General features: G+C 42.1%; 3 protein-coding genes and 1 long non-coding RNA gene across 12 annotated transcripts; 2 read left to right on the forward strand and 2 right to left on the reverse strand.

Moving 5' to 3' along the window:
* Positions 1–58,400: 58,400 nt before the first annotated feature.
* PIK3C2G (phosphatidylinositol-4-phosphate 3-kinase catalytic subunit type 2 gamma) lies at positions 58,401–363,935 on the forward strand. 2 transcript variants are annotated; one of them, XM_065567969.1, is made up of 33 exons: positions 58,401–58,528; positions 66,796–67,593; positions 70,767–70,849; positions 76,844–77,001; positions 78,546–78,657; positions 89,180–89,282; positions 98,008–98,078; positions 102,495–102,558; positions 111,735–111,857; positions 119,218–119,251; positions 126,846–127,041; positions 130,126–130,248; positions 140,503–140,634; positions 148,513–148,627; positions 150,648–150,778; positions 154,525–154,713; positions 174,209–174,302; positions 175,899–175,993; positions 214,232–214,412; positions 221,425–221,532; positions 229,157–229,249; positions 232,416–232,545; positions 233,946–234,082; positions 236,864–237,033; positions 269,137–269,293; positions 279,279–279,388; positions 297,289–297,481; positions 298,034–298,155; positions 303,559–303,667; positions 312,326–312,401; positions 322,881–322,975; positions 345,566–345,691; positions 362,952–363,935. In XM_065567969.1, the coding sequence occupies exons 2-33, from the start codon at positions 66,892–66,894 to the stop codon at positions 363,102–363,104; spliced, it is 4,485 nt and encodes a 1,494-aa protein (XP_065424041.1). In that variant the 5' UTR covers positions 58,401–58,528; positions 66,796–66,891; the 3' UTR covers positions 363,105–363,935. The 2 variants fall into 2 exon arrangements, with proteins under 2 accessions (XP_065424041.1, XP_065424044.1); XM_065567972.1 differs by lacking the exon at positions 58,401–58,528 and adding an exon at positions 65,582–65,716.
* Positions 363,936–368,237: 4,302 nt separating this feature from the next.
* Positions 368,238–500,362, reverse strand: PLCZ1 (phospholipase C zeta 1). Its single transcript, XM_065567977.1, has 13 exons — positions 500,241–500,362; positions 498,214–498,335; positions 494,135–494,369; positions 455,563–455,764; positions 452,886–453,030; positions 449,750–449,902; positions 435,855–436,085; positions 423,336–423,492; positions 419,165–419,281; positions 384,579–384,751; positions 374,329–374,461; positions 371,160–371,309; positions 368,238–368,388 (listed from the first exon to the last, which is right to left on the reverse strand). Exons 1-13 carry the CDS (start codon positions 500,251–500,253, stop codon positions 368,306–368,308), a joined length of 1,914 nt encoding a protein of 637 aa, XP_065424049.1. The 5' UTR covers positions 500,254–500,362; the 3' UTR covers positions 368,238–368,305.
* A 120-nt stretch (positions 500,363–500,482) lies between these two features.
* On the forward strand, positions 500,483–503,627 carry CAPZA3 (capping actin protein of muscle Z-line subunit alpha 3). The gene is made up of 2 exons (XM_065567982.1): positions 500,483–500,622; positions 502,563–503,627. The coding sequence occupies exon 2, from the start codon at positions 502,589–502,591 to the stop codon at positions 503,480–503,482; it is 894 nt and encodes a 297-aa protein (XP_065424054.1). The 5' UTR covers positions 500,483–500,622; positions 502,563–502,588; the 3' UTR covers positions 503,483–503,627.
* A 59,383-nt stretch (positions 503,628–563,010) lies between these two features.
* LOC135975716 (uncharacterized) lies at positions 563,011–574,184 on the reverse strand. 8 transcript variants are annotated; one of them, XR_010592722.1, is made up of 5 exons: positions 574,052–574,184; positions 573,566–573,694; positions 569,437–569,626; positions 566,913–567,024; positions 563,011–563,117 (listed from the first exon to the last, which is right to left on the reverse strand). It is a non-coding gene; the product is annotated as an uncharacterized LOC135975716 (long non-coding RNA). The 8 variants fall into 8 exon arrangements; XR_010592724.1 differs by lacking the exon at positions 563,011–563,117 and adding an exon at positions 563,186–565,473 and having other exon boundaries at positions 566,913–567,110; XR_010592720.1 differs by lacking the exon at positions 563,011–563,117 and adding an exon at positions 563,209–566,720 and having other exon boundaries at positions 566,913–567,110.
* Between the last annotated feature and the right edge of the window lie 2,532 nt (positions 574,185–576,716).

Consider the following 576,716-nt stretch of genomic DNA (forward strand, 5'->3'; position numbering starts at 1 on the left):
ATATATTCCTAGATGGGAGGGAGCTTCAGGGGTGCCTGTCTGGGAAAGGGGGCCTAGTACAGAAAATGTTAAGAACAACTACATTTACTGATGAGATCCTAGCCCAATTCTGCAGTGCCTGGATCCAGTGTATTTACTCTACATGTAACTTTTTTTTTCTCCTTTGGAAATTCCTAAGTTTTTTCTGTTGCACAGAGGAAGAGTGATGCCTTCTTGTGAGTTTGGGGTGGGTTTTAGAGGTGGAGCCATGTTGTGGGACTAGATGGCTCAGATGGTGATGACATCTGGAGACATTCATCTTTAGATTGCTATTTTTGACACAGTCCTGAAAGTCTCTGCCCTTTGTTAGTTTTTAATGTTGCAGTAGCACTAGTGGCCTCAGCCATGGTACTACTGTAGTATTGTATAAATGTATGGTAAATGAGAGTCCCTGTCCCAATGAGCTTACAGTTTAAAAGTCAAGACATAACGTGTAGATGAGACTAAAGAATGGGGAGGGGAGGGGAGACAGGGTAACAAAGCTAATAGGATGTTTAGAATAGACTTAGCCATGTGTGATGTTCTTAGCCAACTGGTAGCAACAATCCCAGTTTGCTCAGTAGTCTGAGCAATGGACTGTTCAGTGATGCTATTCAGTGGTCTGTGTGAAATGAGTTAGTAGTCCCATTCCAGTTCCCAGGAGGCAAATAGCCAAAACAAAAACAAACTCCTTAGCGCTAATAGTCATCTTGCTGACAGTCTTGCCTCAGAAGCTAAGAAGTAACTGGGCATGGAAACTTGAATTATTATTTCCTCAGTAGAGGAGGTTCCTCTTGGTAAAGGTTGAAAGATATGTCTGGAAGAGTTTTCAGAAAGCTTGGGCTGCTGGTGCCCATGTAGTGTGTCTTTTGTGGGTAAACTTGATCTCTGCAGCCGTGAGGCTGACATAATTCAGCAGCACTAATCTTATCCAAAATGTTTTTAAAACACCCCAAAACCCACACATACTTTATGGAAAAGTCAGTCCAGCAATATTTCACATGACAAGGTAGCTAAGAGGAAAATCAACTATGGACTTGGTAAAAAACAAGGAAAGAAGAGGGAGGAAAGCATGGAGAAGAGAGGGATAGAAAGAGAAGAGAGAAGGGGACTGAATAATGAATACCCAAGACCCAATTGTGTGCTGTGATCTTACCACAGTACCAATAAGTGAGAATCTTTTCCTTTTAAACTTTTGACAATTGATATGATTTCATCAAACATCAGTATTTTAAAGATGATTATGTGGTCACGAGGTGAGTTTGGGTAACATTTTGCATGGAGCAGTTTTTTAATAGAAACAACTTTTGCCAAAAAGACTTTCCAAAACAGAAAGATAGAGGTGTGTGTTTCCACAGGGGGAAAATGGGGTATGGTGGGTTTTAGCCATAGTTTGAGGTCCAGGGAAGTTATGTTGAATTCTTGGGACTCACATCTGCCTTCCAAAGTGTGTCCAATTAGCTCCAACGAAAGGTGCTCCATGCATGTTCTTCAAGGACTGAATTCTGCCTACAGTTATGTCCATGCAATCTCTGCAAAGTCAATAGGAGTTGGTCAGATGTAAGTGAGAGTAGAATATAGCTGTCAGCGTTGACTTAGGTTGCCCTTCTGGGTTAAAAAACAAAACGCAGACATGGGCCTAAACGGAAACCACGGGTCCACATTCAAATTGTAGTCTTGCAGCTAGGGTGACCAGATGTTCTGATCTTTATAGGGACAGTCCTGATATTTGGGGCTTTGTGTTATATAGGTGCCTATTTACCCCCCACCCCCATCCTGATTTTTCATACTTGCTGTCTGGTCACCCTACTTGCAACTCTGCTCTGATGCTATAATGGGCCAAATCCAAACAGCTTGAAATTTGGGAACTTTTTAGAATTTGGATACATATTTTGAACTCTCAGGTCTAAGAGTAATTGAATCAAATTGACAAGTGTGTGTGTAACATTGGAGTTTTGGTGTGAGACTGTACAGAGAAATTAAATTTAGATTCAGAGTTGGGCTCCTTTTCAGTGCAAAAAACCACACATCCCCCAAAACCCCGCTACTAACTAAGCAGGAAACATTAGCGTGGTGATATTTTAGGAAGCTTTGTAAAGATGTGCAAGGAAATGTAGAAACAAATCAAAATGAAATGTAGCGGTTGGGGGTGGAATATGGATCCAAAAATTTTCAAACTTTACAAAAGGCTGGGTTTCTGGTCAATTTGAAATTGGGTTTATTCTTATTTTTTCCAAACCAGTTGGTATATTTTGTTGGCCTATGCCTGAAAAGGACATTCATGCAGTCCCAGGACATGTACAACTCCTGAAATGAGAAACAACATTTAAGCATTGAAATGGAAATTAGGAATGTTTTAATCTGGTTGCACAAAAAATACTAATACTTGTAGAGAGTATGTCTGATGAAATGTGGAATTCCTAAATGAATCCTAACTTTCCAAACATTAAAATGATGTCAGTTGATACTGGTAGGCCAACTCTAAGTAGTAGTAATAACAATCACTTTATTTATTGGGTTCCCATCCATCATTAATGTCCTGCTAGATGGCTCCCCAAAGACATAATTTGAAATTAATGTCCTGCTAGGAGCCTCATAAAAGAAATAAACCATTAGGCATATAACTGCCTTTATATTTTATGCTTTTCTCTATTGAGGTAGATTACAGTAAAAGGGCCAATTTTGCATCTTCATTGAAGTTAATGGAGTTTCACCCACTTACACCAGGTCTGAAACTGGTCCAAAATGTGTTAACATTTTGTTATTATTTTGTTCTGCCAAGTGGTGCAGGAGCATCCATCATTGACTTGCAAGGTGACCCAACTGGATCAGTTAGGATAGAGAGAATACTATTTCCCCCCCCCCTCAAATTTCTGCTCATTGCAAAATCCGCTTACTGTAAAATGTCATGTTTGGAGGCTTTTTTTCTCCCTTCTCATCTTTTGACTAAATTGCCAGTTCTCCTGCTCATTCTTTTCATCTTTTATGTCATTCATTAAAATATTACATTTTATGCCCAGTATTGTTCACACTCTACAAGGTTTTTATCACTTAGATAAAAGCAATCTACTTGATGCACAGCTGGTGTCCAGTATGATCTGATTGCTTCTGTGATAGGTCTCAGATACCTAATGCCATGTAGCACCCTTCTATGCTTTTTCAAATAACTAAATTAAATTACTTGCAGATGAACTCATTTTATAGCTGAGAAGGTTTTCAGTTCATTTAGGGCCAGATTTTGCCATCTTTACTCACATTCAGTAGTAGCTTACTCTTAGTTCTGTTGATTACTTGAGAAGTAAGGTACTACTCGTGAGTAAGGGTAGCTACTTTTTCCACATATATCCTGTGTCCTTGACTTATTTTGGGTATGACATCAGCCATGTTTCTGCTCCCCAAAACTTCTGTTTAGGAATGCTACTGCTTTTTAAATGACCATGGGGATAAAGAGGGTAGGAAGAGATGATTGGTAATCTCTTGATTCCTTTTAGAAACCCTGACTTTTTTATTGGGGGGGGGGGGGGTTAGATGTAACAAATGCAGGCATTATTATTTATAAAATAATGGTTTAATGAACTTTACTGCCTTTTATGAACAGTTTTAAAAGTGTTCACCACACAATAATTATTGTTGCATTGTATATAACACCGTTCCTTCCACAGTGCTTTGTAAGCTATCCAAGAATGGCAGCCAATCACCAAGGAAATATAGCTGCCTCTTGGTTGGAAAGTAGCACTTGTTTAACAGAGTACAGTAATGTTAGAGAACACTTTAGGATAGGAAGTAAAAAGTGCTGTATTCAAGTGCAAGTACAGGGGAATTTAAGGCTCTGATCCTGCAAAAACTTAAGCATAGGGTTGTCTTCAATGGAGTTATTTCCATGCTTAAAGGTAAGCGCTTATGTAAATGTTTGCAACAGTAGGGCTGTTGTTATTGGAATGGAAAAGGAGGTGTCCAAGCAACAAACTCTAAGATGCGGTTTGACACTATGGAAAATGTGTGACAACCTTTGTTCTAGTCTAAATTTCGACAAAAGCCTGATCAGGCTGTGACTCTACTAGATCTTATGGGAAGAGACAAGTATGCTCAGTACTTGAAGAGGAGGCCTAAAGGAACAAGGAAGAGGTGTGACAGGGTGCTCTTAGCAGCTACAAATAGAGCCCTTTGGAGGCCAGTACCCTGGTCACTTAGATCACCCAGGGCACCAGGAGTAGTTACAGTAGGAGGGAGCTTGATTGGTTTTGGAAGGGTAGAAAGGATCACTCCTACCTGTAGGGAGCCTGATGAGCTAATGAAGTAATTAGCTCACCCACTGGTGAACCCAGGGAAGAAAGCAAACAGTATAAAAGGCTGACTCAGGGAGCAGGAAGGGGCCTCTGTCCACCTGCTACTATTCTGTGTTGTACTTGGAGCTTAAGGAAGAAACAATAATAAATATAATTTCTGGTGGATTGTTTGTGCTGTATAGTTCACTGAAAGAGCTAATCAGCCTGGGTTTGCAGGAGCTGATGGGAGACACCTCCTGTGAATGGGTATTAATATTTCTGAAGTTTCACTCCTGATTCACAGGGGTAAATGGCAACAAAATACTGGGCAACACTGTGATGTGAGGCTAAATTTACGCCTAAGCAGGCACAACTTCATTTTTTTTTTTCTTTCAAAGCATGAAACATTTGAGGTCAAACATTCTATGTCTGTTTTTATTAGCAGGTTTTCTACTAAGGTGTTTGCACCCACTACTCTTCCATGCATTTCTTTCTTTTAAAAGTTCTTTCCTCTCCCCGCCCCACCCCAGCATACCTTCCTATAGCCTAAATTTATACTAATATGAACACTTTAAGCAATATTTACCCCAAACTTCTCTTACCCCTAATGCACATATTGAGACCACTTTTAGCAGCTTCCCTTGGATGGAAGCCACCTTATTCCTGCTGAAAGAAATCCAAAGCCACCCCCTATGCAAAATATAGGCAGACACTGAATTAGCAACTCTACCTTTCAGTTGACATTAAACAAAAAATAGATAAAATAAAAATCAAATCTACAGGCACGCACCTTTGTGGAAGTCCTAATGTAACTATCTGCATCCTATGCAGATGATAAGGAGAAGTATATTTTCCCTATCTTCCCCTCTGTTGGGGCCTGTTATCCTACTATGGTGCTAGATAGGCACACATCTCTGAAACAACTCAGGGCTTTTTGTTTAAGAAATTCTTCTCAAAAGTTACCAGCCTTCTTCCAGATGGCATTATTCATGGGTGGCAGTAGTCAGCTGGCACCAAATAAACCCATCCTAGTCCACTCCTACTTATAAATATATTACCCAGCTGGCTCTAGTCCCATTATAAACAAGCAGCCACAAATCCTAGGCTAATAGGCTTCATCAAATCCTAGTTAAAGGCAGTCCTAGTCTGACTGTAACTGAGCCAAAATCATCAGGTTCTCTGGGGCCATGGGAAATATAATTCCATTTAGGTTTGATTTATTCTACAGAACTCTTTTATAATCTGTATATTATAACCAGAATTGCTTCACCCTGTAGGTGATGCTCAGTGGGGAAGAACGAATGGGCTTGGAACTCTTTTATAGAGCCTTTATTCCTCTCTCTCCAAGTGCTGGCTGACTGTGTCCACTCCTAATTAAAGGCATGTGCTGGTTCAAAGGGATTAGAAAACAGATCTCATGACCAGCAGTGGGTTACTCAGGTTAGTTTGTTTGTAGTTTATTTCTTAACTTGTCCATGCACATACATCATGATGTAAAGTGGATCCTAGTATATTATGCTACAAGATTCTGGCTCTTTTCTACTCAGTCGTAAATCAGCCTAATTATTGCATCCCTGGGTCTCCTGAGGCTTGTCTACACCAGCCTTGTGCTATTATTAGCATTGGTGCAACTGCACTGTATCTGAAAAGGGATATGAGATTTTGCAAGGTAGATAAACATGTCACCCAGGACAACAGCTAAGCTTCATTCCAAAGTCTGTGCAATTAATTTGTCATTGTAAACCCTGTTTGTTATTGACGATGAGGTATCTCCCATGATTGAATTCTTTGCACTTCACTGTTAACAGCATCTGTGTCTGCCTTCTGTCCTCTGTTCTGTCAAAAAAAAAAAAAAAGTATATGTGCACATGTAAATATTTTTTTCCCTTTCTCTGAAAATAAATATCAGATGCCCCCTGAACAGTAGGGAACCCAATTGAAAAACATACTGCTCAACCCCTTTTCCACAATAAAATTCTGTTTAAAAAAAAAAAAAAAGAACCTAAGAATGGCCATACTTGTTCAGACCAATGGTCCAACTAGCCCAGTAGCCTGTCTTTCAACAGTGGCTGGTTCCAGATGTTTCAGAGGGAATGAACAGAACAGGGCAATTTATTGAGTGATCCATCCCCTGCTGTTCAGTCCCAGCTTCTAGCAGTCAGATGTTTAGGGACACCTGAGCATGAGATTGTGTTCCTGACTATCTTGGCTAATAGCCATTGGTAGACCTATCCTCCCATAAATGTATCTAATTCTTTTTTTAACCCAGTTATACTTTTTGGCCTTGACAGCATCCCCTGGAGTTCCATGGATTTAAACTGAACTCTGTAAAGATGATTAACGGATCTGTAACCACCCAGCTATTGCCAGTAGCATTTGATATTGCACCTTCTGGGGGTTACTATTTTGCTATTTAAATAGAGTGATATATAGGCAAGTGTACTTCCCCCTGCGCAAAAGGTAATATTACTGACAATTCTGCTATAACTTTCAGCTTGTTAACATAAAATTCTACTACTAAATCTCTCAGGGTAAACTATGCAGAGATACAAAAGCCCTAAGGTATTAAGTGATTTTGATATAAATTCCAATTTTATTTTATGACCATTTTACAGCTGCTGGTAGATATGTTCTCTCGTAAACTATATTTTTCCAGGTTTTAGGCAAATGTTACCCTTTTTTTTTTCTGTAGGGTTTCAGACAATAAGTTTATTGTGACAGGTTTGCAGCATTTTCTTCATACTGCACATTCATAAGAGGGAATCTTAATGTGACTAAACTAGCAGAAGACCCATAAAGAAGATGTGATTATATTTTAAGTTTCCATAAAAAAGTTACATTCAATTTACACATTTGGATTTTGTCTGACAGTCACAAGAAATAGACTTCAAGAGTGTAAAGCTCTATAAACCAGGACAATGAAATGGCTATGTTGTGTGGGCTGCTTACCCAGAGCAAGCTTCTCCATGCGAATGGATAACTTCTTTTTGCTGGTATAAATGGTGAAGAGAACAAAACTAGATAAGTTATCAAGTTGGTGTCCAATCTTGCATCCCTTACTCATGTGAGTGGTGCTGTTACCCAGGGTTTTCAGAACCCAAAGCAGTGGTTACTTAACTGTTTCTCTCCAGGCAGAGACAGGAATAAATCAATGGGGGCACAGCTCATCCATCTGATATATAATTGATACAAACCAGAGTGCTTTCACATAAAACTACATTTTGATTAGATCTTAAGTGGATGCACACACACATACTGTCACAGTAGGTTAGAACATTTCAAAACATTTATATTTACCTGAAGTTAAGAAATGGTTTCAAGGGATCAGCAGCCAGACTTCCGGGGGGACCAACCTTCCATCTAGCCACTGAGGAACTTAGCTGTCAGATCATTGCTCAAAGAAAGCTTCCTCGGACTTCTCAAAAGCAAATTCTTGAACTCTTTCCTCTCCCTACAGAGGGCACATTGGTGTATCTTCAGCTGCAGGCCTGGCCCTCCTCACTTAAGTAATCATTGAATCACTGTATATGCTGCTGCTTCCCTATCATATAGAGACACCCTTTTCTCCATACCTTGCTGGCACTAAAGCCCCTAAAAGTATGTTAGACCTTGTCTTGACACATACAGAGGAACTTAATCACAGAACTAAAAATTGATGCTAACAAGCGATCATGACTTAATCACATTTATATTGTGCAAACAGAATGAAGTCCAGATCAGTGATATATAGATGTATATTTAGTGCTTTAAAAGAGCCAGTTTCACAAAGCTGAAAACAATTCTGAACCAAATCAGCTGCGAGGAAGAATTTAATATGGAAAAATTTGACTAATAGGGAATTGTTTAAGAATGTGCCCCAAAAGTCACAATCCCACAACTGCAGAAGAAGACTGTATTGGTTTTAAAAAGACCTGGTTTAGAGGGGAAGTGAAAGAAACTGTAAATTAAAAAAAAACTATACAACAAACGTAAAGAAAAAGGAAGCTGATAGTAATGAATATAAATCAGAAGCTAGGAATTGTAGACAATTGGCAAGGGCAGCAAAGAGACACAAGGAGAAATCTATGGCTGGCGGAGTTAGGGACAATAAGAAGGAGTTTTAATGATATTAGGAACAAAAGAATCCTAACAATGGTATTTGTCCATTACTAGATCTGAATGGTAGAATTATCAGTAACAATGCAGAAAAGGGAGAATTGGTCAATAAATATTTCTGTTCTGTAGTCATATGATAACACCCTTTCCATTCCATTTGTGTATCAGGAGGATTTTACACAGCAGCTAGTAAAGTTAGATATTTTTAAATCATCCAGTCCAGATAACTCTTGCATCCAAGAGTGTTAAAAGAGCTGGCAGTGGAGCTTGCTGGACTGTTCCTGTTAATTTTCAAAAAGTCTCGGAAAACTGGGGAAGTTCTAGAAGACTGGAAGAAATCTAATGTGCCTATATTTAAAAAGTGTAAACAGGATGACTCAGGTAATTATAGACCTGACAGTCTGACATTGATCCTGGGCAAGATAATGGAGTGTCTGATATGATTAATAAATAATTAAAGTGGGGTAGTATAATTAAAATATTGGGTCTGGTGTATGGAAAATAGATTCTGTCAAACTAACTTGGTGTCTTTTTTGATGAGATTACAAGTTTGGTTGGTAAAGGTAATAGTGTTGATATAATATTGTTAGACTTGTGTAAGGCATTTGACTTGGTACCACAGGATATTTTGATTTAAAAAGCTAAAATTCTATAAAGTGAACGTGGCACTCATTAAATGGATTAAAGGTTGGCTAGCTGATGAAATCATAAATAGGAACTCATCATCAAATGGGTGTTTTTCCAGTGGGGTCCTGCAGGGATCTGTTTTTATCCCTATGCCGTGTAACACTTTAATGTCCTGGAAGAAAACATAAAATCATCTCTGGTAAAGTTTGTAGATGACACAAAAATTGGCAGAGTGGTAAATAATGGAGAGGACAGGTTACTGACACAGTGTGATCTGGATCCCTTGGTAAGCTGTCTCAAGCAAACAGTATGTGTTTCAAAACAGCTAAATGTAAATGTGTACATCTAGGAACAAAGAATGTAGGCCATAGTTACAGGATGGGGGACTCTGTCCTGGGAAGCAGTGACTCTGGAAAAAGATGTGGGGGTCCTGGTGGATAATTAGCTGTACATGAGATCCCAATTTGTCAGTGTGGTTAAAAGGGCTAATTCAATGGTTAGATGCATGAACAGGGGAATCTTGAGTAGGAATAGAGAGGTTATTTTACCTCTCTGTTTGCCACTAGTGTGACTGCTGCAGGAATACTGTGTCCAATTCTAGTACCTCTGGCATTAGTCCATCACTAGATGGAAATGGTAGAATTCAAGAACAATGTTGATAAATTGGAGAGGGTTTTAATGTCATGAGAATGATTAAAGGATTAGAAAACATGCTATATGGGGTAGATTTAAAGAGCTCAACCTATTTAGTTTAACAAAGAGAAGATTAAGAGGTGATTCGATTAGTCTACAAGTACCTATATGGGGAACAAATATTTAATAGTGGGCTCTTCAACATAGCAGAGACAGATATAACACAGTTCAATGACTGGAAGCTGAAGCCGTACAAATTCAGACTAATAAATAATTTTAAACAAGGACAGTAGTTAACCATTTGAACAATTTATCAGGGGCTAGTGAAACCACTGCAAACCCAGGTGTGGACACTCTTATTCCAGTCTGAGTGCCTTATTTTGGTTATAATTTAAATCTGTTAATAATGGTTTGAGATAAACTGAAATAAACCACTCTTAAAATGGAATAAGTGTGTCCACATATGGGGTTGCAGTGATTTAATTAAACTGGTTTAAATTCTCACCTGAATGTTAAACTGGTACAAAACTCCATATGGCTAAACCTGACTATTATTATTATTTTGTATCTGGGTAGCTTCTACTCTGTATTGCTTATATATTTTCCCTGTGTCCTCAGTAATCAAGCAGATATCCTTTATTAACCGTGTCTCTTGGTTCCTAGCAGAACTGACTTTTGTAGCAGGACACCTGGGGTAGGTGCTATACTCTGGCTTGGAATCTGATTCACTGGTTCTAGTGCAGCAAGAAAGCTAGAGAACAGCCCTTTTTAAAATCTCTATTTTTCTTGCAGCTGTGACTACTTCTGGGGCAAGTAGAAGGTTTGCTGGGACAGCTGATTTGCTTTGCTTACTATAGACAGTGGTTAGGGAATAACACTGGTGCCATGTGTTATTACATTTCAGAATGTCATCCTAATTAATTAAAAAGTTCCTAAAGGGAAGGGCCTTTTGTTTCCCACTAGGTCACTGTGATGGTTGGGGGAAGGTCTAGCCTCAGGGACTGAATAGCATACAGCTTTTATAAAGAGGCCCAAAACTTTTGAATTCTGTTGAGGCACTTACTTGCCTCTCCATGAAAGTTGTAGGCATATCAATGACTCGCTGTACTTGTAAATGTGGCTGTTTAAACCTTTTATGTTAATTTTGTCATTTTGTTAATTTATAGCATTACAGTTTACAGGCAATACTTTAATCCCTGCTTCCTGAGTGACACACAATTAAATTACCACTTACTCAGTCACGAATCTCTTAGAAGCATGAAGTGTTTTTTTTCCACCACTTGGCCTTTGATATTATTACAGAGCAGGCCTTTGGTTCTGATGCTGGCAGAAAACTATCCTTGTATGAATGAAACATGACTGCTGAATCAAGCAAAAAATCATTCTTAAAAATGAAACTTGAGTTGAGGGCATATTGATACTCTCTCATGGAATTCTGTGTATCAAACTTGACTTTCTGGGATTGGATGACTCAGAGTATTGGTTATGTGATTAAAAAAATGTCTCCACGTTGTCTCTTCCAATCCATATAGGTTCTTATACCACCCTCATCACTGTAGTATCTGAGCACCTTCCAGGGTCAATCAGTATTGACCAAATATCATTACTATATAGTAACCTTTCATTGGTTTGTATGAATGTCCTCAGATATAATAATGGTTTCCACATCAGCACAGTCACCACAGCAATTAAGCCTCTTGTTAACAGTTTCAGCAGAGAGGACAGAGATCCAGGATTCAACCTAGCAAAGCATTCCTTCTGTTGTAATTTTTTCTGCGGATAAACAGAGGGCTTTTGTTTCTAGTGGTACAAATATGGCACCTATCTGTAGGATTAAAACCATGTTGTTATAAAAGTAAAGGTTCATTTAAGTTAATGGCAAAGCAGCAGCTTTTAAGATTATCACTTACAAGGTTATTCACATCGTGCTACTTTCTGACTATTTTCGCTTAACCTTAAAGAGAAAAGGCATTTTTAAAGTTTTGTAAAATCTCCTAAAAGCAACCAAGTATTTTTAAATAAGACCTTTTAACTTTAAAAAGTTATCATAATGGTAGAAGAGAAAAAACATAGAGTTTATATAATGCCTACAAAGACTAAAAAAGGAATTTAGTACAGATGAACAGAAAATGGTGAATATTTTCTGCAAAAGTTTGAAAGGCAAAATTTTCATTCAAATTTTTTTTTCTTGAAAATTTGCTGGTCTTTCAGCCAAAACCAACTGAAAAATATTCAGTTTTTCAAAAAGCAAAAGTTGGTTTGGTAACATTTGTGATTTTCACTGAAATATTGGAACTCACAATGAAGTGGGAAATACTTTTTATGGTTTGTTTGTTTTTTTAAACAAGGCCATATTTCATCAAGAAAAAAAGCCTTTTTGGAGAAATTTTGACTAGCTTTAAAATGGAATGACATGTCTGAAAAAGACAGGAGGTGATGCACTGAAATACTGAAACAGCTGTATCTAAAGATGACAGGACCCTCGTACCGCAGAGGCAAAAGTCTCAAATGAACTTGCAGGTATCATACTTTCAAAGACATTCTTAGCTTTATTCTTTGGGGCCCAGACTTTCCATGAAAGTGAACAGAATATTTTTACCAGCTACAATGCCAGGTTGCACATGGTCCCTTGTTTCTTGTTAGTTTATAAGTACCATATCCCAACAGGGGTTTTATTCAAATGCCCCTTGATATGTGAACATTTTTGAATAGGTGGATGTGAGTGACTTAGATTTCCATTACTTCAATTTTGTGTATTACACACATTTTACCCAAAACTTAGTTTATTCTTTGGTGCATCTGTGGCACCTTGCCGTGGGGAAGGGGAAGGCATCTGCCACTGCCTCACCTTTATTATTTTCTAAAATTGTGATTGTCCTCTGCTCCAGGGCCGGCTCCAGGGTTTTTTGCTGCCCCAAGTGGCGGGGGAAAAAAAAAGCCGCGCAGCTCTACCGTGCCGCTTCATTCTTTGGTGGCACTTCAGCGGCGGGTCCTTCCATCCGAGACGGACTGATGGACCCGCCGCTGAATTGCCGCCGAAGAGCCGGACGTGCCGCCCCTCTCTGTTGGCACTCCAAGCACCTGCTTGCTGCGCTGGTGCCTGGAGCTGGCCCTGCTCTGCTCTGTTATAATATTTGGAACCACGATCTGTCTTAAACAATAAGTATTTACTAGGGAACACACAGTGCTTAATTTGTAATAAAAGAGATTCTGGGACTCAAGCAATTAGGTGTCAGGGCTCAAACAATTTTTTTACATTCATAAATAAAGCAACAAGCCCAGAGGTGCTGGAGCTATGAACTGCCAAGCCTAAAGGAGCCCTGGCATGAATTAAGCACAGGGAACACCACAATGAGCTTCTCTTGCTTGTTCCAGATCCACCCTCCACTTTCTCCATCACCCAGAAGCCACATCCTTGGTATTTGAATGACATAACTGCAAGCAAATATCATTACAAGCTTCATTCTTGATCTGTGTGCCATCTACAGGTCAGGTTTGGTAGTGCTTTGAGTAAACATTGACAGTGGGATCTGAGAAGTCATGTGCATTCATAGACAGTACCTACTCTGGATATGATTTTTGTAATTCAGACTCACCCCTGATGTAAACCTTTCCAGAGAAGTTTACAGACAACTAATGTTTGAATCTTGCTAGGTTGTAGGACAACACTAGGAACCATTTGTGAATAATGAAGCACTGCTTCTTTGAAATCAGCATGCACATTCTTGAAAACCAGCCAAATGAAAATCCAGAGTAGATAATGCTTTCCCATTTTATCATCTACAATGTATCTGGTCTTAACCCCAAAGTGAAGTTGAGAAAACAGCATCATTTCAGACATTTAAAAACTAGACTGGCCAAAGCTTAAAAATTATACAGTAGAGCACAGACCTGCACTGGTAGGAAGAATGATGAAATACCATAAGAGGGCTTTTCCTCCTCTCCTCCCCCCTTACTTGTATGATGCCCGTTGTTTACTTTTTCCATGCCAGTCAATTTCACTTTGTAGTCCACATCACTCTCTAGTTCTCATGTGCTAGCATAACGCTGTTGTTTGGATTACCCAAACTACTAAAGAATATTTACATTGATTTTTTTGGTTTTTAAATTATTTATTTTTATTCCTATTTGAATTTGTAACCCCTTTATTTTCTAAAAAACTAAAACCTTGTGCCTGATCTACAGTACTTGTGCCAGTGTTGCCTCTTTCCTATTACTGTATTAAATTATCTAATACAGTATACAGCTGTCATTGTAATATGCTTGAAGTATAACCCATTGGCCTGTTACTTGAACTACCACACTATCTTGCACCTTGATACAATGAATGAGCTGTAAAAGATTAACATTACTGTACTGTATTAGATGAACCTGGTGCAATACCTATGAGAGACAATGAACAAGATAAACATGACTGGGTTCATTAATATGTATAAACTAAATATTTGTTAACATTAAGTCTCACTATGATCACGTTTCAAACTAAATTGTATCGTTATCAGTTCTTACCGGTACAGATAATACCAAGTCAGGTTATTATTTTCAGCCCATCAGAAACAGGACAATGGGAAATAGAAAAGGAAAATTTAAAACTGGATAAGTTTGTACTGTAACTAGCTGACTATGTCACTTGGGAACAAATCTGTCTGCTTATATAGACATAGATATTTAATACTGTGGAGAAGGAATAGTTATTTAAATTGATAGTATATGCAATAAAATAATTTCTTGATATTTTTTTTATTATCTTTGTCACAAAATATGGTGAGATGAGATTCATCGTTTGTATAAAATGATGAGGTTAGTGCCTTTCTGCAGTTAAGATCAGCTGAGGATCTGGCCCGTGGTGTCTTAATGTCATGTACTGCAACAAATGCACCTACCAAATAGTGGTAATTACTCTTTGTAGAATTTTAATAAATAAATAGCACTTTTTCATTTTGGTAGAAAATGCTGAAATGTGAATCTTCAAAAACAATTTCTGACTTTCATTATGGATAGTAAATATCATAATTAGAGCTAGCCAAAATTTTTCCAACAAAGTTATTGTTGATGTTAAACTGTTTTTTCTGATGTCATGCAAATTTCTGCTGAAAGTTTCTGCTTTTCTCAGAAACTTTTGACTTTTTTTCTTTAATTGAAAACCCAAAAATGGCTTTATTCAGCTGGATAGTCAACATTTTCCTGGGGGGGGGGGGGGAGGGAGCCCATTTTATGACCACTCTAGGCACAATTATGTTAACAGTTACTATACTTTATTATTTATATGAATCCCAAGAAACTTATTTTATTGATATTGACTACCAAAAGTAGTGAGATAAAGGCTAAAATTACTAGATGAGGACTAGATGGTTTTGGGAACCTGCAATGGGATGAAATAATTTTACACACTGAGACCTACTAGTTTGAACCAATCTGAAGTCCATATTGACTTGCATTTGTTCCCATTTGAAGACATTTCAATGTTCTATCTTAAATGAGTGAATAGTTCTAGCCCAGTCTGATTGACAAGTGTCTACATGATGTAAGCCATTACAAGCTGCATCTATGACAGAGAAGCCAAGACTTCAATGAGCATTAATAAGGATCTCCCCTCTTCTACTAAATCCTCATTCCATGTTAGAACTCAGGTATATTGGTAGCACATTTGCCAACTTTCATATGGTAAATAAGCACCCCGATTTTCACAATAAGCCAAAAATCAAGCTAATCCTCTTTCAAAACAAGGACAAAACAAGCCAATCCCTAAGAACTCCAACACTCTATGTGACTATATCCCCCCGGCGTGTAGTCTGGGACTGTGGTGGGCCCACTGTGCACCCCTGACTGTCTCCCCACTTTTCCCTGCTTCCACTTGCCCCTGTTTGCCAGGAGCTGATAAAAAAAAAAAGAAGCAACAAGCTACAAACCAAACAAGACTACAAGCCAAAAACCAGCCAACAAGCAACTCACAAGCTAATTAAGCCAAAAACAAGCCCAATTTATGTGTTTTTCCCCCCCACCCACACAGGTTTGGCATGTCTGATTGGTAGTGCAGTTCACAGAAGCTTGTGTGGTTGCTGTTTTGGTTGTAGTGGTAGTACCTGTTCTGTGCATTGAAAAAAGAATTGACTCTCCAAGACAGTTAGTTCAGCACATTTGATTAGCACAATATTAATTAAAATTCAAATAAACAGAACCTCCCAGGAAAATTATATAAATCCATATTGATTTGAAAAACATACATTCTTGATGCAGACAAAAGCCTGTGGAAGCAGAAGAAAATCACTGTTTGTGAATTGGTGAAAAAGCTTATTCTTATTGTATTTTTTGAGCAACCTAAATTCAATTTTCATAATGTTGCTTTTTAATTTGCTGTACTAAAGAAGAAGTATATGGCATATTCTTCCTCCATGTACACCATTGTCTGGGAATTAATTTGGTTCACAGCATTGTATTTATACACACACACACACACACACACAGAGCGCAAAAATTATTGTTTGGCTCCTCCCATTATGCCTTTGATGACTTGGGCCAGCTTTTAGCTAATTGAAATGGTTGCTATTCATCTTTGAAGCTGTTGAGGGATGCAAGCAAGTACAAACTAACCATATTAAAACTGTGGGGTTTGCCCATTGTTTGTGAACATGTGAATCACTTAAACTTGGAGCAGCACATCTCCTATTGGGTGAAGAGAGTGAAGTGTTAGAAAGAAAAGAGAAATGGAAAAATGAAGTGTTCAGATAGTCTAACATGTCCTAGAAACTTCTCGAGGAAATTCTTATGTTCTCTCCTGCTTAGGATAGAAAATTGTAAGACTTCTTTTTAATTCCCAGTTCACAGCAGCGGAATACCAGGTAGTTATTTCTAGCATCTGTTTGTCATAAAATAGGGTATACCCTGAAGACACACTCCTCATAAACACTGAATGCCGGAAATACTGTTCATATTAAATTGGACCACATGAATAATACAGAAGTCATGAATTTAAATTATTACTGGCATTTGGAGAAAATGGCTGTATTTCAGCCATTAAATAACAACTTTGCTTTATTTCTGGAAACAAAGTTAAGTTGTAAATCAGATTGATGCCATGGCTCTGAGGTATTCCTGAGTCTCAGGCCATTCAAAGGTATCTCAGCAGTACTGTACTGCACTATATTTGTTTCCTCAAAAGTGTTCAGCTTACTTTTGCATGATATTGAGAAGGCTTTTTCCTCCACCTCCACCCCTCCTTTAAACTTTGCATTGTTTTACTTCATGCTGAATGGGGGCAGGATTGAATCTGTTGGTAGTTGATGTATTATGAACCTGAACCAGATAGGTAAGTAGGTCTTTTCATGTCCTACAGTTTTTATCAGATCCATAATTTAAAGGTAGGAGCCTGTTGTATATTGAGCAGTAGTGATGGTGGAGAGTTGGAAAAAATAAAAATTTAAGCAGAGATTCTACATCAGTTGAGCCCATCATTGCTTGATATTCTGCTGGAGGGTTTGTGGCTGGAGTTCTGTGGAAGCACAGAGCAGTGGGAGGATGGTGCAGTAGTTTAGGCACTAGCCTGGGGCTCCATTTCCCTGCTCCACCACAGATGTCCTGTTTGACCTTGGACAAGTCACTTAAGTCTCTCTGGGCCCCTGTTCCTCATCTGTAAAGTAGGGGTAACACACTTCTAGAGATATTGTTGAGAATAAATACATTAAAGATTGTAAGGTTCTCTGATACCATGGTGATGGGTGCCATATAGGTACCAAAGACAGAGTAGTCTCCAGCACATGGGGTATTTGTACCTTAGTAATTTACAGGCACTGGTAGCAATTTTTAGTCTTTCGAAAACATATACAGGATTTCAAATGGGACTTGTGCTCACAAATTCCTTAGGTTCTTTTTACTCTCTTTAAATTTTTTATTTCAAAAGCCTTTTACAGACATTATCTAATTAATCCTTATGAACTTGATCCTGCAAAATTCTGGAATACCTTCTGAGAGGTGCTGAGACCTCTCAACTTCCAGTGAAATTTAACAAGTTGCTGCTTATAACAACATTTATTGGGTGAAATCCTGACCTCATTGAAATCAATGGGCAAACTCACCTTGACTTCAATAGGCTCATACTGTCCCTTGTTATTTCCACCCTTAAAGCTACAGGGATTTCTCCCACAAAATCATTTCATATTCTATTCTGCCAAGGCCATGGTTGCAATAGTGACTAAGGCCTTGTCTTCACTGCTAAGAAAAGGTTTGTTTTTTACCTCAGGGTAGCTAATGTGCATGAGCTATATCGCGGTAAAAACACTATGAAGACAAGGCATGTTAATTTTCCCACAAGAAAAACTAGGCATGGTGAGCACTATTCCCTTGCCTGTGGTTCACCTTGCCTAGTTTACTTCATGGTAAAATTAAAGTGCCTTGTCTTCGCTGTGTTTTTACCTCAATATAACTCACGCACATTGGTTACTTCCCAGGCAAACCACACCTCTTCTAGCAGTAACATCAAGGCCTGAGAAGATAAAGATTGCAGCAAAAGCATTGTATAAGGCTGCCACCTGGCATTCCTTAAGTACTTTAGAGACAAGGCTTTACATACTAGTGTGTTGGGAAAATTTCTTAGCATTTTATAGTGTTAATAGTTACAAAACCTACCCTTTGCCCTTAGCTTTCTTGTGCCACTTTTCAATTCACCTTCCCTTCACAAAAATGAACATTTTAATAAGCACATACAATAAAATACCAGTTGCTAATGGTAATTACGCTAAGAACATAGCCATTTTTATCACAGCTGTTACGAAATTATATTTTTAATAATACAAAATCTCTAATGCCTTAGTAATTTCAACCTGTATTTCCATTATTTGTTCATGAAAGCTGGCTCTGTATTAGTAATGTTACTAGGAGATGTTACTGGGCTTTAAACATTTATTGTCATGTTAGCAACATGTTAGTTTTTTTTCTTTGTGCTTATGTCCTAAAAAGGCTGGCAGAGCACTGGCAATCCATGTACTAATGATTTATCTGGGTTTCTGCCAAGAGAACGGTAATAGCCATATACAGAACACCTGAAGCCTAATGGCCAAATTATCCCTGGTGTAACTTTTAGCTAAGTGGAGTTGCACCAAAGAATATTTTTCCACAATGTCTACACTGTTGCAACCCATTATATTTTAAAGGTAAATGCATACGCTGTTGGTTGAGACAGTCACTCATACTGGGTGCCACAGGACATGTAGCTCTTGGGTTCTGTCTTAATGGGCAAAAAGTGTGTGTGTTTCTGTCATGTTAGCTCAATTGACTTTTCTTAATATGATTGAAAAGCCCTTCCTGCACTAGACAGGAACCCAGGCTACAACTCAGACAGCTAACACATGCTTCAAATGCATTGGCCTGCAATGAGGGTTTTTAGTCATGTTCAGCTCGTTCAAATGAACAAGCGCGATTGTGAAATACACCATGTTGCCCGTGAAGATAGGGCTGTGGTGTGCTTATCCTTCCATTTGTCCTCTTGAACTCCAGTCAATTTGATACAGAACCACCACTGCAAAGTTTGGTGTTAGTTTGTACAGTTATTTAACAAAAATCAAAGAGCTCCATTAATAACACCAAAGACTGGTTTTATCAGTTAATCGTACAAACCTGGCTTCCCTTTATGATATTCACACTTTTATTTGAGGACACAGTTATTTCTGAGACCTCATTTTCACTCTGAACTATGTGTGGGCCCAGTATCTTATATTTGGTAGACTAAGATAGCACCTAAAATTAGATGCTTAAGTCCATAACGAGATCCTAGAATAAATGGCCTGATTTCCAAAAGTGCTGAGCACCTAGAAGCTCTCATTGACTCCACTGGGAGTTATTGGGTGCTCAGCACCTTTGAAAATCAGCACACTTATTTAGATTCCTAAATACGTATTTTTACGACCCTAAATGTAGGCACCATTTTTGAAAAATCTGGCCACAGGGCCTTTTCTCCTAAAAGGGATCTCAAATCACATTATAAACTATAGATTTAGGGTCAGATTTTCAAAATTGCTCAGCACTGAAAACTTCCCATTTAGGCATCTAAATGAAGTGGTCAGACTTTCAAAAGTGCTTGAAACCCAACAGATTCCATTGGTCTCAGTGGGAGCTGTTGGGTGCTCAGCACTTTTGGAAATCAAGGCACAGTTAGAATAGGGCACAGTTTGTATCTTTGGCATAAGAGGCATTCTGGCTTAAGTAAGGTGGAATTGCTTCCATCAAGCATCCACAAGGCACTGCTCCAGTTGCATTGATACACCTTTAAGCGGAAGAAATTTGCATGGCCCATCTTCTGCTGGCCAGGTCTATTAACTGATGGAGCATACGTACAGACCCCGCTATGCCCATATTCTATCAGATTTCATCCCTGTAGCATGCTCCTTACTGTGCTAAGAATATAGCTGCCAACTCACTCTTAAGTATCATGGCAAGATGTCCTCACTTGCACACACACGTGTGGCAAGATATACACATCCCATCCCACATACACATCATAGGTATGTTACACTGCAGTTAAAGAAGCTGTATGGGTTGTAACTTTGCAAAATTAGACCCCATTTTTCTCCCCCCGCACCCCCCAGTGCTGAGTGCTACTGTTTAGTACTTACTGTATGTTGAATTGTCTTGTTAGAATTGATAAGGCAACCCCCATCTTTTCATGTACTCTGTGTGCGTATATATATATCTTCTTACTCTATTTTCCACTCCATGCATCTGATGAAGTGGGTTTTAGCCCACGAAAGCTTATGCCCAAATACATTTGTTAGTTTCTAAGGTGCCACAAGGACTCCTCTTGCTGATACAGACTAACACGGCTACCACTCTGAAACCTATTTTTAACCTGGTGTCACATATGTTGTTCCTGGCAGACAGAAGTGTTTTGTAGGAAGGATGGTGTGTGGTATTTTATGCTAGCTTATGGACTAAGTCATACTCACAGTGGCAATACTTACGAGAGTAAGGATTCACAAGATTTAGCCCACTGTTTGAACCAAACTTTTTTAGCTCTTGTCCTAGTGAAAATGTATATATATGAGGTGAGCAAAAGACCCAATATAATCGATCAGGCACAGTGAATAAAATTAGGGGTTTTCAAATATTAACTTGATTCTAAATTTGTTGACTTCTTTTCTCCCATGTGACAGACAAATTGTTGTGAAATTAACTTTATCCTTATTCTTGTAAAGAACTCTGAAATTCTGGATGAGTTAAGCTTGTAGAGTTTGATGTTTTACAAAGGTCTTACATTCTTTGAGAGGTTCACAAAATTAGTTTGAGATCACAGGTTAGTCTTTCAGCTTTAAGCCAATTTTTTTCTGAAGAAATGACTGAATTTTTTGTTTAAATGTGTTTTCTAGCTAATATGGAGCTTGTTCTGTGTTTTAGGACTACCAGAATCCCCTCCCCCACCCTTCCTAGAAACTAGTTGGTCTCAAGTTTGTGTCCTCTATACAAGGTTGTTTTTTTTTCCTACTAGAAGCTGTCTCCCATTTCCCTGCCCATAGTCTGTCTGGATTTTTCTCACTCTGCTCTTATTTTTAACTTTATTTGTATTATATTACTTTCTTTTTTACGTCTCTAAGTACACGACAAAGCCATTACTGTTTAAATCCAAGTCAAGGTTCTGATCCCACTATGTTCAAGTGTGTTCCAAATCAGCTAAAGTAAGTTTGCACATTTCTAGTTGACATACAGTTGTCTTTAATGTGCATACCTGTGGCTAAGGGGCTATATCCTCATTACTGCAACTCAGATATGGCTTGGACTTGAGAATCAAAATAGCTACTGTGACTGTAAAAGATAAATTGGTCTAGTGAACCCTTGCTACAATTCTTCTGTCTCTAAAACACTGCCACATCCTCAGCTTGTGTAAACTGGCATAACTCTATTGGCAGTGGAGCTACTCCGACTTACACCAGCTGAGGATATGATCCACAGACTCTTAAATAGCTTTTGCAAGACAGCTGTTTTTCTGCTGAATAGCTGAGAAAGTTTGAAAGTATCTGCCATGCTGGCTTCCACACTTGGAAGAAGAGTTGCATAATGTGAAAGGTGCCTGCTGGTGGAATCTCTCAGGCAGCAGGTGGGAGAGCTACAGGAGGAGGTGGCTAGGTTGAGGAGCATCCGAATCCATGAGCAATTCCTGGACAGTGTCCATGTGGAGACAGCTGAGGTAGCTGTCCCAGTACACAGGACTGCTGATACACCACTGGTGGAGGAGGAGATGGCTCAACTGGCAGCTGGTTACCTCTGGCAGCAGGCAGTGCTCCGCCCCTGCTCCGAACCCTCCCGCCATGATAATAGGTAGCCGTTATGCTCTTCTTGATACAGGAAAGAAGGAATCACCCCCTACAGTAAAGGAGGAGAAGCCTCGTACCCCTAAGGCTGGGAGGTCTGCTGCCACCACTGTGAATAGGAAACGTAGGGTAGTGGTGGTCGGAGACTCTCTGCTGAGGGGGACGGAGGCGCCCATCTGTCGCCCTGACATTTCATCTCGGGAGGTATGCTGCCTGCCGGGAGCCCGTATCCGAAATGTTACAGAGGCATTGTCGAGGATTATCCAGCCCACTGACTACTACCCCATGCTACTCGTCCATGTGGGCACAAATGATACTGCACGGTGTGACACTGAGCGGATCAAGAGTGACTACAGGGCTCTGGGAGTACGGATGAAGGAGTTTGGAGCGCAGGTGGTATTCTCTTTGATTCTTCCTGTCAAAGGTAGGGGCCCGGGCAGAGACAGATGCATCATGGAGGTGAATGCGTGGCTGCGAAGATGGTGTCGCCAGGAGGGCTTTGGCTTCCTAGACCACGGGATGCTATTCGAGGAAGGACTGCTAGGCAGAGATGGCGTTCACCTTTCGAGGAGGGGAAAGACCCTATTTGGACACAGACTGGCTAATCTAGTGAGGAGGGCTTTGTCAAAGTTAGAATCAGGACTTACAATTTTGTTAAGACCACTTTGTTTATTAGCACAGCGCTCTGCTAATACAATTAGATAGTGTGAGCCACCATGCAAGATTCAAACAGTCTTATTTATACAGATAAAAAGGTGCAAACTAAACAAAAGGACAGAGAGAGCAAAACTGTAAAATATGCATGGAGCACAATATGCATATCCTGCTTCCTTGTTAACTCTTATCAATCTAAGACTAATGCTTCACCAATTGCCCTTAAGTGGCAAGTTAAGCAGTTAATGTCTGCTTTCCTGCACACCTGGCATTGCAGCATTTCTAATTTCTACTTAAAGGTACATACAGCATTCTTTAATTTCTTCTATTTCTTTAGTATAATTCATTTCACTTTCACAATCCCTCCTTTTGGTCAAGCTTACGCAAAGACCAACAATTACTGGGTTCCACATATTAATAGTTTTTTATCTCTACGTTCATCAGCGATATTTAACATCATTATATTAGCACTCTGTTTTGGGGTAGTCACCTGAGTGGCATACCTTACACAATTCTGGATACAACAGGAGATTAACTGAAAACATACAAAAATCATTAGGATTTTACACAGGATAGTCAGGGCTTCCTGAAACAACCAGTTTCCTATGCCAGAGAAATTGAATAGGTTACTTAGCCACTTTCATAAAGAACTTGGCTCTTTATGGGGAAGAGATGCAATTTGTTTTAAGTGACTAGCGCGATCTATTATCTCATTGGTGTTGTCAGGTATGAACACACAACATTCTTTTCCAATGAGAGCACATGTCCCTCCTTTGGCCGCCAGCACTATGTTTAGTGCCTGACGGTTTTGGAGGGCCATCTGTCGGATCGCCCCTGTTTCTTTGGCCAGGGTCTTTAAACTTTTTTCGGTTTTATTTGCCATTATTTTAACTACTGCTTGTAACCTTAGGAGCCTTTTTGCATGGTGTATTACTCCCCCAAGTGGGATAAGGGAACTGCCAATGGCCTTTTCCCAGGTCAAGGGGCTTATGTTATTTACATACCATTGGGCATCTGATAAGTCCCTTCTTCTTCGCCTGAAATTACGCAGGCGTTCTCGTGGGAAGGACCCCAGCACTTGGAATTGTGGGAAGAGTCGAGCGGGATAACAGATACCTGACCAGTTAGCTGGTAACACAGTATAAGCTTTGGTCCCACAAACCCAGTGATGGCCTATTAAGGCTGGGAAGGGTCGGTTGCACCCATTTGTCACATAGGTGCCTACAAAGGAGGAGTAATATCCTCCGAAGGGCACAGGGTAATTTTTCTTACGAGGAGTGGTGTTATTTGCATGGCATTGGAAGATTGTATTGTTTTTACTAAGATTACTGTAGGGGGAACATGAAATTGATTTTTCTGTTTGATTCCAGGTTGAGAAAAAATTCATATTCCCATACCCAGCCCGCCACTTTTTAGTTTTGTTCGAATAATTCCATACACCATTTGCCACAATATGCTGAAGGCAACGACTTTTTCCCAGATCCAGCCCTGTCCCATTACACACCCAACACCAATGACCTTTTCCCTCCACCACACTTATCCATTTAGATACGTTTATCCCCACTGCTTCCCAAGTGTCATTGCTGTTCCATATTTTGTTAAACGGACGAAGTCCCCCAGTGAGCTCTGGGGAATTGAGTGGGATTGCCAGGACAGGAACACCAGCTTGAGAGTGAGCTGGGATGTGGCTGCAGACCCAGCAATTAGAAATATTAAGAGTCTGAGCTATCCACACTTGCTGCTGGATAAAAGAATTGTCATTGTGGGCTCCCCAAGCCTTAAGACACCAGCAGCCAAGGAACAGGCGCCACCAGAGGTGCATTGTTGGAGGCAAGGCCCTTCTGGTTCTGACAACCTCAACTGAGGGAACCGTAGTTACGGTTTTACGTCCACCAGGCAGCAGGCGCTAGGCTCACTACTGCTCCTTCTTGGGCCTTGCTTTAGGTCGTCGTCTGCTTCTGGCAACCCTTACGAGAGCGTAGATTGTAAGGTATTGCAGGCTGTTCCTCTACGTCTTCTTCCGGAGTCAAAATTGACTCTGCGCAGTCCTGAGGTGATGATTGGTTCACCGGGGAGGGTGTCTTCTTACACTGCGAAGCATGTATCCACGCTGCAATGCCAGATAGTTTAACAGCTGTCTGGGTAGTAAGCAGTACCTGATGAGGACCCTTCCACCGGGGTTCCAAGGCGTGTTTTCGATGATGGTGCCGTACGTAGACCCAGTTACCTGGCTCGAGGTTGTGGCAAGCGTCAGAGGTGGGTTCTGTTGGCCAGGCGGCTCGAACCTGTGAATGGAAGTGACTTACAGCTTGCATTAATCCCTTGCAATATTGAAGGAGCGTACTGTGAGTTAAGTTCAAGTCTGGGACTGGAGTAATGGTAGCCATAGCTCGCATGGGCCGTCCCATAACAATTTCAAAGGGACTCAATTTATGCCTTTGGGATGGAGTGGATCGCATTTTCATAAGGGCTAGTGGTAAAGCTGCTGTCCAGCCTAACCCTGTGGAGTTACAAATCTTAGCAAGCTTATTTTTAAGTACACCATTTCGCCTTTCCACAGCACCTGCACTTTGTGGATGGTAGGGACAGTGCAGCAGGTGTGTGATATGTAATATACGATCCAGGTGTTGAACAATTTGTCCGGTAAAATGTGTACCCCGGTCACTGGACAGAGTGGCAGGAATTCCCTTGGCAGGCATAATATGATTTAACAAACATTTAGCAACAGACAGTGAATCAGCCTTGCGACAAGGAAAGGCTTTAATCCAACCAGAAAATAAACATACCATAACCAAAATAAATTCATATCGTTGACACTTAGGCATTTGTACAAAATCAAGTTGCCAATGCAAGAATGGTGCCTGGGGCAGGCCCCGGAACCCCTGAGCCACTTTTACAGGTTTACCAATATTGTGGCTTTGGCAAGTGGTACAGGCAGCACAGTGGCGGGCTGCAAAGGAGCTGAAATGCGGGGCCCACCATCCTGCCTTAGTTACAGCAGAGACCATCCCCTCCTTTCCGACATGCGAAACACCGTGTAGCAGGTCGGCCAGCGACGGATAGAGTGAAAAGGGGGCCACAAAGGCACCAGTAGGCGAACGCCAAAGGGAATGAGGATATAGAGAGCAACGGGACGGCGGTGGTATAGAAACAGAAAGGGAACCTAGAAATGCATCTGGGGAAGGTTCTATGGCAGCAGCATGTTTAGCAGAGGCGTTAGCAAATGCGTTACCCTTAGCAACATCAGTATCTGCCATTGAGTGGCCAGGGCACTTAACAATAGCTAGGGCAGACGGAAGTAAAACTGCATACAAGAGGGCAGCGATGTAGGGGCCATTTTTAATAGGGGTACCGGCAGAAGTAAGGAAACCCCTAGCTTGCCAGAGGGTGCCAAAGTCATGTACAACCCCAAAAGCATAGCGGGAGTTAGTGTAAATAGTGGCGGAGCGTTCCTTTGCCAAAAAGCAGGCACGGGTGAGGGCAACCAATTTGGCAACTTGTGCTGAGGTTACAGAAGGTAAAGGCGCAGCTTTTAGGGTTTTAGCGAGTGACACTACAGCGTACCCTGCAAGGAGACGACCTTGGTTGTCTTGAAAACAGGAACCATCAGTAAACAAAACAAGGTCAGAGTTAGGGAGAGGGGCATTAGAGAGATCAGGGCGCGGGACGGTGACAGCAGAAACAGTTGCAAGGCAGTTGTGGGGATTACCGTCATTAGACAAAGGAAGGAGAGTGGCAGGGTTTAACTGAGAACAACGCTTTACAGTAATATACGAAGCTGACAGCAGTAAAAGTTTATACCTAGTAAGGCGAGCGGAGGAGAGGTGGCCTGTGTTACGTTGTAACAGCAGGGTTTTCACAGAGTGAGGGACCATGAGGGTAAGGGGAGAGCGAAGGACAAGGGATTCGGATATTTTAACTAGGCGCGCTGCAGCAGTCACAGCACGCAGACAGGGGGGTAAGCCTTGGGCCACAGGGTCCAAAGTGGCAGAGAAGTAAGCCACTGGGCGGTTTTTGCCTCCGTGCACCTGAGTGAGAACTCCAAGTGCACACCCAGATTGTTTATGGCAGAAAAGGGTAAAGGGCTTAGAGTAGTCAGGCAGCCCTAAAGCGGGGGCAGAAGCCAAACCCTGTTTGAGGGAAACAAAGGCAGAGTTTGCTTCAGGGGGCCATGGCATGGGGTCAGGCACAGAGAGTTGAGTGAGTTCCTGGAGAGGTTTTGCAAGGGAGGCATACTGGGGAATCCATTGCCTGCAAAATCCAGCCATGCCCAAAAACTTTCGGACCTGGCGTGGGGAGCGGGGTCGGGGAAAGCTAAGGATAGCCTGGACGCGGGCGGGAGAAAGTGTACGGGAACCCTGGGAGAGGAGAAAACCAAGGTATGTGACAGAGGCTTGACAGAGCTGTAGTTTTGAGCGAGAAGCCTTGTGACCTTTTTTTGCTAGGGCAGTAAGGAGCACTAAAGAATCAGTTTTTGAGGCAGATAATGAGGGGGAACAGAGGAGTAGATTATTTACATATTGGACTAGAGTGGACCCGGATGGGAAAACAAGGTTAGCTAGGTCTCGGGCTAGTGCCTGGGAAAAGTAAGATGGGCTTTTAGTATACCCCTGGGGAAGCGTAGTCCATGTATATTGCTGTCCCTTGTAAGAAAAGGCAAAGAGGTACTGGGAGTCAGGGTGAACCGGAACAGAAAAGAAAGCAGAACACAAATTAACAACAGTAAAATGAGTTGCCTCTGGTGGGATAGAAGCCAGAATCGTTGCTGGGTTAGGGACAACAGGAAAGGCAGGTATGACAATACGATTAATGGCTCGAAGGTCCTGAACAAATCGCCATGATTTGCCATCAGCTTTTCGAACCGGGAGGATAGGGGTGTTACAGGGACTGGAGCAGGGAACAATAATGCCTTGCTCCCGCAGGGCGGTCATGACCGGAGCAATGCCAGCCTCGGCTTCGGGGTTTAAAGGGTATTGAGACAGGCGAGGCAGAGGTTTGGAGGAGTCAACAGTAATGCAGACGGGGTCAGTATTTAGGTGGCCCACCTCAGAGGGATGGGTTGGCCACAGAGAGGATGGGACCTGCGAAATTAGGTGTTTAAGGGACGGGACCAGTGTGCAGCAAGGGACTGGGGTGGAAAGGGGGGTTTCAGACAGCAGGGTGGCCACAGAATCACTCAGAGAGGACTGGGGAATTTGCAAATAGACACCATCCGGGGAACAGTATATGGTGCAGCCAAGTTTACATAACAGATCCCGACCCAAAAGGTTTACTGGAGTGGAGTCAGAGAGAAGAAAGGCATGATCTGCAGATAGGGGACCAACCTGGACCGGTAGAGGTTTTGAAAGGGGATAAGGGGTTGGGATTCCCGAAATGCCCACAGCAGACACAGTTTTTCCGGAGCAGGGAACCGCAGGCAGGTCAGTAGTACGAACTGCAGAGAGCGAAGCTCCCGTATTAACAAGGAAAGGGAGAGACAAATTATTGATAGTTAACACACACTCACCCGTGGGAGTGAGAGGTAGTAAAGGAGCTAAAATTTTCTGAGGTTCCCTGGCATCCCGTTATTGCTGTGGGACAAAGTAAGGCTGGGGACTGACTGGCTGTGCCGGCAGGGGGTCTAGCTGGTTATTTATAGAGTTATTAGGCCTGCTCGGACATTTGTTCTTTCAATGTCCGGGCTGCTTACAGTAATTACAAACATCCCCATAACCCGAAAATCCAGTTCCTCGGCCCCTCCCTCGACCACGTCCCCGTCCCTGGTATTTTCCCCGTCCCCGGTACTGTTTGCCCTGTCCTGAATAATGCTGTATTTGCAGGGCCATTAACTGTTGAGCTGATTGTTCCTTCTTTCCTTTTAAAGTACGTTGGCAGTGCTCTGCCACTGTTTGCAATTTGTCCATGGTTTCGGTCTCCCACCCAACACTTATTCGTTTTAGCATATTACCAACAGCAGGTAGGAGACCATTAACAAACGCATTAGCCAGGGCGCCCTGTCCATTTTTATCCGGTTGCTGTATACCAGAATGTTGCAGAAAAATGTCAGTTAACCGGGAGCGATAGTCACCCGGGTTTTTTTCCTGTTGTTGCTTACAGCCGTTTATGGCCGTCCAGTTAGTTTTAGGAGTCCATACCTGAGGGATGGCTTCAAATAGATTTTTAGCTCGCTCCTTACACCTTTTCCGGTATTCAGCATTAGGACCAGTGTCTGGTAAAGTAGAGTGGCGGTTAGCTGCGAGCCAATTTGCTGCTGTGAGCCATTTTTCATGCTCACCAGGGGTAAGTAGCTTGCACAGCTGCAGAAGGTCTGCCTCAGAGGGTTCATAGGTGTCACATACTAACAAAAATTCCTTTGCGAATTTGGTAGGATTTTCCCGGGGCTTTGGAAAGCCTTTTACAACTGAAAGGAGTTCTGTACGAGTCCAGGGTTTATAGCTCCAAGTGGGACCCCCGTCTTGGCCCCCAGTATGCAGGATTCGGAGGGGAGCCTGGATATTTTTAAGGCCCAAGCGTAAGCTTTTACGGGGCAGAGCGGGATTAGAGGAATGGGCCTGGGTGGTATCGGACGATTCAGATGGGTCTGAACTGGAGATCTCTGGAAATTGTTCCTGAGCTGGGGAATCTGGTGACAGTTGTTCCTGAGCTGGGGAATCTGGTGACAGTCTATTGATCCGACGCAAGGCTGCCAAGCCAATTAATGCGTCTTCCTTATTATTATCCCCAGAATCTAACAAGGAGTTTTCTTCATCTTTTTTCACAGAGAGACAGGAGTATGAAGGGGGATCTGCTCGGAGAACGGGAAAAAGGGGAGCGCTCAGTCTGGTGGTGGGAGAGGAGGTTTTTAATAAAGCTTTTAACTTATCATTTGAATCTTTGAGAGAGGCGAGTTTCGATTCTGTCCACCTACGATTTGCCTCTTCCCACCACTGCATGAAACAATCAACCTCTCCTCTGGCCAATTTAGTTTTAGATTGGCCGAGTTTGTCTTTTAAGACGTCTACTCGGTCCTTGTTCCAAGATTCTAACAGTGGCCACTGAGTTTTGGGATTTCCCTGAGTTAGCCTAGACCATTTTTCCAGAAATTTACAGGAGTCCGGACCCTTCCTAAAATACATAAAATGAGCCGGCGTTCCTTTAGGGAACTGTCCCGACTTAGACGTCTGGTTACCCATACAGGAGGACTTTACACACACACCAATCACACAAGAAGGAAATTCGGGTTCGTCAGAGCGATGCCCGGTGCAACACACAAAAGGAGCCCACAGGCTACTGCCTCAATCGCCCTTGCTTTTACACCAAGGGTTTTACCCAAGGTGCGGTGCGGCTGCGATTGTGCAGATTTCACTCACTCAGACCGTGGGGACAGGAACCCCTTGGTCGGCCGATCCCCGGACGGAGATGGCACCCAGACTCAAACACTCCACAGGAGGACAGATAGACACAGAGACAGGACAGTCCTCAGTCCGGACAAAACACAGAAATAATTACCTGACCAGATTCCTGATGCCAGATCCTGGGATCCCTACCAGAACAGAGTGGGAACCAACAGGTTCAATGGCGTAGACCTCACTGTGGTTGTGTGCCCTTCCGTTCAGGAGGAGGACCGCTCGGGCCAAATGCCCAGGTGCCGGCTACCACGGTCGTCCTACAAAAACGGTCAGAAATCACACAGCCCCAGTGAAGACGGTTGCCATCTCGGTGGAACCTCCAAATTGTCAAAGTTAGAATCAGGACTCACAATTTTGTCAAGACCACTCTGTTTATTAGCACAGCGCTCTGCTAATACAATCAGATAGTGTGAGCCACCATGCAAGATTCAAACAGTCTTATTTATACAGATAAAAAGGTGCAAACTAAACAAAAGGACAGAGAGAGCAAAACTGTAAAATATGCATGGAGCACAATATGCATATCCTGCTTCCTTGTTAACTCTTATCAATCTAAGACTAATGCTTCACCAATTGCCCTTAAGTGGCAAGTTAAGCAGTTAATGTCTGCTTTCCTGCACACCTGGCATTGCAGCATTTCTAATTTCTACTTAAAGGTACATACAGCATTCTTTAATTTCTTCTATTTCTTTAGTATAATTCATTTCACTTTCACAGCTTTAAACTAGGTTTGACGGGGACAGGTGAGCAAAGCCCACAGATAAGTGGGGAACATGGAGACCTGGGAGATGGGTCAGAAATGAGAGGGAGTGTGGGCTATATTGGCAGAGAGAAAGGAGAGTCAGGACAAAACTGGGAGGAAAGATCAAACCAGTATCTTAGATGCCTATATACAAATGCGAGAAGTATGGGTAATAAGCAGGAAGAACTGGAAGTGCTAATAAATAAATACAACTATGACATTGTTGGCATCACTGAAACTTGGTGGGATAATACACATAATTGGAATGTTGGTGTGGATGGGTACAGCTTGCTCAGGAAGGATAGGCAGGGGAAAAAGGGAGGAGGTGTTGCCTTATATATTAAAAATGTATACACTTGGACTGAGGTAGAGATGGACATAGGAGATGAAAGTGTTGAGAGTCTCTGGGTTAGGCTAAAAGGGGTAAAAAACAAGGGTGATGTCATGCTAGGAGTCTACTACAGGCCACCTAACCAGGTGGAAGAGGTGGATGAGGCTTTTTTTAAGCAACTAACAAAATCATCCAAAGCCCAAGATTTGGTGGTGATGGGGGACTTCAACTGTCCGGATATATGTTGGGAAAATAACACAGCTGGGCACAGACTATCCAACAAATTCTTGGACTGCATTGCAGACAACTTTTTATTTCAGAAGGTTGAAAAAGCTACTGGGGGGAAGCTGTTCTAGACTTGATTTTAACAAATAGGGAGGAACTCGTTGAGAATTTGAAAGTAGAAGGCAGCTTGGGTGAAAGTGATCATGAAATCATAGAGTTTGCAATTCTAAGGAAGGGTAGAAGGGAGAACAGCAAAATAGAGACAATGGATTTCAGGAAGGTGGATTTTGGTAAGCTCAGAGAGCTGATAGGTAAGGTTCCATGGGAATCAAGACTGAGGGGAAAAACAACTGAGGAGAGTTGTCAGTTTTTCAAAGGGACACTATTAAGGGCCCAAAAGCAAGCTATTCCGCTGGTTAGGAAAGATAGAAAATGTGGCAAAAGACAACCTTTTCTTAACCACGAGATCTTGACTGATCTAAAAAATAAAAAGGAGTCATATAAAAAATTGAAACTAGGACAGATTACAAAGGATGAATATAGGCAAACAACACAGAAATGCAGGGGCAAGATTAGAAAGGCAAAGGCACAAAATGAGCTCAAACTAGCTACAGGAATAAAGGGAAACAAGACGACTTTTTATCAATACATTAGAAGCAAGAGGAAGACCAAAGACAGGGTAGGCCCACTGCTTAGTGAAGAGGGAGAAACAGTAACAGGAAACTTGGTAATGGCAGAGATGCTTAATCACTTCTTTGTTACGGTCTTCACCGAGAAGTCTGAAGGAATGCCTAATATAGTGAATGCTAATGGGAAGGTGGTAGGTTTAGCAGATAAAATAGAAAAAGAACAAGTTAAAAATCACTTAGAAAAGTTAGATGCCTGCAAGTCACCAGGGCCTGATGAAATGCATCCTAGAATACTCAAGGAGCTAATAGAGGAGGTATCTGAGCTTCTAGCTATTATCTTTGGAAAATCATGGGAGACGGGCGAGATTCCAGAAGACTGGAAAAGGGCAAATATAGTGCCCATCTATAAAAAGGGAAATAAAAACAACCCAGGAAACTACAGACCAGTTAGTTTAACTTCGGTGCCAGGGAAGATAATGGAGCAAGTAATTAAGGAAATCATCTGTAAACACTTGGAAGGTGGTAAGGTGATAGGGAACAGCCAGCATGGATTTGTAAAGAACAAATCATGTCAAACCAATCTGATAGCTTTCTTCGATAGGAGAACAAGTCTTGTGGATAAGGGAGAAGCTGTGGATGTGGTATACCTAGACTTTTAATAAGGCATTTGATACGGTCTCGCATGATATTCTTATTGATAAACTAGGCAAATACAATTTAGATGGGGCTACTATAAGGTGGGTGCATAACTGACTGGATAACCGTACTCGGAGAGTTGTTATTAATGGTTCCCAATCCTGCTGGAAAGGCATAACAAGTGGGGTTCCGCAGGGGTCTGTTTTGGGACCGGCTCTGTTCAATATCTTCATCAACAACTTAGATATTGGCATAGAAAGTACGCTTATTAAGTTTGCGGATGATACCAAACTGGGAGGGATTGCAACTGCTTTGGAGGACAGGGTCATAATTCAAAATGATCTGGACAAATTAGAGAAATGGTCTGAGTTAAACAGGATGAAGTTTAACAAAGACAAATGCAAAGTGCTCTACTTAGGAAGAAAAAATCAGTTTCACACATACAGAATGGGAAGAGACTGTCTAGGAAGGAGTACGGCAGAAAGGGATCTAGGGGTTATAGTGGACCACAAGCTAAATATGAGTCAACAGTGTGATGCTGTTGCAAAAAAAGCAAACATGATTCTGGGATGTATTAACAGGTATGTTGTGAGCAAGACACGAGAAGTCATTCTTCTGCTCTACTCTGCTCTGGTTAGGCCTCAGCTGGAGTATTGTGTCCAGTTCTGGGCACCACATTTCAAGAAAGATGTGGAGAAATTGGAAAGGGTCCAGAGAAGAGCAACAAGAATGATTAAAGGTCTTGAGAACATGACCTATGAAGGAAGGCTGAAGGAATTGGGTTTGTTTAGTTTGGAAAAGAGAAGACTGAGAGGGGACATGATAGTAGTTTTCAGGTATCTAAAAGGGTGTCATGAGGAGGAGGGAGAAAACTTGTTCATCTTAGCCTCTAAGGATAGAACAAGAAGCAATGGGCTTAAACTGCAGCAAGGGAGGTCTAGGTTGGACATTAGGAAAAAGTTCCTAACTGTCAGGGTGGTTAAACACTGGAATAAATTGCCTAGGGAGGTTGTGGAATCTCCATCTCTGGAGATATTTAAGAGTAGGTTAGATAAATGTCTATCAGGGATGGTCTAGACAGTATTTGGTCCTGCCATGCGGGCAGGGGACTGGACTCGATGACCTCTCGAGGTCCCTTCCAGTCCTAGAATCTCTGAATAATGTGTTCACTGAATAGCACCATACATTTTAGTCTATTCCCCGCTACAGAGTAACTTCCTTGGGCTGATCAGCAGTAGAGGCATAATTGTTTTCTTTCCCAATAATTTAATCAAAGCATATGTAATTACATTGGAACCAATACATGTTTTCTTTAAACAATGGCTTTTGCATGACACTTTCCATCAGAAGTTAACTTAGTGCTATAAGATTCATTTAGAGCCGGATCCATTGACTTCAGTAGATTGTGGAGCAGGCCCAAAGGAAATCCTGCCCAGAGTTACAACCAGATGGGCTGAGTGCTGGGCACTTCCAAAGTAAAAAAATATCTTCTCCCAGGTCATGAAGCTGCCCCAGAGATGCTTCATGACCACGGTAGTAACCTCCATGGTGGTTGTTCCCTTCTCCCTCATCCACAAGGAGGAATGGCTGGTAAACCTGCATGTGTACAGATTCACTGAGCACATCCATATCGTACGGTCAAATCTCACTCAACAGTGGCATGAAAGTAGTCTTCACAGGCTTTGGGCTCTTTGGTTGAGAAGGATGCACATTTGTCTTATGGGTTCCAGGTATTCTGCCCATAGCTCTCTAAAACAGAATTACATTGGTTCTCCAGCAAATATAGCTCTCTCTGTAGCTATGAAGGAGAGGATTTGCTGAATATATGTGCTTTATAATACGTAAAGACATTGTCATGTTTGCTGAACTTTCGATTTACCCTGGAAGAGTGGGACTAAAACATGATCCGAGTGTAGGGCTGAATCAGAAGAAGGGAGGCTACCACAGGGTCAGAATAACCATCGACAGGAGGTGCTAGAGAAGAGACAGCTGCTATGCTATGCCCAGCCATGAGGGGGCACACCAGTGGTGAGTCAACCCTTCTAGAAGGAGACTTGCCATGCTTCTGAAAGAAACCAGTTCTGAGTTTCAAGGTATGATTTTATTTGCCAGAAGTTTTTATTGCAGACCTTAGACCCGAACAATTTTTTTTTCTTTATTTGAGAAATACAACAACAAAAAGTCATTAGGGAGCACAGCATATTTCATTGTACACCAAGCTGAGATGTTAGTTCTCGTAAAAACAACAAGTTCTCTAGATGGCTTTACTGTCAGAAGTTTTCACATGTTTGAGAAGTTTTAAGAAGGATGAATAGAAAATGAATAATGAAAGCATTCTTCTTTTATCATTTTAATCGACTCCTCTTGGGTACATCAGTAAGACGTTCCAAGGTTCCTCTTCCCCCCCACGCCCCCCAGCCCTTCAAATCCATGTATTCCATACTGACTGGCATAAGTTATAAAGAGTGATACTACAAAGAGACCTAGAAATATATAAAAGTCCCTGTGCCTTCCCTGAATATGTTAAAATAGTCAACAAAAACATGGTAATTTCCACTGTAGTTCATTTGATCTAATATTAAATTAGCTGCTCTTGGGATATCTTTATGCAGTCAAAACATATTTGTGTGCTCACATTTTTCTGTGGAGTTAATTATGAGTTATGGAATTGAATGGATTGGTTTCAAGTAGAGATTGGTCATGACCAGAACGTTTTACTCAAGCCATCATGTCCTTTGATATTTTTGGACCGATTATGACCTGGAATGTGTTTTGTTTGTTTGTTTGTTTATTTTTTTGTTTGCTTTTTCAGAACAAGAATCACCCTTGGATTCAGTGTTGCATCTATTTCCCCCAGTAATAGAGAACAAAAGAAATCCCACCATTTCCCCATAACTTTGATGGTACGGGTAAATTAGAAGCCAGATCCCAAGTTTTCAGTTTTAAAAAATCAAAATACATCCTCCTTGTTCCATCTCCAGTTTTAAGCAGAACAGAAATCCCTTCTTTTTCCACTCCAGTGAATAAGATGAACCTATTCAAAAGGAACATTTAGAAGTTATGGGTAACAGTCATATGTGTATATTTACCTTTTAATTAAAAATAAAGGTTAGATCCTGCAAGCTTTGCATGGTCAGATCCCTGGACCCACACAAAGCCTTGCTTAAGACAATGGTGTCTACCCACATGGAACATGTGTAAAATCAGAGCCTAAATTTCATATAACAGTTAGTCAGGCATAGTCTGCTATGGTCCAAAGAGGTTGGTGCAGGCTAGGGAATTGAATGTACACTGTGGATCTTTTTTTTTTTTTTTTTTTTTTTTTTTTTCTATTTAAAAAAAAAAATCTGATTCTAAAAACAAAACAAAACAAAACTCTTGAGTCCATTAACTCCATCCCATGTCATTCTAACAGAAACTGCTTTGGATTAGCTAGCAATTGAGAATCCCATAGGAATGGGTTAGCTCGTATACATGCTACCCAAGATAAAACAAAATTGTCACATATTTTGCTTAAGGTGTGGGAGGAAAAAAATCAAATCAAATAGCATTTTACAAGTGCATGTAATAACTTGAATTTAAAGCAAGTTATGTATTATTCAAGCAATTCTAATCATGGTACAGTAAATTTTTCATGAAGGTTAAGAAAAAACTGACAGAAATATCATTTAAACTGAGTGGTTTTGATGCTGCACTTGAAAGTGGGGATTTAATAGAACTTTTTTAATATGACGAGCCTCAGATAACATCACATTTGGCAAAGTGCTTTATTGGTTTTTGGATTAGAGGTTTTTTCATAGGTTTTTTCCCCCCCTTCAAACTAATAAAATTCATGTAGCTGTCAGCTTGGATTTGATCCCTATTTTGTTTTGCCTCAACAGTGTAATCTCAATCAATTTAACTTATTTTTATGCCCCATTTATAGGGTATAAAGATGACAAATCACTTGTGTGTCAATGCTGGGATTTTATCAAAAGTCTGAATGAGCATTAGGGCTGGGGATGGTGGGGAAAGTTGAGGGTCAAATCAGGTTCAGAGCACTGAAGTTCTGGGCCACCTTCTCTCATGCCAAATAGTACTTTACTCTGGCAGCATCCCCACTCCAATCAATTGAGCTACTTTCAGAGTAAGTTACTACTTATCCAGAGTAATGGTGGCAGAACTGGAGAGGGTGAGAAAAAAGGCCACCTGGTGCCATGGCCTGGGTATCAGGAGACTAGGTTCTATTCCCCCCTGTTCTGTGAGATGTTTTGCTTATCTTTTCACCTCTCTGTGCCTCTCTCCCCACCCATGCTTTATATGTGTTCCCTGCTTAGACTGTAAGCTCTTCAGAGCAGGAACTGCCTCTTATTATGCATATGTACTGTGTCTACATGGCCCTGATCTTAGTTGGGGCCTCTGATTGTTTCTGTGATACAGATAATAATAATTCATAGTAAGTGGACTCTTGTAGCTGAGAAGTACAAAGCTATTTTCCCCGGGGCCCCTAGCTTTCTCTTTTGAATTTTACTTCTAATCTTTTCATTAAAAAATCATCCTGGGGCACTAATGGTATGTTTACACTGCAATAAGACACCTGTGGCTAGCCCAGCACAGCTTACTTAAGATCACGGGTTCAGGCTATGGGGCCATAAAATTGCAGCGCAGACGTCCAGGCTCAGGCTGGAGCACAGTTTCTGGGACCCTCCCACCTGAAGGCATCTCAGAGCCAGGGCTCCAGCCTGAGCCCAAACATCAACATTTCAATTTTATAGCCTCCCAGCTCAAGTCACCTGAGCCCAAGTAGCTGACCCAGGCCAGCCACAGCTGTTTTATTGCAGGGTAGACATACCCTAACTTTCTAGTGGTATGGCCAGATCCTTTGTACTTCTGAGATGCTTCTGCAATGTAAGAAGAGTTGGTGCAAGAGGGGGAGATTAATTAAATACAAGAGTCCTTTGGCATTATTTGCTGCTGAGGTTGATATTTCTGGGAAAGAAGTTGCAGGCAGTCATTTTGCAACTGCGGTTTCTCAATCCCTAAATTGTGACAAGCAGCCAGGAATATGTTAGAAGGAGATTTATCCTCTGAAGTTCCACCTCATGCAGCCTTTGAGATGATTAAGGAATTAGAAGGAAGGATTAATGTTAAATTTGAGGCCTAAGAACATCTTTTGTCTAAGATGGAGGTTAAGATACCAACCATTGGGGAGGAATTACAAACTGAACATTGGAATTAAACTGCTCTAAATGAGCAGGTTGAAAGGGCTAAGTATTTGTCTGTAGCTTTGGTAAAAGAGTGATTCTGAACAGAAGACTAGAAGTGACAGCAATTCACATTACAATGATGAACTTGAGGTTATTTGGCATGAAAGCCAAGGAGTGGACATTATTGAAATGAGGGATATAGTTTGAAGGTTGCTTGAACTTTAAGTATGATACACTTTAAGTATGATCTGCTATTGATAATGGGAAAAGTTTTTAAGAATACAGTAAAACTTCTTCCTCCCCTAAATGGAATATATTTGGCAAAGCCCTTCATGAGGTATTCAAAGCAATTACTAGTTTTATTTCTTCTGGAGATCATGCAAAAGTGTTGACATAAAAGAGGTATATAAGAAAACTAGGTTTCAACATGAGCAGTTAGTATATATAATCTTAAATCTTTCACCCCCAAACTCAGATGAGGAGGTAAAATTTAAATATTTGAAAAGTATAACTGTATCTGACCTTTCCTGAAGAAGCCATTTTCATTGAATCATAGAATAGTAGGACTGGAAGGAACTTCAAGAGGTCTTCTGGTTCAGTCACGTGCATTCAAGGCAGGACTAACTATAATCTAGATATTCCCTGATAGGTGTTTGTCTAATCTGCTCTTAAAAATCTCCAATGGTGGAGATTCCACAACGTCCCTAGGCAATTTATTCCAGTGCTTAACCACCCTGATAATTAAGTTTTTCCTACCTAAATGTCCTAATGTCCAACCTAAACCACCCTTGCTGCAATTTAAGCTCATTGCTTCTTGTCCTATCCTCAGAGGTTAACGAGAACAAATTTTCTCTCTCCTCCTCGTAACAACTTTTTATGTACTTGAAAACTGTTATGATGTCCCCTCTCCGTCTTCTCTTCTCCAGATTAAACAAACCCATTGTTTTCAATCTTCCCTCATAGGTCATGTTTTCTACACCTTTAATCCTTTTTCTTGCTTTTCTCTGGATGATCTCCAATTTGTCCACATCTTTCCTGAAATGTGGCTCCCAGAACTGGACACAATACTCCAAATGAGGCCTAATCAGCGCAGAGTAGAGCGGAAAAAATATTTCTTGTGTCTTGCTTACAGCACTCCTGCTAATATATATGAGAACACTGTTTGCTTTTTTTGCAATAATGTTATACCATTGACTCATATTTAGCTTGTGATCCACTATGACCCCCAGATCCCTTTCTGCAGTACTCCTTCCTAGGCAGTCATTTTCCATTTTATATGTGTGCAACTGATTGTTCTTTCCTAAGTGGAGTACTTTCCATGTTTCCTTATTGAATTTCATCCTATTTACTTCAGACCATTTCTTCAGTTTGTCCAGATCATTTAGAATTATAATTCTAGCCTCCAAAGCACTTGCAACCCCTCCCAGCTTGGTATTGTCCACAAACTTTATAAGTGTATTCTCTATGCCATTATCTAAATTACTGATGAAGATATTGAACAGAACTGGACCCAGGACTGATTCCTGTGGGACCCCACTTGATATGCCCTTCCATGTTCACTGTGAACCACTGATAACTACTCTTTGGAAATGGTTTTCCAATCAGTTATATACCCACCTTATAGTAGCTTCATCTAGCTTCATCATTGTCTTTCTGGATGGGATTAGTTCATTAAATGTATATATTTTAAAGCCAAAAGAATCTTATTTGAAAGAAGATGCAAATTTAGCCTGGTTCAATAGCCTAAGGAAGAAGTGAATGCACTTTTGATAGAAAAGACAATAATAATTTTTTTGCTGAATTTTGAAGAGTGTTTTAAAATTTGTGAAGATTTGCCCTACTTTACCCTGAATTTATTTTCTGAATTTTGGGGGGGATTATTTCTCAGACTGATTGATTGAATTTGTTATAGCTTTTAGTTAGACATTCAGATATTGGTACCACATCCTCATTCTTTAAAACAAACTTCCTTCTAGGAATCCAGTGGTGACCTCTTCTTTGATCCCTGTATCCGAGTACTTGACATTAAGTCCTGCATACAGTGCCCTATTTCTTTTCTTTGGATTGCTGGAATTTGTGATATTTATATGGGCTCTGTTTACTTCATTTTTTTTAAATGTCCAAAATCTATAAAAGTAATGTTACTTAAGTAACATATTAAGGATTTCTTGCTAATATTAGGAACAGAGGGTCCTGTGGCACCTTTGAGACTAACAGAAGTACTGGGAGCATAAGCTTTCGTGGGTAAGAACCTCACTTCTTCAGATGCACTTGCATCTGAAGAAGTGAGGTTCTTACCCACGAAAGCTTATGCTCCCAGTACTTCTGTTAGTCTCAAAGGTGCCACAGGACCCTCTGTTGCTTTTTACAGATTCAGACTAACACGGCTACCCCTCTGATACTTGCTAATATTACTCACTGAATTCATAAGATTTCTATAGAATTCTAAATATTATTGTGCATTTATACTAAAGTATCATCCAGAAGCCCCAGTCAGGCCCAGGGGCCAACTAGAAGTTGGATATACACAAGATTACAGCTCCATTGTGTTAGATTTTATACAAACACGCCATAAAATGACCCTTGCCCCCAAACAGATAACAAGTTAATAAACAGTTTAATTCCAACTTTGTTTAAGCAATGTTTTCATTAAAACCAGCAGCACAGATGCTGGAACTAGAGGCCCTGGGGGTGCTGCCGCACCCCCTGGCTTGAAATAGAAATAACTCAATACAGGGTTTCTGCCTTCAGCACTCCCACTATAAAAATTGTTCCAGCACCACTGACCAGCGGTATCCAAAATTTTAGCTAGCATGTGAGCTTATAATATATATTTTTGAGCTATTGCATATTTCACTTCACTGAACATATCTAGTGACTCTCACAAAGATGCTTGGTCAGAAGCCAAGACACTCCTGATAAATTTAGAGGGCCATAAAGCAATATTGTCAGATTTCAAGAAAGCTAACAAAAGAGGAGTAAAATAGCCAGGAATAATAATAAATTTCAGGGTCCACAAGACAGCGACTTGGGATTCATCCCCAAACATTCCTTATACGTGAGTTAAAAAATAATATTTTGTGTCCGTGTACAGAGAGATCTTGGCAAACCAGTAAAGTGCCCGAACCACTACTGCTTATTGCTAAAAGTAGCCAAGCTAGCAGGTCGTAAATGGGTCTATGCATGATGGAGTCAGGAGGGGAGAGGGTTTGGGTGCCACATAAAGGACAGCTTGACTCCGCATCCTTCCTGATGAGATCTCTGTTCAAATTGCTGAGATATGCTTTTTAGAAAAACAGGAAGCTTGTCTATATGTGCCCTCAGGAATGTGTCTGTCAGGGCCTCAAGGCATGCAAACTCTGAAAAAAAAAATCAGGCTAATTGATGATCAGAAGAAACCTCTTGCTTAACCTTTGAAATTGCTTGCTTAACAAGTTTTCTTTGAGTAATGTGTTATTGTAATACTAATTAATAAATAAGGGAAGAAAGTTTTGTGTAGTTGGACTCTTCAGAGACTCTCCCTTTGGACACATCTTGTGGTCCCCACCGACAGATGGAAGATTGGTCATCGGAAGACTTGAGAGCCACACCCAACTTTGGTAATTATTGAGGGTTAGGGGTGTTTTACTAACCTGTTGCAGACATGTGTAGGTGGTGCTTGAGACTAAAGTATAGCTTTAAGTGAAAGCACTTTTGTGTTGTCCTGTTTCTGCCAGCCATCTATCGGTCGGACAGCCGTGTCTTTCTTGATTTATTTCCTGACACCACCTCGCACAGAGTAAAGTTACCAAGAGCTTTGGGTTGAAAGAACCCCAAGTAGCATCAGGGTGGGGGGGGGACAAAACAAACATAGCATATGGGAACAGTAGTGAGACCAGCCAGTTAAGATGAATTAACTGGAATTAAATTATTGTAGTGCAACAGAAATCTTTCAGAAGAGTACAAATATATAATACTGAGTTTGTTTTTCCATAGGTCCTTTGTTACCATTTTGGGGCAAGGATGCTTTCAAACCTTAGTATATTAAGTTGACCCCCAGGACTTACCACACAGGAGGTTGCTATGTGGCAAGCTGGTGCACTGTAGATTCATACCCTGGTTTGCCATGCAGTAAGTTATCATGTAGACAAGCTCCGAGTCCTCACAATGATCATAATACTTTTGCAAATGAAGAACTTGGAGAGCTACAGCTTAAAGTTGCAATATATTTGATATTATTTGAAAACACAGGTACATATAATGCAGTTTGGCCAAATAAATACATCAAACTTTTTTTATTCTAGTAACTAGACTTCTGCAAACTCTTTGACTGAAATTGCAAGAATATGTTAAATTGGCTGTGCTTTGTGTTTGAATTGTAGATCAGACCAAGCTGTAAGGATGGCTGGGAAACAAGATTTATGTTTTGTGAAAAAGTTCAAGGTTTCAATGTTTCTTCCATTGAGATGCAGAACAAAATCAAGACATTTTTTTTTTTTATTGATTGATTGAGAGTGACTGAGCGCATGCCAACCACAGGCCCCGAATAGCCAATAGCTCAGCAGTTAGGACACTTACCTGGTATTTAAGAGACCTAAATAAGTCACTGCTCTGTCGCCCTTTCTGGTTTTCACCAGAAAATCCACCCTGGAGCCAAGAACTTCCAGACAAAGGGTCAGTCAAAACCAGTAAGTGTCCACAAAAAAACTTGTTTGATGAATCAGCATTTTCTGTGCGCACCAAAAAAAAAAGTTCTCAATGAGCTGGACTCAGTTGCGACTTGTTCAAATTTTCTTTGTGTCCACAAATAGTTTATAGACTTTCTGGAACATTTCTCCCCCTCCATCTGATCATCCACTAACTTTATCAGACTGCTGTTCATGGAGTGTTTAAAGTTTGAGCATACCACAAGCTGTTTTTCTTTGGAGGGAGAGAGAGAGACAGACATATACACACTCTCCAACCCTGCTCTACTTGAAAATGCAGGAAAAATAATTTCTCTTCACTCCTGGGTCTGCTAGACTCTGGTAGGCAGTTATATGGTACATATAACTGTGGAGAGGGATAGCTTAGTGGTTTAAGCTTTGCCCTGCTAAACCCAGGGTTGTGAGTTCAATCCTTGAGGGGGCCATTTAGGGATCTGGGGCAAAATTGGTATTTGGTCCTGTTAGTGAAGGCAGTGGGCTGGACTCAATGACCTTTCAAGGTCCCTTCTAGTTCTATGAGATAGGTATATCTCCATTTCTTTACCATTAACGTATGTAGTTCTCATAGTTATTGTAGACTAGCTTGCTTTTATTTTATATTTTAACTAGAAAATCATATCCTAGTTTTAGATCCCTGAGATCAGAGCACCCTTCTGAGTCAGAAGTGAGGCCTGACCTCTCTCTGCACATGAGTCTGTGCCAGAAATACAGTGACTCTATCACCTCATTTCCCCCCCCTTTTGTGAAATCCTCTGAGATAATGGGAACTGTCTCCCTATTTTAAACTTGGGTTCATAATACAACCCAGTTTTAAAAGAAGACGCTTGGTTCCCTGAACTTTGAGTTCTTTTGTTCCATCTATCCCCTTTCCAGTTCTGGTAGATGAACATCAGACCCAGCTTGGATAGGCAGAAAGAAATTTGGCCAGGGAGAAACCAGACATGAATTTCTTTAACTTTGATGCCTATGAACTGGATCTCTCTCACAAATCCATGAATCTATTTTGATCTCCCTTGCGGGAGATTGGAAATATTTTAAATCTCATATGAAAGCTCATTCTTATGAGATTTCTAATTCTATTTGGTACAGTCAAGGGGTTCAGACAGTCCAATAAGTCATCCAAACATTTTTGGTATGTACTTGAACAGAATCTGATCTCTGAATCTTTGGAAAGGCCAAAGTGGAAACAATTTTATGAAATTTTTCCCATACTTCAGCAGTTCAGATGAAATGGAGAATGAATTCAAACTGTCCTTCGTTATAGTTCTTGCAAATCAAAAAGCCATCTGAGAAAGCGTTGCAAAATCAACCTCCCACCTCTTTGGTCTGTCTGTAGTAACTATTAATAAGTTGTGATGAAAAAAGAAATAGGGAGAAAGACATGGAACTTTTAAAGGAATTTGTTTTAAAAAATAGCAAGCTAAAATCATGCTTTTGAAAGTTTTAGTGCAATAGTTCATTTAAAGTAATATGAAGGACACAAAAATGTTACAGTAACATCAAGGCAATGTGGTTTGGTGTCTGGGGCACCTATTTGGAGAAATGGGTTGCTCAGTTTCTCATCTGTAGAACAGGGATAATGATACTGACCTCCTTTGTAAAGCACTTTGAGATCTACTGACGAAAAGTGCTATATAAGAGCTCTAGGTAGTATTATTATTTGGGGTCATGGGAAAAGAAAGCAGCTTTGAAACAGATTAAAAGACTGGGTAATAATTTATGATCAATAACCAGATTGTATTATGCCGTGCTTCACCTTTCAGATTCTCCATCAGTGCTCTTGCTAAAGATGGTGTTCTCTTCCTAGACGCTTATTCAGCAAACTAACATAATTTTTTATCTCCAAAGATGTGAGGCTACTTTTACATAGATATAGCAAAGCAGTGTGGTGTTGTCTGGTGCTTAGGCAGGAGGCTGGATCTGAGGATTCCTAGGTTCTCGTCCAGCATTGCTGCTGACTCATTGTGTGCTCCCCCATGTCTCTCATGCATCTGATGAAGTGGGTATTCACCCACGAAAGCTTATGCTCCAATACATCTGTTAGTCTAGAAGGTGCCACAGGACTCTTTGTTGCTTTTTATGTCTCCTTGTACTTATCTAGGGATTGTGAATATTTGTTTAGCTCACTGGGTGTAGTGTATGGTCAAAGTAATAATTGTATAGGCCTTTTAACTACTACTTTTTTATGAAAGATGCCGAGAAGTGTAAAGAGTTATTGTTAAGTGTCCTCATCCTAAATGTTATTTAAAAACTGACCTGGAGTTACCAGAGTGGTCCTGAAAGAGAAAAAGAGAAGGGAAGGGGGATGCAGGGTTGGTTGTTTTGTTCCTGGGTGTTTTTGTCTCCAGACATGAGCTGCTCTTCACCTTTAGTTGGTTTTAAAATGCACTCATGGTCTTAGAAATCTGCAGGAATTAAAAACAGAGGGGATCTGAGCCACAAAGTTTGGATCTGGATCCAAAAGTCAACAGAGTTCAAAGACCTTACATCCAATATTAGGATTTTGGGGCCATCTCTACCTAAAATAAAAATCATAATTTCTTCTCCTGGATGGGTGAGTATCCACAAGCATTTCTTTAAATAGAGAAGGGGTCACCTTATATGAATGCTTTTATGAATAAAACTATTAAACTGGGTCATTTACTATAGGCATATAAGTTACTGGCCCATTTCATGATTGGACTGGATTTTCTAGTTGGTCATTTTGTCTCTCCAGGAATATGTTGCTTTTATTTAAAACTTTTACCAGAGCACAGCTCTGCAAAATATATAAGGAGTGTCTTAAACTCTCACATCTCTGTTCGTTTTAATTGTTTTTCAGTAGGAATGGACTAACCAGCTTAAAGAATAATAATAGCCACCCTCCACTATCCTGCCATTAGAATTCATCCAAAACTTGGAAAGAACCTTTTTTGAGTTTCAAAAGAAGTTCAGGTCTCTTTACATTTGTACATGTAGCTATATTTCCTGATTCCAGCTGGAGAGGGGAAGTGCTAAAGTACTGCAAGAATGACTAGTCTCATTACAGAAAATGAGGAAAATGGCAGAAACGCTAAATGACTTTTTTGTTTGTTTTCACCAAAACGTTTAGTAGCGATTGGGCGTCTCACTTAATGTATGCCAGTGAAAATGAGATAGGATCATTGACTAAAATAAGGAAATAACAAGTTAAATATGAGCCAATGGAGTAACACTGTTGCAAAAAAAGCAATCATTCTGGAATGTATTAGCAGGGGTGTTGTAAGCAAGACACAAGTAATTCTTCTGCTCAAATTCATGCTGATTGGGCCTCAACTGGAGTATTGTGTCCAGTTCTGGATGCCACATTTCAGGAAAGATGTGGGCCTTGGTATTTATGTATATTTTTAGAAAGCTGATCTCTCTTTTTAATTACTTTGACTCTTGTGCATGTTACTGAGGGTAGTATGAGCTATTTTACCACTTGGTCCCCAATCCAGCAGTCCATCACTATTCATCAAAACACTTAAGCATATACTCAGTTTTAGGAATATGCTTAAGCATTGTTGACATCAGAAGTAATAACAGGGATATACTTAAACATGTGCTTTGTTGAACGGGGCCTGAGTTCTGTTCTACTTCTATTTCACTTGGTTTATTGAGATTTTTTTAAAGTTATTGTCAGTTTCTTGTGACAGTTGGAAGGGGTAAATGGGAAACAAAGTACAGTATAATTTAAAGCAGTAAGGTGCTCTTTAATATAGTTGATTTGAGTTCATATCTCAAGTTAGGAACTGATATAATGATTATATTCAGGCCTAATAAACTTAGCCCCTGATCCTGCAAACATTTAAACATGTGTGTGATTTTACTAATCTGAGTAGTCCCACTGAAATCAATGAGACTACCTATGCAAGTAGATGCCCTTATGATTGAAATGAGGTCCTTTTATTTGCATTTTATAATTCAGCTAGTCATTATGTATTCTAACTGCTGCTCCCTAGTAACTGTACTGGTCAGTGGAGACAAGTGAGATGTTGTGTACACAAAGCAATAATAATTAATAATAATGCAGTATTCTGCACTTACTTATATAACACTTTTTTTTCTTGGGTCAAGTTCAGTGTTTAACAAAACTGGTGTGTAAACCTTATTAACATTTCACGAGTAGGGTTCCTTAGTCTCAGAGAAATTGAAATGACTTGCTCAAAGCCACACAAATCAATGGCAGAGTTGAGAATAAAATTAGTTTAGTCTGGTCCCTAGTTCCAGGCTCAGTCCACTAGACTACAGCTGTTGATATAGGTGCACCAAGAGCCTGTTTACCGCAGCAGAGTAGATCCTTGCAGTATTGGATTCAAGACCGCTTGAGCTGAGTAGCTGCTGCAACTGCTTTTCTGTTCACCTCAGCACAGTCCATTGCGTGATGCTTGGTGTGCGTCACAGAAGGTCGGTGAGCAGGCCTCTTTCCTAAAGTTTGAATTTAAAATCAACTAGTCCTTGAGTTGTATTCCCTCCTTCTCTGTGGGGGATAAGTTAGATAACTGGCTTTTCAGTAACTCGTTTTCCTATACTGGTAACTATATTGGTTTTCCTGTTTGGCAGGACTTTTTGTCTGCCGCTTTTCTGGTTCACCAGTCTTTTGCCACTAGAAAAATATTGTATCTTTGTTCTGGTCATGTTTTAGCAAACATCAGTTCTGGCATGTGGAGGTTAATTGGACAAATCCTGGACCTTGCACAAAACCTGAGAAAATTGGCTTTGCCACAAGTGTTTTCTGTGGGGACAGTGGAGCACAAGCAGCTTTAATAACAGCATCTGTGTCTTCTTCTAGTGACAGCCCCTCAGTATCTGGCTTACATAATCCCCTACTGGCCGTGTCTCCAGTATTGCACATCCCTGTTGTTTCCCTTCTGCATCCCCCTGTGCAGTGGCAGAGTTAAAGTTGCAAAGCCCCTTTGCAGCTTCCCTGTGGTTGCGGGGCCTCATACAGCAGAACCATGCCAGTTCCGCCCTTGAAACCTTCCATTACCTCCTACTCTCTCCAGGATTTGGCCTAATGACTGAGCCAGTCTCTTTCAGAACTGAAATACTGGTTTCAGATCAGAGCATCATCCTTACTTTGTAAACATTAAAGAGATGTTGTTTAGATATTAAACATTAAAGTCTATGGGGTGGTTAAATTGGTATTAATATAGCATATAAACTAGTTTATTAAAAGTCTTTTACACTGGATTCCCACAACTGGCAGTGTCATGAGTCACCAAGATGGCTGTCACCATCAGGACTCAGGAGACTGAGAGTTAGCAATTGTGATGAATAAAAAATGTACAGTAGTCATGTTAAAACACACACCACTAATTCTCACAGTGATTAATTAACACTGTAAATCCAGTGATCTTTTCCCCTCTTCACAGCAAAGATGTAAGAACAAAGTTTTGAAATGAGGACCCTGCTGACTAAGACTTTATTGCTTTTCCAAAACAGCCTTCTGAACATTTAATATAATAGAATACAATATGATCAACCCAGCAATTAAAACTAGATTATGGGAATAATTGAACAAACTATACTTTATGATGCACTCTCCTACTTGCTTTTGAATTGTGGCTGTATTTTCAAAAGGGTCCCATTTTAGGCACCTAAATGAGGGCCACATTTTAGAAAGAGCTTAATAGCCCTGCAGTGTCCTCATCACACTTCTGGCCTGGCTAATTAATGTGGTGCTTAAATGGGAGCTGAGCTGTTTTGAAAACCTGGCCCTGAGTGTGCAGAGCCGCACTTGGATTAGCTGATCTGGCCTTTCTGGTTGTATCATTTATGTTCAGTTCTCAGAGTGCACAGCTGGGTTCTCATCATTGAAAAATAGTTTAAAAAAAACCCTTCTGCCAGTTGTAAAGTGCGAATGGGATAGTTAATAAGGGAGGAAAAATAATAAAGGGAGGCTTGGGGCGGGAAAGAGGGCATTCTGAGCAGGGCCGGCTCCAGCATTTCTGCCGCCCCAAGCAAAAAAAAAAAAAAAAACCGCGATGGGCAGCAGTTCAGCAGCAGGTCCTTCGCTCCTAGAGGGAGTGAGGGACCTGCCGCCCCCGAATTGCCGCAGGTGCCGCCCCTCTCCCTGGGTCGCCCCAAGCACCTGCTTGTTAAGCTGGTGCCTGGAGCCGGCCCTGATTCTGAGACAAAGGACAAGGGTTTAGGAGAAGGCAGTGACAGTTGTAAACTCTTCTCTCCTGACCACAAGTGCCAGGTTATTTATTTTTTTAAAGCCACAGCTTTTTTACCAACAAGGTTATTCAATATATGTTCTTACTAGAGCTGGTGAGAAAATGAAATTTCTGTTCCATGGTAAATTCCAACATTTAAGATTTTGTTTTGTTCTCAGTCCGAACCAAAAAGCTAAAATTTATTTTATTTGGAATGAAAATTCCAAAAAGTTTCTGTCTGAGACCATCAAAACAGAATGATTTGACATTATCAAACCAAAATGTTTTAATATGATAAAAATGTTTTCCTACTTTAATATGTTAAATATAAAATATTAAATATATTATAAAAATCTAAAGAACATAAATCAACATGAGAAAATCAAATAAAACATTTTATTGAAATGAGAAATTCAAGATGATTCCTTTTGACTTTTTCCCTCATAGAAAATTTTATCAAAATCGATACTTTCCTGCGAAAGGGCTCAATTTTGACAAAACTCCATTTTTTAGCAGAAAACGTTCACATTGAAAAGTTTGCAATCAGCTCTAATTCTTTTCCATCACCATGATATCTGGGCACCTAACCCATTACAGGATGTTCATGAGTAAACTACTGCTGCTCTTCTTGAGTGGCTGAAGAAATGAAGTCCGGCATTCTGATGTTTTGCATCAGTAGGCTATTGCTGTCCCCATTGTTAAAGCTTTATTGCTACATTAGCATGATTCTACTATATTTTTATAGGCAGTACAAAGTTTATACAAATTGGTAGGAGTATTTTGCAGAATGTAAATTTTCAGATTACTGCATTGAGCAAACTCATCTTCTTTTGAATAAAATTGTAACTAGTTTACAGAGATGGGTCCACACCAAAACCTCATCAAATGAAATATCCCTGCACCATGGATGGGAGAAATTGGGGATCCAAACCCATATCAATCTATAAATTATGTGGATGAAGCCTATCTACTAAGTGAACCAAACAAAATGTAGCGTGTGAACCAACATCCTGGATCCATATATCCTTTGAGTCCACTCTGGCTTTACAACTGTAGTAATCTTTGTGTTCCCTGTACAACAATTTAAAACCTCACAAACTGAATAAACAATTTAAATAAGGCCAACTCAAAATCAACAACAGCTAGGATGAAATTACCAGGGCTATCTACTTACATGCTTTAAGGCATAAAACATTCATAATCTTTGGTCAAGGAGAAATTCCCATGTGCCTGTATTGTTTGCATCATGGGTGAATTGAGAGTCTTTGGAAGCATCCAGCATTGGCCAATACCAGAAACAAAGTACCAAACTATATGGACTGTTGCCTTGTTTCTTTGTGTCACTTCTTACTTTGTGTCTACAATCAATTCATATCAGTAGCTGTGTTGTTTTCACTATAGTATTGACTGTCACAGGGTAGCTGGCCCTTCCAAAGAGAGAGGGGTCTCACCCACCTGTGACACAGCTGATTTGTCTCCCTAGGTGGAGAGAATGAATCAAGTCAAAAGACAGGTGGTCATATGATTAAACAAGGTATCTGAGGTAGAAGAACAGAGGCCTGTGAACAGCCAGAGAGGGAACTGCAGAGAGAGAGAGAGTCTCCTGCAGTGGTCCCTGAAGAAGGCAATTGGGGCTTGGTAGAAAGACTCAGCTGGAAGTTTTGTTTTCCTTTTGTGGAGAACGCAAAGAAGGAATGCCAGCTCATATGTCTTATCCCAAGGTTTAGAGAACAGAGAAAGAGACAGTACTCACAGAGGAAGGTCTGTATCCCATTTAAGGCTGAGGTGGAAGACCTTTTTGTGTAAATATAATCAGACCCCAAGAAGGGCTGTCATTGGACTTGGGAATGTTTCTTTTTGAGTTATTCAAGAACAAAGAGGGAAAACTGAGGCAGGGTGCTGCAGAGAGGACATGTAGGATGCGGCTGATCCTGTTACATTGACCTTCTTTCTGATTGGTTAAACATAGGTGCTGGCCATAGTTGTCCTTATAAAGCAAAGTGAAGGTATGAAGCAAAAAAAGAATAAAGGGATAGAAATGCTATGATGCAGTCAAAGAGGTAAAGTAAGGTCATCATGAATATTAGAACAATGAGGCAGAAGAGGGAAATTCAGCTAGCCCGGAGAGAGCCTAAAGGCATTGCAAGACAACTTGTAACAGTTATTCTGAACACAAACTAGTCTTCAGATTTTTAATTTTCTGGAAATCTGAGCCACTAAATGCAGGTCCCAAGCCACCACGTAATTGGGAATAAAAGTATCCCCAGAAGTGGAGTAGTCCTTTTCTATTCTGTTTCACTGCTCCATCTCCTTTACTTTGCTTATTCTCTTTCGTATTCCATTTCCATTATGTGTAGTTTGCTGTTTGCTACTTTTGTATGTTTCCTGCTTCTGTGGCATCTTTCTCTCTCCTTTTTTTTATTCTTTTTTTCCTCCACTATGTCTCTGCCAAGGTTGTCATCTTCCCACTTTCTTTCTTTCTTTCTTTCTTTCTTTCTTTCTTTCTTTCTTTCTTTCTTTCTTTCTTTCTCTGTCCTCCACTTCCTTCTTTACTTATTTTCTGTTTTTTCCACTTCTTGTTTCTTTTTCCTTCATCCACACTCTGAGTCACATTTCTTCTCTACTGCCTTTTCTCTTTCCTCTTCCTAGTCTCCTTTTTCTCTTCCAACTATGGTAGAAATATTCGAGAGATCAACTGTGTCTTGATGTATTTTTTAGTAGTAAAGAGATCAAGCTACAACATTCAGACTAGTAAAATAAAGTTCTTGGATGGAATTAGACAAATTTCCCAAATGATTCTCCTCTTTGAGTCTGGGACATAAGATATTAAAAATCTTCTAACACTATCTTGAAAAATGCCTTTCTGGTTGTTGTATCAATCTTCAACAGAAAATAAGACCACAATGTCAGCACCCAAGTCTGCTTTTAAGGATAATATGTTTTGGCAATTTGACTCAAATTATACCAGGTTAAGCTTATTTTATTTATTTGTTTTATGGTAGTAGTAAGAGTTCCCAAAAGAGATTGAGAATTTATTGTATTAGGCTCTTGTAAAACCAAGTAAAAACTCTCTGCCCCAAAGAATTTACAATATAAATAGACAAGACAAAGGGAAGGGAGGGGAAACAGAAGCACAGAGATGGGAAATGACTTGTTCAAGGTCACACAGCAGGTCAGTAGCAAAGCAGGGAGGAGAACTTGGGTCTTTAGACTCTGAGTCCAGTGCCCATTGGACCATGCTCCCTCTCTGTGAGATGAAAACACTTCTCTTCATATATAATCCTCTTTCCTCCCCCACTTTGTGCTGCTCTCATGCAGTCTTTATCCTTCACTGTTAAAAACATCACATATAGAATGTCACAAAAAGCAATTGCTAGGGATTAGAACTACTGTCTTGAGTAGCTTCTTCAAGTGCCTACAAACTTAAAAGGGATACAAAACAGCTTTAGTTTTTACAGAAAGCTTAATCTTTTCTATCAAGAATAGATTTTAATAAAGAAGATAGCATTGCTTTAGGGCTAACCCCTTCAAAGACATAATATCCTTAAATAACATTCTTTTAGAAATATTCTCAGCTATTTCAATCTTGTGATGGAATATCCCACTTTTGATTAGAGCTCCACCTAAAGCTTTACTACCGAGCTCAGCCAGAACAGTGACTAATTTATCCATTAGAGGCTTACATTCTGTGTCAGATTTTTCTGCATCAAGCTCCCATGTAGGCCTTTGGGGTGAAATCCTGGCCCCACTGAAGTCAATGACAAAAAAGGCCCCATTGACTAAAACCGGACTCAGATTTCACCCTTGATGTCTGAGAGTCAGTTTTAAATTCTAAATTCTTCATATTCTGGAAAATTGAGTTCACATGAATAGCATCTACTACAGACTAGGCCCAAGAAACAGCCCCAGGAGCGGTTACATAATGAGTTTTTGTCTTTTGGCAAGTGGGAAAGCAAGGGCTGTTTAACACCCACACTCCTCCCCAGCTATGGAAAGAATATTATCCTCTATTCATTTCTACAGCTCACATCCATAAGCGACTCCTGTTTTGAGCATCACCAGTCTCTTTCAACAAGAAGTGATTAGAGGTAAGTCATTTCTCCAGTGGTCCAGCCTCCCACAAATATTTCAGTGACTACTTAGAACTCACTGGGAAAGCTCAACAATAAGAGACCGAAATAAATCGAGTGGAGTTTGGTAAATCAAAAGAGACAAAACCCAATAAAAAGGGTAACCAGTTCAAGTAAAGAGACCAATGAAGAAAGCCCTGGAATGAAGGACAGTTTCAAGACCAGCAATGTTGAACAACTGGCTATTTTGCAGTCATCTTATTGATATGGTGACTTGAGCTTTTTTGCTTTCAATTAGGCAACGCACTGCCTAGGATTCCAACTTTGTTTGGTGTGTTTTTATATTTATATAAAAATTGGTGCAGATTGAGTTTTATCTGGGTGTAGGCTACTCAATTAGAGGACTGGAGAAAAACAACTGGTGTATTAAATAGAAAACAAATAGTGATTGACCCATGACTCCTGCATGCCTCAACATTGTTGTCAGTGTTCTGCCAACCAGACCTTCCAGATGTTATTGAGGGTGAGAGATCTGGACATCCGCAAGCCTGTAAGTTCCCTGAGCTTGCTTGAGTGGAACAAAGTTGTCATAAACTCAGCTGAACTGCCTGCTTCAGGAGTGGACTTTGGAGTGGGTATGGAGGTAGTAGGGCTTGTGTGAAAGAAGGGAGGGAAGAAATGGAAGCTATTTTTTGTGGCTCTTGTCCCTCAATTGAAAATAGTCAGGAGGGGAATTCTCGTGAGCGTTTCAAGGGTTAAAGGAATTGCATTGTGCACAGGCCTTCTGGTTGTCTTGGTTTAAACATTAAAGGACAGGTAACAGGAGAGAGACTTGTATGCCTGCTTTATATATTGGAGAAATTGTTCATTCATGTGAAATGTTGACCTCTGTCATCCTGCCAAACTGACTGGGCCCAAGGGTGAGCTGCTGCTCAAGCGTTGGTTGCAAAAGTTAATGCTGCCAGGGGAGTACTTTGAAAGGACGCTGTCAAGGTTGCTGTACCCAAAATCTGACCTACCTTTTTTTCCCTTCCCCTTACATATATTTGAAAAGTTCATGTCATTCTTTTCTGAGTCTCTTTTTCTCCAAAAGAAAATGCTTCAATTGCTATCTGATAAGGGGCTAGGAGGAGAGTCTATGAGATTCTAGTATTCAGAGCATGGAAATACAAATGCTATGAAGGGGAAAATTCTGGAATGGTACTTAAAGGAGGTGGATACATTTTGTTAGTAAATTATTAAAAATGGTAGTTTCATTTCAATTTTAATCTATCAACTGGAGTCCACAACTAACTTCAAAAAGAGGTGGTGAAATCACTATTTTAATAGCATCATAGCTGTGCATGGTGGGTCTTAGACAGAAATGAAGGTACTGGCCTTACTCTAAACGGATCCCTCCCTCTAAACCGCAACTTGGCTTGATGACCTTTTATTATAAATTGGTTATTATATTACTATTATTTCTGTACTATGCTGGTACCCAAAGATCTCAATCAGGATCAGAGCCTTGCTATACTGGGTGCTGTACAAACACACAGGTAGACACAGTCCCTGACCCAAAGCATTTGCAATCCAATTAGAAATGAAATGTGACAAGTTAATGTAATCGGTGAAAAAAAGGGTGGGAGAAAAAGAGTAAAGGAAATAAGATCATATGGTTAGCGAATTAGCTATTTTTAAGTTGATTTCCATTGGTTCCAATCAAAATCTGAAAATGAAAGCCCTGAACTTTCTGAGGATTGCATATCACTGGGTAGAATCCTGCAAAAACTCAGAGGGGTCCCAGAAAAAGTGTTATGGGATCACATTGTAGCGTAATGCATATGCTCAAGAGGGCCAAGTTAAACTTGCATGGTCAATCTTAACATTGGCATTTCCAGACTTTCATACACTGCATCATCTTCCATGTAGAACTGAGGTAGTTCTCCTGGCTCCTCTTGTACAGAACATGGGCACCACAGAGACTCTTTAATCTCCAAGGCTAGAGTAAGGACCACAGAGGAAAGCTTTGGAGTGGTCAAAGAAAAGGGACGATTCTTTACCACTCACAGCCTGAGTAGTCAGACTATATGCTGGTGCTGAGAATGGGATTTCACGGTAATATCCTTGAGAGAGGCATCACATTCTAGTAGAGAGCATACTAATGATGTTGCCTGTTAAAAATCGTACCCTTAAACCCCCAAAATATTAACAATCTTTTTTTAGTCTACCTTACGATTCTCTACCTAGCAATGCTGCTTCATATCCAGCAAAGGAGAATGAGAAATCAAAGCATCACCAAAGAAGTTGTTCTAGTTAACGGACACTCTGCCTGCTGCCAACAAGGATTTAGTGTTTATCTCTATTACAACCGTCTGAAGCTAATTGTATAGTTGTGGTAATAGTGCCCTCCAGAGGAATTTTGAAGGAATTAGTTTGAGTAGCTAACACAAAAGATGGTATGAATGTTGATGCGAAAGCAAAATGGAATACAGTATAAAAGTAAAAATAGTTGACCCTTTAAAAAAAAGGTGCTGTCTTAAAGGCTTACAAATACAATTGTATCAGAGAGCCTAGGTATAATAGGTTTCAGAGTAGCAGCCGTGTTAGTCTGTATCCGCAAAAAGAACAGGAGTACTTGTGGCACCTTAGATACTAACAAATTTATTAGAGCATAAGCTTTCGTGTACTACAGCCCAGCATCCGAAGAAGTGGGCTGTAGTCCACGAAAGCTTATGCTCTAATAAATTTGTTAGTCTCTAAGGTGCCACAAGTACTCCTGTTCTTTTTAGGTATAATAGGTTGCCCCATAACAAGGTTATAGACATGAGGGCTGCAAAACTCCAACTGAAATGAAAAATTAGAGTACCACAGTGGAGAATCAAGCCATTGGTTCTAATTTGTAGTGAGACTGGATTTAACCATGTTTTGTAACAGGCTACAGTCTCTGTCTAGCCATGGTTGTGCTTGTGAACTTACCCCCTGTCTACAATTGTGAAGAGCGGTAAATGCAAATATTTACCCCAAAAGAAGCTTATTTTGGTGCCAAAGATAAAACCACACTTACTATTTCACTTACTGTATCTCCATAATGTGGTTGCAAATTATTAAACCTTTTGATTTGTTACATCTTTGCAATGACTGTTACTACCACTTTAAGATTTTTCATTTGTTAACTAAATCCTATGCATTGATACTGGGGCTGTGCACATTAGCTGTGTCATTATCAGCTAGCAAAACAACATCTGTATCTCATGTCATCCGAAGTTTGCTGCAGACTTTTCTTCCAGAGAAAGTGATGGTTTGTAGTAATGCACTGTGACACTAGCCCTGGAAGGGCACATGTTATTGCAGCTCATGTGGCATCTTATTTTAGATCATATAGGAGACACACTCAGTGCATCAATATGATAAGAGACCTTAAAGGCAGAGTTTCAAACAGACTGTACAATTTCCTTGCTTTGGAGGCTCGGGATGGCTAGGGATGGCTGAATTGGTTTGGTTAAAATTTAGACTCAATCTGAATCTTCACCAAAAATGCAAATCAAATCCAAATTGCATGAGATTGTGGGGAACTCTGTATTCATTTATTAGGGAATTGGAGCAAGAAGGATGTGACATTCACAGTAGGTTTCTCTGTAACAGTAGCATAGCCCACAGTCTAAAATTTCTGCAAAGTACATGTTTCTCGATTTGTGTGCAACTCTTCTCTTGCAGGGACACGGATAACACATAGCCTAGTGAGGCCCATGTGAGAAGAGAATAAAACTGGGGACAGGGAAACAACCAAACTCTACATTTTACTAGTCTCCCACTTTCTCCTGTAGCTGTGGGTAAAGCAGTAGGCAGCTCTTTGAACCCCTCCTGCCTTTGAGGCAACCCTTAATACAGCCATCCCTGGGAACAGCTGATTGATACAGGAGTGTAAGTTCAACCAGTCATCTTTGCTCCTATAGTCCATTGGGTGCACAAACAAGAGCAGCATTAATGTATGCCCATATTCTGATGAGCATTAGCCTTAGTATAGCTCCCACTCTCATCATTCCTGCCTAGGATAAGAATAATCTGTGCAGATGCCCCTGCTGCGGAAGGTAATGTCTGCCCATAAAAATGTAGGCCATTTCCCCTGACTGCTAAATCCCATCACATAATACCCTTCCACGACTTAGAGCCTGTGAGATAGCCCTTCAGTAAAATTTTGGGGACCCAGAAGTTGGGGGTCCGTAGCTCCTTCCTGTTGGATGTCATAAGATGTCAGAGATACAGTGTGATACCTGGGGAAATACATTCACATCATGGAATTTCTTTTTCTCTCACATTTTCTTTTAGTTTTTTAACCTAAAAGATTTTCCATCCAAAATCTTCTGCTAGGGGAATATTAAAACTGCATGACCAAGCCCTCAAAATTCAGGAAATAAAAAGCTAAGATTGCAAGTCAAACCTTAACTTGCTCCTTAACTGTGTGTATAACAACAGTCTTTAATTACAGGATCACACAGTTTCTGAAATGGGAAGACACAAGTTTTGCTACACTTTGTTTCACATAATAGCTGGTAGTACCAGGTATTACTTTGTTTATTCCAGGCAAACAATCCCTTAAAGTCATTTATTTGAAAAAGTGAACAGTAAATCGTTCTTGCATCTTATACAGCAGGTAACATTTAGTAAGAAGTAATTGTGAACAGTTGCTGGCATGAATAACGTAATCTAAATATGCAGCTAAATTAACTTTGTATTTAGATGGCTGAGTTCCTAATCACACCTAAAGATCTCTGAGGTCCTAAATTTTAAAGAAATTTCATACATGGCTGCTGACTAAATTTTTAAAATAAGGGGCATAAAGAGATTTTACAAGAAACAACAACTCTAAGTTATGTGGGGTAATTATGACAATGAAATTAACATAAATATACAAGAATGGAGAAAAATACAAGACACTAGATGTGTTAGGTTATAGAAAAAAATGTATGATCTGTTGTATTATGTGGGAAATATATAATCACGTAACTAAATGTGAATTCAGAATAGGACAGGGTTAACTGTGTGCAAGTAAGCTTAACCTCTGGAAGTAGGAGGCTTTTGATGTTAAGCTTGAAAGTTTATTGAAGTATTTTCTTTGACTGATAAAAACAATGGAATCACCTCTCCTGGCAGGTTTACATTGGTATAATTTCACTGACTTCAGAGGCACTGCTCTCGATTTACCTCTGTGGAACTGAGCAGAATCAGATCCAACATTTTATCAGAAAAGTGTGTGTGCACCTTTATGATACTTTTCAATAACTGATCCTGCATGTCAGGTGAACCTAAGCTCTACTCCATGCAGAACCTAATGGGAGAGGTCAAAAGTAGCTTTGCATCTCCCCACTTCTGGAGCCACTCTGGCTGCATCCAAGGCCCTGGCACAGGATAGAACACTCTCAAGGCTCCCCTAAATTATAACCAACTGCCTATGTCCCAGCAGCCTGATCTGGCAGCTGGGAATAACCAAGAGCAGTGGTGCTCTTGCCAAGCTCCCTATGTTGGAGGTTGAGAGGGTGGCAGAGAGCTCTACGCTATATAGCGTAGAGCTGGGGAAATTCCTCAGAGACCAGCTTTACCGCCCCTTGCACCAGCAGGCCCAACACAAAGGGGTTGTAGGACAAGGATGAAGAGGAGCCATTAAGTCCTGTGTGGAAAAAAGTCTGCAGCAGTTGCTATGGAGCTTCTCTTTACAGTGTGCTGGTATCACAAAATCATGGTTTTGTATTTGTACAGTACCCGATAAGAGGAATTTACCGAAGGTCAACAAATCCCATTGAGTACTGTAGAATGACATAGCTGAATTTCACAGGAAGCCATTGAGCAGACACACTGTAATGAGTGATCTGGAAAGAACAGCATAAGAAAACAGAGTAGAAAACTGCATGAGGTAAGAAATGAAAATTAAAGCAGATTGGAATTTGAGATAGACCGGAACCAGAGCTCTGGATCCAAACATCCCTGAACTTTGGGAATGTTTGGCTCTTGATCTGAACCTTGTTGCTTGATCTCTTCCTGAAACGTATGATCTTAAATAGTGGATTACTTACATTTAGTTAAAGCTAAATTTGCTTCTCTTGTATGCCACTGTTGTGTTAACTGCATATTTAAGGATGTTTGTGGTGATTTTCTGCTTTGCATTTCAGTGTTTACTTTCTCAACAAGCTGATCTTTTAAAGCTGTAGTCATTTTTACCAGAAAAACAACTTTGTATATAAGGGCTACTATCCCTTTTTAAGAGATCAAGGTACATAGATGTGAAAACAAAAGAAGACATTAAAATCCATTATTCTTCATATTCAGTCATGACTAATTCAGCAATCCTGTGCATGCGGAGTATGCCCTTGAAAAGCCATACGGCTCAAAAATAATAGGTGCCTTTGGTGACTTACTCTGTATTTAGGGCACTGTGTGAAAGAAATATCTGGAACATTTTTCCTCATAAAGTGAAATGTACCAATTCTGTTTCTTTGTCAGTGTCATGGAAAAATGAAGGTTGTGGCTCTTCACTAGAGTGATTGAGAGTGAAAAGCAGCTCTCGGAAGTCAAAGCTCCCTTTTTCCCCTTCATGCAAAATGCTCTTATTGACTTCAGTGGGTGATGAGTCACTCCGTCAATGACGCACCATAATATTGTATTTGTTTGTCCTTGTATTTTTCTTGTTATTAGTTATTTCCAGTAATGCCCACTCTCTTCTGAGCCCTTACCAAAGAGTGAAGAAAGCATGATCTCTGCCCTAAGAAGCTCACAATCTAAACAGCCACTAGAATAGGGGGAAGAATACAACATGACCAGAATGATGAAGGTGGCAATTGGCCACTTCTTGGTAATATAACTTTGTGTGTCCACCAGCAAATAAAACCCCTGTTTCGTCTATGTGAGTTTGCCAATACATAGTAACTGCTCCACATGCAGTGATACTTAGGGTATGTCTACACTGTAATAGAACACCAATGGCTGGCCGATGTCAGCTGACATGGGCGCTCAGGACTCTGGCTGTGGGGCTATTAAATTGCAGTGTAAATGTCTGGGCTCAGGCTGAAGCTTGTGGTGGCGGAGGGTCCCAGATCCCAGACATTTACACTGCAATTTAATAATAATGTCTACATTGCAGTTTTATCACCTCGCAGCCCAAGTCCCACAAGCAAATGACATGGGCCAACCACAGGTGTTTTTACTGCAATGTAGACATACTCTTAGAGATACTGATCCAAGAGAAGTGGTATCGCATCACCTACAAAGCAGTGTCTCAGCTCTTTCATAAAGGTTGGTCTTCAGACAGGGGACACATCTGAGAAGGGCCAGTGCAAACACATGATGGCATTCCTGGTAGCCAAAGGCCCAAATGACAAATTACCCACTGTACCTGTGATAGTGTTGTCTGGATCATGTTCCTGGCATCAGAGTTTTGACCCAGTGACAGTAGGTGGCACTAAAGAACAGCAACGTGTATAATCTGTTGTGAAGTGGAACAGATGTTTATTCCTCAGCTCTGAGCTTAGTTAGATTTCTGGCACCACAGATTGTAGAAATTCTCCAGTGCACTTTCTCTGTGAACATCTTACACTTGGAGTCCTTTCCACAGTCTTAATCTATGCAGATGTCCTGCTTTCAAAGAGTGGAAGTTACCGCGGGGCCCAGCTTTTGGGGAAGCATTACTGAATGGGATAAATTTGGAGAATATGCCTGTATTTCATTTTAGGGTGTAAACAAAGCATTTATCAGCTCTTCACTTGCAGCTGGGATTTTGTCACATTTACAATTAACACCAAATAGGAAAAGCTAAATCAAAGGAACGATTCTCTTTGTTTGACTTCGTTTCCTGACATCCCAGCCCAGTTTGACTCCTGGTGTCTGACTTGTGATCCCGATCTCTGGTTTGTCTCCTGCCTCTGACCTTTTGGTATCCTGATCTGGCCTGACTCTGGTTACTGATTTGTAGTTCTGCTCTCAAGTTTGTCTCCTGGTTCTGATCTCCTGGTAAACTGACCCAGCCTACTCTTGACTCCCATCCCGTGACTATGGACTCTTCACCACTGACCACGGCTCTGGCGGGCCATGACACACCACCACATAATGTCAAGTTCTGTGACAACAGCCTCCAAAATTGGTGATCTTTCTTTTCTTTAACCACTGGTAATATATACAACACAAATGCCAGAAAACAGTTTGTGGTGTGCATAGGGTAGTTCAAGGCTTTGGGAACATTAGTTATTATATGTACTACCTAGCTCCTAAAGAATAAATTTTGCCCTTCAATAAATTCTTTCAACTCCCATTGATTTCAGTGACAGCAACAAATACAGGGCAGAGTTTCCCCACATTTATCAAATTCTTATTCCATTCAGTTGCTATCAGATATAAGATATCTATAATTAATTATTAACCTTAAGCATTTTATCCTATTGTGTTCAAGGATACTGCAAGACTTTTTCTAACTGAAATGCTGTTTAGTTTTTACTAACACACTCGCTCTCTGCAAAGATACTTTCGTTCATGTAAGAATCATGGAGTTGATTAAGCTCTTGGTTTTATGTGAATTCTGGATAGGTTCCTAAACCAAATAGTCTGGACCTTCAAAGTGCAGGTCTGCAACATGGAGTGTGGAGGCATATAGTCACTCTGGGAACCCCCTGAGGGGAGTATGGATGGAACAGCCTCTGATACTCCCATTTTATGGAGAACAGCCTGGGCTCCCCTGCGTGAGACCAAATATTCTGGCTAGTGTGCAGGGCTGCATGGTTGGGTTATGACTCACCTTGTACCCCTTTGAGGAAGCTAGCACCATTGTCAGCACTAGCCTTGAACTGTTCTTGTAATTCCTGAGTGCAGGGGACTATGTTAGTGATAAACCCACAGTTTATTCTCTCCTCCACTGCAACCCCTTTACAGCAACTCAGCAAATACTGAGGCTGCAAAGCTCTGGCTTAACCAGTCCTTGGGAAATACCCCAGCAGAGGGGAGGTTACCCAATTAGCCCTGCCCCACCTGCACCCTGGACAGCAGGAAGCCACCTTAGAGAGAGGCTGCGTGCTACCCCGGAATTGTGCACCTCATGTTATCGCCTCCCAAAATTCTCACAGCCTTCTTCTTGTGCCAAGCAACCTCTCTTCCCTGTGTAGCATTTCAGTGTGTGTAATAACGGGGATGTATGTTACCCTAAAAGTTGTGTGTGATCTTACTGAAGGTGGAGACTAGTGAAATTTCCAAATCTTATTTCAGTATAGAACAATTTCAAATCCTTTCAGTTAGGAAGGAATTGTCTTTTGTCTATAGTATATTTAACAGTGTAAGTTAATTCACCAGTACCTTTAAAATTAGAGTTGCCCAAATAATGTGAAAGACAACAGACAAAAGTACATCCCATTTCTCCTTATTATCATTTGAAAATTCCCTGGAGGAAGAAATGGGAAAGAGTCATCAACAAACTAAACTTGTTAAACAGGAATGAACGCTCACGCCTCCTTGAAATTGAAACCATGTAGTTCATCTAAGTATGTCTGTGAAGTACAAAGAAATAAGACGTCGTATGTGCTTCCAAACAACTAAGCATTTCAGGTAAGAGGCTGTAACAAATATATGTATAGGTTAGCAAAATGCCTAACATTGCATTCCCGTGTTCAAGCAAAATTGGAGGATTGAGCCCGAAATGCATGAGTTTCCGACGTATATAATAATTCTGCCATCAGCTCTTCAGAGTAAGCAAAGTATCTGAATGTTTGGAAAGTGCTTAGCACATTGTGGACATTACACAGTGCTGCAACTCTTGTGATATTTTTTGATCACCAATTCCATGATATTTGATGTGGGGAGCGTTTCTTCTTAAAATCCCAGTTAATGGAGCAGGCAATTATGTGAGAACCTCAGCTTTCATCTTAAAAGAAAAAGGAAGCTTCTAGTTCTCATGGTTGCACAGCTTAAAAAACCATGAACCATAGAAACTCAAAAAACAGAAGGTGAATAAAATGAATGTCAAACTTCTTCTTTAAAAAAATCTTCGGGGGCGGGGACTGGCTCAAACTTCTTAAACATTTGGCATTGTCAATCCTGTTACTGTAATACAAATTATACCAACAATAATGAAGAACCTGTCCTACTTATCAATGGAACTTGGGACAAGGATTTGAGTGAGAGTAGGTGTAGGCCAAATACTGAGCCTGACCCTCCCAGAAACTGAGCACTTCCTGAAAGGCACAGAGAGGACCTCAATAGGACCCAGGATATGGCAAGCTGAAATTCCAGTCTAAATGACTAATTATAACTACTTGTCTACAGTTGTCTACTCTATCAATACGGTGTGTGTGTGTGTGTGTGTGTGTGTGTGTATACAGCATTTATACCTAATGTGTTAATGACACATAATGAATTGTCTGTGCTTGTTGCAGTAGAGTAGAGGTTTGTCAGGTAGATGATTCCCTACCTGATATGGCAGCATCTCTAGTGCAGGGTTTTTCAGACTCCATCATCCTCATGTTGGCTCTAACTTAAATAAGATTGCAATGATCCCAAGGGGACGGTCTGCCCAATGAGAACAGCAGGAATGCAGAAGTGCCTACACCCTCTCCAAACTCTAGCACAACACTTACACTTGTTCCAACATTGCAGAATGTGTTAGCATGACCAGGGCCGGCTCCAGGCACCAGAGAAGGAAGCAGGTGCTTGGGGCGGCCAATGGAAAGGGGCAGCACGTCCGGGTCTTCGGTGGCAATTCAGCGGCGGTTCCCTCAGTCCCTCTCTTCCTCTTTGAGCTGCCGCTGAAGTGCCGCCGAAGAGGAAGAGAGGGATTGAAGGACTCGCTGCTGAATTGCCGCCGAAGAATGAAGTGGCACAATTGAGCTGCTGCCGAAGTGCTGCCGATCGCGCTGGAGCCGGCCCTGAGCATGACACCTCCTGAGCAGCACAAAAAGGCTAAAATGAGGAAGATATGTATATAGATAGATATTTATCTATCTATATCTCTGTATGAGAGGGAGAATACATGATGCAGGGTATGGATATAAAAACTTTATTGCATGGGATATGGGTAGCTACATTGTGCTTGAGAGACAAAGCCATGGAGGAGTTATGCAGATCATTGCAAGGATATGCCATTAAACATTTATGCCACAGCACATCATCATTTAAGTTGTTCGTACTTCTGAGAAAAAATGGAAATGTTTGGAAATACTTGAGAGCTTAAAAAAAAAGTATTTGTAGTATTTTTTGTTCCCCCAGTACACTTCAAAGTAAGTATATTCTGGGAGGGAGGGAATGGGAAAAGTGAGAAATTATATTTAATTTAAAAATTTTCATTAAATTTTCTGGTTGAAAAAAATCAAAATAGAAATTTTCAATTTTGGGGGGAATTATTTTGATCTTAACATTTTTTTCCCTTTCTCTTTTCCTTTCTCTCTCTCTCTCCCTCTCCCCCCCCTTTCAAAAAAGCAGAGGGAAGGAGGTGTGTAAAATGAAAGGAGGAGGAAAAGACTTTTTTTCCATCTGAAAAAGGTGGATTTTAAAAAGTGGTTTCCCCTCCTCCACAACTTCAAAGGGTTTTTTTTAATCAAAAACTTCAACCAGCTCTGTCACAGAGATCACTTTCCTACAGTAACTGCTCTATTGCTTAGTAACACGTTTGATAAAATGTGTATAGGTAATTCAATTGTCAAATCCTAATCAGGCTACAAATTAAATTCTGGTGAATAAGAGGTATAAAATACATGTATAATTAATTGATATTACGTGAACCTTTGTCTATTTGATTTGTTTACTATTTGATTACTAGCATAATGTCTGCTACATGGGTGCAAAGAGGTAACTCAATCCTGCGTGTAGGTTGCACATCTGCAGGAACCTAAAGTCAATGTCTTTAGACAGCCCCAGTCACAGGTTCTTAACTGAAAATACAGGTGTCAAGGCCTTTTCTTGTTTTCTTTCTGTCCGGGGGGAGCGGGAGTTAGCGAGGGGCACAAACACCCCCCAGCTTAGGACTGAGCCAGGGCCCTTCAGGTGAGAAATTTTTAAACAAAACTTGGAAACTGTCAAAATCCTCAAACCTGATGCAGAGACAAGGTCTGCAGGGAAACAGGTAACATGTTCCCACAGAAGACTGAGGAGATACTACCGGACCTACCTAAGCCTATCATTCCTCTCAAGACATAGGGCATGTCTACACTACAATCTTAAGTCGACCTATGTTGGATGTCCACACTACCCTCCTTCTGTCGGTGGTGCGCGTCCTCACCAGGAGCACCCCACGGACCGAAGAGGGGCGCTGTGGGGGGCTGAGAGCCAGGGCTCTCAGCTCCACGCAGTTCCCTGCCGGGAGCCCAGCTGCCTCCTGGGGCTTCTCACCTCCAGTGATGAGATCCACACCTAGAATCCGGTCAGCTGCCGTGCTCCTGGCAGGAGGCGGGGAGCCAGGAGTCTGGAGAGCAGCAGGGCTCCCAGCGGGGAGTGGGGAGCCCAGCCAACAGCCGATGTAAGAAACTCAGTGTCTGCACAGACACTGCGTCACCCTAATTACACCGATAGAAGCCCTACGCTTCTCATGGAGATGGAGTTATTATGCTGGTGTAGTAAGGCACTTACACCGACAGGAGCAAGGCTATACACATTGACATAGTTAGGTCAACATAAGCTGTCTTATGTCATCCTAACTCTGTAATGTACATCAAGCCTTAAGTAAGACAATGTGCATGTAGGTCTTTTTGTTATGTTAATCCCTTTCTTTCTGATTGCTATAATCAGATAGATAGACACTTTTTTTTTTGAAGACGCTGTTTGGTGTTCTTGCATTTACCCACTATGCACAGCTCCTGAAGAGAAATCTGTAGCAGAGGCCAAGTCCAGTTGGACCTGCTGTGGAAACATGATTGGTAAATGGGTGCTGTAGCCAAGAGACCCACTCTAAAAATGGGGTGACTTGCAGGATTCCAGTCTGAGAGAAGTGCGTATGCTGGGCCTGTCCCTTGAGAGGGGCGCCCAAGGAAAGACCGAGGGTCAAAGCTACAGCTAACCCTGGAGCTGCGACAGCAGGTCTTGGAAATTTCCATATCACAACATCCAATTTTCATTCTCCTTTTCCTTCTGATTATGGGTGAGTAGTCTGAGTCAAGATAGAGTTTCATCAAAATAATAATAAAAAAGTTATGTTGAATACTTCTACTATAATATAGATTTTCAGTGCATAGCATTATCATCTAAGCTAATGCATTACAGATTTTAGCAGCATATTGAAAAAACTATTTGTGGTTTTCAGCCTCAGCAATTTACAAGAGAGATTTTCATTCCAATAGTATTTCTATTCTGAAAGGAAGGGTATAAATAGTCATTAAATTATTAAATCAAATGGGTTTTATTTCTTCTATTTGAAAAAGTAGGGAACACAATTGTGTATGGCTTGTGGTGGCCGCACTCTGAAGTTATGAACGCACACTGCTTTTGCTGTTGTGCCCCCTCCAATCCCAGGACTCAATATTTGCATAGCCAATTTAACCGCACATCTTTTTATGAACACATGTACATGCTTATAAGTCAATATGTTTACTGGTCTTGTTTCCGATCTCACTCTAATGAAATGTCATATGTGGGGGGGAAAGGCTAAATTGGCTCACTATTTGCCTTGATTTATATGAGAAACTCCAAATTGTGCCTAGTGACTACAGAAGAGTATGGTACTGTGTCCATTGACTTGCAGTATGACCTTGGCCAAGTCAATTAACCTCTTTGTGCCTCAAAATACACCTCTATAAAATGGATATTATAAGGGGAGGTTTTCAAAGGCACAAAAGAGAATTAGATAGCTAACTCTCTTTTGTACCTTTGAAAAAATCTCCCCCCATATTGACCAACATCACAGGGTTATTGTGAGATAGCTTTGAGATCCTTGGATAAAATGTACTATTCAACTGTAAAAATAATAAGGAATTTAAAATAATTTATTTGGAAACTGCAGAAATGGTCATCTTTGGTTTTAATGACCACACATATTATTCAACAGTCCAGAAACCAAGGACCATTCTCCATCTGTTTCATATGGTGGGTTTCACTCCAGGTACCAGATAAGAGAGAGGATCTTATACCCTATGGAAAGAACTCTAAAATGAATGCCATTTACATGTACAGCTTACAGTGCATTAAATTCATTTTAGCTAGTTTTATTTTGTTTTGTTCCAGTGAATATAAAGCTCAAATTCTGCAGTGTTACTCATTGTGACTTTGAAACTGTGGCAAATCTCCCGAGTGGTGTTAAGATTGATGGCCTGAAGAAGCATGGCGTACTTTTGGAAAATGCCTTTGACGCAAGATGAGTTACAAGAAGGACAATCTGAGGACCAAGCGTCTTACTCTATGTATCATTTTAATCCTGATAGCCAGGTCAGTCTAGGACTTGACCAAATAGTTGGTGAAGGCAGCAGTGAAATACCCTTTTATGGTCCAGCATATTCACACGACCCCAAAGAAAATGAGTTTTTCTTGGATGCAGCAGAAGAACATTTATACAGAATAAATCCACCTCAAATTCCTCATAGGGATCTTTACTTTGGAAGCCCCACCTCTCACTGGCAGCAAGTCAGGTTGCCACCAACAATTGGCTTCAGACCTTCTTTGCTATCCGGATGTAGTGACCTCTCTGAGAATTCCTACCCCACATACCCCATTGGAACACTTTATGACTATGGTCCATATGGAAGAAATAACTTGAGTCCAACTGCAGATGAATTTGGGTCAGATGTGGAGAAAGAGAATACAAATCTGAATGTCTGTATAGGCTTTGAACATATAGACTATCAATATCCCGTTTTCTCAGACAACAATGCAAGCAGACAAGGAATGCAAGATAAAAGGAGAAATGACAGTAAATCTTTCCTTGTGAGCACTGGGGAAACATACTTAACAAACCCTCCTAGAGAATTGACCACAGGACCTGTCTGGCCCAGCATCTCTGCAAACAGCTCTGCAGACAGCACAGAGGTATGCGACAAATTTGTATGGTTGAAAGACTTAAAGATCTTGGTTTTGACTGTCGTCTGCCTTACATCTTGTGTACTCACCCACACCTGTATGAAGTGGATGAGAAATGGCTCTCATTCTTCACATGTCAATGGGCTTTGGATCAGGCCCATTGAAGCCAACTGAAAGAATCCCATTGATTTTAATGGGCTTTTGGAGCAGGTTCTAAATAACTACACATGAGGCGAGGCAGTGGGTAATCAGGCAGCAAATATTATTTTTTCTTGGCACTCAGTTTTTCCTGTAGTACTTTTATATGTTAAAGAGGAAGCTACCTTTATAAACAAACAGTACATTGATTCTTCTTGATGATTAGTTGGGAGGAAAGCTTCTAAATTTTACTTTCTTTGTAAAATCTCCTTGTATAAAATAATCTGTCTTTTCAGTCAGAAGAGAACCAAGCAGCCCATAAGAAATTACTTTAGAAGGGAAAGGAGACTAATAAGAAATGTATGTTGGCCAGATCTGGCCCCTATCTTACTTGTGGCTTACCGAACTTACACTTAAACGTGTGGACATATCTCTCCCCTCTGCCCATTAAAAAAGACTGCTTCATTGTTTAACATAATGGAACCAGTTTCTCTACTGATGTAATTGGTTTAACTCCACTGACTCTAATGAAACTAGGCCAATTTGGACTAGCTAAGGATCTGGTTTGTGGTCCAAAATGCTCCAATGGTGTATGTTACAGTCGTGCGCTTTTGGATCACTGACCTTGTTTGGATCATTGGACTGTTACTACTGTAGAGCAAATGGTAGAGCAGAGTATTGTAGGGTGGGCTCCCCCCAGCTTTTTTACCGAGGTAACAAAAAATCTATAATAGCAGGGCATTATGCTGAATCTGTTTTGCTGTGTGGCCAAATTTACTATCTCTATCCCTGTTCAAGCTGACTTGTCCTAATCCTGAGATTTGGCACAATGGCTATTTTGACCCCAATCTGCTTCTTTTATGTATGTGTATTTTTTAAATAAATATCTTTTACTGTAACTGAACAGGTCTTCAGAAGTCAGATCTCTTGATACTCTCTGGCTCTTGCTGTCTTTTTGAACCAAGTTTTTTCTCTTTCTCTTGCCTTCCTTCAAGTGTTCAGTGCTCCATTCAGGGATACTGGGGCGGGGGCGAAGGGGGGGGGGGAAACAGGGTCTTAATTTTCTTGTCTTCCAGGTCTCCATTTCCCTTTCTGATGTTGTCCCTCCTCACCCTCCTCTCTTCACCCTTTCCTTTCCACAACCTGACACATTTCCCTTCCTCATAATGGTGATTCCCACCCATCTCTTGACCTTACTCAAAGCAGAAGGTGATGAACACCTTGCAGGATCAGACCTTGGGGAGTAAAATTGACTTTTATTATAGACCTCAGTCAAGACTCCAGTTCAGACCACTTCACAAAAGCTAAGAATCACACCAAGGTCTGGAGTTTGTGGTTTGTGCCTCTCTCTGGTGTTTACAGGCTAAAGAAAATCTATTCCTCCTCAGACAGTAAGACTGTGGTTGACTGCATAGGGATTTGATGGTGGATTTTAAAAGGGTGAATTAACCATTTCTAATTAATTTGGTGCCTTTCCTCGTGGAGGTCCACAAAGCACATTGCAAACAGTATTTGCAGCTAGGAGCAGTGATACTAGGAAAGTCCATCTTTGCCCTTGCATTCTCAGAGTTGAACATGCTCATTCACTCTGTGAGAACAGTGCATATGCGTTCTGGACACATGTAGGTGGTATGAGAGGACAGAGCATTCTAATTGGGGATGACTCTTCAGAGATATCAGCTGTTGAATTCTGCACTCAGCATGTGCAAACTGAGTTTTTTCTAAGGCTTCTAACTTGGCCAAATGTGGGCAGATTTCCATGGGAACAGCAAAAGATCATCTCCCTGCCACATTTCAAGTCTCTGCCCCAAAGCATGCAGTTGCACGTGCTTCTTAAAGAAACAGTCTTGAGAATTTTTTAACATGGACAAAATGTATTTTTCCCTAATTCATTTTTGGAAACAACTGAACCATTTTGGCTGAAACTTTTTTGGGGAACAAAAGCAGTGAGGCACAAAGACGGCATGGAAAACTTCAGCCTCAGTTTTTAAAGTCTGGCAAAGTTATGTATGATGCAAACCTGCAGCCAGACCAGGGCTGCTCACATAGCTGCCATGACTCCCCCTTCCAACAGAGCCTGCAGTAACTCATGGCTCAGGGATGCTGCAGCAACTCAGCTACAGTGACTTATCCCTTAAGCTGACCCTGCAGTGAGACAGCACTCAGGTTTGCTGCAGCAGCCTATACCCAGTCAGGGCCCAGGTCATATGACCCCCAGGCACAGGTATTTCACTGACCCGGCCAGAGCTTCAAATTAGTCTGTGCAACAGCAGTACTCAGCCAGGAACCTTTATGCTTCTGCACAATGTTAGACTTCCTAGGCTTCCAGCCTTTCCTTGATCCAGTTGCTGTTCCTGCCCCAACCTTGACCTAGACTTGTTCATGGCCACTCCAGCCTTGTCCATGCCCTACTCCAACTATACTCCAGCCCTATTACTGACATGCTCCAGCCCTGCACCTGCTTCCTGACCCCCAGACTCTGACTTCCAGCTGGCTTCGACCTTTGGCTTGCATCTGGACTCCGATTAGGATCCTATTTGGCTTGTTTACGGACTCTGACCTCATTCTGACCCACAGCCTGTCCCTAGCCCTTAGTTTCAGCCCTGCCCTCAGCTCAGTCTTGATTCGACCCTTGTACCTGTTCTGGACTATGGCTCTAATCACCAGTTCTGACCGCTGCGAACCCAGAGCCTGACAGGCTGAAGTCACTGACCCTAGAGAAACTTTTAAAACCTTGATGTTCCATACAGAAGACTACAAATCATAATATTTTACAAATAGAAAAAGAAAATTAAACTATGGACTGCTGAGCAACATAGTGCATTGAATTTGCTGAGTTACCAATGAAACCGTTTGATACTCCAGTGGATGATTTATGCTTACTAGAGTCCCATCTAAATAAATGAAATTGTGCTGAGGTGTGAGGATTTAGCCCTCATGGAACCTATTGCAAGATCAGGCTGCTGAACTCACTAGATGATTCAGTTTTCCTTATGTAAGTAAAGTGAGCTTTATTTCTTCGGGTTTAATTTGGGTATTTTTAGCTTGCAGGTTGGTCTATCCAGCTGGTTGAAGCAGATCAAGGGAGTAATGAAAGTATTGCCTCCTTTTGCAATGGAGTGCAGAAGTAAGTAATGAAAAAACGTTATTCAACCAACTATGACATTTATCTCGCTAATATTAATTGGATGATTATTTCTACATTTCTGAACAATACCATAATTTCAATGTCTTTAAATATGGAAAAACTCTTAATTTTGGTTTAGAGATTAATATGAATGAGAAAGTGTACTAGAAAAAATATTTTCTCTCCTTGCCACCCTCTTTATTACTAAGAAGTAAGTTGACCTCTTCAAAGCTGATGTTTTTCAGTGTATTGAACATAAAAGATGTTTCATGCCACTTCTTTGACCAGCTCTAATGCCTCTGGGGTTTGGGGCAGGAAACTGAAAGTTGGCTGGGAGCTGGTCCTGATACCGGAGAAGTGTTTTTTTGCTGCCCTCATGAAAACTCTGTTTTGGCCAAGTTTTAAAGTTTTGGATAATTACCATCTGCACATGGATAGTAGAGCAGAATTGGCACTTGTCCCTTAATAATTTTCTAAACAGTTCATCTGCACTGCATATATTGCCATACCTGCAGTTAGGTGCCTGCCTGCTCACCTACTTTCCTTCAGCAAAATACCCTCTGGCCTAAGTAAAGGTGCACTGGGCTGGGAGCCTGAATGTCATGAGTTCAGATTTCATCTGTTCCATTGATAAGCCCTGATTGTTGAGCATAAGCCATTCATTAATGTCTGAGCACTCCTCTCCCAAAGCTGGGGATAAAACCTCAGAATCCTGATACCTAACATTCCACTTTTGTCTAGAAAACAACTGTGTAACTCACTGACAAACTGTGTTACATTCCACTCCAGTGGCTGTTCCACTTAGAGGATAATAGGCTATTACTGCTACCAGGTACTACCTTAGTGTTCCAACCCTGCTGAGCGATAGAGTTGGGCTGTTACCATCCCATATGATAGAATTTCTTTTCTTCTTTCTTTCAGTTTTCTTTTTAAAAAACTAGAAATTTCATTTTTTTAAAAACAAGAACATTAAGAAATACAAGATTGAAAGTTGCCCATACAACCTCAGTTGAGTCCCAATATTTGTATTTATTATGATAAAGTCTTTAATAACATGGTCACATACTATTTCCCCCCCAAAGACCCATTTTAGGTATTTAAATATATATTATAATCCATTTACATTTAGATATTGAGTCAGTTTTTTGCAAGGCCTGTCAAGACCTGTCTGCATAAAAATGTCTTTCTAATTCATCTTAATGGCTCTGAAATTAGCTGGATATATTTTTAGCTCCATGGGGGGGTTGTACATCCCCCAAACATGCTGCATCAGAGATTTCTCTGTTTCCCTTTTTTCATAGTGCATCAGTCTGACTCCAAGCCCCATTCTAATAGCACCAGATTCATAAAGGCCTATTCCACGTGACATACTTTCCTGTCAGATACTCAGATTGTTCTGTCCAAACATTGTACATTTAACTTTCCACTCCAATTACAGGAAAAGCCTCCTATTGATTTTCTGAATTAATGAGTTTATTTACAGCGTTAGGAAGGTTAATAGAAATAAAACTGTTTCTACTTGGCCATAGCTTGTTTTGTGTGTGTCAGTGGCAAACCCTTTCTTTTTGTTTTATCAAAATAAGAACGCATCCTCAGGAGATAATGTCACGCCAAGGAAAAGACCAAGAAAAATCTCAAATAGATTTGCACACAACTAACCCATTCAGTCTTAGGCCTTGGCTACACTTACCCGCAAGTCCGACGGCTGGAAATCGAACTTCTGGGTTCGACTTATCGCGTCTAGTCTGGACGCGATAAGTCGAACCCGGAAGTGCTCGCCGTCGACTGCGGTACTCCAGCTCGCCGAGAGGAGTACCGCGGAGTCGACGGGGGAGCCTGCCTGCCGAGTGTGGACCAAGGTAAGTTTGAACTAATTCGAACTAAGGTACTTCGAACTTCAGCTACGTTATTCACGTAGCTGAAGTTGCGTACCTTAGTTCGAATTAGGGGGGGTAGTGTAGACCAAGCCTTATTGAGCTTCCCCCAAGTCCCTAAAGAATCTTAGGCTTGGTCTACACTACCCCCCCTAATTCGAACTAAGGTACGCAACTTCAGCTACGTGAATAACGTAGCTGAAGTTCGAAGTACCTTAGTTCGAATTAGTTCAAACTTACCTTGGTCCACACTCGGCAGGCAGGCTCCCCCGTCGACTCCGCGGTACTCCTCTCGGCGAGCTGGAGTACCGCAGTCGACGGCGAGCACTTCCGGGTTCGACTTATCGCGTCCAGACTAGACGCGATAAGTCGAACCCAGAAGTTCGATTTCCAGCCGTCGGACTTGCGGGTAAGTGTAGCCAAGGCCTTAGTAACTGTCAGGTTTTATAAATCAGAGGCAAGATATATAATTCAAACTCTACATCATGCAAACTTACAGCTCCAGCTAGTAACTCAAGTAGAAACTCATTATATTTTTCTCCAGGTAATATTTGTACAGGTGGCAACCCATAATTGAAACATTGCATTGTACACATATCAACTTGAAAGCCGTTTCCATAATCTCTTGACCAGGTTTCTTGGTACAATTATGGAACAGGCTTTAGCAAATGTTCTTCCACGGATAGTTTCAGAATCCTTTTTCAAATGAGTTTGACACTAGTGAAAGATACCAGATTGACAGTCTCAAGGTTCACTGCTATGAGTGTTGAATTTCTTCAACTCCTACTGACTTCATCAGGAGCGGAGTATACACTGCACCTCAGAGGAATGCTTAGCATCTTTCAGGATCAAACCCCTGGAAATGATAGTCCTCTATGCACAGCATGGGCAGCAAGCAATACAGATTTTTCCCAGGCTGCCAAGCCTCTGTACCTCAGCCCTGACTTGGGAGTTGAGAGGATAATTAAGTCTCCAGCATTCAATCTTTGTCATCTATACGGAGATAGCTTCAAGGGTGAAGCTTATGAGAGTGGAAACTGTGATGTGTACATGATCCACAAACGAAGCTACACAGGCAACTACTTTCATATAGTCACCAAAATGGCCTTTTTATAGAATAATGACTTCTGTTTCTAGTATAAATCTAGCACATGTACTGTAGGTAGTGTCACTTTCCATTATACCACTGAGCTACCATATTCACTAGCTTTTCATTATAAGTAATACACTACTTCATTGTAGAATTTTCTTTGGAAACCTAGAAATGTGTATGCAATAAAAGCAGAGTTCATACTGGTGTTTAAATGAGTGAGGAACCAGCTCTGAGACGTAATATTAGAAATAACCTTATAATGAAGAGATTTATACAGAGAACTATGCCACAAAATGTACTGTAATCAGAAACCATATAAAATGCTACCAAATCAAGATACAGCTTGCTGCTTAAACACAAAAGAATGCAATGTGCTTACTAAAGAATATTTGATTTTAGTTACTAAAATGCAGGTCAATTAGTGAAATGTGAAACCTAAATTGGTAGGCTATGTACTCCTATCTGATGCAGTATAGTGTATTTGCAGGTTCAATCTCAGCTGAGAACCATGATGTCTCTAGGTTTCAATGGCATGCCAAAGGGGACTTGAAATTGACCTCTGGTAATTGGAAGAAGAGGCAGTATATAATGCACTTACTTAGTATCAGATTTCCCTTTAGTGACTTGACTTGGTGACTAGAACAGGTTTCCTATAAGCATCTACAGGAGTTTCCTTAAACTTAAATAAGCGAAGCCTATATTTTTGGTGATGAAGGTTCCAGGTTAGATCCTAGAGCTGGTTGAAAACAGAGAATTTTTTGTGTGTCAGATTTTGCACAGAAAATGTTTTGACTAGCTGTATTCAGTCTTTGCTGAGGCCTTAGTATTTGTGAGTTTATGTGCCCAAAGCTAGTTACACTGTCTCCTTAGAAATCTGTCATTAAGAAATTTGCTTTAATAGAACAAGACGAGAGTGAATATGTAAGAGCAAAATCTATGGAACTTGGAAATTGTAAAGAGAATAATAACACAAAATTCTGTTTACAGTGGTAAGGCTTCTTACCAAAAGGTTTACCCTGTGATCAAACCTAATAAAAGATCATGATGGCAGAGTCCTCAGTAAGGGTGATGATATTAAATGCAGGTGGAGAGATCATGATGCCAATCTATATGCCTCACCAGAGCCACCTATGATACAGGACAACAGAAAAGAGAGAATGAGCCATTAACCCTGTGGGACTAAGTGGTGTGTGCTATTATGAAAATGAAGACTGGGAAACACCAAAGGTAGACAAGAATTGTTAAAAAGCGATTGGCAAATGTGGTACTGATTATATATGGAAAACATATAATGATGTACAGATGAGTGGATATTGGCCAGGAGGATGGACAAAAGGGAATTTCTATGCCCTTACCAAAGAAGGGAGGCATAATAGAGTGTAGTAACGATTGTACATCTCCTTGATGTTGCATGCAGGCAAAATGCTGCTCTATATAATCCAGGATCACATGCAATAAAAAATAGAAGCAGGAATGCCACCACAAAAAGCTGGTTTCTGAAAGGGCCAAGTCACATATGATCAAATAGTGAATATCCATAGTCTCATTGAAAAATGCAGAGAATATAATCACCCATTGATTATGTGCTTAATTGGCTACTCAAAAGTTGACACCATCCAACATGACAGTTTGTATCTTTGGCAGACAAAGCATCTTATTGAATTTATTACAAGTCTTTACCACCACCAGCAGACTGCAGTGCAAACAGCAGTAGGCAATGGTGAGTGGTTTTCCACTGGGCAAGGTGTGAGGCAACCGTTTATTTAGTCTCCAAGCCTCTAACATATGTATACAGGATTTATTATGAGATGAGCCTTGGATGGTTTGGACAGAGTGGAAGGAGCTGGGATTTCCATTAGTGAACATCTCTTAGCTAACCTCAGGTATGTTGATGACATGATGCTCTTTTCTACAACCACCAATGCAATGGATGTTGGACTCTATGAAAATAGTTTGTGTGGAATATGGTCTATTCCTGTATGCGATGAAAACAAAGTGCTTATACCTTGACATGATTAACAAAAATGAAATGCAAGTGGGCATCAGGATTAACAGACAAGCTGTAGAGGCAGTAGATGAATTTAATTATCTGGGATTATATATATCCAACCAAGGATGCTGTTCTAAGGAAATCAGTAGAAGACTGGGGATGATTCACACAGTTATGGTGTCCCTTAAGAAACTGGAAACATGGCATCTCAAAATGTATGAAGTTGTGACTTATAAAAAGCCTAATTTTTTTTCCATAGTGATTTATAGATGTGACTCTTGGGAAGTTAATGCTGCTGACAAGAAGAAAATTGCAGCTTTTGAAATGTGGTGCTGGTGAAGACTTTCTTGCATATCCTGCAGATAGGCATTCATCTTTTTTTCTATGTTAGAAATATTGTTGGAGAGAAGCAGACCCTGATATCAGAAATCACAGTCGCAAATGTATATACTTTGGTCCCATTAGGTACAGAGATGGAAGGGGAAGGAGGGAATCATAGTAGACGGCAACCAGTGAGGAGATGGATGAATGGTGTGTGGCAAATCACTGGAAGGTCACCTTGCTGAGTGCTTGAAATTTCGCAATGGATTGAGAAGGCTTCCAAAAATTCTGCTATGATGTCACCATTATTCGGACATGAATAAATGGGTTTACTTAGTTTAACAGAATACACTCATTGCACCATGGTGAAATTATTTTGATCACAATACAGTGATGTCTCTGGCTAAACTCCCTTTGACTTTAGTGGGATTAGGATTAGACCCACACAGTGATTCTGTTCATAATATTGCATACTGTAATCAATGGCAATTTTACCAATGGTTCTCTTATGTAATAAAACATGAAATGGGCAGCGGTTATCTCACCGAGATGTCTGACAGAAGTAGATTTGTTCATAGCATCAATGTACCCTTCATCAGCATATAATTTTTTTTTCTTAATATCTAACTATACTACTGTTTTTGGCATATTGAGGTAGTTTTGTCTCAAGTTACAGGAGAGCTGAAATATATAAATGTATCATATGTTCTCTCCAGAATCAGAGATGCATATCCTGCTTTTGATTTGACGACAAATACTGGGAAGATTTGGAGTGTCACAACAACATTATCAGATGAGATCCTTTGTAAATCAAAATTCAAAGTTAGCATTTTGACAAACTGTTCATCTCCTCCACTGCATCTTACACCATGTGGTAAGTGCTTTGGGTTTCTTTAGCCTTCCAGAATTCAGTTCTTCAGTTCTACTAAAATACACAATTTTTTTTGTCATCTTGCGAGGTACTTGGTACCATTCCATTTTAATTTTTTTTTTTTTTGGAGCGGGGGCCTGGGTGGGATTGAAAGTGCCAATTGTTTTTTGTTTTGTTTTTTCCACGAGAAATATAAAAGAAAATGACAATTTTGCATGAAAAACAATTGGCATTTATTGGTCTGATCTAAATGTAAGTAGTTTAAATATTTTTGGCCCAGATTCACCAATATCATCTGGCTTCTTTGTGCTACTTTAGTTTAACGGGTTGGTTAAACCAGGCTCACAGCTGCCTTGTATCACTAAGGCAGTACAAAGCAGCCAGTGCGTAAATGTGAATCTGGCCATTTTTATTTTTAGGGCCTTCAGTTTGATTGTGAGCATTTAATTTTTGTGTCTGCTCTCCGAGAGGTCACTAAAACACAAATGGTTTTAACACCTTAAACTTTAAAATGAACGTTTTAATTTTTTTTAGCAGTAAAGAAATAGCATGAATGAAGAATTGAAATGAAAATCAACCTCTGCTTGGTGATTCGGATTGTTAGCTGTGAGCAATCAGATTGTCACAGAAGTTTGGAAGGAATTATTTACCCTATGTGCTGCATTGCACAATTGACTAGGTATATTGTGGGTGATCTTTGCCTTCATTCTGAAGAATCAGATACTGGCCATTGTTAAAGGGAGTGTATCAGACTTGAGACACCAATGATCTAGTCTGGTAGGGCAAGTCCTTTATGCCTATAAAGGCAAATTTAGTTAGTTATATTGTGATTTGCTTCCCAGAATTCACAATCCAACTATACACACATCTTTTTTGATTTTGGATCAGATCCTCAAAAATAGGTGGGGAAAAAGAAAATTGCTGTGATGGAAAGTGGCCTAAAAATTTGGAGCAGAGTTATGGAGGAATGTAACTACTAGAGTAGATTTATTGTGAGCTAATTGCACATATCTTCATATCATTGCTGTGCCCAGCTACTATTACGTATGGCTACATGAAATGGATGTGGCTGGTTGCAGTGACAAACAAATCTCTGGCATATCCTTGGGTCTTGTGCAGGCACAGAGCCTTAGTTATGCCCTCTTTTTTTGCTTTAGGTTATATTCACATTTGAGAAAAGCACACATAATTTCAATAGGGAAAAACTGAGTTTATAGATTTCAGTGTGAATAACTAGCTTTTTGGTTCTGCCATCTCTGATTCAGAATTGATAAGTTTATAATTCTAGATTCCTGTTTCTTTCAAAACCGGGGTGAGTTCAGTGTGTTGCTGGGATTGTATAAATGACAACCAGATCCTCCTCAGAGCAGGTGAAGCCAGAAAAAAATAATTAAATAAGGTGTGGTTCATTCTAATTCCTCTAGATGGAGCTATACTGCAGCAGAAGTTAGCAGTCACACTGTGACTCCCATTTTCTCTGCTCAACAATATAGCCAGCAACTCTCTACCAAGCTGCTATTAATTTTTCTTCTTATCTTTGTTTACAGCTAGCTGTATTGTCCGTAACTTCGTTGTAGAGATTCTCCATTGCACAAATCAATATCCATCCCAAGAAGAGTGTTTTCTAAGTGTTTATGGGTCTGATGAATTTTTGCAAAAGTAAGTATCGCATTAAGAGATGGTATTAGATCATATAAGCTATGCACCTGAATACTGAAGTACTACATTTGTAAACAAAGCAGATCCAAAGGGAGAGATGCAAAAACAAGGTCATGTCACAAATCTTAGCTCCCACCTTCCTCAAGCCTTGGAAGGTATTTCAACCATGGAGTTTGGTTCATGCCTATCCCAAATTGTGCTTATACTGTGGGGTACTGAGAAGGGAATGTGGTGTAGAGAAAAAAGCATGGGACAGGGAGTTAGGTACTCCTGAACTTGAATCTCAGCTCTTCTATTTACTCCCCGCATGATCTTGTACAAGTTATTTCACCTCTCTGTCTGCCTCAGTTTCTTCATCAGCATCTCTTTTTTTTCCAATGCCAAGGTTGTGTTGGGCTGAGCTGTCTGTTTCTCCATCCATAAAATGGGGATAACATTACCAACTTCTTATTGCAGGGACGTTATGAGGATGAGTTAATTAATGTTTGTGTAGCTCTTCAAAGATGTATACTACTGAATACATGAGAAGTGTGATTATGAAAAGTTGCCTAGTGGGATGGTGTTTCTTTCCATCAGTGTGGAGTAAGTGAAGACACCCAGATGTCACTAAATGTCAGGTTGTGAAGAGAGAACATACATGGCAGAAAGATTTCAGAGTAGCAGCCGTGTTAGTCTGTATCCGGAAAAAGATGCTCAAATAAATTTGTTAGTCTCTAAGGTGCCACAAGTACTCCTGTTCTTATCCAAAAAGGCCCCCTTCTGCCATATCACTAGCCAGGAACTTTTGAACTTAGAAACTGCTTGAAGTTGGATGATGATATACACATGTACTGTAGTTGTGAGGGAGAAACCTATAAAAACTACTACTAACTGATTTTTCATGTCTGTGATGAATTATATTTTGCAACTCAGGGTGTAGGGTTTAGTCATTTAGACCTTACCGTGCTTGACTCTCCAATTGCTTACACCTGCATAAAACAAGACAGTACTGTTACGCTGGTGTAAAACTGGAACAAGTGAGAGGCAAATCAAGCCCATTACCTCCATTACTTGATCACTCTGTTGCATAAGAGAGACTGGGCTTGTTTAGAAGAGAAAAAAAAGCTCTCTCATTTCAAACTAATTACTAACTAAATGAAAATAACAAGTAATTGTACTGAGGATGAGCTCACTGTGTCTCAGTACAGTGTACAGTACGTTCTAAACAGTTTATTTTCACTTTTGGAAGAACTCATCAATAGGGAACCGCTAAATTCCTGCATTTGCAGAATCTCTGCACGTCTCATTAGCAGTGAAACAAGGTCAATAATGTTGTCAGCTGCTCGCTTTGCTCCTTCAGTGTAGTGCAAAAGGCATTGAGCTGCAGTTCTGGCCTCAACTGCTGTAATTCTATGCTATGCTGTGCTTTCAACTTCCGCTTTTTCCTGGCTCTTCCTGATCATCGTCAGTGTCCTCTAAACGAGATCTTGAAACCCTAAGCCAAACTCATCCCTAGGGCAACTTAATGTGACGCCTGTGGGGTTACTTGAAGGATCAATTTGGCCCTGTATCTGAGATGTCTGTGACTGTGAGCTGCTCTTTCCCCACTCCCTTGTTGTTAATATAGATGTAAAATGAGAAGTGCTCATGCAAAATTCTTCTTAGAATACACGTCAGTGCTGAATTCCAGAATAAGCTCTCCAGATCATGTTTGCAGTGCTCTTTGTAGCTGTGTTAGTCCCAGGATATTGGAGAAACAAAGGGGGTGAGGGAATATCTTTTATTGGACCAACTTCTGTTTGTGAAAGAAGCAAGCTGTTGAGCTACACCAGTGGTTTTCAAGCTTTTTTTTTTTTTCATTTGTGGATCCCTAAAAGATTTTGAGTGTAGGTACGGACCCTTTTGGAAATCTTAGACATAGTCTGCGGACCCCCAGGGATCCATGGACCACAGGTTGAAAACCACTGAGCCACACAGGGCTCTTCTTCAGGTCTGGAAAAAGTATTTAGAATGTCACAGCTAAATACAAGGCAGACCAGATTGTATAGCATAAGTAGTTAACACATACTCTTAAGAGACCATTCAAGGTGAAGTGGTCCATTAACTGATCTGCACAAAAAGAAAAAAAAAAGAGAAAGGGAGTGAGGGGGCTTAGGGGGCTACAGATTGTTGTAATAAGCCATAAATATAGCATCTTTATTAAGACCATGCTTTTTAGGGTCTACCAAAGTTGTGAATTTAAGCTCCCATGTCTGTCTTTTGAAGATCTTGTGCAGGCAGTAGGTGTTTTTTGTCTTTATTTTTCTGTGAGAGTTCATTTGAGAGTGTAGTAATTGTCTCATTTCACTCATATAGTTATTGTTGGGGCATTTAGTGCACTGAATGAGGTACACCTTGTATTGATAAGCATGTGTAGGATCCATAGATCTTGAAAGGTGTGTTGGGGACAGGGTATTGAACAGTATAGCAGTGGAGATATGCTTGCAGGGTTTGCAGCTATTGTTATGGCAGAGTCTAGTGCCACTTTGATGTGTCCTGGTCTGTGGGGAGCTTGATTCTGATGATAAACTTGGTAAGGTTATTTGAAGGCCAGAAGGGGGGGGAGCAGGAAATATTTATTTCAGAATGTGGTCCCCACAAAGTATGGGTAGCAATTGTTTGATGATACCCCATATGGGTTCCAGTGTGGGGTGACAAGTAGGGGTATGTCGTTGGAGGATTTTTTTTTAAATCTGTATTGAGACAAGATCTCTCAAGGAATTTGGTGGCCCATTTAATAATTTTTAGCTACTTCTTTGGTGGAGTGTCCTTGGTTGGTGAAGGAGGTTTTAAGTATGCTAAGGTGTATATCCTGGATTTTCTCCTTGGAGCATATTCTGCGATATCTGAGTGCCTGGCTGTAGATAATAGATTTCTTTGTGTGTTTGAGGTGGTTACTGGACTTCAGTGTGGTGATCTGTGGGTTTCTTGAATACAGTTGTCTATAGCATTCCTTTGATGAAGTGTCCTAGAGAAAGTTTGATGGATGCGGGGTGGTGGTTGTTAAAGTTGTGGTGGAAAGATATAAGGGCATTTAGGTCATCTGACCAGAGGCTGAAAATATCACTGATGTACCTTGGGGATATCATTAGCTATGGGTGAGGATGTGAAAAGGATGTTTGGGGTGGATATCTGAGTGTTGTCTTGTAGATATTTGAGATAGGCAGCTATGCCATCATTGTGAGGAATGTTGGTGAATAGGGAGGTGAAATGGATGGTATTCTGAGGGGCATTGTTAAAGTTGCTGAGTTTCTGCAGGATGTCAGTTGTGTCCTGGAGGAAACGAGCCCTTTGTGTGGTGAGTGGCCCTTTGAGGATGGTTTTTATGAGTCCTGATAGTCCTTCAGTAAGAGTCCCAAGGCCATATATGATAAGTCTACCTGGGTTCCCTTGTTTGTGTATCTTGGGAAGCATGTAGAAGGTCCCTGAGTGGGTTCATGGGGGAATGAGGTCGTAGAGTTTCTCTTGGAGTTGTTTGGGGAAGGATTTGACAATACACTTAAATTCTTGGGTGAATTGTAGTGTGGAGTCTTGTTTGTGTTTTCTGTAATAGGTCGAGTTTTCTGTAAGAGTTGTCAATTGAGCGCATTAACATAGTCATCATGGAAACCTTGTAGCAGTAAAGAGAATTGTGTGCTGCTGTTTCTTTCTTTGTCATTACAGTTCAGTAGAACCTAAACATAAAGCCAACCCACAAAAGAGTTCATATAATGCACATGCCTTACACCATGGTGTTCGTGAGCCAGATGGCATCATGAAGTTCTGTAAGAGGTTTCCATTTGTTATCAGATTGAATTGTATTATAGAGCAGCTGATTCCCCATGTAGCAGAATCTGAAATACTTGATGATGCCTGGAATCAATTAGCTTTAAGTGAATGGAAGTGTTGGGGGAAAAGAGAGAATACGTACTACTGTGTTAGCTAGGAATAGCATGGCACATGGCATTGCCGAGTAATGAAGATGAAACAATTTATTATTCCCCCTTTGTGTGTGTCCATTATCTACCGATGTTCCCCTTGGCTTTTTCTTATGAACCACAGTGGAAACCTGGATTTCAAACATCCCCAATAGTTCAGGGAATTTTATACTGAGGATTTAGGTTTATCCCATAGGTAATTGGTGAAATTCTGATTTGGAACCATGCTCCAATTCTGGTCTTTAACTTAGATCTCCCTAGGTCAAAAATTGTGAGTTGTCACAGGCTATGCAATTTTTTTTCCTTCTTGCATTTCTCTTGTCAACAAATCTGTCTTGCACCATCTCTAGAGCATTATTAGGATTAATCTTAGTTTGTCCCTGCCTCTTCTCTCATATTTAGTTATTTCTTTCCCTCAGCCCATCTTGATGTACTGCAATTTCCCCTTCTATGATCTTAATGTGTTTCTATATGTCAAGGCTAGGCACCAGCTCCGTGGGTGCTCCGGGGCTGGAGCACCCACATGGAAAAAATGGTGAGTGCTCAGCACCCACCAGCGGCCCTGCCGATCAGCTCCTCCCCTTCCCTCCAGCACCTCCCACCCGTTGCGATCAGCTGTTCAGCGGCAGGCAGGAGGCAAAGCAAGGGCAAGGCACGCTTGGTGGAGGGGTTGGAATGGGGCAGAAAGAGGCGGGCAGGGGTGGAGCAGGGGCAGGAAGAGGAGGGGCAGGAAGAAGTGGGGGAGGGTGGGGCCTTGGGAGAAGGGGTGGAGTGGGAGCGGGACCTGGGGCAGAGTGGGGGTTGAGCACCTCCAGGGAAATGACAGTCGGCACCTGTGCATCTAGAACCCAGAACTCTCCAGTTCAAAGAAGTGGGAAATACTGTTCTACATTCACTAGCTTTCCTGTACATTTCCAAATATTATTCACTTTTGTGCTTCTGGTTTTCAAAATTCTGCTTAGACTTGATCTCCCTTCCCTCTCTGAGTATGTGTATGTTGGACCTGCAATGTGTAATTTCCAGCTTGAGTAGATATACAAGTGCTTGCTCTAATTGAGCTAGAGCACTAAAAATAGAAGTGTATCCACAATGGCCTGAGAAGCAGGAGGGGCTACATGCCCACATACCTGCCCACGGTAAGGATTGTACTCTGGTCACCTAGCTCGATCCCACCGCTTGCGTCACTGCAGCTACACTATTTCTCGCATGCTAGATCTATCTCTGCATTACACCTTCCAGCTCACCTGTAGACATACCCTGAATCTCCTAACTACCTGTTCAATTCATTCCATCAAACTTGACCTCTTCTTTGTTTCTACCTTTTTATTTCTTGCCCTGTCCATTTCTGCTAGCTGAAGATCTTCCCTGTCCAAACCACCTGTATTATACCCTTTGTTTAAATCTTCCCTTCAGACTGTCCTTTGCTTTTTTTCCTCTTTGGCTTGTGAATAGATGCCTCGCAAAGTGGTTTTATGATGTCCTTTATGAAAGATGCCGTATAAAAATAAATTATATTGGGGGTTAAGCAGCTTGTGTTGAATAATTCATGACTCCCACTGCCAGCCGCAAACCCAAAGCAGCTCTTGTTATGTGCCAGTAATGAATCAATCTTCCTTGCAAACTTTCTGCCTCTAGAGCTACAGGCCGCTTGCTCAGAGCATTCCAAAGTGCCTAGTAAAACATACCACATTGCTATATAAAAAGATGTTTATTTTTTGTTTGTTTGTTTATTGATCTGGCTGTTGTCAATAAGAAGAACTGACTGCAATGCACAACCAGCAAATGAACATAGTCCAGCAGTTTTTATAAATGTTACTTTAAAGTTTCCTGTCTTTTGAAGGCAGGAGGGTTTAAGTTTGCCTTTAGTAGGTTGCTGAATTCTGTCTTCATTCTCCTATAGTGTATTTGTGTGTAATTATCTTGCTCCTAAATTCAGCGGTCACAGTAAACAGAAATGTAGAATAGAAATGAGCATTTCCGGTCTATAATTTACACTCTCACGCTTGCTTGTGACCTTATTGATGACCCTTATTTATTTATTTATTTATCTTTTTTTTTTTTTTTTTTGCCTTGTTAATTCCAGTCTCTGAGAATCAAGACCTGAATAGAAACTGGTTTTCCCTTCAAGTGAAGTCTAAACTATTAATTATAGGAAGGACAGAGGTATATTTGTGTAGATTGGGATCATTAGAAGCCTGCATTTTGAGGTGAATATGTTCTTCATAAAAATAAGCCTCCATTTTCTCTTGTCACTGCAAATTAACCTTCTCATACAGTGATGCTGCTTCAGTGAGGATTTTGGGGTTTTTTTTGTTTTTTTAAATAAAATTTAAGAGATTGCCTAAGGATTCAGAAGTAACGCAGAAAGAATTTTATATGATTGAAAATGAATGGTGTTGCTGGGGATGCTGAACTGGGAGTCAGGAGACCTGGACTCTATTTCTGGGTCTGCCACTGACCTGCTTTGTCACCTAGGGCAAGTCACTTTACTTGTTTGTGACTCTTTCCTCTGTCTCTGTCTTGCCTATTTAGACTGTAAGCTCTCAAGGGCTTGAGCTGTGTCTCATTAAATGTTTGTACAATGCCTAGCAAAATGGGACCCCCGATCCCAGTTGATGTCTGTAGGTGGTAATTGTAATACAAATAAGATGAAAGGGGATTTTCCAGTATGTGTCGTGTTTATTATAATGTTGTGCTTCTTGTACAATTCAAAACACTGTAAAAATACTAACTAATCCACATGACATCCCTTTAAGATGACTGTTTAATTTTTATCTCCATTTTATAGGTGGGATAACAGCTGCACAGAGGGCCAGGTTTTGTGGGGTGCTGCAGCCCCTTTATACTGTTCCAGGATTGGACCCTTGATAGTCTGTCAGTCCATGATAAACTTGTGATAAATAGGAGCTGAATACTACATCATCTATTTTATGGACAGCTACATCTATTTTTTCTTATGACCTAAACTAGATTTCTAACTTGATTACGTTTTCCTCAAAAGTCATTAACCTGCTCCATCTATTCATTCATGCTCCAATATCTGCATGAATAAAAGGCTCCTCTCCAAACATTTGTGCAAAACAAAATCCATTCACACTAATATTTGCAGAAAGGAAAACTAGAAAATTATAGGAACATGGTCAAGAGATTCAAGATTGATAAATATGTTATGTATAATTTTTGCGATTGTTCCACTAGTTGTAATAAGAGGGGAGGTGCAGAAGTCAATGGTGGAATGCCAGGGGAAAAGTGGGTGTGAAGGTATTTGAAGGAGGAGTATGAGGATGTGCGGCCTATAGGAAAAGGACTGTCATTACAGACTTGGGGCTGGTAAAGGGATAATGAAGACAAGAGTAGATGGTGACAAGGGAGCAGTGAGGCAAGACGCATGGGCAGAGCATCAGGGCTTGATGGGAAGTGACAAGAGAGGTGTAGGAGTAGGTACAGCCATTCAGAACCCCAATGGTGAGGATGAGGAATTTGAACATTGTGTGGAAAGAGAGAGGGAGGCAGTAAGGGGGCGCTGACGACAGCAGTACAGATATTTTATTATTTCAATATGATAGCTAGTGCTTTTGCACTCTAACTTTCTTACTTCTAAATCTATACTGTATGCTTTAACATTAAGGAATCTTGCAAATGTACAGAAGCACTGTCAAAGGACCTTGCTCTAGGTATTTATTTCGTCAGATGGAAATAGATTTCTCCTTCTGTGACCTTCAATGTGTCTGTCACAAAATGCCACTTCTGCAATTTTACCTTTTGTGCCTGGAAATGGGGAGCTTGTTCTTTTTCCTAATTACACTGTGGGATAGGTGTAGAGCATTTACTCATAGAAGTCAGAAATCCCCAGAAATTTGAATCCTTTGTAATTATCTCCGACAGCCATGTACTGTGCTAGTTAATGATTTAAAATTAACCTTTGTTTTCTATTCAACACCCCCTTGTGAGACGCAATAGTTCCTAGTATGCTATGTGCACATTCTATAAGCCCCTATTTCTGTCATAGGTTCATAGGGCCTGTGTTTTAATAAATCTGATTTTAGCCCCTCCCAATAGAACGCTCTTAGATATGGATACACCCACTTTCCATCTGAATTTCATGCCTTCCCTGATGGTTGGTAAATCTGAAAAGAACCTTCTCATTGGCTGGCTGGCCCTTTGAGGCAAGCTAGGCTTAGCCTTGTCCATGGTTTAGCAGCTACCCCTTAGCCTCACTGATGAGCTGGCAACATAGGACTAATTAGTGACCACAGCTGGGTGTAATAGGGGTTTAATTAGAAAGACTAACCCCAGCTGTGGAGGTGAAACAGGCAGAGCACTCTTTAAATAGAGCTGGGATCCCAGCAGAAGGGGGAAGAGTTTGGAGGGAGGAAGAAGAGGAGTGCCCCACTGGGAAGAGGCTGAGGTACTTACTGGGCTTAGAGTAGATTTTGGGTAGGAGAGCTCAAGTTAGGGCCTGCAACAAGAGAAAGAGACCCACAAGGAGTAGAGTAAACTTCGGTGGGGGAGGCCCAAGATAAGGGCAGGAGGATCCCCAGAAGTAAACTGCTGAAGTCCATGGTGAAAGGAAGCAGTAGGAGAATCCTGCTGGGAAGAAGTAAGATGAAAGAAGCTCTGCAGGGGCCAGGAGAAGGGGCCAAGAAGCAGTGGAGTCTGAGAGGGGCAGCAGAACTAGTGATTTGGATATTTGATTTAGACCAGGGGTCAGCAATGTTTGGCACACGGCTCGTCAGGGTAAGCACCCTGGCGGGCCGGGCCAGTTTATTTACCTGCTGACGTGGCAGGTTTGGCTGATCGCGGCCCCCACTGGCCGCGGTTCACCGTCCCGGGCCAATGGGGGCGGCGGGAAGCGGCGTGGGCGAGCGATGTGCCAAAAGTTGCGGACCCCTGATTTAGACTTTAAGTTGGACTTTTAGTTATTTGGGATGGGGAATGAAATGTTATATGACTTAGCCGGAGGGCCAAGCCACAGAAGACCCAGAGAGGGAGTGGGGAGAAGCTAATGGGCAGGGACTGGCCATCGCAGCCAAGGAAGTGGCCACCAGGGGCAGACAAGAGGCAAAGTCCTCTGCAATGCTCAGTCCAGGCATGAGAGAGCACTCCAGAAGTAGGGATCTGCACTACAAACCTGTTTCTCCTACTTGACCCAGGGAGCTCTGGAACAACTTGCCATGCTGAAAAGCAATATAAATATGGATAAATCCTCTTTGCTATCATGTTCAGGAGCTTGAATGAGGTAACATGAACCTGACAGAACATGCACTGGAGATGTAACTGATGGGGCATGTTAACTTGTTCCAATAATCTGTCATTGCAGAAAATCAATACCATTAAACCCCAAAGTTTTTGAATTTGAAGAAATGTTCTGGCTTTTAACTGGGAATTACTGGTGCATTATTTCACCTGATTTTTTTTAAATGATAGCCAATGGAACAATGTTAACGTCACATAAAATTAGAAATACCAGGCCAGACCCTTAGCCCAGGGGAAGTCTCCTTTGCATTGATCCAACAAGGCTAAAAGGACTGAAAGCTACTCTAAAGCTACTCTAAAGAAACACAGGGGGACTGGGGATTCTCCTGACAGGGGAATCCCCCTGCTAGCATGAAGATTATTGGAGCACTCTAGGTGGAGCCAGAGTACCCTGCACTATGGGCAGACCTGTCCCTAGTGAACCATTCCAGTTAATATAAGGTAGAATAGCCCTGTGGCTGCTTGGGCCCCTGGCTGGTCCTATGATTAGAGGAGGTCGAAAACTGACTTATAGCCACCTTCACCTTCTCCTTGTCAGCTGCACAATTTGAGCTTTGGAACTTGTGAGGATCAGGCCCCATGCTCATTTATGTATATGATTTGCAAATATAGATTATCTTTTCTACCCAGCCTTTAAAAAACAGTTAAATACAGCTACAGTTTTTTCATCCAGTATGTTCTATTTAGTTATGTATCAAGACATAGAAATATACAAATTATCTACTATTGCGCTGGCCAATATGGTCTCATTATTTTCCTCACAACCCCCTTTACTGTCTGTACCCATCTGTTGCCTCTTGTCCTAGATAGTAAACGTCTTGGGGCAGGAGCCATTTTTAATTCTATTTGTACAGTGCCTAGCACAATGGGATCCTGATCCATTACTAGGGCTTCTAGCCAATATTATAAATAAATAATAATACTACATTATGTCCTAGGTGCTTTGAATATAACCCATAGTAATTTGAGGTTTATGTACAAACAGGTTCTAAAGAGAGAGTATGGCTTTGAGTGTGGAAAGATCTTTTTATTTCCATCTTTCTTCATTGTCCTTCCTTTACAGAACTTGCATGTTTTAAATCAGAGCTTCAACTCTACTGATGAGTCTATTAATTATTTCCATCCAGCCCTTAAAAACAAGTCATGGTCAAAACCTCACAATCCTTTATAGATGCAAGACACTGTGTTTGTGTAATACAACCTTGTTTTGGATGCTTAGCGGGAGTTGCTGGAGCCTGGTGGAAAGTGTGTGAGAGAAGAAATAGGAGCTGGGGAGTAATGATTTTTTTTCTATTTCTCTCCCTTCTTCCCTACCACCTTCCAAATTGCAGTGATTATGCTTTGGGCAGTCATGAGAGTCTTCGCAAGGCAACCACCTCCATTCAGCTTCGTCTACAGAAAGGCACCAGCTATCAGCAAAGTTTGGCTAGAACGGTGTGTCATTTTTTTTCTCGTTTTTTTTTTTAATATGCCTAAGGAAGTGAAATCTCTCCAATCCTTTCATGTAACCATCTGCATTGATAATCAGAAAGGGCTTGTTTGCTTTCTTGAGTGTACTTTCAAATGTAGTTCATCATTAATGTAACATATTCAGAGTCTTTCTGCTTCTCTCCTCTAGTTAGGCTTTCTTTAGCCTTTTGGTAATCCTAGAGAATACCTGAACATGAGAAGAGCAAATGTTACCTTTGTTAGAAGAAATCAACTTTATTGGAGTTGAACTATAGTCATGATATCAGTTTGTCATTTTTTTTTTCTGGCTGGTCCTTGTCCATTTTTGAAACATATTAAGGGTAAAAATCCATCACAAGATAAATCAGATCCAGTATTTAAGTATTTGATTGTGTGCGCGTGAGAGAAAGAGAATGTATTTCTCTTGAAGAAATAGTCTTATCGCACTTTAAATCTGAAGAGATTCTCATTCCGATTATTTGTGATTCAACTACCTAGGAATGGATTATTGAGCTTTAATGATACTGATCCAGGCTGCTAGACATGAATTTTATTCCCTGTGAGAAATCTTGAATTCCTTCCAAACCAAACTTCACACTACAAAGGAGACCTTGATGTTTTAGGTGATTTTGACTGGAGATGGGTTGCCTTTATCCACAGATAGGATATCTGCCTAAAGGAGGTAATTGGAACTACTGGCCCAAATCTGTGAAAATTTGGATCAGACAACAGATTTCTAATATAAAAAATAGGGTTTCTTTTCTTTCCAGTTCTGATATGTGTCCCCTCTAAGATTTGTCAGGTTCTGTGTGATTATCAGTTGCAATATTAAAAAAAAGAAAAAAAAAGCTGTGAGGCAAAATATAAAATGTTTTAAAATATATTTTCTTTTGACTTCTTTACCTTTTAACAGATAAAAGCACAGGAGACAATGCTATCATGTACAGCAGAGGTTCAAATTATTTACACTTTGCATTATCAGAGTATGCAAAAGTTGTTGTTGTTGTTTTTTTTTTTGCAAGCAATTGAAAATACTGTATCTGTAATTGAGAGTCCATTCATAGCAGAAGGACTGATGGTTCAGGAGACAGGAAATATATGATAGAGAGGCTTTCATCACCAAGTCACCATTTAAAATTTGGCTCAGATCAGTGGTGACCAAAAATAATTACCGTCTCACTGATGTCAGGTGATCTGTAGAAAATGAATTGATGGTTTGTGAAGCTTTTATGGAGTGGGGTAAGCAGCGTGCACACACACACACAATCCCTTCTGCTGTGCTGTAGCAGATGTCCGGGGTCTTGCAGTTTGGCTTCCTGTTGTAGGAGGAATCAGTGACACCGAGTCAGGGTATATTTAGAGCAGATTGCTTTATTTATACCTCCTGGGACAGAGGTGGTCACAAATATGCAGACAGTTCCTTCTTTCAGAGATCTCAGCTCAATCACCAATGCCTGGCTCCCACGAAGCTACCCTGCCCCAAGAACTGACTCTGTTTAAAAAGACTAAGGGTATGTCTACGCTACCCCCCAGATCGGCGGGCAGCGATCGATCCAGCGGGGATCGATTTATCGTGTCTAGTCTAGACGCGATAAATTGACCCCCGAGCACTCTCCCGTCGACTCCTGTACTCCAGTGCCGCGAAAGGCTCAGGCAGAGTTGATGGCGGAGCAGCAGCAGTCGACTCACCGCAGTGAAGACACCACGGTAAATCAATCTAAGTATGTCGACTTCAGCTACGTTATTCATGTAGCTGAAGTTGTGTAACTTAGATCCATCCCCTCCCGTAGTGTAGACAAGGGCTCCAACATAGAGCAAACTTCCTTGGACTAGCCATAGCTCCCCAAGAGAATCTACTTTACAAACCTAACAATATATTTTCTTCGAAGGCTAAAAACATGTTTGCACACTAATAAAAAGAAAAACATGTAAGACTCTATGTAAGAGCACCATCTAGTGCTCCTGCTATAACAATACTTACCTATTGCACAGAAGATTTGAGACTTAAGTCACTTTTCTAAAGTGCTCTGGGATCCTGAATTATGGTGAGCTGCCTGGAAAGAGGGTAGGTGTGGAAAATCTGTCATTTTAAAGCCACTAGGTAATTAAATACTGCCCTTTGAAATAAATAGTAGCATAGTCATGGAGTTGCGGAAGTGAAGGTTATGTGTAATCTGACGCAAGTTATTCAGAAATACACTGCATGTGTGATTCTTATTGCTTAATTACAAAATTGGCAATCATAGAAATGAAATTGTTGACTAAAAATTCCAAATCGTTCTAGTGAAAAATCCACTGGCCTTCCCACCTTGATTCATTTAAATGTCAACAGAGAGGGAAATGGTTCCAGAGGATATCTTCCTTAGGAAAATACAAAGAAGGGTGATAGTGTTTTTTGTAGATATGGGATAATACTTGGACAGCATGACCACTTGACCAGTACTACTTACATACAGGTAGGCATATGGCAATACCAAATCTGTGCCCAGCCACCACATACCTATTCATTTTCAACTGACATATCAGTCTAAACGCAGAATTGTACCTATAGCTTATGGCTCATAAATGTATTTCTTGAGGGCTACACTTCCTATGGTGACAGGCAGATTCTTCTTCTCATTTGTCAGGTCTTTAACTCGTTCCTAGGTGCCCAAGCCTAGATGCCCAGCTGAGTTAGTGATCATATTGTGTGTTCAGCAGGTTGTCTTTGAGAGGTGATGGGAACAGTGCACTGCAAGTAGGAGGGTGCAACAGATCCAGCATTGTGCGTTCATATTTCACATTGTTAGCTAATCATTTGCAGTCCAGAGATGTTGTGACATTAGACTCCTCAGACCAAATTCACAGCTAATATAAATGCATGCAACTCCAGGGATAAATTTGCTCTATTTTGTTTACCTTGCAACAAATAGGTGCTCTGATGTCCCATAATTTTAGTAGTAACCACTTGAGGGAAAGAGTTTAGATTCATATTGAGGCCTATGTCATAATACAGGAAGAAGATCCTTCTACCCACTTTCTGAAGATTCATGCATCTGGTGAAGAGCTCTTAAAAATCGGTTCTCCCCCTCCCCCCAAAGCTTTATCAAGCCTATTTAAGTGAAAGGAAGCCAATAAGACACACAGACAAGCAGGAAATCTTAAGAGCAGCAGACAGGGGAAAAGGAAAGTTTTGTTTAGCACAATGAGAAGTGAGTATGCGTGAGTGTGAACTGACAAGTTTATTTGTAAATCAAGGATGCTATAATCCCTCAGAGGGCCAGTAATAATATTCAAAATTGTTTAGTAAATGCAGCCAAAGACTTTTCTTTTTGTAAAGGTGCATTTTTTTCCTTGCATAGGAAGTTGGTATTCTATTATGATGTATTCAGAAGGAAAGAGGAAATTGTCTTGAGCCAAGGAGTGAAAAAGCAGGAAATGTGGCCTCAGATTTTCACTTGAAATCATAGGGGTTTTTTTCAGCCAGTGGATGACCTTTAATTTGGTTTTGTTTTTTGAGAGATTAGTTTTATCAGGCACAACTCTCTTGAATGAAAGCCTTTAGTACCTGAATTTTCTAGATGTTAGATTCTCATTAGACTTCCAAATAAAGCCTGTGTAGAGACCACAGAGTTAACGATTATGCTGTAAAAATATTGAGGCCTAATTATATTGCCTCACAGGACAAAAATTCCCATTGATGTCAGTGGGAATTTTGCATGTGAAATAGCAACAAATTCATCATCTTGTAGCGTATGCTACACTTTGAGGTCTTGAGAATGGCAAATATTTTATGTGGGTGGGGAAGGTACAGTATTTTCCTCACAAAATGATGAACCAATTTAGAATAGTGGTAAAATACTCCAGGGGATGGGACGCTGTATTTGTTCTTTGATCTTGTGTTTCACAACTTAGGATATTAAAAAGTATTGTTTGAGCAGTGGCTCCAAAATGCATCCACGTAAACTGTAATGGATGAAAAACTTACCCCTTGTTGGGGTTTGGTTTTATTTATGTAAAGATCTCCGAATGAGACAGGACAAAATCTAGTCCAAGCCTCCACCACAAGTTTAGTTGCCTTCGGAGTTTCTCTCTGAGGAGTGCTCAGCCCACACCTGCTATTCCCTCTCTCTAGCAAGCCCTTCCCGTGTACCTGGCATCTGGAGGTGGGGGGGCGGGATGGAGTCCAGCAGGATCGAATCCTCACCTGCTATATAGGGATTTTCAGGCAAATGCTACCAACCCTGGAGATCAGTTTTGCTAAAGTGGAATGTACCAGCATCAATGCTGATAACATTGTAGTAGAAGTGTTATGTTAATGCATGTGTAGTTACAATAAACATGTTAACAAATTGAGAAAAATGAAGTCATTGGTACCTGATGGTAAGAGATGCATTTTTTGTTTCCCAAAATATTTTTTGCGTGTTTAAGAAACTTTTAGTGATCTAATGATATGGAAGTATTGTCCTATGTTGAATCAGCCCTCATCCTGCAGCAGAGCAAAAATCTTTGTTCCATTAATATGCAAAAGCCTGCTCCTTTGCTGTTCTAATTTGACAGGTCTAAATTAGGCTTAATATACTGCAGTGCACTACATAGACCAAGAACACAGTAAGTGCAGCTCTTGGCATTTAACACTGCAGAAATAGTTACAACTACCAGGTAGAATTATTACTAACAAACAAAGTAATCTTTAAGCTTTGATATTTTAAGCAGTTCATAACAGTCTTGGAAGATAAATTAGTAGTGATCAGGATGTTAGAAAATATTTGTTGTCTCAAGGCATTCGCTAAACTATCAATAATGTACAGTAGGGAGTCACCAGATAGGCTCACTTTTTACAATACATTCAAGTAAATTATATATTGATCCGTACTTGATGATAACTGACATGAATGTGAGAGATCCAGGCCCCAGTTACTAATGGCAGCTGAGAACATTAACAGCTGTAGAGCTAGCATAAGTCACAGAACCAAAGGTCTCCTCCAGCCCTAGGGAATCCTTGCAACAATGGACTCACATAAGAAAAGAATAGGTTCTGCTTGCAGGCAGAAATGTTAACCAGTGCAGCAGGCTCAGAGGAAGCTATAATTAAACAGACACAGCCTTACTGTATTGCATGCTATTAAGTTTCTTCTCGTATGACCCATCCGGTGGTGAGTTGGGCCCTTCCTCAGACATACTGCGCACCCTCATATCTAGGGCCTCACCAAATTCATGCACATTTTGGTCAATTTCATGGACATAGGATTTTAAAAATCATAAATTTCACGATTTCAGCTATTTAACCATGACATTTCACGGTGTTGTCACTGTAGAAGTCCTTATCCAAAAAGGAGTTTTTTGGGGGGGGTTGCTGTACTGCTACCCTTACTTCTGCACTGCTGCTGGCGGCAATGCTGCCTTCAGAGCTGGGCAACTGCCGGCCAGGAGCTCAGCTCTGAAGGCAGAGCCGCCACCAGCAGCAGCGCAGAAGTGAGGATGGCATGGTATGGTATTGCCACCTTTGCTTCTGCGCTGCTGCCTTCAGAGCTGGGCGGCCGGAGAATGGCAGCTGCTGACTGAGGGCCCAGCTCTGCAGGCCGCAGCACAGAAGTAAGGGTGGCAATACCATACCACGCCACCCTTACTTCTGCACTGCTGCTGGTGGCGGCTCTGCCTTCAGAGCTGAGCTCCTGGCCAGCAGCTGCTGCTCTCCAGCTGCCCAGCTCTGAAGGCAGTGTTGCCACCAGCAGCAGTGCAGAAGTAAGGGTAGCAGTATTGCAAGCTCCCCTACAATAATCTTGCGACTCCCTCCCCCACAACTCCATTTTGGGTCAGGACCCTACAATTACAACACTGTGAAACTTCAGATTTAAATAGCTAAATTCATGAAATTTACAATTTTTAAAATCCTATGTCTGTGAAATTGACCAAAATGGACCATGAATTTGCTAGGGACCTACCTATATAGCGTGTTTTGAATGCCAGGGTCACAGTGGTATGCCCATGGTTGGACTGCCACTTTTGGTCCCAGAGAACCAGCACAGTGTGGTGGGACCGACCACATCATATTGGAAACCTGAAATGATGACCAGTGGTTGCAGAAATTCACAACGAGGAAGGATCTTCCTCGAGTTAGGCAAGAAGCTTGCACCCACCCTCCAGCACCACACCCCTCAATTTCAGAAACCTGTACCAGTACAGAAGTGGGTGTCTATTGCCCTTTGGAAGCTGGCAACACCCGACTGCTACCAATCAGTTGCCAACCACTTTGGGGTTGAGAAATCAACTGACGGGGTGGTGGTTCTACAGGTTTACCAGGCTATTAGAACTGAGATCCACCCACAGGTGGTTGCCATTACCTAAGTCCTTGAAATTGGGTTTTCAGAGGGGTTTTCTGAACTGTGCAGGGGTCATTGATGGAACGCACTTCCCTATACTTTGCCCTTTGAAAGGGGCCAGTAAACGCATGAACCACAAAGGCTACTATTCACTGGTTCTCCAAGGCTTAGAGGACCATAGGGGTCAGTTCATGAACACAAATGTTAGGCATACAAGAAAGGTCCATGATGTCAGAGTGCTCAGGAGATCGAGGTTGTGCTGCAGAGGGAAATAAGGGAATTTATTCCCCCCAAAATGAGGTGAGACTATACAGTGTTTTTGTGCCAGCACTGATTTTAGGGGACCCTGCATATCTTCTCATACTGTGGCTCATGGAGCCTTACCCCAAAACTGCCAACCCAAGAAAAAGGGAATTCACCTACAGGCTGAGTAGCTGCAGAATGGTGGTGGAGTGCATCTTTGAGCATTTGAAAGCACATTGGTGAAGCCCCTGGACCCATCTGGTTGCCAACATGGTTCTGATTATTGTGGCATGCTATGCTTTACATAACTTATGTGAGGCTAAAGGGGACTACTTTGAGTGGACAGAGGACACAACTGCTTTCCAAAGTTTGTATAGGCAACCTGATTTCAACCATGTGCACGCTGCTCTTGATTCCCAGCAGGCCTGGGAAATTTGTGGTGCTAGAAGCTTGCATATAATGGAACAGAGGGGAGCCAGAAGGTGAATTGAGACTGTGCCACAGTCTATTGTGCTGAGGTCAGAATCGTAATGCTGTGGTGCTGCTTGACAAGCTCAGTAGAGCATTTCCATGTACTTCTATTGCGAGATACTTCAGTGGGTTTTGATCCCCTGCAGTTAACAGGGTGAGGATGGACCCTCATTGTTAACAACTTTGGTTGTGGTTTTGTGCAGTGGAGATTGTTAACGCACTTTAATGCCATCATTGAGCAATGTTTTTGGTTTATGTTAACTGCTCTGTTTTGGGTTGGTTTGTTGGCGGGGGAGGGGTGGGGGGAGGAGAGGAGCTTTACGCATTGGTACAGTAATTATACAGGCTTTGGGAGGGACTTACACATTCCTTCCTTACAATTCTGTCTGATATCATATCTCTGAGCTCTTATCAAGTGCTATGCATGATTGCTCACATGGCATGACTACTCCCATGTTTGCCAGTGATAACTGTTCGGTTGGGGAGCCATAAAGCACTGGGTGTCAGGTATCTTCACTGTTACTTTTGTTTCTTTTGTATTCTTGCTTAATTATCATCAAAGACATAAAGATGTTTCAGTTAACTTGCCTCCTGGTTTCCATTGTGGTACTATGGACAGCAACAGTTATTTCACAGCATACTTCAGGGCCCTATAGTCAGCAGAGATCTGGACTCAGCAGTGAGTCAGAGCTGTCTGTGCAGAACATAGACAATAGCTGCTTGCTGGCTGCATGTTGGGAACTACTTTGCTTGAAAGGCAGAGATTCAAGAATTCAAGCATCAAAGGAAGGTGGGAGGCCATTCATGGGGCTGGAAGAAAGAGTAACTCTGATGGGTAGTGGGGTGGCCTGATCAGCAGAATGTGTCCAGGTAAAGATGGTGGGGAAAAGTCTCTCTCTAGGGAGGTTGCAAAAGTATGGTGGATTTTGACCCTGTTTATCAGTAAATATGGCTCCCATCCCATATGTCACCCATATGACTATGATCCCCAATGTATTCCCTAAAAGGAGGAGGAAGCAGATGGTGTGTGCGTGGGGGTGTGGGGTGGGAGCGTGAAATGTCTTCTACTTGGTGTAGCATGCAGGAGTGGCTTTTCCTGGGAGAATATCTTCTCCCTATACTGCTGGTTGAGGATACGGGCTTGGATTTCTCCTCTGTCAAATAGGCAAGAACCTGGAGTAACCAAAATATAATCTTAATGTGAAAGATGGGCACCAAACACAATTTCAGATCGAAATATCCTGAAGCTTGGGTGTGCTTGAAATCTATGACAAGCTAGGAATTTTTTCAAGTGGCTCCTATTTTTTTTTTAAACTCATGCAAGAAACCATAACCTTGACCCAAACTCTTCCTCAATCTGGGGGTGTTAAAAATCCAGAACTGGATTGGAATGTTCTGGCCTCAGCCCTTCTCTGTTTGCAATCAAGTCTTTATTTTAAAATGCTCAAAAATGATGAGGATTTTACTCAAGATGAGCTTCTTACTTTCCAAGGTCAGGTTGGTGGTGTGACCAGCTTCAAAAATTTATCTAAGGGCTCAAGAACATGTAGGCAAGGAGAGGAAGGTTTTCATCAGTATTGGACCAAAAATAATGAAAGAACATACTGACATTATGAAGCACCAAACAAATTTGTACCATTTAGTTGCTTCATGCCAGCAATTATATAACACTTTATATGTTCTTTTCTCTTCAGCTTGAAGATGACCAAAGACAGTTTAATGTGAACCAGCTGCTACAATATACATATATTTGGAAGGTGTCCAGGTAAGAATGTTAGTAGCTGCGCTTAATAACCGTATATATTTGCTATCAGCACCTAGATGCCTTGGGGCTGTGATTTCATCAACACTTATAAGCTAAGCAGAGCCAGGCTTTGGTTTGTACATGGATGGGAGAACTACCAAGATAACATAGGGTGCAGCATGAACCATTGCTGGCCTTTCAATAAATGCCACTTCTTCCAATGAGTCAGTATTGAGCCAATGTTGCATCACTGTGTTAGTGGTCATGATGCTATTGGGGGTGCTTCTGACAGTAATTACTGAAGTCAGTAGATATTGATTTTTGTCATGTGACAGAAACCCTGAGCCAGGCCATGTGACTGGACCAACAATTAAAGCATTTCTGTGCATCAGATTCTTATCACAGTACTGTCTTCGAGATGAAAAGAGAAGCTGATGTCTTGTGCTCCTCTGTTCATTAGAAGTCATGCAGAGCCAGGTTGTTTTAACCCTTGTGCTCTGGCTAAATTCTGTCTAAGGTTGGAGATTGCAGCAAGTGAAGTAAAATGAGCTCAACAGGTTTCCCTCCCCCCCACTTCTGGCCTCACTGGTTGTTTGGCAGAATGGTCTGCTTTATTGAACTATATTTTCTCCCGTCCCTTAATGTTGAGCATGTATGTGACATTTTCATTATAGATTCTATCATAAATAAAAGAAACTGTATTTTCTCCAGTTTGCAATAAAATGGCTTTCTGTGCACCTTATAATGTCAGTATAGTTGGCTATAGTGCTCTCTGCCATCTATAGCATTTTTTACAAGCACAATGAGTGTTAACTGTGTAGTTAAACCCTGTTACACCTAGCCTTGTTAAAATAGCAACTCACTACAAATCCATGAGAATGGTGTTATGTAGAGAAAAATTATCATCATACAACATTTATAGCAGTGTTTGGCTCTTAAAATTCTCTTTTTATGAACAGGAGAACTTGAAAATTACAGCTGGGAGGAAAACATTCACGCCCCCCCACCCCCCCACACACACTTTTTTCCAAAGTTCCCTGGATTGAAGGAGCTGTAATTTTCTCGTGCTGCTGCTCATAAAGAGAGACTTTTCAGAGCCAAATACCAATATAAATACTGTGGTAATGGCTTCACTCTTCATAACATAGTCTTTGTAACCAGGTGCTATTTTAACAAAGGTAGTTATAATAGGGTTCGATATAGCTCTAGGGCTGATGTGTCAAGGACACCCAGATCTCTCATAGAAGATTAGGGTTGAAAGAGACTACAGAAGGTCATTTAGTCCAACCCCCTGTTCAAAGCAGGACCAACCCCAACTAAATCATCCCTGCTAGATCTTTGTCAAGCCGGGCCTTAAAACCTCTAAGGATGGAGATTCCACCAGCTCCCTAGGTAACCCATTCCAGTGCTTCACCACCCTCCTAGTGAAATAGTTTTTCCTAATATTCAACCTAGACCTCCCCCACTGCAACTTGAGACCATTGCCGCTTGTTCTGTCATCTGCCACCACTGAGAACAGCCTAGCTCCATCCTCTTTGGAACCCCCCTTCAGGTATTTGAAGGCTGCTATCAAATCCCCCCTCACTCTTCTCTTCTGCAGACTAAATAAGCCCAGTTCTCTCAGCCGCTCCTCATAAATTATGTGCCCCAACTCCCTAATTAGTTTTGTTGCCCTTCGCTGGACTCTCTCCAAGTTGTTCACATCCTTTCTGTAGTGGGGGACCCAAAACTGGATGCAATACTCCAGACGTGGCCTCACCATTGTTGAATAGAGGGGAATAATCACTTCCCTCAATCTGCTGGCAATGCTCCTACTAATGCAGCCCAATAGCTTCTCATCCACTGTAATCCCCAGGTCCTTTTCTGCAGAACTGCTGCTTAGCCATCAGGTCCCCAGCCTGTAGCAGTGCATGGGATTCTTCCATCCTAAGTGCAGAACTCAGCACTTGTCCTTGTTGAACTTCATCAGATTTCTTTTGGCCCAATCCTCCAATTTCTCTAGGTCACTCTGGACCCTATCCCTACCCTCAAGCGTAACTACCTCGCCCCCCATCTTAGTGTCATCCGCAAACTTGCTGAGGATGCAATCCATCCCATCACCCATCAATGAAGATGTTGAACAAAACTGGCCCCAGGACCAACCCCTGGGGCACTCCGCTTGATACCGGCTGCCAACTAGACATTGAGCTGTTGATCACTACCCATTGAGCCTGATGATCTAGCCAGCTTTCTATCCACCTTGTAGTCCATTCACCCAATCCATACTTTTTTTAACTTGCCGGCAAGAATACTGTGGGAGACTGTATCAAAAGCTTTTCTAAAATCAAGATATATCACGTCCACTGCTTTCCCCATATCCACAGAGCTAACTCTCCCTCCACTTTCACTGAGCAACTTTTGAAGGAGTGAGGAATATTTAGCTCTTATATAATAATAGTTAAATCTGGTAGTGTTTTTCATCCATATCGCTCAAAGTGCTTTATAAAGGAAGTTAAACATCACATTTCCCATTTTACAGATGGGAAAATGAGGCACAGAGAGGCAGGGCTGGCTCTGGCTTTTTTGCCGCCACAGGCAAAAAAGCCTCCCGCCGCCCCGCCCCCCCACCCCCCGGCGGGGAGTGCGGCAGGAGAGGGCGCCAAGCCCGTCTGCGGCCCTGCTCTTCCCGGTCGGCCGGAGCGCCAGGGGGAGGGCGGCGAGCCCGCCGCGGCTCCACTCTCCCCGGCGGCCAGAGCGCTGGGGGCAGGGTGGCGAGCCCACAGCAGCCCCGCTCTCCCCAGCCGGCCGGAGCTCCGGGAGGAGGGCAGAGAGCCTGGCCGCGGCCCCGCTCTCCCCGGCCGGCCGGAACGCCGGGGGAGGGTGGCCCTGCTCTCCCCTGCTGGCCGGAGTGCCGGGGGAGGGCGGCCCCACTCTTCCCGGCTGGCCGGAGCGCCGGGGGGAGAGCAGCGAGCCCGGCCGCGGCCCCGCTCTCCCTGGCCGGCCGGAGCGCTGGGGGAGGGCAGCGAGCCCACCGCGGCTCCACTCTCCCCGGTGGCCGGAGCGCTGGGGGGAGGGTGGCGAGCCCGGCCAGGGCCCCGCTCTCCCCGACCAGCCAGAGCGCCGGGGGAGGGCGGTGAGCCCACAGCGGCCCCGCTCTCCCCAGCCGGCCGGAGTGCCGGGGGAGGGCGGCCCTGCTCTTCCCGGCCGGCCTGAGTGCCAGGGGGAGGGCAGTGAGCCCGGCCATGGCCCCGCTCTCCCTGGCCAGCCAGAGCGCAGTGAAATTGTATTCACTTAAACCAGGGCTAATTTTTGCCCATATTTCTCAACATCAAGATGCCGTTAAATACAACATGCTGGTTAACCTGATGGGTGTAGTTAGATACAGTTTTTTATTAGCATATTAATAAATGGTCTTTTGGAAAGGAAACTTGGCAGCACTCCACAAGAAGTTCAGCTGTCAGGAAATTAAAAAATGGAATGCTGTAGTGTATGTAGTATATTACTCTGCATTATCATGTACAAGTTTGAATAGAAATCAACATCTGAGAGTGATTCTCACGTTTTGCTGCCTTATGTTGCAAAACTGTTTGTTGTATATTACCTGATGTGCTAATGTTATTGGATCCCTGGATATATGTTGGTTCTAACATGATATATACATGAGCAAAATAAATTACAGGATCGAGGCAGGAGCAGACTCAGGGGATAGAGATTTACACTAGGTTAATGTGGGTTACATCAGTTTCCCAAGTCCAGACTGAATGGAGTAGAAAAGTAAAGCTACAACATAAATGTTAGAAAGTAAGATAAATAATTGAAATTGAAATAATTTGAAAAAATTAAATGTATAAATATTAGAAATATAAGTAATTATTTAAATTTATTATTTCAACACTGTCCCTTTTTAAAAATGTACTTTTCTACACTGACGATCTGGTTCAGAGTTTATAAAATTCAGAATTATTTCGAGTTGTTTTGCAGACATAGGGCTTGATGATCCATAAATTTCCACCCTATTTTGTGACCTAGACAGCAAAGCACTTAAATCCATCTCTATTCAAAAAAGCATTTAAGCACACACTTAACTTTAAACACACACAGTCAATGGGACTTAAGCGACTGCCTAAAGCTAAGCATATGCTTAAGTGGCTTGCAGAATTGGGGACTTATGTTTGCACAAAGTAGATTTAAAATGTTACCATTCCAATCTGGTGGCATTTTATACCTACTTTTTAGAAGGGTAAGTGACTACATAAGAGTAGTTAAGTGTCAGGTCCAATATTCTTTGAAATCTACATAAGCACTTGTCTTGATTCTGAATTCATATTTACACCAATGTAAAATCACCGTGGCCAATGAAGTTATTCCTGATTTATAGTGTGAGGTAAAAATAATGCCCACTTTCTTTTTCTACCTACCATTAACTGAATGTTGATTTATTTATTTTTTAATTTCCAGGAAGAACCTTGTTACATTTATTATGAAATATGGAGGTCAAGTGGAATATCTATTGCAAAATGAGGTATTTGTTCTCCGCCTGTTTTGCCAGAAAAGCATTAGCTTACTTGTGAAAAGTCTCTAATTATTAGATTAACCTGCCTGAAACTGAATTAAAGAGGACTCTTATTTAAAGCTGTTTAACCTGTTTTGGAAAGGGCGTGGAAATTTTAAACTAAAATTAATGACATCTAAATTATGATAAATGCTACAAGATTAAAACATTCATGGTAACGATTTCCTAGTGTTGGGGAACAACAAAAGGATCCAAGGCTCATTTTGAGTTAGCACCCAAATATTTGGATCTAGTTTTATTATAATCACTTGAGTCTGCAAAATTTGCCCCTCCCCCCCAATTCTGCAAACACTTAAACATGTATTTCAGTGGTACTATCACATGCATAAAGTCAGGCATGAGTTTAAGAGTTTTCAGGATCAGGTTTAAACATAAAACTTGAGGGGGGTCCAATTGAACTGTAAATGCCACCAGAAAAGATTAATTTTACCCTTTCACTCCCAACCGTAGGCAGAATCTAACCCCAAAATGAAGATGAATGCTTAAATGACAGATAATCTGGGAGGGAATGAAGAAGACAAATAATAGGTTGAGCTGAGATTCTGGAGGTGGTGCAGACTCATCTTATTTTTGGTTAAACTAGTTCTTCCTTCTTTCATTTATGATTTGGGAAATGAAAGAAAGCACAAGACCTTGTTAGATCACAGAATATACTCATGCAGCAGCTTGGAGCTATTACAGTTTGATGCAGTAGAGTTTAACTAGTTGTGTTAAAGTAAGGAATTCTCTTGCAAAAGGTTATGCGCCAGAAAAAAACCCAAAACAAAAAACCACAACCAAACATCTCCATCCTGTTTCAGGGTACTAATCCCCCGCCACCCCAGATTTCAGTTTTTCAAGATTTTTTTGTGCAGTAGATATTTCCATTTTGAATTATGAAAAATTACCAAAAATTCCTGCAAAAAAATTTACCTTTTTTGTGAAAATCCTTGAGACTTTTCTTTTGCGGGACCCCATCATCTGTTCAGTTACAGCCTGGGCTGTGTTTTAGCACAAGGGGATATGTGCAATGCAGCCCCATAATGGCATTCCAAGTCTTGGTGACCATGGGACATAGATCAGCAATTCAGGACCAAAACTACACAGCAATTTTAAACTAAGGCCCTGATCCTGAAAACACATAGGCATTTGCTTAACTTGACACATGTGAGCAGTGTTCCTTTGAACTCAGTGGAACTACTTATGTTTGCGAAGTTAGGCACATGTCTAAGTGTTTACAGGACTGTGGTCTGAGACCCCAATACTGCAGCCTCTTAGACTTTTATTTATGTGAGAAGTTCCATTGAGCTCAGTTATACATGTGTGCTTGCAGTATTGGGACCAAAGCAAAAAAGGTTCTAAACTGGAAAGGAGCTGTGCAAAACATTAATCACACAATTAACTGCACTCCAAGCTACATATCCTGCAATATATACCACATAGGCAAACCTCTGCACCTATATAAAATCCCTGGGACATCCCTTCTCTTAAGATTTTCACCTGGAGTTCCTGGCAATCAAAGGCTAATCAAACCTAAAGACTAATCTGGACATCACGCAGTCATTTGTTGCAGTCTACAAATATTTGTAGTTTATCCTAGCGTAAACTCATTCTTAAATTTTAGCATGAGTTAGTTAACAGATGTTAAAAATACACCCATTTTTTTTGCAGTGTTGATATGGCCATAGAGTTTACCTCAGGATCAGGGCCTAAGTTTGTGCCTTGTTGAGTTCACAATCCTTTCCTGAACCTACAGTGGTGTTGTCTTTATTCTTCACTGTATTGCACCAGTTTTATGCCAGTTGTAACTCCACTGTAACACAGCAGAGAATTGAGATGTGTGTGAAATTTTCCATGCACATAAAAACTATTATTATTAGAATTAATTGTTATGGTAGTTGTCCTGAAAAAGTTATGAAGTGGTCATGGAATCTGCCTGTTTAGCTTGCAGCAGTGTAGGAAGTTAGGAGGGTAAGTCCCTCCATGTTCAGTAGAGCACTTAACTTTAAGCCAGTGGGACTTAACCACATGCTTAATGTTAAGCAAGTACCTAAGTGCTTTGCTGAACTCAGATCTTAGTCTGTCCTCCAGCTCTGGTTTTAAGGTGGGAGATCTCCAGGTCCTTAGTAAATTTGTTTCAGCCATTTACATACCCACATCTTCAAACCCCATAAGTCATGGGTATTTGTTGAAAAACTTAAAAGACATGGAATCCATGAGTGAGATCCATGGCAGAACTGTAGCCCTCGCTATTATTAATGTACAGTAAATGCCCTACAAGCTAGATGGTGGTTGCTGCTATTACAAAATGAAAATCAGAGATAAAAGTATGACATTTTTGGCACAAGAGATACAGTTTGACCAAACATGTATGGAGCATTTCCACAGAATTAATGCCCTGAATGTTAGCCATTCTAATCGCCCCAATCATCTCTTGTAAGCCTGTAAAGAAACTTTTGTTTAACTTTTCATAAAGGGGATGTTCCACAGTGGGATGGTGTTTTAATTATAAAAATAATTTAAACATCAAAATATCCTCCAAAAGATATAGTGTTAAATAGTAGTATTTAAATATTTTCAGTAAATAAAACATGTACATTATGTTGACTTTAATTCCTCCTGAATTTTAGGACATTCAGAACAAAAACCTCCCAAAATAGCTATAGAAAAATAAGTCTTTCTCTGTTCAGTCCATTAAGGCTAAATCAATGTGATATATCTATATCTGGAAAGGGAAGACTCTCCAGGTATTAAATGTCTGTCTGGAAAGAGAGATGATGAGAGAAAAATCTATCATCAGTCATATCTAGTTTAAAATATTTTTCATATCTTTGTCCTTTAAGGCAATAAGATCAATGCCTTGGGAGTACCAAGTCCATAAACCATACCTAATTATAACATTTCTTGCTTCACACTTAACGGCACATTATATCATGGAAATGCAAATACTCTTCAAAACTTTCCAACATGCCTTTTTATAGGAATCCACAATGTATTCTGAAAACGTTAAAGAAGATATTTTTCCTCCACAGGAAGCATAGCCATCACCCTATTCATGGATTAGCCTTGTGTGTCTGCAATGATAATGTATTACTCTGAAAACTCCTGTGTGTGCGTGTGTCTGTAGAGATAAAGTCCCTTGTGTTACAAATCCATATCCACATGTGGAAAAGAAAAATAGTAATATTCTCCAGGTCCGTACAATAAAAAAGCCCACATAATCCTCTGGCTTTGTCATTGTTAAGGTGGTGACAAAGCTGTCCCATTTTAGCAGCTCCCGCCAGTATAGTTATGTGTACCCTGTACATACAGAGAGGAAAATCTGCAAGCATTTAATTTAAAAATCAACATGATGGTGGGAGGGGAAAGGAGGAAGAAAGGAAAATGCAATAATTTATAAAGGGACAGGTTAGAAAGTGATGGATCAATTTAAGACTGAAAGAAGCTCCAAAGTTTATTAGAGAACACAAACAACCACAATCAATCTCCTTCCCCTTCAATCCTTTTAAAAAGTGTTTTCGTTTTATTTTTCAAAATTCTGTGAGTGTGCCTAATATATCCCTGCTCTAATTAAGTCAGTGGAGTTAGGATACAGTTATCCCAATATATTTATTTATTTCTATTAATGATAGATATTAACCTTCTTGTTACAGTTCAGTTACAGACTTTCAGCTTAGAAATAAAAAAGTTCATCTTAGGGGCAGTTTTTCTCTTTCAGTCATAGAAATGGATGAGTTACAAAAATAACTTTATCAGCACATTAACACACTGTAGCTCACTGAAAGGAATGTTATCAGTGCCGAGGCATAGAGAATATTTTAGGAGGAGAGTTTTTGCTTGCTCAGGGAATGTATTTCAGTCTTTAAGGTAGTCAGTAGTACAAATAAAGAAGGAATCCATGGAAATTATTTTAAATATTCTCCCCAATATAGAGTATGTAGTATTTACAGAGATCCCCTTTTAGATTCCTGGAGTCATGGAGTTTAAAGCCAGAAGGGATGACCAGATCATCTAGTCTGACTGCCTGAATATCACAGGCCACCAACACCACACAGCACTAAAGCCAACAACCAATATTAGACCACCATATTACAGCCCACAGGAGACTAGACTGTTGTGTGCCACAGACAGAGAGTAGGAAGGAGCACCAGTGCCCGAAGCCCCCACAATGGCAAGTAAATGACTATCTGAAATATACCCAGGTAATCCTGGCAAATGACCCGCACCACAAACTGCAGAGGAAGGCAAAATAAACACGTACGGTCACTGCCTATCTGACCTGGTGGAAAATTCCTTCCCAGCCCCACATATGGTGATGAGTTAGATCCACAGCATGTGGGCAAGAACTAGGCAATCAAGCTCCTGAGAGAGAGACTGATGGCACCAACCCCAGAGCCCTGCTCCCCCTTCAAGTGCCCCATCTCCAGCCATGGCCATCCCTGATGCTTCAGAGGAAGGACATAAAACAAACAAAATGAGAATACACTGAGGGAGGGGAAATCCCTTCCTGACCCTGCAGGGGGCTGGTTGTAATCCTGAACAATGAGCTTTTAGGAACAAAACATGTTAACTAGAAGTGAGCCCCAGGGCTGCTGAGCCCTGTGCCTGACCATTACAAGCAACCCCATCATAAAATCACGTTAATAAATTTGTCCAGCTCTCTCCGCAAGTTGTTTTGCCCTCCCACCTCCTACTGGGAGGCTATTCCTGAATCTCACCCCTCTGATGGTTAGAAACATTCTTCGCATTTCCAGCCAGAATTTGTTCATGACCTGTTTATACCCATTTGTTCTTGTGCCATCATTGCCTCTTAGCTTTAAATAGCTCTTCACCATCCTTGGTATTTATCCCGGATGTATTTGTATAGAGCAACCATATCCCCTCTGTCTTCTTTTTGCAATAGTAAACAAGTCAAGCTCTTCCAATCTCCTGTTAAACTAGTTCCTCTATTCCCTGGATCATCCTAATAGCTCTTCGCTGCACCTGTCTCAGTTTAAATTTATCTTTCTTGAACATGGATGACCAGATTTGCACACTGTATTCAAAATGACGTCTTACCAATGCCTTGTAAAATGGCATTAATATTTTTCTCTCTCTCCTGGAAATGACTTGCCTCGCTCTTCCTAGGATCGCCTTTGTCTTTTTCACAGCCTCATCACATAGGTGGTTCATAGTAATCCTGTGATCAACCCACACCCCCTGATAATAATTTCTATTATCTTTAAAAATTCAGCTCTCTTCTCAAAGAGAGAGAGATTGTGCCAAACTCATCTTTTAACTTTGGTAAACCCTCATTGCATTATGTCCTCCTTTTTGTTTATCCCATTAATTTAATTGTTTCCTTCATATTTTGTTCTAAAGCCTTGCATACGACTGAGATTTAGACTAATAAGTTTTTAATTGCCCAAATCACTTTCCTTTTCTTAAGTATAGGTTCAACATTAGCTATTCTCCAGTCATATGATATTAATACATCTGAATATACAGCCGTATTAAAAATCCTTATTCCCAGACCAGCAATTTCATGTGTTCGTTCTTTCAGTATTCTGGGATGTAAATTATTCCTTTATCCCGATTTGAGTGTATTAAACTCTTACATTTTTGTTTCACCTCAGATGAAATACGTTTTTTATTTCTAGACACTCATTCCCATGAGCCATATTGCCTTCCTGCACATGTTCTATATTATCCTTATTGAAAACAGAGGCAATTTATTTATTTAGTTTTTGTGCCATACCTAGATTATCTTTAATCTTCTTCCCATCCACACTGCATAGTGGTCCAACCTCATCCTTCCTTATTCTCTCTCTATTTATTAAACTACTGAACCTCTTGTTATTTATTTTAATTTCCTTGGCGAGATCTATTTCATCTTAACTTTTTGCAGTTCTCATTTTATTCCTACATTTTCTAATCTCCACAATGTAGTTTTCTTTGCTGATCTGCCCCCTTTTCCATTCCCTCTAGGCTCTCTGCTTACTCCTAATAACCTTTTTGCGGAGGTTATTCATCTATCTGTGTATGGAGCCTTTCCCTACAAGTTTTTCCCCCTTGCTTGTGATGCAAATTTTTTTCACTTTTGATTTGAAGAAATTCCAAGACTCCTCCACATTTAAGTTCCTGAGCTCTTTAGTGCAGTTGACTTCAACTAATGCCTTTCATTTCCCAAAGTCTGCCCCTTTGAAGTAAAAAAATCATAGTTGATGACCTGGTTTTGATTATCCTTCCATTTAATTTAAACTGAATCAACTCATCATCACTTGATTCAAGATTACTTCCTATGACCTTCTATGATGTGTTCACAACTTAACAAAACCAAGTCTAAAATAAATTACATCATTTCTTGTTGATTCAGTGGCAATTTGAAGGAAACTGACATCTATCACTTCCAGGAATAAATAATTAGTAGCATTTATTCTTCAATCTATATCCAATATGTTAGTCTCCCATTATAACAAAATTTCCAATAGTACTGATCTTTCTAATAATATTTGAAGAGATTTTGACCCAAACAGGTTTTCACTGATGTACAACACTATCCTATCAACTTTACCTTTATTCCTATCGGTCCTAAGCAGCACATACCCTTCAGTACCTGTATTCCAGTTATGAGTGCTTTTCACCAGGTTTCTGAAATCCCTGTAATACCTGGTTTGACCTCCTCATGGACTTTAAGGTCAGAAGGGACCATCATCATCATCTAGTCTGACCTCCAGCACTTTGCAGATCACAGAACCTTACCCACCCACTCCTATAATAGACCCCTAATCTCTAGCTGATTTTCTGAAGTCCTCAAATCATGGTTTAAAGACTTCAAGTTACAGAGAAGTCACCATTTACACTAGTTTAAACCTGCAAGTGACCTGTGCCCCATGCTGCAGAGGAAGGTGAAAAATCCCCAGGGTCTCTGCCAATCTGACCCAGGGGAAAATTCCTTCCCAACCCCAAATATGGTGATCAGTTACAGCATGTGGGAAAGACCCTGAGCATGTGGGAAAGACCCTGCCCCAGTAGTTCCAGTTCCTCCATTTAATTTACACTTCTCACATTAGTGTACAAACATTTCCATTGTTTCTCTAGTACCTCACCCAGTTTTCTATTTGGATTAGATATAATCCTTTCACTAACTGTAACAACTACTTGTCTACCACTCCACTCAATATTTGTAATTTTTTCTCTGTGCTGTCAATACTTACGTTGTGATGTTTCATTGTCCTTTATTATATCTTAATTTAGCTGATTTTCTTCCTCCTGTGTATTGAAACCCAGTCGTGAAGATTTCATGAGTCTCTCCCAACCTTCTCCTCTCATCTCCTAGTTAAAAGCCCTTCTTATCTATCATGCCAGCCTTGGTCCCAAAAGTTTAATACTCAAGTGGAGTCCATCAGTTGAGAAGAGTCTCTTCTTTCTGTTACTATCTTCCAATGGTCAATCATCCCAAAACCTTCTTCATAGAACCAATCCTTGAGCCATCTGTTGATTATCATTATCTTGTCATGCCTTCACCCTCCTTCTCTAGGGACCAGAAGAATTCAGCTGAAAATCACCTGAGGTTTCCTCCTCTTTAAGCACCTTACCCAGCTGAGTATACTCATCCTTGAGTCATTCTAGGGGGAATCTAGCAATGTAATTCGTCCCAACATGCAGCACAATCCGTGGACTTATCCATGTTATCATCAGCTTCACGTCCACACCTAGTATCCTTGGTCCTGGCAGACCGCATACTCTCCTCTGGATCTGGTCTGGTGAGAGACCTGTTGATTCTTCTGAGTATGGAGTCCCCAACCACATAGACCTGTCTCATCCTGGTGTTGGAATAAATCTGTCTTGTGTTCTGTGTCACAGTCCCCTATACATCATCCTCACTTTTCCTTAAACTCCAGTTTCTGGTTTTCTCTGTCATCTCTACCTCTCTTCTTCCTTGCCACTGTATCTTCTACCTGTCTCCTCATTCCCTAGGGCAGCAAACCTGTTACCCAACTCAATTTCATCACCACTAGCTGAATCTCTACCTTGTCCTCATGGTCACATTCTTCCATGGATCACTCTGCTCTTCTTGCAGTCCATCCTCCAGAAACTTTTGTTTGGAAGGTGTCCGCAAATCTTGAGTTGTCTGTACCACCTCCTCTCTCCTGTTCTGTATTATGCCTTCAAATTCCCAACTGAATTCCATCAACTCCAGCAGCATCTCTAATCTCTCTAATCTCTGCCATGAGTTCTATCAGGTGACATTTCATGCATAAGTAGCTTCCATCAGATACCCACTCAAGGATGATATACTCTTTTGGGTCACAAATTCTTAAATACACATCATATATCTGGAACAACTCAGTTTATGTAAAAGACAGTGTAATTTGGCCAATGGGCTTGTAAAATACAATATTTTAAAAGTCTGGACTTTATCTTCATGAACATTTAATAGATTGGAAATATAATTTTTTTGGAGAAAAATAGGTTGCAAAATACTCAATGTACTATCCATGTGTCAGAAGTAGTTATTCTAAGGAGTCAGTACTTCTAGAAAGGAGGAACATGGCCCTGCAGAATGGCCCACTGATATGAGTAGGAGATAAAAAGTGATGAGAACTCTGAGGGTTCCTGAAAAGCTTTTGAAGTTTCCAAGTTATCTGGTTCAAGATCCCACAGAACTTGTTTGTTCAGAATTTGTGTTTTTTTTTTTTTTTTTATGAAACCCAGCTAAACCACCATGTTTTGCCTTAAAATCAATTTTAGAGGCTAAATTGGTCACAGTTTTCAATCAAAACAAGGAATTAGTCCAAGAAGCTTAGCTTGGATAGGTCAAAAGGTTCTTAGACCTCCACAAAACCTTTGGTGAAACTGGCCTGACTCTTTCAGGTATGTAACCAAACACCGAAGCAGGTGATACCTAGCTTGTTAAAGATTTCATTAGGAAAGTTTCACCCTGCTCTATAGGAATCATGTAAGGCATATAGAGTTTCGCGCCTGCTGTCTTGAAGACTTTGCTACTCCTCGGTGGTCTGCAAAATTCCTGGGTTTATGTATGATGTCTTGTCTTTTGTGCCAGACTTATTTTTGGATGCACCCACTGACTTCAGTTTTACTTAGTGATAAGCTTTTTGTGAGGTATTTCTATTAAATGGGTTTTTTCTCCTTGCTGTCAACAGCATAAAGTGGATAAAGTGATTGAAGAAGCTAAAGCAATCTGCAGCGTTCTCTGTTCTGTGGAAACCAGGGCTATTACTGATGCAGTCAAGAAACTCCATTCAGTGCCACTGGGAAAAACACAGGTAAAGGATGCACTGAAACCTTTACAAGGTTGGCCTGAAGTGCTGATGTCCTATTCCCTCTTGGACACCATAACTTAAGTAGGTATCATTCATTTCTTCATTGATCATGATGAAGGGTCAAGGTACTGCCTTGCTACTTATTTTCTCAGAGATGAATATTAGGAAGAAGCAGCTTAAAAAGAGAAAAGATTGTGAGCAATGAAACGTATGACTAGAAAGCAATAAAAGATTGGTCTTGTGGGTAAGGTACTGAACTTGGAAATAGGAGAGATGGATTATGTTCCCAGCTCTGCCATAGACTTCTTGTGTGACCTTGGACAAGTCATGTAGGATTAGGTTAGCGGAGGTTCTGAGCACTCAAAGCTCCATTTTAAGTCAGCATCTGGGGAACGCAGGTACTCTGCACTACTGAAAATCAGGCCATTAATCACTGTGAGTTAGTCATGCTAATGTTTTCTCACATTAATGAAATTTCTACTTCAGCGTTTTAAGAAGTTTAAGTTTTCCTCTGTCTTCCCATAAGTGGTCTCTATCCTGCTGTCCTTACTCATTGACTTGAGTTTTCATGTGGAAGGGACTGCAAGATTGGACCCATTCTTGCTGGTTTGCCCAGATCTTAGTTTCATCCACAATCTATCATTTTATCTCCTGCACAGTACACTTAGTTAAATAACCAAATATCAGAACAAAGTTTTAGCCCATAAATCTTGTGATGTATATAAGAACAATCTTCTTAAGGCGGGGGGGGGGGGGGGGGAAATGGGTTAGAAGAAGAGTGTGGAGAGACACTAATCTACCCAAAAAGAATTTGTACGAATAGGCCTGCTGTCTGGGTTGTGAATACCATGATGATACTCCAAAGCTGTGATTGGGGAAAGCTAATTTAGTTGTTTTGTAGCATTTCACATAGCATGACAGTGATACATGGCACAGATTTTTATGGCATATTACACACATCCGGTTAGTCATTTAAACCTGTGTTCTTCACACTTTCAAACCCCAATAAAATCATCATTCTCTCCAAGTATTTTTATCTGAGTAAACCTGAGTCTGAGGTGTGAAATGGACTTGCCAAAGGGTACATAGTGAGTTAGTAGAAGAACTGGAATTTGAACTCAGAAAATCTTATTTCCTAGCCGTATGTTCAGTCCTCCTAGACTATGCCATAAGAGTGGATAGCTCAATTTTCTCACAGTAAATGAGACCAATTGGTTTCCTTTAATTTCTTCCCTAGCATTTCTTCTGCTTCATTGTTCGTTGTTGTTAAGTCTAGTTTATATAGCACTCCAAATATGTTTGGTGCTTCATTGATAAGTGTTTAAATCGCTGTCATGTGGAGCTTCCAATCTAAATGGGTCTGTGAAATACCATACATCCTCTGGTGTGGTGTTAATTTAAATACAAATATTCACAAGAATATTCTTCTGGTATTTCAGGTGACAAATGCAGTAGAGAAATAAATAAAAGAAACTACATCCGTTTATGACAAGACTTATTGCCTTTCATCTGTAGAGTCCATCTACCATTTCTGGGGACAGAGTTAAAAATCTTCCACACGAACAGAGTATTTTCTTCAGTGCCATGCTCTTAATAAACAGATGGCCGAAGAACCCAGTTCTTTGGCATGGGGAAAAGGCTAATTATGGGATAAATGTTCCTTTAGAAATGAACTAAAAAGTATAAAAAGGAAGGCGGCCGAGACTGATTCTTTCAAATTGGTACTGCGTTGGGAAATGGATTTCCCCCCAGGCGAAGGGAGATTCCACTTTCCCTTTATTTCATCAGCACCCTTGAACCCAAATCCTAAGAAGCAACCTACATCCAGTTTCGGTCAGGCTTGCCTAACTTGCCAGAATCAGTTTTCAGACATTCCATTTGAAATCAGAGACAGAAATATCCAAATCATGGCCTGCTTTGGACACCTCTAATCAGAAAACTGCATCCTAAATGCAGCAGTGAACTGGGGAGTGTGTGTGTGCGGGGGGGGGGGGGGGGCTATGATTGCAGTCTTCTTACATGAGTCTTAAATTTCTGTTAATGAATAAAATCCATTGAGAAAGCTTGGGCTCTGCTTTTCTTCGGGGTCAGTGTTCCAGGTCCTATAAAACTGTAAACTGGATTGTTTGGCGATTCAGCACTTAAGTGAGATAAGCCAAATCCTAATCTGATCTGTTCTGTAGCGAGAACTCCAGTTCACATGTTCCTGTAGTGGGTTTCTCTTGTACTCCCAGCACTGGCTCAGTTCATTGCTCTGCCAGAGACATCCTCTGTAATGTTAACCAAGTAACACAGTCTCTCTGTGCCCAAGTTTCCTATACTGAAAATAGGCACAGTAATAATAATAATGCTTTTTCTGTCCTGTCTAGTTAAATTGTGAGCTCTTCAGGACAAGAGCTGCCTCTTATTATTTGCATGCAAAGCACCTATCACAATGGAAACCTGGTCTCAGCTAGGATCTCTAGGTGCCACTGTAAAGCAAGTAATAAATGATGATGGTGGTGGCCTCCTCTGAACATTAAAAAGAAAGTATCGTGGATTCTTTTCTGATAAAATACTTTCTCCCCAGCCCTGAATAGAACATCTAGATAGATACAAACTTTACAAAGAAGTAGCTTCATGTTGGTGAGATTTCTCTTCTATCAACATTTCCTTCAGGCTTGGTTAGCTGACCTAGCTCACGTTCCCTTGAAGCCTTCTTTTGAAGGCTGTCCATGACCTTGAGTGACACCCCCTCCCTCCTTCATGAGACAGAGCTGATTAACAACTGACTTCAAAAAGTCAGCTACCAAATGGTTCCCGTGCCAGCAAATGCCTTTGCTGCTTCTTGTTTCCTACTTTTTTCAGAAACAAGTGCTAGAACAGTTGATTAGATTTGGGCAGCCCCTCAAAAGTTCAGGTTTTCTGCAAAAACAGCTGCTTCTCATCCAGAGGCAGCTGAATTATAAATGTAATAAAAGCAGACAAATATTTTCCTGTATGCATAGAAACTCAAGTTCAACTCAGTTTTCTAGTATAATCTCATATATCTATATCTCTGTATGTATGTATAATATGTATATATGTGCAGGTATGGATAAATGATGAGCCAGATCTTCAGGAGGTATAACTTAGCTCATCATATCTATCACTATATTTAGACTGAATCAGTATTCAGCAGTTTGATATTTGATGATGGGTCAGTTCCTCTAGTCCTTATTCAAGCAAAACTCACATTGAAGTCATGAGTAGGAGTTTTGGCCCCATAAAAATACAGTGCAGTTTTTTTTGGCTACTGATGACACATTTTTTCCCCTTGATTCTTAGGGATATATGGACCACTTACTTATTAAGAACTATTAATTAAGAACTCAATAATAGTGGGGGATTTCAATTATCCCCATATTGACTGGGAACATGTCACCTCAGGACGAAATGCAGAGACAAAATTTCTCGATACTTTAAATGACTGCTTCTTGGAGCAGCTGGTATGGGAACCCACAAGGGGAGAGGCAACTCTCGATTTAATCCTGAGTAGCGCACAGGTGCTGGTCCAAGAGGTAACTATAACAGGACCACTTGGAAATAGTGACCATAATATAATAACATTTAACATCCTTGTGGTGGGAAGAACATCTCAACAACCCAACATTTTGGCATTCAATTTCAGAAAGAGGAACTATGCAAAAATGAGGGGATTACTTAAACAGAAATTAAAAGGTATAGTGACTAAAGTGAAATCCCTGCAAGCTGCATGGACGCTTTTCAAAGACACCATAATAGAGGACCAACTTAAATGTATACCCCAAATTAAAAAACACAGTAAAAGAACTAAAGAGCCACCGTGGCTTAACAATCATGTAAAAGAAGTGGTGAGAGATAAAAAGGCATCTTTTAAAAAGTGGAAGTCAAATCCTAGTGAGGTAAATAGAAAGGAGCATAAACACTGCCAAATTAAGTGTAAAAATGTAATAAGAAAAGCCAAAGAGGAGTTTGAAGAACAGTTAGCCAAAAACTCAAATGGTAATAACAAAATGTTTTTTAAGTACATCAGAAGCAGGAAGCTTGCTAAACAACCAGTGGGGCCCCTGGATCATTAAGATACAAAAGGAGCGCTTAAAGACGATAAAGACACTGCAGAGAACCTAAATGGATTCTTTGCTTCAGTCTTCACGGCTGAGGATGTTAGGGAGATTCCCAAACCTGAGCCAGCTTTTGTAGGTGACAAATCTGAGGAATTGTCACAGATTGAAGTGTCACTAGAGGAGATTTTGGAATTAATTGATACACTTAACAGTGACAAGTCACCGGGACCAGATGGCATTCACCCAAGAGTTCTGAAAGAACTCAAATGTGAAGTTGTGGAACTATTAACTATGGTTTGTAACCTGTCCTTTAAATTGGCTTCTGTACCCAATGACTGGAAGATAGCTAATGTAACGCCAATATTTAAAAAGGGCTCTAGAGGTGATCCTGGCAATTACAGACCAGTAAGTCTAACATCAGTACCAGGCAAATTAGTTGAAACAATAGTAAAGAATAAAATTGTCAGACACATAGAAGAACACAAATTGTTGGGCAAAAGTCAACATGGTTTCTGTAAAGGGAAATCGTGTCTTACTAATCTATTAGAGTTCTTTGAAGGGGTCAACAAACATGTGGACAAGGGGGATCCAATGGACATAATGTACTTAGATTTCCAGAAAGCCTTTGACAAGATCCCTCACCAAAGGCTCTTACATAAATTAAGTTGTCATGGGATAAAAGGGAAGGTCCTTTCATGGATTGAGAACTGGTTAAAAGACAGGGAACAAAGGGTAGGAATAAATGGTAAATTCTCAGAATGGAGAGGGGTAACTAGTGGTGTTCCCCAAGGGTCAGTCCTAGGACCAATCCTATTCAACTTATTCATAAATGATCTGGAGAAAGGGGTAAAAAGTGAGATGGCAAAGTTTGCAGATGACACTAAACTGCTCAAGATAGTTAAGACCAAAGTAGACTGTTAAGGACTTCAAAAAGATCTCACAAAACTAAGTGATTGGGCAACAAAATGGCAAATGAAATTTAATGTGGATAAATGTAAAGTAATGCACATTGGAAAAAATAACCCCAACTATATACACAATATGATGGGGGCTAATATAGCTACAACGAATTAGGAAAAAGATCTTGGAGTCATCGTGGATAGTTCTCTGAAGACGTTCACGCAGTGTGCAGTGGTGGTCAAAAAAGCAAACAGGATGTTAGGAATCATTAAAAAGGGGATAGAGAATAAGACGGAGAGTATCTTATTGCCCTTATATAAATCGATGGTACGCCCACATCTTGAATACTGTGTACAGATGTGGTCTCCTCATCTCAAAAAAGATATACTGGCATTAGAAAAGATTCAGAGAAGGGCAACTAAAATGATGAGGGGTTTGGAACAGGTCCCATATGAGGAGAGATTAAAGAGGCTAGGACTTTTCAGCTTGGAAAAGAGAAGACTAAGGGGGGATATGATAGAGGTAAATAAAATCATGAGTGATGTGGAAAAAGTAAATAAGGAAAAGTTATTTACTTGTTCCCATAATACAAGAACTAGGGGCCACCAAATGAAATTAATGGGCAGCAGGTTTAAAATAAATAAAAGGAAGTTCTTCTTCCCACAGCGCACAGTCAACTTGTGGAACTCCTTGCCTGAGGAGGTTGTGAAGGCTAGCACTATAACAGCGTTTAAAAGAGAACTGGATAAATTCATGGAGGTTAAGTCAATTAATGGCTATTAGCCAGGATGGGTAAGGAATGGTGTCCTTAGCCTGTTTGTCAGAGGGTGGAGATGGATGGCTGGAGACAGATCACTTGATCATTACCTGTTAGGTTCACTCCCTCTGGGGCACCTGGCATTGGCCACTGTTAGTAGACAGGATACTGGGCTAGATGGACCTTTGGTCTGACCCAGTACAGCCGTTCTTATGTTCTTATCTAATATGTCTGGTTTAGGTGTTTCTGTAGTACCCATCAACATAGCTGCCAAAGTAGTGTAGGTTTCCTGCGGGGTTCCATGGGTATATGTCCCTGTCTACTGAAAGCCTGAAATCAGGATGCATAACTGGTTCAAAGTTCCAGTCTATTGGCGAGTCTTGGGTGCTCCTGGTCGTCTTCGGCGCCAGTGAACTTTCCCCAACAAACCCCTCCAGTGCCATCTTCTGCCGCTCTCTGCAAAGCCACACAGAGCGACCACCTCCCCACTTAACTAGCTACAGCCTCCCTCCTTGTCCTCAATGCAGAGTCCCAAGCTCCAGTACTCACAGCCCCATGCAGCTCTGGGCAGCCGTGTTACTTGGTCCACCTCTGGCCTGTCCTTCTCGGGCAATTCCTCCCTGGCACAGTGCTCCTCCTGGCTCCTGTCCTGGGCTGTCCCCGATCGGCCCTGTCTGTCTCAGGCCTCGGGCAGGTTCTCTCTGCTTCACTTTTCCAGGGCCTCTGGCTGCCTCTCCCTCTCCTTGGAGCTCCAGTGCTGCCCCCTGGAGTTTCCCTCCTTTTTTCTTACTCTCCCCCTCCCCCTTAGGAAAAAGATTTAAAGGGCCATGCTCTCTAAACCCCAAAGGGGTTACATCTATGTTTCAGCTTTATACTTCAGCAATGCATTTATAGCATCTTGGTCAATATTAACATATGAATGGTGCTTATTGCAAGTGAGGACTTGGTGGTGCAGCTGGTTAAAATTAAATTTTAAAGAATCGTCTATTAAATTATTTATGCACATAAATAATTGGTCTGATCTTTCAGAGGTTCTGAGCACCAGGCAGCTCCCAGTGAAGGAAGTGGGCGATGTTGCCTGCTCATCACTTGTAGAAAATCAAGCTTCCGATCTAGCTATCTCGCTAGGAATTGGAAGCCTAAATTTTAGGCACCCTGTTTGCAAAAGTTAATGGGGCTCTGACATCTGTCTACATAGAATAACTTATAGAAATAGACAAGGCACACTCAGGGTGGGGGAGAGAAGATATTGTGATCCCCTAGGCTTTAGAGCCCAAGCGCCAGCCTGAGCCACAGAGGCTACACAGCTATTGTTGTGCAAGCCCCACAAGGCCGAATCTGTCTCCCTAGGCTCTGAGACTCACTGCTGTGGGCTGTGTAGCTGTACCCTAAGTGACTTGCCTAAGATCATACAGGAAGCTTGTGGTACGAATAGAAACCAAACCCTGATCTCCTGAGTCAAATTCCTGTACGTTTCTCTCATGATCTATACTTCTCCCTTTTGCCCCAACACCAGTTTACCTACACGCAGTTCCCATAGGAAATCTCTGTGCCTGACCAATGCCATCTCTCACAGCAATAAAAGCTGGTGTTCTGTCTTTTCTGCATTATAAATATTCATGATTTTTTCTTGTCTTTTTAGAATTCACTTCAAAACGTAGAAACTCCAGTCAGAGGTAAAGACATTTATTTTACACATTAATACAAACAATAAACAATTAGCAAAATGCGCATTCTTCAATTTGAATTAATGTTAAAGAATTCATTTCTTAATTTATAGTGTAAACCATTTTCTGTAAGTAAAGCAAATGCAAGTGTTTCAAAGTCTATATAGATCATTATATTGTCTCCAATTCATTTTAGAGATAAAATAGTCATTTTTTTCTCAGATTAGAAAATCTAGTCAGTTATAGTGGGCATTTTAAAAGGCAAAGTGGATTGAGCCCCTTTTAGAGGTTGTCCTTAATCTCCCTTCTCCTGCTGGAAAGAAAGAAATGAAGCACCACGGTGAAGGTGCAAATTTAGGTTTGTCTGTAACATTTCTGTCCCTCTTTATAAACTCTGGTGCTGTTATGCTAGTAATATAATTTAAGTGATTTAGTAAAATGGTAATGGGGGCAAACAACCATCCATCTTTAGTCCCCCTAGTTCAAATCAGACCAGACTAGTAGGGACTGAAAATTGTTACTGCCTGATTGGTGTTTGATGTCTTATGTGAATTAACTAAATGGTCTCAGTTTATTTACTCAGACTGATGTCCATGTTGCAAATATATATAAAAATTTGTATCAATCACTCTTCGTTGCAGTATGATCTGAGTTTCTGAGAACTGAATGGATGCAAAGAATGTAAAAGCCCTTCATGTTTAGGGTTTGTTTATACATGAAAGTTGATCCAGAATAAGAGAAACTGTGAATTTAAAGCAGATTGACTATTCCAGATTAGCTCTGTCTATTTTATTCCAAATTAGCTCAATCTGCTTCCAAAATGGATTAACATAATTCAAAATAAGGCACTCCATGGATGGACACTCTTGTTCCTGAATAAATCAGGAATAGCTATTCAGGAAAAGTTTTCTGTATAGACAAGTTTTTAGAGATGGTTCTGGTCAGGGCTGAGGTATGGTGACCAGATCAATGGCAGGATAGCTTGTAGCTCTAACCAACTGTACCTGTATTCTGGATTTTAGACTCCAGGTTGGTCATTCCAGCATTTTTCAAATTCATTACAAATAAATAAATTAAATAATAACACAGTTGTATAAAGAGCACCTACATCCTCACCTGCAGGAAAGAGCAAAGTGTCCTTGTGCATAGCAGAGAGGTGAGCATGCAAGTACCATGAACAGGAGGCACCTATGGTCTGTGGAATTCCTCCCCCTTGGAAGAAGTTTTTTATCCCATGAGCTTTGTTCAACTCTAGTTATGGCAACAATTTGCTAAACATGAGAGGAATTAATAGTTGCTAATTACCATCTATCCCTCATACACCTTATGCATCTTCTTCCGCACTCTCTTTAAAACACCCTCATGGAAAGAATTTAAACCATTCCTCTTTATAAGGCTATATGCAAGCTTGGGTTTTACTGAATCAGCACTTTCCTCAAAGAAAATCTGTTTGATGTATTGAAGAGCATTATAGATCTCTAACAGATTTTTGCCTATCTGCTGGTCTACACCCTTTTATTTATGCCAGAAAAGTGTCAGTCTTTTTCAGTTGAAGGCTTTTGTATTTGTTCTGGCTACACACTTAATTTCATAAGCATTGCTGAATCCATTCTGCAATGTACCCTTAGGAACTGCACATTACTGATTGCAGTGAGATCCTGTCAGAACTTGTTGGCATCTTAGTATTCAAACAGGTTAAATCCTGGTGATGCTGTTTGCATTGTATTTTTAAGCTATTTTTATTAAACTTTTTTCTGTTATTAATTTTAACTTGTGATGGGGAAAGATGATCATTTCTAGACTTCCCACTTGTCTGCACAACAGCATGTTCCCATAAAATAGAGAATACGATTATTCAAGTCAATAAAGATTTGACATTGTGGGTTTATTATGATCCAGGTTATAGACAGACAGACCGAGAAGCAAGTTTATACAAAACTCATCCTGTTTGTCTTCTGTGAAGCTGTAATGGATTAATGGTTTGTACAGTATTAGAGTATGGAGCCTTCTAATGAAATTACTACCTGAGTTCATATCTGACAGAATAAGCAGCCTTAATATTTGGTCAGTACTTTGTCGGAGGCATTCCTGAAGACTATCTGTGCACCATAAAGGGGAGTTGTTCAAGTGACTATCTTTCCTCTGTGCTGCTAGAGATGCCATCTTTTGGAGGGAATGTAAAATAGATATCCTCACTGCTTGAGGATTACTGACGTTCTCATGGCACTGCTAAAGATGTAAAGTTTGACTAATTCTTTTTGGAATTTGACAATTATTTCTAGAACTGATTAGAAAATCTTAAGTATTTTCCACAAACATTTTTAAAAGAAACAATACATTTGCTTTATTCAAATTTTCTGTGGAAATTTTCCATTCTTTTAATGAAAAACTGAAAAACCTTTTTTTACCACACCCATTTTTGCCTATTTTTTTTCTTGGTTAAACGAAGTTGAGAAAAAATTATTTTGGATTGAACAATACATTTTGTTTTGATTTTGAGCCTTTTTCACATTGTTGCATTTTTAAATTGAAGGCCATTTCTAAACAAAAAGTCACTTTGATCCAAACAATCACATCTTGGTTTTTCTAAAATGTTTAAACAAAATGGTTCAACTTTCTCTCTTTGTTCATTTTGAAGAAAAAAAAATTTGGTAAAACCAATACAAACTCAAAACATTTTCGGTGTCACTGAATCTGCAAATTTTGTAGAAAAAAAGTTGTGTGAAAAAATATTGCCCACTTCTAAACAGAATATTTTTAGTTTTCAGGGGTTTTCTGTATCATACCCTTTTAATTTCCTACCTTTTGTGATCACTTCAGTGTTCTAAGTAGTACTACAACTTTAATTGTGTCTTAATGAAGTTCTTTGGTTTAGGAATTGTATTCAGGGGGCTTGCTCTTTTTCTTAAAATAGCTAGGTAGATGCAGTTTTAATACTGTGTTCTCCATATTAGCTGTCAGGCGTCACAAGAATGTTAAGCTTTTCTTGTCTGAGATTCCATTCAGCCATTGAAACAATGTTCATGCACTAACTGGAGGGAATGTGTATACAGGAGTACAGAGGGCATATTTAACATGTATTGAGCTGACATAATCTACAACAACAACAACAAAATGCTCACCCTGACAGAAGGCCTAAGACTAAAACAATACATAAAATTATAATATTGGAGCAGAAAGAAAGAAAGCAATCTGGTATATGCTAACTTATTTTATTCTTTGTTTTCCAAAGTCTAGAAAGTATATGCTGCAGGTGTAAAAGTCAACACTTTCAGTTACTAAATTGCTTACTTAATTTTGCTTACTGGAGGAGGAATTCTCTCTGTAAAGAGAGTATGTGCAAGGATTAATGTGTTTTGTGGAGAGCATTGCAGAAGCTGAATTTCATCATGTATGGTCTCAGTCCATTTCCCAGTGGGCATGTCCACATCACAGTGGTGGAGAACTTAAACTAAATCATTTCAGACTAGAAATTGCGTGCAAATTTTTAACAGTGAGGGTAATAATTAACCAGTTGAACAATTTATCTTGGGATGAAATGGTTTCCACCATCACCTGAAGTCTTTAAATCAAGTTTGGATGTCGGCTTTAGACCAGACAGAAGTTATGAATATGCAGGAATTACTGGGTCACATTTTCAGCCTGTGTTATGCCATGTTAAAACTAGCTGAGCATAATGGTCTTTTCTGGCATTAAACTCCATGAATCACAAAAAGCAACTGGAGTAGTTGGCTTCATGAACAAATAGTGACATGGTACACCAAAGCTTATGTAACACCTGACTATATAACAAAGATTTTGCCCAGCCATTGTGAGTAATGGACGCTTACAAACCTGCCAAGATATTTGTGTCTCTAGTTTTGTTAATTGAGGTCCTGCTTAATGAATGAAGAGTGGAAAGAAACGGCTCTATCTGTCTTAGAAGCTGCAAAGGGATTTTAAATTGAGGTCCCATAGTAAATAAATCAGAGATGAGTGGGCTTTGGCAGTGCTGTAGCTAGCCATTTTAGCTCCCGGGGCAAGCAAGCACATTTGCACCCCCTACTGTTTTTTCCCTGCCCCATTTTTCCACTCCTGCAGGTTTGCACCCCACTCGGCCCTCTCTGGTTACAGCCCTAGGCTTTGATGTCAAGAAAAAAAGTGTACCTGCTACTTTCAGGAGTTAAAAATGAACATCCATCTATTTATACACTGGACTGAATATTACTTTAGGAAGATTCTTGCACTTTACCTCAAAATATATTAAGACACTAAGTAATCACAGTAGAAGATGCACCAGGGGCCATTCTTTTATTTGTTTGGAGCACTCTGCATTCAGTTTAATCTGTAAAGGGACTTATCAGATCTACTCTTCTGCAAAATTAGGTTAGTGCACAGTATAATCTGGTCTATAATAGCCTTGTGAAGTTCTATTCATCAGCTTGCTTGGTGTAGGTAATTTTTCTGTCATGTAAAATATCAATTTTTTTCACATTCATCACCACAATCATAGTAAGAGTGCATTTTGTGCTTGTACTAGTAAGTTTTCATGGTGATATAGCAAGGCTAGTGTATGTATACATATTGTTCCATCAATGTGACATATTTTAGCTCCAAAGTATGAAGTTTGATCCATCGTCATTCCTTCCGCAGCCACAATATACCTAAGAATATAAACGGATAATTCCATTATCTGGAAGCTCATCCATGTGTCTTCTGATTCTTGTCATTTAAAAAAAGCTTTTCTATTCTGGTTTGGTTAATGTATTCTCATATTATCTTGTTCTGTACATATAATCTGAAACATTGTCCTACAGCTTTCAACATGTGATTATGTAAGAAACACTGGAGGCCAAAGGGCATGTTTCAACAAACTGAGGGTTGTAGTTGGCATTTTAAAATGCTTCTGAGCTATGTTTCACTGTCTTTTACAAAGAGATGAGAAAAACCTTCTGCAAATTGTAGTTATTATTGGCTTTATCTTGCAGCCATTGACCTCAGTGGGACTGCCTGCAGATAGGAAGGGACTGTCTGTACATACATTCCACTTTGGACAAGTGAAAAGACCTTGACTTCACTAAATAATTGCCTCCAGACAGCTCTTGACTGTATGTTCACAAACTCTCACTCAAATTAATCCATTTTGGATCAGATGCATTTATGTATACTATTTTGGCACAAGAGAGCACCTTCTTTGTATTTCTAAATATGCCCCTTTCTCATCAAACCTGTGTTGGAGCTCCTAGGACATGTAGATGTGGTTGAATGTAATTCTGTAGAGCACCGAAGAACACAATGAAAGGCTTAGTATGGAAATTACAAAATTGTTTACAGGAGTGACAGGGACATGAGAGTGGCTTTGAGGATAGGAAAAGGGCCCAGTAAAAGGTGCAGGCAATACAAAAGGAGGATAGATGGAGAAGAGAAATAGTAAAACGAATGAATAGGAAAATGGAGAGCAGACGAGAAAAAGAGCAGAGAGAAGTATAAACAAAAATAGATTGAAGAGGATTGAGAGTTTTGTTAGCCTATCAAACTATACATTTACTCGTTATTCAGATCCAGAAGAGGCATTCACAACACCATAAGAGGCAGTGTTGTAGCCATTCTTTTCTGGAGCTATGATTTGGAGGCATATTTCCGGGAATGAAAGGCAAAACAAGTTGACACCTCCCACATGTAGACAATATATAGGTCCCGGTTCAGCTTAGCATTGACTCATTAACTTCAGTGGGACTTAAGCAGCTGCTTAAATTCAGGCACCTACTTAAGTGCTTTGTTGAATCAGAACCATAGATGGCAAAATACACTCTAACCCATTCATCTGTGCACACTTGTGATTGGACATGCATTGAGATTAATAGAATATAATGAAAAAGTAGTCCAGTTAAACTGTATCCTCTAGTTTCGATGTATGGATAGTCTGAGACAAGAAGGGTGCAATAATTTTGGAGGTACCGCACCTGTGAATGATAGAATTTAGTATATTTTGTATGATATTTATGGATATTTTAGGGTTGATTGCATCTTTCTTACTTGCTATTCATATCAGGTCTCCATGATCCATTTTGCAACTCTCATACAACAACTTGAATTGTAACGTACAGTCTACATGTTATTTTAGAGACCCCATCTCTGTAATTTTCAGGTCCTGTATGATCAAATGGTCACAGTTATGCTAAGATAAGATCATAGTGGCATGCTTTTAAAATATAGTCAGATAAATTACTGCAGCTGAAATGAGCTTGGGCAATGTAACAATTCACCTAAACATTTCCAGATTTCAAACTCTTAATGGGATAGGGAAAGAATCAAATATTAATTATAGTATGTGGCATGTTTATCCTATAAGATTTTTTTAAATCTTACAAAAATTTACAGAAAGGTTTAGAAATGTATATGAATCTGAATAATATCTGCACGTGCACTAGCTAGAATAAAAGGGATATTGATCCTCTCGCTTCAGGGAAGAAAATTAACTTCGGTTAAGCAGACATTTCCCCTGTGCTACAGTATTAAGCAAGTAGATACGTTATGGATGCTTGGGTCTTCCTCTGCATCATCCACTATTGGCCACTCCTGGAGACAAGTACTGTATAGCAATAGGTGGACTAGCTGTTAGTCTTGGCTACCCACATACCTTGGGAAGTAAGGAGGGTTGTGAGGGGAAAGGCAAGGGCAACTGTTGTGTATTTGGTTGTCGTGGTAATAGAATTGTGTTGCTATGGCAACTGAGTTAGATTATTAAGGGATAGCCCAGCCTGTTTTGGCTGGCTGTTGGTTAGTTCTGTGTGTAGCAATAAATGGCTGCTCCAAGGTTTACAGCTCTCTGTGTCTCCAGTGATTTCTTCCTAAAACTGTTGCCTCCGAAGATATAACAGCAACCCTAGAGTATTTTAAAACATTCTGGCACTAGATTAACCAAGAATACCCAGCACATTGCACTCTGGCTGTCTCCCTTCCTTCATGACATGCCCCCTACACCAAGAAAACTGACATAAAGCCTTTCACACCAGCTCTATTCCAGTCCTGCTTGGGGCTCCAACTTGCACTGGGATTCAGGCTGCCCCAAGAAATATGGAGAATACAAATGTGGCTAAAAGTCAGTGGGCATAGAAGCAGAACAACAGAGAATTGGAGCCATTATCTATTTTATGTCTGAATACAAGTGTATTATAGATTAATAAATTACTATACATGTCCTACAATATACATTGCAAAATCACATAGTATTAACATTTAACTTGCACTAGTTCTCAACTCTTATTAACTATGTTGCCAGGTCCCCTGAACTAAATAGTTGCTTAGCTGCAGAAAACATGATAAATATCCCCACAGAGTGGGAATTAAGAGACTGAAATGATGTATCTGAAGTGCCCTGACTTTAAAAAATCTTCCTTTGTAAATGCCTTAGTCTGAAGATATTGTAGTAAAGGACTATTGATATACCAGAAAATGAGCTAAGATGGCTTTCAGGAACACAGATGGCTAATTGGCTTCACTTGGTAGATTGTCATTTTAATTAAATTTTAATAGGCGGAATTTCAAAGCCATAATTGATGTCTTATGATAAATATGCTTCTTTACCAATGACCTATTGCTAACCTTTATTTCCCCCCCCCAGTCTTGATAGAGAATGCTGTGACAGAGCTGTCTGCAGCCATCTCCCATCTCATCCATGTTTTCAGCAGCAGCTTTCACACAGATTTTCAGCCTGCAAAAATACTTAGAAGCCCTTCATGTGCAGATGTCGACCTAGATCCCCACTTTAGCTTCACTGTTTATGCAGCCCACAACATCCCAGCAGCCTGGCTGAAAAGGTAGGAGGTGCCAGCCCTTCTCTTAAGAAGGGCTTCTTTCCCTCGCGTGTGTTACAGCTAGTTGCAATGCATGGCTGCTGCATGTCAATAAAGATGGTAGGGGAGCATAGGTGGAGGACTCAGGAAGCAACCTAGGCATCTGCACCAGACAAGTGTGGGAGGACAATGGTAGGGTGGGTAGCTGCCCTGGCAGGTGTGTGTTAGCGAGAGACCTGCCAAGAGAGAGGGTTGTGGATGAAGGGGGAGAGGGGTTTGCTACCTCCCCACAGAGAGGGGTGTGGCAGGATTCATGTGGGCCCTGCATAATGAGTGGCTCCTGGTTCCAGGCCATCTTGCTGAGTCAATGGAGCTGCACCTGCTTACAGCAGGTCTGAATTTGACCTTAACAATGGCATTCATGGTAGATGTATTTAAACCATGATTACCGGGCTACACCTATGCAGGGACAATTTTTGTTTACAGATGATGGTTAAATACATTTGTAGTTTTATAGGCCTGAGTGTATCTGGTACATTAAGCACCACAGAGAAAAACAGAAGGAGACCACTTTAATAAAAGAAAAAAACGAATATAAATAATCTCTGCCACATTATTTATTTGTTCAATTAGTGTCTCTTCAAATGGCTGGTTTTCCTACTTTATTGTAAAGTGAACACTTTCCCCTCACCACACCAAGGCAATCAAGAGAGGGTCATATGACTGCAATCTGGCAGCGTTATTGTTATAGGGGGACATGCTGTTTTCCAGATTTTTATTAATGTTTTTCCCATGCACCCACTTTCCCCTGAATTGCAGATGACTAATTAAAACACAATGGGATCATTTGCATTAGAACATTAGCAAAGGAATGTACTATACAGCATTTAGCTATAATTAGCAGTTTAATAAAAATTTCAGAAAATTTGCATTACTGAAGATAATAGATACAGAAGCATAATCACCGCTCTGATTCTGCAGATGGTTGTACTGTTCCCAGTGCATTTTATTTTAAGGATTTACCACTAAGATGTGAAATTATACGTGGCCTAGAGGCCACTGATCATTGAGCTCCATCTCAATATACAGACATATGAGAAAATGAGAATAATTTTTCTTTCTAAATCTCCCTCTCAGATCTTTCCAACATTCAGTTGCTAAAATAGCCTTCCTTTCCTACCACTGCAGCTCTGTAACCTACCTTTCTCTGGTGCCTTTACTGGCTCCCTGCCTCTTTTCACATTCAAATTTCTCACTCTTTCTTCTAAGGCACTGCACAATTCTGACCCTCACATCTCAGCTCTTGTTTCGGCCTGTTTGCAATTTTGTACAGCTATGTTCCTGCTGTTCTTCTCATCTTGTTGCTTCCTTTGTTTGCCTGTCCCATGTCTTCCCCTCTTCCAGCTGCTCCCTCCTCCCCTCACTTCCTACAACAACTTTCCTTGTTCTAGTAAAGAACAAGCTTCACTTCTGTCCTTCTCCTTAAAACTCACTTCTGCTGGCTGGATTCCTGTCACTGGCTTCCACCTCTGTGCTATTGATTCCTCATTCCTAGCCTTACTTTCTTCTTCAAATAGATAATGTACAGAACCTTACAAGTTTCAGAGTAGCAGCCGTGTTAGTCTGTATCCGCAAAAAGAAGAACAGGAGTACTTGTGGCACCTTAGAGACTAACAAATTTATTAGAGCATAAGCTTTCGTGGACTACAGCCCACTGCATCCAAAGAAGTGGGCTGTAGTCCACGAAAGCTTATGCTCTAATAAATTTGTTAGTCTCTAAGGTGCCACAAGTACTCCTGTTCTTCTTTTTGCAGAACCTTACAAGTTACAGAACAACATAATGATACAAATTATATATGATTTATTGTCATCCCTTCCCCCTCTTATCCTCTAATTTTATCTGTGCTTTCCATGTTGTCTACCTAATTTAAACTCTGATCCTGCAAAGACTTTAGCATGTGCTAAACTTCATGCACTGTAAGCGATCCTATTGACTTAAATTAAACTATTCACAGCATTTAAAGTTAAGTATACGACTTTCCAGGAAGGAGGCCTTAGAGCTTAAGTTCTTTGGGGGTAGGGACTGTATTTATAAAGCATTCTTACAGTGTTCTATTGCAATTTAAATAATAACAATCCAGGACTCTGTCTTGTCAGTGTTTATCTTTTGTTTCATAATTTTACAATTGCATTTATTAATTGTAGGACTAAAGTATAAATGTCATTGTTGTCATATTTAAAACCAGATGCAATTCCTATTAGTTATAATTAAGTATTGCATTCTTTTTCTTCATGGAGTTCTCTCTGCTGACTCCTCATCTTTGTCTGCCTCAGCTGAATAGAAACATGTATAATATAATAATTAATATTCTTGGAAAAAATCAACACTGATTCTTTTATAAAGAAGGCAAATATAGGAACCTCGAGTCACCAAACCCCTTCAGATTTGCTGTTCAAATCTGACTTCCTAGCTCTACACTATGCCTATAGTTCTTGTTCAGAATCTCGGAAGAAGACCATGTTTTGCAAGAAGATGGAAACCTTTCAAGAAGAGCAGATATTCTCATACTGCACCATTTTGAGCTCATATTGCATATGATTTCAATGATGATGAATCTGAAACCAAACCACAGCCCTGAAATTGTTTTGAACCCAAAACTTCAACCGTAATCTAAACTAAACCAGATGAGTGTCCAACGCTGTCACTGACCAGCATAATAATAAATACACATACAGTAGTAATTGCACATCTCTGTAAGCATTATCGTCTCTTTACAGATGTGGAACCTGGGGCACAAAGAGGTTTACTGTTGCCCAATGTTACATAATGGAGGTCTGATCCTATGCACCTTAAAGTCAATGGCAAAACTCTCATTGATTACAGTGGTAATGGATCAGGCTCAGTCAGTAACATGGCTGGGAACAGAACGTAAGAATCCTGACCAACACTCCTCTACTCTAACAATAAAAACAATAATATGTTTTTATTAAAACACTAGCATAAGCCTCAAGGATGAGCCTTTCAGCATTCTGACTAGCTAACCCCAAATTTCTTCCATAAGGTATGTTTAATTATAATTAATATTTTACATTTCTTTTTCTTTGTAGCTACAAACTCTTCTCTTTTTCCTGTTCTTTAACTTATGCTGGGAAGAAAATATGTCAAGTGAAGAACTGCAAAAATATACCAGTTAAAAAGTCTTTTTTTTTCCTGGCAAACTGGAATGAGAAGTAAGTAAGTTTTAATCTTCATTTGAAGGATGCTAGTCTGCCTCATTTTACACAACCAATATTAGATTCTAAAAAATGGAGGGGGTAAAGGCATCTTCACAGGTAGTAATAATGTTCTAAATACGCCAGTATGGTAATATAAAGCTAAGTGCAATGGATAAAAGTTGATACCTGGACATATTCTCTAATCTTTCATTATCCTGCATTTAGGGCACCAATTGTGGGCCAAAAGGACCCTCTGTGCATGGATGTTCCTTTTTCTGCAAGTAGAATCTCCACGGATTCTAGTGATCAGTAAGTGAAGGGGTGGGGAGCAAGGAGTGGACAAGCCAGGAGAAGGAGGGAGATGGGTCACGCTGGGAGCCTGGCTTATGGGGACCCTTCTGGGACTGAGCATAAATTAAAGGGAAATGTAAATGCAGCCCCAGGCTGTATTTGTGGTGGTCAGTAATCCCTCTGTATCCAAGGTGCTTGAAAGAGATTCTTTTTATTCAGTGAGACAGTTTCCAACTGCCTCTGCCTATGAGAGCATAGGTCTCTGCAGTGCTCCTCCCTGAGACTTTCTGCCTGGAAAGCTAAACCACTTAAAGGTACAGTTCCCAATACTACAAATTTCACTTTCCAGCACAGGGATGTCCATGCTGGGGAACCACCTTTAAAGGGGTGGGGGAGAGGGGGGAGGAAGAGCTTTGGGACAAAAGTCAGCCAGGAGTCCTTGGTGTAACAGATACAAGGGATCTGCGCTGCAAGGGAACAGGGAGTGAGCTTCAGTTTTATACAGAAACATAAGGCCTCTGCAGTGATGGCCCTTCCTCTTCCCCCCTCCCCATCTCCCTCCCTGAGAGGATCCATGGGGTTTGCGGGCTGGACCCTCAGTTTCTTCAGTTTCTTCAGTCCATCTCTGCAATGGAAGAAAGAAGGACATTCAGGGAGTTTCCTGGTTGCTGTGTAAGTGTGTTCATACAGGGACAAGTTTTCACTAGTGTCTGCCTTCTGATAATCATGTGCAGCTCCCATTGAAGCTGAAGGACAGTTTTTAACTTCTTGACCTGAAAAATTAAACATAACTTTGTCATTAAATAATCTTTTTTAAAAAATCATTCCCTCCTGTACAGCCTTTTCTCTTTATTATTACAACTGTCTGTGTACAATGATAGCAGTTAAAAAGTCAACAGTTACCTTACTGTGGTATGTGAGAGAATGTGGTCTGATAGGGTTAAGTCCAAGTTTCTGCCTACCCTTGTGCAGGTGCTCAGGAGAAAGTAATGATGTTGGGCACACAGGCTAATCAGTAGAAAAGCATAAACCCCATAGAAGTAGCTGTTTTGGAGGACAGAAGGGGAAGTCATTTGGAGCAACACAGATTCCACACTCAGTTACTATAGAGCTGAGATGGTAATGCAGAGTAGGGTTTTTCTTCGTATTTCTCATGTCAGGCCCTCTAATTTTGTTGCTGTAATTATCCTATTGGATAACAAAATCTTTAGTAGGAGTGTGGGCAGCCTGACTGGCTTACGTTTTGTATTTTATATCAGCTAAACCTTTTCAGCAGTTTACATCTTATTACCTATTGAAAATGATGTCTAAGACACTACCATATAGCGAATGTTGGCAAATGTTGACCTTTCAATGGTGACCACTGAAGTTATACATTTAAGTAAAGTTTGGTTTGACAAACGCAATCATCTGACATGGGTTATGTAATTACAATTGTGTTGTGTGATTTTTGTCTCTTGCTTGATTTTTGGTGTTGAATATTTTATTGTTGTTCAGGGCTGAAGGAGAGAACTACAGTGCTCACTGTTTGAATCTTTACAATGCTGCTTAACGTAGGTAATTGTTCTCTTTATGGTGTACAATTCTTTTTCTGTATTTATTTTCAATGGTTGTCACCATTTGAGTACCATTTTCTTTTTAAGCTCATTGCTTATCTGGAATACAAAGGAAACGATTTGCTGATGTGAGTCTAAGGATCAGATATATGTGAAAGGAAGAAAAGAATAAAATAGAGTTGTTCCTTTATTAAAAGAAAGCTGATTCTGATTTGCATTGTGGCCTTCCAGAGATTTCTGATAAGCAGCAGTTCATTTTCAGTCAGTTCAAAAAAAGTAAGGAGGAATGTACAGCTAGGGAAGTATCAGGTGAATATGTGTCTTATGGGTATTCTTGGCTGCCTAAGAAGTGGTCACCTTTCTAATATGCGTCCCAGGAAATCTGTATTTATAGGAGAAGATTATAGGAGTTCTGTAGGGAAGTATGTAATCTGGGTCTTTCAGGGTACACAGCAATAGACTGACTCTGAGGGTACGTCTACACAGTAAAGAAAAACCCCATGGTTGGCCAGGCCAGCTGGCTCAGGCTGCGGAGCTGTTTCACTGCTGTTTGGATATCTGGACTCAAGCTGGAGCCCCGGCTTGAAGACCCTGCAGGGTGGGAGGGTCCCAGAGCTCAGTCTCCAGCCTGAGCTTGGAAGTCTACACAGCAGTGAAACAGCTCCACAACCCAAGCCCTGCAAGCCTGAGTCAGCTGGCCTGGGCCAGCTGCGAGTTTTTCTTTGCTGTGTAGACATATCCTTAGGGCACGTCTACAGTGGCAAAGTTATAATGCCGGCAGTTACAGCGCTGCTCAGAGAGTGCTGAAGGGAAACCGCTGTTGTGTGTTCACACTGTCAGCTGCCTGCGCGATAGCGTGTTCACACTTGCAGCACTTGCAGCGGTATTTGGAGCGTTGCACTCTGGGAAGCTATCCCACAGAGAACCTCTTTCTTTTCTGCCTCTAAGACTTGTGGGAAGGCGGAGAGGGTTGCGGGGCATCCTGGGTCCTGTCCCAATGACCCGTGATGCATTGCTTCGCATCCCAGAAATCCCCATGCTTCTGTCCGCATTTGGCGCCATCTTTCAGCGGTTTATATATTGCGTGCCCTGCCTCTTTGGGCTGCAGGAATGGATCCTGAACTGCTGACCAGTATGCTGCTCGCTCTGACCAACACAAAGACAAGAAGAGTGCGACATTGATCTCTCCATGCATAGAAGCTACAACATGGGATTGCTTGTGGCATTCACGGAGGTGCTGACCACAGTGGAATGCCGATTCTGGGCTCGGGAAACAAGCACTGAGTGGTGGAATCACATCATGATGCATGTCTGGGATGATGAGCAGTGGCTGCGGAACTTTCAGATGAGGAAAGCCACATTCATTGGACTGTGTGATGAGCTCGCCCCAGCCCTGTGGCGCAAGGACACGAGAATGAAAGTTACCCTGTCGCTGGAGAAGCGTGTGGCGATTGCATTGTGGAAGCTGGCTACTCCAGCTACTGATTGGTCGCTAATCAGTTCGGAGTGGGAAAGTCGACTGTTGGACTCGTGTTGATGGAAGCATGCAGGACCATTAATCACATCCTGCTCCAAAAGACTGTGACTCTGGGCAATGTGCGTGAGATTATGGATGGCTTTGTGGAAATGGGCTTCCCTCACTGCAGAGGGTGATAGATAGCACGCACATTCCAATTCTGGCACCAGACCACCTAGCCACCGAGTACATTAATCGCAAAGGGTATTTCTCAATGATTCTCTGATGCTTGTGGATCACCGTGGGCATTTCACAGACATTAACACAGGCTGGTCTGGAAAGGTGCATGACGCACGTGTGTTTCAGAACACCGGCCTGTTCAAGAAGCTGCAAGCAGGATTTTCTTCCCGGACCAGAAGCTCACCGTAGGGGAAGTCAAAATGCCCATTGTGATCCTGGGAGATCCTGCCTACCCCTTAATGCCATGGCTTATGAAACCATACACAAGGCAACTTGACAGAAGCAAGGAGCAGTTCAACAACAGGCTGAACAAGGACAGAATGACTGTTGAGTGTGCTTTTGGCCATTTAAAAGCCCTCTGGCAGTGACTTTATTGGAAGCTGGACCTGGCTGATGACAATATTCCTATGCTTATAGCCGCGTGCTGTACGCGCCATAATATTTGGGAAGGGAAGGGTGAAAGCTTCACTCAGGGCTGATATATATGAAGTTATATAGAATAGAATAGCTCATGAAAGAGGTAGTGTACCATTCATTTTCTGTTGGGATATATTTCCTTTGCTGCCTTATACGTAGTGCTAATTTCACTCTTACTTATTTATGTGCTGGTTTTTAATTGGCCTTTTCTTTTTAAAAGGAGACATGAGTGACAATGGGGCCGTTAGGAAGAGATGCTAAAAAGTCACTTGGATTTATGTCCAGCAACAGCTCAATCAGCTGATGGAGGAATTTTGTGCTGACAGCTAATTGGATATAGCTGACACCAATGAGGCTCATTACTTTAGATTAGAAAGGATTGAGTTATCAATATGGGCAAGAGAGATGGCAATGGAGGGAAAGATTTTGCTGAGTAGAGGCCCAGACAAGGAGTTCCTAAGGAAGGTGTGTGTATATATATGGTTTGTATTTTGGAGTTCTCTAAACATAGGGAGGGGAGGGCAGCTCAAGACTTAGACACTTGACAGATATTTTGGCTAAACCAGAAACCCTAACGGAGGTTTTTTGTGTTTGAACCTGAGCTGCTTGTGAAGTCTCACTTTCTTTGCTTGTTGCCTCCCTCTTTCCCACCTTTTGTCTGGAATGTCTGTTCAGATTTTAATTTCTTTGAGGCAAAACCTAATATAATAGGGCTCCAGTTTTCATTATGGTCTTTGGGTGCTACTGTTGTATACATTTTAATTATCCTGTGCACTGAATGAGACAGGGATCCTGTTTTTTAAAAAATAGTATGTGATCATGTAATTAGAGACTGCACCATAATGAATGTACACAGGCAAACGTCATTCTGGCATTTCCGATTTTTTGAGTGATTGTCTTAACAACCTTAATGTTTGCAGTGTTGTGGCAGTGTGGGTAAGGAAATATATTTTACTCAACCACATAGAGCTGTTTTTCGGGTCTCCAGTGTAAGCTCGAAAGCGTCTCTCTTTCACCAACAGAAGTTGGTCCAGTAAAAGATTGTGTCAGCCACCTTCAACCTTAATAATGTTCTTTTAATTTAGCTTTTTGTGTTTAACTTCCTAGGTTTTTAAAAAACAAACTAAATAAAAATAATTTCATCATGTTGATACTCACATGAATTATAAGTAGCACTGGAGCCTTTAGAGCCACTACACAGACCTCTGCACTTAATGGTGTAACTGATAGCAATAGTAGGTTGTCATCCTTTATATGGATTGGCATTATATGGGTATGAGACATACTTTGCCAGTGGGTTTCACAGATATTTGCTGACACCATAGGAACGGTGAGACTTTGAAATCTTGATTTCCATTCCAGGCTCTGGAGGAGTGTGTCCTCTAGTGGGCACAGATTCTTCTGTTTGTTTTCCCCTTCTGTCCCATCTCCACCAACCTGTCCCTGTCAGTCCGGTCTCTTCCCTAGTCCTGGCTACTTGCCTTAGTCTACTTGCCCAGGCAGTCCTAATCACCCTTTTCACTGCAGCTGTTAGATCTGTCTCTTTTCCTCCCCTGCCACAATTCGCCCACCACAATCACCACTGGTTGCTAATCCTAGTCTTCGTCCAGCTGGTCCTAATTTCCTCCCCTTCCCACAGCTCCTTATTTGATCTCATTGTTCCTACCAGCCAATTGTCTCCCACTCCCATTTCTCACTGGCTCTGTCTTCTCACTGAGCTTGTAATCCTAGTACCCTTGTCCAACCATTCTCAGATCCCCTTTATCTCCCATTCACATTTTCTCTCCTTGATTCCTTGTCCCAATCTACTCTTTTCCCTCCCCCTGATCTCCATTTGACTCAGACAGCTTCTTTCTCCGTGCTGCCTGAGTGCCACCCAGATAATCACTGAGAGCACAGAAGAAACACAGTGAGAGCAGCTATTACAAGGGAAAGTCATTCTGGGCCTATATACCCCTAGACTGGGCTTGGGCGATGATTCTGCAACCTCATAATGTGAATGGAACCCATTGAAGTCAGGATCTAAGGCCTCGGACTGTAAATTCTTCATAGGGCCTTGTGATCTGCTTGCACAGTTTATCTGTTTTATGGTGGTTTATGTATATGAACAACAAGATGCAATCTACTCCTAGACCGTCTGAATTGAAAGTAATGTCAAATGTCACATTTCCTCCTAGGTCTAGAATAAGGCTTCGTATTTGGCCTATACCTTCTAAAGTTTGAGCTATGATCTCAAATAGTCAGAGTTGAACTCCTTTCAAATTACTAGCAGTTGAAGGTTGCAGCATGTAATGGTGACAAGGCAAGCAGTGACTTGGGCCCTTTTACAATCCCTCTCAAGTGCACCTCTCAGGTGACAGGCTTTGCTTTCTTCATCTCTTGCAAGGGTAGAGCCCTGCAGTTCAACCACTTTTAGACTGGATCTCTGGATTTCAGAACTCCCCCACCCCTCTTTCTAGGGTTACCATATTTCCACAAACAAAAAAGAGGACACTGGGGGCGGGGGGGAAGCCCCGCCCTAGCCCCGCCCCATCCACTCCCTCCCACTTCCCACCCCCTGACTGCTCCCCTCAGAACCCCAACCCCCCCTGCTTCTTGTCCCCTGACTGTCCCCTGCTGAGAACCCCCTACCCTAACTGTCCCCCCCCAGGACCCTACCTGTTCCCTGACTGCCCTGACCCTTATCCACTCGCATGGGTGGCAGGGTTGTAGAAATTTTGGTGGTGCCCAGAACCCCCCACCCCACCTGCCTAAGGCTCTGGGAGGGGGGTTGGGTGGGGGGAGGAGGTCTGGGGTGCAGGTCCTGGGCTGGGGATTAGGGTGCAGGAGGGGTGCAGGTTCTGGGATAGAGTTTGGGTGCTGGGTGCAGGCTCCGGGCTGGGGCAGGGGGTGGGTGTGCAGGAGGGGGTGAGGGGTGCAGGCTCTGGGATGGAGTTTGGGGGTGAGAGGCGGTGCAAAGGGAGGGGGTGCAGGCTTTAGGAGGAAGTTTGAGGGCAGGAGGGGGTGTGTGGGAAGAGGGAGGGGGATTGGGAGGGAGTTTGGAGATAGGAGGGGATGCAGGGGTGAGGGCTATGGGTCTGGGGATGAGGGGTTCATGATGCAGGAGGGGGCTCAGGGATGGAGCAGAGGATTAGGGTGTGTGGGGATGAAGGCTGGGGGGTTTGGGGTGTTGGAGAGGCTCAGGGCTAGGGTGGAAGGGCAGGGTAAGGGCAGCCTGTCTTCCCATTAGTGGATGGGGGCACTAGGACCCGGGGGCAGCAGACAGCAGTTGTCTGCGTGTACTGCCAGAGCCAGCACAGCAGACAAGGGAGAGGCAGACAGGGACGGGGGGGACCCACGGAGGGGGGGATGCACGGAGGGGGGGTGGCAGGTGGAGGCTGGGGACCCATCCAACACTCCCCCACTCCCTGACTGCCCCCCCCCACTCCTCTTACCATTCTGGCTCCACGTGGGTCGGTTTGTGTGTTGCACAGGACTACAGAGAGAGGGAGGGGGGAGCAGGGGAGGGCTCTGGCTGCTGGAGGCCAATGGGAGTGGGTCAATCGGCCTAGCCGCCCAATCAGCAGCCACACTCTGCATGGAAGGGAGGGAGGGAGGCGAGGGAGAAAAAAACCCCGGACATTTTAACCTTGTTACCAATTCCTCCTGGACGGCTATTTAGAGACGCAAAAGCCGGACATGTCCGGGGAAATACGGACGGATGGTAACCCTACCCTCTTTCCCAACTGTGTTAACACAACAGGCCCAACTGCATTTGGCATCTGCAAGAAACTTTTCTCCAGAAGACTTTGACAAACAGATGACTGGAATGACTCAAAACAGCTTCTTCAAAACAAATGTATTGTTTATTCACCCAGAGGTACATTGAAATCAAAGAATAGAGTAAAACAACAGAAGTCCTACATGCCTTGACTTATAATTTCCCTGGCAGCTTGAGCAAGCCTCATTAACACAGGCCCATCCCATAGGGCCTGTGTATTGGTTCCTCTGAGTGTCCCCTCAAGCAGTGGCTAATGGCTGCATTCCCTCTCCCTCTCTAGAGAGGACGTTTTTAACTGTTCAGTGTCCCAGTGATCTTAGACTCTGAACCTTGGCAAACCAGCTGTATAATTTGCATGGAGTCTGGAAATAGCATCTTCCTAATTAATAGCCTACCCAATGTTATCTTAACACCCTGGAAGTTGTTTATGCAGAGGTGATTTATCTCTGACCGTTGTTTTGTTTCCTATTTGTTGTTCTTAATAGTCCCCTTTTATTTAATCTTCATCATCAGACAGAATAATATCAAGCAGGTAAACTGAAGTACACAGAATATTTATAAGTAATACAGTTATCTCCCATGTTCTGTACACACCCTATATCACTGGAAATTTTCCAGATAGACAATAAGGTCTTGGATTTGACCTATGGCTTCAGTCTCATGATGATCTAGCCGTTCTTAAAGTCTGCACTTAATATAGCTTAATATAGCCTACTTTTAGTAGTGCTATGTATTTTGTCATGACAAAGTCCAAGTGAAGCCTCCAGCAAAAGAGAAGTAGAGAATCCGTATCTTGTAATATGAGGAATATTTTTTCCACTTGGTTACAAGACTAATGAGGCTTCCTGGCATTAGCAAAGATGTTTGCCCGGTTTATGAGTAATCTTTTATCTCCTGTATAATAAAGTGCAGGGCTTTTTTTCCCACCTTGCATCAGATCTTTTAAGATGTTTAAGGTTGAGTACCCATGTTTTAGGGTCACTTTGTTCAGGATGAATGGAATTGATGGGCTGTAAATGAAAAGACACGAAATAACTGATTTGGAGATGTGTGAAATAGACTGCTTTCCCAATCACTATTTTAAATTCACTAAGCTTTGGAAGAAAGAACAAAATATAGTGCATTGTCTGAAAACTGTAAATAGGGACATTTGGGGAGACAGGGGGATGCATCTTAATTTCTTTGGCGTGAGACTGCTCTTTAAACTGAATGAGTGGAATATAGATGTTTTGCTTTATTAAAAGGAGGGTGTGTGGGGGGGGGAGGAGGGAAGTCAGTTGTTCAAGTATACCTTCAGTCAAGTTATGCCAGATTTATAACAATGTAACTGACAGTGGACTTTTACCCTAAGTATAAGTTCCACATAACCCCTCCACCTTACCCCTGCTAGTTCTAATCCTAATGTTTTCCAGACTGTTAAATTATTTCAGTGGAGCTTCCTAGATTTGTTTCCAGAATGACAATACACATTTTTGAGAACACCTACAACTACATCATTTCATTAAACAGTCTAGAATGCTGAAAAAATTCACTCTGTTTAATTTAGATTTATATCCTAAGTTTTTAATATTGAAGCGGGTTCAGATCTTCATTTTCTAAAATGCTTGTATTACCGCTGCAAAATAGTTCTTTTAACCCTGGATTCTGAATATTGATTTTGTTTGCGTAGAAAATGTAATTAATCTCAATATCTGTTTGCAAAATCTGGCTTTGCACCAAATGTTCTCAGTGAAAATAAAAGACGTGCTTTTGAATATGAACGTTCACTTCAGGAAAAATAAAGTAATACCTTGTAGGTCTCTGAACTAATGACTCAAATGTTTTTACACAGGTATGAAAAAAATATCAATTATTAGGATTTGTGCGAATTAAAATTGTAAACCAGTTTATAAAACCTACGTAACTAATTTAATCGATCAATCTACTTGTTAATGGGCAATACAAACCTGAAATGGACACTAGTTTCTACAACTTTACTTTCTTAAAAAATTGACATGCATTGGATTTAAAACCGCATCAGCCTTTAAACTATGTTTGAAAAAAAATTACACATTGATTATACATGCATAAATTAGAGAATGGCATCATATCTTAGAATTTGTTAAGATACACACACACTCACTCACTCACTCACTCACTCACTCTCCCATTGACTTCAATAGGATTTGTGCATATATGCCTGAGGGGAGAATTTAGCCCATTACCACTAGTTTATAATCCATTTTTCATTCAGTGTTTATTCTAATGTACTTTCGTATTAACGGGATGGCCTTTGCTTGCAACAACCAAACTAGTCCTGCCCTTCTCTTCTCTAGTGTTTGATCATTTGGATGGACAAGATTTTATATGCCTTTTCTCATGTAATGTGACCTCAGGTTAACTGTTGGCAATGCTTATAATAGATCTGTCAGATGCATTTTCCCTCAAGGAATTGCAGTTTATTGCTTAGTAAGGTGTGTTGTGGGATACAGTAAAACTTGAAAAGCAGTAACTGCAAATAACAATGTTAAAGTATGTTAGATTTCTTAAAATTGTGATTTTTCTTTCAGAATCAACTTTCCTCTACAAATAAAATCTCTTCCTAATGAAACAATATTGATAGTAAAACTATTTGGCGTAAATTGTGTGTCTAAAAATACAGAAATACTGGCTTGGACATGTTTCCCCTTGTATCAAAAACAGTAAGTACATTTTTGTATGATAGTGTTTTTTTTTAAATAGGGTTCTTTAATTAAGTGCTATACTCTGCATGATAGGGAGGTCTGAAAGGAATATACAAACAAATGAACACTAATTTGAGCAGCTAAACAGAACGTTATTGCAATAAGGACTGAAACAGTCACTTTCAATAATTCTTCCACCTTTCCATTCAGAGCTCTTTCAAGTCTTGATTTTCCTGAACCCCTTTGGATTGGGCTTCTCTGACTGTCCACTGGGTTACCCTAGAAAATGCCCCTCATGCTGAAGGGCCTTGTTGCCTTCCCCTACCCTCACTAAACTACCCTCTCATTCAGACTATTTTCTTTCTGGATCTGCTTTCCTGTTCCCTCGCCCCCCGACCCTTTCCATACACTTACTTCTCATATTTCCCAGAATGGTGCTGCTAGTGGGACTACAGTGAACAGTTTCTCTGTTCCCTCCCCATAGTTTAGAAACTTCCCTCACATTTTAACTTTCCCTTTTTACCCAACACTCAGTTTAACATTATTTTAAAGATGCTTGTCGGTTATGAATACCTCTGTAACTCTATGTAAATAAAGACCTAGGGTGAAATATTCAAAAGTGAGTATGTTGTATTTTATCTTTGACTTGGGCTAAGGCCAGCTTTTTAACGATATTTGTACTCTGATTTTAAGACCAGAAGAGACCATCATGATCATCTGTCTGACCACCTGCACATTGCAGGCCACAGAATCTCACCCACCCACTCCTGTAATAGACCCCTAATCTCTAGCTGAGTTACTGAAGTCCTCAAATCATGGTTTAAAGACCTCAAGTTACAGAGAATTCATCATTTACACTAGTTTAAATCTGCAAGTGACCCATGCTGCAGAGGAAGGTAAAAATCCCCCAGGGTCTCTGCCGTGAACCCTCTCCTGGAGCTAGGTGCCTAATCCAGGTCAGACCTTTCTCACAAAAAATGAGAAGAAAGAGGTGGAGCCCCTCCTTATACACAATAACCCAGTGGTTAGAGAACTCACCCAGGTTCCGATGTCCACTCTGCCTGATTCAGAGCATGAATTTGAATCCAGAGTGCCCACCTTCTGGGTAACTGCCTTACTCACTGGGCTACAGAGTCATTTTCACTCTCCGGCCCAATGACTATATAAGTACACCTCTACCTCGATATAAGACTGTCCTCGGGAGCCAAAATATCTTAATGTGTTATAGGTGAAACGGCATTATATTGAACTTGCTTTGATCCACTGGAGTGTGCAGCCCCGCCCCCCTGGAGCACTGCTTTACCGCATTATATCAGAATTCGTGTTATATCGGGTTGTGTTATATCGGGGTAGAGGTGTATTTCATACAAAGTGCAACCCACCCCAAAATACCCTCGCACCTGGGGGTTAGGGTGCTCTACTGGGAGGTGGGAGACCTGGTCGGTGTAGATTAGGGATGTTCTGAGCACGCCTACCAGATCAGGCTCTGCAGGCAAGATGGCGGGGGGACAACTAGCTTGTGAATTCTCCAGGGACTTAGGTGTAAGTTCGGAGCTGAGCAGCTTGGCAGTGTCAGGACTTAGGCAGTTTTCTGAGTGCCCAGCAGCAGAAATTTAGGCACCATGGGGAATTTAGGTGCCGACTGGGTTAGGCAGCAGCTGAGCAGTGGTGCCAGTGGCACCCAAATGTTGGAATTAGGTGCTAAAGTGGCAGTTAGACACTCTTAAGAACTAATTCCTATTGACTTTGAAAGAATGTTAGGCCCCTAAGTAACTTGGGTGCTCTTGAAAATTTTACCTCTCTATTAAAAATATGGCCTTATTGTTTCATGGTGCTACATAACTAGGGCTCTACCAAATTCATGGCCATGAAAAACACATCACAGGCCATGAATGCTGGTCTCCCCCCTGTGAAATCTGGCCTTTTGTGTGCTTTTACCCTATACTATACAGATTTCACGGGGGAGACCAGCATTTCTCAAATTGGGGTTCCTGAGAAACCCCAATTGCCAACCTTACTTCTGTGCTGCCTTCAGAGCTGGGAGGTCGGAAGGCGGCGGCTGTTGGCTGGGCGCCCAACTGTGAAGGTAGCGCCCCGCCAGCAGCAGCGCAGAAGTAAGGGTGGCAATACCACACCATGACATCCTTACTTCTGCGCTGCTGCTGGTGGCGGCTCTGTCTTCAGAGCTGGGCTCCCGGCCAGCAGCCGCTGCTCTCCAGCTGCCCAGCTGTGAAGGCGGCGCTGCACCAGTAGCAGTGCAGAAGTAAGGGGAGCAGTAGTGTAACCCCCTATCCCCCACACAATAACCTTGTGACTCCCCCACAACTCCTTTTTGGGTTATTACAATACCGTGAAATTTCAGATTTAAATAGCTGAAATCAGAAAATTTACTATTTTTAAAATCCTATGACCATGAAATTGACCAAAATGGACCCTGAATTTGGTAGGGCCCTATACATAACCAGTATACATAAGTAAGGAAATACAAGAATACTTTCCATTACAGCTATTTCAGTATGTTATAGATCCTAGCTCAAATGACCCATCAAAGGAGAAATTAAAGCTAGGTGTAGGAGGAGGAATACTTTAGAATCTGTGTGTTCGACATTCACCAATCTGTTAGCTATGTCATTTACTATTAGGAGAAACTACTAATATAGAGAAGTATAGGTGCTTTTCCCTCCTCTAGCCAACCACAGCTCCACAAAATTGGTTACTTACTATGATTTGAATTGATAGCCCAATTTAAAACCAAAAGTACCCTTGAAATTCAGTCAGAAAAGTGAAACTTTAAAATATCTGAACACTCAATCAGTCTGCTTTACTGTTCCATTAGAGCCATACCTGAATATTTTGTAGTTGGAGTAAAATACAGTCTCTGAAAGGTCAAATACCTACAAAGTAACAGAAATAAGTTTTTGGGGAATTATGCCACTTTGACACACATGATTCTGACAAAGGAATCTGATTGGCTAATCGGAAGGGTTCCAGTCCAGGAAATTAAGGGACGATAATTGCAGTGTGTGTTGAGCTGCTTCTCCTTACTATTTTTCCCCATTCAAAACATCGATCATTTAATCTTTAATTTTTGTTCATAAATTTTATGCAGAAAATTTTAACAGTCCTGTAATACAGAAATATAGACATACGATAAGCAAGAATAGTGATAAACTATGGGCTAAATTCTACTCTCATCTTCACTGATGTGACTCTACAGTGACTCTAATGATTTCAGTGGAGTAAGTTTTGAATCACAGTGGTATAAATGAGTACTTAGAAACACACACCAGTGATGCATTGCCCCAGGTTACTGGGAGTGTCTCATATGAACTCAATGAGACTAGATATTAAAGAGTTCCAATGAGCGTTTCATAGTATGCTACAGTGCAGAATTAAGGTTGTTTGGGTGCCCTGACTCTGCATTTCTATACCTTAATGTGTTTGGATTTCTTTTTAAGTTTAAAGTCAACTATGAATTTCTTTGGGTTTATAATAGACGGTTTGGGGATAATTGCAACATTTCTATCATGTATTTTATCTTTAATCATTGATATGTCTTTTCAACCTAACTCCATTTTAACTAGGTTTTCATCTGGAAATATAAATAATAAAACTGCTAATCATGGCCCCAGACTTTTCTAACCAATAACCCTAATATTCATGCTGCTTGCCCTTCTATGACAATTGGCAGTATATGGAATATAATTACCAAAAGGGAACTGGATGGTGGAGTTAAAGAGCACTTGTTAAACTCGAGAAGCTGTTCAGTAAGTATTTGCAATGACAGTGCCAAGTCTCCTCCTTGCACATCAGGAAAATCTGTTTGTCTCTTGAGTTAAATAGTTTAGAGTTCCAAACCTAATTAAGGCATCAGAAATCCATCATTTTGGGCAATTTGGGAGAGGTAATGTCTCCCACAGTGCTCATTGCTCTGAGTTCACCACTTCTAACAACACAGCTTATTTTGAAGTGGTATTTTCAAATCAGAGAGAGCAGGCAACATCATTTTCTTTTGCTGGTCTCAGCAAGCGAAGTCCCCCATGTGACTTCAGGGCACAAGGTTGAACTTGTAACTTAATGGAGCTTGAGCTGTCCTTAAGCTCTGTCTTGTCTTGTAACGCAATGAGCCTGGGAGTTTACTTCAGGTCCTGTTATAAACAAGAGTAGGAAATCTGTTGAAGGTATTCTCACTTGTCATTGGTCTGTGTAAATAAATAAATAGATATATAGCACAGTTTGTTCACATTCCATCCATATTCTATTGTTAAAGAAACTTTCTCATACAGATAGTGAGACAATAGATAGACAATGTTAGTGAAGTTGTTGGCTATCAACGCTCTAGTTGTTGGCCCTTTCCTTTTCAGAATCATCCCACCGTGCTATACCACCTGCTCTTCCTGCCATTTGCATCATTCTTCTATGTATAAAGAAATTCCCAGTTATTGCTGTCCTGTCTCCAGACTTTGTTCTAGGGACCTGCAATCCATGTAACTGCACCATAATTCTGTGGGGGCTCCAGGGGAAACTGGGCTTTAAATGATGTGTAGTTTCTGTATTCTTGTGGAGCCCTCTTCCCCAGGTTACAGGGTGTTTCATATGACTTTGGGCTTGTCCTTCTTTAAAGAGTTTGACTTAGTGATGTAAACACACTGATTCAGTGCAACCAAATAAAGTAATACAGTAATTTGTGTCATTCATTCGTGTGTGTGGAATGAATGAATGACACAAATTACTGTATTACTTTATTTGGTTGCACTGAATCAGTGCGTTTACATCACTAAGTGTGTGGGGGGGGAGAGGGAGAGAGAGAGAGACAGAGATTTTTTGTATGTGTGTCATAAATACTACATATTTATCCAACCACATACACTGGTTCCTTTTTTTCCAATTCTACACTATTCAAGCAGCCTTGCCGCTCTATATATTGTAATCACTATCTCCTGATCAAACAAAAATATCTCCTCCTCTGCTTCCTCTCTACTTTATGCTTCTGTTATTCTGCTTTGTGTTCCTCCTACCTTGCTGACCAGTTCTTTAGCTTCTCATTTGCTACCATATCATCCTTTCTCACCTCCCATTCTTCTCCCTAATGCATGCACCCACATCTGGCAAAATTCAGCGTTTGATCTACAGATAGGTCAGGGCCAGAAAGTTCTGATTTAGATTCCGATCTTAGCTCCGCAGGCCTATCTGCGTTCTTTCCTTGATCCACTCTTCTCCTTTCATACTGTCTCTGGGTGATTTTATTGACTCCCATGGTTTTAACTGCCACTTATATGCAGATGATTCCCAGATATTTAACCTTGAATTCTGCCTTCTTTCCAATCTCACATCTTCCACTGTGTCTCAGAAATCTCTTTTTAGATGCCCCCTGCTATCTCATAATCAGCCACTCCAAATCAAAACTATTACGTTTCTTCTCTGTGGGCTGGTCATGTTTTGTAATCTCCTCTTCTTTTATCCCTTCGCGAGCTTCTTGGCTTCTTACTACATCAAGTTCAAGCTTCTTGTTGCTTCCTTCAGCACCAGGTATAAACTTGCCCTACTTACTCTGCTCTTGCTTCCTCCTATTCACCTTCATGTTGCTCTCAGTTTTCTCCTTACTGCTCTATCTTCTCATTTCCTCTACTGCCCCTGGCATTTAAAACAGTCCCCAGCTCTCATTCATCAGGCGCCTGCATGCTCATTCTTCAAAAATCTCCTTAAAAAAACATTTTTTATCAAATCTTCCCTACTTTGTTTTCCTACCTTGTTGCCCCATCCTCCTTTGCCCTCACAGTTGCCCCATTCCTGGTCTTATCTCTCTCAAAGGTTTCCAGGTCAGGAACCACAGCTCTATGGATTTTTTTAAAGTACCTTTGTAGTGCAATATAAATGATTAGTGATAATAAAAGGGGGTGAGGGTAGTTTCGCCACCAGGTCCATTCAACCCTTGGCTGTTCATCTGAGACTGTTAACAATAGTACCAATTAATGCTGATTACGGTGAGTTGTTGTGATCTGAACACCTGCCCTTTAGCAAAGAGCTGAAGAGCAGTGACTCATTTCATAAAGTTCACCCAAGTAAACCTCAGCTGGAAACACCTTTCAGTCACTATTGATCTGATTCGAATTCAAACTAGTGGCCTAAAGGTGAACAGCTTCATATTTCACAACTAGTTTTCCCCTAATATCCTGTTGTTCACATCAGTGTTCTTTGTTCCCCATACACCTGCAGCTGCAAAACAAACTTTTGAAAATCATTTGTCTTTGATCCTCATGAATTTTGCTCTCTCAATGAAATAGTGTTTGCACTAACAATACCAAATATCTTCAGAAGTAAAAAAACAAACCATACTTTTACTCTGAATGGTGGCTGCAAAGATGACATTGCAGGGTTCCCATGTTTCTTGTCTCAATGACTCTATAGCAATTTAGTTCAGTTTGCAATTCAGAATATTCCTTTTTTTTGTCAGCGCTGCAAACTTTCACTGGGATCAGAAAACCCATCTGTGTTCTTATATCCTCACCACTGCTAAAGATTCTGTGTTCTGAACTCAAGTATCTATTTTGTTGATGCTCTAGTAGGCAGAAAGGAATTTAGTTCATTCTCCCACAGCTGTATTGATTGTGCAGTGCTAATAGTAGTGAAAATTTGCCTGTCACTAAAAATAATTATTTAGGAGTAGAAAAAATGTTGAATATGTCTTTTTATACATAATTTTGATTTCTGATCTTAACCCAAACAGCCACTAAGATGTGAGTACATTAAAAGGCAAAACAGATACACTATATCTTAATTCAAGTGCGTGGATTAATTATGATTAGGACTTGCACCTATGTCTTTCCAAATGTACTCAGGCACTGCTGAATGAATTATATTGACCTGCAGTTTTCTTATCTGAAGACAGTGTGCGTGCATGTTTCTGATCAGACTTTTGTTTGTGAATGTCGTGCTCAGACAGGTGCTAGAGGCCATAACCTTCTCTTTATCCACTGAACAGATTGAGTGAGGAAGCTTGCACTATCTCCTTCCTCCTAGAGGGACCATTTCTATGGGTGCCTCAGTCCTCCTGCCCCTTCAGTCCTCCAGACTGATACTACTAAATAGGGTGCTTAACTATGGCCAGTTGTGGTGGTGGATATTTTCTATCCATCTTAGATACCTATATGCCCCCCTTACCATAGCATCTGTGCACCTCAAAGTAGTTATTCTCCCAACATCCCTGTAAGGTAGGGAAGTAGTATTAGCCCCATTTTACAGATGGGGAACTGAAGGACAAAGAGACTGTGACTACCCAAGATCAAACAGGAAGTCTGTGTTGGAGCACAGAACTGAACTGGTGTCTTCTGTATTGCCCCAACCAGTGGACCAGGACTGACAATTTACCAAACTCGTTTCTTAACGGCTACTGAGGGCAGCAACTTTCAGACATTACTGACCTAGACCAGATTTGAACTACCAGACTAGGGTTTGTGGCCTGTCCCATTCATAGAGTCATAGAATCCAAGCCCAGAAAAGACCATTGTGATGGTCTAGTCTGGCCTCCTGTGTAACATGTATCATAAAACTTCCCCAAAGGAATTCCTAGAGAGCATACCATGTTTTAAAAATTGTCGTGATGGAGAATCCGCTATGACTCTTGGTAAATTGTTCCAGTGATTAATTACTCTCACTATTAAAAATGTATGCTTTATTTCCAGTCTGAATTTATCTAGTTTGAACTTCCAGTTGTTGGATTATGTTATACTCTTTTCTGATAGATTGGAGAGCCTGTTATTAAATATTTGTTACCCATGTAGATACTTATTCCCCGAGTCATTGATTTCAATGTTTCTGATATAATTTCAATCAAGCCTGTCTGGTTTATCTCCACTACTGATGCGGTATTATGTCTACGTATATTGAAATTTGCAGAAAGTTCATTCATGGAACCATGCTGTTTAGTATGGCATTGTACAGTGAGCCTCCAACAACCATGATAGCTCCAGGCATTTGTGACACTAGTCTGCCAGCGCTAGTAACACTGCAGGTAAGGATTGCTTTTTGAGAAAGCAAAGCAAGGACTTGTCGTCAAATAACTTGCAGTAAATGATTGATTACACGGTTCTTCCTGATCCCACAGTTTAAAAGTCATAAGAGACCTCTGCTTGTATGCTATCAGCCTTTTTAATTGTGGGGGAGTAAAATTCTACATAACAGCAATTATACACCAACTTGCTAAATCAGATACAGGCTGTGGGGGTTAGGCACTGAGTAGATTACTTTTTCTTCCATGTTCCTTGACACAAATTGCTGACCTGGTACCCTACTCACAGCTGCGTTTCTGTCCCACTTGTATCCAGTATACCACTGAATTACTTATCTTTATACACATCGCAGGCAACTAACAATTAACTGAGTCTGCAGAAAGGTCTGTGGGGAAGGAGCTACAAAGTGCATCTGTATTTATACCACTCTTAATCCATGACCAAATGCCATGCTGCCACTGATGTCACTGTGAGCTCTGCGTGTAGACCAAGGGCAGTATATGGCCTCCAAATATTGAAAAGACATTTTCTCTGTCCCCAGTGTTGTCCTGTTCGCAGATTGAACTGGTAATTTTAAAGGCACAACCAATTGCTTTTCGTATTCAAAAACCAAATGATCGTTATTAGCAAATGAAGCACAAAGGCAAGTAATGTGAATAAATGAGGCTGGCCGAAAAATGCCCTATTTTTTAATAAGTAAGTGAACAAGAGTTTCTAGTTGGAATAATACAGTCAAAGACAGCTCCTTAAAATAGCTTTCTCTGTATTAATAATAAAAGGAAGGTGAGGCAGTAGAGGGCTACTAATTTAAAATCTGTCTCTCCGCTCTAAGAAACAGCAGAAAAGAATTTCCCACTCCCCTCCCATACTCAATTATGCCTGTAAATATGACAGTAGGAGACACTGAACATACAGGAAAAGCTGCCTTAAAAAGCTCTTTTGATGTGACTGGTGTGTGCTCTAATTCCCAGGAGTACTGTATTCTGAGAGTCCATTTATTGGTGGTGATTTTTTGTTAATAGTTTGTGAGAATGAGTATGCACATATATATGGGTTAGAGAGACTGCTTTTCTGGTCCTGCTGTGAATGTCTCTTAATACATTATGATGTAATTTCTATGATACGCAAATTGAACTGGATTAAAAAACTGAATTTTCATCTAACCCGCCACTCAAACCCAAAACACTTTTGAGCTTCGAAAAAGTTTGGTTAGCAGCTTTCCCCCCATTTTATTACATTAAATAATGAAACGGCACTTCCCAGACCAAGCTGGAAGTGAAAGTGATGAAAAATCATGAGAGGCTGTTCTTGAGCCCTTAACAGGCCAATCAGAAACAAGGAATTACCAGAAACAGCCTGCTCTACTGAATTTTCCAGCCTACTATTGCAAAACCAAGAACTTCAGATACATATCAAAACTTGGGGATGCTGTTGATTCAAATTGAATAGAACCTCCCCAAAAAAACCCCATTTTTGAGGTTTTTTCCCCATAACTTAATGAAGCTAAAAATGGGCCTGTGCCAACTCCTGTCTCCTTCCCTCAGAATGAAGACCTCCCAACTCTGGGGAAATTAATATCCAGATCTGAACTTTGCAGCTTGGTCCCTGTCTCTTAGAATCCAACTCAATATGCAGACTCTGAACCCCTCCTCCCCCACACTATTCTGGAGAATTGCTGATCTGGATTGAAACTTTGCAGCTCAGGCCCATCTCTAGTTTAAAAACAGGGAGGGAGAAGCCTCTGACCTGGAGTCCCATGCAGACCTAATGAGCTCAGATACACTGGGTAAAAGCCTGGTCCTATTAAATTTAAAGGCAAAACTCTCATTGACTTAAATGGGGCCAGGATTGTCACCCAATAGTTTTGAGTAAAATTCATTCATACAATAAACGCCCCTTTGCAATTATTCTGTCTCCCTTTCCCCCTTATTGTTCACATTTCCTCTACATATTTAGGACACGCAGATATCTGAGAAACCTTTTATACAAATTTATATGTAAGACATCTATTTTTTTTTATAGGTTGACTTTCCAGAAACTCATTTGGAGTTTATTAAACCTGAGCCTGAAGAGAAAAGAGATGACCTTGAAGAGCCAGCTAAAGAGTGCTTGAAGCATGTAGCAAGACTTTCACAGAAACAGTCTCTCTTGCTGTAAGTGCACCCAAGTCTTCCTGCCTACGTCTGGCATGCTGTGCATAACGCCATCAATCACTCTTAAATGTGTTCAATTCTTGAAAAGCTAAATTTCCCACCTATATAGCCTGATTTCATTCATTTGATGAAGTAATACTTCTAGATGAGAGGAAAAGGTGGCAATGAAGCTAAAACAAGCCCCCTGAAGGTGAGAATGCCTTTCTATAGCTTAGAACACTTTGTCTCTATTCTTTTATCTTTTCTGGTTTCCTTGGCACTAGACACAAACTGCTGATTTGAAGCGCAAACATTTGTCTCGAGCTATATAATTTCCAATAATAATAGTATTAGCAATTTTAAAAAATGGGCTGGATAAAAACCAACACCAGTAAATAATAATGATAAACCCATACTATTAGGCCATCGTACTCACCAAGTGGCATACAAGCATTAGAAAGGAAATCTGTATCATGTTCCTCAGTAAACAAGGAAACAATTATGCAGAATTTAGCTTTCACAGCAGGCGTATAAAGAATAAGTAAAACAAAACATGTTGTATCATCAACTCAGGCAGATTGGTAACCCTAGACATATGTAGGTTATATTATCAAGTAGCATTATGTACTGTCTAAAATAACAATTATAGCGAGAACCACAGTGGGGTTAGTGGTATCAATGCTTGCATTATACAAGTCACTAATGCTTGTTCATTAATCCTTCACCACAGGCTAAAGATGTCATAGTAATGTAATAAATAAATATAAAGTCTCTTTTTAAACTTCCCAATAATGTTTTGTTATACACATGTAAAGGAGGAAGTTTTCTTTACTAATTTTATTTTTTGGGGGAAAAGATATTTATTGAATTATACATTTCTGTTGGCTACAATAAACTGCTAGTATATTTAATGTTACTGTCTTTTCTCATTTCTAAAGAGGCAGGATGTGATTTAAGTTTCTTTGCTTTCAGTCACTGAGGGCTGTTAAGCAGGATTGGGGCTGGTCAGTTCTTGGAGGAGAGTCTTTTAAGGAAAACATAGTTGCTGTGAGAAGTGACATCGGTGGTTCAGTAGGCAATCATTACTTCCAACTTAGTACAGAACCAAAACTATTTCAGTATGGTGCTCAGGGTTGTCAACTTCTGGAGGGGACATTCTTTTGATAAGATTTATAAGTGAGATCATGAACACTCATGACGAGACACAATCAGAAGGGTCATTTTAAATGGTCCATTTCTCTCTCTCTCTCTCTCTCTCACACACACACTCTCTCTCTCTCTCTCTCTCACTCACACACACTCACACCCCTTATAGCTTCATTTCTATATATTTTTTTAAAACCGGTACTAATTTTTTAAAAGTTTTTTAAAAGCTTTAACTGTTTGGTTTTTTTTCTTTTTTGGTTCCATTAATAAAAGTTCAAAGGTGGTTTTTTTTTGGTTTTTTTTTGTTTTTACGGTGGTTGTTGCAATCAGAGTAAGCCAGACCACGCTTAACTGCTTAATGTTGTAATCGTGAAGAAGGGTTGGTTAACATCTTATCCCTTGTGGGGCCCAAGAAATCTCCTTATCAACACAACAATCCTCGGATGCTATATATGTGCAAAGTATTATTGTCACCTAGACTGAACATCTTTTCAGATATAAACTTGTATTATGACGGATAAACCTAAAACCTTTACCCCGATCAAATCTTTAAAGTCAGCCATTAAACAAGACAGTAACCCAGCAAAACAACATAGGAAAGAGAAGAGTGCCCTGTCACTGAAGAGGAATGGGGTAGATACAAGAAAGCATTGGTATTTTATCTAGCCATTTTTAAGCTTTAGCTGATTTAATCTGAACAGACTGTCATGTTCAGGAGATGCTGTTGGGAAACTAGAAAATCTCTTAAAGTCAACATGCAAGAGGTATCCTCTAATTGCACTGTCTCACTGAATGCTGTCGGAGGGTAAAGGAACACATGACAGACCATCAAAAAGCTAAAGCTTTATCTCCTCTGCAGTGTGTGTTTCGCGCACACTCCCTGCACACAAACACAAGGATTGCTGGCTGCTATTATTGTGAGCACTCTGTGAATTGTTGAGCTACACTAAGGAGATCATGGATCATGCTGCCACTACTTGTATCTGAAGCTTAAAATAAATTTTGTTTATTATAATAATTTGCTTAAAACTACTACTACTAAAAAATGACAGTAGGTAAAATGTCTCTTTCGTGGCCCATGTCACTATAATATCTGAGCATCTCACACAATTATGAATTTATTCTCCTCACACCCCTCTGAGGTAAGGAAAGCAAATCGTCTTTCCTCACAACACTAAACCCCATGTTTATTGTTTGTACTGCCATCACCTATTCCAAATGCCTGGCAAATTCAAAACTGATTGAAGGAAACCTTTTTTCACATAATGCACAATTAACCTAAGGAACTCATTGCCATGAGATATTACCAAAGCCAAAAACTCATCAGGATTCAGAAAGGGATAAGCTATTTATTTGGCTAAGAAAAAGTTGTTCTAGCAAATCATGGGGGGAAGTGTTTAGAAATGGATGCAAGCATTCATGTTTCAGGGCTTGATTCAACTTCCAACTATTGGGAGTGAGTAGAAAATTTCCCTGAAGGCAGGTTATCCCATTACTATCTACAGCAGGGATTTTTGAACCTTCCTCTGATACCTTTGATGCTGGTTACTGTCCAAGACGGGATGCTGGACAAGATAGATGAAATCATGGGTCTGATCTAATGTGGCAGCTCCTATGTTCTTTCAGAGCCTTAGCGATATTTATAATGTTAATTATGAATGTTGTCTATTTGTAATTTATTGTACATTTTTAAGGCTTGTTTTTAGAGCTTGAATTTAAACCAGAATTGCCTGTTTACATTAGCAATTCTATCTTGATGAAGTTTTTGTTTGTTTGTGACGATACTGAACCCTAAGATTTAATGACGCTATTTGTTTTATGAACCAAGAAAAGGCATATGAATTGTTGGCGCATTGAAGGACATACGGTACACATTAACCTGGTGTTCTTTTCATTGGCTTACTGATTTCTGCAATATTGGGGGATGCCAAGGCATTTGATTAATAGGACATTTGCCCCTCTCTGTGAGGTAGGTGGCACTACACCCATTCTGCAGATGAGTAAAATGATGCACAGCAGGCCAGAGTGGTTCCTTGAAAGAGGCTTGGAAAGTGAAAGGAACTTTCTTCCTACCTTTCCTCTTTGCACACCCTGTTCAAGGACCAAGAACAAGCGTGTGTGTGTGTGTGAGAGAGAGAGAGAGAGAGAGAGAGAGTAAAAAGGCCACATGTTTTCTAAGTCTCATATCCTAGAATGTATATGAATGTTCTTACCTGAGTTGGTGGGGAGCAGGGGAGTGAAAGTTGACTAGCTGTGTTATAATCAGTAGTTGTCACCACAGTTAATTAGAGATGCTATAGACTATGACAGTAATTGCTCTGGCCAAAACTGCACGCACTGAAAAACAACTGTAGAGAAAAAGAGAGCGAGCACGCAAGCTTGGCAAAGTGAAATATCTGTATGTGCATCTCTTTTGAGAGTTCATCTTTATATGTCCCAAGGCTGACTGATCAAGATTATAAATATCACTTCTTCTTAAGAGCTGATGCACAGAAAATGATATCCCATCCCAAGGAGAACAAGTAGCTAGAAAGCAGTGCCCTCTCTTTACAATAGTTTGCTGCTACATAGGGCTCTAGGTGGTTTTAATTTCAAACTGAATTTCTAATCTTCTCTTCCAGGTTGTTGGAGCAAGAGAGAAGATTTTTATGGTTTTATCGTTCCTACTGCAATAATGAAAACTGTTCCCTTTCTTTGGTACTGGGCAGTGCCCCCAGTTGGGATCGAAAGAGCATATCAGAAATGTACACGGTGTTGAGGGAATGGAGCTTTTCTAACCCTTTGGAGGCACTTGGGCTTCTAACTTTCAGGTAAGAGAAAATTAACAAAGTCAGAAAATAAGAATAAACAGACTCCGAGTCTGCTGATTGATTCAGCACTTTGAGTTGCTCAGTATAATACCAAGCTTTGGTTCATTGACTGTCTGCTTTCAGCTTTGCCTCTGTATCAAAATGAAGATGTAATTGGAACTCTTGAGCTGACCTTCAGTTGAAGGCGCTGGCCCTGCCTTCTTGGCTGAGAAGTTCGCTATTTTCCAGGATAATGAAAAGCATATTTCATTCTATATGATGGATTCATTCAGTTTCTAGTAACAGGTGATCAGTCAGATACTTAGCACTTATACAGCACTTTGCATCTTAACACTGCTGTACAGACATAAAGTGAGTAATGGAGATGGGGTTAAACTATGCTCCTAGATAAGGGGTGGGCAAACTACGGCCTGAGGGCCACATCTGGCCCTTCAGACGTTTTAATCCGGCCCTTGAGCTCCCACCGGGGAGCAGGGTCCAGGGCTTGCCCTGCTCCAGCCGGGGACTCAGGTCGGGGTCTTGCCCCGCTCTGCACGTGCTGTGGCTCTGCACGGCTCCTGGAAGCAGAGGCATGTCCCCCCTCCGGCTTCCATGCATAGGGGCAGCCAGGAATCTCCGCACGCTACCCCGTCCCCAAGTGCCGCCCCTGCAGCTCCCATTGGCCTGGAACCATGGCCAATGGGAGCTGCAGGGGCGATGCCTACAGACAGGGCAGCGCACAGAGCCACCTGGCTACCCCTGTGTGTAGGAGCCAGAGGGGGGACCATGCCTCTGCTTCCAGGAGCTGCTTGAGGCAAGTGCCACCTGCACCCCCTGATCCGCTTCTCGCCCTCCCAACCCCTCAGTCGCAGCCCGGAGCACCCTCCGGCACCCCCAGCCCCACTCCAGAGCCCACACCCCAGCTGGAGCCCTCCCCCTCTCCCCCTCCCTGCACCCAACCCCCAATTTCGTGAGCATTCATGGCCTGCCATACAATTTCCATAGCAGATTAGCCCTCGGGCCAAAACGTTTGCCCACCCCTGTCCTAGATCAAGATGCTACCTCAAAGTGTACATCTAGAACTGACCTTTGCTACTGGCCCCTCTTTCCGTAATAGAAACATCACAAACTTTGGGGCAATTGAGAACTGGCTTCTAATGTTGCACTCTCATTGACTTTCAGTGAGAGCTGGATGCCTTTTGTGCATCAGAAAGTGTCTCTGCTGTTGAGGGTATCTTTTAACCTGCGACATACATAATCTCCAACGAAAAGAACCCGTCTCAGCAAATGTATTTTCTCAAGTTATTTTGGGGGATGGGGGTTGTTTTAAGAAATCTGCATGTGAAAATGTCACATAATTGGACAAAATGAGGGTGCAAATGATGCATTGTCAAGCCCTTGCTTGTCTGGGTGTTGAGCTTTCTATGATTAAACCTGCAAATCCTGCTTTGCAAACTGACTTACTAGCTATAAACCATGTCTTTATAAAAGAAATTAAAAGGAGAGGTTTTGGAGACTTCACCTAATCCCTTTGCCCAGTGAGTAAGGACTTCATACCCTCATTACTCATTTTCAAAAACAGATACTTAAATATATATATTTAAAAATAACCACAGATGATCATTGCCTTCCAGCATTATTCTTATCCCCCCTTCTCTGGTTTAGGTTTAAATCCAAAGTATTAAGCTTCCCCACATACATACGAACATCTCCTATGGAAATTTAATGGGAGTTCTGCATGCAAAGATCTTAAAGGATTAGGTCCTTAGTGCATGGAAAGCCTTTTGGAACATTTCTGATTGTGCTCAGGCAGTGTATGTGTGCATACCATGTTTGCCATCATTGCAATATTTTTATGCTTTCATGACTTACCAGAGCACCCTTTTATTTCATGTTGGAACAAATACAACGACAAGCACCACACTGATGTTCTCTCTCTAGACTGGCAAAAGTCTTAATGGTGATTTAGGGGACACGCCAAGCTTCAAAAACAGAACCTGTTAACTAGTTCTGGCTACACCTGCAGTTGGCATTTCTGGAGACAAAGGGCTCAATTCTTCCTTGAAGCTCCAGCTCTGCACTGGGTGTGGTATGCAGTTTTATAGCACCATCAGGTGCTCCAATTGCCTGGTGACTCACATTGCCTGAAAGCCTTTCACAGAGCACAGTTGCTATGCCACACTTTTATGATATGTCTTCGCTGCAGTCCTGATGTGTGGTTGCAGCAAATAGAGGCACACCCGAGCTAACTTTGATCTAGCTAGATGAAAGCTAGCTTGAGTAACAATAATATGTTAGCTGTTGCAGCACAGTTGGCAGTACAGTCTATCCTCCTGAGTACAATCCCACCCAGAACCCTGGGTACATACTCGACCATGTCATAGCCACTGCTGCTGTGACTACATTGTTGTTGTTACTCAAGCTAGCTTTTGTATAGCTAGATCAAAACTAGTCTAGGTATTCCTATAGGAGCCACAATCGCACCTTCCAACTGCAGCACATCCTTGCAAGGTGCAATATACGTGCCACTCTGAGTCTGTCCCGCTCTGCAGGTTGGCATGGAAAGGTGGGCTGAGGTCATAACTCGGACTCCTCCAATGCAGCCTGTGGAATGGCTGGCCAAGACTAAATACTTGTGCTTGGGATTTGAGGGGGAAGGTTCCCCTAATTACAACCTTCACAGGAGACGTGCGCACTCTGGTTTATATTTTACAAACATGTTAACAAAAGAGACCGGGGATCTCAATAGAGGTCTCCTTTTCTTTAAATATTCTGACTTTAAATATTTAATGTCCCTAGCATGTTGCATGTGTGTTTAAGACCAGCTGGGAAGCTGTCTTTGGGGACTAGGCGGAGTACACTGCTCTCTAAATGTCCATTTTAAAAGGACCAGTTTCAGAGATGGCTGAACTGCTGGAGGGGGGTGGGGGTTCAGCTGGCTGGCATTGTGATGTCTTGTTTTTAACCTATTAAATAATTATCAGTTAAGTAGCAGCAGTGGCTGTATTGCTAACTTAGTTTCACATTCGCACTCTGATCTTCAATCAGTTTGGACTGTAAGTGCATTGACTAAGCTGTTTGTGAAGGCTTGCTCTACTCTGGTCTGCTTGGCTCTGGCAGTTTTTACCCTCTGCTCCTGATTTCTCAGAGCAACAAAATGTCCTCCTAATTTCTTTTGACTAGAGATTAAACTACAAAAGGATGTCATATGCAAACAAAAGGTGAGGTATGTGTAACAGAAATGCTTCTTATCTCAGCGTGTGTTTTCTCGTGTGATCCAATAATAAGTATTCTCCATTTAATTAAAAAGTTGTTTCATGAGGACTGGAAAGCTCAGGGCTTGATAATGGGATCTTTGATCTCTGGGTTGCTAGTTCAAATGTAGTCCAGTGTGATGGTAACCGGAAGTCATTACCATCTGATGATTGTTCAGTGGCTTGTGTACATGAAATGAGTTGGCTAGTCTCTGCCTGGATAAATTTCTACATCACAGAAGTGCCACAGCACCTGTCACTATTTGGCATGTTTATTCTCAGTCTCATCCAAGAAACTATGGGTCAAGCTTTTCAGAAGTGACTGGTAATTTTGTGTGCTTCAGTTTTTGATTGCTGTAGTTTTGGGGTGCTCAATTTGAGACATCTTAAGGGACCTGATTTTCTGAGGGTGGGTGCTCAGCACTTTCTGAAACACAGGCTGGGTACCCAAAAATCTCTAGTCACTTTTGAAAGCCTTGGGCTAAAGAGACTAAATTACCTGTAGGGCATGGCCTTCTCAGAGCAAGGTAAAAGGATGTTTCCTGAGCACTAAGCTCACTTTTGCTAAGGGGAAGAGGAAGGAAGAGAAGTCACAGAGACAACATCCAATTGTCTTGATTGCAAGAAGTCAGTACATCCCATGTGATTTAGTGAGAGTTGCAGATGCTCTGTGCCACTCAGGATCAAGCCCCAGTGTTCAGAGCACATAATACAGCTCTCTCTGCAATATGGTGTAACTTTAAAATTAGCTGCTCACAAGCCAGTTAAGTGTATGTTTTAATAGATGCATCTCGTTCTTCTGGCACGCCTCTCCCTTTGCTGACTATCTTCTCTACTTTACAAGCAGGCAGACTAATAATAAGCTAGTCATTTATGCACTAGAAAAGGAGAACTTTCATAAACTGGAAACATATTCATGCTACATTTCACAGATAAATTTAGTAGCAGTCTTGCATCCAATACATGCATCAAGCATGGATTCTTAGGGCCTCCCAGGAGCCAGTCCTTAAAAACCAATTTAAAAAACATTGAAGAGCTCTTTAATGAAGGAAGGAGGGTAGAGAGCAGAATAAGATTTTACGCTCTTAGTTTTACCTCTAATTTCAGGGAAGGTTGATTACAAACTACAGTCTGAAAAATATAAATTTTTCCCAAGGCAATGGGTAGAAAGCTGGTCCCTCCTCCCCTGCACTGCTTGCTGCTGTCCTATGCATTTCCACCTCCATTTTCATCATTGGCTTCCCTTACTTACCTTCCTTGGGAGAAAGCCAAGATTTTAGTTGAACTCTAACTTCTCTGCATGGCACACCAGTCAGGGAAATGATACAGGCACAGTTATTGTGGTGATGAAGAAAAGCCAAATGCAGTGTTATAAATGCCATCATATATGTGGCGGGCACACTTATATGCTATATACATGTAGGGCAGGTGCACCTAAAAATTGTCAGGTTATTTTGCTTTTCAGATTACATAATGTGTTCTGCTATATTTTGTATATATGAACACATTAGCTAACCTGAAAAAGAAAATAACTAGATAACAATTTTGAGTGTACATAAAATATCAGAGCTTCACAGCACCCAGCAACGGCTCCCCACAGAAGATATAGTACCAACCTGCTTTTTACCACATACCTGCAATGCAATTCCAGCCATGTGATGTATTGCAGCTAGGCAGCCCCGATACCTAAAATTAAAAAATAACATCAGAAGAACAACATACCAAATTCTCCAGCACAGTCCAAGCTTTGTGCCAGCACTGGAGAGTTGACATTTGTTGACAAAGGTTCAGTGGGGTGGAGAGAGAAAGTAGATGGTATAAGAGAGACACACAGATTTTCCTGCCAAACTATGGGCTGCACAACTACAAGGACCTTAGGACTAGAATCCAGGTCGGGGGAGCCTAGGGTGGCTGAGATTCCCACAGTGCCACCAAGAAACCGTGCAAAGGTACAGCCAGAGAGCATCATGGAGGGTAGGCACTGCAGGAAGTACCACCCATGAGACTAAGAGTGATAGTATCCTGCGGCCCTGTGATTGGCCAAGTGCCCCTACTTAATCCCTGTGATTGTCCTAGGAAGTTTTCTGGGTATCTACACAGACCTTGGCCTGCTGCAGTGCCAGATTTTGCTTTGTCTCCTGATCGTTGACTGCAGCCTGACTTCAACCCTGACTCCTGCCCCTCGATTCTAACCCAGTATTCCCTCTGATATCTGGTCTTTGACCCCAGTCTGACTCTGATTCTGACTCTTGTTTATGGGACCTGGCCCTGCGATTCCTCCAACTCCTGCCTGTTGACTCCTGTTCCTGGTGGACAGACCTCAGCCCAGCTGTGACTACTAGGCCAGGCCACCTCCACCCTACTTGCTTACAACAGGAGAGTAAGGAGGAGTATGAACCCCTCTTATATCCCTCTGCATGCTAAGAGGATCTTGACTTCAGGCACATGGGGTAAGAGGGTTTATGTGCCTGCTTACACCATTCCCAGAATAGGTGGGCAGAGAGGGGTGGGAAATGGACAGTCCTGGCTACTTGTTGACCAGAGTTGCTGAGCCAACACTTTTTCTAGACCGGAAGTAAGTTGTTACCACCCATGCTCAAAGAGGAAGCAGGATTAGAATTGATAGGGCTTTGAGTCTTCTCTACTAAGCTTTATGGGTCCCTGCAGAGTGAGCTGCCAGGCATAGTGTTTTAATCGCCAGCTGCTTTGGAAAAGAGGTTCTGGTTGCTCTCAAAAAGAACCTTAGGCTAGTGGGGTTGCAGTGCCTCAACAATAACAGATGGAAGAGAGGATGGCCAGTCTTCTTCAGATACTAAAGGGGGTAGAGTACTCATGGCACCTTAGAGACTAACAAATTTATTAGAGCATAAGCTTTCGTGGGCTACAGCCCACTTCTTCGGTTGCATATAGAGTGGAATAAATATTGAGGAGATATATATACACACATACAGAGAGCATAAACAGGTGGGAGTTGTCTTACCAACTCGGAGAGGCCAATTAAGTAAGAGAAAAAAAACTTTTGAAGTGATAATCAAGATAGCCCAGTATAGACAGTTTGATAAGAAGTGTGAGAATACTTACAAGGGGAGATAGATTCAATGTTTGTAATGGCTCAGCCATTCCCAGTCCTTATTCAATCCTGAGTTGATTGTATCTAGTTTGCATGTCAATTCCAGCTCAGCAGTCTCTCGTTGGAGTCTGTTTTTGAAGTTTTTCTGTTGTAATATAGCCACCTGCAGGTCTGTCATTGAATGACCAGACAGGTTAAAGTGTTCTCCCACTGGTTTTTGAGTATTATGATTCCTGATGTCAGATTAATGTCCATTAATTCTTTTGTGTAGAGACTGTCCGGTTTGGCCAATGTACATGGCAGAGGGGCATTGCTGGCACATGATGGCATATATCACATTGGTAGATGTGCAGGTGAACGAGCCCCTGATGGTATGGCTGATGTGATTAGGTCCTATGATGATGTCACTTGAATAGATATGTGGACAGAGTTTGCATTGGGCTTTGTTACAAGGATAGGTTCCTGGGTCAGTGGTTTTGTTCAGTGATGTGTGGTTGCTGGTGAGTATTTGCTTTCGGTTGGGGGGTTGTCTGTAAGCGAGGACAGGTCTGTTTCCCAAGATCTGTGAGAGTAAAGGATCATCTTTGAGGATAGTTTGTAGATCTCTGATGATGCGCTGGAGAGGTTTTAGTTGGGGGCTGAAGGTGACAGCTAGTGGTGTTCTGTTATTTTCTTTTATTGGGCCTGTCTTGTAGGAGGTGACTTCTGGGTACTCGTCTGGCTCTGTCAATCTGTTTTTTCACTTCAGCGGGTGGGTATTGTAGTTTTAAGAATGCTTGATAGAGATCTTTTAGGTGCTTGTCTCTATCTGAGGGATTGGAGCAAATGCGGTTATATCTTAGAGCTTGGCTGTAGACAATGGATCGTGTGGTGTGTCCTGGTTTTTTTGCGGCTATAGACTAACGTGGCTGCTACTCTGAAACCTGGCATTATAAAGGGGGTAGGATGTTATTGGAAGGCCTTGAAGATACCAGTGCTGGATAAGGGCCCCTGATGTTTGGTCGGGCAGTGGGGTGGGGGTAAGAAAGGGAGAGTGTTTGGGATTAGATACGTCTCTGGAGATTTGAATTCCTGATCTTGAACATCCAAATGAACATTAAGAAGTCAGTTTGTGGACAGCCTCTCTCCTTCTCTGCCGCTGGATTTATTTTGTGAATACCATAGTTACATGAACCCTACAATATGCTGGGATCCCCAGTTTTTGCCCCTGTGACTATTAGCGATTATCCTTGTAAAGAGTATAAGGGAGAGATGTTAACACGATTGTCCTGGAAAAATAACAGTATCCTTAAACTTCCCTGTTTCTCTTCTTAGTCACAATATCCTTCTTCACCTCCTGATTGGAACCTGATGTTTAGTGTTTATTACTTTACTAGATATAGTGGCTAATGTGTCTCATCCCAAATGTGACTGCACTATAGAGCTGGGTAAAGTGAAGTGTAGTCTAATTGGTAAAAATGTATTGAGACTTATGAAAGTCACTTCACAAACAATAGTAAGAATATGTGGTGCAAATCCAGATTGACTTCAGTGGAATTGCTTCAAATTGACCCTGATGTAATTAGGAGTAGAATCTGCCTGGTTCCCTCCACATCAATAGCAGAATGCCCAATGAAATAATTGAGTAAGAAGCAGTTGGATTGTATCTTGTCTGTTGAATCTCTTTTTGATTCTGAAAATTATTGTATATGTATGTATGGAGTAGAATAAGCACAGGCTTATCTGCCATGTAAACAGGGATGTTACTACACATCATTTGGTAGTTGTATTTAGATTTACAGGACAGACAAACTATAAAGGCATGAAACTGCTATGCATTAATGTTTTAATAGACAACACTCCACAATAAGTAGCAGAACATTACTGAGGTATTCAATAGTCTTTTCAGTATCTTTAACTTTGATTAAACCTTTTGGTGGCAAGCACACATAGTTACAATGGAAAACTGTTCTGGGTGACTTGCAGTCTTTGTGCACAGATATGCAAAGGTAGGCAGAAAGCTAAACACCTAAGGACCGCCTGAAGGTTGTGTAGGTAAGATGGGAGGGCATTTGTTGTCCTCTGGAAAAATAGAAGATCCTAGCCCATGGATGTTTTCAAATGGAAAAGCCTTATTAGAAAATTTATTCCTACCCTGCCTTCTCTATCAATCATAGAAATGTAGGGCTGTAAGGGATCTCGAGAGGTCATCTAGTCCATCCTCTGGCACTGAGTCAGGACCAAGTATAACTACATCATCCCTGGCAAATGTTTGTCTAACCTGTTTTTGAAAACATCCAAACCTCCACAGCCCCCCACGGAAGCCTGTTCCAGAGCTTAACTCTCCTTACAGTTAGAAAGTTTTTCCTAATATCTAACTGAAATCTCTCTTGCTGCAAATTAAGCTAATTTCTTCTTGTCCTACCTTCAGTGGTCCTGGAGAACAATTCATCAACATCCTCTTTATGACAGCCCTTAACATATATGAACACTGTTATCAGGTCCACTCTCTCGGTCTTCTTCTCTGAAAACTATGCATGCCCAATTTTTTTAACCTTTCCTCATAAGTCAGGTTTTCTCAACTTTTTATCATTTTTGTTACTCTCCTATGAATGCTCTCCAGTTTGTCCATGTCCTTATTAAAGTGTGGTGCCCAGAATTGAACACAATACTCCACCTGAGGCCTCACCAGTGTCAAGCAGAGTGGGACACACAACCTCCCGTGTCTTACATATGAAACTCCAGGTAATTCACCCCAAAATTATATTAGCCCTTTTTCAACTGTGCATCATGTTGTTGGTTCATATTCAATTTGTGATCCACTATAACTCCCCCAGATACTTTTGAGCAGTACTACTGCCTAGCCAGTTATTCCCCCATTTTGTTGTTTGGCATTTGATTCTTTTCTTAAGTGTAGTACTTTTCACTTGTCTTTACTCAATCTCATCTTGATGATTTCAGACCAATTCTCCAGTTTTCAAGGTCATTTTGAATTCTAATCCTCTCCTCCAAAGTGTTTGCAACCTCTCCCATCTTGGTGTCATCTGCAAATTTTCTTCACTCCATTATCTAAGTCATTAATGAAAATATTGAATAGTAGTGAACCCAGGACAGACCCCTGCAGGATCTCACTAGATATGTCCCCCCAGTTTGACAGCAAACCATTGATAAATACTTTTCACTATTGTATTTCCATCAGTTTTGCACCACATTTTCCTAGTTTGCATATGAGAATGTCATGGGGGTGTATGAGTCAAAAGCCTTTACTAAAATCAAGATATATCACATCTACAGCTTCCCCTCCCAACCAGTAAGCCAGTAACCCTATCAAAAAAAGAAATTGGGTTGGTTTGGCATGACTTGTTCTTGACACATCCATATTGACTATTCCTTATAACCCTATTATCCTCTACGTGCATACAAATTGATTGTTTAGTAATTTTTCCAGTATCTTCCCAGGTGTGAAAGTCAAGCTGACTGGTCTCTAATTTCCTCGGGTCTTCTTTGTTCCCCTTTTTAAAGATAGGTACTATGTTTTTTTTCTCCTCCAGTCTTCTTCTCCAGTCACCCTGGCACTCCGATCACGAGGCATATTATAACCAAGTGGCGGATGATGTCGAATTTGGCTTAGTCAGGGGCAACTTGAAGCCAACATTCTGCACAATTCGCAACCTCAGCGGTCAAGAGGTAGTCACTACAAACGACAGCCAAGGCCATCCATGTAAATCAGATGATGACATTCTCTCATACTGGGTGAAACATTATCACAATGTCCTGAACCATTCTCCAGCTTCCGCTTGTTCAGAGCTGGATGATCTGGCAGTCACTGCGGTTCCAGATCCAGACATTTGTACTGATGCACCAACATTGGATGAAGTGAAGTGGGCCATTTCTAAACTGAAAAATGGATGCGCAGCTGGTGCTGAAGGCATCCCGTCAGAGCTGCTAAAATGTGCTATTGATCCTGTAGCACAATCACTTCTGGTCACCTGTCGTCTGGTGTGGAGAACTGGAACCCTGCCAACCTCCTGGAAAGATGGTATTGTGATCTCCCTCTCTATAAGGGCAAGGGACCACACACTGAATGTAAAAGCTACAGGCCGATCACCCTGTTCTCTGTTCCAGGGAAGGTATTTGTGCATGTTTTGCTGGCACGCCTGGAGCCTTCGCTACATCGGAAGCATTGTCCCCAACAGTCAGGCTTTACAAGGAACAGGTCCACATTAGATGCCATTTTGGCCCTTCGCTTGTTGTTGGAGGTACATTGTGAGTTCAGGAAGCCCCTGCACATAGCCTATGTTGATCTTAAGGTTGCATTTGATTCAGTAGACTGTGTTGCATTATGGAAGGCCTTAAAGGGCGTAGGTCTCCCTAATACTCTGCTGGACTTGATTAGAGAGCTGCATAATGGTACTACTGCCTGTGTTCATCTGGGGAACCAGATGTCAGTGCCTTAAATGAGTATCTGGTGTTAGGCAGGGATGCATTTTGGCCCCTGCACTTTTTTGTCGGGCAATGGATTTTGTAATGCAACATTCCGTCCAATCCATAGGCATTGAGATCGGTGATCTCTCACTCACAGACCTTGACTATGCTGATGACATTGTTCTTTTACTACAGAGCCTCAACAGGTTTCGTGAGGCATTCTAGCATATGAGGAGGAGTCAGCTAAGATTGGTCTCCATGGTCTTCATGGTCAAAGACAAACTGCAAAATCTAGGACAAGGTCCACCTGTGACTCCAATCTCTTTGAACAACGAAACTGTCGAATCAGTTTCCAGCTTTTGCTATCTGGGTTCTATACTTATCAGCTCCTTCAATTCTCACATGGAGGTTCTCCGTTGGATTAGCATCGCTGCATCTGCCATGGGTCGTTTACAACAGATATGGAATCATCATCATCGTAGTATGACAACCAAGTTCTGGATTTATTCGAGCTGTATCCTTCTCATACAGTTGTACAGCTGCGAAACATGGACACTATGCTGTTCAGACTGGACAAAGCTGGAGGCTTTCCACACAAAATGCCAACATCGTATATTGGGCATAAAGTAGAATGACTTCATTTGTAATGCAGATGTTTATGGTCGCTTGGGTGTACAGATTACTGGGGCCATTGTACACAGGCAGCACCTTACATTTTTCTGACATGTTGCAAGGATGCCACAAGACATTCCCGCGAATGCTGTTCTCTGGATGGCACATAACATTCGGGATAAAATTCCACCAACCGAAGGGTGGAGGCAGCCCAGAGGCAGACCCCCTATTACATGAGTTCATCAAGTCTGTTCCGATGTCGGACTCTCAGACCGTCAAGCCTTTGCGATTGCACAAGAATGGACCAAATGGCGAATGATCGCTATGGCTGTCTGTCTGGCTAAGCCTTGAAGAAGAAGTAGTAGTCTTCTGGGATGTCACCCATCACCATGAGTTCTGAAAGATATGATAATGGTTCCAACATTGTTTCAGCTAATTCCTTAGATACCTAAGATGCATTTCATGAATACATCTAACATTCCTAAATATTCTTTAACCTGTTTTTTTCCCTATTTTGGATTGTGTTCTTTCCCCCTTGTTAATATTAATTGTGTTAAGTATCTGGTCATCATTAACCTTTTTAATGCGTATTTTACTTCAAGAAGGCAGAGGTGTTTAGTGAAGACTGATGTTGTCCATTATTAGCTCTCCTTCCTCGCTAAGTAGAAGACCTATGCTTTCCTTCATATTTCTCTTATTCCTAATGTATTTATAGAACCTCATCTTATTTGCTTTTTATGTTCCTTGCTAGGTGTAACTCATTTTGTGCCTTAGCGTTTCTGATTTTGTCCCTACATGCTTGTGCTATTCTTTCGTACTCATCCTTAGCAATCTGTCCATGCTTCCAGTTTTTGTAGGATTGTAATAATTTTCAGGTCATTGAAGAGCTCTGGATGGGGCCATATTGACCTCTTACTATTCTTCCTATCTTTTCATCACATTGGAATAGTTTGCTATTGTGCCTTTAATATTGTCCCTTGGAGAAACTGCCAGCACTCCCTGAACTCCTTTTCCCTTATGTTTTCTTCCCATGGACTTTACCTATTAGTTCTTTGAGTTTGTTAAAGTCTGCTTTTTTGAAGTCTATTATCCTTATTCTGCTGCTGTCACTCTATCTGTTCTTTAGAATCCTAAAATAATCATTTCATGATGATTTTCACCCAAATGCCTTCCACCTTCAGACTCCCTAGCAATTCCTCCCTGTTAGTCAGAATCTAGTCTAAAATGACTGTCCATCTAGTTACTTCCTCCACCTTCTGAAACCAAAAATTATCCTTAAAACATTCCAAGAACTTATTGGACATACTGTATTTTGCTATATTACTTTTCAATGCAGGATATAATTCCCAGTAGTGGAAATATCATATATTAAACTGATGTATGCTTGATCTTAGGATATGTCTACACTAGGAGCACTTTATTACTTTAGAAATATTGTCATACTCTACCAGCAAAGCACTCCTAGTGTGGAAGCAGCAATACCAGCACGAATGCATTTGTACCAGTATAGTAAAACCATGCCCTATGAATGAAACAAGCTATTCCAATAAAAGCCCAGCTTTACCAATATAATTGTGTTTGTGCTAGAGACTTCTGCCAGCACAGCTATGGCATTCAGGGGTCACAACTCTTCACACCGCTGACTGACGTATCAATGCCGGGGAAAGTTTGTACTATGGACATAACGTTAGTCAAAAGGCCACAAAAATATGTAAAAAATTGAAGTACAAATGCAGTGACTAAATTCTGCCCTTTTAAAGATCTATGGGCTAAATTAATACCTATGTAACTCAATAGTGAATTTTGCCCCTTGAGCCCAACTTGAAAACCTTGGGTCATATGTATCTCTCAATCTATGGGAGCTGCATATGCAGTCTGAGGGTCAATATTAGGGTTGTCTAGCTGATCTCTATGCAGAGCTTGGAAACAGCCAGTATGCACCCATACACTATAAGTGGCACTTTTTAAAAACTACTGTAATGTTTTTTAGAATTTCAGATTTTGGGGGCTTTTTTTAAAAGCAAGTCCCAAGCTGTTAAGGGAAACTGGGACTGGGCATTGAGACTGGGGAAGCCTAGGACTGCCTGGGAAAGGAGATGGGGACTGGGAGCCGTGGGGACAAGGGGCAACTGAGATCAGATGATGGTCTCAGGAAGGAGACAGCGCCTGGCAGAAGAAGGGAGTGGAGGATGAGGGGAGACAGATCTGACATTGAGCTGGGGTGCGGGGTGAGAACTGCACCTGGCAGGGCAAAGAGTCAAGACAAAAAGCAAGAGATGCAGTGTGGGAAGACTGAGATTAGATGAGGAGTCTGGTACTGAAAGTCAGTGTGGATGGAAAACATGGGGAAGAAAAAGATGACTAGAAGGCACCATGGTGGATGGGGACCCATGAGAGAGGAAACTGGGACAGGCTGGGCATGATGTCTGGGGACCACATGAGGGAAACTGTGAATGGCTGGACAGGGAGATAGAGAGCCACTGGAAGAAGACGGAGTGATTGGGGTAGGGTGGAGGAGATTAGAACAAGAGCTGGTTGGGGACTTTTCAACAATATTTTTTTTGTTGGGAAATGACAGTTTGTTGAAATTGCAACTTATTGTGGGAACATACCAGTTTCAATGAAACATCTGGCCACAGGTCAAGAGAGAGACCAACCCCAGAACTGATCAAGTGGCAGAGGTCTGGATTTAGAAGTTCCAATCCTGTTGATGAACTGTGTGGGTGTCGATATGATACCATGTGATGGAATTTGTTTTCAGTTTGCCTTTTTTAAAAAAACCTAAGAAATTACACACACAACCTACATTATTCCGGTTGCAAAGTCAAGCATTCAAATGTTGAAATGTCAGAAGATTGCCTGTGCAACCTTAATTTGACACCCTGGTGTAAGTGCATTGTGATAAACTCTTTAGTTACATTAATGAAAAGAACATTATTAAAGTTGCAAAGTCAAACACTCAAAGTTAGGAAATGCCAGAATTAAGGCATTACAATGGAAATAATAGTAAAAAATCAAATGTCCCTTTCACCATTTATACTGCTTGTTTACTTTCTGTACTGCATTCAGTCCAGACAATGAAGCTAGACTGGTGAGTTTAATTTTCTAATTTTCATGTATTAGCCCAAAGCTGCTTCAATATTTTGTTTACAGACCTGCAGAGGCATGTTGAAATGATAATATTTTAAAACAACTAGTTTGCATTGTAAAACAAAAAAAAAATCTAAACCTGTGGGGGGGAAATTCTGTTCTTGTTAAGTTCTGTAAATCTCCAGTCTCAATCTATTTATAAATATAAAAAAGCACAACAATAAAGCTTAATTTTGTAACCTAAATCTTAGTTCCGTATCCATTTAAGTATTTGTTTACACTTCTGTGTGCCTTTGTAGGCATTTATAAAGCACTCAGCAACATGGTATCCTACACTTCTTGAAGGCTTGAGGCTCTAAGAATCAATGTATTGATTATACTGGTCTGGAAGTGTAGCTGTCTACATTTCTGACAAATATTATATTCTTCATTTCATGGCTCAGATTTGCAATACTATGTGGGAGAACATAGCAGATAGTAAATAGTAAATTGTTTATACAAAATGAGAGCTGGGCTTACAGCACTGCATGGCATATGGTAAACTTCTCATAGGTGGCATGCCCCTGCCAGAAAGGTGGCACATGAGATGCCTCTCTCTTCACTAAAAGGAACATCATATGCTATAAAATACTCCAACCTCTACAGTAAAATATTTCCATCCTATTTACCTAACAAATATGTATGAGGTCTCCAACATATTTTATTTGAGATCAGACATTTAAAATTAAGACTATTTTATCTGTTACAAATGAAAACTAAACATATGCATTAGTTGTAATCATTGATTCCTAGATCTAAAAGTCTCCAGGGAATGTCACAAATTCACATGAAGTCTCAGCAGTGCTAGGTTTTTTATTTGGATCAGATTTAGCTGAATGATGTGGCTCGAGACACATTTCCTTTCTGGATACCCATATGAGGAGAATCAAGAACAGTTCTTCCTTCCAAAGCAAATTACAATTTGCTTACTTAGCTTAAAAACCTGTTTCAGATGTCAGTGTAAAGTCTGAAAGGAGATACAACTACATTAAGGGATGTTATAAACAGGAACGTGGTCAATTATTTTCAGTAGTCAGTCAGGAAAGAATAAAACATTATGCGTTTAAAGCAGCAGTATGGACATTTAGGAGAAATACTAGGGGAAATCTTATAACTATAAGAATACTCCAAGTAACAGTACAAGCTACCAAGGAAAGATTGTTGGAGTCTCCTATGCTACAAAATGCTGTTAAAGAGTAGATTTGACACCCATGGTTTATGTATTACTTTTTACCAGTAGCACTGCTTATATGCAAGCCAACTACAAATATATGGAAAGGCAGAGTCCTTGCCGTGAAGTACTACCTGAAAAGATAATGAAGAAATAGAACAAAAGTAGGAGAAAGGAGTATATCATCCAAGTAATGTGGTCAAGGTGATTGGTGGATCAGGAATAATTTAGGGATGACTGAAATCAGTCCTGACACAACGCTTGAAGATTCACTAGAGGACTCAGGGCTTATCTACGTGGTGAGTTACTGCACAGTAAGCCTGACTGTGAATCTGCAGCATACAAACTTGCCATATAGTAATTCATTATGTGGACAAGCCCTCGCTAAAGGACCCCTCTCACCTAAATGGTTTACATGGCTAGAAGAAGCTGGCATTTCTAGTAATGCAAAGGATAGGTTTATAAAATCATGACTGGTGTGGCGAAAGTAAATAAGGAAGTGTTATTTACTTCTTCTCATAGCACAAGAACTAGGGGTCACCAAATGAAATTAATAGGCAGCAGCTTTAAAACAAAAGGAATTTTTTTTCACACAATGCACGGTCATCCTTTGGAACTCTTTGCCAGGGGATGTTGTGAAGACCAAGACTATAACAGGGTTCAAAAAAGAACTAGGTAAGTTCATAGAGTATAGGTCCATCAGGATGGACAGGGATGGTGTCCCTAGGCTCTGTTTGCCAGAAGATGGGAATGGGCGACAGGGGATGAATCACTTGATGATTACCTGTTCTGTTCATTCCCTCTATGGCACCTGGCACTGGCCACTGTCGGCAGACAGAATACTGGGCGAGATGGATCGTTGGTCTGATCCAGTAGGGCCATTCTTAGGTTCTTAAGTTTTTGATTCACATAGGGTTTCTGTCCCAAATCGTAATGTTTTTAAGAAGTAGAATATAAGAATGCTACCTAAGCATTGCATAATACTGATCGAGTTTTTCAGTGTGGAGCTAATGTTTCTAAGGATGTTCGATGTTCATCCTAATCTAAATAATCCTGAAATACAGATAAATAGAAAAAGAATCAGCACCACTAAATGCTCTATCTGTGGGCCCCAAACAGCCCAGAAATTCAAGAGCAGGGATGGTTGTTACTGTTTGGATTGAACAAGTTGTCACTTGGTTAACAAGATTGGTCTATTACTCATTCCCTCAGAAAGGTTCTGCTTGACCTCAAACTGACCTTCATATAGACAAGCTGAAGGAAACCGTTTAGTAACTGAGAGCAATACAGAAACTCATCCAAAAACAGAGTGGTAAGATCCATGTTTGCTGAAGCAAGCTGCCCTCTAGATTTTTACTGCAGTGTGTACGCCTTTCAGTGCATTGTGACACTAACATATCTCCTTAAAATAATTTAGAAAACATAGACACATTTCACACTACAGCTCTTAGCAAATTAGTTTTAAGGAATCAAACCATTAGCAGTTGGATTTTCTGGAACTGTTCAAATAAGAAGGTTTCTTGTTCTTCGTCTGGCTGGGGAGAAACCAGAATTTTGTCATCATAACATTTCACATCTTCGAGCACTGACTGCTCCCAAGGACAAGTGGTAACTGAATAACAACATTTTCTGCTTGACTTGGTGCCTGTATAGAACATATTTCACTCTCCAGTAACCTGTTGAACCAGGAGAGAGGGGAAAGGGAGGTACTGATTCCCATACTATCTGTGCAAGTTTGGCTCACGCCCCTTTGGAGCAATTGCGTAGTTTGATGATAGAATGATAAGGGGATTTGTGATCTTCATTCAAATACATTTTTTCTAAATAACTATGTAAAAATTAAAGTAGCAGCTTCAAATTCGTAGTATGTTGCCTGACATTAAAAAATAATTAACTCTTGTAAAATAGACCAATTTGGGACTAAAATGATCATTTATTTATAAAACACCCCCTCCCTGCTCAACAGGGCATTCTGAGCACTACACAAACAATTACAGACAATATTAGAAACCTCATCAAATATGCACCATAAAGATAAACAAAATATTAAAAAGCCAAACACAGTGGTATAATTAAAAAAGAGTTTGGAAGGGATGTGCTACAGATGAGCTATGAATGCAATGCAGAAGCCAGGGCTTTCTAACAGGTCCAAAATATAATCCTTCCATTTTTTTTAATTATTTGAATACACACAGCAATTTGATTATCAAAGTGTGTAGGGTTTTCTGGTTTATTATTTTTAAAATTTGATTATACTTAAAAGTACCTCTCTAGAATTCCAGGATACCCAGACACTTCTGCACAAAAATGCCTATGCAAGTTCTTCAGTCTCTCTCAGTTGTGGAAATTTTATTACTCTCCCAGTGACCATTGCTTCTCTGTTGTTGTTGTCTTTCATGTTTTAGTTTTCATTTATTTTCAAGTGAATTGAATGCCCCGATTGACAACTTGGAAGAGTGAAGTCCTCTGTTGATGTACAGAAAGGACATAGCATGGGCATCAGCAATGCCAGCTTCCACACTGCCTCTGCCAATTTGCACCTGGCCTGACCTGAAAGGAATCCCCTTTGGATTAGATGATAGCTCAGTCTCCAGGCCCTGTAAGCCCTTGTCATCCATATCTAGAGTGCCAAATAGACGAGACTGTTGCTGAGATTTTTCAAAGGAGCCTAAAGGAGTTAGGTTCTGAAGTAGGACTGAAATCCAGTGGAAGTTGCACACCAAAACTCCCAGTGATAGTGTCTGTTTAGAAGTGCTAGGGTTTTGTTGTTTTCTGTCATGCAGATGCTTGACCTGAAGGGACTGAATTGAGCCTATCAACTCATTTCAATGTGTCCCCTGAACATATGATGGTAATGATGCTAATGACTTCGGACAGAGTTGAGCAAATTCTCTGGACGTGAAAAGCTGCATAGCCCATTACTAATTTGCTGAGTAGAGCTTGTCAAAAATTACAATTACTTTTTGCAGGATATTTCAAAATATTTTTTTTTTAATTCCCTGTAAGAATTCTTCAGTTTTTGAAAGTGTAAGCTGAATTCTACAGATTTTTTTTTTCTTCAATTTCTGGTTTATTAATGAAAAACTGGAAACTTTTCTGCTAAAATTGTTGGTTTTGATCAAAAAGTCGTATTTCACCAGAATGTTTTTTGATGAAGACATTCTGACCAGCTCTACTCCTGAGCCATGAAGTTTGTCCTGAATAGAGTTGGTTGAAAATTTTCCAGTGGAACAGTTTTTTCATTGGAAAATGATGTTTCATCAAAATCTAAACTTTCCAAGGGAATATGTTAATTTCCATGAAATTACATTTTGGAAAAAAATTTGAAAAAAAGCATTTTGCTTTTTCATTTTGAAATGACTGTTTCCACATTCTATATTGTATTATACATCAATTATAATATAATAAAATGTCAAAATCAAAATGAATCAACAGTTATTTTCTAAAAATTTATTCCAATGGAAATTTCAAAAGTTTTTGTCTTTTAATTCTGATTCCGAACAAAAACAAATTTTGAAATGTTGGAATTCCCCATGCAATGGAAATTCTGAGTTTCAGCCAGTTCTGAAAAAGAGCTGCAGAAAGCTCAGAATTTGCTTCATATACTAGTCTATAACTACAGGACTGAATTGTTAATTATAGCTTAACTGAAAAGAGGTACATGGAGATCAATGTAATGTTTTTTCACAGTAAGGTATAGTAAAAATCTATGCAATTTAAGTTATCAGTCATGTGTGTTTGACACCTATTACTGTAAAGCAAATTGATCTTCCTCTTCCATTTCTTTAGCATTTTGTATTGCTGAGAGTCATGAGAATTGTAATGTATCAGAAGCAGCTCAATAATGCCTAATGATCTCTATTTGTTTTGCACTAGTTTTCCAGATCAAGACATTCGCAGAACTGCAGTCCAACAAATGGAAAATCTGTCAAATGATGAATTGTTAGAATACCTCCCACAGCTGGTTCAGGTAACGAAAAAATGGATAGCCAAGGAAGTTCTCTAGCCAGATCAATGACTTCATTAAATACTTTTAATTCTTTCAGTTTGATTGATGCATTAGTGGAAGAATAAGCAAGAAAGTCAGATCAGCTGATGCAATGATTGAGTTAACTACAGGGGTGAACTATAGATCGTGCTCAACTCAAGAGAATGTGGTTTGCTTCTTGGCATTACTGATTGGATTTTTGTGTCCTGCAAACAGGCCTTTCCTCTGGGGGGGGGGGGGGGAAATATAGCATCTGAAAAAAAAGAAAAGAAAAGGAGTTACGACTAATAGCAGACACCATCAAATCAAAGGCTGGTAGTGGCATGGCTACTCTGCAAGAAAAGTAGTGTTTGGCATCACAATGAGTTATTTACTTTTAGATATCTATGCAAAGTAGCCAAATACAATTGATTTAAGGATGGGGGAAAGATGCCGCCAATGTGGACTGAAGAGAGCGATTTGCAGGTTGAATAATCTTTCATTATATACACTGTCTTTCTTCATAAATGATCCCAAAACACTTTATAAGTTGTAGGACAGAATGTCCCAACTGTTTTCTCAAGAGTTTGCAACCATGGCTCAGTAGATATTTTCTTGGGGTCCAGGAAGAGATGACTGTCCCCAAAACATTGTCCTTCCTTCCTGCAATCTTTTATAAATGCCTCTCCTGCTCCTATGGGGTCAGAACCCTTCAGTTTATGTTGCGGTGTGTGCTTGTGGGAGGGCGTGGACGAGGGAAACCCAGGAAGGAGCCACTTTCAATGGCATGTAATAATTAAAAAGAACAGGAGTACTTGTGGCACCTTAGAGACTAACAAATTTATTTGAGCATAAGCTTTTGTGGGCTACAGCCCACTTCATCGGATGCATAGAATGGAACATATAGTTATATGCTGGGCAGCGTGGGGAGAGCAACTGGCTCTGGCCAGGTGTCGCGGCTGTGAGCTCCTGCTGCTAGTAAGGGAGTGGCGGGGTTGGGTAAGGGAGCGGGGAGTGTTGGGGGGCAGTCAGGGAGGAGGGGCGGTTGGATGGGGCGGAGGTTCTGGGGGTGGTGGTCAGGGGATGGGGAACAGGGAGGGTTGGGAGTGGGAGTCCTGGGGGGCCGGTCAGGGAGCAGGGGGGGTTGGATAAAGGGGTGGGATCCCAGGGGGCAGTTAGGGATGGGGGGTTCCGGGAGGGGGTGGTCAGGGGATGAGGAGCAGAAGGAGGTTGGATAAGGGATTGGAGTCCCGGGGGGCTGTTGGGGGGATGGGGTTGTGGATAGGGGTCGGGGCAGTCGGGACAGGGAGCAGGGAGGTTGAATAGGGGGTGGGGGTCCTGGGAAGGGGCAGTCAGGGGACAAGAAGCAGGGGGTGTTGGATGGGTTGGAAGTTCTGAGGGGGACAGTCAGGGGGCGGGAAGTGGGAGGGGGCGGACTTGTCTATGCCCACTGCGTTTTTGGGAATGTTCTGCTTCTTTTGGGTTATCACATTTAAAATACATACATAAATCAATAAAACCTTTGTCAGGCCATTTTTGTTTTAAAGAGAATGCAACAGAAACAGCATGTAAGTGAATGTGGTTTCTATGTCTGTTAAGGTGATCAAGTTTGAGTGGAGTCTTGAAAGCCCTCTTGTGAAACTTCTGCTATGCCGCTCTCTGCAGAGCATCCAAGTAACTCATCAACTTTACTGGTAAGATCATCTAATATATCAGATTATCAATATCATTGATTGTTACAGTGAGCTTTGTCCACTATGTTTACAGCACATTCTCGCTATGTTCAAGATCAAGTCAATTGGGAAAATAGTTTTACTTTCCTGATACTCATTTCAGCACTGGGTATGAGTGAACCAACTTAAATAAAAGAACCACCTACCTGATCCTGCATCCAGGCCTTTAACATGGGTTTTATTCTTAAATCTTTAGTTCACTTTCCACAATCTTGAACTTTCTAGTTTCAGCCAGAAATGGTAGTACTGAAATATTGCCAAAAAATATTTCCAAGCACACTGAGAGCAGGACATATTGGCTGTTTCATGAAGGAACCTGCTCTTCAGAGCTTACCAACCAGACCTCAAAAATTCAAACTTTTGGATGCATATCAAAGGCAAATCGCTGAACACTTTCCCATTACTAGTCATCATACATTATTGAAGGCTGGGTCCTAAAAGTTCACACTACATAGAGAAATATTTATGCTTCATATACTCTCCTACCTTTTTCCTGCATGTTGACTAGATTTTCAAAGTGAAAAACTGGGAGACAGGATTTTTGCATCCTGGGTAGGATTGAGTCCATCCAGCCTCAGAACCTGCCAACCTACCCAAACCACTAGGCTCAGAAAAATCCCTCCCAAATGACCACGGGACCAGCAAGAGCCAGCCTTTGCTTGAAACTCTCCTCCATCCTTTCTCCAATTCACTTGATTGTTCCTTCTCCAGGATCAGAGATCTGTCATCTCTCCATGGAACATCAGGTAGTGACCCATAGAACACAGTTTGAGAACCTCTGCCATAGCGACGTAACAGTATCTGTTGCAGAGCCAATAGCTGTTGCATTATTGACTGAGGCTTAGCTTTACCAGCCCCAATACCAACTAGCTCTGTTTGGTGGTATTGTAGTAACCCCAAACCTGCCAGCCAGAACATGAATCCTTGTGTTTTATATACGGTAATGGAGAAGGGGAAAGAATTCTGTATTAAGCATTAACTAGGTAGGGGATTTTTGACTAATTTCCCACTAAGCTGATCTGTAACCATGCAACATGCTCACTTGTGTAGTAGTGTGAGGGCTTCTATCCTCTGTTGTGGGCAGCCACTGGAAGGTGACATTATCATCCATGTACAGGTCTGACATGCCATCCAGTAGAGGGCAAATATATATGAACAGACAGCCAATCATAGTGTCTGGGATATTTGTCATCGGGGCATGGTTAGGCCTTTGCCCTGGAGGAGGTTCTCATATATAGGCCAATCTGATAAGTTATGTGGCTGTGGCGGGGGAGAGAGGAGGGGGAAGAGTTGCTGTAAGTGACGGTGTACATTACAGAGACTAATAACAGTGTTTTAGAACCAGTTACTAGGTTACGAGCTGGAAGTAACCATAGCTTGATATCTTCTAATGTACTGTCTGAAGTTAAATGTTTGTATTAATCTATGTGCATATAATAAGGAACAGGGTGTCCAACTGTTCTTATTGATTATGGAGATGTAATACATCATAATGTGACTGCAGCTGTCTTTTGCTGGCTTGATATTCTGTGTAAAAGCCATTGCAAGTTTATCTCATGTGGTAGTTTATCTCAGCCTCTGTTTGCCAGAAGCTGGGAATGAGCGACAGGGGATGGATTATCTGCTCTGGTGGTGATTATCTGTTCTGTTCATTCCCTCTGGGGCACCTGGCATTGGCCACTGTCGGAAGACCGGGTACTGGGCTAGATGGACCTTTGGTCTGACCCAGTAGGGTCATTCTTATGTAATGATTATTCTACATGCTAGATTTGTCAGTTCAGTGGTTTCTAATTAAAAGGATGGCCTTTCCATCAGCTCTGCAAATCCTGGTATCTGAAAGTCAAGCTGGGTTCTTTTTGCCTGCACAGTAATTCCATTGAATTACATGCCTCCAGACAAAGACTATACAGCTGAAATGTAATAATTCTGTTGATGATGTGCAAGACAGAGAATCTAGATCTTTCTCACACCTGTATGAGCTCAGCAAGTACTAATAGGAATAAAAGATGGTGAACAAGAAGATAGGTTTCAGAGTAGCAGCCGTGTTAGTCTGTATCCGCAAAAAGAAGAACAGGAGGACTTGTGGCACCTTAGAGACTAACAAATTTATTAGAGCATAAGCTTTCGTGGACTACAGCCCACTTCTTCGGATGCATATAGAATGGAACATATATTGAGGAGATATATATACATACATACAGAGAGCATAAACAGGTGGGAGTTGTCTTACCACCTCTGAGAGGCCAATTAATTAAGAGAAAAAAAACTTTTGAAGTGATAATCAAGCTAGCCCAGCACAGACAGACAGTTAGATAACAAGTGTGAGAATACCCACAAGGGGAGACAGATTCAATGTTTGTAATGGCCCAACCATTCCCAGTCCTTATTCAAACCGGAGTTGATTGTGTCTAGTTTGCATATCAATTCTAGCTCAGCAGTTTCTCGTTGGAGTCTGTTTTTGAAGTTTTTCTGTTGTAATATAGCCACCCGCAGGTCTGTCACTGAATGACCAGACAGGTTAAAGTGTTCTCCCACTGGTTTTTGAGTATTTTGATTCCTGATGTCAGATTTGTGTCCATTAATTCTTTTGCGTAGAGACTGTCCGGTTTGGCCAATGTACATGGCAGAGGGGCATTGCTGGCACATGATGGCATATATCACATTGGTAGATGTGCAGGTGAACGAGCCCCTGATGGTATGGCTGATGTGATTAGGTCCTATGATGATGTCACTGGAATAGATATGTGGACAGAGTTGACATCGGGGTTTGTTACAAGGATAGGTTCCTGGGTTAGTGGTTTTGTTCAGTGATGTGTGGTTGCTGGTGAGTATTTGCTTTAGGTTGGGGGGTTGTCTGTAAGCGAGGACAGGTCTGTCTCCCAAGATCTGTGAGAGTAAAGGATCATCTTTCAGGATAGGTTGTAGATCTCTGATGATGCGCTGGAGAGGTTTTAGTTGGGGGCTGAAGGTGACAGCTAGTGGTGTTCTGTTATTTTCTTTGTTGGGCCTGTCTTGTAGGAGGTGACTTCTGGGTACTCGTCTGGCTCTGTCAATCTGTTTTTTCACTTCAGCAGGTGGGTATTGTAGTTTTAAGAATGCTTGATAGAGATCTTGTAGGTGCTTGTCTCTATCCAAGGGATTGGAGCAAATGCGGTTATATCTTAGAGCTTGGCTGTAGACAATGGATCGTGTGGTGTGTCCTGGATGGAAGCTGGAGGCATGTAGGTAAGTGTAGCGGTCAGTAGGTTTCCGGTATAGGGTGGTATTTATGTGACCATCGCTTATTAGCACAGTAGTGTCCAGGAAATGGACCGCTTGTGTGGATTGATCTAGGCTGAGGTTGATGGTGGGATGGAAATTATTGAAATCATGGTGAAATTCCTCAAGGGCTTCTTTTCCATGGGTCCAGATGATGAAGATGTCATCAATGTAGCGCAAGTAGAGTAGGGGCGTTAGGGGACGAGAGCTAAGGAAGCGTTGTTCTAAGTCAGCCATAAAAATGTTGGCATATTGTGGGGCCATGCGGGTACCCATAGCAGTGCCGCTGACTTGAAGGTATATATTGTCCCCAAATGTGAAATAGTTGTGGGTGAGGACAAAATCACAAAGTTCAGCCACCAGGTTAGCTGTGACATTATCAGGGATACTGTTCCTGATAGCTTGTAGTCCATCTTTGTGTGGAATATTGGTGTAGAGGGCTTCTACGTCCATAGTGGCCAGGATGGTGTTTTCTGGAAGATCACCGATGGATTGTAGTTTCCTCAGGAAGTCAGTGGTGTCTCGAAGATAGCTGGGAGTGCTGGTAGCGTAGGGTCTGAGGAGAGAGTCTACATAACCAGACAAGCCTGATGTTAGGGTGCCAATGCCTGAGATGATGGGGCGTCCAGGATATCCAGGTTTATGGATCTTGGGTAGCAAATAGAATACCCCTGGTCGGGGTTCTAGGCATGTGTCTGTACAGATTTGTTCCTGTGCTTTGTCAGGGAGTTTTTTTAGCAGATGGTGTAGTTTCTTTAGGTAATCCTCAGTGGGATCAGAGGATAATGGCCTGTAGAATGTGGTGTTAGAGAGCTGTCTAGCAGCCTCCTGGTCATATTCCAATTTATTCATGATGACGACAGCACCTCCTTTGTCAGCCTTTTTGATTATGATGTCAGGGTTGTTTCTGAGGCTGTAGATGGCGTTGTGTTCTGCATGGCTGAGGTTATGTGGCAAGTGATGTTGCTTTTCCACAATTTCAGCCTTTGCACGTCGACGGAAGCACTCTATGTAGAAATCCAGTCTGTTGTTTCGACCGTCCGGAGGAGTCCACGCAGAATCCTTTTTTTTGTAGTGCTGGTAGGGAGGATTCTGTGGGTTAGTATGCTGTTCAGAGGTATGTTGGAAATATTCTTTGAGTCGGAGACGTCGAAAGTAGGATTCTAGGTCACCGCAGAACTGTATCATATTCATGGGTCTGGAGGGACAAAAGGAGAGGCCCCGAGATAGGACAGACTCTTCTGCTGGGCTAAGAGTATAGCTGGAAAGATTAACAATATTGCTGGGTGGGTTAAGGGAACTACTGTTGTGGCTGCTTGTGGCATGTAGCAGTTTAGATAGTTTAGTGTCCTTTTTCCTTTGTAGAGAGGCAAAGTTTGTCTTGTAAATGGCTTGTCTAGTTTTTGTAAAGTCTATCCATGAGGAAGTTTGTGTGGAAGGTTGGTTTCTTATGAGAGTATCCAGTTCTGAGAGCTCATTCTTAATCTTTCCCTGTTTGCTGTATAGGATGCTGATCAGGTGATTTCGCAGTTTCTTTGAGAGTGTGTGACACAGTCTCTCAGCATAGTCTGTGTGATATGTAGATTGTAATGGATTTTTTACCTTTAGTCCTTTTGGTATGATGTCCATCTGCTTGCATTTGGAAAGGAAGATGATGTCTGTCTGTATCTGTACGAGTTTTTTCATGAGGTTGATGGATTTCCACTCCATACGGCTAAATGCAGTGCCTTGCATAATGAAAGGTTTCAGAGTAGCAGCCGTGTTAGTCTGTATCCGCAAAAAGAAGAACAGGAGGACTTGTGGCACCTTAGAGACTAACAAATTTATTAGAGCATAAGCTTTCGTGGACTACAGCCCACTTCTTCGGATGCATATAGCTTCAAGTCAGCGGCACTGCTATGGGTACCCGCATGGCCCCACAATATGCCAACATTTTTATGGCTGACTTAGAACAACGCTTCCTTAGCTCTCGTCCCCTAACGCCCCTACTCTACTTGCGCTACATTGATGACATCTTCATCATCTGGACCCATGGAAAAGAAGCCCTTGAGGAATTTCACCATGATTTCAATAATTTCCATCCCACCATCAACCTCAGCCTAGATCAATCCACACAAGCGGTCCATTTCCTGGACACTACTGTGCTAATAAGCGATGGTCACATAAATACCACCCTATACCGGAAACCTACTGACCGCTACACTTACCTACATGCCTCCAGCTTCCATCCAGGACACACCACACGATCCATTGTCTACAGCCAAGCTCTAAGATATAACCGCATTTGCTCCAATCCCTTGGATAGAGACAAGCACCTACAAGATCTCTATCAAGCATTCTTAAAACTACAATACCCACCTGCTGAAGTGAAAAAACAGATTGACAGAGCCAGACGAGTACCCAGAAGTCACCTCCTACAAGACAGGCCCAACAAAGAAAATAACAGAACACCACTAGCTGTCACCTTCAGCCCCCAACTAAAACCTCTCCAGCGCATCATCAGAGATCTACAACCTATCCTGAAAGATGATCCTTTACTCTCACAGATCTTGGGAGACAGACCTGTCCTCGCTTACAGACAACCCCCCAACCTAAAGCAAATACTCACCAGCAACCACACATCACTGAACAAAACCACTAACCCAGGAACCTATCCTTGTAACAAACCCCGATGTCAACTCTGTCCACATATCTATTCCAGTGACATCATCATAGGACCTAATCACATCAGCCATACCATCAGGGGCTCGTTCACCTGCACATCTACCAATGTGATATATGCCATCATGTGCCAGCAATGCCCCTCTGCCATGTACATTGGCCAAACCGGACAGTCTCTACGCAAAAGAATTAATGGACACAAATCTGACATCAGGAATCAAAATACTCAAAAACCAGTGGGAGAACACTTTAACCTGTCTGGTCATTCAGTGACAGACCTGCGGGTGGCTATATTACAACAGAAAAACTTCAAAAACAGACTCCAACGAGAAACTGCTGAGCTAGAATTGATATGCAAACTAGACACAATCAACTCCGGTTTGAATAAGGACTGGGAATGGTTGGGCCATTACAAACATTGAATCTGTCTCCCCTTGTGGGTATTCTCACACTTGTTATCTAACTGTCTGTCTGTGCTGGGCTAGCTTGATTATCACTTCAAAAGTTTTTTTTCTCTTAATTAATTGGCCTCTCAGAGGTGGTAAGACAACTCCCACCTGTTTATGCTCTCTGTATGTATGTATATATATCTCCTCAATATATGTTCCATTCTATATGCATCCGAAGAAGTGGGCTGTAGTCCACGAAAGCTTATGCTCTAATAAATTTGTTAGTCTCTAAGAAGATAGGGATAAGAATACAGAAAGAGAGATGATCTGTCAAATAAGGAGATGCCTTTTTTATGTAGTCACCTTTCTGATCATACATGCAGTTTAACTGAGACTTTTGCCATTGCATCTTATAACTTAGCTACACTGGAGGGAAGTTTATTTAAATAATGATATACAATGAATCCGTAAGTTGGCCCAATAAATCGACGGCAGCTCTGGAGGTCTGGATTTCTACATTGACAAGGCTCCCAAGCACAGTGAGGCACATCATCAGCTGGTGTAAATTGTCATAGCTCCACTGAAGTCAGCAGAGCTATAATATTTTATACCAGCTGATGATCTTCTCCAGTATAGCCTTGCTACTGAATTTTCACTTTGTAATGTAGATCTATAAAGTAGATCTATCCTTTTCTGTCCCTGTCTTCTGCAAACTTTTTGTACACAACCAAATCGCCTTCAACTCTTACATAATCTGCAGGAGATAATCTTCCTTATGTGCAGCAGCAGCTACTCCATCCATGATAATGGTGCAGTGCAGAATCCCTCTCTGGAAGAATTGAGTTCTATGTAGTCGGATTTATAATGAAGAAAAACTAAACAAAAACCAAAGCAAATTGAAGATTTTTGTATTATCGTGGTTCTCCCTGTATTCCAACTAGTAGCAGCAGCCTGTTCATGTCATCAAACAATTTGATTGCTTCTCAAGGACTTTTTACCTATCTCTGTGTGCTAGTAATTAGAGATATCATCAACCACTGAGAGTAAAGGCTTTAAATGTTTTGATTATCCTGTCATGCGCTGATTGCAGATGTGAGGTGCAGTTCACCATGAGCCTTTAAGTTTCATATTTAAAAGATTCACATGAGTCTGCGGTAACTTCTCATAAGTAGTAAGCCCTGAGTTGCCATTTATCTAATATTAACTGTTGTGTCCAAGGATGACACATGCCACTGTAAAAATATCCTCGGAGCTAAAACATGATATGCAACTTCCTAATCAAGGAGGGGGGATTCTTAACCAACTTTTAAAATTAAAATAAAGTTAGTATACTTATTCAAGTAACCAAAAAAAGAGGCGTACATTTTGCTTTATGCTGTTACAGTACCAAAATGTAGATTCTCTAGTGATATTGTGGACTGATTAATTTGCAATAAAGTCTCACCACTTTGCAATACATAGAAGTGCCTTCCTCTATGGATGTGGTATCTTTTTAGAGTGGGGTTTCCATCTCTCTGAAACATCTGGTACTTGCAATTGTCAGAGACGGAATGCTGCACTGGAGTGATCATTTGTCTGCCAATTCTCATTTTTCTGTCTTAATGGAGATCTAAAAACAGACAACTACATAAAATCAATTCAGAGTCTACACTGGCTGCTGTCGGGGTGCACTATGATGAATGCCCCAGTGTTGAAAAGTCTTTTGGTGATGGAGATTACCACTCGCCAAAGAGGTCCTCCAGAAGCCAGTATTGCCCCAAAAGTGGGCAATGCTTGCTGAACTTGGCAGGGCTTCAGGTTCATTTATCTAGTAGAAATTAAAAATTCACCCATTAAGTTAAGAGGTTCTCAGATTGTCTACGTACAACAGGCAGAGTTGGAAGTGCAATGTTACTGAGCATTTGAGATTTTTCAGCTTTCCCATTTAGCAGCTTAGTAACACCAATCAAAGTGTGTGTGCCCCAGCATGTGACCTGCTGAAAACCTTACTCCTTGCTTCCCCAACCGCTACCCCTTCTGCATAAATCACACCAATTGCACCTGCTTTTCCTCCATTCTGGACACATTGGTGGAGATGTTCATTCTGCTTCATATGAAGGAAATGTCCTACTTCCATTTTCACTAGTAAAATATGACATTTTACATTACTATAAAATATTTCTCTTCTAGAATGAAAAACTATGAGTAGTTTTCCAGGTAATACATTTTGTGCAGAATGTTATGCTTTGTATTAATAATGGCTTTTCTCTCCTTTGCAAATGAATTCCAGTCCCACTAAAAGTAATTAAAAACAAAGTTATTCTTCCATTTATCTCTACATTTTAAAGAAAATAGATAATATCTTATTGTCTAAATGTTTAATTCTGGTTCTTTGAGCTGATTTCCAAATTAACAATCAAGTAATGTCTTAGAAGCAAGTACTGGTAAAAACAAACTTTATGAGCAAGATATCTATCTTTTATTATCGTAATTGGCATTCTACTGTTAAATATTCCAATATAGTTTACAATACACTCTTCCAGAATATTTTTTTTATAAAGGGAGATTTTAAGAAAACCCAGAAATCCAGTGATGCTTTTTCATGACCCAAGTGGAGAATTCAGCTGAACAAACCTTCCATGTTTCACAAATCTCTTCCAAGTCCAAACACTTGTTCCCACAGCTGGATCACTGGTAATGCTACTAAGTTCTTTAAATGGCAAACTAAACAAAACATCGCTCAGTCACATGGCTTTTTTAACAACAGTTGAGCTGCGAAAAATAAAATTGACATTATTTCCCTGCACCTCCCCTCCGCAAGGTAAGACGATGAGGCTGCCCAATTATAATGGGCCAACTCATCATCTGTTAATATTAATGCTGGAGAGTAAATCACTGGACTTTTTTTTTCCATAAAAGTGAATTATCAGCTTATCTGACCATTTAAAAAAAAGTTCTGGAATAATAATTGGCAAAAGGTGACAAATGTGCAAACTCTTTGCTGCCATGTTGGTTTTAAGATTATTGGGCCAAGTGCTCAGCTGGTGTAAATCACTATAGCTCAGTTGACTGTGCCATGCCAGCTTATACTGGCTGTGGGGCCTTAACCCCACCAGTTGGAATGAGGGGGTAATTTGCTCTACCTCCACCACTTTTTCTAACAATCAATAATTATTTTGCCCACTTTTTTTCAGGAACGAGGTCATGAATGTTGTCAGTTACCACCCCCCTAAATATTTAAACTTCTCACTTCTCCATTTTAAAGGAATCCTTTTCATGGAGCATAAAAATTGCCCTTGAGTAGAGGCACTGTCCAGACGCTACTTACTTACATAAACCCTATTTTGAGGGCTTAAGGCTTGTCTACATGGGGACACTCAGGAAAATTAATCTGAATTAATTAAAGGTGTGAATCTAAAGTGGATTAATTAAACTGCATTAAAACCCTGGGTGGACAGTTTCAGAATTAAAGTGACCTTAATTGTGGTTCGCTTCGTTCCCTTGGATGGAGGAAAGGCCAGGCCAAATGTGAATGAGTGGCATTGCAATCTGGCCCCTGGGGTCTCAGTGCCGTTCAGATTTAACCCAGTCATCCCTGGGTCATGAGCAGGAGGCGGTGAGGGACAGCTGGGCCAAATGTGAGTAAGTGGTGTTGTGACCTGATACATAGGGTTGCAACACCACTTGAATTTTGCTTGGCTGCCCCTCTGTCATGACAGAAGAACGGCTGGACCAAAGTTCCAGTTCCAATCAGGGGCCGGAGGATGGGGGACTGGGCCCCCTGGGAACAAACGCCTCATTTCCCCCCAATTCAGTATGATCAAATACTTTTCCTGCATGAAATGAAACTGTCACACAGTGCATGCCTTATTCATTTAACCTTTAGCTACACTGTAAAAGATGAAAAAAATCCATGTCTATTGATTCCCTTGCATTAACCTCCTGAGATTGATTTCCATGCATTAAATTTGGAAGTAATACTTCTAGTTTCTTCACCAGTACTTTAAGCTATAATTTAAAGTCATTATTGAATAAAGGAGTAGATTGATAAGATTTAAGATTCTATGGATTTTACCCTTGTTAGAGAAGAATTGAAATTCTAGCTTCTCTGTAGGACATATGCAATTTACTTCTCCAATGCCTCTGCATGAAACTTCATCATAAAAGGAATTCATTTACTGTTAAACAACTTTACAAATTCTGCTTGGACACCATCTGGGTCCAGACTTTTTCCTCACTTCAGTTCAGAAACCTGTATCCAAATTTTTGCTTTCTCAATGTGGCTGATTCAAAAGAAAATAATCTTGGAGAATTCTTATTAAAAATCAGCAGATGGGATTCAGATTTCAAAATCAGCCTTAGCCATTTCTGCCAAATATAAGACTTTACAAGGTTCTGAATTCTCCCTTCCATTATCATTACGTTCCAAGTGGTCGTGACCATGCACCAGATTGACAGCTGTGAAGCTTCATGCTTGCCACCGATTTCTACAATGTCTTGTTCTTCTGTCAACTGTAACTGTCTCTGCATCAAAAATCAAACTCTTACTGATTAAAAAGATATTGTAACAAGTGTATGAAGTGATGGCCCCGGGGCATCCTTGCCCCATCCAACATCTTTTAAACTTTCTTTGTGGTTTGAGGCTTATTTACTAGTATGAGTCTCTGGGAGGCAAGACCAATGGAGTGAGCTGTGCTGTCTCTTGGAGCTGTGGTGGAAAGAGCAGATGCTTGGTTAGCTCCTGCAGGGTGCAAGAAGCAGAGTGGTCCATAGCAACTTCCTCTAAGAGCAGAAAGAAGCTGAGTGATCCCTGATAGACCCTGCTGCCTCCAGAAAATGATTCTCTTTATATTCAAGACCAATGGAGTGAGCTGTGCTGTCTCTTGGAGCTGTGGTGGAACGAGCAGATGCTTGGTTAGCTCCTGCAGGGTGCAAGAAGCAGAGTGGTCCATAGCAACTTCCTCTAAGAGCAGAAAGAAGCTGAGTGATCCCTGATAGACCCTGCTGCCTCCAGAAAATGATTCTCTTTATATTCCTGCTACTCTTACATGTGTCATTTTCACACAGGACTTTTATCCAGCTTGCACTCAGCACTTTGCATTTGGAGGCTTTATCTACTCTTTTGTCTAGCAACCTGCTGATCAGTTTCCTACTTGTATGGAGCATCTTTGCTTCTGTCTGTTTTCACGGGTGGCAATTGTACCATACGATTGCAGTAGTTGGCTGGGTCAGCATGTGGCTAGAAACATGTTTCTACAGATCGTTGCTTTCCACAGTGGAATTGAATATTTGGAAGAAATGTTGTAGCCACTAGGGTTATGTCTACACTACAAAGAAAAACCTGGGGCTGATCCTTGCCAACTGACTCAGGTTCCCAGGCCTCAGGTTGCAGAGCTGTTGAATTGCAGTGTAGACTTCTGGGCAGTCTGAGCACTGGGACCCTCCTATCTTGGGCTCCAAGCCCAGAAGTCTACACTGCAATTAAACAGCCCCTTAACCCGAGCCCCATGAGCCCAATTCAGCTGGCACAGGCCAGACATTGGGTGTCTAATTGCAGTGTATACATACCCTAAGATCGGTGACTGTTTCTTGGAGGTAAGCTATAAGAACAGGTTTCATTGTAGTGGAATATTATGAATGTTCTTGTATTCTTAGAGCAAAGAAAGAAAAGTCCTCCTGGAGGCTGAATGTACTTTTGTGGCTTATTATCTATCCTGAATTTTATTTCATGTAATCAGATAAGTTGTTGAAACTTTATAGAATTTTCTGGCTTGTAACATTGTTCAACTAGACAGTGACTCTGTGTCATGAAAAGAGCAGAGTGTCACCATTCTCTTGCATGTACCCACTAGCTAGAGGCACAGAAATATATGAGCAAAAGAGGAATTTGGGGTGCAATCCTGCCTCAATGAAGCCAAAGGGAATATAATAGAACCTCAGAGTTACAAACACCAGAATTACAACCTGACCAATCAACCACACACCTCATTTGGAACTGGAAGTATGCAATCAAGCAGCAACAGAGACAAAAAATAAAATAAAATATAAAAGCAAATACAGTACAGTACTGTTAAATGTAAACTACTAAAAAAATAAAGGGAAAGCATCATTTTTCTTCTGCATAGTAAAGTTTCAAAGCTGTATTAAGTCCATGTTCAGCTGTAAACTTTTGAAATAATCACCATAATGTTTTGTTCAGAGTTACAAACACTTCGGAGTTATGACCTACCACTATTTCCGAAGTGTTCGTAACTCTGAGGTTCTACTGTAATACCATTGACTTCAGCGGGGTTAGAATTTTGCCCTCTGCCTCCAGTTTTATATTAAGGAAATTTCTGTTGTGGAAGGAAAGAGAGGTATATCTAAGACTTTACCAAAGTGTAACAGAGCCTTTTGGACAGCATCAGTAGGAAGTTTTTTGACTGTTGGCTAAATTCTCTAGCAGCAGGGAAGCTGGCCCTCAATGCTTTACTTTTCAAAATCATTAGCTTGCCGTTTAATTCACGTCTTCAAATTTGGGATGAAATACATGATAGATTGCTTCATATTTTGTCAAGGGAAATATATTTTTCACTGTCACTTAATATTGATCTACACTCATCATATTTTAATTCCAGTATCCTCAGGAAGGAATAAATCAAGCAGAGTCATGGTTCTGTAATGTCCCAAAACTATTTAAACACTAAGCACACCTTTCCCACTCACATTCTCCCTCCCACAAACTCTCCCACACAGGAAATCAAAGGCTGCCAAGTGTGCTAATTTTTAGCCAACTTTTAAGTATCCTCTCTGTAAGAGGCAGAGGCAGCCTGAGCCATAGAACCTTTATTTTGCATTAATTAAATTTATATTAATGACCCCAATCCAGCATTGCACTTAAACATGTACCTAACCTTAAGCATGGGACTAGTCCCTTAAAATTATGCATGTGCTTTGTTGGATTAGGGCCAGTATAAGACATGTACCAAAAAGACAGTATTGGACTCTAGATCCAGGTTAGGTTTAGGCTGAAATTCACCTTCAAGGTCTAATCAAAATTATGGCTCAAGTTCAGGGTTGGATTTGATGGTGCCAAAATCTAATGAGCCGGTCTTGTAAGACATCAGATTCATCTGAACTGGGAATCCTTGAAGTAACCCTCTTCCTGATTTGGATGTGACCCAGAACCAAAATTTTAGGGTCAAGTTCAGATCCAGATCAAAGCATTTGAATGTGAACCTCTCAACCACTATCACCTCTTAATTTGGATTTGGTTATGGTTGATCTCTAATTATATTCGCAATAACCCCATTAGCCCACTGTTGTTTTGAGGCAGTAATCAGATTACCTCATTGTGAATCTGCTTCTCATTATTATCCACTCAGTTTGGATATTTGCCTTGGAAAATAGAGGGATAATTATATTATTACTTAATTTATGGGTTATCAATCTTCTCAGAATCCTGTTTTACTAAGAGTAAACATCAACCAAAACAAAGACATTTACTGTGAATGTAAAAGGGCCGGCCACCTTCTGAGTGCTCCGTCATGGCCAGAGGTTACTCTGCCTCTGTTTCCCCATGTCAGGGATTTTTTAAACAATATCCACACCTCCAGTCCAAAGATAACTGAAACCCCTCTTTCTGGGGGTCCAATTTATTCTGTCCAATGGGTACACATTGGCTCACCAAGCCCCATCCCCAGTTCAGTCTCTCTCTCTCCCTTAGATAGGGAATCCCCAGCCCTCGTTCCTGGAGCTGGACATTCAGTGTCTCTCTCTCTCTCCTTTATTAGGGAGTCACCCAGCCATCCTTCCCAGATCTGGGTTCCAGCTTTACCTAGCTGGAGTCTTTCCCCAGCCTGTAGTCTTTGCCACAGCTTCCTGAACTACCCCCTCCTCTATCTTCCTGCTGTACTTATAGGGGACACCTGTCCTCCATCAGGCCCCCTCAAAGTTGTTAATGAGGGAGAGGTGAGCTGGAGCCACCCATAGCCTCTTTCATTCAGTCAGGCACATCTGCATCTGCATCTGCCCCCATGTGTCCCTGCACTCCCCATCCCCATGTGTCCCTGCACCCCCTTCCCCTGTCCCCATGTATCCCTGCACTCCCTGTTCCCATGTGTCCATGCACCCCCTCCCCATGTGATCCTGCACCCCCACTCAGCCACCCCTGTCCCTGTGTCCCTGCATCCCACCCCCATTCAGCCCCCACCCCACTCTGTCCCCCCACTACCCTTCTTAACCCCAGTCTGTGACACACACACACCCCCAGCAGCCCCATGTGTCCCATGCTGTCTATCCACCCATATCCTGTGCCTTCTGACCTAGCACCACGAGAAGGTGTGAGGAGCACAGCCTGTTCTCTTCCCTATCCACAGCTGGGGCTGCTCCTGCCTGGGAGTAGCCGCTCTTTGTTTTGGCACCAAAGCAGCTTCTGGTGGGTGAATGGCATAATTGCAGCACCTCTCCGGAAGAGATTTTTCTGCAGAGAAAAAAAAATTCTGCTCTGGACATGAATTCTGTGTGTGCGCTGTGGTTCAGAGTTCCCCCAGGAGTACTGCATGGCTGTATCTATGGATTGATAACAGGATATAGAACATTTCACCTTTAAGTGAAGGGTTTGAGTCCAGTATATGTTGACAGCAACTGACAGTAATTACCAACTAACCAACTGGCCTCTGTGTAATGAATTGATGCTCTTGGTCTGCTTCCATATAAAAATATCAATATAGTTGGAATTAACCAGCAGGCTTACTGGGACTCTCAGCAGAGGACTGAAGGGCCTCCTTCACCCCCTAGAGATGGTCCTTCAGAGTATAGTTTGAGGCATATAATTGAGTATTCCACAGCAGCATAAAATAACTTGTACTACTCTTGTCTATACTGTTCCATGAGTGGAGGACTAAGGACCTGATCCAAAGCTCTTCGAAGTCAGTGGAAGACTTTCCAGTGACTTCACTGGACTTTGAATGGAGGCTTTAGTTTCTGGAGCTCAAAGTGTGACAATTTTACCAACACTTAATTCACTTTTTAATTTAAAGAGTTTTGAACAGAACATTCATTGACCCAAGAACAAACTTTTACAGGTACTGCATTCTTCTCTTTTCAAATTAAACTATTCCCGTGGGGGAAAGCCCAACTTTATATCTTCTTGAAAGCTAAGTTGGAACAGGAAAAAAATTGATACAATATCACAAAGAAACAGTAACAAAAATAAAATACTAACCGTAAAGAGGTCCCAAAAAACCCAAGATATTTTGACAAAGACACCTTCAAAATCCCATGTTGACATCTTTATTTCTAATAGTTCCTGCTTTTGTGCCATTAATTCCAGGTTTGGCACACAGATTGTATCAGTTGTGATTGTCAAATAATGTGTATGTCTTAGGCCCAAAGAAAATTTCACACTGTAGTCTATTAAAATCTACTAGTAGGTTGCCTCCTGGAAACCTAAAATCTATGGTAAATCAAACTATTTTCTATGGTATGTAATGATTGATCATTATAGCTCCAAGAATGCTGTCGTGCAGACAAATATAATGAGTGGGGTAACAATTCTTTTACTTAAGAAGCAAATGGTTGTATGGTTACTATGGTTCTTTGTGCTAAAGAATGTCTGCTAACTCAGGGCTGGACTCAAAGGGATACTTTTATGGCTTTGCTTTCTCGTAGATTTAGTGTGTTGTTTTGAAAGTGAAAAGTGTTTTTAAATTGATGTAAAAGGAAAATAAAACTAATAATAGATGGTTTTAATGTATCTTCACAGATGTTATTTCAAACTAACTGTGAACTAGTCACCAACATGCATGGCCCTAGCAGTGTGATTTTAAATTGTATGTAGAGCTCATAATGATGCCTATACATAAGGTTGTACAAACATTTCCAGTGAAAGGGGTTATTTTCGTTTACATGTAACTTTGCCATTTTTTATCTAGCTAGCTAAAATACAAAAGTTTTTAGTCAGTCCAGGAGATTTTTTTTTTCTGGAAAAGTTTGCTTCAAAAGAGTTTAAGCTTTTCAAGAATGAAAGAGGGAAATTCACTTTTTCCTCTAAAAATTATAACTTTTTAAAAGAGCTCTGTACATCAGTGGTAAAGAGTCCCTGAGTTAGAGAGCGATCTTGTGGTGATGTAGTCAACACTGATTGTAATTTTGTCAAAAAATTAAATAAAGTATTTTGTGTATGCACATTGGCTCCTAACCGTCTATGAACATTCTGTTGGCTCTGTGAATTCTTGCATAGTTTAGGAGAGTTTGTGAGTAGTGCTGTGCCTTTCTACAATTAGGGAAAATGTGAGAGGAAGAAGGTAGGGTTCCAAGCACTCCTCCTTGTGTATGATATGAGGAAGTGTGAATGGAATAAAGCCCGGGCTTTTGTTTCATTGCTAAAAATGTATTGCACATTACAAAGTGTTCTGTTGTGGTTGAGCACATTGTTGAACATGATGGAAATTCTTTATTTCTTCATTTTACTATTTTTTTTATATGTAGGAAATGCCATACCAAAACCTGAATTAAGAGTGTTAACGCTACAAAGTGAAGCACTCAAAAGTCAGGAAGTGACAAAAGTTATCACTGGGAGTTTATGTAATAAAAGACTATGCCATAATACATACCCACAAGGGGACAGAATTAAAGTTCAGAATTTAACCTTTAAAATGATCTGAAAAGAAATATTTTAAAAATTGGGCTTATGTGTGTGTATTTACATATATAAATTTATATATTTGTGGTATATACCTTTGTGGTATTTAAAGTAATTCTGGAGAGATGGTTTTCAAAATATTGTTTTTTCTGTTTTTTGTTTTTGACATTATGAATATTGGGAATGGCAAATCTACTTTTTCCATGGTTTTGCTGGAAGAGCTTGTAATGGTTTCAAGACATACCTATTATAAGTTCTGATACCTTAACTGAATAGATGGGGCATTAATATTTTGCATTAAGAACATCAAAAGAGTCAAAGTTAATTTAACTTATTCTTTGTTCTAACTTATTCTTCGGTGTCACTGGTGGTCAGTACTTACGTCTCTGATACTGGGATTTCAGTCTGGATTGATTAACTGATTCACTGTGTGGAACAGCTCTGAGAGCCAGGATTTTTCAACTGTGATGGCAGAAGAGTAATGGGTTCTCCCAGCTTCTGTTGTTGTGGTGGCAGAGTTCAGTAGAAAGTCTTGGTGCTTTTGGGAGATGGTTTCAGAGAGGGGTTTGTGCAATCATCATTCTAGTCTTCCTCCTACACACTACTGACATAGTTTGTGAGTGAACAGAACCATGGAGATGTTCTGGGTCACTGTGGGGGAAAAGGGTCAGCATAAGTCCAGGATATCAGTGACACTCGTGAGTAAATGATCACACCATTTGCCAGCTCATCTGCACTTTGGCCTTGCTGAGGCGTGGTTTGCCCATTTGGGGGCCAATTGAAAACATTAAGGCTTCAAAAGTTTGTATGGGCAACCAGGTTTGTTTCTTTGGTTCCCTGGTAAATTGGAGGGAAGCCACCCCTGTTTCAAAATCCTACTAACATACTTTTTTAAAAGCTAGAAATATATTATATACTTAGTTAATATTTCCTGCGCCCACGCGCTCTATTCCTTTAGTAGACAGAGATCCACATCACTGAAGCCACCATCAACTGACGTGCTAATTGTTAGCCTCCTCAGAGAAAACACAAGGACTAAGTCTCCCCTCTAACTGCTGGAGGGAAGCCTTTCCAAGAAAGGGCTCAAGTATACAGGCAAGGCAGCGGAGAGGCCATGTTGTACCTGCTGTGTGGATAAATAGAGTTCTCCGGGGAAGTAAATCCAGCATCCTTCACCAGTGCATTTTTAACAAGGGGAGGTGCAATGGTTCTGTAAACTTCCTAAGAGAATCTGTCACTTAGGCATATTTAAAATGTCACTGTGTAGCCCGATTCTGTACAGGCAGATCAGTGAACTGGGTAACTACAGGGTTTATCTGCACTAATGCCTCTGATTCTGTAAATACTTTAACCAGCCAGGCAGAAAACAAAGTACAGTAAAATCCCCTGCACTAAAATAAAATAAAAAAAAAAGCTGAGGTACTTTCACAATCACATATCCCTATTGGAACATAAATGAATAGTTTGCTTGAGGTGAAAAGCCATGGCTTATATATAAGTGGATCATCATATATATAAATGGGGTCATCCCTACTTCCCAAACTAAGCTTTCCCCTCTCATCTCCTCCAGTAAATGAGTTAATGAGTTAAAATCCCAGGAGATAAATGGCGACTCGTAGTATTTTGCTGTAAACAACAAAGGGGCCTCGACATCTCCCTCAATAAAATCCTGTTTTATGTTTCCTATGCTCCATTTGTCTAGCTTATGTTGCAGGGCTTATATCCAAGCAGATAAAAATCTTTCTTCTGTTCGCATAAGTGCTTATTTTATATGTTTGGCTTTCCTCAGCACTTGTTCATGGTCTCTGTCATCCAGTGGAGTTGTAATAAAAGTTCCCTTGAGGCATCCTTCCCCTCCATTCCCATCCCACTGCTTCCTCACATGGATGTAGTAGTATTTTTACATTCACACACACATTTATGTTTCTGTGTGTGTGCATGGACACAATGTAGATGATGATCTTTTAACCTTTATGATGCTGGCTTATTCCCTGGTGTTTAACTTTTTGGAAACTGGTAAGTTCCTAAAATACTTACTAGTGAGTAAATAGGGGGCATGCTATGCCGCAAGAAAAGTGTTTATGTGCAGTTGAGAGATGGGGCTGAATTGGGATAGTCTACACTGGCTCCATCTCTCCTTAGTCAGCACTCTCAACATTCCCATCTCCCTTGCTGCTGGATCCTGCCTCCATTTTTAGGCCAGGAAGATGGGGAGAAGAGTGTTTTTGTGGTTACTGAGAAAGAGCTTGGAGAGGGATAGTTCCCTACCTTGTTTGTTAGAGGAGAGACTGCTGAGAATATGGGATGAAGGAAGAGGTAAGTAGCACAGCGAGGATCATAGCCCTTCAGAATTAATTGAAACCAAACATGAATTTCAGATATGAACATAAGAAAGGCCATACTGGGTCAGACCAAAGGTCCATCTAGCCTAGTATCCTGTCTTCTGACAGTGGCCAATGCCAAGTGCCCCAGAGGGAATGAACAGAACAGGTAATCATCAAGTGATCCATGCCCTGTCGCCCATTCCCAGCTTCTGTCAAACAGAGGCTAGGGACACCATCCCTGTCCGTCCTGGCTAATAGTCCTTGAGGGACCTATCTTCCATGAATTTATCTAGTTAATTTTTGAGCCCTGTTATAGTCTTGGCCTTCACAACATCTTCTGACAGAGTTCCACAGGTTGACTGTGCGTTGTGTGAAGAAATATTTCCTTTTGTTTGTTTTAAACCTGCTGCCTATTAATTTCATTTGATGGCCTCTAGTTCTTGTGTTCTGAGGAGTAAATAACACTTCCTCATTTACTTTCTCCATACCAGTCATGATTTTATAGCCTTATACCATATCCCCCTTCAGTCATCTCTTTTTCCAAGCTGAAAAGTTCCAGTCTCGTTAATCTCTCCCCGTATGGAAGCTGTTCCATAACCTTAATCATTTTGTTGCCCTTTTCTGAACCTTTTCCAATTCCAAAATATCTTTTTTGAGATGGAGCGACCATCTCTGCGCTCAGTATTCAAGATGTGGGCATACCATGGATTTATACAGAGGCAATATGATATTTTCTGTCTTATTATCTATCTCTTTCTTAATGATTCCCAAAATTCTGTTCACTTTTTTGACTGCCACTGCACATTGAGTGGATGTTTTCAGAGAACTATCCACAATGACTCCAAGATCTCTTTCTTGAGAGGTAACAGCTAATTTGGTCCCCATCTTTTTATATGTATAGCTGGGATTATGTTTTCCAATGTGCATTACTTTGCATTTATTGACATTGATTTTCATCTGCCATTTTGTTGCCCAGTCACCCAGTTTTGTGAGATACTTGTAACTCTTCACAATCAGCTTTGGATTTAACTATCTTGAGTAGTTTTGTATCATCACATGGGTGCAAATTTCCCCACAAAACTTGGAAACTTGATACCATCTCCAGATGAAAGGTACTTTCAGGTTTAGACCCTTGAGTGTCACTATTTCCTGGAAATAGTGCTGACTTTACTGGATCACTTCTGGATTGTCATCAATAAAGCAATTGCATATGCCACTACATGCTCCTTTGTGCGTCCTTGTTCCTGCATGTGTAATCACACTTCACTTCTCTCTGTCAGTCCAATTTACTAATTCCAGAAGAAGTGTCCATAATTTTCCCTCTCAAATAAGGAATTAGGGAGCTTCTGTGTTATCACTTCAAACCAACAAATATTCTGAAAACTCCTTGACTGAGCTGCTCTTCTCCGACTGTTGTGGATGCCTTGAAAAGAGCTGGAAGATGGAGAGCTGAAGTGCGACAGATTTTAAAAGGTTCTTTATTCAGTTGGGGCTTATTTTTGTGTGTGACGAATGTGGAGGGGAATGTATTCAAAGCACTGGCAGGGGCATGACTTAAAGTGGATCACTTTGTAACCTGTGCCAAAACAAGCTATGGATGAACTGGTTTAGATAAAGTAGGTAAAAGATCAGGTGAATTCCTATTCACCCACAATGAATTTGTCCCAAATGTTTGGTGAATTGTGAGGAAGAGGGGTTGTTTATTTTTCCTCCTGAGCTTTGTGATTTTCTACAGGGCTGTAATTGGAAGTACCAAAACACTTGAAGAGAGTCTGCTGTTCTGATATCTTTGTTCTGATCAGAAATGCCTACAGGAAATTAGCTCTTGGATGAAGAGCAGCTAGCTCAAGCTGAACCCAGACAAGATTTAAGTGATGCTGGCTGGAAATGAGAAACACTTTGAAGCGCTGGCCAAGAGTTTGTCACTATCTTCCATCAGAGGTATTCATCAAAGTGGCCGACGCCTCAGGGTCCTGTTTGACTCCTCACTAAGCCTGAATTGCCAGATAGCACAAGTTTCCAAAAATGCCGCCTTTTACCTCTAGCTTGCGAGGAAACCTTCATCCTTTCTTCCTGGATGAGGACCTGGCCACAGTAATCCATCCACTTGTCATCTCCAAGCTTGATTACTGTAACTCGCTGTATCTAAAACTGAATGTGAATATGATGCATAAGGTCCAGCTGGTGCAGAATACAGTGCACACCTTCTCCATGGTTCAGACCATTATGAGTCTTTCTTGCCTGTGCTTAAGTCCCTGCACTGGCTCCCAGGCAGTTTCTGATGCCAGTTTAAGTCTTGGTCCCAATTTTCAAAGAAATAGATGAAATCCCTGCTACATCAAAGACCAGATTTTGATCTATGAACTGCCACAACAACTCTGCTTTTCTGGATAATGCAGATCCTAAAGCCCAGGATGAAGCATATGAGAGCTGGAGACAAAGTATTCTTCGTCAAGGGAATCAGGCTATAGAATGATTGTTCAGAAGCTATCAGGCGAATCTGGAGTCTGCCTATCTTTGGGAAACTTTGCAAAGCCTTCCTTTTGAGGGATCCCTTTCCACTGCAAGTGACACAGTTTGAGCACCCTTTTATTCCTTAACTCCCACCCACCCCAAAAAACCCTACCCTACGCAGAGTTCTGACCCTGTAAAAGGAGAAGAGCCAGAAACTTCATGAAGTCTTCTAGGGACTTTGTTATTGCTATTGATTTTAGGTGGAAGGTGCTCATTTAATATGGTGATTAGTGGCAATATAAAACCCTAAGACTGATAGAATTGGAAGGTATCAGAAGATTCCTACTCATGCAATGTCTAGAGATGTTTGCAGATCTAAGAGGTTCAAATAGCATCCAGACTTTTAAGTATCTGTGAACTAAGCCTCTAAACTTTTGAAGGATTGATTGTCACTAGTCCAAGCCAATATAATCAGCTAGAGGCAGTGGCTGCATTAGATCTCTGTGGCCATATAGAACCCTTCTCTTCTTGTGACTTCACACCATATTCTCAGATTGCCCTCAGGAGAACCATTGTTGCTTCCCCATCTGTGGGCCATTGTCACTCCAGCGTCCATAAGTTGTAACAGAGGCTGAATTCTATTACTACCTTTGCCTAGTCCCTGTTTTCAGTTCTACTTCCGGGAAACCTGATCCATCAGAGAGGTCCCCAGAAACCACAGAGTTTCACAGGTACAGGAAGATAAATGTTGCTATAACTTTAGCAAGGATGCAGCTGAATGGGAGGGTGTCACGAGGCATAAGAACTGTTTGATAGAGCCTCCTGTTTAACTTTCTATAGTGTTCCATGCAACCTAAGGACTAGACATGGCTGGATGAGACTATCATGCTGAAAATTGTACAGATGTGAGCTCAGAGCCCAGAGCAGTCATAGACTGTCAAGAAATGTGTTTGACTGAAATGCCTGCCACCTATAGTAATTAATGCCAATGATTGACTTCTTGCATACATGGGTATGGTGAAAAGTATTCCTTCATGTCTCTTGGTGATTCCTGGATGCAGCCAATGTTCTAACACATCTGTAGCCAAGGGGGAGTTTGTTTCCAAAATCAGAATGAAGGTAAATGGCTAGTTTATCTGCAGAACCTCTGCAAATGACACTGTAGTAAGGATATCAATTTTTAGTTGTCAATAGAAACTTAGAAATAACTACAGGATGAAATCAAATGGAAGCACACTTGAATTTTTCTTTCTTAATGTGATGAAAGTAAAGGGGCTACGGTCAACCCTGCTTAATTGAACAGCAATGTATTTTGTCACATTATCTGGGATTTTTTAAAAATACGATCCCTCCACCAGAAGAAAATTAAATCACCAAAATGGAGGCTTTTAAAAAGAAATTTCTTGAGTGTTCCATTCTGCCCATATCATCATTTCACATGGCTGTACATAAAAAATGCAACTAGACTGAAAACATAACATTTGATAATGAGATTATTTGAATAAATCAAAAGCTGCTTTCACTGTAAGGTAACATACATCATAAATGACACTAAATGCTGTTTCAAATGTTAAATGGGGAATTCTTTAATGTCAATTGATATTTAATGGGTACAATTGCACTGAGTTAGTACAAAATTGTTTGATGCACTGAAAACAAATTCCATTAAGTGAACTTATACTAAACGCTCAACCATGTTTTGGTTGGTGTGACAGCTGCTATTTTGGCCAGTGAGGCAGGAATTAAAACCGGGACTTCCAGAGCCAAATCCATGAGTGTCTACAAATCACAACATTGTGTGTGTGTGTGGGGGGGGGGGGAAAGAGTGCAATTTCTGGCTCAGAAATGAGATCCTATTAATTTAAATTTTATATTTTCCAAATGTACTATGAGACAATCTCAATGACTCACGTAACCAACAATTATCCTGAACACTCTTCTATTGATGGGTCAGTCAGTCAGAAAGATTGAAAGCAGCCTGGGTGGCAAATATTCTTTCATTTTGCCAGTGTTTTCTACTATACATCACCCATTTGGTGCTTTGTCACATGATGGTGATATGCAAATGCAAAAACAAGTCATTGCTTAGCAAAAGCACACATCGGTTCCTTTTCCTGGGTCTGTTTTCAGTCCACATACAAAAGGTGTACACCTACAGGCTTGCTTTATGGCCAGGAGTGTGTGAAACAGCAGCTCAGTGGTGAAGACTCACTCCAAAGAGCTTTGCTATGCTGCCTTATAAATGCCACCATTTCTACACTGCCACATTTCAGCTGTTAGGGAAGGATGATCTGATGCTATCTGTATTAACTTCTGATGCTCCAAACAGTTGCTTGCTCAGCTGAGTATAGCATCTAAAGATAAATGGAAAGAGTACAATTGAGCTTGCTGTTTTCCACCCTTCTGTCCATATTATGGCTGTCCCCATCATGGATTCAGTAGGAGCACAGAGAGGACAAGGTGCCCAGGCTGTTCTACACTACGGGGGGGGGTTCGATCTAAGTTACGCAACTTCAGCTACATGAATAACATAGCTGAAGTTGTCTTTACTGCGGTGTGTCACTCTCCCGTCGATTCCCCTTGCGTTTCTCGTTGAGGTGGAGTACCAGAATCAATGCTAGAACGATCGGCAGTCGATTTATCACGTCTATACTAGACACGATAAATCGACCCCTGCTGGATCGATCGCTGCCCGTTGATCCGGCCAGTAGTGTAGACAAGCCTTAACAGTGTGAGAGGAGGGCCTCTAGTGCTGCCGGCAGGTCTCTGTGTCCCAGAGGGAGTATATCTGGCCAAACTGGAAGCAGCATGGCAAGTGGCTGCGCGGGAGGTGTGGGAGGGCACACTCTACTTGTGTACTGATGCAGTACTTGCCATTGGAGAGCATGTTCCATCCCTTCACTTATCTCATTATGCTTGAAAATACTACACCTGCTTTTGCCCTAATGCTTTCTCAACATCCCCAAATGTGACTCTGAATCTGAGATTCAGATCTGAGTCCCTTTTGTCACAAGAACAAATTGTAATGTCTCTCCTCTCTACTACCCTGAGCTGCTGCTTTACCCTGTATGATACACAGGTACTGGCTGTGTAGGTGTAGCTCAGGCGGGCAGGGGGTAGGGGAGGGCAGTAATATTATTTTATTAACTTATAGCTGTTGCTATGGTATTCACCTTTATAGTATCAGAGCACCTCACAAGCAACAATGAAGTACGTTTCTTAACACCGCTGTGAGCTAGGAAACTTAATGTTTCTGACTAAGTTTCAAATCCCCAAAACTCTAACCAAAACTGGAAAGGGTGCAGTCCACATGAAATAAGACACTTGTTTGCATGAACCCCTGCAAACCAAAGCTGCCGAGTTTCACATATGCCTAAACTTCCCGCAGTGAGAACTTGTGAGGCAAAGCCTATCCTCCTTTGGCCTTGGTATGGGAGGCTAAGCCCTTGGTAAGGAAAGGCAAAGTCTGACCATGAAAATAGCTATGGGCATTTAAAAACAGCAACAAAAAGTTCTCTTACAGGATTTTAAGACAAGTCTCTCTTGTTTCCATTTAGCTGCTGATTCCCTCTTCTTTTTAGCAAAGCAAGTGTATGGTGGGGAAGGAGGTCAAAGCCAGGATATTATAAAAGAAAATAAATAAAATACAATGCTAAAAAAGCACAGGAGCACAAGAAGGAAAGAACAAAAGGGGAAGGAAAGAGGGGGAAAAAACAAATCTAAAAGGGAGAAAGGAGAAATAGAACTAGGGAGAAGGGGTATGAAGGAAACAGAAGCAGGGCTCTGTTCTTATAACCTGCCCCTGACAGACATGCAAAGTACAGACGTGAGCTGACAAGGGCTGGCTTTCATAAACTCTCCTGTTTAATTAGAAGAGAGCAGAGATATCATCTTGTCTGAGGAGAGCTACACAGTAAGGAGAGCTGCAGTCTGAAGAGATTTCTTCCGTCGAAGAGTTGGAATTGCGGAGGGAAGAAACTGTGTTACTGGGACCCTAGAGACTCCCTTATTGAAAAATCTGACTCCCTCACTCTGCTGCTACCTGCAAGCAAATGAGCTTTGCTAGCTACCTTTACATTGTAAAGAACCTTCATGCCCTCCTCTATGTAACTTTCTTTATGGATGAAGTGTCTCCCAAAATTAGATTATTGGCAATCAGGGTCTCTCACAGTTTTCTATGGCTTGACTGTCTGGACCTCCATGTCTTTAGTAGGTTGTACGGCTTTAGGTCTTATTACTGTAGCTGTACCAAGGCTTTTGCACATGAGCAGAAGAGTAGCAAAGACCTAGAAAAAGAGAATCAGTATATCACTGGAAGGGCTGCAACGGATTAGCTGGAAGTGTCGAGCACTGTCACCGTGACTCAGGGTCCGTTCCAGCTTCCACTCTTTGTGTGCGCTGCACGCCTGAGAAAAAGTCCGAGAGGTCCCTAATGAGCTGCAGGAGACAGATTGTCAAAGGGACTAATAGTGCCCATATACATAATTTCAGGGTGCAGAGGAGTTCCTGCTACGCTTCCACCTGGGATATGAAATGACTACTTAGAACAGGGGACTTTGCAGTACTGTAAGGATAGTGAGATACCATGATTACTATAGTACCTACAGCAGTGAATGCTGAAAATTCATTATACCGCTTTGTGATGGGGTATACAAATCCCACACTGGACAACATGAAGTTAAGGAGCTGCTTTGGGCTCAAGCAACTCCACCCCGTCACATATGCAAGGCATGCAGAGATTGGACGTAGAGCTTAAAAGGGGAGCAGAACAGTTCATTTTTGGCAGACCAGGGAAGAGAACAGACCTTCAGCTCCTGAGGAAAGGGCTGACTGAAGGCAGGAGCTTCCCAGTCGACCACTGTCCAATGGTCCCTCCCTGAGGGAAGGGAAGGCCAGACCAGATTCTGATACACCTTAAGAGGGAATCATTCCCCTCTATTCCTATTAACTCTATTTATTTGTGTTAATTCCCCTTGCTTTTATTAATGGACTACCCTGAAGGGGGAGAGACTTTGAAGTGACCTGGCTGGAGAGCCAGGTTGCAGGAAAAGGCAGACCAGTGCAGAGACAGAATGACAGGAGACACCCAACATAGGGAGAGCTGCTATGCCACGCCTAGCCACAAGGAGATGTCAGCAGTGTGATCCGTTCACACTCTTCCATACTCTATAGACTGGGCAGAGATGTCTAATCAGATCACAATCTCCCCTTTCTATAAGTTGGTAAAAGAAGGTTGGTAGGGCCACCAGCTGTGTGCAAGCAGCTGGTCTCATCTCCCATGGGCTCCAGGGATGCAGTGTATCAACAAGATCTCTGGATACATGCAGAAACAGCTGGTGTCTTTCTCTCCATGCACTAGGGATTGTGGACTAGTGACAGGCGAGAGCTAGTAACATGGGGAAACAGATGGTGCAGTCTCCAAATGCTCCAGAGGGATGGTGGAAGTAGAGAGCATACCATATGGGGAAGTAGCTACGGGGATGGGCTCCTGGTGTGCAGGATTGTGCTAGACCCCTTGATTTCTTGTGTAAATTACTCGGTCAACCACACTTAGAAAATGAGGTCTCAGAAAATAAACAGTATATCTGGACATTTCCTGCTCTGAAGTGTGAATTCCTTTGAATAACATTTGAGCTCATGGTTTCAACCCCCTCAAAAAAACAAACAAACAAAAACACACAGGATGGGTAAAGCTCTAGGATTGTAAATGACTTTACGGTTCTTGTTCTGGTTGTATGACTGAAATCTGGTGCTGTTCCTCAGATGAGTGACCCAAGGCCATAATGGCCATCTAGAACGTTAATTTTACTTTTCTTTTCTTTTTTTTAAAAAACGGAAGCTTATTGTGTATTAATGTCAAAAAAGTGCAGTGTCTTAAAGGAAAGTTAATCAGAGTCCTTCAGTATAAATCAGGTTTAATTCTGTGTCATTTTTCTGTAAATCCTGATTGTCCGATGCACACAGAACTGTTCAGAATCAGCTCTGTCTGATACATTTTGTTTTATAATGTCATAAAGGATTTTTTGTTCCAGCTGTGAAGCTAATGGAAAGTTACAGAAGCTATCCAAAGCCATTTTAGTAGACATAAACTACCCAAACAATGGGAGGGGAGAAATGTTCCTCTAAGCACTCTTCCTTTCGATATATTACAGTGATGACTGTGGTCCAGATTCAGACACTGTGTAAAGCAGTGCATCTCCATTGGCTTTAATGGAGCTACACATACTTGTACTAGGGTTGAGTTTAGCCTTTTATTTATATGGCTTCGAAGTAGACTAGCCACAACCACTCTATGGATCAAATTCACTGCTAACATATGCAGGCCTCACTCCACCAAAGTTGCTGGTGCTGGGACTGCATATTCTACTGGTGAACTTAGCACCCCCACACATACACTCTCATTCATTACAAGCCTACAATGCAATTGCACATGAGAAGACGGTCCTTTCATCTATACCTGGAATGACTGCCTGGTTTCATGATTCACAAATTGATGGTGACCTTTTACAGTGATATGTGACTTGTAGCTCTCAAGCTTACCGGAGTGAGGCATTGCATGGCAGTCTGACAATAATGTGGCATTTGCCCCAAGAAGAATGTCCATTTGAAACAAACACAGAGGAATGGGCTGGCACTTATAGGGTAAGATATGAGTGGCAATGACAGAACCATTTCTCAGTGAACTCTAAAACAATTTTGCTCCATTCATAACCTTTATTCTGCTCTTAAGATGTTAAATGTAACGAACTTGTTACGCACTTTTTTGTATTCTGGATACATTTTGTGCTTTTGTGACTCCTCCTGGTTCTGTGGATGAGGAGTTGGTTCTTCAGCTTTTAGAGGCTGAGACCACTCAAGAAATGAGCCTGAGTTTCAGAATTTATATTTGGATTACAGACATCCCATTGTTTAGGAGCATTATCCCTGGAGTTTTGTCCTGGCACTTCATTAAGATGGGGCCATTAGTGAAACTTGAATCCTGATTCAGCTTCTGAACTCACACAAAATTCAGCAGTGTTTGTATGCAGAGTTTGGTTTGGGATAATGACTAATCCTGTTAGGTTGGCTTTTTTAAGTATTGGCGTATTAGTGCAACAATGGTTTGCCGAGGTACTAATTCTGTTCTGTGTGTTTTACTGAGGATTGGTGAAAAGCAACCATTCTCTTGACTGCCAGATAAACTTTGTGTGCCTCAAGTTTAACTATCACATCCAATATCTATTGTGCAACAATGCTACACTGTTAAAAAGTCACTGACGTCTAGGCATCTGTTCTAGGTTATATTTTAAAAGAAATTAGCCTACTATGAATAGAAATGTCATGACAATTTTAAAACAAAATTTCAGTGGAAACAGCTGTATTTTTTGGTTAAGTATTCAAGATCAGTGTTTTGAAACACAGACAAAAGAGTACTGTTCTAGCTGAAAACCAGCAAGTGAAACTTACTGCAGTTTCATTGTCTGAGCTGTGTGAAGTACCAAAAGTATACTGTTGCTGTGCACTGTTAAACATGTTTCATATTCCACCCCATAATTCATCTAAAAACAGTTAAATATTTAAAAATTAAATATGAAATAAAATTTAACCATTTAAAACATTCATCTAATACATCAGCATTTAGTAGGAAGTTAGCCAAATAGCCTCAACAAGTCACCATTAATTCTCTCCTTTCTCTGTAAAAAGAGGGATGAGGTCTAAAATGAACCAGACAAGCTAGAATACTTTTCTGTCACTTGTCTTGTGACTCCATCAGTTTGTGGATGGTTTAAGTTCTCATTTGAAACCAAAGAGTTTTTAGCCCTTCTGTGTGTTTGAATAACTTCTCAGGCATGGAATGGTGCACGGGTGTTTTCCTAAATCTACAGATAATGCCTGATACAGTAGCTCTCAGGGAGAGTACCTGACCATCTCAGCTGACTCTGAAGCCTAAGGAAAACAAAATACATGCCAATATTAACTTTCATTTCTGGTCACTTTATCAGGAACATCCTGCCTACTTGAGATGGATAACACAAGTTAGAGATGAAAAAGATAGGGGTCATATAGTCAATTCACAGTGCATGATGTTCCCCAATATGTTAGATGGGTCTGAGTGGTATAGATTATTTGTTTATTTTTGTCTTTCTCCTCTGTTGCTCAGCTGGCTGCTACATTGCAGTAGCTGTGTACAGAATGGTGGAGGGCCACTCTGAGGATAAGCCACTTTTATCTCATCTGTTAACTGGTCTTCTCATGGCCTTGTCTTCTACTAATCCAGAATTTTCCTCCCTGTGTGCGTGGTCCCCTCTCCAATTCCCAAGTTATCTTTTCCAGTGTTTTTCCACTTCTGGAAGCATTGCCTAGGCGGTTGGACACCAAACTGTTTTTAAGGGCCAGGGGCAGGTCCACAGAGAGAATAATTTGTATATCCCTGCCTTCCAAAACAAGTGGGTATGGCTCCTCTTTCCTTCTCTCTGAATTGGCAAAGGGCCACCCCATGAGAAGACCAATTAAAAAGTGAGACAAATTTCGCCTGTTTTAGGCCCATTCTATATGTCTAGAGAGACGCATGTAGATATGTAGGCAGAGGGGTGTGTTTGTAAAGATCTTCATGAGTCTTTAGAATCTACAGTTTCTATATAACGTATGCTATGTTGATACCATTATCAAAGGGATTATTCCTGTTATCTTTGGTGGGTGTGCAGAATTGTAATTAGCTGGAAAGGAACCTTGTGGAATCTAACCTTCCTTCAGGGGAGAAAAAGGAAAAACTAATAAGAGTATAATCTTAAATATTTTACTTGTGACTGGGTAATTAGTAGCAGTGAGTTGCCCACACTTCCTCACTGCCCTTCACATGTGCTGCAGGTATTACATTTCTGTGACTTATTTGTCACATCTATGATTCTAATCCCTGTGAGCAACCTGCAATGGCATTTAACAATACTGTACTCAGACCCCACCCCATCTCCTGACTCTCCTCAGTGCATCCTAGCAGCCTAAAATATTTTCTCCTGGGTTCTCATTAAAATTCAGATTGTTCTTTCCTTTCTTATGTTTTGTGCATATGCCATAGCATGATGCATTTTGAGAACATCAAAGATGTCTTGAGAGTGTTGCAGGACATGCCTGTATATACCAAGGCGGGTGCCTCCCTTAGACACAGGGCCCGTACCCCTCTGGAGAAACAACCATTTTGTATGCTAACCTATTGACAAATACTGGGGACTGTGTGATGACATCATTTAAAAGCATTAATTTCTATACTAAGCCTTGGTGTGCTGCAGTAATGTCCTTTCCTTCTCTGACTCTGCCTGCTTCCAGCTGAGTAAAACAGAGGATTAAAGACACAGGAGTAATCTGTATATTTACAACAAAACATGAATAATACCTTCGTCAAAATATTCAAAAGTGACTAGTGATGCTGGGTGCCTTGGTTTTCAAGTGCCCAATCTGGGACACCTTAAAGGGGCCTGATTTTCCGAGTATGAGTGCACTCAGGTCTTTTAAAGTTCTCATCAACTGAGACACCCAAAATCACTCGTCACTTTTGAAAATGGAAGTGTTTATCATGTTTTATTGTGTATGCATAGTGTATGTGCTGGTATATACAGTGGATGTATAGATAAATACACCAAACCAGCTTATTAAATAGAAACATTAATTTGTCCTTATCACTGTCTAGGGCTCTTAGAAGTTTTACCAACCATGCCTCACATATGAACTTCTGGCAAATTGTGTTTCTCGTGTCCCTTTTATCTGTTAAGGGCCTGCAAATCCATAGTAGGCTATTTGGGAATCTTTGCTCTCCTTTACCACATCATTGAACTTCAAGTCAGAGTCCTTCCTCTCTTAGCCTCCTTGTGACATTCCCCAGCCTGTGATCTATTGACAGTGGGTCTAAAACCACCTATCTTGCTCTGGTCAAAGTCAAGTATCAAAGTAAGAGATGAGGAGATTGGAGAAGAGCCCATCCATAGAAGGAGAACTTCATCTGTTTTCCTATTGCTGTTCCACAAGACCCCTATGGTGCAGGATTGCAGGCCTGGAATACAAGCAAGATTCCAGGGTTAGTTCTTATATGCAGCCTTCTGTAGCAAACATCAGAGGCTAAATGTGAGTTTTTCCCTGACTTTGAGTCATTCTAATTACAGTGCATTCCAATTGGGATAACAGCGATTGGTGTGTCCAGTTGTGTCTTGGAAATGTCATTCATGTCTTGATGATTATGTTCATCCCGTGATTTCATAGGGCACAGCTTCTCCTATCTCTGCCTGGTTCTCAGACTGCAGTGGATGTGTGGGGATGTGTGGGCCAGGTGACAGTGAAGACAGAATTGCAATTGCTTATTTGTTCAGTTGCAGAGTAAACACTACAGCAAAACCCAGAATGAGTCATTACATTAAAGGCTGACCTTTGATATCCACCTTGTTTTGTTTTTATAAAATGAAGCTGAAAGTCAAATCTAGTTAATTCGAATCATTTTGCAAATTAAGGTCAATACAGTGGCTTTTAAAAGCACATCTGTGAGGAGTGAGTGGTAGGGAGTTGCATTGCCTGAGCTGCAGTTCCTGGATGTATTTTGTCAGCAGAGCACTGAGGTGGACAGAATCTCTCTGAAGAGATACTGTAAAGAGGTAGGGTTACCATACGTCCTCTTTTTCCCGGACATGTCCGGCTTTTCGGCAGTCAAACCCCCGTCCGGGGGGAATTGCCAAAAAGCCGAACATGTCCGGGAAAATGGCGGCTCTGTTTAAGAGCCAGGCTGCCTGAACGCTACCGGCTTTGGGCAGCCCCGTGCCTCCGGACCCTGCACCGCCGGAGCCCAGGAGGGGAAGTGCCCGGCTGGGGGCGCAGGGTCTGGAGGCAGGGGGGCTGCCCGAAGCCGGTAGCTCTCGGGCAGCCCGGTTCTTAAACAGAGCCTCCAGCGGCTGCGGCTCTGTGTAACTGACACTGTGTCAGTTACACAGAGCCCCAGCGGCTGGAGGCTCCAGCCGCCCCCGCTCTGTTTAAGAGCCGGGCTGCCCAAGCACTACCGGCTTCGGGCAGCCCCCGTGCCTCCAGATCCTGCGCCCCCAGCCGGGCACTTCCCGTCCCGGGCTCCGGCGGCGCAGGGTCTCCAGGCACGGGGCTGCCCGAAGCCGGTAGCTCTGGGGCAGCCCGGCTCTTAAACAGAGCCTCCAGCGGCTGGGGCTCTGTGTAACTGACACTGTGTCAGTTACACACAGCCCCGGCGGCTGGAGGCTCCAGCCGCCCCCGCTCTATTTAGGAGCCGGGCTGCCCAAGCGCTACCGGCTTCGGGCAGCCCCGTGCCTCCAGACCCTGCGCCGACGGAGCCCGGGAGGGGAAGTGCCCGGCTGGGGGCGCAGGATCTGGAGGCACGGGGCTGCCCGAAGCCGGTAGCGCTCGGACAGCCCGGCTCTTAGAGCCTAAGAGGAGCAGAGCCTCCAGCTGCGGGGGCTCTGCTCCTCTTCGGCTCTGTGTAACTTATACAGTGTAAGTTATGCAGAGCCGCCGGAGCCCCGGAGGGGAAGTGCCCGGCTGGGGGCGCAGGGTCCGGAGGCATAGGGGCTGCCCAAAGCCCGAGCGCTACCGGCTTCACGGTTTGCTGGGCAGCCTCCAGACCCTGCGCCCCCGGCCGGGCGCTTCCCCTCCCAGGCTCCAGCTGCGCTGGGGAAGCGCCGGCTGGGGGCGCAGGGTTTGGGGGCTGCCCGGCAAACCGTGAAGCTGGTAGCGCTGGGGCAGCCCTTTCCCCCTGGCTGGGAGTGGGAGGGAGGAGGGGGCGGAGTTAGGGTGGGGGAAGGGGCGGAGTTGGGGCGGGGCTAGGGGTGGGGAAATGGGCGGGGCCATGGCCCGTGGAGGGTCCTCTTTTTTTATTTATGAGATATGGTAACCCTAAAAGAGGGGCACACTCCATTTCTGCAACTGCTGTGTGCCGAAACTGTGCATCATGTGTTCTCCTCCAGTACTGGCCTCCAGCTGTTGCAGAAGTGGACTGCATGATTATGACAGCTGCTCCACCTTCCTGCACAGCTTGGGCTCACGAAACACAAGTATCAAAATTTTGACTCTTCCCCTCTCCTCTGTGTCCCTCCCCTCACCTCTGGCTTATGCATGAGCAGCTGGAATCTGGTCCTAAACCCCTTTTCAACTTAAAAGAAAACATTTATCAAGTACATGCATGTGCTAAGATTATTAGAGTTTACTTCTCCTGGAGCTTGGCCATAACGATAAACTAAAAATGGATCAAATAGGTTGATCTTTCCTATACAGGAAGTCTCTCTATTTAAAATAGAAAAAGTTGCTTTTCCTGGTTCCAATGAATTCCAAACTATGGATTCATTAAAGGAAAGGTATCTCAGTACTGTGTATTTAAGAAGAAAGGTCACAGAATCCTAAAAGGAATATTTCATACAGGAGAAGGTAGCCTTCATAGTTTCTTTAAATTGATACCATAAGAAAAAGAGACCGCTGAATTCATATGATTCATGTTCTCAGGGCCAAATTCAGAAACAAGTATAAGTGGGTATAAAGAATTCTAAAATGGTATGAGTTGTAGTGCTCCAGCCCATTCAGCATGTAGATTACACTAATTTAGAAATCCTTAAACTCTCTCACATACTATTTTTTTCTAAATGGCCCCAGCCTCCTTCAGTGCCCAGGATGGACCGTGCTCAGGGAATGAGTTAACAGGGCCGGCTCTAGGCACCAGCAAACCAAGCACGTGCTTGGGGTGGCACAATTTCAGAGGCGGCATTCCTGACACTTCGGCAGTTGCCCTCCCGGAAGTTTTTTGTTTCGTTCTGTTTTTTTTGCTTGGGGCAGCAAAAAACCCTAGAGCTGGCCCTGTGAGTCAAGTATTAAAAGGAGGACTCCTTCCTCATTTGTCGCATTAGTTGGAATGTGTGTACTAGTTGAGGTACTGGGGCAGGAGACTGCAAAAAGAGAGATGACAGTCTCATGGATAAGGCAGTTGAATGTTACACTGGAGAACTGGCTTCTATCCCTACCTCTGCCCTGGAGTTCCTATGGAATGCTGGGCAAGTTACTGAAACCAAACACATTTAGTAGTTGTGTTTCTCATTTTCTGGGTGCCTGACTCGAGACACCTGACTTGAGATTTGCAAAAGTGTTGAGCATTCATAATTGCAATTGAAGTCAATGGGAGCTGTGCGCTGAACAAATAAAGTGCTATAAAATGCTAATTTCTCTGAAAAATCAGGCCTTAGGCATCTCAAATAGGACATTCAAAATTATCAGACACTTCGGAAATTAATGCCTCTCAGCCTCTGTTCCCAGTTGGTAAAATGGGAATAATAATACCACCTTACCTCACAGGCATTTTGGAAGATAAATTAATTAATGTTTGTGAAGCACTTACATACTATAGTGATGAGCACCAGAGAAAAACCTCTGTGGAAATTAATAGTTCTGTTTTACAGAGCAGGATTTGAATAGTGTGCAGTAAATAAGGCCTTTGAACAATGAGGAAAAAACAAAATATTGCATGAGAATCAGTGAACGAGCACTTATTCTCCTGTGCACTGAATGAAGCAAGTGTCAGGGGCCTGAGCTGAAATGCAGATCTGTTGGCTCCTTGTATCCAATCTTGCGGGCCAGTCAGTCAAGTGATTCTGCAGCCACCCAGCTGGCCTCATTAATCAGGCTGAGGGCTGAGCCGGCTAGCCCCAGGCTGAGTTGAGGGAACTAAAGCCCACAGTTCCTGACAGAAATTGTTCTGTGCGGGGAAAATAGTATGTAATGATGTAATTAAAAACTGTATCAGAATGCATATGCATGAGGGAGCCAAAATTAAAGGTTGAACAGGCATCCTTAATTCTGGCATTTCCTAACTTTTGAGTGTTTGACTTTGCAACGTTGACATTCTCTTCACAACTTTTTTGTATGTAATGGATATATATTCAAGTCATCTCTGAGCTGAGATCATTTTCTGTTGCTACAGGAAATGAGAACGGTACTTCTACAGATTTAAACATTCAATTCTGAGAGCCAAAGTGGCATGGTCTTTTTGTGGAACACTTTAACCATGGTGTTGTGTCTGTACTTCCATCACATCAAGTGATTACCCCCACACAGTGGATGGAACACATTTTGTTTTTAAGAAAATGTCATGGAAGATAATGAACAACATCCGAGAAATATGGTTGAAACTCACCCTGTTGCAGAGGGATGATAGAAGATTTACACAGTCCCTTTACCCCGTGGTACATTCGTGGCCCTGGCAGTGCAGTCATGCAGAGAGACCTTTGCACATCGTGTGACGAGGGCTCTATACTCACTCTGAATAGGCTAGTGCAGAGCGGGTAGGAACAGCCCCTTGTGATTACACAGATTTGGGGGGTGAACTGCATGCAGGGGGGCAGGATCCTAGGTAGGAACAGCAGCCCCAAAGAGCATACCTGCAGGAGTAAATAGTACCCTGCTTCAGCCCTGTATTGTTACTCACACAAAAGCTATTTACTCTGGCTTTGTGGAAAGGGTGAATTTCACCTCCTGTGAGTTAGGTAAGCTAGAAGTGATGTGTTTAGCTATTAGAGTGAGTGAGGATGGCAACAGAAGCTCTGCCACTAAGAGTGTGGAGTCTGTCTGTATGCTGGAATTTATCTCCCACAAGACAGTGCACTGACAATTCATATTCTCGTTCAGCCCAGAATATAATTATTTGTTTGCAATAGACTATAGTAAGAAGTGTCATTTCCAACTCCTAGGGGGGAGAGAAGATGACAAACTAACTTACTTGTATCTCCTCTCTTACATGTCTAGGCATTACTAGCAGAACACTACAGGTACTTTCAGTGTTTGCAGTGCTTACAAACCTGTAAAAATTCAGATGCTTTATGCTATTGGGAAAGTTTGTCAGAAACCAGCAGGTGATATTATTCTGTATTGAATTGTCACTTTGTCTGGGTGGCAGAGGAAGCTCCAGGGGAGCAATTGTCTTCATAAAAGACAACAAAGAGAACAAAAAGTCAGCAGGGAAAAATATGTAAAATCCTTACACTCTACTTTTATTCAATTAAATCAGAACAGAGATTTCAGGCACAAAATATATAAATGCTTGGCTGTGGTAGCTTTATTGTAATGCATTGACAAAAAGGGGCAGAGCTAAGGGGCGTAGGGGAGCCCCAACTCATGTTCTGACATCTGTGCAGTAAAATCTTTTCTCTGCTAATGTGTGTCATATTAATATGTGTATGCATGTTGTTTCCTTTAACCCTTAAAAAACTGGATAGGTTTCAGGTGGATAACCTCAGATAAATAAAGCTGTTCTTAGGGTTCAGTGGCCAGGTCAGCTGGGGAAGCTAGTTTGGGGATCAGGCAGGGTTACTGGCAGAGTGAGGTTTTTGGGGGGTCGGGTTGTGGGAGGATCATGAGACTGGGAGTGGTCTAATGCTGCTTATGGAAGGGGAGAAGAACGAATCAGGAGATGGGCAGAAAGCTGATGACAAATTAGCCCTATATCTACGCAGACCAACAAAAAGATGACTTTTTTTCAGTCAAACTAGTATACACCAAGATCAGCTCAAATGATCTTAAAGGTGTTGAACTGTGTCTACTTGGAAGTTAAAGGTGCGGGGGCGGGAGGGTTTCCAATAGAGTTAATTTGAATTGAAAAAAGCATATTTTTTCCCTATGTGGAGAAAATTGGATGAGGCTCAAAAGATTAATATACTTTTTCCTTTACCGTACCCCCTAGTCAATACATGTTGACAATGTCTCAAGCCATAAAACTTCCCCAAAGTTCATCAGAATCAGAACTGGGTTTTTAGTCCGGATCCACCTCTGACAAAGAAGAGATGGATGCAGTGGATGCACATAAAAAGTTAACTAGGAGTTTAGAGGTTTATGGATTTCAGGAATATTCCTGCACTTAAAAATGGTGAATACAGCTGAAACTATAGCACCTGTAAGACCAATATGAACTTTTAAAATGTATCCACTGTATGCAAGGTCTGTGTGTGCAGTTGCCAGGGTGGGTATTTTGTATATATACCTCTATCTCGATATAACGCTGTCCTCTGGAGCCAAAAAATCGTACCGCATTATAGGTGAAACTGTGTTATATTGAACTTGCTTTGATCCACCAGAGTGTGCAGCCCCCCCCTCCCTCCCGGAGCACTGCTTTACCGCGTTATATCCGAATTCGTGTTATATCGGGTCACGTTACACCGCTACCCCGATATATGTATAAAACTGGACAAAAGAAAGTAGAAAATACATTCCTCTGACAACTGTTTCTTTTAGAAATAAGAAGCAAGTCAGGAACTGCTCTGTGGATGGCAATAAGAAATAGGTTCCTATCGATTTTACACTCTTGGAATCTCATTAGTTATCAGATGGAACTTGACTACTGCCAACAAATAAACAACATTTTTTTCATTCTCTCCTGTTAAACTGCCCAAAGCCACCAAATACAGATTAGTCTGGAGTACGTCATTGTTCTTGTTAGAGGTGGTATAAAAAAAAATTAGTTTTAGGTACAAAACTTTTTTCTCCATCCTCCCTTCAGGCTGTTAAAGGATGCACAGAATGAAGCTCATTTCAAAAGCTGGTATCAGAAACTACTAGCTGCTGTCCAATTCTGCGCAGGAAAAACCTTAAATGATGAGTTTTCTAAGGAGAGGAAACTTATCAAAATTCTGGGAGATGTTGCTGAAAAAGTGAAGGCTGCCAGCGACCCCAAAAAACAGGTTTGTTGAGAATTTTTTTTTTCCTTCTCTAAGTTTTGTACGAATAACTTTTCATTTTGAAGCGATAGCATCTCTCTCCTAAATTGCCTTTTGTTATACTAAATAGCTCCATATTTTGAACAAAAAGTCCCCCAAAGTTTGTGCTATTCTGCACTCGTACAGATTTATTGGTTTGTTTCCTTTTGTGGGAGGAATGTAAACTCTGCCTTCTAATTAGTGTGTGCATAAATCCCAAGGCTAAACTTCTTAATTATATAAGAATGGGTACCATTCCAATCTTCCAGTTTGCCTTGGCAAAGCACATAAACACCTCAGTATTTGTGGTAGTCTATATACTTAGCATAGTGGTCACCAAGAATCCTATAATAATGTTAAGTATTTGTAAAGGCATTTGTAAACATTTTAACAGCCACAACTGTAAACTGTTTTTAATGAGCTGTAATCCCTGAGCCACAGTTACTGTCTTTGGCCCATATTCATATAAAAATATCCATAACCTTTTGAGCCACATCACTAAAGATGGCCAAGAATGATGTCTCCAACGCCCATCAATCTATTAACCAAGGTAAAGCCCAAACCTCCTCTGAAAATATTTGTCTTTTGAACTTAGTTTGCTTATAGCAGGGAGATCTCAAGACTCTAGTGCAGCGGTTCTCAAACTTTAGCAACATGAGGACCCTCATTTGATTTAAAACATTTTGGGGACCCTCCCAAGCCTCCCCACTCAGCCCTTGCCCTGCCCCTTCTCCAAGGCCATGCCCCCTGCTCACTCCATCCACCCTCCCTCTGTCGCTCGCTCTTCCCCACCCTCACTCACTTTCACCAGGCTGAGGCATGGGGTTGGGGTTCAGGAGGGGGTGCAGACTCTGGGAGGGAGTTTGGGTGCGGACTCTGAGCTGGGGTAGAGGGTAGAGGTGTGGGAGTGGGTGAGGGCTCCGACTGGGTGGCGCTTACCTCAGGCTGCCCCCAAAAGAGACGGAGGGGGCCAGGGGGTCTCTGTGCACTGCCCCTGCCCTCAGGCACTGCCCCTGCAGCTCCCATTGGCTGCAGTTTCTGGCCAATGGGAGTTGCAGAGTTGGCGCTCATGATAGGGGCAGCACGCAGAGACCCCCTGCCCCGCCAGAGCCTCAGGGACATATCGGCCGCTTCTGGGACCAGCGCGGAGCCAGGGCAGGTAGGAAGCCTGCCTTAGCCCCACTGCGCCGCCAGACTTCTATCATGCAGGAGGCACTGGAGGCATGGAGGAGGTGGAGGGAGGGAGGGGGAGGAATTGATCAGTGGGGCCCACGGACCCCCTTGGGGCCCCCCAGGGGTCCGCAGATCCCAGTTTGAGAAACGCTGCTCTAGTATTTAGTGTCTCTTTAAAAGTTTAATGTTAGATCTCTGGGAGAAGCTAAGTGCTTCCTTTGAGATGCTGAGCATCCTCAATTCTCAACAAAGCCAATGGGAGCGGAGGGTATTTAACATCTCGAAGGAGGCACTGTAAACCTCCCACATCGCACCCAGCAATAGATAGAAGATGTATTCCCTGTTCCAAAGGGCGTCTTGTCCAACATATGTAGTTTGCATGTAGCTAGGCACATTCTAAGTTTAGCCCACTTGGTTACTGAAGTAACCATTATTGTTACTTAGCTGATGTCTAAATTCTTTCTTGCTGAGATCTCAACCAGACAGACCAGAGAGCCAAATAAAGTTAAGACCTACCACTGCATGTTGTCAGAGTCTGGACTAAGGACTCAAGGATTTCTAAAAGAGAGACAGAAAACGTAGACTCATAGATTTTAAGGTCAGAAGGGACCATGATCATCATCTAGTCTGAGCTCCTGCACAGTGCAGGCCACAGAACTTCACCCACCCACTCCTGTAATAAACCCCTAACCTCTGGCTGAGTTACTGAAGTCCTCAAATCATGGTTTAAAGACTTCAAGCTACAGAGAATCCACCATTTACACCAATTTAAACCTGCAAGTGACCCATGCCCTGTGCTGCGGGAAGGCAAAAAAGAAAAAAAAAAAAAAAGAATCCCAGGGTCTCTGCTAATCTGACCTGGAGGAAAATTCCTTCCCAATCCCAGATATGGTGATCAGTTAGACCCTGAGCTTGTGGGCAAGACTCAGCAGCCAGACATCTGGGAAAGAATTCTCTGTTGTAACTCAGAGCCCTCCCCATCTAGTGTCCCATCACCGTCTGTTGGAGATATTTGCAGCTAGCAGTTGCAGATCAGTTACATGCCATTGTAGGCACTCTCATCATACCACCCCCTCCATACATTTATCAAGATCAGTCTTGAAGCCAGTTTTTGCCCCCACTGCTCCCCTTGGAAGGCTGCTCCATAACTTCACTCCTCTAATGGTTAGATACCTTGCCTAATTTCAAGCCTAAACTTGTTGATGGGCAAGTTTATATCCATTTGTTCTTGTGTCCACATTGGCACTTAACTTCAATAACTCCTCTCCCTCCTTGGTATTTATCCCTCTGATGTATTTATAGAGAGCAATCATATCTCCCCTCAGCCTTCTTTTGGTTATGCTAAACAAGCCAACCTCTTTGAGTCTCCTCTCATAAGATTGGTATTCAATTGCTCGGATCATCCTAGTAACCCTTCTCTGCACCTGTTTCATCTTTCTTCAACTTGGAAGATCAGAACTGCACACAATATTCCAGATGAGGTCTCATCAGTGCTTTGAATAATGGTACTAACATTTCCCTATCTGTACTGGAAATACCTCGCCTCATGCATCCTAGGACTGCATTAGCCTTTTTCACAGCCGTATCACATTGTCATCCTGTGATCAACCAATACACCCAGGTCTTTCTCTTCCTCTGTCACTTCCAACTGATACTTCCCCATCTTATAGCAAAAATTATTGTTGTTAGTCCCTAAAAGCATGACCTTGCACTATTAAATTTCGTCCCATTTCTATTACTCCAGTTTATGAGATCATCCAGATCTTCTTGTCTGATAATCCAGTTCTCCTCTATATTGGCAATACCTCACAACTTTGTGTCATCTGCAATTTTATTAGCACACTCCCACTTTTTGTGCCAAGGTCATTAATAAAAATGTTAAATAAGATTGGTCCCAAGACCAGTCCCTGAGGAACTCGACTAGTAACTAGCTTCCAGCATGTCCGTTCACCTTTCAGTGTGACCCATTATTGTCTCCGCTTTAACCAGTTCCTTATACACCTTTCAATTCTCATATTAATCCCCATCTTCTCCAATTTAACTAATAATTTCCCATGTGGAACTGTAGCAAATGCCTTACTGAAATCCAGGTAGATTAGATCTACTGCATTTCCTTTGTCTAAAAAAATCAGTTATCTTCTCAAAGGAGGAGGTCAGGTTGGTCTAGCACAATCTTTCTTTTGTCAAACCATTTTGTATTTTATCCCAATTCATGTTTACCTCTATGTCCTTAACTACTTTCTCTTTCAAAATTTGTTCCAAGAGCTTGCATACTATTGAGGTCAAACTAGCAAGCCTGTAGTTTCCCAGATCAATTTTTTTTCCTTTTCTTAAAAATAGGAACTATATTAGCAATTCTCCAGTCATAGGATATGACCCCCAAGTATACAAATCCATTAAAAATCCTTGCTATTGGACTTGAAATTTCATGTGCCAGTTCCTTTAATATGCTGGGATGGATATTTTCCAGGCCCCCCGATGTAGTCTGATTAAACTGTTTGAATTTGACTTCCACCTTGGTTGTGGTAATTTCTACCTCTGTATTCTCATTGCCATGAGCCACCCTGCCACAACCCCTAAACTCTTCACTAGCCTCATTAAAAACTGAGGCAAAGTATTTGTTTAGGTTTTGGGCCATGCCTAGTTAATCTTTAATCTCCACCCCATCCTCAGTGCTTAGTGGTCCCACTTCTTCTTTCCTTGTTTTCTTATTTATATAGTTATAGAACCTTTTACTATTGGTTTTAATTCCCTTTGCAAGGTCCAACTGTGCTTGGCTTTTGGCAGTTCTCACTTTATCCCTACACTTTCTGACCTCCAAGAGGTAGCTTTCCTTGCTCATCCACCACATCTTCCATTCCTTGTAGGCTTTCTGCTTTCTCTTAATCACCTGTTTGAGATGCTTGCTCATCCAGCTTTGTCTGCAACCCTTCCCTAAGAATTGTTTCCCCTTGCTTGGGATGCAGGCTTCCGACAGCTTCGGCAACTTTTACTTAAAGTAATTCCAAGCCTCCTCCACATTCAGATCCGGTCCACTTCCCTAACTAATTGCCTTAATTTTTAAAGTTAGCCCTTTTTAAATCAAGGATCCAAGTTGCAGATCTATTTTTTGTTTATCATTCCATTTAGTTTAAACTGAATTAGCTCATGATCACTCGAACCAAAGTAGTCCCCTACAACCAGTTCTTCTATGAGGTCCTCACTACTCACCAGTACCAAATCTAAAATGGCATCACCTCCTTTTGGTTCAGCAACTATTTGGGGAAGAAATCTGTAAGCTATCACATTCAGGAAAATCTGGGCCCTACTATGAGTAGTAGCACTTGTCCTCCAATCTATATGTGAAAAGTTAAAGTGTCCTATAATCACACAATTCCCAGTAGTATTTATTTCATTAAAAACATTAGAGGTCTCTTTTCATATCCAAATCGGATCCTGGCACACCCCAAGCACTATCCCAGGGAACCACTAGTAGCTTTCTTCCCCAAAGTGATTTTGGCCCAAACAGATCCTGTCTTATTCATTCCATCACTTCTAATTTCTTTACAGTCTACCTCATTATTAATATACAATGCTACTCTACTATCTTGGCTTTTTCTGTCATAAGAACATAAGAATTGCTCTACTGGGTCAGACCAAAGGTCCATCTAGCCCAGTATCCTGTCTTCCGACAGTCTTTCCTAAACAGCACATACCCTTTAATACCTGTACTCCAGTCATGACTACTATTCCACCATGTTTCTGTTAGCCCCATAATATCTGGTTTCACTTCCTACACCAGTAGTGCTAGTTCCTCCATTTTGTTACCCAGGTTCCTTACATTGGTGTAGAAACATCTTAATTGTTGCTGCTTGGCTTCACCGACATTCCTTGCCCAATTGAGTATAGTCATTCTACTGCCAGTGTCACCTATATGACTGGTATCAGCACTACCCTTCCTCTTAATGTCCATTCTCCATTGCTGTTTCCTTTCTTACTTGATTTTCCTTCCTTTCAATGTTAGAATCAGGCATGGAGATTACATGCGCATTTCCAAACCATCTCCCCTGAATTCCTACTTTGGCACAATCGATTAAAAGAGCTTTAATCTCCATCCCAGAAGTCTATTTCCCTCCCTACTCAGGTGGAGTCCATCCCATGAGAACAGTCCTCTGTCCTTGAATGCCTCTCAGTGGTCAGACATCCCAAAGTCCTCCTTATAGCACCACTGCCTGAGCCATCTGATGATCATCATAATCTTCTCCTCCTCTAGGAACAGGCAGAATCCCACTGAAGATCACCTGAGCCTTCATTTCCTTAAGCATATTCCCCAGCCTGGCATAGTCTCCCTTGATATGTTCCAGGGAGAATCTAACAGGATCATTTGTCCCCACATAAAGGACAATCAGTAGATTCTTTCCTGCTCCCATTAGTATCCTCTTCATACTCAGGTCCACATCCTGTATCTTAGCTCCTGGCAGACAGCACACACACCCTTCTGTTCTCTGGATCAGCTCTGATGACAGACCTGTCTGTTTTTCTTAGCAGGGAGTCGCCAATCACATAGACCTGCCTTTTCCTGGTGATGGTGCGATTCTCCGGTCTTCCTCCTGTTCTTTCTGGCTGAGAGTCCTCTTGTCTTTTATTTTCCCTTGCAATCTTCTACGAGTCTTCCTGTATCCTCTTGGGGCTCTGAAGTCTGGGTATCTCCATTGGCTCTTTCCCTTTTCCTGTAGGACTTGTAGGACTAGCTGCTCTTCTCTTCTTCCTTGTTCTCCCTCCTTCAGTTACAGCCTGACTCTGCCCCTTCTTCATTTTCCAACTCCGCAAACCTGTTCCCCTTAACTAGACAATCTTTTCCTCTGCTTGGTTCTTGTAGTCACATGCTTCCACTGGCCACGTTCCTCACCCAGTAGTCTCCCCACCGAGTTTTTCAGTCCAGCTTGAATCTGCGAATCTTGGATTTTCCCTTCAGCCTCCTTTGTTTCATCATTTGCTCAACCATAGTTTTCACCTGCATCTCTAAGCCTCGGATCTTCTCTTCCATCAACTCTATCAGGCGGCATTTCATACAAATAAAGCACTTTTCAGGTACCCCGCTCCAGGATCCATGTACATCCCGTAGCTTCCACATCTCTGGCCATCTTCATTGTGTCTTCCAGTGCTTGGGTCACTACCACTGCTGCCTCTGTATCTGTCTTAGCCAAGTCCTGCCAAGGAAAAAAACAAAACAGAACAAAAACAAAACCTAAAACAAACAAACAAAACCAAAAACCCAAACCAACACCAAAACAAAACCAGAATGCTACACTTAAACAAACTTTGAAGTAAAAAGACACCGTGATTTGGCAGAGTGAAAGATTGTGCAATCCATTGTAAGAAGACAGCAGTAGATGTGTATGACACCTTTTTGGTACATCATTCAGACCTCAGAGACTGATCTAGAGGCTGTAAAGCCAGAAAAACCCAAACCTTGTAATTGGCATACCTACACTTAGAAAAGGGAGGCAAGGCAACAGTCCTGAAGCAAGAAACCACCCGTTGTGAACTTGGTTAGAGAAAAATGTCATAAGAAAAAATGCTATTCAGAACAAGAGGTGCTTAGCTAAAAAGCCCCTGAGGAGGATACTATAGGCAACAAGGGCACAGATGCAGACCACAATCACAATTCTTAGTTTCAGTTACTGCACACTGGTGCAATCCCATTAACTCTTATGAGGTTACATTGATATTACTAAGACCAGAAATTTGATTCACTATCTTATTAAAATATAGCAAGAGAGTTGGCAATTAAAAAACTGCTGTGATGTTGTTTCAAGTTGTCATAATGATTGATGTTTCACAGGAGGTGCTAAAGGTGGAAATCAACAAACTTAAGCAGTTCTTCCAGGAGGTAAATGTTTGCCGGCTTCCCCTGAATCCTGCACTTGTTGTACAAGGCATAGATGCAGATGTAAGTCCATTTTACGCTATAGATTATTTTATTTTCAGTGTAATAAGTACTAGGGAATGAACTGTTGCATGAACTAGGTCATGATCCTGCAAATCTTTACTTATGAGTATCCCCTTTAAGTATTGGCATAACATAGGCAGCCATTCACAGGACTGATATTTTTATAGGTTTCAGAGTAGCAGCCGTGTTAGTCTGTATCCGCAAAAAGAACAGGAGTACTTGTGGCACCTTAGAGACTAACAAATTTATTAGAGCATAAGCTTTCGTGGACTACAGCCCACTTCTTCGGATGCTGTAGTCCACGAAAGCTTATGCTCTAATAAATTTGTTAGTCTCTAAGGTGCCACAAGTACTCCTGTTCTTTTTTTATATTTTTATGGATGCCTTCACCGCAGCTAGGGGGAGAGGTGGTATTTGCCAATTTAAGCGTCTCTCTCTCTCCCCTTACAACAGCAGCATTGCAACGGAGACTCGAAATTGTGACTAGCATGGTTCCAGCCCGGCTTTCCTCAAAGCAGCTTTTGAGGGGAAGGAGGTATCTGCCTCTTTAACAGTGGCCCCTGACGCAGCAACTGGTTGCTGCCACATCAGTGCAGATTCTTGCTGGCAGCTTTTCCTCCCTGGGGCCTGACAGCTTTCAGAGATGAGGAGTGCTTAGCTGTAGCACTGGCCCTCCTCCCATTGAACCTGTGAGATTTTGCATGGTAAATGTTTGCAGACTCAGCCACTTGTTCTTACCTGTGCAAGTTATGCTTATTAAAAACGACTGCTGAATGGAGGAAACTTGTGTATTGTTTCATATGTTTGACTTCACTGACCAGACTGCCAGGACTGTGTCATTCATGATTTATGACATACAAATGTCACACCAGAGGATTCAGTGTTGTTGGGGGAAGAAGTAACCAGCCACAAGGAAAATATAATATGTACAGGTCTGAGGGGCTTTTTAAGTTATAGCTTTATAATTACAGCACTGCTCTATAATTTTGCTCTGTGGCCTATAACCCACAATGGACCTGATCTTGTGAGGAGTTGAGCCCTTCAGCCTTCTTTGACCTGTGGCTCTCCCAATAATTGCTCTTCAGACTTGATGTCAATGAGCACTGAAGCTTCTTAGCACCCTGCTGGTCTGGGCCAGTTGTGGATGACATAAATCAGAAGAATTTTCAAGCTAACTGTTTCTCACTGCTTTCAGACTTTCTGGGAATAATTACTATTGGCAGGGCCGGCACTTCCATTTAGGCGACCTAGGCGGTTGACTAGGGCACCAGGATTTGGGGAGAGCTGCAATTCGGCGGCGGGGGATCCTTCCGCGCTCCGGGTCTTCGGCGGCAATTCTGCGGCGGGTCCTTCACTCGCTCCGGGACCCGCCGCCGAAGTGCCCCGAAGACCGGGAGCACAGAAGGACCCCCCCGCCGCAGAATTGCCGATGACGACGGGGAGCATGGAAGGACTCCCGCCTAGGGCGCCGAAAACCCTGGCGCTGCTCCTGACTATTGGGGAGGTCTCTAACTATCCAATTGAGCTATTGATACCATTATATCAATTGTTCTTTGTCTGCAGCCACCAGACTGAAATGCATGTTATATTTCATGAACTCTAACATTTTTAGAATACTCCTAATAATCAAACCATCATTCATTTCAGCATTGTCTACTGGTTAAACTAAGGGTATGGCTACACTACGAAATTAGGTCGAATTTATAGAAGCCAGTTTTATAGAAATCGTTTTTATACGGTCGATTGTGTGTGTCCCCACATAAAATGCTCTAAGTGCATTAAGTCGGCGGACCGCATCCACAGTACCGAGGCTAGTGTCGACTTCCGGAGCGTTGCACTGTGAGTAGCTATCCCACAGTTCCTGCAGTCTCCGCCGCCCAATGGAATTCTGGGTTGAGATCCCAATGCCTGATGATGCAAAAACAGTGTTGCGGGGGGTTCTGGGTACATGTCATCAGGCCCCTCCCCCTCCGTCAGAGCAACGGCAGACAATCGATTTGCGCCTTTTTACCTGGGTTACCTGTGCAGACAACATACCACGGCAAGCATGGAGCCCGCTCAGCTCAGCTCAGCTCACCGTCACCATATGTCATCTGGGTGCCGGCAGACGTGGTACTGCATTGCTACACAGCAGCAACTCCTTGCCTTTTGGCAGTAGACGGTGTATTACGACTGGTATCCATCGTCGTCGTATTCCTCAGTGAGTTCGATCAGAGGCACCTGGGCAGACATGTTTTGTCTCCTAGAGACTCAGTCCTGCCGGCAGTCCTATTGAACTGTCTTGACGATGATGGCTAGCACTCATAGTACAGCATCTTCTGCCAAGCACCCAGAAGATGCCGATAGCTATCAGTCATGCTGCACCATCTGCTGCCAGCTTAAGATCTAAAAAATAGATGGACCAGATTTGTTCTGTATTCATTTGCTTCCCCCTCCCTCCGTGAAATCAACGGCCTGCTAACCCAGGGTTTTGAGTTCAATCTTTGGGGGGGGCCATTCTGTGTGACAATTGTTTGTGTTTCTCCCTGATGCACAGCCACCTTTGTTGATTTTAATTCCCTGTACCTGTAAGCCATGTCATCACTCACCCCTCTCTCCCTCCGTCAGACAATAGTTTTGCGCCTTTTTTCAGCCCAGACGCCATAGCACTGGGATCATGGAGCCTGCTCAGATCACCGCGGCAATTATGAGCACTATGAACACCATGTGCATTGTCCTGGAGTATATGCAGACCCAGAACATGCCAAAGCAAAACCAGGCGAGGAGGCGATTGCAGCGCGGCGACGAGAGTGATGAGGAAATTGACATGGACATAGACCTCTCACAAAGTACAGGCCCCAGCAATGTGCAAATCATGGTGTTACTGGGGCAGGTTCATGCCGTGGAATGCAGATTCTGGGCCCGGGAAACAAGCACAGACTGGTGGGACCGCATCGTGTTGCAGGTGTGGGACGATTCCCAGTGGCTGCGAAACTTTTGCATGCTTAAGGGCACTTTCTTGGAACTTTGTGACTTGCTTTCCCCTGCCCTGAAGCGCCAGAATACCAGGATGAGAGCAGCCCTCACAGTTGAGAAGCAAGTGGCGATAGCCCTGTGGAAGCTTGCAACGCCAGACAGCTACCGGTCAGTCAGGAATCAATTTGGAGTGGGCAAATCTACTGTGGGGGCTGCTGTGATCCAAGTAGCCAACGCAATCAAAGACCTGCTGATATCAAGGGTAGTGACTCTGGGAAACGTGCAGGTCATAGTGGATGGCTTTGCTGCAATGGGATTCCCAAACTGTGGTGGGGCGATAGACGGAACCCATATCCCTATCTTGTCACCGGAGCACCAAGCCACCGAGTACATAAACCGCAAGGGGTACTTTTCAATGCTGCTGCAAGCCCTGGTGGATCACAAGGGACATTTCACTAACATCAACGTGGGATGGCCGGGAAAGGTACATGATGCTTGCGTCTTCAGGAACTCTGGTCTGTTTCAAAAGCTAGAGGAAGGGACTTTCTTCCTGGACCAGAAAATAACCGTTGGGGATGTTGAAATGCCTATCGTTATCCTTGGAGACCCAGCCTACCCCTTAATGCCATGGCTCATGAAGCTGTACACAGGCAGCCTGGACAGTAGTCAGGACCTGTTCAACTACAGGCTGAGCAAGTGCCGAATGGTGGTGGAATGTGCCTTTGGACGTTTAAAAGCGCACTGGCGCAGTTTACTGACTCGGATAGACCTCAGCGAAGCCAATATTCCAATTGTTATTGCTGCTTGCTGTGCGCTCCACAATATCTGTGAGAGTAAGGGGGAGACATTTATGGCAGGGTGGGAGGTTGAGGCAAATCGCCTGGCCGCTGATTACGCGCAACCAGACACCAGGGCGGTTAGAAGAGTACAGCAGGGCACGGTGCACATCAGAGAAGCTTTGAAAAACAAGTTTTGTGACTGGCCAGGCTACGGTGTGAAACTTCTGTTTGTTTCTCCTTGATGAACCCTCCGCCCTCCCCCCCTGGTTCACTCTACTTCCCTGTAAACTAACCACCCTCCCCTCCCCCCTTCGAGCACCACTTGCAGAGGCAATAAAGTCATTGTTACTTCACATTCATGCATTCTTTATTAATTCATCACACAAGTAGGGGGATAACTGCCAAGGTAGCCCGCGAGGGGTGGGGGAGGAGGGAAGGAAAAGGACACACTGCAGTTTAAAACTTTAAAACTTTAACACTTATTGAAGGCCAGCCTTCTGATTCTTGGGCAATCATCTGGGGTGGAGTGACTGGGTGGCCAGAGGCCCCCCCACTGCGTTCTTGGGCGTCTGGGTGAGGAGGCTATGGAACTTGGGGAGGAGGGCTGTTGGTTACACAGGGGCTGTAGCGGCGGTCTCTGCTCCTGCTGCCTTTCCTGCAGCTCAACCATATGCTGGAGCATATCAGTTTGATGCTCCAGCAGCCAGAGCATCGACTCTTGCCTTCTGTCAGGAAGCTGACGCCACCTATCCTCTTCAGCCCGCCACTTGCTCTCTTCAGCCCGCGATTCAGCCCGGCACCTCTCCTCTCGTTCATATTGTGCTTTTTTGCACTCTGACATTGACTGCCTCCGCGCATTCTGCTGTGCTCTGTCAGCGTGGGAGGACATCTGGAGCTCCGAGAACATATCATCCCGAGTCTGCTGTTTTCTCCTTCTAATCTTCACTAGCCTCTGTGAAGGAGAAACATTTGCAGCTGGTGGAGGAGAAGGGAGAGGTGGTTAAAAAAGACACATTTTAGAGAACAATGGGTACACTCTTTCACGTTAAATTTTTCCGTTCACATTACACAGCACATGTGCTTTCGTTACAAGGTCGCATTTTTCCTCTCATAGTGAGGGCCTGCCGGTTTGGTGTGAGAGATCACTCACGCAGTGCCAGGCAACAGATTTCAGCTTGCAGGCAGCCATGGTAAGCCACAGTCTTTTGGCTTTTTTAACCTTCTTAACATGTGGGAATGGTTTCAAACAGTAGCGCCCTCATTTCCCATACCAAGCACCCGTTGGGTTGGCCATTTAAAATGAGTTTGCAATGTAAAAGGAGGGGCTACGGTTTCTGGGTTAACATGCAGCACAAACCCAACTACCCCCCCCCCCCACACACACACATACCCAATTCTCTGGGATGATCACTTCACCCCTCCCCCCTACCGCGTGGCTAACAGTGGGGAACATTTCTGTTCAGCCGAGCAGGAACGGGCACCTCTGAATGTCCCCTTAATAAAATCACCCCATTTCAACCAGGTGACCGTGAATGATATCACTCTCCCGAGGATAACAAAGAGCAATAAGGAATGGATGTTGTCTGCATGCCAGCAAACACCGGGACCATACGCTGCCATGCTTTGTTATGCAATGATTCCAGACTACGTGCTACTGGCCTGGCGTGGTAAAGTGTCCTACCATGGCGGATGGGATAAGGCAGCTCTCCTCAGAAACCTTTTGCAAAGGCTTTGGGAGTACATGAAGGAGAGCTTTCTGGAGATGTCCCTGGAGGATTTCCGCTCCATCCCCATACACATTAACAGACTTTTCCAGTAGCTGTACTAGACACGATTGCCAGGGCAAATTAATCATTAAACACGCTTGCTTTTAAACAATGTGTAATATTTACAAAGGTACACTCACCAGAGGTCCCTTGTGTGCCCTCAGGGTCTGGGAGCATGCCTTGGGTGAGTTCAGGGGTTACTGGTTCCAGGTCCAGGGTGATAAACATATCCTGGCTGTTGGGGAAACCAGTTTCTCTGCTTCCTTGCTGTAAGCTATCTTCAATGTCTTCATCATCATCTTCCTCGTACCCCGAACCCGCTTCCCTGTTGCGTGATTCTCCATTGATGGAGTCAAAGCACACGGTTGGGGTAGTGGTGGCTGCACCCCCTAGCATGGCATGCAGCTCCGCGTAGAAGCGGCATGTTTGCGGCTCTGCCCCGGACCTTCCGTTTGCCTCTCTGGCTTTGTGGTAGGCTTGCCTTAGCTCCTTAATTTTCACACGGCACTGCTGTGCGTCCCCGTTATGGCCTCTGTCCTTCATGGCCTTTGAGACTTTTTCTAATATTTTGCCATTTCGTTTACTGCTACGGAGTTCAGCTAGCACTAATTCATCTCCCCATATGGCGAGCAGATCCTGTACCTCCCGTTCTGTCCATGCTGGAGCTCTTTTGCGATCCTGGGACTCCATCATGGTTACCTGTGCTGATGAGCTCTGCGTGGTCACCTGTGCTCTCCACGCTGGGCAAACAGGAAATTAAATTCAAAAGTTCGTGGTGCTTTTCCTGTCTACCTGGTCAGTGCATCTGAGTTGAGAGTGCTGTCCAGAGCGGACACAATAAAGCACTGTGGGATAGCTCCCAGAGGCCAATAACGTCAAATTCCGTCCATACTACCCCAAATCTGACTCGCAAAGAGCGATTTTAGCGCTAATTCCCTCGTCGGAGGGGGAGTAAAGAAACCGGTTTAAAGGGCCCTTTAAGTCTTAAAGAAGGGCTTCATCGTATGGACGTGTCCAGGCTTAATTCGATTTAACGCTGCTAAATTCGACCTAAATTCGTAGTGTAGACCAGGCCTAAGAGTCAAGCATCCAGGATCCTTTTCCAGCTCGGCCACTGGTGTATTATTGTACATTAACCTTTGGCAAAGTCTTTCAGTCACTCTGAGTGAAATCCTTGCCCCATTGAAGAAAAACTCCTGCTGATTTCAGAGCAGTCAGGATTTCACCATCTGTGCCTCAAATGTATTCATCTGTAACATAGTATAATATATAGTTCTCAGACTTCACATGCGTGTAAAGAGGCTTAAGTAATGTTTCTAACATACTTTGAGATCCCTGGATGAAAGACAATATATAGCTGTCTACATTATAATTTTTCTTCAAATTTTCCACCCTTGCATACACCCAGTGCTGATTTCAATGGGAGCTATGGGGTGCTTATTATTTCTGAAAAGCAGGCCATTGCTTTGTCTTTCTCAGTTTTTCTCTTTTTATAGTGGTGATAATAATACTCACCTAACTCACAGGGGTTTTCAAAGCTTAGTTCATTAATGGTTTTAAAAGCCTTTTGAGATCTTCAGGTGGAAGGCGCTATATGATGCCAACGGTCAGGGTTTAAAATAGGCTCCAAATAATGTAGATTATGATGACTGGAATTTGCTGCACTCCTCACCCAGGCTTAGAGACCCATTAAAATTAATGGGTGATCTGCCTCCATAAGGATTGCAGGACCAGGCCACCCACTGACAAAATAAGACAAAAAAAAATCTTTAGATCGCAGTGTTCACAACTGCATTGCAGCTTTTGATTGGGTATGCCTTGCATCACTTTGGTCTTTCCAGTGCCAGCCAAAATGTAGCACTAAATGGCCTGGGGAAAATAAAAAATAATCGTAGAAAAAAGATTACCTGAGCATTTCAGAACCTTTAAGGAGTTTGAATATGACGGTAGAGATTCTTCTTTTCTGAACCAGTTCAACTGTCTCTAATATCGAGGACTATTTATTTTTGTTACCCGTGCTGCTGATAAATGCTTCAAGACACCACATCTTCTCAGGGAAATGTTCTACTGCTTTTAGCCTATAGTATACTATATTTTATGTGTGTATCATTTTTTTTTCTAAAGGCATGTTCATATTTCACATCCAATGCTTTTCCATTGAAAATCTCCTTCATCAGTACAGAGACACTGAGTAGAAACATCAACGTTATTTTTAAGGTAGGTTATTCATTCTAATAACCCCCAGTTAATTTTGTATGCAAAATGTTAATTTAATACTCATTGAAAGGGAAGGCTTCAGATCTTGAGCCTGAGGTGTTTGATCTGGCTGTGCTGCTCAGTTTTCATAATCCTATTTGAGGCTAGACCTTTAAGTACAGTATATTAAGGAAATATATTAAAGCATCCAAGGTTTTGATTGGTAGAAAATCAAATGCATTCTAGGAAAACAAGGTGTGCTTTTAACTCAGGCTAAACAGTAAAGGATAACATAGTGTATTTACCTTCTTGAGGTCTAAGGACAAAGTCCAGAGAAATAACTGTTCAAGGAAAGGACTTAATTGTACAGTAGCCCTGTCTAGCAGATAAAATACTACCATGCTGAAGACTGCATTTGGCACAAAACATATAGGACTCAATTCTGGCTCTCCAAGTCCGAGTCAATGTGATGGAGTAGTGGTGCCAAGGGATCAGCCCATTCCCATCATGTGGCATGGCCCTTTAAGATTTGGAAAGATCTGATGTATATACAATGACTCAGGAGATAGAGAGAGGAACAGGTCCTGGGAATAAGTGGTGCTTGGGAGGAAATCCTGTCCCTGTGTCTTTAAAGGTCTGGGGCCAGGAGCCTTGCAAAGAGTCAAGAGAGAGGCTCTCTTCTCACCCAGCCAATTGGGTTTTAGGAAAGGGACTGGCACTCCTCCCTCATGTTCTAGCAGGGCACCACTAGCAGGAGAAGGCAGCCTGCTGAACACCCTGCACCTGAGACCTAACTGGGGGGAAAGGGACAGCTGAGGAAGAAGCTGGCTAAGGGTGGCAGTGGGGGAGGGCAGGATGCCCAGCCCCCCGCGCTCCCCCCCCACACACACACTTAGTCCCTGACCAAAGCTGGGTAGCATAACAGCACAGCCTCTTCCCTGCTGGCATGATGAGGAGTGGCTGGGCCAAATTTGAGTGGCCTTGAAACCCTGTGTGCCTGCTTGGGCCCTTTGCTTTCTCAGTCCTTCTGGCACCCATGAATGCCAGGCCCTCCCAGTCCCCAGGGAAAAGCAGAGTAGGGCTGGGTGCAAGAGGGAGATCTCAGGGCTGGGGGCAGATCAATGTGGGGGGAAGAGCACTGGGCTGGGTGTGGGGCAGCACGAGCAGAGTTTTTGTGGAGCTGGATGCAAGAGGGAGAGCACGGATCTGGGTGCCAAGGCAGCATGAGACTGCTCAGGACTGGGTATTGGGAAGCGGCAGGGGAGAGTTCGGGGGTGGAGGCGAGGTGTGGGACTGGATTCAGGGCAATGGAGGGAGAGCTCTGGATTCCCATCTTAGGAAAATTTTGGTTGCATCCCTGAGAAAGGGAGTACCTGTTTTTTACCAATCTAGTCAGGGTAATTGATTGAAAGAATCTTGAATGGTTGCTAAGTGCTACATACCTTTAGGACCATGAGCGGCCACAAGGGGTGTGCTGGAGAGCATCACTCCATGGCAATCATGTTGTGGAATGATAGAGGAGGTACACCACCTTAATAATGGTATTGGGATGGATTAATTGCTGGCGTAATCCATTGTTGTATTTGGAAGTAAGCCCAGGATTGTCATGTTTCCATACACAAAGAGAAAAAACATCTGCCTTCAGTCTAAAATTACTTCTGTTTCAGATTAAGAGAAACAACAATAGGAAAGCCTCCTTGAGAAAGCACGGGGTGTGTGTGTGTGAGAGAGAGTGAGAGAGAGAGAGAGAGAGAGAAAGAGAGAGAGAGCTCTCTGTATGGACCACAGCAACCTGAAGAGCACAAAATGGTTGCTGCCTCCAAGCAAAGGGTTAAGGGGTAGTTCTTAGAAATTAGAAAGTGCCCTAGTCAGAAAACAGAAGCCTAAAAATTTCATGCTACAGACACCACCAGGGTGAAATTTGCATTTTATGCACATATGGCCCAGGAACAGGAATATCTTTTCTGGCCACACTGGAGTAAGCACACTCATCTGCCTTTGTCACCTTTGGAAAGGCTGTATACCTGGCACTACTTACATAACAAACCAGTGGCTTAAAGTGGAAGGAGAGGCAGGTGCCTCATCATCCCACCCAACGTACACCTCTGGGGCAATGAACACTGGCAGTGATGCCAATAGTGTTATGAAGTTCCCTGCACCTTCTCCTATCCAGCATACCGATGTAGCAGCAACCATAATTTGGCTCATAATATGCTTCATTATTTGTAATAGATAATGCTTAAATAAAATGGTAACTGTTGTTTCGAACAGTGGTGAGGAAACACAGGAAAAATTCTCTTCAGGTCTGGCTGCTGAGCATAATTAATTGGAATCAAGATTAGCTTTAAAAAAAGGGAAATGGATTTTAAAAAAAATAGGGGGAAATTGATGTCCTCTCATTAAATGCCTGTAGACTAGGATGCTTCTGTAAAAGGAACATAATAAAGGAACAAATCATTGTAATGTAACTAAAGCTTACAATTTATGAAAGACTTTCCTGATGAAGGCTTGAAAATACCAGTAAAATCCAGATGCAATTTAGACATTGAGGAGGAGGGGATGAATAGCAGAGCTTTTGTTTTATGGGCCATTTACCCAGCTACGGTAGAAAATAATCCCTTCATTAATTACAAGACGCAAAGGCCGATTTCTCTAAGATTGTTGTTCAACAGACTCCATGTGGGGAGCAGTCAGCAAGAAAATGCTGATTGAAACTGGTTCTGAATCATGTCAGGGAAACCATTTGTACGTGTAATAAGGTTGCCCTGTAGCCTGCTAGAAATACTGAGTTGTGATGTGTAGTGTCAAGCCAAATACTTGTACTCTCATTCCTGAAAAGGGATCTGCTATTGGATGGATTTTGAAATTTAACTAAACAAGGATCCAAGCTCCCGACTGCATGTGAAAGACCAGTAATTTCCATGTGAGTAATAAACTGAAAGGTTGCAGCAGGCAAAAGGGCATATGGTACCGTTAGTGTGGTTGCCAAAACACTTCTTGTCCGTATAAGTCATCCCATTCTTTCTTCCTTCTGATATAGTATGAACACGTTGAGCAAAACTGCAGGGCTTTACTGTAAAATGAAGGTAGCTGGGGTTTTTGGCCTGGAAAAAATCCAAAAGAGAGAGAAAAGTGTCTCTCTTTGGGATTCAAGGAGAAACTCAAATTTCACATGCCCTTTTCACAGGTGGGAGATGATCTACGTCAGGATATGCTGGTTCTGCAGATTATTCGTGTGATGGACAGAATTTGGCTTCAGGAGGGACTTGATATGCAAATGATCATTTATAAGTGTTTATCTACAGGAAAAGGCCAAGGTCAGTACAGATTAGAAAGGATGCATGTATTACATTATTCATATCTCATGTAAACCAGTAATACAACAGCACTCCTCCCTTCAGTATTTCTTTTTGAAAGTGTCTTTTCTTTTTTCCCTTTGAGGGAAAAGAGTGCGCAGAACCACCCTCAGTTGGGTCCTAAACATCTTTGCAGATTTAGGGAGGTTAACTTTTTTTTTCCCCCTTCAGCAGAAATAGAACCCAAGCTAGTGAAGTTTTGTAGCAACCCAGGCCTGAATTTAAAGCCTTGGCATCCATAACTGGTCTTGGACTCTCAAAAAAACCTCCCATTTAGGCAGCAAATAAGAACTTCTGAAAACCTGATCAGAAGTGTTGCAGTGGGAATTACTGGGTGCTGAGCTCCTTTGCAAATCTGGCCCTTATTTAGGTTTCGGCTATAGACTAATAAAGTTCCAGAAACCTCCCAGTGTTGTTTGAAATACCACCCTTGCTGTTCATACTGCTTAAGGCAAGCTTGGCTCATATGAAAGCTTTATTTATTCCTTTCTTTTATGGTTGTTGTAACAAAGCCATAGCAAAGATGCCAGTTACTTGCTAAAGAAATTTACTGATGGCAATAGACTTTTTTACTGAAAATAATTCGAGCACAATAAAGAGCTGAAGCAACCAGGTTACCTACAGTACAGAAATGAAAAATACAGCATTTTTGGCCTTTTGAGCCACGCTGCAGAGAAAGTTTGGGGAATGGGTGGGCTGCAGGACCCATGGCGGATTCAGGGACGTGGCAGGTGGTTGATGGGAACTGGAAAGGGATCCTCTTCATCCTTTCTTTCCATGAACAAGGCAGAACCAGAAAGATTCCCCTTCAAAAAGTAACCATAAAATATTATATCTGGAGAAGGAAGATGCTATAATTAGTTTCCCTCCGTTACACTAACTCTGAATTTGATATTTTTTAAAGGATTCAGGGCGGGCATGAGAATAAACTCTGGATGTCTGTCTATTTTAAGTACTTCTGTGGCCCCCATGACCAGAGTATCTGAGCACCTCACAATCTTTATCCTCCCAATGCTTTGAATCTTGCTAAATTATTGGGCTCCATGATGTCATTTGGCAGTGAACTCCACAATCTAGTTGTGCATTGTGTGGAAAAGCATTTCCATTGATCAGTTTTTAATTTGTTATCTTTAATTTCATTGAACAGCCCTTTGTTCTTGTTTTATGAGGCAGGGCGAAGAGAAGCTCCGAATCTTCCTTTTTCTAGATCATCTAATACCATGTAGACTTTTATGGTTAATTGAAATGTGTGTATAATTCTCTCCATGGGGTGATATGATACAGTGCGATGCAGATTAATAAACACTCTGCCCCTTTTTAAAATTGTGAGTTTTTCATGTGAACTCCTTCTCTCTGATTAGGACTAGTGCAGATGGTGTCAGATGCTACAACTCTAGCCAAGATCCACAGGGAGTCTGGATTGATAGGACCATTGAAGGAAAACACAATTAAAAAATGGTTCAGTCATCATCATCCTTTGGAATCAAGTTACCAAGAGGTATATTAAAATGGAACATTGCATAAATTGTTTATTTTACAAATGAAAAAGCAAATGGTGATATGCACAATCTCCTGAAGTCAGGGAAAACAGATCACACGTACCATCAAGTCTTCTGAAATGGCACATCCGTTTCTTTGGCCAGATTGCTAGGGACCAGATTCAGTGCAGTGTTTTTTCAATAACGATAAGAAAAGTTAGGAAAATACCATACTTGGAGATACAAAAGTGAAGTAAGAAGAAGTTGAAGACAAAATTAAGTAAATAGACACTGAACCTAGAGTAATTTTTTTATCCAGATAGTGAGATATGGTGTTTTATATATAATCACACAGACAGTATCTTTTCTGTGCTTGAAAATGTCACACTTTTAGAAAACTGTATTTCATTGAATTCCCCCAGTAATATGAGATATCAGGTCATGCTTGTCCTTTTACATTATGGGATCCTGTGTAAAGCATCTGGTTTTATGCAAACTGGTGTTACACATCAGGTTATAAATCATCCAGGAAATTGGGGAAACTGCACAAGCAGAGCTTTCCCTCTTAAAACAAAGAAGCCATGAAGTCACTTTTGCACATTCTTTTTAGGCGGGGCTTGTCCTGAGGTTCACAAAAATGCTTTGAAATTTTTAGCGTCCTGGGGAATTTTTGAACACATCCCCGTACCTGCAGTAGATTAGTAGCCAAACTTTTTGCCCAATTTAAAGAGAGCTCCAGGTGCTGAGCTCCTCTGAAAATGAGACATCTAATTTGATGCCTAATTGTAGGCATCAATGTAAACATTTTTTTGCCAGAATGTAGTGGTGGGTGGGTGGTTGGTTGTGTATTTATTTATCCAAATTTTCAATCTAAACTTTTAGAAGCAGCTTTAATGTAATCATTATTACCGTATATATTTACAGTAAAGGTGCTGCTGACATTTTGATCGAAAATTGAGACAGCTATCAATTATCAGTCAAAAATCCAGTTTTGTTCTGTTTTTAGTAAGTCAAATAACATGGAAAGTTCTTAAAAAAAAACCATTTGCTACGCATAATGTTCATTTTTTTTTTTTGAAAGAAATGAAATAGGCATTTCTGATTGCGCAGGATGTCTGTATAATTGTTTGTATCCTGCTCTCACCATTTCTCTTCTCTTGCTATTAAGACTTTGCACTTGGATACTGAACTCACATAGGTGAGTAAGCTTTATTATCCTCATTTTACAGTTGGGCAAACAAAGGCACAGAAAGGTGAAGTGACGTCTCCAAAGTCACCTAGCGACTAAGTGGCACAGTCAGGAATACGTCCCAGGCATCCTGAGTTCTTGTGCTGTGGTCTAATCACTCCACAGTGCTATCATCAAAATCAGTCACTAGATTTAGCACCATAATACTACAGTAATATCAGTACTCAAACAATTATTTATATTGGATAGTATAGTATAAAGATGGTACAGTACTGTATGCACTGAGGTTTTGACCAAGAACTTAATGATTGTGAATTAGGTTTTATAGAGTCTGCATATAAATGGCTCACATGATTATTGAGACAGATAGCTTAGTAAGATTCCCAGGAGGTTCAGGCCCTTACAATTAAGAATGCTATCTGTGGTTGTTACACTGTAGTAGCTAAGATAAAACCTGCATGGGCTTTGTATAAATCTGATCACCATCTAGAGCTAGGAAGAATTCTCTTCTCCCTCTCCTCTTATCTGTGATATGGCATGGGGCAGTTGGGATGGGTTAGACAGGTTCATTTGAGGGAGATTTTTATCTTCTTCTGAAGCATAGAAGTGCTGTACAATATCCACTGAAGTCCGTGGAAAGCTTTGGATCAGTCCATAAGGCTACATATACACTACACATCCCTTTCAGTGGCGTATGCAGTACGTGTACCTACACATGACAGTGTGGCCTTTCCCCACTGCCTTCCCCTTGCCAGAGTCTTTTCCCACTGCCAGAGTCTTTCCCTGTGGTGGGGAAGGGCTCTAGCCAGCAGGGAGCTGCTGGAGCCTTTCCTTGCTGCCACTCTTCCCCCTCTCCCCCCACCAAGCTTTTCCCCACTGCTGGTGCCTTTCCCAGCTGCTAGAGTCTTTTCCTGTGGTGGGGAAAGGCTCCAACCGCTGGGAGGCAGCATGACTCTACATGGTTTGGGCTAGTAGAGAGCCATGTATAGTATGTACTCGGGTACCCTTCAGACGTGTCTGTACTCTAGTTGCCTAAACTGTGCTTCACAGTCTACACTGATACTTGAACCCGTGCTGGGCGCTACCTGAGTACATACTCTACACGCTGCCAAAAGAAGCATGCACTGTAGACATAGTCTTTGTGAGTATCTAGTGGTTAGAGCAGGGGTTTAGGGATCAGGACTCCTTGTCATGTATTCCTAGGTCTGCCACTGAATCTCTGATACTTTGGGTAGTTCACTTAACCTTACTATATTTGAGTTTACTGCTCTGTAAAATGGAGGTCGGATTCCTTGCCCAGGGATGTTGTGAGGCTTCATTAATTAATGTTTGTAAAGTTCAGTGAGTTCTTGAGTGAAAGGTTCCACCTAAATGCAAAAGAACTATCCAAAATAAGTCACTGCTGGCGATAGAAATGTCTAGATGAACCATTGGTCTGTTGTACTATGGCAGTTCCCATGTTATTAGTTTAGGTCCAGAACCTGCAAACACTTAGGCCTGTATTTAGCTTTAAGCATGTGCACAAGAGCTTGTAGGACTTGGTATTTGTGTTAGTATCACAAAAATACATTACTGTATATTTCTTCTTTGTGTTTTTGTTTTGATTAATTAGGCAATAAAGAATTTCTTTCATTCCTGCGCTGGCTGGTGCGTTGTTACCTTCATTCTGGGAGTCTGTGACCGACACAATGACAACATCATGCTGACAAACACTGGCCACATGTTCCATATAGATTTTGGAAAGATTTTAGGTCATGCACAAAAATTTGGAAGCATAAAAAGGTTGGTATCTACAATAACATTAATTATAAAGTTTAAACAGTGTTCTGATAAAACTTCAGTATTCTAAAACATACATGAATATTGTAAATGAGTCCTTGCTCCCCCCCCCCCCCCCCCCCCCCCGAATCTCTAGAGGTATCATACACAGCATGTTGTAGCATTCTTAAAACCTTATCGGGAGAGGTCTGAAAGAATTAGTAATGGGATATGGAGATTTTCTCTTTTAGGTCAGTAGTATGAGTTTGATCCAGTTCAGCAGTGGCCAGAAGTAGTTACCATCTGATGGCGGGCCTATGAGAAAACAATCCGTGGTCTCTTTTTTTTTTTCTAGTGGGCAGGTGTCCATAGCACAAATCCAATCCCACAGCTGGATGTAATTGTCACTTTTAGCATAGAGACCAAACACTGATTGGGCATGCAGGATCAACTACACTCCCGCACATAGGGTGAAATCGTGGCCCCAGGGATGTCAATGGGGCCCATGATTTACACCCCAAGTATTGATCCCAACTAGTTGGAGTTGAGTTATTGTGTGGATGCTCTCACTTTCAGGCTGTACATATTCTGTGGATAAGTAAGTACTTGCCATACCTATTCTAGTTCCATTCTTGATTATGAAAGGATGAATTAGGATGAAATGATGATAACTAGAAGTGTGCATAGACATTTCAATACACCCCAAACATGAGACAAACTGTATAGCAGTATATATGATGGATAAAAATATCTCCCTGGCACTGACAATCAGATTGATGTGTGGAATCCTTCCTTCACTTGTCCTCATAATCACCTGATCCATCCCAGAATGAATCATCTTGAGTTAATCATTCCTTTTTTTCCCCTTGTCTTCCAGCATATTAGACAGAAATAAGTGTGGGCGTACTGGTATGAAGGAAGCTGATGGGGCTAATTAGTTCTGAACCATGCAGACAAAAGATTTATTTGCAGTGCTCAAAATCATCATCAGTCATTCAAGGGGCTCCCTTAATTTTACCAATTTTCTGTGGAAAGAATAATGCACAGTAGAGTCACAAAGAGACATACATACACACCCTGAGTCAAGTGCTGCATCTGTTACTCAGCCAAAGCTGCCACTCGAGTCTATCTGGAGCTTACTTGAATGGTACTTTTGCCTAAGGGCAAAATGATTGAGGAGGGAAAGATTTGGCCCCTGGAGGGCAGCAGAAGGCCCAATGCCCAAAGTTTAGATAGGAATGCTATAGCTATTATTTTTATTATAAAATAATGTAATGATATTATACAGCTTTGTTAAATCTAGAAGTACCATTTAAAATAAGTCATTTATTTAAATAGCAGCTATTTTGTTCCTTTTCATCCATACAAGTATTTTGCCCTATTTTCAATAGATTCCAAAGCTATACAACTTGTGACTCATTCATGTGTCCTTAGTACGAATAGGGCTTATATTTTCAGTAGGCTGTAGACACTAGGGAGCGATATGCTTACTCCTTGCCCTCACGCACACTGAGTAGGTCTGAGAAAGATGGCTGTAATACACATGAGCATTGTGTGTTCTTCATCAAATGTATTGTCTGACAGATACTAGTGACACAAGGATATCAGACTTTCATCACCCACAAAGTGAATACTTGATGCTATTTGCATCTATCCATTCCTTTTCCACATGCAGACCTGAAGCTGTTCACTTGTTAGCCCCATGTTTAAGTAACCTTTTAGTAGATTTTTAGCTCAGTTCTCCAAAAGTTATCTGCCTTTTGACCATGCCCTAAATCAGTAATTTACCTCCGTTGAACCACTAAAGTGATGTCCATAAAAACAACTGCAAACTTTTTTAAAATCCTCAACACTATATTTGTGATGACTCTCTTATTATGCTTTGTTGTTTAATACAATTTATATGCATTGCAGTGAGGTAGCTTAGGCAACTTTAAAGATCAGCAGCATCTGATCTTACAAATCTTGACTCATGCAAGTAATCCTTCTATCACACTGTGGTTACATTTTTCTTCAACACATTTATAGCAAAGGCTTGCAGGAAAAGGAGTCCCCACTCCATAGTGATTACTGCACCCTGGTCTCTCTTTTCTTAGAAAAATAACTTGCTTGCTTACCAAAGATATAAATGCCCATTGTGTATTCTCAATAAATGTGTGGGGAGTTTTGTGATTAGCAAACATTTGTCCTTCAGAGCATCATAAGCAAATGCCTTCCAGAGTCTTCTGCAAGTAAGAGTACTCTTTTTACTGTAAATAAACTGAAAGATTTATAGTAGCCTGAAGATTTATGTAACACTCTATACAGGGCAGTGATTCCTTCCATTCAGTCCACTCTCGACTCTGAAAATAATCCTTTGAAAGTAATATGATTCAGACAGACATGAGAATTTTCAGGAAAACATTTCTGTTGGAAACATAGCAAACATAATTTGGCAATGGAAAGGGATCAATACCTGCTCCAGTCCAGTATCCTCCTCATTACATTTTATGTACTGAGTCTCTCCATTTAGAGCCCAATCCTGCACCCATTAAAATCAGTAGAAAAAGTCCCATTGTCTTCAGTGGGATTTAGTGAACATTCCTGCCTTAAAGAGCTTGTAGTCTGTCTATCTGATCTTTAAAGTGCTCTGGAGGAACATTACTTTTTGAGTCCCATAGGAGATTTACAGACTAAAACATGAGATTTCATTATCTTTTATTTTATCTTACAAAGCTACACATTTTGTTAGTGGTAATAAAATTACACACCTTTCTTTAATCGAGCCCCAGCTTTTGACCCTAAGGCAGTGAATTCCACAGAATTCAAACTGTGTGAAGAAGTAATTACCCTTTATTTGTTCAAAATTTCCTGTACTTTAACAGTATTGAGTATCCTGTGTTCTCATTTTGAGGTAGGCCTGTACTCCCTGCCCCTGTTGAGGTCACTAGAGGTGTTTTCTGAGGATAAGTCTATGCTGCAATGTGTACCCACATACTGGCTTGTGCACATGTGATTGCATGTTAGCCAAGCCTGCCTCCAAGAGCCCATACTACAGAGCCACACATGCCCCAGTATACCCACATCTATTTTGACACAGCAGCTGCATGTGTTCAGTGCTAGAATTAATGGGGGTATTTATATCCCAGAGCTCTTAGTGCTTCACCAACAGGAACAATTCTAGCAATTGGTGTATAGTGTATTGTGGGAGGACTTGTTTGTCCTTCCTGGATCCCTGTGCAGAAGTGGTTTTAGCGGAGGTACACAGGACAATGTAAGAGGAAGGGGTTAATTTTTTTATTTTTCTGGTTCTAACCAATTCCTCTTGAACTCTTCTGCTTTGGAGGATTAGGCAATAAAGGATTTATTTAAATGCGGTGCTATCTGATACAATCCTAGATTTAGCAGTCTTACGCTTCTCCAGCCATTTTCAACACCTTTCTTGGTAGTTTTCCAGTCACTGCTATTGATTAGGTGACCATCTCAAATAAAATGAGATAATCCAGGTTATACGATATTTTTGTCATGGCATAGTAATGTATGTGTAATTTCCCATCCTTTTTCAATGCACACAGTTGTCCTGTTTAATTGCTGCCAGGCACTGCCTATATGCCTTCACTGATCTCCTCAAAGACCCCTATGTCTTTCCCATATATTAAATTTTGCTCTTTCTGTTGTGTTGTATTTTGTTTTGTTTTTTGACAATGTTTATTATTAGAGCTGGCTGAAACTAAGGATGGCCATACTGGGTCAGACCAAAGGTCAATCTAGCCCAGTATCCTGTCTTCTGACAGTGGCCAAAGTTAGGTGCTTCAGAGGGAACGAACAGAACAGGTAATCAAGTGTTGCCCCTTCCAAGCTTCTAGCAAATAGAAGCTAGGGACACCATCCCTGCCCATCCTGGCTAATAGCCATTGATGGACCTATCCTCCATGTACTTATCTAGTTCTTTTTTTGAACCCTGTTATAGTCCTGGCCTTCACAACATCCTCTGGCAAAGAGTTACACAGATCGACTCTGTGTTGTGTGAAGAATCCCTTTTAGAATGTTCCCATTGGGAAATTCTAATTTTCCATCAAAAATATGGGAAAGTGGGGTTTTTCCCCATCCTTTTTACTGTTTTTCTGCTTTTTCCAGTTTGAGAAGAATAAGAAAGGGGGGGGGGGAGAAATGCCACTTTTCATTTAAACCTATTTACTGATGAAAAAACTTTCCTTGGAAAATTTTTGGCCAACTCTGTTTATTACCTTTATCTAAGTTAAATTCTATCCTATATCATACTGCCAATCCCTCACTTTATGTAGATCTGGAGTTACAGTTCTTAGTTTTCATTAACCTGAAGAGTTTCAAGTCATCAGCCAACTTCCTTCACTTGCTACACCTGTCCTCCTCCAAAAAAACAAAGGCCAGAGACATGCAAAGACTTCATATTCTTAAATTTAAGTGCTTGGGTGGTTTCACTGAAGTTAATGAAGCTACTCAGGTATTTAAAGTTAAGCATCCACATATGTCTTCGCAGAATTGGAGCCTACATTTTCAAAAATGATTTGGGGCAGTTTCAACTTTTGGATAGGCCAATTTGAGACACCTTAAAGGGGCCTGAATTTCAGAGGACAGGTGCTCAGCATTTCTGAAAATCAGCCCTTTTTAGGTGTTGCAAGTTAGGCATTCAAAAGCACTAGTCACTTTTGGAAATTTAGGCCTCCTCTACTGAGAAATATGAGTCCCAATACTGGCTTTAGGACACACTTATCTTTCTCCACTTTGAAGACTAGTTATTTATTGTTACTGTGTTGTCTATGCCTCACCCACTTATTAATCCTGCATAATACTTCACCCTTGGTTATTTATTTTCTTTAATAGTCTCATATGGAGGGAACTCATCAAATGCTTTTTGAAATCAGAGTAAATTTATGTCCACTAGTCTCTTTTGTATCTATGTTTTAATTTATTATTTCTGTGAAGTACCCTAACAGTTTAGTGAGGCACATATTTTCCTTTACCGAAGCTGTGTTGGTTTGTCCCGATCTGTTTTTATTATCCAAGCGTAATGTTCTGCTTTCTCCTTAATTACATGCTCAATTGAGTTCCCTGAAACTGAGGAGAAGCTCACTGGTCTGTAATTCCCAGTATCCCCTGTGGCTCTGATTTGAAGCTGAAGCACTGCATTAACTACTTTCCAGTCTTCAGGAACAGTTGCTGTTTTGAGGAGGTTATTGTATAGTCTCATTAGTAATTATCTGGGCTAGAATGTGTTGTTATTTATCGCCTTTGGAACCACCAGTGGAATTCCTTCCAGTTCTGGTCCAGTGGAATTCCTTCCAGTCTGGTGGTGTACTGCATGTGAGTTTGAGTGGCTCCATATCTTCCTCTTTGGAGACTTCTCTCTCTTTTTTTAAGACCACCCTGTGAATTCTTATATAAATGCCTTTGGAAACAGGAAGTTCCACATCACAATCAACAGTAAATAACTGATGGAAAAAATATTGACCTATCTTCTGTACTATATCATCATTGTTTTTAATTGCAACCCGCCCTTCCACCACTTTATCCCATGTGCCACTTGGGTATCTGTGATGGGGTGTACTCCCCACACTGGCCCTACAAGAGCTGAATTAGTCTGCTAAGGGGGGAAGAGGGTAGGGTGGAGGCAGCCAATTAGAGAGAAGCTCACCTATGATGGGCAGGTGGGGCTTCTCCAAAAGACAGGAAACTGAAAGCAGAAGGGGATGCAGGGAGAAGGCTTCAGGGAGGACTGCTTTAGGGCTACAGAGACAAGTTGCCTAAAGTTACTCCCTGGGAGGAGGGAGTGAAGAGATTGTCAAAACCAGAGGAGTGGGGAGGGCCAGGAGTTATGGAAGTGACTCAGGTAAAGGCAACAAGGTGCAGGAAATTGGCCTTGCTGCTGTGTAGAGGGTCCCTGAACCAGAACCTGGATAGAGGGTGGGCCCAGGTTCCCCTGCCAGTCACTGCAGGAGTGGCACTGTGAGGCAGTGAAGCAGAAGACTGCCTGAGATTGCTAAAAAACGGAACCTTGTTGTGCTTTCCCCCTGGAAGAATAGTGACCTGGACAGAGGGCTGAGTCATGAAGAGGACAGCTGCAGTTCCCAAGAGTGAAAGAAGAGCTGCAGAGGAGAAACTGAAAGGGTGTAACCACTGGAAGGGGTGTCGGCCTGACTGAGTTAATCCCCAGAATCACCAGGAGGTGGTGCCATCCAGCAGGGAGTCGAGCAGCCTGTCACAGTATTCTAGAGGGGCTATACTCTCTTACATAGTCTAGTGCAGTGATTCTCAATGACCAGTCCAAGGACTGGGTGCCGGTCCATGGCAGCCTCCTTGCCAGTCACTCAGATTTCCCTAACACAGAATATTAATATTTAAAATGTAAAGTTTTTTTGTACTTGCATTTTACATCACTGAATTCATTCAATTATTTTTGAACATCTTAAATAAATCGACTGGGTTGACACTGGTGCCCCTGGTACTGATATGCAAATCATATTTGCATTCATTTGTTGGAAGGAAGTAATTAACAGAAAGCGGCGAGAAAAATTTAAGTCCTAGTAAAAATTTTACTTAGCTAAACTAGACAATGTCACTGTCAAAGCAATTACCTCTGCATCTATTTTTCAGAACTAACAAAAGTTCAGAAAAACATAATAGAGATGCGAGTGACTCCGAATATGATCAGGAAGAAGTGTTAGAAAAGGAAATGTTCATCCGTCAATCAAAAATATGATGAGTCTTACATTTAAGTATGGGTTTGTTGAAAGTGAGGATTTAAAATGCCCAAAACCTCTCTGTGTTATGTGTGGCACAACTCTGAGCAATGATGCTATGAAACCTTCAAAAATGATTTGACACCTTGAAACTAAACATCCGAATTTAAAAGAAAAGCCAATGGAATTCTTCCAACGGAAGCGAGATGACATGAAGGGGAAAAAGCAACTACTGCACACCACCATAACATCAAATAAAGGTCTGATATAAAAGCATCATAGCTGCTATCCCTACGCATAGCTAAATGCAAATTGCTATTTACGATTGATGAAGAACTAATCATGCCTTTTGTAATAGATGCCTATCACAAAGTCTTGGGTGATGCAGCTGTCAAATGATAGTCATGTTGAATCACTGATATTGCAGAAGATCATAGAATCATCGAATCATAGGACTGGAAAGGACCTCGAGAGGTCATCTAGTCCAGTCCCCTGCACTAATGGTGGGACTAAGTATTATCTAGACCATCCCTGACAGGTGTTTGTCTAACCTGCTCTTAAAAATCTCCAGTTATGGAGATTCCATAACTGGGCAATTTATGCTAGTGCTTAACCACCCTGACTGTTAGGAAGTTTTTCTTAATGTCCAATCTAAACTATCCTTGCTGCGATTTAAGCCTATTGCTTCTTGCCCTATTCTCAGAGGTTAATGAGAACAATTTTTCTCCCTCCTCCTCCTCATAACTACCTTTTATGTACTTGAAAACTGTTAACATGTCTTCCCTTCTCTTCTCCAGACTAAACAAAGCCATTTTTTTTTTAGTCTTTCCTCATAGGTCATGTTTTCTAGACCTTTAATCATTTCTGTTGCTCTCCTCTGGACTTTCTCCAATTTGTCCACATCTTTCCTGAAATGTGGCACCCAGAACTGGACACAATACTCCAGTTGAGGCCTGATCACCATAGAGTAGAGCAGAAGAATTACTTCTCATGTCTTGCTTACAACACTCCTGCTAATACATCCCAGAATGATGTTTGCTTTTTTGCAACAGTGTTATGCTGTTGATTCATATTTAGCTTGACCCCCAGATCTCTTTCTGCAGTACTCCTTCCTAGGCAGTCATTTCCCATTTTGTATGTGTGCAACTTATTGTTCCTTCCTAAGTGGAGTACTTTGCATTTGTCCTTATTTAATTTCATTCTATTTACTTCAGACCATTTCTCCAGTTGTCCAGATCATTTTGAATTTTAATCCTATCCTCCAAAGCACCTGCAGCCCCTCCCAGCTTGGTATCGTCAACAAACTTGAAGTGTACTCTCTATGCCATTATCTAAATCATTGATGCTACTGAACAGACCTAGACCCAAAACCAATCCCTGCAGGGATCCCCTTGATATGCCCTTCCAGCTTAACTGTGAACCACTGATATAACTACTTCCTGGAACAGTTTCCCAACCAGTTATGCACCCTTATAGTAGCTCCATCTAGGTTGTATTTCCCTAGTTTGTTTATGAGAAGGTCATGCGAGACCGTATCAAAAGCCTTACTAAAGTCAAGCTATACCACTTCTACCGATATCAAAGCTCAGTTGATGGAAAGGGTGAGAGTATTAAGCTGGTTTGTAATTCAGTTACAACAGACATTTCTAACACAGCAGTTCTTATTGTTTATGTGCGCCTATGGGATGCCTATGCCTATGATGGTGCATTTCACAAAGATCTACTCTGCTGAGATGAACTGCCACAAAACACAACAGGTGCTGAAATATTTTGTGTCCTAGATGAGTATGTGAGAGGACAGGACTTCAGTAGGATCACGGGATTGGAATTTGCACTGACGGAGCGGCCACAATGACAGGCAGATATTCAGCTGTAGTGGCGAGAGTGATGAAAGTTGCACCAACTGCTCAAGCACACTGCTTTATTTATCAAAAGGTCTTGGTAGCCGAGAAATGTATGTCCTTGGTATAGTTGTTAAAATTGTGAATGTTGTGAAAGCAAATGGACTCAATTCTCACATCTTTGCTACAATATGTGAAGAAATGGGGTCTGACCACCACTTACTCTTACACGCTGAAGTGTGATGGTTATCCCGTGACAAAATATTAAACCAAGTGTATGTGAACTTGAAGCCTTTCTGTCTCAAAAGAAGTCTCCTCTGGCAGCATACTTTCAGGATTTACAATGGATCGCCAAACTTGCATATTTGGCAGAGTATGGTGAGTGTCTTTGTGTTGGCTGACAAGTTCATAGCCTTTTTAAAAAAAAATAGAAAAAGCGCTCAAGTCTGGAAAGAGAGTCGGGTGCAACTGTTATGACATGTTCCCATTTTTTGCATTTCTGGCTATTGATGATAGTAAAGGTGTGGATCTGCCTCTCCTACCTAAAATATTGCATCCCATCTAAAATCAACTCTCCAAACATTTGAGGACTATTTCTCATCAGACTCTGATCCACAAAAAGGAAAGCAATGGGTTCATGGTCCATTTTCTTCTCGAGGACCTGAGACCTCTTTGTCGCTATCATTAGAGGATAAGTTGCTGGAACTATCAAGTGATGAGGGTCTGAAGTTACAGTTTCATGAAGTGACCTGTTTTCTGGATCAAAGTCAGAAGTGAATACCCACAACTTGGTGAATTCACTGTCAAAACTTTGCTCCTGTTCCATTCCACATACCCCTGCAAAACTGGATTTTCAGTGATGACTGCAACGAAAACAAAATACCTCAAGCAGCTGAGCATTGGAAAGATACTCCAAGTTTCCTTGTCAAACATTCATCCCCGGATTGAAAGACTTGCATCTACATGACAGGTACAAACATCTCATTAACAGTAGAGTGATGAATACATCTGATTTTTTTTAAAAGTAAATTAAGTGAATTATCACAAATGTACAAAATGAGGTATTCAAAATTTGTAGTCAAATTTATTGGTAGCCTTCATTTGAAACAATGTTTAAAAATGAGGTTAACATTTTCATATCACATAACTTGTTGAACTGCATAGGTGCTGGAACTAGGGGTGGCTTAAAGTTGTTTCCATTATATACAGGGTTTACAGTTTGGTTCAGTGGCTCTCAGACAGGGCTGGCCTTACCATGAGGCGAACTGAGGCAGCCGTCTCAGGTGCCAGACTGTGGTGGGGTGCCACTAGGACCCAGAGTGTAGAAAATTGTGTCTCCTGCTGGTGCATATGTATTCTCTCTGCTCTAGATGCACAGAGATGATGGAGTGCTGTGCTGAAGGAAGGAGGGCACAAGAGACCTAACAGGCAGGCAGGAGAAAAGGTGAGAGGGAATAACAGAAACCAGCAGGAGCTGCAGGGAGAGAGAGGAGGAGGAGTCTCTTATGTACCTCTCTAGCACCCCCAGGAGCCTGGACTGATTAAAACCAGCTTCTCAGTGAGCTTCCTGTTTCCTGCTGCTTCCGTGAACCCACTTGAGGAGAACAGGCAGCCAACTGAAGTAGTAGGAGCCAGTTAGGCCCTTAAGACGCTGATATCTTACCTCACTCAGGCCCTGCTACCAGTCTGCTTATTTGTCCCCTTCAATTGAGTGTTGAGAACCACTATAGCTGGCACAGAAAAACAGTCCTGAGTGAAAGAAGAAAACGCCCCTCTGGGGCAGCATTCAGAAAAAGAAAGAAATCAAAGGAAGCTTTTCTATCTAAGCAGGAAGGAGCTCTCCTGAGATACACAGACACAAATGTTCACGGTGAGCCTTCCGGCCCCAGTGAGGATGTGAGTGGTGAGGAGATGCCTGATCTTCCAGTTAGTTGGAGTGCAGGTGACCTGGCAGCTATTGCAGCATCCATATCTCCATCTCAAATGGATGTAAGCATGCACATTCCTGAAGAAAAGTGTAGATCAGAGAAGAGTGTGGTGGAGGCGCAAGAAACAGCTGCTGCTGAGTTTAGTTCCTTAAGTCTAGATGATCCGGGATTGTGGACCCACTTGAGCAGTAGCCTGAGGGTCTTCCTTGTACTGTATGGGCCACAGCAAGTGAAAAACTTGATGTTCCCCAAAGACAGTGAAAATAGAAGTTTCCATCCAACATATTACTGGTGTGAAATCCCCAATGGTGACAAAGTGGAGAGGCCATGGCTTATGTACTCAAAAACCCAGAATGCTACATACTGTTTTTGTTGCAAAACTGTTATTCCAGTCTAATGTTCCAGCCATATTGGGTTCTACATGAACAAAGGACTGGAAAAATCTGGCTAGAAATCTGGCATGCCATGAGAAGGTAGCAAATCACCAGAGAGCACTCCACATGTAGAAAGAGCTTGAGATGAGACTAAGGTTAAAGGCCACCATAAATGATCAGCATCAAGAGAAGATTGCATCAGAGTCTCTTTACTGGCAAAATGTTCTGAAAAGGCTCATTGCCATTGTGAGAATTCCTGCTACCCAAAACCTAGCACTGCGTGACACTTCAGATCAGCTGTATGTACCAAACAATGGAAACTTCCTTAAAATTGTGGAGCTGATGGCTGAGTTTGATGCTGTACTCCAGGAGCATCTAAGAAGAGTCACCACCCAAGAAATGTACACACACCACTACCTTGGAAATACAATTCAAAATGAGATCATACAATTACTGGCAACAAAAGTCAAACAAGATTGTGGCAGATCCGAAGTCAGCAAGGTATTAATCTGTTATTCTGGACTGCACATCAGCCATACAGAACAAATGACTTTAATGGTGCATTTTGTAACAACAACAGAACCTAGTGAAAATATCCCTGCAATGGTGACTGTCAGAGAGCATTTTCTAGAATTTATTTACATTGATGATACTACAGGAGCTGGTATGACAAATGTGCTTCTTAAAAAGCTGGAAGATACAGGAATTGCAATAGCTGACATGAGAGGTCAGGGCTACGATAATGGTGCCAACATGAGAGGAAAGAACAGAGGAGTGCAGACACGGATCCGAGAGTTAAACCCTCAAGTTTTTATTGTCCCATGCAGTTCTCATTCATTGAACTTGGTGGTCAGTGATGCAGCTTCAGCTTCTAGTGAGGCTGCTGAATTTTTTAATGTAATTCAAAGCATCTATGTATTTTTTTCGGCATCAACTCGTCAGTGGCAGCTTTTGAAGCAACATCTGGGAACATCCTCTCTGACACTGAAACCACTGAGTGCCGCACGAGGGGAAAGTTGAGTGGAGGCGATAAAGCCTATCTAACACCAAATTGGGAAGATCGATGATGCCATAGTTGCCATTATGGAGGATAATGCTATGACAGGAACTGTTCGTGGGAGAACAGTGGCAGAGGGAAATGGAATCACCAGAAACATAGATAACTTCAAATTTCTGTGGTGCTTAGTGTTGTGGCATGACATATTGTTTGAAATAAATGTTGTAAGCAAGAGACTCCAAGGTGTTGACCTTGATATATCTGGAGCAATGGAACAATTGGACAAAGCAAAGTCATACCTACAGTCTTACTGGTCAGATGAGGGATTTCAAAACATTCTGAAGAGTGCACAGAAGTTGGCAGAGGAACTTCACACTGAAGCTATTTTCCCATCCATTCAAGAATACAAGAGTTACCGAAGAAGAAGACATTTTGATTATGAGGCATGGGATAATCCCATAAGAGACCCCAAACAATAATTCAAAGTTGAATTCTTTAACCAGGTGCTAGATTGTGCAATACAGTCAGCTGAAGAACGTTTCATGCAGCTCAAGGAACACAGCAGTATATTTGGGATGTTGTATGATATTCCAAAACTCCTTACTATATCTCAAAAAGACCTACACCAGCAATGCAGGGCTCTAGAGACAGTGTTGACACATGATGACATGCGCGATATAGATGCGAGTGATTTAGGTGATGAACTGAAAGACCTTTCAAGATACATTTCAGCAGGATAAACTCCAAAGGCTGTTCTGGAATATATGTGCACAAATAAGATGATCTCCCTCTTTCCAAATGCTTTTGTTGCTCTGCGCATACTTCTAACACTTCCTGTAACAGTTACCAGTGGAGAACGCAGCTTCTCCAAGCTGAAGTTAATAAAAACACATCTACGCTCCACAATGACACAGAAGAGGCTGGTTGGTCTTGCAATCATCTCAATAGAGCATGAGCTGGCTCAGACTGTGGACCTTCAGAAAGCAGTTCACATCTTTGCAACCGAGAAGGTACGGAAAGCACCACTTTGATTATTCAAACAGATAAAAATGCCAGTGTTTACTATGCAGACAAGAAAAGTTACATTTGCTGTTCAGGCGTTTGAAAGTTGTGTTACTTAAAATTTTTGAACAAGGCATTTTAAGTTGTTAGTTCTCCTGTATTGGGGTAGGTAGCAGAGCAGTACCATGAGAGGAGTAGAACAGGAAGAAGGCAGAATTGAGACCTTTCAAAGTTTTGGCCCAAGCAAGGGTGCATGGGGGCCTGGTAAGAAGAAACAGCAAGAAATACCAGTGAAGCACTGTTCATTTTTTTTTTCTCTCAAGCGGTCCGTGACAGTTCAGTAAGGCAGCAAGCCTTGGTCCCTGGTGTCAAAATGGTTGAGAAACACTGGTCTAGTGCATTTAAAGAATTTTGTATTGCTTGATCTTAATAATGTTGTTTCTTCTTCATTCTGACCCTTTGCCCATTATCCTTATCTGGAAAATGTGCTCCAGTCTATTATAGATAGATTAGATATGTCATTTGTGCAGAATTTCCATCTATGCCCTAAGGAATTCCTGTGCATTGCTGTTGAATCATCATGGTTTTAGTCTCATCTTTTTTTGCTTAATGATAAACAGATATCCTATACCTCTGATATTGTGTGTTTTGAACAGCCTTCTGTCATTGAATAGTCCATTGGCTGAAACTCTAGTGTTTTTGTTTGTTTGTTTGTTTTTCCCCTACCACTCAGTTTATTTTAAACCATTTTCCTAATAGTTGTAAAATTTGCCTGTTGAAAGTTCATCAGTGCTATTATCCACGGGGAAGTCACTCTTACAGAATATCTAAATCATTTGTGTAGTGATCACTGTTAGCCAGCTGAACTCTCTCACTCACCTCTATATGTTACATCAGACACAGCTGGTAATAAACTCCTTGCCACCTGCAAAATGAGATGCTTTTAGAAAACAATTATTTACGGTATCAAGAAAACTGTGGCCAACATTTTAAAACGTGAGTGTCCAAAACTTACGTATTTTTAAAACTGTATTAAAGCACCCAAATAAATGGTCTGATAGCTGGTTGCCAGCACCTCAGAAATTCAGACCACTTAGTCGGGTGCCTAAATATGGAGTTATGGTCCTAGCTTTAGGCACCTAAGCTTGTCTAAACCAGACTCTGATGGTGCCATTTGAACAGTCTATATAAGAGACGGGTCTGTGCCACAAAGTAGTAAGGGACAATGATTGAAAAACATTCTAGACTTCTTGATCTTTAGATCATAGTGCATGTTTTATGAGTTGTGGTCCTTTTTTTAAGGCTTAGGCCCTATTTGATGTGCAAGTGGATGAACTCCTCTGAGAGAAGTGAATTTCTTGTTCAAACTTTGTGGTCAGATAACAGCATAGAGGGGTGATTGTGGCTGGCAAAATGCCAATACATCCAACTGAAAAACCATTCACAGATCTCTGACCACAATTTCTGCTTGCAATGGCATGTCCATTGCCAACTTCCTTACTAGAAAAGACCATTCCAGATGAGTCCCTAAAGAGAAAGATACCACAATGTCTTGGTTTATGCTATGAAATGTAACCACCTATAAACAGTTGTCAGCAACTGTGTTAGCTATACTGGGTCTTAGCACAGTTAAACCAAGTGTATACAGGGATTTATAACATGCTCTGCATCATGTCAGCTAACCATAATTAAATCCTGATTCAATTAGCATGATTGTTGACTGCCAGGTTCAGACATGGTTACATCTTATAGCATAGGCCAGTCCAGTGAGATAAATGTTTCCTTGAATATTGGCCAGGACAGAGAGTATATACAATGTGCTAATCACACGGGGAAATTTAAGTTAAGAATGTGTCTACTATATATATATATACCATTTACCAATAAAAATCTAGTACTTCCAAGCATATATATATATGCTTGGAAGTACTAGATTTTTATTGGTAAATGGTTGGTTTCACTGTACACATACAAACTGATGAAAAAATATTTCCATCTATAATAATCGAAATTGATAGATAAGTAAAGTAGGAAAAATGCAGCTTGAGAACTTATTACAGTTTGATATAAGGCTATTTACATGGTTTATTTTTACATGTGATGTTGAAAGTTTGTGTTTTAGTTGTTAGAAATCTTTAAGTTTTCAAATCTTAACATCTACTGCCATTAAATAATTATTGTCTGACCCCACCTAATTTTCCTCGAGTGTGAAAATTTAAATGGATAAAAAATATGCTTAAAAATAAACATTTATGAAAAGTAAATATCAAATTCTGCCAAGCCTAAGTATACATGTGTCAACTATTTTTTAAAAAAGGAAGAAAATATCTTGAATACCTTGAAAAACTTGCTCAATAATTACAGAAGAATATGAGAAACTACTGTTCCAAATCAAGAGCAATTTGCCTCTTGAACAAGTTATATCATGCTAGCTGGAAATCAGATCCAGTCTGGGACATATATTATGAGTACTTCCAAGCTCAATTGGAGAATTGCCATAGCCTCCAATAGCCGTAGATTGGGCTCTATATCTATAAGTTAATCAGGGTGGGATTTTCCAAAGCACTGACGTGATTTAGGAGCACAATTCCCATAAAACAGTGATGCCTTTGAAAATCCCGTGCTTGGAAAATTACTGTCCTGGATGCTAATATAATAACTTATTTGAGTGAAACTAGCATCAAAAAGAGATTTCAGTGAAAAGCACAACTTTTCCCCCCCTCTGCTGTCTGTATCTCCAGAAGCAGGAGAAACGGTAGGAAATGGCCAGTGTTAAAACCAGGTTTTCTGGCAGACTGGGTATAAGCTTGATTGATGGCCCCTGCTCAGCTAAGGACTGTGCATCAAAATATAACACTCCTTTTCTGAAGGGCCATTCCCACAATTCCTCCAGGCTCAGAACTTTCAGCCCCAGATCCACAAAAGTACTTAGGTGCCTAACCCCCAGATTTAGGTGCCTAAGTTCCACTTTTAGGCACCACTACGATCCACAAAAACCTCACTTGGCTACCGCCTAACCCTGTAGATACCAAAATTCTTTCAGCACCTACGTTTTTGCAGTGAAGATTTCCCTAGGTGCCTATCTTTCTGGCTCTTGCTATGCACACTGCTGCCTGCCTCTAGGCACCTGGGTGCCTTTCCCTCACCTAAGCCCCAGAGCGATTCATGAACCGGAGGAAGATAGGGTTTCCTCCACCTCGATTGTGCATGGGGCCTGATCTGGTAGACATGCTCACCGGTGGCCCAACTCCACACAAAACAGTGTGGGAGAGAAGCTCTTTTTAGCCAAGTGCTTAGGGTACTCACCTAGGGTACAGCCCTGCTTCCAGTCCCCTCTCAACTTGATAAGAAGAAATTTGAACAGGGATCTGCCACCTGTCAAATTAGTGCTTTAACTGGGTTATGGAATATTCTCATAGGAGAGATTGAGGGAGACCCCTATTCACGTTGTTCCACTGTTAATTAAATTATTGAACAATTAACTATTTATTGGGGCCAGAAAAAGAGGGGAATCATTCCATGGCCCAGTGGCTAAGGCACCTCCCTGAGAGATGGCAGATCTCTGTTCAGCTCCCCGCTTCTCAGGCTAAGGGGGGACTTGAACCAGGGATCTCAATGAGCACCTTAACCACTGGGCTAAAGATGATGAGGGAGTTTCTCCTCCTTCGATCTGCAGTTCTATGTGGCATTTGGTGGCCTGTGAGCAAGCCTACTAGATCATGCCCTGCATATGAATTAGGTGGAGGAACACCTATCTTCCCCTTGTTCACATGGCACTAATGGGGATAGATGCCTCTGTGCAGCCTGGACTTAGGTACCTATCTCCCTGAGAGAGATAGGGGTTAGGACACATCCCCTCATCAGCATCTCCCATTGGCTAGCTTAGGCGGGGAACCACCCAGCTTGCTGGCTTTTGTAGATCCCATTTTAAGGTTCCTATCGCTCCCCATTGATTGTATAGAGCCTAGGTGCCTCACTCAGGCTTTGTGGATCCCATTATTGTCCCAGTGATTTTGTAGGCACCTAAAAGTTAGCTGTTGTGACAATGGGTGTCACAACGCTTATGTCCCTTTGTGGATCCCCAGCCCTCACTGACTTCAAAAGCACTTCACCATGAGTTCTGTGTATTGAAGCCTCCCAAATGTCTGTTGCAATAAATAAAGGTTTAAAAGAAAAAAAACAAAACCTGGGAGAAATCCCTCTGGAGAAATAAATTCTGGTTAACTTTAGGTGGCAGGCTGTTCAAAACTTGCTCAATCATTTGTCTCTTCTAATGGTTTTAATGTGCAATTCCTATTTGGGATAGACTGTTCTCTTTAGACATACAGGGATATGTATTGTGACAGACTCAGACCAGTGGGGTACAGGAGTCTGGTAGAGGGCAAATATACTGGTCACTGGATGAGTAGGTTTCTGTTCCCTGAGTGACCAGAGCAGGGGCTGCACTAGAGTAATCAGGAACCTGCTAGAATCAATTAAGGCAGGCTAATCAGGGCACCTGAGTTTTAAAAGGAGCTCACTTCAGTTTGTGGTGTGAGTGTGAGGAGCTGGGAGCAAGAGGCGCAAGGAGCTGAGAGTGAGAGGGTGTGCTGCTGGAGGACTGAGGAGCACAAGCGTTATCAGACACCAGGAGGAAGGTCCTGTGGTGAGAATAAGGAAGGTGTTTGGAGGAGGCCATAGGGAAGTAGCCCAGGGAGTTGTATCTGTCATGCAGCTGTTACAGGAGGCACTATAGACAGCTGCAGTCCACAGGGCCCTGGGCTGGAACCCGGAGTAGAGGGTGGGCCCAGGTTCCCCCCGAACCTCCCAATTGACCTGGACTGTGGGTTCTTCCAGAGGGGAAGGTCTCTGGGCTGTTCCCCAACCCACATGGTGAATCTCTGCGGCAAGAAAATCCGCCAATAAGTGCAGGACCCACCAAGATAAAGGAGGATCTTTGTCACACTGGTGTCAGGGGTGGGATCTTGGGGTGCACAGTGCGGCAGAAGAAGGAGGGTGATTTAAAAAAAAAAACACCAACAACAACAACAAAAAAAGAAACAAAAAAAAGGGAGAGGGTTTATTTTTTTTCACCACAGTGTGACGTAGTGCGGGCACTGATACAAGCTATGGCGGCCCAGCAGGAGGCTACCCGTGTCCAGGCAGCCACCCAACAGGAGGCAGTGCAGCTGCAGCAAGAGACTAATCGCCTGCTGATGGACCAGGTTGCTCAAGACCGAGCTATGTTGCGGGAACTGGTAAACCAGGGAAAGTCCCTTACAGAGCTGAATCGCGGCCATGATGGGACACCTTTATACGGGCCAGCCATTGGCTGCAGAAAAGGACATGGGAGGATGATGTAGAGGCGTACCTTCTGGCCTTTGAGAGGACAGCCCTACGGGAGGCCTGGCCTCGAGATCAGTGGTCTAGCAGCCTTGCCCCATTCCTGTGTGAGGAGGCCCAGAAGGCCTACCATGATCTGCCTGAAAAGGCTGCGGCAGACTAACCCTAGCTGAAAACAGAGATTCTAGCCAGATCTGGGGTAACGACAGCAGTGCGGGCCCAGCAGTATCACGGTTGGAGGTACCAGGAAGACAAAACCCCGCGGTCCCAATTGTATGACCTCATCCATCTCACACGAAAGTGGTTGCAAACAGAGTCCCAGAGTCCGGAAAAGATACTAGCGGTTCTGGTCATCGACCGCAACATGAGAGGACTACCACCAGACGTTCATGCCTGGGTAAGCCAGAACGAACCCTCCACCTATGACGAGGTTGTCGCCCTGGTAGAGAGGCGAAGGACAGTGAGGGAGATGACCCAACCAGTTAAGGAAGAGGCACCCCGGGTTAAACTAGCAGCACCAAGCCCTAAAGTTTGGGTGACTGGGCCACCAGGAGGGCCCAGGTGGAAAAAGAGAGGCTGAAGGCCCATCAGAGGCCACAAAGAGTCGGAGCACTGAGGGAGAAGAGGATCGTGATGTTAGACTGCCCAAACCAAGAGACCGGGGAACGCCTAGGGTTCCATACAGATGTTATGCGTGCGGGGAGTGGGGACACATAGCTGCACAGTGTCCCAATGCTGAGGAGCCTATGCAGTGTAACCTGGGGAACTGGGCAGATCCATGCTCCCTAATCCACCTTGTGGGGGGTCTCACTAACCCCACATATGTATACCAGACCAGTGAAACTAAATGGGGTAGGGACCACGGCACTGGTTGATTCGGGGAGTGCTATCACGCTTATCTCAGGGAAGCTTGTGAAGCGTAGTCAGCTGCTGCAGGCTAAACGTACGGGGATAACATGTGTCCATGGGACAGTTAGTTACTACCCCACCATCCCAGTAAAAATCGAGATCCAAGGGAACACTACTGAGGTAGCAGCAGGTATAGTCCCTAAACTCCCATACCCGGTGCTCATAGGGAGGGACTTCCCAGGGTTTGGAAACTTACTCCCAGTAAGGGGATTGGAGAAAGATGGAGACCCTAAAATTGGTGAGGCATCCACAGCAGACTGTCAACCCCCACCCTTCTCTGAAATATCCCCAGATTTGTTCTCCACTCCCAGACAGGGTAGAAAGTCAAAAAGGGAAAGAAGGGCAGCTAAGGCCTTGGGAACCCGAATACTGACCCAAAGCCAGAGGGTCGCTCTTGTAGGTAGGCGGACCCACGCAGCTGAAAAGGAGGCTACGCAGGAGGGAGAAGCACCTGAGTCTGACCCCCACCGTAATGCTTCTGAACCAGTAGAGGCAACAGAGACTGGGCCCCTAGATCTTGGGCAGATTAGCCCCGGGAGAGGAAATTTTGGACGGGACCAGGCAGAAGACCCAAGGTATAACAACATTAGGAAGGAGGTGACTGAAAAAGATGGGGTCCCCGTGGAAGGGAAAACCCAGGGACCAGAACCTACTTCATAATGAAGAAGGATCTCTTATACCGGGTTGCACCAGTACAGGGGCAGAAGGTACAGCAGATCCTAGTACCTCAAAAACACCAGAACGCTGTATTAAGTCTTGCTCATAGTCATCTTTTTGGGGGGCATTTGGGGGTAGAGAAGACCCTGGCACGAGTCCTACGACGGTTCTTCTGGCCCGGAGTACATGAAGAAGTGCGGAGGTACTGTGCCTCCTACCTGGAGTGTCAGCTGCACAGTCCCCGTCCCCACTTGAGGGCACCTTTAGTACCCCTTCCCATCATAGAGGTCCCCTTCGAGCGAATAGCCATGGACCTAGTGGGACCCCTGGAGAAGACGGCTCGGGGCCACCAATATATACTTGTTGTTTTGGACTATGCTACTCGCTACCCAGAAGCCGTCCCCCTGCGGAACACGGCCTCTAAAACTATAGCCAAAGAGCTGGTGGGGATCTTTGCCCGAATGGGGCTACCAAAGGAGATATTAACCAACCAAGGAACCCCATTTATGTCGAAGCTAATGTATGCTGCTCCATATACATACCCTGAGAACTTCGGTCTACCATCCGCAGACTGATGGGTTGGTAGAAAGGTTTAACCGAACCCTCAAGGCTATGATAAGGAAGGTGGTAAGTCAGGACGGAAAGGATTGGGACACCCTACTACCCTACCTTATGTTCGCTATCCGGGAGGTACTCAGGCCTCAACTGGGTTTTCCCCCTTCGAGTTATTATACGGGCGTCACCCCCATGGCATACTAGATATTGCCAAAGAGATCTGGGAAGAGGAACCCAATGAGGGGAGAAATATAATAGATCATGTAATGCAGATGCGAAACCGGATAGCCCGGGTTACCCCATTGTACGGGAACATTTGGAGAAGGCCCAGGAGGCCCAGCGGACCCATTACAATCACCAGGCAAAAGTGCGACAGTTCCAACCAGGGGATCGGGTTATGGTGTTGGTACCCACAGCAGAAATTAAGCTTCTGGCCCAATGGCAGGGGCCCTATGAGGTGGTTAAACCCATGGGGGAAGTAACCTACAAGGTGCGGCAGCCAGGACGCAGAAAACAAGAACAGATTTATCACGTTAACCTGCTGAAACCCTGGCATGCACAAGAGGCATGCACAACGGTCCAAAAAGACCTAACCCAGGAAAACAAGCCTTCCAAACAGGTGAGAGTGTCTCCCAATTTAACACCAGACCAGAAGAATGAGGTGTCTGAGATGATCTTCCGGAACCAAGATGTGTTCTCGACAAAACCGGGTCGAACAACCGAGACATATCACCACATCGTCACGAACGGCCAGAGTAACAATGAGGCCCTATCGGGTGCCAGCGGCAAAAAGGGAGGAAATAAAAGCAGAAGTAAAAAAAATTCTGGAGTTGGGGATCATCGAAGAATCCCACAGTCAGTGGTCCAGCCCAATCGTGCTGGCGCCCAAACCTGATGGCACCACAAGATTTTGCAACGACTTCCGGCGACTAAATGAAGTATCCCAGTTCGACGCATACCCCATACCTCGCATAGATGAGCTAGTGGACCGTCTGGGTAATGCCCGGTACTTGACTACCCTAGACTTGACAAAGGGGTACTGGCAGATTCCCCTTGCAGAAGACGCAAAGGAAAAGACTGCATTCTCTACACCAGAGGGTCTTTTTCAATATACTGTCCTCCCTTTTGGACTACATGGGACCCCAGCTACCTTCCAGCGCCTCATGGACAAGCTATTACGCCCGCATAACAGTTATGCTGCTGCCTACTTGGACGATGTGGTCATTCATACTCCAGACTGGGAAACCCACCTGGAGAAGGTGGAGGCAGTCCTCGATACCTTCAGGTAAGCTGGTCTTACAGCAAACCCTGCCAAATGCGCTGTAGGGTTTACAGAGGCCAAATATCTTGGCTACATTGTGGGAAAAGGTTTGGTAAAATCCCAAGTGAACAAGTTAGAGGCCATCCAAAATTGGCCCCGACCAAGTCGCAAGAAACAAGTCCGGGCGTTCCTAGGTGTGGTGGGGTATTACTGACGATTTATCCCCCACTTTGCCACAAGGACAAGCCCCCTGACAGACCTAGTAAAAGCCCGTGGACCTGATCTGGTGAGATGGTCTGATGCAGCAGAGGAAGCATTCACAGACCTACGGACTGCCCTCTGCAGTAACCCCGTACTGATAGCCCCTGATTTCACCAAGGAGTTTATCCTGCAGACGGATGCATCGGAAGTAGGGTTGGGGGCCGTTCTATCACAGATGGTCGAGGAGGAGGAACACCCAATTCTATACCTCAGTCGGAAACTCCTTCCAAGGGAACAAAAATATGCAGTGGTGGAGAGAGAATGCCTCGCTGTAAAATGGGCCATGGAAACTGCGCTACTACCTGCTCGGGTGCAGATTTGTCCTCGTGACTAACTATGCCCCTCTTCAATGTATGCAGCAGAACAAGGAGAAGAACACAAGGGGACCAGATGGTTCTTATCCCTCCAACCTTTCCAGTTCCATGTGCAACACAGAGCAGGGAGCCGTCATGGCAACGCCGATGGCTTGTCACGTGTGCACTGTCTGGCGTCCCAAGCTGCCCAACCCCTTGGCGTTGAGCAGGGGGGAGGGATATGTGACAGACCCAGACCAGTGGGGTACAGGAGTCTGGTAGAGGGCAAATATACTGGTCACTGGATGAGTAGCTTTCTGTTCCCTGAGTGACCAGAGCAGGGGCTGCACTAGAGTAATCAGGAACCTGCTAGAACCAGTTAAGGCAGTCAGGCTAATTAGGACACCTGGAGCCAATTAAGAAGAAGCTGCTAGAATCAATTAAGGCAGGCTAATCAGGGCACCTGGGTTTTAAAAGGAGCTCACTTCAGTTTGTGGTGTGAGTGTGAGGAGCTGGGAGCAAGAGGCGCAAGGAGCTGAGTGAGAGGGTGTGCTGCTGGAGGACTGAGGAGCACAAGCGTTATCAGACACCAGGAGGAAGGTCCTGTGGTGAGAATAAGGAAGGTGTTTGGAGGAGGCCATAGGGAAGTAGCCCAGGGAGTTGTAGCTGTCATGCAGCTGTTACAGGAGGCACTACAGACAGCTGCAGTCCACAGGGCCCTGGGCTGCAATCCGGAGTAGAGGGCGGGCCCGAGTTCCCCCCAAACCTCCCAATTGACCTGGACTGTGGGTTCTTCCAGAGGGGAAGGTCTCTGGGCTGTTCCCCAACCCATATGGTGAATCTCTGCAGCAAGAAAATCTGCCGATAAGCGCAGGACCCACCAAGATAGAGGAGGAACTTTGTCACAGTATATAAATCCTAGATAGTTGGAAGAATAGAGGTCTCAACAAGGTATGGGCCTGCTTTTTATTTCGCAAGAATTTGCAAATAAATTAATTAATTAATTAAAAACTTGGAGCTGTCTGGAAGTTCTACACTTCTGTATTGTCTGCTTTAGTAAAGAGAAGACTCAACTGAATATAGATTTACAATGAGCCAGAGGTAATGTAACTGGCAGCTTTGGGGCTGATCCTGCTCTCACTGATGTCAATGGCAAAAATGCTGTTCATTTTGGTGGGAGCAGGAGTAGCTTTTGGCTAATCTACTAGCAAAATACAGAATGGAATGTTCAATCGTTTTGAAAGTTTACACAGAGTTTGGGGGGAAATGTGCATTTTATTGAACTGTGTTGCTCAGATCTTAGTTATTGTATCATAGATTTTAAGTATATATTTTAAAGTTGTAAGAGGTCAAATGCATTAAATTAACATAAAGGATATGACCACGACTTTGTCTGTGACACACACATTCACTGAGCTCCCTGTACACCCAGGCACCAGCCCAAGGATACAGTGCATAATTCTGAGGTGCCATGCACTCAAAGAGTCCCCAAAGAAACCTCACTTTGCACTGCCCTAGTGCTGTGTGGGGTTCAACAGTGGTTGGGACAGTGTACAGTGCTGCAAATTTCCCTCTGGCCTTGCTTAAGTTTTCACTGACCATGCCTACTTTTTCACCGATCCACATGAAGCATGCACTAGTGATGCTCACATGTGGTCGTAACTTCAGTGAACCAGGGGACAGCATACCAGTGGCTTTGTGTAACTTCCTCTTTTTTTTTTTTTCCTAACACATGGGGCAACCCCCTTTTTATTCTTGCTTGGTGACTCCTTACTAAGAACCTGATAAGGCCTAATGTAGTCAGTGAGAGTCTCTCTATTGAATTCAGTAGACTTTGGATCAGACCCTAAATCCTCTTTGCTTCTGAACACATCCTGTAAATATCTTTGTATTTGATTGTTACTTTACAGGCTCCAACAACCTGGATTGTATTTGAACTGATGTAGACTTAAGAATAAAAACCATAGTAACATTGAATATTTTGATTATAAAAATGCTTTTTCATTTTAACTTTTGATCAGTGGGTGATCTGGTTCATTAATTCTATACCTAGTTAAGAAGTTACGGAGTATTTGGATAATTCTTTGTATTTTACACATGGCTCGGAGCTGCTGTTCACCCATGAGATCACTCAAAAATATTTTTATGCCACCCATTAAATAAATACCCTTTTATAACAGACTACTGTTCTTAGTCTATCGCCAGTCTTATTCCCCGAAATTAACCTCAAACATACTAAATACTGTATAGCTCTCCTAAAGTAGGAGATCACCTTTGTTACAGAGCTGATTTTTGCTCACCTTTTTGAGTGGCTGCTTAAGGTACATTTTACTATATAGTCTTGTTTCTATAGTGTATGCAAAGTTTGTCCTTCCTTGCCAAACCTACAGAAATAAGCACCTGAATTAAAAAACCTACAGAAATAAGTACTCGAAAGAACCTTTTGGTTTTGCAGAAGAATAAATGATATCCACATTCAAACACTAACTGAAACCTTTACTTTTCTACTGATTGCATCTGAGTCCTAGTCACTCCTGCTGAGTGCTACTACTTATTCATGACTCAGCCTATGTGATTTTAGAAAACCCAGTGTGTATATGTGGGTGGCTGGGTGAATGGATGGAGCAACTGATTTTAAACTAGTCAAAGTTGTGTGTCGTTTCTCACGCTCTTTCTTCTGTGTTCATATGAGCAATTGAACTGTATCTAAAGTTAAACTGATCTTTGACATGCTTCTCGTTACATCTCTTGTGATGTGACTAGAACAAACTTTCCCCTAACAGCACAATGGGAAGTTTAGATTGAATTAGGGAAAAGGTCACTTGCAGTTTGGCTCATGTGCTCCAGTTACTAAATAAAGGAGGAAGTTGAGACATCTTTCTCACTGGAAACAACATGTTCCATACCGTGGGATTCAGAGTAGGGAAAACTGGAATCTTTGCTGACCTCATAAACTTCATTATCAGCTTATTTCAAATGTTTCATCCCAGTGGTCAGTAAACCCTAGGGATCTTACTGTTCTGCAACTCTAGGGATGTAGCAAGTTTCCAGCCAATGGTAAAGTCCTGGTAAATATTCTCCTTATCACTAATTTGTTTGTTGTTATGCCTGATGAGCTATCCAATAACTTGAGGCTTGCTTTCTTCCCTGCCTCCCATATCATATCATCCAAACATTCTTAGCCTCTAGAGGGACACTAAAAAGCATTCTCATGAACATTTGGAAGATCTGACAGCAATACACAGTGACATTCATCACTGGGCTTGCTTTTCCTTGGATTAATTTAATAAACCTAGGTCACAGCTATAGCAAAATATACCCCCTGAAATCCCAGTACTATATAGAAGCCTGTTTGCCCTAAGTGTGTGCATTCCCTTGTTTGTTGAAATACTTCCACTGTAAAAAACTAGAGGATCCATTCATCCCATCTGGGGAGGGTGACCAGACGTCTCGTTTTTAAAGGGACAGTCCTGTTTTTTGGGACTTTTTCTTATATAGACGCCTATTACTCCCCCCCCCACACACACACACACACACACACACCTCCCAGGCCCCATTTTTTCACAGTTGCTATCTGGTCACCCTACATCTGAGGCACAGCTTGCAGTGAAGAAAGGAGGCCTGATAATGCATGATTTTGCTTTTATGCTGCAGGTACATGGTCAAGGCCAAGTTACACCAGTTCTTCGCAAAAAGACTTTTACACTAAAGAAGATGCTCCCCTGTGTTCCCCTTGTAAGACAGAGGGCATAATATGGTGAAAAAAAGCTTGTGTGGCCTTCCAAAATGGAGACATAGTCATGGCCAAATCTCCTACTTACTATGTTGCCCCATAAATGCAGCATGGAAACAGAAAATAAGAAATGAACTCTCCCATGTTGGGGGCTACAAATCTTCTCTGTTAGGTACATGCAACCCCACTGATTTAACTGAAGAAGCACAGGTTTAATGGAGATCTGCATTTTGGCCCATGGGGCCTCATTCATGCACATGTTGGTGATGATATGGAGTCCTTGCTCTTTTGGCCCCCTCTAGTGATGATATACTATATGAATTATTTATGCTCTGTGTGACAAACATTGAAACTACGTGAAATATCTTTGGAGGAACATATTGTTATTAAGGTTATGAATGGTTTATGTATCATTGTGGGCCAGGGATTGTATGCAGCTGTGGGGGAGGGTTGCTTTTAGTTCCTCCAGGAACTAAAAACAGTGGATGATGATTTAAGGTGAATCACTTAAGTTGTAAACACCTCCAGAGAGATACCACCCCCTGGGGTGGCTTGCATGTTCAAACTGGGTTTTCCAGAGACCTACAGACAAAGAAAGGGCTTCTGTCATAAAAAGGCTACAGTTAAACTGACTCGGGATCTTCTTTCTGATCCAGCAAATGATCGGACCTTCCATCCAAGGGGGACTCCAACTCTTGTAGAAGGTTTGAAAAGACTCTGGCCTACTAGGGTCCCATGGGGGCTGATGAGTAACTCATAATATTTTAGTGTGTGTTTTAAATCTGTCTATTGTTTTCTCTGTAATGCTTTTACCTTAAGAATAAAGGTGCTTCCTTAGAAAGAGCTATGCAGTAACTTGTACCTGCTGGCAATACACTGTTCATAGCCCTTGGAGAGAAAGCAACACATTGAGGCTGGCCGTTAGACAAACTGGCTTTAAGGCGGCACAGTGTAAGGCAGGGGACTGTGCCGCCTTAAAGCCCCTGTCAGGCAGGAGAGAGATGTGGGTCTCATCCAAGTAGGGTGACCAGACGTCCCGATAAAATCGGGACCGTCCCGATATTTAGGCATTTGTCCCGCGTCCCGATTGATCTTCGGTCGGGACGCTGCACTCCGCTTTTTTTTTTTTTTTTTTCTCTGCCGGGCTGCCGGCAGCACTCAGCTGTTCTCGGCTTTTATTTTTTCTTCTCCTCTGACTGCCGGCAGCACTCAGCTGTTCTCTGTTGGTTTCTCTCCCCCCCCCTCCTAAAAACCAGAGGCTGAAGGTATGCATACCTAAGGAAGGGTGCATAATCTCCTCTGACTGCCCGCAGCCCTGGGCTGTTCTCAGCTCCCGCCCCCGACTGCCAGCAGCACTGGGTCACAGTAGGGAATTGGGAGAGGGAGCTGTTTGTGTCCTTACACCGGCAGCACTCGGTTTTTTGGGTTTTTTTGCTCCGCCAGTGACCCCCCCCCCCTCCCCCCCCCTTTTGTCCCGATATTTTCTTCCTGTCATCTGGTCACCCTACATCCAAGAGACATGACATCTGGGAGCCAGAAACCTTAAATAGGGGACTACAGAGGGTAAAAACAGATGCAATTACCCTGAAACTGTGACAATCTGGATGTCATACTAACAGTAGCATGTGTTAGGACTTGGGTGAATTGGAAAATGTGCCATTTCATGTTCAGGTCTGTGTAGTTGACTGCATAGAAACACCATCCCTAGCAGATTTATATCCAAATGGGCCATATATCGGTTATAGATATTATTCCTGTGCCTTCTAATAAGCTGCTGATTTTTTTGATTGAATGTCACTATGTACTGAAAAAAGAAGAACAGGAGGACTTGTGGCACCTTAGAGACTAACAAATTTATTAGAGCATAAGCTTTCGTGGACTATAGAAAGCTTATGCTCTAATAAATTTGTTAGTCTCTAAGGTGCCACAAGTCCTCCTGTTCTTCTTTTTGCGGATACAGACTAACACGGCTGCTACTCTGAAACCTTTCACTATGTACTGAGTTTCTGGCAGTGCACATCAAGGAAGAAAGCGCTGCCAGGCAAACAAACATATGCTCATGTGCAGTAGCATTAGACAGTGTATGCCCACAGATAAGCCTCTTCCCATGCCTCCTCTGTTTCATTTGCTGCTATGTGTTTATATATGTACGGATAGAGAGGATGATTTTTCAGCTCTGGAACAGACATTACCTTTTCCTTATATAGACTGAAACAGCAGTCACCATTTGTTGCTGATGATGTAAACTTGAACATGTATGATGGGTTGACAAAGTACAGTTTACACTTTGTAGTTCAGGAGTCATTTATGGGGTATCTTTTTCCCCTCCATGCTTTTTATATTTCAAACAGGGCTTCTGAAAAGCAGCAGGCAGAAATTCACCCTTTTTAGATGTATTTTACACAGCCTTTAAAAGCCTTGTATCATTGAAAATTAGTTTTTAAAGATATCTCAATTAAGATGTCCTCTGTTTCCCATATTGATGATTCTAGTTTCCTCTCCTATGTTATACTTTTTCATGTTGCTATTTTTTTTTTAATTGGGAGGTGTTCCCTTTGTGAGCTTTTAGCTGGATTAAATACTTGCAGCCCTGGAGTTTCAATATCTGGTTACCATGGAAGAGAGAGACTGTGATGTCAGAAGAGCTTGCGCAAAACCAGGCTTAAATGTTCCAAAGAAAATCAATTTTCTACATCATATTTTTCAGATGAATATAAGAGGAAAGGTCCAGCACCTTAGAAGGGAGACTTGAAGGAAATTGAGAAATTTAAGAACCTTGTAAACTGTTTCAAAACTTCTTGCAACATAGCTAATGCTGCAAATCATATAAGAGCTGTCAAATACCAGTTACATGCTCAATAAAGCCTACAAAAATTGCGTAATGTTAGCAGCCCCTGTGCCATATGAAAGTCATTCTGTACCCCAAACTGTGTCTTCCACGAAAAAACTCTGTTACTCGCAGTTTCTGATTTCAGCTCAAATAACCATGATGCTGATTTAATATGAGAGATTTGACCTTGCTTTAGAATAATTGTGCTTTCACAGAATATCTTGTTTCTTGGTGTAGATGGATGCAGAATTCAGATATGGATTTTAAACATCACAGAGCACAGGGGTGCCTTATATCTGGAGATATGACTAGGCCCCTTATAAAGAGAAGCCCCTGCAGCCAGGGCCGGCTCCAGGCACCAGCTCGGCAAGCAGGTGCTTAGGGCGGCCAAGGGGAAGGGGTGGCACATCGGGCTCTTCGGCAGCAATTCGGCGGCAGGTCCCTCGGTCCCTCTCGGAGGGAAGGACCTGCCGCAGAATTGCCACCGAAGAGGAAAGCGGCGCGGTGGAGCTGCTGCCACCGAGCACAATCGCAGCTTTTTTTTTTTTTTTTTCCGCCGCTTGGGGCAGCAAAACCCCTGGAGCCGGCCCTGCCTGCAGCAAATCTGAGATTGAGGTTTGGTTTTCAAACACCACCAAAGATGGAGGAGCATTGAAATCCAGGTTTTGGGGTTGGACCCATCTCCAATCTTAGGTGAAAATGATCAGTTTTGCAGGCTTGGCTCTGTGACTATCTTCCAGGCTGACTTCAGTGAGTGTCCTCAAATCTCTTTCAGTAATGATACAGGAATATTTAGAGGTTAATGTCAAAGAGAAGTAGTTGTGTTAAGCAGGGGATGGAAATAACTTCTGTCTCTAAGAAAAGCTGAATGATGGATTAAAGTCTGGGCTGGAAAAAAATTGCTTATTGAGATCAGTAATAGACGTGGTTTTATAATGTGTGATTGAGACACATAATCTCCAGAGAGAGAGATCACAAAGCCAAAAGGCAGCAGTGATGTTCTGAGACAGCTTCTTACACAATACAGAAAAGACTGGAAAGAAGAGAGAATATTATGGGCTAAATTTCACCCTTGGTGTAACACAATTAAAATCCATGAAGTGCACAAAAAATGTATTTGGCCTTTTGACTTAAACCTTGGCAAACTGGGTTCTTTCCAGGTGTACTTCACGTATATGTAGGGCCCTACCAAATTCACGGCCATGAAAAACGTGTCACGGACCATGAAATCTGGTCTCTCCCCCTGAAATCTGGTCTTCTGTGTACTTTTATCCTAAATCAGGGGTTCTCAAACTTCATTGCACTGCAACCCCCTTCTGACAACAAAAATTACTACAGGATCCCAGGAGGGGGGGGACCAAAGCCTGAAGCTGCCCAAGCCCCGCCATCCAGGGTGGTGGGGAGGAGGCAAAGCCAAAGCCCCACCTCCCCAGGGCGAGGGGCCGAAGTCCAAGGGCTTCAGCCCCAGGTCGGGGGCCTGTAACCTGAGTCCTGCCACCCAGGGCTGAAGCCCTCAGGATTGGGCTTTGGCCCTGGGCCCCAGCAAGTCTAAGCCAGCCTTGGCAATCCCATTAAAATGGGATCACGACCCACTTTGGGATTTCCCCCCCCCCCCCCCCCCGGTTTGAGAACCACTGCCCTAAGCTATACAGATTTCATGGGGGAGACCAGCGTTTCCCAAACTGGGGGTCCTAACCCAAAAAGAGGAGGTGGGGGAGTTGCAAGGTTATTGTAGGGGGGAGGATCACAGTATTGCCACCCTTACTTCTGTTCTGCCTTCAGAGCTGGGTGGCCAGAGAGCGGCAGCTACAGGCGCCCAACTCTGAAGGCAGCACTGCTGCCAGCAGCCATTCAGAAGTAGGAATGGCATGGTACAGTGTTGCCACCCTTACTTTTGCGCTGCTGCCTTCAGAGCTGGGCACCCGGCCAGCAGCCACCGCTCTCCGGCAGCCCAGCTCTGAAGGCAGCGCTGCCATCAGCGGCAGCGCAGAAGTAAGAGTGGGAATACTGCAACCCTCCTACAATAACATTGCAACTCCCCCACAATCCTCTTCTGGGTCAGGACCCTAGAATTACAACACCGTGAAATTTCAGATTTAAATAGCTAAAATCATGAAATTTGCGATTTTTAAAATCCTATGACCGCGAAATTGACCAAAATGGACCGTGAATTTGGTAGGGCCCCATATATATGTGGACAGTTTTTAAAGGCAGAGAGAGGGTTGCTGGGAGGCTTTAATTCAGAAACTGTGGGAAAGGGGGGGTATTCAGAACAGTAGGAATGCAAAGCAAGCTGCCAGTCTTGCCTGGGGTGATCCCCCAACATGAGCATCCAATGCAACTCAACTTCATCACTGCAGCCATACAAAGAGCATGTGTCTGCAGAAGATTACGGAGACTGGTAATGGGCTGGGCGATACTGATATGGAAATTGTTTGTAGGGAAGATGTTCAGGTTTCTTGTGGAGAAGAATCAGCAACTGGAATGGGGTCAGACCCCTCTTGAATGAATTTTTAACTAGAGAAGGCCCCAAATTGTAAAAAGTGTATCTGGAGTTCAAATCTCCCAAAGATTTGGGAATATTTAGATTCTGGAGGTTGGCTCAGGCTCACCTCTAGCTCAGGGTTAAATCTAATCCACTGTGTATATTACCTGGGTTATAGCTCTCTGATCTGTTTACATATATCTGTATACACAGTTATGAGGAATAAAATCCTGCAGTAGTTCTCTCTGTGCTGGAATAAAACAGTATATCAGGCTGTGCTGAAGCTGTCAAAAGGGAGAATTTTTAGCAAAAGCCTGGCTAATTCGTTATTTTTCCAATACCATAGCACAGCTACAAAATCCACAAGTTATTAAAAAAGCAAGTCATGGGCCCAGATTCTGCTGGCACTTTACATCCGTCTAAATCCAGAGTAACTGGATAAAAGACAGTGTTTATCTGGATTTATTCTGGTGCAGCTGAGATAAGAACCAACCCTTCACAGCTGTGTACTCAAAAGCAGAAAAGCACCCTAGGTTTTGGGGGGATTTTGTTTATTTTAAATACACTTTTTGCCTGGTAGGGAGTTATATTTATATCCCACTCTGTTTCAAGTACAGCTTTTAAATATTTCAGTATCAGGAGAGACTATACGTCAAGATCAAGACCATTATTCTGAGGCAGGGAGTCGGGAAACTGAAGCAGTGAGAGTTAAAAATAAATTTTAAAAAATCGTGTTCAGTTGTTGGCGTCCCCAAATTGCTGCACAACCATGTGCATGAAGACGATCTCACCTAGAGACCTGTGTCTGCCACAATTAGTCAGCATCGCTGAGTGTTCTGGCATGGAGTTATCCACCCTGGAGGAAGGGAGGGAAGAAATAATGAGAAGGGAAAGATTGGGAAAACAAATATTAACAGGGAGTTAAAAAGCTCAACCATCTGATAGGATTTGCCATTTTTCATTGTATCTTGTTTTTTCAAGGGACCGAGCACCTTTTATCTTCACTTCAGAGATGGAGTATTTCATCACAGAAGGTGGAAAAACCCCACAGCGCTTCCAAGAGTTTGTGGAACTTTGCTGTCGAGCTTATAATATAGTCAGGAAACACAGCCAATTGCTCTTGAACCTGCTGGAGATGGTAAGAAGGTCAGGGATGTAACCAAAAAAACCCCCCAATCCCTCTTGTTTTCTTTTCCCCTGTAGCGAGGCTTAGAAGGATTAGATTTTTATCAGTAAATGTCAATCTCATTGTACACCCACGAACCAACTCAAATTAAAAGGTTTTCTTTTGTGAAAGTGTCACCGGTCCTAATTCCAGGTTTTCAAATTGCTATTTCCTAACGCTGTTCGGAATTAAAGAAGTGAACTAATTAGACTAAACTCACAGACTGCATTATGTTACAATACCCTATGGTGATTGATCTAGGACACTGCAGCCATTACAGTGTTTCGGGAGCCATTATTGTAGAATCCTGTCATGCTTTGTTACTGGGATAAATACAGTAAGGAAAAAAGGCTACAGAGGACTTCATAGAAGAACCGGTTGTAGAGGACAGCCTTGGTTCGAGTGATAATGAGCTAATTCAGTTTAAACTAAATGAAAGGATAAACTAGGGTCCTTGATTTCAAAAGAACCACCTTAAAAAAATTAAGGGAATTAGTTAGGGAAGTGGACTGGCCTGAAAAATTCAAGGATCTAAATGTGGAGGAGGGTTGGAATTAGTTTCTGCAATTTTGACTTAAAGTACCTGAAGCCTCCATCCCAACCAAGGAGAAAAAATGCGTAGGGAAGGGTTGCAGACCAAGCTGGATGAGCAAGCATCTCAAACAGGTGATTAAGAGAAAGTAGAAAGCCTACAAGGAATGGAAGATGGGAGGGATCAGCAAGCAAAGCTACCTCTTGGAGGTCAGAAAGTGTAAGGATAAAGTGAGAACTGCCAAAAGCCAAGCAGAGTTGGACCTTAAAGAGAATTAAAACCAGTAGTAAAAGGTTCTATAGCCATATAAATAAGAAGAAAACAAGGAAAGAAGAAGTGGGACTGCTAAGCACTGAGGATGGGGTGGAGATTAAAGATTATCTAGGCATGCCTAAACCTAAACAAATACTTTGTCTCAGGCTAAGTCTACACTACCCGCCTGAATCGGCGGTTAGAAATCGATCTCTCGGGGATCGAATTATCGCGTCTTGTCGGGACACGACAATTGATCCCCGAATCGACGCTCTTACTCCACCAGCGGAGGTGGGAGTGAGTGCCGTTGACGGGGAGCCGCGGAGGTTGATTTTGCCAACGTCCTCACAGCGGGGTAAGTCGACTCCGATAGGTCGAATTCAGCTACGCGAATAGCGTAGCTGAATTTGCGTATCTTAAATCGACCCCCAACTGTAGTGAAGACCTGCCCTATGTCTTTAATTAGGCTAATGAAGAGCTTAGGGGTAGTGGCAGGGTGGCTAATGGAAACGAGGATATGGAGGTAGATATTACCAAATCCAAGGTGGAAGTCAAACGAAAACAGCTTAATGGGACTAAATTGGGTGGGGGAGATAATCTCCATCCAAGAATATTAAAGAAACTGGCCCATGAAATTGCAAGGGCAATAGCAAGGGTTTTTAATGACTCTGTAAACTAGGGGGTTATACCTTGTGACTGGAGAATTGCTAATATAGTTCCTATTTTTAAGAAAAGGGGGTGGGGAATTGATCTGGGCAGCTACAGGCCTGCTAGTTTGACCTCAGTGGTATGCAAGGTCTTGGAACAAATTTTGAAAGAGAAAGTAGTTAAGGACATAGAGGTGAATGGGAATTGAGATAAAATACAACATGGTTTTACAAAAGGTAGAAAATGCCAGACCAACCTGATCTCCTTCTTTGAGAAGATAACTGATTTTTTAGACAAAGGAAATGCAGTAGATCTAATCTACCTGGATTTCAGTAAGGCATTTGATAAATTATTAGTTACATTGGAGAAGATGGGGATTAATATTAGAGTTAAAAGGTGGATAAGGAACCTGGTTAAAGTGGAGACTAAGACAAGTTATGCTGAAAGGTGAGCTGTCAGGCTGGAGGGAGGTTATTAGTGGAGTTCCTCAGGGATTGGTCTTGGGACCAGTCTTATTTGACATTTTAATTAATGACCTTGGCACAAAAGGTGGGAGTGTGGTAATAAAATTGTAGATAACACAAAGTTGGGAGGTATTTCCAATACGGAGAAGGACCAGAATATCATACAAGAATGATCTTGTAAACTGGAGTAATAGAAATGGGGTGAAATTTAATAGTGCAAAGTGCAAGGTCATGCTTTTAGGGACTAACAACAAGAATTTTTGCTATAAGCTGGGGAAGTATCAGTAGAATGTGACAAAGGAGTTGAAAGACCTGGGTGTATTGGTTGATTGCAGGATGACTATGAGCCGCCAATGTGATGCAGCCATGAAAAAGGCTCGTGCAGTCCTAGAATGCACCAGGTGAGGTATTTCCAGTAGAGACAGGAATGTTTTATCAGTGCCTTGTATAATGGTACTGAGGCTGAGAGGGGTAATGTGAGACTTTTATTGATTAATGTTTGTAAAGCGCTTTCAGCTCTGCAGATGAGAGATTACTCAGTAGAGCCCAAATCAAAGGCCCAGTGCAAAGAGCAAGCAGCTGGGCTGTGCATTGCAGGGCTCCTCCAGGGAAGGAGCAATGGAATCTCTGACTCCACAATGCTGCACTGCATGGCACTAAGGATCGTGTGTGCCCAGCACAGGATCCCCAAATCTTACCTCTCTGAGCACCCTCTGATGTGCAGCAAAACTGCACTCCTATGGCCAAAATGAAAATTATACATTGCAAAATATGCCATGTGTTTCCCATCTTAAAGGAATTTTGAAGTTAGAACTGGTGCATGAAATGGGATGCCCTATAGGGAGTACATAGATTATAGACAATCATAGGACTGGAAGGGCTCTCGAGAGGTCATCTAGTCCAGTCCCCTGCACTGATGGCAGGACTAAATATTATCTAGACCATCCCTGACAGGTGTTTGTCTTAACCCGCTCTTAAAAATCTCCAGTGACGGAGATTCCACAAGCTCTCTGAGCAATTTTTTCCAGTGCTTAACCATCCTGACAGTTAGGAAATTTTTGCTAATGTCCAACCAAAACTGCCCTTGCTGCAATTTAAGCCCATTGCTTCTTGTTCTATCCACCTTCTTGTAACAACTTTTTATGTACTTGAAAACTGTTATCATGACCCCTCTCAGTCTTCTCTTCTCCAGATTAAATAAACCCAGTTTTTTCAATCTTTCCTCATACGTCATGTTTTCAAGACCTTTAATAATTTTTATTTCCTTGGACTTTCTCCAATTTGTCCACATCCTTCCTGAAATGTGGCTCCCAGAACTGGACACAATACTCCAGTTGAGGCCTAATCAGTGTGGTGTAGAGCGGAAGAATTACTTCTAGTATCTTGCTTACAACGCTCCTACTAATACATCCCAGAATAATGTTTGCTTTTTTTGCAACAGTGTTACCCTGTTGACTCATATTTAGATTGACCCCCAGATCCCTTCCTAGGCAGTCATTTCCCATTTTGTATGTGTGCAACTGATTGTTCCTTCCTAAGTGAACTACTTTGCATTTGTCCCTATTGAATTTCTTCCCATTTTCTTCAGACCATTTCTCCAGTTTTTCCAAATCATTTAGAATTTTAATCCTGTCCTCTAAAGCACTTGCAACCCCTCCCAGCGTGGTATCATCCGCAAACTTTATAAGTGTATTCTCTATTCCATTATTTAAACCATTGATGAAGATATTGAACACAACTGGACCCAGAAATGATCCCTGCATGACCCCATTTGATCGCTTGACTGTGAACATGGACATCCGTGCTGGTTACCTGAGAGCTTCTGGATAGATTTTTAAAGTTTTGGTTTTAACCCATAAAGCCCTAACTTGCTTGGTACCAGGTCCCCTTGTGAGACCTCCTATTTCCCTTTAATACAGTGTAATGGTTGCAGTCAGCAGAGGTGTTGATGCTAGAGCCCTTTTCATATAACAGAGAGGGGGATGCTGGGAGAGTGTTCTGCACAAGGGCCACAGAGCTCTGGAATGGCCTCCCGCCCCAAGTCTCATGTTGTTTGGATCTGTTGGCATTCAGGGCACATTGCAGGTTCCATTTTTTTCACATGGCCTTTGAAGAGCAGTATGGGGGTTGAGCTACAGGCCAACATACAGCGAAGTGTTAGCACTTGACTATAAGCTGCAGCTTGGTGGAAGGATGAGCTTGATGGTATTGCATTCTGATTTGGTAATTGTAAATAACTGGCAGGGAACTCAGAGCCTGTGGATGGGTGCTCTTATTTCTTCTAAAGAGAAAGGAAATAAAACAAACATAGGGGATTGAGTGTGATGGGGTGTACCAGGCCCTTCGAGGCCTCCTGCTGGAGGGCCCGCGATCCTTACCCCCCCCCCCCCCCACACACACACACACACATCCTGGGAAGGAGCAGTGAAGGTGAGTCTATGGTGACCAGATGCCCCGATATTATCAGGACCATCACAATATTAGGGACTTTTTCTTATATAGGCAACTAATTCCCACCCCGTCTTGATTTTTCACACTGGCTATCTGGTCACCCTAGGCCTGGAGAGGCCTTGTAGGAGCAGCCAATCAGAGCCCAGCAGGCTCCGATAAAAAGAACTGCAAGGCCTAAGCAGGTCAGTCCCTGGCTAGGACCAGAAGGCTGAGGATGGGTATTCCGCTCTGACCAGAGGAGCTCAATGGGCTGATCTACTGGCCCTGGGAATGAGAAGACTTGACAACTGTAACCCTGAGGTAAGGATGAAGAGAAAGGGGCTACATGGGAAAAGGCCCAGGGAAGTAGCAGCAGCAAACTGGAGGCAGTGAGACGTGTTTATAGGGTCCCTGGGTTGGGACCCAGCATAGTGGGTGGTCTCCCCACCGGCCTACTTGCAAAGTGGCCAAAGCCCTGAGAAGGGGAAAAGGCTGTTGGGAAGCCCAAGTGAAGGGCAGGACTTAGAGGGGCCCAGAGATGGGGCTGAGGGCGGACAGTGTGTCGAACACTTTGCTATCCTGGAAGCCGTTCATCCGTTTTACACTGAGTGACTTGGCCGGAGGGCTGAGCCACTGAAGACCTACAAAGCAAGGTCAACAACCTACAGGTGGCACCTGGGACAGGAAAGACTGCAGTACCACACCCAGCCAGTGGAGGGCACTCAAGAGGTGAGTGCCTCATCATATTGAAGAAGCCCCAACTTGTCTCATTGAAGTCTGAAGGGGGAATTTGGCTCCCCCCATGACACAAGCAGCCAGTCAAAACTAAAAGAATCTAAGAGCCATAGTGTGGTGGCATGGAGGTCACCCCGGTACACTCCTTTCTAGCAGGCATGGTGCCACAGGTTGATCTCATTAACCAGAGCCATAGCCATAAATAGGAGCTTACTCAGCTGCACCCAGGGACACTCATCTCTCCCACTCAGTTCAGCAAGCAGCCTCTGACTCCTTCCTTCAGGAGACACGTCTTTCCTGCATCTGTAAATAGTCTCTGCTTCTGGAATCCTTTTTGGTTCTTTCTCTGGGTTACTCGTTTCAGACCTTCCTTAATCAGGAGTCTCCTTTGCAAATGGACTGCATTAGTTAGTCCCTGACTGTTCTCCTTAATCAGGAGTCCCCCCAGCTCTCCTCCCTGGAGCTGAGTTCTCTTACTCACTTTCTCTAGTCCTTCTGAAGTAAGAGCTGTCCTCTCCTGAGCTGAGTTATGGGTTATCCAGCCATAAGGCCTTTGCCAGCTTCTCCCTCAGCTGGCCCCTTTCCCTTAGGCTTCAGACTGCTCAGCAAGCTAGTTAGTATTCCTGGTGCCTGCCCTGCTAGGAGAGAGGAGGCAGCCTTTATGCTGGTCCCCTTTTCCCAGCTCATTCCCAACGGGCTGGGGAGGAGGAGGAGGGAGGGGACCCTTGCCTTCCCCTCTCTGCAAGGTTCCTGGCCCTTAAAGAAACAGTAACAGTATTTCCTCCAGAATACTTCTTATTCCTGGGACTGCTTCCTTTCTCCTAATATCTCCCAGGTCCTTGTATATATAATTGGGCCTTTTAAACTCTTAAAGGGCCATGCCACATGGGCTGACCATTAGGCCCTACTACTCTTAAGGGCAGACTGCTCCATCACGTATAGTAAAAAGGGTAATGTATAGAAAATTAAATAGACTATGGGGAAGTTCTACTTTGGGCTCACTTTAATGCAAAATACCAGATGATAGCAGGAAGGGAAAGATAAACTAACCATCTCATATTTATTTTATGCAGAAAAAGCAGTCTCAAGTTTCCACGATGGAAAGTTCTATGCATATCTGAAAATCTGCATCTTGTCTACATATCACTGCCTGAGTTCTGCTTTCTGAGATGTCTATATAAGGTTTTGTTGTTGTTGTTATTTTAAAGTCAAATCTGAAGTTATATAAGGCCAGTTTCAAAATGTGCAGTGCTTGATTGGGGTTGTAAACTCTATCTGCTTTGAATGGTCAGTAACTGCTAGTGGCTTCCAGCAAACTGTGATTATGAACCACAAGATTTTTTGGCCCAGTATGGAGTTAATGCTTTATTCTCGTGGTGGTGAGCAGCATGTTTCCAGATATCAGCAGTACCAGTATATGCTCCTGGGAGCGAGGGAAGAAATAAGCCATGAAGTTCCCATCACTCTGAAAAGCAGAAATATCTGTGGGAGGCCCACAAGCCTTGCTGGCAGAGTTCAGCTACAAAGCCTGTAGTTTATCAGCTTTCCTCTCACTAAAGAATCAATATGAACTAGAACAGAGGATTTCTGGGGGGCATGAGCAGCATTCAACTAGTTAAAAAAAATCATGTAAAATCCAGGATTTTCCAGATAGAAATTTCTATCACAAGTCTATATAGCTGGTTCTCCAAGGAAGCCTAACAAATCAGCTCTCTGCTAAAATGTGAGTAAGAAATAGACAGAGTCATTACTGAGGCCTGGTCTACACTAACCCCCCAATTCGAACTAAGGTATGCAACTTCAGCTACGTGAATAACGTAGCTGAAGTCGACGTACCTTAGTTCGAACTTACCGCGGTCCAGACGCAGCAGGCAGGCTCCCCCGTCGACTCCGCGTACTCCTCGCGCCGAGCAGGATTACCGGAGTCAATGGGGAGCACTTCTGGGTTCGATTTATCGCATCCAGACAAGACGCAATAAATCGAACCCAGAAGTTCGATTGCCTGCCGCCGAACCAGCGTGTAAGTATAGACAAGCCCTGAGAGAAAGGAGATATAGATTCACTGCCACTGAGTCACTCTGTGTCCTTGAACAAATCACTCCACCTTGCTATGCCTCAGAAATACCTTTTGTAAAATAGGGATAATGAAACTTGCCCATCTTGGTGAAGGGATTTGAGATGTATGTGAAAAGTGCTGTATCAGAACTAGTATAATTAATTATTTCATGTAGAGATGGGCCTACCCCGCAACCTTGGAGGTGTTTTCCATCCAAACCTGGGTCCACCCTTACTGCTGGCCCTTCACTTCCTTTTCACTATGAGCAGATCCAAACATTACCATACTTTGGGGGATTAGAAATCCAGATCCAAATGTTTGTGGCTCAGGCTTATCTCTAGTTACATCCGATAACTAAAATACCTGTGATGATCAAGTACTGTAGCCCAAGCCATCTGGGTGCCCAAACATATGTGTACTTGGGACAACCAGTTGGAAAATACCCAAAGTCTTGTCTGATCAGTCTCCAACATCACTATGTTGGGAACCCTCCTTGTCCCCTCTGATACAAGAAGAAAGAAACTACACAAAGCATGGATGATGGAGGGGCTGGATGATCCTCAAGGAACAATGCTGCCAAGGGGAACAGTAGCCGACAGAGCAATGCAGAGAAGTCAGTCCTATCCACACAACCTTCTGCTTCCCCAGCACTTGGGCTCTTGTATCCCATATCCCCAGGGTAGGGAGTCCAAGCCATGCCACCTGCATCTGGTGTAAGATAGTTCGGGCACCAAACTGGAAACTAGAAGAGACCTGGATTCTTTACCCACCTCAACGCATAGTATGACAATGGGCAACACACTTCACCTCTCTGCACCATAGTTCTCCCAGCTGTAAAATGGGGATATTTGTACCTACAGTCCTTTGTAAACTGCTTGAAGATATATATATATAAATAATATGTGTTTGTAAGTGCAAAATATTATTATTGTGCCTTGCCCATTCTCAAGAAAGATGAACTCTAACTGGAACAGGTGCAGAGAAGGGCTCCTAGGATGATCAGGGGAATGGAGGGGGGCCTACCTTATAACTGGAAAAGCTTGGCTTGTTTAACCCAGCAAAACGAAGACTGCAAGGGGACATGATTGCTCTCTAGAAATACATCAGGGGGTAAACACCAAAAAGGAAGAAGAGCTATTTAAGCTAAAGGACAATGTTTGCATAAGAACAAATGGATATAAACTGGCCAGGAATAAATTTAGGCTAGAAGTTAGAAGAAGGTCTTATAACCATCAGAAGAGTGCGGTTCTGGAACAGCATCCCAATAGGAGTAGAAGAGGCAAACTAGTTTTAAAATGGATCTTGATAAATTATTACCAGGATTATTTGATAGGGTTGCCTGTGATAGCAGGAGACAGAACTCGATGACCCAGAAGGTCCCTTTCAATTCTGTGCTCCTGTGCCCTCTTTGTATTTGCCAAATCCCTCCCAACTGGGGGGAAGATTCTCTTGGAAACTAAACCATTTGAATTCACCTCAGTGATTTTTCAGTCTCGTCTGCATAACCAGTGTTCAAGCTGTCACAGTTCCAGCAGCAGTCCAGACAGAGCCTGAGACATTAGGCAACATCTCAGCCATGGTGCTGAGGAGAAAAGAACCCAAAATACAAACACATTGATTTAAAAATATAGAAAAGATGGAAAGAAATAAGGAAAACAAATATCTCTCTTTTCTCCCCCTTTCACTTTACAACAAAAGCTATGTTTCCCTTTTATTTGGTTTAATCTTCTGAGATCAATGGGCACTTCTGTCTGCGCTGGAAATATATTTCATTGCAGAATGTACACACTCAAGCAGCAATGGTAAAGTTATATTTGTATTCTTTCTGAGCAATGGGTGGGAAAGATTTTCTCACACAGTCCATCATCTCAACTCAGTGTGGGAATGTGCAAAGTCAGTGGGTTTTAAAAATTTATTAGAAACTTTTCTCTTCTTTTTTTAACATTTTAAAGTGCCTAGGGACAGGTGTGCTGGACACATTGAACATGTTTAGTTGTCCACTTCTCATTGCACTACACTGACAATGTTGTTAACTCTCATTACTATATAAATAAGATTGGAAGGAAATAAGACTTTGCATTTAGGAAGTGTCTTTCATCCAATAATATTTAGGACATATTCAATCATTTTACAACATATTCAAGCCTACTAATACTGCTGTAGAGGCAAGCAACTACTATTGTACCCTTCTTTTGGACTGGGAAACTGAGGCACAGAGAGGCTAATGGTATCTGGCATGTTGCAAATAAAAGTGGGTACATTAACAAAAACAGTTTCTTACAGGTAGGTGTATGTACCTAATTGCATGGATTTGAAATAGTGTGACATTGGGATGTAATGTTTTTATAGGTATACCTTTAGGTATAAGGAGTTCATAGAGTAAGGAGAGGCATCCATTCTGGTTTAGTGTTGAGTTTGGTTGGTGGGGAGGAGGTTATCACAGCTGAAGGTGGTATTTGCAGCCTGCCCTGGAGATCTGTAGGTAGATGCCCCTTGCTGCCTTAAGGAGGCTGAGAGGGGGAAATAATGTTTCTGTGTATACTAAGGAGATGGACTCCTAGTAGAGAGATCAGTTGCAAGGAATTTGATTCATGAGCTCCTGAATCCATTTGAATACACCCTCTTCTGGTGTATCAATGTGAAGAGGTTAAGAGTGCATTTCATTCTCCTAATCCGTGCTCTGTGTGTTATACCCAGAGTCACACATTGCCCACATTAGGAGAGGTTTGTAATTTATAAATGGGGAGAGTTCTTTCTCTGTAACTCCACTTTTTTCTAGTTGCCCTGTTTCATTTAAATTATTTTCAGTGCATTTATTGGATCAATCCTATTTATTCAAAGATGCTGCATGCAGGGTTGCCTGAGCTGAACAGCGTCCAGGATTTGAAGTATGTGTATGATAACCTTCGTCCACAGGACTCAGACCTCCAAGCCACGAGCCACTTTACCAGGTAAAAAACAGAAAAAAATTCAGAAAGTATGCCCTCTTTTAGGCTTAAAGAGACACTGCCAAATTACAAATCATAGGCTCTGTTGATCTATGGAGTTAGTCAATTGAAATCAATAAATTACACAAAGGATTAATTTGTCTCTAAACACAAACACGCAAACAAACCCTCTCTTTATGCACGTCACTAATAACTCCTTAGATTATGCAAGGAGTTGTTCATACCTAATTTATTTTCCGTTACTGAAGTTGCTTACATTTTTTGCTCAGCTTGCATATTGTAACTACCCTAGTATATTTTTTGTTGGCTTCGCTCTAATGCACTGTGACAATGCTGCAGGGTTTGAACTGCAAGCACTTCCAGTGACTGTTTGAATCTTCTCGTTCAAAGAGCTTCTTCTTTGAGTTCCGTGAAGAATGCACTTTTTGTGTTGGTTTTTGTAAAATGTTTTCAAAAAACTGTGAGAAGCAATGTGGCCTTGCTGCTAGAACACTGGGCTGAGACTCAGGGGATCTCGGTTCTGTTCCTGTCTCTGCTGGGTGACCTTAGGTAAGTCACTTCATCTCTCTGTGCCTTGGTTTCTCCATCTGTAAAATGGGGTTAATTATATTTTCTTCTTCTTAAGAACTTTGAAATCTACAGATGAAAAGCACTATATAAGAGTTAGGTATTATTAATAATCGCTTTGCAGCTTGATTGGTATTCGCATAATATGAAACTTTTCACTTCTAACTTGTTGTTCGGATTCAGCTAGGATTGGTAGGGACTGAAGGTTAATGGCAATTTAGCAGTCTGTACGAAACAAGTTTGACGTCAGTTCTGTCTTTTGTGGACAAGCGTCCACCACCAGAGCCAGATTAACTCTCCTGTGGGCCCGGGGCTATTAGATTTTGTAGGCCCCTGTATACAAGTCTTTTTCCTAGGAGGAAGTTTAGTGCAGGAGGGGGCTGGGGCAGGAGATTGGGGTGCAGGAGGGGATTCTCACCTGGGAGAGGGGATTAGAGTGCAGGAGGGGGTGTGGAGTCTAGGAGGGAGTTTGGGTGCAGGAGGGGATTCTGACCTGGGGTAGGGGGTTGGGTGTAGGAGGGGGTGCGAGGCACCAGCTCCGGCCGCGAGGCACTTACCACAGGCGTCTCCCGGCTGGCGTTCAGCAAGGCTCAGGCCGCCTGCCTGCATGCCGTGGCCCCACGCCGCTCCTGGAAGTGGCTGGCTGCTAGCATGTCTCTGCAGCCCTTTGGGGCAGATGGACAGCGTGTCTCCGTGCGCTGCCCGTGCCCGCAAGCGCCGCCTCTGTAGCTCCCATTGGCCAGTTCCCAGCCAATGGGAGCTGCGGGGACAGTGCTGGGGGTGGGGGCAGCACACGGCGCCACCTCCTCCCCCCCCCGCCAGGGGCCACAGAGATGTGCCAGCAGCCAGCCACTTCCGGGAGTGGCGTGGGGCCACGGCATGCAGGCAGCCTGCCTGAGTGCCCCTTTTAGCGGCCTGGAGTTTGCTGCCTGTGATTTATTTTTGCAGGGCTCCCCTTGAGCCGGAGCCCTGGGCTGTAGCCCCTAAAGCCCCTGCCTTAATCCGACCCTGTCCACCACACAGAAATCCCCACCGCAATTGGTGCCTTTGTCTCAATAAATAGGCCAAGCCCTGAATGCGCTTGTAAGCTGAATGAGCCACAAGTGTTGAGGCCCTGCCTGGGGAAAGCTCACACTGTCACAGCTTGCCCTGTGCTTGCTCTTGGGAAAGACGACCACAGAGTATTGCCCAGCACCTTTGAATACAACCAAAGGCAATATTAGAATTTTAATAAATGAGAGAAGGCCCTGAACCCAAACAACTGAATCAAATGCATTGCTCCTGTTCAATTCTCTCTGGAATTATCTAGATCTGCACCATGACGTCAGTTTGAACTGTGTTACTCAGACTTGACTTTATGATGTGTCGAGAACAGAACATGGAAACAATACACTCCCAAAATTTGGAGAAGTTTGAATCGAGATACAAAACCTTTGGGTCAGACCATAGTAGTTTGGAACTTCCAAAATTAAATTTTTCTATTATTTTAGAACACAGCAGAGTCCCCAACTCTTCATTTTAACCCCTAGATTTTCCTTATTTCCCCATTGCCCTTTGATTACATAGTTTCATTTGTTTTTAATTTCTGCATGACTGTGACAGTGACTGTTCCTGTTACTCACCACCGCGGCGCCTCCCAGTGGTCTCTCTGGGAATTAGCTCAGTCCATGGGGAGCGCCCTCTTATGGTGGTTTCCTGTCTGTCTCTCGCCCTCGCTTGGCGCCTGGACCCGCATTGCTCCCTTCTGCTCGCGGCGTTCCCTTCAGGACACTGCCCTCCAGCAGTGCCCCCTAGTCCATTCTCACCCTCTTCCAGGGGCCTAACAGCAGTCTTTCACCTGCCACAGTGGCCAGCCGCTCCCAAAGTCTAACCCCTTCCTTCAGGGGTATGGTACGATCCAATATGGCCACTTCTTCTTCGAGTGCTTGCTCATATCCATTCCATTAGGTGTGTGCGCGCCGCGTGCACGATCGTCGGAAGATTTTTACCCTAGCAACACCGGCGGGTCGGCTGTGGAGCCCCCTAGAGTGGCGCCTTCATGGCGCTGAATATATACCCCAGCCGACCCGGCGCCCCCTCAGTTCCTTCTTACCGCCCCTGACGGTCGTTGGAACTGTGGAGCGCTGCTTAGCTGTTCTCCACTCTCCCTAGCTTAGTTAGTCATTCGCAGTTATAGTTATAGTTGTAGTTCTAGTTAAATAGTTAAATAGTTTTAAAGTTGTTCTAGTTGTTATTGTAGTTCAGGGGATTAAGGGGGTCGTCTCCCCCTTTCTCCCCCGGCCGCGGGGCCGGGCTCATGCCCAACGCTCCCGGCTTCAAGCAGTGCGCCTCCTGCGCTAAGCCTATGCCCACGAGCGACCCGCACGACTCCTGTTTGAAGTGCCTGGGAGAGTCCCACCAAACAGATAAATGCAAGATCTGTAAGGCCTTCAAACCAAGGACCAAGAAGGAGCGGGACTTTCGGCTCAGGCAACTCCTGATGGAGGCGGCACTTAGCCCGGACACTCCTTCTACGGGCCAGGCTCCGACGCCTAGCACCTCGGTGCGCAGTGCCCCGGCGGCACCGGCTATGACGACCACGCGAGTGGCGTCAGACAAGCCTCCCTGGCACCGGACCTCGTCGGCACCGCAAGCACAGCAAGTGCCTCGGCGCCGGTCATTATCCCCAGGGCATAAAAAAGCCCATAAGACGGGGACGTCCGTGCCGAAGACGCCGGCTCCCCCAGTGCCGGGGGTAGAGCCGCGTCCGCCGGTGGAGCAACGAAAACAGGTGCCTCCAGCACCGTCGACTCCGGCGCCGAGGCCGTTGAGTCCGGTGCAAATAGCGTCTCCACCGAGGCCGGCGGTGATACAGTGTCTCCCGTCGACTCCAGAGACCTTCGCGGCGGCGAGAGACTTAATAGCTCTCACGGAGCCGGCACCGCCTCAACAACCGGCACCGACTGCACCGTTGACTCGCCCGGTCCAGTCGAGAGGGAAACCTGCCTTGATGCGCCCTCCATCACAAGGGCTAGAACCTCGGCACCGATCCAGGTCCCGAAGCAGGTCCCCACGCCGCTCGCAGTCCCGGCACCGAATATCGTCTCGGCACCGGTCGTACTCGCGGCCAAGATCTTCTTCGCGGCGCCGCTCTACGTCTCGGCACCGATATGATCGTCGGCACCGTTCGACATCCAGACGTAGTTCTCGGCACCGCTACGGTCGACGCTCGACGTCGAGGGGCCGCTCCCGGCACCGGGCATACTCCAGGTCCTCGTCGAGGTCCAGATCCGACTCCCGGCACCGACGAGGTCATCGGCACCGGTCGCGGTCCCGGCACCGATCGCCGGCACCGCACAGAGATAGATCATCTCCGGACCGGCACCGTGCGGCACCGCAGCCCACGGGGATTGTCTCGACGCTCTCGGCACCGCCATGGCCGTCAAGATCGGTGTCTCGCTCCTCGGAGGACCTGTCGAGATCGGCATACCCCCCTCAAGGGCAAGCTGAGGAACGAAACTTGGGCCATTGGCAGGAGATGGCAGAGGACCACTCTCATGGACCATCTCACTGGTCGTTTTGGACCCCGTGGGCGTACCATCAGGCGCAAGGGGCTCCAATAGCTTCGACCTCTCGCTCGGGTCACTCCGTTAGAAGGGCCCCGGAGTCCACCATCTCTCGGCCTCCGCCAGGGGGCATGGAGGCTTCGGTGTCCACGCCACCCGACACCATAGACCCAAGTGCAGGTGATGCCCCGGCCCAAGAGCAGGGGGATCAGGACCCCCCCTTGGATCCAGTGCCACCGGAGGCATCCTCTTCCTCCTCTCCGGACGAGGCAGTGGCGGGCACTTCATGTACGGGTCCCCCTCCGATAGATCTTCGGGCTCACCAGGATCTCCTGCGTAGGATGGCCCGTAATATGGACCTGCAGGCGGAGGAGATAGTGGAGGTGCACGACCCGATCGTGAATATCCTTGGAGCAGATGCCCCATCGAGGGTGGCGTTACCTCTGATCCGCACGATCCAAACGAATGCGGATACGATATGGCAAACTCCTGCCTCCATTCCACCCACAGCGAGAGGGGTGGAAAGAAAATACTTTGTCCCGTCTAAGGACTATGGGTACTTGTATACCCACCCCCAACCGTGTTCACTGGTGGTGGAATCAGTGAATGCACGAGAGCGCCACGGCCAGCAGGCTGCAGCGCCTAAATCAAAAGAGGCTAAGCGGCTCGATCTGTTTGGCCGTAAGGTTTACTCAGCCGGAGGGCTACAACTTAGAGCGGCGAACCAACAGGCGCTACTGAGCCGCTACAATTTCAACTCCTGGAACTCTATGGGGAAGTTTAAGGAGTTGATTCCCCAAGAGTCCAGGGAAGAGTTTGGAGCCATGGTAGAGGAGGGCAAGAAGGTGGCTCGGACCTCCTTGCAGGCCTCCTTGGACATTGCAGACTCAGCGGCGAGGACCCTGGCTTCGGGTATCGCTATGCGCAGGATCTCCTGGCTTCAGGTTTCGGGTTTGCCTCCGGAGCTGCAGCAAACCCTACAAGATCTGCCTTTTGAGGGTCATGGATTGTTCTCAGATAAGACGGACTCTCGCCTGCAGAGCCTCAAGGACTCGAGAACGATCATGCGCTCCCTGGGGATGCATGTTGTGGGCCCCCAGCGCAGGCCATTTAGGCCGCAGCCCCAGCGCTTCTACCCCCCCCCGCCTCGTCAGAGACAGGACTCGGCCCGGAGGCGAGGGCGAGGTGGTAGAAGAAGGTGGACCGGCCCTCAACCCGGCCAGAACCAGGGGCCACCTAGACCACCTTCAGGCCCCAGGCAGAACTTTTGAAGGTGCGGTCGAGGACGGCGCCCCAGTCATCCCCCAGGATCCAGCCCCCTCCTTTCGGGATCGCCTCTCCCACTTCCACCGTGCTTGGTCCCTTATAACTTCAGACCGTTGGGTCCTTCGCACGGTGGAGAGGGGATACGCTATCCAGTTTTCTTCAATCCCCCCCTCCTCCCCCCCTTCCCCGTCCCTCTTCAGGGACCCTTCTCACGAGCAACTTCTTATACAGGAAGTTTCTACGCTCCTCGCTATGGGGGCCATAGAGGAGGTTCCAGTGGAATTAAGGGGCAGGGGATTTTATTCCCGTTACTTCCTTATTCCCAAGTCCAAAGGAGGTCTGCGACCCATCTTGGACTTGCGCGGACTCAACAAATTCGTAGTAAAGTTGAAGTTCCGCATGGTCTCTCTGGGGGCCATTATCCCTTCCCTCGATCCTGGAGACTGGTTCGCCGCCCTCGACATGAAAGACGCATACTTTCACATTGCTATTTACCCGCCTCACAGACGCTTCCTGCGATTCGTGGTAAACAGGGTGCACTACCAATTTGCAGTCCTTCCCTTCGGCCTATCCTCGGCCCCACGGGTGTTCACGAAATGTATGGCTGTCGTGGCAGCGTACCTTCGTCGGCAAGGGATACAGGTGTTCCCGTACCTAGACGACTGGCTGGTACGCGGTCGCACCAAAGAACAAGTTCGCGATCACGTCCACATAATAGTGCACACATTCAACAGGTTGGGTATCCTACTCAACAAGGACAAATCCACTCTAGAACCTACCCAGAGAATAGAATTCATCGGTGCGGTTCTAGACTCCAGACGTGCACAAGCCATCCTGCCAGACAACCGCTTTGGCACCATCACGAGCCTCATTCAAGGACTCAAGGCCTTCCCAACTACCACGGTGAGGTCGTGCCTTACCCTGCTGGGTCACATGGCTTCTTGCACGTACGTAACCAGGCATGCCAGACTTCGGCTTCGCCCACTACAGACCTGGGTGTCATCAATATACCGCCCACATCGGGACAGCCTGAATATGGTGGTCACAATCCCGAATTCGGTCCTGACCTCCCTCACATGGTGGCTAGATCACAATGTGGTTTGCGAAGGGATGCCGTTTCACGCCCCACAACCCTCTCTGCACCTGGTCACAGACGCTTCATCTCTGGGTTGGGGCGCCCATCTCAACGAGCACCATACCCAGGGCCTGTGGACTGCACCCCAGCTAGCCCTGCACATCAATGTTCGGGAACTGATGGCGGTGCGCCTGGCGTGCCAGGCATTTCTCAATCTCCTGCGTGGTCGCTGTGTGTTAGTTCTCATCGACAACACCACGGCCATGTTTTACATCAACAAGCAGGGAGGAGCACGTTCATCAATTCTATGCCAAGAGGCCATTCGCCTGTGGGACTTCTGCATCGCCCACTCAATCCTTCTCACGGCATCGTTCCTCCCTGGAGTCCAGAACACTTTAGCGGACCGACTCAGCAGGTCCTTTCAAACACACGAGTGGTCTATCCGTCCGGACATCATACATTCCGTTTTCCAGAAGTGGGGGTTTCCCCAGATAGACCTGTTTGCATCTCGAGACAACAGGAAGTGCCACGTGTTCTGCTCCCTGCAAGGTCGAGCTCCGGGCTCCCTCTCGGATGCGTTTCTCCTTCCCTGGAAGGACCACCTATTTTATGCCTTCCCTCCGTTTCCTCTGGTCCACAAGGTACTGCTCAAATTGCGCAGAGACCAGGCACAGGTGATTCTGATCGCCCCAGCGTGGCCGAGACAACATTGGTACACCACGCTGTTGGAACTCTCGGTTCGGACACCGATCCCGCTTCCATTATGCCCGGATCTCATCTCTCAGGACCACGGCCGCCTGCGGCACCCCGACCTGCAATCACTCCACCTCACGGCGTGGCTGCTCCATGGTTCACCCAGGCAGAGCAGCAGTGCTCGCACTCTGTCCAACAGATTCTGCTGAGCAGTAGGAAGCCCTCAACACGGACCACATACTTGGGCAAGTGGAAGCGGTTCTCCTGTTGGTGCGAACAACGAGACACGTCCCCGTTACAGGCACCTATCCCTCTCATTTTGGAATATCTCCTCTCCCTAAAACAGCAAGGGTTGGCGATATCTTCAATTAGAGTTCACCTGGCCGCTATATCGGCCTTTCACCCAGGGGAACTCGCGTCCTCGGTATTCTCTAACCCGATGGTCGTTAGATTCCTCAAGGGCTTAGACCGGATGTACCCACAACAACGTCAGCCCGTTCCGACGTGGGACCTCAACCTGGTTCTCTCCAAGCTCACAGGTCCTCCATTCGAGCCACTGGCCACCTGTTCACTTCTGTACCTATCCTGGAAGACAGCCTTCCTCGTAGCCATCACCTCAGCAAGGCGCGTTTCTGAACTCAGGGCGCTTACATCCGAGCCCCCTTACACAGTTTTCCATAAGGATAAAGTGCAGCTTCGTCCACATCCTGCCTTTCTCCCTAAGGTGGTTTCTCCTTTTCATGTCAACCAGGATATATTTCTCCCGGTCTTTCATCCTAAACCACATGCTACTCGCCAGGATCAACGTTTGCATTCTCTGGACGTACGCAGGGCCCTGGCCTTCTATATTGACCGCACAAGGCACTTTAGAAAGACGACGCAACTCTTCGTTGCAGTGGCCGACCGAATGAAAGGCTCACCGGTCTCATCACAGCGCCTATCCTCCTGGATTACGTCTTGCATCCGGACTTGCTATGACCTGGCAGGTGTCTCAGCACCGCACCTCACCGCTCACTCCACGAGGGCCCAAGCTTCCTCGACTGCTTTCCTGGCGCAAGTTCCGATCCAGGACATTTGTAGAGCGGCGGTTTGGTCATCAGTCCACACGTTTACAGCTCACTATGCACTAGTGCAGCAGTCCAGGGACGATGCTGCTTTCGGATCAGCGGTTTTGCACACAGCAATGTCTCACTCCGACCCCACCACCTAAGTTGGGCTTGGGAGTCACCTAATGGAATGGATATGAGCAAGCACTCGAAGAAGAAAAGACGGTTACTCACCGTTGTAACTGTTGTTCTTCGAGATGTGTTGCTCATATCCATTCCAAACCCGCCCCCCGTCCCCACTGTCGGAGTAGCCGGCAAGAAGGAACTGAGGGGGCGCCGGGTCGGCTGGGGTATATATTCAGCGCCATGAAGGCGCCACTCTAGGGGGCTCCACAGCCGACCCGCCGGTGTTGCTAGGGTAAAAATCTTCCGACGAACGTGCACGCGGCGCGCACACACCTAATGGAATGGATATGAGCAACACATCTCGAAGAACAACAGTTACAACGGTGAGTAACCGTCTTTTCCCCTGGCCAGTTGCAATATAAGGGGAAAGGGGGGGACCCAGACCCACCCGCTACTCTGAGTCCCGACCCAGGGACCCTCTAGCTGCAGCCTCCCTGTCCTCCTTCTCTCCCCTCGCTTGCTGTCCACTCTCCCTGGGTCACTTCCCCTCTGACCCTTTTCACCCTTTAGGCCCTTCCCTCAAGACCTGCAGCCTGGCAGGTGGCGGGCTGGAGTTCCCTTCAGCTCCCCCAAGCCTGCCCAGCACTGCACTGTCCCAGGTGCTGGTCTCCTAGCTCAAGAGACAGATCTTCCCTGTTAGAGGTCTGGGAGAGACTGACTGCTCTGCTCCTGGGCAGCCCTTATACAGGGCTGAGCTCGGCCCCGATTTGCCGCCTCCTGCCCAGCCCTGATTGGCTCCCTAACAGGCCCTCCCTGATTGGCTGCCACTTTGCAAAGCCTCTCTGGCCTGTCTTAGCCCACTTTCACAGGGAGGTGGGGCACTCGCCCCACCACAATGACATTTAAGATCAATGTTGATCCCATCTCCTCTAATCCCTACTCACTCCCATCTCCTCACAATTTAAAGTATTGCCAAGCTGCAGCCTTGTATACTGCAAGCACAGAGTAAAAACAAGTCCTGGTAATAGTAATGATAAGTTACATCCATGCATCCAACAGGGAATAGATCCCTTAATGATTTCCTCACAGTATAGCTGTATGCTTTCAGTGACTTGAAACAAAGGTCTGATTGTTAGAATTATTGTCAAACAAGATCTTAAAACCCTGGAGAAATGTACAATTTTGCTACAGTGCATGTTTTTTCTCTTTTAATGTAAATGAGGTTTGTTTGCGCTGTCTGTGCATGTTACTCCAAGAAAATGCTCTCATTTCATCAGTTTAAATAAGCTTCATGGAACCAGTTAACTCATTGTCTGTTTGTCCCTGTTTTAAATTTCTAATCGTGGTTTAGCACATGTTAATTAACATGTTTTAACTAACACGTTTGTAAATTTCAATGTGGACAGGATGCCAAGACCTGTGGCTAGTCATGCTTAAACATATGACAGCCTCACTCTGCCTGTGGAGTGCTGTGCTGTGCTGAGCACGTGAAGCATAGTCCCTCGTGCCCTCAGCCTGCCTCCTACGCTATGGATGATTACACTGCTTCTTCACCAACAGATTTCTTCCACAGCCCTTTACTGCCCTTGTATGAAAGGGCAGAATGGGGATGAGAATCCAACCATGGAAATTTCCGGTTCTATAGTTTGGTAGCACTGTGTATATTATTATTTCTAGTCATTGTATATAATAATAATGCTTTAAACAAAACTCTCAAAGTACTTCACTCACTTGATTTTTTCACGACATCCTGTGCAGCTGGTGATGAACCCTCAGTGAAAACTTAGATGGAGAGAATGGTAGATAAGTATTATTATAACCTTTTTTCATGTAGGTCAAGTGATTTGTCCAGGATCACATAGCAAGCCAGAGGTAGAGATCCGAAGTCCTCACTCTCTCAGGGCAAGTCCATAGTGCAATCATGAGTTGTATACCTAATCTCGGATACTATGTGTCAGCATGGGCTTCAGTGTGGGCTATATAAACCCACCCAGAAAATTGGGTAATTATTTGGGTGGGGCACTGAAATCAGTGCTGCTGCAGCTTCAATGCTCCAGTGCCCGAGCTAGATAAAGTATGTTTACACTGCATTTATGGGGTGTGGTTGCAGCTCATGTACACATACTCAAACTAGCTTTAATCTATCTCCTAGTCTATCTAACTGGAACCCCTTGACTCCAGATGTTACTTTGTCTTTATTTTCTTAGCTACTTCAATAAATGTTCATTATTTTTTAAAAGTCCCTGTCACGGGATTGCTGGCCCCTTTAAGAGAAATCGGGGCTAAAGCTATCCTAGAAGAGCTAATTTAAAGGGAATGAGTTTATCTAGGCAGTTAGTTGAATAACGAACACCTGAGCCTGATAAAAGGTCGCCAGGGCTCAGTTGCAGAAAGATGCTCACAGAGAGAAGCTCTCATAAGGGAGAGGAGCTCCCAGAGACCAAGGAGGAGGCAGTGCAACCCATGAGCCCAAGGGAAGAGACTTCATTTCCATTTAATAAAATAGAACCCCATCAGGGGAAATGTCTTACATCCCTTCAGATTATGTAGAATTCTTAAGGGGCCCTGAGAGAAAGAAAAGTGAGGTAGATAGTGCCTGCAGTACTAGCTCAGCAAAGATGTGCTACAGTGCAGGCACAACTTGTGACAAGTGGTACCAGAAATGGGATTCTGAGATCATCTCCCATCAAGGAGGGATGACTGAGTGGCACAGGGCAGACACCTTCCTTGGCTGTGAGATTTTGATCCTCCCACGTCAGCATATGGAGGGGCAGCCACAGCTGTTGGAGTTCAGCTCCATTTGGGGGGGGGGGATGTCTGAGCAGCCTCAGAGGCCTGTGAAGGAGGTTCCACAATGGTAAAGAGTCAATTGTCATCGACACCAAAAGGGAAGAAGGCACAGGGCTCAACCAACTCTATGTTTTGACTATGAGGAAGTGGGGCAGGCAGGACGGGTTTGCCCCTGTAAAAACAATGATTGTAAAGCAGTCCTGGTGGTACTGAGCACCAGAGGAACGGGGGAGACCCAAGATGTCAAAGACACCCTGCCAGAAACTGCTGGCTATTGTGAAGTCTGAACAAAAGACAGTGGGGACCCAGTTTTGGTGCAAGAAAGTGTGATGCCCCAGGAACAGTCTGTCTTGGTTGCGGGGAGAATGGTCACATAGAAAGATGTGGCCCTGCAAAAAATTTTGACTTCAGGTAGATGCACTTTAATTATGAGGAAGATAGATCCTACAAGACTAGGTGAATATGGAGTAGTCCAGGAAATCAGCCTGGGCATGTAAAATTAAAGGTAGGAGGATGGCTATGGGTTTCAAGCTTCCCATTGGTTAGGGTAGATACCCTCACGCTTCTCTCAGCCCCAGAGATGAGAGTTTGGGGATCTGGAATTATTTGGTAAAGGAACCAGATCAGACTGAGGAACCAGAATGGGTTCCACTCAAAAGAAGGGTTCAACCAGCTAACCTGGGGGACAACAGGATTATGGCATTGAGCAAGCCAGAAGAAAGACTCCAGGGATCTGAAGGTCCAAGGAAATGCTGGCAACAAGAGCTATGATGTAACTGTAAAACAATCTAAAAGCTGCAGGCCTCGATGGAAGCCTTCTATCAGGAGTTGGATGGCTGGGCAAAGATTCATGAGGCCCAAATCAAAGAAATTAGGTGGAAATACCCCCAGGCTATGGAGGGTCTGAATACACAGCTAGAATGAACTAGGCAAATAGAAGCAGACCTTGAAAGGGAAAAGCTGGCATGGGAGAGTGAACGTAAAAGGCTGACCAATGAGATTAAGATGCCTCTCCCTGGTAAAAGAAATACTTTGTTCTCATGGAAGGAAGTGACCGAACCACAAGTCAGTTTGAAAAGTGGCTCTGGACAGCCAAATCAATTGGAGAACAAGTCATTTAAGCCAGAAGATAAATTGGGAGACCTGGGAGCCCACATGCAGATGACACAAGAGTCACTGCAGGAAGAAACCACCAGAAACCAAGTCTCATTACCCCAGTGGAAGAGAGAGAGGATGAAAAGAAATATTTAAAGGAACAGATGTGTGGAGGAGCTAAATTAAACCTTGCGAAAGAAGTCTCCAACCTAAAAGATAGACATTTCCTCTCCAGACCAAGCAGTTATTCCAATTTTTCCTGTCTGTCACAGGGACAAAGGGGAAGTACTGAAATAGAAGCGAGCGAGAGACTGTTTTACTGGTTACCTGAGCTGTTCAGTTTTGTCAACAACACCAAACATTGCATCTTTTGTTATTTAAGAATAGCTCAAACAGTAAAATGACTAACACTGTCATAAATATTCTTGGGATGGATATTCCATTTGTTAGGCTATTTTTCTTGCCCTTTCATATTTTGACCCAGCTGACTAATGCTACTGGAGGCTGGGCTCTAACCTACCAAGCCCTTTCAGAACTGTAAAGAGTTCTATGTTTTAGGAATTGATATCGCTCTGGGTCTTCATTGAAGACCCATTCTGTAATCTCTGTTAGCATCTACACACCATTTTCCTTTGACCCCCAGTATTAGGTCACTGCACCATTCTGAGCTGACCAGCTGCCACACATTTCCCAGATTACAGGTTTTGGGAGGGTCACTCTCCCATATTATGGATAAACATAGTGGTATTTGAGACTAAAACAAGAGTTTCTGTGGGACCAGAAGAGTTTCTGTGCCACATGAAATAGTTGCCTATAGTGCATCGTTGCCTTAAATTCAGTTTGAGCCTTGAAACTCAGTTTGATCTACTCCCATTTCCCATCCCTTCTCTACCCCAGAAAATATTTTATCCACAGAACAGGGCACCCTTCCTTCTCCTGGAAAGAGATCTCCAAGTTTGGTTTACTGCAAAGGGCTATCTCCCTCAAGTGTCACCATGATGTTGTGTGACATTTTAAAAAGTGTTCTCAAAATGATTTACAGTTATTTTAAATTGATTATAATCGGTTCCATGCTATGACTGAAGAGTTTGAATTCATTGCAGTACACAAGCAACCCCACTGCTCCTGCCCGTGAATGAGAGCTGCACAGTGGATCTGAAGATTACCAGAAAATTAGCAATGGACATCTTCAAAAGCTTGACAGCAGGGGAGATGCTAAAGAGGTGTTAGCTGATGTATCTGTTTATATTTTTATTAATGGAATAATTTATTATGCACCCATCGCTGCACAGGTCATGCATGTAGATTCCAAACACAATACCAACTACTGCAAAACTAGACCACCCTCATAACACAAATCCTCTGCCAGTCAGCAGAATCCCCTTCCCCAGCTGGCAGCATATCCCTTAGCAATCCATTCCCCAGCTAGCTAAAACACCAGTGGAGGTTGATGACATCTGAAAGAGCAGAGACAAAACTACCATCTCAAAGTGTGCTTGCAGATGATTTGCAGCAGCAGGCAATAATTACAGTGTCTGCGCCGCAAAAGAACAAAGGCAAACTTCTTACTTTCCCCTGCCAAGAAGCCTCCACTGTAAAATGACAGGCTGAACAGATGTATCCCACACTGCATTCTAGGGAAGGCCAGGAGATGGAGAATCCTTCAACATATTGGTATTCACAGCTCTACAACAGGCTCCAGAGAGCAGGGTGATTATATTGCCCTAAATGGAATCCTGACTAAGATCCTATATACTCTCAGTGGAAAACAGACCAACTCAGCTTTTCTTTCTAGTGGGCTCTACTGAAATTGAGTTAGTTTCGGTCCCATAGTTACATATTAGTGAGAGGCTAAGCTGGCTCTGCATCTGACAAGCTGATTCTTAACAGGCAGGGTCAGGTAAGGAAGGGCTGTGTGAAGCAGTAAAATTAACAAGATGGGCAGAGTTGCTGAGCTAGGTTGGGAGAACTTGCAAATGAGTTTTCGTGCTCATGAACATCCTTCCCTTTTCTCTTCCACTCACAGGGCCTATCAGGCTTACTGCAGCCCTAGACTCGTAGGGACAACTGCAGCATTTCTGTCCGGGGTTGGGAGAAAAGTCAGGATCAGGTCTTTGATATGGCTTAGCAATTCAAACATACTTAATACATTTGAGGGATGTTAGGGATCCAAATTGTGTGCATGTTTCTCTCCATAACGCCTGATTGCCCTTGAAGGTAAATCTTCAAAATGAGTTGTTCTGTCACTGGGCATGTGACCTCTTTCAGGTCCTCTACAGAGGCCCAACCATTATTCCTCCATAGAGTCCAGGAGGAACTTCACATGTGCAGTAACTCACAGATGTCCTCCTCAAGGGAGTCGTGATTGTGTGTTTGGGCCTGCCTAGCAGCTACAGCTGCGATTTGCAAAGGTGCCTTTGAACACCACCTACATGGCAGAATCTACAGAGAGTTTCTTATGAGGAATTTCACTTTGTCATATCTGGTGATGCCATGAGAACAGTCTTGCTGATACTACTGTACGGTGGCAGGTCCTGTCCCAGCTGGAAATAAAAAGCTGGGTAAGCTTCCTGGAACATTTCAAAATTTCAATAATGAGTTCAGGTATAACACTAAAATTAGGCTGAAGTCTGGGGCGAGAAATTCTTACTTCATATATTAAGGCCAAGATTTGCATTTTTGGCTAGAGGTTTTGAGTGCCTCTGTTGTGAGACCCCGTGAAGAAGGCCTGATTTGCAGAAAGCACTGGGCACCCACCCTCAGAATATTAGTTCCCTTTAGGGTTTCCCCAATTGGCCACCCAAAAATTGAGCACCCCAAATCATAGTTACTTGGGGAGATTTAGGCCAAACTTTATTTGCCCATCCCCACTTCAGAGAACAGCCACCTACGTCTCTGCGCACCCCGACTTGTGTAGGAGTTTAACAGTTCCTTAGGAATGCTGTGAACCACATATGAAATCCAAATTTAATTCAGCCATTAGGAGGCATAAAATTGGTATATGTGAATTACACTGAAAACTCAACTCACTTTTCTGAAAAGCAGGCCAGAAACTAACCTGACTGCTAAAGGAATACTGTCAAGAAGAAAATTAAATTTTTACCAGAAAATTGTGTGCCAGCTACAGTTACAAGATTACTAGAACTAAAATCAGCCCTCTGTTTCATTTGCACATTTGTTAGCACTTTATATATAGTCAGTGTCACTCTTTCCCTGTATAGTCCGGTATATAGATCTGTACGGGCAGTGTCTTGGAGCCCCATTGACTGTGTGTGAGTGAAGGGGTCCCCAGCACAGAACCAATTGCCTGATCAGAGCCCAAGCTTGTTTGCCTGTTGCACAGAAGAGACAAACATCAACAGAACAGAAAACACCTTCCAGCACATCATTTTTAATGTGCTAGATGAGTTGCTGCATTTTTTCTATATATGTATAATTTTTTCAAAAATGTAATTGGTAGTGTCCCTTTTAAGTATTTAAGAAAGTAAATATTTTTTTCAGTTTAGGTATAAAGTAAAGGTACATGATTAGCAATCTACAGGTTAAAATCATTTGAGAGGTTTAATGGGCCCATGGAAAGAACAACAAACCATTAAAGAGATGAATTGCCTGAATTATGGTCCTCTGATATCAGATGTTCTGCAATAGTGATATTGTCTAAATACCAAGTTGGTTGTATACTGTAAGCAAAGGCATGTGTCATACACGTTCAATTAAACTGAATAGTTTTTAGCTGTAAAACTAACATTATTCTCTCCCAATAATACTCTGAATTTTCTGGCTGCTTTTCTATATTATAGTAGAGCTACAGATTCCACAACCCAAAACACATGCCAGTGATTTATCAAGTGATTAAACTACACTTTAAATATAATACTCTTTTCCCTAGGAACTAAAAAAAGAAAAGTTTTAGAACCTTGGATATGGCCCAATTAATCAGCACTGTATTGATTTTCCAATAATGTCCTAAATTAAGATTTATTTTCTTGTTTTGCATGAGACTCCTAAATTGTTTCATTTATAAAATGGGCTGTGTTTGCCTCTTTCAGGAAAGCTTATTAAGTTGCTAATTACTTGCCTTATTGGAAGATTATTTTGCTCATATTAAGTTAAAAAAAATGTATCTTCACTTTCCACCCTTACTCAGTTTAATGTGGCTAATTTCTACATGATAAATTGCACATTTTGAGTGAATTCTGCATGCATGACTGGGATTTTTTGCTTTGCATCTGGGCCTCTTCTTTGGGGTGTGGTGCATTTGTGAAAGATACCAGAGTCTTCAGCCTGAATGTCAGAGGTCATGCAAACTTAGGTCTCAATTCAGAAAAGTGAGGTCTCAATTCAGAATTGCTATTCTCAATACAGCCCAAGCACATGCTTAACTTTAAGCATATGCTGAAGTCCTAAGTGAATGGGACTTAAACAGGTGGTTAAAGTTAAGCATGTGCTTAAGTGCACTTCTGACTAGCAATAGATTTAAACATGTATTTGAGCCCCATTAGGATCCAACATTGGGAAAACTGTGGGATTCGTATAGTTTTTTGGGGGGCTGCGTAGTTAAGCCTAAATGGTTGGCACTCCATAACATCAACAACCATCCTGGATATCCGAGAAAGCTGACTCCAAAGCCTGGGTAAGTAGGGAAAGAGAGAGGAAACTTAACATCACAGTGAAAATAGATTCAATTGGCAACTGGATTAAACAGGGCAACTGGATTTTAGGGGCTTCCTCTCTCCCTTCAAGGACTAGTGATGATATGATTTTGCAAGTGCCATTTTCCAAACAGAAATCACATTTGATCTGAAGAGGTGGTTGTGCTTATTTGTATATAGTGCCTTTCATCCTGAAGGATCCCAAAGCTCTGGGAAGCGAGAACTGTGTTCTGGTTTATCTTGCGTGGCAATGAAATGGGAAAAGATGGCATAGGAAAGTCTTTCCTTCTTATATCAGGGGATAGTCGTGTTAGTCTGTAGCCACAAAAACAACAAGGAGTCCAGTGGCATCTTAAAGACTAACAGATTTATTTGGGCATAAGCTTTCGTGGGTAAAAAAACCTCACTTCTTCAGATGCAAGGAAGAAGTGAGGTTTTTTTACCCACGAAAGCTTATGCCCAAATAAATCTGTTAGTCTTTAAGGTGCCACCGGAATCCTTGTTGTTTTTCCTTCTTATGTAGCTACACAAAGGGCAAATAGGATCACGGGTTGAGATTTTTAAAGTCCACTAAGGGATCTAGCAACACAAACTCCTATAGGTGAATCACTGAATCAGCTTTGAGAGTCTCAACTTTGGTGTTGCTTCTCCCTGTGGCAATTGCTGCTTCTCGGCATGCAGGGAGGCATTGTGTGCGTCTCTGCTCTCCAAAGCAGGGCTGGGGTGGGTCCAGTAATCAGGAATAAGAGCCACTGAGATAAGTCAGGTGGGTTACCTAGGTTGTTAGCCTAGTGAATGTATTTTGTACTTTCCTGATAACACACCCAGCCCTAGTCCTTTGGAGATTGATGGAATAACTTATCCAAACTGGGCTCAATTGCTGTGTAAATTGTACTGCTTCAAACAAATGATGACGAGAGAGTGTGTTATGTGTCTTTGATTTTTAGTTGCATTCATGGCAGCAGGCACCAGGAAATGGAAGCAAAGGGAAATATATACATGAAGAGAAGCATTTACATTTGATCTTCTTTTTGTTTTGTTTTCTCAGGAAAATAAAGGAAAGTTTAGAGTGCTTCCCTGTCAAACTCAATAACCTGATCCATACGCTCGCACAAATGTTAGCCACGGGCTTTGCCAAGTCTACAGCTTCACAGAGTGTTCCTCGGGAATCCAACATGCTGGATGCAGAGAGGTCAATTGCCCGAGCAACCATTTTAGGGTTCAGCAAAAAGCCTGACTCTGTATGTATTTTGCTCTCCGCTTGCCCTCCTTTCGCTTGATCTTTAACTACTCTTCCTTTAGCTTACATGCTCTCCTGCCTCGGTTATATAAAATGTGCTTATGCCACAATGAAAGGATCATGGAATGAGCAGCGGTGCCATAAGCAATGAGATTCTGGAGGGAAATAAAACCAGGCAGAGAGCTATTAGTGGGGAGCCATTAAGGAGAACGGTTCCTGCCCTATAGTGAAAAATAAATCAAGAGCTAATTATAACACCCATAAGGAAAGCACAGTACAAAATTAGGAAGCTCGATAGAAACTGCTGTATGCTGCTTGAATGGAGCATTATTAGTTTTCTCACTCAGTGGTGATATTTCAGTGTTAGAACTGCATCCCATCCAGACAAGTTCCTTTTTATACAGCTACGCCTATAAATTACAAATTGCATTATCAGGCACTTTGGAGCTACATTACAGAAAGGTTTTTCTTTGTTGAAATTTTCCTGTAGTTCTGCATGTGCCTTTTTGGCATCAGCCTCTCTCTAATCATTTCTGTTTTTTCCCCAATGCAGCTATATTTAGTCCAGGTGGTGCAAACCTGCCAGGTGGTCACCTTTGTGGAAAAATCATTCGAACAATTTTCAAAACTTCACAGCCATCTACAGAAGCAATTTCCATCACATACCCTCCCAGAGTAAGACAGCACATTAGTCCTCATTATTCTCCTATTAAATGGTTCTCGCTAAGTACAAGCAAAAATGTGAAGAATATGTGGTTGTTATATTTGCTAGCAACACAAATTCTGCCTAGAAGGCACTCGAAGCTTTCATGTCTGTCATAGGATCTAGGGAAAATTGATCATAGTCTGTTGTGGCAGCCTAACTTTGCTATATTCTAGTTATCCACAGCCACATGTGATGTATACTTTTTTCACCCATTACACCTCTACCTCGATATAATGCTGTCCTCGGGAGCCAAAAAATCTTACCGCGTTATAGGTGAAACTGCGTTATATTGAACTTGCTTTGATCCACCGGAGAGTGCAGCCCCGCCCCCCGGGAGCACTGCTTTACCGCGTTATATCCAAATTCATGTTATATCGGGGTAGAGGTGTATTTTCAAGGCAGATTTATTTCTGGAAGTGGGATGATTTAGCAACAAATGGCTGAGTTTTTCTTTTTGGAGAATGCGTGTGCATGGGGGAGTAGAGGAGGCGTTAGGGCCTGATCTTTTTTTTTTTCTTTCTTAAGTGAAGGATAGAACTGTCATTGACTTCACTGGGGGCATGATTGGGGCTTAAATCAGCTTTCTTTACATCAGCTACTGTGCAAAATTGTTAGCAAAAATACTCTATTATAGCAACACAGGTGTTTACATGCTGGGTCAGATCAAGATCAGTCTAATCCAGTATCCTGTTCCTGACAGTGGCCAGTTGTGTAACAACCCTGAAGCAGATAGCTGAGGGATTATCTCCCTCCTCACTCCCCACATTAGGTCTCCTCGTAGCCTCTAACAGAGAATGCCTTGAGCCCTGAAGCATGAAGTTCAACATCTCTTCCAAAAATTGTATTATGATAATTCTGGGTATTCTTAATATCTATATACATGTCCAATCTTGTTTGGAATCTCACTAAGTTCTTGCCCTCAATGACTTCCTGTTGCCAATGAATTCCACAGATTAATTATGTGCTGTGTGGAAAAGTGTGTCCTTTACCATGACCATGGATTCTGGACATGTCAGTAACATCACATATATCGTTACTCACCAATATTGACACCACTGAAAGCAAAGCAGTCATTCCTTTATCGGTCATGCTAACCCATCCAATGGAATTCCCTTCTCTCTTCAATGTCAGCTGAAGGAAAAGCAAATACTTGACCACACAAATGAGTAGTTTATTTGATCCTAAATACTGGCAAACTCAGACTCAGATGGGCTTGAAAAATACAAAAGTCTCTGGTGTTTGAACTGAAGTAAATGGGCCAAAGTCATCATGGTTTTGACTGGGGATGGGCAACAACCACAAATTTTATATCCAAATTCTGTCTTCCCCCAAAATGTGAAACAGGTTAATTCTAGAGAAAGGTGAAGGAAAGATTAGTTTCTCATTACTCAGATCTGGAGTTTTGATTGGCAGATTATAATTTGAAGGCTAGTTGCAATATTCTAATTGGGATCTGAATATCTCCAAAGTTCGAGGGTGTTTGAATCAGGGTTTCCATTTGACCCCATTCATAGTTCTAACTATTGAATTATAAAATAAAATTGCAAAAAGCAGCTATTTCTATCAGTGTTCTTCATGAGCACAGACATTTGAAAGGGGGAAAAGGAGTTTTTAAAATTATATAAATCTATCCAAATCTGTAATGTGACTTTTAAAAATATTAGTAGCTATTATTCATGTAAAAAAAATTTTAAATATAATTTTAAAAGTGCTTGCAAGGCTTTTAAATTACCAGGATGTGTTTTCCAGAAACCTCAAAAAGTCAATACCTCATTCTAAACCTGTTTAAGAGCTACATAACTTTGCTATCAAAATTCAGTCGCAGCAATAACTTGTCACCACATGGTCTTGTCCCAGGAGTGAATTCTCTTGACAATTTTTCTTTAAAATGTTCTTTTAAGTTAAACAGCATTTTTAAAAACGGATGTTTTCCAGTTTGAGGATCTTTGTGTATTCCAGCTTTGATTTTAATAAATAAAAAGACAAATTATTTCCTTACTATGGTCTTATCATTGGAACTGCTATACCAGATCAGAACATTAGTCTGTCTATGTGGTGCACACCTCCAGCATTGGCCAGTGCCATATGTTTCAGAGGAAGGAAAAAGGCCTGTTCCATAATGTACCTACAATATCAGTTTGAAGCTGTATGATTAAAAAACAAAATGACTGATTTTTAACTTTGAAAAGAATTTTCCCATGAATATTGTTACGAACACTAAAAATGGTATAGGTCCAGATTTCCAAGATGATGATTAATAGATTGTATGGAAGAAAAAATACAGCCTAGGCCTGATTTTCAGATGCGCTGAGTACTTGCTACACCAGTGAATAATGAATGATGATTAACGGGAGGTGAGTTCTCAGCATCTCTGAAAATCATTCCTTTAGTGTTTAAACATGTTCTGCAACCCCTATTTGTAAGTCAGACCACAGCACTTCCAAAGAAGCACTTATATTCTGTCACTTTATCTACAGAGGATTTTAATTTTTTTTTTAACAAGGATGACAAAAAAGGCAGTTTGCACACAAAACCACATATTTTATAAAACAAAGATGTCACTTAGCCACAAAGTTTGGAAGCAGATCTGAATTTCCATGAAGTTCCAGGGTGTTCAGGTCTGCAGTTTTTGTTTATTTGCCTATTAGAAAGCTGGAGGTCAGCTCCAAAGTTCAGATCCAAATTTTCATCAACCTCAAGTGGATTCAGAGCTGGGATTTTAGTTTCAGCTCTACACACAATTCAACAAAAGCAAGGTATTTTAAAGAAAGACTGAACACCAAGGAGGTCACAAGGCTACCCCTATGCTTTACTTGAGGTTTGAAAACCATGACCATTAATTCTTGCCTTGCCTCCTCCCTCAGCCATTCAGTTAAAGTCAATGAGAGTTACAGCTGCATTCCTGAGGCCTCAATGTGGCCTCTGGGTTTTGGGGATAGAGTATTGAACTGGATGTCAGGAAACATGGCTTCTGTTCTTATCTATGCTGTTGATATGCTGTGTGACCTTGGGCAAGTCACTTTACCTCCCACTCTTTGTCCATCTTGTCTATTACAATGCCTCGCACAGTAGAGTCTTGATCTTGGTTGGGACCTCTATATGCTACTATAATACAAATAATTATAACCAAAATGGTGGAAGTACGTTATTTTGCCACTGTCTCTTTAGTTCTTCACCTACTAACAGCAGACAGATCGCTTACTTGAATTTTGTGCAGAATTTTATGAGGCAGAAATTGCTTCAGGATATTTCATATCATTAAGAACTATCCTGAAATCAAATCAATGATTTTTTTTTTCATTTTTCCCCTTCCTCAAATGTATATGTTCAAGGGAGAACTTTACTTAAGCAAATAAAAATGTAGGTGTGATAATTGGATATATGGACTGTAAACTAGATGCTTGCAGGAAGTGAGAAAAAGCTCCTTAACAGGCACATTTTAAACTAGGCTGGACAAAGCACTTACGAAGATTGTGAGATCTATCCATCAATAAGCTTCCATCTGTAAAGTCTCTCAGTCTTTGAAAAAGTGTTTTACTGCTAGTTGCAATATCTACAATAGGCTTTCAATATCAACTTAATCAATGTATCCTTCATATAATGACCTTCTGTAGCAAACAAACCTTTTGAAAAATCTAGCAATCGTTACATAGAGATGTAATTAGGTTTAACTTAAGTCATTCAGTTTTTCACTAGATGAGAATGTCATTTGCCTGCATAGATTTTTACAACCAGCTGGTCTGCAGAGCTAGCCAGTGTTTCTCTGTACAGCTGCAAACTACAACTCAATGTGTTGTAATCTGGCTGGCCTTTTAAAAGCTAGTGGCAGCTTTTCGTTGAGCTCTGGAATTGGGTACAGCCTGTTCAAAGTAAGGATCTGACCAGCAGGCTCTCAAAAGTCTGTCCAAGTGTCATTTCACTGTGTTGGACTGCTGGCTGGCTCTCTACTCATCAGGTGTCTCCTGAGAGGATAAACAGGGTTATACTGGAAAAAGGAGAATGTAAATGAGTCATTGTTAAATGCCTGGAGTGGTGATGAGAAATTTAATACAATCAAATTGAAACGTCCACTGTTGTAAATCGTGTAGACGAGAGGATACAAAGCATAATATTAGTTTAACAATCTCATCTTAATATTAGTAATCCATATCTCAAAACCTTCACATGCAATTTAGACCAGATAGCTCTTCTGAGACGCACAATACACTCCCTCAGCTTGAGAGAGAAATAGTCCTTCCAGTTCAAGGTTAATGTAACGCAATAAGGTGCACTGTTAGAAAGCTAACCTTCTGGCTGATCGAGCCATGCTTTCCCTGTAAAGAAGGGAGAGGAATGTAATGATTTAAATGTAGCTTTTATAATACACTTAAGTAGGGTGACCAGCTGTCCCGACTTTATAGGGACAGTCCTGATATTTGGGGCTTTTTTTTTTAATATAGGCTCCTATTACCCCCCATCCCCTGTCCTGATTTTTCACACTTGCTATCTGGTCACCCTACACATAAGTGAAAAAAATATTTAAAATATTAGGTATCTTCAATAGCTATAAAATTTGAAGTTTGCACAGGATCACAACGTAGAAAATTACCAGATTGTTTTTTAATTATTAAACCAAAGTAAAATTAATATTAATAAAATCCAATCAAAGAGCATTATTATCTATTGTGTTTTCATATACTACTTGTTTTATGGTAGCACCTACAGGCCACAGTGGGGATCAGGGATCCATTGTGATAGGCCCTGTACAAAGACATTATATGAGACAAAACCTTTTTTGAAGAGCTTACAATCTAAATAGACAGAAGAGATGGGGGTTGGAGACAAGGCAGGAAGCAAAGCTACTGATGAGAGGCTGCAAGATTTCGTTAATACTTTTTTGTCATTCATTATTATTAGAAATAGTAGTATTTTATTACAGTAGGCCTAGAGCCATCAGCTGACATCAGTGCTAGGCACTGTACAGTCACAAAGACAGTCCTTTCCCTGAAGCACTTAGAGCCAGACTTTTAAAGGTATATAAGCATCTAAAGATGCAAATAGGTGCCTATTAGGTGCCCTAAATACCTTTAAAAATCTGGCCTTTTCAATGAAATCGACAGACAAAGGATGGGATGGGAAAGAGAGACACAAAGCTGAAGCATCTTGCTGAAGGTCACACAAGAAGTCATTAACAGAACCTCGGTCTCCAGAGTCCAATTCTAGTGCCCCACCCTCTGGACCACAGTCCCTCTCCTTAAATAAAAATAATAATTAAAACAAAATCTTAAAGATGTCCTGCTGTTCTTATGTAACATAGAGTAAACAATATAATATTTTTTTCAGAAGAAACAATTTGCAGGAGAAATAAAATGTCTACATGTTCTCTGTTTCAGGTTTCCGCACTGGTGGCATTTACCTTTTACAGATCTTGAACACAAAAGAATGAAAGACTTAAATCTCTATGTGAAGCAGTTATTGAATGGATCCAGCAACCTGTCTAATGTACGTGATCATTTTCCATATAATAGCTTATATTGTTTTTAGCACCTTTCTGCCAAACAAATCCCAAAGCTGTCTACAGCCTATATAAAATGACAACTCCAGACACTGCCACACCCATTTCTGAGGCGGAACAATGATATAATTTAACAGGACTAACCACCCACAGACAACAAAGCGATTGAAAAATAATTTATTAGAGCTGGCTGGGAATTTTTTGACAGAATGTTTTCCATCAAAAATGGTGATTCAGGGAAACCAAATCTTTTTGGATTAGTTGCAACAATTTCCTGATTTCAGAATTATTTTTTGGGGAGGGGGAGTTTTGAAATTGTGAAAACATCCCATTTCAACATTTCCTAAACAAAAGGTTCTGTTTTTTTGGTTCAAAATGACTTTTCATTTAAAAATTTAAGTTAATAGAAAAAAAAAGAATTTTAAAAGGTCAAAATCAAAACAGAATGTTTCAAAACTATCAAAATGAAACACTGAAATTATCTAACAGAAATATGTTTCTGATTTTAGGGTCACAAAAATTTTGAGATTTTGACTTTTCATCTGATTTGGAATGGACAATTTTTTTAAAATCTTGAAAATTTTTGCTGCACAGGAAAACTCACCCGGCACAATAATTTATGCAGCTGTGCCCACACAGTAGAAATGTAAGAAGAAAGGGAAATTAGCCAGGTGAAATAACAATCAGAGCTTGTTTTCTTTTTAATAATAATGCATAATCCTGGATTGGAGATCAGCGGTAGATAGGAACTGTCAGTAGATTTCCAAAGATAGCTAACATCCACATGATAAAGCAACACTCAGGCTTGGAGAGGAGACTTCATACTCCAGGTCAGTTCAGTCCTTGGCCTCTCTACTAAGATTGTCAGTAAAAATTCAGAGTTTTTGGGTTAGCTTTTATGTGATGTATAGTCCCTGCCCTACAATGCAATGGGATTAAGACCACCAGTTTTTCACATGAGCTCTTTTTGGTCATTAGTGATCTTAGGATGTTTCAGGCTAGTGACTTAGAAGTGAAAGTCTCTGTGTCTTAATTGTGCTCTAGGCCTACCTCAGATAGACTGGCTTTCAATTTGGACCAGGCACTATAGTGCAAAAACTATCATATAGTCTACACTAGGGAAATTAAACTGGTAGAAGCCACTTGAATATTTGCAGAGACAATCTGTACCTGCCAATAGTGGCGGTGAGGGGGGGAAGGGCAGAGTGAGGGCAGCGGCTTCAGCAGATGTTAGTGAGCATGCGTAGTACAAGCCAAGCAGCTGCATGCCCTCACACACACACACATCGCCTCTGAATATTTGTAAAATCCTTTGTGTCTGCACACAACCCCGCCCCCCAGAAATGGTCTAATAGCCAGTTAGAACACATTGCCGCTCATCTTGTTTAATAATTTATCTAATCCTCCCATTACCATCCCACAGAGCACTAGTGGCCTTGAGTCAGCTCCCAGAACGCACTGCTGCTGGGAGCTGAGTGGGAATTGCAGGGTAGGTACCCAGAGGACACTGTAAATTAAACTGTTTAGAACAGTGCTCTTGTGGATAGAGGACAAAACTTAAACCGTATAAACATGGTTAGTGTGGATGCACAATTTACCATTTACCAGTGATACACAGAGTTCAGTTCCAGTGCAGAAAAGAGCCAAGGAGAAGAGAGTTTAGGGACAACTATTAAAATGACAGAGAAACTAATCTTTAACAATAGAATATGTGCTGTAGTTAATGGAATACAAGACTCAGTGGGCCATATTAATGGAAGGAATAATAGGTGGATAGTTTTCATCTGTAAAATGTTACTGTATATTATCTTCCTACCCATTATGTGTCTAACCAGTAATTCTAGTGATCATCTTTATATAGTCACTGGTGTTCCAAAACCACTGAATTGGGATGTTTTACTTTAATGTAGCTCTCCTGCTGGGGGATGTTAGATATTCTGAACATACCAACATATTTAGATCAAGGAGACTGGTTCAGTGGGTAATTTTCTTTATATTAATGGCTGAGAGATCGATGTTTTTTAAATAGTATCAACTTTCCCTTTCCTCAGAGTGGATGTTTGGTTAAATTCCAAGCAGAAAGTATTTGTTAGGAGATTTTCTTGATAAAAAATGATTGTACTTACTTGCGTCTGTCTGTCTTCTCATCTCAGACAACTTTCCAGTCAAATCTGTCCTTTTTTTCATGCGACTAGAAAGCCTAGTCTAAGCCATATCTAATGATAGTGCTCTGTTCAAAAGTTACTTGTATTTTTATTATGCATTAGTAAAAATGTGTAGTAATAAATAATTAAGGAGTTTGTGAAGAATAAATGTTTGGTGTGTCTTGAAAGTGCAGATGCCTATAGAATGAAACTCTTTGTCTTTTACATCTATTGACTGGACAGTTTTTGTCCTACTGAATTGTGTTTTAGCCAGGTTGAGACCTAGGGCATGGGCTAAGGCTGTGGAGACCCAAAAAGTGGAAGAGATTTTAATTATAAATACCTCTGTCTACCATTTCTAAACTGATTATCTTGATTGCCTAGACATAAATTGTCACCTTGTGCAACTGTGAAAACTCTCGTTCTGCTTTTGCAGGAGGTACTGCAAACTCAGACTTATCATTATGTAACTAAAAAATCTAGAATTAAAGAGAATTGGACTACACTCAGCTATCTCACTGACTCATGTGAGTGCATGCTTTTCAGACCTTTCAGACTAAGTGCCTATTACTGAAACAGTGTTATGTTTAAGACTGGCCTTTTCTGTTAAATGATTTAACATGGCAGGGGGAGGGAATATACAGTATATTCACATACTGTGACAGGGTCTATAAACCCCACACTAGACTTGAAGGGGTTAAGGAGCAGTTCTTGGCCCAGATGACAGCACTCCCCTACACCTGCAGAACCTGATCCGACTGGAAGAGGAGTTTAAAAGGGAGCCAGACAGTTCAGATGGGAGGGCGAACATACCTACCCTGAGAGCTCCTGATCAAGGGTGCCGCAGAAGCCCTCTCTGCAAGGAAGGGGTTAGCATCTGATCCCAGCTGGGCTGAAGTTCAAGTTTTTGTTTGTTTTGTGTTGTTTTGCTGTCTTAAGTTAGAGTTTGAACGTTTGGGGAGAGGTGAATGGTAGGAAAGGGAGGCCGCCTCAAGGCACTCTAGGGCACTTGATATTGTTGTCTCTCATAGGACCCTGGGCTGGAGCTGGGTGGAGTGAGGGGGCCTGGGCTCCCCTACCAAGCACCTTGTTGAAGAAGGGCATAAACCTCCCTTCCACCCCTCCTCTCCAAATTAAGGAGAGGACAGAGGTGCTGAGAGCCTTGGGGAGAGGGCAAGCCACCTTCAGGAGTCCCCAGCTGGGCTGAAGACCCTTGGGACTCTATATAATTTCCCTACACATCCTTCCTCTGTATTGTAATTTTGCACCAATTATATCCTGGTTGGTTGGTTAGTTGCATATACTGGGGCAATAATCATGGATAAACGTGAGAACATGTTCAGAAATATTTGGACTCATGCAGTTTTGCCTTATTAAATGACAGCAGCCAAGTGGTGTCTTACTGTGGGAGAGCAATCCAGAAACTAGTTGAAACATCAAAACACAATAAACTGAAGGTTTGAAACATGGGAACAACAAAATTGCACATTATCTCAGTATAAATCAAATCTATGACATTCACAGACAGCCTTTATTTTTTATGCCCGCTGCTAACTCTAGCTGAGTGATGGGCTAAATGGAGGTTGCAGGTCCATAACAATCCAAAAGCCATAATATATAACATAAATTAGGGCTGTCACAGTGGCTCCTCGTTTTAATGCCATGCTGTAGGAGACTGTCCACTCCCTAAGGAGTCAAAACCCAATTAAGGGACCATTAATTGAGTCAGCTCTTGGGTCCTGTGTCAAGCAGCAACATGTCCGTTGTTGACTGAGGTGATTTTTTTCTGCGTAGTTTGAAGGGAGAAGTTGCAGCTGGCCCTGGCCTACAAAAAGCCTAACTTCAATTATGGAACTGAATATAAAGTAATGTTAATTTATCAGTCCTCAATATTTTGTATAAATAGGAAACTAGCAATCTATGTACCTGAGTGTGTGTGAGGGTTGGCTGTTTAGAATTCATAAATTTACTCAGCTGGGCATGGATTATTTTCTCATCTCTTGTTTAAAAAATATGTGGTGTTTATTTTGGTTTCCATATATTGGATTTACAGTGTGCTCATGCAGCTCACAGATTTTAGATTTCAGTTCCTATCCTGCCAAAATGTGTGTGTTTAATTAAACATACCTGATTTGTCCCATTGAGTTCATGCATAAAGGGTTTTGGTTTGTTTGGGGGGGCAGATGGGTTGGGTTTTCGAAAAATTCATAGAAAGCTCAATTAGCAAAACTACACTACCTTAGCTGTGGGGAAGGTGAAGTTTGTTGGTTTGTTTTCCTGTGTGCAATTGTTTTTACTTATCCACAAGATACTTCTAAAAACGTTGGGCCAAATTCAGTATTAGTGTAAGCACATAAAAGTCCATTGATTTCATTGAAATTGTACTGCTAATATCAGATGTGATTCTAGCACATTGAAACATACAGGGCCTGATTTTCACTTATACTGAAGTCTTTTTACACCACTCTGGTAATGTAAAGATACTTTACAGTGGGTGTCAATTGAACTGGCTGTAAATTACATAAGTACCCACTTTAAAACCTTAGTATAAATGAGAAACAGGCCGATAATTTTGCACCTTTTGCTAGTCTAACTAATGCTTTGCAATATCAAAGTAATTAAGATTGAAAAGGGACATACCTGTATTTTTAATTATTTCCACATCTTTATTTTACTTGAGCAAAGAAATCCCTCATAACTATAGCGGAAGGTTGTATAACCTCCAGGGCCAAATTCTCCCCTCATGTACATAGTGGCGTAAATCCAAAATAACCCAGTGATGTCACTGGAGCTACCCTGGATTTACCAATGCAAGGGAAATCAGAAAATGGCTCCAGCATTCATTTCATGGGGTCTCTCTAATGTGATGGAAATAATGAGGGTCTGAAGTGGGTGGCTCTCTTGAATTTTCACTTTTCATGTACACACTGCAATCAAGCAGAGCCAAAATGGATAGGGCTCAAAGTCTCCTATCTTCCCCTCTCATTTCCTGAAGATGTCATAGCTGCAGCAGGGTCAGCTTTTTCTGATTTATTTCTTTCCTGCTGCTTCTCTGGCCTGTTGAACTATAACAGAAGCATGGGAGTTCTCTGACTCCAGGCCTACTCTAACACGAGTAGAGAAGATAGGCAGACAGCTGAAAAAACAGATCAGGTTGATTCTTTTTCTACTGGAATTATTGCTGGCTAGAAATCTGACTATGATTAATTTATTTGCCCAAGTATTAAGATAATTTTTGCTTAGGCTCCTGTAGAGATGCCTGGCCAAAGACTACTGTGTTACACCAGTGTAAGTCCAGAATATACACACTAAAGTCAGTAGAATTAGGAGTTCTAGATTTATACCAGCGTACCTCAGAGCAGAAATTTGGTCCTTTCAATTTTAACAGCTGAGCATATTGATGAATTCTGAACAGAGATTTCCCTAATAGAATATTCAACATTTTCATTCAACCGGGTGAACATCAACCATTAAAATTTACAGATTATATTTTTATTAGATAAAAATAAGACCAATGATGGGAGATTTGCCTGAAATTCCTAGTACAGGCATTGTTTTAAGGGACTTAAGCTAAACTTACTGACCTGGGGAGAACATTTCTCTCTGTGAAAGAGTAGTTGAGTGTTCGTGGTCAATTCACTCCTTGGCTTATATTGAAATTGACAACACAGGGGTCAGTTACTGCCACTCATGATGATGTGTCTTTGTAACATGAATACCTGGAAATGTACTGAGGCCACCAAAACCTTTTGAACAACACCAAACACTTCTGATCACTAGCAGTTAAACTTTAATGGAATGCAGGCGCTCAACCATTTACAAAACATATATATGGGTTCATTTAACATGTGCTGTCTCAGGCTCTAATACATCAGTCTGTCCCTGTTCAGCAAAGCACTTAAGCAGATGCTTAAATCCCATTGACATTGACTGCAATTGGACTTAAGCACAAGCCTAAAGTTAAGCATGTGTTTGTGTCTTGCTGAATAGGGATGAACCTAAGCATGTGTTTAAATTATTTAGTGAAATGGAGACTAGATGAGCGTGTCCTGTACTATGCAGATGTACTCCCAGTACTTAAGATCCCAGCCTCCACGCAGTTTGCCGAGCAGTTGCAGTCTCTCAAGCAGTTATGGGCTGGATGCCTATTACAACAAATACTTTGGAGATCTTTTCCTTGGCCTTGGCAGCGTTTTCACATGCCCTATGTGGACTGCCCAATCTGCTCTTTGGTCCTGGGCTGTCAGAGGCCCTTTTTTTTCCTTTTCACTTGTCAACACTAACCTTTCTTGTCTTCCTATTTGTGTTGTTACCATGCTGGGTACATCATTGTTCTCTCTCACACAAACACACACCAAAATTCATGCCTTGAAATCAATAATGAGGCAAATTCATGCCTTGAAATGAATAATGAGGCAGCAGGGATGAACGGTGCCCTTTATGTTTATGCCTGTCATGGGATTTTGCACCATTTGCCATGTGCTCTTAAATGATGCTGCAGGTACTAGTGAAAATGAGAACTTGCAATTATGGTAACCTGAAATAACCCTCTGCTCTTCCCACTCAGTACTCTCCCTGTGTCACCAATATAAATCTTCCCATCTAGTGTTGAAAGAGAAAGCAAGAGGAAGTAGAAAGGACACTCAGTAAAGAATTTTTATTTCCCTTTCAAATGTGTTAACATACGGTATTCTTCCTTCTGCCTCCTCATACCTGTCCTCTCGAGTTTGTGAAGGTAGGATGACTACTTATATTTATCTGCTTTCTTTTCATACTGTTAAATAAGGAATAAATAAACTGCCAAAAATATACTCCTTCAAACGCTGAGTCTCCCTACACCTGCCTGTAGACACTTATGCTGAAAAAGCAAATAAGGGTCCCACAGGGAATAACCCTATTGTTTAATAAAAGTTCAAGATGACACTACTACCTGAAGCAGTGTATGTGTTCACATGTGAGATATCCCCAGAAGATGAAAGTTACCTTGTGCTTGTCAACACTCGGCATTATCTGGAGTACTGGCATTTTCTTGCTAATCATTTCTTCTCCTATTTGAATCAAGGAAAAATGACATTTTTAGAAGCATTTTGGAGATTTTATTTTTCAAACAGCAAAATAAAAAGCAAAAGCAAATGTCAAAATAAATCCAAATTGTTAAATCATATCTGAATGCTGAGCATATGTTCCTTGGGCTTCTGTCTGCTAATCCCAGATGTTAATTGCTCTAGGAGCTACTTTTGTCATTAAGCTCTTCTTTTTTCTGTTTTTGTCTCTTGCTGCATTTTGTCAAACTGAAGCAGGACATGCTGTTGATAAGAGACATCTTATTTCTCTTAGCCCTGTAAAATGCTGGTGACATTTGAATGCTGGAATCTGAAAAGGCTCTTGTGTAGCATCCAGTTTGTTATAGTGTCAATCCTGGTAACACTAATATAAACGTGGCTAGTCTAACCACATTAAAGCATGGACAATCTGACATGCTGCTTTATGAAAAAGCTAATAAAATGCAATTACTGTCCAGCTTTGATTCAGAACTCTTATAAGTGTTCATTTTGAAATTCACATTTTTATTGCACTGCACAATATTTGAGACCAGGGGATTTGGTTTATTGCTTTTCTGGTCTAAAACTGAATTCAGCTACCTTTTACATCTGTTTACTAGAGCACTGTGGGTCAGTTAACACAAATAAAATCTGTAATCCAGCACAAAAGGTGAGGCCTCTTTAAACAATGTGGTGAAAAATGATCGTCTTCTTCCAATTTGCACGTCTGACCTCTGTCTGTCAGGAAGTTAACTCTTTATTAGCCTTGTTACAATGAGAGGGTACAGAGAGCCAACAGAAGACATTTGCACCTCTTAAATTCTATGGTGCCACAGGCCTTACACTGGTCCAGTGCATGGGGTGAATTTCACCCTGCATGCAGGGGACCAATGCGAGACCTTCTGCACCACTTCCTCTCCACAGGAGGGCTATACAGGGGGTGGTGATGAAATTTTTTGCAGCATATTTACCAGCTAGAAACACTAATCTGAGACCACGTTTTGGGCTTGGTGTTGTGAGGCATGCTGATGGGAAGAAGCAAAGATGTAGTGTCCCTGAGTCATCCAGCTAGTACAGGGCAGGATGGCTCATGGGGCCAAGGTGCAACTCCCTCAGGGGTGCTTCTTTCCTGCTGCCCCAAAAAGGGGGAACATGCGCCCTTGTTAGTGCCTGCTGTCAAACCCAGTTTTTACACAGATGGCCAGGGCTGTGATTACACCCCACTCAGGGATGCAAATGTGCATCTGGATTCATAGAGCAACATCCAAGGGAGTACTAGGGCCCTATCCTGCAATGCGGCCCTGCAGTGGGAGGGAAGAGGCTCTCCTTTCCTGCTTATTCCTCTAGCGCATGTGCAAGAGACAAACCAGCCCTTCGGGGCCAGTGTTGGAAAATGGAGCACCTCCCCCACCCATTCACAGCATGTAATATTTCTGTTGGTTTTTTAATTTGATTTCAGAATGAGCATGTCCTCAGCTTTTTCCTCGATGGGTCCAAAACCGACTGGCCGGAAGAATCTGTACTTGTTAGCCTAGGTATGTAAATTATTAATTTTGATCACTTTAAGAAGGAATTGGTGACACTGAATACTGCAATGCAGAGGTGGATCTAACCGAACCCACTGGTAAACGTGTTTTTTGTTTGTAAATGTGAGTATAATAACCAGTAAGTAATTCAGTTCACTTTTTATTTCCCGACTCGTAGAAGTTCATACACATATTTTTTTAATACAATCTGCAGCCCCAATTTGACGTCCCCTTCCCCACCAGTTGTATTATTTCTAGCTATACTTACGTCATAATTAAAGCAAATATATATTTACACTTGAAACAAACTAGGCCAGGAACCTTTTTTCTTAAAACCCCTCTTCAGATAACAATCTTAAGAAGGAGGATTTGAGGTATGACAAAGTATCATGCATGTATTGAGACAGGGGAAGAATAACGTATGCTAGTGATGACCAGTCAATAAGGGTATTTCACAATGAGCGGGGCATGTAAATAACAGAACATGTGGTTCATCTTGCCTAAGTGTGCATTATTACTTATAGAAATAGCACTGCTATATACTTTTCCTCTGTAATTAATAATACTCTGCACATTGTTTCCTTAACATGTCTAAATTCCTAACCACCTTCCTCTTCTGTCCTGAAGCCCCACCAATGAGCTATCTTCCTGGCTTTGTTGTTACCTAATGCTGACTCTTAGCTCATCTTCTGCAGTCAACTTGGGGGGCGGGGGAAATAAAAGCTAATGCTGAAGGCCACAGTTCTACTCTGCTTGCACTTTGGTTTTGACAGTTCAGCCATTTGCTGTATATTCCAAGTGATAAGAAATCTCCAGGATACCCAGCAATCCACATTTCATACCTGAGTGGCTGCTAGTAATACCATATCCCTTCCATGTCCAACGTGCTTGTTCCTCCTCTTTACAGACTGAGGCTCTGCTCCTTGGCTATCCCACTCTAGTGACACACAGCAATTCTAATTCTGGCTTAACCAGCCACTGGAGGATTCCCCTTGTGTAGGGAGATCCTGTGGTGATGTAGAATTGCTATATGGCTCCTACTGCCCCTCTCCCTGCAGCACAAGAGCCATGGCCAAGCCATCTCTAAACCCCATCAATTCCCTTAGGGCCATTGGAAACTGGTAATGTTTGCTCTGATGATACCCACGTGGCCCAGGATTGGGGGGATGCAAAGCACTGACAAGAGAAGAGTTTTGTTGCAAAAATTCAAGCCAGAGCTTTAATACAGCTTGTAGCCTGGGTTCATGGGCTATGTTCTATATCTCTCTATGGCTTCTTTTACTGTAGTATCTGAGTACCTCGCAGTCTTAAATGTGTTTCTCTTCCACACCCCTGAGAGATCAGGAACTACTGTTACCCCCCTTTTACAGATGAGGGACTGAGACACTGATATGTCACATGATGAGTCTGCAGAACAGCAGGGAATTGAACCCAGTGGACCATCCATATAACCATTATGTAGCCAATGGTACACGGGTTAAAAAAGAAAACCTTTCACTCTGTGAACTGGACCAGCATTTATTTTCTGAGTATTTAGTGAGCTCCCTAGCTATCATATCTATAACCCAACCTGTTGGTTAACTCTACATTTTTATGGTGATGTGGGGGCCACATAAGACTAGCCAGAGGGAGGGGGATACGGCAGATGTACAAGTTAAGATCCATAGGCCTTTAATAATCCGAGATAGTGGTGTAGGGAGCCATTTGCCTGCAGGGGAATTTGGCTTTCAAAAGTTTGGGAAATGATGCTTTAAATAAGCAAGGAATCTCCAGTTACCCTAGAAAACAGAGAACATTGTAATTGTTAAAAATGTTGAGAGTAAGACACTCACATAGATTTTGCAGATTGGAGTAGTTAATGCCCTTTCTCTTTGTTCTAATGTCCAAATCCTGAGGTCTTTACTTGGCTATGGAGGGGAATTTCCCCCTGCTGGCACATTATTATTTGTTGTTTGTATCTCAGTAGCGGTCATAGATCAGGGCTCCATTATGCTTGGCACTGTACCAGCACAGAACACAAAGAAGGCCCTAATTGCATAGAGAGTAGCCACCTCCAGAGCACTGTTCCCTCAACTTCCTTTGGAAAGTGGGAAGTGGTGTTTGTGGGTCTAGGAGCCCCCTGTCAGCCCCCTTCAACTCTATAGGAGTCGAAGGGGGCTGGCAGTTCCTGAAAGATGTAATACTAGAGGCTCAACACGATGCTATTCCAATGCAGAGGAAAGCTAAGACGAGCCACGGGAGACCAATGTGGCTACACAAGGAGCTTTTTAGCTATCTAAAACCCAAAGGGGATACATACAGAAAATGGAAGGACGTGCATGTCAGTAAGGATGTATACATGGGAATAGCACAAGTATGTAGGGACAAAGTCAGGAAAGCCAAGGCAAGGAATGAGTTACAACTGGAAAGAAGTGTTAGAGACAACAAGCAGGGGTTCTACAAATATGTCAGGCAAAAATGAAAGATCAGGGATGGCGTGTGCCCACTGCTCAGTGGAGAAGGTGAGCCGGTAACGGAAGATGATAAGAAGGCAGAACTGCTCGCTACCTACTTTGCTTCACTCTCCATACAAAAAATAACGTGACCCCATGACTAGAGAAGTTGTTATAGAAAATAAAGGGAAATAAATGCAGATCAGGACAAGTAAAGAACACAGCAGAGTTCTTCTGACTAATTTGAATGAGTTTAAGTCAGCAGGGCCTGTTGCCATTTACCCTAGGGTTCTGAAGAAATCTCAGAGCCACTGAGATTTGCAAGCTTATGGATGATAGGAGGTACTGGAAGACTGGAGAAGGGCTAATGTAGTGCCCATCTTTAAAGGGGGGGAAAGGAGGAGCCGGGGAACTATAGACCAGTCAGTTTGACCTTGATACCTGGGAAGCTACTAGAGCAATGTATAAAACATTCCATTTGCAAATACCTGGAGGATGAAGGATTGATTACTGACAGCCAGCATGGATTTCCCAAGAACAGATCATGCCAAACCAGTTTGATTTCCTTCTTTGACATGGTAACTAGTTTGGTGAATAGGGGGAATGCAGTGGACATTATATACTTGGACTTTAGCAAGACTTTAGACACAGTTCTACATGACATTCTCATAAGTAAGTTGGAGAAATACAGGCTCGGTAGAACTACCATTAAGTGCATGCATAATTGGTTAAACAACTGGAAATAAAGAGTAGCTATTAATGGAAGGATGATAGATTGGAAGGAGGTCTCAAGTGGGGTTCCACAGGGATCTCTTCTGGGTCTTGTGTTATTTAACATCTTTATTCATGACCTGGATGTAGGAATAAAGAGCATGCTGATCAAATTTGCAGGTGACACAAATCTAGGGAGGATTGCAAATACTTTGGAGGTTAGAATTAAAATTCAAAGGGCTCTTGATAAATTGGAGAAACTGGGCTATAGACAACAAAATGAAATTCAATAAAGACGAATGTAAGGTGCTACACTTAAGGGAGAAAAACCAATCACACAAATACAGAATGGGAGATAACTGGCTTGGCAGCAGCACTGCTGAGAAGGATCTGAGAGTTGTGGTGGATCACAACCTCAACATGAGTCAACAATGCAATGCTGTTGCAAATAAAGCAAATGCAATTTTGAGTTCCATTAAGAGAGGTATAGCACGCAAGTCACAGGAGTTGATAGTACTGCTCTACTCAGTGCTGGTTAAGCCTCAGCTGGAGTACTGTGTCCAATTTTGGTCACCGCTGTATAAAAAGGATATAGAGAAACTGGAAAGGATCCAGAGATGAGTGACTGAAATCATCAGAGAGATGGAATGTAAGCTATATGAGCAAAGGCTGAAGGAACTGGGTATGTTTAGTTTGGAAAAAAGATATGATAGTGGTCTTCAAATACTTGAACGCTGCCATATGAAAGATAGAGAAAAATTGTTCTCTCTTGCCACAGAGGGCAGAACAAAAGGCAATGGGTTCAAACGACAGCATAGCAGATTTAGATTAAATATCAAGAAAAACTTCCTAACTGTAAGAACAGTAGTACAATTGAACAAACTTCCTGTGGAAGTCATGGAATCTCTTTCACTGGAGGTTTCAAAAGGAGGCTGGATAGCTACAACAAATCCTGCATCTTGGCAGGGGGGTAGACTAGATAACCCTGATGGTCGCTGCTAACCCTATGGTTCTGTTATTCTATGGAGAGAGGTACAGTGAAGCCCTGGAATCTTCCTGGCTTGAAGGTGGGCCCTGAGCATATTCTCAAGGAGTAAAGCCCATCCCTTTATTTAGTGGAGTGATGGTGTAGAAGGAGGGAAATTCTGTGAGGAGAATTCTGTGTGGAGACACCTTCCCTCTTCCCTTCCCCCTCCCGGAGATTTTACTATATATGAGATGATTCAGGCCTCCATTTTTACTCTCTCTCTATTCTGGCAAAACTCCACTTGGCTTTAATAAGAGTTTTGCCTGAGTGAGAACTTGGTGATTTGTCCTTCAGCCCTGTCTCTTAGTTAGAATGAATATAAAATAAAAACAATACTCCATAACAAGCAAATTATGAATTTTGATTGACAATATCCTTCACTTACATCACTTTAATTTTCAAAGATTGTAGGTAATTACACTCATTAAAGAGAGCAAAATAAAAATTAAAATGTATGAATTTGTACTGTGCTCCAAGCAATGAAGAGATTAAAACTCAGTGCCAAATTTACTTTGTCATGAATACAGATGCAGTATTCCCACTGGGATGCATTCTGAAATATACTCAATATTGTACACATCCTGGTACCCTTAGCCCACTATGGGGGGAACAGATATCAAAAATGATTTTGCCTAAAGTGTTTCATGATGACCAAAAAAAAAGTGTTATTTTGTGCAAAAATATCCATCAAAACAATTTTGATATTCAGTGATGTTGTTTATTTTTCTTTTACTGAATTACATCTGTTGAAAGTATTAAAATTCCAGACCATTCAGCTATACACTCTGAAGAAATGAAATGGTTGCTGTCATTTCTAATGGTTCACATATAAGCCAAGGTCTGTGTTGGCACAATTAGGCACAGCACCAGTGATGTCAGTAAAGTTGTGCCCATTTATACCAGCAGAGAAATAGGACCTGTCTCCTTTTAAAACAAGAGCCAGGCTCATTGAATGGGGAGATGTGCATTGCACCTTCCTGTGCAGACTTTACTCCCAGTGCTTAATGTGGGACTCAGCCCTAGATAGACCAGACTGTTGTACTATTCTTTGTGATACATGACAACTCTCTCTGCGGCACGTGCTCATATGTGCTTCTTGTTGTGTTCCTAGTATTTCATCTTTTGCAGGCCATCAGTATTTCTTGATGTCTTATGAGGCCAAAGATAGGAAAGAGGGTGTTAGGAGCAAATCTTTCAACAGTCAAGGACAGGAGGATTATAATTCTCTACCAAACTGTCAGTAGAGTAGTTGGTCATTTTTGCAGTATTCTACCCCAGTCCACTCAAACTGAACTGGTTCCATCAGCCTTTGATGGTAGATCGTTAAAACAGGTCTTGAGAGGAAAGGTGTGAGATAAAGCAAAGGATGTAGAAGATAGGATAAGACTTACCTACCTTCCCGGTGTGCTGAGAAGCTTGTTTAGTTAGTGTTTGCACAGCACTTTGCTTTTATGCATTGAAGGATTGCAAAGTATTCTTCCAGGGTAGTTTCCCTCAAGGAGATTTGATCAATTTCTCTGTATCCAATGCCTTACTTTCTTTATTTCTCATACAGCACGACAAGTACAGTGCATGGTTTGTTTAAAAATGATGATTCCAGAAACATTGAAGAGAACATAAACTAGGGCTGTAATTTGCTTTAAAGAATGGCCATCCAAATAAATAAGGGGAACACAAACACTGCAAATCATTCCACCTGAAGTTGCAATTAATTTCCAAATAAATTAGCATGTTAGTTTTTAATAATCAAAAATAAATAAAACCCACAGCTGACTCAAGCCTTACCCTGGAGTCCCAGGGAAGGAGCATCCACAAGTTATATTAAAAGAACTTGTGAACTCTATTCAGCCCTAGGGCTACGCTTTGGGCACTCATAAGAGCTTTTCCATTGACTTCAGTGAGCATAGGATCAATCCTTAGAAGTCAAATTATGATTTGATTGAAGTCCATGGGAGTTTTGACTGTATCTTCCATTAGACAAATGTTTGGCCCTTGTTTATAAGAGAGAACAGACAGAGCACACCACCTTCTAACAATGCATAGCCCAAGCATGTGGGTCCACCAGCTGCTCCATATCCATATTGGGCATCAGAGCAGGTGTGCACCATTATAGTTTAGGTCGAAATTCTGGTCTCATAAAAGAAAATGGCAAAACGCCCATCGACTTCAATGGGACCACAATTTGGCACTGAATGCAGGAGTGTCTAAACTGTGACCTGATGGCCAAAAACAGCTGATGGCATCTGGCTGCTATTGCTGATTGTAGCTGATGGAAGTTGAAGGTGGTTAATGCCTCAGAGGAGCTCCCTCAGTGCCTTGCAGAATCAAACTCCTTGTGTTCAGATTTTTCCCTTTTTCTTCCTTGTGTTCAGTTCATTTTATCTTTGTTGTTAAAGCTGTTTCATATACACATTGGAAAAAGGCAAAAAAACAATAGCCATGCTCATATCTATGGTGTCTGTTTCAGACCTCAGATTTTCATGTGATTAATATATGTATTTCCCCTGAGGTATTGCACTGTCCTCAACCTAGTTAAACAATTAATACATGTATTTCTTGCATATAAAAATGTCAATTGCAAATGAAGAATTCCTCCATTAGATGGAAAGTTTCACTTTCTAAAACATTAATAGAACAGATACAAAAGGGGTGGGGCAAGACATGATTTTCAACTGAATTCTAACACTGTAATTTACACTCCGAGATCTGATGTGCTTTCTAAACTTCGATCCAAAGCAGTGCAGACCAACACATGTTCATTTTTATCATCTGAGTCAGATGCCATCAGAAGAAGTTTAATTTTCTTTTTTGGTGGTTTGGGCTCTGTAGTTTCCACATCAGAGTGTTGCTCTTTTAAGACTTCTGAAAGCATGCTCCATACCTCGCCCCTCTCAGATTTTGGAAGGCACTTCAGATTCTTAAATCTTGGGTTGAGTGCTGTAGCTATCTTTAGAAATTTCACATTGGTACCTTCTTTGCATTTTGTCAAATTTGCAGTGAAAGTGTTCTTAAAACAAACAACATGTGCTGGGTCATCATCCAAGACTGCTATAACATGAAATATATGGCAGAATGCAGGTAAAACAGAACAGGAGACATTCAATGTTCCCCCAAGGAGTTCAGTGACAAATTTAATTAACGCCTCCTTTTTTAACAAGTGTTATCAGCATGGGAACATGTCCTCTGGAAAAATGGCCAAAGCATGAAGAGGCATATGAATCTTTAGTACATCTGGCAATAACTTGCGACGACGCCAGCTACAACAGTGCCATGCAAATGCCTGTTCTCACTTTCAGGTGACATTGTAATTAAGAAGTGGGCAGCATTATCTCCTGTAAATGTAAACAGACTTGTTTCTCTTAGCGATTGACTGAACAAGAAGTAGGACTGATTGGACTTGTAGGCACTAAAGTTTTACATTGTTTTATTTTTGAATGCAGGATTTTTTGTAGGGATAGGGGATAGTTATGAAGTTCATATTTTGATCTGAACTTTCCCAAGTTTTGGGAGTATTTGGATAATGATGTAAGCAGAACAGAACCTCGCTCATACTTGCATAGCTGTACTGGCATGATGGGATTAACATCTGCTGCAGTGGGGGAGAGGATAAAATGGTGTCCACCCCTCCCCCAGCACCCCTCCAGAATTGTCCAGCAGAGACCCTGCCACAGTCTGGGTGCACTGAGATCTAGGTGATCCCCCAGGCCATGTGGGGATGGGGGTGTGAAATCTGCAGAGAGGAGCCAGCCACAGATTGGTAGCAATAGATGAAGCCAAAGCAAGGATTGCTACCCTGGGGGGTAGGGGGAGTGCATATAGTGGAGCCCAACCGGGGTCATCCCTCCTGTCAACATCTTCTTAGTCCGGTGGCACAAGGACCCAGATGGTGCCTCCACTCCCACCCCATGGCATGATGGAGAGCTGTAGAGAGTAGCCAACCAGAGACTCCAGCCAGTAGGAACAGGAGCAGCCAAACAGTACAAAGTGCTCTGATTTTCTCTGCCCTCTGCTGATTGGCTGTTTGCTCCACCCCTCCCTTCCTCACCCTTCCTCAGGTTCTTCATCTCAGCTTCACTCCACACCTGCCCCACCTTACCCTCTTCTCCTCTGCCCTGTCCCACTCACCCTCCTTGCCCTCCCTTTTCTTTTCATTTAGCTGATCCCTCCCCAAGTATCACCCCATCCCCCAAAATGGTGGACCGAACATGACAGTTGCTGCCATCCCATTGTTCACTCTGCTTGTGTGTCCTACCCCTTCCCCACTCTGTGTCTATCTTGTCTTATTAGACAATATTGTTTCATTGTCTCCTTATGCTCCCCCATCTACCTGTATCCAGCTGTTGGCTCCTGGCTTATACTTAGATTGCAAGCTTTTGGGGCAGGGACTGTCTTTTTCTTGTGTGTTTGTACAGCACCTAGCACAGTGGGATCCTGGTCCATGCCTGGAGCTCCTAGGCACTACAATAAAACAAATAAATAATAACAGGTGCAAACTCTCACTTTTCTGTTAGTCTAATAAATGGATATAATGGGCCAAATTCAGTCCTAGTGTCAGTAAAATGAAACCCTACTTCAATGATTCTCAAAGCCGGTCCGCCGCTTGTCCGCTGCGGTTTGCCACTCCAGGCCAATGGGGGCTGCAGGAAGGGCGACCAGCACATCCCTCGGCCCGCGCCACTTCCCGCAGCCCCCATTGGCCTGGAGCGGCGAACCACGGCCAGTGGGAGCCGCGATCGGCCAAACCTGCGGACGCGGCAGGTAAACAAACTGGCCCAGCCCGACAGGGGCTTTCCCTGAACAAGCGGTGGACCGGCTTTGAGAACCACTGCCCTACTTGTTTCAGTAAAGTTAGAGTAGTTTACATAGAGATTGAGGGTATTTTTTTACAGCAGGATAAATAACAAGGGTTAGCTAGTTCTCTGCAAAAATCCTAGTGGAGACAAGAGACTCATTTTTACTTCAAGCAACGTGAGGTCAACCACAGGTGGGAGGTAAAATGTTTGACCTTAACCTAACTACATCACGGTAAAACTACCCGTGCCTCTCCACTAGGATTCTACAGCTAGACAGCTAGCCTGCATTCGTTATCCCACGATTTAATTAAAAAAGAAAAAACTTTTTTGGTGAAGACATTTGGCTTAATGCCTCTAAAAGTACTAATAAGAAATACTGAGTCAGTGTTGAGATTATAAACCTGACTGGGCTTGCATTCAAGGTGATGGAATTTTTGCCACTGGTTTCAGTGTGAACAAAGTCAGACTGTAACTGCATATTAATAGGAATCTGTGCAAAGTATCAGGACCATGGGATCAGGCCTGCAATCAGGGGTGAAAGTAAGCCGGTACGGGCTGGTAGGGTGTACCGGTAAAAAGTGGCCGCCGATACTGGCCCATATTCAGCTGACGTTAAAGTGCTGCTGTGGCTGCGCTTTAAGGACCCTGCTTAAAGCGCTGCCGTGGTAGCGCTTTAACATCATCGCCCCAGGCCACTGCCGGGGGTGGAAAAAGGGGCAGCTTCCCCGGGGCCACAATTTAAAAGGGCCTGGGGCTCCGGCCGCCACTACCACAGCAGTAGCCAGACCCCCGGGCCCTTTAAATCACCGCTGGAGCCCCGGGCAGCGCATGCCAGGCAATGCGGATGGGCTGGCTGGGGGATGCTGACCCCCCCAGGCCCGCCCCTTCCGCCCAAGGCCCCGGCCCCCATACCAGTAAGTATTGAATGTTACTTTCACCCCTGCCTGCAATTGGCAAAAGTACAGTAATCTTTTCCTTTTCTTTATACCTAGTATCTTTAGCTCTCATAAATCTACAGTTGTTTTGGAACCTTTCTGCAAACTCTTGTGTCTATAAATGTGAGCCAAATTCTGCACTGATTTACATGCCTTGCCTCCTATACAAGTAGGAGCTTCTCCCCCTCCCCCCCCCCCCCCCCCACTGCAAACTGGAAGAAATTGAAACCCCATGTAAGATTTTTTTTAAAAATAGATAGGAAAAATCACAAACAGCAGCTCAATTATATTCATTTTTCTACAAAATACCCTTAGGGTATGGACAATTAAGTCATAACATTCAAGCTGAAATTCAGACTGATGACAAATGGAAAATTTAAAATCTCTCTTAATGGCCTCTCTAATATTTATAACAAGCTCATCTCTAATGTTTTCTAATTCCAGACCTTCCTTAAGCAGGCAATATTTTGTTATACGTGTTATTTAAAATAGTATTTCAATGTTTTAGCTATACATTTCCATTAATATTTTCACTAACAGGAAATTCACTCTTTCAGTAACTGGAAATTAATTTTGTTTGCTTATTTCAGGTCCTAAATCTACTGAACAGAAACCTGGAGTGCAGTTAGTCATATCTTATGAGAGCACCCACCTGACAATATTGTTGAAACATATGAGGAATATTGTAAGTCCTTTTATTATAATTGAGCTCTAACGTAAGATTTTATGTTAGCAGAGTACTGTGCTAACATTAATCCTCACAATGTCCTTTGCAGATAAATACATTTTACAGAAGGTTGTGTGACGGTGCTTTTCATTTAACATATGTGATCTCTTTCAACCAGGTTTGAAGCCAGGGTGTGGTACAGAAACTAGCACCATTCACCATTAGTGTCATGGCCAGTGATGATCTCCTACTGGCAATGCACAAAAGATTAGGTGTCCATAATGGCTCTTGAAGCTGCTTTAGATATTACTGATTCTGAGTTGTTGTCGACTCCTGCCAGGAGTGGGTGGAGTCACATGACAGGGGCTCTGTCCCTTTCTTGGTAAAGTCCTAGCTGGAGAGTACTTGCTTATCTACCCCTAGAGTTCTTTCACGTGGGATTGTACAGGTATGTCAGCTCTCCTGTTCAACATATACGTGAAGTTCAGGAACATCATTTGCTATTGGACAAGGGGGCAGAGTGCCCCCCGGACTTTTCATAAGTCTATGTGCTCCATTCCCCTCCTCCCCCAAATTATAATCACATATAACCTTCTACATGCTGACAAAACTCTCCCCTCCGCCTCTCCCCACCATTGTTTCCAAAGTGACTCCCTTGGTGAAGTTGCTAGAGGAAATACTGAGGTGGGTTAGGCTGCAATGTCATTGGTATGATGACAATGCTCAGCTCTACGCTCAGCAGACCTAGATGGTAAAATTATCTGCTTTCCGGTAGTTTGGCTGTGATAGGACTGGCAAGGCTCAGTTCAGACAAGATTCAAGTGATGCTGGTTGGCTTAGGGGATCTTGTCAGGGCAGTATGCATTAACTCGGCTAAAGTGGTATGTCTGCTCTTTGATATTAACAGCCTCTGGAATCCCCAACTGCTCTTTTCAGTCTCAGCAGGTAACGGCAGTGGCCAGAAGACCCTTTCATTACCTTTGTTTAACTAGGAGATTGTGACATTTCTTCCATGCCAATGACCCAACTGTGTTCATTCATGCCTTTTTCACCTCCAGATTAGATTACAATCACTTGCTCTAAATGGGACTCAGCCAAGCATCAGCCAACACAAAATGAGACTGGTTGGCTGTATGAGTCATGTGAAGCCTACATATCCCCAACTATTCTCTATAGACTCCCCAGGCTTCTGATTTGCTATTCAGTGTATTCATTTTGATCTATAAGGTCCTAAAAGATTTGGGTCCTGAGAGACTGTCTTTCTCTTTCCATGCACCATCCTGAGAGTTGAGATTTCATAGGATACATCTGCTGATAGGTCCTATTTATATGAACGTCCTAGACTATAGACGATGCTTCCTGTGTTATTCAGATGGAGCCCGTGCTTTTTACCTTTGGGGTACAGTATAAGGCCCTTTGGGGAGGGGAGCATCTCCTTCAGGCTGAGTAGCTGGTGAAGCTTGTGGAGGGAATTTTGGTCAGAACATTATGCTCTTAGTGTTACTGTGTGTATTGTATTTTTTCCCACTGTACTTATGCTGAGAGGCTCCATGATATATATGTGTGTGTGTGTTATAAATCTGTGGTTGGGTAGGTGGTACATCTTACAAATCTGTGGTTGTATAGGATGCATACTTGTATGTGTCAGATGTGGGAAAGTATAGTGGTAGTATGCAGTTTATAAGTGTGTTTTTCTGATGAATTTGCATGGATGGTTTGCAGATGTACAGGGACAGCTTTAAGACGATCAGAGGTGTCTTAACTCTGTGTGTCTATATTTTCAAATGTTTAGGCTTTTTAATGTATAATTAACTTAAAATGTCCTGGCCCTTGTAACTCTACAAAGTTCCATTTAAATTAGACCTTAGATGGGCTTGAGCAGCCATACTCAAGTGTTCCTGAACCAATTGTTTGGTGACCTAGAAGTTCTTTATCCTGTTAATAATCTCTTCAGCCATCCAGTCCCCTAGATCAATCTGTCTGCCTGTCTCTTTGGGGGTTGAACAAGGATTAAAAAGTATTCCAAGTTTATATTTTACTCAACACATATTAAATCCATTTCAGTTCTATTCAGTCTTTTTCAGTATCTTACTAATTACAATATTTTTAGTGGTTCATCTGTACAGAAATTAATTTGCCACCTTGTTTTATTCCAAAATTTATAGGAAATACTTTTTGCACTGGTTCACTCCTCCTTTAATTTATCCTTTCAAATGTCTAAATAATTGTATTAGGCCAAATTCATTCTTGGTGTAACTTCATTGAACTCACTGGAGTTTCAGTAGATGAATTTGAATCACTGAAGGAAACATTAATTATTATTTGTATTGTGGCAGATCCTCGAAGCTTCATTCAGGTATCAGGGTCACGGTGTGCTAGTTCCAGTACACACACACAATAAACAAGGCAGTCCTGCCCCAAAGAGCTTATCGTCTAACTATATGATCAGAGACAACAGGGGGAGAAAAACAAACGGGTTGTGAAAGAAGAAGGTACCCGTGAAACTACCATGTTTATAGCCATTGTCAAGTGTTGTGTGGGCTTCATGGCAGAGGTGGGCTTAAAGGAGGACAATGTAGTAGTTTTGCAGCTTTTTACAAGGAGCTTCTCCCAGGAATATGGGGTGGCACAGGAGAAAGCAGAGAAGTGTTTAAGGGGCAGTTGGTCTGGTTTGTGGAAGGCTGGTTTTGTTAGCAGAGGTCAGGATTGACAGTTCTATAACTATATAATTTCAGTCCATGATACATTATTTACCCACTTTTTGTAATACCTAGAAAGAAGGTTGGAGAAATAAAAGCATGTATCTGATGCCCAATCTTTGATCTTAGGTCTGCTTCAAGATGTACCTGTTTCTCCCTAAAACAGGAAATATTTCAATCATCAGTGAAAGAAGTTATTAAAGTCCTGCCTGAAAACAGTCTATTGAAATATACTTTGAAGAATAAGTACAGAGTGAACTTGTTTAATAGATTTAAGGCTAGAAGGGACCATTAATCTCTGCTAAACTCCTGCTTTATCCAGGCCATAGTTTCACCAAGGGAATTCCTGCATCTTCCCCAACAACTTGACTAATAAGACAATTTGAGCAGCAATGCATGCAGAGAGTTGTAGAATTAGTTGCAAAGGCTTGTGCACATTTCAGCTTAAACAATATAGGTAGACAATGAGAGAAAAGTTCTGTTAAACTAGTGTTAACTGACATATTTAACAGCGCTGTCAACTCTCATGATTTTATTGAAAGTCTCATGATCATTAGTGTTTTTCTTGAATCCCTAGTATCATGTGAATACACCAGATTCTCAGCTTTCAATAATTAAAATAGTAAGTTTATAGCCATCATGGTAGCCAAGAAAAGCTTGAAAACAAGACCCCTAAGGGTGTGAAAGCCAGAAGATCCATGAAGAGTCAAAATATTTTATTTTTGAAATCTCATGATTTTGTAAACCAATGATAATTTTTTGGGCCCTGACTCGTGATATTTGAATGCTTCGAGTTGGCGATACTATATTAGTGCAGAGATGCAGTGAAGTTGGAAGGCTATAAACAAAGAGGTAAGCCTTGGCAGAGGGAAGGAAACTAGAGAAGAGGATTGGGGAGTAGTGGGGAGGAGAGTGAGGGAGAAAGATTGCCTCAGAGAGTAAGGCAGCATGGCAACAACTGACAGAGTTCCTGACACTGGAGAGGAAGACATAGGGCTTGTCTCCACACACTGGATCAACACTGCGATGATCAATCCACCGGCGGTTCATTTAGCAGGTCTAGTGAAGACCTGCTAAGTTGACCACAGATCGCTCTCCCATCAACTCTGATACTCGACCGGAATGAGAAGAGTAAGGGGAGTAGACAGGAGAGTGTCTCCCGTCGACATCGAGTAGTGTGGACCCTGCGGTAAGTAGATCTAAGCTATGTCGACTTGAGTTATGCTACTAATGTAACTCAAATTGCGTAGCTTAGATCAATTTTCCCCCATAATGTAGACCTGCCCATAGAGTTCAGGGAGCGGAAAGTTTGGTATGGCATCTGAAAGGACTTGCCAGCAAAGGGTAAGAACTTATCTGCTAAGGGAGCAGAATAAATAGAAACCTGGCAATCACTATATGGAAGAAGCAAAAAACAAGACTCAGAAAGTCAAGAGAGGGACCTGGCCCATTAGAAGTGGGTGTGGTATAGGGAGAGAAAGGGTGCTCTGTAAACATTGAAAGCCAGACTAGGCACTGGGGGGAGGGAATCTTTAAAGCTCAGCACATACCGTTGTAGCAGTGTAACTGTTGTTAATACTCAGAGTGACAAGGTGGGTGAGGTAATGCTAAGGGAAGTCTTCATGACTAAATTCATCTAAACGTTATCATGAAAATGCATCAAATTGGACTCTGGAAACTGACACCGAAGTGGGAAGGAATCAAATGTCAAGTGTGGGGATCTGAGTAAGTTTCCCAGGTAAGTCAGGCTGCATCTCTCTGTCTGGTAGTCCTGTGCTAACAACCCTGCCTGCTGCTGGAAGTGACCTCCGTGCAAGTGCAGGGAGCTCCAGCAACTGCAAACACATTAATGCTGCTGCCTTGTGCATTTGCCCCGTGACAACTAAACCGGATGCACGTGTAGGCTACTGGATGAACTTCCCAGCCAGACATGAGGGAGAGTGGAGACAGCTTCTCAGACTTTTCTCTAGGCTCCAATTAGCAAAAGATGCCACTAATTGAATTGGCTTCGTTAGCACTACAAAAAGTAATGTTCCCTCTGTTGATATTCACCCCTTCTTGTCAACTGTTGAGAACAGGCCACTTCCACCTTGATTGAATTGGCCTTGTTAGCACTAGACCCCCTCCCCACACTTGGTAAGGCAACTCCCATCTTTCATGTGCTGTAATATATATACTGCTTACTGTATTTTTCACTCCATGCATCTGATGAAGTGGATTTTAGCCCACAAAAGCTTATGCCCAAATAAATTTGTTAGTCTCTAAGGTGCCACAAGGACTCTTCATTGTTTTTGCTGATACAGACTAACACGGCTACCACTGAAACCTGTCACCCATCCTTAGTTCACTCCAGAACTTCCATCCATCCTTAGTTTATTCTAGACATTGGTGGGGAAGAGTCCCCGCCTGCCAAACTCCCCGCTCACGATTTACCTGCCTGTTTTTAAAACATAAATGAAAACAAAATTGTCCCCAGGTAGATTGTGAACAAGAAAAGTTTAAGTCAATGCAAATACATCCATATCCAGGCCCACAGAGATTGCTCTAATTCCTGCCCCAGAACAGATCTTACATGTAGGGGAAGACAGTAAGTCCTGGAGAATGAATTTGCAGAGCTGGTGGAATAGCCAGGAATTAACCTAACAACTGCCTCAGTGCTCAATCTACCTGTACATGTGCAGAGATCTGTGCCAGCTGAACCAACCCATTTCAGAAGTTCAGAAAAGATTTGTTCAATATTTTCCATTCCCCTCCCCCTCCCCCCCCCCCCCCCCCCGCCATGAACAGAGTATCCTAGCATGATATGGGAGCATTAGCTTTATGTTGACTCATAGAAAAGAATGCTGCCTATTGACCAGCACATCTTCCAGATATGCCCTGGTTTTCCCTGAGACAATAGTCTAATAAGCAGCTAGACTTGAGTCCTTATTTGAACCAAACTGTTGAACATTCTGAGGTTGGCCCATCACTGCTAGTGAACAGAATAAGGTGCCTGGGGGGAGAAAACTGATGGCAAAACGCATTGCCAAGTGATCTCTGGGTCTCTTGCCAATAAATGTAAAATGTTGTTCTAGTTCAGGAAAGCATGTGTGTGTGATGAATTCTGAATCAATCTGCCTGGGGAAAAATGTATTTAAAGAAAAATAAACTTCTAAAATCTTTCACAAAACAGCTCCAAACTTCCCTTTTTAAAAGCTCTGTTGGTTTCATGAAGCCTCAACCCTCTATAGGCTTTTCCACTGCCAATGATTAATGCTGCTGTGAAGGGTGATGTGTGGGTTGACAGATTAGTAATCAATTTAGGCTCACTCAGACAGCCTCTTTGCACTCCTGCCCTGTACCATCCATACTCATAGCAATCACTGCAAGAGAAGGGTAGCAGAAATGATGGATGAACTGGTTTGGGAAGGAAGGAGAGCACTAAACCTTCCTTAAACCACAATTCTATGCAATTTAAACAATGTAAAAGTTCCCAGGTGCGGTGCAGTAAGGACCTGATCCAAAAGCCTACCGAGCTCAATGAGAGGGGCACTAAATGGATATGGCAATGAGAGGGGTGAGAATTCCTTCTTGGCTGTCTTATAGCAGTCAGCTCTTGTCCTTTTCCTCCTTGTCATTTTGATGTTCACACTTTATTAATAATAATATAAGAAGTGGCAGGACCAAAAGAAAAATACAGTTCTTGTCACTGAAGGGATTATAGTCTGAGCCCCAATCCTGCATGGATGGAGCTGATTACAGGATTGGAGCCTAAAAGATAGAAACAAAGAAAATGGGATGCATTGTAGAAACTAGAGAGAATGACTTAATGGTCAGGGGAATTTTGGGGTTCATTTTTATTTTTCTCTCCACCTTTTTTCCAAACTATCTACTCACTTCTTATGGATCTCATGGGAGAGAGGCTGTTGTGGTTCCTGGACCTTTGACCCCTTACTCAGTCTTTCCATGGGCATCCCTTTCAAGTGACAGGGCAGCACCTATACTTCTCTCAGACTGGAATCCTGACTTTTAGAATGGGTCTCTCTAGGTTACAGCCCCCTGTTTACCAACCAGGATTCCTCTGCACGAGCCTATAACTAACTTACTGATAAACAAAACTAGAAGACAAAGAAGATGGATTGAAGGTCTACTGCTATAGACTTCCCTTCAGGAGCTGTGAACATTTCTCTGCAGAGCCTGCCTCTCTCTCTTCCCTGGGTTTCAGAGAGTGTGTCTTTGAAACCAGGCAAGCCTCTTTGTTCTCTGTGTCCAGATGATGCTCCCCTTGCCATGGGGGGGGGGGGTTTGTGCCCAGTTTCTACAGAGACAAATGTCAAAGGCCTTGACACTTGTATTGTTTGTTAAGCACCAGTGACTAGGATAGCTAAACCATTTTAGTTCTTACAGACTGTCACAGAGTCACTCACCACACTGGCACCTCCTGCTGGCCATTTCGGGAATTAGCTCTGGTCAGCAGGTGTGCCCTACGGTGGTGGTGGCTCTCACGTCCTTGTCTCTCCTGCAGACCCACTACAGTTCCAATCTCACTGCCTCTGCTTCATGGCACAGCCTTCCAGCCATGTCACAATCTGGGTTCCCCCATTCCGGAGGACTCCTGCTGCAAAAGTCCAGCTGCTCCTTGCAGCGGCTTGACAGTCCACAGCCTGGCTGCTTCTTCAGTGGTGGGGGGGGAGGGGAAACCTAGACCCACCCACTACTCTGGGTCCCAGCCCAGGGATCCTGTAAACACCAGCTTCCCGCTTCCCCTCCATTCTTTCTCCACCAGTCTGTCTCAATTCCCTGGGCCACTTTCCTGCAGCTCCAGCACCTTCGGCTCCTGCCTCTAGCTTCTTCATCCTCTTCCCAGGGCCTTGGGCCTGCAAATCCTAGCAGCCCTGTTCATGGTGCTAGTCTCTGCAGCCCTCTAGGAAGCCAGTCCCCTCCCTTGGGCTTCCTGCAGCAAACTCCCTTGCTGTGGCCCGCAGCTTCCTTTTTCATGGGCTGGCTGGGCCCTGATTGGCTGGTACAGCTGCCGCCCTAATTGGCTGCAGCCACTGCCCTAACTGGCTGTTTCCTTGCAGCCCTCCAGGCTGGGTTTTAACCCTTTCAGGGCCAATGCAGGGCAGACGCCCTGTCACACAGACCCAAGCTGCCAAAGACTGATTTAAACCTTAGTTATCCTTTAACAAGAAACCCAACAACAAGCAAGCAAGCAGAAGGTCACATATCTATAATATTTTATGCCTAATAACTCCCATTGTTCATCACAGAGGCACTTGAATGAAAAAAGTGTGGTGGACTGGCCAACTGGAATAGGGAGGAAGTACCACGCATAGGAGGCAGAATGGCAAAATGCCCAAAGATGGATGTGGGAAATGAATGGAGGGAGGGGGATTTTAGAGCCGTGTAGAGAGACAAGTCTTGGTGACAGGATGATACCAATAGTCTTGAAGAAGGGGATATAATAGTTCCAACTGTGGTTTTCTCTAGACTGCCAGGGTAACATAGGACAAAAGCCAAGACACATGAAAATAATATTCTTGCTCTGATGCACATTTACAGAGAAGTTGACTTTTTTCAGAATGGTGGTTTAGAGGATGCTTGTACTTTAAAATGAGCTTGGATAGGAGCACTGTTCTTTGGACTGAAAATTGGCTGAAGGGCTGTAAACAAAGGGAAATGTTGAACAGCAATGTTTCAAGTTGAGGAGGAGGTCATCTATTGTGGCACCGTAGAGATTGGTGTTAGGTCCCAATTTATTTAATAGAGCTGGTCAGAGGTATTGACAGATATATCATTCAGTTAATTGTACTGTTATTGACAAATGTCTTATTAATCAAATATTTTGGGCAGTACAGGCCCAGCTTTATTATTTGAATGCTATTTTGAATAAATCGTTCACTGAATAACTAACATTTGTTGACTAGAGTATTCAATGAGCTCCACTTAATATTATTGATCATTGTCCAGACGAGGGAAAAGACACTGACATGAAATTTGCAGTTGATACTAAACTAGAAGAACAAAAATACTAGTATAGACTGAACAGTAATACCAAGATATCTAAAGATATCTAGACAGAAACTCAGAACCTATTTGGACAAATGATTATGTTCCCATTACTACACATGGGAAATATTGATCCCAAGCGCACACATTAATGAGATGCAGAAATATCGATAACAGTATAACTTGGAACTCTTTTGTTATGAACTCAAGTGTCAAACTGTTTTATTTAGAAAAGATGATGTTTTAATCAATACTAAGTAGAAGCTGCCCTTAAATATTTAAAAAAGTAAAGTATATAATAAAAAATAAAGTATCAGAGGAGTAGCCGTGTTAGTCTGGATCTGTAAAAAGTGACAAAGAGTCCTGTAGCACCTTATAGACTAACATGTTAGTCTATAAGGTGCTACAGGACTCTTTGTTGCTTAATAAAAAATAGAATGTTTCAACGGTATCATAGAATCATAGGACTGGAAGGGACCTCGAGAGGTCATCTAGTCCAGTCCCTTGCACTCATGGCAGGACTAAATATTATGTAGACCATCCCCGACAGGTGTTTGTTTAACCTGCTCTTAAAAATCTCCAACGTTGGAGATTCCACAACCTCCCTAGGCAATCTATTCCAGTGCTTAACCACCCTGACAGGAAATTTTTCCTAACGTCTATCCTAAACCTCCCTTTCTGTAATTTAAGCCCATTGCTTCTTGTCCTGTCCTCAGAGGTTAAGAAGAACATTTTTTCTCCCTCCGCTTTGTAAGAACCTTTTATGTACTTGAAAACTGTTTTCATGCCCCCCCTCAGTCTTCTCTTTTCCAGACTAAACAAACCCAATTGTTCCTACTCAGTGGGATAGTTTGCTCTTGTGCCCTTAATAATGTCTCTTTGAAAAATTGCCAACTGTCTTCAATTGTTTTTCCTCTTAGACTTGCTTCCCATGGGATCTTACCTACCAACTCCCTGAGTTTGCTAAAGTCTGCCTTCTTGAAATCCATTGTCTTTATTTTGCTGTTCTCCCTCCTACCATTCCTTCGAATCATGAACTCTACCATTTCATGATCACTTTCACCCAAGCTGTCTTCCACTTTCAAATTCTCAACCAGTTTCTCCCTAATTGTCAAAATCAAATCTAGAACAGCTTCTCCCCTAGTTGCTTTCTCCACCTTCTGAAATAAAAAATGGTCTCCAATACATTCCAAGAACTTGTTGAATAATCTGTGCCCTGATGTGTTATTTTCACAACAGATATCAGTAGTTGAAGTCCCCCATCACCACCAAGTCCTATGCTTTAGATGATTTTGTTAGTTGTTTTAAAAAAAAGCCTCATCCACCTCTTCTTCATAGTTAGGTGTTCTGTAGTAGATCTGTACCATGACATCGCCCATGTATTTTTACCCCTTTTATCCTTATCCAGAGACTTTCAACAAGTCTTTCTCCTATTTCCATCTCAACCTCAGTCCAAGTGAATACATTTTTTCATCTGACATGACTTGTCATGAAATAATGTAAAAATAATATAAAAATAAAACCCCATAAAATTCAAAACAGAAACTTCAAATTTGAAAATCTGAAATAAAAATCCAAAATTTTCCAAAACAAAATTTTTTTCAAAAAATTCATTTAAAAATATTTTTCCTGGAAATTTTTGTTGAAATGCACATGTTTTTAAATATTTTCTGTTGAAAAAACATTTGGACAATTTTTTTCCAATTATCTCTAGATCTAAGCACTACATTAGCAGAAGGATGCTGAATAACTGGAGGGAATTCAGAGTCAATGATCAGTAGGGCTACAGGGACTGATTTATGAAAAGTGATTTTAGTAGCTAAATGTAACTTGGTTAAAAATTGACTAATGGGCACAAAAGTTTGCAAATACTTTGAAGGCAGCAAACAGTAGGGATTGAGAGGACGTATTCAGGGTGTTAAATAGAGCATAACTAGCAGTGGTCAGATGTAATTAAAGAAAGGAAACTTTGGGCCTCATCTCACAGAATGCTTACTCATAGTGATTGGTATCAGGTTGTGGAATAGACTACGAAACAAAGTGACGCAATCCCCATAGTTTGAGAATTTAAAACTAGTTTGGACAAGGTAGCTATGGACTAATGTACTAATTTATTAATTAACAAAACTAGAAGGTCGGTTAAAGGCCCAAATAAAGCTCCAGCTGCTGCTTTTTGTGTTGTGTTTTTATATTCAGTTTCCATCTGTGCTCAGACATGAAAAAAGAGAATATCTATGTGACCATAAGACAGAAATAAAACAGCAGCATTTGTAAGTGCTATCTGTTCTCAGAAACTGATTTTCTTTTACTCCATCTGATGGTCAGTGACAGTATAAATCTTCTGTGAACTGAAAAGAAATGTGAAACAGTATTATTTTCTTTGGTGTTTTTTCTTTCATTGTGTTCGGTTCAAGGGAAGGGAATAGTAGAATCTGTAGGTGTGTGTGCGCTCACGAATGTACATACTGTAGACTAATACCCCAATCTAGACAAAATCTACCTCAATGAGTCCCATGGACTCTTTAGCTCTGGAAGCTGGACACTGTTCTGAGTGGTAAATGAATGTCCCACTGCACAACAATAATACGTGGTAGGGGGAAGCAGGTTACCTTCTTCACAGCCTTCTAAAACAAAAATTTTAGAGAACTGTCCACCAAACCTCTGAGTCTTCACCCTTATCCTACTCCCCACATCAAAACCAAGGATTAGTACCTTCCCTCCTGATAGTCATGAGTTCACCCCATTAACCAATTAAGAACATAAGAATGGCCATACTGGGTCAGACCAAAGGTCCATCTAGCCCAGTATCCTGTCTTCCAACAGTGGCCAATGCCAGGTGCCCCAGAGGGAATGACCAGAACAGGTAACCATCAAGTGATCCATCCCGTCGCCCACTCACCGCTTTTGGCAAAGAGAGGCTAGCACCACCATCCCTGCCCAACCTGGCTAATAGCCATTGATGGATCTATCCTCCATGAACTTATCTAGTTCTTTTTTGAATCCTGTTATAGTCTTGGCCTTCACAACATCCTCTGGCAAGGAGTTCCACAGGTTGACTGTATGTTGTGTGAAAAAAATACTTCCTTTTGTTTGTTTTAAATCTGTTGCTTAATAATTTCATTCGGTGACCCTTGTGTTATGAGGAGTAAATAACACTTCCTATTTACTTTCTCCACACCAGTCATGATTTTATAAACCTCTATCATATCCCCCCCTTACATCGTCTCTTTTCCAAGCTAAAAAGTCCCAGTCTTATTTATCTCTCCTCATACGGCAGCCGTTCCATACCCCTAATCATTTTTGTTGCCCTTTTCTGAACCTTTTCCAATTCCAATATATCTTTTTTGAGGTGGGGCGACCACATCTGCGCGCAGTATTCAAGATGTAGGCATACAATGGATTTATATAGAGGCAATATAATATTTTGTCTTATTATCCATCCCTTTCTTAATGATTCCCAACATTCTGTTTGCTTTTTTGACTGTTGCTGCACATTGAGTGGATGTTTTCAGAGAACGATCCACAATGACTCCAAGATCTCTTTTTTGAGTGGTAACAGCTAATTTAGATGCCATCATTTTATATGTATAGTTGGGATTATGTTTTCCAATGTGCATTACTTTGCATTTATCAACATTGAATTTCATCTGCCATTTTGTTGCCCAGTCCCCCAGTTTTGAGAGATCCTTTTGTAGCTCTTTGCAGACAGCCTGGGTCTTAACTATCTTTAGTAGTTTTGTATCATCTGCAAATTTCGCCACCTCACTGTTTATACCCCTTTTTCAAGATAATTTATGAATACGTTGAATAGGACTGGTCCCAGTACAGATCCCTGGGGGACACCACTATTTACCTCTCTCCATTCTGAAAACTGACCATTTATTTCTACCCTTTGTTTCCTATCTTTTAACCAGTTACCAATCCATGAGAGGACCTTCCCTCTTATCCCATGACAGCTTACTTTGCTTAAGAGCCTTTGGTGAGGTACCTTGTCAAAGGCTTTCTGAAAATCTACGTACATTATATCCACGGGATCCCCCTAATCCACATGCTTGGAGACCCCCTCAAAGAATTCTAGTAGATTGGTGAGGCATGATTTCCCTTTACAAAAACCATGTTGATTCTTCCCCAACAAATTATATTCATCTATGTGTCTGACAATTTTGTTCTTTACTGTAGTTTCAATCAGTTTGCCTGGTACTGAAGTCAGGCTTACTAGACTGTAATTGCGGGGATCACCTCTGGAATCCTTTTTAAAAATTGGCGTCACATTAGCTATCCTCCAATTATTTGGTACAGAAGCTGATTTAAATGATAGGTTACAGACTACAATTAGTAGTTCTGCAATTTCACATCTGAGTTCCTTCAGAACTCTTGGGTGAATACCATCTGGTCCTGGTGAATTATTACTGTTTATCAATTTTTTCCAAAACCACCTCTAATGACATCTCAATCTGGGACAGTTCCTCGGATTTGTCACCTAAAAAGAATGGCTCAGGTTTGGGAATCTCCCTGACATTCTCAGCCATGAAGACCGATGCACAGAATGAATGTAGTTTCTCCGCAATGGCCTTATCATCTTTGAGTGCTCCTTTAGCATCTTGATCATCCAGTGGCCCCACTGGTTGTTTAGCAGGCTTCCTGCTTCTGATGTACTTAAAAAAAATTGCTATTACTTTTTGAGTCTTTGTCTAGCTGTTCTTCAAATTCTTTTTTGGCCTTCCTAATTATATTTTTACACTTCATTTGCCAGAATTTATGCTCCTTTCTATTTTCCTCACTAGGATTTAACTTCCACTTTTTAAAGGATGCTGTAGCGGAGTGGTCCCCCGCTCCTGCCGGGAAGGGCTTAAAAACAGCCCTGCAGTGGGCTGCAGCTCGAAAAGCTACTGGGCTGATTGGGGAGGTAGCCACAGCTGGGCCATGCCCCAATCAGGCCCCAGCTGGCCTGTATAAGAAGGCTGGGAGCCAGGAGCCCAAACAGTCTCTCCCCGCTTTCAGAGGGAGAAGGGCTTGGCTGCAGGGAGCTTGAGACAGGGTACCTGAGTGGAGCAGGGCTGGGGACAGGCAGAGGAGCTGTGGAGCTCCAGCCTGGAAAGCCCCAGGCTGCGGCCTGGTAGGAGGTCAAGGGGTACTGGGGGTTGTAGAAGGCAGCCCAGGGGTAGGCCAAGGCAGCAGGTCCAATCCCAACCTTGCCTGTGATGAGTGGCCTATACTGCAGTCTGCCCCAGGGAGCGGGGACTAGTTGGCGACTGGCAGTGGCCTTATTCTGAGGCGAGGTAGGGATAGTGGGTGGGGGTTCCCCAGGGAGGGGAGACCCTAGTACTGAGGGGTGTACTGCCAGGGGGGCAGCACTCCAGATAAAAGGGCACCGGGGTCTGGGAGGGACACGGGGACCAGAGGACAGGCGGACCACTGGCCTGCAGAGGGCGCTCCAGGATGCTGGAAGAGCTAATTCCCAGAGATCACCAGCAGGAGGCTCTGCAGGGGTGAGTCCGCTCCTCTACAGATGCCTTTTTGCCTCTCACTGCTTCTATTACTTTGTTGTTTAGCCACAGTGGCACTTTTTTGGTTCTCTTACTATGTTTTTTAATTTGGGGTATACATTTGAGTTGAGCCTCTCTTATGGTGTCTTTAAAATGTTTCCATGCAGCTTGCAGGGATTTCACTTTTTGCGCTGTACCTTTTCATTTTAATTGCTCTGTTTAACTTCCTAATTTTTGTGTAGTCCCCCTTTCTGAAATTAAATGCTACAGTGTTGGGCTCCTGTGGTGTTTTCCCCGCCAAAGGGATGTTAAATTTAATTATATTATGGTCACTATTACCAAGCGGTCCAGCTATATTCACCTCTTGGACCAGATCCTGTGCTCCAGTTAGGACTACATCAAGAATTGTTCTCCTCTTGTGGGTTCCAGGACTAGCTGCTCCAAGAAGCAGTCATTTAAGGTGTCAAGAAACTTTATCTCTGCATCCTGTCCTGAGGTGACATGTACCCAGTCAATATGGGGATCGTTGAAATCCCCCATTATTATTGAGTTTTTTATTTTAATAGCCTCTCTAATCTCCCTGAGCATTTCACTGTCACCATCCCGGTCAGGTGGTCAGTAATATATCCCTCCTGCTATATTCTTTTTATTAGAGCATGGAATTACTATCCATAGAGATTCTATGGTACAGTTTGGTTCATTTAAGATTTTTACTTCATTTGATTCTATGCTTTCTTTCACATGTAGTGCCACTCCCCCACCGGCACGACCTGTTCTGACCTTCCGGTATATTTTGTATCCTGGTATTATTGTGTCCCATTGATTATCCTCATCCCACCAAGTTTTTGTGATGCCTATTATATCAATATCCTCATTTAATATGAGGCACTCTAGTTCACCCATCTTAATATTTAGACATCTAACATTGGTATATAAGCACTTTAAAAACTTGTCACTTTTTAGCTGTCTGCCATTACATAATTTAATTGAATGGGACTTTTTTTCATTTGACTGTTTCTCATCAGATCCTACCTGTATTTTATCATTGCTGACCAAAAGAAGGTTTCCATATTAGTACAGGATCTAGCCCTGTTTTTGTTTCATTGCTGTAAATGAGGGGTGTTTAATAGACCTCAACATTAGCACAATGCAGCAGGGGATTCAGACATAGGTGTAACCACTGGAAAGAAGAAGCAGGAACATTTTTTTTCTCCTTCTCCCTCCCATTTTTAATATACTGCATATTCCTCTTCAGTGCAGCTGTAAATGTAATGTATTTTCACTCCTGATCCCTGTGACAGATATAGCAATTTTCTGCAATTGTAGGAAATTGTCTTCCCTCTTCTTTGGGAGAGCTTATTGAATTAAGTTTAAGTATCTTTGGAGTCCATTGTATTAAATGAATGGTTTGTGTATTATTGTGGGCCAAGATTGTATGTAACCTCTCATGAGGGGAGATGTGACAGATGTGAAACCGGACGGCGGGGATTCAAAGGACTCTGTTGAACAATGTGCCAGAGATAAATGGAATTTTAGAACAAAAAAGTGTGAAGTGATTTTCCTGGGGCCATCTAGGAGGTGAATGCAAATTCCCCACCTCTGGTAATGCAAAAACCCAGCCTTATGAACAGGGCCGGCACCAGCATTCCAAGCAGGTGCTTGGGACGGCAATCTGCAAGGGGCAGTAGTCCGTGTGTTTTTGCCGCCCCAAGCAGCGCGCCAAATTGCCGGCACGGACAGCAGGGGCAGTCCGTGTGCCGTTAGGGCGTTTCCGCAGCGGCAGCAATTCGGCAGCAACTTCTATGTTCAGCTGCCCGCGGCAGCAATTCTGAAAAAAATAATCATATCATCGGCCTAGAGGGTCCTTATTAAATAAGAACACAACCTCTAGTTTGCAAAGCTCTGCTATCATTTTATCCTCCAGGTCTATAAGCCTTATTAATCCATTTCTTGAAGGAACTTCTTGTTTTTTAATATCATTGTTGAGGTACTGATTTTCTTTTTTTAGGGCTCTAAATTTAAAATTAGCTCAGACGATGCTATCTTTTCAAAAGTGAAGGAATATTTGTTTGTTGTTAAGCTGCATTTTATGGAGGCAGGCTTTAACTTTTCCCAGGAACACTAAGTTAAGTTGCATATAAACTGTGCTTTGTTACTAAGAAAAATTAAGTGGCCTGTGTATTTAATACTTTTGATGGAGCCGCTGCATTTATCACTAGGATTTAATTTAATCAGGATTCAGATACTATTTTTTCTGATGACTTGGGCGTTTTGACTGATTTCCTCAGTGGATTTTCCTTTTCCTCCATTCATGGATTATAATCCAGTTTCTTTCATGTCTGCATTTAGAATACAACTATGTTGTTACGGGGGCTGTGAAAACTTTGTTTATCTACAAAAAGAACAGGAGTACTTGTGGCACCTTGGAGACTAACAAATTTATTAGAGCATTAGTCTCTATTAGTTATTTATTAGTCTCTAAGGTGCCACAAGTACTCCTGTTCTTTTTGCGGATACAGACTAACACGGCTGCTACTCTGAAACCTTTGTTTAGCTATTTAACATAATTTTATTTTAACATGCTTATTATTTAGTCATCATTCTTTCATTATTAAAAACTTCAATGCTCAGGGGAGAGGAAGGGGAATGTGTGTCTCTGTGGGAGGACGTGAAGATGAACCAAAGGTAGGAGTGGGGTCTGCTGGGGAGTTTTGTCTAAGAGTGGTAGAAGGCAGTAGCTGGAAGTGGGAGACAGGAGGAGCCATGAGCATCTTTCATTTATGAATGGAAGAAGGCAGCTGAGACTTGAAGATGTCCAGAAATTTTTACTGGGGATGGAAAGCAGAAGAAAGGAAGTTATTTATAGAGGAGGGAAGGCAGCAGTCAGGGCCGGCTCTGTTTTTTTTGCTGACCCAAGCAAAAAAATTTTTGGCTGCCCTCCACCCCAGCCCTGGGCTCTCCCCCTCCCAACTGCACCCTCCTGCTGCCCCAGCCCTGGGTCACTGGTATCTCACTCCCAGGGCGGGTCATTCAGCAGGAATTTTGGATGTGCACAGAACACATCTAGTGGGTTCCCATATAGTTACAGAACTGCAGTAAAGTGGAACAATTTTCAGCTTGTGTGATTGGAGGATATCTGGATGCACATTATAAGACTGTCCTACATAAATGAGGAAAAGTTGAGGTGCCTTTATTATTCTTTTATTCCATTCTTTGTTTCTATGGGGAATGCACTATCACGGTCTTCCTTTTAAGCAAATAAAACTAAAACTTAAAAAAAAAAAAAAAAAGCAATGGCTGTTGAAAATAGCAATTCCAGTCCTAATAACCACTGAGAAGCATTTCTTGCTTAATTTATTCTACTTTTTCTACAGCAAGTTACAGTGGATCAGTATATTTGATTTGGGGGAAATGAAGTAACAGCCGCCCAAACTGAGCTTGAGCACTCCTGAATTTTGAGGGTGTTCAAATCTGGAAAACAGGTGCTAGATTCCCTTTCTGAATATTAGCTATATCTGGAGAGGAAAAGTCAATTTCTGCTTCCATGGCTCAGAAGTGGAAATCCTCTTAAGTGCCTGGTACGGTATCTAAAGCTGCCCAGGTCCAGAGCCTCCCCTCCCTTACTTTTCATTTTAAATTCTAGTGGGATCCACATAACTCTCTTGCTAGGCTTCAGATAGAAAGGTGCACCATCTATTTAGTCCCCCCAATTCCTTCTTTGGGGGAGAGCCCAGGGCTGGGGCGGCAGGAGGTGCGGAGGGGGAAAGGCTGTGGCGGCAGGAGGGTTCAGGTGGGGGCCAGAGCTGGGGCAACAGGGGGTGTGGGTGGGGGAGAGCCCAGGGCTGGGGCAGCAGGAGGGTGCAGGTGGGGGCCAGAGCTCGGGTGGCAGGGGGTGAGGGGCGGGGGAAGAGCCCAGGGCTGGGGCGGCAGGAGTTGCGGGTGCGGGGAGAGCCCAGCACTGGGGCAGCAGGGGAGTGCAGGTGGGGGCCAGAGCTGGGGCGGCAGGGGGAGTGGGGGGGGAAGAGTCCAGGGCTGGGGCAGAAGGGGAGTGCAGGTGGGGGCCAGAGCTGGGGTGGCAGGGGATGTGGGCGGGGGGGGGGAGTATGGGGGGGGGGGGGATGCGGCAAAAAACCTAAAGCTGGCTCTGTTCCTACCATTCACAGCAAGCTGCAGATTTCAGTTCCATACTCCTTTCCCACACCCCTTCCTGTTGCTAGTGGCCAAGGGAATGCTGGGAAATGTAGTTCTTTCCCTGCTCCAGGGCTGGCTTTATAGGCAGGGAGCTAACCAAGGAACTACAGCTCCCAGGGGCCCCTATTGGTTCTCAGCTCTCATACTGGATTCTTGCGCCCCTTCAAATCTGCCGCCCCAAACAACTGCTTGCTTTGCTGGTGCCTAGAGCCGGCCCTGGCAGCGGTTGTGAATGGAAGTTATCGGGGGGTTTAAAGATTGAAAAATGTGATATGGAGTCTTTTCTGGAGAAAGAACAGCAGCTGAACCCAGAAGAAGTTCAGGAGCTACCAGAGTGTTTCATCCAGGGATGGAAGGCAGCAGGAATGCCAGGAGATGCAGCATCAACAGCTTTTAGGTCAAGGCCAAAAAAGTGAAAGAGAGTGAGCTTTGAGGAACGACTGCCAAAAGGAAATATTTCATTTGGGACTAGGTGCTGTCTAACAAAGATAACATTTCCGCAAAGTATCTAGCTGTTACTTTCACAAATTTTCCCTTCAGACTCACATGCTAAAGAGACTCAGGAGTCATACTGTCAAGCTGAATTTCAGTGCTTTAAATATGCCAGATTTAGAAGAAACCCTTATGGCTTTCTTAGTGTCAAAGAAAATTCCATCATAAAGGAGAGTTAGGTAGTCAGCAAGGGGAAACGAGCAGCTAACAAAATGCAATTTTTGAAGAAAATTTCATTCCTTCTCTCTTTTCCCAAAATATAACCAGTGTATTTAATATTGAATTACACAAATCCATAACCTGTCTAGGTGGATTTCTGTAAGTACATATCAAATACTACTTTTGGTTTTGGAAATCTAACGTGGAATGAATTATGGAATTTTGCTACAGAGGGTATATTCTGTGAGACACATTTTTAATACTAAATTAAGGATATGAAAAGATGTGCCTTTTTCCATTGACCAGCACCCAAAGTTTACCAACTTTCTCTGCACAAAACTTGAATGGTCTTGCAATTCTGTATCTTAGATTGTGCCTTGTATGGTAATGTTTTTCATACTGTTGCTCCATTATCATTTTCCCTATCAGCAACTTTGCACCAGTGCCTGACATTTTAGAAACTGCTATGGAGACACCCAACATTAAAAATCAAAACTGGATGTGTTTGATGCCTATGGAGGCTCCAGTGGATTAGGAATAGTGGATCCATAATGTTGTTTACTCTCCCTTTATAACATTTCCATCATCCCCTTTGTGGTTTTAGGAAAAACTGAAAGAAGGCTGGTGACTATTTTCAGGATTCTGCTTACTTTAGAGCTTGCTGTGATATATCGGGGTAGAGGTGTAGTTTATATAACGCGACCCGATATAACATGAATTCGGATATAACGCGGTAAAGCAGTGCTCCGGGGGGGGCGGGGCTGCGCACTCTGGTGGATCAAAGGAAGTTCGATATAACGTGGTTTCACCTATAACACGGTAAGATTTTTTGGCTCCCGTGGACAGTGTTATATCGAAGTAGAGATCTAGTTGGAATTTTTGCAATGTATACAGAACTTTTTGGTCAATTTCTTCAGCACATTGGCTTCTCAGTGGCATTTCAGCGTCTGCTTGTCCGGCGGCCGCGCTCCTCAGTGGCATTTCGGCGGCTAGTCGTCTGGCGTCCGCCACACTGAAAGTTTGGGGGCCACTGCTATAGATCATTCTCTCTTTGGCCCTATGAATATTTAAGTACATTCAACAGGAAAGATTTGAGGGCAGTATAGCCTATACTTGGTGGATCTGTTTCAACAGAGAGATTGGTAGCCTACAGCCTGGTCGTTAGGGCACTTATTTGGTACAGGGGAGGTTTCCATTCAAGTCTCTTCTCCTCAGTGGGGATTTGAATCTGGTCTTGCACATTCCAGGCAAATGCCCTAACCACTGGACTAAGAGTTGTAAAAGGGGAATGCTTTCTCTGTCTCACACCAAGTATTTTCCCTGACTTTTCAGTTTGCAGGCTGAACCAAAAACTCCATTATTCATCCAATTCTACTTATGTCAATTCAGCAGCTGAAGCTACTGCAGAACATGATACCTCACTTACTAACTACGGCGTTTTTCACCATGATCATGTGACGTGTGTGATCTATGAATGCTGACTCTTCATTTCTGGGTGGGATAGAAGATGCTGCTTTTGACTTGAGCTGGACCCCCTTCCCAGTGGCAAAGAGAGGGAGCTGCTGTCAGAGCATTCTCCTTGAGGGACCCTGAATTTTGGAATCCACTCTCCCTTTTCGTCTGAACTATGTTGACCCTTCAGGGCCTGCTGAAAAGCTCATCTCTTTTTCCTAACAGAGGAAAGGGGATGGTGAGGATTTGTGCACCTTGGACTGATGTTTAAGGCTAGATTGGTTTGTTCCTGCCTGGTTTGGGGGAGACTGCTGAGTTTACGTTTGTAGGTGCTAGTATGATTGGATTTTTAATATATGATGACAGGTCCAAAAGCCTTGGAGAGGGGATTTTCAGTGGATTGTATGACTCCTAATACTGTGTTAATTTAACAATGCAGTGCTGTGTCCTATAAAATTGTCTGTTAGGAACTTCACTAGGGCATTGAGGCTATTTGCATAATTGCATCCTGCCTATCCATATTCCTTATGTATTTAAAATTGACTATAGTCTTTTTCACTTCTGTCCTAAACTCTTGGTGGGGAAAGAAGGGGTGGAGGAGATGTAGATGATTTGTATAATGCCAGCAGTGTGCTATGTAAACAGTAGTAACAGCATTAGCCATAATCACATTAAGCTGTATGGTTGGACCAAATCGTATACTGTGAGAGATCTCTTCAAGTAACACCAAAAAGAAAAAGTCTTTGTGTCATCAGCTTAATTGTTATATTGATGCACGCACACATGCATCTATGCATCTTCCCTTCTATATAGATGTTATTTATTGCTGGGATGCCTGTAGCATCTCCAGTTCAAAGATATGTTGTTCCTGTAGGAAAACCTAACATTTCTGGTCCCATATTGTAAATTATCCAAATCTGAGCAACTACTTTGTAATGGGTCAAGTGAAGCTGAAGTGAGGAATATAGATATGATTGTGCAGCCAAAATAACACTCTGAGCCCATCCACTCAGAAAATTCTTTTATTTGTTAGTTTACATGGAGTTTCACTTCACTTTCTGTCCATGGATACCCACTTCCTTCTGGTGCTTGCAAACTGGCCAGTAGGCTTTCTTTCTAAAAGCCTAAAAACACCCTCAAAATGGCTGATATTTTGTAAAGCACCTGTGATGGTATGTTACATGTTGTGCTGTCTAATTGCATGTCGCGTTGTCAGCATTTTGATGGCCCCTGGTTTGGGAGGTCCTAAGTGAGAAATGCAGGCACTGCTAAGCATAAGCCAACACTAACTGACTTGGAAGAAACTTTCCCCCATTCCACAATTGTTAACTTGTAGATTTCTTGCATCTTCCTGTAAAACACCTAGTAGGGGCTTCAGAGATGGGATACTGAGCTAGATGGATCACTGACCTGATTTGGTTCCTATATTCATAGGTAACTGAGAACAACTAATGATCATCTCTCCTCACAACTAATGAACCCTTCACAAAATAGACAGGCCCTCTCCCAGATAACTAACCATAACTATCTGCAATCTCCATCTCCTTTTCTAAGGGCCAGTTTTCTAAGGGGACAAAAGAGAGTTCCCAGCTGTGTGGAGGTGGGAGTGGGAGAGAGAGAGACTTTATATAAGTATCCCTTCCTGCCCATATTGTTGCTGAAAATGCTCCTGGATCTTCTGTGCTAGCATCCTCTATGAAACACCCTTAAAAACCATCAATTGTCCCCATATCAACATTGGAACTGGCTCATTTTTATGGGTTAAAGTCAATAGGAGATGTCTGGCCAAACTCCAGTTTCTGTGCATTGCTTTGAAAAATGTAAGGGCTACATTGCATACCAATTTCACATAAGTGAAAGTGGATTGATGCTTTAGGGTTCTTCCACTAAAAGTATTAAATGTGGAGAATTGTATTTTGTTTTTATTTTTTCATTTACTTTTCCTAACACAATATGAGGTTGAATTCTATGTATTTCTGTTGTTTACATTGGTTAGTACTCCATTTTATACCAATAAAACTTGGTCAATGTAATAAGTCTCCTCATGTCTGCTTTAAGTCCAGATTTAATTTGGTACCTCTCTATTTGTTTTCCTTGATAGAAACACAGACATTCATATTTATAACGCTTTTGTTCTACAGCATCTCCCAGATGGCTCTGCCCCAACTGCACATGCTGAATTTTACCTTTTACCAGATCCTGATGAAGTCAGCAGAAGGAAAACGAAAGCAGTTCCAAAAAGCACTGACCCTACTTATAATGAAATTGTGAGTGTTACCATTTTTCTTCCAACATTTCTTGTTTTTCTTGTCCAAATCCTTTACTGAAATGCAATAGAGCTTTGAGAGCTTTAATAACTGGTACAATCAAGAAACGGGACATATCCAAAGATCAAGTGTAAACACTGATGGTCTTCCATTTTGCTTCCAGTTCTCAGTGATACAACAGTTTCCTTATGTCTCTCTCTTTAGGAAAATATTTGACTAACTAGTACCGTTCAATCTTCTACTTTAATTATAGTTCCATGTTACACTAGTAAAGCCCAATATCCATTGCACTAAATGTAAGCTTAATTCTTTATTCACATTTGTACCTGTAACTTTAAACAATACAATATTAATGAATCTAATAACTTTAACATACCTACACAAAACAGACACTGAACTAGCTTTCACTCTACTAAATAATAGAATGGATGGAGTCTTACATTGGTATTGATCTCCAAGGGTTCCGTGAACACTGTAAATGAACACACACAGGTGAGATCAGACTGATGCGAGAATGGCAAGCATGACTGCATGTGGGACAGACAAGATTGTGCAAGACCATTGCAGGCTGTTGCGTCCTTGCTTTGTGCTGTTTGTGTTTTTCACATACGGTGTTGATGTGCCTCGCTTCAAAGCGGTTAACGGCACCATGGCAAATCTGCTGCTACCTTGCTCTGTCATGGGCTGTTGCTTCCCAGTTTCTGGGGTAGGCCTGACACACTTTCAAGTGTGACTTTGGTATATCTTTAAACCATTTGTACTGACCACCATGAGAGCAGGTGCCTTTGTTTAACTGACCCTAAAGTATAGCCTTGGGTAATCTTGAGTCAGCCATACAAACAAGTTGCCCAGACCAATGCAGCTGAGCTATTGTAAGAATTCTTTGAATGCCAGACATCCAACAACAATTAAGGATTTCAGTATTAGGAATCTTGTCCTAGCATTTGACTCTGCGAACAGACTGAAGAGAGCACATATGATCACGTTTCCTGATATGGGGTGATATGTTGTCCATGTCTCTCAACCTCAGTTCTGGATCACTTTCCCAGGGGCAATGTCATGGGCCACCAAGGGCATCCACAGGTCATGAGTAGTGGAATGGCCTCCAGGTATAGATGGTAGCTGCAATATAAGCAGGGACAATACGCACTCGTGGAAAATCTAATGGCAGTACCAACAGGGCATGGTGGAGCAGAAGGCAGCACTGCTGGCCCTACAAAATGTCAAAAGATGCTCAAAGATGGTATTGGACTAAATAATTACATAAATAATAAATGACTTAGCCTCTTTTTATGCCAAATTGTTGGCAATTTACAGACCTATGTAATCACTTTATTCACCTTTGAAATGCAGCCACCTCTGGGATGAAAAGAAGGAACCATACAGCTGCACAGAGCAGCACTACATGACAGGAAGTGACATACACTATATTCTGTTGAAACTGAAGGGGGGATTCAAACAGTTAGTGTATTTAAGGAAGCAATGGGCTTTAGGGCCTTGGTAGTGATACTGAGCATGTCACACACACTACTTGATTAAGCTTCAAAACACCCTTGTTAGGTATGGTACCCTGCCCCTTTGTACAGATAAGGAAACTGAGACATGACAAAGTTAAGTTGATTTGCGCACAGACACAAGGCAAGTTAGTTAGCTGGGATTAGAACCCCTGTTTTCTGATTTCCCAGTCCTGTGGTTTTTACTTTTTAGACAATGCTACATAGTAATTGTCTATTAAGGAACAGACCAATTGGAGATACTTAAGTTACACTGTACATTTTCAATGCATATTGTAAGAAGGCTTCAGCAAATGGTATTTACACTCATGGCTGAAACAGCTAGAAGTTGGCACCCTATGGCAAAATTAAATGAAATTAGACTTTTTATTTATCTGTTGTGTTTATAGCTGTCCTTTGAGCAATTAAAGTTACAGTAGAATGGAGTTGTTTGGGTCTCACCCGCCCACCCCGCACTGGTAGAGCTCTCCTTCTGCCTGGACACTCACCAGGTTCTATCTCATTAGGCACATGTGCATTGAGAAAGTAACAGATTTTTTAGATAAAGGAAATGCGGTGGATCTAATATACCTCGATTTCAGTAAAGCGTTTGATATGGTACCGCATGAGGAATTATTGGTTAAATTGGAAAAGATGGGGATTGATATGAAAATCCAGAGATGGATAAAGAACTGGTTAAAGGGGAGACTACAGCGGGTCGTACTGAAAGGTGAACTGTCAGGTTGGAGGGAGGTTACCAGCGGAGTTCCTCAGGGTTCGGTTTTGGATCCGATTTTATTTAATCTATTTATTACTGACCTCGGAACCAAATGTAGGAGTGGGCTGATAAAGTTTGCAGATGACACAAAGTTGGGAGGTATTGCCAATTCAGAGAAGGATCGGGATATCCTGCAGGGAGATTTGAATGACCTTGTAAACTGGAGTAATAGTAATAGGATGAAATTTAATAGTGAGAAGTGTAAGGTTATGCATTTAGGGATGACTAACAAGAATTTTAGTTATAAGCTGGGGATGCATCAGTTGGAAGTAACTGAAGAGGAGAAGGACCTCGGAGTCCTGGTTGATCGCAGAATGACTATGAGTCGGCAATGTGACATGGCTGTGAAAAAAGCTAATGCGGTCTTGGGATGCATTAGGCGAGGTATTTCTAGTAGGGATAAGGAGGTGCTGGTTCCATTATACAAGGCACTGGTGAGACCTCATTTGGAGTACTGTGTGCAGTTCTGGTCTCCCATGTTTAAAAAGGATGAATTCAACCTGAAACAGGTACAGAGAAGGGCCAAAGGATGATCCGAGGAATGGAAAATCTGTCGTATGAAAGGAGACTCAAGGAGCTCGGTTTGTTTACCTTAACCAAAAGAAGGCTGAGGTGGGATATGATTGCTCTCTTTAAATATATCAGAGGGATAAATACCAGGGAGGGAGAGGAATTATTTCAGCTCCGTACTAATGTGGACACGAGAACAAATGGATATAAACTGGCCGTCGGGAAGTTTAGGCTTGAAATTAGATGAAGGTTTCTAACCATCAGAGGGGTGAAGTTCTGGAACAGTCTTCCAAGGGAAACAGTGGGGGCGAAAGACCTCTCTGGCTTTAAGATTAAGCTTGATAAGTTTATGGAGGGGATGGTTTGATGGGATAAAGTGATTTTAGGCAATAGGTCAATAACGTGCCATCGCTGGTAATTAGTAACAATGGTCAATGATGGGATATTAAAAGTTACTACAGAGAACTTTTTCCAGAGGGTCTGGCTGGAGAATCTTGCCCGCATGCTCGAGGTTTAGCTGATTGCCAATCTACCCTGGAGGAAAATTCCTTCCTGACCCCAAATATGGCGGAGGCCCTGGAAATTTTTCGCCTTCCTCCGCAGCATGGGGGAGGGGTCGCTTGCTGGAGGATTCTTTGTGACTTGAAGTCTTTAAATCACGATTTGGGGACTTCAACAGCTGAGTCAAGGGAGAGAATTATTCCAGGAGTGGGTGGGTCAGCTTTTGTGGCCTGCATCATGCAAAAGGTCAGACTAGATGATCATAATGGTCCCTTCTGACCTTTAAGTCTGAGTCTATGAGCCTCCTGAGTCTGAACAGAGTCCAGACACTGTGCCTGGGTGGGGTTTCTAGGCATACTCTTGTAGTACAGATCCTCTGTAGCTCCCCCTCCAGGCAGCTGGGACTCCTCAGTCCAACTGCCTCACCTCTGGGATTAGTGCTGACCCCTCAAAGTCTGTCTGTAGCCTAAACACACCCTCTCCCAGAACTCCCATGTGGCTGCTGTAGGTTTACAGTTTGACTCTTCAGGGACACATGACATTGAAAGCAAACAGACACGCAGGTTTTTCATAGGAATCTAAACACAATTTACTCTTTACTTAGCAGCATGAGAAATATACGTATCTAGACAAAATAAACACACCTATTTTCAGGCTCAGTTTCCTCAACACTCTAGGGAGTTCTTTGAGCTTTGGCAAAGTCCTGTGTTGTGTCCAGGATCCTGCTCCTGAAGTCCACAGCTTCTCTTCATAATCAGAGTGTCTCTCTCCCCTCCCTAGGCCAGTCAGCTTTCTGTGATCACGTCTGGTCCCATAGTTAAACAGGACACCACTACTACAAAACATACCCCCTCTCTCCTGCCCAATGCTTCCTGTGTCTCTCTGACTTACTTGAATTCACCAGCCCTCTGGAGAGAAACTTGGTCAAACTGTTTTCCCCATTCAGGCAACTACCTTCGCATACCCATTGTTCAGTCACAGCACAGTTTATAACTCACCGTTGTTCCTGGTCTGGCAGAGACCAGGGACAAGAGAGCTACAGTCCCTGTCAGCAAATGGTGGACTCTACCACCACATAACAGGCATTCAATGATACAACAATTTCATAACAACTTCATAATGTCAGTTTATAAGGTGTACATAGACAAATTCCCCAAATCATCACACTGAGATTGTTTCTCTAAATTAAAACCGTCTTATATATTTATGCTCCAATACATCTGTTAGTCTATAAGGTGCCACAGGACTTTTTGTTGCTTTTTACATATATTTAGCACCCATCATCATGAAAGATTACCCAAATATTCTATACACCGTATAGCTCCAGTACCACTAAAACGCTGCCATATTTGTGAGAGACCACCAGTACTCAGTGGGAGGAGTGTTAATTTTGGCCAAGGACTCAGGAGGAAACTTCTGATTTTAAGAAAAGTACCATGGAAACTTTAACATCAACTAAGACACGACCTCCAGATTTTAAGATCTCAGCTGAAAGACCTATATGCACAGTGAAGCATATAGGTGATACTCAGTCTACAAAGAAGAATTGAGCTGACCCTGATGAGAAGTTATGGTTCAAACCTGAAGTTTCCTACACTGTTTAGAAACCCCTATGATTATACCACCCCATGTGATGCCATGCTGCATGCATTTTCCATGTCTGTAGGTGATGGACAGAGGCAAAAGTGGGGATTATATTTTTGTGACCCTCAGGGAACTGGAAAAAAACAACTAAAAACACAAGTCAGCCTTCTATTAAGTTAGTTACTGTCCAGGAGGCTGAATAAAGTAATATAGTAGTTCTTTTATACGAATTCACAAGCTTTTATTTAAGCCAAAGGGCTGGAAGGAAATTGTATTTTTAATTTTGCTCTGTGTTGGAAGCTGAGAAAATTCTGAAATATGCCTCTCTTGGGTATATTTGATTTTAGTTTTGCACTTTGTATAACTGCCTGCAGAAAATTATAAGCCTTGTTTTTGTTTTTGTTTTTTCCTCGTGTATGAGACTGAAGATATGAAGATCTGGAAGGTGTGTGACACTAAGCAAAACAGACTGTGTGTTTTGGAGTCACTGTTAGCAGGCACTTTTTTTTCCTCCTGCTTTTGCATTTTGTATGTTTTTGCATTAAAAACAACATAATCTTGGTTTAGTAAAATGCTTTAAAGAGAGGATGAGGACAAAGAATATGGAGAAAACAGATGCACAGTAGGGAGAAAGAAAATCACGAATAGGCTGATGAAACAGGGAAAGGGATAAAGAGGGATCATTCAAAAAAGTCCCAGTCTCTTTGTCTATGTAAAGAGCTGCAAGAGGTAGCTAAGGGGTCAAAAGGGACTAAACCTGAAGAACTTAGATTTCCCAGCAGTGATGGTTCAAAGCTCTCACATCCAAAAAGTGAAAGGGGGCAGGACCTGCTGCACTAATGCCCTTTCATGGTCCTAAGACTATATTGAAACATTTGTAGTATCAGCTATGTAACGTGTTATGAGCTCATGTTTGCCCTCAATTTCTTTTTTCTTCCAAAAACAGGTGAAAATGCAGTTTGGCCAGTTGACAGAAAATCTAGAAACTGTGCCATTGCTAAGGAAAGAGAAACAACTGTCCTTTATTGGAGATTAAAATTTCATTAGATGCCTCATATGTCAGCCACACTTAAGTCTTTGGAGTCAGGAATACCTGAATTTTCTAACAGCTCTCCCACTGATTTGCTGTGTGGCCTTGAGCACTTCACTTCTGTTTAATTTGAATGTATAAGTGGCAAGAATTATTATTAAACAGTGATTTGAGAATTGGCCTGGACTACATGTGAGATATTGGCAGTTGATAGCGTTAGCCCCATACCATGTCTCCACCCCAAGTCCTTCAACATTTTTTTCCGTACACATACACCCTAATTACATATTTCTTGTTTCCTCTAAATTTGCAATGCCTTCTTAGAGCCAACTCATAGGGAGTGATTGAAAGCAATGTAGACTGTACTCTGTCCCTGTAAATTGTGTCATTCCTCAACACCTACAGCTTCTCTTGGCCCAAGGAATAAGAGTTCTCACCCTCCCAACACTTTCATGTACAGATCCTCAGTAATGAAAAGATTCCTTACCTATGCAGCTGGCAAATTAAAATTCTTCAGTGATTTTAAATGAAAAATTAAGCTGGTAATTTTTATATTTTGGCCAAGAACCATGCCACATTAATACTGTCACATTAATACAGCATCATTAATCAAATCATATTTGTATTAAATTACATGACCTCTTACTGTGTTTCTGTCCTTGCGTTTATTCTGACTAAAAAACGGTTCTCCATTTTAAAAAAAAATCATCTACAACTCAGTGAAAGGGACACGGTAAAAATTATGGATTACATGGCAACTAGCATCTGCATAGATATGCAAGAAAAAGGAACAGGTGCAAGAAGCTCTCTCTCCTTGGGGCCCCTCCTCTCTCCCATGCAGGAGCTGGTCAAAACAGCAGCCTCTGAAGTCTGCTGAATGAAAGAATTGCTCCCTGTTAAAGCCATCTCAAGGGGGACAAGGAGGGCCTGTCCTTCCCTCCCATGCCAGTGAGCAAAGCTGGTTAACCACTTGAAAGTCTATCATACTGAGTTACCTTGTCCTGAATACCTGGGAGCTTAAGGAGGCATTAATGACCCATATGTAGAAGTTAGTAAGCCACTGTAACGCCTTTGGTCCAAGGTGTTTGAGGAATTCCAGGAAGATGTTATCATAGCCCACCACTGTGTCTGGCTTGATGAAGTTAAGGGTCTTATCTAACTCATTGACCATGAATGTCTCTGACTCCAAACCACATTACGATGTTGAAGTTGGCACCATTCGTCATGTACTTTGCATTTGAATTGCTTCTCCACTGGGACCTTTGCTACCCACAGTAGATAGCTTGCAACCTCACTGGGCTTAACTAGTGGATGATTTTGACATAAAGGTTGTTAAGTAGCATCCAGCTGGCGGATCAAGTTCGAGCACTTCCGGCTGCAATAAATGAAGCTAAAGCTTCTCTGTAGATTCCATCCACTGAGTGAGCATGGCAGCATTCAGAGACTCAATCAGGTGGTCAGTGATGTCCTGGTCACCAGATAATTGGAATTTCCTGAGCAAGGAATAGCTGAGTTGGTATAACTGAGCATGTGGCTTTGTAAATAGCTCCTTGGAACTGGTGGTAGTCTTCTTTGACTGGGTTGGGATACAGTACAATGGAATTGTAACCACACTGCGTTCCAGTACGGCACAAGACGTTTCCCAGTCTGTCTTCTGGAAATTCCACCAACACTTAATTGACCTTCAAATAATGTGTAGCTGGAGCCCAATGTGAATGAGTGATGGTCTCTGTTGGCTATGGCGGAAGTTATCAAGTACTACACAGCTCAGTACTTGTGAACAGCCATCTAGTGAACTGACCCAGCAAAGGTCGGGTGAGTGGTCTTTCAACCATCTGGCTGAAAGAAATGTGCCATGTTGTTTTGCATTGTGAATCAACACAAAGTCATTGTTAGTCGCCCAATCCATCAACCGTTTAACATCATCATCTGAATCAGTGTACCCCCAATCACAGTGGTGGCTGTTGAAATCCCCAAGAAAGATTGGTGGATGATCAGTATTGGAAGGACCTGCTGGTTCCAGTGCTCACTTGGTGGCTTATATACATTGGCAGTCCTGGATCATGTTGTAAAAACTGGAGAAGGAAAGTGGAACAACATCAGATATGTCAGCGCACATGTATGTTGCACTGCCATATTTGGCGTTTGGGGTGAGTGAAATGAAACCAAAGCCATTGATACCATAACATCCTGCTACACTAATTGCAACATGAGTTTCTTGCAAATAGATCACGTTGACACTGCGACTAGTAGCTAAGGCACTAATGATGCTGTGTTTGGCTGCTGACAGGTCCTCATCATTAAGCTGAAGAATTCAAAGGGCTGGTCCAATGGCTTGAAAGTCGAAGGATGGCAATACATTGGGCTCACAGTCAGATAGCACGTGACCAAGATTCATCCATTACTGAATTTGGTCCATTGGTTGGATCATTAGCTTCCCTGGTCTGGGCCAGGCAGTGATGGATAGCACAACCTGAATGCTTATCCATTACCCCCCAATTTTCTCAGAAAAGTTGCCAGTTCAACCTGGGGTATGAGTACCCGAATGCTTAGAACATCAGCCCTTGCCCTCTGCTATTCAACTGCAGCGTACTGCACTCCTGTCTGGTGTCACTTGTCTCACACCAGGCTGGTCAATGTAGTACTTAACAAAGCTATGCATATTGCTACCAGGACTTTACATGTAACTCCATTGCCATGACTGCCAATAGTTAGTAACATAGCACCGCCCCATATTTGCCATGAGAAGGCCTCTATGTTGCTGTCCAAGATCCATGAGAACAGCAACCTGCCTTTGTATGCAGACTTCAACCACCCACCAGCTCGCCTGTCTTCTAGACACCTTTTATGGTCATTTATGCTACCACAGAGCATGATGGTGGAATCTGCTTGGTACAACGAGTGGTCAGGGATGACAGTTGTTAATCACACTCTCGTCACTGACCCAACCATCTGTCCACCAGGTTTTGTTCTGCCAAGGCACTTGTGATCATCTCTGAACCAGTTTCAAACAGGACTAGGCAACTGTGCAGCTGATCTCTTTAAATGGGGTTTTTCTAATGACCCATGATGTAGCTGCGGTGAACTTCAGACTATGCCTCATATCCTTGACAAATGCCGACTGCCTTATTTCGACGGCAGGCTGACGTCTCTCCATCTGGCTGATGATGACACCATCAAATGGCTGGGCACATTGCGCATATGCTGAGAGAAGGAGGCATTGTGCCTCACTGAGGCACCATGTTGCCCAGTGTACTGCAACAGAAAGGCAGGGTTGCTGTCATAGGTGCTGAGTTATATGGGCCTGTGGTGCCCGTGCGCCACCAATATTCAGGAACATGGGCCCAGCTCCACCAATGTTTGGACTCATATTTTCAAAGCCATCCTGTCTGTAGCACGGACCGGGGCAACCTCCCCGGGCTCCAGTCCCCGCACTTTGGGGAGCCCTGCACTTCATGGGGACGCGAGGTCCAGGGCGGTCTGGGTGGTTAGCGGGGGGCCTGGTGCCAGCAGCAGCTCCATCCCACCTCTTCCCATCCCTGCTCCACCCCTTCCCCCCAAGCTCCCGCCCCTACTCTGCCCCCACCCCACCCACATTCCACTCCTTCCTCCAAGCCTCCGCCCCGCCTCTTTCTGGCTTCCACCCCTTCTCCCAAGCGATGCTCGGAGCCAGCAGGGTGGAGCGGAGCAGGGCGGGTTATAGCTGGGTCACTTGCTGCTGCTGCCGCCAGGCCCCCCACTAACTCTCCAGGCAGCCCTGGACCCTGCGTCCCCCTGAAATGCGGGGCCCCCAAAGTGTGGGACCTGAGGCCCGGGAAGGTTTGCCCCGGTCTGTGCTCTGCTTGGACCTGTTCTGGGCACCACCAAAAATTATACAAACCTGGCACCCATGGTTACTGTGAGCCAGTGCAGCTCCCTGATCACCACAAGGAGCTGTAATAACTTGTCACTGCTGTAAGGTCCCGCAGGGACCCTTCTCTAGTCTATGCCATCCATGTCCTGCCCCCAGAACACCCTCTTCCTCTCTCATGCTGGGACTTATGAATGCAGCTGGTGCTTTCCAGTAGCAGATTACAGTGCAGGGGAATGCTCTATTGGCCACATGGCCATTTTAAGGTCACTAGTGGCCTTAGCAAAGTGGGGAATCTTACCCATGATGATGAGAGCTGGAAGAATTTTGAAAGTCTGATTGTCTTTTCATTATTCACTTTATTGCACTTCATTCAGTGTGCACAGTCAAACGGGAGAGGTGGCTTCACTTTTGCTGAGCCAGTTTCACTTTCTAATTCTGATGCACTGGCACAATGCTGTTGTGTTTGTGTTTTACAAACAGTGCAAGAGAAGGTATACATTTAAAATTGTTTTCACTGAGACAAAACAAAAAACCCATGGAAACATGTATACACAGATATTGATTTTATATTAGTATACACTCTTTTAAACAAACCCAAGATTTGAAGCCTAAACCTACATGACAGTGTCCTTTTAAATGTTATAAACCAATATACTATTCCTGAAGCATTTTCTTATTAATGAGAGAAAGCGAGACTGAAACATGGGAATTGATTACGAATGCAGCTCATTTCTTGTTAGGCTGTCACTCTCCAGATTTTTAAAGTCAAGAATACAATGTTCACATTTCATAATTAACCCCAGCATGTTCTCATAGTATCAAGGTAACTTCAAGGGTAAGTGGAAAACTGGAAGCCCTTGTATTTTTCTAAAGGGATGTAAGGAAAGCTCTCTCACTTATTTTGAAGAGGTACAACAGCATCATAACAATGGTGATACCAACTAACGTATAAATTGCACTACCTCGATTTGGGCCCAATCCCACAATTATTCTACATTTTGCAACTTGTACTGTGTTGGCTTTGTATTATGTTTATTACATGGCAATCCTATTAAAATATCTCAGTTACTGTACCGAATGCACATTTGGACACTGCTAGCAAGAAGTTTCTAGACTCTCACTGTAGGGGCTTGTCTACACAAACATTTAGTTCATGGCAAGGTGGGTATGAATCTGCCCTGCAGTAGCCTGTGGCAGACTAACTGTCCTTGGGGATGCTGCTGACATGTATTAACAGTTTGTTAGTGTACTTTGATCTAGTCCTCTTTGAGACAGGCCTAGATCAAAGGTCACTAACTAACTGTCAGTCAGGAGGGTCCACAGGGTTCATGGCAGGCTAATTTGGGGGATATGCACACCCCACTTTGCTGCAAACTAAATGGTCATGTAGAGAAGTCCTAAGTATTTGTGTATCCCAAGAGCAGAATTTATACAGGCAGTTCTCAAAGGAAAGTTACCATCTCTCTATTGTGTGGAGTTTTTAGATGGTTGGGTTTGGTTTGATTGATTAGTTTTGGGGTATTTTTGTTTGGCTGTTTTTTGTCTTGAACTGTTATGAAATCTTTTGGAAGTACCACTGAGAAGAAAATTAGACAGTTTTAAATAAGTCCTTATATAGTATCTGTCTATCTTAGGGGTTTATACGGCTGCCAATTACCATATTATCGGAGTGCCTTCCAAAGATAATCAATAGCAAAGTCCCTGGTGGACTTCATGGAGTTTCTAGCATTTCTCCTTGTTTGGGGTCAAAACTCTGCTTGAGGGAAGGTTTGCAGGGCTTGGGGAGGGGTTATTTTTTGGTTGGTTTAGGGGTTTAGAGGTAGAAGTTGGTGTCAATGTTGACACTGTCATTCTTATGGGAAAGCTTTTATGAAGAGGAAGGTTTTTCTAAAGAACGATCAGATGTTGGATTCCCCTGATTTCATCTAGAAGTTTGATCCCTAGGCAGATCCCTCCACAGAGAATACTTTGTCCCCAGCTCTCACATGCTTTCTCATGGGCTTTGGGATCTGTATTGTCCCAGAGGAATGCAACTGTCACAGTGGATCATATATAAAAATTTGGTCTTTTCATGCAGCTCGGGCTTGCCCCATTAATAGCTTTAAAATTTAGGACCGAGGCCTTAAACTGGCATCAGAAACTGACTGGATTTAAGTGAAGGGACTTGAGTTTGGGCTTGATGTACTCATGGCAGCCTAAGCCAGGGAGAAAGTAGGTAACTGCCTTCTTTTCCAGCTGGAGTCTGTGTATCATCTTGTCATAGCCCTGGTCAAGTTCCCTCTTGTGGACGCTCTCCAGGCTGCTGTGTTTGGATTCCACGTGGTGGATCTGTGTGCTTTTAAGCTTCCTTTTGTCAGGGTAGGTTCTGGCCTCTCTGGCATACTGCCTGGGCACAGACTCTGTTAGTCCTTCACAGAAGTGGGACCTTGCGTTCTAGTTGGCCCAGGCCCCAGAACCACCGCTGACCCCCCCAAGATACCACAGTTGTTTAAGCACTTCCTTTCCCAGAGCTCCAACCATGTGGCCATTCTGGAATACCATTTACCTCTTCATGGACACAGAGACACAGGCTTTGCAGAAGGTTTTGTACACAGTTACTCTTTACTATTAATAGCCCAAGAAATGTACAGCTCTGGGGAAAAAAAAATAGAACACCTGCATGCATTCCCTGCTTCAGTTTCCTCATTACTCTTGAGTATTCTCTGTATTTAGCTCAGAGTCTTTTATGAAGTCTAGGATCCTTCCCCCTGCTTTAGGCTTTTACTCTGGAACATGGAGTCTCCTCTCCCTGCTGCAGCCAGATTTCTGCCTCAGCCTCTGGTCTCTTCTTTCTTCCTTCCTCTCTCTCTCTCTCTCTCAAATGGTCAAGGAGAGACCCTTGCTCTTATAACTTCCAATCCCCTTTTTCAGGTGACCCTCCCTGAACAGCCTCATCAGGTGAACAAAGTCTCCCACCAGGTGATTCGTTGCTTAGTTACCTCCCCCGTGAAGTTCAGCCTTGAAAACTTGTTTGCCTTCATGGTAGCCATCTCTTTGTCCAAGAGTTTTCCATTTGAATGGATGATCACCAAGTTTTAATGCACCTCCATTGTTAGCCCAGAGTCACCACCGTTTGGAATTTGAGTTCAGCATGGAGGTAAAAAGGCAACAGAGAAGGCAGACATCCCCCACATTCAAAATGGAGTTTGCAGTCTGACACTGAAACACATAGAAAATCCCCAATATTAGCCAGAAAGCATAAGCTATAAATAACCAGATTCCCCAAATCATCACAAGAAGAGCCTCTCCTCTGTGTGAAAGGGATGCAGTTTTCTAGCAAGCTGAAGATGAAAAAAGGGCATTTTTAGATATTGATGCATTCAGACTTACTGAGAAGTCAAACAAGCCCCTAAGGCTTCATACCATTTTGATAAATGGGGTCTGTATGCCTTCAGTAGAAGGTAGAGATAATGTCTGTGACAGTTCTTCAAAGCATTTCTTCTTTCCAATCAGCATTACTTTGATCTAGCCTAGGTTTGTCTTGAGCCAGCTGCTTTTCCTTCTAGAGCTGATTTCATGTTGGCATTCTGACATTTTAGTAGTGTTGGTTGTTGCATCAATTGAGAATGAGATACATACTTAAGTGTCATCAGCATACTGTTGGCATCTAAATCTACAGCATCTCACTGTCTCTCCCAGTGGTCTCATATAGATCTTTGTAGAGAAGAGAGGATGCTATGGATCCCCGCAGGACCTTGCAGGTGAGGGTTTTTGGAGAGGAGGAACAGAGTTACTCATTACGACCCTCTGAGTTCTGCTGGAGATGAACTGTCATGTTGGCATGTTAGTAGTATCTTGTGGTCCACTGTGTCAAAGGCTACAGAAGGTCCAGCAATATAAGCATTGTGACAAAGTTCCTCCTCTATCTTGGTGGGTCCTGCGCTTATTGGCGGATTTTTTTGCCTCAGAGATTCACCATGTGGGTTGGGGAACAGCCCAGAGACCTTCCCCTCTGGAAGAACCCACAGTCCAGGTCACTTGGGAGGTTTGGGGGGAACCCAGGCCCACCCTCTACTCCAGGTTCTAGCCCAGGGCCCTGTGGACTGCAGCTGTCTGTAGTGCCTCCTGTAACAGCTGCATGACAGCTACAACTCCCTAGGCTACTTCCCCATGGCCTCCTCCAAACACCTTCCTTATTCTCACCACAGGACCTTCCTCCTGGTGTCTGATAACAGTTGTGCTCCTCAATCCTCCAGCAGCACACCCTCTCCCTCTCAGCTCCTTGCGCCTCTTGCTCCCAGCTCCTCACACCCACACCACAAACTGAAGTGAGTTACTTTTAAAACCCAGGTGCCCTGATTAGCCTGCCTTAATTGATTCTAGCAGCTTCTTCTTAATTGGCTCCAGGTGTCCTAATTAGCCTGACTGCCTTAACTGGTTCTAGCAGGTTCCTGATTACTCTAGTACAGCCCCTTCTCTGGTCACTCAGGGAACAGAAAACTACTTATCTGGTGACCAGTATATTTGCCCTCTACCAGACTCCTGTACCCCACTGGTCTGGGTCTGTCACAGCATGGAGATCTTTCCTGTGTCTAGGGCCATAAGAAGGCCATCCTTTAATGCCACAAGAGCATTCTCTGTTTTGTATCACAGTCTGAACACTGATTCTGCGGCACGAGGATAGTGGATGGTGCATATGTTGCCAGAGCTTGGTGGTTATTCTTTCTCAGTTATTTTGCCCAGGATTGGGAGGTTGGTTATAGGACAGCACTTGGAGGGATCTTCAGGGCCAAGCACTAGCTTTGGGGGACTGGGTGAACTAGTATTTTTCACGGAATTTGTGTTCTACTGAAGAAGGCATTGACTATTTCCAGTATAGGGAGTATCACTGGTCTTCATTGGATCCATTTCACAAGTTGTGGCTGTAATATTTTTCAGAACTCTTTCACAATATGCAAACAGTATATACTTTCTAACAGTGTTGTTGATTTCACCAGTGACAGCTGTTTATTATGTGTGATGTGCAACAATTACATGTTCATGAAATTTTTTTTTCTTTTCTTTTTTTTTCTTTTTTTTTTTAGTGAAAAAAGCTTCTTGAACAAGTTAGCTCAAAAAAAGAGAACTATAAAAGAGAGTACAGTGCCTTTCTGGAAATAATCAGCATTCTAATTTTATTCTAAAGGAAGGCAGTTAATTTCTAACGTACTTGCTTGTCTCCTTTATGGTGGCTGATATGTTATTTCTGTTGTATTTTCCTGTTCCATGTTTTTAAACAAAGGGTCTATTTAGAGGTGCTTCAGAATAGGTCATCAGCACAGTGTTAAGTTATTTTGGCTAATCATCGATACCATTTAAAAATATTAAAATAATCCTAGTGATTTTAGTGTCTGTGCTCTTATATGTGCTCATCTTATATTAAGATGAACAAAATAATTATTAATAGTGAACCAACCATGTTTTACAGGTAATGATTACCAATCCTTCCAATTCCATATAGTTATTACTATAATTAATAATTTGGTGTTGCCTCTGTCTGAGAGGCAAGTAAATACACAAAATCAACTTAGGGCAAGAGGTCCCAATTTTTATTAACATAATTAAGTGTCTTGGACTGACAGCATACAGTATCTAAAGTTCTAGTAGTTCCCCCCCTAATTAGTGTGCTAACAGACCCCACACGTTGCAATGAGGAGGACACTGTGTCACAATTAGAACTGGGCAAAGAACTGATTTTTCAATTTGTTGGCAGTTCTGTAAAAATGAAATAAAATTCATTTCGAGACTAACCAAAACTGATTTTTTTCAGAATTTTCAGCTAATCAAAAAAGTCAGTTTCATGTCAGGTATTTTTTAATGAGAGCAAAGGAAATGAAGGGCTAGATTCACAAAAACAGAGCAGGGCCTCATCTGGAGTACTCTGTCCAGTTTTGGGCCCCATACTACAAGAAGGATGTGGAAAAAATGGAAAGAGTCCAGCGGAGGGCAACAAAAATGATTAGGGGGCTGGAACACATGACTTATGAGGAGAGGCTGAGGGAACTGGGATTGTTTAGTCTGCAGAAGAGAAGAGTGAGGGGGGATTTGATAGTTGAAAGCAGCTATCTGAAAGGAGGTTCCATAGAGGATGGATCTAGACTGTTCTCAGTGGTACCAGATGACAGAACAAGGAGTAATGGTCACAAGTTGCAGTGGGGGAGGTTTAGGTTGGATATTAGGAAAAACTTTTTCACTAGAAGGGTGGTGAAGCGCTGGAATGGGTTACCTAGGGAGGTGGTGGAATCTCCTTCCTTAGAGGTTTTTAATGTCAGGCTTGACAAAGCCCTGGCTGGGATGATTTAGTTGGGATTTGGTCCTGCTTTGAGCAGGGGGTTGGACTAGATGACCTCCTGAGGTCCCTTCCAACCCTGATATTCTATGGTGCTGTCCTCTTTAGACCCAATGTCCTGGTGGTTTGGGCACTCACTTGTCATGTGAGATAAACCCAGTTTAAATCCCTACTCTGGAGCAGGAACTTGAAGCCAGCAATTCTCCTCCTCCCATGTAAGTGCTCTAACCCCCAAACTATAGCCTAATTTTGGAGGGAGGTGGGTTTCAATCTCAATGATATAAGTTAGCCTTTTGATAGTGCAGGATGTATTATAGTCTGCACCAGGACTGCCAGGATCATCTTTTTTTAAATTAGATGGTATAGGTAAAAAGCATCACAAACATATAAATAACCTTACTTAACCTAAATTTTCCAAATGGATGGTGTTTTAGCCCTGTCATCCCCACTAATTTTTATCACTCTGAGAACTAATACATTCATCTTGAGCTCTTAATCCTTCTCTCCTCAAAATAGAAAGAACTCCTTCCTACTTTCCTAACTCTCCTGCTTTATCTCCCTCCACCTTACAATGGAGTCTTCTCTCCAGTCACTTCCCAAACAATCCTTTCTTCACTGATCTCCTATTCAGAACTGCTGGATATTTTGCTACATGCTGTGAAAGAATGGTGACACTGGAGGTAGTGGAATGGTAACTGTATATATGGTAAGATAAAATATTTCAACAGTGAACAGAGATAGGAGGTTAATGAACCAGCTATTAAACAGGGGAACCCCGTGTTCTGATGTCAAACTGAGTGACACATGAAGAACAAACCCTTTAAAAGCTAGAGGGCATTCTAAATGTACCTAGTACTTAGTACTTTGCATAGTTATTAATTTTACTAGTTGAATTCATGGTGGAGTTAAAACACTGGTTTTAAACTTCCTTGCAAATGGTCAGTCTTTAAACTTTACTAGCCTAAGCCAGCAGAAGCTTTTTTTATTTCGAATACATCAGGCTAAATTTGTTCCTGGTGTAATTCCATTGACTTGAGCATGGCTCATGGCTTGGAACTTGGGACTCTTGCTGGCAGTTTGTCAGTTACTTTAAGCAGTAGCAGTAATCTTTAGGTATAAGTGATACATAACAAAAAAAAGTGCTTTTGGTATCAAAATATTCAGTTTTCTTGTATTTTATCTGCTTTCCCATATATGATTGCAGGTAGTATATGACGCAGTCACCGAGCTCCAAGGACGTGTGTTACAGCTTATTGTGAAAAGCAAAGGAACATTTGTGGGAGCTATCAACATTCAACTGAACAGTGTCCCATTAAATGAAGAAAAGTGGTACCCACTGGGGAACAGTATAATTTGAACATTGCCTTAGATCAGTGAAATAAATATTCTTTAATTAATATTTCTTTTTCCCTTTTCTCATGGGCCATTTTGGCACATTAGCCAAAATATTTGCCTTTGGGAATATAACATGCAGTAAACCGCTAACCGTATATACATTGAACTACTAATCACAAGGAAATTATCTCTTTTTCATGATCCATTGCCATTTAGCTATCTTCATAGGATTACTACCTTTACGTGCAACAAGTTCCCATTAGCCTGGGTGTAAAAAGGCTTGCAGCCTGTAATTTCAGTTATCTTGGACAAAATGTCTTATGGCAACAAGCAAGATTTTTGTTCCTGCTGATCACTGTTATTTGTATACGGCTACATACATGTTTTATGTATCCCTAAACCTGTGATGCTGGAGCCTTATCCAAAGCCCATTTAAGTCAATGGTACTTTCCCAATGACTTTAGTGGACTTTGGATCAGACCAATAATGAGCTTATTGGGCTGAATTCACTCTACTTGATGTCTGTGTAGTTATATCAGTTTTAAATATGGCCCAATTAGTATGATCGCACGTTCACCTGAGAGATAGCCAGTTTGTATTTACTCATTTCACATTTAATTCTTGCTCATTTCACATTTAAAATGTAATTATATGTGCAGAATTTAAAATCTGAACATTTAAAAGAATTTAAAACTGTACTGTACTTTAGTTATAGTGTATACCATATATTTTTAAGTTTTAACTTGCTGATGTAACATGTGACTTTGTAACTTTAAGATCTGGGGTAAGATGTTTCATCTCACTGCGTTTATTCTGGAAAAATATTTGGCAATAAATAAATTCTGGAAAAATATTTGATAAATGTTATAAATTAGAGTTTGACAAATATTTAAATCCAATGCTCCCCATAGACTTTTAAACATTTCCAAAAATCAGATGTAAATGACTAATATATTTGAACCATGACTGTAAGTAAAGAGAACATACAATAAATAGTTACTCTGCTGAAAGGTTAAATTAAGTAAGATCACATTATAAGAAATATTTGTTCATTAGTGTTACCCCCCATTGCATGTTCATGTTGCATCAGGGAACTAGACAATACATACACCGCCTCCAGTCCTGTAAAGCCTTATACACATGCTTAACTTCATGCACATGAGCAGCGGCGTATTATCGCCTAGGCCAACAAGGCCTAGGGGTGGCAAATTTGAGCATCCATGGAGAACCTCCCCGCCCCCCCCCCCTCCAGCTCGCCTCCGCCTCCTCCGCGAGTGCGCCACTGCGTCCTGTTTCTCTCCCCTCCGTCCCAGCGCTTGCACCACGAAACAGCTGTTTCGCAGGGCAGGGAGGGAGGGGGGAGGAGGGGGAACACAGCACGCTGGGGGAAGAGGCGGGGCCGGGGCGGGGATTTGGGGAAGGGATCCAATAGGGGCTGGGAGAGGGCGGAGTTGGGGCAGGGACTTTGGGAAAGAGGTTGGAATGGGGGCGGGGAAAGAGTGGAGTCAGGGCGGGGCCAGAGGCGGGCGGGGCAGCAATTATTTCAGGGCAGCAAAATCATTAATCTGTCACTGCACATGAGTAGTCCCATTGAGTTCAGTGGGACTGGTTCATGAGTTCAGTCCTTGAAGGTGCTTTTGCCCAATCCAGTGAAACACTTAAGCACACTTTAATTCCCATTAGACTCACTGAATTCCATTAATATCAGTTGCACACATGAGCCCCATGTGTGTAAGCAGAGTCAGGATGAGCTCTACTCTGACATCTGGTGGTGAATTATGGCGAGTGTGGAAAAGAACTCCAGGGGCTGATCTTGTTTGCATAGGCACACCCACTCACCTGGCATGAAACAACAGCAACTCAAAGTGGTTACTTTGGCTGGTGTGGGATCCCCAGTTTTCTCTGTTATTGGGGCAGGAAGAATAAAGTTTTGTTACCCTGATTCTGTGAATCAAGGCCAGTGGAACTGTTGTATGACAGAAGGACTGAGTGAGTCCTTCACCATTACCTAAGTAGCACTTGCTTGACAAGGGGCATGGGTTACAAAACCCAGTGAATTGAGAGAGGATGGGGACAGGTATTTGTAACTGATGGTATGGGCCCCCTCTGAGGGTTTGAAACACCAATTGCACTACCTCCTCTCTCCACTGTTGAATGTCAGAGCTAACTTTGATTCCATTAGGAGTCTAGTTACAGGCTGCTGAGCTGAATTCACTTTGGGCCAATGGTGCACTAGCACTGGGGCTCCCCTACTATGAGCTGAAATTGCTAAGAGCTGAAATCACAAAAGAGCTAAAGTTATTAAGAGCTGAGATCACTGAGGCTGTGTTAACTAGTGGGGGAGCCTGAAGCTATATTGCTAAGCAGCTGGTGGAGCAATTTGTGGGGATGACTGGAGGAGCGGCGCGGAGCCTTGCGGGGCCGGTTGGAGCGGCCCAAGGAACGGCGAGCGGAGCTGTTTGCGGGAACGGCTGGAGCAGCTCACAGGTCGGTGAGCGCTGAAGCTTGTAGAGCGGAGCAGTTTGTGGGACGGCAGGAAGTGGACTGGCTCGTGGTGAAGGCTGTGGCAGAACCCCACGGAGAGACGGCCAGCCGGCCTCGGATCACGTAAGGTGCCCCTTAACACCCTGCGTGCCCCTCCCCCCTTTTACTCTGGGGCTGCACTGACCAGGGACAGAGACTTTGGGGTCTGTTGGACTTTTGGGACTTTGGGTGGTTGCTGGACCCAAGAGACTTTGGAGGTGTTGGACTTTGGGGACTCTGGGTGATTTTTGGGTTGCTGGATTCAAGAACCAAAGGGAAAGGACACAGCCCAATTTGCTGGGGTGGGTTTTTTGCTCATGGTTTGTGTTATGAATCCTGTTTGTGGTGTTTTTCCAATTTAATGCTGATGTCGTTTACCTCATGTTATTAAACATTTTCTGTTACACTCAGACTCCGTGCTTGCGAGAGGGGAAGTATTGCCTCTTAGAGGCACCCAGGGGGTGGTATGGAATTGTCCCAGGTCACTGGGTGGGGGCTCGAGCCAGTTTTGCATTGCGTTATTGAAACGGAACCCCTAGATACAGAACCCGGCCCTTGTTGCTGCCAACTTAGATGGGCAGAAGGGTTACCTGTGCATAAAGTTAGGCACTTACATACTGGTATGTCTTTCCAGAATCAGGGTCACAGGCTAGTAAAAAAAAGGATTGATTCATGATGTAAACATTAATATTATAACATGTATTTGGCTAGAGTTGAGATTTATCCTGCAAGTTGAAAAAGTGGCTGACAGTGGGATATAATGCCCAGAGCTGTAGGGGATTCCTTTTTTCCAAGCAAAGGATAATAGTTTTAAGACATACAAATCAGGCTTAAGCAGCTTATGATATATAAACCTGTTGAAGTTGCAGTATGAGTGTCATTTAAGAATATCATGAATCCAAAAAAAATGGCATTCTTCTCATATGCAAACAGATTGGTTATGTCGGCTCTTGGAACAGAGCCACCATATTGCCTGGGGAAATTAAACTTCTCAGTAAGGAGAGAGAACCTGCTTGAGTAAAAACATGAACATGCCTCCTCAGTGCTGAAGAAAAACCATAAAATATTTACCATATGAAAAAGATATTGTCTATGATACAAATATAAACAATACAAGGATCAACGAGGCCGAAATTTTAGATTATAGGTATTCCAAGATAAAGAAGCAAGTGACTTCCCTCTCAAAAAATGCAGAAGACAGATCATATCCCGCTTTTAGTTATCATATTACCTGACTCTAAAGTTCACTACTGATTTCAGATTCTTCTCAGTTTACTGTCTTGATTTCTTTAGTTTGCTTTTAATGTAAATAAATGTTGGCAATTTTCCAATAGTGTTATTTCCTGTAACATTTTCAAATCTTTGCCTGTGGTATGTACAGGAGAGTATAATTTTCCATATTAGAGAGAGACACATTTTGTGTATAGGGGATATAGTAATAAAAATAAGGTTTAAAATAACAATAAAAATAAAATCATACTATAAAGCTAAGCCAGGGATCGGCAGCCTTTGGCCCGCGGCCCGCCAGGGTAAGCCCCCTTGCGGGCCAGGGCCAGTTTGTTTAATTGCCATGCCTGCAGGTTTGGCCGATCATGGCTCCCACTGGCCGCGGTTCGCCGTTTCAGGCCAATGGGGGCTGCGGGAAGCGGCACGGCCCAAGGGATGTGCTGGCCGCTGCTTCCCGCAGCCCCCATTGGCCTGAAATAGTGAACCATGGCCAGTGGGAGCTGCGATCGGCCAAACCTGTGGACGCGGCAGGTAAACAAATCGGCCCTGGCCCGCCAGGGGGCTTACCCTGGTGGGCCACAGGCCAAAGGTTGCCGATCCTTGAGATAAGCATTGATACAAGTATCTTAAGTAAGAAATGTGCCATTGTAAAACAGCTTGGTAAGTTATTGACGCTTGGACCTGAAACCTTCAATGAGTTCTGTGCATGTAGATCCCTGTGTCCATGTGAAGCTCATTGCACAAAAGCAATTTTATAAGACGGCTGGGAGAACACAGTCTCTTGATAGGAGGGCAAGGGCTATGCTGGCAGAGAAGGTGCCGACAGCAGTATCTGGCAGGTGGTTTGTGTTTTGAGATCCTGGTATCAGCAAAATTGAATATTGTCTAGGTTACCACTCTTGAGCTTTTATCATTTTTACAATGGGCATTGATGAGCTATAGCTCCATCAGAAATTGACTCATTATGGATTTAAAGGGTAAATTATGTTTTAATTGTGTGTATGTGTATGTATGTTTCCTGTTTTCTTTTTTTGAACAGATTAATATACAGTAGGAAAAAGTTTCTCAATGCAAATGAAAAAGACCACTCAATTTTGCACATAATTTTGGTGCTTTTGGAAGTCTTAGACCATAAATATTAAAATGCTACTTCCTTATTATTTAATACTTCATTACTATTTTGCTATTAGTTGCAAATAATTATATATTAAAATATTGATTGGATTCAAGAAAATATACTGCAAAAGTCAACCATGTAGGAGTTCTTCTAAATTACTTCAGGGCCCAATTCTACAGCCTTTATTCATGTTAAATAGCATTTAGCCACACAAGTATTTCCACTGCTTTCAGTGGAAATTGCAGGTGCTCAGCACCTCTGAAAATCAGGCCACGCACTAAACTGTTGTTTGCAAGCTACATGATGGTTACTTTATTGAGGAGTATGCCAGTTCAGGAGTACTGCTAATGTCATCATTAATAGTACCAAATATACACAAAGAGTGATGCAGGATCAAGTCTGTCACCAAGTTTGGAAAACAGAGGAACATGACGATAACCTGTAAATGTAATAACAGTAAATTAATTTATTAAATAAAAATGTAGAATTTATGTGGGTTAACTGATGAAACGGAAGTGGCTGTATTTACTGTACAAATGAAACATAATTTATAGTTATCTAAATAAACCCTTTAATTAAAGTAAACCAAAATGATACATAGACTAACACTCATTACTACAGTAGTTCTCTAACATTTCTAGCATTTTAATTCTCCTGGCAGTCAGTGGTGATAAACACAGGTAATGTTAGTATAGTGTCAAAGCCTTCACTGATACATAAGTTGTGATTTACAGTATCCTGCAGACTTCTGCTACAGGACTGGCAAGGATTTAGAAAGGATATTCTTGGTATCCAGAAGTCTGTGCTGCACATATTGCTTTTAGAACGCCTCCTATCGATTAACCGGTGAAGGAAGAATGACAATGTTCTTGTAAAAGAAACTATGCTGCAATTAGGGTGACCAGATGGCCCGATTTTATAGGGACAGTCCCAATTTTGGGGTCTTTTTCCTTATATAGGCTCCTATTACCCCCCATACCCTGTCCCGATTTTTCACATTTGCTGTCTGGTCACCCTAGCTGCAATGGTAGTGAGCTAACAAAAGAGAGGTGGGAGGCAGAAGTGGAAGGTTTCCTACCACCCCGGGCCTCTTAAATCCTGTTAAAAATGGGCTTTTTGGCAACCCGAAAATTTCTACAAAGAAACTTACCCAAACTGATGTTTGACAACCCTGACTAAGCTCCAATGTTTATTTGACTGCATTTTCCATACACAAAGCAAATTTAGAACTGGTTTCTTGCAGTTTCACAAAATAATATGTACATTCAAACAGAAGAGAGAGAGACAAAGGAATAGGTGTGCAGATTTAGCTTGTAGAATGGTAAGTATTCTGTAATAACAATGTCTGTTTTTCTCATATCTCCTTTTCCCCCAGCCCATGAAAAGAATCCATAAACAGATTTATAACTTACTACCCAGGAGGAAGAAAATGTGTATGTGTGGGGGGGAGGGAAACTGTTAGGACTGGTATAAAAGCAACAAGTTGCCCACTGCCAGCTCAGTGTTTTGCAGCCTTACACAGTCCAGGTAACATTTTTAAGAGTCCCTAAGTCACATTTTCAAAAGTCCTATGATTTAGGGCTTGTCTACACTGCCACTTATGTGAATGTAACTTATGTTGCTCAGGGGTGTGAAAAAGCCTCCCACTCTGAACGATGCAAGTTACATTGACTTAAAGTGTGCTATGTCATTGGGAGAGGTGGAATAATTATGCCGACAGGAAAGCACTCTCCCATTGGCATAGCATGTCTTCACCAGACGCACTACAACAGCACAGTTGCATCGGTGCAGCTGCGCCAATGTAGTGCAGTAGTGTAGACTAGCCCTTAGACTTATAAGTGCCTAAGTCACTTTTGAAAATGGATCCTAGGTTCTTGGGTAACTAAAGCACTTTTACCTCTTTCTCTCTTTTCCAAAAAGAGAGCTGAGATCACCTGATAGTCTTGAGATATGAATTGTCCCTAACTTCAGAACTCACTCTCAAAGCTCAAGCTTATCCTTCAGAGAGAACTGCAAGGCTTATTCTTTTGGCCAAGTTTAATGGTGATGTAAAGCACGGTCTTTTCTATTTTGTTCACTTTTCCATTTATGTTGATTTTTTCCCAGACGTCATGGAACTGAGCAGGCTATATATGTAAATGAATAAAGTTAATCAGCATATTGAATTGCCTACTTTTGCCCTGAACTCTGTCCGCTACCAAGAAAATTACTCTCTGTTCTCAATGTTTAAAGCTACGTTGACATTTTATCTGTTCTGTAAGAAGGATTTCTGGCAACCAGAAGTTCCCTGTGAGTTTTTATAGCCACAGAAAAGTTTAAACCCCTTAAACAATCATATCAGTTCGTCTAGGAGACTGTATTAATCTGGGTTCTCAAAGGCCCTATAGCTCCTTCCCTATGTTCCTTAAAAATCATTTAACAAGAGGGATCACTGCATCTTCGACAGAGAGTATTGAGACATTGCAGGATGACATCTGTAGGGAAGCAAAGTGCAGCAGGTGAATCTATACACCTTTAGTCATCAGTACAAGTTGGTTCTGGGTGCTTGTCAGAAGTTATTTTGGAAATCAAATACAGTAAGCAGCCAGTTTACGTAAGCCACCCTCCTCCTGGCATAGTAACTTCTACATCAGCTATTCATTTGAGTTCTATTCATCGGCTAGGAATCAATGAGATGTACTAGTAAAAGAAGGGGAAATTATCAGTAATTACACTTTTCTATTTCCCCCATTTTATTTCCATCTTTGTCCATTGTGAAAAAATTGCACTTGATTCTTTATCTTTATTGCCTACCTCTCTTTTGTTTTTTCGGGTTCTGGAATGAATAAAATATCGGCAATCTGGTGCCTTTATACTAGTCTTGATTGATTGTTCTTTTCACCTTCTTGCTTCCTAACAGCTGGAACTATAACATACTCTGAATGCATTCTGTTTATAATGTGAGTCGCGTAATACTGCAATAAATACAACTACCAATAAGTAATATTTCCTTCAGTACTGTAGGTTGGCAGTCACATAGAATCTCATCATCATAGCACAATGACCAAAAATGTGATAAATGCCACTCTGCATCTGTTGTACCTAATACAAAGTTTATGGTGTGTAATAAACCTAAATAGAACAACAGGCTAATAGTAAAAGCTTATGCTTTTGTAGATTTTTGCTCGGTGGTACAGTATGTAGTTTGCTTTTGGAGGAAGTACTAACTACCTTTATTCATGCACAGCAGTGGTAAAGTGTATTGGCCCAGGAACTCATTTGCTGCTAGCGATATCTGATCTTCCACAGAGAAGCGCACTAATGCCAGTTCTGGAACTTGAACAGTAAAAGTAAACGTTTCATTCCACCTAGGGCACAAAGCTGGGGTGAGGGAGCAGAGCGAGAGAGAAAACAATTGTAATACAAACAGCATTTTGTACACACATCAACGGATTGAAAAATAATGAGACTGAGAAATTGTAATTAATTTATGAGCTATGCTTTCTACAACTGCAGACAGTGCAGCACCACCTTTTGTGCCTGATTCTGTGCCCGTTTAACTCAGTAACAAAACTCCTACTGACTGTACTGGTGCAGGCTCCGAACTTTCATGTAGTTCTCATTTTTTGCACTCTTCAGTCAGCATAGATAAGTCCTTCTCTACAAGTGGAGTGAGCTTTAAATATGACAGGACTAGGCACTGTGGGCACTTTATAAACATTTGTCATGCATTACCTACACACTGAGTAATTCAAACCACAAGACTGAGCAACTCTTTTTGAAGAGAACAAAAAGGGATTATGACTGACTCGGAGGTTGTGGTCAAATAAAATTTGTTATAGCCCTAGTAATCTCAAGATTGTGCCAGCACGCCTCTTTTACTGCTTTGGGATTGAGGCAGATGCTAGATGAACTAAGGTAGAAAGGAAATAAACAGGGGCATAGAATGAGGACTGCCTTGTTTTGATGAATAAACTTATAGGGAGAAACAGAAATTAGTGGTCATTTATCCCATCATCCTTACATAGGTTATGTTTACTAAGAAAGCTGCCTTCTAGAAAAAGAGATAAAGGGAAATGGAATGCAGAGGTTCAAAAGGAAGGGGACCACAGAGAACCTTTAGACTGAGACACCAAGGGAGAGGACCTGCAATGACACAGGTAGGAGAATGCTTGAAGAAAATGAGAAATTATTTCCCCCAAAATGGCACTTGGACCTCAAGCAGTTAAGGGAACCCTCCTAAGTTAAAGATGGAATGGACTGATGATTCCTTCACATAAATGGCTTTATCTGTCCACTAATCAGTAAAGACCACCAGTACCTCGTAATATGTGATGGAGGTTCTTTTCTTAATGGAGGAGAGAAGGATTTTCTTGACCACCTAGGAAATTTCATTCTTCCTTAACATGATATTCTGCTCAAGCTGACTGAGGCTCAGATAAAGACATTGTGACCGTATCTTGAGAGAAAAAAGAATTTTTCACTCTCTGAATAGTCTCAGCTTATCATGATACCATGGTCTACTGGGCCAGGCCAAAGCAATGAGCATGACTATCACTGATCTTGACTTATTTTCTTTGGTATCCTACACAACGGTGGTAGAGGAGGCAAGATGTCTGAAACATGGAAGTGCGAGGGGGAATAAGAAGGAAACACTAATTCATACATGTCCTGGGTCTCCTGTGGATTTCATTTTGGCTCCCCCGCTTAATCCTTCAAACTTTTCCATCTGCATCAGTACACAGGCACACAAACACAGACATGCTGTAGAGCCAGGCCAGGATGGAAGATGGTTGATGGAGTTGCACTGGTCTATACCAGTTGATGAACTGTCCCAAGAAAACCAGGGTGATCCTGCCAAGGTGGCCTGAATCTGATCTGATATTTCACTACAGATGGTGAAGGTGGACTTTTGGTCTTTCCTTTCCTTATCCTTTGACACAGATTTGCTCACTTTGTCTTCTCGGTTATGGTATGAAAGAGAAATAAACTAAGGGTGATGGAAAAACAAACCAGAAGTGTCAGAGGCTGTCTTTGCTTCCTCTCTGTAATGATAAAGAAAGTTCTTCACAGGGGTGGGGAGCAAGGGAGGGAAAGAGGAGAGAAAGAAGTGTACTGACTGAAGGGTACAAAATGGTAAAATCATATGTCCTGGCTGGGTTCCTACTCTGATGAGCCACATGCCTTCACCATGTTGATTTGTATGCTGAAAGGGGGGATGACTGACATCCTATAAGCAGTTGCATGCTGCTTTACCCATGAGACATTGAGGCATGGATGTTTACCTGGCTTAAAGCCTTCTGAGTTTCAGCAACCTAATTCTATGGGGCACATCTGTGTCAAAAGACTACCATAATAAAACTTTGTCTTGCGTGGTTCAAGGCTTTAAGGAGCCATTCTGATTACCTCTTTTAAACAACAATGCATTAAAGCTACTCGCTTCACTCTAGAGTCTAAAGAATCAGTGGCTCCGAGAAAAAAGTTCTTCACTGATATTCAACACAGAACACACCAAAATAGATTAAGAAGAGTAGATAAGGTCCAGCTTTGTAAGAATGTTCTGCACCAACTACACATATTAATGTGCTTTAAAAACCCAGTGTTATGGTGCATGAAGAATGGGTGCTGCTTCTAACAAAGGACCTGTGGTAAACAAACAAACCCTGGTTTTCAGATCTCCCTTGATGGCACCTGCCTTGTGCTGATCAACAAGGACCATTTCTGCACCAAGACAATGTTGCATAAGCTTCTCCAGATGATGTCTGCAGCACACTGACACTTGGGTTTTGTGGTGACACTCCTTGCTGATCCCACCCCTATTGAGCTCCAAAGCATTGTAATGGTATGCATCAAGGAACTGATATGCACTAGCCTCTGAATATAGAGTCTGCATTGCCGGGGTGGTCTCCTGATGCAGCGCTGTACCAGTGCTACTTACCTTGATTCAGGCCTGCCTGCATTGAGGAACTACACTCTCACGGGTAGAAGTGGTCCCTCTATGTCAGGTCAGGTTGAGGCACAACGGTGAGATAGGGCAAGGGAAGCTGCCCCTGTTTTATATGTAAACAAACAATTTCAGTCTCTATGACTGACAATCCATCATTTTTCATACAAGCATTATGGTAACGAAAGGTTTTTTAAAAAAGTTGAAAAAATTCTAGTCTCAAATTCTTCAGATTTAGTTTACTGTCTTCAGATTAATCTTGTTGGAACACAGCTTGTTATACTGTTATTTTTGTTGATCAGTCTTTACACCTAGTGCTCACTTTTGCTATTAGTCTATGCAGCACAGCTTTTTGCTATGGAGTAAATTACTGGAGAAACAACTTCTATATGATATTAAGCTTTTCTGTGTGAAACATTATTGAAATGTACGCTCAATGGAATATGTTCTGCTTACCATTGCTTTTTATGACACAAGTCTGTTGTTTCACTTGATCTTCTGGCACACCATGAATTTCTATCTGGACTAAAGGATCAGCTTTATTAGTCCTGGAGAGGTTACTAGGTGGTAACTGATAACCACTAATCAGCTGCATAAATGAAAATGATACATAAGACCTCATTTGGGCTTGAAAATGTAATTTATTATAGTAATTTTAACATTAAACTGTACATTCACCAATTGCTCATTGCAGTCTAGCATATAAAGTGGAAGCTACATAAGAAATGTTTCTAAAGAATATATACCAGCTGAAATGTAATTGAGACTACCATGCTTCGAACATAATTCTATCTCTGCCTAATTTGATTCTCAGTTTAATTATCTTAAAACCTTTGTAGTTAAACAATATTTTTGGAAAATAAAATGCTTCTGTTTCTTGTTTTTTACCAAAGTATGACCACTTTAAGCAGATTTTATTCAATCATTAGCTACAGAAAGTTGCTGTTTAATTAATAAAGGCAGGCCTATGTGAATTCCCTCTTGTGGGTTTGCCACTCCCTGTCATCAAATTCATGGAACCGCTATCCAGGATGTGTCCATTGGGGCTGCACAAGTGTCCCCTAGTGATATCAGCATATAAGCGAGAGTAGCCGCTAACCACTTCAGTTCCTTCGCCTCTGTACTGAAGTGTTAGTAACCTCTCTGTGTGTCCTATCTGCTTTTAGACACCCGTAGGTTCCTATTGTTCATTATAGACTCATAGACTTTAAAGCCAGAAGGGACCATCACGATCATCAAGTCTGAACTCCTGCACCACACAGGCCACAGAATCTCACTCACCAACCTCTCTAATAGACCCATAACCTCTGGCTGAGTTATTGGAGTCCTCAAATCATGATTTAAAGACTTCAAGTTACAGAGAATCCACCATTTACTCTAGTTCAAAAAAAATCCCAGGACCTCTGCCATTCTGATCTGGGGAACCATCCTTCCAAACCACAAATATGGCAATCAGTTAGACCTTGAGCATGTGGGTGACACACACCAGCCAGACACCTGGGAAAGACTTTGCTGTAGAAATTCAGAACCCTCCCCATCTAGCAACCCATATCCAGCCACTGGAGATATTTGCTAATAGCAGTCACACATGAGCCATATAATATTGTAGGCAACCTCATCATAACATCCCCTCTACAAACTTATCAAGCTCAGTCTTAAAACAAAGTAGGTTATTTTACCCCCACTACTCCTCTTGTAAGGCTGTTCCAGAACTTCACTCCTCTGGTGGTTAGAAACCGTTCACTAATTTCAAGCCTAACCTTGTTGGTGAGTTTATCTCCATTTATTCTTGAGCCAACATTAGGGCTTAACTTAAATAACTCCTCTCCTTCCCTGGTGTTTACCCTTTGACATATTTATAGAGAGCAGTCATAACACCCCTCAGCCTTTGTTTGATTCAGCTAAGCTCCTTAAGTCTCCTCTTGTAAGGTAGGTTCTCCATTCCTCTGATCATCCTAATTAGATTTGCCAACTTTCTAATTGCAGAAAACTAAACACCCCTTCCCCATCCCACCCCCAAGACCCTGCCCCTGCCCCTGCCCCATCCTTTCCTTGAGCCCCCTACCCCACCACCGCCATTGTGCACTCTTCCCCACCCTCACTTACTCGCTCATTTTCACTGCAAAGTCCAAGCAGGCACCAGGAGAACGTTAGGAGCTGCAACAGTTTGAACATGGGCAATGGAATGTGTGATTCAAATACCCTTCACCTCACCAGGGAGCGATTTTAAACACTTGTAAAATTAATTGTCCCCAAAAGAGTCCCACTCACTCACAATGAGCGAGACAATTGCAGGAGCTTGATTTTTTTTTGCCTGCACACAACTGTCCTGGTAGGGGCTCCAGTAGTGCTGCAGCCACTGACTGACTCCTTCCCTACCTGACAATGAACTATATAGCAGGGGGGAAAGTTTTACTGTTCCATGGTTAAGTTAAATTATTTAAATGTATGCCTCAATAGACAATACATATTAACATTTCCTGACACTTGAGTTTAAATATATCACCTTAATATTACATTGATGTTATTTTATGAGTTCATTATAGCTTTTTACTGTTAAGAAGGTGAGGGTAAATAAAATGTAATTCATGCTGCAGAAACTGGCCTCTCCCTATTTTACCATCCTGCTAACCAACAGATTTTCTAATGTTCTTCATTTCAAGTTTTTTTCACCTGTACAGTGTCCCAGATTTGTCCCAAAGCAGGTTGAGAGGAACTATGCTAGAATGTCACACACAGTGTGACCACCTGCCCTTCGTTGGGTGTCCAATGTTTCACATTACACATCAAATCAATAAATATTGTCTTGTATACATCAATAATCATGTAAAAGAATATACACTGTAATATGTGTTATGAGTATGTGTCATAAATAAAACATTGGGGATGTGCCTTTACAAATCAACTTTCTCCTATAATTTCCAAATTGTCCTTTATTTGATACATAAAGGGTCTGTAAATGGGTGTGAGGGAGATTACCATAGCCAGGGACTAGTTCTGTTTCAGGAACATCAGTCTTAGTGAAGCTATGCAGTCCCTGTTACCAGGCCCCTTTTGTGCTGCCCGTGGTGTTGGCACCATCAGATCATATGACCCAATTAATTTTTGCAGACTCCGGTGGGCGCCCACCAATGCGAAATGCCAGGCTTTGTGCACAACAATGTCTGGCTCCTGGCATGACCCGTTGGCTGGGTGGGTTGCAGTGGCTACACCAGTGGCAGAGGCCAGCCCAGCCCCAGTGCACTGCCCCTGGATGCATTGCCAGAGATGCCCAAAACCACACTAACCTCTGTGCACCTCCTGCAGGGAGGAACTGGCCTGCACAGCCACCTAGGCTAGCAGCTGCTGTGTCCCATTTGCCGGGAGGGGGTGTGTGTTGCTACTGGATTTGCAATTTCATGTGCCAGTTCCTTTAATATGCTTGGATGGAGATTATCTGAGCCCCCTGAATTGATTGCATTAAACTGTTTGAGTTTGTTTGCACCTCGGATGTGGTAATTTCTGCTTCCATATCCTCAGTCCCATTAGTCTGCCTAAGTTCTCTAGTTTAGTTCAGTTTTGCATTAGGTGCCGGCATCAAGCCTAAGAAACAATTTAAGACATTCACCCCTTTTCCTGCTTTCTAGCCATGTCAGCTGCTTGGGGTACCTATGTGAGGTTTATAGTCCCTTGCAGTGCTCGCCTCATCAGGCATTCATGCCCAGAAGGCATCAGAACAGACATTTAAGGCTGTTGGATCATTCAGGCCCTAAAGCACAGGCCTCGGCATCGAGTGTTCAAACTGATGATGCAGATTCTCCCCAATTCACTTCTGTACCAAACCCATCAATCGCTAAATGGCTGAAACCTGGAACCCCATCTTTGGCTTTGGTACCACCAACAGACCCATCCTCCAAGAAAGGCGATGACACCAGCCCTTTGAAACCAGGGGTTCATCAATCACAAAGGAAACCTGCGCCTCACGTGCTCTGCCACACAACCTTCAGCCTCCTCCTATATAGGTATCACATGCTATCATTGGGAACATTTTTTTTGCACTCACTTTATGCTCTGCTACAATTCAGGTTAGAGAAAGGCCTTACGCTAAAGTCCCCTTCATCTCTATAGTCTTGGAACATGTGCTATAACTTAAATGAGACTGGCCTATTTATTGGCTCCCTAAAAGTTAATGTAGCTGCTGTTTTTGCATATCACCAACCTGTACCCAGATTCTCCCATACCACAGTTATCCAATTCCTGAAGGGGCTAGTCAACATCTTTCCCCTTCAAAGGATCCTGCTTCTATGTTTGCATTTAGTAATAGTGAATCTCATGGAATCGCCATTCAAGCCCCTTTGGAGATGAAACACTGGATAGCTATTACCTCAGCTAGGAGGATTAGTGAGTTTCAGGTCCTGACAGCAGACCAGCCTTATACCATTATATATAAAGATATCTCTGTCCTCAACTAAAATTCATCTCTATAGTAGCAATTCATCCCTAGTATCACTCCTAGTTTTCTTCCAAAACTTCATTCCTTCCCCAGTGATGCCCATCTTCACATACTGCATATGAGGCGAACTGTCTGTTTTCACTGAGAGAAAACTAAGACCTTCCATAAATCCATTTCTGTCACACACAGAGAGATGCAAAGAATAGGCTATTTATGCTCAAAGGTCATCTAGATGGATCATCTTGTGTGTTCATATTCGTTATTGAAAGGTTAGCTTCCCTTCCCAACAGGCATTAAGGCACAGCCACCTCGGTAATGTGTGAAACAAATACCCGTAGAGGAGATATTTAGCGCAGCTACTTGGATTTCAGGTCCCACCTTCACTAAACATTAGGTAGTAGATTAGCCTCCAGCTCTGACACCAAATCCAGACAGGCGGTGCTTCAGTTCAATGGAAGAAATGGAAGAAATCTCGTTTTTTTAAATGAAACTGTAGACATGTAAAGCATACAAAAATTCCATTCTACCTTATTCAACAACATGCAAGAATGACATCAGGATGAACAATCCACAAGTCTTTTCCTTTCAGCTATGAGTCTAAAATTTGAGGTGAATGGGACTGACATGACAAAGTGTCTTAAGGTTTTAGGACTCTGGGTAAGACATAATACAAAGATCATCAGAAAGCATCACATGTTTCATCATGGAGAAAGGAGGGCACACAAATCCTCTTGCATATCTGCTGTGTCGCAACATCAGTACAGCTATAAGATTCCTACTGATAAACCAAAAGTAAGCCTACTGCGCCTGCATTTGCCACAGTCTACCAGCTTACTTGCCTTAAAACTATTTAATGATGCACTTCTTTAATTTCCTTTGCCACTCACTTTCAAATGAACTGTTTTACTTTTCCAGTGACCTGCATGTAAATGTGTTTTGACACTGAGCTCCATTTTGATATCTCTCTATCCAAACTGTGCTCTTCTAACTGCTCCTCCTCCATCTCTACCCCTCCATGTCATTCCTTCTTGTAACAGCCTCGTTCACTTCCTTTCCATAACTGTTGACCATTCTACCTCCTTCCATCCTGCTCCCTCCACTATGCCTGTGAAATCTACCAGGTCTGTTCTTTCATTACCTGACACAGCTTTCCTTCCCTTCAGCTCACCATTAGAAAACCATAGTACCAGATGTGAGTTTGGAGGTTCTCTTTATGGTGAGCAGAAGGGAAGGAAAGTTGTGTCAGACAAACTCACATCTGGTAAAATTTCCTCCAACCAGTGTCCCTCATTCAGCCTTCACCTGTCAGAGACTTCTGACCACACTGCCTCTCAGCTCTTTTCCTTTATCAGCTCTTTTGGCTTCTGACAGAGTAAAGGAGTGTACTACTTCATTGTGAGATAGGCTGGGAGCCTAAAAACAAAACAGTCTTAATGTAATCAAGGAGGTGCCCTGTCCTGCCCTGAGGCTTGGTTACTGAAAAGGTACTGAAAAGGTACTGAGCGAGAGAGAAAGGACTAGGAGCCATGCAGCGACAGTCTCTTTTAAGTAAGGTGACCGCCCACCCTTTATTTTAAGGAACCATCCCTTATTTCATTGATTTAGCCCTTTGGTTGACCATCTATCCCTTATTTTAAGATGTATTGACATGTATTAAAACTGATAATAAACAGGGCTTCGTGTCTATCACAGAGATTGCAGAAGTCACGGATTCCGTGACTTTCCACGACCTCCATGATTTCTGCAGCTGCCAGTGTGGCTGACCCCAGGGCCACCCAAGCAGTTGGCCCCAGCTGCCTGGGTGGCCCTGCAGTCAACCACACTGGCACTGCTGGAGCGGCCCCCGGGCCAGCCGCACCAGCTGCTGCTCGGGCGGCCCAGGGCAGCTGGACCCAGGGCCCACCCAAGCAGCAGTCCTAGAGGTGGCCAGATCACAGCCTCTGCTCTGTGGCCCCACCACAGCTGGTGCCATTGGCCTCTGTAGCCCCTGGCAGCTGGTACCACTAGACCTTGCACCCCCCCAGAGCAGTGCCCCCCCCCCCAAGCTAAGATTTAGTCAAGGGTATTTATAGTACAAGTCATGGACAGGTTATGGGTTGTGAATTTTTGTTTATTGCCTGTGACCTATCAACGACTTGTACTAAAAATACCCGGGGCTTAATCGAAGCCTTCACAATAAGCACCATTTTAAACATTAAATTGAAGCTTCTGATAATTTCACTGTAGACTTGAGGACAGTAGAAATGTACACTTGAGAGAAAAATACATGATATGCTACAGAAAATGGTGTGTCCCTAAAATGTCCCTTAAAATAAAGTATTGCGCCTTATCTTTCATGTTGTTGTCCCTTATTTCCATCCAACAAAGGTGGTCACCCTTGTGACAGTGTACCCCATAAGTCTTCATGGGAATATGCTTATGAATATATATATATATGATATAACTGGAATATGTTTTATGCTACATCTGCCATGTAACATATCTATGTAAAGATTATGATCTACTGAATACATTCCTCCTATTCGTATGCATGTATCATTTTTATACTTGAAGTTAGGAATATTGGCTGTATACTTGCTTGATTTTAACTAGCCTAGTAGAGCATTTGGTCAGCTTCTCGAGAAAAGTGCAAATTAAGTGCCCAATCAAAAATCACTTAAGCCAACAATGAACTTGAAGATGCCAATCCACATCTGAGCTTTCACAGGAATGTGGCTTAGCTGGTAAAAGATGAGTCATGCATGGACATGTGGCTTGCCATTGTGACTCCAAAACTCCATCTTGGAGCTGGACTTTGCATAGGAGAGAAGAGGGGGGTCTCCACCCACAAGAGAAAGTCTATCTAAACCCCTAGTGAGAACCCTCCATTTTGTCTTCAGCTGGCTAAAGAGAGAGCCTCTCCACCCCCGAGGATACCTGAAAGAAACTGGAACAGAGGACGGTAACTACAGGGGGTGTGAGTGATTGCTGGACCCAGACTAGAAGGAGACTAGTCTGTAAAAGGGAGCTTACTGCAATTGGTGAGGATTTTATCTATATTCAGTTTTATTACTGTACTAGACTTAGATTTGCATCTTTTATTTTATTTTACTTGGTAATTCACTTTGTTCTGTCTGTTGCTATTTGGAACCACTTAAATCCCACTTTCTGTATTTAATAAAATCACTTTTTACTTATTAATTAACCCAGAGTATGTATTAATACCTGGGGGGGGGGCAAACAGCTATGCATATCTCTCTATCAGTGTTATAGAGGGCGAACAATTTATGAGTTTACCCTGTGTAAGCTTTATACAGGGTAAAATGGATTTATTTGGGTTTAGACCCCATTGAGAGTTGGGCATCTGAGTGTTAAAGACAGGAACACTTCTGTAAGCTGCTTTCAGGTTAAGTCTGCAGCTTTGGGGCATGTGGTTCAGACCCTGGTCCATGTTGGAGCAGACTGGCGTGTCTGGCTCAGCAAGACAAGGTGCTGGAGTCTCAGGCTGGCAGGGAAAGCAGGGGCAGAAGTAGCGTTGGCAGTTCCCAGTGGGGTTTCTGTGATCCAACCCATCACAACCCTACTTTCCAGCTCCAGGGGACTAGCCTGACCAACTCTGTTTGATGATTCTAAGTTCAGGAGCTCTGAACCAGGGCCCTGAGGTAAGGCCCTTATGAACTTTGTTAAGACTGCTCCTTCTCTCATGTACCATGATCAGCTGAACTGGCATCAGAGGGACCATGTTCCTTACAGGGTGAGTTATTGAAGGGACACCAGGAAAACAGGGAACGTAGGGAGTTAGGCTGGAAGCAACTCAGCCACATGGACAGAGCAATGCACAGGGTTTAGTAAAGTTCCTCTTGTTCAAATTAACCTGCGTTCAGCTTCACTCATGGCTAATGAAACACTCGAGAAACACCTTCTTAAAGGGGACATCGTTTCTTTAGTTGTTTTGCCTTCCTCTTGCTTGTTTCCTGTACAAATAGCAAACTAGTTTCCCCCATTCATGAGCCTGGTAATTAACTCAATCTCTTCTTTATTGTGAACTGTTTTCTCTTTGACGCTTGTCTCTGAATTTTCTTTCTCTAACCACCATCTCCTGTCCTTCAATGTTGCCTGATCCCCGTCTCTTTAACCTTATTACTCTTCTGTTCCAAGGCCCTCATTCCATCAGTCCCTGAGATGTCATTGCTGCCTTGGATTTCCTGCTACCTAGCCTGCACATTCTTCAACTCTGTTATCAACCTAAAATTCTGCTTGCGCACTCTCTCTCTTCTGTACACAATCACTTCATTTCTGTTACTAGTCATCCTAACTAACCCCTAGACCACAACCCAGCTTTTTCCTCATCTCTTACAACTCTATATAAATAATGAATAATATAATTGATGTATATGCATGAGAGCTTGAAATCATTAATTCGCTTCCATCATGTAATCAGTGTGCTCACTTATTAGGGTAGTATGATGTGCTGAATAAGGCACACACATTGTGTAAGCATTCTACAATCCCTATTGAATTAATGTCTTATTCCTGCAATTTATTTCACTGACAGAAATGAAACAATTATACATTCATTCTACGCTAGTTAAATAGCATTTAATAAGTAGTACACAGTATGATCAGCGATAACATTTCATTGTGAAACTAGTTTTCTAATGATTGAGAACATGGAAGTTTCTTTTTGGAGTTGAAAAGAAATAAGATCTATTGTAAGGGCTTTTTAAAACTAAACCAGGGTTTGTATGACAGTAAAGCACAGAGGGTGCCATCCAAATTTTTACAATTCTGTCTTTTACCAAATTAATGTTATCATAGTATATATGCTATGCCTAATATTTAATGAAGAAAAAATGACAAATTAGAGCGTATAGAGCTTGATCCTGCTCCCATAGTGACAGTACAAGTTTTCCTTTACCACATATAACATGGACGCTCATATAGCGGAGACTAACCAGGTTTGCTCTTTTACTTCACCAGTTTTTAGCTCAGTATAAGTTTATAAATTATGGTTGAAGGAAGACCCAGACTCCTTAACTTGGCTTTACAGTTTGTGTCTTCAGAGGGGTTGCTGGTCTGCCTATCTTCTCTCAGTTCTTCAGGAGGTGCCAGGATGGTCATTTCCCAACTCTACCACCATGATCTTCAGATGCGGCACCTAGTATAGGCCACTTTTACCCCATCCAAGCCATAGAAAGCCATCTGGATTTTGGGGTTGGGACAAAAATTCATCATAGGGTATAAGGATTAGGGATACACCATGCTGTCAGGTACCGCACAACTGAGCTGACTGCAGAAAAACCTCATCATCTTTACTATATAAAATATGCTAAAAGATGATGAGGTTTTCCTGCAGTCAGCCAGTAAGAAAACTTCAGGGGTTTCCCAAGTAACTGTGCACTAAGGATTATAGGGCTCCTTTTATTTGGTATGGGCCCCTCCTATATTGGAAAGGACATAGTAATGGACTGTCCCACACTGGACAGCTGTCCATAAAACCCTGCTTGAGGGAGTGTCCACTCTGTGCCCCTAAAAAATGTGAGGCAGTCCACTGCCCTCCCCCGCCCCCGTGCAATGATTAGAACAAAATGCAAAGTGATGGGAAGAGAGGGATTGTGGAAGGGAGCAGAGAAGGAAAACCTGTGTGGAGAGAGTGGAAGGCTATGAGATTCATGAAAGTAATGGTAACCAGCCAGATTCCAGTTGAGTTCTGTGCAAATCTTTTTTTATATCCTTAGTGTCTAACAATAGCATTGTATACTAAAGACGTAAGCATAGTTTTACCCAGTTGCAGCTCCTATGTCTCATAAGATAATTAGATATCTACCTCAGTACAGCCATATTTATATATATTTAGACACCATTTTGTACAAGTTACTTGTTTCCTCAAACATCAAGGGAAAGGCGTGTCTTTAAGCAAAATGATGTGAAATGAAACTAAGAAATCATATAAGCAATACTGACTATAATATGTTGGCACTATGATATCAAGGAGCTTTATAATACTAAGTTATCCAATAAGCTTAGGATGACCAGATGTCCCAATTTTATAGGGACAGTCCTGATTTTGGGGTCTTTTTCTTATATAGGCTCCTATTATCCCCCACGCCCTGTCCCGATTTTTCACATTTGCTGTCTGGTCACCCTAAATAAGTTTACGGCACAATGAGCTTTTGAAGAAAAAGAAAAGGTACCAGTAATAAATACTTATGAGAGGCAGTTAATATAGTTCAGCTAATTCAATGAGAGATATTTCCATAAATTATACATGAGATTGTCAATAAACCACTCTTACCCTTATTGAAAGAGTTACTGGATTATGGTTTCCTGTTACATTATATGGATTAAACTGCGTAGTAAAATCTCTCATGAATTCTGGTTTTAGAAGATAGCCACAACAACCGTTGTCCATAAATTTTCCATTTTGCAGCTCCATTTGTAGTCCAGGTGTCTGGAAATTTAAGGCCACTGTAAGAAAAATAATATTTTGAATATTGCAGATGACAATGCTTCAGAATTAACCTAACACTAGTTGTAGTTTAAACGGCTATTAAAATGAAATAATAATAGACTGTGACATGCAGGATGCCATTGTCTTCACATGTAGGACACTGCTATCTTTTCAGTTTGGTAGTAGACACTAAGGCAGTGTTCTGCATTATAATAATAAATAATTAATGGAGATATCCCATCTCCTAGAACTGGAAGGGACCTTGAAAGGTCATCAAGTCCAGCCCCCTGCCTTCACTAGCAGGACCAAGTACTGATTTTGCCCCAAATTCCCAATTGGCCCCCTCAAGGATTGAGCACACAATCCTGAGTTTAGCAGGCCAATGCTCAAACCACTGAGCTATCCCTCCTCCCATTGAAAGGCCTGCAAGCCAGTGGCAGTGCCATGGACCCTAAGTGAGGCTCGCTAAGTTCCCTGTAAGCTGCATGGACGCACAGCCACGTAGCAGGTTATAAATATCTGTGCAGCAGCTCTAAAGGGCCGTGTGGCAGGGACCTAGAGAGGAGAAAGGTAGGGGGTGGGCGGGAACTGGGGAGGGTAGTATGTTGGGGCTTGCAGGGCTGCTGTGGGCCTCTCCCTTGGCCCCAGAGCTCCCTGCTGCTGGAGGGGAAAGAAGGGCCCTCCTCCGGAACTCCATGCTGCCTGCTCGCAGGGGACAGGGAGAGGCCCCTCCCCCGGAGCTAGCTGCTGCCGGCAGGGAGAGGGCTGGGGGAGTCCTCTGGCCCTAGCCCCGGGACAGCCTGCCTGCACCCCAAACTCCTCATCCCCGGCCCCACCCAAGCCCACACCCCCCAGCCAGAGCCCTCACCCCACCCTTGCATCCGAACCCTCTGCCCCAGCCCTGAGCCCCCTCCTGCACCCTGAACCGCTCGCCCCTGGCCCCACCCTGCAGCCCTCACCCCTGCACCCCAACCCTCTGCCCCAGCCCTGAGCCCCCTCCCACATCCCAAACCCCTCACCCTAGCTCCACCCTAGAGCCCTCACCCCCAGCCAGAGGGGTGAAAAGGAAACAGAGGAACAAATTGACCAACGAACATTTGGACTGCCTTACTCGGATTGCGATGACAGCTTACAAATACTGCATGAACAAAGTCAAGGAGGAACAGGCACACTTTTGCTCATCAAGTTTTTAAAGTAAATTTCACATTATTCTGCTCTTAAAAGTTTACTCGCATAGATGCCTTTTTAATTCCATATATTTTCCTGGTTATTATTTTATAAAAGGAGTATCATTTTATTGTACAAATAAACTTTGTTTTAGTTACATGAGTGGCTCTGTAACATGACATCATTAAGGAGTAGTAAGCAATGTGTTAATTTAGTAGTTGATGTGGCGCTCACATTGAAGGTTTTTTGCCAAAGTGGTCCCCCACTACAAAAATAGTGAAGAACACTGCACTAAGGAATTATCCATGTACCATCAGTGCGAGTGTGTGAGCGTGAAAGCGTTCCCCTCTGTTCTCTGCTATTGCACTGTATTCTGTTCTTTCCATATACTTTACAAATGCAACCCTTGGGAAATACTTCAGCATCTTTTGTCTAACTTCTGCACTTAGGATGACCAGACAGCAAGTGTGAAAAATCAGGACAGGGGGTGGGGGGTAATAGGAGCCTATATAAGAAAAAGACCCCAAAATCGGGACTGTCCCTATAAAATCAGAACATCTGGTCCTATCTGCACTGCATCTATAAATGAACCCCTGCTCAGTGAAGTTCTGTTGTGGAAGGGGAAGAGGCACGACTGTGAGCCTGCATGTGGCAATTGTAGTGATTTAATAAAAAATGGGTGTCACTTTTGGCAAGACGGCCAGGAAGCCCAAGAAGTTTCAAGTTTAATTAAAAATTTTCATTGCAAATATGTTTATGTATGGTGAGGAATGATTGTGAACACTTTTTAATTGCTGTGTGAACAAAATACTTCCTCAGAGGTTAAGATGCTGATTCTTATCAGTTCACACCTGTCAAATTTTCCTTTTCCCAGTAGCTCAGAACATTTTCTGTTTGCTGCAGCTGCAATGTGGAAATAAAACAGCGCACTTCTTAGCAAGATATTATAATTCATGAGATAAAGCCAACACTTAATGAAATTTTTTCTGTTCCAGCATCTTGGAGTTTCTTGTTCATATTCATCATGGAAAATTCACTAGTCAAACAAGCAAAGAACTAATATGACATGTATTAAATAGCATGATGATAAAAAGGTATTTACTCGATGTCCTGACAGCTATAAAACGAGGCCTTTAAGTACTACAAGTCACTTCTAATAATAATGCAGGATGAGAGCCTTATTCTGTGTTCCATGAGATACTCCTGAGGGCATTCTGCACCAAAAAATTAAAAATTATGTGCACAATATTTTGTGAAATTCGGCAAATTTTATTTGTCAATAAATAAATGCAGAGGCTCCAGCATGGCAGTGGGGAGCAGAGGCCACTGGCTGTATGAAGGTGGAAGATCCACCGTGCAGCCCTCCCTCCGCCCCCCCCTCCCCCCGCCACAACACGGACTCAATGGTGAGGCTGCCCCCGACCCTGACACAGCACAAGGCCTGGGCCTGCCCCAGAAACACCCAGGGGCCATGCCCCTCTGTGCCCGGTGCACTAGGTGTGGGGCAGGATCCAAGTGTGGAGGAGCTCAGTGTCGGGGGAGTCAGGTGGGGGGTGAGAGGATTCTGTGTGGTACAATCTGGGTGCAGGCAGCTCAGTGGGGGGTCTAGGTGTGGGGGGATCTGGATGCACAGAGGCTCATTGGGTGGGTTCCAGGTGCAGGGGCAATCGGACTCTGCAGGGGCTTCTAGGTGGAGGTTGTTGGGGCTCAGCAGAGGGGTTTGGGTGTGAGGTTCTCAGCAGGGGGGCTCCGGGTGCTGGAGGAGTGGGGCTTGGTGGGGTGGGGGTCTGGGTGCAGCTAGTTGGCGGTCTGTGGTGTGGGGGTCTGGATGTGGGGACTCAGGGTGGTGCAGGGGGTGAGGCATCAGGGTGGGGGTTTGAGTGCAGGGAACTCAGTGGAGGGCTGTCTGGGTGCAGGGGGGCTCCAGGTGCAGGGGAGCTCCAGGTGCAGGGGTTGAGGTTCAGTGGGGTGAGGTTTGGGTATGGAGGACTATGGGGGTTCTGGATGTACCGGGCGAGGCTTGGCAGGGATGTCTGGGTATGGGAGGTCTGGATGCACAGGGGTTGGGTGGATGGGGGAGCAGCTTCCCGTACAGTGACCCTTCCCCCCACAGCTGAGGAGTGATGGGGGAAGGAAGCAGAAGAGGATGCTGAGCTTTCTGCAGTGGGGGAGGTTCTGGGGGTGGGTCTGACACAGCCCAGCCACACCTTGCAGGGGAAGAGGAAGTCCCATCCTCTCCTGCCTCTAGGCCAGCCAGGACTAGCAGCTGATCTCGGCTCAGGGTAGGAGCCACTGGTTCGAGTGTCCCCAGCCCCGCGGTGATTTACCTCTTTGCCAGCTGCTCTGGGTGTCTGAAATGTTGTACCTGTGCTACTAGTGAGTGAGGCATGACTGCTCTTGCAGCTTTTCTTTGCTTCCCTGTCAGAAAGTCATTTTATTGTGGGGAAGCAAAGAAATCTGCAGGAGACATGAATTTGGATTCCCCAGGAGTAATGAGAGAATACAATCTACTAAATCAATATGTAGTAAATTTCAAAATTCTTTGTCTCAAGGAGAAAATGCAAGAAGTTTGGATCCTTGTTCCTTACAAAAACTTCTTCACCATTTAACCGATTCACTTTTGATTTCTGTAGTGATATTTATAAAGCATCCAATTGTTTATGATTCGTACTGCAAGAAACCTGGAGTTCATTTAATCCTTTCATGTCAGATTCAGATTTTAAAAGCAAGATGCCAGTACTAGCAATGAATGCACTGGAATGTTTACTACCTAGGAATTATAACATAAAGTAGGTCAGCATGTCTTTTGTGATGGTATAGTTTAAAGTGTGCAGCTGATGTGAATCAAGACAAAAACAAAACAGTGATGGCTTCAAATAGCAGTGAAAATTGCAAATGTTTTTTGTAACTTCCGCATGATGAAATAAACTACATGAATGTACATAATGAAATTGCTGCTAACTTTGCCAAGCTTCATAAACTGCTAAACAGAAAAAACTGATTTAACAAGCATAACAAGCAATGGGGAATATTTGATGGTGTCTTGTATTAGATAACATACTACTGTAGTACAAACATAGAGCAATACTATTGTGAATTGATACACCAGAACATCAGCACTGTATTTTTACTTAATTTTTTGCCTCAAATTAGAAATGAAAAATGTACTGAGGATAAGATTCTTAGTTTAGCCATTAAGGTCAATATGGCTACATTTGTGTAATTGAGATAAGATTTCAGTTGAAGATTTCTGTTTTACTATATACATATATGCTCAGCTTTTATTTCCTAATCATTCAGTGAAAATATCAGCAACGTGACTGGTGAACTTGGCCTGTCCTGGCATGTCTATTATTCGACCGTGCCTGTCTGTGAACAGTAGCTGAAAAAATTCCCATTTTGATTGACTGGATTAAAGAAAGAATACAAGTTTCTATTGTCATCCCGGGTTCTTAACTTTCTTTTCTAAATGGACCATAACAAGACAGATGCCCCAGCAATACTGAAACTAAACCAACAGTTGTTAAGGGGAGCAAGAACACATGAATTTTTTTCCACTCCCTTTCTCTAATCCTCTGTTGAACCAAATTTGTGCAGTCACCTTAAATCAGTTCTCAAGCACAAAGGTAAACAGACCTGCATGAACTATTGCAGCAACACTGAAGATCTACAGGAAATGGTGCAAAAGATTCTGGGGCACATCTGAGGAGGGCAGGATGTGAAAGGAAGATTGTGGCATCAAAATATGAAAAGGACTGAGAAACCTTGCTTTAAACTAATATTTTCAAGTAGTTACATGTAATTGACCTAAAGATCTGGTTATGGAATAGCAGCAAGGACATGAACAGTACTAAGCTAGGCTTCTCCCCTTGGTACACACTTTAAACATTTGTAGACTATTAGCGTGCTTCCTCTTAAGTCAATCCCTCCAGCCTCCCAATCATTTTCATTACTCTTTTCTGAACTTTCTTCAGAACATCAACATCTTTGTAGATAAGTACCGAAAAGGCATGAATCTCCCTAAGGCTTGAGAACACAGAGACTTCAAGGTCCACTGAATTTGTTTCATGTGGAGATATACCATGGATATTAAAAAACTCTGTTGCAGCCGTCAGGCCCTGTAATGGGGTATACAAACCCTACACAAGTGGAGAAGGGGTTAAGCAGCTGCTTTGGACCCAGGCAGCTCCCCCTGCAAAGCGCACGTGGCTTGGAGGAAGAGCTAAAAAGGAAAGCAGCTCAGCTCAGGAAGGCAGCAGACAGTGGAGGTGAACTGACCTGCATTCTGAGCCCCTCAGGAGGAGCTCCAGCTATCTGCAGTATGGCTGTAATAAAATGGCCAAACTCAAAGGGAAGAGACTTGTGAGTCTCAGAAGGTCTGAGACGTTATCTTTGATTCCAGGTATGTAATGCCTTTACTTTACCTGTTGAGAAAGAGGGATCTTTGAGAAAAGGGAGTGATTGGGGGAGGCAGCAGTATAGCACTTTGGTGGTACAGGACAGAGCTGCTTACACTGGGCCCTGGATTGGAACCTGGCAGACAGGGTGAGCCTGGATTCCCCTACCAACACCTACGGGGTGCCAAAGGCAGAAGCTGACCCCCAAAACAAAGAGTCTAAGGAAAAGAAGTGTCTGAGGACAGAAGGGTTAAGACGCTGAGACCTCAAGCCAGGGGGAAGACCTGGAGCCCCTGCACCTAGCCCAGGGGGCTGCCCCAACTGCTGGACTTTTTATATACCCCAAAAGGGGATGGCATAAAACATGTAACCTGGCCAGAGGACTGAATCACAGAAGGGGCAGACCACCTCAGGACCAGAGTGGCTGCCAACAGGGAAGTGCCAGGAAAGAACAGAACCTGCCACACCCTGCTCAACCATGGGGTGGGCCACTGTGATGAGCGGTCCCCTTCACAGGCCCTACGTCAACATCATCCTTGCAGATAACTGCTGGCTCTGGCAAATCCTACCAGATGTAAAATGACCTGAATCCTAACTAGAGTTCAATTCAAAGGCTTTGAATTAAGGCATGTCTGTCAGGATTCCAATGTATTCCAATTGTCTTTTCAGCTAAATCCATGACTTTGAATAGTTTAGCAGGGACCTAGCACACCAAAGGTGGCATAATATATCCATGGATTCCTTCCAGCATGCTGCCCATGAACAGCCAGTTGTCCATCTGTATAGTTATGAGAACTCCACCAAGCACTTTGTGAATACATGTGGTACCAGCTCCAGCCCAAAGAAAATACAAAGAATTTGTAGCAGTGTTCATATATGACAATATCTGAGATACATCATGTGCTTAAGAAGTATATCCCGTACTACTGGCGTTTGCGTGGCTCATAGCCCATTGCTGTAATCTAGAACAGTGGTTTTCAATGTTTTTTTCATTTGCAGAGCCCTAAAAAATTTCGAATGGAGGTGCGGACCCCTTTAGAAATTCAACCTGTGGTCCATGGACCCCTATGTAGAAGTCTTTGACTGAAAACTGACTGAACAGAATTCAACTATAAATGTTGCACGTGCTTGGCACGGGATTTGACACAGCATGAGAAAGGGCGCTAAACTGTGGGCTTCTATGGTAAGAACAGCACTTCTGGATTTTGACCTGTAGGTGGGGATATTCACATACTTTTCATTGATCAGAAAAACAGAATACCTTTTCTGGGATCTGAAACTTTCTTTTCATAGTCACCTTTTTGTTGACTCCTTAGAAGTAGTCTGCAGACGCTTAGGAGTTCATGGACCACAGACTGAAAACCACTAGTCTAGAAGAAGTATGATAGGGTATACATAGAGATGCAATTTTGAAAAAAAAAATTACCATGTAAAATTTTAGGTCTTAGATGTCAGGGAATTGGGCAGTACCTAGATTAAAAACCCATGTCCTCTTTTGCACGGTCTTGATGAGCTTCTTTGCCAGGAGACATTGAACTCTGGGCAATCTCACTTCCTGATTTTGCTGAGCTTGAAGGTGGAACTTTGAAAGAATTTCTCTGAAATGTGCTTTGTAGCCCCGCCAAACTGATAATTTATTTTGGCTGTTTCTAAAGCCTTGGAGATTTTTACATTTGTGTGGCTTTGAACCTCTGACATATGCTGGAAAGGAATCCAAACATGCTCAGTCTGGGACTATCTCTACATTAGGACATTTTAGGAAAAGATTCCCATTGGTACTACCATGCTACCACCAGAGACAATTTGGGTGTAGGAAAGACTCCAGAAGCTTCCAGTGCTTTTACTACTATGTCAATGAAACTTGTTCCTTAGCTCTCCCATTCAGCACCAAAAGCCCCTTGGTATTGGCACCCACACCAAAGCCACAGACGAGTTTGTTTCAGATGGACTCATTATTGACTCAGAGAATGATATCAGCACAGAATCCTTCACATTGACCACTGAAGTGTATTAGGAAGACTAAAGCTAGTCTTTTCTGAGTCTGCATAGAATCAGAAGACTGAATCTCACGCAGCTCAGAGGATTTCACCTTCAAGTCTTCCTTAAAACAAAGCCTGAAAGCTGGCAGTCCAGGATGTCAAGGACTTTATACACCAAACACTAGCTAGGGGATTGGCCTTCCCCCCAAGAGGACAAAGCAGTGAGTTACGGTCTCTGGATCTAGGAAAATAGAGACTGCATTTTAACCTAAGGCTGGGTCCACCATATCACCATCACCAAGCCAAAGTCAGTCCAGCAACTAACTCCATAACTATGAAGAAAGTTCAAAAACTGACTTAAAAACTAAGAAAATTACTCAAAGATGACACCCTTAACTAACACTAAAATTCGAAAAGTAATGATTTACTATGGGAGTTTTAGAGAAAAAGTGAGATTTCTGAAAACCAAACTGAGGTCTGGGGTTCCTTGGTTCACAGGCAACGGTGGTTGGAAGGCAATCAGGGGTGCTGTATGTCCCATATATAACTTTGGTCTATGAACATTTGGTGCTGCAAGACGCTCATATGGCACACAGTGGGCACTGCTTCTAGAAAGTTCCAGTAGTCTCGCATCACTGGCGTGCATCCTATTGGTGGCAATGAACGGAGGCCACCCTGAAGAAAAGTACCTTAGAATATTATTTTTTTGTGTTGTAATAAATATAAAGAACAAGTAATCCAGCTAAACAAATATTCCCATTGGGATCTTTACATTGGCCTTTTTTTCAAAAACTTTCTGTGATTTTTAGCTGTGCTACATAATGCATTATTTAACACGGTTGTTTGTTCTGGGCTCTTTTTTTTTTGTATTTGCTATACATAATGGCAAAGGGGAAGATTCCAGCTATAAAAATGAGAGTTTGGTGACCTCCAATGGAAGTAGAGCAGCTAACTGTCTTTTGAACCTTTAAAGTCCCTCCCAAATGTTTTAAATTGTATGCGAGCCCCAAGAATACTATATGTGAGTGAGCTGAAGGCTGGTGGTTACATCTCCAACAATTACTTCAGTCAGGTAAGACTTAGTCAGTCCAGGGTCAAGTAGCATCTATTTAATATTTTATTTTGAATATATCCAACTAAAAATGAAAAGATAAGATTAATATTATCCTAACTATGGGCCAAATGCAAAACTGATGGAGATCAGTGTAGCTGGATTAAAGTCAATGGAGCTATGTCGATTTACCATCAGCCTAGGATCTGATACATTTCCAGTCTTCAACAAAGAACAAGATAGTCAGCTAGGAATCCCATCTGGTTCTGCAGTTTAGAAGTGGCACACAATATAGGCTATTAGGACACTTATAAAAATTACCCAGGCCTATAAGTGTTATATAGTCTTCTATAAACAGATAATATAGTGTTACCATATCTAATTAATTTTGCAAGTAAAGAATGGATTTTGTGAATAAAAGAAACTATGATGAAGAAATATATTAATTTATAACTGATTAAAGGCATCACTTTTGGAACCAACAAGGAAATCAAGCATTCAGGCAATATCTTGAGTCTCCTAGATCTTATTATGAATGGATACATTTCTTAGTTTGTTGGTTTATTATAAGCATATGAAAATATGTTTAAACAAAGCTTACTGAAGCTGCAATGATCATGGTGCACTGCGGTACAGTTCTATTCCCAAAAGACTGCCATCTGGAAGAATTGCTCCCAGACGTTAAGGCATATAAAATGTGTAAGGTTGGACCTAAGAGATGTCAGAACAAGTTCATGGCAGCAAAGAACATTGTTTTTTATTAAAAGTTTTTAGTGGATAGTATGTAAGTATACAATTATGTGTCAGGAATCAGATGGCTCCAGGCATTGTCACCTGACAACCTGGGGTGGGCCGGGAAACGCTCACTAAGTGATTGTGCTCCCTGATTGGACAGGAAAGCCTGTTGATTATCGTTTAGCCTTGTAGTAGCCATAGCAGCACAGCGGCCACTCAATGCATTCTGTGCCGGCAGCTGTAACAGACATGCTTCATGTACCAATCCTTGCTCTAATTTGCACTTGTTCTCATTCCAATCCTAGTTTCTACCTCCCTACGGACACCCCAGTCCTGACTCCTGGCTCTGATCTCTGGCTTGTCTCCTGACCACAATTCACATTCTGTCCTGATTCCGGGCTCTGACCATCGACTTGTCTTCTAACCATGATGCCAGTTCCGCCATCTGGCTCCACTCCAATCACTAGGCCTGATCACAAGGCTGCAGCGCCTACACCCTGGAATGTTACATTATTCAATCAATCAAAAGAAGAAGAGAAGTGACTCTCCCCTAAAAAAAGGAACAAATTGAAGGTAGGAAAGGTGGAGAAGAGAAGAAAGAAACAAAGAAGTGGAGAGATCATCTACAAGGTGTTGGAGAACAAAAAACATTTGAAGTGGTACAATGATTGAGAGTTTTACAGTGTATAACAATGGAGCATTGATTATAGATCTTAAGAAAAACAAATATGTGTCTGATCTAGGGCTGTCAAGCGATTAAAAAAAATAATTGTGATTAATTGTGTGATTAATCGCACTGCTAAACAATAATAGAATACCATTTATTTAAATATTTTTGGATGTTTCTACATTTTCAAATATGTTGATTTCAATTACAACACAGCATACAAACTGTATAGTGCTCACGTTATATTTATTTTTGATTACAAGTATTTACACTGTAAAAAAACAAAAGAAATAGTGACAGGTTTCAGAGTAACAGCCATGTTAGTCTGTATCTGCAAAAAGAACAGGAGTACTTGTGGCACCTTAGAGACTAACAAATTTATTTGAGCATAAGCTTTCGTGGGTTACAGCCCACTTCTTCGGATGCATAGAATGGAACATATATTGAGGAGATATATATACACACATACAGAGAGCATGAACAGGTGGGAGTTGTCTTACCAACTCTGAGAGGCCAATTAATTAAGAGAAAAAAAACTTTTGAAGTGATAATCAAGATAGCCCAGTACAGACAGTTTGATAAGAAGTGTCAGAATACTTACATGGGGAGATAGATTCAATGTTTGTAATGGCTCAGCCATTCCCAGTCTCTATTCAAGCCTAAGTTGATTGTATCTAGTTTGCATATCAATTCAAGTTCAGCAGTTTCTCGTTGGAGTCTGTTTTTGCAGCTTTTCTGTTGCAAAATTGCCACCCTCAGGTCTGTTACCGAGTGACCAGACAGGTTAAAGTGTTCTCCTATTGGTTTTTGAATGTTATGATTCCTGATGTCAGATGCGTGTCCATTTATTCTTTTACATAGAGACTGTCTGGTTTAGCCAATGTACATGGCAGCGGGGCATTGCTAGCACATAATGGCATATATCACATTGGTAGATGTGTAGGTGAACGAACCCCTGATGGCATGGCTGATGTGATTAGGTCCTATGATGATGTCACTTGAATAGAAATGTGGACAGAGTTGGCATCAGGCTTTGTTACAAGGATAGGTTCCTGGGTCAGTGTTTTTGTTCAGTGGTGTGTGGTTGCTGGTGAGTATTTGCTTCAGGTTGGGAGGTTGTCCGTAAGCGAGGACAAGCGAGAGACTCTCACAGATCTTGGGAGACAGACCTGTCCTCACTTACAGACAACCCCCCAACCTGAAGCAAATACTCACCAGCAATAACAATCCAAAGCAGTGTGGACCGATGCATGTTCATTTTCATTATCTGAGTCAGACGCCACTAGCAGAAGGTTGATTTTCTCTTTTTGGTGGTTTGGGTTCTATAGTTTCCGCATCTGAGTGTTGCTCTTTTAAGATTTCTGAAAGCATGCTCCACACCCCATCCCTCTCAGATTTTGGAAGGCACTTCAGATTCTTAAACCTTGGGTTGAGTGTTGTAGCTATCTTTAGAAATCTCACATTGGTACCTTCTTTGCGTTTTGTCAGATTTGCAGTGAAAGTGTTCTTAAAATGAACGATATGTGCTGGGTCATCATCTGAGACTGCTATAACATGAAATATATGGCAGAATGTGGGTAAAACAGACCAGGGGGCATACAATTCTTCTCCAAGGAGTTCAGTCACAAATTTAATTAATGCATTTCTTTTAATGAGCATCATCAGCATGGCAGCATGTCCTCTGGAATGGTGGCCAAAGCATGAAGGGGCATATGAATGATTAGTATATCTGGCATGTAAATAACTTGAGACATCTGCTACAACAGTGCCATGAGAACACCTGTTCTCACTTTCAGGTGACATTGTAAACAAGAAGCAGGCAGCATTATCTCCTGCAAATGTAAACACACTTGTTTGTCTTAGCAATTGGCTGAACAAGAAGTAGGACTGAGTGGACTTGTAGGCTCTGAAGTTTTACATTGTTTTGTTTTTGAGAGCAGTTATGTAACCAAAAAAATCTACATTTGTAAGTTGCACTTTCACGACAAAGAGATTACATTACAATACTTGTATGAGGTGAATTGAAAAAAACTATTTCCTTTGTTTATCATTGTTACAGTGCAAATATTTGTAATAAAAAATAATATACACTTTGATTTAAATTACAACACAAAATACAATATATATGAAAATGTAGAAAAACATCCAAAATATTTAATAAATTTCAATTGGTATTCTGTTGTTTAACAGTGCAATTAAAACTGTGATTAATCACAATTAATTTTTTAAATCGCGATTAATTTTTCTGAGTTAATCGCATGCGTTAACTGCAATTAATTGACAGCCCTAGTCTGATCCTCAGTGATCCCTTTACCCTATCAGTGGTATAATGGGAGTCTCGGTGTAAATGGGTATCACATCCAATGTTTTCAAAATGTTGACATGTTATTTCTTTTGTATGCCACCCTTTCCAAGACTGCCAAATCACAGTTCATATGACCAGTCCTCTACATAGAAAGATATTGAAGTTTTCTATATCTGCAGCCAGAGTTTCTTAGGGCTGGTCTACACTGCGGGGGTGAGGGTGGGATTGATCTAAGATATGCAACTTCAGCTACGTGAATAGCGTAGCTGAAGTCGACGTATCTTAGATCGATTTACCTCTGGTCCTCACGGCGTGGGATCGACGGCCACGGCTCCCCCATCGACTCCGCTACCGCCTCTCACTCTGGTGGAGTTCCGGAGTTGACAGGGAGCACGTTCGGGGATCGATTTATCGCGTCTAGATGAGATGCGATAAATCGATCCCTGATAGATCGATCGCTACCCGCCGATCCAGCGGGTAGTGAAGACATACCCTTGGTCACTAGGGAGTCACACAGAAGCCAGTACTCTTGTTAATCACAAAGATCCAGAGACCTTGGAATTGTCTCCCATATAAATAGCTGTGGCATGCTCGGGACCATCTATTGGAGGATGTGAGAAATACAATTTATTCACCATATATGATGTAACAGCATAGCTTCCAGAGCCTTATAGTACCAACAGACATCACTGTCCTTTATCCCAGCTTATATATCCTTGTAGGAGACCAATGGGACTTAATTATATATCAATAGTAACCATTGTAAAAGGGCTGCATACACATATAAGAAGACTTGGTCCCTGCTCCAGAGTTCATGTACAAGTGAGTATGGAAAAGGATAGGTGGGGATGAGGAGGTAGGCAGGTAATATGACAATGTGATTACATAGACAAGCTAAGTGCAAACTTGATATTTCCAAATAACTTTAAAAATGGAAGGTTTGACGGTGGGTTGGGATGTGGGAGTTGCTACTGATCTATCCACTATTGTTAATTGACTGATTTCTTGTAGGCATCACAGCAGTTGTGGGTTCTGAAGAGGGATATGAAGGAGAAAAGCCTTATAGACTAGTTTAGAGTGAATGAGACATGGAAGGGAGATATGGAAGAAAGCACCAAGATGAAGACACTAGTGAGAGACGTGGACAAAGAGTCAGATGAGCAGGGCCGGCTCCAGGCACCAGGCACCTGGTAAGGGGCGGCGTGGGGGAGCACGGGGGAGCGCTCCGGCGGCATGGCGCAGCACGGCACGGCGCTGGGGGGGCGGGCTCCGGCGGCGCGGCGCTCGGCGGGGGGGCAGCGCGGGGCTCGGTGCTCGGGGGGGGTGCAGCGCGGGCGCGGCGCTGGAGGGGGGTTCCGGCGGCACTCGGCAGGGGGCGGGCTCCGGCGGCGCGGTGCAGCGCAGGGCTCGGCGCTCGGGGGGGGTTCCGGCGGCGCTCGGCGCAGGGGGGGAGGCAGGCTCCCGCGCTCGGCGGGAGGGCAGCGCAGCGCAGCGCTTTTTTTTGCTGCTTGGGGCAGCAAAAAAGCTAGAGCCGGCCCTGCAAATGAGATTATCATCATAGTCAGATAGGGGAAAGAGATAAGAGAAAAGCAATGAAGAAGATAGGCACAAAATTGTGACAGCCTTGAAAGTGAGGTCAAGAAATGTGAACTTGCTGCAATGGAAAACAAGGAACCAGTGGCGGGATTCAAGTGGGGATGACAAGTATAGAGTGCTGGTCAAGGACAATTAACATGCTCACTGAATAGTAGAAAGACATGAACCAGTCATTTAAGTAATCCAATGAGGGTAGGATAATGGGTGACTATAAAAACATTAAGTGGCACATGGTATACTGAGCTGGCAGGCAGGTGCACTTGACTGATGACAAGAAAAGACTTTATAGACTTCAAATTTGAGTAAACTGTTCAAATTAGATTAGATAGGGATGGAGCATGGAGACAGATTGTAATTAGCTGTGAATAGAAAAATCCTCTTCCACCTTTGGGAGTAACATTTTAACACAGAAGGTTTCCTAGACTGCAGCAAGATTGTGTCATCATCATCATCCACACAAATCCCAAAGGGATGTAGCCTCCTTGCAGATTGAGCACCACCTGGATCGATCTCTAACTAGGTCATTAAAATGGGCTGGCTGTTTAATCTGTCCATTGTTGGCAATCGTATCACGCCACAGAAACTTTTCTAAACCACATGATTGCTGACTGTGCAGTAGCATTCCTTGGTAAATATGTTTCATAATTTGTTGGTCTTCTATCCTAATAATATCTATATACAAAGAAAGATGCCAGAACTGAACCAGTGCTGATTGGTGGGTTCAGCTCTGAATAGCCTCATTGCTGATCTTGCCCTGCCATTTAATATGGAGCTGCAGAAAAGACAACATGAATCAAAAATGTCAATCCACCACTCTTTGGCCTTCCTCAGCACCCAAGTTTGACTGCTGTACAATAACAGTATAACCATTAAGAGCAACATTCGTTGCAAGTACTTGATCCAGAAGTAATCAATGTCCCATTACGTGAAAGTGACTCTGGACCGGAATTCAGGATGAGACCTTCCTGTGTCAGTAGTGATATTAATAGATAACATAGGGGCTCTCTTGAGAGATCTAAAAGATTTGTGTACCAATGTTGCTTAGCCCAAGATGGAGCTCCCAAAATGATCCAGACCTGACCCTGTGTTCGCTTTCTGAAAATCTAAAGGAGCAACAGAAGCTATAGAAAAGCATGTATTTTAGCAGATTTCCTGTCCATCTTGAATCAAAAAGGAAGACATTTTGCATTGTTGCTTATACAATACAAATATATATACAATAGCAATACAGATTGCTTCAAAGACCATCACTCATACTGTTCTTCTGTTCTATGAACTAACTTGAGAGACGAGATGGGACCAGTACAGCTACAACTACAGTGAACTAACTTGTCAGTCAATAAATTTTCTTTGCCAGCTAGTTGAAGGGGAATATGGTGCATCTGATAAGCCAAACAGCAGGCCCAAAGGACTCTGTGATTTCCTAATAGTTTCTTGGAGCAAGCACCTCCCTGCTGAGGTAAAACATTGTTGCTTTGTCCATTAGCACTTACACTATGTGGTCCTTAAGTATAGGCAAAAAATATTTCACAGTCCATCTGATGACCTGTAGCTCTAGAACAGTGGTCCCCAATGTGGTGCCTGCGGATGCCATGGCGCCTTCCAGGGCATCTATGTGTGCCCGCGTACTGGCTGGCGGACAAGCATCTGCTGAAATGCCACCGAGAAGCGGCAACATCAATATCTTTTCAAATAGTGTTATTAGGTCAATATTGAGTATTGAGCTGTGTAAAGATTTTAAATTTTTGTTATTGATATAAGCGTTTTCTGTGAAACCACTGTACTGATCTTTAGTTTAATATATGATTGAATTTAAGGAAAGTGACAAAGGGAACTACTGTTTATGTGCTTTGGTATTTTTGAAAGTGATTTCTTCATTAGAAGGAGAATGTGCAATGTGCAAAATATAACAAAGATAAGAATAAATTAAAATAAAGATATAGGTAATTGGAGCTACTATTATAAGACCTCATTCTTCATATCTTTTGTGTACTCAAAACTTGAACTTGAAATCAATAGGAGACTGAGATTGAAAGCAGCATCAAGTTTATAGTGATCTCTTTTATTCTCAGTTACTCTTATAGGTTTGCGGTAATATTTTCAAAAGCGCCTAAGTGACTTAACTCCTATTTTCAAAAATGACTTAGATGCTTTTTGAAATGTTTACATCTCATCTTATTAAATGTCATGCTAATTGATAATATATTGGAGTTTGCCTGGTCCAGAGAACCAGTAGACCACATTTTACATGAGGAGTAGAAACTTCCAGATGTGAAATTATTTTTAAACCATCTAACAACATCTGAAACTGCAAATTAGGACAAACCACTTCAAGATGACTGAATATTTTTGGTACATAGATATTTTGTGTACCAAGGAGTATGCATTCACTTAACAGAAACAGCCTTCAAAGGCTTAAAAGGATCCATATCAGTAGTAAATAAATGTTATCCAAAATAAAATATGATAGTAATCTTTCTCCCTTACACCATAAGGACAAGTAAAATAGTATAATAATACTCTTTACCCTTACATAACTCTGTACAAATATTAACTAACCTTCACAACAGAACTCTCAGCATAGGCCAGTAGGGGCTATGGTGGTTTTACACTACATTAGCAAGCCACCTGATCCTGGGTTGCTCTAGGGGCTGCAGAGTCTCTTAGCTAGGTCCCTAGGGTATCTAAATTGTGCTAAGTTATGGCAGCCTCCCCAGGCTATCCTATGGGCCATGGTTGGCCCACGGAATGCTGTTGCTCCATCCCTGACATGCCCCTCCTTTCGCCATTCCCACCCCCCACCAGCATAGCCCCTATGCCAGGGCTTGCAGGGGGATCCTCAAAAGGCAAGTTTATAGCTGTCTTCCGCCATGCCTGCACTGGAAGTTTTGATGACCATGTAAGGGTCCACTTTACATTGCTCCTGTCCTTATACCAGATGTAAGCAGGCCAGGGCATGGGTGAAGATCTCACCCAAAGTTTATAAATGATAACTTCGGTGATTACAATCAGAAGGGGGCATCTGTTACGATATATTGTGATTCATTTCCTTGTAACTCCTGGTTGGCTTGATTAATGAGTACATAGCTTGATGAAGCTTGATATGCAATCAATCCATTCCTATTTGTTCTAACTTGTCTTCTTGCTGCATGCAAAGACTATTACCATATTGTATTATTCATCTTTGGACCTCAATTTCACTAGAGTAAACTCTACTCTATCACTATTTATCTCTGGTGTCTGTACTCATCACTGAAGCATTTCAAAACAAAGGACCTCATCCTGCCAATAGCTTATGAGCAGAGCTTAATTTGGGCCAGGGATTGCCATGGCTGAGCCCCAGTATCTCTAGCCTAGTTCATAGCCCCGGCATCTGTAGGCTTGAGTCCTGCCACCTAATTGCTTGAGCCCTGATACCTCTTTCATTACAAATTAAGCACTGCTTATGAGTAACTTTTACAGACATGAGTTGTCCCACTGAAGTTAATGGGACTACTCTCATGAGAAGTTACTCACATACAAAAGTGTTTGTAGGCTCTGGGTCAAAGTGTAGGAACAGTCAGTGTCTGAAGAAGCATTTGGACCAATTAAATTTTATAGCTATAAAGACATTTTTATCAGAAAAATTAAAGAACTCGGTCATTTTACTTTTTCTAATTACTGTCATTTTTTCCTAAGTACAAGTGTAAATAACTCTACTGCAAAAACATTTAATTAGTATAAATCATTCATTGTCCATTACCCCATTAGATTTGAAAACTGGTTTCCATGAGGATCCTTTTTCTATGGAGAAGAGTATTTCATGAGAAGAATAAACAAGCATTTCTGATAAACTATTAAAACTAAAATCTGTTTCAGTTAATTAAGGGAACATGTCAATTTGAAAATTACACGTCTGTCTAAAATTAGTTTACCTGCTATTGTTTCTTGTAACACCTAATTTTATTGTACCTGAAAGGCTGGTTTTACATTACTTTGTGTTTTTGACAGCATGTTGTCTATTGTCAGTTTCATTATGCCCCTCTTCTTTGTCAGAGTATCTAACACAGCAATTAGGAAAATGAGATGATAAAAAATTAGCAGGGTGATTCAGGACCAGTAGTAGCCAGTGACACTGTTATCACTATCTTGCTTTTTTATTTTTAATTTGACTAGACTTCAAGTTCACAGTGTCTTTTGAATTGCCTGCGGACACAGATTTAGTGAATTTAGTAAGGAACAATGATTTTGATGATGATCATAAAAAAAAACCATTGATGAAATGAAGATTCTGTTAACGTGGCTTCTTGGCTAAAATCCATCATAGATTAAATTGGTAAATATTCTAGCAGAAGATAATGTGTTTCATGGTAATCAGGCTGCTTTGTGCTGAGCAGTCATAAACCTAGCAGATCTGGGCACTTATGATTTTCCTTTGTAAGAATCTACACAACAATCTCCAGATTGTGGACAGCCCGGGGTGAGGGATGACAAGATCCAAGGCAGTAGAGAACCAAGTCACAGTTCTTACTGGGTTCCATATTTTGTTAAAATTGTACATGCAATTCTAATTTTCAGCATATTTTTTCCAAATGTATATGATTGTTAGGACTGCAATCTAGTGGTTTATTGACAGCATAGTGTTACCTTCCACTTAAAGTGGACAGAACACTCTGTAGTATTTAGTAACATAGAATGTATGTATCAACTTTGCAAGATCCAGTCTTTACTCGCTATAATTTTTTGGATAATTATAATAATTTTGCTCTGTAACCTATATTCACGTGTGGCACTACCGCTCCACAGATTAACAGCAGTGCTTGAAGGCTGGCCTTGCCCTAGAAACCCTGATTGGCTGGGGATGGGCAAGTAAGAGAAGCTGGCCTCTCCCTCCCCACTTCACCCACCCAGAAAGCTCTCAGGAAATCCTGCTTCTGCTGCTGACTCTCCTCTGGGGCAGGGAGTTGCCTTTCTATGGTTCAAGAACCCACACAAGCTGCAGGAAAAGGCATGTGCTGCCACAGCAAACCTGAACTGGCCTGAGCTCAGGGCTGGTGACTAGGCCCAGTGAGCTGCCTGTGTGTGTGTCCTATGAGTCTGCACCAAATGCAAGAATAAGCCACTGCCCAAAGGGGAAGAGGTGCCTTATTCTGAGAATAAGAAGCCAGTGCTGGGGAGTAGCCAGGATTGTACTTAGCTAGAATTAGGCATCTTGGTTTTATGTCACACTCCCATTGACTGCACTTTTCAATGATACTGGTGTTCTGCACATGCTAATAAATGTACAAGGAGTGTATTTGGAGTGATTCCTGGGTGAATTTCTGCCTCACGAAAAGTTCTAAAAATGTGAAAAAAACTAACAAAGAAGGGAGCTGCCACCAAACCAGGATGAAGTATTTTTAACGTAGATATATTTGTCCCATGTCACCAGCATGGGTTAGAGTTCAGTCATCTCCAAGATTTCTAGATCTGGATCACTCAATAAAATTTACTCGGGGGGGCGGGGCGGGGAACCCTATCAGTGAGCTCACTGCAACACCACATGTCTGGACTCACGAGAAGCAAAAAAATTTTCTCTCTACTTCCAATCCCATCCAGGGTCTTTTCTAGCCATTAATGCATTTGAGGCAGTTCAATAACACAATCAGAGACCTACCTCTAAAAATACTGAAACAGGGCACTTTTTAAGTTTCACTAGCAACAATTACAACAGCTATTAAAATGCTGCAATCTAAATCTGATTCATGTGAATCAAAGTTGGATTCAGTTTCCTCAAAGATGTCAGATTGGGAACAAAGAATCTCCAGTGTTGGGGGGAAAGGATGAAAGAACTTTGAAGAAAGAATTCACTTGGCAGTTGTGCCTTATTAGAATATTAAATCCCCAGCATGGGGTTTAATAAAAGATAACATTTTTCCATGCTGGCTAATTGAGTTTATAGAAAGCTTTATTAAAATCTATGAATATAAGAAAATTAAGTATCCAAAATCTTTGTAATGGGAGAAATTATCTCAGTTTCCTGTTTATAAATTTCCCTTACCTAATTTGACTTTTCATTGTTTATTCTAAAAATATTGTGTATATCATTCTAATTTCTCCCAATGAAATCACTGTCTGCTTTATCTGTCTCAGCAAACACAAACAGTTAAGCTGACTCTGTTCTCACCATTCTACCAGTTTCATATTATGAGTACAGTTGGAGAAAGGAGTGTAATATAGAATTTTCAAATAAAACATCACTAGTTAAAATTGTAGAAGAAAATTATGGGAACTATTTTCTGAATTTCTGTCACTAGGCTTTCTAGTTTCTGTGTCGTTTTGGGCTAAATTGACGTTTATAAAATAATAACAATACTCTATTTATTTATTTATTTATTTACTACAATGACACTAATGTCTTATTAACACATTTAGACCAAAAAGAAGCTCATCTACCTAAAGAAAATAAGGTATGTTCTGATGATTCATAGATTCATAGATTCTAGGACTGGAAGGGACCTCGAGAGGTCATCGAGTCCAGTCCCCTGCCCGCATGGCAGGACCAAATACTGTCTAGACCATCCCTGATAGACATTTATCTAACCTACTCTTAAATATCTCCAGAGATGGAGATTCCACAACCTCCCTAGGCAATTTATTCCAGTGTTTAACCACCCTGACAGTTAGGAACTTTTTCCTAATGTCCAACCTAGACCTCCCTTGCTGCAGTTTAAACCCATTGCTTCTGGTTCTATCCTTAGAGGCTAAGGTGAACAAGTTTTCTCCCTCCTCCTTATGACACCCTTTTAAATACCTGAAAACTGCTATCATGTCCCCTCTCAGTCTTCTCTTTTCCAAACTAAACAAACCCAATTCTTTCAGCCTTCCTTCATAGGTCATGTTTTCAAGACCTTTAATCATTCTTGTTGCTCTTCTCTGGACCCGCTCCAATTTCTCCACATCTTTTTTAAAATGCGGTGCCCAGAACTGGACACAATACTCCAGCTGAGGCCTAACCAGAGCAGAGTAGAGCGGAAGAATGACTTCTCGTGTCTTGCTCACAACACACCTGTTAATACATCCCAGAATCATGTTTGCTTTTTTTGCAACAGCATCACACTGTTGACTCATATTTAGCTTGTGGTCCACTATAACTCCTAGATCCCTTTCTGCCGTACTCCTCCCTAGACAGTCTCTTCCCATTCTGTATGTGTGAAACTGATTTTTCCTTCCTAGGTGGAGCACTTTGCATTTGTCTTTGTTAAACTTCATCCTGTTTACCTCAGCCCATTTCTCCAATTTGTCCAGATCATTTTGAATTATGACCCTGTCCTCCAAAGCAGTTGCAATCCCTCCCAGTTTGGTATCATCCGCAAACTTAATAAGCGTACTTTCTATGCCAATATCTAAGTCGTTGATGAAGATATTGAACAGCGCCGGTCCCAAAACAGACCCCTGCGGAACCCCACTCGTTATGCCTTTCCAGCAGGATTGGGAACCATTAATAACAACTCTCTGAGTACGGTTATCCAGCCAGTTATGCACCCACCTTATAGTAGCCCCATCTAAATTGTATTTGCCTAGTTTATTGATAAGAATGTCATGCGAGACTGTATCAAATGCCTTACTAAAGTCTAGGTATACCACATCCACAGCTTCACCCTTATCCACAAGTCTCGTTATCCTATCAAAGAAAGATATCAGATTGGTTTGACATGATTTGTTCTTCACAAATCCATGCTGGCTGTTCCCTATCACCTTACCACCTTCCAAGTGTTTGCAGATGATTTCCTTAATTACTTGCTCCATTATCTTCCCTGGCACAGAAGTTAAACTAACTGGTCTGTAGTTTCCTGGGTTGTTTTTATTTCCCTTTTTATAGATGGGCACTATATTTGCCCTTTTCCAGTCTTCTGGAATCTCTCCCGTCTCCCATGATTTTCCAAAGATAATAGCTAGAGGCTCAGATACCTCCTCTATTAGCTCCTTGAGTATTCTAGGATGCATTTCATCAGGCCCTGGTGACTTGCAGGCATCTAACTTTTCTAAGTGATTTTTAACTTGTTCTTTTTTTATTTTATCTGCTAAACCTACCCCCTTCCCATTAGCATTCACTATGTTAGGCATTCCTTCAGACTTCTCGGTGAAGACCGAAACAAAGAAGTCATTAAGCATCTCTGCCATTTCCAAGTTTCCTGTTACTGTTTCTCCCTCTTCACTAAGCAGTGGGCCTACCCTGTCTTTGGTCTTCCTCTTGCTTCTAATGTATTGATAAAAAGTCTTCTTGTTTCCCTTTATTCCCGTAGCTAGTTTGAGCTCATTTTGTGCCTTTGTCTTTCTAATCTTGCCCCTGCATTCCTGTGTTGTTTGCCTATATTCATCCTTTGTAATCTGTCCTAGTTTCCATTTTTTATATGACTCCTTTTTATTTTTTAGATCATGCAAGATCTCGTGGTTAAGCCAAGGTGGTCTTTTGCCACATTTTCTATCTTTCCTAACCAGCGGAATAGCTTGCTTTTGGGCCCTTAATAGTGTCCCTTTGAAAAACTGCCAACTCTCCTCAGTTGTTTTTCCCCTCAGTCTTGATTCCCATGGGACCTTACCTATCAGCTCTCTGAGCTTACCAAAATCTGCCTTCCTGAAATCCATTGTCTCTATTTTGCTGTTCTCCCTTCTACCCTTCCTTAGAATTGCAAACTCTATGATTTCATGATCACTTTCACCCAGGCTGCCTTCTACTTTCAAATTCTCAACAAGTGCCTCCCTATTTGTTAAAATCAAGTCTAGAACAGCTTCCCCCCTAGTAGTTTTTTCAACCTTCTGAAATAAAAAGTTGTCTCCAATGCAATCCAAGAATTTGTTGGATAGTCTGTGCCCCGCTGTGTTATTTTCCCAACATATATCCGGATAGTTGAAGTCCCCCATCATCACCAAATCTTGGGCTTTGGATGATTTTGTTAGTTGCTTAAAAAAAGCCTCATCCACCTCTTCCACCTGGTTAGGTGGTGATGAGGATATTATAGATAAATCTTTATGACTAGACCATAAATAACTGAAATATTTTATTGTAAACTGATTTCTTGTGTATCTATTATGCCAAAATGCAAATGAGAGTAGCTTTTTGAATTGTTACGGTTTGGGTTTTTTTCTTTTCTTTTTTGCATTTAACTTGTTTTACTGGATTTCTGGACATGTTTGTTTTTTAAACTTTTTGTTACTATGGACAGCTCAGAACACTTACCTGTTTTCCTTTAGTATCGTTACAACTATAATTTTATTTACAGACTGAATAAAAACTTCACATAGTTTTAAAAAATTCCTGAGTATGACATCATTTGCTATTGGGAAGATCTGGCAGATTAAGACTCCTAAGCTTTTTTAGCTCAAACAGGAAAATATCATTTTATGGACTTTTGCATTTTTGGTGTGACAAATTAACTAGTACATTGCATTCATACAATCCTATGTTTTTTTAAATAGTTTCATACATTTCTCTTGTCTTGTGTACTATTTATTAGTTTAATAACTTCTGATTGGATCCCCCTTTGTTCTATGGATTCCTTTCATTTTAATGTGGAGGGGAAAGGAAGGATCCTGGCAGCAGTGGCTGACAGGAGCAGGAAGTCCTATCAGCACAGCTCCACCAGATTTTGACAGGAAGAGAAACAGAGATGCTGGAAGTAATGCAAAGATACAGGTTCTTCAAATTCCTTGCCCACTCACAAGGATGGAGTTGGAGGGGCTGGGGGCGGGGGGTGACTTTGATCTCCTACCATGACGAATCAGAGGGAACTAATGGGAACTTCACAGAATTTTCCTTTCCAATGACCCAATTGAACAAGTTTATGAAGTATCTAATTTTACCCCAGGTAAAAATCTGGAGACAATATTCCCAGATTATTACAAGTAGCAAATGAAGAACTTCTCTTTACTTTGGTAATTCCAAGTGTATGTGGTCAAAACAAGCCCTCTTTTGGAGATACACATATATGTGTATATGATAGTGTACTTAAAGATATATTTGTTGTGACAGAGTGGAATTTCTACATAAAATAAGCAAAAAGACTGAATACAGACCATCGTTCACTTAATTTACAAACAAAAACAGATACATGGGATGGGTCTGATGGTAAATGTAGCCCTAATTGCAAAATATGGTAATATTCTTCTCTGGAGTGATTTAACTGCATAACTACTCTTTAGTGTTTACAATTTTGTATATATTTAGATTATAAGATTTTTGTGGCAAGAACCATCTGTTTGTTCTGTATTTGTATAGAGACAATTACAATGGGGTGCTGGTCCATGACTGGGGTTCTAGGTGCTACCGCAGTAAAAATAGTAATAATAAGAAGACGAATACACTGTACTATTAGAGACTATGATCATGCCCCACAATACACATTGAATAGTATGGAGAGCACTGAAGAAACTCACTGGCAGTGTGGCAGCCTAGAATTCATCCTTCCTCGTGGGTGAAATGGGGAGAAAGTACAGCATCTCCCATCACTGAAAACAAAAGTTAGAAAATGGGGGATGAAAAAGGAAGATAGAAAAGGAAAATTACCTCCCACAGGAACAAGTAGCAGGGGAATAGATGCAAGACCTCACCCTCCCACTCCCCAGAAGGTAGGAAAAGGTGGGAAATAGAGGAACTCACCTCATTATCTGCCACCATAAAGGAGGCAAAAAGAATGGGTGGAAAGAGCTTGTTCCAAACAATAGCAGGAAGAATGGAAACAACAACGAACACTGCATTATAATGTCAGGTCCTTACATCATTGTATTTCTGTGCAAAGTCGTTTGAGGATGAAGTGGCATTTTGGCTCTTAAAGATTGAGGACAGCTGGAGAACGTACTTCATACTGTGGAACTAACTGGTTTTTTAGATTGCTCCATTTTAACTGTGGCAGAGTTTCATTCTTAGGTTACATTACTAAGACAATCAAAGTCTCTGTTTCAATCGCAAGTTCTTTGATAATTTTAGATTTCAGCACTTTATAATAAATGTACACATAGCCCATAAAGAGTACTTCTTCATGTTAGGGGATTCAGTCACAGACCAGCTATGCTAGAATTGCTAAGGGTCATTTCAGTCTTGTTAGCAAAAACAAAACTGTTCAAAATAAATTTCATAACACAAATTGTGGTGCTCTCAGGGCAGCATATAGATCTAGATCAGTGCTCCTAAGTATATCAATAAACATATTTTTGGTTCTTCTAAACTAAAATTCTGCACCTGGTATGCCATGCTGTCATTATACAAATAATGGTAAATTTTGGTCATTCTTCTAGCTTGTTATTGTATATTTTATATTGATATCTGTTTATTTAAATAACTGCACTGAGTTTACTTCCAGTGCATAAACATTTGCATTCCACTTTATTTAATAAATAAAAAAGAAGATGATATGGGTGCGCAAAAGTAGTTCTTTCCACAACTACACTAATTGTATAGAGGAAGCATACTAATTTTAGCTGACAACAAAAAGTTGCTGTAGGTGCTTATCCTCTTTATAAAAGTCTACCTTCACAAAGCACATTTTGATCTTTTAAGGTATGTATTTTTAATAAATGCTCCATTCTGTGGTTAATGTTTTTTTATGGAATGGGCACAAGCACCAGTAAAACTAAGAAAATATCACTTGAGGGAGGTAAAGGAAAATACTTTCTGTTAACTGCTGATTTTTTAAGTTATTCATTGTGATAAATCATCACTCTCAGGTCCATTGCTCTGACCATGGCCAAGGGCCTGGTCCAAGGCCCACTGAAATCAATATCTACAACTTGTTTTCTGGGCAGAAAGCTCTTGCTGCAAATAGTAAAATATTGCTCCAATAAATGGGTAGCGGGCTAAGGTGGACTTTTTCTCTAGGTTTATCCTCTGTGACACAGAGGCCCAGTTGTGGTTCACTACTCTGCGTCAGCAGTTCTTGTCAGGCGTGAGATAGATACTCACTAAAACTAACATACTCTTGTCATAATCTGTATCTAAAATGTGCCACGTAAGATATCACTGGAAAACTAATAACTCAATAATCATTAACATTCTTGAATGATGTATGGACCAGATGTGTACAAAAAGTTATAAATAGGTGCTAGAATTATGTTTTTAAACTGTTTGGCAACCAATGCATGAGCCCAGTCTTCCCAAGAAAAAGAAATATGTATTTGTTTGTCTGCCCATCCTGGTTGTCAAGCAGAGACAATACTTACCTTACCTATAAGGTAAACAAAGCTATCAAGCTGGGGGAGAAGACAGCATGGCATCTACACCCCAGCAGAAGACAGAAACTTTACCTGGGCTATAAAGTAATTGAATCAACTGATGATATACACAGTATTACTGTATTATAAAAGTGTATCCAGTGAGGTCTTTTCTGAAAGCCAATGACACACTGGTGATTAATATAATTGTGAAATGTATGTATTAACAGTATATGAGGAAATATGGATACTTAATGCTATTGTACTTTAAAGTGTGTGATCAAACACAGAGCAAAACAGGGTCCTCTTCAGACAGGTGGGAAGACAGCTATCTACCTGTCTCCAATGAAATTAAGCAAGGTGTGACCAAAAACAATGGAAAGTTCATTTAATACAAATGAGAAGGGGGTTGGGAAGTCCACAGGAAGGGAAGAACAGCATGAGGTCATCATGCGTCTGGGGACAAAACAGTAAATCTGGGAAGATATAATGAGAGAGGAGAAGTCATATTTGCAATGAGAGAGGAGAAGTCATATTTGCATCCATCACTAGATGGGTGCAAAGGGACAGACCTCAAGAAAGATGGGTCCTTCAACCAAGGGGATTGCACTCTCTGGGAATGGAAGATTGATAAGGACCTTGAACAAAGACTGTAGCTAAAGGTCTTAGCCATTAGAAAGTGTATTTTTATTTTTGTTTGCTTTTAACCCTTTCTACACTTTATTCCTTCTACTTGGTATTGCTTAATCTATGTCCTTTTGTTAATAAACTTGTTTTATTTTTACAATGAATCAACTTAATATGATGTTTGAAGGGAAGGGTGTATTTATCCCCATTAAATTAATAAGCTTTTGTCTCTTTAAAGGACAGGAATGGACACTTCAGGGCAAACAATTTTGGATAAATTCAGGACTGAGAGTGTATTAAGTAGTAACCAAGGCTGATGGAAGCCAGGGTGGGGCTGTTGTGCTGTAGGCAGGCTCCTGGGAGTCAGAGATGCTGATAGAGGGATGTACAGCACACAGACACTCAGGGTGTGACCTGCATGCTTGTCTGCTGGTGTACAGGATGTGAGCCACAGCATCAGAGCATTTAAGGCACCCAGGATTACAAAGCAAGCAGTGACACAACCCCTCACTGGTCTAGATTGAAACCCAGTACATGACATCCTCAACCCCAAAATCTGAAATAGAGACCAAACTTACCTGAAAGGAATGATTACTGAGATGAGTTTGCTCTGATGAATCAATCATTAGCTAAGGGAAGAGGTGAATATATTCTCTGAAATATGCAGCTACTAGTACTAAGCATAAACACCCAAAGAATTGTAGACAGATTAAAAGGGGGCATGTGTAGTCAGAGTAGTTGTTTCCCACACAAATGTTCAGAACTTTATGTAGGGAGGTCTAATAAAAATGAATAGAACATGAATATTTCAGACTGAGAGCTCAGAACAAGTCTTCACTGAAAAAAGAAGGGATACAAGGATTACTGATGCCAATGTCAAAAGAGATGAAACTGAAGCCATGGTGAGGGCTGGCATCAGAAAAAGTAAAAGAGGTGTGATTTGTTCATAGAAGTTCTACAGGTTTATTGAGATCTTCTTTGCTGTCTTCTTCAGAGTCAGACTGAGCGACACCCATCTTTTATATTAGTCAAACATGGTGAAGGATCTCCAAGAAGAAAGACTACAGCTGACTTTCTAGGCCAGTTAGTGGTGAAAAATGTCAGAAAGCACAGACTTTTGTGGTGATCTCATGGCAGGCATGTCCCATTAAGTCGAAGGACAAGGTGACTGCTGCCATAACTGACACATCAATGTGCCATCATACTATATGGATAAGAGACCTGCATGACCTGTGAATATGCTGCACAGGTTAGTCAAAACTCAAGGAAAGCCTCAAATTCTTAGAAGCCTCAAAACATGAGCACTCACTGTATAACCCACACACCTCCTGGGTGTGGTGTTCTGTCCCATCTAGTGGCACCATGACCACTTGGTGCCACTAGACCACCAGTAGTGGGCAACCGTCAGGGTAATCTGCTGGCGGGCCGCGAGACAGTATGTTTACATTGACCGTCCGCAGGCACGGCCACCCGCAGCTTCTAGTGGCCGCAGTTCACCGTTCCTGGTGCAGGCTGCAGGGCCGTGCTGGCTGCCACTTCCCGCAGCTCCCATTAGCCAGGAACAGTGAACTGCGGCCCTGGGAGCTGTGGGCAGATATGCCTGCGGATGGTCAATGTAAACAAACTGTCTCCTGATCCGCCAGCAGATTACCCTGATGGGCCACATGCAGCCCACGGGCCGCAGGTTGCCCACCACTGACTTAGAGAGAGAGATTAATGAGTCTGCTCTATAGCCTTAGCTAAGGGCCATATGTAGGGCCATCCTTAGGCATATGTAGCATATGCGGCTGCATAGGGCACCTGAAAATTTGGGGCCTTCCAGGGTCTTGTGTCCACCCTCCAGTCTCTATTCTGACCCTTCCTGTAGGCTCCCACCACAGCTGGCTGTTGCAGACTGGTGAGTCTTCCTCTGGAGGGGATCTAGTACTTAAAAGTGAACAAGCCTCCAGCCTGCCAGACCTATTAGCACAATACTGAAACTGTTAAAGAGCCATTCAAGTGGTAATGAAGCCATTTAACAGGCATTTGCCAACCCCCAGGTATATACTGTCAGTTTCCAAATTTACTGACAAAAACAGTTGTGTGTTACTGTAATATTTACTCAGAACATGTTAGTCTACAGGACCTTAGTTTAAAATTTGCTTTAAAAATATTTCATTAGTGTGTTGCTGAAGATTATAAAATCATATCTCTAAAAAATGCTTGCATAGATTTTTAGATGCACAGTCTGAGTATTCATCTTTAGCCTTAAATGCTTGGATCTTCAGACATATAGTTTTTAAATAAATCCTTCAAAAGACCACCCTTATCTAAAATACACATGTGAGCCCGGGCTGCTGTCGAGCATAGGGGCACCAGTTTAATAATACTGCATGGGCCCTATTAAATCCTAAGGATGGTCTAGCTATATGGCTTTTAATTCATGCAGTAGAGGCTCATGCACTAAGCTTCAGAGGTCTCAGGTTCAATCCCAGCCATCAGTGACTGGGGTCTGTTGGTGTTAGCACTAGGGTTGCCACCTTTTTAATGGCTGGTAACTGGATCCCCCGAGGTCCCACCCCTGTTGCTCACTAGATCATCTCCATGTCCCACTTCCCCTTCCAGCTGGGCTCCTTCTGCTCTGGGGCTGGGATGAGAGCTGCTGCAGCCTGACAAGGAACCTGCGTGCAGGTAGACAGCAGCCCCGGATGAGCAGGAGCTGACGCGGGTTAATGATCCTGAACTTCCCTGCGCCCCACGGTAACAGACTTTTGCTATCCGGTCAGTACATCTGACCCTGCCAGTTCCCCTTTTCGACCTGATTTTCCAGTCAAAAACCGGGCACCTGGCAACCCTACACTGCATTTGAAGAGGAAGTTTTGTCAAAGGCCTTTGGTACATAGGAGTTCCCAGGATGAAACTCAGGCCATAGTGCTGGTAAAGCCAAGGAAGAAAAAGGGACAGTTGGGGAAGATCTACTGAATGGAGCTTAGATAATTTGAGTCTTGGAATTCAGTCATGTTTGGTGAAATCAACCTAATTAAATCAGTATCTGGTCTTAAAGGTTTGGAACCCACATATACAAAAACTATCAACCTGTTCCCATATTTACTGAACTTAACAATGCTTCTTCAAAGGCAGATTCAAGTGATAGGATGAAGGGGACTGAGCCAACCTCTTCTTCCTTTTATTTTTAATACTTCTATCAAGGAGCCTGTGATGGTGTATACAAACCCCACATTGGGACAGAAGGGGTTAAAGGCCAATACTGGGAACAGCTAGCCCCTCCCGTCCAACCCTGCAGAGCATGCTCCATCTGGAGACAGGGTTGAAAAAGGAGCAACCCAGCTCACAAAGCTGAGAGTTGCACAGACCTACCCTGCAGGCCGCTGCCAAAAGGGGCTAGAGACACCTCCCTGAAATACCAGGACTGTATGCTGAACCCAGTTGGTGCTGGCGGTTTAGTTTCCTTTTTATTTTTTCTTATCTGGGATTAGAAGCAGAGGGAGCAGTGCTAGGAAGCAACCCAGGGAAGGTAACTCAGAGGGTCCACCTCCAACCCCGAGGTCAATGCTATTGACTCTCCCAGGGCCCTGGGTCAGAGCCCAGTGGAGTGGGCAGGCCTGGGCCCCCCTATCACTACCCCACAACTGAGTGGGTGCTAACCACTAGGCCACCTAGCCTACCAAGGACCCTACTATAGAGCCCAAAGCCTTCATATATAAGGTATCAGCCTTTGGGATCCAAGCCTTTAGAGGAATGACCCAGAAATAAAAATCTCCAGAACAAAGAGCCAAGTTAAAAAGGTTGAAAGATTTTAGAGCTGAGTGAGGTTCAGATCCAACACATGGATCTATCCCACAGAAAGTGCTGATTGAGATATAATTGCCTTCTCAATGAGAAGCAAATTAAATCAATGAATGCCAGGCATGATGAACCTGAGAGATAAACCCAGTGCAAAACTGAGCACCTTCTTGTCAAATGCCCTTCAACCAGCTATTTAAGAAATAAACTAACTGGTCTGTAATGGTAATGAATATTCAGGTTATACAAGAAGTGTATCAATCAGTTACAGTCTCGGGTATATCAACCCTCAACAGAGTGGCAAGAATCCAATGAGCACCAACCACTGAGATGGACCCTGACCAAACAACTTTGAGATGGAACTGGTAACACCGCCAATGCACCTTCAGCAACAATTCATCTGAGGACAAAATCAATATCATAAACAGGGGCCTATATGATGGCACGGACCAAAAACAAGTAGACTAATGTTAAATATATATGTGTGTGTCAATTGTTACCTTTACTATTAACGTCAAACCTAACTAACAAAACTTATATAAAACATAAACAAACAGCCAAAGCAGCAATGGAGAAGAGTGGCAAATGTTTCCAAGCCTCACAATCTGTGGCAACAAAAATGGTACTAAGGGATTTGGGGGCTGTGAGTCCTTTTATTGGCAACCAGGCAGAGCTGTGTGGAGGAATATAAGCAATCCCAACAGCCACTACTTTCTAGATCGCTCCAAACTTTTGGAATTAATAGTATGCATGTCTCAAGAGTGGCACACTGCAGAATCAGAAATTTAAGCTTGAGACATTCCTGTCTTGGTTGCGTTCAGGGACCAAGCACCAGGAATAGGGATCTATCACAACTGAGGCTTTGTTCATAATGCTCCTTTTTAAGTTCTGTATTTATAATACACTGAGACAGTAAGTGAGGAAAATGCAAACTATTAGACGTTTAAAAGATAAATTAAAAATTGGTTCTGAAAAGGCGACTGCCTCTTTAAATTGCGTGCACTTTGAAAACTGAGTTTAGAGACAGCAAAAGGAACTCAGCATATAGGAAAAGCAAGCAGTGCAGAGTTAGAATAAGAGAAAACATATCTGTGAGAAGGCTTACTCAATTTCTCACTTTTATATAATGTTGAAGAAAGTAACAGAGTGATTTAGAAAATGATTTTATTACTGGGTGTTTTTTAAACACCCAAAAAAGAGAAAAAATAGAGAAACTAGAGTTAACAAAACCATTTAAAAAAGGGGGAAATTGTTAACAATTGAGAGTCCCTCCAAAGCATAGTAAGTGGAAAAGTCATGTTTACCTGTAACTATTTCAAATTAGAAACTAATTTGAGTGGAGGAGAAAATGATAAAATTATCAAAACGTTCATGTTGAGGGAAAAACCATCTTTATACTCAAAATAAGCAAGTTAAACATAAGAGATTAGAAGATCCTCAACCTCATTCCACAAAACAGTTTGCACCACAAAACAGTTGGAAATACACCTGATGGCCCAGATCCACAAAGTGACTTGGGGCTGGTCTACACTGGGGGGGGGGATCGATCCAAGATACGCAACTTCAGCTACGTGAATAGCATAGCTGAAGTCGAAGTATCTTGGATCGAATAACCTGGGATCCACACGGCGCGGGATCGACGGCCACGGCTCCCCCGTCGACTGCGCTACCGCCGCTCGCTCTGGTGGAGTTCCGGAGTCAACGGTGAGCGCGTTCGGGGATCGATATATCATGTCTTAACGAGACGCGATATATCGATCCCAGATAAATCGATTGCTACCCGCCAATACGGGTGAAGACATACCCTTAGGCATCACAACAGAGTGACACAATGCCTCACTTTCATGCACCTAGAAAATCAGTGAAACAACAATGTGATGCACAAAGCCTGAGTTAAGTGCCTAAGCTCCCTATCCAATGATTGGGGAGGGATACAGGCATCTTAGAATGTGATCCAGCACATTAGGTGGGAAGCTGACTATGCTAGCCAATGGCAGATGCCGACAAGAGGGGTGTGGCCCAAAGGCCTGCCATCTAAAGAATTAGATGCTTAAGCCTGGGCACTGGGGAGTCACCTACCTTTGTTTGTGATCCACAGCCAGAACCCATCTCCTGAAGTCAGGCAGTTTAGGTGAAAAAGCACCTGCCTAACTCCATACAAAACAGCAGAAGGAAGAGGAGGTTCCCCCCTTTTAACTTTTAGGCTAGTTCACTCATCTGGGATGTGGGAGACCTGTATTCATTTCTCCCCACCACCTGCGGGGGAGAGAGGATTTGAATAGGGTCTCCTACCTCTCAGGTGGGTGCTCTAACCACTGAGCTATGGGATATTGTGATTGGGGCTCCCTCAATCAGTCCTGTTGAAGCTGTTCTACTTTGTATAAATCAGTGTTTCCCAATTGGTGGGCTGTCAGGCCTGAATAGGTGAGCTTCAGAATTTTTTGAAAAAGTACATGTGAGAACAAGGGGGAGAAAGCTGCCTTCTGATTGGCCATCTGCCTCACTACCCTGCCTCTTCCAGGGGTGGAGCAACCAATCAGAGCTCAATCTCCCTCTCCTCCCCGCCCCCATCCTGCTTGAGCAATAGCTCGGCTCCTCTGCCCCTTCCCTTCCCTCCTTCAGCCGCCAACTGGGGGTGGGGGAAAGAGTCCCTGGAGCTCAAGGTGTGCTGTGGCAGAGAAAAGGTCGGGAACCATTGGTATAAATAATTAAATAGTCACAGAGCGAGAAAGATAATGAATGACTCTTTAACCTGGTGGTTAGGGCACCCACTATGAGGTAGGAAACCCTGGGTACAGTCCTCTTGCTCCAGTGACTACTTAATTATTTATTTAGCTAGCTCTTCCAGGGACTGGGTTAAAGGCCATTCTCAGGAGAAGGCAGGTATGGCTGAAGTACCTCTGCATTCCAGCAATTCTCAGCTGCCCTTGGGGAGTGGAGCAGTAGAGTGTAATTTAAAATAGTTTTGAGCCTCTTATCAGTTACGCTGAGAATAAGGACAGACCTCAGCAAGTCTCAGGATCAGGAAGTTGGCAAAATGGCTAATGTTACCTTTTAACTTTTCTCCTCCCTCAGCTGCACCAAACATAGTTTGGTCACAGCGGACAATCTGACATGGAAGTTCTGAGGTTTAATGAACATAACATGTGTAAGGATATAATTCATTCTATTTTTTAAAATGAATATTCAAAATTATCCTGGTTCTGAGTACTGTGTTTATTATACAGTACACTCACTCTTTTTTCAAGGGCTGAGGTAACATAGTTAACATAATCTTAGCCCCAGAAGGCAGGGAGTAAATCTCAGACAATCTCAGAGAAGTAACTGAGCTATATTGATTAAAAATATATCCCAAATTTAAAACAATAAAGACACTTGACCAGAAAGGAGGTATAGCATTTTAAATTTTCTAATTAACTTCTGAATTCTGTTTATATCCAAGTTTTTGCTGCAGTTTTGTATAGGATTTTTTATTTGTAAGTGATTCTTTAACTTTAGGAACTGGGGCAGAGAGTACTATAAACATTGAATTTCTGGTCTGATGCGAGGAGGAGTACAGACTGTATTGTTTTTAGTATCCACTAGCAGTCATCAAAAATGGCATAGCAGTCTAAAAGGCGAGTTAAAAATCTATTGCTATATTACAATTGCAATAATTATGGGATGTTTGGAGTGAGATAATAGCCATTAAGATAAATTAATTGAAAAAGTATTACTGTAGTCAGACCAATATATGTCCTAAGTCCTTAATAATGGGAGATGAGGCCACCATTGTATATTGACTTTAACATAATGGTGAGAGCAGGAAAACTCATGTAGTAATACTTAGGATTATGGAGAAAATATCTACCTAAATATTATGTGAAATGCAATAATTCAGCAAACAATTTTCAAAAGCTTATATCCAAAGAGTCTGTGTGGGACATTAAAATAGCACACACTGGATGATAGCACATACCCATCTGGCATCCTACATTCCAGAATTCTTGAGGATTATAATTAGAAGAGGTTGCTCTAGTCCCTTTGGGATAAATTCTTGTAATAAATCTGGCAGTATGCAAAACAAATTCATTAGCTGAAAAGAGAATAAAAAAAATTTAAGACCGGCATTACTAAAAAATACATATAAACAGATCTTGTTTCAAATAAATAATCAGATTATGTGATTTTTAGTCCTGATACAATTAACAGAGTAGTGATGTTCATATTTCTTTAAAATATTTCCCTGCCTATCTAATGTTACCTAAGTATGTGCACTACTTTTTTAAAAAAAGACTAAATTCATAGTTAAAATCTATATAATTTGGTAATAATTAGTAATAGTTACTAAGGATGCAGTGACCTAGCTGTTTTCTTCTAGAAAATATTTCACTATTTTTGTTGGTGGTGGTTTGGGTTAATGTGTATGTTTTACACTAAAAATAAGCATAGCCTTTTAGGGAATGGGGAGGACTGGAAATAAGAAATGTGCTATAAAACCATTTATCACTACAAGTGCTCAGTAGCTAAATTCTAGCCATGGTTGATATTAGCTAAAAGTTGTTCACTCTTGATTGCTGTCTCATGACCTACATACAATGAATTACTAACACTGGTCTACAATTTTTGAGAAGTCGTCTGCTTCGGAGATAAAATGTGCTATTTATTATGTATTTTGATGTGCTGAATTAAAATATGACAATTAAAACAACTGATTGGCTACTGTTTCTAAGATATTTAAGTTTTTACATTTTATGTCTATATATATTGTGTAGACAGTAAAGTTTTAACCATAAATTGTAAACCTAGGTCTTTTCATGTGTTTATGGTTGCTTTACATGATAATATTTCACCTGTCCTGTTTATGTAACACTTTAAAAATCAGCAAAAGGGTTATATAAATAAAATGTATTATGAAACAAAAGGCAAAAAACTATTATGTACATAGTTTAGTCCTATTTAGTGTCTACTCGGCGCTTCTTGGCTTGTCTCTTGTATTCATTAAATGGAGCATCTCTTGTCACTGTCCAGCAATAGTCTGCAAGCATTGATGGGCTCCATTTGCCCTGATAGCATTTCTCCATTGTTGCAATGTCCTGGTGAAATCGCTCGCCATGCTCCTCGCTCACTGCTCCACAGTTCGGTGGAAAAAAATCTAGATGAGAGTGCAAAAAATGTATCTTTAGTGACATGTTGCAACCAAGGCTTTTGTATGCCTTGAGGAGGTTTTTCACCAACAACCTGTAGTTGTCTGCCTTGTTGTTTCCGAGAAAATTTATTGCCACTAACTGGAAGGCTTTCCAGGCCGTCTTTTCCTTGCCACGCAGTGCATGGTCAAATGCATCATCTCGAAGAAGTTCACGAATCTGAGGACCAACAAAGACATCTTCCTTTATCTTAGCTTCACTTAACCTTGGAAATGTTCCACGGAGGTACTTGAAAGCTGCTTGTGTTTTGTCAATGGCCTTGACAAAGTTCTTCATCAGACCCAGCTTGATGTGTAAGGGCGGTAACAAAATCTTCCTTGATTCAACAAGTGGTGGATGCTGAACACTTTTCCTCCCAGGCTCCAATGACTGTCGGAGTGGCCAATCTTTCTTGATGTAGTGGGAATCTCTTGCACGACTATCCCATTCGCAGAGAAAACAGCAGTACTTTGCGTATCCCGTCTGCAGACCAAGTAAGAGAGCAACAACCTTCAAATCGCCACAAAGCTGCCACTGATGTTGGTCATAGTTTATGCACCTCAAAAGTTGTTTCATGTTGTCATAGGTTTCCTTCATATGCACTGCATGACCAACTGAAATTGATGGCAAAACATTGCCATTATGCAGTAAAACAGCTTTAAGACTCATCTTCGATGAATCAATGAACGGTCTCCACTCATCTGGATCGTGAACGATGTTGAGGGCTGCCATCACACCATCGATGTTGTTGCAGGCTACAAGATCACCTTCCATGAAGAAGAATGGGACAAGATCCATTTGACGGTCACAGAACATGGAAACCCTAACATCACCTGCCAGGAGATTCCACTGCTGTAGTCTGGAGCCCAACAGCTCTGCCTTACTCTTGGGTAGCTCCAAATCCCTGACAAGGTCATTCAGTTCAGCTTGTGTTATGAGGTGTGGTTCAGAGGAGGAGGATGGGAGAAAATGTGGGTCCTGTGACATTGATGGTTCAGGACCAGAAGTTTCATCCTCTTCCTCTTCCTTGTCTGACTCAAGTGAGAATGATTCTGGTGCATCAGGAACCGGCAGTCCTTCTCCATGGGGTACTGTGCATATAGCTGATGGAATGTTTGCTTTTCTACTGGTATATAATTGCAACAATTGGTATATATAAATATAAATATAAATATATAACCCTTGTTATATAATTGCAACAAATCTTGTACAAAATGTGGCACGTAAGATGCCTATGGAAAGGTTATGATATGCTGAATATGATTATGCTATTTGTGTGCATTTTTCATTTTTATATTTGAAGTTATGAGTATTGGCTCTATACCTGTATTTCAAATGTTTGCTCCTGGGGTAACGGTAGTTAGCCAGCACATCTTGGAGGGACTATTCAAATTGAGTGGCCCATCAAAAGAACATTTAACTGACAATGGACCATGGGAGACGCCTATTTACACTTCATGGAATTTCCTGCTATGACTAACTGGAATCAGGCATCACATGTGACTTCCCCATGTGACTCCAAACACCATCTTGCTACCTGTAATTTTCCAGAGAGCTTTGTTTGAAACAATGGATTCTCTCCACGTGGCAGAAGCTATAAAAGACCCTGGAAACACCTCCATTTTGCCTCTTTACTGCTCAAACCTCTACACTTATACTAATAGGAGAAATCTAACCAAGGGACTGAAGTCCTTCCAATGATTTGGAAGCAACCAGAGACTTATCAAGCCTGCAGTTTATTCCATCACTTCTACAAGCCTGAACCAAGAACTTTGCAATTACTGTATGTATTTGATTCCTTTAACCAATTTTAACTCTCACCTTTTTTTCTTTCTTTTTATAAATAAACCTTTAAATTTTAGATACTAAAGGATTGGCATCAGCGTGATTTTTGGGTAAGATCTGAATTATATATTGACCTGGGTGTGTAGCTGGTCCTTTGGGATCAGAAGAACCTTTTGTTTGATGAGACTAGTTTTAAAGAACCACTTATCTTTAAATCCAGTGTTTCTGGTGGTGATACAAGGACTGGAATGCCTAAGGAAACTGCTTTTCTGAATTCTTGTTAGCCAGTGTGGTGAAACAGAAGTTTACTTTTGTTGCTTATTTGGTATATCTTATGGAAGAATAACCACCAATTTGGGGTGTGTCTGCCCTATTTCTCAGCAGTTTGTCCTGAATTTGGTATTCTCAGTTGTGACCCACAAAGGCATGGTTACACCTGCCACTGAAGAATCTGCACTGTGCAGGGGGATTTTAAGGTGGCATAGAACTGCCAGAGAAGCTTCTATGCCAAACTCATTCCTTGTGAATAGTGATATCGAACTGTCCTAACATCCCCACAGGTCTGTTGGCGACTGGCTCAAGTTAAAGCAGCCTGAGGCTGCCCTAAATGGTGCTCGGGGACCAGAGTGGTGCAGACCAGGCCAGAATAGTAATTCTACATAATTCAACTTGGCTCTGAGGGCAAACTACGTGCTTTGGGGGTTATTCTTCCTTCAATCTGCACATGCAATTGTCATTAAGGCAAATGGGAGTGCATATACACATCAAAAAGAGAATAAAGCCCATTATATGGTAAAAATGTGTTCCATATATGTTCAAGTACAGACTGTAAGATTACTCAGAACTATTTGGTACAAACACACCCATAATTCTTTGCAACAAAACATAATGTATTCATATGGTTCCTTTACTATGCAATGTTTGTTTTTATGAGACAATATGAATTAAAAACAATACTGAACAAAATATTTTATTTAGAAAAAATATTTCATTTTGCTTAATAAAGCAATAAATGCAAATCTGCAACACAATTGCCAGAATATTTCTAAAACTGCATTATAAAACAAACCAATAAATTGAAGACTATATGGTTCATAATGTTTATTGACTGTTCTGACAGCTAAGCAATGAACTATGGCAACATTATAACTTTTATCTGATTAAACCAAAAGAAATTACCTGTCTGTTTGGCAAGTTTTCGTGCTTTAGTCTCTCCAATTGAATTCATTTCATAGAACTTCTGATTAGCTCTTGAATGCTCAAAACTTTTAAACTTTTCAGCTTTGGTATAAATCACAAGTTCTGAGAGCTCCATGGCCAGTTTTACCTTCTTAATCTATATAACATGAGATAATAGAAGAATATACATTTTAATATTTTCATATATTTAATTACTGTTACTTCCAATCCAGAAAATAACTTTCAATGATTTATGCATGAAGATACTAAAACGAGAGAAGCCACATGAATCTCTAGATGCTCTAGGCCAGAGTAGACAGTGCGTTATATTGTATTTGGTAAATACAAAATACCAGCTACATACAAATAATGTATATAAATGTACAGACCTATGAAAAACAACATTAGTTTACTTACCAAGCACAGAAACAGGGAAATAATAATCCTTTCCCATGTGGCTCTGTGTAAGTGAAACTGCATCTGCCTATCTATAACTTAATGTTAATCCAGCATCCCTCACTGTGGTATCTGACAACCTTATGAATTTTAAAAAAGAAAACTGGAAGTTCACTGATCATGAGCCTACCCTTCCCTCCCCAAGTTCTATCAATTATTAACTTTTGGGGGAGTTAACATTTTTATTATTGTGGGAAACTATGGTGAATTGATGGGTCCGGGATTGCCAACCCCAAATGTTCAAAAATCATGAGTCCGGCCCCCAGAAATCATGATATTGGCTTTAAAATCATGAGCTTTTAAAAATAAAATATTTGGAATTCTTTTTATTTGCCTTCTGGCTTTTGTGCTTTTTCAGTTCAAATATTCCAGCATTTCTCTGCCACCAAGAGAATTAGCAACTTAGCTTTCTTTTTTAAAAATGAAAGTTGAGATTGTGATGTATTCACATATCTCCTTGTTTTAAGAAAAAAGTAACTATCATAAGACTCGTGATAAAAATCACAAAAGCAGGATCTTATATATTGTGACTTATGAGGTCATTCTGATCTTAAAAAAAAAAAAAGGAATTCTATAGACCAATAAAGGTCTATCGCCATCAATCTTAAGCCTTTCTCTGGTTGCCAGCTAAACTGCTCCTCAGTAATACTGATAGCATAGCACGTTCTGGTCACAGAGAAAGACGTTTTTCAGGCTGTACAGATCCAACCCATTAAGACCTTCAAAGAGTAGGACCTTCACCTTGTACTGGATCCAATATTCAAAGGGGAGTCAATGTAGTGACTGACAATGTGTGCTTGGCATTTCTCAGGAGGCATGCTGCTGTTTTCTGAACCAATTAGAGATTTTTCTGAGTTTGTAAACTATGTCAGACTTATAAAACACTGCAATAATTCAGCCTGAAGGTCACAAAATCATGGATAACTTTAGCCTAGTCCATATCTGTGACTACTGGGTACAGTCTTCTAGTCAGCAAAAGTGGATGAAAGCCTTTCTTCTGGCCATCACTATTTGGGTCTCAAATATCAGAAAGAAATCCATAAAGACCCTAAGGTTACACACTGTTCAGATCATTTGATCAATAGAGGATGACAGTAATACTGCCAGCTAACTCTTTGAAATACATCTCTTTTCTCACCAGCATTACCTCTGTCTTGCCAAGTTTCAGTATGATCCAACTGTGCTTGATCCATGCAATAATATCACTTAGGTGTTAGGACACATGGTGATAGTATTATTGGTACCTGATGTAAGGGAGCAATACAACTGTATGCTATGTTTCCACTGCTAGCCTATAAGACCATCGTGTCTCAATATTCCTCAATGATTTTACACAAATGTTCAATAAGAAGGAGAGGACAGTGCCCTTTTCAACTCCTTAAAAGAGAATTTGAAGCAGAGGTACAATGGACCATCATCAATCTATGGGCTTAACCGGAGACAAAGGACAGGCGCCATCTCAGTGGGCTGCGTCTTATCTACACAAGTTCTCAAAGTTAGTTCAGTAGCATCTCACCTAAACAGAGGTATTATACTCTCACCCAGTATTGCACTTTCTAATCTTCATGGACACTGGCTCTTCTCTCTTTTCAAGGGAAAAAATTAAACCTCTTGGGGGTAAAGCTATTTTGATAGATTGGTTGATTTGTACTTTTAGTTGCAAGTCATTGCTTATTTATATGGCGGCAGGGAAAGAGGGATGGTGGAAGGAGGTGAGAGTCCTGAATGTCATTCTCATGGTCAATTAAATCACATGCTATATATCAAAACAGGAATATAAATATGGATAATACCAGTCTATTGCATGGTTCTGGGAATGTGATAGGTTCCCCTGTTTGAAGAAAGAAAATGGTTACTCACCTTCTCGTAACTGTTGTTCTTCGAGATGTGTTGTTCGTATCCATTCCAATCAGGTGAGTGCATGCACGGTAGCTGGAAGATTTTCCCCTAGCAGCATCCGTCGGGTCGGCCTAGGCGCTCCCTGGAGTTGCGCCTTCATGGCACTCAATATAGAGCCCAGCCAACCCGCCACCCCTTCAGTTCCTTCTTGCCAGCTACTCTGAAAGAGCGTTAGGACTATGGGTATTGGAATGGACATGAACAACACATCTTGAAGAACAATAGTTACGAGAAGGTGAGTAACCATTTTTTCTTCTTCAAGTGCTTGTTCATGTCAATTCCAATCAGGTGACTCACAAGCCTAAATTCAGGAGGTGGGGTCGGAGTCTTCCACTGATTGGAGCACTGCTCGTCCGAAGGCCGCATCGTCTCTGGCCTGTGCCAGGAATGCTGTTGATGAAGCCTGCACCCTGGTAGAGTTCGCAGTGATTGGAGGTGCGGGAACCCCAGCCAGGTTGTAGCACTCACGAATGCAGGATGTGATCCATGACGAAATGCATTGTGACGATACAGGCAGACCTTTCAGTCTGTCTGCCACTGCCACAAATAACTGGACCGATTTTCTGAACGGCTTCATTCTCTCAATGTAAAAGACTAGCGCCCTGCGGACATCCAGAAAGTGAAGTCTCTGTTCCTTGCGGTGGAGTGCAGCTTAGCGTAGAATACCAGGAGGAAGATGTCCTGGTTGATGTGAAACTGCGACACAACTTTCGGGAAGAAAGCAGGGTGAGGCCTGAGCTGAAACTTGTCCTTATAGAACACGATGTAAGGAGGCTCTGATGGTAGGGCCCTGAGCTCAGACACTCTCCTGGCCGAGGTTATCACTACTAGGAACGCCACCTTGTAGAGCAGGGAGCATGTTGCTAATGGTTCAAAGCGGGGGGGTCCCATGAGCCTAGAGAGGACCAGGTTGTGGTCCCAGGTAGGGACCGGCTGACAGACGTGGGGTACAGCCTGTTGAGCCCTTTTAAAAATTGGCTGACCATAGGTTTAGCAAACACCGATCCCCCTCTCCCCCCCATGCCCAGATGGAGGGCGGATATGGCAGCTAAGTGCACTCTTATTGAAGACAACAAAAGCCCCTGCTGCTTCAGATGGAAGAGATAGTCCAGAATGAGCAGCACTGAGGCTAGTGTCAGGCATGAATGGCGCTGTGCCTACCAGATCGAAAATCTCTTCCACTTGGCAAGGTAGGTGGCTCTAGTAGAGGGTTTCCTGCTGCCAAGGAGGACTAGAAGAACCTGTTCTGAACAGGAAATCTCCATCGGGTTCAATCATGGAGCTTCCATGCCGTGAGATGAAACGACACAATTTTCGGATGTTGAAGACGACCATGATCTTGCATCAGAAGGTCTGGGAAGAGTGGAAGGGTGACCAGGGCTTCCATGGATATGTCTAGGAGAGATGTGTACCAGTTTGGATGGGGCCAGGCTGGTGCTATCAATATGACCCAAGCTCATTCCCTCTGGATCTTGAGGAGTACCTTGTGAACGAGCGGTATGGACAGAAAGGTGGAAAGGAGATGGCCTCCTCATGAAAGAAGGAAGGCATCCAATCTGGAGCTCTGGCTGTGATTCTGGAAGGGGCAGAACTGCTGGCACTTCCTGTTATGTCGTGTGGCAAATAGGTATATCTGGGGAAAAACCCACCTATGGAAGATTGAAAATGCAATGTCCATGTGAAGGAACCACTCATGGACTTGAAACGACCTGCTGAGGTGGCCCACCAGCTCGTTTTATACCCTGGGGAGGTACGACACATGCAGGTGTATTGAATGCTCCACACAGAAGTCCCACAGCATGAGGGCTTCTTGGCAGAGGGAAGAGGAGCGTGCACCACCCTGTTTGTTGATGTAGAGCATTGCTGTTGTATTGTCTGTCATAACAGATACACAATGTCCCATTATGTGTGCATGGAAGGTCTGGCATGCTAGGTGCACCGCTCTCAGCTCTCTGCATTGATATGGAGAGCCAGGTCTGCGTGAGACCAGAGATCTTGGGTACTGCGGTCTCCCAGATGAGCTCCCCAGACCATGCTGATGTGTCCGTCACTAGCAACAGAGACGGCAGCAGAATGGTGAAGAGGACCCCTGAGCATACCTCCTGAGGGTCGAGCCACCACAGGAGAGAGTCAAGGAGCGGGCGAGGCAGGGTCACGATCCTGTCCAAGCTGTCCCGGGCTGGGCGATACACTGACATGAGCCACAACTGAAGAGGTCGAAGCCTGAATCTGGCATGCTGCACCACATAGGTACAGGCAGCCATGTGTCTGAGAAGCTTCAGGCAGTTTCTTGCTGTGCTGGTGGGAAACTGTGTGAGGCCTCAAAAGATATCGGTGAGGGCCTGAAACCTTGCTTCCGGCAGGTATTCCATGGCTTAGGTCAAGTCCAGTACTGCCCCTATCCTCTGTACAGGGGACAGAATTGATTTTGCTTCATTTAGAAGGAGACCCAGGTTTTCGAAGGTGGCTCTGATGAATCTGACCCGAGCTTCCACTTGGGTCCTGGAGCGGCCTCTGATCAGCCAGTCGTCGAGGTACAGAAACCCCTGTACCTGGCGCCTGCACAAGAAAACGTTGACAACTGCGATGCACTTGGTGAAGACTCAAGGTGCTGCTGACAGGCCAAATGGAAGGACTGTGAATTAGTAGTGGGTATTGTTTACCACAAACCTGAGATACTTTCTATGGGGCTGAGTAATAGTGATATAAAAATATGTGTCCTTCAAGTCGAGGGCGGCATACCAGTCTGCTGGATCCAGCGAGGGGATGATGGAGGCCACAGAGACCATGAGGAACTTGAGTTTCTTTATGAACTTGTTGAGTTCTCACAGGACCAAGATGGGCCTGAGGCCGCCTTTGGCTTTTGGAATTAGGAAATACTGGGAATAGAAGCCCTTGCCCTTCTGCTCCTGAGGAACCTCTTCTACTGACCCTAGCGATAGCAGCGAGTGCACCTCCTGTATAAGGAGTTGCTCATGAGAGGCATCCCTGAAGAGGTGAGGGAAGGGGTATGGAAGGGCATGAGGGCACAGAATTGGATGGAGCACCCAGCAGTTGGAAGTGATACAGTACCATGCACAGTAGAAAGGGGATAGTTGGGACGAAAAGGTAAGGCGGGGTGGATCCAGACATTGCTCTGGTGGCCCATCCTCGACTGCACCTTCAAAAGGCTGGTTTGGCCCCTGAAGACGGCTTGGATTGTCCCAAGCCCTGGCCAGAGGGTTGACACAGCCTTCTCCTGCCGCTCCGATTTCTCCTTCTGGAGCCATCTTGGCGGTTCTGGTGACTGAACTGGAAGTGTCTCCACTGCGTTGAAGGCGTATAGAGTCCTAAGGACCTCAAGGTGACTCTGGAGTCTTTAAGGCTGTTAAGCCTTTTGTCAGTCTTTTCTGAGAAGAGAGTCTCACCCTCAAAATCCAGGTCCTGAATGGTTTGCTGTACCTCGTAGGGGAGACCAGAAACCATGAGCCCCTTCTCATAGCCACTCATGTGGCCATAACCCTGGTGACCACCTCTGCCCCGTCAAGCACTGACTGAAGGGACACCCTGGAGATGAGTCTCCCTTCATCAACCAATGCCAAAAACTTGGCACAGGAGTCCCAGGGGAGCAGCTCCCTGAATTTGGCCATCGCCGAGCAGGTGTTGTAGGAGTACCTGCTGACTATGGCCTGCTGATTGGATATGCAGAGCTGCAAGACCCCCAGTGGAGTAGACCTTTCTTCCATAAAGGTCAAGTCTTTTCACCTCCCGATTCTTCAGGGAGGGTCCCTGGAAGCCCTGACACTCACGTTGGTTGTCAGCATCAACCATAAGAGAGTCAGGTGTGGGATGAGTGTATAAATGCTCATAACCCTTGGACGGCATGAATTAGCGTCTTTCATTACGCTTAGCCATAGGGGGCAACGAGGCTGGGGTCTTCCACAGAGTTTTCGTGTCAGAGATGGTCTTTATGAGGGGCAGGGCAATACGTGCAGGTCCGGAGGGGTCAAGGATATCCACCATTGTATCTGTATCCTCCACTACCTCCTCCACCTGAATGACCAGGCAGTGGGCAACCCTCCACAGCAATTGCTGCAGAACCCTGTTGTCCTCCAGGGCTGGGGATGTCGCCGTGCCTGCCAATGCCTCATCTGGCGAGGACGAAGAAGAGACCCCCATAAGCGGTCGCTGCTCACTTCCTTCCGCCCCCAAAGGGTCCCATGGCACCTGGGTTTCCTAGCTCAGTGCCGACTTAGATGGTGTCGCACTCCTCAGTGTAGGGGCTGGATACACCAATGCGGGCACCACCAGTGCTGAAACTGCCATAAATGCCGATGTCGTTCTTAATGTCGGAATCGCCGCTGGTGCTGGTGCCGCCGGTAGCTCTGGGCCTGGTGCTGGCTGTGCCGGAGGCACCGAAATAGTAGTGCAGGGTTGTAATGGGCCTGTACCTGACCATGCTGGTGCTGGCGGGAGAAGAAATGAGGCCGAGGACACTGACGTCACCCTGGAATGAGACCCTTGGCTGCGACCTTGGCTTTGATGAAAAGCCCAGGGAGTCTAAAAGGGCCATTGCGCCGGGAGCTGCCATTGGGCAGGCCACTGTGCCGGGTGAGGGTGCCGGTCCCGAGTTGACATGGACTGTCTGCTCTGACTCCTCCGGGACCGATACGAGCCCAACTCCGACTCTGAGGTGTCTGAAAACGATGACCACAGAGGAGCGGTATTTCTAGGCATCGTGCTTTCACACTGAGGGATCAGGGATCGGCATGGCCGGGTGTCCTCTGGTGCTGGGGAGTGGTGCAGGGGGGTCAGAGATCGGGGGGCTATCATAGCAGGCTTTCCCCTTGAAGGAGTCCGGGAAGCTACTGGTGCCAGCGACTTATCCTGTCTGGGTGGAGAGAACAGTGCCATGAGGTGAAGCAGTTCTTGGGCCACCTCAAACGCCTCCAGTGTCAAAGTGAGGTGCAGCTCACGGCTTGGCCTCAGCTGCCCCTCTACGTGGGCAGGAGTTGGCATGACCGTCACAGGTGGAGCAGCACTAGTGTGGCTCAACTCAGATCTAACAGTGGCAGGCTCCCTAGGTCTAGAAGGGGGAGACTGACCCCTCTCTGACCTCTTCAAGTTTTGCGACACCGGTGATTGCAAACGGTGCCTGTGTGCAACATGTGAGCCGTGAGTGGAGCCAGGACAGTGTCGTGAGTCCTTATCCTTACCTGGCACTGGTGCCTGTGCTGACGATGCTGGAGTGCTCCACGCTGAGGAGGAGGTACTCGGCGCAGGGTCTGTCAACCCAGGGTCGGATGGGCGGCGTAGTGCTGCCTCCATCAACATAACCTTCAGGCACTGTTCTGTATCTTTTAAAGTCCTGGGCCAAAAGGTCTTACAAATGACACAGCGATCCTTCTGATGGCCCTCTCCTAAGCACCTTAGACACGAGGTGTGAGGATCGCTTCTGGGCATACACTTGCTGCAGGCTTCGCCAACTTTGAAGCCCGGAGACCCTGGCATGCCCTGGTGTCGGGAGAGTGTAGGAGGGGATTCCCCCCCAAAAGGAAACTTATCTAACACTAACGAACTACTAACTACTATCTTTAATGAACAATGGAGAACTAATGGAGAACAATATAAGAACAATGCTGAATGTGCTTGTTGAGACAAGAGCATAGGAAAGTTCCAGCTAACCGTCTCTGGTAGTAAGAAGGAACTGAGGGGATGGCGGGTTGGCAGGGCTCTATATTGAGCTCCATGAAGGCACAACTCCAGGGGGCATCCAGGCCAACCTGACGGATGCTGCTAGGGGGAAATCTTCCTGCTACCGTGCACATGTGCACACACACACACCTGATTGGAATTGACATGAATAAGCACTCAAAGAAGAACTATGAGTTCTGTAATTAGGGGGCAGAAGAGACCTTAATTTCCCTCATTAGACAATAAGAGCTTGCATTATTTAATCTAGGGTGACCAGACAGCAAATGTGAAAAATCGGGATGGGTGTGGTGGGTAATAGGAGCCTATATAAGAAAAAAACCCAAAATCGGGACAGTCTATATAAAATCAGGACATCTGGTCACCCTACATTATTCACATGTTGTAGTACTGACATTTTATAGTGCTTTTATGCTGCTTGATTGAAGAGTCTGAATTCTTTGAGAGAGGGAAAGTCATTATGGATTACATACATGCTGACAGGCCATCTTGCATTCAGGTGATCTTTTCCATTACTTAGGTTGATAGTCCTCTTCACAGTGAGAAGTGCAAGGTTCTCATATTACATGAAGGCATTCTGGGTTACATATGTTTATGGTTCAGATTAGTTTTGGTGGGTGTAATTTTGCAACCACTGTGGTGCAGGAGAGGAAAGATCCATTGTTCTTTTCTATAGCAGTGGATGTGCTTTAGTTCATGGTTGCTAAGATTCCTTCCTTCAGATACTTGAAACAACAAAATTCACCTAAAATATCACATTCAGTTCTGAGCATCTGAACTAGAAGTATATTGACAAAATGGAGCAAGCTCAGAACACAGGAAGAAAAGTTATCAATGGGCTGAAGACCAACTTACCTGGGAAATGTTATAAGAGCTTAATATCTATAAGTTATACTTTATATAAGTTATATATAATATGTCTATGTTAGAGCTTAGGTAAACAATAACAAAGTGGTTATCATGATAGCAGTCTACAATATTTGACAGATGTACAAAGATGTACTTGAAAGATGTACACAGCGATAAGTGAAAGCAATAGTTTAGGGTGGTACAATGTGGTAGGAGTAATGGGATACAATTAAGAAAGGAAAATTTAGGTGCGATAGACTGAAAAACTACCTGGCAATATATTATACTAGTCTATGGCAGGGATTCTCAACCTTTTTCTTTCTGAATCCCAACATGCTATAAAAACTCCAGGGCCCAGCGGGGTGCAGGGGACTTGGGGCTCCATCTGTTTGGTGCGGGGAGTGGCCTTGGGCATAGGCATAGTTTGACTTCTATTTGGGGGGGGGGCAGGGCCCAGCGGGGCTCAGGCCAGCTCTGCACAGAGTGGCCGAGGGAGGGAACACCACCTCCACCCCCTGACTCATCTCAGCTGGCCACCCAGGCTGTCTGAGTTGGGGCGGGGCGGGGGGGGGAGCGCAACCAAAAATTATAACTCAAAGTGGGGGCAGGGCTCAGCTCAAAAATTTGAAAACCACTCAGGGTGCAGGCGGGGGGTAGCTAGGGGCTGTGTGCAGGCAGGGAGTAGCTCAGGGTGCAGGGATGGAGTAGCTAGGGGCTGTGTGCAGGTGAGGTGTAGCTCAGGGTGCAGGCAAGGGATAGCTGGGGTTGTGCAGTGGGAGGTGTTGCTCAGGGTGCAGGAAGGGGGTAGCTAAGGGCTGTGTGCAGGTGGGGTGTAGCTCAGGATGCTGGGAGGGGGTAGCTAGGGGCTGTGTGCAGGCAGGGAGTAGCTCAGGGTGCAGACAAAATTGAAGAAAGAGAGAGCAGAAAACAATACAGCATTGTATCTTACTCCATGATTAATGGACCTCTGAGACAGAGATCTGACTTTTGATAGGAAGCATTAAAAAGTCAGAGTTCTAACACTGATGGATAGAATCTGAGGCAATTAAGATTGTGCTCTCCCTATCCAATTTTATTTTCCTAAGTAAGTGAGGTACTGGAGGGAGCAGTATATAGTAGGATGTCAGTGCTGCACAGGGAGAATACATCAACAGCCCAAACGCAGCTGAAAAACCCTGGTAGATCAGCATATTTTACTGTACCAATCATGTCCGTCGTAGGCATGTTCTGCGGAGTGTGGCTGGGCTGGAATACCCCAGTCTAGAAACCGCTCCGGTAGACCCTGTGTGTGACTGAGTCACTTCGCCTATAAGTTGAGGACTCCGGGTATATGTTTTGCTTTGATGCAAGATAAATTCTGCTGCTCTTAATCTAACTGGACTGAGCCTTCTTTAGTCAAGGATTTGGTCGTTAGTCCTTGCTTGCTGTACTGTCAGAATGAACTAAAACTGGCTTTCCTCGGCTATGACCCTGAAGCTTTACAAGGATCTTAAGGCTGAGAATTGGAGGCAGTTGATATATGATCTCTTCATTTGTCCAGGCCAGGGATCCTGGGCTGATCAGTGCTAAACTGTGCTACCTCAGAAGAGAGCAAAGCCCTTGCAGGGACACTCTCTTAAGGACTAGCTGGGGGGTCTATTACTAGGCTAGAGGAATCCCCAGCTTTCTTCAGAGTCCTCCCCTGAAGACCCATTCCCTGGCTGGCAGAGACCAAGCTGAAGGGAAAGAAAGAAAGTGGCAAAAAAAAAAAAACCTGATTAAAAGAGCATTCACAGAGAACAAGAGAAAGAGATCTGCTGAGGAAACCTCTGCCTCTGAGCACAGCACTAGAAACCTGGGACATAATCTCAGTGCAGCTCAGTAGGTGCTGAGAGGCAGAAATCTGTGGGGAACAGATACCTCTTGCCTCCCTCTGAAACCTGGAAACAGGAGAAACCCGCAGTTCCATACCTCAGGAAGCAGCAGATTTCCATGACAAAGAACCATCAAGACTGAACTTGATAAGTTTACGAAAAAGATGGTATGATGAGACTGCCTACAATGGCCTGTGACCCATCTGCAACTGCTAGTAGCAAATATCGCCAGTGACCAGAGATAGGACACTAGATGTGGAGAGCTGAGTTACTACAGAGAATTGTTTCCCAGGTGTCTGGCTCGTGGGTCTTGCCAACATGCTCATGGTACAACTGATCACCATATTTGGGGCAGGAAAGGAATTTCCCCCCAGGTCAGATTTGCAGAGACCCTGGGGTTTTGGGCGGGGGGGGAGATTTGGGTTGGGTTTTTTTGTTTTTGTTTTTTTTGCCTTCCTCTGCAGCATGGGGCCTGGGTCACTTACAGGTTTAAACTAGAGTAAATGGTGGATTCTCTGTAACTTGATGTCTTTAAATCATGGTTTGAGGACTCCAGTAACTCAGCCAGAGATAGGGTGACCAGATGTCCCAATTTTATAGAGACAGTCAGATATTTGGGTAGCTCAGTGGTTTGAGCATTGGCCTGCTAAACCCAGGGTTGTGAGTTCAATCCTTGAGGGGGCCATTTAGAGGTCTGGGGCAAAAATCTGTCTGGGAATTGGTCCTGCTTTGAGCAGGGGGTTGGACTAGATGACCTCCTGAGGTCCCTTCCAACCCTGACATTCTATGAGTTTAATGTTATATAGGTGCCTATTACCCCTCACCCTCGTTCCGATTATTCATACTTGCTGTCTGGTCATCCTAGCCAGAGGTTATTGGTTTATTACAAGAGCGGGTGGGTGAGATTCTATGACCTGCAGGAAGTCAGACAAGATGATTGCAATTGTCTCTTCTGGCCTTAAAGTCTATGAGTCTATGTATCTATCTCTTTAGTTAATTGAGCACACTTAACATGGAAATCAGTGGACATAAACATGGAACTACATGCCATTGTTATAGTCACCTTTAAGAGTAGAGGCTCATTTAATGATCTCTTCAGTATCTTGGTAAATGAGAAAGCAAAACTCCTGCCTAGCACTGTAAATACTTTTTATTGTAACCCTATGCCTACCTAGTCCTGTGCATAAAAACAGAATACAGAAAATTAGGTGAATGAGATTCTTTAAAGCTTCTTGGACAAACTGTTTGGTCTGATTGGGAGTGGTGGGAGAGTTGTAGACAGGAGGGATGTCAGAGGAACTCTCCCTCTCCCTGCCTTCATTAGAAGGCGCACAAAAACCCACTTCTCCTCATGGGCAGTCCAATAAGGAGAATGAGCATAAGCAGTGCAATGTGAACAGCACTGCATCTTGTCTGTTGGAACCCCTAGCTGGTGAGGGCAATGGACAGGCTAAGCACAAGGTTAGAATGGAGAAGTTCAGGGAAAGTAAAATTTGGCATGAAGGAATTGAGAAGGACTGCACTTGAACTGGATGCCAAAATATGCTGTATCTTGACTGGATGCATTACCTGAGTGAGGAAATGAAGGGAGCCATGAGATGAAAAATACTATTTTTACATATTTTGCTTTAACATGAATTTGTAATTTTAAAACCTACCCTTTAAATTTTGTTTATGATCTATCATAAGCTACTTTTAAAAAAAAATATCAACCAAAGAAAATAAACCCTCTGTTCACCTTCTAATTTCCTATGAGACAGCATACTTTTACCTTTCGCTTTTTTCGAGGGGGTGGTGGAGATCTCTTAACTGCATTTCTTCTTTTTAGCAGAGGAGATTTTGGTAGCACGGGAGTGCTTTCATCAGCGTCATCATCTTCAGATTGCTCTACCTCTTCTACAAATTCCCCTATCTCACCATGGCTATCAAGACCTCTCCTGAGAACAGTTTCTTCAAGTGTTCCAACTTTTTTATTTTTTACCAATATTTTGAATTTTAATGCCTGTGGAAACAGTAGAAAGCATCATAATGCATTTAATAATACATTTTCATATAAAAAAACTGCAACGCCTATTCTCAAAATGTATTTTATAGATGTAATTTGTTTTAGAATTATGGGTGCTGGTGGGGTGATGTTCACAAACGAGCACTCTAGAGTAATGGACAACCAAATATCTTACCAACCAAATTATCTTTCATGACAATGTAAGTTTTAGAGAACAAAAAAAACTGAGCATAACAGACTACTCCATACAATAAGGAGAAGAAAGGTAAAAATACAAATGAAGTTTGCCATCATGCAAAACACACCAGTGCTGGAACAATGAGCAAGAGTGTTGTAAGAAGAGAAGTGGGTATTCAGCACCCATCTACCAAAAGAATGTGATTGCCACATAGCAAGGGCAAGCAAGAAATTGTTGCTCCATATTGGTGCTAGGTACAAGTCAGTGAGAATGTATTGGCTGAATGCCAATGGCAGCACAATAGGTGTGTACGCATATATGTGAACATAGATGATATTGTTTATTAAGCTTCACTTTGTTTTTTATAAATACAAATGCACACACATATGAGAACAATGCTTGTTTTGATATCTGACTACACCTATGGAAGTGGTTCTAGCTAAGGAAGGCAGGAATTTTGGTGCCCTATTTGCATAGTACACTGCTGCCCTGTATACCAAGCTATGATCCTACCATTACTTATTTTCATATGTGTATAAGCACAGCAGGACCTTTTTTTTTTATCCTATATCTTCAATAAAGTTAACTTAATAGAGCTCAGAGTCTTGATACTTAAAGCTCACCAAATCTGCGGATATCTGCTTTATATCTGCAGACCATGTTGTGGATCACGAATCGGATGCTGATACAAATTTAGGGATCTATTGGTACCTAAGGAAAGTGTCATTTTTTAAAGTATACAGTACCTAAAAAATTGATAGCTTTATTATTTCTGACAGAAAAAAATAGACAAAATTTCAAATTACAGAATTTATACAGATATACAAAACGTACACAGTCAAGTTTCCAATGATAACCATTATCAGACAGCAAAAATGGTATTACTGAACTATTACTTTGTAAGCAGAATGACATTCATTTCTAGGTAAATGGCAGCATCTTACTTGATCAGCATGCCAAACTATAAAATGTAAACTATCAAAAGTCTTTACACGTCTTAGTGGTTGTTATACATTTCCCTTGTTGCCTTACTAAAACCACTGTACAGAGTTAAAAAGAATTAATTTTGATAAAAGAGTATCTATTAGTGGGTCTGAAGAGTAATTCTGCAGTTAAAAACAGGCAACTATTTCATATAATAATAAAGAGTGTTGTAGAACCATGTTACAAGCAGGTTTCTTTTAAGTAAATAAGTAATATATAAACAAAATGAGAAGGCTGTAGCACCACATCTTCAGACAACCATGAACCAGAACATTTACATAAATTTGTATTAAATGAAAAATGGAATTTTGGCAAGGGCACTAGGGTTATCCCAAGGCCCCTTTCTTTAGATTTTGCTTCTTTTCCCAGTAAATGTTCATTAGCTGAGTGAAGAATGCAGTATTATGTTGCTAATATGATCACAGATTACATAATAAATACAAAGTACTTATGAAATTAAATTTCGGGACAGATTTTCCAAAGCCCTGGCATCCACAACTGGACCCAGAGTTTCCAAATAACTTGGCTCCCATTTATGCCCTGAAGTTAACTCCTCTGATTTTCAAAAGTGCTTAGCACCCAGAGGCTCCCACTGAGTACAGAAATCACAAGCCATCCCATCCAAAATACAAATCCTCTCCAGCAGGCAGTCTTCAGAGGGGAATATTGCAGCTCATTGGTCATGTGGCAAACAAGAAAAGAAGAAGTGATACTGCTAAGCACTGAGAATGGGGTGAAGTTCAAAGATAACCTAGGCATGGCCCAACACCTAAACAAATACTTTCCCTCAGTTTTTAATAAGGGTAAAGAGGAGCTTAGTGGTAGTGGCAGGGTGGTTAATGGAAATGAGGATATGGAAGTAGTAATTACCACATCCAAAGTAGAAGTCAAACAGTTCAATTGGACTAAATTGGGGGACCTGTATAGTCTCCATCCAAGAATATTAAAGGAACTGGCATATGAAATTGCAAGCCCAATAGCAAAGATTTTGAATTAATCTGTAAAGTGAAGGGTAGTACATGTGACTGGAGAATTGCTAATATAGTACCTATTTTTAAGAAAGGGAAAAAATGTGATCTGGGAACCTACAGTCTTGTAATTTGACCTCAATTCTCTGCAAGGACTTAGATCTAATTTTGAAAGAGAAAATAGTAGTTAAGGACATAGACGTAAATGGTAATTGGGATAAAATACAACGTGGTTTTACAAAAGGTAAATCATACCAAACCAAACTGATTGCTTTCTTTGAGAAGATAACAGATTTGTTTTAGACAAGGAATTGCAATCTAATCTACCCGGATTTCGGTAAGGCATTTAATACAGTTCCACATGGGAAATTATTGGAGAAAATGGGGATTAATATGAGAATTGAAAGTTGGATAAGGAACTAGTTAAAGGGGAGACTACAATGGGTCACACTGAAAGGTGAACTGTAAGGCTGGAGGGCAGTTACAGTGGAGTTCCTCAGAGATTGGTCTTGGGATCTTCTGTCAGGTGTATTTGATCTTGAGAATATGAAAAATGAGTGCTAAGACCTTTCTGCTTCCATTCCCTATCAATGTGGCAGCATGCTTTGGTCCTCTATTTACTACAGTGAGCGGTATTACAGAAATGTGTTTAACGACAAATCTTTCTCACAAGTATTCCTCAGGTCCTGCATTAGGCATTTGAAGGATGATAAACGGAAAGCTTATAATGAGGGCAGAAGTTCTCTAGTCTTACTAAGAATGTCGAAAAGGTCAAAGAGGTGACCGGTTTGGGAAGCACACTACACTAGATTTCTACTGACTGTAGTAGATTGGGCTTCTGTGCAGTCAAGAGTAGTAGTGGACTAATAAACTGGACTAACTGCAGTAGACTGTAGTAGTGGACTTCTACTGTGCAAATGGTGAGTAGTGCTTAAATTGTTCCCTTTTTAGGTTAAAAGATTCACCAAAGATGCAACAAGAACATATATTCTTCTCTGAGAACCTTACCAATGAAGTCTAAGATTTCTATTGAAACAAAAAACCAAACAAACCAACAACAAAAACCAAAAGGGAGATCCTGTTTATTCAGGGTAGACATGAAATATGCTCTGCACTGAGTTTATAGAGGTAGTGGCCACACATAATCCTTAACTTCCAATTTCCTCATCACAGTGGCAGCCTTATTTAAACATAATTGGTTTGTTTATTTTCTCACATCAGCACCACAGAGCCTAATCTTCATTTAAGGCCATGTCTACATTAGTGAGCTCACAGCGGCAGAGCTGCACCAATGAAGATGCGCTGCTATAAGATGGCCCATGTAGTCGCTCTCCTGTCGACATAATAAAGCCACCTCAACAAGCAACTCTATGTCAGCGGGAGAAGCTTATGTCATTCAGGGGGGGTATTTTCACACCCCTGAATGACATAAGTAGTAGTGTAGACATGTCTTTAGAGACGATAATGTCCATATAATCTCTACAGTAAAATGGTCATCTTATAACAGTCATTATCTTTATCTCTGTATATAGTGAATTGATACAGAGAAACAGGATTTAGTTAACCCCTTAGACCATGAGAGTGACATAATTACATCACATGTTTCACATGAAGTAGCAAAGAATTCAGGGTTTATATTAATATATTGATTAATTATTATATTAATATATTAATAAAGGTCTGGGAAGGTTGTGAAAACATATAAATACTTACACATTACATAACAGATAATTGAATTTACCTGTGATTCAAATAGTGTATTATTAAGATACCCATTAAGAAATACAAAGTGTGCATAAAAAGAAACATCATTTACACAAACTGTAGCATTTATGGTAGCAAATATTAGAGTTATAATTAAGGTGGAAACAGGCATTCCATTCTAAATTCGAACTTTCAGTTGCTGACACTCTCCTTTTCAACAGGGGTATTTTGTTTGTAGGATCGAATTGTCAGAGTGCAAGGGGAAGAGATAGCACATTCTTAATGTTTACCACCCATGCTCTAGCGTTGCTGATATTTCTGCAGAGTTCTGAATTTTTTACCATATATTAGTATTTCTAGATATTTTAAAACAGTTGTATACACTTTTGGTCATCTGTTTGTTCAAATGTTTATAAAGGGGTTTTCACTTCATAGATCCAAAAGGGAATTGTCATGCTTGTATTTATTGATATTGTATTAATTTACTGCACCTTGTATATAACTTTGCTTTAACTAGAAAAAATGAACCCAAACTTAAACGTTGGTGTTGCGACTAGCAGCTTCATAATAACAGAGGGTCATATTGTGCCATCACATTTTAAGCAGAAGGCAATTGGAGGTTTCTTTATAGACTGATGGCACAATATGGCCCAGAATGAAAAAGCTCTTTTCCATAGGCACACGTAGTCTGAAATACCTTGTTAAGATGATAGTTTCATCTTATCAAAGAGAAATGATGACATTCATGTTGGTTTCAGATAGAATTACAGAAGGTCTCTCTGGTCAAAAAGAGATTTTGGTACAGTATTTTGCAAGATCACCACAAACTAATAAAACCAGAATCATCAATTGCAAAAGATATGATGTTTTAAATCTAAGGAACAACAAATACAAAGAAGTGGCAAAAATGGAGTACTGTATAAGTAGCTTGAGTACTCTATTTAGATTATCCTTACATAAATACTTTCTGTGCAGACCTTCAGTTTCATGTTTGAAACTACACAATAAGATTATCTACTATGTTTTAAACATTTTAAAAGTATAAAATTTACAGCAATAATGATACAGGCTGTGAAATAGAGATACCAATACTAATTTAGAAATCCTTGGTCAATAAAAATATATTTAAAGCCACACTTTTCTACCAGGATATGTGCCATTAATGTTTGTTTCTCTGCACATTAAACAAAAAGCCAGTTGACACTTTTCTACAGTTTACTCCATAATACTTAGCATTCATCAACATAAGATTATTTGCCACCCAACAAAATTCTTGCCTATTATGTGCTGGAGGGATTTTGAGACTAGCACTAATTTAAATCTCTCAACACAATAGATTTAAATAAGTAAATCAGCAAAAATAGCACCTATGGTAAAATGTACTTTAATTCAGGTGACGTTGAGCCCAAAGTATGATGCAAGCCAGAACAACTAAAGTACCACAAGACTCAGCACAAAGTCCCAGGCACATTGGCAAAGATAAGAAACTGCCTTCCCGATTGTCACAGGTTCAGAAAGATCAAAAGTCAGATCACAGAAAGATGGAAGACAAATCCTAGAGCTGTAAAAGAGGACTGAGAGGAGGGGGAGGAGGAATGTGAATACTTCTTTGGTTTTGAAAATCTTCTTGCATATCCATAGATTTTTAAATTATCCCTCCCCAGGACCATTTGCTCTCTCCCAGCACCTGCCTCTGCCATTTCCCAGGTCTTCCTTTGCTCCAGAATTACTGGAATGGGATAGCCTAGTCTTACAGGGCCAGCATCCCTGATTACACTGATATTTTAAAAAGGGCCATTCCTGCACCATAATTCTAATGTTTTTATTTGTTTTTATTTATGATGAATTTTATGAAGGGGTACCTTAACTGTTCCCATATGTTGCAATTTCCCAGAAGAAGCTTTTTCTTCACCTTTAATCAATATTGACGTGATCAAAGTGATGCTTGAATTAGAAAATTTCCATTTTTAAATGGCATTATTAATTTGGATTTTGAGGGCTTTATTTTCTTTTTTCCAAGTACCTATGTTTGCTCACTCTCCAGACCTTTTACTTTTCTCTGTTTCCTAACAATTTGGGAAATGTGAAGGAAAGGAGTTAGGGTCAATTAATCTCTGAGGGGGGAGTGGGGAAAGCTTACTATTTCTTTAAAGGCCTTGGACTAGAAGCCTTGTGGTGTAGGGGAGGACAAGGCTCCCTTTCCATCCCATACAATCAATCAATAAACCAATCAAGAGACACCTTCGGAAGGGAAGACTGGCATAAAAGTTTCCCTGTTCTCACTGTGAAATGGAAAATAAATAGAGAGGGTCTGTTTGCCAGTGGACTGGCAACCCTCTTATTACCCAGGGTTTTCAGAACCCAAAGTAGTGGTAACTTAACTGTTTCTCTCCAGGCCGTGTCAGGGATAAATCAACGGGGGCCTAGCTCCTCTGTCTAATAAATGATTGGCACAAACAAGTGTGTTTATACCTAAAACCACTTTTTTTATTAGGTCTTAAGCACACACATACATATATCTGTATCAGTAGGATTAGAGCAATCCAAACATTTATATTTACCTAATGTCTGAAATGGTTTTGAGGAATCAGCAACCAGCCTTCCGGGGGCCCCTCTTCTGTCCAGCTGCTGGGGAGTTTAGGTTCCAGATCCTTGCCCCCCAAAAAAGCTTCTTTGGACTGCTCCAAAGCACATTTTCTAACTAAACTCTATAGATTTTCTCTGGACAAAGCACATAACTCATAATAGCCCCTAATAGGCTAACAATTTCCCTAGCAACAGCCAATAACAATTCATTATTCTCCTTATCAGCAAAGCAGCTTCAGCGAAATAAGTTACAAACACAGACAACCAGAATCAAGGTCAGTTTTCCACATTTCCCCTCATTCTCATGAATCTGTCCTTTCACTTTATCTACCCCAGTCAGTAGAACTGCAGCTTGCAGTTGTTTTTGTTCTATCTGCCTAAGCAAGGCCAAATTATTCCTGTGTGGTGTCCTCGCTTCCAGCTTATGGCAGCCTAAGTGCACAAGATGGCTGCGAGTTATGTTAAATCCAGTTCTCTTACAACACCCTCCTCCTTCCCAAAGGAAAAGGGGTGATGCAGCATGTCCCTTCCAGACTGGGAAGAGGGATGGAAAACCACTACCCAACCCCATTCAGGAAACACTGGAAGGAAGGACTTTTGCTATTAAGGTTTTGTGTTTGAGATCACTTTATTCTGAAAGATGTTTGTGGTCAGTTCAACTGGAGCTGGACCAGGAAAATGTTAAGAGATTGATGAGAAAGAAAGGGAAAGTGTGACTCAGGGCAGTAACCTTGTCACAATCCGCAGATTTGCATAATAATAGGGGGAAATGGTTAAGATCTCCATGTCTTTTGGCTAATGTCTTTGTTAGAATGCACAGGAGATAAGCTATTGGAGGTTTTTTAAGGCGATTATATCAGACATATTCTCAATGGTACCATTTTTAATTGTACTTATGTACCAAATGGAACTGGAGAGAGAGAGAGAGACTTATTTTAATCAAAGCTCTTGGAAAATAGTGCCATGACTTTTATCTTGTTTTTATCATAGTTTTACTAGATTTCAAGGAGGAAAGGACACACATATGAATATACTGGAAACATTCTTTGTAAATTTACTTTTACTGCATTTGTAGAGTTTAAAAAAAATTGAAAATAAGCCTACTGTGAATATTCCTAGTTCTAGCTTTTGTTTTCCTACTGTGAGGTTGGTCAGCAGTGGCAAACTCATTCTTGAGTTGCTGCTGCCATGGTAACAGGCAGTGGCTATGCTCCTTCTTCTCCTCACTCTATGCCCGACATTCAAGTCCCAATCTCAGATAGATACTAGGAAAGATGAATTGCCTTTCTTTCTGGGTCAATGAAATAAAGCTGAGTACTGTTGCAATATGGTTGTTATATGATATTGTAGCCAAAAACATCTTACCATCTCCTTAAATGCCAAATATACTAAGGGTTTTTTGGGCGGAAGTGAGGGGAGGGAGTAAGAACAGATTACAGTAGTAGCCAGCAGTAGAGAGTTGTTGAAATAGATGAACATTCCCTAATACTACTCTCTAGGCCATCTCCAGGAGGAGAAGAATAGAGCCAATCTAATATTACTCAGTCTGCCCTTACTAGGGTCTGTAAAGATGTCAATAACAACTATTGCCTGCTGAGTGATCTACATAAAATCAGCATGGATGCTTAATATTTCCATCACTAAAATGTTACCATCAACTATTACGTCTTCATACCATACGCTGATCTAAAATCAAAATGACAGGGATCAAAAAAGAGTGATCTCCAGATATTAGCAGAGGTATTTCTATATAATCTTTCCATTACTGTTTCCCCAAAAAGGATGTTAAAGTCAGGGCAATGATCAACAAGATTACCACAGTTTAAGAGACATTTTCTTGAGCCAGGGACTAGTCATTGCGCCTTGAAAAGCTCCTGGCACCCTGCCCTCTCAATATGAGCAGATGGGAATAATGTTTCTAATAAAAACTGAAGTGTCATTCTAGTGTCTGTGTAAATTAAATAAGACATAAAACATTACACGCTTTTTTCATTCTCTCTTTTCCAAATTGAATCACAATCATTGTTTTGCCAATTCATAAACAGTTGTTCTTCTGTATCAATAACACCAAAGAGAAACATATGTAATAGAAGAGAGCTCTACCACTCAAGAGCCTGCTGTTAACTTTGCTTTGGGTCTGTATACTGAATTTTGAACATTGGAACTCTCTTCATCAACCATGAAATCAAGCCCCACATAGTGGGGTGAGGCAGGCTAACTAGTCAGTCTAACCACAATGGTGGGGCCTAAACAGTGTTTGGGAAGGGCCTCAAAGTCTTATTTTTCTATTTATATGCTCAAAAATAAGAAAATGCAAATGCAGTCTTCTTCTAAATTTCCTGCATGCTTGCTTAAACTCCAACTGAGGTCTTTCCCATGCAACTAGCATGCTGCAATGTGTCATCCTAGGGTGTGGAGTGAGGTGGAGGAAGCAGCAGTAGGCTGCCTCAGTGTCTTGATGGTAGGAAGGTAAAGATGACAAAATGAGGGAGGGTGGGGGTCAAAGGTTTCATGGGCACTACTGTGGAAGTATTTGGAAGCAGAGGAAGACTACGTAAACCATTCCAGGACACTATGCCCAAACAATCCCCAACACTCCAGATTTCCATTCTCCTCACCAATAACTGCCCCTCTTATGTTCATCCAATCACTGAAACATAGTAAAGTAAGGCTATTGTAATTTACATACAGTAACTCTTCACTTAACGTTGTCCTGGTTAACATTGTTTCATTGTTACGTTGCTGATCAATTAGGGAACATGCTCATTTAAAGTTGCGCAATGCTCCCTTATAACGTCATTTGGCAGCCGCCTGCTTTGTCCACTCTTGCAGAAAGAGCAGCCCGTTGGAGCTAGCTGGTGGGGGCTTGGAACCCCCCTATCAGCTCCCCTAAGTTCCCTGTGCTACAGCCGCCCAGCAGGCTATTGCCAGGCAATACAGGTGTCCCTCCCCCCACTGCTGTGTGCTGCTCCTGCCCTCTGCCTTGGAGCTGCTTACAGGAGCCTGCTGCTTGCTGTGCAGGGGCAGGGAAGAGGGGGCTAATGTCAGGATGTCTCCCTCCTCCCATTCCTGCCCCCTACTCCTTTACCCCATCTCCACAGAGCAGGGGGGGAACAACAGGGCTCAGTAGGGAGGGAGCTTGCTAGCAGCAGCTGCTGTCTCAACTTGCTGATCTACTTAAAAAGGCAGTGTACTCAGAGTGGGGTCAGTGTACTTAAAGGGGCAATGCGCACGTCTCTCTCTCTCTCTTTTTCACACACACACACACACACACACACACACACACATGCACACGGTGTGTGTCTCTATCTCTTTCTGTCATGCTGTCTCCCCTCCCTCCATTCGTGCTGCCTTGTAGAGTGTGAGGCTACATTAACAACATGTTAACCCTTGAGGGCTCAGCCGAGTGCTAGTTCATCATTTAGCAATAAGGCATTCTCTGGGAAATATCCCACCCTCTTCCAGCCTCTGACTTCACCACCTCAACCAAGCTTCACAATCATCATAGCTGTGAACAGTATTAAATTGTTTGTTTAAAACTTATACTGTGTATATGTGTATATGTGTAGATAGATAGATAGATAGATAGATAGATAGATAGATAGATAGATAGATAGATAGATAGATAGATAGATACTTTTGTCTGGTGAAAAAAAATATCCCTGGAACCTAACCCTGCCCCGTTTATATCAATTCCTATAGGGAAATTGGATTCGCTTAACATCGTTTTGCTTAAATTAGCATATTTCAGGAACATAACTACAACGTTAACCAAGGAGTTACTGTATTTTTATATTTTAGTATTTCATTAATAGTTGATGTAAATGAATAGTGTCTCTAGCACACACGGAAGTGGGGACCCAGCTCATATAGTTTGACAGAAATAGACACAATGATAAAAAGTATGAGAAACACTGGAATAAGGCACTGTTTTTAATCAATATCTAGAAAAGAATTTGAGAAACTACACAATATGTGAAGTGCTAACAGAGGAAGCTAACACTTTAGATTAAATAAATACATATTGATGTATTGACCCTGCTGATTATAAAAAAGAAATCTTAAGACCCTGTAACCTGATCAAACTAAACCATGATAACTGTTTCCTTGCAAACATTATTCTTCTTGCCAGTTTTCTCTTTGTTTCGCAAAATATTAAATGAAAAAGACAAGTTTACATATTAATATAGATGGGTTATACAGAGTATTTACAAGAAAGGGGATGGAACTCAAAGCATCCCATGCATACAGTATGTAAACAGAACTATAAGGATAACTACATTAACACATTTTTTATTAATTTAACAGTTAATATTTCTAAACTGTACTAGTAACTGAAAAGTATTCTGAAGGGAAAGGAGTGAGTACCCATTTGATGGTGGGGGGAATCTATAGCAAACATTTCAAACTTAATTGTCAAGTATATTGGACAGAACTCATCATCAATAGAAGTCCAATGACTGCCACTAAGCCATTTCGAGGATGATTTTTTTCCCCACTGTGTTTAGTCCAGTATTCATATCAAAGCAGTTATTACCAATTTTAATTATCCCTACATTTTAAACAATTCATTTAAAATAAATATTTTATACCTTAGAAAATGGAAGACTGTAATGTTTGAAGAAGAGTACCTTTGCTCAAATCATCCAGATTAACTACTCTGATCCAAATTTTCTCTTTTACTATGATCACCCTCTAAGCTATAACAGCTGGCTATGGATTCCTAAAGATCAGACATCAGGTGAGAGCTGGAATAATGGAACAGAGCTCTGCTCCAATCCACCAGCTAGTTCCCCAAAACACCTAGAAATGGGGGTGGGTAAGCAGTCGGTATAGGAACCAGCTACATTGCTTTACCCCAGTTGAGGTAATTCAAAATTGAGGGGTTGTGGTCAGATCACATCCCCAACTGGAGCTAAGAATCTGGCCCACTTACATTATACTGCATTTATAAAGCATGTTGGAGTCTGGATAAGTAGTTTCAAAGCCTTAAAGAGTATGATTCAATGTCTATTGAAGCCAATGGAAAGGCTTTTGAACAGGCCTAAAAATGCAGTTTATTATTCAGCAGATTTGCTCCCTGTCCACATTCAGAGACATAGCTAATGAGTTTAGTGACAAAATAACTTTTTACTGCTTTTTACACGTTAAGTCCACTGAACCAACCCAGCTAAATGATAATGAGCTGATTTTAGTCCTATTTGTTCACCATCATCAGAATTATTTACTATGTTCCATCTGTGTGAACCAATTACAGCCATTGGAATTGCTCAGGTGTCATTGAGGACAGAAGTTGAAGACAATGGGATTACAAAGGAGAAACTTGGAGCCTAATTTAACATGAAATTTTTTTACTACTTTAATGATGGACAGAAAAGAAAGAACTCAGGTTGACTCTTAAATCAAAGGTTGAGTCTGCAAATTCTAGCATTTGGGGGGGTGGAATCTTTTTATTTGGAAACTGAGATAGTTGATAAGGAAACATTTGAGAAAATAAATGTGGAACCCCATAATGTCATATTTAGAGAGTAGCTTTATAGAGTTGAAAAAGAAAGAAAACTCCCTACAACACACAGTAATCAGTCTATGGAGGGCACTCAGTATAGACTTCTTTATTTTACAGGCCCTTTAATTGATTCCATTTTTGCTGTAGAGGACATAGAATTCTTAGACACCACCAAGATTGATAAATGTAGCTTGTACATTGAGAGACTCTGAGGCAGCCCAGATCATCCAATGTGAATTGTGCTTGCTTTCTCTGGCATGATTTTTCAAAGGCTCAAAATCAAATGCAGACAAGACTAGTATGATGGTAGGCCTGCAGCAAATACTAATGTCAAATCTATACACATTTTGGCTTATTTATTAATTTTTTTACATTTATTGAATAAATACCTACCATAACATTGTTTATAAAAGCATATGTAATATCTATGTCCTTTCTTTTCGGAAAACCTTTGCAAACTATTTTGCAACCAAAAATTGCTTTCTTTGTGGCCATTTTTTTTTATCCCTTAGGACAATGATTCTCAACCTTTTCAGGTAGGTGACCCACTATTTAAAGTAAAAAGTAAAAAAAATTACACCACACGCTTACATTTCCTATAAAAATAAGAGTAAAAAACATAAATTATAAGACTATGTAATTTATTTGTGCATTTGTGTTTCAAGAGATTCACAGATAATACTTGATCTCAAATAGCAAGGGTGTGCAGGGAGTAGAGGAGCAAGAATTTCTTTGCTTGAGAGCACAATAAAATTTTCCATGGCTTGTGACCCTCCCCCCGTGTTGTGTTTTGTGACCCACCCTAGGTGTCACAATACATCAGTTAACAAACATTGCCTTAGGTCAAGCACACTGAGAATGGTTTTGTGGTTAAGGCACTGGGCTCAGAGTCAAGAGGGATTCAATTCCTGGCTATAGCACAGATTTCTTGTATAAATTTGGACAAATCACTTAATCTCTCTGTGCATATAGTCCCAATCTGTAAAATGGGCATAATAATACTCCCTTTCTCTCATTGTCTGTCTTGTCTATTTAGATTGTAAACTCTTCAGGGAAGGGACTGTTTCTTACTATGGGCCAGATTGTCAAACCCTTACTCATATTGAATTGTAACTTACTTAACAAGAAGTCTCATTGATTTCAGAGGAAATACTCATGATATATCAATGTGAGTATGGGCTTCACAATCTGGCCCTATGTGTTTTATACAGCGCCTAGCACAATAGGGCCTTGATCTTGGCTGGCGCCTCTAGGTGCTTCCATACTACAAGTAATGATAATAATGCAGCACATTACAGCAGCTGCCTGCCATGTCCGAATTTTTAAAATAAATTGTTAACAACAAGTTTTAACTATCTATATTTGCATATAAAATAAAAGATTGAATGTGTTCAAAGCCTAAGGAAAATGCTAAATCATGACTTTATGAATTGGAAGATCCAAGACTTTGCAAAATACTGGATTATTATGCTTTTTCATCTATACATTTCAAGTTGTTATATGAAACACCATTTTCTTACCATGGGCATATCAACCTGCATGATTTGGTTTTTATTTATTTTATTTTTTATTATTTCTATGATGCGTAATTTATTCTGTTTTACCATCTGAAGCACAAAGATGTTTTAAACACTAAATGCGACAGTTTCATAAATGCTTCAGGGGATTATCACAACTACTACAGGAAACTATAAGTTTTTCTTATCTTTCACAGAGAGAAAATTAACATTGTTACCTCAGGGGAAGGTAGATCTGTAGGAAATGTATCACCAATTATTGTAGTAAGAAGTTTGTCACCTAGAATAGTTTCTAAATAGTCTGCCATTACTTCCTGTTGCTTAGGGCTGCAGTGATTCTCCAAAGACAGTACAAGAGGATAGTCAGATACCTAAAAATACAATTTCAAGGCCATAATAATTAATAATTAAAAAACAGAACTATTAGATGCACAATATATCTTACAAAAAAAGCATATGGGTATTTGTGTTTTCATTAATTTTAAAATATTCAAAATAGTATTATTAGTTATTCCAGATTAATAACACAGCATCATTGAGCTCAATAATATTTGTGGAAGAGGAAAAGTAAAACTGGAACCTAGAAGAGTAATTTTCAAGTTCAAAGTTAATATCAGAAACAAAATCCAGAAACATAAGGGCTATTAGAAACAGGGATAGCTTTAAATGTAGACATAAACAGAGGAAAGACTATGACAAGGGAAACCAAATAAAAATCAGTTAACCTGGTCACAGTACTTTATCAGGGAAATCTTGAATGGCTATGCTCTGATCTTGAAAAACGGGGCATATTAAAGTTTATTTCTCCAGTGGTTAGTAGAGGACAACCCAGTTTACCAGAGTTGTAATATATGCCTATTAATGTTGGGTGTGGAGCAAGAAAAGAGAAAAGAGCTATTAAATCAGCTAAGAAACTAAAAGATGGTAGCAAGAAACAGTTTTCACCACACATATAATGGCAAAGAAATTCAGCCAAATATATTTGGAGCTGTCAAGACAACAACACAATGGTACTGCCTGTCGCCACCACAGAGCTTCTCAACAGATTAAAATATTGAGAAGCAAATAGTGATGATGTGAACCAGAAAAACAACAACAAAAATATACCCAAGAAATATACTAAAGCATGGAAAATTATTTAGGTTAAATTCAGCAGAGGTTTTAAAAGCTGCTGACATCTAAAAACTTAAACATTTAGACAACAATTTAGACATCAGTCTATTTCAGTGTTATATTTTCTATACAACTTATTCCTTCATTCCAACATATTTGTAGAAAAATATTCTTCATTTCTTCAGGGCAAATAGTCACTACCCACCTAAAAAATCATTCTCTTGTGACCTGCAAGTAATATCACAAGTTGCTCTGGGAATTATCAGGGCATGCTGGTAGATAATTATTACTTAAAGTGAAGAGGAATGGATGAATTGCTTAGAAATAATGATCCTGTTTGGATGCAAATATTCTTAGTAATGAGAAACAAGGGAAAAGCAGTACAAGGAAAACATCATAAACTGCTATTTCCAGGTCCCTGCAGCCTAAAAAGAATCTTAATTTGGGCCAATCATTGGTATCTGGAAGATACACCTGACATCTTTTAATCACAGCTATTTCACTAGCTACGATCTTTTAAAGGGATAAAAATCATATTCTGTATGAAAAAAATTGAACAAATGATTTTAAATGTAACACCTATGGTTACTATGACTGAAAGAGACTAGAGTAAACAATATTTCTCTATTTTTTCAGTTTTTCTTTCTATATTTGACATCATTTTGTGTTTAATCAGTTTCCCACTTTGATTGTGTGGGTTTTTTACAAACCAAGGTGGGGGGAGAGAGAAATATTGTTAAAAAATAGGAAAATGTGATCAGAACCACAATAATTGACATGAGAACGCTGGGGAAGGTGTGGCTCAAGACATTACTTTTAACTTATGTTTTCTTAAACTGTCTAGATTTTAAACTGAAAGTGTCAGTTAAATATTGTCAGATGGCATTGCATTCTGATAGTCTGATTATGGGCTGACATTTTATGTATTGCAGAGTTTTCAGTCCTGTTATACTGCCCACTGCAGCACTCTTTACTCATTCCTTACTCATCACAAAGCTCAAACACAAGCAAGGCAGAATGATAAATCTGCTGAAATTGATGGACAGCATCATAACAGAGATCACCACATGGGATGCAGAAACCATTCTCTCAGATGATTGCAACTAACTTGTTCCTATTAAGTGAGATCCGCTTTGCAGTAATATATAAGCTTCTGTATTTTGGCAAAAATGAAACAACTCATATAAAATATGTGTAGCATTGAAAGGACATAACAATTTTGTATTAAACATATTGTAAAAATCAGAGACATACTAAGTTCTTTATAGACGTTAGCCCAGTTAGCTTTGAAAAGGCAATAGGTGTGAGTGTGTATGTATATACACACTCAAACTAACACACACCTGGAGTTAGGTCAGTTTTGATTATATTTATTTTCAGTGTGTGTGTATATTCTGTAGGTATATATATATATGTATGTATAGATATATATATACACACACACACATACAGAGAGAGAGAGAGAGAGAGAGAGAGAGAGAGAGAATAAATATAATCCAAACCAGCCTAACTCAAAGATTTGTCATAAAGGGCCCCTTCAGGACAGTTTACTTGACTTCACTAGGAGTTATGGCAGGCAGCAATATGGAAGAACGGGTTAGTACCAAAAAAACTTTAACTTCCACTTGTTCTGCTACAGATAGGCAGAAGGGACAACATTTTAATGAGTCATCTGACCGATAAGAAGTGATAACTTTTTTCAGAGCTTGTTTTAAAATTGGCGGGAAATGATCAGAATGAAGAGGAAATGGAAAATACAGTAAGACTCAAACAATGTTCCAGTGTAATACTTTTGTTCCCTCTATATTGCAAGCTTCAACACTACAGAAGACAGAATTGTTGCCACAGAAGTCTGAGCAAAGACATAAAAACACAAAAAAAGAGAGAAAACTTTATTGGATGAGATCTTGAAATCCTTACTCAGTATATATTCAGTCCTTGCTCAAGCTAAATTCTCACTGACTGCAAATAAGAATTTTGCCTAAATATGCTGAGGAAGGTCTTCTGGATTCAGTCCACAAAGTTTAAATTACATTGAATTATCAACAAAACAAGACTGCCTTTCATTTAAAATGCTACAGAGTTAAGATCAGATACTGTAGATTTATTTTATCTAGTTTGTTTCTACAGTACCCCTCACTCCACGCACTATTCCATCATATTTTTGTCCAGAGTACCCTAAATTATAAGTGTGTTATGCGTATTAACACTCATCACATTTCAACAAATATATGTACATACCACAAATGCATACTTATCTATCACCTCGATGACAGTTCTAAATGTAATTTTGCTTGTTAAAGTGTGACCATGATACACAATAGGGTCATTTTGTGGTCCATCCCAGCAATCAATTTCCAAACAACGACATCCTTTCATCAGAGCACTTTAAAAACAACAAGAAAAAAATAACAGTCAAAAAAGGAGATACCATATTCATAAGCCTTTTGTTGCATTCCTGATTACAAATAACATAATCTGAGTAATTACAAAAATATTAACATACCTAAAAGAAAAGAAAATTCCTACAAAATGATATGGATATAAAATTGATGTATATTTTCTCTTATCTACCTTGGGCTTATAATAAGCCTTATCAGAGCCATTGGGGAAAAATAGATTCTATGAATATGAACCCTTAACAGATAAAAATATAGCCAAAGTTTTAGTTTAAGTAAAACATTTTCTTGAACAATGGCTATCTGCTTAAAATTGGAAATGTTTGAAGTTTTATTTATATTAGGATTGAATATTTGAATAAATTCCAGCAAAGTTATTAACTCAAAGTATAAAAACACCAGTAATAAAGTTTACAATGGGCCAGAATATGCTTAGTCTTTACACAGATGAGGAGGGCATGAGGAGGCCTTTCCCTACCTCTATGCAAAGAGCCAGGCAGTGTTACAGTACAGAGGAGGACAGAGACTGCTTCCTCCTAACTTTCCCAAGAATGCACAGCACACCACAAAGGGAAGAAAGGCAGGACCATAGTCTATAGCAGGGATCGGCAATCTCTGGCACACAGCTCGCCAGGGTAAGCACCCTGGCGGGCTGGGCCAGTTTGTTTACCTGCCACGTCGGCAGGTTCGGCCGATCGCGGCTCCCACTGGCCGCGGTTCGCTGTCCCAGGCCAATAGGGGCTGCGGGAAGCGGCGCGGGCGAGGGATGTGCTGGCTGCGGCTTCCCATCGCCCCCATTGGCCTGGGACGGCAAACCGTGGCCAGTGGGAGCCGCGATCGGCCGAACCTGCCGACGCGGCAGGTAAACAAACTGGCCCGGCCCGCCAGGGTGCTTACCCTGGCGAGCTGTGTGCCAGAGGTTGCCAACCCCTGGTCTATAGCAATGCCATGCAATAACCATATGATTCTGATTAAGGCATTTTAGATTTTGTGGTCTACATTAGATTAAACTAATTTGTAAATACATTAGATTTTTGTCCCCTCATGGTTTCACTGCAAGGGAGAGGAAAGGTTGTTTGGGTGCCCTAACTGTGCATTTCCATATCTTAATATGTCTGGATTTCTTTTAAGTTTAACCATAAATCTGAATTTCTTTGGTTTATAATTTTTGATTTGGGGATAATCACACCATCCATGTAATGTATTTTACTGTAAAGTACTGATAAGTCTTCTCAAACTTAACTCCATCTTAATGTGATTTTTGTCTAGGAATTTCCTTATTTAATTAAAATAAAAATTCATACATGAATACTAGGTAAGAAACTGAAAGAAAATGCTGCCATGTGATATTTCTAATGATTTGAAGTTATGTAGCATCTACCTTAAATAGTTTTTTAACATTTAACTCAGAATCACAAGTATGTTCTGATTGCTTACCCCACTCTGAAGCAGTGCAAAGCAGCCCAAGAAAACTGGTCATCTAAGTTGTGTTTACAGCTGCTTTGTTTCACCAGAGCAGTGCAAAGAAACTGGAGTGTTGGACTCCTGTCTTCCAAATTCCTGTCTCCCTACATTCTGCTTTACAAACCCCAATTTCCCCCTTCCTTCTCTTCCTCATTCCAGTTTTCTCTTCTTCCTGAACCCACCACATTCCCCTGCACAGTTACAAAACAAATTCCTGCTTCTTCCTTCCTCCACATTCCCCTGTGCTCATTCATCCTATATTTTCCTTCCTCCTGCATCTCCCACATTCCCCAGCATACCGTCTCACCCTAAATCTCCCCTCTCCTCTCCTCTCCATTCCCCTGCATGTGCACATATTTTCCCCACTTTACTGTGCCCACTACGTTCCCTTGCATAAGCACACATTCATGCATGCATATTCACATGCACCCACCCTGGGCATGCTGGAGTCCCCAGCCAATGTACCTGGCTTCTGCACTCCCGTCCAGACTCCAGCTTGGGAGGTGGTGGGGAGGCATGGCCAGAACATCCTGTCAATCTCTAGCTGGTGAACGGCTCATTTGGGTGACATAACCAGCTGGTGTAGACTAGAACTGTTCTTCCTGTGTACACCAAGACATAGACCTGCATAGAGATGGGCCCCTCACCACCTCAGCTGCATCCAGAGTTTGATCACATATTTGTTTGAATTAATGAAAGATTAATTATATATCTTCAGTGATGTGGAGATTAAACACTGCAATGTAGTAACGTACAGAACAATGTCCTGCAGATGTCTTTATTTGTAGTATATGTGAGGCCAATGAAAAACTTTGGTTTGGATAGTTTTTAGAGTGTAAACAGATGGAGTGGCAAATATACCAAAATGTGTACACACCAAATAAAATTTCACTCGGTCATATTCAAATAATATTATTCTAGTTTTCATCATTGTCTTAAATAGAATCTTGTATTCCTCATTACTAAACACACATTTGTGAAAGACTCAATAAATTGTAGCTTAAGTCACTTAGTAAAATAATTTGCTTACAATTAAAAAAAAAGTATTTAAATACCTTGAATAACCCCAAAGGTGACTTGGCCCTATTAGTTGGTCAGATATGAGGTAGGTGTTATGGGAAGACGAAATAAAATAATCACGTAATGGGTGGCTCATATTTTGGTAAACAATTGTGTGTTCTCTTTTATATATCAAACAGTCTTTTGAGTTCATGTATCTTAAAAATCCTTCAAACGACATCTGTTTTTTTCTCTGCACTAAAAGTGAAAATAAAGCAAAAAAATTACATTTGCAGTAATCCATTTAAATAACATTTCTAGTTATGTATTTTTCATGGCATTAATTTGTTTTTGAAAATGGTCTGCTCTGAATAAGCTAAAGGTCATACACCACAGCTATTTCTTTCAGTTTTTAAATTAATCAGCTATAATATAAAGACAGTCATCAAATGCTTGCAGTCCTGGAGTCAATGAAGTTCTAAATGATGAGAGAATGATTTGAATGAGATCTGATGTTATAATTCTTCTATGAACATCAAGAACCATAGCTTTGTAAAATTCTCACTTTTCACATTTTTAAAAAAATAGTACTCCAGTAGAAAGAAAAATGTTACTGTTAATTTATTTTTGGTGGGTAATATGTCCACCAATCCATAACAAGAGATTAATGTCCTTGTCTGTGAAAAGCTCAGGAACAGTTCTGCAAAGCATGAGTTCAAAGATAGTACTGCAGCCTAGAATTCCCACTAGAAGACTGCTCTTCCTAAACTGTAGAAAGAGAAATGAGTAAACGCTGATCAAATATTACATACAGGGAAATGGATGAATATTCTCTTCACCAAACAATCTCAAATCATAACTATCAAAGATGACCTATAAATCATGTTTACATAATTCTCTCAATTGTAGCAAAATGCGCTAACTGCTCCCCAATTCCTAGGATAACAAGGGCATTCAACACATTATTTAAAACTGATTTCATGACAGGCAGTCTCATTAGAAAGGCAACTTCTGCTCCAATGTAACACCTCAGCTGGTGGCAAGTGATACCATTACAAACCCAGAAGTCCACTAGACCAATGTTTCTCAATGACCAGTCCGTGGACTGGGGCCAGTCCCTGAGATCTCCCTAACACAGTTTAGGAAGGCAGCAAGCCAGTCTGTGCTATCAAAAAGGTAGAGAAACACTGCAGTAGACTATTAAACGTAGTCTATTTTCAACTAGTCTGTGATTTTGCAAACTTCTGATTGCAACCTATCTGTGTTTTCATAGGACAAACTTGACTGACAGTGTAATAGGATGATGAAAATATTTTAAAGAGGTGAACCTATATATACTCTATTGCAAAAGAAGCATTTACCTGATCTCTTCAGGTTAGTTCCAGGCCCAGGAATAAAGAATCACCAGTATATTATTTCTTAGGGAAGCAATTCTCAAACTGTAATATGGATGATGATTAAAAGTATTCTATCAGAATAAGAATTCATTGTAATAACACTAATTAAAGCTACAAAAGTGGAACACCAAGTATTTTTCAGTTGTAGGGTTTATCTAGACTGGGAAAATGAGAAGTGTTTTAAAACGTGTTTACACTTTATAAATACTACTTGGTACTTAATATAGATTAAGAGACATGTACATAGGTGCTGGAACAAGAGGTGTGGGGGGTGCTGCCACACCCCCTGGCTTGAAGTGGTTTCCATTATATGCAGGGTTTAAAGTTTGGTTCAATGGCTCTCAACATCCCCACTATAAAAATTGTTGCAGCACCCCCACTGATGTATAAAATGATATTGTTCAGGCCTAGAATCTGTCAGATGTTCTGAGGCCACACAGGCCACTGAATGAGGTGCATTAGATCTTCAAGTATGAGAACCTCTGAGGTAGGGCTTCAAGTAGTAGAAGTTGATGATCTGAGTAGGGCTGGACAATGTAGAACCTAAGGAAAAAAGTTTATTTTAAACTAAAAAAGCACTGAACTGCTTCTCTCTAAAACAGTTACTGCAGATGATTTTACACGATTTTTACAGTTGAGGGAATTTTGTAAAAATAATTAGTTCCCTTTTAAGCAAAAAATAAATTAGAAGGCAAATCACAAAAATCCATCAATCTGTGATGACAGTTAATTGTCTAGAAATGAATTAAGAGAAAGGCAAATCCAAAATATTTGAAATAATTGTATTTATTACACCGATAGAGAGATACCACAGAACAGAGAATTTTTTCTCTAAATGTTGTGTCTGATGAAAGTTGATGGACAGACTAAGAGTGTGCTGTCAAAGTGTTCTGCTTAAGTACTGTCATATGCCAATTTTGTTTGAGGAGCTAATTATGTCCTGCCAGGTGCCGGGCATCCTTAACTTTCATTAAAATCAGTGGCAATTGTAGACACTCAGCACATCAGTGAATTGGACTTTATATTGCTCAAGACATTATTAAGTAGTTTGTGAAGTAAGTATTTATTTTGCCAGGTGGAGATTTATCTAAAACCTTTCACATCTCTAAAATAGAAGTTGTAATATCATGAAATCTCTTCTGATAAGTTTTTGTCATGTTTTCTCTTTAATATTTTTATGTTATGGGAAACATCCCAATTTCACTGGGGCCTCCTATACACAATATCAAATTTGTTTGTAACCATTATTATTGCAGAACCATGATACAGTTACTATCTTTTCAGCGCTGACATCTTGGTCCTATTCAATGTGTATATGCCTTATATCTTCCAGGAGCATCCTCCTAGTGCTAGCCCTCCTGAATGGAGAGAAGTGAGACACATACTGACACAAATTGGTTACTGGTATGCTTGAACCAGCTCCCACACATGGGAAGGGAGACATTACAACCCTCTGAACTGGCTCCCATATCTCTTGGAAACCAACCCCTACACATTAAAACAGTAATTAAAATAAGTAAAATGGCAAAATGCAAAAATAATTAATGAAATATGCTGCATGTGTTATTTGAACATTAGGATCCCTAATGTAGAATTTTAAAAATAAGGAACACCATGACACTGTATCCCCATACAGGACGGAGGGAAGGGGCTGGCTGTAACCCAGGAGAACGTTCTACTATAAGATCGGATGTAATATGGCACTAGCATTTTCCCTGTTGGCTACTCTTGTTCCTTCATACCCCTTCCCATGGTGGTTGTCAATGTAGTTCCAATATTTTAAAAGTGATGATCTAGGGAACTGTAGAGCAATTAGCTTAATGTGGATCCCAGGTAAAATAATGGAATGGTTAATTTGGGACTCTATCAATAAATAATTAGAGGCTAAAATATGATTAATGCTAGTTGACATGGTTTCATGGAAGGTAGCTTTTGTCAAGCAAACCTGTTGCCTTTTTTTTTTTTTGACAGGATTAAAAGCCTGGTTGATAAAAGTATCTGTGTTGTTATAATATACTGTACTTGGATTTCTTCATGGCGTTTGACCTAGTACCACATGACATTTTTATTAAAAAACTTGCATTGTCTGGAATTAACAGGGCACACACCCATTGGCTTGATTATGAACTGGTTTACAGACAGATCTTGACATGTAGTTGTTAATGGAGAGATATACATTTCTAGTAGGGTCCCCCAGGGATCAGCTCTTGATCCACTGCTATTTAATATTTTTATTAATAATCCAGACAATGTTATGAAACCTTTGATAAAGTCTGGAGATAACACAAAGACTGCTGGGGTAGTAAATAATGAGGAAGGCAGGTTATTGTTACAGATTGATCTAATCACCTAGTTAAATGGTCACAATCCAATAAAATTTGTTGTAATACAGACAAATGCAAGATAATACATCTGGGAATAAATAATGTACAGAAGCTCCCCGGGTTATGCAAACCCGATTTACGCAAATCTGCACTTATGGAAAAAGTTCCGTAATTTCCGTAAACTTTTTTTTTTTTTTTGCGTAATTGTCAGGTATACGTTCCCGACTTACGCAAAAAGTTCCGTAGCGGAATGCTTGCGTAAGTCGGGGAGCATCTGTAGGTTAAACCTACAAGATGGGAGACTGTGTCTTGGAAAGCAGTGACTCAGAAAAAGGGTTCATAATGATAATTGCTTCTACATGAGCTCTCAGTGCAATGCTGTGATGTACAAAAAGAGGAACGTCAAGTAGATGTAAGGAAGTGATCTTGCCTATGAACACAGCATTGGTAAGACCACTACAAGAACAGTGTGTCCAGTTCTGTGTCCTCACTTCAGGGAGGATATGGAAATACTGGAGAGAGCTCAAAGGATGGCCAATGTCTGGAAAACAAGCCTTATGATGTGAGGCATAAGTAGCTCAATTTATTCAAAAAAGGAGCTTGAGAGGTGATTTGATCATTGTGCATAGGTGCATACAAATGAAAAGATATCTGATAGTAAGGAGCTTTTCAATCTTGGCAACAAAGACATTACAAGATCCCATGGGATGGAAGTTGAAGTTGAAAAAATTCAACCTTGAAAAATTATGAGGGTGTTTAAACATTGGAACAGTTTAACTGGGAAGGTGGTAGACTCATCATCACATGGGGTCTCTAAGACAGGATTAGATATTTTTCTAATTATAAATAGATAATAATAAGATTAGATATTTTTCTGAAATATATGCTTTAATCCATTTTGTGGGAGAGGCTCTATGGCCTGTGTATGCAGGGAGTCAGCTGGATGCTCGAGGTAGTCCCTTCTGGCCCCGGAGTCTATGAATCTATGGGTCCCCCTTTTAATTCCCTTCTTCCATGGGCTTTGGGAAGAAAGGGATTGCTTATGTTGCCCTCCACCTGCTCAGGTGGAGGGCAACATAAGCAATTAGATTATAGTCACTACAGAACACTTGTAGTTCTGTAGTGACTATAATCTAATCTCATGCTTCAGGGCTTCAAGTGGTTGTCTGTAGGGGTCAGGGTGATTTTTTATTCTTGATGCACATTTGTAATCTGGCAGGTGGCTGGGGGTCACCTTCCTCTGAAGCATCAGAAATCAGACACAGCTAGAGATGGTTTACTGCTTGGGGTGGACTGAGGTTCACAGGTGGTACAGAGAATCCTCTGTTTTAGATGCCTGCCTCATGTGTTTTGCTTAGGGCTGTTGATTAATCACAGTTAACTGATACGATTAACTCAAAAAATTAATTGTGATTTAAAAATTAACTGTGATTAATCACAGTTTTAATCACACTGTTAAACAATAGAATACCAATTGAAATTCATTACATATTTTGTTTTTCTACATTTTCAAATATATTGATTTCAATTGCAACACAGAATACAAAGTGTACAGTGCTCACTTTCTATTATTATTTTTTATTACAAATATTAGCACTGTAAAAATAATAAACAGTATTTTTCAATTCACCTCATACAAGTACTGTAGTACAATCTCTTTATCATGAAAGTGCACCTTACACATGCAGATTTTTTTTGTTACGTAACTGCACTCAAAAACAAAATAATGTAAAACTTTAGAACCTACAAGTCCACTCAGTCCTACTTCTTGTTCAGCCAGTCGCTAAGACAAACAAGATAATGCTGTCCACTTCTTATTTACAATGTCACATGAAAGTGAGAACAGGTGTTCGCATGGCACTTTTGTAGCCAGCATTGCAAGGTATTTCGTGCCAGATATGTTAAACATTCATACGCCCCTTCATGCTTCAGCCATCATTCAAGAGTACATGCTTCCATGCTGATGACACTCATTAAGAAAATGTGTGTTAATTAAATTTGTGACTGAACTCCTTGTGGGGAGAATCGTATGTCTCCTCCTGTCCTGTTTTACCCGCATTCTGCCATATATTCCATGTTATAGCAGTCTCGGATGATGACCCAGCACATGTTCATTTTAAGAATACTTTCACTGCTCGCGCGTCCCAACTCCCTCAGTTCCTTCTCTACCATAGAGTCCTTACTGCGAACTCCAAAGTAGAGGAGAGGAGGGTGAGTAATGGAGCACCCACAGGGACACACCTCTCGAAGAACCTCAGTTACTGCACAAGGTGAGTAACCTTCTCTTCTTCTTCCAGTGCTGTCCCTGTGGGTGCTCCATTTCAGGTGAATGTAGAGCAGTGCCCTCATGATGATGGAAAGAACTGGAGTTCATTGCTGAGGCTTGTACAGTGAGGCCTAGTCATGTATCCAAAATGGAATTGAGAGTGATTGCATAGTGGTTCGTGAATGTGTGTTCAGAGGCCCAGGTGGCCGCCCTGCAGATGTCTAGAATGGAAACATTGTGCAGAAATGCTATGGAGATAGCTAAAGCACTTCTCGAGTGGGCTCTGATGCCCGGAGGGGCTTCAGTGTTATGTAGTGAATAGGATGTATGTATATAGCTGGATATCCATTTGGATAATCTTTGAGTTGATATAGCAGAGCCTTTTCATCGTTCTGTTGTTGACACAGAGTCTAGGAGATTTACAGAAGGGCTTTGTTCTATCTAGGTAAAAGGCTAAGGCCCAGCGCACCTCCAATGTGTGCAGGATCACCTCTTGAGTGTTAGTGTGTGGTTTTGGGTGGAATGTAGGTAGGTGAATCGGTTGGTTGAGATGGAATGAAGACGGTATTTTGGGCTTAAATTTAGGATGTGGTCTATCCTTAAAGAATACTATGTATGGGGAGTGAGCAATGACAGCCACTATTTCACTAACTCTTCATGCGATGTAATGGTGACCAGGAATGCCACTTTCATAGATAAGTGAAGTAATGAGCCTGAGGCTAAGGATTCAAAAATGGCTCTGGTTAGATTTTTGAGAACCAGATTTAAGTCGCATATGGGCGTGGGTTCTCGGATGTCTGGGTACATATTCTATATGCCCATTAGGAATCACTTAGTAATCAGGGGGGCGAATACTGGTGTCCCATGTACCTGTAGATGGAAGGCTGTGATGGCCGCAAGGTGAACTCTAAGCAAGCTCGTAGCGAACCCTGAGTTCTTTAGGGATAATAAAAAATAATCCATGATTAGTGGAAGTGGTGCCCGGCTTGCAACTATTTGTTTGTTTTGGCACCACAGGAAGAATCTTTTCCATTTTTGGAGGTAAATAGTGTGTGTGCTGTGTTGCCTGCCGTTTATTAATACTTGTTTTACCTGTTGTGAGCAGGTTAGTTTGTCAGGGCAGAGCCATGAAGGAGCATGCCTTCAGGTGAAGTCTCTCCGGGTCCGGATGGAAGACTTGGCTGTCATCCTGAGAGAGACGATTCAGTAGGCAAGGAGAGTGAAGGTTTGCAGATCGCCATGCGTGACGGGTAAGGGAACCAAGTCTGTCTGGGCCATGTCAGTACTATGAGTATTATTTTGGTATTGTCTGTTCATATTTTGTGTATCACTCTGGAGATCAGAAATATCGGTGGGAATGCATATACCCTGTTTCCCCGAAAATAAGACAGTGTCTTATATTAATTTTTGCTCCCAAAGATGCGCTAGGTCTTATTTTCAGGGGATGTCTTATTTTTCAGAAATGAAAAATGCCTTATTATCGGTGGATGCCTTATTATCGGGGAGGTCTTATTATCGGGGGGATGCCTTATATTACAACGAGAGGCAAAACTGTAAGTAGGCCTTATTTTCGGAGGATGTCTTATTTTCGGGGAAACAGGGTAGGAGAGGAGCGTTCCATTTGATGAGGAAAGTGTCCCCCAGGAATCATGCTCCGAGTCCTGCTCATGAACAAAACTTCGGGCATTTCTTGTTTACTGATATGGAGAACAGATCTATGTGAGGTGATCCCCACATGTGAAATATGTGTTGTGTTATTTCGTTGTTCATTTCCCATTTGTGCTCTTGGGAAAACTGTCTGCTTAAACTGTCTGCCATCATGTTCCGTCGGCCTGAGAGGTATGCTGCTGTAACAAAGATGTTGTGTTTTATGCACCAGTTCCATAACTTTAAGGCCTCCGTGCATAAAGAGTGGGAACGTGCTCCACCCTGGCAGTTTATATAGAACATACACACAATGTTGTCCGTCAGGATCCTTATCATTTTGCCTCATATAATGGGCAGGAAATGTAGGCATGCATTGCAAACTGTGCGTAATTTGAGCAGGTTGATATGTGAGTTTTTCCTTGGGGGACCACTTGCCTTGGGTTATATGTTGGTTTATGTGAGCTCCCCATCCAATCAGTGAGGCATCTATTGTGATTTGTATTGATGGAGGATCCTGCTGAAACAGGATGCCAGAGCACAAGTCTATTGAGTTTGTCCACCATCACAGTGAATATAGGACCTCTTGGGTTGGTTTGAGTCTTTTTTCTAGGTTGTGCTTTCGTGGAATATATACCAAATTCAGCCATCCTTGAAAGCAGCACAGGTGTAATTTGTGAAAGTGTTGGCCGCCATATGTCCCAGGCATTGTAGGCAGGTGCGTGCATACACCCACAGGCTGTCTGAGATCACTGATATGAGGGAGGTCAGCGCTGTGAATCGGGGCATCGGTAGTGATGCTTTGGCCTCTACTGAGTCCAGGTGCACTCCTACAAGTCCAGTTGTTGTCCTGGAGTTAGAGTAGATTTCTTTTAGTTGATCTGTAGCCCATGGGAGTGGATTGAGCAATGGTTTGTCGAGTGATGGATAGTGTTTCCATCCTGGTAGGACCTTTTAGTAGGCAATTGTCTAAGTATGGGCATATCAGTATTCCCTGTCTGCGTAGATGAACAGCTACCACCACTAGGGTTTTGGTCAACAGTCCGAATGGCAGTACTCTGTATTGGAAGTGATCTTGTCCCACTGTGAATCCTGTGAGCAGGATGGATAGTAATGTGAAAGTAAACATCTTGTAGGTCGACAGCTGAGAACCAGTCCCCCTCTTCCAGCGCTGGGATGATCGAGTTCAGTGTGACCATTTTGAATCTGTGGTTGCAGACAAATTTGTTGAGTTTTCTGAGCTCTAGTATGGGTCTCTAACCTCTGTTTTTCTTTTGAGTTAGGAAATAATGGGAGTAAAACCCTTTGCCTCTGTGTTGTGTTGGAACTTGTTCCATGGCCCCTAATTGCAGAAGGTGATTGACTTCTTGTTTCAATAGGTGCTCATGAGAAAGGTCCCTGAAGAGGGACAGGAAAGGGGGTTGGGTAGGTGAGATGGAGGTAAAGGAGATGGTATAACCCATTTGAATGATCTCCAAAACCCAGTGGTCCATGGTGATGGTGGCCTACATATGGTGGAATGGTCAGAGTCAATGACTAAAAACTTGGGTTGTTGGTTCTATTGGCACTGGTGGGTGGGGGAGCTCGGTCAGACCCTCGACCAATGCTTCAAAATTGTGTCTTGTTTGAAGGTGCTTGGGACGTCGCAGTCTGGGATTGGGTAAGGCGACGTCTCTGTGGTCTGTGCCTTTGATTATCAAAAGGCCTCTGTTGTAGCTGTCTGATTGTGTCTCTATTGCACTGGTAAGGTTGGTATCTCCTACGTCTGTTAGGGGGTGTATAGATGCCCAGGGTTTGGAGCGTCGTTTCAGAGTCCTTCACTGAGTGTAGGACTTCATCTGTTTTTGTGGAGATTAGTTTTTCCCTGTCAAAGCGGAGGTCTGTAGAGGATTGTAGTCAGGAGGCCCTTCTCATGACTACTGCCATAGCTGTTGTGTGAGCATCTATGCCTGCAACATCAAGGGACGCTTGTAAAGCTGTCCTCATCACGAGTTGACCTTCAGTTATGGTGGATTGGAATTGCTCCCTTCGGTCTTCTGGGATGTCTGCTATGCATTTGCTAAGTTTTAGTTTCTGGTATTTATCACAGTCATATTTCGCTAGTACTACCGTATAGTTGGATATGCAAAATTGAAGGGTCACCGATGAGTAGATTTTTCGGCCAAACAAATCCAATATCTTTGAGTCCTTGTCCTGTGGGGTGGATTTATAATGGGGTTGTTTCCCCTGTCGGTTCATTGCCTCCACCACCAAGGAGTTGACTGAAGGTGTGAAAATAGGAAGTCCATACCCTTGTTGAGCACATGACACTTCCTGTCTGCCCTTTTAAATGTAGGAGGTATGGTTGCTGGTGTTTGCCATACTAAATCTGCTGGTTCTATTAGGGCGCTATAAATTGGTAGTGCAATCTTAGTTAAGGGTGCTGGGTGTAATATTTTGAGGAGATTATGTTGGTTTTCAGTCACCTCTTCCAGATGGATGTTCTGGCTTTATGCCACCCGTTTGAATAACTCCTGAAATTGTTTTGAGTCATCTGCAATGGTGGACGGGAGTGACATGACCACCTCATCCAGAGATGAAGATGAGTTGTGAGTTGGTGATTGTTCTTGGTTGTTGGAATCATCCAATTCCTCTACAGAGTCTTCCTGTGTCTCCGAGGGCTCATTTGCAGTAGCTGTAGCGGGGCATATCTGTCGCCTCTGTGGTGTATGGGGCCTTTGGGTCTGAGCTTGGTAAACTGCCCATGGGTCCCACAGTGCCCATTGCATTGGAACTTATTCCATGGCCCCTAATTGCAGAAGGTGATCGACTTCTTGTTTCAATAAGTGCTCGTGAGAAAGGTCCCTGAAGAGGGACAGGAAAGGGGGTTGGGTAGGTGCTCGAAGAAGAACTGCTTTATCTGGAGATGAGGAGACTGTTGGGAGGAGGAGAGACCTCTTCATCAGCTCCAGCTTCCTGCTCCTCAGAGGTTTCTTCCTGAAGTTCAGGTCTCCTAGAGAGGGAAGGTGATGAAGGCTGTCGATCTCTGTGACACGCAGTGCTCAAAGCCTTGGCGAATTGCTGGTAATATGCCACCCAGGGTTCCAGTATGGCCGAGAAGGTGATGCATAAGACATAGTAGGGGGCACCCATGGTTGCTCATACCAGCGAGATGGTGGCTAAGACAGTGCATCACGATTGGTAATAGCTCCTTCATAAACTTCTGAAAAGGGGCCTCTACAGGGATAAGGCAGAGAGCCCTGTACCAATATTTGGGAGACCGAGGCAAGATCTTCATCAGAATCTTCTTCCTCCAATTCACTGTGAAAAGGTAGAGCCGGAGGAGAAATTGAAAGGGAAGCAGTCAGTTCTGGGCAAATTTCTGAAGATCCCGATGGCCTCGGTACCAAAAACACATTGGAGCCATGCAGTGGTGAGTCAGGTGTCTCAGATACAGCCACATCTTGGGGAAAATGAAACTCCTGCAGTACCAAGCATGATGCCATTACCGAGTCCTTGGCCTATGCCAAAGTGATAGTGACTGAGTGAGCTGATGGCCACCCCAAGGGAAGTGCGGTCAGAGTGCGAGTGGGCTTCTTCTGTACTGAGTGAGCACAGCTGCCTCGGTCCATGGCCTGAGACTTTGCAGTCTTTCAGTTTATCAGTGCCCTTGGTACCTGAGGAACCAGCAGCTTCGTGAGTACCAGATTGGAGAGAAGATGGTACTGAAGTCACTGGAGTCATCGAAGACTGCAATTTTTTTGAGGTAGATTCCCACCTGGAGAGCTCAAGGGAAAATCTTTGGAAGTTTTATGACAGGAATCTTGGGTCTTCCTCTTAGATGCCCTTGAGGAGTGTGGCTTGGAGACAATAGAAGCAGCAGACTTACTTAGAGACTGGCATACAAGGGGGTCCCTGGGTCAGACGCAGGCACAGAAATTACACTTCTGGGCAATAGGATATTCCCTGGGGCAATGCATGCACCAGGAGTGTCCATTGCTCACTGTAATGCTCCCTCGCTCTCCCAGTCGGAGGGAGGCCACTCAGGCTAGTCCTGTGGGGTCAGGACCAGAGTCTGTAAGACAGGCAAAAGCCCCGCTAGGGCTGCACAGTTAATAGTCAATACCAGGCTTTAGCTTGGACTGGGGTAGCTCAAGTAGTCAGCCCTTAACTACAGTCTATCAGGGCTGGCTGGGGCCTGGGCGGAGCTCAGGCTGCCACCAAACAAACAGTCTTTTGGGGCTGGCTTTGGCTTGGACGGAGCTCAGGCTGCCAGCAAACACACAGTCTCTCAAGGTGAGTGGTGAGGGAGCTCCTGTCCTGGGCTAGAGCTTCCTTGCAACATGTAGGGGGTCAGCCACCCGGGGTGGGGTGGCAGGTGGACGCGCGCCCACCCTACTCCACTGTGTCCCAGCCCAGGGCCCTGGCAGGGGCAGGATTGGCTGCCCCTGTGTCGGCGGGGATCCAGCCGCAACACGCCAACTGAGCCATGCCGGGCTCTGCTCCGTGGCTGCTCCTGGGCTACTTCCTGCCTCCCTTGGGTTTGGTACCTGTGGCCTCCAGGACTCTTCCGGCTCTTCAGGGTAAACTGTCGCGGGTACTCCGGGCCAGTCGTCATCCATATCTGGGAATCAGGAACAGCCTGGCCCAGGCTCCTCTCGGGGCCTCTGGAGAACAGGCCGAGCATCCTCCTCCGTTGCAGGTTCTCCCCCAACTGTGCTGCAGGGCCGGCCGCTTTTACTTCTGGCCACGCCCTGGTACTTCTGACCAGGGGGGCAGGGCAATCTAGGCTCTGCCCTCCAAGGGGCGTGTAATGGTCCCTCGCTCTCCTGGTCAGAGGGAGGCCAGTCAGCCTCACTACACTCACCAAGCTTGCCACTTGGCATGACAGATAACATTTGAAAGCAGGAGAACTGGGTATAACCTCCCAGTGAACTAGGACTATTTTATCTAATCTATTTATCTATCTGTGATGGGATCCATACCCCATACAGGCCCTGATAGGGTTAATGTAGGCCTGGGGAGTCAGTTAGGGTATCTGTCTGTACCTGGAGGGACAGCCAGGCTTCACTGAAAAAGAGGCTCTTCTGAGCTGGAGTAGGCTAGATTATAAAGCCAGGAAGTTTGCAGAAGAAGCAGGCTTCAGGGAGAGAGTCTGCAGTCACTCTCTGGGAGCAGAGAAGAAGGGAGGTGAAAACCCAGGCAGCAGAATAAGCACTGGAGCTCTAGCCCTAGGAGAAGGTTTAACCTAGGGCTAGAGCTCTAGCCCTAGGAGAAGGGGAGTTGTGAGGAAAGGAAACTGGAGAGGGCTAGGTAGGAAGAAGCCCAAGGAAACAGCAGCAAGTGTTAGGACTGTGCAGACTCTGGCTGCTTGTTATATGGTCCCTGGGCTAGAACGAGTGTACTGGTAGGGCCTGGGTTCCCATACCAGCCATTAGGAAGTGGCACAGATGCATTGGAGATGCCAACTAGACAGTTGGCTAGACTAGACTTTATTCCCCGGAAGGGGAGAATCATAGTGACCTGGCCAGAGGACTGAGTCACAAAGAGGGAGCAGCCTGAGTCCTGGAGAGGGGCCATGGTGCGAGGAAGGGGATGTAAAACCTGAGTAGATCTAATCTCCAAATGCGACCACAAAGAGGTATCCCTAGCAGTGAGTGAATCCCATCTCACTACTTATGTATCTATACAAAAATTTTAAAGATTTTTTTTTTAACTAGGACACTAAAGAGTACTATTACTTACTAACTAATCACTGGCTAATGCTAAGAACTACTATAATAACTATCAAAGTAAAAACTAAGACACAGATGAGGTAAAACTCAATGCAGACAACTGCCAGAGCTCCATCTCAGGCCAAGGTGATTGAGAAGAAACTGAGGGTACTTCACCTGCACAGTGCTGTATAACAACAGCATGTAGGGTGACCAGATGACACAACTGAAATATCGGGACGCGGGGGAGGGAAAAAACAGCGGCGGAGAAAAAAAATAAAAATAAAAAGCCGGAGTGCCCCCCTCCCCTGCATGCCTCGTCTCCACCTCCCCCCATGCAATCCCGTCAGAGTGGTGGCCCCGGAGTTGGGGGAGCAGGGGCTTTCACAGTCAGGGTCCGAGGCAAGGCTTTCGCAGCCCCACTCACACCTGACCTGTCCCTCCGTGCAGGTTCAAGCTTCAGCCATGCACTGGGGAATGGAGCACAGCGGCAGCAGAGGCTCTGCGCGATTTTACAGCGCATGCTGCGCGGGGCCCGAGAGCCTGCGTGCACCGAGCTGGCTTATGCCCGCTCGGGTCCCAACCGCTTCTGTCCCAGAGCCGGGGTGAAGCCCTGAGGAACCGGAGTCCCCACGTGGGCAGCTGCTGCACACCCACTCCCACCCATGGGCGCGTAGGGAGCCAGTTCCCTAGGCCGGACCCAGGGCTGCCCCCCTGCAGGTACCGCCCTGCCCTCCTGCCTGCGCTCGGGCCGGGGCCAGGCTGGACTCACCCCACCGTCCCCGGGCCTCCCCCCTCCAGCGCTTGCCTGGGAGGGAGGAGGAATGCGGCGTACTTGGGGAAGAGGCAGGGATTTGGGGAGGGATCCAATGGGGCAGTGAGGGGGCAGGGCCAGGGCGGGGATTTGGGGAGCTATCCAATGGGGGAAGGAGGAGGCAGAGTCAGGGCGCGACCCGGAGCGGAGGGCAAAAATTGCTTGTTTGTCCAGTGTCCCTACCAAACATTGGTCGGGACGCGGGACAAACAAGCAAATATCGGGACAGTCCCGATAAAATCGGGACGTCTGGTCACCCTAACAGCATGAGGCATGAGACTGTGTGGGCTGAATGGACACTGCTATGAGAAATCTCCAATCAAAGATGCAGGGGGCACAAGTGCACCTAAAATGGAGCACACACGGGGACATTACTCAAAGAACTGTTGTTCTCTGAGATGTGGGTGCAGACATGTATTCCACTTAGGTGTGCGCATGCTGAGCATACCAAAGCCAGAGAACTTTGCCTAGCAGTATCTGTAGTGGTGGCCCTCATGCCCTCCGAACCCTTAGCCCTTCCCCAGGCTATTTAAAGGCAGCATCACCCCGACTTCTCTCAGTTCCTTTGCACCAAAGTTCAAGAATTGAGACTCCAATGCAGAGGGAATGGAGGGTGGGTCATGGAATACATCTCTGCACCCACATCTTGAAGAATAACAGTTACAGCACAGGTAAGTAATTAAAAACCTGGATGTAGAAATAGAGAACATACTGATCAAATTTGGAGATGACACAAAGCTGGGGGATGTGCAAACGTTTTGGAGGATAGAGCTAAAATTCAAAAGGAGCTTGATAAATTGGAGAAGAGGAGGTTACTCACCCTGTGCAGTAACTGACGTTCTTCGAGATGAGTGTCCCTGTGGGTGCTCCACTCCAGGTGTTGGTGCATCCCTGCGCCTTTGCTTGGAGATTTTTGTAGCAGTACTCGTACCGGCCACGCATGCGCAGAGGCTGCCACCCCCGCCCCCCGCTGTGAGTGTAGCTTAATAGTACGCATGCGTGGCCGGTCTCCTCAGTTCCTTCTCTACAACGGAGGCTACCCCAACTCCGAAGTAGAGGGGAGGAGGGTGGGTAGTGGAGCACCCACAGGGACACTCATCTCGAAGAATGTCAGTTACTGCACAGGGTGAGTAACCTCCTTTTCTTCGAGAGAGATGTCCCTGTGGGTGCTCCACTCCAGGTGACTTAAAAGCAGTGTGTCTCAAGGAGGTGGGACTTTGGATCTGATAGGAATGCCATAGATAGTACAGCCCTGCCCAAATGTATATCAGAAAGGGGGCCTTGAGTAAGGGCATAGTGTTTAACAAATGTGTGTTCAGAGGACCAAGTGGCTGCTTTACAGATATCAGCCAGGGGAACTTTGCGTAAGAATGCTACAGAGGCCGCCAGAGATCTAGTGGAGTGCGTTCTGATGCCGTCTGGAGGGGTAACCTTCATCTGATAGCACAACCGGATGCACTGAGAAATCCAGTTTGAAAGTCTCTGGGTAGAAATAGGAGAACCTTTGGAACACTCCATGATGGAGACAAAAAGTCTAGAAGAGTTTCTAAAAGGTTTGGTTCTATCCAAATAAAAGGACAAGGCCCTGCGTACATCTAATGTATGCATTGTAGCTTCAAACAAGTTCGCATGTGGTTTTGGAAAAAAGGTTGGTAGGTGTATCGGCTCATTAATGTGGAATGATGAATGCACCTTAGGAAGAAATTTGGGGTATAATCTGAGGGTAACCTTGTCTTTGAAAAATAGCGTATATAGTGGGTCTGCCATAGGAGCTGCTATTGCTCCTGCCCGTCTGGCGGAGGTAATTGCCACTAAAAATGCTGTTTTCATCGAAAGGTGTAAAAGGGAGCACGTGGCTAGGGGTTCAAATGGTTGTTGAGTTAGGCAAGCTAGTACTAAATGAAGGTCCCACGGGGTAGTAGGTGATTTAATGTCTGGGTATAGGGCGTGGAGTCCCTTGAGGAAACGCTTGGTGATTGGATGAACAAAAACAGAAGTATCATCAATTTTGTCATGAAAAGTTGTAATAGCAGCTAAATGGACTCTGATAGAGCTGAAAGAAAGGCTGGATCGCTTAAGGTCCAATAGATAATCAAGTATGAGCAAGAGAGATACCGACGTGGGACAAAGTTGTTTAGCTGAACACCAATGTGTGAACTGTTTCCACTTTCGTAGATATGTGGTGCGAGCAGATTGTGTTCTGCTATGTAAGAGCACTCTTTGAACTTGTTCAGAGCAATCTAGTTCGCTTTGGGAGAACCATGTAGGAACCAGGCTTTGAGGTGAAGCATGGACAGGTTGGGGTGAAGAAATCGGCTGTGTTGTTGTGATAGGAGGTTCGGGAGAAGAGGCAACGAGATTGGTGGTCGAATCGACATTCTGGTGAGGAACAGAAACCACGGTTGTCTGGGCCACGACAGGGCAATTAGGATCACCTTGGCACGGTCTGTTCGTATTTTTATCAGGACCCTGTTGAGAACTGGTATCGGGGGAAACGCATAGAGTAAGTTTCAGTGCCATGAGATCATGAATTCGTCTCCCAGGGAATGTTTGCCCAGGCCCACTCTGGAGCAAAAGTCGGAACATTTCTTGTTTTTTGCAGTTGCAAAAAGGTCTATGGTTGGGTGACCCCAAATGCGGAATATGTTGTGAATGGTTTTCTTGTCTACCTCCCATTTGTGATCCCAGGGAAAGCGTCTGCTTAGTTCGTCCGCTGTGGTGTTCATCACTCCGGGAAGATAGGCAGCTGATACCTGGATGTTGTTTGCAATGCACCAATTCCAGAGCTTCATAGCCTCTGTGCAAAGTGAGTGGGATCGAGCTCTTCCCTGCCTGTTTACATAGAACATGCATGCAATGTTGTCTGTCATTATGCGTACATGGTGATTCCTGATTAGTGGAAGAAAGTGACGGCATGCATTGCGAATAAGAAAGTGACGGCACGCATTGCGAATGGCTCGAAGTTCTAGGACATTTGTGTGCACCCCAGCCTGTCAGAGATGCATCGGTAGTCAGTATGAGGGATGGAGCCTCCTGAAGAAAGGGGACTCCAGAGCAGAGGTTGGAGTGCACTGTCCACCACAGTAGAGAATCTTTGACTCGGAAAGGTATGGAAAGAGTCTTGTTTAAAGAGTGCACATTCGGTCTGTAAACCGTGGCCAACCATGCTTGGAAACACCTCATGTAGAGGCGTGCATTTTGGACGACGAAAGTGCACGAGGCCATGTGACCTAGTATTTGTAGGCAGTCTCAGACAGTCACCTGGGGACTGTTGCGAATTTTTGTGGCCAGTCGGCTTATGGAATTGAAGCGGTTGGGTGGAAGAGATGCCAATCCCGTCCGGGAGTCGAGGTATGCCCCTATGAACTCCAGATGTTGGGTGGGGCATAATGTGGATTTGTTTTTGTTTATTTGCAGGCCTAGAGATAGGAAACAATCGATGGTAAGCCACATGGATCGGAGAGCTTCGTCGAACATTGAGGCTTTGAGGAGGCAATCGTCGAGGTAAGGAAATATTACGACCCCTTGTTTTCTGAGGTAGGCAGTAACTACGGCTGCGATCTTGGAAAAAACACGGGGGGCCATGGACAGTCCAAAGGGAAGAACCCTGTATTGAAAACGTGTTGAGCCAAGAGTAAAACGTAGGAAGCGTCTGTGGGCCGGGTGTATAGTCACATGAAAATAGGCATCCTGTAGGTCGAGCGCTGAAAACCAATCGCCGTGCTCCAGCGCTGGGATTATGGTGGTGAGAGTAACCATCTTGAACTTTTGCTTTTTGACAAATTTGTTGAGCCGCCAGAGGTCAAGGATTGGTCGCCATCCCCCAGTTTTCTTTTCTGTTAAGAAATAATGGGAGTAAAAACCCTTCCCTTTGTGTCGTTCTGGCACAATTTCTATTGCTCCTAGTTGAAGGAGATGTTGCACTTCTTGGAGGAGTAGTCACTCGTGAGAAGGGTCCCTGAAGAGGGACGGGGAGGGTGGGTGAGTGGGAGGCAAGGAGAGGAAGGGGATGGCGTATCCAATTGTAACCACCTCTATAACCCACTTGTCGGAGGTAATGTTCTGCCATTGGTGGGAGAATGGTCATAGACGGTGTCCAAAGATATGTGTGCTGACTGAAGTGGGAACGCTGTTTTCTAAACCCTCAACCAAGGATTCAAATCTGCCTATTAGTTGGAGGGGGTTGAGGCGCCCCCGCAGAATTGGGACGATGACGTTGGAATCTTGGTCTCTGGCATTGTTGTTGTTGCTCCTGTGGTCTATGGGAGTGTTGTGTAAATGCAGGGTAGCGTGGACGTTGGTAAGGTTGGTATCTATATTGCCGTCTTCTAGTCGTAGGTGTCTGGAGACCTAAGGACCGGAGGGTTGCCCTTGAGTCCTTCATTGAGTGAAGCACGTCGTTCGTGGTGGAAGCAAAAAGTTTTTCACCGTCAAAGGGAAGATCTTCAATGGTGCTCTGGACCTCTCAAGGAAAGAAAGAGGAGGAGAGCCATGAACCTCGGCGCATGACCACTGCTGTGGTGGTCAATCTTGCTGCAGTGTTGGCTACATTGAGGGCCGCTTGAAGAGCGGTACGTGATATGATTTGTCCCTCGGAAACCAGGGCTGTGAATTGTTGTTTTTTCTGTTCTGGGATGTCGTCAATAAAGTCCATGAACTTATTATAGTTTCTGTGGTCATATTTTGCAAGAACTGCAGTATAGTTAGCTATACGAAATTGTAACATCGACGATGCATATACTTTACGACCAAAGAGGTCCAAGCGTTTACTTTCCTTGTTGGCTGGGGTGGAGCGGGAATACTGTTGTTTGGCCTTTTGGTTCACTGCGTCTACTACTACTGAGTTTGGCGCCGGATGGGTAAAAAGGAATTCAAAGTCCTTAGAAGGGATGAAGTACTTCCGGTCCGCTTGTTTACAGGTTGGTAGGCATGTAGCTGGAGTCTGCCAGATGGACTTAGCAGGTTCTAAAAGGGCTACGTTGATTGGTAATGCAACCCTAGAGCAAGAAGAGGGCTGTAGGATGTCCGTTAACTCATGCTGTTGTTCAGGGACTTCCTCCAAGTTAATTCTCAAGTCACTGGCAACTCTTTTAAAGAGGTCTTGGAATTTTGCGTAGTCATCTGACGGTGTAGGAGGAGGGGGAAGTAAGGCTTCTTCAGGCGTTACTTCCAGCTCTACTAGAATAGGAGCAGGACTTGGTTGATCCTGCAAGTGTGACAGTGCTGCCTGGTGTCTGGTGTCATTGGCAGGTTCGTCAGGTGGTGGTGCTAGACCGGTGTTGCACCTGGTTGAGGTGGCGTAGCGCGTGTGTTCTCAAGGGTACGATGCCCATGGTGCCCAATATTGCCATGGTGGTGGGTAGGGCATAGGTGGTGCCATCCAGGGGTTTACCCCCCAGGGGGCAGTATCCTGAGACTAGGCTGAGGTAATTTTCCTAAAACCTCTGTTGACTGGGGTCTGGGGATGGGAGGGTTGATACAGAGAAAAACCCTCCTGTGGTCCAGTTTCCTCCTCACTGGAGCAAGGCTGTTCAGACCCTGACTCTGCCATCGAAGAGAAACAGGCATTCAGCAGGGGAGACTGCAGGCTAGGTGACCCCAGCAGATCTCTTGCCTGAGTAAATTGAAGTGGTGAGGCTCCTGCGTGAGGTGAAGGCTGTGCAAGAGGGAGTTGTAATGAGGGAACATTCCTCTGAGCCAGGGTTTTGCTTCTTGGCTCACTGCCAATCAGTTCCATGGGTGACGGTGCCGTGGCCGGTGCCAGGAAGGCAGCATCAGCCTGCAGGGGGTCAGGCAGAGTGTGGAATGTCGGCACGCGTCCGTTGCGGTGCCGAACGGTGCCAGAAGAGAGGCAGGCAGCTGAAAGCCTGAAGCCTCAGCACCAGAGCTTCGCGCCGCTGCCGCAGCCTCAGGCGGTTTTCGCGCAGTGCCAGAGGAGCCCAGCTTGTCAAATGTGCTCAAGCGGGGAAGCACAGGCGGGGAAGAGGTAGATCTGCCCGGGGAGGGCTTGTGTCTCAGAGTTTCCTTTGAAGATGACAAAAGGTGCCCTTTCTTAGCAGGTTTCTTGTGTTTGTTTGAGGTGGGGGGGCTGTGGTGGGCAGAGGAGCCTGGGTCTGAAGCTGCTCCTAGGTATTTCTGGAGGAGGAGCAGTTTCAGTCTAAGCTCCCTGTCCTTCCGTGCCCTGGAGCTAAGTTTTCTGCAGTGGGCACATTTTTGAGGAATGTGGGCCTCCCCCAAACATTTTATACAGTGTGAGTGGCCATCTGACAGCGGGATAGCCTCCTTGCAGTTTGAGCAGCGTTTAAAGCCTGTGGAGCCAGGCATGTCTGAAGCGGCTGCAGCTGACAGGATTTTATTTTTTTTAAGATAAAAATGGTAACGAACTATAACTAACAACAAACTATCAACAAACTCACTAACTAGAAGGGTAATTGTAACGAGAGAAAGGAGTTTCCTAACGAGTCTGCTGAGCTCCGTCTCAGGCCGGGGACGGTAGAGAAGGAACTGAGGAGACCGGCCACACATGCATACTATTAAGCTAGACTCACAGCAGGGGGGCAGCCTCTGCGCATGCGTGGCCGGTACGAGTACTGCTACAAAAATCTCCGAGCAAAGGCGCAGGGATGCACCAACACCTGGAGTGGAGCACCCACAGGGACATCTGTCGAAGAAGAACTGGGCTACAGACAACAAAATTAAATTAAACAAAGACAAAGTTAAGGTGCTATGCTTAGGGAAGAAAAAACAAATGCACAAATACTGAATGGGGAATAACTGGCTTGGCAGCAGCACTGTTGAGAAGGATCTGGGAGTTGTGGTGGATCACAACCTCAACATGAGTCAACAATGCAATGCTGTTGCAAAAAAAGCAAATGCAATTTTGGGTTGCATTAAGAGAGGTATAGCACGCAAGTCACAGGAGGTGATAGTACTGCTCTAGTCGGTGCTGGTCAAGCCTCAGCTGGAGTACTGTGTCCAATTTTGGTCACCGCTGTATAAAAAGGATATAGAGAAACTGGAAAGGATCCAAAGATGAGCAACTCAAATAATCAAAGGGATGGAATGTAAGCTATATCAGCAACGGTTGAAGGAATTGGGTATGTTTAGTTTGGAAAAGAGACATGATAGCGGACTTCAAATACTTGAAAGCTGCCATAAGGAAGATGGAGAAAATATGTTCTCTCTTGCCACAGAGGACAGGACAAGAGCATAGCAGATTTAGATTAAATCTCAGGAAAAACTTCCTAACTGTAAGAACAGTAGGACAGTAAAACAGACTGCCTAGAGAGGTCATGGAAGCACCTTCCTGAACATTTTCAAAAGGAGGTTGGATAGCCATCTGTCTTGGATGGTTTAGACACAACAAATCCTGCAGCTTGGAAAGGGGTTAGACTAGATGACCTTTGTGGTCCCCTCTAACCCTATGGTTGCATGATTCTATGATCTTTTCTTTTTTGAGTGGTTGCAGATGTGTATTCCCCTCAGGTGACCCACAAATAGTATCAGAAAGAGGTGGGGCTCGGACCCTACGTAAAGAGTGACTGCAAGACTGCTTTCTCAAAATTTGTGTTTGATCTGGACAAGATATAATAGCATAATGCTTTGTAAAAGTATGTATGGAAGACCAAGTAGCAGCCCTGGAAATGTCCAATATTGAAATGTTACTGAGAAATGTAATTGATGTCACTTGGGACCTCATTGAAAGGGTTTTCAACTTTTTTGAAGGCAAAATCTGAGCCATCTCATAAGCATTCATAATGCAAGATGTTATTCACTTGGAAATCATCTGCACAGAGACTGCTTGACCTTTTATGTGATCCACAAAGGAAACAAAAAGATGTGATAAACAAAGTGGCTTAGTTCTTTCCAAGTAAAACCTCAAGCTTTGTCTTACATCCAAGGAATGAAGACACTGTTCATAAGCATTTGAATGAGGGTTGAAAAAAAATATAGCTAAGTAAATTGTCTGGTTATGATGAAATTGTGACACCACCTTAGAAAGAAACTTAGGATGAGGTCTCAAGGTAGTCTTGTCCTTGAAAAACTGGGTGTATGAAGGGTCCATCATCAGGGCCTACTACTCTTTTCACAGAAATTATGGCCACAATAAATGTTATCTTTTAGCATTGGAGTGACAGAAAACAAGTTGCAAAGGACTCAAATGGAGGACCCATGATGGTGGCCAACACCATGTTAAGGTCCCACTCAGGAATCACTTCCTTCACCAGTGGAAAGAGATGAGTGACCCGTTTCAGAAACCTGATTACCATGGCATTCAAAAAAACAGATGTCCCTTGCACTGGAACATGAACCACTTAAATTACTGCCAAGTGGACCCTCAGTGAACGGAGAGACAGACCAGATGACTGAAGGTGTAACAGGTACTCCAGGATGTCTTGAATGCAGGATAGCATTAGTTGAATCCCCCGGGCTAGGGACCAAACTGAAAAAACATTTCCACTTACCCAAATAGGTAGCCCTAATAGAAGGCTTTCTAATGTTAAATAGAACCTGTAGAACAGCTTCAAAAAAGTGCTCCTCTTCCTTATCTAACCATATAGAATCCATGCTGTGAGGTGCAAACTGCTCAGTGCTGGATGAGAAATCTGACCGCAGAACTGAGACAGTATATCGGGACAACAAGAAATAGAAATATGTGCAAACAGACTGAGGAGGTCAGAAAACCAACATTATCTCAGCCAAACTGGTGTGATTATAATCAGTCTGGCATGATCAATCCTCAGCTTGAGAATGACTGGAAAAATGAGTGGGATCGGGGGGAAGGCAAACAATAGTGCCAATCTCCAATTCAGAGGAAAGTGATTAAGGAACCTGGTCTGAGACCCGCTCAAAAGCAAAATTGATGGCACTTCTTATTGTCCTTTGTTGCAAACATGTCGATAGCAGGAATGCCCCATTCTCCAAAAATGGACTTAAGCACACTGATCTTCAAAAAGCACTTGTGATTCTGGAAGAAATTCCTGCTGAGACAAACAGCCAAATGATTCTGGGCCCCTGGCAAATGAGCAGCTGTGGGAATGATGTTCTCTTGGATTCATAATGCCAGAACTTTATTGCCTCTTGACAAAGCTGATTAGAGTGGACTCCTGCTTGTTTGTTCATATAGTACACTGCAGTGGTCTTGTCAGTGAGTATGTGAACCACTGCACCCTGATCTGCACTCAAATACCTTATTGCATATGGCCCGAAGCTCCAGAACACTGATATGAAGAAATGCCTCTTGATCCATCCACAAATTTTGTACCTTCAATTCCCCCAGATGTGCTCCCCATCCAATTGTGGAAGTATCCGTAACTATGGTCCTGTTCAGTGTGGAACAAGCAAAGAGAAGACCCTGGCATACATTGCTGTCCACCACTAAAAGGAGTCCAGAATTACTAGAGGCACTCAGACCAGGCTTTCAAATGCCTGACAATTCAGGCGGTAGACCATCTTCAATCAGTCTTGAAGAAGAAGGAGGTGCAATCTTCAATTCTGGACCACATGAGTGTGTGGCCATATGGCCTAATAACTTTAGGCACACTCAGATCATAGTAGATGCGTGAAAGCGGAGAGACAGACACAGGTGACAAATTGCCTGAAATCACTTGTTCAGTAGGAATGTCCTCAAGCTCTAGAATGTAGTAGGCTCCAATGAACTAAATTTTTTTTAGTTAGTATTAATGTCAACTTCCCCTTGTTCAAGATCAGATCCAGGTGATCAAAAAGGCATAGCATGAACTGAACGTGCAAGAGGACTGGTTCTCTTGAATTGCCCCTCACTAATCAATCATTCAGATATGGGAAGACATGAATTCCTCTTTTCCTGAGAATTCAGTCACTACCGCCAAGCATTTGGTAAAAACACAAGGCGCCAAGGACAGGTCACAGAGAAGCACAGTGATAATGATCACCTGCCACAACAAATCTCAGAAATGTCCTGTGACTTGGGAAAATTGTCACATGGAAGTAAGCATCCTGAAGATACAGGACAGCAAACCCAGTCACTGTGATTTAACACAGGAAGAACTGTTGCCAGAACAAGCATACAGAATCTCATGCATTTTATGTATTTGTTGAGACCCCAGAGATTCAGAATAGGTCTCATCGGACCAGGAAATATTGGGAATAGAATCCTTTTCCCAAATGCTGCTGGAATACCTCCTCCATAGCTCCCAAAGCACAGAAAGTCTGTACTTGCTGAAGGAGCAGTGGCTCACGAGAAGGATCCCTGAAGAGGGACAGCATAGGGGGTGGTGGTGTATTAATTTAGACGGAATATAGAGGCCCAAAAACGTTAACGTAACCCAGTTACTGTCCAACATTCAACACTGTTAAACAAGGTCTGGAGTTTAGTATACAGAAACTTCGGCCTACCATGACAAACACATCATTAAACATTCTTTTAGCCTTTTATTAAACATAAAGAAAAGAAGGAAAAACAGTAAAAATGTTTGAAATGTAAATTATTAAATAAGGCTTTGTTTTAATAACATCTCTTTCCCTTTAGCTGGGGAGAATTTTTAGAAGGAAAAATCCCCTTGTTTTACATTCTCTTAGATAGTATCAAAGATGGTGATAACAGTCCTTTGGGGGAAATTAGACTGTGATGGGTTCCCCCCTGGGTGTCACCTGGAACTGGGGTACCACTGAGCCCCCTGACCTACCAGCCTGGGCTCCCTCTCACACTGTACTGCCGTGATAAGTTGTAAAGCCCTCCAGCCTGCACTTCACCAGCATTCATACAGGTAGGGACACACCCAGCTGTAGTTACACGCAGGCTCTCTGACCACCAGCTTCCTAGTCTGGGACCCCAGAACAGTACCATCCTGTTGTGGTCAAATCTGGCCAGTATGTGGCTTTAATACCTGGTCTGCCTCTCCCTCAATGTGAAGAGGACAATGCACAGTTGTGGTAACCAAGCAGAGATTTTCCCCAAGCACTCCAGTCAAAGCTCATTGGTTTAGATTAAAACATAAAATAAGTTTATTAACTACAAAAAGATAGATTTTAAGTGAAAGCAAGGAGATCAAAGCAGATTACCTGGTAAATAAACAAAACCGCAAACTGAGTTTAACATACTACATAGGTAGTATATGAATTAGCAAATTCTCACCCTGAGTGATAAACAGCCTAGCAGATTCTGAAGACACAAGCTGGCTTGGCTTTGCAGCTTGGGTTTCCCAGGTTTTCATATACAGGCTAGAAATCCCTTTAGCCTGGGACCATCACTTCCCCCTGGTTCAGTCTTTGTTCCTCAGGTGTTTCCAGGTGTGTTGTTGTAGGAAGAATGATACCATCATGATGTCATTTTCCCCCTTTTATATCTTCTTCCCACTTGCTGGAAAGCTCTTTTGCTGTGACCTGAGTCAAACAGTTCCCATTGTGTAGTGTTATCTCTCAGAGGTTTCTACTGTACACAATTCCTTGGGTAATCCTTGTGCATTTCCTCAATAAGCCATTAACATTGTTTGGCTTTTTTACTGTTGTACCTGAAAGGCTGCTTTTGGGTGTTTTCAACCTCACAACATGTTTCAGTAACACCTACATAGCCAAACTTCATAACTTTACATACGACGATAGCACATACAATCCAACGAGATATTAATGTCTAGCAGATCAAGACTTTTAGTATGATACCTCAGAAGGCATACTTTGTACAAAACATATCCTAATTACATGACAGTGGTGAATATTGGGGTGCCAGGGTGTCACACTAAATTAATTGAGATAGGCTAGAGCTGTTTTTGTTGCTGTTACAGTCCGATCCTATTTAATCACAGGTGGTGTTTCAGATTCAGCTGGAACTGGTAGAGGTGATAATGTTATCCGGGTTCTTCTCTCTAACCTGGTTTCATCAGGACATCTCTCAGGATTAGCATGATGAAGGTCTGGGGTCCCAGGAAATGATGGGGGTGTTATGAGAGACCTGGATTTAACATAATTGGCAGCCATCTTGTGCACTTAACCCCATAAGCTGGAAGCAAAGACCCCATATAGGAATAATTTGGCCTTGCTTAGGCAGACAAAACAACTGCAGCATGTTACTAACAAGGACAGATTCATGAGAAAGAGGGGAGGGGCGATTTGAATAGGTGACCTTGAGTCTGAGTGCCTATGTTTGTTAATATTGCTGACAAGCTAAGAGACTAACACCTAACTCCCCAGTGGCTAGGAGCAAGGCTGATCACCAGAACCCTGCTGCTGAATCACATGATACCACCTCAGACTTTGGGTAACTATATCTATCTGGGGTGCTTCTAGACCAGGGGTAGGCAACCTATGGCATGCGTGCCGAAGGCGGCACGCGAGCTGATTTTCAGTGGCACTCACACTGCCCGGATCCTGGCTACTGGTCCAGGCGGCTCTGCATTTTAATTTAATTTTAAATGAAGCTTCTTAAACATTTTAAAAACCTTATTTACTTTACATACAATAGTTTAGTTACATATTATAGACTTATAGAAAGAGACCTTCTAAAAACGTTAAAATGTATTACTGGCACACAAAACCTTAAATTAGAGTGAATAAATGAAGACTCGGCACACCACTTCTGAAAGGTTGCCGACCCCTGCTCTAGACTATTACTAGGTTTTCATGTGTGCTTTAGACTCAATAAAAACAAGACTTTTGGGGTAAAAGCACTCTTGTGTGTACCAAACATTTATCAGACGGAGGTGCTGTGTCCCCCACTGATTTATTTCCTGACACCGCCTGGAAAACAGAGATTAGTTACCACAACTTTGGGTTCAGATAACTCCAAGTAACAGATTTCTGTGACAGTTTGTGGAGTTGGTGGAGAGGAAGGGGACAATTGGTACACACACAGTTAGCTGCAATAGGGACGAGAGGACAGTGGGACAGGGTAGCAACCTGTAATTCCCATGTCATAGTCTGCAAGTCAATTTATGGATACATTCTGTTACTGGGACTCAGGCTGGTAGCCTGGTCCAGTAAAAAAATATGTCAGATGAAAAGATTATATCTGGAAAGATGGAAATGGTTTTGGGTAACAGCTTGATGGATTTTGTACAGGAATATGGTAATGGTCTTTGGAAACCTGAAGCCTTCACCAGCCCCAGGGCTTTCCTGCAGCTCTGTAAGCAGATGGTAGCAATGGTAGTACATAAAAAGATCAGTTAAAGGCGAGAGTGGTGGAATTAGAGAAATATAAAGTTGAGAAAGAAAAGGAAGCAGCTCTCCTGACCTCTGAATCAGACATCCTCTGGGCTACAACTCTGACTCAGGCAGCACAGATAGTGGCAATGCAGAAGCAAGTGTGTGACAGTGAGAGAGTGAATGAGAAGCTGGAGCAGGAAGTCTGCGAGTTGAAAATGCAGGCAGAAGAAAGTAAGGCAGTGATTAGAGCCTTACTGAAGGATTCCCAGAATAAGACTCAGGCAGACTATGGGGAATGTAAGATACAGATCTGTGCTCTCTAAGTGGAGTTGGGAAGGCAGATGGGAATAGTGGCTGCAATCAAAGGGGCTCATAATCTAGGGGAGGAAGTTGGGCTAGAAGGAGGACCTGATTTGAATCCTCCTTATTATGAGAAGGAAAACTACAGCATGTGTCCCCTGGGTCCTTTCTGGAATGCCCTATACATCCCCTTGCTCCAAACACTGGAAGAGCTGCAGAAGCCTCCACCGTATAGGAGGTTTATGGTTTATGTGAAATTTGCAGGAGGCGCATTTGGACAAAATGTACTGGTAGATTCAGGTGCTACTTATTCCCTGATTAGTACCCAGAATAAGAACCTGTTTGGATATCTGGAAGGAGTTAAAACCTTACAGGGGCTTAATGAGGCAGAGAGCATTGTCCCCTTTTGCAGAAAGATCCTGTATAGGGTGGGGAAAAGGGAAAATAAAGTGCAATTTGGCTTGATGGATTGGGAGATGAAGGAATTCTGGGAATTGATGCTTTGAGAGAATTGAGAGTGCTGGTTGACTTCACCAACAGGGTTCTATGGGAGATGCCCCCTGGCATACCCTGGGAACCTCTGGAGATTTTAGCACGGAAGTTCTAGAAATTGCAAAGAAACACTGGGAGGTGTGGGCTAAGAATAAAATAGAATGTGGTAAAATTGATGCAGATGTTCTAGTCACAGGCCCTGATCATAGAATGTCAGTGTTGGAAGGGACCTCAGGAGGTCATCTAGTCCAATCCCCTGCTCAAAGCAGGACTAATCCCTGGACAGATTTTTGCCCCAGATGGCCCTGTCAAGGATTGAACTCACAACCCTAGGCTTAGCAGGACAATGCTCAAAGCTAGCCCTCCTGCCCCCAAGCAGTATATGTATCCAAAAGAGGCAGAAGCCAGCCTAAAAGAAACAATTGATGGGATTTTAAGACAAGGAGTCACAAGTGGCACAATTAAGTCCCAATAACACCACACTATAGCCAGTTCTTAAAAGTAACAGCAAGACCTGGAGGCTTATTGTGGATTTTTGCCCCATTAATTGTGTGACTCCACTGATGGCCTCTGAAGTGACTAAGTATCATGAGGCAATGGTCGTCGGGGCCCAGTGGTTTTCAATTTTAGATATGGCCAATGCTTTCTTTGCTATCTCTTTACATTGGGATAGTTATGATAAGTTTGTTTTTATTTTTAAGGGAATTTCTCCAGCCAGTCCTAGTAAATCAGAGCTGATAAATTTGCTGAGCCCTAAGTGGATACTCGAAGCACAGTTGGGAACCCAAGAGCCCCCAGCTTGGTGAGAAATGACTTGGACGTGGATGAGTCTAAGTAACTGCCATTGAAATTTAGTTTAGATGTATAATAGTGTCTCTTGCTATATAGTGAGGGGAAAGTTTTGTTCTGTATTTTAGATTACTAAATGGATCTTGGATGATACTGGAGATGATGTTGGAAGATACTGGAGATGATACACTCCTGTGTGCTGCTTTTGCTGGTATCTGGATCACAAGCCTACTCCTCTGGTGATGTGCATTGAGAACCTGTTGTGTTCAAGGCATGGTGAAACTTCCTGTGGAAGGCAGTAGAGTAAAGCAAGTGGCTCCACAACAGACATCACTGTGGGACTTCAAAAAATCTCTGTGAAAACTGAGTGTGTCATATAGTGGGCAAACGGGAATGTCGAATGGAAATACCAATTTGAACACCTGCCACACAACAATACTGCCTCCAGCCAGCCACTTCCACCCCCAGCACAAAACCAAAATATTAACATGAAAGTGGAAGAATCTCACCCAGACTGAGAAAGTTCTGCACAGTGATGGAACCCATGGGTTATAGAGTACAAGTAATAAAAGATGCCCAGGAATGAAAAATAGTAGAATTGAGAGCCTGCTTAGAGGAATCTGGACTTAGATATGAATGCAATAAAAATGCATTGCAGCCACAGGATGTGTGTTTAGAAATAATAGATGGAAAAAGCCATTATGCTATTAACCCATTTGCAAGTGGGTAATAATTGTGTACGTTTTAGAAGCTGGTGCCCTATGCTCAGTGGCCAGTAGGTATTAGGCCAGGGCCCCTATCCCTACTGCGGGAATGGTGCCAATCTCAGTAGTGATGGTGATCCTAGGATCTTCTGAGAAAAGTGTTTTGAAGGTGAGGGAGAAAAGGAAGATGTCCTCGCACTTGATCTCAATGAGCCCTGGAAGTCGTCTGGTGGTAGCAGAAGAGCCACCCTGACAAGGCAATCAAACAACCAGCTTCATCTGAAAAACAATACGGAGATGGCAGAGGCACCAAGAATGAATGAGCAGTTGGTGCTTCGGTACCAAAAGAGACATCACAGTTCCACTTGGTACCGGAGCAAATAATGATCCCAGAGCCAAGGTCAGTACTGATCCCGAAGATGAGGGCTGAAGCAAAGACAACATCAATGCCAAAGACAGCACCTGCGCTGATGGGTCCCTTGGTACCAAAAAGGATGTTGACCACAACTCTGACTCTTAGGCAGAGAGGAATATGGTGACAATGAACAAGACAACTCTGCAAGCAGACCAGACGGTGCTGAGGGCACTGCAGAAGAAGAAGCTGAATGCTCCTGAATTATTGGGGAATCAGGAACAGAGGGGTAGAGCAGGCCTGATGCCGCCTGGTATGCCAATGGCGAGAGACAGTCAGTACCAATGTTGATGTTGTCAGTACTGGAGTTGACAGTACAGAGTACAACTGATCTTGGCGCAGTACCAGGGAGTGGTTAAATGGTCCATCATGCATACCGGAGAAATCATGGTGTCAGTCAGCACTGCTTTTAAGACAAAGAGGAATCTCTCTGAGTCCTGGAATGGTCTCGGTCCCTCTTGTGGGATCTCTTCCTTGGAGGGCCAGAGGAAGGAGAATGATCCCTTTACCTCATTGGGGAAGCACCAGACCTCATGCTGGAAGCAACATCCAGCTCTGACGGACACTGCAGGGCTCAAGGATCTGTAGAGGTCTCTGGTGCCAAGGTGGGCCTCCTGGCCTGCTCTTGAAGATGCTGTTTCACATGTAAGTCCCTCACTACCTGAAGTCTCTTTTTAAACTTACAGATAAAGCAAGGTTCTTTAATGTGCCTTCTCCCAGGCACAACAAACACCACATGTGAGGATCACTATTAGGAATAGCCACCTCACAAGATGGACAATGTTTAAACCCTCATGAAGGCATCACCCTGGGTGACTATCTATCCATTCCCACTAACTACTATAAACTACACCTAAAGGAGTACTAAACTATATTAATTATATACAGCAAAGTCCCCAAAAAACTGAGATAAACAAGTGTGAGATAAACTACCGCACCGAATGCTCCGACTCCAGCTGCAGGCAGTGAGAAGAAACGGGGTGAAGGCGGGGGGGAGAGGAGGGCAGGGCAGCACCATCCTTAAATAGCTTGAGAAGAGGCTAAGGGGACAGAGGGGATGAGTGCCACTTCTACAGGTACTGCTAGGCAAAGCTCTCCAGCTTTGGTATGCTCGGCACATGCACACTTGAGTGGAATACACATCTGCAACTACTTGAAGAACATTATGGTTTTCCTTGTTTTTTTAGAAATCACAAAACAGTATAAATATAAGATCTTTTCTGGTTCTGGGTCATATGTGTCTCTCCTACCCTAAGAGGCAAGCATTTACTGCTTCCTTGAAATTGCTTCCATCTTTGTCTGAATAAGATACTAGAAACTGGATATGAATGGAAGGGAAGACTTCGTTTCCAGGAATAATCATATTTCTATTATCTTCCTGAGCCCTCCTGTCATGTACAGATTTTTTCCACTCCTATATTAAAAGAAAGTAATGTTAATACATTTTAGACTATCTCTGATGGTATGGCAGATACTGCTTTTGTATCCTTGTAGAAGTAGAGCTTTTGTCACATCTGAATTTTCCTTTTTTGTTGTTTCAAAATCATCCTGTGAAAACTAGTATCTCTCTTCTGAAATTCTGTCTAGGAATAAGGGGAAAAGAAATCACTTCTAAGTCTATGCTGTTTTAAATCCCTCTGGAGTTTTGAGGATGGAAAAGTATGCTTTTCTCCCTTAGCCGCTTCACCAAGTCTTATTCAAAAGTCTCCCCATAACACTTTGCCTATAAATGTTGCAGAAGAAAGGAACTGTGATGTCCTCTAATAATATCGCAGCAATATGTTTCTCCCTGCTGACTGTATTCAAGGTCACAGTCCTTTAAAGAAAATCCTGAGCATATCAATAGATGCAATTGGCAGAAAGGAAAATGTGTAATTTGTATTTTGTTCACTATTAATTGTAATGATTCATCCTTTGCCATGGGAATGCTCTGATGTCATTGCTCTATAAATGAACATCATAGATATTTAGAAGGTTGTCACCAAGGCCTCAGAGTTCCTCCTTTAGGAAAGACTCAATCTTTTTCTCCCCTGGGATCCTTGTAAAAATAGCTACCATGGTCACCAATCTATTTGCATTACAGATAAATATTTAGGGATGGGGGGAATTTTCTCTTGGAATTTTGTTAATTTTCATACATTATTCCTAGGTCTTCCCTTACTGGGATGTTTCTATTTAACAATCATATCTTGTTTCTTTCAAGAATGCAATAAGATGTCCAAATCACTTCTGTCAAAAAATATATTTTCTTTTCCTCCCTCCTAATCAATGTAAACAGCCAGAATGTTAATCTGTTATCACAGATTCAGACATGTCTAAGGGGAATATTTTGTCCTGACTTTCCAGATCTTATTATGTGTTTCCCTCATTTGACAGTTTGGAAGACTCTAATGATTACATTATATCTATGCCTTTTTGGTTTTGTTCCCTTGTGCTTCTTTGCTGTGATTTGTTTTTTTTTTGAGGTAGGTTAGTTAGTTGGTTGAGTTGAGAGTTATTTTTGTTTGTTTAGTTCTTGAGAGCATTTTTGTTTCCTTGAAATTAAGACAGCTTTCAAAAGGAAGGAGTTTGGAAAATGACCCTAGGGGGCTCTTTTACCATGGAGAATCATTTAGCCTGTGGTGTATGTTTATTGCCCTTCTTGAGACAGAAAAAGTGGAACAGTTGCCTTCTGTGCACAGGGTAGAGAGTAGTCATCTCATAATCTCCAGAGAAAAATCTGGTACTATAATCCGTACACCTGCATACATGAACTGACTTTTTTCTCTTCCTTACAGAGGGTTGATAGATCAGCACTGTTAACATCACATACTGAGTTAGGTCAGTGTTTGTTTTGTTTATTGCATTCCAGATAAATTTCTCTAGCTGAAAAAAGTACACGGCACTGTGGTATCTCTTACAGAACATTTTCCATCAAATTGCATTAAAAGTATTGTTAACCAACATTAGCTAGACTGACGTATTTTTCTGAATCTCTGTAGCCAGCAAGTTCAGACGTTTAACACTTAAAACTGGGAGTGTGCCAAAACCACCATTCATCTGGATGGAGTAGCTTTTGTCCGGAATTCTAGATGGACTGACAAATACTTTACAGAATCCTTTCAATCTCTTTAAAGAGAAGGATGTTGCCCTCTCTACTACGCTAATCCATAAGAAGCAGATTTTGAATAAATACTGAAAGTAACAACTAATATTTGAAAGATTAAAATACTATCAAACTAGAACTCTAGAGAATTAAATTTGATGGCACAATGACAAATTACAACTTGTATTCTAAAAGCAAAGTATAAATGTAATACTTGTTTCCACCACTTCAACAAAGAAAGTAAAAACTATTTTCTTACTGTTGTTGTTTTCCTGTAATAAAAGCATTACCAACAAGTAATAATTCCTAACTTCTAAGGGGTCTATTTTGCAGTTGATACATGTATAACTCCTATTAATGACTTTTGGAAAAAGAACAGACTTCCTAAGGATGAACTAATGGTGAACTTCCACCTGCAGATAAACACTGTGGATAGCTGAAATTTTGCATAACTTGTTAGATGCTAAAATATATAGGTGCTAGGTTTCTGCTATCACCTACAAAATATGAATTTGCAAGGTTTTCAAGACAGGGATTGTGTTTTTCAAAGTTTCTGTGTAATGCTTAACACAATAGGCTCCCAAACCTGGACTTTTGCATGCTACCACATGACAAATAGTAACAATAAGCCACTGTTCTTCACTGCAAGGCCCGCGAGCCAGTGGCGGCTCCCATGGACCGTAAATGCAGCTCCCTGTCGATCGCGCTCTCTGGCGGCACAGTGGGGCTGCAGCTAAGGCAGGCTCCCTGCCTGCCCCGTCCCCACGTAGCTCCCGGAAGTGGTCAGCATGCCCTCACAGCCCCGGGGGATAAGTGGGGAGCAGAGGTCTCCGAGTTGCGGGGGTGCTGCCTGCAGAGAGGGCAGCGCACAGAGCCATGTGCCCCCCCCCCAGGAGCTGCAGGGGCACATTGGCTCCTTCCAGGAGCGGCATGGAGCCGGGGCTGCCCGAAGTAAGTGCTGCCCCTTTCAATGGGCAAGTTCTGAATAGCTCTTCCACCACCCAATCTGCAGCCTCCCAGAGCCAGTCCCCCACGCCCCATCCTGCACCCCAAGCCCCTGCCCCAAACATGAGCCCCCTCCCAGAGCCAGCCCCCAATATCCCCTCCTGCACCCCAAGCTCCTGCCCCAGCCCTGAGCCCCCTCCCAGAGCCAGCACTCCATACCCCCTCCTGTACCTGAACACTCTGCCCCAGCCTGGAGTCCCCTCCTGCACCCAAACTCCCTCCTGTGCCCCAGTCCTGAGCCCCCTCCCAGAGCCAGCCCCCCATATCCCTCCTGCAGCCCAAGCAATATTACCAATGACGGTAATATTACCATATCAACCAACAAAGAACTCAGAGTGTTCAACCGTCTGTGTCAGGTTGATGTGGTTCTCACATTGAAGGTTTTTTCCCAAAATAGTGAAGAGCACTGCAATAAGCATTCATAGCATAAATAAGCCCCCTGACTTTCACAATAAGCCAAAAATCAAACTAATCCCATTTCAAAACAAGGCCAAAACAAGCCAATCCCTAAGAACCCCAATATTCTATGTGACTGGATCCGCCCGACATGCAGTCTGGGACTGTGGTGGGCCTGCTGTGCACCCGACTCTCTCCCCTCTCTTGCCCCTGCTTGCCCCCTCTTGCCCCCCACTTGCCCCTGCTTGCTGGGAGCCAATCAAAAAAAAGAAGCAACAAACAACAAACTCAAGCCAAACAAGCAACAAGCCTAAAACTAGTCAACAAGCAACTCACGCCAATTAAGCCAAAAACAAGCCCAATTTCTGTGTTTTTTTCATGGGTTTGGCATGTCTGATTCATAGATCTACATCTTATCCCTCAAATCCCATCCAAGCAAATGCTGGAGAAAGGATCATATAAAGAAAAATACAGAGCTTAAAGGCATGTAGAACTCATTAATTTAGTATTAAAGATATTTTCTTTAATCTCACTTTATGATTCAAGACTTCTGATTTAAATTTATAACAATAAATGAGAAATAACAGAAGGCTTGTATAGGACAGAGGTCAAATTTGGATGTTAAATAAGGGACAGCTGTCAGGTATAAGTCTCATATTCATGATGGAGCACTTCCCAAAAGTGGGAAGCCTTAGCACACCATATAACTTATTCATACAGTATTTTAATGTCTGAAATTTGAATAGTGAACGCAAATTTGAGAAGTTATTCCACATTGTTAATGAAATAAACAACACACATATGAGCTCCCTCATACGATTAGCAAATTTAGAGTTATCTGGTTACATATGTTTAAAAAGTCTCTTACCTTCAGATATTAACATTCATCGATATTTTTATGTAGTGTACATATATAAAGCCTGGTCACTATTCGCTGTTTTCACCTTAACATATCAATGCTATCAAGCTTATCAGAAAATGGCTATTACTAATTGTGAAACAGTCAATCAAGTGTCAAAATCTGCCCTCTTCACTTACTTACTGCAATATATAAGGTTAGGTTGACATAGGATTCCAACAGATCATCCTGATTAAGAATATTCTATAGAGAATTCAGAATGACAGTTGCACAAAATGGAGTAATAGTATACTACAGATGAGTCAGCTATCATGTCAATAACGTTTGGAATTTTCCACTAAATAATTCTGATTGGGATTATCTGGTAAAGCCACAGTGGTGTTCATTAAATAATATTATTTCCAATTATTAAGACAATTGTGTAGCAGTTGAACTGCAGTGGGAAGAGCCAATGGGATATATGATCCTTAGCAATTCTCTTTTCCCTTTATTTCCAGCGGATGGCTCAAACTGGAGGGGAAGAGAAACTGGGCAGTGGAGAATACCAAGCAAGAGGGGACATATAGAAAATAATAGAAAAAGGAAAAACAAAATAGAATTAAGAAAAGAATGAAGTCAGGACATAAAAGAGGAAGAAAAGGGAATGGAGAAAAGTAATATAAGATGATAACTTCTAGACTAGCACATTTATTTTTAATATATTTGTAGTATCCCTACATATACTTTTTGATAAATTAAAAATCCACAAAGTAATAAAAAGGGATCTGTCCATGAATAAAACTACCCCCAAGCCTTAGTCCAACCACTCCTTGATAGCCTAAGAGACAAGAAAAGAGTTATGAAATCACACAGAAGATAAGTATGATTGAAAATAATTTGATAACAGTTACTTCACACAGGTGTAACTAAGGACAGAATTTCACCGGCGGAATCTTTATTACTAATGGTGACGCATGAGCCAGAAGGAACCCAGCCTGAGTTTAAAATTCCATGCTGAGTTTGCACTGCTGCCTTTCTAAACTACCTTCTTACCTTATATGTAATTGAGAAAAATTAATCTGGAGTCAGTGAGGCATGATAAATGTGGCATCCATGATGTCATATTTACAAAACTATTTTTCAGAATAAAAGTGCACTTTAAGAGGTCCACTGTTAGAAAACAAAATGTGTCCTGCTATATTAATTGTTAATTTTTTTCCAAGTACCTGTGATGGAATACCCTCCAATTTAAAAAAACAAACAAACGTATTTTTTAAAACAAATTTCACACCATAGCAATTAAAGTGGAAGAGCCTTTATATTGTAATTTATATTGCACAAGAGATCAACTCTCTTCCCGAAAGAGATGGGAGATATTCAGCTAACTGAACAATCCAACTGGTTAAGCATTCTTGGGAGCTTTTCAAATAAAATTGGTTGAGAATGTTGATGGTGTCCGTAGTCTCTGTTTGCCAGAAGCTGGAAGTGGGCAACAGGGGATGGATCACAGGATGATTACGTGTTCTGTTCATTCCCTCTGGGGCACCTGGCATTGGCCACTGTCGGAAGACAGGATACTGGGCTAGATGGACCTTTGCTATAACCCAGTATGGCCGTTCTTATGTTCTTATGATCCATTTTGCACTCAGAATTCTGAGCAATCAAAAACAGTAGATAGAGAATACTAGCAGTTCTCCTAATGGAATGCCCCATAAGGAGAGTTCAAATAGGAGTATTATCAATATTTGTTTGTACTTAAAAACAAGTTTAATACAATGCAAACAATGTAATTAATTATTAACTAATTTTTATTGTTGGGGCTATGTTTTATAGAATAAGTGGGTTATATTCAGGGCTGCATGTTTTCCATGGTCATAGCATTTGCTGTGGAATTCCCCTTCCCTCAGAATTATGCTTCAGAATCTAAGCTTTGATTTTTTTAAAATTAATACATATATTTCTAGTTGTTGTGGTTGCAAAGTAACTCTTGAAAATGTGAACTAAGTATAACCAATGCTGTGTTAGTTTACTGAGTTTGCGCACAGTCTGGACCCTTAAATCCGAATTTAGATTCAGCGTGTTGCACAGCATACAGAGTCTTGATTGTAGTAATTTTTGCTTAGTTCCCAACAGCACTCAACTCAACTTTGTGAGTCTTATGTGTAAATTACCTTACAACATTCAAACCACAGAAGTACCCACTCCAAAAGTATGACTGTCACTACTTGAAAGAAATGCAGATACTTATTAGTCTTTTAAAAACACACATTTAGACTTGAATAGTGACATGGTTAAAGTAATGTATCGAAAGCTAGTACTATTCAGAGACATGTAAGCTATATCCTATCTTGTAGTGCACTGATAACAATATACTAACAAAAACTGACTTACAAGTAACATAACAAAATCAAACTCTTTTATTAAGGAGCTCACAAAAAATTATCTTCATTTTAATGTGGTTGTGAAACAGATCTCTTAAGCTAAAGTAAGCTACATATAATTTAGTTCTGATATGATTTATTCTTGTTTTAATAATTATTGTCCTTAGTCTTCAAGTTTCAACAAGACAAATTAAAAAGGTCTCTAGCTACAAAATAAGTAATGATTCAAAACTTCATTTTACTTTTGCACATTTCAAATACATTTTTAAAATATTTATTTTTCTATTGTAATCTAATGTTGAAGAGCAGTATCATATGATGGAGAGGATATTTGGCTAAGGACATACAGTTTTCATTTTTCACCTCTTTAGCGCATGATTCAAATTCATCTTGATTAATAAAGCAAAATGAGTTTTGATAGATTAGTTCAATCAACAATAAGTGTCACACAGTTTGACATCCAAGCACAGCAAAGGCCATTTCACATTTCTCAGGGGCCTAACAAAACATTCAGGGCTTTAACTAGCCATATTTTTCATGATCTTACATAAAATGTTTCTACACAGGAGACCTTATACAACTTTTGGACCGGTCCCGGGTACAATACTGGAGTTTGAATCACCTACCTATAAGAAATTGTATGTTCTACATTTGAGCCATATCCTGTATAAATTTATGATGAATGTATTAAAGATTTCTTGTAATAATATATCCATAGTAGTTTAAGGATCTGAACTTGAAAAACAACTAATATTATGTCCACATGCTTACTAACAGATCTCAAATTCTCTCTTTCTTTATTTAGGAAAGCAGATATTTATCTTACACAGTTTACAGCTTTTTCATAAGTTTCATAATAATTTTATAGTCAGATAAGTATTCAAAAATAAATATACATACATAAATAGTAACACAGTAAAATAAAAACTGAAAATCCAACATTTATATTATGTTAAAGATATAGTGTACCTTCTTCAATGGGTTCATACTTTGCAATAAGTTCAGAGGCAATTGCTTCATCAGCATCAATTACAAATTGTTCTTTTCTGAGAAACTCAATCAGGTTTATTTCAGGTAGAATTTTGCGGTTCGGAGAATAACTGCAGAAAAGTTCATGTATTTCACTTCTGTGTGCAAGGGTTCGATAAATTGCCCTGAATTCTTCTATAGTAATAGTTCCAGTCTTCGGCTGATTACTTGTTTTCTGAAAACAAAAACGATTGAGTACAAACATACATTAAAATCACTACATTAAAATGTAAAAATGTATCATTAGAGCCATTATATCAGTTAAAACAGGGGGGAGGGATAGCTCAGTGGTTTGAGGATTGGCCTGCTAAACCCAGGGTTGTGAGTTCAATCCTTGAGGTGGCCATTTAGGGAACTGGGGTAAAAATCTGTCTGGGGATTGGTCCTGCTTTGAGCAGGGGGTTGGACTAGATGACCTCCTGAGGTCCCTTCCAACCCTGATATTCTATGATTCTTCAGTACATGGTCATGATCCTATCCTATTCTAACAAGTGATGCAGTTAGTAAATCTTAAGAATTTGACCTTGCCTCTTAAAAATGTCTATTATTTTAAGTAATTAAGTTTAAATTGTATTGCATAACACAAGCTGCATATTGTCAATTGCAAAATATTTGTGTACATTTTATGTATGATTAGAATGCATGAATTCAAGACAAAATCTTGTACTGAAATATGTATTTTAATTTCATAAAACTGTACCACAAAAAAAGGTTATCATGATAGTGAAAAAGTAAATATATTCTTACACATCAACAGTTACTATTTTAAATAATTTTTTAAATACTGTAAGGCTCTATTTTAAAATTAGGAAGAGTATGCATTCCTCAAGCAAGTGAATTAAGAATGACCAAATTATCATAAGATTAAAGTCCAATGGCAGGTCACATCTAAGATTTTTTTTCAAGTTTAGAGATGTGACTTTGCTCAACTTTTAACAGACTAAGATCAGTTAAGCTTTGACCAATTATTCATACTCAGAATTTCTAAATTATACACCTGTTTTTTGTAAATGGAGCTTTTTAAATGTTAGACTATGGAGTCATTTCAATGTTTGATTATCAAAAGCCACTAGAAAATAAGAAGGGTGAAAAAAGAGGTAGAAATAAATTAGAATGACAGTAACTGAGTATCTCTGGCATATACATTTTTCAAAGACTCACCAAAATAATTTTTCTTTTACAATTTTCTAAATAATATATGGAATTCAGTTTTGCCAGTGTACATTTTTTCTCTTTATTTTTTTTAATTTATTGTTCATAAAAGGTGCCATAATGTGCTAGCACTTGTGACTGAACAAGCTCTGTTTATTTGCAAAACAAACACAGCACAGGAAATGTAAATAAAAACTTCATTGCACTACCCTCCACCAATGTGCTTCAACTCTCTTCTACAAGGATCACCACCGTGGTTGAGAGAAAGTTAGTATTATTCAGTTCTTAAGCGCTGAGACTACCATGGAGGATAGTAATTAGTGCCTAATATTATGTCAGCCATGGCGGTTAGCGCCTAGTAAAAACTGGCCTGACAAGGAAAATGACCAACTATCATTTGATAAAAAATGTTGTTCACTACCAATCTGGGATGGATTGGAACCAATGTCCTAGAGATGAAAGATTCAATATTACATTATTAGTTCCCTCCTGCGCAATCTAGTCATTAGTGAAATAGATTTCTAAAAGTATAAACTGGCGTAAAACTAAAAATGGTATTAAGTAACCAAGATCAATGCAACAGAAAAGTATTTTGGGGGCTTCTAACAATAATCTATTAATTCCCTTCCAAACTAGTATCTAATTACTGATTGTTTGAAGGATGACTGTTCAAAAGAAATTTAATATTAGATTTACTAAAACCAATAATGAAGAAAACTTGGTACAAGAAACTAGTAATAAATTTTTAGCACTTATTGAGAAATCACAACTTCCCAGCTCCACAGAAGCATTTGGAAACTACAGTAACAGGGGCTACATAAGAACCTAGATAGAAAAATTACTACAGATTTCTATTAGAGACACATGGTGGGTGAGGTAACATCTTTTACTGGATCAATTTCTGTTGGTGAAAGAGACACAAGCTATCAAACTTAAAAGAGCTCTTCTTCAGGTCTGTGTAACCTCAAAAGCCTGTCTCTTTCAGCAACAAAACTTGGTCCAATAAAAGATATTACCTCACCCAACATATCTCTCTAATATCCTGGGACCAACATGGCTACAACAGCACTGCAATCTATAGATTTCTATGTGTGTCTCTAGCTCCTTATCATATCTTTAGTTTTATTAATGCACCTCAACTCTTTGCTATTCAGAAAATGTAGTAAGTTTAACAAAAGGCTTTCCTGTTGAAATGAAAGCTTCAGAAAATGTATTATTCTTTAACAAACCTTAATCTCCCCATTTCTTCTGATTTTACCTAAAGTAATACGACAGAAAAATAAATTTAAATTAAAATAAAAGGAAAGAAAAATAAAAGCAGTACGTTGGTAAAACACCTGCATACGTGTCTCTAATACAGAATGAACTTTTTAGTCATAGCCCTTCAACTCTCTCTTCAAGAGCAATGAATTTGTAATACACGTCTACCCCGATATAACACGAATTCAGATATAATGCGCTAAAGCAGTGCTCCAGGGGGGTGGGGCTGCGCACTCCGGCGGATCAAAGCAAGTTCGATATAACGCGGTTTCACCTATAACGTGGTAAGATTTTTTGGCTCCAGAGGACAGGGTTATATCAGGGTAGAGGTGTAGTACTGTATCCAATTAGATCATTTCTATTCTAAACAGGCCACTCCTTCAAATAATTATTCTTTTTTTAGTCTACAGTCATTCCCCTAAAATTTCTCCCCAAAAATAAAATAATAGAAAGCCCATAAAAACACTAAACACAAAATTTGCTAAGTCTCAAGAGGGTCCAAAGGGTCAGCACACTCAGGCTTTGTCAGACTGCAGCAGGAAGTAAATTCCAGAGTTGAGGGTCCTTCATCAAAAATGCTCTGCCATCAGCCTCAGTGTTTAAATTTGGAGAGTGTTATCTTGAAACACCTTAGTTAACCTGAACTGTCATGGTGGTGTGATGATTTGAGAAGTCAGTCTTCGGGTAGCCAGGATCCAAGCCACATATGGCCTCATACAACAAAGTCAACACCTTAAAATAAATTAAATGAATGAAACAGCAAAAGTGTCTCATGAACACAACGTTACCATAAGTGTACACCAATATTGCCATGAATTTTGTGTTCCACAAAATATCCACTTTATAAAAAGAATGGTCACATTATTTCTAGAAAAATTTTCACTGAGTAGGAAAACATAGGAGGAATAGGAAGAGATTTTTTTCAGTACAATAATTTCAATGTTGATCATCCTACAATAGAATCAGGTCAACCTGTTTGGAATTCGGTATTATCTACCATTCTACAAAGAAATCTACCTGTCAGGCTTTCAGTGTTATTTTAAAACTAGAGACACGTAAATGCTATTTTAAACTATGCACATTCCATTTGAAATCATTATTATTCTTGTAATAATAATGAACCCAAATCTGATTGATAGTTGTTGAATTTGACTCTTTGATATCCTACTGGTTAATTATCTTTTTGACAGTTATTAGCGTGTGTGAAATCCTAACACTGCAGTAAACCCTTTGCCAACTGGTGGTTGATTAGTGGTCTGTGTTAAATTAATTTGGTAGTTAATCCAATTCCTTGTAGTAAGATGTAAACATCACAAAACCAATACTCTTCTTAGTTTCATTAGAACTGATGGAGACTGAATTCTCCTCTGACCACCTAGGGATGAGCTATCCCAGAACATGTTGGGGAGGCAGTAAGAAAGAGATTGCATTGATGCTGCCTATGAGATATCCATGCTACAGATAAATACAAGACTTTTGTCCACTCAGCCGTTAATTTGGCACATTTGTTTAACAAAAATATATTAAAAAAAACCAACAACCAACCAGCCCCTTAGGTGTCTGGTCATTCTGAATATACTTACATCAATACATAACTATTTTCTCACCTTAAAAACATATTTTACATGAACATAATCAAAAGGGATGTTTAGCTTAATAAGTAATTTCAATGTCTTGTCTAAATTAATCTTTCCGGTTCTAAACTCATCCTGAATGATGGACAAAAACCATGTAAGGAAAAACAGGTTAAGGAAATGTATGAACACATTTAATTCGCTTTTTTTATGGGAAGATGTATTTGATTTTTAAGCGAAACATATTAGCTATTTTTCTAATATTATACTTTCTCCATTTCTGGTTCCAAATAATTAACTGAAAAATATTTATGTTATTTATTTTATCACAGTGCTGGGCTAAAGGGGTGCTGGAGGAGGAAGAGCAGCCTATAGGGAAGAAAGGCGAAAAGGAGTAAGAAAGGGGGGAGGAATAGCTCAGTGGTTTGCGTATTGGCCTGCTAAGCCCAAGGTTGTGAGTTCAATCCTTGAGGGGGCCATTTAGGGATTGGGCAAAAATCTGTCTGGGAATTGGTCTTGCTTTGAGCAGGGGGGTTAGACTAGATGACCTCCTGAGGTCTCTTCTAACCCTGATATTCTATGATTCTAGGGTTACCATATTTCAGCGAGCAAAAAAGAGGACGGGAGGAGCCCCGCCCCTGCCCCTCCCACTTCCCGCCCCCCCTGACCTCCCAACCCTCCCCCCGTTCCTTGTCCCCTGACTACCCCCTCCTGGGACCCCTGCCCCTAACTGCCCCCCAGGACTATCTAAGCCTCCCTGCCTCTTGTCCCCTGACTGCCCCAACCTTTATCCACCCCCCCACCCCCAGACAGACCCCTGGGACTCCCACGCCCCATCCAACCACTCCCCACCCACTGACAGCCCCCCCCAGAACTCCCAACCCATCTAAACCCCTCTGCTCCCTGTCCCCTGACTGCTCCGATCCCTCTCCCCACTCCTGCCCCCTGACAGCTCCCCCCCAGAACTCCCAGCCCCCTACCCCCCCCCCCGCTCCTTGTCCCCTAACTGCCCCCTCCTAAGACCCCCCCCAACTGCCCCCCAGGACCCTACCCCCTACCTGTACCCTGACTGCCCAAAACTTTCTCCACTCCCCCCAAAAAGCCCCCCCCGTTTCTTGACCTCCACCTCCAGAACCTTCCTGCCCCCTGACCTCCTTACCCTGCTGCTCAGAACAGAGTGTTGGGCTCTATGCAGCCGAGCCGGACACGTGGCTGAGCTCCCCTGCACAACAAAACCCGGTCTGGCCCTGCACAACAAAACCCGGTCTGGCCCTGCACAGTGCTGCCGGACTGGGCTGCAAGGGAGCTGCTGGCTCAGAATGCAGGGCGGATCCGGCTCCTCTACAGCTGCTCCTGAGTCCAGCCCGGGACTTCCCTGCAGCCCTCCAAGCCACTCGCTCTGCTAATCCCGGACATTGTGAGTGCTTTACAAATTCCCCCCGGACGCTATTTTTAGCACACAAAAGGAGGACATGTCCGGGGAAATCCGGACGTATGGTAACCCTATATGATTCTATGAGATGAAATGGCACAGACGATAAATGGGAACAGATGAGTTAAGACATCCAATGGTAGTAAACATGAAAGGGAGTATAGTAAGTGTTTAATGGGAGTAAAGAATAAAGGGGGGGGGATTCATGGATTAAAGAAAATAGGGTAGTGGAGGAAAGCAATAAAAAGGGTAGAATAGGTGCAGGAGTGTGAAAGCAATGGGGAGGCAGGTGTGAACGGACTAATGTGGACAGGGAGCTCACAAGGTTGAGTGACAATGAAGAAGATTTGGGTTATTAATGGGGGTGGCTAGTAGAGCTTAATGGGTTTTCAACACAGTGTTACAGGAGGGAGGGGTGCTGGTGGGTTGCTGGGGGCTTGCACTGTGTGTATGGGGAGGTCTCTGGCAATTGGGGGGTCTCCCTAGTGTGGGACCTGGCTGGGGAGAGTGTCACTCCACGCGGGGGGGGTCTCTATTGGGGATGTGCCCAGGGCACTTGGGAGGGGAGGGGAGGGGCGGGGGAGCCTGTCCCGCCCTGTCCGCGCGGCGGCGGGTCGATGACAAGGATATTTGTTCTCCATGGTGGACTCCGCATCGCCCTGCGCCTCTCCGGGGTCTGGTCACTCCGATGGTGTCAGCAGCGGCTCCCAGCGCGGCATCACCCCGGCCCGGCTCCTCTCCGGACCCCTGCTCCCCGCCTCCCCACGCGTGGGGATCCCGCCCCTTCCCGACCGACCGCCCGCGCCGCTGCCCAGAGGGAAGTGGGAACCCGTCGCCGCCTAAGCGCCGGCCGGCACGCGGGGCCTGTGACGCCACAAACGGCCCGGCCACGTGGGACACACCCCCTGCTCCTCGCCCTCCCGAGGCCACGCGACAGACCCGCTTCTTCCGGCCCCTCCCATCGCGTGGCCGGCGGGAGAGATCAGCTCCCCGGCCGGGCCCGGATGAAGGTGATTTTCCTGTTCCCGCGCTCACACTATACCCTGGCAACTCGACACAATTGGCCCAATTCAGCTGCCGTAGTCTGATCCCAGCCCAGGGTCTAGATCCCGCCAGAGAGTGTTGCCTTGTGTCCACCTGACCACGTGGCCCGGTCTTCTGAACCTTCCCAGCAGGGCCCTTCCTCCCTTTGCCCCGTGGCTAGACCTTGCAGTGCCCTCCTCATCCCACCTGCCAGAAGCCCCAGGCTCGCCGTGGGGATTTATCCCCCCTGCTATGGATCCCACTTCTTAGCCCCACCGAACCAGATGGATATTCCCAGGGTCATTTGCAGCCTTACCTCCTCCGGCGTTCAAATTCCCGACAAACTCACTGTTGCTTTTTGCCCTTCGTGTGCCCTAAATCAGGGGTTTCCAAAGTGTGGAACAGGATCCCAGGGCCAGGGGTGGTACTTGATCCGCAGCTAGTATGTGCACTTGATTTTCCATCCACTCATGTCACAACAATTCTCTAAGAAGGTGGTAGGTGAATAAAGCTTTGGGAACAGCTACTCTAGATCTATCCAGAGCTCTTTCCACCTGTTCTCGCTTCAGCTGCTTTAGATTTTTGAGGGCCATTTCAGAAAACTGTTACATCATGAAAAGTTCTTGAGCTTTCCGTGATGGTGATTTTTATTGTTACTAGGTTGATTATTTTCCAGTCTTTTTATTTCATTGTTGCTTTATCAAAAGAGTTGGATCTTCTCTGAGTATGTTTCTGGTTATCTAAAACATTCACATTGAAGCTCTCCATAGCTGAATTTTCAGTCTGGTATCCTAAGTTGTGGATCCCTAGCCATCTATCTTCCATGTGACAACATAAGCATGTCCATATGTTAGTAAAAAAGGGAAGCACCAGAGAAGGGGGTCGGCTTGTGAACGGGGATAGAGAGTGAGAGCTGGGACACAGCCCCTCCCCCCAACAGAGGGAGCAAGGAGAGGCAGCACAGCCAGCAGAGCCAGAAGGGAAAAAAGCAGGGCCAGAGTCTCTGTTTTGCAGTTTCCGCCATGCAAAAGTGAATGTTACTGGGCATGCTGAGTTCAGGTGAGCATGCTCAGTGCACCCAAAGTAGGGAATGGGGAGAGGGAGCATTTTGTGTCATCACACTGGCCTGCCAGAACACGGTGCTGCCATGCCACCCAACCCAGCCCGCTGGAACATGCTGTGGCTGCGCCGCCCAATCTGGCCCACCACCCGATCTGGCCGTGCTGCCCAGCCTGCCGGAGCAGCTCCAGCCAGGCCAAAGACATCCTCCCCTGGCCCTCCCCTGATAAGGTGAGAAGGGATGGGATGGGGAGAGTGTGAGGGTCCTGGGCTAGGGGTGGGGTCATGTGGGGGGTGGTCACAGGGGTTACTCCCCTGACCCCCAGCTTCTCCCCCCAAAAACATTTCCCCACCAGTTGCTGTCCCGGCCCATCAGGGTAAGCAGCTGGCACACTGGGACACTTTGTTTACTTAGGTTTACCTCCATGCCTGCGGACACTCGAGGTAAACAAACCATCTTGCCCCACCAGTGGCGTATCCTGATGGCCCGGGAGCCAAAGTTTACTGACCCCTGAATTATAGGGTCGGCCTATGAATGACTCATAAAAATTTTCCGTTTTACTTATCCATCTTGGGGGGGGGTTGGCTTATAAAGGAACCGGCTTATGATCGAGTATATACGGTAGTTTTTCATGTGCTGCCAGCAAATATTTTCCACTGTGACAATTTTTCCAAAAACTCTAGCTCTATTGAATCATTTTCTTGTGATCTCACTAATATTTCTAGATCTTTCCAGATACAACTTTAGAGCACACAACAAAGTTCTGCATGTTACCAAGAAACTTTTTTGCTGTGACATCGTCAGGTGTTCTAAAATATTTTTAATAACAATTTTCACGTTAGCATAATATTCATGCTTTCATTTCAGGTTCACCATCACAGAAATAAACCACAATGTCCAACAAATGTGATTTGTCTAAGGAAGAGAAAGTGTGGGTCATATGCAGTCTGCTGTATCAGGCACCTCCAGGCGAATTCTACAGTGTTTTTGAAGATCTCCGTATTCTGGTCCAGGATGATGACCTAATGAGGCAAGAGGCTGCCCAGGTCTGTGCCCATCACAATAAGAACAATTTCACCTTAGTCAGAATAGAAGGAACCAATGTGCTGGTGACTCGCTACAATGACCTAGGAGGAAATCGCTTTTTTGACCCGAAAAATAAATTTTCTTTCAAATTTGATCACTTGAGTGGAATATCAAACAAATTTCAGCTCCATAGGGTAGCATGGGATGAGACAGAGTTATGGAGAACAGCCCTAAATAGTGCTTTAAAGGCATACGTGGATAGTCACTTTCCTTCAGGGGACTGCTGTGTGTTTAGAAAAACCTTGAAAAACAGGCAGGTATTTGTGGTCTGTATTGCAGGTCATCAGTACAAACCATTGGGTTTCTGGAATGGCCTTTGGAAAGGTGAATGGACATTTTTCCAGATTCCAGTTATTACTCAGGTTACAGGGGCCATTCATATGCAAGTACACTACTTTAAAGATGCTAACCTCCACATGACAGTCTGCAAGACTGTTGAAGAGACCTTGCATGTAATTGACCCAGCCCAGTTGGCCATAGATTTTGTGAAACTCATAGAAACTGAAGACAACAAATTTCACATTGCCATGCTGGAAAACTTCCAAGCATTGACAGATGAAATCTGGAGAAAAATTCTACGAAGGCAGCTCCCAGTCACTCGCACTATCATTAACTGGAACAAACTGCTGACCAATCAGAGCATAAAAGCCAATATTTCCAGTCGTGAGATGCCACTGAGTTTACTGAAGTACACGGTTTGAGTAAAATATAGCCCAAATAAAACTAACAATCACTGTGGAAAGTGGATTTATTTATTCATTTGGCATATTTCTGGACGTCTATGGGGAATATAGAGCCTTTTACCACAAAGTTGCCATTTTGAACCTAATCCAGTTCAGTAATGACTAAAAGTTATTACTGTTCGATGTTTTTCTTAATGCAGGGATTTTCTCGCCTTTTTCTGATTCAGCTACCACAGGCCACTGTCAGAGAAAGGATAGTATCAGAGGGGTAGCTGTGTTAATCTGTATCCACAAGAACAACAAGGAGTCCAGTGGCACCTTAAAGACTAACAGATTTATTTGGGCATAAGCTTTTGTGCGTAACCCCCACACACACACACGTCTTCATATGCATGGAGTGAAAATTACAGATGCAGGCATAAGAATACTGACACATGAAGAGAAGGGAGTTACCTTACAAGTGGAGAACCAGAATTGGCCTTGTTAACACTGGTTCTCCACTTGTAAGGTAACTCCCTTCTCTTCATGTGTTGGTATATTCATTCCTGCATCTGTAATTTTCACTCCATGCATCTGAAGAAGTGGGTTTTTTTACCCACGAAAGCTTATGCCCAAATAAATCTGTTAGTCTTTAAGGTGCCAGAGATAGGATATTGCCTAGATGGATCACTTGTCTGATCCAATATGGAAAGTCATATTTCTATGTATTTTTCACCGGTTTTAAATTGACTTGCATTTTTAAATGAAAATAATTGAATTTAATCTCACATTTTATGTTAACTTTCCTTTTGGGGCTTTTGGTAATGCTTGTTTAATAAGGATATTAAGGGACAAATAAGAGATTTTCAGAATAGCATTGAAACCCAAGAAGTTCAACCTTCAAGTTTTGTTCACATATATCAATATTTATCTAGAGAAAAGATATTCATAATGCAGTCACGTAAACTAAGGGAGACATGGAAACAGGAGGCATAAACCTATTACAGTTAAGGTTGGAACTGTGCCAGATCCCACTAGGGATGTGTCGTAGTATTCAAGAAGAAACTTTAATACCTGTCATCATGGGATTGCAGAATACATGAAGCTGGGCCACCTCCTCTCTCAGTTTTGACAATTGAATTATAACTAGGGCTGTCAAGCAATTAAAAATATTAATCACGATTAATCGCACGATTTAAAAAATTAATCGCAATTAATCACGCTGTTAAACAATAATAGAATGCCATTTATTTAAATATTTTTGGATATTTTCTACAATTTCAAATATATTTATTTCAATTACAACACAGAATACAAAGTATACAGTGCTCAATTTATATTTATTTTTATTACAAATATTTGCACTGTAAAAAACAAAAGCAATAGTATTTTTCAGTTCACCTAATACTAGTACTGTAGTTCAATCTCTTTATCATGAAAGTTGAACTTACAAATGTAGAATTATGTACAAAAAATAGCTGCATTCAAAAATAAAACAATGTAAAACTTTAGAGCCTACAAGTCCACTCAGTCCTACTTCAGCCAATTGCTCAGACAAACAAGTTTGGTTGCAATTTGCAGGAGATAATGTTGCCCACTTCTTGTTTACAATGTCACCTGAAAGTGAGAACAGGCATTCGCATGGCACAATTGTAGCCAGCATCGCAAGATATTTACATGCCAGATGCACTAAAGATTCATAGGTCCCTTCATGCTTCAACCACCCTGACGATTGATTCTGCTTGATAACGATCCAATGGAGAGCAGACTGACACATGTTCATTTTCATCATCTGAGTCAGATGCCACCAGCAGAAGGTTGATTTTCTTTTTTGATGGTTCGGGTTGTGTAGTTTCCTCATCTGAGTGTTGCTCTTTTAAGACTTCTGAAAGTGTGCTCCACACCTCGTCCCACTCAGATTTTGGATGGCACTTCAGATTCTTAAACCTTGGGTTGAGTGCTGTAGCTATTTTCGGAAATCTCACATTGGTACCTTTTTTGCGTGTTGTCAAATCTGCTGTGGAAGTGTTCTTAAAATGAACATGTGCTGGGTCACCATCCAAGACTGCTATAACATGAAATATATGGCAAAATGCGGGTAAAACAGAACAGGAGACATACAATTCTCCCCCAAGGTATTCAGTAACAAATTTAATTAACACATTATTTTTTTAACAAGCATCATCAGCATGGAAGCATGTCCTCTTGAATGGTGGCTGAAGCATGAAGGGGCATACGAATGTTTAGCATATCTGGCACATAAATACCTTGCAACGCCGGCTACAAAAGTGCCATGTGAATACCTGTTCTCACTGTCAAGTGACATTGTAAATAAGAAGCAGGCAGCAGCATCTTCCGTAAATGTAAACAGACTTGTTTGTCTTAGCGATTGGCTGAACAAAATGGCTCTATAAAGTTTTACATTGTTTTGTTTTTGAGTTCAATTATGTAACAAAAAAATCTACATTTGTAAGTTACACTTTCACGATAAAGAGATTGCACTACAGTACTTGTATGAGGTGAATTGAAAAATACCATTTCTTTTGTTTATCATTTTTACAGTGCAAATATTTGTAATAAAAAATAATAATATAAAGTGAGCACTGTACACTTTGTATTGTGTATTGTAATATAAATCAATATATTTGAAAATGTAGAAGAACATCCAAAATATTTAATAAATGTCCATTGGTATTCTATTGTTTAACAGTATGATTAATCGTGATTAATTTTTTTGAGTTAACCGTATGAGTTAACTGCGATTAATCAACAGTCCTAATTATAACTGATTACTAAAAAAAATGAGTGACTTATCCACATCTGATTTCATACTAGCTGTGGGCAGCTTACTATCATCAGAGGGTATGGTCCCACCAACACCAAGGCTAACAAGATAATTTACCAGCAACTGCAGGCAATCTTCAATAAAACTCTGAGAAGAGATGTCATCGTGATTGTGGGCAACTTTAAAGTGGAGGCAGGAAAGTATAATGACATCTGGGAAAGTACGTTTGGTATCAGGCAGATGAACAGAAATGGGCAGCAACTGCTGGAATTTGCAGCTGCCAATGACATGGTGATTGCTGACCTTCTCTTTCGTCACTCAAAGATTCATAAGCAGACCTGGTATAGCCCAGATGGTTTCACCAGCACTGTTATTGATCATGTCCTTATTAACAGTCATTGGCAGTCATGGATGTGTGAGTTCACAGAGATGCTGAACTTCACACTGACCACTGGCTTCTGCTGACAAAAGTGTACTTCCGACTTCAAAGAATAGACAACCAGTTAATGGGCTGAAATTAGTCCAGTTCAACAAAAAGATCTTAATACAACAAACAATCAGATGGCTTTCTGTTCTGAACTGCGTAAGGCCATCGAAGCACTAAAGAATGAAATGTCACTTCTTCTGTCATCTGATGAGGAATGGTGTTGTTTCAGATCATCAGTGCTGACCACTGCCAGCTCAGTGCTGGAGCCTCAGCTCTTCAGACATTATCCAGGGATCAGTGAAGAGACACAGGTTTTCCGATGCTTTACGTCGTCCTGTGGCAGTGTATGCAGATGCTGTTCTGACTGGATGTAATGTCAGTTGCGTGGGAGCAATGAAGATGGACACTGGACTGTACCAGAGATGACTTGGCTACCTCTAGGGCGGATAACATCTGAGGGGCGTGCTGCTTTGCCTTAAATAAGTTCCTGTTGCCAGGCATATTAGAAGGTCAGGTGACCCCTACCTTTCCCACCTTTGCAAGAAAAGGCCCCAAACTAGGCAACAAGAAGGACACTAAATATGGAGGCACAACAACAATTCCATGAATCCAAGATGGCTAACTGAGGGTAAAATAGCAAAACAGAAAAATTCCCTACACTGGAGCTAAGAAAAAAACAAAGCTACAATTCGAGGATTCAATGACATGTTTGTTGAGAGCAAAGGAAAAGCTGAATGGGTTTGACTTCAGTATGTCATCAAGTCGTTGTGTGAGAAAGATAAGTAATCCTGATGTTTGTCTCAGGCAGTGAGTTTAGAAAGGCTGCTGCCTAGCACTATTGCTCCACCCTCTATTCTGCTTTGTGGTGTTTGTAGGGGAAGGTGGCATCAGGATGTCCAGTAAAGAATTAGGATGGCAGTGTAGCAGGCGGAGTGGCCTCCCTCTGATGCTGACAGGGAGGAACCACTCCCTGCCTCCTGGTGAGTGAAGCCAGGCCAGGCCTGGCCGTAATGTCAGAAACAGAGGGATGGAACAGGAAGTATAAGAAGCGGGGCCTCCAGCTCAGTTGAGAGGGAGCCAGGGAAGGAGTCAAATGCTGGTGCCTTGCTGCTGGCCCCTGAACCAGGGACCGAGCTGTGTCAACCCCTGCCTCCTCAGGAATACTCGGAGGAGCTGCTGCAAGGTGAATACCCCAAGGAACTGCTGGCTGCCAAGTACCCAGAGGAGCCTGAGGGTCCACGAGCAACAAAGCCCTATGAACAGGCTGGGGTAGGAAATAGCCCAGGGAAACCAGACACTAGTCCAGTTGTGTTGCTGAAACCGTGATCAACTTGTTTCGGCAGAATCCCCACTGACCCAGTAGCAGGATTCCCAGCCACTGTTAGGGCCCTGCGCTGGGACCCAATGGAGTAGGGTGGTCCCCCTGCTGCCAACCCCCAGCAGCCTACCCACCTTAGGCTGGATGGCCTGTGCTTGCCTGCCTTTGCGCTGCCCTGGCCATGGAGCCAGGCCATAGACTGTTTGCTGTCTGCCCAGCCAGGGAGCCGGGCCACAGCCTGCCTTGGCTGTCTTCCCCAGTCAGAGAACCTGAGCCTGACTATTATTGGGTCTATCTACTGTTGATCAGCTCTCAGCCGCTTCGTGGTGTAGCAAGGCGGAGTGGCCTCCCTCTGACGCTAACTGGGAGGAACCACTCCAAGCCACTACAGGCAGCATCAGCCAGAGTCTGCAAGATCAGTTACAAAGATCATTTCAAGATAATCCTCAATTGTCCATCACCTACAGTTCCCCTTCCATTTAAAGAGGGGCAGGAAGTTCTGGTAGAGCCACCTTCCTTCAAGCAAGAAGAGATCCAGATCACAGTCCATAAACAGAAGTCTGAGGAGGCTCTAGGGGTTTGTAACATTACTCTTGAGTTCCTGAAAGCAGGTAAGAGTATTGTTGTACTGTGGCTGCCAGGCTGTCCCAGACCATCTGGTGTACTAGTATCAGCTCTGATGACTGGAAGAAGGGGTTATTCTGCCTCTGTTCAAAAGACTGAATGTAGCAATTATAGAGGTATTATGCTGTTGTCAGTCCCAGGGACAGTCTTCACTTCAGTGGTAGTGTTTCAAATCAATGATGCATTTTGTGGCAAAAGCCAGGATTCTCAGTTAGTGGCTAGTCATTCCACTAACAATCAGCTCTTTACCGTGAGTTTTTTAGAAGTTGGCTGAATTTCATAAGTCATGTGAGCACTTTTTATAGATTTCCATCAGACTTTTGAGTCAGTGCATAGAGCAAGTTTATGGGATCTGTGCTGCATCTTGGCATCTCGTAAAGATAGTGTCATTGATAAAAGAGCCCTATGGAATGGAAAGCGGTGTTGGAGTCAATGGCGGATACACAACCTAGTTTCCTATCTCCATGGGAGTTTGGCACAGGCTGTCACCAGCACTGTTCAATATCGGCATTGACTGCTTGGTAGATAAGCTTGGGGAGGGATCTCTGGGTGACACTGAACTGAACACCATTCTGCTTCAACATTTTGAATCCGCAGATGTCTTATTGTCTCAGTTTGGTGAATTACTGCAGCTGATGGCTGATCTGGTTAGGCAATAAGCAGCATACATAGTACTGTTTATTAATCCAGGTAAAACTAGGTCCCTAGCCATTATCGTCAAACAAACTCCACCTCCAGATTATAACCAGTTCAGTATTAACCTATATGGATGGGAGATTGAGGAGCCACCAAATATTTGGGCAGCATCATAGACATTGCTGGAGGATTGCTGCTGTCATGTTTAAGGTCCTTCAGCATCTTCTGTGGGGACATCATGACATGAAGCTGGCTACCAAGCTGTAGATGTATAGAACCACCATTATACCAACTCTCTCATATGGAAGTGAAAAGTGGGCATTGAGGAAAGCTGAAGAACACTGAATTGACTTCTTCATATCAAATAGCAAGGACAAGATCAGAAACTAAGATATTCTCACTGAATCCAGCAACTTCCTTCATCAGCACTGGTTTGGTTTCAGCAACTTTCTTAGTATGAACATATGTAAGGCACTGAATTTTGAAGTATGTGTACCAAGAAATGCTGCTACATGGCTGGTGGTCACAGGGGTACCTAAAGCTTTGGTGGTATGACCAGATTGCCAGAGATAGACATAAACTGAATATATAATCAAAACATCTTAGGCACTTTGCCAGAAAATGATCTGGGTGGCTCTTGATTTGCAAAGAGGCCATGTCTTTTTGGGATTTGCAATGATGCTGAATAAAATAAAATGCAGTAAAATGACAGAGGAACAGAGTTTAATCACAGATAAATGATATTCAAATAGACTAGAGAATTTGTTGTTATATACTATTGTCATTATTGCAATAGCGTCCAGAGATGTTAGTGAAGACCAGGACCCCATTATGTTGTATGTTTATGCATTGTAAAGACATAAAATAAAAGCGAGTCCCTACCCCAGGGACCTTACAGTCATAATAGGGGCAAGATGTAACAAGTGGGTAATGGTCACAATTGACAAGGCAAAGGAGGAATAGAATACAAGGATGATTAATTGGAACCCACGGTTGCATAGACGTATATTATAGTGGCCCCATATTGTAGCAATAAGAATATTTACCTTTTTTCTCTTATTTATTTTTAAATATAGCTATTCTTCTGTTCCAACACTTCTAATTACTCTAAATTCGATTCCTACCTCATTAGCTATTCCTTCTATTTAAACATACCTCTTGAATTAGACTTTTAATGGAAATAGAAAGCTAAATTTGTAGTACTGTTTAGTACTGCATTAAATCTAGTAAAAATGTTGGTGTAAGTATAAAAATATAATACACAACTAGAAGACCTGTAATTTTATAATACATATATATATTTGTTTTAAGCACCAATACAGTGGATTTTGCCTTCACTGATCACAGCTTGTAGTGATCATGTACTAATGTGAATTAACTCTTACTTTCCAAAGCCATTTTCTATTGGTACTGATGTGTTTGCCCCTCTCTTATACCAATCAATGGGGTTTTCAATTGCAAGGATCACATTTGACATGATTACTTTGATTTTATATGATTTTTAAAACATAGCAAAGGACTTTGCACCCTTTGGAGTGCCACTCAGCCACAGGAAAGATTGTTACAGTTTCTGAAAGCACACGTTAGAACCAAGTATAATTTCACTGACCTGTCATAGTACTAAGATGCCTCCTAGAACTTACCATGTCATTACAAAAATAAAGATTTTGCTTCTACACACATGCCTATTTGGGGAAATTTCTTATTTTATGTATCCGAATACAGTGATCATCCAGATATAATAGTAATAAGTGGGTGCTTATCAAATAGATATAAACAACATTATAATTCTACAGCAAAATTGTTGTTGTTATAATATAATGTTAAATGTATATTTGTTCATTTCTTTAGATTCATAAAGCCATAAGGGGTGCATATTTTTGTACTTTAAGTACAATTAGTTAAAAGTATGGCTAACATGATGCAAAGGATTGTAAAAGACACAAATGGAAAGATTCTTGGTACAGAAGAAGAACAGAGGAAAAGATGAACAGAACATTTTCAGGCTGTTTTAAATAAACTAAGCCCAAGCAAACTACTGGAAATACATGTGAAGACCTACCCACCAGAGATTGATACTGGTTTAGTAGATACTACAATAAAAGAAGTTAGAAAAGCCATCTGTAAGCTAAAAAATTGGAAAGCAGCAGGAGGGGATAACATTACTGGAGAGATGCTTAAAGCAAATGACGAAACAGCTCTCCAGACTTTCCTTGTCTTTTTGGACAGAATATGAATGAATGAAGAATCCAATCCACTGGAAGAGAGACCTGATAGTAAAATTACCAAAGAAGGGTGAGCTTATCAGCTGCAATAACTGGAAAGAAATCACATTTCTCTCAATGCCTGAGAAAATCATAGACAACATCATTTGGGAATGTATCAAGAAACAAATAGTCTCCAAATTAGAGAGGGAAAAGCAGGTTTTAGACCACTGAGATCATGTGCAGTACATATTGTTGTTCTCAGATATATTACAGAACAAAATGTGGAATGTCAGACACGTGTGATAAATTTCTATAGATTTCAAGAAGGCTTTTGATAGTCTACACAGAAATAGTCTTTGGAAAATTAAGGCGTATTATGGAAAATTATGGCGTATTAGGTATTAGAATCATCAAGGATCTTCATGATAATGCTGTATGTGCAGTCAGAGATGGTGGCAAGATCATCTGATGGTTTGCAGTGACAACCGGAGTAAAGCAAGGCTGTATTATGTCCCCACTATTGTTTGCACTGGTCATTGATTTTTGTCATGCGGAAAATAACTGCAGAAAGCAACAGGAATTTTATGCACAAATGATAATGCACAATTGGATGACCTAATTTTTGCTGATGATGTTGTCCTGCTTAGTTCAACACATCATGTAATAGAAGGAAAGACCCATATTTCGCAGACACAGCAAAACAAGTTGATTTGTTTATCAACAAGGGGGAAATAAAATATACGGCTATCAGTGTCCCAAAGCAACCATCAGAGTAGACAGAAAAACACGAGAAGAAGTAAGTCATTTTTACCTATATAGGGAATGAGGTATGCAGTGATGGTGACATCAAGCTAAATATCAAACAAATATCCCAAAGCAGCAAACAACTTTCATAAACTTGAAAATAATTTGGAAAAGTTGCATGATTGGCACTGATACAGAAAAAAAAAAAGAATTTTTAACAGTGGTATCATGTCTGTTCTCCCTTATGGAGCAGAGTCATCGCTTTTATTGTAGGATTTCCATAACAAGATCAATGAATTCCAAAGTAAATGTCTGTGATAGATTTTCAGAGTCCAATGGAAAGAGTTTCTTCCAACATCAGAAATTCTAAGTAGAGCAAACCAACCTAAAGCATCAAACATGGTAAGAAGATGACAATGGACATATTTAGGACATGCTTTAAGAATACAAATATGACTTCCATGTCAAGTGATAATATGGACAACACTTGGAAAGAGAAAATTAGGATGACTTGGAGAAACACTACTCAGAACAATAGAGAAAGAAGCCAAATCCACCAATATGACACTCAAAAGTCTTAACAGACCAGCACAAAACTGAAATAAATGGTGGAAACTGGTGGACACACCAGGCAGCTGAGAGTGCAGGAGGGTAAAGAAGAAGAAAGGATTGTATAAGGTTACAAAAATATTGCAGTATAGCTGTAAATGAATTAAATATGTAAAAGATATGTACTGCACACTTTTTATTTTCTATTTGCATTGATTAGGATACATTTTTCAGTTCCATTTTAACATCTTCTCTGTAGTCACACCCACAGGTGCTGACTCCGGGGGTGCTCCGAGGCTGGAGCAACCGCAGAAAAAAAAATAGTGGGTGCTCAGCACCCACTGGAAGCTCCCCCAATCAGCTCCTCCCCCTACCTCCCAGCACCTCCCACCCACCATGGATCAGCTGTTCAGTGGGGTTCAGGAGGCACTTAGGGGGAGGGAGAGGAGCGAGGGGGAGGCGTGGGAGGGAGAGGGGGTGGAACAGGGCAGGGTCTGGAAGAGGTGGGGCAGAGGTGGGGGCTTGCAGGAAAGGGTTGAGTGGGGGCAGGGCCTGGGGCAAGTGGGGGTCGAATACCTCCAGCAACTCATAAAGACAGCGCCTATGGTCACACCTCAAAGGATGATGGGTCTGATTGTTTTATGCCAGGGGCGGGCAAACTTTTTGGCCTGAGGGCCGCATCGGGTTTCGGAAATTGTATGGAGGGCCGGTTGGGGGGTGGTGGCCTGCCCTCCCACCCACTTCTCGCCTCCTGACGGCCCCCCCCCAGGACCCCTTCCCCAGCCAACCCCCCACTCCCTGTCCCCTGACCGTCCCCAGAACCCCCGCCCCTCACTCCCCCCCACTGCCTCATCCAACCCCTCTCTCATTCCTGACTGCCCCTCCCCCTCGGATCCCTGCCCCATCCAACCACCCCTTCTCCCTGACCGCCCCCAGAACCCTTGCCCCTGACTGCCCCCCACCGCCCCATCCTACCCCCCCTCCCTGACTACCTCCCCGGGACCCCTGCCCCCATTCAACCCCCCTGTTCCCCGCCCTCTGACCACCCTGCCCCCTATCCACACCCCTGACCGCCCCCCGAACTCTCCTGCCCTCTATCCACCTCCCCTGCCCCCTTACCGTGCTGCCTGGAGCACCAGTGGCTGACGGCGCTACAGCCGCGCCACCGTGCAGCACAGAGCACCGGGTCAGGCTGGGCCCTGCAGCTGCGTTGCCCCAGGAGCTCACAGCCCTGCTGCCCAGAGCATTGCGCTGGCGGTGGAGCGAGCAGAGGCTACGGGAGAGGGGGGACAGCAGGGGAGCAGCCGGGGGCTAGCCTCTCAGGACAGGAGCTCAGGGGCCGGGCAGGAAGGCCGTAATTTGCCCACCTCTTTTTTATGCAGATCTCTCCATGTGGAGCTCCCATTCCATAAGGATGAGTCTCTTGTAGCAGTGTCCCTTGATGATGCCCTATAAAGATGCCTCACCACTGGAGATCTGATTAGACAGCACGATGGACTGCAGGAGGGCTTGGGGATGAGGCAGGGAGAGAATTCCCTGCTGTGGCTGTATTACTGATGGGTCAACCACACTTTATCCCCCTAGCTACTATTGAGACCCAGCCTTTAGGAGCGTGGCTCTTTTAAGGGCTGTGCTGCTGGAGGGAGCACAGTTGGTAAAGTAGCAGCTGGCTTTGCAGGATATTTATTTAAATATGTGATCATTACATTATTGTTAATAATAATTTAATTAAAATTGATATGTCCTAGGACTCCATCCCTTGTCATGCACTGCACTCAGAAGTATACATGCATTCTGAAATTGGTGATGAAATATGTTGCATAAATTTACATGGCATCAGACGATATCAAAAATACAGAAATCTGATCTTGCATTGTGAAAACAGCACTTATTGAAATACAAATATTGAATATGAATTATCGTAAAAGGAATCACAGAAAATGACTATGCAGCTACATTACATTATAAATGTTCAGTTTTCATATTTCCCCCCTCATGAAAGTCACTCTGAGACAAAAATGTATGAAATTTTGCAATATCTATTCTTCTGTAAGATGAACTTTTCTCCTAATTAGAGTACAATTTCTCTTTTGGCAAAAACAAGAACACAATAAAAATACCTAATAATATAGGGCCATACAATGCACTCCAGATCACATCTAGATCTCATCTTTCCTCTGCAATCTCCCTTCCTTTTATTGCTCTGCAAGCAGGCCTTTCATGAGGTCAGGATCTGCCTGGAAGGAGAGTACAGGCTTTGGTTAGTTGGGGAATGGAGATCTTGTGTTGGGTGGAGTTGGTGGTAGAAGAAAAGGCATGTTCTTCCTTCCTTCTCCAGCCATGGAAAAGGTAAATACAAGTTGGACTTTATTACCGTCCCACAGTGTGTCCTGCATGATGGAAATCTCTCTCTAAAGGAAACCCTGATGAGCTGTGGCCAGGAGAAGCTCCTGGTAGAACAGCTCCATTAGACATCTGTTTGTATGGTTCTGTCTTCCTGTGATTCTGCCAATATCTTTCAGGTTTAGTAGTGGAGCCCCTGGCTCATTTCACAGGGGAACAAAGCTCGCCCACTCCCCCCCCCCCCCCACTCCCTCAGTAGAGGGCATCATTGCAGAGTTTTCCTCCCCTTTTGCCTGCTCTTGAGGGTTTTTGTCACATGAGGGATGCAGTCCAACTCAAAGTACCTTTACTCCTAAAGGCTCCAAAGCTCTTTTAAGATGACTGATATGCATACACACACTCACATCACTTCTTTCACCACTGAAATGCAGTCATCTCTGATGTGCCATGCTTGTAAGTATTCTGCATCAGCATCATTACCCTGTTTTTAAGAGAGGAAAGGGAGAATGAGGCAACTGAAACTACAGAAGAGATTTAGGTAGCAAAATATAAGTTGGTGTAAAGTCAGCACACACATTTTACATAAGAAAAGTGCCAAGGGATCTTTTAATGACCGCAGGTGGTCAGGTTCTCATTTTCATATTTCATTCAAATTATGTTCCTTTCAGCAGGACAGTGCTCCATAACATGATGTTGGAATATTGGTTCAGTGATGGCTTTGAGATAAAGTGACATTTACTGAACCTCCATCACCACCTCCAGCAGCATGCAAGATCTTCTTGAAGATCTCACATGCAAAACCTTAAACTTTATAACAATGTCTTTTGAAGAGCTCAAGACTTAGAAAATGTTCTTTCCAATGTTAGATTTATGTTATGGATGTACCCAACTAGTTCAAGAATGAGTTTCAGTATTTCTCATGCTGGGACGGTAGCAGACATTAAACTGGGCCACTTTAGATCTGGAAGCTAAGTTCCATTAGTCATCTCTTCAGCTATCATCTGAACAGAAGCACTTTCAAAAGCTCTCCAATGTTTGCCTTATCCTCTGCAGATATGGGAAATTAGGGTGTTCATGCTAACTGTTACATATCAAAGTAATTTCTCTCCTCAGATTCCTATCTACTTGCTTTCTTATGAAGGTTATAGGGGACGAGACTACAAGTATAAGTTGAGATTTTTTCTCATGCCTATTTTATTTTGTTGAAAGCAGTGTTTTCCCACTATGTTGATTACATCATGAGAAACAAATCCAAAAATGTCAGATGACTTGTGTGTACAAGACATTTTACTGAAACTTGAATCATTGTTTATTCTTAAGAGGTCATGGCTAGCCTGAGGAGTCTTGGTCCTAATTCATGCATCCAACAACAGCAGTTCAAGAGAGGTAAAATAGCATGCAGATGCTTTATCATCAAGCATATCTTTGGGCTATTGAAGAACTGTTTTGTGTCCGTAAGGATATAGTCACATTCAAGCATCTTCCTATATGATACTTCCATGAACTGCTTTTTCCTTTCCATTCTCTTTGATTGTTACTTTGTGAGTATTCACCTCAAAGGAAAACAACACTCATCAAATATAGGGTAGTATCCTGAATATTTACATGGTGAGAAGCAATTCTCACCACTTTAAAAATGTGAAATGCATTTAAACTTAAAGGCCTAATTTTTCTCCCCTAATGCTTGCAACCTCATTGAAGTCAGAAGGGTGCACAAATATAACTGCCTGACAGATTTGGGCCAGATCTTTTATGGCTGTTAGTAACAAAGCATCTACTGTTGGTTGGCACCATCCTGGTGAAAAATACCATTTTTTATGACACCAACAGCATTGGAGCTCAGTTTCAGACTAGTTATATAGTTTCCAACCTGAATTAATATTGGAAGAATATCAACATTTAATTGAAACATATTTTGCAGCTTTGGCTTTCAGATTGCTGTGCTGAACAAAATAAGTGCAGCTTTCTTTTTAGTTTCATAATGGGTAGATGAGCCATTTAAAGGAAACAAAGAATGAAGTTATCTGATGGCACTATATACTGTAGTAATGGGGGTGCTGTAAGTACCTAAGGTAGATAGGGAGCAACCAGAAGGGAACAGGGTCTCTTCATAACATCACAACTCTAGCCCCACCTGAAACTCAATGCATGGTCAATACAAATTGACCTCACAGGAGGAATAAAAAATGGGAAAATATCTTTTACTTTGTAATTTAAGGCTGTTAAGTCCGATAAAATTTGTGCTTGGATGCCCGTACCTCATGCCAACAAGGGACAGAAGGGGTTATTGGATGTCACAATGGGGCCCAATCCTGCTCACTGGATGAAGTCTCTTGTTATTGGGTCCAACCCTGAATCCTATGTGCTTCTAAGTCCCCTGAGCCTGGATAGTGACTGTTCACTGTTCCTAGCTCTGGGTGTCTCATGCACATTCCCTTGTACAGATCCCATGTTTGACATACTTCTTGGGCAATGGGACTCTGCAATCCAGCTGCCTAGACTCCAGTACCAGTGCCACAGCCCTACCAAGCCCCCTGTTGCTTAGACACATTTCCCCGGAGTACACCTGGCTGTGGGAGCTCTGATATTCTAGTTACACCCTACAGGGACAATGCGGCAATAATGCAAGGAATACAGACTGGTCAAAGAAATCTTTTAACCACAGATACTTTGCTCTTAAAAAAAACACGAGAGAATTACAGCTCTAGGGAAAAGAACAAAGTCTTGAACATAATACCCTTCAATCTGATTTCATCACCCCTGTGGTTTGGTCCAAGTCCTTTGGGCAGGCAGCTCTTTATGTGTGCTTGGCCTGGACTTCTGGCATTGGTTGGCCTGTCTTACTTAGAGAGGCGCCCCTTTTAAATCATACTCTAATCCCCTGTTCCCTCTGTAGTATAATCTAGGGGAAGTCCAGCCTCCAGTCCTTTCTCCCCCTGCCCAGTACTTCAGTATAGAAAATCAAACCAGACAAAAACCCATTATTCCAGTAGGGAAGAGTCATTAAATGTTGATGGCCCTTGAGTGCTCTGTCACAATTTCTCAAACATAGTCTATCCACCAGGTGTCAAGTGTCAGCTAGAAAATGGAAGCGCTAATCAACACTGAAGGTTACATTCAAAATAGAGGTTGTAATACAACAGAGTATTCACCAAACAAAATGGAGTGTATGTTTAGATCCAAACATACCCCTGTTCCGCCACACTGACCTTCCCCGAACCTGAGGAAGAATACTTACCTGGCCTCAAAGGGCGTGCATAAATTCTTTGTCTTTGAGGGAGGGGCTGACATCTGGGACTTGTTAGACAGGAGGCCTTTCATAGTACATTTTTGGGTTGTGGGTAGGGTCCTTGGTTTCAAAGAGGAACAAATTCTACTTGGACTGAGGGGGACTCTACTTATGGACCTGAGCTGCATGCAGGGTTAGATGCTCTGAATTTACTTTGGACTCTAGAGGCAGTTAGTACTTTATCCCCTGGTAAGCTAACCACTTCTAGGAATCAGGAATAAAACCCCTGTTTTATGCCTATAGCTGCTGTGTTTTGCTGCATGAATCCTGAAGTTGGCTGGACTCCAGTGACCTTGCAGGGGTTGCCACAGATACTTTAAATATCATAAAAAGAAGAAATGTTAAGAGCTATGTGGTATCAAAAAGATGACAAGGTGTAGTCACCCTGCTTAACGGAATAATCTTAATTATAAATACATTTTGTCATAAATTCTCCCACTCTCTTTCTTGTTTTATAGCATTTTATAGGTGAGGGAAGAATTTTTTTGTCTCTTTAATAATGTATTTGAGCTACTAGTAGAATTGTCCTTCACTCGCCCCTCTGATTATGGAATTATACAAAGGGAATTTTGTAAAGAAAACACATCATTAAAATATTTTTGTCACCTGCCTTTAAATAGTACACCTCTCCCTCGATATAACGCTGTCCTCAAGAGCCAAAAAATCTTACCGCATTATAGGTGAAACCACGTTATATTGAACTTGCTTTGATCCACCAGAGTGTGCAGTCCCCCCCCCCCCCCCCCCCGAGCACTGCTTTACCGCATTATATCTGAATTCATGTTATATCAGGTCGCATTATATCGTGGTAGTGGTGTATAAATCTTACTTATGAACTTTATTTCAAAGAAGACCTTAAATTCCCATCATTTATTTAATTATATTCTCAGTTGAGAGCTGATATGAAAAGCACAGTTTATTTCAAGTATTATTCATACTTGTGCTATTAATGAGCTATGCCTGAAGTCCATCTTTACAAAAGTCTCCATCTTGTTCATCATTTTTGCATGCCCATAAAAAAATGTGATTGCTTAAGGTGCTACATACATTCAGTGCCATTGCTTTCCTTATATAATATCTGCATGCAAATGTATTCTGTTGTTCTTTCTTAAATTAACTTTATCTGCTAATATATTCTTACCCAATCCAGTTCCTTTAGAAATTATAATTGTGTGTGCAGTACATATTCATCTGAGTATCTATACTTCCTTTTTTTTCGTCTCTCTCTCTCTATCAAAAGGTCAGTTTGGAGACACATTAACAAAATGCTTCTTACGATCTGTAAACCCTGTAAAGGACAAGCTGTTATTTCAGCCTCTGGGCTGTAGTCCCATATGCCTAAATCCATTATACAATATAAATTTAGCAGAACCCAATGAAGAGCATAATCAACTTTTTGATATTCTATGTATAAGAATTTTTTCCATTATCAAAGTTAAATCAAAGGGAGACTGGTGATATAGAACATGACAAGACACTGACTAACATGCAGGATTTTTTCTTAACAAATTAATTTGTTTGGGCTCCGTTTCTGTACTTAGCAAGCTAGAACATATTAGGGGGGTGAGTTTTAAAATGTGTAGGCTCCCCATCTGCCTTCAGTTGTTCACAGGTTCCCCTACGTAAACACCCACTCAAGCAAAGCAGTTAATTATACACTTAATTTTAAGCATGTGAGTACAGTCTTCCCATTGGGTGTAGTCCTATGAGATAATTATAATACTACAGGTGGGTAAACTGATACCTACCTAGACTAAAGGCCTGATCCAAAGTAGATTAAAGTCACCAGAAAGACTCTCATTGACTACAATGGGCTTTGGATCAAGCCCTGAATAGGGTTAATGGGAATCTACCAGTCCCCTGCTCTAACCCTTCCCATCAGTTAATTAATTTGAAATATCACATTGCATTTTGTTAGCTTTATTCATATAATCTATGAAACATGCTAAATTCTATGCAATGTGATACTTTTCTTCTAAGTTATATCACATCTTAATTCTTTACAACATTCTGTAATACTAAGTTTTGCACTCATATCCTGGGTTTGGGGGATTTTTGTTTATTTTTATAATGAATATTTTGATAATGCATAAAACTAGTTTTTCATGTATTATAATTCACTTATCAACATGATAAATGGCATATCCACTCAACTGGGATAATTGCCAAGGAGCTGATTCAGTGGGATACATTTAGAGTTCTCTAATTAATGGATCAATGGTATAACAATCCTGTTTAAAGGTATACTTCGTCTATACCTTTTGCAGACTGCTCAACAGGTACATATTGAATTTGGGAAGCACAAATTAGGCAGTCCGTCATTATTATGGTTTTAAATGTTTCACTGTTTCATATTATGCTTATTTTTAAAGTAACTAATGAAACAGTATCTACCAGACAGTGTATCCCTGCAAGACTCTGGTAATTGGGACAAATGTTTCATTATTATACTTCTGTTTCCACTGTGGAATGCAAATTAAACTTGATCTGCAAAGATTTTAGAAAATCCAGAACAAACAACTTTAGGATTATAATGAATGTCCTTGAATAACAAGGGACCCTGCTTCACATTAACAGCTGAGATCCTGATCCTGCAACTTTTCCACTGAAGAGCTCTAATTTCAATGGGAGCTTCCTGCACAGAACTGTTGCAGGTTTGGGCCCTTAATAGGCAAGCACCACCGATTTGGTTGACTTACCGTACTCTTGCTACACACGTGCACATCATACATAATTTGAAAGTTTATTATGTATACTTTAAAATAAGTTATGATGTGGAGCTGTCGTGTGTGACATTAACAAAGAAATAGAGATAAACAATGATACATGCAACACATTAAATGACCACTTTGAAATTTATTAGTTTAATGACTCTTGTATTATTTCAAGACATAAAACTGGATTTCTTTGTAACCTCAGAGTATCACACCAACAGTCTAGAGGGTAGAACAAAATCTAATAATTTCTATAGTTATTGAAATGTAAGAGTACTGGTGACATTCCTAGTCATCATCATCATGTTCATCATTATGAACAGGAGTACTTGTGGCACCTTAGAGACTAACAAATTTATTAGAGCATAAGCTTTCATGGACTACAGCCCACTGGTCTCTGTTGAGAGTGCATGGGTTAGCACAGTTTTCATTGCCTTGGTATGTACACAGTTCTGTGCAGAGAAGATTGTTCTGATTACAGACACAGTTGATTATGTAGTGACCACTACTGGCACAAGCATAAATAAGGTCATGTAGAATCTCAGATGCCATTGGGCCCTTAAAGAATACAAGAAGTAGTTCATCATCCAAATTTCTTTATCCATGTTGCATTGGTGATCCAATAACTGGTTTGTGTGAAAGACATTCAAATCTTTGTTAGTAAAGATGTTCTTTTGCTAAGCTCTCCAAAACTGTCCTCACATGGTGGAGCTTTGGCCAGTGACTTGTCCTTTGTAATGGCTAGACTGAGGCACAAGCAATTCAGGTCTACGTAGGTCTCCTTTTCTTTCCTGCTCTGGTCATACAGCACCGCTACCAATTTCCTTGCTGCAGAAATTGCAGATTGTCCATTACTCTCTTCTTCCAATTTGCCAGTAACTCTGAATTGGTAAGCTCCCTTTGTTTTGACAACATTAAACACAGATTTTTCTTCAGTACTAAATAAGGTTGGCACTGTCATATCCTGTAAATGCGTTCATAGCAGAAAGTATATTACAGAAGTCTGGAGTGTGTGAATCACAAATTCAATGCACAGGTATGAAGTGACGCTTGTCAGTTGTGCTGGTCATGGTGCCTGTTTCAATCTACATGATACCTGTGTGTTCCATTACTGGAAAGAAACCAACAACAAGGACCAAAACATCTGTATCAGGGGACTTAATTACTATGGTTATTTTGACACCAAGAGACCCAAAAGCCATATTGGCACACACAGCATATAGAAGCAACCCTTGTGTCCACTTCTTCTTGAGTACTGTACAAATCTTGGGCTTCTTCAACACCTCTACTGATGATAGCATTGGAAAACCCTGAGACAAGAAGGAGTATTTATGTTACATTCTCAGATGTATTTTGAACCATATATTCACAGAGAAATTTTACAAGTTACTGCTTGTTGGATGCCACGCATAGGCAGTGCATATAATAGGCCAGGGGAGGCCGCCCTGTCACTGAAAGCCTGGGCCATGGTGGCCCTGCCTGCGCTCCGCCTCTTACCGTCACTGCTCCACCCCTTCATGGAGGCCCCCAGCGCCTGCCACTGCCTGGTGTGTCCCTCCTCTCCTCCACTCCATCCCCCAGGAGGCCCCACTGCCTGCCACTCGCCATGTGCTTGTGCGCAGAGGGGGTCTTTCAGGGGAAGAGGAGTGTGGAGGAGAGGAGGGATGTGGAGAGCACGAGCAGCGGGGGCCTCACAGTGGAGTGGGGGTGGAGGAGAGGAGGGCCACAGGGAGCAGCGGGCAGTAGGAGCCTCACAGGGGAGAGGGGGAAAAGGAAGAATGCGGTGAGCGGCGGCAGAGAGGACAAGCAGGGAGGGGGACGAGCGGGACCTGGGGCGGAGCGGGGATGGGGACTGGGGCAGAGCAGTCGTGGAATGTGAGCAGGGCCACGGACGAAAGAGGAGGGACAGGGAGCTAGCCTCCAATGGGGAAGCTTCATCTGCAACCCATGATGCCACTTTTAGAAACTTTTTCTATGGAGGCAAAGGTCATCCACAAATCATCCGGTATTTCTTGCATCCCACTGTAGATCCTGTGTGCCATTATCCTTCTGCAGTTTTCACAGAGTTACTGTTGTGATATCTGTCAAAGTCTTCGATTAGCTTTGTCAAGTCTTTTTAGGACCTGCCTCAAGTACTCAGCAGCCAATTCACTGAATGTGTGAAATTTGTCTCCAACAATCATTTGTGTTGACAGCCTTGGCATCTCTGATGTACACTGCAGTTTCTTTGTTGTACGCTCTTAGATCATGCATTCTTTCATCTTGAGCCTCCAGCTGATGTCCTAATTTAGTTTTGTCTGTTCTTCTCATTGTTCCATCAGCCTGGACGAAGGACATAGGCAGAGGTCATATTGGGTGACTAAGGAACAGTTACCATTGAATCATCATCTCCACGTCATTCTACAGAAAACAATTTCTGGACTGATAGCTGCTGTGATTGTCTCTCTCTTGTCAGACTTAAATTTGGTATTTTTGGTCATGTCAGCAAATGTTTTGCTTGAGTGGGCTGAGAAAGCTACATGTCCCATCAAAATCAAGTGCCCCTCTCACAAATCTCTCCATTTGTTCTTCACCAACAGTGCAGTCCAGTAGATATGTTAATAAGCACATCTGGACATGAGTCAGGGTCAAATGGGTTTGATGACGTTGCTGGTAAGAGCTGTAACATGGTCTTCATCCCTCTTCAGTGAAGAGGCCAGGACTTGTTTGTGGACTTGTCTTTACTACTTCTTGTTAAGCTACTTCTTTCTCTCATAGCTTTTGCATATTCACTCAGGACATGTCATGTCCTGTGAGGTCCATCTGACAAAGGTTGGCTTCTTTCTTGTCCGTCCTAGAATCCAACTGCTCCCTATGCACTCTGCAGTTCTGAAGGATGATACTCATTCCTTGCTGATTTATACCTCTTTATCTATCAACAAAAGGACCTCTATCTATCAACAAAAGGACAAAGCCCTGCACCAGTTGGGGCTGACCTCTCTAAACTACAATAACCTGACTTTGGATAATATTCTGAGGTTTTCATTTCGGCTGCTTCTGACTGAAAAATTAAAGCAGCATTATATAAAACCACTTATTCATTTGAAAGTGGTTCATCGGGCTCACTTGCCAGAAGAACATCCACAAAACATTTGGATGACTTAAGTTCCTGCTTCAGTTTACTAGCAGCTTGGATAGCATCAGCTAATGTTATTGTCCTGCACAGAATAAAGGTAGACTTGCCTGGTCCGTGCTGTGCAGGGAATGATATTGCCTGTAATTAGCTACTGGAATACCGTGCAGTTTCTACATCTGAGGGAAGTAGGGCTTTATATCTTTGTAGTAGCTTGGAGAGGAGAAGAGCCTTCTTGTACATAAGATCGTCTGTCTCTTCAATCAGCTGATAAAAGGCAGTGTCATAAAGTGACTATATTGTTGAAATGTACTTAGATGATTTTGCTATAAGATTGATTTTACTCAAGTAGAAAGAAAAGCATGTTGAGTGATAAACTGCATCCTTAGCAATCAAGTCTTCCACAGCTGTTCTGCACAATGTCATCAGCTCCTCTTTGAGGTGCTGCCTCCCTGAAAGTGGTTGCTCTCTCAAATCATTCTATTTTATGAAGTTTCTTGTCTTGTGTGTATTTTTTCCTCAAGCAAACAATGCAACAGGGCCAACTGCTAGAGGATATGCTTGCTCTGGTGGCTATAGAAGTAGGTACAAAAACAACAAGGAGTCTGGTGGCAGCTTAAAGACTAATGGATTTATTTGGGCATAAGCTTTCGTGGGTAAAAACCTCACTTCTTTGGATGCATAGAGTGAAAGTTACAGATGCAGGCATTATATACTGACAAATGGAGAGCAGGGAGTTACTTCGCAAGTGGAGAACCAGTGTTGATCAGGGTGGATGTAGTCCACTCCCAATAACAGATGAGGAGGTGTCAATTCCAGGAGAGGAAAAGCGGCTTCTGTAATGAGCCACCCACTCCCAGTCCCTATTCAAACCCAGATTAATGGTGTTAAATTTGCAAATGAATTTTAGTTCTGCTGTTTCTCTTTGAAGTCTGTTTCTGAAGTCTTTTGTTCAATGATAGTGACTTTTAAATCTGTAATAGAATGACCAGGGAGATTGAAGTGTTCACTTACTGGTTTATGTATGTTACCATTCCTGATGTCCAATTTGTGTCCATTTATTCTTTTGCGGAGAGACTGTCCGGTTTGGCCAATGTACATGGCAGAGGGGCATTGCTGGCACATGATGGCATATATAACATTAGTGGATGTGCAGGTGAATGAGCCCTTGATGGTGTGGCTGATGTGGTTGGGTCCTCTGATGGTGTCGCCAGAGTAGATATGGGGACAGAGTAGGCAACGAGGTTTGCTACAGGGATTGGTTCCTGGGTTGGTGTTTCTGTGGTGTGGTGTGTAGTTGCTGGTGAGTATTTGCTTCAGGTTGAGGGGGTTGTCTGTAAGCGAGGACTGGCCTGCCTCCCAAGGTCTGTGAGAGTGAGGGATCATTTTCCAGGATAGGTTGTAGATCGTGGATAATGCGCTGGAGAGGTTTTAGCTGGGGGCTGAATGTGATGGCCTGTGGTGTTCTGTTACTGTCCTTGTTGGGCCTGTCCTGTAGTAAGTGATTTCTGGGTACCCGTCTTGCTCTGTCAGTCTGTTTCCTCACTTCCCCAGGTGGGTATTGTAGTTTTACGAATGCTTGATAAAGATCTTGTAAGTGTTTGTCTCTGTCTGAGGGGTTGGAGCAAATTTGGTTGTATCTTAGGGCTTGGCTGTAGACAATGGATCGTGTGATGTGTCCTGGATGGAAGCTGGAGGCATGTAGGTAAGTATAGCAGTCAGTAGGTTTCCGGTATAGGGTGGTGTTTATGTGACCATCACTTATTTGCACTGTAGTGTCCAGGCATTTTTATGGCTGACTTAGAACAACGCTTCCTCAGCTCTCGTCCCCCAGTGCCCCTCCTCTACTTGCGCTACATTGATGACATTTTCATCATATGGACCCACGGAAAGGAGTCCCTTGAAGAATTCCACCTGGACTTCAACAATTTCCACCCCACCATCAACCTCAGCCTGGACCAGTCCACACAAGAGATCCACTTCCTGGATCTTGTTTTTAAAATGGCATTGAACTGACCATGAACAGTTCCAGCCTGCAGCAGTGTGTGACACATCACAATATAGTGCATGTGGGGGAAAGGACATCACATGCAGCAAGAGGATGTCAGACTGGGTATAGGGACCCGTAAAAGAAAAGTGGGGAAAGTGACATTGTTGACTGCCCCTCTTAAATAGAGCCATGTACATAACTAATTTTTTTGGTTTGCTGGTCATATCGGAAAAAAAAAAAAAATAATTTCAGGTTGAGCTAAATGTTTGTTGAATCTAAAATAAAATATTTTGTCTTCTTTTTAAGCTTTTAAAAACTTTTTTTAAAAATTACAATAAAATTGAAGTGAATTTCAAAATGAAAAGTCATTTTGAATGGAAAAATCAAAACATTTCATTTTAAAAATGAAAAAAATATATATTTTTTAATTTGTGTAGGATTTTTTAACCCTGAAATTGTTAGATCCCCTTTAAAAAAATCCTATGGGTGCTTTTATAAATAAAGAAATCAGCCTAAATGCCAAAAACACTTAGGACCATATCCCAAAAGGTGCTGAGCACCTGCAACTTGACCCCTGTATTGTAGGTAAGGTATACATAGTATGGTATAACTAAGAATATGCCTGTCCCATTCAAGGTCTAACTTCTTTTTGATGTTGATGAAATAGTTGTATAAACAAGAGTCTGAGAAAAAATAAAAAGAACTCAAAATGTCTATAATGAAAATTCAGTGTTCAAAAGTCACTTCGATGTTGTTTTCCCTGTTTTATTAAAACCCCTTTTTACATCAGAATTCTTGGTTTTACTTTCCATGTAGCAGTTCCTGTATTTCATTTTCTTACATAAAGACTAAATTAATAATAATGTCATGCTATAAAAAAAAATCTCATCTGAAGACATCATGATGAGTTAAGTAGAAAGGAAACTGCTGGAGGCTATAAGCTCTAGGTCAAAGGACAGTAGCTTGTAGCTTATTAGTATGATGAAGTGAAGTTTGAAATTATATTAAATGTTTGTTCAAGGCTTAATTAGTAGGGAGTCTATGCATTTTTAAATACTTCATACAGAGCTGTAGAATCTGTTACCCTCATATTATCAGCAGTGGAAATGTTTCCTCTGATACAGATTTTGCCTCCTCCAAAGGTAGGCAAACAATATAAAAGCAGGTCTCTGATTGGGCATGTTTGTTTCTTACTCTTTTCTTCTTCTTTATTCTGGTTGCTGCGGAACACACTCAGTGGTAGCTCAGAATTTGTAAATAAATTTGGGCCCAAACTAGTTTGCTTTTCAAGACACCCCAGACTTTGGGGAATTCAGAAAAACAAAACCTGAACTCACCTCACTGATTTTGGCTTCTGTATAGTCTACAGTCAGCACTTTTATGTAGGAGCTCCATTAGTGCTGCCAGAAGTCAGACTCTGAGCATATATACGAGAAGGAGTGATTGATAATCTGCTAGCTGTGCCTGGACCTATGAGTAAGAGCTAGGGGGACCAGACAGCAAATGTGAAAAATTGGGATGGGGGTGGGGGTTCATTTGCACCAGGCAAGGATATTGCCCCAGGTATTTACCAGTACTAGGGGCAGGACACCTGCCTTGATGTTGTTTGGAAGTCCTGTGGACAATGTGTGATGGAAACATAGGGTTGTGTTGGTTTTGGGTGGAGTTGGGATAATACTTTATTGTGCAGAGGCAAAAAAAGCATCTCCTACCCATTGGTATTAAAACCATCCAATATTATAGAAAATTAAGACTATGTATATTTATATGCTTTAATGAAGAAATTGAGCCAATAAAACAGTCCTAAATTTACTAAAGGCTTTAATTCACAGGCCGGATGCAGGTTATAGTCCACTTTTTCATTCCACTTCTAATGGTGTATCTTCAGAGATTTATCACATGGTGATTTCAAATAATCCTTATGAAGAACAAAGATGGAGTGAAAAAACATATTTTGAGGATTATTAAAAAATGATTGTGTCTAAGTAAGGTGAGGCAGGTGTACACATTTCAGCATAATCAAACATTTCCTTTGACAGAAAATTTAATAATCCAATAATAATGTACTGATAGCAATTTTTTTCCTGGCACCAGATAGATGTGCAAATACTCAGAGAAACTGATTTAGCTACTGTGTCTAATATAATTATGGAACACTGAAGTCCTTGTAAACACTGTTAGTTGGACACATGCATTTTTGCAAAACAAAAGTAACAGAATAGGTACTGTATTTTGAAAAAATAGAAAACTGTTGAAAATACTATCTGACTTCTAAAAACATTGGACCAGTTTTTGATGTCACTTACCTTGGTGTAAATCTATCTAAATCAACAGAGTTACTCTGCATATACATATTTATAATTTGTGACAAGAATTTAGTCTATAATTAATATGTTGGCTTTGCATACAATTATCTGATCTAGACAGTTGTACGAGTAAGAATCAGATGAAAATTCTTGAACTAGAAATCAAGTTGTGTAAAAATCAGATTTATGAATTGAGTACTTATATTTCAATTGGCTGTTTTCATTTTTGGTTTTATTATCCTTATTATTTACATTTAGGTTTGGGAGGATTCGATTTTTAACAGTAAATTTCAGGAAACAGTTTCACTGTACACACGCAAACTGCCTAAAATATATATATCCATCAATAATAATCTAAATTTACTGATAGGCAAAGTAAGAAGTATGCAGCTTGAGAACTTCTTAAAGTTGGATTGAAGGATATTTACTTTGAATGTCTTGACATGATATGTTGACAATTTGTTGTTTAACAATTATAAAGCTTTAACTTTTTGAATCTCAGCATCTACTGTGATTAAATAATTATTGCCTGACCCCTCCATAATTTCCTGGAACTGTGAAAATTTAGATCAATAAAAATAGAAAAAATGCTTAAAAATAAACATCAGTATTACTAATCAAAATTATTTTAAAAATAAAAATTAAATTCTGCCAAGCCTATTTAGATCAAAGCAACACTCAAAAGTCTTTAATCAAAATGAAGGTGAGAGCCAAATCATGTTATATTTGTAAGAGGCAGTCTCTGTCCCAAAGAACTTACACTCTAAGAGCTTGTTTACATACAGATTTTGTACCTCTATAATGATAGTTTAGAAACCTATGTAAGTTGAGGCAATACAAACCTCTTGTATGGACGCAGTTATACCAGTGGTGCTTATACTAGAATAGTTTATTCCCATAAATTTCCAGAAATTGTATCAGTACAAGCACCTTTATACCAGTACAACTGGGCCTATGCTAGGGGTCCACTTTAACTGTATGGGTATAAAATCACATCCCTAATCAAAATAGTTAAATCAGTACAAAACGGAGTGTAGACCAGGCTTAAATAGACAAAACAGACAACGTGAAGGAGAAAGGAAGTATTATCTCCATTTTACAGATTAGGAATTGAGACCAAGAGATTGTCACATAAAGTTTGTGGCAAAACCAGGAACTAGACCTAAATCCCATGAATTCCAGTCCAATGCCTCAACAACAAAACCATCCACCCTTGTTTCAGCACCATTTGCTCTTCTCATTTAGATTACTTATTATTTTGTTTGTTTGTTCATGTCAGTTGTGCTCCTTCCACCTTTCCTATATAGGCTCATAATAATAGCTGTGTGTCATTGTAGGTGTTCCTTCTGAGACCTTGTGCTGGGACGGAAGGAGTTAAAAGAGTATACTGCATGCTCCAATTGGAGACAAGATTGAAAAGGGAGCAACCCAGCTCAGAAGCGGGAGGCTGGGGAGGAGTGCAGACCTACCCTGCAAGCTTCTGCAAAAGGAGTCAGAGATGCCTCCCTGAGACACAAAGGATTGTTGCTGAGCCCAGTTGAGGCTGATGATTTGGTTTCCCTTTTATGTTTTCTTTCTCCTCATCTAGGACTGGAAGCAAAGAGAGCAGTGGTAGCAAGCAACCCAAGGAGGGTAATGCAGAGGGTCCACAACCCTCCCGAGGGGTCAATGCTGCTGATCCTCCTAGGGCCCTGGGTCGGAGCCTGGCGGAGTGGGTGGGCCCAGATTCCCCTACCACTTCCCTCCTCCGGGCTGAGTGGATGCTAACTACTAGGCTACCTAGCCCACCAAGGACCCTACTACAGATCTGTTCCAGTCCCTGAAGTGCACCTTGTTGAGGTGACAGGCCAGTGCCTCCACTTCTCTTTGGGTGGGACCCTGCAATCCAGCCTCTGTGCATCTTGGTCTCCAGATTACACCCCATTTGTTGCCAACCATGGTACTTAGTAGGCCAAATGAGGTTGGAATCCGCATGTGTTTCCCTTTGGAAGGCTGGAGACAGTGGTGATTTTTTTTTTTTTTTTTGCCCATGTTAAAAAAATTCTTATAACCATTTTGTTGACAAGCTCTAGTGCCTCCATGCTTTGGAACAGTATCTGAAATTTAACTGAGAGGTTGTCATGGATTTGCCTATTGCTGTCCATGTGAAAATCTGCCAACATTTAGCAGGAGTTATAAGCTTTTGAAAATCTCAGTTTGCACATTCTTTTTAGATACTTATTTAGAGTTTGGCAGCTACATTTTCCAAAGATTTCTGCCCTGACTATGCTGCAGTCAAGGAATGCAGGAACTGATCAGGACTTTCTGTACAATTTTTCCTCTTGGTACTGCTGTTGAGCTGGGCACAGTAACTGAAAGGAGGGAGACTGTATAACCTCTCTTCTCAATGGTCTTACTGCCAGGACCCAGGTAGTGTGGACAAGTAGGAAGTAGCCAGAGTAGAATACAGAAGGGTAAGGAACTGAGGGTGCGGAGAGCACTGGGAATTAGATTGGAACAAGGAGATTGGAAGAGGAACTAAGGGTTAGGGGGGAAGAGAGGGATGGGAGACTCGGGGGAGGAGACTGGGATGGGAGCCTGGGTGGTGAGAGGGGACTGGTACTAGGACAAGGAGACAGGAAGAGGGGGAATGGGACTGGGATGAGGACAGGCTGGCTGGGCCAGGGCAGGAGGGGGTTGGGATTCAGGGGATCAGGGGCAGAAGGACCTGTAACCACTAGAGCACATTCCCTTCAAAACTTGGAATAGAATGATTCCTTTGCTGTCAGCAAAAACCTGTGAAATCCACTGACAAAATATGGGCAGTATGTAAAGCACACTAGGGAACTTTCAGTGTACAGCAGTATGGTCCATGAGGACAATTATTGCTTGTCATGCTGGAGCGCTGTAGATTTACATCCCCAGTTTGCCACGCACTCTAATAAGTTTGCCACGCACTAATTGTTCATCTGCACAAGCCCTAAGACTGAAAAGTCAAGCCCTCAAAAGTTAGAAAATGCAAAAATTAATGTTGCCCATGAAACTTTAATTTTCTTCCTCTTCCTTGTGCCTGTGCATTAAGATATAATCTTTAACTACATGATCACATACTATTTTTTCCACAGGACCCCTGCCTCCTTCATTTTTTGCTTCTTTCCATTGGAGGGAAATGATTTTTAAATAGTGAAAGAAATCATTCTTTTTTTTTAAGTAAAAATTTTGTGAAAGTAAAAGACTACCAGTTTTCCAGTTTGTGGGGAAGGGGACGGATTTCTCCCCAGCCAAACCAGGTTGAGGTTGAGCAGAAGCTACGGCTGTGGAAAATCAAAAAGTAGAAGGTACAATTTAGTACCACTCTCTTCAGCTGTAAACTATCAGTGCCAATTCACTAAGCATAAATATTCATCTTACATTTTTTGCAAAATGCTCTCATTTTGCTTTTGCATGAGCTTCTGCAAACTCAGTTCTATCATAATTTAACTATATTGCTAAATATATAGCCAATGGCTTGTCTACACTTGCGGTTTGTTAAGAATATTTAAGAGACCCACTAACCAAGCGTACCTAAATTTATTGTTTAAAGACAAAGCAGTACAATACAGGAACAAAAGAGTTAATGTTACCAATCCTCCTGGGAAGCAGTTCAAACAGCATTCATTTTACCTTACTTAGAAGGTTTGCTCCAAAATATGCACTCAAACCCAGCCATATTTATAGCATGACTGTTTATGAGCAAAAAACATGCAATATGTCACCCAAGACTAAAATGGATCCGTTCGCTTTTTATCTTGTTTTTCTGGTACCATGGTGTACCTTTCCTTATCTCTGTTTTGGATACTACATTCCAAACCAGTTGCCCATGAGGGTACCTCCCAATCTTGTACGAGGCAGAATTATTCATGTATCTTTTCTTTGACAGGTTTCATATTTTCCCGTGCCAGAGATGCCATTTGCTTTGCAAAGTGTTGTGGGATACTTAGCAAAGGGTGAACAAAATTGTGGGAAAAGCATAATACATTCAGTTAACAAAGGTTTCAGAGTAGCAGCCGTGTTAGTCTGTATCCGCAAAAAGAACAGGAGTACTTGTGGCACCTTAGAAACTAACACATTTATTTGAGCATAAGCTTTTGTGGGCTACAGCCCACTTCTTCGGATGCATAAAATGGACCATATATTGAGGAGATATATATACACATACAGAGAGCATGAAAAGGTGGGAGTTGTCTTACAAACTCTGAGAAGCCAATTAAGTAAGAGAAAAAAACTTTTGAAGTGATAATCAAGATAGCCCAGTACAGACAGTTTGATAAGAGGTGTGAGAATACTTACATGGGGAGATAGATTCAATGTTTGTAATGGCTCAGCCATTGCCAGTCTCTATTCAAGCCTAAGTTGATTGTATCTAGTTTGCATATCAATTCAAGATCAGCAGTTTCTCGTTGGAGTCTGTTTTTGAAGCTTTTCTGTTGCAAAATTGCCGCCTGCAAATTCTGTCATTGAGTGACCAGACAGGTTAAAGTGTTCTCCTACTGGTTTTTGAATGTCATGATTCCTGATGTCAGATTTGTGTCCATTAATTCTTTTGCGCAGAGACTGTCCGGTTTGGCCAATGTACATGGCAGAGGGGCATTGCTGGCACATGATGGCATATATCACATTGGTAAATATGCAGGTGAAAGAGCCCCTGATGGCATGGCTGATGTGATTAGGTCCTATAATGATGTCACTTGAATAGATATGTGGACAGAGTAGGCAACGAGGTTTGCTACAGGGATTGGTTCCTGGGTTGGTGTTTCTGTGGTGTGGTGTGTAGTTGCTGGTGAGTATTTGCTTCAGGTTGGGGGGGTTGTCTGTAAGTGAGGACTGGCCTGCCTCCCAAGATCTGTGAGAGTGAGGGATCATCTTTCAGGATAAGTTGTAGATCTTTGATGATGCACTGGAGAGGTTTTAGTTGGGGGCTGAAGGTGACAGCTAGTGGTGTTCTGTTATTTTCTTTGTTGGGCCTGTCTTGTAGGTGACTTCTGGGTACTCATCTGGCTCTGTCAATCTGTTTTTTCACTTCAGCAGGTGGGTATTGTAGTTTTAAGAATGCTTGATAGAGATCTTGTAGGTGCTTGTCTCTGTCTGAGGGATTGGAGCAAATGCGGTTGTATCTTAGAGCTTGGCTGTAGACAATGGATCGTGTGGTGTGTCCTGGATGGAAGCTGGAGGCATGTAGGTAAGTATAGCAGTCAGTAGGTTTCCAGTATAGGGTGGTATTTATGTGACCATCGCTTATCAGTACAGTAGTGTCCAGGAAATGGACCGCTTATATGGATTGATCTAGGCTGAGGTTGATGGTGGGATGGAAATTACTGAAATCATGGTGGAATTCCTCAAGGGTTTCTTTTCCATGGGTCCAAATGATGAAGATGTCATCAATGTAGCACAAGTAGAGTAGGGGGGTTAGGGGACGAGAGCTGAGCCATTACAAACATTGAATCTATCTCCCCATGTAAGTATTCTCACACCTCTTATCAAACTGTCTGTACTGGGCTATCTTAATTATCACTTCAAAAGTTTTTTTGTCTTACTTAATTGGCCTCTCAGAGTTGGTAAGACAACTCCCACCTTTTCATGCCCTCTGTATGTGTATCTATATCTCCTCAATATATGTTCCATTCTATACATCTGAAGAAGTGGGCTGTATTCCACGAAAGCTTATGCTCAAATAAATTTGTTAGTCTCTAAGGTGCCACAAGTACTCCTGTTCTTTTTTCAGTTAACATAACTTCCCAACAGTTATATATAATATATTAATACTGTGCAAATTGTGTGTGTGTGTAACATATATGTGTTGGCTAACAACTAAACATTCTGGAATCAAAGTGGACCCGGATAAATCTTCAGTTCCGGATTGGCACATGCTTTGAGCTCCTCAGCCCTTAGATGTTTGTTCCCAATTTCAAGAAGAAGAACTAAGTTCCAGGAAATAAACTGTTTCCCATTTAAGTCAAAGGCCCATGTTACTGCAGAATATCCTGTTCATACTTCAGAAAGACTCTTTACAAAACATTCAGAAATTCACATGAGACGCCCTGTAAATTTCAATTCCCAGAAGAAAAACTGCAGTTTAAGCCCTCCGGCTTGCAATTGGGTCTGCTAGTATGGACCCTTGCACTAGTGACTAGCAGATCTGCTTACAAGATCAGGGCCTAACCATGAAGAGGCTACTTTCATGTTACTGTGGCTGCAGTTTTAGTTAAACTAGAAAAATTCACATTTTCATCTGGTAGTTAAAATCAAAAGCACATTGAGAATGAAATGTTTAATCAATGATTGTGACGCGGATAGCTGCATGTGAATATTGTATATATTGTGTGCAGTGTTACCTGCATGAGTATTTATAAAAATAAATAAATAATATCTCCCCTGTCCCCTTCTTGAATTTATTCCTTTCATTACTTCTCCAGGAAGACAAAAGCTTTCTAGTTTCCAGGGATATAATTTCTGAAAAAAATCCAGGGTAGAGGGGCATGAATGAGATCTTTAATATTCTGATTTAAACAGGTTATTAGAGCAAAAGGAGGCCATCACTCCTCCTCCTATGCTTGTTATTAATTCCAAATCTGCACATCTGAGCAAAATTAAGAAATATAGCTAGCTTATGCAGTGCTCATTAAACGCTGTATAGGAGCCAGTGCAGGATAGCACACTCCCCAGGAGACACTGGAAGAAATTGTGCCTCAGGGTAGAGTCACACTTACTGCTGCTCAATGCAGAGAGCTGGAGCACACTCAGGACCGGCTCCAGGGTTTTGGCCGCCCCAAGCAGCCCCCCCCCCCCCAAAAAGCCGCAATAACGATCTGCGGTGGCAATTCGGCGGGAGGTCCTTCGCTCCCAGGCGGAGCGAGGGACCGTCCGCCGAATTGCCGCCGAATACCTGGACGTGCCGCCCCTCTCCGGAGCAGCCGCCCCAAGCACCTGCTTGACAAGCTGGTGCCTGGAGCCGGCCCTGAGCACACTCTATCCATTAGGCATGGGCACATTGTTTCCCTGGTGCACCAGCCCCACTCTGCAGGCTGGTGAGCAGGGGGAGGCAGGGACATGACTAGCTCCTCTTTAACCTAAACAACTTCTTCTAAGACTATTGCTCCCCAGAGAGAGCAAAGAGTCCCTTCTCACAGGAAGTGCTAATGTAGTTGGCTGCAGTGTGGTGCTTTGTAATTAAGTAGAGAATTCATGTGTGCCTGAACAAGGCACTGTCACAATCCAGCCTTGAGAATTTAAGGGAAACACCACTCATAACTAATTATCCACAGTTCTACGCTACCTTTACAGCCTGAAAACATGTTACCTGCTTTTATTTGTTCTTTCTCTATTGAGGATCACTTGAGGTTTTGGTTGATTGGTTGTTCCAACAGAGCCCCTACTACTGTTTCTACGTAATATAAAACAGATGTTTGTAACAGTGTGACTGACAGCCATAATTAATTCTCATGTTCCCTCTGTGCTAAAATATTAAAATTTAGTTCACTCATTCACTGTGGGCCACAGAATATAGGTTGCACGGGTGGGGGGTAGCGGGGGGATATTACAAATGTGAACTTTGGTCACTGAAAGGTCATCAGGGTATTTTTGTAAAGGGATTTTAACAATCCCAATGTAATTTTGAACTACAGTCTTGAAGTTTGGTACACTCATTTACTGTGGGACACAGAGTTAGGTGAAAAAGGGAATCCCAGTGTTGACCTTTCCATCTGATGTCACCCCAAATCTCTCTTTCTGGATTTAATCAATCAAGTGCCCCTTTGAACTACAACCTTCAAAATGTGGAACTCTCATTCATTATGGACTGCTGCTTACAAAATAGTAATAATAAATTGAATTTTCCCTTAGGTCACCAAAAGGTCAGTCTAACAGTTCATTAATTTCTTCCATGGAGCATTCATGTTTGGTATTAGGCCTTCAATTTAGAGAAATTAGGGATATCTTAGGGGATCAGTTGTATTTAGCAAATTTTAACCAAGAACATTGTTGAAGGTGAGTAAGTTTTGCAAAGGGTAAACTGCTGTCAACTAGCGATTTGTATTTTCTCTGGCCAAATTGCCTTTCTGGATTTCACAGTTTTACAAAAAGCTGGGTGAAACTCAAAAGTTTTGTTTGCAAGTGTTGAAAGTGAAAACTTTTTCTTTGCTTTTGACCCACAGTAGTTTATGTCCCTGAGCTTCACTTTGAGTTCCAAGTTCAAAGGAAACCAAAATATTTTCAAAGTGAAACAATCAAAACTAGTTATGTTTGAATTGTTTGACTAGAATCACAAAAGTACTCAGAATTATCCCTTTTTAAAGATTGAACTGCATTTATGATCCAGCAGTTAATCACTGAAATTTTGTTTAAGTGAAAAGCTTTATCTTTTCCGCTCCCTCGGTCGAGTGATCATCAGATGTTGTCAGATTGCTGTTTGTGATGCATTCCACATTTGAGCCTGGTTTGTTGTGATAAGTTACCAGGAAAAACTCACACGTTGGAAGTCATATTTTTTGTTTTTCCTATATTCCTGAGTAGTTGAGCATAACTCACATGATCAGAAGGACCAGCCCAGCTTAACAGAAGCTATTGTCATATGTTTTTTCAGAGATAAGTTGAATTTCTGTTGAGCTACCTGATCCAGCTGGAAAAATATAGGGGAAAAAATTCTTCTAATCATACTCCCTGTCTGTCTGACTCTGGCAGACAATGTCCTAGTACATTTATTGCTGTCTGTAATATATCTGGAAACTGTCTTAGATCTGATATAAGTTTCTCTCGATTTTACAGGAGTAAAGTTATTGGTTTCACTGACTGAGTTCTCTGTATCAGCCTGAGGCCTGTAGCATCTTGTTATTGAACAAAGGCACTCATACTGTCTTCTTCTCTAGCTCCCCAATTTGTGGGACATTATCTTAGAATTTTTATCATTGAATTGTCTCCGTTTTACACCAGGAATTCTCCCTCAGATCTGAATTGTGATGTGCCACAGGAATGAAGAGTAGTGTTTAGGTATGTTAAAGTGAGATTGTGGGGGAGGGTTTGGAGCAGAACACATTTTAACAACCAGTTCCCATATCAGGTCTGTCTCTTTCACATTTCTTGATCTTTTTATGTAGCTGAACAGTAGTTATATTTGGCAGCTACTTTATATATAAAAACTCATCTTACCATTAGTGGGAAAGAGTGATCCTATTTGTTCTTTGTTGACAAACAGTGATTGTATATAGAAAAGCTTTTTTGCTCTGCAGTAGTCGTAGTATAAGAATGTGTGTATTCTTATATCTAAAATTACAACCAGATAGTGATAAGTGTCTCAGAGACAGGAAATTCAGTGTTATGGTTAAATGAGTGTGCTGGACAAAAAGTTTTCCACTTCCTGACCATTGTGTGTTGGGCCAGTATTTATGTTTTACTGATGGAAATACTGCATATGTTGAAAATTGTCAATGGAAAGTGTAGCTTCTGGATAGCACTATACCTGCAATCACAAAAATAATGTACTATATAGTTATCAGGTATAATTATTTATTATGATATCTGAGTAAAGTATCTGGTGTTTAACAGAGCTTGATGGCTAAAGATAAATATCTTGACTCTTTATGGGTTGTTTTTTTTTAAGGTCATTGGCAATTCGTTTATGCCAAAATTGGGAGAATGCAACTGGCAACATCGCCTGTATCACTCATTTGTTACCAATATAGGTTTCTTTGTTATTTTAAAAAGCCAGTGTTTTTACCTAGTTTTTGTTTTTTTTGTAAGACTCTTTGACTCATTTTGTACTGCTGGAAACTCAAGAAATCTATATACTCTGTCTCCAAAACTGTGCTCACTTCTGTCGATGTTGTTTCTCTTATTTTTGGTCATCACAATCATCACCCATCATTCAGATAAAATTTTCAAAAGTTTGGTTATCCCATTTTTTGGATGCCAAATTTTAAATAACCATAGCTTTCATTGACTTCAGTTTGAGTTGTGGGGGAACTGGTCAGATTCTGCTCTTAGCTATACTTTTATAAATCCAGAATAACTTCATTGACTTCAGCAGAGTGAATGAGATCAGAATCCAGCCTTAAGCCAAACACACAAAGTTAAACAAGTTACATTAGGTGTATTGTATTACATTAGAAAACAGAAAGAATATATATGTAAAAAATGGTTCCTCACTTTTTGCCCCCTGACAACACTGCAGTATTTTTCATAGCAATATATATAGCTATAAATGCACAGTAAATACCAAAATTGCTAGTAATTTATATCTATGGGGTTTCACTTTGACTTGCCTACCAATTGCTACAACTGAGTTAAATTTTTTTTCTTTTTTTTTGGTCTGGTTGGTTGGCTGAAGCTCCTTACAGCTGAGAGATCCCTCAGCCTTATGTCACCTGTTGAAATCTCAGGGATGATTCAACACATTCCATGCATGACACATATCATTCATTTTCAATATGTCCGACTGTCAAGGCTATAATAATATTTATCAGTTCAATCACATCTGAAAACACTCCCAGACCTTGATTTAAACTACATTCTGTTTCAGAGATGGCTGCACTTCAGGAGTAGGTGAGTATTGCTTCAATGGGGCCTGATCCTCTGCAGTACTGAGGTGAGAGTGGTCAGCACTGTGACACCGCACCCCGTATTCTTCACAGTGATGTCATTATGATATGATTATGACGTAGTTATGATGCATCTTATGCAAGATAAGTCATGTAAGATGTCATTGGAAAGGTTATGATTTGCTGAATATGATTATCCTATTTGTATGCATGTATCATTTTTGTATCCGAAGTTATGACTATTGACTATGTATCTATTTCACATGTAGCTATTCCTGGGCTACGCTCACTAGACAAAAGGCTCAGGCTAGATGGCTGGCTGGCAAGGGCCCATTCAAGTTAATGATCCAGTAGAGAGAAAAATAGGCCTTAGGAGAGCCTGGGGAGCCTTCCTCAGGACGCTACAGACGGCCTCCGAGTAATGGCTGCTGTGACGCTCTAGGGACATGAGACCAAGTCACCTGGTGCTGGACTCCAAAAGCTATAAAAGGCAAGGGAGTGGCATCATCGTGGTTCTTCACTGACTCCCCCACCCAAGAAGACTCCTGGAAACACCTAAGGAACAAAGACTGAACTGGGGGAAATGCTGGACCCAGGCTAAAGGGAAATTTAGCCTGTGAATGGGACACCTGAGGATTCCAAGCTGTAATCAAGTACAGCTTGCCCCTTAATAATCTGCAGCCTGCTTGTATCATCATTTAGGGTGAGAATTTGCTATTCATATCCAATCTATGTAGTATATATTAAGCTTAGTTTGAGTTTTTTGTTTATTTGCTGGGTAATCTGCTTTGATCTGTTTGCTCTCCCTTATGATCACTTAAAATCTATCTTTTGTAGTTAATAAACTTGGTTTTGCTTTTCTACAACCAGTGCGTGGGAGTCATAACTCGGGGCAGAAAGCTGTTATATATTCCTCTCCACATTGAGGGAGAGGTGAATTTCAGGAGCTTAGACTGTACAGTTCTCTGTGCAGCGCAAGATAGTATAATTTTGGGTTTACACTCCAGAGGGGGTGCATGCCTGAGTAGCTGGGAAGTACCCTAGCTGGAGCCTTCCCATGCAGCAGCTGGTCAGAGCATCTGAATGTAACTGCTGCTGGGTGTGTCCCTACCTATATTTGTTCTGGTGAAAGTGCAAGCTGGTGCCAGGAGAGAGCTTGTCAGCTTGTCACAGCAGTACAGTGTAAATGGGAGTCCAGGCTGGTGGGACGAGGGGCTCAGTGGTACCCCAGTTCCAGTTGGCACCCAGGGGGAACCCATCACAAGCACCTCCCAGGACCAGGTCCCCTATGACTGGCTAAATTCTGCTCTCATTAACCCTGTGGAATCCCATAGTCTTAAAATTGTGCATAGAGTCAATTAAAGTTCTTTGGATGGGGGTCATAGAGGATCACAAGCTAAATATGAGTCAACCATGTAACACTATTGCAAAAAACATGAACAGCATTCCGAGATGTATTAGCAGGAGTGTTGTACGCAAGACATGAGAAGAAATTCTTCTGCTCTACTCTGCACTGATTAGGCCTCAACTGGAGTATTGTGTCCCGTTCTGTGAGCCACAATTCAGGAAAGTTGTGGACAAATTGGAGAATGTCCAGAGAAGAGCAACAAAAATGATGAAAGGTCTAGAAAACATGACCTATGAGGGAACATTGAAAAAATTGTTTAGTCTGGAGAAGAGAAGCCTGAGGGGGACATGATAACAGTTTTCAAGTACATAAAAGGTTGTTACAAGGAGGAGGGAGAAAAATTGTTCTTCTTAACCTATGAGGGTAGGAAAAGAAGCAATGGGCTTAAATTGCAACAAGGGCAGTTTAGGTTGGACATTAGGAAAAATTTCCTAATTGTCAGGGTAGTTAAGCACTGGAATAAATTGCCTCAAGTGGTTGTGGAATTTCCATCATTGGAGATTTTTAAGAGCAGGTTAGACAAACACCTGTCAGGGATGGTAGAGATAATACTTAGTCCTGCCATGAGGGCAGGGGACTGGACTAGATGCCCTCTCGAGATCCTTTCCAGTCCTACGAGTCTATGAAATCTTCAGGATGAAAGGTGCAATAGAAATATAAAATAATTGTATCACTATTTTCATGTTACTTAGTACAATTTATGCATACACTGGACACCCAAGGATATACTTTCATATATGCTCCACACAGAGTGCAGTACAAGGAAGCTCCAGAATGCCAAACACTTTCTAAGTGACAAGCTGATGTTATTGTGCTCTGCTTGGGAGGCTTTTTGTTAAGTCTGTTTTTAATATAATATCCATTGGGGCTGCTTTCCAGAAAAACTCATTCACTTCTAACCTTTAAACCTGAACTTTTATTTAAAAATCTTTAAATGGTTTAATCTGTGCTGATTGCCATCAGCGATACACAGCTGCTCTTAACCCCTTGCTCCTACCACAAACTACTGGCATCCAGAGCTATGTCCAAACTTCCCACATAACAAATCTTGAAGTCACAGCCTTGGACCCAGGAAAATCTCAGGGAGGCAAAGCAGTATGGAGAGATCAACAACCTATATCTTCTCTAGTAGAACAAATATTATTCACTCTCTGGAGATGATTTTTTAGTTTAAGATCATGAATAATATGTTGCTTATAAAATATTTGCATCTAGTACGTGCCAATAGGATGGTCGGTGCTGTACAAGACATAAGAGAAGACTCTAACCATGTTTGAAGGAGCTTACAATTTCAGTAGGTGTTTACAATGGAAAAAAAATTGTCTCAGTCAATAAGAACACAAGAATGCTGTGCAGTGCTTGACTCATAACCATACACTTGACCTTCAGAGTAAATCAAAAAGCCCATCTTTCTGAGCACATTTAGGGTAGGTTAAGTGATTAGGTGGGACTGCAGGGCTTTTGTTGAAATTCTGAGACATGGAGAGATTTTGTTTGGCAATGTTTTCCAACTTGACTCATTGTTTTATGTGAGTGGGGTTTGCTGCTGTTTTGTTTTTTATTATTATGAACTGTTTTTTTGATGATGGCAGAGCACCTGAAGCCTGGGAATAGGTTTGTTTTATTTTGTTTCAGTTTAAGTACCTAGAAGTGAATAATTCCCAATTGTGGAATTCCCTTCACTCTAAATAGCTGAGTCTTTATGATTTACTTGATAACTATGACTATTTCTCAATAACCATACAGCATTCAAATACCTATACTTTGTCTGATGGCCATTAAAATCAACTCAAAGCAGAGGGATTTGTATACTCTTTTTTCTGTGCTGTGATGGAGTGCTGCGCTCCATACAACCAAAACAAACTTTGCTGATTTAACTTCCGACTCCCTCTAACCAATGGTTTTCAACCAGAGGTATGTGTAACCCTGTGGGTACGCAGAGGTCTTACGGGGGTACATCAACTCATCTAAATATTTACTAGTGTTACAACAGGCTACATAAAGCACCAGCAAATTCAGTACAAACTAAAATTTCATATAAACAAAATGAGAAAGTATGCAATTTTTCAGTAATAGTGTCCTGTGACACTTTTGTATTTTTAGGTCATTTTTAAGTGAGGTGAAAGTTGGGATATGCAAGACACATCTGACTCTTGAAAGGGGTACAGTAGTCTGGAAAGGTTGAGAACCACTGCTCTAAATCCTTTCACTCTGCCTAGCACTAGATACTGTTGCATCTCGGCTGAGTTCTGGCCAATTTTGGCGCTTTGCAGCAGGTAATTTGCCATTGTTGAAGAGAAATTGAGTCAGGTTACCATGTGATTTGTTTGCTTATACTATGTACAAGTTTTTATCTATACTCTGTAACTGAGCCATGTTACTCCTCAACAAAGATAAACCCAACAGCACGCAGGCAATTTGGTAAATCCCTGCTCAGTCACCATGGACCATCACCAGGAACAGCTGCCCTTATACTGTTCAAATGCCATGGAACCTTCCCTTCCTGGCTGCCCTCTCACTCACCAGTCAAGAACGGAAGAGTAGCAGCAGATTCACCACACTGCCCCTGCTGACCTATTACCACTCAGTGGATTCATTACAATGTTAAATACTATTTAATTACAAACTTTCTCTCAGCTGCAGGAGGGGTCTTCCTCAAGGGAATCAATAAGGGGAAAGTCTTGTGATTCAGACAAATTAGAATGAAACTCATGAGATCTGAGTTCAATTCCTTGCTCTACCACAGACTTCCTATGTGACCTGAAGAAAAATTGCTCAATCTCCCTGTGCCTGAGCTTCCTATCTGTAAAATAGGGGTATTATTTATTTATTTAGAAATATTCTTTCTTTCTCCCTTTGTATGTCTTGTTTATTTAGATGGTAAGCTCTTTGGGAAAGGAACTCTCTCTTACTATCCGTATGTACAGCACAAAGCGGTCACAATCTCAGCGGAGACATCTGGGCACTTATTCATACAAACAATTCATAAAAAAGGGTCAGGAAGAGCAGGAAGAGATATTGAGAAGGCTGGAGTTAGGTTAGTGACAAGGTGAGGAAGATGTCAGAAGCTGAGGAAGCGATCTTTGTTGTGGGCATACAGACGGGGATTTCTGGAAGCTGTAGTTATTCAGAAAAAAGGGATTTATAGCAGCCAGTTATACCAAAGGGATTAGAGGAGGAGGAGCCCATTTCAGTTTAATCCTAACTCTCTGTTATATTGGTGATCATCACACCTTGGGCTAATGAACTTTTTGGATATCAGCCTTGAATTTTATTTAGCTCAGGCTATGGTTACCAATTCATAAACTCAGATTATTATTTAGGTATATTGCAGTTATAACCCTAAAACAGGAATAATTTTAGCGTTGGTCTTTTGTTTCATGCAGTCAGACCATCAACTTTGTGTCACTTCTTTATTTCCTATTGTAACTGCACCTCTACCCCGATATAATGCTGTCCTCGGGAGCCAAAAAATCTTACCATGTTATAGGTGAAACCGCGTTATATCGAACTTGCTTTGATCCGCCGGAGTGCACAGCCCCACCCCCCTGGAGCACTGCTTTACCACGTTATATCCGAATTCATGTTATATCAGGTCGCGTTATATTGGGGTAGAGGTATACTGACGTCTGGAGTGTGTAGATCACCAGCAAGGCTAGTTTTAAAACGGAGACAGACTCCTTTGCAGCACAATGCAAAGATGCCAGAAAAAACACCCTCACATCTTGGGGAAATATATAAAAGCTGGAAACCAACTTAGGATGTGATTCACTTCAATGGCAGATAAGAGTGCTCAGTACAACTAGCACTGTTTATTTTTAAATTTTGGTCCTGATTCTGCTACCTTTGTCACATTGAATAGAGCCTTACTCAGCAAATAGTCCCACTGAAATATGACTATCCATGCATGGAGCAAGGTATGACCCAGCGTGAGTAAGGGTGGCAGAATGGAAACATGTATTAATTAATATGGTACCAATGATTTAAAAAATGGTTAAATAAACTAGCACCAGTAGGCAACTCATGGAGGAAAAAAAAAAGCTAAATGGGCTCAAAACCCCCAAAAAAATCTAGAAAGAAAGAAGCTGTTCAAACTGGGGGAGAAATTGGTCCACGGAGGAACTGACCAAAATAGACACAGAGCCTAGAGCAGTGTTTTTCAAACTGGGATCGCCGCTTGTGTAGGGAAAGCCCCTGGCGGGCCGGGCCGGTTTGTTTACCTGCCCCATCCGCAGGTTTGGCCGATCGCGGCTCTCACTTGCCGCGGTTCACTGCCGCGGGCCAATGGGGGCTGCTGGAAGTGGCAGCCAGTAAGTCACTCGGCCCGCGCTGCTTCCAGCAACTCCCATTGGCCTGGAGCAGCGAACTGCGGCCAATGGGAGCCGTGATCGGCTGAACCTGCGGATGGAGCAGGTAAACAAATCGGCCCAGCCTGCCAGGGACTTTCCCTACACAAGCGGCGACCCCAGTTTGAGAAACACTGGCCTAGAGGACAACAACTGAGGGACTCTGGTGACAAGGTTAATTCTTAATCACAATGAAACTGGCAGATCCTTGGGCCCTGTATTCCATGCCAACTCTGCAATTTATAGGCTAGACCTGCCTCACTCTCCGCGGGACAAGAGCGGAAGGCAACTCATGGCCTGATTCCCTCTCTTCTGGAAACTTGAGTTTCCGCTTTTACATTGTGCCTTGTAAATCATTGTCCAGTCTAGTGAGCGTAGCAGGGCAGGTTGTTCCCAACATTCAAAGCTTACAGATTTAAAATGGACAGTGGAATTTTACACCCTGCCACCACCACCCAAATAAAAAAGTCATTTTTGAAAATTATTTCTTGCCAACAAATTTACTTCCAATAGTTTGTAGTAGTCAAGCAACCAAAAGTTATGAATATAAATAGCATTTAATATTTATTGTTTTGGCCATTAAGTAAAATATTGCCATTGCAATAATATTTTAGAAGACTATTTATCAAATAGCTAATAGATTTTTCATATGTGTTTTATGTCTTCCAGCTTTGGGAAGTGCAGTTTGACAGCAAAAATACTTGGCTTCAGAGTCTCACAAAAACTTCCCTTCAACAGGGAATGGCATAAAAACTGTAAGTAAAATATTTTAATTAGAGATATGTGGGTTATAAAATAATCTACTCTAACTATACTACTAGAATAAGTACTTTGTAAACACCCTCAAATACCCTTAATTCAGACTGGGTTGGTTGTCTCAGTTTTTCTGCTGTCCAGCCCTAATTTCATGAGGTGTAAATTAAAAAGACTCAGCAATTATCTGCAGCTGCATCATAACATATACTTTTAACAGGTGTACAAAGACATAAGATTAAAATAATAATACACAGCATTTATATAGCACTTTACTTCTAGGAAGTGCTGTGCAAACATTAATTCATACAAACAACACCCTTGTGACAAAGGCAAATATATTACTATCCCTTTTCTGCAGATTTGAAAGCAGTAATAGAGAGAGAATAAAGCCAACATTTTAAAACTTTGGGTGACCAAGGTTATGCAGCCAAATAAGTGGCCCAATTTTCTGAGGCAATGAATATACACAGGTGTCCATTGATTTTTAGGAGGAGTGGCTGGCGCTTAGCACCTTGGAAAAATCAGATCACTTATTTTTGGTACCTATATATGTATTTAAATGCCTCTCCATAGATACCCTCATTTGAAAATGTTCACCTAAATGACTTGCCTAGCAAGTAAAGCAGTGTCAGGGATTTGGATTAGAACTTTGTAATTTTTTGCTTTTAGGCCTCTGTACAGTCTACTAGACAACATTACTCTCTCAAACAATTCTGAGGTGGACTTGCTGGATGTAACGTAACAGTGTGAAAATAATTATAATTCTTACTTACTATATACTTAGCCTTTTCATCTGAGGATTTCAAAGTGCCTTACAAACTAATTACAAATTAATTCTCATTGTTCCATTACATCATAAGTAAGTATTATGATCCCTAATTTACAAATGGCAAAACTGATGCAGAAAATATGATCTCCTGAGGTCCCTTCCAACCCTGATATTCTATGATTCACTTAAATTAAGTGATTTACCTCAAGTCACACAGTAAGCCAATAACAGAGGTGGGAATAGAACCAGAGGTTCTGACTATTAGTTCCTGCTTTTACTGTTAGAACACATTTAATTCTTTCACAACTGTAGCTCAAGTAAACCAATGATGTTGACATAAAATAGTTTAGTCTGCTGAAGACTGTAATACTTTGGTCTAATTCTGGTTGTTGCTGGGTGGCGGTTAGTGGCTTGTGATATGCAGAAGGTCAGACTGGATGATTTGATGGTTCCTTCTGGCTTTGAACTGTATGGCTCTATGTTGGAATTGTGTGAGAGCCTGCTGGAGATGAGCCCAAGGGGTATATAAAAGAACTCCAATAATTTGAAAAAACAGTCTACCATCGAATCTTTATACAGGATCCCTCCCAAAAATATTGTCTACTCTCTCACTGAAGTGCCTACATGTTGTGCTGAAGCAGCTCTGAAGAAGTCAACACCCTCTGTCAACAAGTGAGGGGGAAAAACTGTACTGAGTCCAGTTACAGAACTTCCTCGTTAACTGTACTGAAGTACTATGTCCAGTTGAACTTCATTACTGAGATATAGTAGTGAGATGTGAAATGAGAGAGAACAGAATTGACGGAACATAAAAAGGACAACTAGGGAAAAGAGAGACAAAGGGAAACATACACTGGGATGGTGGAAGACACTATTCCTTGATATTTAGTGTTTGGCATTTATCTCCCCCAGCACACACTTCACAAAAGAACCACACCATGTTGCTTGGGACAAAGGCAATGTGTACATAAAGGGCTATTCAAATTTATGGTTCAACATAAGAAATAGTAATATAGTTAAAAATACATTCAGCTTCGCCTCTAGACGTCAAAACTGCAACGAAACAGTCTGCATAAGCTTCTGTCAAACAAAGCAGTTGTTTAATTTTAAACACATAAGTAGTCCTACTGACAGCATGTCACATACTTAAGTGATTTGCTGAACTGGGGCTGAAGCTGGGCATACGTGCTGAATCTGGTCTACAAGAAAGCAGTCCCTTTGTTTTTATAATCAGCACATTTCTATACAAATCTGTCATGTAGAGCAGGTCACCTACCTCATGTACATGATTAGTGGTAAAAATACCATTTTCCCTTCATGACATTTTTGCAATAGCATGAAACATTTTTTAAAAGTCATATTTGCTGAATGTCTGAAAAGGTTTACCATTAAGTGCCAGATGTGTATATGGAAAGTACAGAAGCATTCAGTATTGTTTCTATTTAATGCAACGCAAAATGAAAATTAAATAGAATTGGCCAGAACCAGCAGAAAAGCAACAAGAATTTATAAATGTTGTATAGAGTCAGGAATAAAATGATCACCCTCCTCTTAATTACACAACAAGCTTAAATATAGAGGTGATAGTCCTTTGGAAGCCCTGGAAAATAGGAAGAAACCAGTCATGATGCAGTGACAATATAATAGTGAATTTATAATCTATACTAGAGATTATTTCTGTAATCCAGAGAACAAAATAACCCACTCCAGAGCTCTGGATAGGCCGAGAGTTCAGAGTATAAGCAACCAAGATAGCAGTGGTTTTGTAGGTTCTTCATAGAAGTTTAATTATCACCTCAGCTACTGTCTTATTTCATTTGTTAAAAAAAAAATAAGGGGGGAACCCTATAGCCATAATAGAAAAATATAATTAGATACACATTTTCAGAATGGTACATGGGTGTTTAGATTGCTCTGTTCACTGATCTGAGGGGGGTTTCCACATCTAAAACCCAATGTACCACTTAGAAAAATGACCCTTTAGTGTTTAATACGGAGTGGAGTTTAAGCAGTAGTAACAGGAACATTTACTAGGCTAAGGTATAGCCATTACTAACTGACTGCGCTCCTATACTATTGGCCTGATTAATCAACTTGTAATTCATGCAATGTCTCCATGTAAAGGTCAATATCTGATAGCATATACCACACAGTCACCACAATTATTTCCTATTCTAAATGGATTAGGTACCTGGATGGATAGATAGGGTGGATAGGAAACTGTGATGGTATCTGTTGGAAAATACTGACATCTTAATGGTAATTGGAGAAGTCAAAGTAAGTTTTAAAAAGGAATATACTATGTTAAACAAAATAGAAAATAAGTTAAAGATAAGGAGGAAAGGCAGAGGCAATGTCAGAACACAAATCAAAAGGGAAGCATAACAATTTTGAAGCCCTTCAGAGACTAATAAACAAATGCTTTAAAAAAAAAAAAAAAAAACTCCGTCAGAGAGTGTAGGGATCACAGACAGCAGCCTGGTAAAGTAACCACTGCTTCCAAGAAAACTATAATTGTCATGGTAAATACTGATCCTTATTCTAACCTGGCCTTGTTAAGTTAGAATCTGGATCAGGTGTTTGATGAATAGTTCAGTGGGTTCTTTGCAGCAGGAGTCCTGAAGAGCAATCAGATATAGGTTATTCCCTCTCAGACCTTTCTGGGGCTGAGGAAAAACACCTGATCTTTAGTAGCTGACTCAGTCAGGCCAGGAGACTTCATTACTTTAAAATAAGCCTATTTAAGGGTAATCATACAAGAAGGTCTCGAATTAGAAAGGGCTATTGAAGAAGACAGGAGGGAGATACTGTCTAGTTCATTGTTGTAGGATGTATATTAGGGAGACTACTGTCTGGAATCCAAAAATGTGGTGACTGTGCTATTTTCATTACAGCCGCTAGAAAAGTGACATACCAATCCCAGGAAGGGGCTTTTTCTTTCACCCATTGTGTCTGTTCTCCTGTGCTGACTCCAGGTTTTCCCCAAGTTAGGGAAAAAAGTATATGCCCTCTTGATCCTTTCAGGTAGCACATCCAGGTATTATATATGGTCATTATAAATTATATAGAATAAGAAACACAAATATTTATTTTTATTTAATGTAAATACCCACCAACAATAATCCCTGTGATTGATACTTGGAACCAATTCTTTGGTATTGCTGAGTGGTCTATGTGGGGGGGGAAAAGCTCCCCAGTTTTGTTCAAGACCTCAGCTATCTCCTATTCCTTGTTCTCCTTTCAGGCATTGCTCTCCACTCTAATTTACTTTTAAAGATAAACATACTTATTATGTCCTAAATCAATGGTGACAGGCTACTTTGATTTCCAAATTCTGAAGTAGACTTTAATAATTCAATGCCTATTAAATTCTTTCAACACTGTTTGCATTCATTTTCAGGGATGTTAGCTATTCCACATCAGCTGTGGTCTCTGTTTAGGAACAAAGTTAATGCTGGTTATGAAACTCTTTATGTTGGCTTGTAGACAGCTCAGGAACACAAAACTGAGCTTTACCAGGTGTGGCCACGGTCTTCTCTTCAGCTTCTAAAAGGCCAGTAAGCTTTGCCTGGGGCCAATTTCAGAATGACAAGCAAAGTGTTCCTGGGTCATTTCACTGGGTGAGTAGTAACAACCTAGCAGATGAATTAACACTCTACAGGATACCAAGTGTGATAACTGCATGTTTTACCTTTTAGCTAGGAAGAGAAGGTGCCAGATCAGTAGCAGCTGGTACAAAAGATGTGACTTGTGAAGCAGCTAAAGAGAGGGGCTGTCAACACCTCAGGCAGAGTGTGATGGCTCGATTAACAGTCTTGTTACAAAAACTTTGTGACATGCTGCCATTATCTGCTGCAGGGAAAACAAAACTAGTCCTCTATCTTCCTACAGTTCAGTGTCCACCCCAGAGAAAGGATGTACTCAACATTATCTGTAAAGTATGGGTCAACTAAAGTTGCCTGTTCCAAAATCTTTTATAGCAATCTATTCTCTGCTAGTCTAACATTACTACTATCAATGGGCTCTTCAAATGCTCTCTTGCTACCATCAAAATAATTGCATAGAAATCTAATCAGAATGCCTATGGGACTAGACTTTGCACTTACTGATGTTGTGTGTGACAATTTCAAAGATTTCCAGTAAGATGATTATTGTGCTTATTTAGATTTCAGCTACTAGAAATGAACAATTATTATATACACAATATCAGACTGGCAAATTGTCATTTCCAGCTTTATTTTAAATGTATATATATTTTGCTGGTCCAAAATTCAAAAATATCATTCTAGGATTTTCAAGCATTGTTTATGGCCTAATAAATGGTATGGCCACTGTGACCTTTTTAGATATTTTTTAGGCTTTTACTGGGTAGCTTCAGAGCTGATTAATATTGCATGCCAGGCCTACTAGATATTCCGTATTCATCTTAATTTTGTCACAAGAAATAAAGGAACAGTTTCAGAGAGAGATGAAACATGATGACATTTGCTATCCTTGATAGGTTTTGGATAAAAACTTATTGCAAACTGGGATCAAACAATAGTTTTTGTGCTGGAGTAATAGTAATAAAACAAAACTATAAACTATTGGCTGTTTTGTAATCAGCATGGTGTACAAAATATTCTGCTCCCTATACTTGTTAACATTAGGCAAAAGCTATACCCATGTGCTCTATAGATTCTTGAAGAAGATCCAGGTTTCTTTATATATAGGCCTCAATCTCCATTTAGCAGTTGGGTCCAGTTTACATTAAGCGTAGACTCAACAGGGAACAATTGGTCCTGTTGAGAGGACCTCAAAAATAGGCTAACTCAGGGTGACCAGATGTCCTAATTTTATGGGGACAGTCCCAATATTCTGGGCTTTGTCTTATATAGGCACCTATTACCCCCTACCCCAATTTTTCACACTTGTTGTCTGGTCACCCTAGGCTAACCAATAGTTAACCACTATAAATGAGAGAGCTTTCAGTTGCACACAGTTAATGGAGGGCCTCAAATGCTCATTTTAGAGAAGAGAAATTGATTATATTTATGTATGACTTGTATTACAGTAGTGCCTAGAGGGACCAACTGAGATCAGCCTCCATTATGGCAGTTGCTATACAAACACAATCTAAAACAGCCTTTGCCTTGAATACTTTATACTCTAAATAGACGAGATGGAAGAATGGTGAGGGAAAGAATATAGTAGATTAAGTGACACTGAAGTTCACAAAGAAAACCTGATGCAGAGTAAGGAATTGTTCCCAGATCTCTTGAGTCCTAGTCCAGTGCCTTAGCCACGTAACCATCCATCCTTTCTAGCAACACTGCCACAAAGATTTTCTAGGGTACAGCATTTACTAGCTCTATGTGCACAGAATCAGGTTTATTTTTCCTCCCTTTTGTTTCTGTATCTAAAGAAAATGTCATTATTTTGGGGTAGCTCTTGGGGAGTTGGAAATAACTAAGGGGCAGCATTCTGGGCTTGTTAATTTTTCTTTGTTCAAGCCCTGTAGCCTGAAGCCCCTAGAGCAGAGGTTGGCAAACTACAGCCCGCAGGACCCTCCTGCCGAGCCCCTGAGCTCCTGGCCCGGGAGGCTAGCCCCCAGCCCCTCCCCCGCTGTTCCTCCATCCCCTGCAGTCTCAGTTCACTGCGCCACTGGTGCAATGCTCTGGCTGACGGGGCTGCGAGCTCTTGCTGGGCACCGCAGCTGCAGAGCCGCGGCCTGACCCGGTGCTCTGTGACCAATGAACTGCACTAAATGTGCCTGGGTTGAGGGGTCACCTTGACCAAACCACAATCTGACACAGTTGGATAAGAGAACCTAGATAAGGCAAGAGGGATTTTTACCTTCTGCTAGGAGTGCCTTCCTAGTGGCAAGGGCTCTGTTAGAGGTTTAGCATAAAGGTCAGGCAGCTGAGGTGCTAGATGGTGCAGATGTGTCTTTGAGGTCATAGACAGGATGGAGGGAGCACTAAGATGGCTAGAGAACAGCAGCCTCGCTGAAGGAAGTCTGGTGAGGCCTGCCCTACCCAGCATGAAAGCTATAATCACTTCAGCTGGGACTGGTGGTAGAGCCCCTCAAGCAGACGAGACAGTACTTCCTTTAGAGGCTGGACATGGACTTGCCCAAATTTTGGATTCTGTCAACCCTGCATAACAAACTGAGTGGGAAGCAGGGAAGTGGCTAATACTAGAACACATTGCCTCTTGAGCCGCTCACAACCAAGAGAGGATGACTGAGGTTAAGACTATTGCTGAGACAACCTGGGTGGTGTGGGAGACTCACCTAATAAATATTGCTGATTTTATTCATTGCTGGCTTTTCCCGTGTTTATTTTGTGTCACCTTCTTCTTTTCCCACCCCTCCCTTAAAGCTGTCTTAGTTTTAAACCCTTGGACTCAGTGATTATGAGTGGGGAAATATTGCCTATCCAGTGTGAATCTGGAACTTCATGTTAAGAGCTTTAAAAATGATCTTGTCAGTAAGATATCTTGTCTTGCAAGCTCTCGCGTCATTGCAAAACTGTATTTAAGTACTGTATTAATCAGTCCCCAATGCCTTGGTACCATCTACAAGTGAAGACCACCTGTCAGTAATCTACTTCGACAGAAAGACTATATCAAGCTCCGTCAAACACATCAACCCAGTAATGTGCTTGTAATGAGAAGTTTGAAGCCAAAAAAAAACCTGAACATGTCCTCATTGCATGTAGATATTCCAGGTTAAGCTACCAATTTCATAATGTATATTTCTGCCATATTTTCTATCCACGACTTTGTTTAAAACTTTATTATTCCTGTTGGGAAACTACTGCAGTCAGTAGGAATCTTGCCCTTGACTTTAATGGGAGCAGGATCAGGGCCTAACCCTGCCCTCTGCAGTGGGTGATGCCACTCATTTAGCCTGAAAACCTCAAGAACAAGCTTTGATAAGGATTCAGTGGTACAACTGTTCATTAGAATGAACGTGAGTTCAGATGGGCCTCCTATCAAACTCTCTGTCAAGTACATATTTACATACATAATGATGAATATACAAGTAAAGTTTGTCCACATGAATACCCTGGAATTTGCTCTCACTTGTGGTCTGCCCAATCTTGATTTTTGCAACTCCAGGACACAGTCCAACAGAGAGCTGTTTTCTCTGTGTTTAGTTGGCAGAGAATCTGCTGTTAGCAGGAAAGGATGAAGAACACTTCAATTTTATGGCCAAATCTTCTGGTCATTGTTTTTGTTAGTATTTTTTTAAACTGATATGTGACCAGATACCATGATAAATATTCATCATTCATGCAATAAATCAATACAGTATGTAAGTTAAAAATAAACAGCTCTCTGTATCTTACAATGAATTTTTAGATTTCTAAAATTATCTTCAGTTAATTTCTTGTGATTGCCAGGGTAGTGACTGTCAATCTATGGGGATGTCTTACACTACCACTGGAAAGTGGACTGGGGCTGAGCACACACACACACGCACACACACACACACACACACACACCAACTGGAAGCCAGCACCTGTGCTCAAATGAGTTGTCACTCAAAATGTGGGATATTTGAGAAGTATGAGGAGGATAGCCTATATTTGCATTATTATATCAATCCCAGTATTCTAATGTGGGCTGAAGGAAATAGATCATGTTAAATTATCGGTTTTGGTGACCCTAGGTCACTTTTATTATGAGAAGAGCCCATCTGTTCACTGTCTTAGAAAGCTAAACAATGTTCTGGCAGAACTTCCATGAAATGGATTATTTACTTTGGCAACTCGTACTATTGTTTCTTTCTAAGCATTAAAGATTCCCATTTTTGGCATCCAAATGGAAGTATTTCTCTTCTTTGACATCATGTGAGCACTGTGCTATTATTCATGTGCATTTAAATGGGACATTTCATTAGTGGACAATCAGAGAAGCCCCAATATGGAAGTAACATTACATCCAGCAACTTACATGCAGCACAGTTTGTTCAGCATTCTGATAGCAAGTAAAGCAAACAGTTGCAAAGCAAATTTCTCTTTCCCATTTTTTTTTCTCTTCAAGGCAAATATTTTGCAACTAATCTTTTTGGTTCAAATACTGATGTACAAATGTGTCAAAACTGATGGAAGAGAGTGCTGTAGGCTATGTGATTTAAAGAGGCTCTTGATTCATTTATGTACTTCTTATAAAGTTTCTATTTTTAATCATGATGAGTATGTTTTGCCACTCGTGTCATACCAGCTCAGAGCTCTAGTTGAACTTTTCCCCTTTCATGGCTTTTTCTTCTGAAATATCTGTGAGCATATTAGGTTTTTTGTTTTTAAAACCTTAGTGTATTTCAAGTACACATTTAGATTAATGCATTATGACTGTAGCACATTGTTCACTGTCCTCAACTTTTATCAGCCATGTTCTGCTCTTGGTTACACCGAAGTATAATTCCATTGACCTTGTAACTGAGAAGAATTCTGGCACATTTTCACTTATGTGCTTGTACTCTTACAACTTGTTGACCCTATCTTTGGTTGCTGGATACAGTAATAGACACCTAGCTTCTAAAAGAGCCCTTATATTGAACTTAGAAGAACCAATAATTACGACTTCTGCTTCGTATTCACTGAAAACAGCTGATTGATCAGCACCGCTGGGGAAAAAAAAAATCAAGCCCCTTATTTAGTTTCCATAAATATGGATTTGGAAGCCTAACTTTAGATTCTTGTTTTTGACAATCTTGGGCTAAGATTCACGTTCCTCTGAAGGACATGCTTAAGTTAAGGGTAAAATCCTGATCGACATGAACTTGGGGGTAAAAATTCCTATGGACTTCAACAAAACCAGGATTTGGGCCTCAAATTCTGAGCTTGTGTTCACGCAGTAGTAGGAAGCGTGTGTGTGTATATTGCAGCTCACTTTATGGCTTACTTTCCTTTTTAGATATACGGTAACTTCACAACTCCTGCTGTTTCCCCATCATTTCATCTCTGGATAACATGTTTATAGTGCAAATGCTTAGAACTGCATTTTGCCTCACAAGATTAATGAGACTGGATAGCATATAATAAATGCCTGTCTGATACTGCAGCAGGAGGCATCCCTTATGTTTGCTGTATAGATTTGACTTTCAGTTGTATACAGTGGAGACCATATTCAATAACACATTTGGATATAAATGTTTTTTTCATGGAACATTTAGTAGTATATTCAGAAAGGCTTTGCCTCCTTTTTAACTTTCAAAATTGGAGAATGTATATGAACTTGGGGAAATAAATCTACCAGGTACAGTAATGTGCATTCTCTTTCCCACAGCTATAGAACTTCCCTCTCACCCTAACTTTTAACCAATTACATGCCCTCCAACTACAGACTGACTCAGTCCCTTCAAACCAATAAAAAGGCTACCACACATCACATAATCCTATTTTCCAATCTCCATTTGAAGCAAAACTCATGTGGAAAAATTCAATTTGGTTTGAGTAATGATTTCATTTAAAATAATTTCAAAAAAATAAAGTCAGCTTGAAAGCAAAGGCTACCTACTATCGATAGCAGTATTATGGAAACTTGAAATATCTTTTCCTCTGAAAATAGTGTGTAATACTAAGGTTTACTGTCAGACATAGTAAATAATGTAGTTTCTTTTTCTACAAATGACTGGGCCTAGTCTGCATTCTTTTAGTCCTTAAGCAAAACTCCCACTAACTTCAATGGATCTGGACGACTATCTTCTCAAAACATTAATGGCATAAAAATAGAGAAGCAGACCTATTTTCAATGGGACTCAAACCATCTTTTTGTTCTGTATGACCAATCAGTTGCATGAGCAGAGGATAGATGTGAAGAAATGGGTAAGCTAACTACCTGACTAGCATGCTCAAAATAATGTTTCAAATGCTATAATTCACTTTATTTTTTCCATCCAAACTACGGCCTTGTGTTCAGCCATGGTAGTGATGTTTCCATTGATGCTCTTATTTCACCCATCACTGTCATGTCTGAGTGCTTTGCACGCATTACATCTTCCTGTTTCTTGTCACTAATAATAGACAGAGTTTGGCAGACGGAGAGCTTATTCTGCAATGAATTTTTACAGCAACTGCATCCAGATGTTAGCTTTTTAAAAAAACTTCTTTACTTGTCCTTCATAACATTTTGTTTTGTTCCACTTTTGGCTTTGCTGACAGCTGTGTTTATGGCAGTAGCCTCATGCAAGGACTTCAATATTGATGCAATAGCCCTCTGACTTGCTGAATAACATCTTCCTTTCACTCATATATGATTATGAAGAATGTGCTGTCATCCTGAGGTTTAGATCATAAATCCGTCAAGAGGGGAAAGTGCTTGGCCTATTTCAGGTCTAACAAAAGGTCAATTTGGGGGGGGATGCATTCTCTTTACTGGTGTACATAAAAAGGCAGCTTATATACCAGTATAAATCCCAATTGTAAATCATATTTTATAAACAGAGGTCAGTAATTGCAAATGAATATTTAACACAGTGACAGCCTTCAGCCCATGCAAATTGTGTGGTTGCACAGAGCCCCCATCACATGCTATAATATAGCTCTTCCCTAACCTGCAGCTTCATTCTAAAATCCTCACTGGTCCCTTCTTCAGCTGTTTGCCATCTGTCTGTTCCAAAGAATTCCAGTCATAGCTCCCCTGCTTGGTTGCACTCCTGATCCCCCTTTGTACCAAACAGGATTTTCAGTCATCAAGGCTGCTTAAATATAATCATGGAGGCTGGTTGCCATGCTAGGGCAAAGCAAATAAGGAATCAGCCAGATGCCAAAATCAGGAGGTATTCTGCATTTACACTGGTGTAACAGAGCAAAATGTAGCCCATTTCAATGCTCAAAGATGACAGAGGGAAGGTGGTGCGGGCAACCTTTTTCTTTGTGCCTTTTATAGAGGTAGATGGAATCCAGTGTGTGAGAGTGAATGGGCTGTAATAGGAGGTGACGAGATTGTCCATTTCAGCAACTGTGGGGTTACCAAGATTAAAGGTATGTGTGTTAATGGGGAATATTGGGGCATTGCTGCATATTGGTGCACTGCTGCAAGAGCAAAATGAAGGTTGTCTATGCAACCTTACCTGTGCATTTCCTGGTTTTGTGAAGGTTGAGTTTTGCTCATCTCAGTGTCCTGCAATGGGATGACAAACTACCCAGCAACAACTCTGCATTAATGTAGCTTTTGCCAGTGAAGTTCCTATTTTTTTGAACATGAAAAAATATGTTGTTGGTAAGAATTAGTAGTCATGTAGACAGTTGTGTATATATCTCTCATGTCTCTCAATTTGCATACCAAGCCTGCCAGTCTTCTCCCCACCCCACATCTCCCCATTAGGAAGGCCTGTTGTACTAATTTAGATGAACCAGCTGGACCAAAAGCGTTAAAGCAGTTAACATAACCCTGTTACTGTCCAAGTTTAGACAGCTTTAAACAAGGTTCAGAGTTTGATATACAGAGAGCTCAGCTTGGCTAGTACCATGGTAAACACACCATTAAACATCCTTTTAATCCTTTAATAAAGATACAGAAAAGGAGGAAAAACAGTTAAAGCATTTGAAATGTAAAGCACTAAGTAAGGCTTTCATTTTCACAACACCCCTTGTTCCCTTCCATTTTAGCTGGAGAGAGTTTTTAGAAGGAGGGGGGAAAAGACACCCCTGTTTGCTAGTCTCTTAGATGGTATCTAAGATGGTGATAACTGCCCATTTTGAGGGAAAAAGTTAGTTGAGATAGGCTGGAACTGCTATTACTATTATTGTTAAAATCTGCTCCCATTTCCTAAGATGACAAAACAAGATTCACAGAAAAGGGGAAAGAATAGAATAGCAAAAGCAACTTCTGGCGCTGGTGTAGACTCTCACTTGCAGCCTCACTGCTTTGGGAGGACGGGGGGAGAAGAGGCCCACCACATGGTCTTATCAGCCACCATGACACCTGACAAAGTTGTACCAACAGCAGACTGTTTAGGGCATTGCTTTTTAGCTGCCTCTTTCTGTTTGCAGGCTTACCGCAGCATTGCTTTCTCAGTTCTGTACTGCTAGACTGTGTGTGTATCTTTGGAAACACATTAATCTGCCCCAAGATCAGAAGTCACCACTTGCCCAGGCCCACCCCACCCCTCTCCTGGAGCTAGTAAAATACAGATTTCTCAAATAACCAATACAAGTCTGCCCAGTACCCTTCCTCACTTCCCACCCCCTCGGCAGACAACCCCTCCCCGTTCCTTTGTCCCTCCATCCCTGTTTCCACTTCCCCTCACACAGTCTTCTGTCTCCAGCTCCTCGCCATCCAGCTGCTGACTATTCTGCTGTGTTCACAATAAACGTATCAATAAAATAAAAACATTATAACAGACTACTTATTCAAGCTTCAGATCATCACGACGGTCCCTTCTGGCCTTAGTCTGATCTCCTGCACATTGCAGGCCATAGAACCTCACTCACCCCATCCTCTAATAGACCCCTAATCTCTGAGTTACTGAAGTCCTCAAATCATGATTTAAACACTTCAAGTTAGAGAATCCACCATTTACACTAATTTAAACCTGCAAATGACCCGTGCCTCATGCTGCAGAGGAAGGGGCGGGGGGAACCTCACAAACAAACAGGATCTCTGCTAATCTGACCTGAGGAAAATTTCTTCCCAACCCCAAATATGGTGATCAGTTACATCCTGAGCATGTGGGCAAGACCCAGCAGCCAGATAGCTGGGAAAGAATTCTCTGTTGTAACTCAGAGCCTTTCCCATCTAGGTCCCATCACCGGCTGTTGGAGATATTTGCAGCTAGCAGTTGCAGATCAGTCTCATTAGACCATCCCCCTCCATAAATTTATCAAGATCAGTCTTGAAGCCAGTTAGGTATTTTGCCCCCACTGCTCCCCTTAGAAGGCTTTTCCAGAACTTCACTCCTGTGATGGTTAGATACCTTCGCCTAATTCCAAGTCTAAACTTGATGATAGCCAGTTTATATCCATTTGTTCTTTTGTCCACATTAGTGCTTAAATTAAATAACTCCTCTCCCTCCCTGGTATTTATAGCTCTGATCTATTTATAGAGTGCAATTATCTCTCCCCTCAGTCTTCTTTTGGATGGACTAAACAAGCCAATCTTTGAGTCTTCTCTCATAAGGTAGGTTTTCTATTCTTATCCTAGTAGCCCTTCTCTGCACCTGTTCCAGTTTGAGTTCATCTTTTTTAAACATGGGAGGTCAGAACTGCACACAGTATTCCAGATGAGGTCTTACCAGTGCCTTGTATAATAGTACTACACTTCTGTCTCTACGGGAAATACTTCATCTGATGAATCCTAGCACTGCATTAGCCTTTTTCCATAAGAACATCACATTTGTGGCTCATAGGTCTTGTGATTAACCAATACACCCAGGTCTTTCTCCTCTGTCTCTTCCAATTGATAAGTCTCCAGATTAGAGACTAACAACAAGAATTTTTGCTATATGTGCATGACCTTGCACTTTGCACTATTAAATTTCATCCCATGTCTATTACTCCAGTTTTCAAAGTCATCCAGATCTTCTTGTGTAATATTCTGGTCCTCCTCTGTATTGGCAATACCTCCCAACTTTGACACATTTGCACATTTTATTAGCACACTCCCACCTTTTGAGCCAAGGTCATTAATAAAAATGTTAAATAAGATTGGTCCCATGACCAGTCCCTGAGGAACTCCACTAGTAACCTCCCTCCAGCCTGACAGTTCACTTTTCAGTATGACCTGTTGTAGTCTCCCTTTTTAACCAGTTCCTTATCCACCTTTTAATTCTCATATTAATCCCCATGTTGTCCAATGTAACTAAATTTCCCATATGGAATTGTATCAAATGCCTCACTGAAATCCAGGTAGATTAGATCTACTGCATTTCTTTTGTCTAAAAAGAATGAGATCCGGTTAGTCTGGCATGATCTACCTTTTGTACCATGTTGTATTTTATCCCCATTCCTATTTACCTCTATGTCCTTAACTGCTTTCTCTTTCAAAATTTGTTCTAAGACCTTGCATGCAACTGAGGTCAAACTATCACCTTTTTCCCCTTTCTTAAAAATCAAAACTATATTAGCAATTCTCCAATTGTAGGGTATGACATTTATGGATTCATTAAAAATCCTAGCTATTGGGCTTTCAATTTCGTGTGCCAGTTCCTTTAATATTCATTGATGGAGATTATCTGGGGCCCCCCCTTTAGTCCAATTAAGCTGTTTTAGTTTCACTGCCACCTCAGATGTGGTAATTTCTACTTCCATGTCCTCACTCATTAGCCACCCTGCCACTACCCCTAAACTCTTCATTAGCCTTGTTAAAAACAGATTCTCTAATCCATCCTCAGTGTTTAGCAGTCTCACTTCTTTCCATGTTCTCTATTTAATATGGCTATAGAACTTTTACTTTTGGTATGGATTTCCTTTGCAAGAGCCAACTCTGCTTGGCTTTTCGCCGTTCTCATTTTTCCTACACTTTGACCTCCAAGCAGTAACTTTCCTTGCTGATCCATCCCATCTTCTATTCTTTGTAGGCCCTCTGCTTTCTCTTAGTAAGCAGTTTGAGATGTTCTCATCTAATTTGGTTTGCAATCCTTCCCTACAATTCCCCCCCTCCCTTGCTTGGGAAGTAGGCAGAGGCAATGTTGGGAGAAGGGGGGACAGCATGTGTTGCTTTGTTTGTACTGAGCCGGCTCAGTACAATCTGCTGAAGTCACTGCCTTCATTGTGCCCCTCCCCACTATGAGCAGGTACAGGTCATCTCTGGAGCAGGCTTCATATAGCTTCTGCTACTTTGATTTAAAGTAATTAGAAGCCTCCTTCCTATTGAGAGCCTTGAGTTCAGAAGTCCAGCCCAGTTCCCTAATTCCCTTAATTTTTGAAGGTTTGCCTTTTTGAAATCATGGACCCTAGTTGCAGATCTATTTTTTTTTATCTTTCCATTTAGTTTAAATGGAATTAGATCATGATCACTCAAACCAAGGCTGTCCACTACAACCAGTTCTTCTAGGAGGTCCATCCTACTAACTAATACTAAATCTAAAATGTCATCACCTCTTGTTGGTTCAGTGAGTAGATGGTGAAGAAATCTGTCAGCTATCACCTCCTGGAATATCTGGGCTGTATCTTTATTAGTAGCACTTGTTCTCCAAGTTGTATCTGGGAAATTAGTCTGCCATAATCTCACAATTCCCAGTATTTATTTTATTCAGAACATTAGAGGTCTCTTTCATATCCAGATTATATCATGGGCATCTGTAGCAGATCCCAAGCAGTAGCCCAGTGGAGCCTCAGTTATCTTTCTTCCCAAAGAGATGCTGTTTTATCCATTCCATCACTTCTAATCTCATCATTAGTATACAATGCTACTCCACTACCCTTATCTTTATTTCTGTCTTTCCTGAACAAAAAAGTGTACCCTTCAATGCCTGAGTTCCAGTCAGGACAACATACATGGTGGAATAGTACTCTTAATATCTGGTTTTACTTCCTGCACTAATAGTTCTAGTTCCCATTTTTTTAACCCTTGGATCCTCACATTGGTGTACAGACATTTTAGTTTCTTCTCAGCTTCACCCAGATTCCTTGCCCAATTAGGTACAGTCATTCTACTGCCAGTATCACCTACTTGACTATTAGTGTCATAGGCACTTTCTCCTACCCTCTGTTGTTCCTTTCTCCATTACTGGATCTAATTTGATTTTTCTTCTCCATGCCTGTTTCTAACACTGAGCAGATTACATGAGCATCTGTCTCCCTGAACTCCTAATTTAAAGCTTTTAAGGTGTTGTGCCAAGCTGCTTACCAGAAGTCTCTCTCCCTACTCAGGTGGAATCCAATTCATGAGAACAGTCCTGTTTGTGAATGCCTCTCAATAGTCAGATATCTCAAAGCCTTCCTTATGGCTCAGGCAGTGGTGCTATCTTGTCTCGCCTTCACTCTCCTCCTATAGGGAGAAGTAGAATTCTACTGAAGATCACCTGAGCCTTTGTTTTTTAAGCATCTTCCCCAGCCTGGCATAGTCTCCCTTGATGCATTCCAGGGAGAATCTAGCACTATCATTTGCTCCCATGTGAAGGGCAATCAGTGGATTCTTTCCTGCTCCCATTAGGATCCTCTTCAGCCTCAGGTCCACATCCTGTATCTTAGTACCCTGCAGACAACATAGCCTTCTGCTCTCTGGATCAGGTCTGTCTATTCTTCTTAGGAGGGAGTCACCAATCACAGACCTGCCTTTTCCTGGTATTGGTGAGAGTCTCCTTTGATCTCACTTGCAATCTGCTACAAGTCATCCTCTAGCCTCCTGGGGCTCTGAACTCTGACTTTCTTGTAGAACTAGCTTCTCTACTTCCTTGCCCTCCCACCTGTTGCAGCCTGCTGTGCCTCCTCTTCATTTCTCTACTTGGCAGACCTGTTCCTGAGCTCTATTTCTCCTTCACTAGCTTGTCTTTTCCTCTGCCTGGCTTTCCTAGTCACATGCTTCCACTGGCCACTTCCCTCACCCAGCAGCCTTCCCTCTGAGTTCTTCAGTCCACTTGCATCTGCGAGACTTGAGTTTTCCCTTCAGCCTCCTCTTGCCTTCTTTCCATCATCTGCTTGAACCCCCTCCAAAACTAAACCTTAGTTTCTACCTGCATCTCCCATCCTCCAATCTTCTCTTCCATCAGTTCTATCAGGCAGCACTTCATACAAATTAAACTTTATCCTGGAGTGGGTACCTGAAATGTACATGCTGCAGCTTCCACACCCAGTCATCTTCATTGTCTCTGCCATTCCTTGAGTCACTACTACTGCTGCCTCTGTAGCAGTCAGCCTGCCTTCTTAAGTGCCTGTTGGGGGGCGGAAGGGAGAGAGAGAGAGAGAGAGAAGAGCCAGGACAAGAAACCCACATATAAACTAAACAAAAACAGGACAGCACACACTCCCTCCCCTGAGCTCCCCATACAAACTCCCACTCAAACTCCTGTTTCCAGCTCTGTTTGCTGGCCTCCTGTGCCATAGCAAGCAATGACAGTTAAATCTTTATTGCACAGGTGTACAGAGATTGAAACTAGAAATGTCAGAAGCAGGTATTCACCAGGACAATGGCATATGCACAGTCTCTTGAACTATCCAGGCAACCATAAAATGGCTGCATAGAAACCATCTCACAGCAGTAAAGAAAAATAATAAATGCACTGTAATCCTTCCAGATTACAAATTAAACAAACAGTTCTTAAATGTGGTTTTCCATTTCAGTTCCCCAAAAGGCTTAGTGGGAGCCATGCACTAGTTTGGGTAACACTCAGATTGAGACAGTTTTGACCTACATCATAATAATTTGATCCCTACTGCTACACACACAAAAAACAGCCACCTGGAAACTTTTGAAAATGGTACTTGGGGGGGCAGGGGCTTATATCTATGCAACACCCAGCTCAAATGACCCAAAAAGTTTGGTATACTAACCCTGCCCTGCACCCTCTTGAGGCACACCACATTTCAAAAGAATCTGACTAAACAGGTCACATTTAGAGGACTTCAAAAAGTTCCACCATAAAATAGAAGTCATGACATAACTTCAGTTATAGTGGACCTGCTGCCCCACTATATGTTTCTAGCCCTGCACTGTCTATGGCTAAGAATAAGTGAATTTTCTCTTTTTCAAAGGAGACCATAGGGACAGATTCTCAGGTCTGGCCAAGTTGCTTTAAGCTATCTTTGTGGTTCACCAATCCTGGGGCTAGCTGGGGATTGATCCATTTCTCTGTATAACTTGAAACAGCTTCAGGGCTGCTGTGAGTTATTCCTGGCTGCCTACAGCCCCAAGAAGCTGTTCTGGCAACAGAGAATTGCTAGAGTGCAAAGGCACTGTGGTGACATCTCCTTTTTCCAGTTAGGCACCCTAAGCTATAGGCTGTGAAGAGAGGCAGTGTGCAGCCACTTTCATTCCTATCCCTCATATGGATTTCTTATGAAGCTGAAGGAACCCCATGTAGCCATTTAAATTGGTTTTCCAGCTGCTGTATTCTAGTATAGAGCAAAGCCAGGGTGTAGATCTGGCCCTACATGCTATAGGCAGCTTTAATTGCCTTATATCCAAATACAATAAATTAATAGGTGATCTTAGCACCAAAGTTCAGATCCAGATTCAAATTTCCCAAAATGCAGGGGTGTTTGAATCCAGGATTTTGGTTTGGGCGGCTGGCTAAAATAAGTGACAATTCTAGAAGAGAGGAGGGGGTGGGAGGGAATGAAGACTTGTAGAGGGTTATGTCTTCAAGCAGATTTCCCCCCCCCCCCCCATTTCATGAATTGCTGATTCTATGATTCAGATAAAACTCAATTGAAGTCTGTGTAAGGATAGAGGAATAAGCAGAGTAAGAACTTCAATATTTGACACATAGTGAAGTAGAATGAAAGAACCTGGATGGTTTCTGTGAATTGAAATTTTGGTTATAGGACCAAATGAAGCCTTCAGTTATGTATGCACAACTTATGCTAGTGACATGTAACCAATGGCAGAATTCAACAGTGATGTTTTTGGAGGAAGACTGTCTTAGTTATAAAATTCCAGTATAAACACAGCATTCAGTTACATACACTTTGTTGTACTGAAGAGGTGAGATGAAGTAGAAACCACAAACTATGACAGAGCACTCATCAGAACTCCTAGCTTACAAAAGCAAAACTGAGATACAAGTAAGAGAATGCTGTAACAGATAGGGACAAACCAATAGGAATGGCGGTTGAGAGAAGCAGATGCTCAATAGTGGACCAACAAAAGGGCCATTGTGTTTTTATTGCATTGTCTTATTTCTTAGAGTACATCTTGAAGGCATATTTAGTTGCCAGTATTTTACTTTAGTTTGTTACATGCAGAATGCAAAACTTGTAAATTGTTATACTTATGCTAAGTGTTGCATAACTCATCTGTATAGGTCAATGTTAGCTGTAAATAAACATTGCTTTTGACAGATGAGCTATTGTGACAGAATGAATTTGAGTGATGTTGTGATTGCAGGCCATATCATTAATAATACAAACACAGTAGTCCATTAAAGAAGCAGTTTCCCTGATGGTATCCACATTTCCTCAAGTGATTGTCACTCGTATTTTTAGTTCCTGCATAGTCAGTTTTGTTGTAAAGAAATGGACATTGAAAACACTAGGTTTTCAAAATAAGTTTCTTCGTTACACTTGCAGCTAAATTAAAAAAGAAATGGGTAACATTCAGTACTGGAATTAGCTATCCTGGTAAGGCTTAATGAATATATGCAGATGATTTCTTTTGAACAGTAGAGACATTTGAGTACCAAAATCAGTTTACAGGTCTAGTTAGGAAAAACCTGCCATGAATTCCCACTGATTTTGTAAAATATAAAACTTCCAATCACACCACAATTTTAAACGCTAAACATTCATATAGGAAATGCATTATTAATTCTGCCTACATCAGTTTCCTTTGCTATGGCTGAAGTGTCCTGTTTTATCCTAAGAAACATGTTTTATATTACATGCAACTCATTTTCTCCATTTACTAGAATTGTAGACTGAAAGTACAAATGGCAATATCTATGTATTCTCTCTCATTTACCAAAGTCTGACAGGCTAGAAAATGTTCTCACTTATAAGAAGGAGGCAAGTTGATTTTACAGTGCAAGATTAAATGGGAAAGCTCTAGCTAAGTGGTAAAGTATCTGAATCTTGATGTTTAAACTGAAATGAGGGAACTTTTACCCTGATCCTAAAAGCAAACAATTAATTGGACTAGACTAATATAAATACTAGTATGTACTATACTAACATAAATAGCTCAGTTCATCACAAATCAAAAACCCAAATCCCCTTATTCTCCACTGAAATACAACCCCCTTATGGTGTTAAACATGGTCTCTGGAAGACAAACACTAAAAAGCATTTTATGATGGGAAGTGAATTAACATAGGCAGAATATAACTACCCAAACTGGAATTGGGAAGCCAATGAAATCACAGCCCAAGTTGGGTATAGCTGCAAAATGGGGACAGGATAGCAACACGTGTCAGAAGTGGTCTGACAAGAACTAACCCACAAACCTCTGAAAGAAACATCTCGTCCCATAAAAAGGCTTTTGAAGAGCTATTGGAGACCTGACACTTCCCCATCCACACAAAGGGGATCCCCACACAAAATTCTTCTTTACATCAGTAATCCAGCAAGTCCTTTCGGGCAGAGATTTTCAGACAGATTCTTTACACAGCTCTGGCCCTTTTGTGCCACTCAAGTAACTCCCCTCCTCCTCTACAGTGCCAAGCAGAGCTCTGCTGCAGGACAGAATCTCATTCATAAATTTTCAAGTTCTTAAACTGTGCTCAGTTCTCAAAGTCAAAGGATAGATTTTTAGAAGCTTCACATAGTTCACCTCTCTGTATGATGATCTAAAGTGACTGGGCTGAAAAGCATGCGTGAGCCTGTGTTGGAGAGAGAGCATACAGGATCAGATTATGATCATGAGGCTGCCATGGAGCACTGAAGCTGCCAAGAAGTACACAAGTGCACATGAGCCCTGCCAGTGTTAACTAGCACTTTAGTCCAGTGCAAGGACTCAATATTAGGCCAGTTACCAGTTCTAAAGAACTGGTGTCATGTTCCACTAAATTCACCTTTGAGAGACATGAGGCTGAGTGGTTCCTTCTCACACAGTCTCAGCCATAGAAGCACTTGTTGAGTCATGGATGGGGCTGCTGGTCTGGTCCTCCTCCAATTTCTTCCTCACTGGCAGTATCCCAACAGGGAGAGGTGAGCATGTTTATAAAATGAAGGAGATTAATGTGCTGTAGCTGTGACAAATTATTGCTATCCTTCAAGAGACAAATCAAGGAGATTATATCAAAATGTAATTATAGCTCTATTTTGCAAGCACTTCGGCTTCTGATACAAAGCCACTTTTAAAACAAAATGATTTTGGAATTGCTTTTCTGTGTAACTTGCTAATAGGAACAAAACATTCTCTGATTTGCTAAATTTGGAGGATTTTTGTTTCCGGCCTGGAAGATTGGCCTGACTAATGTAAAAATTAAAAATATCTAAACAAGTACTTCTGCCCATTGCAATGAGTCCATGATACCTCAGTTTGAGATCATGGTCTTTAAATATTCATAGAGATGGGCTTTATTCCTGATTCTTCCAAGTGTAATGGTCAGTAGAGAGAATGGCTTGACAGAGTACTCCCAGGGAGACTGTCATAACTATAAAGGGAAGGGTAACAGCTGTCCTGTGTACAGTACTATAAAATCCCTCCTGGCCAGAGACTCCAAAATCCTTTAATCCTTTTCCCTGTAAAGGGTTAAGAAGCTCAGGTAACCTGGCTGGCATCTGACCTAAAGGACCAATAAGGGGACAAGATACTTTCAAATCTTGGGGGGAGGCTTTTGTTTGTGTTCTTTGTTTGGGAGTGTGTTCGCTCTCAGGACTGAGAGGGACCAGACATCAATCCAGGTTCTCCACATCTTTCTAAACAAGTCTCTCCTATTTCAAACTTGTAAGTAAATAGCCAGGCAAGGCGTGTTAGTTTTCCTTTATTTTCTCAACTTGTAAATGTACCTTTTACTAGAGTGTTTATCTTTGTTTGCTGTACTTTGAACCTAAGACTAGAGGGAAGTCCTGAGCTCTTTAAGTTTGATTACCCTGTAAGGTTAATTTCCATACTGATTTTACAGAGATGATTTTTACCTTTTTCTTTAATTAAAAGCCTTCTTTTTAAGAACCTGATTGATTTTTCCTTGTTTAAGATCCAAGGGGTTTGGATCTTGATTCACCAGGAGTTGGTGGGAGGAAGGAGGGGAATGGTTAATTTTTCCTTGTTTAAGATCCAAGGGGTTTGGATCTTGATTCACCAGGAGTTGGTGGGAGGAAGGAGGGGAATGGTTAATTTTTCCTTGTTTAAGATCCAAGGGGTTTGGATCTTGATTCACCAGGAGTTGGTGGGAGGAAGGAGGGGAATGGTTAATTTTTCCTTGTTTAAGATCCAAGGGGTTTGGATCTTGATTCACCAGGGAATTGGTGAAGGTCTCTCAAGGCTACCCAGGGAAGGAAATTAGCCTTGGGATGGTGGCAGCGGAACCAGAGCTAAGCTGGTAGTTAAGCTTAGAAGTTTTCATGCAGGCCCCTACATTTGTACCCTAAAGTTCAAAGTGGGGATACAGCCTTGACAGAGACAAAGCCGTAAAATTGATGAACTAGAAAATACTTGTTCTCTAGATGGAAATTGGGCCAAAACGCTCAGTTTAGATTTAAATACAGAGACAATCTTCCCCGAATCTTGATGGAGTCTAGAACTGGGGTTTTAGTTTGGGTCTGACTGTTAGCATTTTTCAGGGTGCATGAACACTAGTGTGGTGTTTTCCTTTAACTTAGTTGGGGATCTTTAACTTCACCCTCGTGACATCTCTTTAGTATGTATTATAAAAATGTAGAACAATCTTCTACAAGAAATGTACGGTGGAGAATCATCTGGTATTTGCAGGGAGATTAACTAGATCAGTGGTTCTTAACCTTATTTTGATTGGGCCCCCCTTTGTGTCTGTAATCATTTATGCCTCCCCTCTTCCCCCCCATTGGACATGTACTACCACCCAGCTCTGAAGGTAGAGCAGAGAGCAGCAGCTCCTGGCCAGGCACCCAGCTCTGAAGGCAGTGCCATGCCAGCAGCAGCACAGAAGTAAGGCTGACCAAGTGATAGTCATCAATATCACTTTTCACAGCAGACTTAGCACCCCATTGCCATCCTTACTTCTGCGCTGCTGCTGCCACCTCAGGATGGACAGCCAGAGTCCTGCCACCTCCAGGGTAGGGATTTGGGAGGGGGGCAAAAAGCCTGAGCCCAGGTGGTGGAACTCCAGGTGTCCCCTTTATCCCCACCTCCCAGGTGGGCACAGCCATTTTGCACGAGCCCCAGTCACCCAGAGCTCAAAAAAAAAAAAAAAAGCACAGCTCACGCCTCCCTTTGGAGGCCCACCCCATAGTTTGAGAACCACTGAAGTAGAGGATTTAACAGGTCTTTTCCATCTTGAGAAACAGGCCCAATCCTCAAAGGCCACATCTACATCTGAGAGTTCTCGATTATATTTCAAGTTAGTTATTTGGTTGTAGCCAACATGAGTCAGTGCATCCAAGCATAATACTTACACATGTTTAGCAGATTTGCTGTTATACCCCACATCTGGGCTATACTTGATCAACAGTGTCTTCTGGGCATGCATCTCAGACTTCCTGAAGTTGATTTCTGGGTTTGAACTGTCCCATAGTTGGAGGTTCAATCCATTATAAAGATAGGCTCAGTCATGAAATTCAGATTTACAATTGGCTTCAAACTTCCCTAAATGCAAGATGTTCAGATCCTTAGGTTAGCTACATTTATACTAATTCCTCAGCTTCTTTTTCTGTGAATCCAAGAAAACTAAATAAAAGATCACACTAACTTTGAGGGCTCTAAAACATGACAGTGTCATGTGATCTGGCAGTGGCCATCTTTAAGACATCAGAAAGATAGGACATAGTAGTCCAGGAGCTCCTAGGAACACGTTGCAAGTATTATATGTTACTATGATAAATAACTAAAGATACAGCTCATGCAAAAAGGCCATAGCTGCAAGAACATATCTTGGATACCTAGAAGCCCAACTATATACTATATCACTTCATAATCCTTAGAGGAGACAAAAGGGTTATTTGATACAGTGTAACTTAAAAATTAAACATTTGCTTTTGCCAGTCTGTGGATTCAAAACCCAACAGATGGGAGGGACCAAAAACAAAAGCCATGATCCCAAAGTATTTCTCCAGCCCCTCCCTATCATGTTCAAGTATGTTATGTGTAGCTTTAAAGTGTCATCTGGACTTTACTGGGGAGGGGAGGGATTGTCTTGTTTCATGGTCGATAAAAAGTTTAAAAAGTCACTAATTTTTAAACTACTATTTTTAAAAAAATGGTCTTGGAAATTCTAGCTCCATGAGGGTGTTGCCACAACTACCAGTACTGTGTAATTTCTATACATTTTTGGACACATGGGATCAGGACTATACAGGATAATGAAGGAACTGGCTACATGACCGAATGACTGCTGGATATAGAATGCAAAAGCCCTTTTGCAAATTGGGACCCTGACCCAGCAATGGAATCCACTACCATGGACACTTATTGGATTCTAGGTAGGCAGCCAGCATCTGCATTGTCAGATCCCATTGCAGGATTGGGAGTTTAATGCTTAAATCATGACCATTAGGCCATTGCATAACTATGAAATGAATTGCAAAAATGTGTGAAGGACTTATTTTCAAATTAAAACACCAAAACCCTACACGTTCTTACTGGTTGTTTGTGTCCACTATGGACTGTGTAGTGAACTAAGCATTCAGCTTGTAATATGTAGGCTCCCTGGAACCAGAGATTCAGATTTGGCCAGGCCAGAGGCAACTCAGCTTTTTATTCTTTTGAAGCAAAAAAAGGTATGCATTGTAGTTACTGACGGAGCCTAAATCCCTTAACTCCTACACTTTACCCACTGGATTATGCTGCCACCTAGTTAGATTTTTGATAGCTACTAGTTACTAAGAGTGACTATGAAAACAAGCACAGCAACTATGCGTGGGCAGTAGAACTTGTTTTATGAAGAGAAGTATTCTTGGCTAGAAGACCATCAATCCTGCTCTTGCTGGAAAAGAGCCTAGGCTTCTTTAACATTCACCTAACAAACCTCCAAGACTTTGTTTTATTCTCATTTGAAGATCTGGACCACTAGTACTTGCCCACAGGAACTGCACAGCCGGTATCAGCTTTGGGTGTCCAGTCCGGTAGCCTCAATTTGCATATAGGTGCATCAGTGTTACATGAGCAACAATTGCAACATCAAGCCTTTAGACAGAAGTCCATGGAAAGCTGAACTCTTGTTCCTTTGGCTCAATACCATTAGTGCCACCAATAAATATAATGAGTAAGTTTTATATTGGAATTTCATTTCTCTGTAATAACTGGTGGTGTTCAGTCTGAGAATGTTCCACTACAGAATATGGGCCAGGAGGTAGATATTAATTCTGCTTAAGGATTTACTATCTTACATAAATGGTCTGATTAAACAGCTCATCAACTACATGGCAAGAGATAAGCTTTATAAATTGTCTTTATCCTACTAAATCAGGCCAGTGTTGTCAATTGAGTGTGAGAGATTTACAGTATTGTGTTTGGAGGCTGATTTAACCTGACCCAAACAGTTAAGATGAGCAAGTAAAAACTGAGTTAAGAAACAAAATTGCAAATTATATTAGTGACAAAGTTCCTCCTCTATCTTGGTGGGTCCTGCGCTTATTGGCCAATTTTCTTGCCTCAGAGATTCACCATGTGGGTTGGGGAACAGCCCAGAGACCTTCCCCTCTGGAAGAACCCACAGTCCAGGTCAATTGGGAGGAACCCAGGCCCACCCTCTACTCCTGGTTCCAGCCCAGGGCCCGGGGGACTGCAGCTGTCTATAGTGCCTCCTGTAACAGCTGCATGACAGCTACAACTCCCTGGGATACTTCCCCATGGCCTCCTCCAAACACCTTCCTTATTCTCACCACAGGATCTTCCTCCTGGTGTCTGATAACACTTGTGCTCCTCAGTCCTCTAGCAGCACACCCTCTCACTCTCAGTTCCTTGGGCCTCTTGCTCCCAGCTCCTCTCACACACACCACAAACTGAAGTGAGCTCCTTTTAAAACTCAGGTGCCCTGATTAGCCTGCCTTAATTGATTCTAGCAGCTTCTTAATTGGCTCCAGGTGTCCTAATTAGCCAGCCTGAACTGGTTCTAGCAGGTTCCTGATTACAGCCCCTGCTCTGGTCACTCAGGGAACAAAACTACTCATCCAGTGACCAAAATATTTGCCCTCTACCAGACTCCTGTACCCCACTGGTCTGGGACATATATTTTTTACTTTGCACTATACTACTAATGATGTAAATGTTAATTCTGAGGCACCAATGCTTTAAGGCCTGTAGGCAGCTCAATAGAAAGAAAATTGTATGCACAAGTCATCTTTTAAAATAAAATATCCTATCAATAATAGCCCAAGATCCTAGCTCACAAAACTTGTACATCCCACCTACAAGAAACAAACCCCATAAACAATAAAATGAAAGGAAACAAGCCAATGAGTCTAAACTAAAAATAAGGGTACAGCCATCAATATCCTTTACATGTTTATATATTTATAATACTTGGTACTTCCATAGTGCCTTCCTTTCAAAGATCTCAAAGTGCAGTGTTTACATTAAGTTCATAGCAGCCCTGTGTAGTAGTATTATCTCTATTTTACAAATGGGAAACTAAGGCATAGCTAGGATAAGTGATATGCCTATTGTCACAAAGTGACTAAGTGGCCAAAACAGAATCCAGGAGTCTTGACTCTCTGGCCCTTGCTCTATTTATTAGTGTCATAACTATAAAGGGAAGGGTAACAGCTCCCCTGTTTACAGTACTATAAAATCCCTCCTGGCCAGAGACTCCAAAATCCTTTTCCCTGTAAAGGGTTAAGAAGCTCAGGCTGGCTGACACCTGACCCAAAGGACCAAGGGGACAAGATACTTTCAAATCTTTGGGGGGGGGGGAGGAAGAGAGAAAGGAGGCTTTTGTTTGTGCTCTTTGTTTGGGAAGTTGTTCGCTCTTGGGACTGAGAGGGACCAGACATCAATCCAGGTTCTCCAAATCTTTCTGAACAAGTCTCTCATATTTCAAACTTGTAAGTAAACAGCCAGGCAAGGCAAGTTAGTTTATCTTTGTTTTCTCAACTTGTAAATGTACCTTTTACTACAGTGTTTATCTTTGTTTGCTATACTTTGAACCTGAGGCTAGAGGGAGGTCCTCTGAGCTCTTTAAGTTTGATTACCCTGTAAAGTAATTTTTCCATCCTGATTTTACAGAGAGGATTTTAACCTTTTTCTTTAATTAAAAGCCTTCTTTTTAAGAACCTGATTGATTTCTCCTTGTTTTTAGATCCAAGGGGGTTGGATCTTGATCCACCAGGGAATTGGTGAAGGTCTCTCAAGGCTACCCAGGGAAGGGAATTAGCTTTGGGATGGTGGCAGCAGACCAGATCTAAGCTGGTAGTTAAGCTTAGAAGTTTTCATGCAGGCCCCCACATTTGTACCCTAAAGTTCAAAGTGGAAAAGCAGCCTTGACAATTAGACACACAGCTGATTTCTTACAGTGTTTATATAGCTGCCTTATTGTATTTAAATCAGATCAGTTTTTTCATATGGCTCAGTATGATGGTGCACACTCACCTCTTGTGAGCACCTCCTGTCAGGTATACACCTGCACACTCACTCTCTGCTCCTAGCACCCCCAGTCAGATGTTAACCTCATCAGGCAGGTCTTCAGTGGCTCAGCCCTCCAGCCTAGTCACAAACTGTCTAAACATATGAATGAAACCTTTTCAGGGTAAAAGGTCTAACGATGACCCCAAAGAGGGAAACTGTCAGCCTCATCTCAAGGCCTGTTTAAATTCTAGTCCCTTTCTTGGGTTTTTAGTACGAAGTTTTATCATCTTCTGGGGTCTTAGGCCACTTCCCCAGTGAAGGGACCCAGACCCACCCACTACTCCAGGTCCCAGCCCAGGGACCCTACAAAAAGCCACATGCTGAGTCCTTTAACTACATTGATGCTTCTATTCCCTGGGCTACTTCCCACATAGCCCCTTTTCTTAACTTTTACCTCAGGGTTCTCTGTCTTTTCCCTGCTTGAGCAGGGTCTCTCCCAAGCCTCTTTACCTGTGGTGTTTCACAGCCATCTGGTCCTTTCTCCCCCTTCTGGTCCCAATCAACAAGTGAGCTGCTGAACCCCTGCAGCGCCTTTTAACTAAGCCTGCTGAGCTCTGATTGGCTGCTTCCATGCAGCCTTTCTAGGCAGGCCTGGAGGACCCACCTTTACTGCTCCTTTTCTGGGGCAGGGTGTGGTAGGACCATGACGTTTTCACCCCTGCACTCAGACATCCTCTGCCGCTGAGCCTCCCAGCACTGAAACTCCCACCCCAATGAGCCTCATCCCCCCTGTACATGCACCCTGACAAGCCCCTCACACCCAGACCTCCACCTCACTGAGCTCCAACAAGCTGCATCTGGACCTGCACCCCACCAAGTCCCACTCCCTCAACTCCTGGATCCCCCACTCACATACCCCCTGCTGAGCCCTGTCCCCCGACACTCAGACCCCCTCCCTCCCCACCAATGAACCCCAACCACCTTCACCTGGACTCACCTGCAGAGTCCCATTCCCCCTGCACCCAGAACCCCCCAAAGAGCCCCTGTACATCCAGATCCCCCCTCACCTGGACCCCCCCACTGAGCCACGCACACCCAGATTGTCCCACACAGGACCCTCTCACCCCACAACTGGATCCCGCCACACTAAGCCCCTCCACACTTGGATCCTGCCAGGCTGAGCCTGCTTTCCCCATACCTGGATCAGGGGCCAGGCCTGGGCATGCGTGCGAGACTCTGTCGCTCTCTTTTGCTATCTTGGTGCACCTAGCATGGAGGGGAAGAGGTCTGGGGTGTTTCTAGGGCAGGCCCAGCCCTTGCACTGAGTCAGAGTTGGGTGCAGCCTCAATAAGTCTGTGTCCTGGGGGGAGGGGGCTGCGGGTGATATCCACTTTACTGACAAATAAAATATGCCAAATTTTAAAATTTTGTGTGCAGAATTTTTAGGTTTTTTTGGGACGTAGATTTTTTTTATTTTTGGTGCAAAATTACTTCAGAAGTAGATTGTATGGCTACAGCAGCTTCGTGCCTTTATCCTGTTACTCTAATAGTTTTTAAGAAGACATTATATAATTAGTTGCTCCTGAAATGTTGGGCTAAAGTGTTAATAATAATTCATTCCCATAGCAATGCTGGTAGTACCTGTGTAAAAATGCACATGTATACTGTAGGTGGTGCAAGTAGCAATATCTGTAGTTAAGGTTGCTTGACACTTTTTCCATTATAAGATCCTGGTTTTGGTTGCTTATAACTTTGCTAAAATTTAACAATTTGTAGTGAAATTTTCCATGCTGAGTGTTTGCCTCACGCTGAAATTAAAAAAAAAAAAAAAAAAAATCAGCAAAACCAGCTTAACTGTTTCTCTGAATGAGGTTAAGGGGAAATATGCTGTTCTGCCTATCATGTTTTCTAGCCTGGTTAGGCAGCTAAGAGCATTTTCCTCATGTGTACACTGCAACCGTCAGACTTCAAGAACCAGAGTGAGACCAGGGATATAAAGTTTAAATCACAACTCTCTTTATTAGTTACATGACAAGATAGCTTCTACCAGGGCCGTCCTTAGGATTTATGGGGCCCTATGCAGTATTATTAAATTGGTGCCCCTATACCCAACGGCAGCCCAGGCTCATATGTGTATTTTAGATAAGGGTGGTCTTTTGAAGGATTTATTTAAAAAACTACACCTCTACCCCAATATAACGCTGTCCTCGGGAGCCGAAAAATCTTACTGCATTATAGGTGAAACCGCCCCGCCGCCCCCTCCCCTCCCCCCTGGAGCGCTGCTTTACTGCATTATATCTGAATTCATGTTATATCGGGTCGTGTTATATTGGGTTAGAGGTGTATATGTCTGAAGATCCAAGCATTTAAGGCTAAAGATGAATACTCAGATTGTGCAACTACAAATCTATGCAAGGATTTTTTTAGAGATGTGATTTTATAATCTTCAGCAAAACACTAAATATTTTTAAAGCAAATTTTACACTAAGGTCCTGTAGACTAACATGTTCTGAGTAAATATTACAGTTATGCACAACTGTTTTTGTCAGTAAATTCGGAAACTGACAGTATATACCTGGGGGTTGGCAAATGCCTGTTAAATGGCTTCATTACCACTTGAATGGCTCTTTAACAGTTTCAGTGTTGTGCTAATAGGTCTGGCAGGCTGGAAGGCTTGTTCACTTTTAATTACTAGATCACCTCAGGAGGAAGACTCCTCAGGCTGCAGCAGCTAGCTGTGGTGGGAGTCTGCAGGAAGGGTCAGAACAGGGATAGGAAGAGGTGGGAAGGTGAACACTAAGACCCCGGGATGCCCCAAGTTTTCAGGTGCCCTACGCAGCTGGGTATGCTGCTTATGACTAAGGACGGCCCTGGCTTCTACAGACTCTGAGCATGCAGACCCTGAAAGTATATCTATACTTATGGTGGCATATAAAGTACAAGCACTGCATGACCAGCAACAGGTATGAATAACAGCATATGTGGTGAGGCATAGCTTACGTGACTAGAGTAGAATGCTGTACATGCCTGAACCTTAGAGTACATAGGTGCTGACTCTGTGGGTGCTCCAGGGCTGGAGCATGCCCAGGAAAATAGTAGGTACTCAGCACCCACCAGCAGCCCCACAGATTAGCTCCTTCCCCTCCCCCCCTCCCCCCCCAGCGCTTCCGGCACG

Source organism: Chrysemys picta, chromosome 1, assembly GCF_011386835.1.
Source record: "Chrysemys picta bellii isolate R12L10 chromosome 1, ASM1138683v2, whole genome shotgun sequence".
In the NCBI taxonomy this organism is placed as follows: domain Eukaryota; kingdom Metazoa; phylum Chordata; order Testudines; family Emydidae; genus Chrysemys; species Chrysemys picta.

Coding starts and splice junctions, on each gene's coding strand:
- PIK3C2G (XM_065567969.1), top strand. CDS start 66,892: ATGGCGTACTTTTGGAAAATGCCTTTGACGCAAGATGAGTTACAAGAA. Junction 234,083..236,863: donor TGGAATCAAGTTACCAAGAG/GTATATTAAAAT, acceptor TTGATTAATTAG/GCAATAAAGAATTTCTTTCA. Junction 279,389..297,288: donor GCCACGAGCCACTTTACCAG/GTAAAAAACAGA, acceptor TTGTTTTCTCAG/GAAAATAAAGGAAAGTTTAG.
- PLCZ1 (XM_065567977.1), bottom strand. Junction 374,462..384,578: donor CAGTAACTCTTTCAATAAGG/GTAAGAGTGGTT, acceptor TCATTTATGCAG/CTGATTAGTGGTTATCAGTT. Junction 371,310..374,328: donor TTGTGTCATAAAAAGCAATG/GTAAGCAGAACA, acceptor CCCTCACCCCAG/CTTTGTGCCCTAGGTGGAAT.
- CAPZA3 (XM_065567982.1), top strand. CDS start 502,589: ATGTCCAACAAATGTGATTTGTCTAAGGAAGAGAAAGTGTGGGTCATA.